This window comes from Perna viridis, chromosome 1, assembly GCF_037379345.1.
Source record: "Perna viridis isolate PV_CMFRI_1.1 ecotype Kerala chromosome 1, ASM3737934v1, whole genome shotgun sequence".
Lineage (NCBI taxonomy): Eukaryota > Metazoa > Mollusca > Bivalvia > Mytilida > Mytilidae > Perna > Perna viridis.
Genome location: NC_142445.1, coordinates 23,746,547 through 24,299,505, shown reverse-complemented (window position 1 = coordinate 24,299,505; position 552,959 = coordinate 23,746,547). Strand labels below are relative to the sequence as shown.

At 32.4% G+C, this 552,959-nt stretch overlaps 17 protein-coding genes, 3 long non-coding RNA genes and 6 pseudogenes across 49 annotated transcripts; 12 read left to right on the top strand and 14 right to left on the bottom strand.

Annotated features, from left to right (window-relative positions):
* Positions 1-4,401: 4,401 nt before the first annotated feature.
* On the bottom strand, positions 4,402-8,690 carry LOC148627888 (uncharacterized). 4 transcript variants are annotated; one of them, XR_015921792.1, is made up of 4 exons: positions 7,187-8,690; positions 5,955-6,005; positions 5,503-5,548; positions 4,402-4,879 (listed from the first exon to the last, which is right to left on the bottom strand). It is a non-coding gene; the product is annotated as an uncharacterized LOC148627888 (long non-coding RNA). The 4 variants fall into 4 exon arrangements; XR_015921791.1 differs by having other exon boundaries at positions 5,955-8,688; XR_015921793.1 differs by having other exon boundaries at positions 4,408-4,879; positions 5,503-7,401; positions 8,467-8,690.
* An 11,743-nt stretch (positions 8,691-20,433) lies between these two features.
* Positions 20,434-25,580, bottom strand: LOC148627887 (uncharacterized). Its single transcript, XM_088581114.1, has 4 exons — positions 25,489-25,580; positions 23,152-24,267; positions 22,210-22,554; positions 20,434-21,806 (listed from the first exon to the last, which is right to left on the bottom strand). Exons 2-4 carry the CDS (start codon positions 24,236-24,238, stop codon positions 20,596-20,598), a joined length of 2,643 nt encoding a protein of 880 aa, XP_088437240.1. The 5' UTR covers positions 24,239-24,267; positions 25,489-25,580; the 3' UTR covers positions 20,434-20,595.
* Positions 25,581-42,051: 16,471 nt separating this feature from the next.
* On the bottom strand, positions 42,052-53,661 carry LOC148627886 (uncharacterized). The gene is made up of 5 exons (XM_088581100.1): positions 53,584-53,661; positions 50,204-50,504; positions 48,440-48,741; positions 45,124-45,370; positions 42,052-42,501 (listed from the first exon to the last, which is right to left on the bottom strand). The coding sequence occupies exons 2-5, from the start codon at positions 50,484-50,486 to the stop codon at positions 42,200-42,202; spliced, it is 1,134 nt and encodes a 377-aa protein (XP_088437226.1). The 5' UTR covers positions 50,487-50,504; positions 53,584-53,661; the 3' UTR covers positions 42,052-42,199.
* A 13,165-nt stretch (positions 53,662-66,826) lies between these two features.
* Positions 66,827-72,909, bottom strand: LOC148627885 (uncharacterized). Its single transcript, XM_088540792.1, has 5 exons — positions 72,878-72,909; positions 72,544-72,653; positions 71,809-71,922; positions 71,082-71,120; positions 66,827-67,639 (listed from the first exon to the last, which is right to left on the bottom strand). The coding sequence occupies exons 1-5, from the start codon at positions 72,907-72,909 to the stop codon at positions 67,407-67,409; spliced, it is 528 nt and encodes a 175-aa protein (XP_088396918.1). The 3' UTR covers positions 66,827-67,406.
* Positions 72,910-79,080: 6,171 nt separating this feature from the next.
* LOC148627884 (uncharacterized) lies at positions 79,081-80,116 on the top strand (annotated as a pseudogene).
* A 26,058-nt stretch (positions 80,117-106,174) lies between these two features.
* On the top strand, positions 106,175-107,563 carry LOC148627883 (uncharacterized). Of its 2 annotated transcripts, none has more exons than XM_088564694.1 (3): positions 106,175-106,556; positions 106,905-107,015; positions 107,267-107,563. In XM_088564694.1, the coding sequence occupies exons 1-3, from the start codon at positions 106,286-106,288 to the stop codon at positions 107,437-107,439; spliced, it is 555 nt and encodes a 184-aa protein (XP_088420820.1). In that variant the 5' UTR covers positions 106,175-106,285; the 3' UTR covers positions 107,440-107,563. The 2 variants fall into 2 exon arrangements, with proteins under 2 accessions (XP_088420820.1, XP_088420822.1); XM_088564696.1 differs by having other exon boundaries at positions 106,202-106,556; positions 106,905-106,976.
* Positions 107,564-114,824: 7,261 nt separating this feature from the next.
* Positions 114,825-264,741, top strand: LOC148627880 (voltage-dependent calcium channel subunit alpha-2/delta-3-like). The gene is made up of 36 exons (XM_088581053.1): positions 114,825-116,153; positions 196,906-196,987; positions 210,452-210,568; positions 211,321-211,380; positions 214,163-214,346; positions 214,939-215,070; positions 216,039-216,105; positions 217,426-217,576; positions 218,179-218,346; positions 219,310-219,447; positions 220,046-220,124; positions 223,558-223,607; positions 224,040-224,150; positions 225,268-225,324; positions 226,499-226,576; positions 227,537-227,620; positions 229,489-229,593; positions 230,755-230,853; positions 232,485-232,546; positions 233,269-233,342; positions 234,056-234,083; positions 236,381-236,478; positions 238,785-238,887; positions 239,376-239,417; positions 239,904-239,984; positions 241,474-241,589; positions 243,623-243,816; positions 244,798-244,857; positions 246,225-246,310; positions 248,815-248,896; positions 250,096-250,148; positions 253,762-253,841; positions 255,274-255,514; positions 257,231-257,349; positions 258,075-258,160; positions 259,677-264,741. The coding sequence occupies exons 1-36, from the start codon at positions 115,993-115,995 to the stop codon at positions 259,779-259,781; spliced, it is 3,633 nt and encodes a 1,210-aa protein (XP_088437179.1). The 5' UTR covers positions 114,825-115,992; the 3' UTR covers positions 259,782-264,741.
* LOC148627882 (uncharacterized) lies at positions 214,267-220,495 on the bottom strand. The gene is made up of 3 exons (XR_015921780.1): positions 220,438-220,495; positions 219,133-219,234; positions 214,267-214,576 (listed from the first exon to the last, which is right to left on the bottom strand). It is a non-coding gene; the product is annotated as an uncharacterized LOC148627882 (long non-coding RNA).
* On the top strand, positions 250,617-252,253 carry LOC148627881 (uncharacterized; annotated as a pseudogene).
* Positions 264,742-268,018: 3,277 nt separating the features above from the next.
* Positions 268,019-271,669, top strand: LOC148627879 (uncharacterized). 3 transcript variants are annotated; one of them, XM_088581082.1, is made up of 2 exons: positions 268,019-271,196; positions 271,475-271,669. In XM_088581082.1, the coding sequence occupies exon 1, from the start codon at positions 268,063-268,065 to the stop codon at positions 269,983-269,985; it is 1,923 nt and encodes a 640-aa protein (XP_088437208.1). In that variant the 5' UTR covers positions 268,019-268,062; the 3' UTR covers positions 269,986-271,196; positions 271,475-271,669. The 3 variants fall into 3 exon arrangements, with proteins under 3 accessions (XP_088437208.1, XP_088437189.1, XP_088437199.1); XM_088581063.1 differs by having other exon boundaries at positions 268,019-271,200; XM_088581073.1 differs by having other exon boundaries at positions 268,019-271,204.
* Positions 271,670-277,363: 5,694 nt separating this feature from the next.
* Positions 277,364-280,799, top strand: LOC148627878 (big defensin-like). Its single transcript, XM_088581045.1, has 3 exons — positions 277,364-277,510; positions 278,953-279,178; positions 280,585-280,799. The coding sequence occupies exons 2-3, from the start codon at positions 278,965-278,967 to the stop codon at positions 280,716-280,718; spliced, it is 348 nt and encodes a 115-aa protein (XP_088437171.1). The 5' UTR covers positions 277,364-277,510; positions 278,953-278,964; the 3' UTR covers positions 280,719-280,799.
* Positions 280,800-285,762: 4,963 nt separating this feature from the next.
* Positions 285,763-288,425, top strand: LOC148627877 (uncharacterized; annotated as a pseudogene).
* Positions 288,426-290,748: 2,323 nt separating this feature from the next.
* Positions 290,749-297,213, bottom strand: LOC148627876 (uncharacterized; annotated as a pseudogene).
* A 2,233-nt stretch (positions 297,214-299,446) lies between these two features.
* Positions 299,447-301,234, bottom strand: LOC148627875 (3-beta-hydroxysteroid-Delta(8),Delta(7)-isomerase-like). The gene is made up of 3 exons (XM_088581033.1): positions 300,906-301,234; positions 300,659-300,695; positions 299,447-299,913 (listed from the first exon to the last, which is right to left on the bottom strand). Exons 1-3 carry the CDS (start codon positions 301,195-301,197, stop codon positions 299,565-299,567), a joined length of 678 nt encoding a protein of 225 aa, XP_088437159.1. The 5' UTR covers positions 301,198-301,234; the 3' UTR covers positions 299,447-299,564.
* Positions 301,235-302,867: 1,633 nt separating this feature from the next.
* LOC148627874 (SLIT-ROBO Rho GTPase-activating protein 1-like) lies at positions 302,868-368,932 on the bottom strand. 12 transcript variants are annotated; one of them, XM_088580860.1, is made up of 20 exons: positions 368,231-368,932; positions 331,797-331,980; positions 331,162-331,327; positions 329,127-329,189; positions 326,127-326,285; positions 324,775-324,903; positions 323,725-323,946; positions 323,240-323,341; positions 322,308-322,475; positions 321,618-321,721; positions 320,811-320,925; positions 320,055-320,115; positions 319,589-319,666; positions 318,944-319,075; positions 318,154-318,256; positions 317,329-317,538; positions 316,529-316,593; positions 313,622-313,802; positions 312,612-312,641; positions 302,868-309,096 (listed from the first exon to the last, which is right to left on the bottom strand). In XM_088580860.1, the coding sequence occupies exons 1-20, from the start codon at positions 368,298-368,300 to the stop codon at positions 307,974-307,976; spliced, it is 3,465 nt and encodes a 1,154-aa protein (XP_088436986.1). In that variant the 5' UTR covers positions 368,301-368,932; the 3' UTR covers positions 302,868-307,973. The 12 variants fall into 12 exon arrangements, with proteins under 12 accessions (XP_088436986.1, XP_088437003.1, XP_088436969.1 ...); XM_088580877.1 differs by lacking the exon at positions 368,231-368,932 and adding an exon at positions 358,064-358,245; XM_088580843.1 differs by lacking the exon at positions 368,231-368,932 and adding an exon at positions 348,334-348,664.
* On the top strand, positions 348,724-381,238 carry LOC148627872 (uncharacterized). Of its 3 annotated transcripts, XR_015921754.1 has the most exons (5): positions 348,724-348,816; positions 349,753-349,915; positions 350,836-350,930; positions 375,630-375,799; positions 376,489-381,238. It is a non-coding gene; the product is annotated as an uncharacterized LOC148627872 (long non-coding RNA). The 3 variants fall into 3 exon arrangements; XR_015921755.1 differs by lacking the exon at positions 376,489-381,238 and having other exon boundaries at positions 375,630-376,482; XR_015921762.1 differs by lacking the exons at positions 375,630-375,799; positions 376,489-381,238 and adding an exon at positions 368,927-369,278.
* On the bottom strand, positions 369,192-377,092 carry LOC148627873 (uncharacterized). Of its 2 annotated transcripts, none has more exons than XM_088580951.1 (6): positions 377,045-377,092; positions 373,743-373,850; positions 371,788-373,465; positions 370,953-371,124; positions 370,573-370,702; positions 369,192-370,109 (listed from the first exon to the last, which is right to left on the bottom strand). In XM_088580951.1, exons 2-6 carry the CDS (start codon positions 373,792-373,794, stop codon positions 369,748-369,750), a joined length of 2,394 nt encoding a protein of 797 aa, XP_088437077.1. In that variant the 5' UTR covers positions 373,795-373,850; positions 377,045-377,092; the 3' UTR covers positions 369,192-369,747. The 2 variants fall into 2 exon arrangements, with proteins under 2 accessions (XP_088437077.1, XP_088437085.1); XM_088580959.1 differs by lacking the exon at positions 377,045-377,092 and adding an exon at positions 377,022-377,044.
* A 2,697-nt stretch (positions 381,239-383,935) lies between the features above and the next one.
* LOC148627870 (ragulator complex protein LAMTOR5 homolog) lies at positions 383,936-398,919 on the bottom strand. Of its 2 annotated transcripts, none has more exons than XM_088580995.1 (4): positions 398,824-398,919; positions 387,601-387,662; positions 386,195-386,312; positions 383,936-384,739 (listed from the first exon to the last, which is right to left on the bottom strand). In XM_088580995.1, the coding sequence occupies exons 1-4, from the start codon at positions 398,856-398,858 to the stop codon at positions 384,676-384,678; spliced, it is 279 nt and encodes a 92-aa protein (XP_088437121.1). In that variant the 5' UTR covers positions 398,859-398,919; the 3' UTR covers positions 383,936-384,675. The 2 variants fall into 2 exon arrangements, with proteins under 2 accessions (XP_088437121.1, XP_088437112.1); XM_088580986.1 differs by having other exon boundaries at positions 398,810-398,912.
* LOC148627871 (uncharacterized) lies at positions 387,573-396,017 on the top strand. Its single transcript, XM_088580972.1, has 2 exons — positions 387,573-387,708; positions 391,019-396,017. Exon 2 carries the CDS (start codon positions 391,190-391,192, stop codon positions 392,315-392,317), a length of 1,128 nt encoding a protein of 375 aa, XP_088437098.1. The 5' UTR covers positions 387,573-387,708; positions 391,019-391,189; the 3' UTR covers positions 392,318-396,017.
* Positions 398,920-398,932: 13 nt separating the features above from the next.
* Positions 398,933-447,484, top strand: LOC148627869 (uncharacterized). Of its 4 annotated transcripts, none has more exons than XM_088580754.1 (15): positions 398,933-398,995; positions 401,328-401,427; positions 419,542-420,289; positions 421,618-421,683; positions 424,778-424,922; positions 426,070-426,230; positions 428,953-429,043; positions 434,703-434,767; positions 436,521-436,646; positions 437,418-437,507; positions 438,233-438,321; positions 438,648-438,726; positions 439,586-439,779; positions 440,922-440,979; positions 442,082-447,484. In XM_088580754.1, the coding sequence occupies exons 3-15, from the start codon at positions 419,585-419,587 to the stop codon at positions 442,223-442,225; spliced, it is 2,013 nt and encodes a 670-aa protein (XP_088436880.1). In that variant the 5' UTR covers positions 398,933-398,995; positions 401,328-401,427; positions 419,542-419,584; the 3' UTR covers positions 442,226-447,484. The 4 variants fall into 4 exon arrangements, with proteins under 4 accessions (XP_088436880.1, XP_088436872.1, XP_088436890.1 ...); XM_088580764.1 differs by lacking the exon at positions 401,328-401,427 and adding an exon at positions 410,902-411,037 and having other exon boundaries at positions 398,937-398,995; XM_088580746.1 differs by lacking the exon at positions 401,328-401,427 and having other exon boundaries at positions 398,934-398,995.
* On the bottom strand, positions 447,460-474,303 carry LOC148627866 (uncharacterized). 3 transcript variants are annotated; one of them, XM_088580727.1, is made up of 13 exons: positions 474,266-474,303; positions 472,735-472,786; positions 472,261-472,345; positions 471,388-471,447; positions 471,034-471,089; positions 470,476-470,580; positions 469,567-469,780; positions 469,278-469,379; positions 465,889-466,149; positions 465,097-465,217; positions 463,666-463,858; positions 462,121-462,429; positions 447,460-458,880 (listed from the first exon to the last, which is right to left on the bottom strand). In XM_088580727.1, the coding sequence occupies exons 1-13, from the start codon at positions 474,300-474,302 to the stop codon at positions 456,753-456,755; spliced, it is 3,723 nt and encodes a 1,240-aa protein (XP_088436853.1). In that variant the 5' UTR covers position 474,303; the 3' UTR covers positions 447,460-456,752. The 3 variants fall into 3 exon arrangements, with proteins under 3 accessions (XP_088436853.1, XP_088436843.1, XP_088436861.1); XM_088580717.1 differs by having other exon boundaries at positions 473,553-474,276; XM_088580735.1 differs by lacking the exon at positions 469,278-469,379 and having other exon boundaries at positions 473,553-474,276.
* LOC148627868 (uncharacterized) lies at positions 466,942-467,949 on the bottom strand (annotated as a pseudogene).
* Positions 468,295-469,261, bottom strand: LOC148627867 (uncharacterized; annotated as a pseudogene).
* A 28-nt stretch (positions 474,304-474,331) lies between the features above and the next one.
* LOC148627865 (transmembrane protein adipocyte-associated 1 homolog) lies at positions 474,332-483,898 on the top strand. 3 transcript variants are annotated; one of them, XM_088580806.1, is made up of 11 exons: positions 474,332-474,388; positions 475,905-476,110; positions 476,718-476,850; positions 478,019-478,108; positions 478,845-478,917; positions 479,556-479,635; positions 480,312-480,461; positions 480,967-481,027; positions 481,551-481,653; positions 482,016-482,096; positions 482,560-483,898. In XM_088580806.1, exons 2-11 carry the CDS (start codon positions 475,917-475,919, stop codon positions 482,834-482,836), a joined length of 1,242 nt encoding a protein of 413 aa, XP_088436932.1. In that variant the 5' UTR covers positions 474,332-474,388; positions 475,905-475,916; the 3' UTR covers positions 482,837-483,898. The 3 variants fall into 3 exon arrangements, with proteins under 3 accessions (XP_088436932.1, XP_088436914.1, XP_088436924.1); XM_088580788.1 differs by having other exon boundaries at positions 474,382-474,486; XM_088580798.1 differs by having other exon boundaries at positions 474,383-474,650.
* A 1,195-nt stretch (positions 483,899-485,093) lies between these two features.
* LOC148627864 (piercer of microtubule wall 1 protein-like) lies at positions 485,094-487,989 on the bottom strand. The gene is made up of 4 exons (XM_088580705.1): positions 487,875-487,989; positions 487,097-487,202; positions 486,187-486,320; positions 485,094-485,426 (listed from the first exon to the last, which is right to left on the bottom strand). The coding sequence occupies exons 1-4, from the start codon at positions 487,890-487,892 to the stop codon at positions 485,358-485,360; spliced, it is 327 nt and encodes a 108-aa protein (XP_088436831.1). The 5' UTR covers positions 487,893-487,989; the 3' UTR covers positions 485,094-485,357.
* Positions 487,990-488,689: 700 nt separating this feature from the next.
* Positions 488,690-543,234, top strand: LOC148627863 (IgGFc-binding protein-like). Of its 2 annotated transcripts, XM_088580687.1 has the most exons (47): positions 488,690-488,790; positions 490,035-490,160; positions 491,402-491,454; positions 491,637-491,813; positions 498,397-498,606; positions 499,457-499,666; positions 500,033-500,242; positions 500,708-500,914; positions 502,165-502,356; positions 503,488-503,732; positions 504,397-504,719; positions 504,942-505,216; positions 505,501-505,712; positions 505,909-506,071; positions 506,396-506,587; positions 507,278-507,469; positions 507,631-507,875; positions 509,736-510,049; positions 510,699-510,988; positions 511,860-512,071; positions 515,908-516,070; positions 516,505-516,696; positions 516,847-517,091; positions 517,913-518,226; positions 520,439-520,728; positions 521,669-521,880; positions 522,402-522,564; positions 523,195-523,386; positions 525,517-525,761; positions 526,239-526,552; positions 526,859-527,142; positions 527,958-528,169; positions 528,833-528,995; positions 530,559-530,750; positions 530,907-531,151; positions 532,057-532,370; positions 533,052-533,341; positions 533,811-534,022; positions 534,680-534,842; positions 534,926-535,120; positions 536,861-537,091; positions 537,933-538,922; positions 539,525-539,734; positions 540,324-540,407; positions 541,792-541,995; positions 542,641-542,802; positions 543,169-543,234. In XM_088580687.1, the coding sequence occupies exons 1-46, from the start codon at positions 488,732-488,734 to the stop codon at positions 542,793-542,795; spliced, it is 10,581 nt and encodes a 3,526-aa protein (XP_088436813.1). In that variant the 5' UTR covers positions 488,690-488,731; the 3' UTR covers positions 542,796-542,802; positions 543,169-543,234. The 2 variants fall into 2 exon arrangements, with proteins under 2 accessions (XP_088436813.1, XP_088436821.1); XM_088580695.1 differs by lacking the exons at positions 507,631-507,875; positions 509,736-510,049; positions 510,699-510,988; ... (1 more) ...; positions 515,908-516,070; positions 516,505-516,696.
* Positions 543,235-552,959: the final 9,725 nt, after the last annotated feature.

The following is a 552,959-nucleotide window of genomic DNA, read 5'->3' as shown; positions in this document are numbered from 1 at the left end:
GAGGGGTTATGATCACTTCATCACTATGATGAAGTTCTTTAACCTCATCGCATTTATTGCACCTGTCCCAAGTCAGGAATTTTTTACCTCTGGTTTTTTTTCAGCTTGTTTCGTTTTCACCTTCAAACCTACCTGATCACATTGAAAAAACAAAATTCTTATTGACTAAAATAGTTAATTGTGTAAATAATATTAAGGCATTGCTATCAAAACATAATCAATCAACAATAAATGCAAGTTTGAAAGATGTTCAAATGTTGACTGGCATAATATTGTATTATTGGTCCTGAATGAGAATCAGGGAATTAACCTCACAAAAGTTTATAATGTAAGTATAAGCCACTAAAACTTCTGAAAAATGAGTATTTGATAAATTAGCTGATTCTATCTATAATCGTAAATTTACGAAAAAAAAGAGCATTCTATTTTTAGCGCCCATCCAAATGCAGTAGATGACTTTTAATGTAAAATTTTTTTTTTGAGTACTGACCAAACACTAGCTCTCATTTTCGTGAACTTGAACTTTTTGATTTATGTGTGAACGTGTATTCTCTGGCAATTTTCTTATGTTCGTCGTGTTTTATTTGTTGGTCTAGTCTTTGTGTAGGGAAAACGAAAATGATAATAAAAATGAATGACAAATAAATATGTAACCCGATATAAAATAAATTACTTCCGATAATTTACAAAATAGTCTATTTAACAATAGACCCGAAAGTGGACGGGTTGCCCGGTAAAAAAATATCTTTAGTATCCATTTGAGAACGTTGTGTTCAATTTCCTGTGAGTTCTCCTCATCGAAAAAAAATTAAGACAATATTGTTGTTACAATGAAGCCATTTTGGTTTTGTATATTTACTGAAGTAATAAAAAAAAATAATATGCATCTATAGAGAGTTCGAGATACGAAGTCAGAACTTGTTGTGTTGAGCATAAAAATTATTATCGCTTAAAATTAATCAGATTTGATAAATATCTCTTGTCCAGATCAGTTTTTTTTATAGTTGAATCCTTCTCAAATTTTATTTACCGGCTTGTTTAACATTGTGTAGAATTACATACCTGCTAACAAAAATACAAAGATGTTTATATATATTCTTGGCATTTAGCCCATTTTAAGTTATTCAAATTGACAAAAATTTACTGAGATAGTTAAATATATTTTGTGAAGAAATGATAAGTAGGACATAGAATTGTACCCCCCTGAACCATTTAATGAAGTACTCTCGGTGACAATGGCAAAAAAAACCCCGAAATAAACATGTTGTCATATTGTTCATTCAGGAGGTCATTTATTCCTCTTTCTTCTCCCCAAAAATGTTTTTAAATTAGATCTTTCGATCCTCTTTTTAACCCATACATTATGCCAGAGCTTGCCGTAACTACGCAGACATATTGTACAGCGCAGGACTTTTTATAATTAGGTAGCTCTTTGGTGTGACGGTTTCTTGTGTCATTCTTTGAAGACGCATGGGTTTCCCTCGAGTTGAAATCTTTCTTCACGGTGGGGTTGTTGTACCTTTTGATATACTCACCATATCCTGTTCTCATTATATTAACTAAAACATTATCCACTAAAATATGCATACAAACCATGGTTTAGGAGGAATTGTTGTTACAAAAAATGTAGTCCCAATCATGCATCTAAGTTTTAAGCTAATTTAATGTTACACTAAAGTTAATTCGAAACTCACTAATATCGATATCAAAATAATTGGTCACAATCTAACTATCTCATTGTCTTTTTTATAAAGTTTAAGAAAAACTACATGTATCAAGCCGAGAAATAAAGCATCCTACCACCCATACGAATAATTAAAATATACCATGAAGTGGCAAGAAAAATCTCGAAGAAACTCGAATAAAAAATTCAAAATAGAATTGTTTAAAAACTAATCACTAAAAGATCTATAAAAATCAGAGAGTGGTTAAAAAGGAATTGCGACTCATATTCTTCCATACCACCTGTCTGAGTCAAAGGTCGAGTCATTATTATGCTAATAGAAAATAGAAACAACTTCAGATGAAATTGATCTAAATACTTTGTGTTCAATGTCATCACCAAATCATCTCCGAAGGCTTACAAGAAAGGCTAGACATAACTTATAAAGTATCAAACCTGGATTGTTTTTTTATCTATTATGCGGTCGAGAAAAATAAGATTTTTAGGCCTTAAATCATTATTTAGATATCATTATACAGAGAGCAGTGATTTATTGAATGTTCCAAGTGTAATTCTTTTGGATGATTCACACTGAAATTAATTCGGTAATTTCACTCTCGCGCTTTTTCCCGCCAAAACGTCACAACACGAATATCAATACGCCATTCCTAAAGTTTAAATTCATGTTGAAAATAACAATGAATAATGGAAGAAATCTATATAATAGATAGGATAATCACTTGGTTATCGTGAATAACCATAATATGACCACTCGTGCCAAGAACGCATTAAGATTTAAAGAGTAATCAAGGGAACCAAGGTTCAAAAGAATGTAATCCAGGGACAAAGACCCGACATGGAAAACAGACATACACAACAAAGAACATAAAGTAACTAAAATCATACATACAAAGTAACAAAAGCAAATGAGCAACTCGGACTCCACTAAAAACTGGGATCATGGACCAGGTGCACCGGTAGGGTAAGCGTCCTCTGCTTTTCTAGAAACACCCGCCGAGTTGCTCATAAAGTCAACATTTAAGTCGCGCGCGGAACAAATTGGCTGAAAGTACACGACAGTACGTGTTCCTTTGGCACACTCCCGATAGGAAGCGGATCTTCATTTCGTAGTATGTTAAATGCAGATGTGACAAAAAAGATAAAGAAAACACAAAACGGAAAAAAAATCAAACAAAACACAACAGTACAACCAAATGTGGGTACACATACAGCGGGTGTTATAGTATGTTGTTGATCAGAGAGTAATCAGGGGAACCAAGGTTCTAGCGGTAATCAAAAGAATGTAATCAAAAACCAGACATGGAAAACAGACATACACAACAAAGAACTAACATAATACATACAAAGAAACAAAAGCAAACGAGCAACACGGATTCCTATGATGTGTGTAGATTGTTCTACTTTTGTTAAAGTAATATAGTTTAATGGTAGCGTTTAGGTCTTTAATTTTGAAACGAATGAAACTTTTAAGTAGGTCAATGAATGCCAATGCTACATCAGTTTTCAAAGACCCCGATGTAGCAAAAACAGTTTCTACTATATATGACAAATATGTTGTCGTACCAGCAGACAAAACCAAAACCAAGATTGGTTTTGTCTGCAAAACGTTTTACATCCAATGTTAATTATCAGAGGTAGACGTGAAAATAATAGCAGTGATAAGACCTTTACTGCTACCACACTCTCCAAAGAAGAGATTGTGGAAAACCATTAATCTGTGCTATCCTCTTTCGGTATCTCTACCAAGGACGATGATTGCGATTTACCATCTATGGACTGGATTCCTAAATTCCACAAGAGTCCATACAAACGTTACACAGCTGGATCCGCAAAATGTACCAACAAACCTCTTTAAAAACTTTAAACTTCTATACTCACAGCTGTCAAAGAGGGTCTGCAGTCCTACCACAACACTTGTTATTTCTGTAGTGGTATTAATTCAATGTGGACCCTGAAAAATTCGAAAGATCTGAGTCAATCAGTTAAAGACTATTATCAGAATATAATAGCCTTAAAACCTATGATTTTTCAACACTGTATGCTTTTATTCCCCATACTCAATTAAAATTCCGACTTAAAATATTATACGTCGTTGTTTTTCAAAAAGAGGTTACACCTAGATACAAATATATAGCTCTTGGTAGAGATTCCTCATACCTTGTAAGAAATAATTCAAAATCATCCGCCAAATATACAGAAGAAGATGTTTACTAAATGTTGGAATTTTTAATCGACAACGTATTTGTCCAGTGTGTTGGACGCGTTTTTCAACAAACGGTCGTATTCCAACGGGAACAAATTGTGCTCCTCTTCTTGTTGACCTTTTCCTTCACTCGTATGAGGCTGACGTTTTAGCTGATCTGATCCGAAAGAAAGAATACCGTTAAGCTAGATCCTTTAATCTCAGTTTTCGCTATATGGATGACGTATTATCTTTAAACAATCCAAATTTTGGGGATTTGATACATCGCGTCTACCCCAAAGAACTTTGACAGAGATAAAAAGCTTTATGTCAATTCCAAATCTGTGACCTGTTTTTGTTTTCTTAATCATTTTATTTTTAACAAATAAATTGCGAATACCTGGTGACCTTCCTTAGGTCCGCCCCGGTATAAACCCTTTGCTTCTAGAACAATAATTTTGGCAAGTACAGTCCATGAAAATTAACACTAGGAACAGATAAGTAAATCTGATAAATATGAAAAAATCATGACTTTTTCAAATAAGTGTCACTCTATTCACTCGTTAAAAGGTATTCACAACAGCAAATGGTTTGAATATTGATGTAATATAAGTCTAGAATTATTTTAAATTTTAAGTAGTGCATTTTTCTTTTTTTTTTCTTCTGCACAGATAATGTTGTACCCTGCTAGCACAAACACGTAAAAAATATTTTAGAAACGTTCCCTCAAAAAGACTGAAAACATTTTTTAGAAATGGTTTTAAATGTATGGTTGCAGAAATGGCATAATAACGTTTTCAACAACCATTCACTATAATGTTATTATAATGTTTTTCATTAAATAAAATTACATACACATACAACAGATTTGACATGAGATAAGAAATTTGTAGAGTTCTCTATGTTTTCTAGATATAGCAACAAACTATACGAAATGTCAAAGATAGGTTTTGTCAGTTCACTTATTCATCTTTAGGCATCTCAAGCATTGTTCATTTCCGTTCTTTGCTCTCCTGAAAAAAAAGGTGATTAATGGTATAGTCACGATATACATACCTACAAAATAAAAGAAAAAAATATACATATTATAAATTACATATTACTTGATTTTTTTTTGCATCAGGTGTATTTGTCAATCATGGAAATGCCATTGCCTGCTAGATTAAAACATGCTGTTTTGTATCAAGATTTTACTTGCACTTTGAAAAACCATGAATTGAAGTTTATAAGCTGAAATTGTGATGAGCAGAGCTATGCACATCTTTAAAATGTATGTCCTCTTCAAACAGTAAGTGGATATTCATGAAACCAAACTTCATTCATGTGTTCTATAATTAAAACTTTATTGAAGTCCAGCAAAAACAGAGGTGGATCCAAGAGGGGCCCAGGGTCCCCTTCATATTTGAAAAAAATAATTTGATTTCATAGAAAATTAACGATACTACCAATAGTGAGCCCCTTCAAAAGGCATGTTTTCCCCACCTTTTCAAAGTTTCCGGATCTGCTAATGATTGATGTAAAACAGTGATTGCATATTGCGGTCAAATGAATGAACAGATACACTAAAAGACTAACAAATGCCATGATCACTTGTCATGGTCCAATCAGATCCTCATCACTATATAAAAAAAATCACCTTGGCTTATTGGGAACATTAACTCATAAGTTGTAACCCTTATTCCCTGTAAAAGAAGGAGATCATGTGTATTTCTAATTAAAAAAAAATTAATTAAAAATGATAAGCATAATATAATCAAAACTGTGAACTTTATTAACTCTATCTAAACCGCCGGAGAGGGTAAAAGTCTAAAGTAAGCAAAATAAAAAAAAAATAATTTTACACACATAAATATGCACAAAATCATAATATTCAAAACTGAACATGTTCAATATTATGAACCCAATTTTGACAATATGTGTAGTGTAAATGTTTCAAAGTTTGTCAATTTGGCTTTTCACACATGCAGGATATGAAGTAATGTTATAAATTCTACAACAATAACTTGCAAAGTTTCAAAATAAATGCCCTGGTCAGATTTAATACAAAACATCAGTCTAAGTACTCACAAACATAATCACAATACTCACACAACTATCACGACGATAAAAATGGTTTAAACATACATCTCTAATGCAAACCTGTTGGAAAATACAACTTCAAAATGATTGTAAACTGTTGACAACAAACGTCTATATTCATTTAGAAGATAGTTGTTCTCTTTGACACATACCTTAAAAGTACCAAGTGTGGTATTAATGTAAAGTTTGAATGTAAACATAGGCAAAACTAGTGACCGGGTTAATAGTTAGGACGTTCTTTTGTAAGATAATACGCACACTGATAAAGATTTGCTATGACATATTTCAATAGCAGCATGTAGCACATCATTTACACTATTATCTATATCGTGCATATCATGAGTTCTCGATAGCAATGCGCATAGGCAATATGACATAAAACGCTTGTGTGGTCTATTCACAAAGTGTTAACCAACTGAACAATTCCTTGATTCTATCGGGCTTTGATTTCGCTATGTTGGGTATAAAGGTATGTATAATACCAATAAACTTTGGAACTCCTTCATTTTACCTTTCTCTTAAACCTCAAAAAGCTCATATTTTAAGGTCCATCTCTCCCAAAACACATTTTGAATGTAAACAAATTTTATTGAAAGTGGTAGGTCACCTAACTAAAATGAGTTTTTCTTCTCACAAGATAAACATGCAATCTCGGCAATCTTCTGAGAAAATAAAAGCTAAAAATCAGTTCTTATAATGACTTGAAAATTGTAGCTATTTAATTAGTTGTTCCACAAACAGGTAAACATCATTCATATGCTATCCAGAACAGATGACACCAGGATATAGGATGTTCTTTGTGACGCTCAAATTACACCTATTTATACAAAGTTCGGTAATATAAACATATCAATTAATACACTGAGACACTTATTTATCATAAGAAAATAATCAAAAGTTAAAAATTTACTCCGTGCAGGGTCAACACCTAATTGTTTGATATAAAATTTGACATGTAAACATTGTCATTCCGGACATGCAATTGAATCAATATTATACAAAACCGGAAAAGGAGAAACATGTAAATTTTCCGTAGCAGTACGAATTCTCGAATCATTACAAAAATTCAGAAATCACTTGAGTTTTTGTCTTCAGAGCGTGATGTTGTCTAGTGACTGGGAAATTGTAAAATTACGAATTGACCAGCTATGTTTATAAAACAAGGTTACACAGACTAGTATATATTCAAAGTACTTTGGCATACAATTTCTAACTATCTTTTTACAAAGAATTGTACTTACATCTTGTTGGACAGATCCAGTTCTTTAAATCGTCATTAAAATAGTGTGCGCTCCTTTCACGCGTGTGTAGGATAATACGCACACTGATAAAGATTTGCTCTAAACTTTTTAAATGGCAGCATGTGGCACACCATTTACACTATTATCTTATTATTTCTATGGAGATGCCATCATCTATATATCATCGATGTTGGTTAATTAAAAGACAAAGAACACTAAATTGGGATGAATAAATTGTAAATATGCATGACAAATTAAGAAGACTAGTATTACATGTACATGTATAATGCATGTGTATAATATATGTATCCTTGTTTGGTCTTTTTTTAAGATTTAAATAATGATGTAATTATTAATAGCCTCTACTATTTTATAGAGCTAGATTATCAGAATTTTAATATGATAGTCTTTTTTTGTTTATTCCATATTTGATATTTATGAGAAAATTGTATTTTAAATATGTAATTTAAAATAGTGTAGAAACATTTTCTAAATTCGTTTTAAAACGTTTTTAAAAAATTATATATTAAAATGCTTTTCTTACATTTCTACGACTATTTATTGAACATTTCAGAAAACCGTATTAAAACCATATCTGGAAATGTTTTTAACCTGTTTCAAAGGAATGCAATGACAACATTAACGGAAAATATTTTTTTTCGTTACATATAAGAAACATGTTATAATATAAATGTTTAAAAATAGATACAAAAACATTACAGTGACATGTTATTTAAACATTTCAAAAACATTTCAATAAACAGTTCTGAAAAACTTTTTCAAACGTAAACGGCAAAATGTTTCAAAAACGTTATCAAAACATTTTGAAAAAAATCAAAATGTTTTAAAAACGATTTTAGAATGTTCTGTTGGAAATGTTTGAGCAAACTACCAGTAAACTCTAAATAAAATATTTCGAAAAAGGTTCGTGCTACCTGGGTATTTATTGTTAATTGACAACTAAATTCGCTTCAATTATTTATTGGTATCTTCATTATTTAAACATCTCATAGAAACATTATTAGTTTCGAATTTTAAATCACTTAGAGATAAATCCAAACTTCATTACAGCAGTTAACTGAGCCTAGAAGTGTAGTCTTTCGACTTTGATGTTCTAGCCTAACATGGGCAAGAACACAATTATGATATCTTACATTTCGGTAACATAAAGCAATGAACTGTTATGCTTATTTCCCTTACTGATAGTATTCGATAATATTTTTATTGAGATCTTTATCACTTTTATCTAATATATTTATAAGATATTATGATTCACTTACCTAAGAGCAAGAACACAAGTGTGTAAACATGTGTCCTTAGTATTAAGTCCATATCAAGTTCGTGCGTTCCAATTGAAATCAATACCTTCCCGGTAAATCAAATAGCTATGTTTACACTAGTGTGGGAGTTAAATAATGTCAGCTCATACCCATATCTTAATGTAATTGGAAAATTAAGATAAAAAAAACCCAAAATTTTATATTGTACTTCCTTTACAAATGGAAATCCAGACATATCGTTTAAAATCTTAAAATTTTGTTTATTGATTTGCATATGAATAGTCCATATAATATCAGTTTTGTATGAAAATTGAATTATTGATTTTTTGCAAAAAGGAGATTTTTAATAGCTGAAAGAGTAATCAAGGGAACAAAGGTTATAGCGGTAATCAAAAGAATGTAATCCAGGGACAGACACCAGACATGGAAAACAGACATACACAATAAAGAACATAAAGTAACTAAAATCATACATACAAAGTAACAAAAGCAAATGAGCAACTCGGACTTCACTAAAACCTGGGAGCATGGACCAGGTGCACTTTATTAGAAGTTGAACCCTTTCTTGGAGGTATTTCCCTTTAACATCAGTATCACTCTGAAGCTTGCATATTATGAGTTATTCAAACGCTCTAGTGACTACAATCCTTTCAATTTGGATGACCTCCCTTACCCCAGGTCTACTACCTTAAGGTACATTTTAATAACAGGGAAATGGCAATTAAACTAGTTCACCCCCCAAAACAACTATTGCCAAGGTCGGAATTTAGTATAGATGTTTTTTTGAAAAAAATTCCTTCCCTTTCACACCATTCGTACACAATGCTGGACGCTAAATCATTAATGAGTTATGTTTTCGGTACGAATATAATACCTATTCAACCAAAATGTGAATAATCGATTAGCAGATAAAGGAAATTATCTTTATAAAGCAGATTTCGGAAAATCAAATAAAAATCTGAAATAGAGAAGTGCAAAAATTCCAAAAAGTCCTTAGTATTGCTAAGGAAGACAAACTCCAACTTCAGAACGTTTTAAATGCAAGGCAGGGCCTCATTTAGCAATTACTAAAAGAATGGGGTTTACTCATAATTACCTTTTTTGACAAGGTTAAACAAAGCTATTTTGATATTACTTGTATGTCAAATATTTTCAAAATAACCATGTCAGGCAATTATATTTCAATGTACAATAATAGTGCTTATTTTAATTTAAAACGTCGGAGTTTATTTTAATATATTTCAATTATGTACAGGAAAACTGATTGACGCATTCTGAGACGTATGTGTATACATTACGAGCTAAAACAGTGCTTGTTAAAACAGAATTATCCAGTGCTGATGCTGAAATAAATACAGCCACCATTATACCGCTTAAGTTAGGAACACCAAAGGATTAGACAAATAATTACACCAATATTACGTTTGAGGCGCCGTTAACCTTATGTGTGACCGGCCAAACTGGTTATTGTGTCTGGCTGTTACCGAATCAATCAATTTTATAATTATCATAAAACGTGTTATTTCATTTTTGATTACAATTATGTTTTGTGATATTCAAAAAGGGAATGACATTTCGAAAGGTTTGATTACATAGTTAGCTTTCTTATAATGCCAGTCTCTTTATGCGTGTATTCGAATTATAATATAACTTCACATATTGAAATGATAGATAAAACTTAGCTTCAAGCGGTGTGTTTTCGTGGGTAGACCAAACCATGAAATTGGTTTCCAACGGAAAGGAGATTTCTATTGATGTGTATACAGAAAACCTCAAAACCACGAATTTTAAAATCCACGAACTTGTGTTTATTCCCTTATCCACGACTACTTTCACAGTATGCGCAGCACATTTGTGGTTAAGCGATAAGATATTCACACGTGACTCTATTCCAGTACGTTTAGTTCGTGAGCTAGAACGGACGGTTGCCCTTTTACCACTGAAGGTGGAAGTTAAATATTTTAGCAGTTTTTTTTATTTTTAGTGAGATTTCTGCTGGTTATTTTATTATCGAATATACCCTTTTCCGGAAGGTATTTTTCAATGTAAACAACCTCCTTGACATTGGCTTTTACTGAGCGCATATGTTTGGGTCCTTCTGCCAATACTTGAAGTTACATAAAAGTTAATGATACAAATATGAAATTAAGAATGTGTTTTAAAAATGGTGGAATTTGTTTTTATCGACATTTTTCTAGTATGGTGGACGCGTTTTTCGACAAACAATCAGTATACCAATGGGTGCAGGTTATACTCGCTGGCATGTTCCTTCACTCTTATGAGTCTGACTCGATAGCTAATCTGATCCAAAAGGAATGAGCATTGTTTATGTAGATTCTTTTATCTCAGTTTCCACTATAAAAATGACGTATTAATGTGAAACCATTCTAGTTTTGGGCATCGTGTACAATGCATGAACCCTATAGAACTTGAGATAAAGGATACTACATATAGGTTATCCTCATATCTTGACCTACACTTAGTGATCAATGGAAAATCAAAACTATAGAAAAAACTATATTTTGCATTCTATATTGTCAACTTTCCCTTCATCTGTGGCAACATCATATCAGCACCTGTGTATGGAGTTCTCATATCACAACTCATACGTTATGCATGAGCTTGCTGTGACTACGCAGACTTTTGTACCGTGCTACCTATCTTAAAATTATGAATCTGGAACAGGGTTATTTTAATAAAAAAACTTGAAGTCATCACTACGTACAGAAGTTTTATGGTCGTCATCATGAACCCTTGGATCGTCACGGTGCTTCCATTTGCACCATGAGAACCGATTTGTTCAACGTGTCATAGTTTTCCTTTTTTAGCTTTAAACGCATAATGTTGGTTGTCATTTCATCTTTTTTTTGCGTGTGTCTATTTTCACTGTCTTGGCTTTGTCCCTGGATTACTTTTTTTTTAAAGTTTTTGCTTGAATCTATGTTTCCTTCACTTCATATCATTTTTTTCTGGCAGAAAATTTGAAATACATAGAATAAAAAGCGCATGTCTAGTTAAACCCAATGCAGTATTGATAAATATCGGTCATATACTTCAATTCAAATAAACTATTTATCAGAAATAATGTTTTAATATTATTACTACTTTTTAAATAAAGTATAACAATAAAGTTGAAAAAGATCGCACTTTTGATATCCGTTAAATCCTTTATTTCGATCATTACAGAGCTAAAGCAACCTAGCTTCGAGGAAATAATTTCATTGTCTCTATGGATATAAACCACAAAAATCCCCTAAAAAAATCTTTCGTGACACAGTGTTGATCAATTAAACGCACGATATTAGTGACGAAGACGACCAGCTGACTGTTTCTATACTTGATGTAATTGCCGTTTTCATACTAAGAATATACACTCAATACTTTACACTCATATGTGATATTTGTAATGCCCGACTAAGGGATGTCTTAATGTCCTTGGCTATTATTTGTTTATGAAAATCATTTATGTAATTTAGTCAGCGAAACATTTTTATATAATTATCACAGCAGCATTTTGTTTTAAATATGGATAATATTATACATCTGGGTGTTTCTAGAAAAGCAGAGGATGCTTGCCCTACCGGTGCATCTGGTCCATGCTCCCACTTTTTTAATGGAGTCCGAGTTGTTCATTTGCTTCTGTTACTTTGTATGTATGATTTTAGTTACTTTATGTTCTTATGGTCTTTGTCCCTGCATTACATTCTTTTAATTACCACTATAACCTTGGTTTCCTTGATTACTCTGTATACTATTTGCAACACGTAAGTTAACATTTTTCCATTAAATGAAAAGTTGGAACCCCACGGTACCCCTGTCCATCACAATTAGAAGCTGTTAAAACAATTATACGGATATTTTTATGCATTTTTACCTATACTCTATGTAAATATCCCTTTAGAAAGTTGAGCATTTATATTCATATATATTTTGTACGGCCTATTTCATATACATATATTAGTATTACATCTTCTAATATTTCGTGACATGTACGATTTCAAGGGAGACACTAGATTTGTTAATTATAAATTTAAGTATAGTCCTTCAGACCCCTGCATATTAGAATATTCCAATTTTATACGTTCAGTTGTATAGTTTAGTGTCTCGGCATCAATATAGATGAGTCTAAAACAATTTTAATAGGGTTATTTATCATTGCATATACCATCAAATTGATGGTTCTATATGTTTCATTTCTTTTTTTAATTTCAACAATTTAAAAAATAAAATTAAATTAACAATAAAGTATTCAACGAACAGTGAAAATGTAGCTTAGATTGTTAATCTGTAAGTCAGCGATCACCAATTTGATAGAATAACCCCAAATTGCGAGGGAAATTGCTGGAGAAGAAGATGTGATAAATAAATTATGTAAGTTACTTTTTTATTCAAAACGAGTTTAGTTTTACTAGAAATAAAAGTTTTATGTGTTATATGGTTCAACACGGCAAGGGGTCATTAGTTAGATCATTAAACGGATTTAATTCTATCTAATATAAACATGCACTGTCAATACAGTTGTACATTTTTTTAAACAAATATTCTAAAAAATGCCAAAAATTATCAACATATTGGTTCTATATATGTACAATTTATTAGAAGCAACTGAGTGACCCAGATTCGCAAGTCTTAGTTAATACCAGCATTTTGAAGAATACATATGTCTACAAAAGAGAGCTTTAAGAGCTTTATATGCTCAATTGGTAGTGTTAGAAATCTGGTTAGTATTTATTTGTTCCAGCAGAACATTTTTTATTTAATTTACAGAGGTCTATTCTAACTTATTGGACATTTTTGTAGTAATCATATCTGTATTGCCCTACCATAGAAATCATATTATCATATTAAAAGTTGAAGAAACCTATCTTTGTTCACACTATACACAATAATTGAAAACTCTTCCATCAATTTTAATAATATTTGAATGCGTTTTTATTCGACTTTTTTGCTGTCACGTAATGATTTGAATGTTCTTTGTTGTTTGTGTCTGTTTTCCGTGTCTGGTCTTTGTCCCTGGATTGCGTTCTTTTGATTACCGCTGTAACCTAGGTTCCCTTGATTACTCTTTGACACGTTTTCTCTGTTCTCAATGCATGTCCGTAGACATTCAGTTTCATGTGATAATTACATGTAATATAAGTATTAGGTGATTACTCACGTTTTCAAATCAAAAAAAAAAAAAAAAAAAAGATTGGCATGTATTTGATTTCAAATAAAAAAAAAGATTGGAATGTATTTGAGGCGATATGATCTCAACCATTCGGCCAAAAGCAAGCACTTGATAGAATTGATCTATATGCATGTCACTCAAGTAAAAGCTTGAACTTTTAAGGAATGATGGGCCAAAGAAGGGCCAGAAACAAGCCTGAAGTATCAGGTACAAGTAAATTGATCTTGTTTAAATTGTACAACAAGGTGTCATTTTGGGGTTGTGACTTGATCTGATTAAGAACTAGCTGTCAAAACTAGCATTCCCTGATCTGTATGATAACGTGAATAAAACAGAATCTCTTTGAAATTGTTTCATAGTGTGCCTTTTCCCCAAAGGACTGATCTGAACAAAACGAGGACCAAATAGGGCCACGTTGTTTCTGGTGAAATTCGTTTTGTCTAAGGAAAATTTTTAAATTGATTTGAACCAAATAAGGTCATAAAAAGGCTACGTTGATTCTGGTGAATATCTCATTCTGTGTCAATGCAAACAAAATTCAAAGTTGTATCAACCTTGAATAGTGTGTCTATAGTTGCCCCTACTTTTTCAAGGTTCAACCCTCCAGTCATAAGAAGCTGTCAGAGAGAACAAATTCTACTGGGTTATAGGATTGACATTTTTTTTATTGTCTACAGTACAAAGATTTATACACTGAGTACATTTGTTATTTTTTACAGGGCATAAGTGTGTAGTTATCATTGTTTTGCCAGGTCATTTGAGTAGAAGTTAATTCTGACATGGAGACCTACCGAGGTGTTTCTACTTACAACAGGGCTGTGTTATATTTTCACTCAAAAGAATGCGATCCAGGGACAAAGACCAGCCATGGAAAACAGACAAACACAACAAAGAACATAAAGTTACTAAAATAATACATACAAAGAAACAAAAGTATATGAGCAACTCGGACTCAAATAAAAACCTTTCTGCATTTTGCCTTGATATTGACATTTGTTATATAAACTTTTCTTTCCCTTTCGATTATTCCCTTTGCATATATCAATCAATGCTAATCAGGGTCCGGTTTCATAAAACATTTCGAATTAAGTTTTTCCTCAAATCCTTCCTCAACTCCTATTTCGACCAATCAGATCACTTGAAATTGAAGATTTGAGAAAAAAACACAGAACTTGAGACAAAATTCTCAAGTTGAGATTTTTTATGAACCAGGTAATGAGGATGCCGTTACGGTCATTCCAAGATGGAGGATGGAAATTCCGGTAAGAATAATTTTCTTTAATAAAGTTGTCTATTCAAGTTATTCAACAAAATAGATATGACAAATTCAATGCTTGATATTTGTTGCCAGAAGTTTATGGGGAAAATGTTTGATTAATGAGAAAATACAAGGTAAAAATATCGGATGGATGACCGTAACAAAAAATTCTTCTGTTTTGATGACCATAACATACGACAATAAATGTCCGTAACAAGAGAAACAATAGTATTTCGTGATGAGAGTTGGTACGTTACTATAGAGGTAAATGTTGAATTGTAAAATATTTCAATGAATAATATTAAAATTGATATACTTGATAAATTCATTTCAAATGGCTTCTACTACAAGCGGTGTTTTGTTCAAAATACTGAAAATGACACGTAACAGCCGAACAGCAAAGTACCTTCGTGTTAAGTAATGCAAAAACATCGTAATAATGTAAATGTATGATTGACGCATGCGTTAGGCAATATTGTTGACTTGCATAGGACAGGGAAAACATAAAATTTCTAATTTCATAATGTAACTTTATGTGAGATCTGAACTATTATGAATATGATCATACAAGAGAAATGAAAACCAGCTATGACAAGAAAAAATACACAAGAGGTAATCCTTTGTTCATATCAAATAATATGATAATATTAAGTGGCAGGGTATTTGGTGATTCAAACGATTCATGTACTTGCTACAAATCTAGTGGTTCAAGCTAGTGTAGTTCTATGTAATTGTATCAGAATGCATGTTCCAAAATACAATATACTGAAAATTTGAAATTGCTGACTTTCTACCAAACTTTTCCGACTTACATTATATATTGCAAACTTTCGTTTACTTTGATGGCATCTCACATAACGTATGTTCACCAAGAAAAAAAATTAACTGTTTAACGTTACATTACCGACCCTATTTTTTCCTACCCTAGCACATTTATTATGATATTTGTTTTATATAAAATGCCCCTAAACTATTATTTCTTAGTTGAGCACTATTAAAGTAAAAAAATCCCCCATCAGTGTCAATATAAAATAACCATGTATCTGATTTTGATAGCTTTGAATTATCTTTCTATATTGATGCATCAGTATATTGTTTTAATATATTTCATATTTCTGGTATTCCGTATCAAATAAACCCGTTCGCCATTCTCTTGTTCTGTTACGTTCATATTTCGCCGATATTTCTACATTGTAATTCATCATTCATCATACATTTTACCAATGTGCTTCCCGCTTCAAATATCAAGTATTGATGAATGATTAACTATTTGTCATATTTATTTTGTTGAATAACTTGAATAGACAAATTTATTAAAGAAAATTATTCTCACCAGAATTTCCATCCTCCATCTAGGCATCACCGTAACGGGCATTACGGTCATCCGATTTACCCCAGTGGTCATTGAAGTGGATCAAAGCAGGAAAATAATATGTGAATAAAGAAGATAGACATGTAGGTAAACAAAAGAGGAATATGATGAAATGCATTAGAAAATGCATACAATATTAGCATAAATCTACAAATCGGTTACTTTTTAACTATTAAGATTGTACCTTTCAGACTAATTCAGTATTTTGTTCTATTGTAAGAGCATACTTTTAGAAGAACATTGATATCAATATGAAAACTCAAAGTTTGGACAGTGTTAAGCCGGATTTCTGAGTACTTGTTGCATTCATATAATACAAAGTTGCTTGTCTCTGCTTGGCACTAGGAACAGTACGCCTGAATAGATGCTCTTTGAGAGAGCTGCTGTTCATGTGCAAACTGGCATGCAAGATCTGACCAATGTAATATTGTACGTTAGTCGTGTAATATTATTAGATACAATGATACCCGTTTTAAATATGCTCATTGATCTCGAATTACTAGTGGCTACCGAGATTTCATTTCACATCTTAATAGCAGACGGTAGGAAATAGTTCGAATAAAAAGACGGCCTTGTACACATTTCGGATAAGTTGTGTGGGGGGAAATCATGGTATTTCAGCTCTTTAATTGTGAGATAATAGGGAACATTTCAAAATATCCATAGAAACAAGATGGCGGATAAACAATACATTCAAAGCAAAATTCTCGTAGGAAAATTAAATTTTGAATTTTTTTCAATCTCGGAGGTAAGAACGAAAAATAATTGTAAGGGAATCGTAGTACAGAACGACATGAATAAAATGGCAAGTTTTTGAAAGGAACCGTCGAATAATTACAAAAATAAACGCAAAAAACCGCAAACAATCTGAGGTGACTTGGACTATAGACGTTTATTTAATTTATTGATACGTATCCCATCGTTTCTAACGATCCATCACCCTGTAAGAGTGATTGTTGAATACTGTTTAGACGATCAATTATATATATACGGTGCAGGTCCGGGTGTTAAAAGAATAGGCCTGCAGCAGCGCTAAACTTGTCGTAAAAGGCGACTAAATAGTGCTCAGAACCCTAGCAGGGGGCTAGGGCGCTGCTCTCCGCCCACAGAGCAACTGGGATGTGTGCCCCAGGTGGTGGAATGGGGTACCCCTGGCGTGTTACATGCTGGGGTTGTCAGGCTATAATATGGAAAACCTGACCGCAAACCATAGTGGTGCATCGTGTTGGGAAAGATGCCACGTTCCTCGCACGTTAAAGAACCCTACAGTGGTATTCTCCTGGACTAGGAACCATAGGGCTCCGCCACAGGAGGCTAAATTGCCCGACCCTACCCACCTCTCCCTATTTCCATTGGCAATCAAAATTTGTCGACCCCATTGTCCTTGTGTCCCATCCCTTTTTCATTTCATCATCATTTCATGTTCATTTTATCATCAATTTCATGTTCATCGTCTGAATATAGCTGAAATATTACTGCTCGGACGTTAAACCCCAACAAACAAACAAACATAAACGTCTCAGAATGTGACGACTCTATTCGCTACACTGCTTCATCGGATCAAATTGATACAGGGAAGATATGTAAACGTATAGAAAGGTCTGAAACATTCCCAACGATGTTAGAACCGTCAAATTTGCGACGCAAATTTTGGTCGTTCCCTCCGAAGGACTCGAACTCGTACCGCTGTGACACAAAGTCCAGCGCCCTAGACCACTCGGCCAGCTAGGCTATATAAAAAATATAGCTTTCGCTGGCCAAGTAATTTCTCCTCGTAGTATTAATCTAGCTGTAACTTAGTACACGATGCATGGTAGTACGGGACAGTTCATTTAGATGTTATTATGTAGGATAGAGGATCAAATTAATGATGCATGTCACAACAAATCAATATTATACAAACGTCTTAGAATGTGACGACTCTATTCCCTACACTGCGTCAACATAATACACAATATTGAATAGTGATTCTTACTCTGTAAGCACTTTGTTTTTTACAGATAATCTGTTCATTTTTGTGTTTATGGTTGAATTTCAAGATTGTAAAAATACTAAGTTACAAAAGTAAATAAGCAACTCGTACTACACTAACACTGATAGCATTGACCAGGTGCTCCGGTTGGGTAAGCGTTCTCTGCTTTTGAATAGTGATTCTTATTCTGTAAGCACTTAATTGCTTGTTTTTTTTACAGTTAATCTGTTCATTTTTGTGTTTATGGTTGAATTTCAAGATTGTAAAAATACCAAGTTACAAAAGTAAATAAGCAACTTGGACTACGCTAAAACTGATAGCATTGATCAGGTTCTCCGGTAGGGTAAGCGTCCTCTGCTTTCATAGAAACACCTACAGAGTTAATAAAAAAGTCAAGTCCGGGATAGACGAAAGAGGAAAGGAAAACTATGACACGATGAACAAATCAATTTTCATGGTGCAGATGGATACACCGCAACGATCCACGAATTCATGATGACGACCATAAAACTTCTGTAGTGATGACTTCAATCTTGTGGCAACATAACCCTGTTCCAGAGGCCTAATTGTAAGAAGTCTAGCGCGATACAAAAGGTGTGTGTAGTTACGACAAGCTCTGGTATAGTGTACGAGTTGTGATATGAAATCTCCATACGCAGGTGCTGAAGGGATATTGCCACAGATGAAAGGAAAGTTAACAATTTTGAATGAAAATTCGAATTTCTGTTAAATGTATCGGAAAAAAAGTTACAAAATTGTCGATCACGATCAATTTGCAGTACTTGACATCAGTTATTGATATGTTTCGGATTTGTCTTTCATTTAAAAGTTGACAGAGTGAGGTTGTGGTTAATAGAATTAGAGCTGTATTTTAAAATACATGCATCCCCATGTTAGTAAACTTTTAGGATTTCGGTTGGCTAGGATTACGGTTTTACTAAAACTGTATACCCTTATCCGCTAGGTCCAATACTGTCAAAGTTGTTTTGCTCATGGGACTCCAATTTTCGTGGTTTTTGTTGGTTTAGTTAAGAACGAAATTTGGTTTCCAACGGAAAGGAAGTTTCAAATTCGTTTGTTGATAGTGTATCAAATTCACGAATTCAAGAATCCGCGAACTAAAACCACGAAAATTGGTACCCATGAAAAGTATCTTCACAGGATCCGGGTGAAACTAACTGCATTGTATTTCCCCTATTTAGCACTAACACGACGTCCATTTCCAATATATCAGGAGATTTATGTCTCTTTTAGACTAAATGGTATTTAAAAAACGCTTCACATATTTTCTAGTAATAAATGATACATAATTTCAAATAACCATGAAAGAATCTACTTTTATAGTACAATTTATTGTTTTCACTGTGTGCGCGAAATGTATGCATATTATCCCCCATCCTCCCAAGTCAGGGTTTTGAGTCCGACTTAGGAGGATGGTTTTCCCCCTATATCCAAATTAACTTTCGACGTCATCTAGTAGTGATGGCATAAACAGCCAAATATGGCGCCGAAATTCCGAAGAAATGACTCTTATAATCAAGTTACTGTAGTACCTCCCAGAGTACTATCATAGGTAAATTCATAGATTTGCATAAAAACGACGTAATTTTCTCAATATCAAATGATGCTAAAGATGAGCGATAGGCCATTCATGGCCATTCATCCCAATCAATTTGGTTTTTATTTACATATGTTCATACTATGTCCTTTACGTTCCCTCATTTAAGTCTAATAAGTGTAATATATTGAACTTATATCTGGAATAATTCGTTATATAAGATCATATCTGTAGATATGGAGATTAATTACATCTTCATTATCCTATCATTTGACTTTAGGGTATTAGAAAAAAATATTTACCCATGACTTGACTTTTTATGAGCAGAGGACGGTTACCGTATCGGTGCACCTGGTGCACCTTGTCTATGTTCCCAGTTTTAAGTGGAGTCTGAATTGCCCATTTACTCTTGTAACTTTGTATTATTTTGGTTGTTTTATGTTCTTTGTCGTGTTTGTCTGTTTTCCCTGTCTGGTCTTTGTCCATAGATTACATTCTTTTGATTTCCTCTAGAATCTTGATTACTCCTGTACACATTTCGGTTACACCCTAGGACCTACTTTGGTACTGCAGGTTTTAAAGATCTCTATATCTGCGGAATTGAACGTTAATATAGTAGTATATACAAACAAGGACACAACATATATAATTACTTTATTGCGAAGGTATTTCATATGCAGTTATCATTCATAATTGGGTGAAGTTCGCGTTTGTTTCATCTGAGATTTACTTAAAAATACTTTTATGTGTATGGAACATAAATATTTATTACCAGCTAATCAGAACTCTTTAAACCTGTCTATTTGCTATAGTGTGATACATAATCCACCACCAAGGGGAATCCCATGTTTAGCAAAAAACCTGTGTCATCTGTTATTATCTTGATCTCAGTTTTTTCGTGTCTTTTTACATAAAACCTGGGAGGAACGTTTATATCAACAAATTGGAATTTTAAGTAAGTAAAGTTCCAAAGAAACCCCTCAATGTAAATGTCAAATGTTCCATTGGAATGATAATGAATTAAAAGTCGAATCGGGTTACTAGCTACAATCAAAGATCCTGTAATACCTTGTTCTCTTAGGCAATATCCACGTTCTTTATAAAGATAGAATCGGTAAATGTAGCAAGGAATCAGTTTCAATTGCATCAATGGATGAAATGTACCATTTTTATAAATTCCAAACCCCATTTCAAGAACAATGTCCATATCAATAGCTTTTTGTACTTCGTATTCGATGCTTAATCCAATGCGTTTTTCCTTTAAACGAAAAGTGTTCCGTTTTGTAAAGATATATGGATAATATGTGTCATCATTTTTATACGTTATAGATGTTTTTCTGTTAGATACAACTTTGTTGTCGGTGGAAATATATAAACTTGGATGTAAAGATTTTCGATGAAATGATTCTTTTGATAAAATTGTAAATGTTGTTGAAAACTGCTCTGATCCATAAGCTCCAAACACAGGTCTAACTATATTGGACGTAAATAAATGTGTGAAAGTGTAAACGACTTCATTTCTTCGCAAATCAAACAACCATACCTCGAAAGATTCTGGTCGAAATCCAAAACGAAACTTGCCTTCTGTAAATGTAGGTGATTTCTTGCTGGAAGCGAATACCTTTGTTACATCAATGATTTTTCCATCTCCTGTTACCATACAAAAGCCTAGTTTATTTAAGCATGTATGCACTGTGAAGGAAAAAATCATTTCTGGTCTTAAGAATTTGATATCAAAAGCACCGGCTGTCGTTAAGCCAAATTCAAAAACAACATTTTGAGAATCATCTGAACCAAAGTTGAAATCGCGCTTAAACCGAACAAGAAAGTCAAATCCATTTGAATGGTGTGGTTTTAGGGTTGAATTAAGAAAACCACCTTTAAATTTGAATGGTCTTTCGCGTGATCCACAGATTAATCCATTGTCTGGAAAAGTTGAGTAAATTGTGTTGAATTTATTCAGACATCGAAAGAAGCTGTTTCCCTCTGATATGAATTGCATGCTCTCAACTACAAGTAAACACAGTTAGTATAATGAACATACGTTAACAAAACTGGAGAAAACTTGTGGTTCGAGAAATGTTTTTTTTAAAATGTAAAATTAATACATTTTTATATCCACATGTTCATCTCAACATGATATCAAAATATGTTTGTATAAAAAAGAAACTAATCAAAAGGGAACACTTGTATTGGGTAAGGCAAATATAAATCGAATGTTTCCGCTAATTTTCAATCATAAGAGAAAACAGTAGTTGAATTTTAACATGATATGTTTTATAGAGATTCAAAAACAAAACTGAAGTGAATTATAAGGTTTAATACGAAGCATGTATTTTTTATATTAATTGGTAAGAAAAAGAAAAGTAAAAATCATTATTAACACTGTATAAAATATAAATTTTTTACTTACAATATCCACTCGGAACTAGTGTTTTGGTCGGCATAAACGCAAGAAAAACAAGGTAGGGAACGCAAAAAAATCTCACTAAAGACAGAAAATAATCACAACAGCGCCTTGTTGAACTAGTGTTTGGTGCTTGGTGTTCTTCAATAACACTAGCATCTGTCGTCTGTCTTTTCAATTGTCGTCTTCCTTGTATATTGTTTTCTTCACTACTGTCACCAATGAGATTAGTGTCGCTTTGGTGGTCTTCGTTTGTTTTAATTTGAGACGGATCACGTTTGAAAAATAGTTTATTTAGAACCAGTTTAAAGATCCCGACATGTTTCTTTTTCTCCTTTGCATCATTTGTAACTGAAATGCAATTTTTGTCTTTTTAAATTAAAATATTGTTAATCAACATTACCAGATACATTCAATACCAGAAATTATTGATTTGAATATAAAAATAAAATTCTAAAATTGAAAATATATTAACGAAGAATCATGCATTCAAGTGAATAACAAAATCATGAATTAAGATGACAGGGGCTCTGTCCTGAAAGTCACGATGAAGCTGAAAATGACAAGGTGGCCACTATTTTCTTTAAAGATTGGGAAAAAGGTGGAAGCTTCCCATTTCAAAACCTTCATTCTAATCACTTAATAATAGTTTCCAAAGCTGATATTTTTAAACTAATTAAAATATCCCCACTGTACAACATAACAAAAGATTGTTCTACTCATTTTTCTTCAAGAAACCATCATTACATAATCTTATTGCTGTTTAATAATGAAGAAAGACTTACATACATTCTTAATAATTTAATTTTAGTATAAAAAATTAAGAAATATATCAGAAAAAAAAAGATTGATGACGTCACAGTCACATTACAAATTTGGTCTCTTCTTATTCAATCTGAAAGCCTGTTACTTCTGAAATTAAATTATATATCAATACATGTAAATTACCTCGTGTTGTTGTTTTTTTGGTTCCAATACCGTAAATCAAACTTCTGAACGTCTCTAAGTCGGAAGTAAAGTCGTATTTCAAAACATCGTGTTCCTTAATTTGGATTTTTAGAAACTGGCAGGTATGGCGTTCGAGGACCTGATGCACATTTAGAAAGGATGATATGTTATTCTTATCAAATAACCTTTCCGACATATTGCAGCACTCTTCAGAATTTAAAATAAAATCGTTAAACTCTGCTTCCTTCATTCGCAGTCTATTTTCATTTTCGTCAAATATTGCAGTGTATTTGTGAACAAGATTGTCCCGTCGTTCTTGTAGTTTAGCAATGCCCTGTTTAAGAAGTTGGTCAAGTGCGAAGTTGAAGTTTTCCTTTTTATCTTCGAGAAGCTTGATTTCTTCTGATACCAATTCTTTCGACATTCGCATCTGGGAAATGCGTTCTTTCAATTGGGATATGTCATGTTTTAAGTTAATTTTCCTCGACTCAAATGCCTTTTGAATGTCCTCAAGGTCATGCTCATTTTTATCACGATGATTCTCCACAACACACGAAGGACAAACAACAGATTTACATGACGACGAGTTACAAAAGTATTTTACTAGTGCATTATTATGTTCAGGATTTTGGCAAATATCCAACTTTTCTTCGTCATCTTCAAAAAAATTTGACTTCATCTCGAATGAATGTTTTGGATTTTGTTTTTTGTGACTAGATTTACACACTTCACAAACAGATATCAAGCAGAACGTACATTTAAAAATTGCACTTGTAATTGTTTCACAGTTGTCACATTTTGACCTTTTAGTGTGGGTTTCTAAAAATGAAATCAAGTCTCTTCTTGTGTTATCCTTTGGGAAGTTTACTATGCTGGTGTTTTGAAAACTGTGTTTCGAATTGCACGTGGGGCACTTTACATAACTTTTCTTGCTCATTTTTCTTAAACATGAAGTACAGAATGTGTGATGGCATGGGAGTAGACGAGGAACACGTCTTTCCTCGTTATATATATCCGTACAAATGTTGCATTCTAGGTAACGTCGCTCTAACTTAGATATAAGACGTATTGTACTGTTAGCGGCCATTTTGTTTCGTTCAATTTGTATAATTCCACCTAAAAAAAGTAGTAGATTATTTATGAGAAAAATAGTTCACAAATTCGGAATGTGGGAATATTTTCATTAAACCAGAACCATCAGTAGAACAATTGTAAGGACATAATAGGTCAACTGAAAAGGAAAAAACAGGAATATACTTGAAATATACTTGCTTTGTTTCTGTCATATGTCAAACTATTATGTAATCAGATATCATTTCGTTCATATACGAATGTGCATGAATGTTAAAAGGTGCTTGAAGATAATTTACTGGTAAATTGTGATATGCAAACAACTTGTTATAGTATGCAGGATTGTGATGAAATTCGGAAATGAGAGTAGAATAGGAATTTATGCAGTTTTTTTTTTACTACATTGTATAGTTTTATGACACATATCCATAACTTACAATGTCATAAGTTCATAACAACATATGATATGGATACTTTATAAAAAATTTATGTCTAGAACTGTGAAAGTATTTTTGTTCGTGGGGTACCAATTTTCGTGGATTTTGTGGATAGGCCAGACAGTGAAATTTGGTTTCTAACAAAAAGGAGATTTCCATTGATGTGTATACTGAAAATCTTAAAACCACCAATTCAAGAATCCACAAATTTGTATTTATTCTCTTATCCACGAAAATTGATACACGAATTAAAGCACTTTCACATTCACTTTAATTATGAAATTTATCTTAAAAGTCATACCTGCATATTTCAATAACTCCTTTTCTATAAAATCTCTGAATCAAAAAGTTCTTTTGATTGGTAACCCTTCAATAGACCCCATAGAAACTGTATGCAACAGTTATAGTGCAAATACAAGTTGTTCAGTGGAGTCATATCTATTTGAAGAAAACTATATCCTCACCCATGAAACAACTCTTTATTTTCATAGATGAAATTTATGTGTTGAACCATTTTTGTTATAAAATAGACCCCGTGGCCTTATGCCAAAATATCTTTGCAACGTTTAAAGAGACTTAACATTTGGATAGTAAATACAAAAGAAATGTACACCAAAATTAAGTTTGGAAGGACTACGGATTGTACCATGCATTGTGCGTAAAATTCAAATGATTCCATAAGCCATTTTTAAATAACATCCGCAAAAGTATGAAAAACTTATCATTATTAGGCTCGATATATACATGCACAGACAACTGTTCAATTGAAAAATAATAAATCATATAGAATGAATAAACCACACAAATACGTTTTAAGTATTCCGCTTACCTCTAAGTTGAATGCACAGCTGTTAAATTTGTGCAAATATGGAAAAGATAAAACACACTAATTTACATATCTAGTGTGCATCGTCGTTGATGGTCATATGACAAATTATAGATAAATCAATTATAGTTGTAAAAGGGGAATTAACGTATTTGAGTGTGTTGTATCGAGCGTGTCATGTATAAATATAGCCTGTATTTTAATCTTTTTCATTATACCCAAATCCTGTAAAAGATAAAAATGTCTATAAACATCAATGTAAAGTGTAGATATTGTGTCGGGGGATATATATTTTTTTCTTGAATTGAAGTTTTCAAAACGAAATATTGACTGTTTTAGTATGCGATTTTATAGTTTTATAGCACCGATAATTTGTACCTAAGTATGCCAAAGGAGTTACAATATTGCAGCCCATGCTTTATGGAAGGAATGAGGCTTCAATACTAATTTATTCCAGTTCAGAATGAATAACCTCTTTATCAGATGCACTATCACCCGGTTTAAACCATAAACTAAGTAAACAGCTAAATTCCAAACAAAGAGAATGAAATGTGCTTAGCCATCTCTCTAATCCTTTATCATCAAAGAACGACACATTTTCTGCAAAACAAAACCTACTTAAGACTTATGCTGCTCCTGTTTACATTAAAGAAAAGACGCCTTAAAAACAGTTATGATAATCAAGTTCATACATAAGTAAAACAGAATAAAACATTGTTATGCCAATCCATGAACCCATCCTTTTTCCCAATGAGGTAAAATGTAGAAAGTAATGGTCTGTTACTGTTTTCAAAACTGAACAATTTTCGAGTGAAAAATCTTATTACATTTTCCCTTGGATAACTTTTGAAATTTTGAAAGGCAAAGTATATTTTTACAGTCCATTAGTACAGCATAACACAACAATAATGAACAATTGCCGACAAAAACAAATATGAAATTGTCCCATCGCTTTTTGCAAAAAAACAAATCCATACCTATGTACCAATATATCCGCTTTCTTATTGTAGTTGTTTGATAATTTAAATCTATATATCAGAAATCACAATTCTTTTTTGAGTAGTTTATCTTCCAAGTATGTGAATACTTCTGTTCGGTACGTGATACAATTCCACAAATGAATGATAAATACAACAGTTCTTTAAATTGAAATTGTAATATGAACAAATCAGTGGTTGTTTCCAGAAAAAAAAATAGAGAAAGCTTACCTTACGGGTGTATCTGGTCCATATACTTCAAATTTTGAGTGAAGTCTGGGTTCCGTCTTCTTCTGTTTGCAGTCTTTGACGTAGTTGTGGTAGTATTCCGCGATAATCTAAACGGTCGCGATATGAACTAAACAGTTGGCGATATTCTAAGCTTCAACGTTTTGTTATGAATATATTTCCAATTAGCAGGCTAATTGCCTGGGTCCGGATTCATAAAACATCACAAATTAAGAATTCCACAAATCATTCCTCAACTCAAATTTCGACCAATTATATAACTTGAAATTGGAGATTTGAGGAAAAACGCAGGACTTTGGGAGATTCTCAACTTTAAATTCTTTTTTATGAAACCCAGGCCTGAAATAATGGAGCTTTGAAAGTTTTAAGGTACTTAATTAAAGCAGCTTCAGATGCTCAGATTGCTAAGAGGATTTGAAAAAAAATTATACACTTTCAATTCAAAATCCAAAGCAGCGGTCAGTTTCTTCATAAAATATATATAAACCAAATCAATCCTATCTAATCTTGATTTTTATACTACAGTTAAGACAGGGTTCACTATACTTCATTTTTGTGCAATTAAAATACCATATACATATTGATAAAACATTTGAAGGAAAGGTTAAGGCTTCCTTCACTTGACGACAACTTAATCGTTCAACTTTGACTCAATGAATCTTACATTATCATTTAAAATTGTTTTGATTTTACATATTTTTATCCATGGCGATATTTGGTCCACAGTGTACTAAATTTTCTGTTAAACAAGAATTCCTGAGGGGGGGACGTTGAATGTAAAATGTGGTAATAAAAATCTGTTTATAAATACTTAAAGCATTTGAAGTGATATTTGATATATTATTAAATAGCTAAGATTGAAGAATTTAGTATTACAAAGTTTTAAGTAGATATGTCAATTTTATTATCATGGAAATTACAATGGAGATTCTATTGGAAATCGGTATAATATCAATTTGGAAAAGGGTATTGGGCAGTTGAGGAGGTAGGAAAGGAATTTTTTTAACTTTCAAGAGCTGTATCAAGGAAGTATATATGCTTATACATAATAATAATAATAATAATAATAATAATAATAATAATAATAATTATTATTATTATTATTATTATTATTATTGTTGTTTTTGTTTATTATTATTATTTTCATTTCATTTTATTAATTTTTTTTGTATTTTTATTAATATTTTTTTATGCATTTAGCCATTGCTTTGCCGAGAGAGGAAAATAAGACAAAATAAATCTAAGCCTTAACATCTCATTATTTATAGTCTAAACAAATGCAAGCACATAATGGATTTATGTGCTTTATTTAAGTTGACATGTACTGTACTCATATTTTGTTTTATTTTGTTAGATGATATTATTAAAATTTTTAAAAATATATATATTTGCAAACAAAATTACCTGTATAATTATCACCTGTAACTGTTATAATTAAATTCGTGTAACATTCTCACTCTTTGTCGTGCTCAGTTTGTGGCGTCGCCTCAAACTAATTAAATATTTGATTACGCCAACCTCTATGATTTGGCACATGTCAGATTGTGTAATTTAATCAAATTGAATCCACCTGTACATGTTAATCAACTCAATGCACTCAATACACTGGAAAGATCTTTGCAGATTTTTATTGGACTTTTAAGAGTTAGTGGTAAGCGTAAGGATTCAGAGGGAAAATCCACGTATGTGACGATTGCACGAAAAGGTAAGGTGTTTTTCAGATCTAAGGATATGTTTGTTAAACTTCTTTAATTGTATATGTTTTTGTCATACAAAGAATGGTGATGTATATTTGCAAACATTAAGATGTGCATGAAATGAATGTAAAATTCTTAAATCTTTGGAATTTTTTATTTAGAGCATGTGTGTTTATATTATTGAAATATATCGGTAATTAAAATTTTCAACTACAAATTGTTTGTTGCAAGACCTCAATATGGCCAAACTAATGCACTGTTCTTCCCAAAATTCTCTATTAAATATAGTCGTTCTGGTCATTACAGGAAATTAAAACATCGTAAAAAAAATCTCTCCGCAAAGTATTTGTCAAAGGTATCTAATTCTGTGATCAACGCTCAATGAATTGAAATTACAACTTTACAATTCTTTTTTTTAAAATTATGTCAGTTAGACCTTGATTCGCTGCAAAATTTGGTAAAAGATGTTGGACATTCAATGTTGAACCGTATAATAATTCTTAGTAGGTAGGTGCAAGTAGATTAATGAGAATCAATGCTACGGACTTCTTTTGATATGTTTGCAACACATGAATTCCTGTTAGACAACATTTTTGTTCTCTTTGATGATATTGTTTATCGTCAAGTTGTTAAGAATTCTTCTTGGGATCAATTGTGCACCACTTATTGTGGACCTCTTTCTTTATTATTACAAATTTCAATTTATGGCTAGAATTGATAAAGACCGTTCCTAACAACATTCAGTAGAAAGAGTAATCAAGGGAACCAAGGTTATAGCGGTAATCAAAAGAATGTAATCCAGGGACAAAGACCAGACATAGAAAACAGACATACACAACAAAGAACATAAAGTAACTAAAATCATACATACAAAGTAACAAAAGTAAATGAGCAACTCGGACTCCACTAAAAACTGGGAGCATGAACCAGGTGTACCGGTAGGGTAAGCGTCCTCTGCTTTTCTTGAAACACCCGCCGAGTTGCTCATAAAAAGTTAAGTCCGGGGTAGACAAACGAGGAAAGGAAAACTACGACCCGTTGAATAAATCAGTTTTCATGGTGCTGATGGATACACCATAACGATCCACGAGTTCATGATGACGACCATAAAACTTCTGTAGTGATGACTTCAATCTTGTAGCAACATAACCCTGTACCAGAAGCCAGAAAAAAATGATAACACCTTCAGATGTTTTGGCGATATTGTGGTTCATAACAACGACGATTTCAATATTTATACTAAAAATATATGTATCCTGCAGAACTTTCTGTGAATAAAGCAAATATTGATTATAAAGAATGTCCTTTTCTTGATTTTAGTATACATATAAATGATGGTTAACTTAATACTAATTACTACATCAAGGTTTTCGATATCACAAGCTCATAAAAACATTCGCAAAGGAATTCATTAATTCAAGAATACAGATGCAATTGTAAACGATTAATACATGTGGGTATCTCCAACCCTACATTTTATGGTAATATTTTTTACAAAGCACGGAAAGCTCAATTTTCACCCAATATGTTGACCGTCGAATAGGCTAATTAATAAGGGATATAGTAATTGTTGTAAAATCGTTGAAGATAGCATATTTTAGTATTAACATTGATCGTTCAAAGGGTCTTTACATAATAACACCCCATATTTAAAAGCAGTTTTCGGCATGACATAGGATGCGTCCTTATTGTATGATTGACGGTGTTCCGTGCTACTCGGTCCCGCATGAATGAATTGGGATCGATATTACGATTAGGACACAATCTTTTGTAGGTTTAAACTGGTTTGGAGCTGTCATGTCAGTGAAGTCCTAATAGTCGATTCTTTGTTTATGTTTTAACGAGGAACTCAGACATTTTCGAAATGATTAAAGGTATATCTAATCGTGTAATAATTTCCACAGTGACCAGTTTTAAAGGGGCGGATGTGATCACACCAAAGTACCTTAAACCTGCCGCAATTTTTTGCGCCTGCCCCAAGTCACAAATTTCTGGCCTCTGTATGTATTGTTTCGTTTTCATTTTTTAGTGTATCCTAATGTTGCTAGAGTATATAAAGACACTATTTCGCGGTACCTGTGTATAATAATGTTTTGGGGCCAGATACAGCCTGTCTGGTGTGAAGGTTTCGTCGTCTTTTATTTAAGACCCATGGATGGCCTTTAGCAGACCTTTGTCATCCCGTTGGGGTTGCTGTCTCTTTGACATATTCACCTTATCTATTCTCCTTATACCTCCGTTTTCAAATATCCCGATTTAGCCTGATAATTGTCTAATACACATGATACGCATGTTGTTGTACAAGCAGGTAATGCCCAAACATATTTTGTTGCTTGCAAGATGCAATCCATCCAATTAGTTTTATCGGAGGCGGATGTAAATAATACTAGCAATATGAAGACATCTTCTGTTTTTGCACACTCAAAAAAAGAAGGATACATGTAGTTGAAAACAATAAATCCGTTTTATTTTCTTTCCGTTTCCAACAAAAAACGATGAATGTGATCTTCCGTCAATGTATTACATTCCAAGACTACATAAAAACTCTACAAATAGCTGAATCTGCAAATTGTACCAACCAAGTCTCTTTCGAAACTATTAACTTTCATACTTACACTAGTCAAACAAGGTCTTCAGACTTCGACACTTAATTAATTAATTCCGCAGTGGTACCAATTTAATGTGGATTCTAAAAATCGAAAGATCCTCTGTGACTCCTCACGAATTATTATCGGAATATGATAGCATTAAGGCTTATGATTTTTCATTTCTTTTTACTTTATATCACATACTCAGTTTCAATCCTGACTAAAAGAAGAACGCCTAGATACAAATACAATACGAAGCGATTCTCTTTACTTTGTAAAAACGATTCCAAATCATCTCTTAAGATATTTTTAAGTAGATGTCATCAGAAAGCGGGAAATATATTTTTTGGAAACATATTTGTCCAGTGTGGTGGAGTATTTGAGCAGATGGTTGACATTCCAATTAAAAAAATGTGCTTTGCTGCTCGCTGACACTCTGCTACTCTTTTGAAGCAGAAAGAACTTCATTTAGCCAAATCCTTTGATCTCAGTTTCCGATATTTAAATGACGTTTTGTCTTTAAACAATTCTTTATTTAAGGATTGTATACACCGCATCTACCCAAGAGAACTGGAGGTAAGATTTCTACAGATATTATGGTGCGCGCCTCGTAACGACTTTCAGTGATCGATCGAAAGGGAAAATCATGACCAAAAACTATACGACCATTATTGCTCATTTACTTTTGTTACTTTGTATGTATGATTTTAGTTACTTTATGTTCTTTGTTGTGTATGTCTGTTTTCCATGTCTGGTCTTTGTCCCTGGATTACACTCTTTTGATTACCGCTATAACCTTGGTTCCCTTGATTACTCTTTCTACCATTATGATTAAATCTCATTCCGTATTGTTTGCTCCTGTTTATGGAGCTTTGATATCACAACTCGTACGTTATGCCAGGTCTTGACGGAACTATGCATATTTTTGTACTGTGCTCGATTCCTAACAATTATGCTTTCTCTGGAACAGGATTATGTTGATTCAAGTTGAAGTCATTACTACAAACGTTTTGTGGTCGTCAACATGGAGTCTTATGATGTAACCATCTGAACCATGAGAACTGATTTATTCACCATGACATAGTTTTCCTTTCCTTTTTCGTTTACCCTGGACGTCACATTTTATGAGCAATGTGCGTGTTTCTATAAAACAAAAGCCGCATACCATACATGTGCACATGTTCCATGCTCCAAGTTTTCAATGTTTTGCACTGGTTTTTGTTTCCTTGTACGTGTTGTTTTAGTTATTTCATGTTATTTGTTATGTGTGACTAATTGGATTAGTGTCCAGTAATTTTATGGTTACCCTTATTCACTGTCTAGATTTTATCCTTTGAGTTTATCTTTGTTATTACCGCTCGAACACTGGTTCCCTTGTTTACCTTTATCGCAATGGTAAACACATTCTTTGCAGATACAGGTGTACCTTTAACGTTCTTCCTCAATATACGAAACGAAATCGGAATGATGATTTTTGTTTTGCCGTTGCTTTTTTACAATTGATTTAACTCATACTATGAGAAGAACTACATAGATAGATACATTAATTTCATAGTACTGGTTATGATATACAGTAGGGGTCCACTTCATATTAGAAGTATGCAAAATTAAATAAGGTGTTTCATTCTAAATACAAAAAATCATTAGACGTTTTTAGTTCTTTTTTTTTTAATTTCATTTATCTCCATTCATATTGCAAATGGAATAGGAAATGGTTTTCAAGATGAATCTTTCATGCAATAGATTTTATAGGTGAAGGTTATGATAGAATGTACAAAATATTGGAAATTTTAACTGACTTTGTACCCGCCAAAAAGTAAGCTTTAATTAACTCTATATTGAAATTTGATACTCCGAAGCATTAAAATTTATTAAGATGCACCACGAGACCTCATGCTTCTTTAGTAGACAGGCATTTTCATCATTTTAATCCAAATGAATTTGGTTTTAGTATTTGAAAAAGATTTTTGACAGAGTTAAGCCACCTATGGGAGTAAGCACCAGTTGAAGAGGTATTGAATGACTTTGTATCATGTCGAAATAAATATCTTTTTTCTAGATGAGTATATATATGATGTAAAATTTTGCAAGTATTTGTTAATGGTAGAATGTTTTGTACGCTCGCAGGCTGAGTATTCGAACATTGTCATATTTTGTTTAACTTTTCATTGTCTTTTTTAATATTATATATACCACCTTTGATATCATATGTACAATTAAAGATTTATTAACAAATCAGATAAATGAATGGCAAGGCAGTTATTACCCCAAATGGGGTTTCCTTTAGTGCTGTGGTTTTTGCCTGATTAATTAATGTGGCCGCCTGATGAGTATTGTTGTAAGATGAGCTGAAAGGTAATTCTATGATGTAAACTTCTTCATCTGACACAGTAACGGACAGTAAACGGGATGCACTGAAGACCCTGGACCGTTTTTCTTGAATAAAAGATATAGTGACCATATTGTGCGATCTTTCAACATGAGCAACCTAAATATATTCTACCTTAGAAATTAAAAGTGATTGTATAACATTGGTATATTTTGCTCAATAAGATTGGCATCCCCATTTAAAGGCATTAATGGTTTTTCATCTCTAAAACATTTAGGTATGTAGAAGAATAATTATGGTAGTTAACACTTGACCCCATTTTTCAAGTATTATATTTTCCTTATAGAAACCGTTTCATTGTTGACATTATATTATTTATTTGTTACAATATGTGCGCGTACATACAGTTAATTGGGTACCATTAGGTTTACGAATGATTTTTGTCTTCTATACACTTACATCTATTCAGTCAACTATTTGTTTTCTATATTGCTTATTATCTAAGCTATTGATACAGGTTACCAGGTTGTGATGTTTTCCTGATTGCTTTGCAGATCATCTATTTCGGTTGCTAGCAAAAAGAATAGCACAAATACGTAAAAATAAGTCAATTTTGAGTATTAAGTAATTTTTTGTACTCGACGCTACTATTCAAAATCCAGTCCATTTGAATTGCAGTGATTATTTCTGATGCTGATACTTTAATGTTATTTTTTATTTGTTCTGAGCTAGTTTTCAGGTACTGCAAGCGTTGACATTACACTTTGTCAATATGGTGTATTATGAGGTGTTCAAAAGTTAATTAGGCGCATATTGAGTGAATTTAATTTTTTTTTCTACTTTACATTAAAGGGAGATGGTTCAGGCCAAATAAAACTACTTTAACCCCACCGCACACATGTACTTGTCCACAGTCAGTGTTGTAAAATAATGTGTCTTTGTGTTGTCATTTTAAAATTCGAAAAATCCTTAGTCATCTAAAATACAAAAGCACAGTTGATATAACATTGTTATTTAAATAAGTATTACAAATGCTTAAATGGATATTAAGAAAGATGTAAATCTGTGGTGGGGTTCTCGAAATTATCCTAAGTCACATCCTAAGACCAACTTTAGGATGGAGTTAGGATCATCTTATGACAATGTTAAAATTATTATTTATATTATGTTTTTATTACAAATATCAAAAACCATTTGATTGTCGGGGGTGGGGGGTGGTCAATGGATTTTTTTTCAAAAAAAAAAGTTTTTTTTCACATTTTTGGTAAACAAAAAAAAATCAAATGATTGCTTCCTAATTATATGCATTTGTGTGAATTTAAAAACCGAATAAAGTTACTGATTTTCGATTGTTACATGTATATATTAGAAATAGATACAGTAGCTGAATCGTAAAACATTTAGGTCAAAGTTTAAAACCATGCACATTCCTTAAAAATATGTTTGAACCGACGCGTGCCGGTCATTCTGTGGTGTTTTTTTTTCTTTCGATAAGATGATCCAAAGACACCTATTTAGTCGTCTTACAGTTAAGATGAAAATTGCGACTCGTCCTAACTTATGATACCTTCGAGAACACGACTTAGGAAATAGACGAATCCTAAGATAGTCTTAGGACGCGTCTTATCCCTAATATAGCTTCGAGAAACCCACCCCTGAACTGTAATCAATTCACAAATTGTATTTGTTTAATTTTGAATGTTTGAAGATTTATATTTTTGTACATAAAGCGCATATTAACATGTTTGCTAAAAACCCGAAAGTAGCAGTTTCCTTCGTTAAGCGATGTTGTGTAATTAAGCTGAGGATTAAGATGGCTTTTTCACTGACTATCTTTATTTCATGGTATATTCAACTGGTACCCTGATAACCAATATAGATGCGGTACAAAACGGCCATTTCGCGGTTTAGAAACCCCATTCAAGTGCATTGGAAGCAATACATTACTACGTTAGATGTATTTGTAATGACATCGACTGTGTACTTTAATTGAAAAACCCCAAATAATCAATTGCATAGTTAAACATTCGTTCTACTAGCAACACATTAAACACATGCAAATATTAACAAAAAATATTTTAAAATATATTTAATTAAACTTTTATCTTGAAAATATAAAAAAGTTTCAGATTCCATGCTTACTATATTAAAACATATGCTAGCAAAACTATGAACTCCAGCGTAAACTAAACAAACATATTCCAAGGAAAAGACTGGAAAGGTAAAAACAGACACAGACACAACAAAGAACATGACATATCCAAAATAACATACACAGAAACAAACGTGAAACGTGAATGAGCAACCCAGACGCCAATGAAAACTGGGAGCACAGAACAGCTACACCGGAAGGGTAAACGCACTCTGCTGTTCTAGAAACATCCGCCGAGTTGCACATAAAATGTCATATCTGGTTTGATACATTGCAAAGAACCACGAGTTCGTCATGACGACCAGAAATATTCGGTAGTGATAAATTATTATAGCAACACAACCCTGTAACAGAAACTAAAATATTAAGTCCAAAATCCATGTTGTTACGGCAAGTTCTTGCATTACGTGTGAATTTTGATATAAATACCCAATATGCAGGTGAAAAAAAGGATGCCACAGTTGAAAGGAAAGTTGACAATACGAAATGAGAAGTCATCGTGTTGTTTGTATAGTTTTGTCAATAATATTCCTTTTCCAAATTATCGTTAAGTGTAAGTCAAAATATGAGGCTGACTTTACAGTGTCGGTAGTATCCCTACTCTTAAGTTCTTTGTGGTAGATGCGATATACAAATTACCCAAAACAAGAATAGTGAGTATGAAAGTTAATAGTTTCGAAATAGCTTAGTAGTACATTTTGCAAATTCAGCTATGAAGCGTTGTTTTTTATGGATTTTTGTGGAGTTTTTGAATTCATTATATGTACCCTAGTTCACAATCGGCGTCTTTGGTTGAGAAACCCAAAGAGTATAGAACGAATCAACGCTTTTCCAAGATTTCTTCTTTGGAGAGTGTGGGTGAAGTATAGGTTTCATAATGTGCTTTTATTAATCTCAGTTAATGCATAAGTTGGGTTTTGTTCCATGATATGCATAATTCAGATACAAATATAATATGACAGTCGAAATTTGAAACATTTTTTCCTGCCACTCTAATCATCTTTTTTTTCTCTGCCACTCTACTCATCTTTTTCCCCTGCCACTCTACTTATCTTTTTTAACTTATGTTCTTGAATTAATGCACAACACACTTTCTTAATTGTGATATTGCTCTTTTACTCAGCCACATTTTTACAGAGACTTGAGGTTTTGCCCAAATTATTGCTACTGATCCAGATCAAAAGATTATTTCCTGAAATAACGATAAATAACATATGTGTGATGGGATCACAATTTTAGAAAAATTTTTTTTTAGCAAATTCACAAAGACTAGAACCTCAAAAACATACATTATAGTTGTATGATGCTAAAACCTATCCATGTTAAGTTCCACTAAAGCATATTTCGAAGTATGTTCTTGACGTGTATGTTTAAAAGAAATAAGTCATTGATGAATTTTCTTACCTGATGATACTGTTACATGTAAGATACTGTAGAGAAGCAATAAATTACTAAATCCAATAAATAAATACGCTTCTATCATTTCTTGTGACTATTCTGAAATAATAACCATCATCATATTCAAACAAAAATCTTGTAATTCGAAACATACAAAAGAATCATACAAATGTTGCTATAATAACTTAGGACGAAAAAGCTAATAATTTTTGCAGCTTAAATTATTCACTGATAGAAATTAAAACCATGAAAACCACTCTACTGGATCTTTACGTTACGTTTAAAAAGATTTGTTATATCGATTTGCTTAATTGATCGCTCATAAGATTTCTTAAAATCCCGTGGTCACCTTCAATTGTAGATAACGATAAATAAAAGAAAAAAAAATTAGTCATTCTAAGACAATTTAATAACTCTAAAATTACTTTCTTCAAAAATTAACAATCACATAGTTCTCGATCTGAAACATTGTAGTTCCGGTTTCATTCATTATTTAATTTTGTTCTACAGGGTACAAAATGATACGATTAAAATTTTAAATTATTTTACGATGTGTGACAACAGATCAATGATTCTAAGTTTATGTAATTTCTAAATGATACAGCATAATTTAATAAAAGCTATACATGGTAAATATCAGACATGTTGTTCATCTGGATTTTTTATTCTGTCTAGTAACTTCTTGATTTTTGAAACATAAAACAGCATGGTACTTGAATAAGATTAATTTCTTTTACCTTACTATTGCATTTCGTGGATTTGAACCATCATCTCTTTGATACATTGTTGTTCAAATTCTATTCATATCAACTGTTGTAAAAGGCCTCAACCGATTTGATTGACATTTTAATTTTTTTTTAGATGTATTGCTAAAATTAATAATTCTATATCAATAAGATTTATATGATGCAGCGTTCTCCGTTAAGACATATTTATACTATATCGACATGATTAGCCTTACAGTTTGTTGTTTTTTTCTGAAAATTTTTGTATCGTGAGACATGAAATAGCATGGTACTAGTATAAGGTAAACTATTTATGGGAGCCATGTAATCCAAGTCAAAAATCCAGTCTGAGGTTTATATTTCAATGGATTCGATAAATTCATTTATTGAACAGCTAATGCGTTCAAAATTCTCACTTTCATTTCTTATTTTTTTTATATATCCTACTCAATAAAATACTTATTTAGTATTATCTATACATTTGGGAATATTCTAAGACGAACATTAGTACTCAAATATCCAAATCCATATTTGTATAGAAAAAATTAAAAGTGCACTGACCTGACACATATTAATGATATACAGATAAGGCTTCAAATTTATGGTGAATGAGTGACATCTTTGTGCATTCTCACAGGGTTACATCCGTAATTTCAGTCACGTACAACCAGAAACAGTGAACGCTTCTTCAGTTGAGTTTTTCATTCACCGAATTTGTGGTAAATATTGCAATATAATTGTGTTTATTTTTCTGCATTTGAACCAAAGAGTATTATCCCGGTATTTTAGAAACTTAAGTCTTGCAAAAAATAGATAATTTGGGGAACTTTACAACATGATATCCGTAACTGAAATAAGTCAAGACCAGAATGTTCGTAACTGTTCAATAGTAAGATAACTACATTGATTGGATTTTATAGTTATTCAGCTCATCTGACGCTAATCGACCAGTATAAAAATGTAATACTTTGTTACATATATGAACAATTATATATTCAATAAAATTTTAGCACAGTAAGAGATCACGGCTTCTTATTTGTTTCCCTTATCGCGTGTCCTACCCTTACAATTCAGGAAAAAAATTAATCCAACCTATTTGTTTTGAGTTTGTAAAAATTGTGAAAAATACAGGTTCCACATTTGGAAACCTTGTCACAAAAACATACAAATCGTCATAGGTGCTTCTGGAAAAGCCGAGGACGCTTACCCTACCGGTGCACCTGACCCATGCTCCCAGGTTTTAGTGGGGAATTAGTTTCTCATTTGCTTTAGTTACTTTATGTTCTTTGTTTTCCATGTCTGGTCTTTGTCCCTGGATTACATTCTTTTAATTACCGCTATAACCTTGGTTCTCTTGATTATTCTTTCAAAAAGGTCATTAGCGAAAGAGTTGTTTCGTGATGCAATATGTTATACAACCTTATTTTATTAAGTCAAATCAGGCATATCAACCATAATATAAAGTACAATACAAAGATGACAGGGTATAAAATTTCTCTGAATTGTCTCGTCAATATTTAATTTGGCCGTCGCTTAAGAGCCTCTTCTATATCACACAATTATCTCCAATTCAACATTACACACATCCGCATCATTTAGGTAGCCTGCCTTAATGTCTGATAAAAAACTGTTGTTTCAGTTAGATACACAGGGGTGTTGAAACGTTTGAAACCAGCCAGGTAACTGATTTTATTCGGCAATCGGAACAGATCTTTCTTTTACCTTTTATAACTACCAACCAAACTAGACATTTTAATGCAGCAAACAAAGAAAGGTAATGTTAGTTCAGTTTTATTTTAGGAAATGTCGCAACTAATTCTTAAAACTTAATACAGTCCTAACCTATCCTCCTTAGAATAAATAAAACAAATATCAAAACTAAAAGCCAAAAACCGATAAAATATCTGCATATAACTGTGGGATTTATAAACAAATGCTGTTACAAATATCATACATAACAGACATGGTGAATGTGAATATGTCAAAGAGACAACAACTCTACCTGGGTGAAAATATCAGCCCAAACATGTGTAAATTTTGCTAAAACTGGGTGCATACATTTCTTGTGAGATTTTTCAGCATGTGTGTAGTTTTTAAAGTAATTCATCTCGAAAACGAGGCTTACTTCTCCGTAATTTGCGCAAGGTGGTAATTATTCTAGGGTATTACAAATGTTATCACACACTACTATAATACACATACTACAGGCAGTATGTGTTATATTATAAAGAATACGAGAGTGTGATACATCGAAAAGAGAGAGGGTGATATATCGTTAACATATCATTGATTGAAATAAAATATAAATTATGTTTCAATAATTTAATAAAGTAACAACAAAAAAAGTTAACAAATTTGAATATTTTAAAGTTTATCACAAATGAAAGTGAAAATTCATATTAATTTGACTGACTGTCGTCGGAAGTGCAAAAACAATTTTAAAATCCGGAACGCTTTCGGGTCCGAAGCGCCATTTCTAATAGAGAAAGTGATATATCGTTGACGTCGGGGTGATATATCAAGCAGCCAAATACTGTTCAGTGGGGGCGGGGCAAGTATGAATGTGCAGGGATTAGACTAAAATATCACATCACCCATTACCCAATCAGAATTCAAGATTTTTGTATGCAGTATAATATTTATAATTGTAATACCTTTGAAACAAGTATGTTATCTATATTCAAAGGGAAAATTAAAACAAAACATAATCAAATATAAATACAAACAATCAAACAAAAATAAAAAACAAAAACAAAACAAAATAAAAATCAATCAATCAATCAATCTAAACAGATATTCTTTTTTTTAAATAACAGGAAAACAACAAAAACAAAAACACAAAAACTGTTCGCAGTTTTTCAATATGCTGAATCTATTGAGTCTCGTTTTATTTGATTGAATACTTGTAGTTTACGTCTACTGGCCCATATTTACTTTCAGAAAGATAACATAAAGTAAATATTGAAACATACAACCTTTGCTCTAAACCAGAACTTTCGCTCAAGCTAATTCTCCACTCGGTTCGGACACATTATTCGTTCCATTATCACTTTTATGCCTCCAGCTTGGCAGAGAAGCAGTGACTGCGTAAGGCTGTATCCTTCATTGGTACGATTCAACCAGGGATCGAACCTACGACAACATTACTCGCGGCTGACATGCTACTCTCAAACCACTCGAGTAAGTTGTAAGGCCAAGGAAATTGCTTATAATTAGGAAACGTACGTTCGAATTTAATACTGATCAAGCGAAATTCAAATATTGTATTTATATATGGGCAAATACAGTTATTGTCTTTATATCTAGTATCTTGTTCTAATCATTTTTTATCAAGTTTAATTCTTATAAGACGTGTTTATTATATTTCTACTCCACTGATGTCCGCAAACAATGATTCAACGATTAATAGGGTAGAAAAGTACTTGGAGCCAACGTGTCGTATACTGGAAATACCTAATTCATCAATAAATATACTGTCAATGCATTTTCGTCGCTCAAATAGAACAAATGCATTGTAACAATGCTTTTATTTAGTTCATCTATGACCACTGCGTACTTGGCACAAAGGGAAAAAAGTACAAATCAATGTATTAATGGGATTTACTCTTCAAATGCGATTAAGGCATTTTGCAGTTCATGTACAGTCATCTTTGTTAGATATTTAGACTCCTGTGTTTTATTCATATTCACAACATTATTATATTTTATTTTGCCCAATGATACCTACACCCCCAACCACCACCACCACCACCACTTTTTTAATAATTGTATTAAATTCACTTTTATTTTAGAAGTTTCAAGACATTCCTTTTATTTCATTATGGTTTTAAGTAGATAAAACCTAATCATTTGTTCTCTTCATATTGTTTTAACCCTTTGATATCCTTGTTATTTTAAAAAGAGCAGAGAACATCCTCAATAGATCCGTAAGCAGTGACAATGCCTAAGCACCTAGTCCATGCTTCCAGTTTTAGTGAAGTACGAGTTGCTCATTTGCTTTTGTTACTTTGTATGTATGATTTTAGTTACTTTATGTTCTTTGTTGTGTATGTCTGTGCTTTTCCATGTCTGGTCTTTGTCCCTGGATTACATTCTTAAGATTATCTTTATAATCTTGGTTCTCTTGATTATTCTTTAAGGTGTACATTTTCACATATGTTTTTTCTTCAAAAGTCAAACCATTGTCCAAAAATTATTGTTTTAAAGGAAGCCAGTTACCCGAGGTTTCTCGTGACTTTACATATAATTAGATTGTAATTTCTTTTTAAAATAATCAGGAACACTTTTTCTTACTTATGACAACAACAATTTTAACAATGAATCATAAACTATAGTGATACGTTACTGGCGTTATAATGTCGATCAGCCCAAAATATTTTAAGCAACTATCAACTCATAAAGTGTTTCAATGAAATGTAAGCGATTTCAATATTTAGTTTTAATTGATTCCCATAACAAATTAAATAAAAAAAATTTTTAAAGTATATATTTCAATTTAAAATCTACAATACATCGAGAAAATTAAAGGACACAATTATGAAAGCAACGATACGGAGAAAAGATTGTGTTATCACTACTTGGAAAGATAGACTTGTAGGTTTACGATGGACACTCATAATCGGATCCAGTCTCATGTTTGATGTATTTGTTAAAGAGCATATCTACTATTTGCAAAGCTGCTTCATCCATTTCTTTTTTTTTTCTTTCTTCTGATTTCTTTAATTTTTCCTTGTATTTTGTAACTTTCTCTTTTGTCTCATTTAGTTCTCTCTCAAGTTTCCTTCGTTCCTGTTCGTTGTCTTCCGTCAATAATTCAAGTTTTGCTTCTAGAATTTTAATTCTAGATTCTAACCTTATAATTTTTTCCTTCAGACTTCTTTGCTTTTCTAATGCTATGTTATCTGAAATAACAATAATTGCATTTGTTTTCCCTTTGGCTGTTAAAGGAATATATGTAATGCCTGATTCTGAATAATATAATTTGTCATTCATATCAAAGAGTAATCAAGGGAAACAAGGTTATAGCGGTAATTAAAAGAATGTAATCCAGGGACAAAGACCAGACATGGAAAACAGACATACACAACAAAGAACACAAAGTAACTAAAATCATTTAATAATTTCAAATGAGCAACTCGGACTCCACTAAAAACTGGCAGCATTGACCAGATGCACCGGTAGGGTAAGCGTCCTCTGCTTTTCTAGAAACACCCGCCGAGTTGCTCATAAAAAGTCAAATCCGGGATAAACAAACGAGGAAAGGAAAACTATGACCCGTTGAATAAATCAGTTTTCATGGCGCAGTTGAATACACCGTAACGATCCACGAGTTCACGATGACGACCATAAAACTTCTGTAGTGATGACTTCAATCTTGAGGCAACATAACCCTGTTCCAGAAGCCTATTTGTTAGAGTTCTAGCGCGATGCAAAAAGTCTATGTAGTTTCGGCAAGCTCTGCAATACCGTATGAGTTGTGATATGAACACTCCATACGCAGGTGCTGAAGGGATGTTGCCATAGATGAAAGGAAAGTTATGGAAGTCTATTTCTGTCATCGTGATTAATAAAAGTCGCGAAAGATTATCTCGGAAAGTCGTGATAATTGGGATATTTTGTCGACATAAATGACAATTTTATCTCAAAAAGTCACGATAATTTTTCGTGATAGTTACGATAATTATGTCGACCATTCCAGTTAATTATCACGACTTATAGAGAGTCATGCCAATATGTAGCTTCGACATAAATATTTTCGCAATAGCTTTTTACCAATATCACGAAATTAGAGCTAATTATTGTGACAAAATGGATACAAGTTATCTCAACTTGTCGTAAACGTATTGATATCTATCGACATAAACTATCGCAATTTTATAGTTTAAAGTTATGAAAATGCCAAATACTGTCAGCTACAAAATTTTTGCATTGTGATAAATCATGTTGACTTTTTTGTGAAATTATGGAAGTCTATTTCTGTTATCGGGATAAATAAAAGTCGCGAAAAATTACCTCGAAAAGTCGTAATAATTTGGGTATTTTATCGACCAAAATGACAATTTTATCTTAAAAAGTCACGATAATTTTTCGAAATAGTTAAGATATGTCGACGGTACGATGTAATTACATGAATTATCGCGACTTTAAGGGAACCGACGACAACTTTTGCCTTTGACATAAAATATTTTCACGATAAATTATCACAACTTCATACTAATACGACGACTTTATGTGCTAATTATCATGACAAATCGTGAAAAATTATCTCAACTGGTCAACATGATTTATAACAATGTATAAATTTTGTAGCTGACACTATTTGGTATTTTCATAACTTAAAACTATAAAAGTGCGATAGTTTATGTCGACAGATATCAATACGTTCACGACAAGTTGAAATAACTTGTATCCATTTTGTCACAATAATTAGCTCGTGATCTTGGTAAAAAGCTATCGCAAAAATATTTATGTCGAAGCTACATATTGGCATGACTCTCTATAAGTCGTGATAATTAACTCGAACGGTCGACATAATTATCCATACTATCACGAAAAATTATCGCGATTTTTTTTTCGAAAAAATTGTCATTTATGTCGACAAATACCCAAATTATCACGACTTTTCGAGATAATTTTTCGCGACTTTTATTTATCTTGATGATAGAAATAGACTTCCATAGTTTTTAACGCAAAATTTCGTGACAACTTATCGCAACTTACCACGAAAAACTAGCTTTTGCCGAGATAGTCAAAAAGTCAAATGAATTCACGAAAAAGTCAACGTGATATATCGCAACTCACATGTTTTGTTGTTGACACTACTTGTCATTTTCACAGCTTTAAATTCTCAGATTGCGATAGTTTATGTCGAAAGGCACAAGTTGTCGTCGGTATGGAAGCTACGGAAGCGTATATGTATCATTTTTTGTTGTCATATATTTCAATTAAACGATTTAAATATATCAACATCCTGTGATATAATTCGTCATTTTCAAGTATTCTTGTCGTATGTTAAAATTATATTGATATATGTAAGTCAATATCTTATTGTTGATAATTTTTGTCGATATTTAAAAATTAACATTTTATATTAAACGATTGTTTTATTGACAATTTATTTTTATATCGAGGTATAATCGGTATTTTGCCATAATTTTGATACGAAATGTCGACTTTTATAACAACAAAAAATGGTACCTATACGCTTCCGTAGGAAGCATATTTCTGTCATCAAGATAAATAAAAGTCGCGAAAAATTATCTCGAAAAGTCATGATAAATGGTGTAGTTTGTCGACATAAATGACAATTTCATCTCAAAAAGTCACATTTATGTCGACAAAATACCCAAAGTATCACAACTTTTCGAGATATTTTTTTCGCGACTTTTATTTATCACGATGACAGAAATAGACTTCTATAGTTTGTATCTATTTACAATAACTTCATCAATATAAAACAATTTTATTTACTTTTTTGTTGTTGTTTTCTTATCTCGAGTTCAAACTTTTTTTAGTATATTTACCCAAATCTATTGGAACAATAGGAACAAACTTATCACCGATGAAACACAACTCAATAGTAACACTGGCGGATGCTGTATCACAAAAAAAGGTAACTTCTTCCTTAGCCGGATATTGAAACACTATGATGTTAATATCCAGCATTTTTGTTAAAAAGGGAAGGCATAGTGGGGCGTGTAGGTTGAAAATTTCGTCGTTTCTTACATAGTCTTCCCAGTTAGGGACCGTGATATCACACTCTGTAACAAACTACAAACAGGCATTTGTATCTTATTATAATATAGCAATTTTATGTATACATTATATCGTTTTTTATAAAGTAGTTTGTCTCTTCTAATTTTTTTTCTCTGCAAAATCACAACCCCCTCCCCCTTATTTCTTTTCAATAGTAAAATTATTCAAAATCAGTTGAGAAGTATGAAAGTCTATTTCTGTCATCGTGATAAATAAAAGTCGCGAAAAATTATCTCGAAAAGTCGTGATAATTGGGATATTTTGTCGACATAAATGACAATTTCATCTAAAAAAGTCACGATAATTTTTCGTGATAGTTTAGATAATTATGTCGACCGTTCGAGTTAATTATCACGACTTATAGAGTGTCATGCCAATATGTAGCTTCGACATAAATATTTTCGCAATAGCTTTTTACCAATATCACGACATTAGAGCTAATTATTGTGACAAAATGGAGACAAGTTTATGGAAGTCTATTTCTGTCATTGTGATAAATAAATGTCGCGAAAAATTATCTCGAAAAGTCGTGATAATTTGGATATTTTGTCGACATTAATGACAATTTTATCTCAAAAAGTCACGATAATTTTTCGCAATAGTTAAGATAACTATGTCGACCGTTCAATATAATTACATGAATTATCGCGACTTTAAGGGAACCGACGACAACTTGTGTCCTTGACATAAAATATTTTCACGATAAATTATGACATATGTATACTAATACAACAACTTTATGTGCTAATTATCTTCACAAATCGTGATATATTATCTCAACTGGTCGTAAAAGTCATGATGTTTAAGATATCTGTCGACATATACTATTGCAGTCTGAGAATTTAAAGTTCTGAAAATGCCAAGTAGTGTCAACAACAAAACATGTGAGTTGCGATATATCATGATGACTTTTTCGTGAATTAATTTGGCTTATTGACTTTATATCTCGACAAAAGCTAGTTTTTCGTGGTGAGTTACGATAACTTATCACGAAATTTCGCGTTCCTCGAAATAATACGTCAACAATTCAAGTTATTTCACAAAAAGTCAACATGATTTATAACAATGTATACATTTTGTAGCTGACACTACTTGGCATTTTCATAACTTTAAACTATAAAAGCGCGATAGTTTATGTCGACAGATATCAATACGTTCACGACAAGTTGAGATAATTTGTCTCCATTTTATCACAATAATTAGCTCTAATGTCGTGATATTGGTAAAAAGCTATCGCAAAAATATTTATGTCGAAGCTACATATTGGCATGACTCTCTATAAGTCGTGATAATTAACTCGAACGGTCTACATAATTATCCTTACTATCACGAAAAATTATCATGACTTTTCGAGATAATTTTTTTGCGACTTTTATTTATCTTGATGACAGAAATAGACTTTCATATATTTCACAAAAAAGTCAACTTTGTAGCTGACAGTACTTGGCATTTTCATAACTTTAAACTATAAAATTGCGATAGTTTATGTTGATAGATATCAATACATTCACGACAAGTTGAGATAACATGTCTACGGAAGCGTATAGGTATCATTTTTTGTTGTTATAAAAGTCGACATTTCGTATCAAAATTACCGATTATACCTCGATATAAAAATAAATTGTCAATAAAACAATCGTTTAATATAAAATGTTGATTTTTAAATATCGACAATAAGATATTGACTTACCTATATAAATATAATTTTAACATACGACAAGAAAATTTGAAAATGACGAATTATATCACAGGATGTTGATATATTTAAATCGTTTAATTGAAATATATAACAACAAAAAATGATACATATACGCTTCCGTAAGTGTCAACAGCAAAACATGTGAATTTCGATATATAATGTTGACTTTTTCGTGAATTAACTTGACTTATTGACTTAATATCTCGACAAAAGATAGTTTTTCGTCGTGGTAAGTAACTATAAATTGTCGGCGAAATTTCGCGTTCGTCGAAATAATATGTCAACAATTCAAGTTATTTCACACAAAAGTCAACATGATTTATCACAATACAAAAATTTTGTACCTGACATTACTTGGCATTTTCATAACTTTAAACTATAAAATTTCAATAGTTTATGTTGATAGATATCACGATAAGTTGTCACCATAATCAGCTCTAATGTCGTGATATTGGTAAAAAGCTATTGCGAAAATATTTATGTCGAAGCTACATATTGGCATGACTCTCTATAAGTCGTGATAATTAACTCAAACGGTCGACATAATTATCTTAACTATCACGAAAAATTATCGTGACTTTTTGAGATAAAATTTTCATTTATGTCGACAAAATATCCCAATTATCACGACTTTTCGAGATAATCTTTCGCGACTTTTATTTATCACGATGACAGGAATAGACTTCCATAAAATAACCTGAATTGTTGACGTAATATTTCGACGAACGCGAAATTTCGTGATAAGTTATCGTAACTTTCCTGAAAAACTAGCTTTTGTCGAGAGATAAAGTCAATAAGCCAAATTAATTCAAGAAAAAGTCAACATGATATATCGCAACTCACATGTTTTGTTGTTGATACTACTTGGCATTTTCACAACTTTAAATTCTCAGATTGCGATAGTTAATGTCGACAGATATCTTAGACATCATAAATTTTACGACCAGTTGAGATAATATATCACGATTTGTCATGATAATTAGCACATAAAGTCGTTGTATTAGTATACTGTTGTCATAATTTATCGTGAAAATATTTTATGTCAAAGGCACAAAGCCGTCGTCGGTTCCCTTAAAGTCGCGATAATTCATGTAATTATATCGAACGGTCGACATAATTATCTTAACTATTGCGAAAAATTATCATGACTTTTTGAGATAAAATTGTCATTTATGTCGACAAAATACCCAAATTATCACGGCTTTTCGAGATAATTTTTCGCGACATTTATTTATCACGATGACAGAAATAGACTTCCATAGAAGTGATCAATCTTTTATCAACAACCCAGTTCCAGAAGCTATGATGAATATCTAAACTATTATGGAATTCAAGATAGATTGAAAGAAAAATGTTTTTACTTAATTTTTAAACAATTAACTTACTTCTTTTGGTTTACACTTGATTTTTTCGTTGATCATATACCGTTTCAGTCCTTCTTTTAAGTCTTCCCAATTTTCCATGTTTTCTACTGATAGAATGACTTCATCTTTACAGGCTGTGTATACTGATGCAAGTAAGGATGTATTTTTTGCATACTTTTGTTCTTTGTCAAAATTAGGGTGTGGTGTTTTGAAAAAGCATTTTAGCCATTGCACGGCGTCGGTGTCATCTATCTTTCGTGGAAACCTTTCTAGGAGAGTTTTAACCCCTTCGATGTTTTCTTTTTTCAGCAACTTTGGCACATCTGAAAAAAGATTGGGTACAGTCACATCACACTTTCAAGCGAGAAGAATGATCGTGAATTGATCGATGATATATGTCAAGTATTGGAACATGATCGTGATTGGAGGATGTGAATGATCATAAACATTGATCGACGTGTAATGTGGTTGGGAAAAGACATTTTACTCATACTGCATTATAAGTCATTTGTGTAGAAAGGAGAATGTCTGTCAAAATATTATTATATACATTTATATTTCTTATTAATAAATAAATACTGAAACCGCAATTTTCTACATATTCGCTTAAAGCAAGTGGTACACAATAGATACATTTCTATTAGGTGTTTCTAGCCGCAATAACGACAGTAATTTGAAACATTTATATCTAACTGCAAACTGTTACCTCCGGAGGGAAATACTATTTATGTTATAACGAAAATGATTAGGTTAATTAATTTTTAAAAAAATAAATTGTGTAAACTTTGATAGCAATTTTGTGTGTTTAATTTTAAAAGCTTTTCTTCTTTTATTTGCTCAATATATAATTTTTCTCAGTATCTTGTTTGTGTCACCAGTTAAATGTATTATATTATCTTGCAATGGAATTGATGATATGTAGTGAGAATGCGTTTTAAATTGTTGTGCCTGATACCATTGTTGCGTTTTGTTTTCAATAGAATACATCTACTGGATTAACAGTAAACAAACATATTTATCCATATAATAATTTATACATACACGTTTCTTTCAAGTATTTTATATCTTATATTCTTGTCTTCAGATTTTTCTTATTTTGCTTCTTAAAGTTGACGTTGAGTGAGCATACTGTTAAACTTAAATATGAATATGACGATTTTGCAGAATGACGGAAAAGAATGCTCTGATTAATAGGTAAGCTTTACAGTAAATTGCATTACACAAAAGCAAAACGTCCCTATGCAGTTTCATGTAGTAAAAAGTTCACGATTAAAAAGGTCTGAACCGCCTCTTTCAACAACATTGATTTATTATGTCTCTCTACTTTCGTGGGGAAGCAAATTATTTTTGTTCTCCTGTCTGTCCGTCACACATTTTTACGTGTAATTCATTGGGCTCTGTTTCATTAAGTTTCATGAAACTGTGTAGGTAGTTTGTACAGATGTACATATTAACATGAATGCATGATATACTTAATTGTGCAGGAGAAATATCCCTTTTATCTTAGGAAGGAAAGGTGACATACGATTTTGAAATGCATATCCTTACACATCCTCAGTTAGGATCAAGTTTCCCATACATGACAAATATTTACTATCTCGTCATATTCGATGTTAATAGAAATTAAAATATAATACAAGTGAAGTGTTTGGAATGGAGCAGATGATTTTTATCGCCCTCATTTAACCAATGATTTAAAAGTATTAACTTATGTGTATGGTACCAGAACTAATTAGTAGGTAAAAAACAGTAAATAAAAACATTAATATTAAATATACAACTCACAATTCGCCCTTGTACCATTCAGCCATGTTTTCAAGACAACCATTGTTTTTGGAGCAACATTCAACCCATTTCTGATTGCTTGTAAAGCATCTAGAGGTGATTTTGTTGTTATTTCAACACTTGTATTTAAACATTGATGTCCCTTCAATGATTTCAATAAAATTCCTATAGATTTATAATCTGTAACAGGATTTTTAAGTGTTATAAAGTCAAACAAATCCTTAATTGTTGCTTTTAATTGACTATATTTTATATCTGAAATTTCTCCAGTTGCCATTGTCATTAACAGCGGTTAAGTCATCTGAAATGTATACAAAACACATGAACTAACGGTAATGGTTAATTAGTAAATTAAACATGTATTGTTTAATTCCGTAAGTTTAATAGTACAATTCATATACAGCTCTTGAAAGGTATAAATTCCCGCTTACATCATATACCATCCCCCATTCCCCATTCCTCATTCGGCATTTTGTCCCAATCACCATTCCCTATAGAAAAATCCACATCACCCCATAGAATCCTAATTGCATATTCCTTATCAAATAAGTACATTGTCAAATTAAAATTCGTTTATATTTTCACTATACTTTTTGATTAAATTTGATATATTTTTCATATTAGTAAATACTTAGATATCTAATTTCCTTATCCTCAACATTCAAAATCCCCATCTCCCCATCCCCCATTCTCATCCCCCATACACCATATAATGGGAAGTTTTCCCCATACAAGTACTGTAGTATTTTAAAAAATGATGTGCTATAACAAAGTTACCGACCTGATAGATAACTCATCTTGGTTTCTCATTCATTTGACTTGATATTAAATGGGCAGCTCGTTGGATTGCTTGCAAGAGTAATCAAGGGAACCAAGATTATAGCGATAATCAAAAGAATGTAATCTACGGATAAAGACCACACATGGAAAACAGACATACACAACGAAGAACATAAAGTAATTAAAATCATACATACAAAGTAACAAAAGCAAATGAGCAACTCGGACTCCACTAAAAACTGGGAGCTTGGACCAGATGCACTGGTAGGGTAAGCGTCCTCTGGTTTTCTAGAAACACCCGCCGAGTTGCTCATAAAAAAATAAGTCCGGTGTAAACAAACGAGGAAAGGAAAACAATAACACATTGAACAAATCAGTTTTCATGGTGCAGATGGATACACCGTAACGATCCACGAGTTCATGATAACGACCATAAAACTTTCGTAGAGATGACTTCAATCTTTTAGCAACATAACCCTGCTCCAGAAGCCTATTTGTAAGAATTCTAGCGCGATACAAGAGGCGGAAATGGGTACCTAATATCATTCCAGTGGTTAGGTATGGAGCGTATTGTGAGATTTTGTGCCTACTTGTTTGTTCATTTCTGTTGTGTGACTATGTCTTGTTCTCTGTTCATCTTTCAATGCTTGTTCACGGATACTCTCCTATACTCTAAGGTATTTTCTATTTTTCTTTATGCTGTACACAACAAAAGTTTAAAAAAAAAAATGATTTGACTGTGATTCCTCATATAATGTTATAGCCAACTGTCAAAAAGTATAGTCATTGAAGAAAAATCCTTTTAGCAAAGGGCAATTTTAAGGCAACGATTGGGAATATGAAACATTCATAATTGCCCTGATTTGTCCCACGCTTTTAAACATAATCAGGAAAAATCAATAACTTTACATTAAAAGGTGCTCTTTACATATAGATTCACCTTCAGTCTCGAGGGGATTTAGAGATTTTTCCACTCGAGATAGTTAAATCTATCATTCAGCCATCGAGAGAGGAGAGATCTTGTAATCCCCTAGAGCATTAGAGGAGAACATGTTTCTCCCACGAAATCAAAGGCGAAAAAACACAATAGGCAAAGCTCTCCCAACATAAAAGACGTCATCCATTCATTTTGTCATATATTTTTCTACATTACAATTTATTGATGCATTGATGAAATCCTAAGTTTACCATAGAAAGTGTAGGAATAATTTAAATCAAGAAAAGACGGAGAGAGTATTGTTTTTGACAAATATATTGCCTATCCATGTTTAAATAAGCTTAAATCCAGTATCAAGGATGTATTTCTTTAAAATGGCAAATGAGTTAAATAAATCAGTGAGAAAAGCCAAATATTTTGCTCTTCCAATTACCTCCACAATCTAGTTTTAAAATTAAAAAAATAAACTATTTCAACTTTTTCAATAATGATGTTTGAAATACATTCATATAATAATAATAATAAGTATGATATCATAAACAAGGCGAAATTAGAACTGTATTTACAAAACTTAACCATGCAATGCAAACGCATGACGTAAATAAAGTTCATTCGACCATGGTGGAAATGCCGCGCTATGTCGATTAAATAAGTCAAAACAAATTACAATCCTCTGAAACACATTGCGTTGATTGTGATTGATATTATGGTTGAGTATACCATTGGTGATTCAAAATGATCATGTAATTCAATGGATAGACCGAATTAAACCGACATTTCACATGCCGCATACAAATGGACAAATGAACACCTACAAAAATGATGGCATTTTCAGGTTCCCTTGTCGATTTGACCCCTCTTTATAATAAATCATTTTACATTTTGAATGCATGTAATTCAAATTATACCATTTTTCAACATTAATGCCGGCTGTGAAGTTATATGTATTTGTTTACACATTTTTTCTCCTGCTTTTCCATGAACGTATCGAAAGAAAAGCATAACGTTTTGACCAAAATATTTTATTTCCGTGTGTTCTTATGTAGTATAATAAAATCGTGATAGAATATAGGCGATTTTAAAGAAATACAGGATTTGTCGATTTCATAATTAGTGAACGATTAGAATCGATGAATACAACGAAAATGAATCCATTAATGACAATGATTGCTCAAGTGCGAGTAGGGTATTACGCCATTTAGACACCTAAGTTGTTAGCAAAGCGAACGTGCCACGCCAAATTAGAGTTAATGAATTATTTTTTTGTTAAAAGAACGATAATCTGATGTATTCATTAAACAAATAGCATTTCTCCATTGTTTGGTCGTTTAACGTGCTGCTTGAACGGATAGATAAATTTTACTTTTTACATTTATGTGTTTAAAGTATATAAACATGTTCAATATTCCGAATTTGTGGAAAATAGATATTAAAACAGATTGGATATATACATAAGAGCATACATGTGATTGTGAACTTAGTGCCAGAGGTTTTTTCCATTTGTCTACAATATACAATATTCGCATTATTTCACACCGTAGAAAAAAACTGTTCCTCTTAATGCATACCTTCAATATTCAAACCAGGAAAACCAAAACGTCATTTTTTTTTAAAGAAAATTTTTGAATATGTAGAAGTTGTTAATGTGATAAAATGAATTTACCTTCTTCAGATCATTGCACTGACAATATATGAACTATTTTGTCCGTTATGACTAATCCTATCTTCATAGTTTTTTATCTCTTGTAATCGAATTTCGGACATGTATCGTTCCCTAGTGATTTAAAATTGTTGTAAACAAAGGTCACACGCAGTTACTAAAATCTTGCAACACAACTTAATCATTTGTAATAGATGACTTAATGTTTACTCAATAACAGAATTTTCAAATTGATTTCTCATGTTATCTCCTTATAATTTCGATGACAAAATATGAAATTTTTGGAAGAAGATTTAATGTCAATATCAAGATATGGTGACACTCCAATATGACTTAATCATTTTGAAAGAAAGTAGAATTTAACAGTTGGATCTCATGTTAAAATTAGATCAATGTTATAGACACTCAAGGAAATGCTATTTCTCTTTTACTTTACATGACATTTAATGGAAACACGATGGTTGGCTTGCAAGGAGAGGAAAATGTCCTCAATGCGGGGCACTTCATATCATCACAATCGTTAGGTATGAAACGTACTGTGGTTTTTATGCGTACTTGTTAATTTCGTTGTGTTGTATAAAAGAGTAATCAAGGGGACCAAAGTTGTAGCGATAATTAGAGACCAGACATGGAAAACAGACATACACAACAAAGAACACAAAGTAACTAAAATCATACCTACAAAGTAACAAATGCAAATGAGCAACTTGGACTCCACTAAAAACTGGGAGCATGAACCAGGTGCACTGGTAGGGTAAGCGTCCTCTGCTTTTCTAGAAACACCCGCCGAGTTGCTCATAAAAAGTTCGGGGTAGACAAACGAGGAAAGGAAAACTATGACCCGTTGAATAAATCAGTTTTCATGGTGCAGATGGATACACCATGACTATCTCTTGTTCGTTCTTTGATTGTTTTTTTCTTTCAGTGCATGGTTACGGGTACACAACTATATTTATTTTTAATTTTTCTTTACGTTTGTACAAAACAAAGATTGAACAAAATGATATACATGTGAATCATAATATGATTTGATAGAATAATTAAAAGTGTGGTGCATAATAAGATAATGGTAATTGATTGGTAGTGGTGAATATAATACAAACACCGATTTACCAAGTGCGTGAAATATGTCTATTCATTAGTGAAGTTTTTTAGGGTCCTTTCTAAATTGTCCCCTTAATTTACTGAAACCATCCGATGTATTTCAAGACATTTACAGTAAATGAACATTAGGTAACGGCAGTATGTTCCTACAATTATGATTTTTGATCTGATCGTATTTTGGGGTTTGTAGTAGCATAGGAGATATTTTGACTTTTGACTCAGAAAGATTGTATGGATTAATAGACATTTTATATCCTCAAAAACCGTAAATTGTCATGGTTTTATTTCATTAAGCTTTGTAATAATGATTATGAGATAATGTAATTGTGCAACTACCATTTTAATGTTTAATTTGAATGAGCAGTTTGTCCCTCTGATCATTCCATACAAAATTCGACAATCCTTGAAGGTATCTTTAAATTTAAACGCACCAATATGCAATAGACTTAATACCGAGAGCACATTTTTACGCACTTGTGCTTTTGCGCTCAAGGAAGTAAATCATAATAACCTAATAAATTGATGTTAGATAAAATCAGAACCAACATCCGCACCGTTTCGAATTATGTTGAGACATGCAGAATAGTAGTTAATCTCCATTTCCATACTGGCAATATCATGTGGAATAGTTTGACGAGCGAGGACGAATTGAGATATTTCAAATGATATTGTCATAATCAAATGTTCTGACGAGTATACTTGAATATCTTGATAGAGAAGTATTCGTCCACAATAACAAAGGGAAAAAGTTCATATTAACGAAAAAAAATTATAATCCTGATAGGGACAGAGCGTTAGCAACATCATGTTTATGTTTAGAAATTTAGAACGTCTGAGACATGATGAATTCGGCAGTGATGTAAGCGGATAAAAATCCAATTGGTCTAATTCATTAACGAAAGCATATTGACCGTAATCCATTCATATTTCAAGGTCTACTTTCTATGCATATGTGCATATTTTTCCAACCTTTTAATTCTGATTCACAACTTTGATTCGGGAGGACATAAACGAATGGTAAGTAGAAATAAGGTGCAAACAATAATATAGTATTAATGCGTAAGGTTTTTCCATATTGGCTAAGTTATTGGTCCGAGGCTAGCAAAATTGGACTGGGGGGTAGCCGAATTCCAATATTTCTAGCCGAGGACTAATAAATCAGCCAATATGGAAAACCTTACGTAATTATACCGTTATTGACTAACTAGTCCAATACGCTAGGACAATATGACGTAGAAAGTCTAAATAGTTTTTTTAAGTAATTTTATTCATACATTCATATCAATTGCTGATGTGAGTACTTTTTAACGAGACAATGCAGTATTGCTTAACTGAAAAGAAGTTACGATTTTTTCTTATGATTCACTTTTTTGACCAAAATGTTAATTTTCATGTACTCGCTTATCGTTAATATTTGCAAAACATTGTTGTTGCAGAAACAAAAGATTTGCTGGGATGAACCTTCGCAATATCATCAGGGAATGGCCATTCAATCACAACAAGACCAAACCTATTCCCTGAAATTCACCATTTTACTCTCTGTTAAAAAATATATGACTTTGTTTGGACTGATCAGCATAAAAGTAGATCAGCGATTTGAAATGATGTTTAATCGTCATATTTTTGTTGACAATACATGTACATTAAAAAAAGTGATATATAAAACCGATGTAAAGATACCTTTAATCTAATTTTTTTGGGAAGTGCATGCGTCCGATTCTACGTCAAGAAATATGATAAAAATCTTAGATATCCCGGCCCAACTATACACAATAACCGTTTCTGTCCTTACATTTTATTTTATTCCATAACATGTAAGGAAGTTTGGAACCTATTTAAACTTTCTTTAGTAATAAAAAAATGTCTTCTATATAACTGTTAAATTGTTTATCGGAAATAATGTTTAAATATAAGCAAAATAAAAGATAGTTCCTCTTTCACAAAAAAAATGGCTCAAGAACATATCCGTAAAAAGAAATGTGGGTTTCTTGTATTTATAATGAAGAGTTGCTCATTATTGTAGGTAAGAAATATTAGCGTCATAAATAAAACTAAACACCAAGTAACAAATACAAAGCACAAAATTTTTTTTTAAATCTAAAGGTTCATTGTAAGTTGACTGAAATCGGTGTTCAAGCTAGTTATTCTTAAAATTCCTAATGGTATCTCTCCCGAACAGAATTTGACAGCTCCTTGCCAAAACATTCTACCCAGAACAAATACAAGAATATCATTGCAAACTGTTGAGGCCACTAGGTGGACAATTGTTTTTGAGCTGATTTTTTTCCTTTTATTTTGATTTGTCGGTACCACCGTTGGATAAAAACGCTTATTAATTTCCTTGTAATTTTGTAAAATCTGTGTATAGATTTTTACTATTTTTTGTAGTTTTACTCCATGTCATGTGCATTTAGTTGAAAACTAGTCCTGTTTTTGTTTTTCAGATTGTATTTTAAGTTTATGCTTGTGTATCTGTTGTTCTTCGTATCATGTATTCTAATTTTTTCAGTTATAGTTTTGTACATTTGTTCTAAGCTTGTGAAGTTACTTATTTCATTTTACATGTACACAAAATAAATGGTTTGTATATTGCAATTTACCATTTCTTTATTGACGTTTTGCCTTCATATTCTATTTATCTTAATTTGAACTTCCAAACGTTTTTCAAATTAAAGAATAATATGACGTTGTCATGAGTTTTGATGGAAACAACAATAAAGAATGTTGAGAAAGCATCCACATCACGAGCCATTAAATGTTGGTGGAGACAAAATGTTATTCAGATCGGTTAGCATTTAAATGCGTTTTTTTTTACTTTCTTTTAGTACCAAATTTACAACAAATACCGGAAATTGAATTAAATAAGGCAAAAAGTATACATTGCATTGGTTGTAAAGGTGTTTCTTTGTGTTCAGAATGTTGACTTTAAAGCAAAGATGTTCAAAATTATGCTCAGAATCCTCTGGAAAATGGCATAGGGCCTGATGAAACAAAATATGTTTATATGTATACGATGAATGTTCATTGAAAATGTACATTCTGTTACAGATTCAATTGTAACATCACTGCAACCCACTGCCGACTGTTAAAGAATTCATACATTCGACTTCTTACAAAAAAACTGAACATTTAGAATACTAAATACTATGACAAGAACTATGCAAAGGAATATAACCAATTTACATCATTTTGTCTTACAGGATGTTCAACTTCTTTTAGTTTTTAAGAAAGAAATTCATAGTTTTTGAAGAACTTATTTCTTCTTAATGCAATATTCTTATATTTGATGAAACGTATACGATAAACTGTTTTTTTTAAATATATTTTTATCTAAAAATTGCTTTACTTAATTATTTGTCTGTAAGGTTCAAAACTGTTAATATTAAATAATACGTGAACGGAGATATTTTTTAAACACCAGCCAGTCTTTAACGTCAGCGTTGTTTTCATGTACGCATATACTTCTGTGTACAAAACAATATGTTGCTAAAAATTGAAGTTTTGTTTATGTAGCAACTTTTCGGTTTTTTATTAAAAAAATATAGTTGGTAGAAACGCACATTGTAACATGAGCTACATGTAGTTGGTTTTACAAAACAGTTGAAGTCGATGTATTTGAACAACAGTAGAACTTACTATAGACATTTTTGTTGCTAAGATATAAATGTTATTGTGTTGTTTTCAAGACGGAATTCCAACTTTTTTTCTGATTAAATGCTCTTTAGTCACTCTGTATATATTTAGATAGGAACTATTGAGTCCATAGCTTTACGTGAGTAAGATGGGTACAAACTGTAAGTATCATACATTTTGTATTTTAATTGATGGCATCTTATTTGAATCCAGCTGAACAAAACCCTGGCGATAATGTGAATAAATTATGTATCAATTGAATACGTTTTACGTCCTTTGTCAGATATTTACTGAAAAGGAAATGATTATGAGAGTAATATCACAAAACGCAGACTGCCAGAAGATAGTGATATGAACCAAGAAAACTTATATTACCCAAGCCATAGGAAAAAAAGCGATATCAGTTTTCATGTTTATATCGCAAGCACGGACAGTCCGTGTTTTGTGATATTGCCCTTTTCTGTCCGCCAAAGGATTGTTTAAAGACAATACGTCATCTATACAGCAAAAAATGAGGAGCTGGTCAAGGGATCTGACTAAACGATATTCTTGCTTTTGGATCGGATCAATTACCAAGTCAGCATTGTATGATTGATGGAATGGGTCGGCTATAAAATAAATTATAAGAATATCGATTTATCGCTTACATCAGTTTCAATATCATGACTTCAGCTGAAACTATTATTAAAATTATTGTTTTGTTTATTCTTGAATTCGTGGAATTTGAAAACCATATCATACAAACGAATGGGGAATTTTCTTTTCGTTGGGAACCAAATTTCATGGTGTACCATAGTTTAAATGCTAATGCTTTTTTTTACGTCCAGCTAACTCCAAAAGGAAAGCAATTAGGTCTACCGTATTATAATACACTCGGCTTGCAATATTATTTGCTTTTTTTCTTCCTCATTTACGTTGTTTAAAGAGTATTTTGATAAATATATGGTAAAATTATGTGTACTTATCTTGAATATTGAGTATTTATGTTGAATGGAACCATTTTCCATTTATTTGTATAGTTGATTTCAGTACGAAATGTTGCAAGTATTCATTGTTTTACATTTCGGGAAAATAAAGCTGCTTTTTATATAGAATACAATTTGTCGTCCTTCCAAGTTAGGTTTTGAGTCCACCTTCGCTCTCTCAAACCCCTGACATCACTCATTCATATTAAGCAGGTATAGTCCAGCCAATTCGGATTGGTTATTTCTACAGGTATGAAGCACCAATGAAAATCGATTTAACATATTACAACAGTAAAAAGGTAAAGAAATACACGAAGTAATTGACGATCCGATATAGTAACTGATAATTGTAAGATGTCACAAATGATTCAATACGAGTACAAATGATAACTGTACATTATTTTTGGAGTCTTTACCGAAGAAAAATTGACGTTATGCGTAGCCACTTTGTAAGTTATATCGAAGTTTTTCTACTACTAGTGATCTGTTTGGATGTTGGACCCGGGTTAAATTTAGATAGCTCACTAGATGGCGCTGGACGATGCCCGCTAAATATGAATGAGTGATGTCCTGGGGTTTGAGGAAGCGACGGTGGACTCAAAACCCTGACGGGAGGATGACAATTTATTAGACTTTAAATTAATTTAACTTATTTGAAAACAAAACAAAATATAGATCAGAATGTGTATTTCACATTTATTTTATGTGCATTTTTTCTTGTGTCTCTATCTTGAATCTTAAAAATAAATAAAGTGCAAACAACGTGACCCTATTACATGTACATGTAGCCACAAATGCCATAGTTAAGACAAGCATTGTTTCAGTGTAAAATAGGAATCAACTGTTTTAAAGATTTTTTTTTTAAAAGCTTTAATCCAATATTTCTTACTAGTTTCTGTATCTTCTCTAGCTTTAATATATTTGTTTTAATTTTTTTTATCTATTTTGAATTAACATTTATGTATTTTTACAATTTTCTTTCTCAATTAGTAAAACTTTTGTCTTTTTAGAAAATCTTTATCCTGTATTTGTTTGGCATTATCAATGATAAGTACAGTTTTTATTTGAATTGCTGAAACTCTCTTTCCATTAGATGGTACCTACTCTATTTCAATAACAATACTTAATTTGATAAACAATGGCATTGTAACTTACAAACAACATATGTAATAAAAATATAGACTTTATAAACTTCTTAAGTATCTGTGGTGCAATGGAAATGATGGGACAATTGCGAGTCATTTGCTCTAAATCATGCCAAACTTTGATTAAATCATTACCATAAGAAAATTAAAACTCATTTCATGTTTTGATAACTGTTTTGTATACAATAAAAAGTGTTCACGTACAAATGATTATCGATTAAGAAAACACTAGACATTTTAATGGAATAATCATTTAACAGGAATTATTTGTTTTAAACATTTAAAATATGTAGTACAATATTATTAAATATGTAGTACAATATTATTATTTGATTATTCAACCAGGGCTCGTAATTTTTATTTACATAATCTATCAAATACTGTATTATCTAACTAATCTAGGAAATCAACCGTGGCGTGCAGTTATTAAAATTACTTAAAATGAATATATTCTTTTTCTTAATATATTTCTTCATCCAGCTCCTCACAAAGATGCAAGAAGATATCTTTAAATATCAATGTTTAGTCTTAATATTTTGTAGGGGGGGAAATAATGAACTCCTGCATTGTATTTTGAAAAAAACTATATTGACTGTTTTAGAATATGGTTTAAAAAAGCGAAAATAAAAGATGTATAATCGAAAATTATTTATATATTCTCTCATGGCAACCAAAATTTAAAACGGAGAAACAAATTATTTTATTTAGCGGTGGGTGCTAATGACTAGTACAAATGGCCGCCAACACTGAATAGGGCTATCCGTATTTATTCCGTTCTGTTTTTGAAACAAATTTTTGGTTCCTTGCTGTCGGACCAGCAACTCAATAACTATATTACACATGGAAAAATACCAATCGGAACGCATCAAGGAAAATGATTTTTTTGACGCTATTTTAACGTCTTTTTTCGTCGTTGCAGATGTGAAATATCTGTCGATCAGCAAATCTGAAACAAGAAACTAGCAAGAAACTAAAATACGCGACCGGCTTTGTTGAATTTACAGAAAGTATTTAGAAATGCTTGGCTGTTATCTTCTTGATAATGTATTTATTGTTTGCAAAAGGAATGGTGCAAACTTCAGTTGACGTCAGCACGACTAAATCTAAAAAGTAATCATCTCCAGAATAAAATGCAAAGTTGAACAAAATTTCGATCGTTCAAAAAGTACAAAAATGAATTAATTTTGCATTTTTCAGTATGCTCTACACGTCTTTCAATAAGAAACCGTTTATAAGCAGAATTATAACCAAATGTTTAGGAAGTTAAAGATTACAGAATTAATAACATGTGTACACTAGAATTAATCAAAACAAAATATCGAAATAGGAAACCAAATCTAGCACCGATAAATTGTACCATAGTATGGTAAAGGAGCTACAATATCGAAGCCCTCTGTTTAGCAAAAGGAATGAGACCTCAGTGTTTATTTATGCCAGTTAAGAATACACTGCCCTTTTATAAAATGAAATGTCACCCGATTTTAACTACCACCTTAGTTAATAGCTAAATACTAAAACAAAACAAAAAAGAAACCAAAAAAAAAAAGCTTAGGCATCGCCCTTGTCCATGTATCATCAACGAAAGACACATTTCTGCGAAACTAATGAAAAGGTAGAACAAAAACAACTAAAAAAGTTGATATCGTAAATCGTTTTACTGCCTACAGTTTCTTGCATTTAGTAGATGACGTCTTTAAACAGTTATGATACATGTAATCAAACTCATATCTTTCCCTTAAGGTAAAACACATTTTTAGCCAAATAAGCATCCATCCTTTTTTGTCCTATTGAAATAAGAGTAAAGACAGGAACCAAGATTGGAGCAGAAATCAAAAGAATAACACTCAAGGATAATGACCAGACAAAACTGATTGATTGATTGTTAGGGTTTAACGTCCGAGCAGCAATATTTCAGCTATATTCAGACAATGAACATGAAATGGATGATCAAATGGACATGAAATGATGATGAAATGGAAAATGGAATGGGACACAAAGATAATAGGGTTGACAAATTTTGATTGCCACTAGAAAAAGGGGAGGGATGGGTACGGTTAGGCAATTTAGCCTCCTGTGGCGGAGCGCAAAGGTGGTTCCTACTCCTATCGAATACCACAGCAGGGTTCGTTAACTTGTGAGGAACTTGGCATCTTTCCAAACACGTTGCACCACTATGGATTGCGGTCAGGTTTTCTGTATTATAGCCTGACAACCCCAACATGTAACACGCCAGGGTTAGCCCATTCCACCAGAGCGCTTAACCCTGGCTAGGTTTCTGGGCACTATTTAGTCACCTTTTACGACAAGCTTATCGCTGCTGCAGGCCTATTCTTTTGACACCCGGCCCTGCACGGAGCACAAGACAAGAAAAAAATGACAACACAACACAGAACTTTAAATGACCAAAATTACACATTGATGGGAACAAAAGAAAATGAGCAACTTCACCAAAGAATGGGAACAATTGCACCGGTACGGTACGGTTTGTTTGTATGCATTTCTAGAAACACCCGCCGAGTAATTTTTAAAATGTCAAATCCTGGTAAGACGATAGAAGAAAAAAAAAGCTATGACACGGTGAAGAAATCGGTTCTCACCGTGCAGACGGATACACCGTAACAATCTACGAGTTCATAATAACGACCATAAAAGTTTTGTAGTAAAGATTACAATCATGTAGTAATCTTGCCCCAAACGAAGTAAAATATAGAAGGTTATGGTATGTTACTATTTTCTAAACTGACAAATTTTCGACTGAAATATCTTGTTACCCTTCAAGTATAAAAATGTTCATTTGATTTGCACTTGACCAATTTTGCGAGAAAGAAACTAGTGAATGCTTCAGTACCTATAAATTTGCTTTTCTTATGGTGGCCGTTAGATAACTGTTAACCTGTATACCGGTATTCATGTATAATTTTCTCTTTAGTAGTATATGTTCAAAGAGTGTGAAAATTTCTGTTCAGTACGTCATACAATTCCACAAAGCGAAATTAAGTCCACTGCACTATACTGATTACTATCATTAAATTACTCTTTGAGTGGATCTCTGTAAATGCCAAATATTGTATGTACGGAAATCTGTTTAAAAAGTACTTATTTATTTTGAATAGTCCAAACAAATGCAAGCACGTAAAAATGAAGGTTTGGTCACATGCGCATGCTTTTGGAGGGGTGTTACTTTTAAGTTTACATGCGCTGTACTAACAGTTTGACTTGTTTTTTTAGATGACACAATTAAAATTTTAAAAAAATATATATTTGTTAACTGCTACCTATAAATTTCACCTGTTCCCGTTCGATTGAATTCGTGTACTTTTAGGAGTTAGTGATGAGCGTAAGGGCCCATAGAAAAAATCCGCGTTTGTGAAGATGTCATTAACTGGGAAGGTGTTATCAGGTCTGTGGAGATGGTTGTCAAATTTATTCAATTTTAAATATTTTGTTTTTCTTTTCATTCAAAGCATGGTGATATATATACACACATGAAGGTGTGCATGAAAATAATTTAAAATATTAAACTTTCGGTATTTTCAATATAGGACATGTTTGTATTTATGATAAATTCATATTGATAAACAAATAATTTTCAACTACAAAACGTTTATTGCAACATTTCAACATTGAAGATTTCAAGGCCAAACCACCTTACTGTTCTTGCCAAAATTTTACATTTTAATATGGTTCTTCCGGTCCTGTCATTACGGGAATTATATGCATCGTAATAACGATTATCTTCGTAAAGTCCTTGCTAAATATCTCAAATACCGCGCTCCACTAATTGGAACTATTACTTATAAAACTTATAAAAATCTTATGCATGCTTTAGTGGACTATACCAGGAAGACCCCAGTGGCTGTCAGAGTAGGTGAAAAAGAAAGGTTTTTTTTAATCTTGCAGCGGAAAAGAATTCTAAGTAGGTTAATCAGTGTCAATGCTATATCAGTCACAAATACTCAGTACTTTGTAGAGATCTCCATACTTTGTAAAATTTTAAAAAGACTGCATATGACTATTTTCAATCATCTCTTAAATATTCCGAATATATTGCTGTCAAAATGCGAAACTTTTTTTTTAAAAACATATGTATCTAGAGTTGTTCAACAAATGGTGAGATTTCCAATCGGAAAAAATTGTTCTCCACTACTCTCTTACATATTTCGTAACTCTTTAGAAGTTGGCTTAATAGTTGGTCAAAAAGAAGGTACATAGTTAAGAGAGATCCCTTGACCTCATATTTAGAGCGTTTGTCTTTATTCAATCCTAGATACAAGGATTTTATACATTGCATCTACGCCGAAGAGTTTGAGATAAAGAAAATACTACCGGCATTATGAAGTCAGCATCATATCATAACTGCTCTTAGGGGTCGATGGAACGGGAAAAACTAAAACTATAAGACAAAGCGATTACTTCTTATTCCGTGTAATCAACCTTTCATCTGTGGCAACATCCCTTCAGCACCTGCGTATGGAGTTTTCATATCACAATTCCTACGTTATGCCAGGCTTGCCGAAATTATGCGGACTGTTTGTACCATGCTAGATTTCTGACATTTGTGCTTCCTCTGGGTTATGTTGATACAGATTATCTTCACTAAAAATGTTTTATGGTCGTCGTCGTGAACTCGTGGATCGTTATGGTGTATCCATTTGCACCATGAAAACTGATTTATTCAACGGGTCATAGTTTCCTTTCTTCGTTTGTTTACCCCGGACTTGACTTTTTATGAGCAGCTCGACGGGTGTTTCTAGAAAAGCAGAGGACGCTTACCCTACCGGTGCACCTGATCCATGCTCCCAGTTTTAGTGGAGTCCGAGTTGCTCATTTGCTTTTATTACTTTGTATGTAGGATTTTAGTCACTTTATGTTCTTCGTTATGTGTGTCTGTTTTCTATTTCTGGTCTCTGTCCCTGGATTACAATCTTTTGATTACCGCTATAGCCTTGGTTCCCTTGATTACCCCTTAAATATATATATGTACTTACATTTTGCAAGTATTTGTTAATATCGGTAGAATATTTTACTGTCACATACTGAGGATTCAAACATTTTGTCTGAAACACATTAGTTAAAATTTCATTGTCTTTTTATACTAAAAATATCATGTTTACCAACGTTGATATCATACGTACAATTAAAGGTCAGTCAAGGCATAACCAATGCTATGCTTATGAACAAATTGGATAAATAAATAATACGGCAGTTATTATTCTAGGAGGGTGTCCCTAGATGATTTGATTTTTTTACCGATTAAATAATGTGGCCACCAGATGAGATTGTTGTAAGATGAGCTGAAAGGATAATTTTTTATGTGGATTTCTTCATCACAGTAACGAACAATAAACGAGATGCACTAAAGACCCTGGACGGTATATCTAGAAAAAGTAGAATATTCAGACCATATTATGTGGTCTTTCAATATATGTAACCTAAATACTCTACCTTAAAAATTAAAAGCGATTGTATAAAATTGGTTTATTTTGCTCAATAAACTCTCATTCACATTTAAAGGCAACAATGGTTTTTCATTTCTAAAACATTTAGGTGCTTAGAAAGAATGATAGTTAACATTTAACCTTTCTTTTTATTATATTATATTTTTGTTATAGAAACCGTTTCATTGTTGACTCCATATTATTTGTTACAGTATGTACCTGTACATATAGTTAACTGCTATACCATTGAGTAATTCGCATGATATTTTTTTCAATACTCTTACATGTATTGGGCCAAGTATTTATTTTTTTCTATATTGCTTATTGTCAAATTGCTGTCCACAGTCAGGAGTGGTATAAAATAACGTGTCTTTGTGTCGTCATTTTATTTTTTTGGTTTATTTTGAAGAAGTGTCATCGTTCTGTTACCGTGGATTTTATTACTTTTGTTGGAGGGACTTTCAAAGCTTTCTTTAAGGTTTGTTTACACCTATTGAAAACCTTCTGGAGATTACTGACAAAAAAGCTTTTGTACTTTTTTACTTCACTGGTGCATTTATTGCGTTACACCAAATCTGTTCTTGTTTCTGAGTAGTATTGTCATAAGAAAAGCAATGTATATCTTTGAAATGTATATTTGCAACTAATTTTTATTACCAATAAATAATAACAAGATTAGGGTAGCAAACAATCATCATAAAACAAACGCTATTATTATTTTTTTTAAACTACGTGATATTAAGTAAATAATATTTTATATGTACTAGAATTCAAATGGCAGCTGTGGAGATGATTTGAAAGAATATATATGTACATGTATGTTAATGATTCCATTCAAAGTTCGGAGGCAAAACATTTTTTTACGATGTGCAGTTTTTAAATGATATCTTGCTTTATTTTACCTGTCTTTTTTGTTTGTCTATGTGCGAAGCCTGACTCATTTTCTCCTTGTGGTGATGTGAAGTGACTAGATATTTGATCAGGATATTGCATCTTGTTTTGGGTAAGCTTTTGATATTGCGGATGTATTGTTTTTCATTGGAATAGAACATTAAATAATGATATGTGTTTATTTATTGAAATATTGTTTGAAGTAGTTGATCAAAGGACAACAGTTTTAGAACACGAACTTTGCTTCGTTGAATTACCCCAGTCTCTCGAGAGGATTTCCAAATTTAAACAATGTATAAGAGGTTTATGAAGACATTTCTCAACATATTAGTTCGCATATATCTCTTTTGCTCACAATTTCATATTCTAAATAAAACGTCAGGAGTACAATATGCGAGCCACAATACCAGTTTTCAAACTTTTTTTCAAGTTAAAGATTATATCATATCATAGTTTTTCATACAACTCGTATTGTGATGTCGTTGATCTTTAAATCGAAGAAGAATTAAGTATGAATACAACCAGAACACGTTTTCTCTATGGCGTCCTCAAGTCTAAGCACGTCTATTTAGTAAAAGTGAAATCCACTGTATAATTATTTCAGAATAAACAGTTTTCTTACTAACTGATTCTATTCCAATAAATTTCTATCAACATTTATCAAACCGCATAAGCCCATGTACAAATCGAAACGCAGAATCAGTTTTAATCAGTAGTTCACACAAAATGTGTGTAAGGTCATAGAAAAATGCACAACACCCAGAATTTTGCAGACATCTGGCAGCACATTGAGCTGTTGTAGTGATTTGTGGCTTGGTCAGCAGGAAACCTCCAACACAAACAACTGAACTCATACAATATTTCTCACCACTTGAAGTAGGATCTATGATGTGATGACAAAAAAGTAGTTTTAAATGAATATGTTCGGTTAATATCAAGTTCCACCCCAATAATAAATAAATCAATATGATTATTGCATAATACAGAGTAAAATGTATGCTAACGTTGTGAATTGAATCTTTTTGGTTACAGTTTACCTACATATAACACAGAAATTTTACAGCAAGCTGAAACTGAAGTGTGAAAATTCTGTCAAATTTGGGAAACACTTGATTGGATTTTTTTTTCTTCTGCAGGGGATTTTGAGCGCATGCTTCTAGAGGTAGACGCAGAAAAGAGGTAGACGTAGAAAATAATACATGTAGCAGTGATAAGACCTATACTGCTACCACACTCTCCAAAGAAGTGATTGTGAAAAACCATAAATCTGTGATATCCTCTTTTGGTCTCTCTACCAAGGACGATGATTGTGATTTACCGTCTATGTACTGGATTCTCAAACTCCACAAGAATCCATACAAACAACGTTTCATAGCTGGATCTGCTAAATGTACCACCAAACCTCTTTTAAAACTTTTAACTTCTATACTCACAATTGTCAAAGAGGTTCTGTCTGCAGTCCTTCCACAACACTTGTTACTCCCGTGGTGGTATTGATTCAATGTGGATCCTGGAAAAAGATTTTGATGAAAGATCTTTTGGAGACAATCAGTTCAAGGCTATCATCTGAATATAATGGCATTAAAACCTATGATTTTTCAACACTATATACATCTATTCCCCATACTCAGTTCAAATCCCGACTTAAAAACATTATACATCGATGTTTTCCAAAAAAATATATGGTACACCTAGATACAAATATATAGTTCTTGGTAGAGATTACTCATACTTTGTAAGAAATAATTCCAAATCATCTTCCAAATATACAGAGGAAGATGTTTACAAAATGCTGGAATTTTTAATCAATAACATATTTGTCCAGTGTGGTGGACGTTTTTTTTTCAACAAACGGTCTGCATTCCAATGGGAACAAATTGTGCTCTGTCCTTGCTGACCTATTCCTTCACTCTTATGAGGCTGACTTTATAGCTGATCAGAAAGAAAAAATATCGCTTGGCTAGATCCTTTTATCTCACTTTCCGCTATATAGATGACGTATTATCTTTAAACAATCCTAATTTCTGGGATTTGATTCATCGCATCTACCCCAAAGAACTTGAGCCCCATGCAGGTCCGGGTGTGAAAAGAATAGGCCTGCAGCAGCGCTAAGCTTGTCGTAAAAGGCGACTAAATAGTGCTCAGAACACTAGCCGGGGGCTAGTGCGCTCTGCCCACAGAGCAACTGGGATGTGTGCGCTAGGTGGTGGAATGGGGTACCCCTGGCGTGTTACATGCTGGAGTTTTCAGGCTACAATACGGAAAACCTGACCGCAAACCATAGTGGTGCACCGTGTTGGGAAAGATGCCACGTTCCTCGCACGTTAAAGAACCCTACTGTGGTATTCTCCCGGAGTAGGAACCATAGAGCTCCGCCACAGGAGGCTAAATTGCCCGACCCTACCCACCTCTCCCTATTTCCAGTGGCAATCAAAATTTGTCGACCCCATTGTCCTTGTGTCCAATCCCTTTTTTATTTCATCATCGTTTCATGTTCATTTTATCCTCAATTTCATGTTCATCGTCTGAATATAGCTGAAATATTGCTGCTCGGACGTTAAACCCCAACAAACAAACAAACAAACCAAAGAACTTGAGATAAAGGATACTACAGACACTGTGAAGTCTGTCTCATATCTTGACCTACACTTAGAAATCGATGATAAAGGAAAACTATTGACCAAACTTTACGACAAACGTGATGACATGACATTCAGAATTGTCAGCTTTCCTTTCATCTGTGGCTACATCCCTTTATCACCTGCGTATGGAGTGTTCATATCACAATTCATACATTATGCCAGAGCTTGCCGAAACTACGTAAACTTATTGTATCGGGCTAGAACTAACAAATAGGCTTCTGGAAATGGGTTATGTTGCTTGAGATTGAAGTCATTACTACAGAAGTTTTATGGTAGTCATCATGAACTCGTGGATCGTTATGGTGTATCAACCTGCACCATGAAAACTGATTTAATTCAACGGGTCATAGTTTTCCTTTCCTCGTGTGTCTACCCCGGACTTGACTTTTTATGAGCAACTCGGCGGGTGTTTCTTGAAAAGCAAAGGACTCTTACCCTACCGGTGCACCTGGTCAATGCTCCCAATTATTAGTGGAGTCAAAGTTGCTCATTTGCTTTTGTTACTTTGTATGTATGATTTTAGTTACTTTATGTTCATTGTTGTGTATGTCTGTTTTCCATTCTGGTCTCTGTCCCTGGATTACATTTTTTTGATTACCGCTATAACCTTGGTTCCCTTGATTACTCTTCAACACCTGAAGTAAAGCTCTGCCTTCAAATCAGGCAGCAACTAACGTTTAAAGATTCATGCATTACTTTACCTAAAAATAGAAACTGTTTTTAACACAAATTTTGCGTTATGGTATATTTATTATTACATGAAGTGACCATATTTTCAAATGAAAATGAAATTACACTTAAACTGTGTTTGCATAATTTCCCGTACCATTCTGTAGAACGCAACCAAATTTTAAACGTATTTTTTGACAATGTAAACACTATATCCAATTAAAACAATTTCACAACATTGAGCAGATCCAAGGAAATGGACGCATCATGCGTTGTGTTTTAGATCGAAACAAATATATTTGAAAAGTTTTTTTTCGATTTGCAATATGATTAATTACCCCCTGCCTGGTTTTAAACAGACCTGCACTCAAATATTCCAACCATAACATCCTATTATATGACAACAAATTATGACACAATATTAAGTTTAATTATTGTGACAACATTGAAAACCTCCTAATCTCGAACGATTTTAATATTTAAAAAATGCGTAGAAACTTTTCCTTGCGGTGTCATGTTGGCACGTGAATGTTGTAACAGCTCTTATTTATTTATTTATTTATTTATTTATTTTTTGACTTGGTTACTTCACGTTTTAGCTCCAAAAAATGCTATAAAATCTTTTCAGATTTTCCAGAACGAATATACTCCTTTACAATTTTGTAAATGTTAGTTGCTTTTATATTTATATTTATACATTCTCACTCCTTACTCTCCAGTTGACACCAGTACCTGCATTATATCAAATATTTCATTTTGTGTAGTTCGAATTGACCATTTAATAAGGGAATTGTGTGGCAATATAATTGTGGTAAAATACGCAGTTATATAAAGATCGAATAAATTAAATCGTTGAACATAATTTCAATATTTATCATTACATGAAGTACAACAACAAAAAAATGGCGAGTTTTAGACCGTAAAAAGAAGAATCGGCAAGAATAGTATATACAGTTGTGATTCCAAACCACAGAACTTTCAATATGAAGTGTTTATTATTTAAACAATACAAACCTGTAACAACGGTTGTCGTCTTTAGTGTCGTAGTGGTTACTGTGTAAGATATAAATAGTTAATTGGACAGAAACGCACTTTCACTTTCAGTTGAATTTTGTCAATCCGTCTATGCAGAAATAAAAGCATCATAATTTATGATGACTTTTATCTTTATTTCTTTTAGACCAGCTAGCTCTGAATTATAATCAAGCATACGCGTAGGAAGCAAAACAAAATGTATGTAAAAACTGACGTCACTTAATAGTTATTGTACTACGAACTAGTGATATATTGTTATTTGAATTGACAGGTTTTGTATATACAGTGTTTGAGTGCCGACGAAAATTGATAGACAACAGCAAACAAAGTGAAATATAAAGAATGCCGACTTGGATCAGAAGAACGAACATTTCTTTTAAGATGCTACAAGGTATTATTTGAAAATGTTTGATATTCAGTAATGATTGCCGAATATCAGATGGACGCTTTAAATAGAACAACTTAATGACAAAAGATTAAAGAATGATATTTGATAAATGCTGATCTAGAGGCGTATTGTATTTTAGTATTGAGGAAATTTGTTACACAATTGCCAAGCGGATTAAGTTGGAATTTCAAAACAAACAAATATTTCATCAATGTTTTGCTTTTTTTTCATTGTTTTTTGTTGTTGTTGTTAATTGATTGTTTGTCTGCTTGTAAATTGTTAAGAGTTAGCACCAAATCTAATATGTTCAATACTTACTTGCTGGTACCTGACAGATATAGCTTTTGGGCCAATAACACTCAGCATCGTTCCATCCTTCATTTAACCACATTTCTATGCAATCTTCGGCCTCCGTAAAAGAATCTGGTGATTCTATTAGAAAACATATCATTAACTTTAAATTTGCGTTTTCCTGCATTCTCATTTTAAACTTCTTTAAAAATTAATGGACAATTGACAAAAAAAAGACACTCAGACACTAGAAAAGGCCATTCAAGCAAGGAAAAAACATCTCTATTATATGTTATATGAAGTTAATGATATTTTTCAATGTTATGAATAACAAAGCTTTTAATACAAAATTAATGTAATTTTGTTACGTTTTACAAAGAGTAATTACTAAGAAAAGCAAGCAAAGAATAGATAAGTAGACCGAGAGAAAACAAAAATTGGACAAAAAGAACATCTTCCGTGTCGTCAAGTCAATAACTATAGTTTGCGGATAAGTACGTTTCATGATGATCTGACGAATGACTTTATCTTCATGTCGAAGAAGGAAAATATAAATATAAACTGCGAATGTTTAAATGAAGCCAAAAAATTACTTTTAGTCTCCGTTGGTTTTCTCTTCTTTTTTTTATTTTATTATCATTTTGGTTTTTGCTTGTGTCTTGTTATTAATGGTTAGTAAATATGGTTTTTTTTTGGTAGACGGACGTGTATTTGAATTGTAATGAAATGTGGTTTAAAATTGGATACATTACTTAAGTTTACCTGATTTCCAGCCTTGGTGAGTTGAGGATATTATCGTACCATCACGACAAACGTACTGTCCCTCTATCACTTTATCGTCTATACCAACCCATAAGCTCCTTTCTAAGTTTCTTCAAATCATAGCCAAAGTATGGTTTTATATGTAATTTTAACAGCATAGTGTTATAATTGGTCGCCCTAGCATAGGAACATGTTTGCAAAGTTCTTAATTGCCCTGTACTCGTTATACGTTTTCAGCTGGTTTGCATAAATTATAGGAGGAAACAAAGAAAATTCTTAAATTCAAAAACTACATTGATTTATCTTCCCATTGATTTATGATATAGCCGTTTACTTTTTAAGCCCATTAAAGTTCTTAAAATACATAGCCGTCCCCTGCATTCTATATAAAAAAGTCGAAAAGGGAATTTTGAGTTTTCACAAAAATACTGCCGCTAAATTGAAAGGGTTTGTTAAACCAAAATCGACCACAAAATACCGTATTGGTGCAATAATATATGTATGACGTCATAGGAACTCAATCAAATTATTGAGAAATGTGTTGACAGTGGATGATGACTTTATGTTATTCTCCTACCAATAATTTTTTTTTTAAATAATAACAAAACTTATTCGAAAACAGTTGAGGTACATATAGTTAAGTGTATGACGACACATATATATATATAGTTTATACCTACTGAGTAAGTATGGAGTAAATGTTATTTGTTTCTGAACTGGTCTTTGGAAATGCGAGATGTGTGTTTAGGGTTTCACAGGCTTGCACCGCAGTATCCCAAGATACTTGCTCTCTAAAGAACCTGTAACATATGCCTCCCATCGACGACCATTGAGAACTTGGACATTCTGTAAAAAAAATCCAGGGTTATAATTATATACCAAGTGTTATTTAAATGTATACTCCTTTGAGTATCGTCATGAACAACAACATAGAATTTGTATGAGTTTCTGATTTAGGTAAAATATTGCAAATTTCTGTTTGCTGTACACGTGTTTCAAGGAGTAACATATCGTCAACAGCACTAGATGGTTTTGGAGAGTTATTTAGTCATTTTTTATGTTTGAACTTGATGATAATACAGTTACAATGTACATGTTTGAATTTAATGTTTTACTTTGAAATATAATTGTGTCTTATCTGGGTTGGTGTTTAAATGAATAATGAACGATTTACTACCGTATTCCCGACTTGCGGACCAACATTTTGTCAACATTTATCTCCCTTTGGAACAGGCATCTATTCGGAACACGTAAGGTTTTCCATCTGATATCGACGATACTTTAGAAAATCTCGAAAGTCAAAAGGGAATTTCTCGTTCTACTGACCCTGCCACAAATTTTCTTTACCGGGATACAAATGAAAATCATCCTCATGTAACCTACCAACAAAATGAAACACCCTGTAAAGTTTAGAAACACCGTTGTGTTTGTCTGCTTGGGATTCCATTTTCATTCGAGTTACCTCTTTTTTCTGCACCCGAATCCGAACATCGATTAGAGAGACTTCGAAATTATACCTGCTCTTACGGGAAGTAACTCAGCTAAAACAGGATAAAATATGGCTGCATCCCGAGCTCCGCAAGTAGGGAATAGCAGGTAATTTCACGAATGCCAGCTTTATTTTTGCGAAGCCTCAAACCTTGCAAATACAACAAAATTAGAACCTCGCGAAATTTTTTTTCATGGAATTGCCAATTGGTACCGAGATAACCGATATAGATGCCATATAAAAAGGACTATCACTGTTTTGAATCCCATTTAAGTGCAATGTAAACAATACATTACTAATTTAGATGCGTTTTTATTGACATCGATAGTCCACTTTAATTGGAAAAGCCCAAATAAGTAATTGCATAATTTTACATTCGTTCTTGTAATGGCTGGCTAAACATTAAAGAAATATTAACAAAAAATATTTAAAAAAGAAGGAAAAAAAAATAATATAGATAAGCGTACTAAATTATGATGTTCGAAATCCGAGTAAAGTTTCAGTTCCCACGTTTACTATTTAACATATACTAACAAATAGTAACCAAGGGTCCCAGAATTCCAGGGGATATCAAAGGAATATAGTCCAAGGATAAAGGTCAGACAGGGAAACAGACACACACTACAACAAAAATGAAGTAACTAAAATAACACAAATGCATCTACGGAAACAAAAGTGAATGAACAACCATAATTCTAAAAAAAATTGGGAGCATTGCCCAGGTGCACAGTAGGATAAGCGTCCTCTTCTTTCTAGAAACAGTGAAAATATTTGATAGCGCAGATAGATATACCGTACCGTTCCACGAGTTCATGATGATGACAAGAAATATTTTGTAGTGATGACTTCAATATTATAGTAACGGCAAGCTTTGGCATAACGTATGAGTCTTGATATGAAAACTCCTTACACATGTGCATAAAGGATGCTGCAGTCAAAATTGATCTTTAACAGTAGGTCAAGCAAGATATGTCTCTGTAGTGTCCTTTATCTCAAATTCATTGTGAAAAATGCATCGTACAAATTCTCCGAAAGAAGGATTGTATAAACAGAATATATCTAAAAAGTGGAGATTGAGATCAAAGAATCTGGCTAAACGATGTTCCTTCTTTTGCTTCATAAGAATGATGGAATAGATCAGCAAGTAACGGGGCACAATTAATTTCTACTTGAATGCCACCTCCGGATAAATATGTTTACGATAAAAAAAAATACTAGCATTTTTACATCTTCCGTATTTTCCTATTATTTTTTTAGTCGAAGTTTCCACTGAATATGAAATTTTGAGAGATCAACAGTCGTGGTACTATTATATTCTGATAATAATTTAGCATTAAGAGTTTCCATAAGATCTTTCCGTTTCGAATTGGCTTGGTGGTACATTTCGCAGATCCAGATATGTAGCGTCTTTAGTAGAGAAACCAAAAAAGTTTAGAACGTATTTCTGGTTTTACAGTATTTCTTTTTTTTTTTTTTTTGAGAGTGTGGTAGCAGTATAGGTCTTATAAACTCAGATGTATAAGTTATACATTACAAAGATAAAAGTATTACGTGAAAGTCGAAATTTGAAACATTTTTTTCTGCCTCTCTACATGTTCTAACTTTAGTTGATGAATTGATTGCAAAACACACTTTCTAAATTGAATTTGTGCTATTTCACCCTGTTTTCCTGAGTTTATACACTTTACCCAAATTGTTGTAACATGATTCATGAACTGTCTTACCTGATAAAATTGTTAAGACACTGTAAAGAAGCAGTAAAATAATACATCCAATATATAAGTAGGTGTTTCTCATTTCTGATAACTATTCTGAAACGATAAACATCATCTTATAAAAACAGCAACCTTGTTATTCGGAACATACAAAAGGATCACACAAATAATGCCTAACTAGCTTACAGCTAATGGTTCAAAGATTGCAGTTAAAATCGTATACTGATAAACCATGAAAAACACCATTCCAGGTCTAAAGGTTTCATTTAAACAGTTTTTTTTTCCTGTATTTGCTGAATTGATCTATAATATGCATCTTTACAATCCTGTCGTCAAATACCTGCAGTTCTAGTTATTGATGAATGATCGTCATTAGTTATTCCTAGACTTAATTATAACTTTAAAATTACTTTTTTTAAAAATACTTATAGTCGTCAGCGTACCGATACATTATTGTTCTATTCATCAAATGGAATTATCAAATTTTGTAATATAAGGCACAAACTTATTAATTTTTTACGATATGTGGCGAAGAGTCGACAATTATACATTGATAAGGTTGCAGCATTTTTAATTAATATCAGGCATGCTAAGCCTCTGAGTTTTTAGTGTGGTTTTGTTACTTCTTGTATCGTTAGACATAACAAAAGCATTGTCTGAAAAGTAAGATTAATTTCGTATACCTCATATTCCATTATTAATACCATACATTTGATGTGAAAGAGTAATCAAGGGAACCAAGATTCTAGCGGAAATCAAAAGAATGTAATCCAGGAACAAAGTCCAGACATGGAAAAACAGACAAACACAATAAAGAACATAAAGAAACTGAAATAATACATACAAAGAAACAAAAGTAAATGAGCAACTCGGACTCCACTAAAAACTGGGTGCATGGACCAGGTGCACCGGTAGGGTTAGCGTCCTCTGCTTTTCTAAAAACATCCGCCGAGTAGCTCATAAAAAGTCAAGTCGGGGTAGACGAAACAAAAGAGGACAGGAAAACTATGACACTTTAATCTAGGGTTGTAACTTAGTACACGATGTATGGTAGTACGGGAAAGTTCATCTAGGTATCATGATGTAGGATAGAGGATCAAATTAATGATGCATGTCACAACAAATCAATATTATACAACGTCTCAGAATGTGACGACTCTATTCGCTACACTGCTCCATAAAATATAGCTTTCGCTGGCCGGGTCATTCCTCCTCGTAAGATTAAACTAGGGTTGTAACTTAGTACACAGTCGTCACATTCTGAGACGTTGTATAATATAAATTTGTTGTGAGAGCCAGCAAATGCTTCTAAGTATAGAAGGGTCTGAAAAGTTCCCAACGATGTTAAAAGTGTAAAATTTGCAAATTGATCGCTCCTTTTTATAGAAAAATCTTTTAAGTTATTCTGTGAGAAGGCTTATTATCGAAATCCATGAACATATTCTGTATTTATTTCTTATTTAAATAAAGATGATAGTCCTTTTCAGTTGTTTTAAGTCCATTTCACTTTACCATACGCTTCGTTCGCATCATCTCGCAATTCATGTAAACATAGTCTCCGCAACGTGAATAGAAGTAGGTGTCAAATATATCTTTTAAAAATACTCAAATTTTATTACATTTCACAAAAAATACTTCAAAGTTGTGAAATAAATAGGTCAAGTAAAATCAAAGGAAAATATGTTGTTAAAAAAAATCTGCTATCATCAGTACTGGGTTGTCAGGAAATATTGGATCTCTAATATATCTAAGAATGAATTTCAAACCATGAAACATTTTTTTAAAGTATTTTATATTTGTATCTGCTCCAATTATTGGGGTCAATTCCTCTAAAAGTGTGTACATGTGAAATGTCATCAAATATCGTCGATACGTACAGAACCCAATACAATCCAATAAGAATTAGATGTTCTTCACACAACAGACGTTTCTGTGGCAATCTATCTAGAAATCGGCTGACATTATAGTACGGGTCAACAATTTGTTGATTTAGGGGTGTGTACACGCTAAGATGAATTATTTTACCCTATCATTTTATTTTGAGAAAATGTTAGTCAAGCCTGTTTGTTTGGCGTTTAAAATATATAAAAACAGTCAAGCACAACAAGAGACGCTTCTTATTCATCTTATTTGTTTCCCTTATCGACTGTCCTGCCTTTACATTTCCAGAATAATTTTAACCCGCCTTTTCATTTAAAATTTCACCCTGGCCTCTCAACAATACAAAACATTTTGGTAACCTAATAACCATATTATAGAAAAAGGAATCTACTGTACTAATCACCGGCCTCACTTTTGTGCAGCGATATTTAATAAAGTAATAAATTAATTTAGATTTCAAACTCGAGGTAATCAAGTTTTCTTTTTAATTTGAAAGAATTATTTCAATTGTTTTCATTCCAGTTACTGACAACAATTACAATTCATATTTCTTTCGTATCCGATTTTTTTATGAACAGCTGATTTCTAGATTTAGCAATTGAATTGTGCCTTCAGTAGTTTAGTTTAGTATACAGTATTACGAGTACTAAGACATGAATTATTTAAGGACAATGCTTTTTTTCTCATGTATTCAGCGACAAAAATACTGAGCTAAGTTAAAACTAATTTGAATGTTCGTAACTGCAGTCACGAATATTGCGTTTATTTACTGGATTAAAGCGTTAGTAATACCCTAAAAAAAATACTAAAATGCTAACTTTCATTGAATTTTGTATAGTAGTTTCAGAGGAGAGGATTTTTGAAAGTAATAATATCAAAAACAGCAAAAAACGTCCAAAAAAGGTCAACATGGGTCAACATATTTTCACCAAAATTTGACCATAGATAGATTTCATCATGCTGAATATTTTACCTAATGTCAGAATTTGGCTAAACCTAACGGTTTTGGAGAGAAAATGCAAAAATCTGCTGTCTGACCCCCCTATGTTCTATTTTTAGTAACGGCAGTCATATTTTTCAACCGATCATAAGTCCAAACGGTCATTTTGTGCAGGATACTCTAAGGAACAATCGTTATAAGTTTCATGCAAATCTATTCAGTAGTTTCAGAGGAGAAGATGTTTGAAAAATTGTTAACGACGACGGACGCCAAGTGATGGCAATTACTCACATGGCCTATGGCTAAAAAGCATTAAGTGCAAAAAACATTCTATCTATAGTAAAGGAAAGAAGAAAGAGAGCAATCGTACAACACAGAAGAACTGAAAGAGTACTCGAGGGAATCAAGATTCTAGCGGCAATCAAAGAATGTAATTCAGGAACAAAGACTTCATATGGAAAACAGACAAACACAACAAAGAACATAAATTATAGAGTTAAATCCCAAAGTAGATGAAGATTAAGATTCCCCTGAATTATGTCGTAACAAAGACTTTGACACCAGGTAAGATTACGGTTACTGAAAGTTAGAACATAAGGTCTGAATATGATGAAAGTTAACATAATGGAGGTGTGCATGGAAATATTCCAGTTAAGGGAGACACTGATGATATACATGTAAATGACAATTCAAGTACTGTTTCAAATAGTACAGTTAAAAGGTTTTTTTAAGCATATTTTTGTACAAATTCACAAAATGCAGATTTTGCAGAAATCTGTGTAGGTGTGTATGGGTTAAATGATAAACAGTCTGTAAGAAATCAGACCAGAAGTTATGTTTTGTCGCAGATCTTTTAGAAAGATATCGTAAAACCTAAGAGAAGGGTAGAGTTGATATTAGACCAAGCGCAAGAGAACATTCTTGAAACTCTTGTGTAGCACGACCCGGGTCGCATAACTACTTACAGGGAGGAGTACAAGAACTTTTTCCCTATACATGATAGTTCGGTAGTATTTTTTAAGGTTCCTACTTTGGATTCTATTCTTGAACCCATGCTCAAACAAAATCATGGTCAAAAGGCTGTTAAATCTTGGGGCAATCACCGTCAATTGTTCATTCAACCACTCCGACAAATTGAAAAGTTGAGATACCAAGCACAGCTTTCCACTCGTATAGATTCCACACTTGATAAGGACATTGAAAAAGAAACTGTAGGTTAAACTGTCAAGAACCTGTTTACAAAGTCAACAAAAACTCTTGACCAAGCGGGTCGCACTGGGGCTTTATTCGCCGTAAGGTGGCAAGCCAAGATTATAGTGGATTAGCTTTAATTTAGGATGTTAGTACTATGTCAGTATCTTCCTTTAACAGATGGAGGACTTTTTTGTCTAAGCTTTAGAAACGCATCTGGAGAAAAGGAAAGAGTGTAAAGGTCATCTAAGTGATCCTGTACCAGAGTTTTCTACAAGGGAGATGAAATATGACGGTCGTGAAGAGTCAGCAGCATCATGTGCTAAGTTTCCATTTTCTTCAATTTCTAAACCGTAAGGACAAACAAGTGTGCCTTCAGGACGTTATTCAGGCTCGAATCAGGAGTTCACCTATAAGAAAGGGGACTTCAAGTCAGAGGTCAACAAGATTAAACAGGATAACCAGAAGAAAGATGGCAGATCTGGTAAGAGTTCTTGGACCTCCAAGAAGAATGACAGCTGAATCAAAGGCTAACAAAATTTCTTCAAAATTGGCAGAAAAAATCCACGACTCGGTGGATAATTTCGATTATTCTAACTGAAATTTCAAGACAATCTTCATTAGACAGGAAAAAAACTACTTTACTTTCTCAAACAAATTAGAATTTTTTTATGCAAGAAATCGATACTCTTTTGTAAAAAAGATGCAATAGAAAAGGTAAATTTTCCACAGACTGTAAACGGTTTTCACAGTCCAAAGAAGAACGGAAAATGAAAATGGTGACTGACCTAAAACCTCTAAACGGGTATTTCAAAAATATACATTTCATAGTGGACATAACGAGCAAAGTATTAAGTCTAGTAAAATCAAATGATTGTACAATAAATCTCGATCTGTCAGACACATGTCTAGATGCGTAAATTCGTCATAGGGAATATGCCACGTTTCAGGTTCAAAATCAAAGTTATCAATGGAAAGCAATGTGCTTTGGTCCAACGTTTGAATATTTACAAAAAATAGGATCCGCAGAGGCAGTATACTTAAGACGGAAAACATCAGATAATGATATTCTATCAATCAAAACATAAGTTGATCGAAGATCGAGAGAAATGTGTCAATCTACTCGTTGCACTAGGGTTCATAATAAACAAGGAGAAGTTCAGTATGATTCCGACACAGAAAATAACTTATAAAAGAATGGTAGACCGACGTTTAGTTTCTATCAAAGTCGATGTTATAGTTACGACAGATGCATCGATAAAAAGTTTTGGGCCTGTATTGGGACCAAACTTTTTTAAGAGGGATGGAATGCAGATCAGAAAAAATGCATATAAATTGTTTAGAGATGAAATCAATATATCTGACAATAAAACTGAATAACTACAGGGCAGGGTAGTTTTGCCCATATTAATATCAATGTGTTCAATACATCACTCATCAAAGGGGATTCGATCTCCAAACCGGTGTCTTCTGACATGGGAATTGTGGCCAATGGCTATTCCAAATGGTATATTTTTGAATAAATTATATAATAGCTTATATAATGGACAAGAAAAATATATATCAGCCGATCAGTTAAATCGTATCAAATTTGTTAACAATTTCCGTCCAATTGTCTGATCCAGAAAATACTGAAATACATCAGGCATTACTGTTGTCTGGTGATTTTGATAGCTCTTCAGTGGTCACGGAGAATTAGCTATCCACTAAAAACTGGGAGCATGGACCAGGTGCACAGGTAGGGTAAGCGTCCTTTGCTTTTCTAGAAATACCCGCCGAGTTTCTCCTAAAAAGTTCAGGGTAGACGAAAGAGAAGGAAAACTATGACACGTTGAACAAATCAGTTTTCATCGTGCAAATGATATACCGACACGATCCACGACTTCATGATGACGACCATAAAACGTGATGACTTCAATCTTGTGGCAACATAACCCTGTACCAGCAGCCTAATTGTAAGGTGTCCAGCGCGATACAAAAAGTAGTTACGGCAAGCTCTGGCATTACGTATGAGTTGTGATATGAAAACTCCATACGCAAGTGCTGATGAGATGTTTCCACAGATGAAAGGAAAGTTGACAATTCTGAATGAAAAGTCGTCACGTTTGTCGTAAAGTTTGGTCAATTGTTTTCCTTTACAATTGATCTCTAAGTGAAGGTCAAGATATGAGGGCTGTAGTATCCTTAGGACTATAATGTGGACAGTTTTGCCTCCAATTCGAAAATGTCCACAGGAAAAGCAACCATGAATTTCAAGATTGATCAAAGGAGTTTTTCAATCTCTAGGCCACCTCCAGTAAAATAACTTCCTGAATTGGATTCAGAGGTTGTGTTATAAGCTTTAGAACGTTCAACGTTTCATTGAAATTTGTTATATTACAAACAGTATTTCTGTTGGCAACAATTTGTAGGAGGTGTAGTGATTTGCAGAGTCTCAGAATGGATTAGGAATCAATGAAGGTAGAAGATAAAGATGTAACTTTCATAAAACATGGTTTACCTAAATAGGATTTTGGGATGAAAAGTGATGTTTGAAAATCTATTTAAAAATGACTAACAATTTACGACAGTGGTTGGAGGCGCCAGACAGTTGCATTTCTGGCCATTTAAGGGTCACATAAACTAGTAATGACAGTTAACATTTCAAGTTAGATTATTTGGACAGAGGCAGCAGATTGGGTTTCTAAATCAACTTTTGCTTGAGGAAGTTTGGTTCTCAAAAATATTACATGAATATTTCTTGACCTACATGTTTGTTCTGTTTTTTTTTTTTTTTCTTGTTTTTTGTTTTTTGTTTGTTTGTTTGTTTGTTTGTTTGTTTGTTTGTTTTTTTTTTTTTCAGAACAGTGAATGACCAATTGTATGTATATGGTACCTCTATATACCATTCTAATATTTTGGACATTTGATGTTATTGGTTGAAGGATTTTTTGTAATTGTACAACTTGTATGAAAACAACACCTACAGAGAAAATATACTTTGGAATCAATTGAAATTCTATTGTAAAAATAAAACAATTGTAATTTCAAAAGTATATTTAACATAGTTATTATAATATAGATTTTTTTCAATTTTAAGAAGAGATGTTATAATAATTGTCAGTGAAATATATTTCTAAAGGGTCCACTACCGCCGCAATAATAATTTTATGAATGTTATGATTTGAACGCTAATTTAAATCCAAATTGATTACCTGTATTTCCATATACATTTCCAGGTGATGGCGGATCGGATGTGGTGAATTCGGAATCACTCGGATGTTTTTAATTGCGATGAGTACACGCGTATAAGGTATAATACCACTATTAAGTGGAACCAGTCGTCTGAACATATCAGAAAGTAGTCCGTAAAAAACAAAGTAGTTCCTAGCACGCATTGTATATTTTTTTGTGATTTAGCCAGTATATGCAAACTGGGTATCATCTGAAAGCTTATCATGTCAGGTACACATTGAATACAACAGTTTTGAACTCTGATTTAGAGAATAATTTGTTAGAGTATAGATCTTAAGCCCATTGCTTTGTCAAATTTCTAAAAGGAAAGTAGTATTTTTAGTACCTGCCTACATTCACTTCATCATTCTTTCTTAGAAGCCATTAAAGGTATGCTGCAAATTTTATGAGAGAGTCTTTAAAGGGTCCCTCTATGATAAAACCTGTTAAAGTTCATTTTAACAAATTAAAAAAAAGATTGGGACCTTAATTCAACATAGAAAGTAATGGAACTTTTAATAATGGTTTTACATCTATGATTACCACCCGTGCAGTTCCGCGGGTGTTAAAAGAATAGGCCTGCAGCAGCGCTAAGCTTGTCGTAAAAGGCGACTAAATAGTGCTCAGAACCCTAGCCGGGGGTACCTGGTAACACAGAGTAACTGGGATGTGTGCCCCAGGTGGTTGAATGGGGTACCCCTGGCTTGTTACATGCTGGGGTTGTCAGGCTATAATACTCGCACCTTAAACAACCCTACTGTGGTATTCTCCCGGAGTATGAACCATAGGGCTCCGCCACAGGAGGCTAAATTGCCCGACCCTACCCACCTCTCCCTATTTCCAGTGTCGACCCCATTGTCCTTGTGTCCCATCCCTTTTTCATTTCATCATATTTTCATGTTCATTTTATCCTCAATTTCATGTTCATCGTCTGAATATAGCTGAAATATTGCTGCTCGGACGTTAAACCCCAACAAACAAACAAACAAACATCTATGATTACGATTATTATCACAAAGACAGAGGTGATTAGCCGAATGTTCCCAGTGTAAAATTTTTCGATACTGCACACTGTTAAATAAATTCTGTAATTTCACTCTCGGGCTTTTTTTCCGCCAAAACGTCACAACACGAATATCAATTATAATCAATTATAATATTATAATTATCCTATTAATATTGTTTTGTGAAACTATAATAATTATTTGTTTTACAATTTAGAAATAAACTTAACATTAACAATTATTATAAAATCCCCTCTTGAAATTCAAAAATTTCCATCTTATGAAAGTTCACTTGAATATGAGCCATTGCCCTGATTTCTATTCTGATATAAATCGACTGCTTTCTTTCCTTAAGGGGATGAGCTTCTTTTTTTTCAAATAACATTACACATCAAACCAACTTAAAGTGGTTGAAATTTATAATTAATAAATAAGTATTGAATTATTCTGAAATATCTCTTAAATTTTCTTAGCCATTGTTTTGATGTATTTACAACAATTGATTAGTCTTACTTCCTATCGTTATAACTCTCTTCTTATAACATTTATTATCCCTGTGTTTTCCAATCAAAGTTGAATCTATTCGTGATACATTTAGAAGGCCTAACAATAGCATTTACTTGTGAGCAGTTTTCAAGGCCGTGAGGCCTTTTATTTTGAAATGAATGAAAGCTTTATTTAGATCAATGAGTGTCAATGCTACATCACCTTTCAAAGATCCGATGTAGCAAAAACATTGTCTATCATATATGACAAATATGTTGTCGTACCAGCAGACAAAGCTCAAAACAACATTGTTTTTGTCTGCAAAACGTATTACATCCAGTGTTTATTATCTGAGGTAGACGTAGAAAATAATAGCAGTGATATGATCTATACTGCCATAGTGGAAAACCATAAATATCTTGTGGTCTCTCTACCAAAGACGATGATTGTGATTTTCCGTATATGTACTGGACCCACTGGACTCCACAAGAATCCATACAAACAACGTTACACAGCCGGATCTGAAAATGTACCACCAAAACTTTTTCAAAACTTTTAACTTCTATACCCACAGCTGTCAAAGAGGGTCTCCAGTCCTACCACAATACAAATATATCGTTCTTAGTAGAGATTCTTCATATTTTGTAAAAAATTATCCCAAATCAACTTCCAAATATACGGAAGAAGATGCTTTCAGAATTCCAATGGGATTAAATTATACTCCTCTACTTGCCGACATATTCCTTCACTCTTATGAGGCTGACTTTATAGCTGATCTGATCCGAAAGAAAGAACACCGTTTAGTTAGATACTTTAATCTCAGTTTCCGCTATTAAGATGACCTGTTATCGTTAAACAATCATAGCTTCGGGGATTTGATACATCGCATCTACCCAAAAGAAATTGAGATAAAGGATACTGCAGACACTGTGAAGTCAGCCTCATATCTTGACCTCGATGTTAAAGGAAAACAATTGACCACACTTTACGACAAACGTGATGACTTTTCATTCAGAATTGTCAAATTTCCTTTAATCTGTGGCAAAATCCCTTCAACACCTGCGTATGGAGTTTTTTCATATCACAACTGATGCGCCATACCAGAGCTTGCTGTAACTAGGCATATTTTTGTGTCGCGCTAGACTTTTACGCTCCTTGAACAAGGTTATATTGCAACAAGATTGAAGTCATCTCTACAGAAGTTTCATGGTCGTCATCATAAGCTCGTGGATCGTTACGGTGTATCCATCAGCACGATGAAAACTGATTTGTTCAACGTGTCATAGTTTTTCTTTCCTCTTTAGTCTACCCCGGACTTGACTTTTTATGAGCATGAGCAACTCGGCGGGTGTTTCCATAAAAGCAGAGGATGCTTACCCTACCTGTGCACCTGGTCCATGCTCCCAGTTTTCAGTCCAATTTGTTCATTTACTTTTGTTTCTTTGTATGTATTAATTCTAATTCTATGATTTTAGTTACTTTATGTTCTTTGTTGTGTTTGTTTAGTTTCCATGTCTTGTCTTTGTCCCTGGATTACATTCTTTTGATTCCCGCTAGAATCTTGGTTCCCTTGTCTACTCTTTCAATTAAGAAATAATTCATGGGAACTCTATTTTATCACTGTTTTACCACGGGCTGTACATTTATGTCGCATTGTTTTACCCCGAGCGATAGCTAGGGGTTAAATACCGACATAAATGGCCAGCCCGTGGTTAGACAGTGATAAAATAGAATTCCCGTGATTTATTTCGATTCTAATAGAACTAGTTCTTCATACTTTTGAATAGATCCTGTCTATGACGTTGTTCATATGTTTATCACTTATTTACCACGGCTGTGGTCTGAATAGCTTTGAAGCACGTCATATTAGAATTAACAAAATACCAGGAGAGTTAGCCCAAGCCTCATAATTTGCATACTATTAAAAAGCAATTATTGTTGCAATAAAACTGCTCGATAATTGCAAATCACGAGTCGATATATTTCGGTATCGCCCGCGTCATATGTCAAACGAAAAAAAAAATAAACATGAACAGATCGATAATAGTCAAATACTGCCAAACGAACTTTCAGAAGAAATATTTCTTGAAATATTTTTCTTGAAATAGTGAAAACATTTCTGTAAAACAAAGACGTACGAAATATTCATTATATAAATAACTCATCACTAAAAATACAAGAATCTACCTTTATTTCCTCTGTTAAGTACTTCATTGAAGTTGAATATGACCGAAAATCATTTATTACTTCCCTGTAACATATTTTTTTACTTTAAATTTTTAGAATCTTAATCTTTTAACTTAATTTTGTAGAATAAAATATCCTAAAGCGCAGCTGCATGTTGCATTTATTTTTGTCTTAAGACGTTTAAAAAAAATCTCTTTTTTTCAGCCAAATTCAATTTTGCAATTCAAATGACTTTTAATTTCTTTAGTATATACGAAAATGTTTTTATAGCGAATAAACTAGTTTACCTCAGGGGATAGAGTTTGTCGTTTATTGATTAAATTAGTATAACTACCGAAGTTAGTTCACCAAAGTTGCCTTTAATGGGTTGTCCTTAATTCAAGAAAAGTCTACTCCCAGCATATAATCATTTTATGAACAGTAAATTCGATTTTTTTTTTCAAAATATACTTAGAAAATTTCCATTAGACTTTAACAATAATGATCTCATTTTAATTTTATATATGTTTTGTTTTTCTTGCAGAGCTATTTAAATATTTCATAAAATTTCTATTCCCTTCCGTAAGTGGGTCTAATCACTTTTTAAGAATGCCTGAAATGTTAAGCGACTTTACCTAATGTAAAAGATAATTACATGTATTACTTTTGAAACAAAATCATGAATAATTTAACTTCGGAGACTTTTAAGTTTAACGAAGGGTAAAAGCTAAGTTATCGAACTGATAAAACTTAAGAAACAGTAATAAGGAATTATAGTCAAAAAGTGAAAGTCCGTATAACACGTGGCAATATCAAGGGAAAAACTGAATAGTTGGAAAGCACAGCAATGGTCAGAGACTTGGATCAGGAATTTCCGATTGAAAATATGAGTTTAACTAGGTTTTATAGCGAACTTAAACTCCCACTTCAATTACGGTTAATTATTTTTGGTTTATTACACTGCAAACGGGCAACATAAAATTGCATCCCGTCAAAATTGGTTAAATCACTAGTCAAAACAGTACAAATGATGTGAACAATATAAGTGAATATTAAAAAAAAACTAAATATATTCTAAACAAAATTCAACGACAAAGACAACAACTTCAAAGAAAGTCTCGAAATTTGTCGGAAAGACGCGTCAAGTTTAAGATTAAAATAAAAAGATTTCAGGTAAAAATTACAGACATTAAATACGTTCCACCATCTATAAACTGTGTGTTATAAACAGAATATTTCTCGATAAGATATAGAGATGAGACGTATCTTAAGATAACGTTTGGCAAAAAGCCTAAAAAGAGAAGGGTACAATTTATACCCATCGGAATGTTGATAATTTGTTGAAAAAGTAACTTTCCAAAAGTGACAAATATATTGTCTATTGAAGAGGAACTCTACAATGCAGTTTACTTATTGCTCTCTATAGCAGGTCTTTCTGCATTTTGTTTTGTTTGTTGAAATGTGTAGAATTGTAGCATAAAACAACAAAGAAGAAAGTTTGGTAAGGATCCCTTTCGGCCTCATAACTTGGGCATTTTTGAAAATTTGATTAACGCTGAAATCTATGAAGTAGAAGTATAGTAAAATGATCGGAAACACTAAAAATAACCTTTAATTTTTAACATTTCTGCAATTTTTAAGATGATTTTTGTATAGAACGGAAGTGGCCACATATCTATTGACTCAAGATATTTTACACGAGTTGTAACTGACACTTATACATCAGAGTTAACACGCATGTGGCCATTGTTAAAAGAATGAAAAACTGCACAAAATTTGATGTTTTCCAGCCTTTTTAACTGATTTCCCTAATCTCAGCCAAGTTTGAAGGGTATGTATTACCGTATATGTTCAAAGTATTGCCATAAATCAGTCAAATCAAACACATTAAAATGCTGAAGAAACAACATCAAATTTTTCTTTATTTAGACTTTGTTTTTGAGGCCAAATTTTGCCCTTACCGAACCAACTTCTTTGGAAAAAGTACCACTCTTGCAGTTCAATGCTTTGCGGGTGGTTAATTGAAGACGGAGTTTCATTTTATCGTGGGGTAAGATATTACGTATTATTGAAAAGTCAAAATTTTAATTGAATTAATTTCAGTAAAGCAGATGAATTAATTTTAGTAAAGCAGAGAAATTTAAGATTATAAAAAAAGAAACTTGAAATCATTTTGATAGTATAATTTGACTATTTGCACCATCAGAATCAATGAAAACAGAAAAGATTTTCCATACCATGCTGGACCATTACAATTTCATTAGAATGCACTGAAAATGAACATTTCAAGGACAGATCTCGATTTTCTAACATTCTATTTAAAAAATTCTGAGCGAATCCAGTGATGCAGAGATCAAATAATGGTCTTTTCAAATAAATAAAGCATCCTCGAGTGAAATCATATTGTCAGATCGGTGAGGTTTTGGCATGCATATTTTTGATTTATACAAACACTTACGCTTAACAGTATTTTTGTTGTCCCTTTACTGAGAACAAAGCCTCGGTCAGCCGCACAGATAAAAGATGATCGTTTTATGGATATTTGTAAGAATTTTTGTGTAGTTTTGAAATCAAAATGAAATACTCGGACTTCTCACTTTCGGGATATTAAACGAGACAATAAGGGCGTGGGGTTATAGAGGATTTCATCCTTGTCGAACGTACATCGTTTTTATGTAGAATTACCGGTTTTTTTTTATATCTTTAGTTATGAAGCATTCGTAGTAATGCGTTTTACATACACAAACAATGCTGTCAGAGGATTTGTTACCTGAACATATTTCTCATGATGGGAAAAGAGATCTATCTTTGAATACTGACTTATGTCAATCATTCATGCAGTGTTTGAGGTGGTGAATGCCAAGATGTACAAAAACCTAACTGCTTCTGACAATGATTCTAGTTCTTATTTTATAAATGTTCAGATTACCAGTGATGATATGACAATGGGGTATTAAACAATAGGAGATTTGGAACACCAACAAGTTACATGTAGCAGGTTTTCGAGATACGCTTCTATGTTTAAGTCATTCAATCTTTGAATGACAACCTCCGAGTCAACCTCGTAAAAAGTCAAGCCCGGGGTAAACGAAAGAAGAAAGGCAAATTAAGACACGTTGAACAAATCAGTTTTCATGGTGCAGATGGATACACCGTTATGATCCACGAGTTCATGATAACGACCATGAAACTTCTGTCGTGATGACTTCAATCTTGTAGCAAAATAACCCTGTTCCAAGAGCCTAATTGTAAGAAGTAATCAAAAGAATGTAATCCAGAGACGATGACCAGATTTTGGAAAAGACATACAACAAAGAACATGTAATAACCAAAATAATACATACAAAGTAACAAAAGTAAATGAGCAATTTGGACTTCACTAAAAACTTGGAGCATATACCAGATGCACCGGTTGGGTAAGCGCCCTCTGATTTTGTAGAAACACCCGCCGAGTTAATTTGCTCATAATATGTCAAGTCCGGAATAAACGAAAGAGGAAAAGCAATCTAAAACACGTTGAACAAATCAGTTTTCAAGTTTGAGTATCCAACATTGGGACGCGTGGGGTATGTGAGCACGCTCACTAAGGTTCTTTAATGAATTAAGTAACTATCATAGGATGTAAAGAAAAATCAATCAATCAATCAATCGTATATATTTACATCTGCATCTTCTAAAAACATTCATAAAAATCTGATATGCAATTCTTAAACGGTATTTCATATTAATATATGCATATGCATTTTCCATTTTTTCTTTTCTTTTTGTCTTCAATAATTACTATTAATCATGATTTGATTCTTGCATTTATCTGACAAATAGTATATCTGCGGAAGACTTCAGGTAGAGCATACCTATTACACGGAACATTCTTGCAAAATTATCAGACATATATATCTTCTCGTAACTAAAAGTGCTTGAAATTATGTACAAATAATATATTTAAATTACTTCATATTATTTTTTACATAACAATAAGAATGGTAAAATTCAAAACAATACTTTCAAGGAGAGACAATTGGCGGGAAAACGCTCTATTGAATTATATAAGGAATTTTCTTTTTTTATATTGCAAGAATATGAGTTCGAGGACCAAAAGTTTCGTTTTGAAATATGAAAGAATGCAAATTAGTGATCTTTGTATAAAATTGTAAGAAAATGTTTCTAACATTAATTTAGAAATTTGCAAAACTCCTTAAAGAATCATTATAAAATGTAGTAAAATATTGGTTCCCTAAAGCTCAATTATCTCAAAATTAAGTTCGGGGTCCTATGTGTTTTTTTTACATTCTGAAGCATGTTCATTTAGAGTCATGCATTTTGAAAAAAAAATAGGAAAGTTTGCCTTCAAGAAATATATGGTACGATCTACCTTAAGATTCAAGCCGTGGATAAAAGTTAAGCTTTTATTGTAAACGGTATGCTTTAATTATTTTGGTTGCATATAAATTAAACTTATAATACTATTTTCTGAACACGCAAGTCGACTATGTAAATACTTTGCTCTTAATGTATAGGAATGAGACAACGAATGAGCACACCAATAGCAATTTTACTCCAGTAATAAAACTAATACTTGTTATCCCTAAAGTTAGTTATGCAAAATATATCGGAAATATAGACAATTTTCGTGACTAAATCATCCATCAACATTATTGGGAGAGAGGGATGTATCTATTTAAAAAAATCGAACAATATTTCCTTATGCTAAATAAGGGTAACAACAAAATTACCGAACACAAATCCGATCCATAATCAAGTTAAGGCCAAAATTAATCTGACATAATAAAAACAAAACTAAAATCAAGCAATTTTTTTATGAATTAGGGAACAGTAAGTCTAAAGTTTACCAAAAGAGAGATAACTTTAAGTCATATCAAGTTACAATTAATCAACCGCAAATCGTATTAACAAAAAAAATCATTTTCAGCATAATCAGCATTATACATCTGTCTTATTCTTAGTCCAGAGTTCATAGTAGTTGAATAATACGTATTGCGTCAAGTAGAAGTTAATAGCTTGTGAAGAAATTGGATTTCTTATGTTGAATACATTTCAAATGAGTTTTTTGCATGATTTTGTAACTAAAACAAATTTAGTCAATGTATCATCACTTCTTTTCTTCACTCGCTAAAATTTTTATCAACTCTCACGTAAGAAATCTTGAACCGTCAGCTGGAACTCGTGCAAGAACAAATCACATTTGTAATTTTGTGGTGCCAGTTTTTTTCTTTGTTTCATGGTTTTATCGAATCGGGTAATATTCAAATTCACAACAAGACGTTAAATTTCAATTGACAATTTTATTTACAAATAACAACAAAACCAAAAAAAAATTATCCCCAAGAATCAAAGTACCTACAGGGAATCACATTTCAAGAGCAGCTCAGTGCACGTGTTTTTCAGAGAAAAAAAAACAAGGGATAAATGCTAAAAAATCATTATGTAACACAAGCTATGTATTGTATTTTTCATATTCATATGGAATATACTTGGTTGTATTCTTAACTGTTGTTTTTCCTATGCTTTTTGTAATTTGATACGACTTGGCGTTGTCTCTCTTTTTGTAGACTTTAAATTAGTCTGCTTTTAATGATCAAACAGTTGTTTGTTTTAGCATAAGAAAATATTGCTACAAGAGTGTTTAATACATGTACATACATGTATATATATATATATATATATATTTAAGGCACTGAAGAAGGTCATTTGTTGACTGAAAATATATATATATATATCATTACTATATAAGTAATTACAATTATAGGTCTATATGATGAAATGTATAATTATAATTATTCATTCCAATCTGTCTTCTCTTAGGGAATAATTCACATTGAAAATCCTAGAGTTTCCATTGTAATTTATCATCATTTATAGAGTTATCCACCTTAATTTTGAATTCTGTGGAACATTCAATGTAAGTTTTATTTCCAATGAACAAGGGTTATATGAAAAACCACATGTTACTTTCTGTTTACTATGACATTTTGAACAAATTAAATATCCAAAAAAAATATGTAGGCTTTCGAACCATGAATCACAATTTCTTTTTCCTCTTTCGACTACCCCGGAGTTGACTTTTTATGAACAACTTGGCGGGTGTTTCTAGAAAAGCAGAGGACACTTACCCTACCGGTGCACCTGGTCCATGCTCCCAGTTTTTAGTGGAGTCCGAGTTGCTCATTTTGTCATTTTGTATGTATGATTTTAGTTACTTTATGTTCTTTGTTGTGTATGTCTGTTTTCCATGTCTGGTCTTTGTCCCTGGTTTACAATCTTTTGATTACCACTTGGTTCCCTTGATTACTCTTTGTTACATGTATATGGTACTTTCTTTGTTAGGAAATTTAGGGTTGTTTGTCTGGTTTTTATCTATAGACTAAATGAACTAGACTGTCATCCAATGTGGCTAAGTTTTAGCTCAGATGAGACTTTGTGGTGCTATTTTGTATATTTTATCAATCGTTCATTTTTTCGAAATTGCTCATATCTTATACCCGCACCTCTTCTTTTTAATGGTAATTATCTCAGTAGACATTCTACATGTATAATGAACCCCGTTACTATTAAAAACTGTGAATCATACTCAGCAACATACCACTTTTCTTTTTCTGCAGAATAAAATTCAGCGGAGACAATGCTTGTTCTTCTTAACCAAGGCAGCAAAGTAGCTGAGAATCGGCAAATAATACTGGAGCGGTAGTAGCGAGATCATTCAAATACGTTAAAATCCAGAAACATGGCCTGAGAATGAATACAACAAAAAAGATGATCTACAAAAACGATGTAGCGAACCCCAATAAAATAGATTACATATAAAAATTGCATATACGAAAACAAGATGTCACACAAAAGACAAATGCTTAAGCAAAATGAAGTGCTACCAAATAAATCAACATTGACATTGGGCGCTCTGGGAGGGTAACCATATTATGCTCCGCCAGTGGCACCTGTCATACTGCAAGTGATTATAATCCTGTAAAAGTCAAGTAAAAACTGGGAGCATGAACAAGGTGTAATTTAGCTATTTAATTATTCCATGTATTGTCGTCCCTTGTTTTGTATAAAATATCCTCTTCTATTTGTGATAATATTTTGTTTTCGGTCTATGTCTATTGATGACGCTGTTGAGACAATATTCCTAAAATGCTTACTTCACATCCAGTCAAGTCTTTATTTAAAAAAATCAGCGGTTCATGGTGCTATCCGTAATATAACTGTTTATATGATTTTTTATATAGATGTCTCCTTGCTTTAAGTCCATTTAAGGTAAATAAATGTATTCCTTTATTAAATATCGTTATAATTAAAATAACCTTCCTTTTACAACCACAGCTTTTCCCCAGAATATTGTCATTTAGGCGTAATGAGCAGTTATGTAAATAATGATGGAAGAAATCATTTAATAACCACAAGACAGAAAGGACAAACATAAAAGACTCTTCTACAAGGTCATCATCTTGCGTTTCCGTCTGTGTTCTGTACATATTGTTGAAGAAATTTTTATTTGCGATAACCTTTGTGTGTTTGTGTGTATGTGTGTGTGTGTGTGTGTGTGGTTCTATCAAACTAATATTTCAAATTATAAAATAATCATAAAATGTGCATTATTTTTTTTTTATCAAACCACGAAAATTGGTGCCAACAAATTGAAATACCTTCAAAATATGACATAGTCATGACCTTATAATCTAGATGAAAATGATTTAAGCAACTCACTGTTGTTCTAGAAAAAAAGCAGTGTGTGCGTGGTCGTTCTCCGATAGACTTGTTGAAAGATCGCAGTCTGGGCCCAGTTGTTCAAAACTGTCGTTATATTTAATCATGATTAGCCTTAACGAGTCGTTAAAAATATAATTACATGTTAGTTAACGCTTGTGTTAAAATGTGTTGCACAAAAATATTTAACGACTGTGTTAGCTAGTGTTAAGTAGCACTCCAGCTAAGAATCATGCAAAATGTGATTCATAGGTAAAAAGCCTATATATATTTTTTTTATATATATATTTTGTTTGAATTGCCATAGTAAACAGAAATTCACATTCAGTTTTTCATATATCCCATGTTCTTAGGAGATAAAAATTATATAGAATGCACTGTAGATTTCAAAATTAAGGGAGATAACTCCGTAAATGCCACTCAAATGCAATAGAATCTATTGTTGATTATCTCCTAAGAGCAGGCTGATTTGAATGAATAATTACAAATTTCATAGTATAGACCCATAAAACAACTTAATTACAAAAATAAAAATATGTAGTCTTTTTGGGGGTGTATCACATTTTTAAGATTTTGCATGATTCTTACCAAGACTGCTACTTAAAATAATACCCATCATCCTATGCAAAAAGTCCGTGAATATGTATGCTCTCTATTATCTTCTGCATAAATATGGCTGAACAAGGTACTTCTAAAGACCTACATGATGCACCAAGAAGGCTTCCAAGGGGCAGAAGGACAAATTTCTCTCTTGAGGAGACAACTATTATAACAGAAAGAGTGATTAGTGAGATAGAACTTCTTATGGGAAGGCACAACAACAGTGTAACTACACAAATGAAGAATAATACGTGGCAAAAGATCACTGATGAGGTGAATGCAGTTGGAATTTGCTTCAGGTTTGTAAGTGAGGTCAGAAACAAATACCGTAACTTACAGAGGGGCGCCAAAGAGAATTTTTCAGTTTCTAGAAGCAAATGCAGAGGACTGGAGGTGGACCACCACCCCCAGTTACTACATTAGCAGAGGAGATGATCAGCAGCAGCCTCGGAGACACAGCATCTTTCAGTGGTGTAGAAGGAGGCTGAGAAACAAATACTGTAATAAGCGGTGAGTACACCATTAATCCTTAATTACAAACTTTTATTGTATAAATTAAGATTGCACATAGTTAGATGAACAAACTTGAAAATATATTCGTGCTTACCTGGGAATATATTTCTTGACCCAAAAACATTGTTATTGTCATAGTTGTATCTCCAAATTATCTAACCAAGTACAAAACACAGCACAAAATTAATAACAAGTGGTAAATCTGTACTTTGGGAAGATAATTGGATGCTTGAATTGTTTTCTCTTCAGTGTTCTTCGGATGACAGAGGGAAAGGGTGGGGGAAGGGCAATTCTGACAAACTTGAACTAAAGTCTATTCCACATAAATGCATTTTAATGTACTGTACAATTTTGAGTTGTCTATCTTTGTCTTTAGAACTCATAGAGAAGGAGCTGGAATTTAAAAAAAAATCTACCTTTTTTTGGCTGAGATATTTTTATTCATTCACGGAAAAAAAAATCCATACTTATGTTTACTTCAGTTTTATAATCTTGTAAATCTATTGCAAGTCTGTGGCATGTGTGATAAAAAAAGTAATATTTGAACAAATAAGCATTAGATCATATGAATTGAAATTATAATTTAATACAAGTACTAAATTCGTGTTTAGAGGTCCCGTGTTCTCAAGGCTAATGACTGTTTCAAAAAAGGAAGTGTTTTCTATTTACCAAAGTGTTGACCGTGCCAAGATATATTTTATTTTCTCTTTATCCAGGCGCGGATCCAAGGACTGGCGTACCGTGCGTACGCCCCCCCCCAAAAAAAATCGGTAAAAAAAAAATTCACCACTAGTTTCACCCCATATTTTTTGCCTTGCTTTGCACGGCATTTAATTCAATTAACGCCCCTCTAAATACAAACACTGGATCCGCCCCTGTTATCATCCATGTGTTAGAAATTTTATGAGGGGTTTTCTATCTTGTGTTTTTTTAAATATTTTTTCTTGCTTCTACATTCTTAGTGCAATGCAAATTAATGAAGGAAAATAATGTTGTTATAGATCCTATTTCACACCCTGAACATGAACCTGAGCATGAAAAGAATGACTTAACCGCTACTGCTTGCTGAGAGGATTTGGGCCACTAGACTCGAAGCAATTGACAGGAGTAATTCAGACCTGAACCAGGTAGAAGAAGCGTCAGGTACTGCTGACACTCTATCTACCAGTGCAGCAGTATCTCAAATGCAAAGGTATCTTTTCTCATGAATCTTACAGATTTGATAGCAAATGAAAATTCAATTTAAAGTAACTACTATACACACAGTACATACTGCCATATTTTGAAACATTGTTTTTTCTTTATTGAACTTGAATGGAGACATTATGCTTATTACTTATGAAATATCTGTTCATCATGATTCTATGTCTTTGTGATGTATTCAATCATTGGGTTAGAGTGATAGAATATTTTCCTCTACAATATATTTGCAGTTTACATAGCTTAGAGGTAGCCAATTCATTGACATCAAAACCCAAGGGGAAACTGAGGGCAGAGGATGTGTATGCTTGGGAGATTCTTGCATGCCAAAGTGCTGTAGAGAAAAACAAAACACAAGTGGATGTTTATGACCGAATACTGAGAAACATGGACAAAAATGATACAGAATCAATGTTGGCTGTTCTAATGGGAAATTAGTTTGATGTTATTGTTGCGTTTTTCAATGTTTGTTTTCAAGAATTCTCATTTCTTTGCCATTTCAGGTTGTTTTGTTTTTAAATAAGGCAGCAACCATTTTTTTTTCGGGAGAGGGGTGGGCTATATGGAATTGGAAACAATTTGTTTCCAAATATTTAAGAAAAACCATATATCTGGAAAAAATGTTTTCCACTATTTAATGTTACGAGAAACGTAAAATGCTTTACATGACTTGTATAATGTCATATCAATTATTAAAATCACTTTTTGTAATCATTGATATCATATGTGAGTGTAGAACAATCTACATTGATGTTCTTCATTGCACACTTAACTTGAATATTTAAAATTTGTCACTAGATTTAACTTCGTATTGATGTGTTTATTCGATGTATCCTATGTAAACTAGGACTAAAAAATCATACATACATGTACAGAGAAAATTTGAATTTTCAATTTACACGCTTATCTAAAAATTAAGGCAACAAAAATGTGTGGATATTCTTTAAATCCTTAGTACATAAAATAAAATAATATAACTTTCATTCATTTCAGTAAATTAAAAAAAATATAAGAACAACTGCCTAAAATAGCTGTCGAGCCGTAGCTCTTAAAGTCATATTATTATTTTATTTTATTTTTAATTATTTATTTTTTTCATTTAATTTTTATTTTATTTTGGTCCTCAAAAAAAAACGAATTCTATTTTTGTTTCCGTTTTTTTTTCTGTAGCTGCGGAACTGTAGCTCTATTTAAGGTTCTTTTGTGAACCATAGAAAACGCTATATGAAGCAAAAAACAGTTTCAAGATAGCTTAATCGAAAGTTTTGTTACAGGGTAAATCCGAAGCTCTAAAGTCCGCAAAAGATTACCTTAAGAGCTAAAGAAAAATGGCACAAATAAGAGATCCTATTAGTTTTTTTTCTTCAATACTATTGCTGCTATAGACGGTTGTCTAGGAGTAAATCATAGAAAAATATATCACTACACTCGCCCGCTCAAATTTATTATAGAGTGTATAAAATATGACAAAATCCGTACCACATGCATAATCACCCTTGTCCTAAAGGCCCTTGATCAGATAATGGTATACCGGAATGATAAAGCACGTGAGACGAAAACTACTTCCGCTGTTCTGTGTATCATTTTGTTTTTGGACCAGCTGCAGCCTGTACTGTGGTGTAAGGATTTCATCGTCATTCATTGAAGACCCGTATGTGGCCTTGAGCTGACAGTGTTCATCCCGGGTGGGTTGTTGCCTTTTTGACGTATTCAACATATCAATTCGCGTTATATCATGTATTATATAGCGCAATGGACATATATATGGTCTTCATCAAATCGTTCAGACTAGAAACCTGTAAGACATATATGTACATGTATATAATTAGATTCATACGTTCCTGTGCACCTGGTCCGTGCTCCCAGTTTTTAGTGGAGTCTGAGTTGCTCATTTGCTTTTTTTACTTTGTATGTATGATTTTAGTTACTTCATGTTCTTTGTTGTGTATGTCTGTTTTCCATGTCTGGTCTTTGTCCATGGATTACATACTTTTGATTTCCGCTATAATCTTGGTTCCCTTGATTATTCTTCCTGTCTAGACATGCAGTTTGTTTTTTAAGTAACACTCCAGCTAAGAATCATGCAAAATGTAATTCATATGTAAAAAGTCTGCATATTTTTATTTTTGATATTTTGTTTAAATGGCCATAGTAAACAGAAATTAACATTCAGTTTTTCATATAACCTGTGTTCTCAGGAGATAAAAAATATATAGCATGCGCTGTAGATTTCAAAATTAAGGAAGATAACTCTGTAAATGACACTCTCAAATACAATATACAATAGAATCGATTGAATTTTCAATGTAGTTTATATCCTAAGAGCAGGCAGATTTGAATGAAAAATTACACATTTCATAGTATAGACCCATAAAACATCTTAATTACAAAAATAAAAATATGAAGCCTTTTTTTGGGGGGTGTATCACAATTTTCAGATTTTGCATGATTCTTAAAAAGACAGCTACTTACAAGTAGTGGGATTTCAGTAAACTGATGTGTTCAATATCATGCCTTTATTGTTGTTAATATTGTATGTTTACCCTCTCAATTTCTAGAAAGGAAACATCTAAACATTGTATTTTCGGCAAAAAAAGATGACAGCTTTCTGTCCACATAATTGTTCTATTTGCCCCTGAACCATTTTCAGACATCTTCGCTCGTAAGTCTGTTTAATCGAAGTAATGTCTTGTGCGTTTAATTTATCATGAATCTAATTCGATCCTGGTTTTGAAATATAATATTTAAAAAGTGATAAATTTCTGCGGTTCGAAATTACTTCCTTGTCTGACTATGTAATTTCAAATAAAAACAGTAAGATTACAATATTTTAATAAGCCTTCTCTAGATCTTAAATTGTCTTTTTGGTTTAATCATTTTTCCTTTTCTTTCCTTTTGTTTCTTTGGGGCATCTGATGACTTGGATATCATTGAAGCAAGCATTTAAAACGTTAACAATTTTAATTGAAGCATAAGATTATAACCCAAATTTAAATGAACATTTTTTTTAATACTTGCATTTTCTATTTTATTTTTATTTTTCTCAAAAAATATTATGTCACATTCATACATGTACGTCTCTGCTTGTAGTACAAACCTTAAAATTTGTTTAATGGCGTTCCAATTTTATGAATATTTACTATAATTGCGTTAACTTATAGTTGTGGGAATTTTGTAATAACACAAGACTGATATTTGTTGCCATGAAATAAAAGTTTTGGTGTTGAGTAATAATGTCTCACACAACATTTATTCTATAATAGTGGATGATGTTTTATGTGTTCAACCTGAGAAAATGCATGCCTTTTGTCGTCAATCTTTGAATACTGAATGTCAAAATGTTTTTAAAAAATGTGTGACTAATCGAATTGCGTGTATGTATCTCAGTCTATCTGAACGCCATTTCTGTATATGCTAACAACTATTATTTCGACACTCCTGGCTTATTTTTTCATGTGAATCTCATTTTCAAATGAAACCCGCTAGAAAAATATGAAAATAAAGATTGATTTGACATCTTTGCTATTAACGTTCCTCCTTGGTAGTCCTTAATTACCCCTATCATGTGTATTCATAATTTTATTTAGTAGCAGTCTTCTTAATCTTTAATTTTCCTTGTTTATCATGCTTTCGGGGTCTTTTTTCTGGTTTATTTGAAGAGCTTAAGAGAGTCATTTAAGCCTCAATCGCTAAACTGACGCTTGACTGTGCTAATTGTGATTTTATTTTAAATGTCTCATGAACGTTTTCTGCAATCATCTGTTTAACGGTAAATGGCTCACCCTAATTGGGGTCCTTCACGCCCCACATCCTAAACTAAATCATCAAAAATTTGCTCTTGCCTTTTTGTTTTTTGTTTAGTTTTTTCTTTATATTTCTGTTTAGTTTTGTTTTGTTTTATTTACATGAAAATTAGCCCTCTGTAAACCTGTAACAGTTGACACTAGATTCATCAATCCTCTCACAGACAACATCAACAGACTAAGAGTGCCCTAAACCGGACATCTGATACACAGTGGAATGTTTACAATTATGTAATGAGAGAAATTTTCCTGATTTATACTGATAAGTACCCTTGATAATTAGCCATAGAAAACCCAAATGTGTCATTCGAAACTCCCTTTCGATCTCTAAATTGACGATATGAGAGTATTATAAGCAAACATATGATATTTCTGGTCTCAGGATTATATAATCTATGCAGTGATTTACTGTTCTTGGATAAAATTATTTTGCCTGGTCTTATACAATTACAATTTCCATAGAAAGGATTTATTTTGATATTTACTCGAAAGATTTAGGATTGTCTCAATTGGATTGGTTTGTTTGGTTGTTTATATGGATGGTTTTATCTATTTGTTTTTGTTCTTTGTTTGTTTGTATGTTTGTTTTTTATATATATTTTTTGTTGCTTTTGTTGTTTGCTTTTTTTTGTTTTTGTTGTGTTTTTTTTAGTTAAGTTTTATTTTATTTGATTTTTTTTATTTTGTTTTGTTTTGTTTTTTTTTTTTTATTGTTTTTTGTTTGTTTGTTTGTTTGTTTGTTTTTGTTTGTTTGTTTTTGTTTTGTTTTTTTTTCACTATCCTGATTTTTCTTGGCCATTTGATATAACTACCTTGGGACGGATTATTTTGTGTAAGTAGTCAAAAATTATTTGTTATCAGTAGTTTAAGACCATGTGTTACATTGTATCAGTATTTTGAGACCATGTGTCATCAGTTATGTATTTTTAGACCATGTGTTACCAGTAGTTTAAGACCGTGTTTTATCAGATATAGGCACCTTGTTTTCCGTAGTTTTATACTATTTATTGTCAGTAGTTTTCTACAAAATGTTATCAGTAGTTTTGGATTATTTATTGATACCATCCCTGTCCTTGACTAAGGTTTCCTTAAATTTCATGCACTCTCTGTTTTGTTTAATAAAGCACGCAGCCTAATGGAAGCTTCCCATATATATTTTATTTCAAATCGTGTCACAAATTCCCTATGGATATTGAAACAAATGAATGTTCTCTATACTCTATAGCCATTAATGCATAAATTTACACATTGTAATTTAGACTTGACCTACATAGTAAACATGACAACATGAGAACGCTTCCTGAATCATGGAGAGTTTTAACAGTAAACCTTAATTACGAAAAAAAAAAGGTTTTTAAGATCAATGAAGTTAATAATTCATCATTAAAAGAAACAGATGCATTGTGTTTGTGATCATTATTTGTAGTAAATACATTTTATATGTTTCCATAAATATCGTTTTTGCTGTGAAAACCTTTTATTCCAGGGTTTTAAATAGAGGGTTTGGTATAAATTTTAGATGACTTGATATCTGGTTTCGTTTTTGAAAATCAGATTCATGATTGCAAGTTCATGGTGAGGAAATATGTTGGTGGTTTCTGACACGTTATGGGTCAAAGATGCATTCGTTCATTACTCTAGAGAAAACAGGTATCCAATATTAATATCATATTTCGACTAATATTAGTATAGATAGAGTCAATGTCTTGAGCAGAGGGTAAATTCGCTATTTCAAAGTTTTACACCGTTGCCATACTCATTATCTAACCCCCCTTCTTTATGCAAATTGCAACCGTACACCGCCTCTTTATGCAAATTTTTATCGTACCCTGCCTCTTTATGCAAATTGTACCGTACAACGTTAGTGTAATGAGTAGTGCTCAAGCCTTGTGAATTTGTTTTACATTTTGTATAGCATAGCCTATGAGATATAGTTGATTGATTGATTGTTGGGGTTTAACGTCCGAGCAGCAATATTTCAGCTATATTCAGACGATGAACATGAAATGGATGATAAAATGAACATGAAATGATGATGAAATGGAAAATGGGATGGGACACAAGGACAGTAGGGTCGACAAATTTTGATTGCCACTAGAAAAAGGGAGGGATGGGTAAGGTCGGGCAATTTAGCGTCCTGTGGCGGAGCGCAGTGGTTCCTACTCCTACCGAATACCACAGCAGGGTTCTTTAACGTGCGAGGGACGTGGCATCTTTCCCAACACGGTGCACCATTATGGTTTGCGGTCAGGTTTTCCGTATTCCTATGAGATATAGAGTGATATGTATAGTCAAATCGGTTATGGGTCTAAAGAGGAGATTGAGATAGAGTAAACGACGGGTAATTATAACAAAATTACCGAACTGATAAAATCTAAATATCAAAAGTCAAAAGAAAAAGTCTAAAAGCAAATCCGTAAAACAAATGGCAATATCAGGGTAAAAACCGGAAAGTTGGAAATGGTCAAGAATTGTTAAAGGCATTTCAAAATGAAAGGTGGGTTAACATACGGTTTATAACAGATCATGTACCATCATGAATCCTTAATAATTTCTGCATGGCACGATGTGGAATTTATTTATCTGTGTCGCATATACTTCTGCCAATAGAATGGTAACACGTGAAATGAGAGAAGAATCATATGAGAAGACGGCCGTAACAGATATTCTGACAAATCAAGGCAATGGGCGGGACATCATTTAAAAAAAAACACACACAGATTTTTTTGCATCGTAAAACCTCATAAAAAAGGTTTTATTCAGTACAACTAGAAAACAACCAAACAGCTTTTTAAATATATCTTCATGCATCTGTGACATAGATACTTTTTGACTGTGTATATAAGGAGAAATTACGAGAAATAGTCACGCCATTTGTCCATGATGATGGTGCACTTCAACTAAATTTTACACATCATGTTAAAAAAAAATTACAAACATTTTTTATGGCCATTTCATGAGGTTTTACGATGCAATAAAATCTCTGTGTGTTTTTTTTTTCTTTATCCGCCACACCATACTTATGTTTTGCCTAATTCTTAGACAGAGAGGTACTTTACTCTTAGATAGAGATTGTAGACCGTATCAAAGACACGTGCCATAAATCTATGCCAAATTTTAATTTATTGAATTTTTTTTTATAAATAATTCTGTTTATTTGCTTGTTTGTTTGGATTTTTGTTTATTCTGTTTGTTTGTTTGTTTGTTTGTTTGTTTTTAAGTATATCTTTTTTGCTTATTTTTCATTTGTTGTAATTTGCTGTGTGTTTACTTTTAACTTTCATGTTTTTGTTTTTGCTGTTACTTAGTATATTATTTTTAGGGGTAATCATTAGACATGCAGAGAGAATTAAGGAAGTTGATTACGTTCTCTCTGTAATATCAGATGAAGATGTTTATCTATATTATGTTGTTTTTTTTTGGGTTTTTTTTTTGTAAAGTTGTTCTCTCTAATTTGCTTTTTTTTTCTTTTTTATCGATTTATTTCGTTTGGTATAGTTTCGTCGTGCTTAGACATAATTTTCTCTCTACTTAAAAATTATTGCTAGTGGAACACCTTTAAATTATCAAAGGTCTCAATAATCTATATGAACTCGTATTATATCTCCCCAGTTCGGGACTTCTGTTCTCTTTGAACTTGGGCCTTAGGGATAAGAAATAGCTTCAAAACTCCGACTTCAAAATAATAGAAACGATCTTCCGAATAGATATAGTCTTTATGGACGGAATATAATCGATAAATCGGCCGATATTGTCTATTATTTATCCGTTTTGTGCATTGCAATGGCGCGTAGATATTCTCTCTCCTTTAATAAAATCATATTTGGATGAATGAACAATGCTATATAGATGCTTTTACCATCGTTTTATTAATTCAGGAAGTATGGTTTTACAACTTAAAATTTAATCTAAACTTAACCTTAGAATCCACAGCTACAGAATATGTGTTGTATACTTCGTAACTTCATGTACTTCGTATTTACTTTATTAATAAGTCAAGTTCAAAATAATGCAGGTGGGACATTGCAGTGGTACAGCGCATCTAAAAAGTCTTGCTTACAGTTAAAGGTACGGAATGCAGTTTCCATTTAAGAAAAAAAACTTTTGCCATCACGTTAAGTATTCTATCCGCAAAAGATGTTAAATATGTATAAATCTATAGTTTTGGAAGTGCATTCGTTCTTCTGGCCCGTCAGTCTGTCATTAGTTCGCTTCTTAAAACTTCACTGTGACATGATTACTTTATGATATAATCTTTTGTACAATTAGTCGACACTTAGATTATTGTATTGAACGGGGCTATATGTTTGCGTTGCCACAGTTTTCAATTTTGTTTGATACATGTATTAAATATTTAGGCATCATCCCACATTCCAATTAAGGTTCAGGATAAAGCTTTTTTTTTCATTTCTCTTGTGTTGTACTAAAAATACTGTCCGGAACTTTATCGTTGAAAACCCTTGGAAAAACATGCACCATGGTGAAAATTCATGTTTTATTAACATCAATAGAATCTATTCTGAACATACATGAAACCGTTCTTTTCGCTGAATTCTAAAACGTTTTGTATCTACATATATCGACCAATTGTTACATTGAAATTTGCAGAAATTGAAAGCTCATAACTCATTTATGAGAAAAGAAAAAAAAATGCAATGTTTTCTAACACTTCCGCGATGTTTTATATGCGATAAAAATCTATTTTTGAAATTATAATTGGTTCCTGCAACATTTTTTGTTTTTGTTTTATTTGTTTTTGTATTAGCATGTGTTTCCCCTAGGACAATATGCTCATTTTGAAATTATATAATATACATTGGCAACTAGGTCAAATACTGTGAAACCTGTCTAAACCAAGCCACTTTAGGGCCGTCAGATGTGTTCGATTTATGGAGGTGTTCTGTTAACTAAGGTTCTATGTACATTAAAATTGATATGAAAAGAAACGTTGGAAAATGTCTTGTTTAGCCAGGTTTTCAGATTATTCAAGGCTCGATTAGAATAGGTTTCACTGTATCAATTCTGTTGTTAACTTCTTTAGTAAAATAATACTATAAGTGAGCATAACTAGTTCATTACTAATTACTATACACATTTCGAAAATAAGCAGAAATTTTAATCATTAACTATCACGTGTATGGGACATGGATGGTTTTAAACAATCGTTAAACAACATTTTATGGCAATGTAGCTAAGGTGCTATCACTGCTGTTATTTTCTACGTCTACCTCTGATAATAAACATTGGATGTAATACGTTTTGTAGACAAAAACAATGTTGTTTTTGGCTTTGTCTGCTTGTACGACAACATATTTGTCATGTACATAGAGTAGACAATGTTTTTGATACATCGGGGTCTTTGAAAACTCATGTAGCATTATTGCAATTGACACTCATTGATATACTTAAAACTTTCATTCGTTTCAAAATTAAAGACCTCACTGCCTTTACCCACTCTGACAGAGAATCAATGTATTCTTGGGGGAATTTTGTCGGTTACGTTTTTGTGATGGAGATTGTTAGCCAAATTAATTTCATCTATAACTTTGCCGACAAACGATAGTGAAAGAAGTGATCGTTAAAACTATGAAAGTAGTGAAATAAAGCCCCCAGAAAAAAATGTAAACAACAGTATGTAGCCTTGAAAATCGTTCCGAGAATATTTAAAACTAAATTCATGCAATATACAACAACAAATTGAAAATGTACCCGACGTCACGGATCTTATTTTCATAAAAACGTCGAAAACGTCACAGACCTATAAAACCTTCTGTCGTTAGCAACATACAGGAGTGCAGTTCCTGACTAATCTGAGCAAGATGGGCGCAGCTTTCAGGAAATGCAATTGTGGTGGATGTTTTCGGTGGGAAAACAAAGTTATACCTATACCAAATGAATTAGAAAGTGGTATAACAGAAGAAGACAGGCAACATGAAGAAATTGTCAATGAGCTCCAGTCTTTAGGTTTGATAAGGACGAAACCAGGTGGCTCGACTTTCAATGTAGTCGGTGTAGCCCCAGAAAGACGATTACTAAACAGGAGACCAATATTACCAGCCATATCAGTTCCTACAAAGATCATAAAACAAGGTACATAGACCCCGATGGGCATATCAACAGGGCCAAAACTGAACATTTGATGTTTAGCTAGTAAATTTATTAATGGTAATGATCAGAAAATCAAGGCTATATTTGTTAATAATTAATTCTATCATTCCTGAAGAATCAAACTTCTTGCGATTAATTTGGCAACATCATATAGCGCACTGGACTTAATGAAATGTGAAGGATGGTCGCGTCTAAAAAAAACTTGTACTTAGTCTGCAAAACATAGTACCGATAACAGTCTATCTGTCAAGAAATTCAGACTAAAGCGTGACTGCTTGTTTTTGCCCAAGTAATATATTTGTTTTAATTTCTGAATAATTGTAATTTCAGATACCATTTATACAAAAGCAGAACTGAGGATGATGGTTGAGATACGGAGACAAGGTGTATTAGAGGAAAAGAGTAAGTTGTCTATCAATAAAAACAAGGCTATATGGAAAGGTTATTAGACACCATATTAAAATTAAAATTCATTACTTCTTATTATACAAATGCATCGATCGCAAAAAAAAAATGAATATCGATGAGACAATGAGCGCTGATCAAAAAAGTACAATCAGCTTTGAACGATAATTTGACTATTTAAATTTACAAGCCGCATGGGGTGAATGGTTAAACACACAAACATACACACAATTTTATTGACACACTTAAATCGGAGCATATGAAGCATATGAATACTTTTGTACTAGGAAAAATGGGTCGTGATTATGAAGAAAAAAGGAAATCAGTTATGAAAAGGAGAGAAGAGAGACTTCTTAAAAGGATAAGAAAAACAGAATCAAAACTGAGAAAAGAAGAAGAGAAAGTGGAAGCAATGAAGAAAAATAATGCAAGTAAAAATACAGTAGGAAAACAGCCGTAAAAAGACTTATTAGTGTAAAGTTAATTTTGTTCGTATTTGTTCAATAAACTTTTATATTGGTATCTGTTTATTTTATTGTTTGTTTGTTTGTTATATTCTAATAAAATGCCTATTACGCAACCTTCTTAAGAATTTTCCTGTACAATCTATGTGGTCTTGCCTTGAGCGCAGGGGAGTCATGGGTTCGATCCCCCTCCCCAACCGAGTGTCGCCTAATACTTTCAAATAGGCAAAAATTGGTCTCCACCAAGTGCACGTGGCATTTAAGACTGGATGGTTCTGAGGCAAAATAATGTTACCGAGTGGAGAGACGTGACTGCCTTTTGGGTGTTGCTTATTTGAGCTGGCACATTAAAATCCAACTCAGTGTATCAGTCTAGTAGAAAGCAGGATCTGTCAAAACGTTCTTGTCCTAAAATGTAAATATTTACAATTAGGACGTAAAACAACAATCAATCAATCAAGAGGAGGGATCAGTATAGAAATTCACAGCATGTAATTTTTTTCTGTTTGTTTAATTTGTTGGGGTTTTTAGCATACATCATGTAGGTAAATGCCGTATAGTTTATGCATAATTTTAGTACGGGGACTGTTATGTCGGTCGGTTGATCCACTTCTTGTCAAATTATGTGCATTATAATTTTTATATAACTACATGTACACATGTATGTCTAGATGAATGCATTTCACGTCGGCAAACTTATCAAACTCTGATCCCAAAACTGAGTTTTGCATAAGACCATGATAATCTGGGACTTTAATTCTTCGATTTTACTGAGGATTTTTATAGCTTTCAGCTATAAAATCCATGTCTACAGTAGATATGAGAGGTGATAAATAAACTTTTTTTCAGACTTTCTTTGGTACCGTAGGCACTTTTTACGACATTTTTGGGTGAATGTCTTTGTGAAAAAGATGCATTTTTGGAGTTTATCGTTTTATCCCACTGTCTTTTTGCCACTGCATGTGGGACAGTTTATATGGCAGGCGCATAACTATATAGGCACGACTATAGATATTAATCGACTCTAAGATGCAGGCTACATAAACATTATTTGAACCTCTGAGTACAGTATTTCCAATGTTCAATTTAATCATCGAAGGAGTAATCAAAGTAACCAAGATTCTGGCGCAAATCAAAAGAATGTAATCCAGGGACAAAGACCAGACATGGAAAACGGACAAACACAACAAAGAACATAAAGTAACTAAAATGATACATACAAAGTAACAAAAGTAAATAAACATCTCTGACTCCATCAAAAACTGGTAGCATGGACCAGGTGCACCGGTAGGGTAAGTGTCCTCTGTTTTTTTCTAGAAACAACGGCCGAGTTGCTCATAAAATGTCAATTCCGTAGTAGACGAAAGATGAAAAGAAAACTATGACACGTTGAACAAATCAATTTTCATGATGCAGATGGATACACAGTAACGATCCACGAGTTCGTGATGACGACCATAAAACTTCTGTAGTGATGACTTCTGTTTTGTTGCAACATAACCCTGTACCAGCAGCCTTATTATAAGAAGTCTAGCGCGATACAGCAAGTCTGCGTAGTTACTGCAAGCTCTGGCATAACGTGTGATTGTAATATGAAAATCCATACGCAGGTACTGAAGGGATGTTTTGCCACAGATGAAAGGAAAGTTGACAATACTGAATGAAAAGTCATCACGTTTGTCGTAAAGTTTGGTCAATAGTTTTCCCTTACCATCTATCTCTAAGTGTAGGTCAAAATATGCTGACTTCACATTGTCTGTAGTGTCCTTTATTTTAAGTTCTTTGGGGTAGATCCGATGACTGTATCAAATCCCCGAAATTGGATTGTTTACGATAATACGTCATCTATATAGCAGAAACTGAGATTAAATGAACTAGCTAAAAGATGTTCTCTCTTTCGGATCAGATCAGCCATAAAGTTAGCCTCATAAGAGTGAAGGAATAGTCCATCAAGTAGAGGAGCACAATTTCTTCCAATTGGAATATCGATCGTTTGTTGAAAAACGCGTCCACCACATTGGACAAATGTGTTCCAAAAAAAATTCCAGCATTTTGAAAACATCTTCTGTATAATTCACAGTGTGAATTATTTGTTTTACAAAGTATAAGGAAACTCTACCAAGAACTGTATATTTGTATCTATGTGTATCATCTTTTTTGGAGAAACAACGATGTATAATGTTTTTGAGTCGGGATTTTAACTGAGTACGGGGAATAGAAGTATACAGTGTAGAGAAATCATAGGTTTTAATGCTATTATATTCTAATAATAATCTTTAATTGAGGGTCTCCAAAATATCGTTCGAATTTTTCAGGGTCCATACTTAATTAATACCTCTACGGGAGTAACAAGTGTTGTGGTAAGACTGTAGACCTTCTTTGACAGCTGTGAGTATAAAAAAGTTTTGAGGTGTGAGGTTTGGTGTTACATTTTGCAGATCCAGCTGTGTGACGTTGTTCGTATGGATTCTTGTGTTTAGGAATCTAGCACATAGACTGAATAGGTGAATCGCAATTGTCGTCTTTAGTACAGAGACCAGAGAGAGGATAGCACAGATCATTTATGGCTTTCCATTATCTCTACTTTGGAGAGTAGTAGCAGTATCGGTCTTATCACTGCTGTTATTTTCTACGTCTACCTCTGATAATAATCATTGAATGTAGTACGTTTCGCAGACAAAAACAATGTTGTTTTGGGCTTTGTCTGCTTGTATGACAACCTATTTGTCATGTACATGTAGTAGATAATGTTTTTGCTACATTGGGGTCTTTGAAAACTGGTGTTACAGTAGCATTGCAATTGACACTCATTGATCTACTTAAAACTTTCATTCGTTTCAAAATTAAAGACCATACGGCCTTTACCCACTCTGACTGAGAATCAATGTATTCTTGTTCTCGTTTCATCCATTTTCTTTCGCAGTCCTCCACGGTGCGCATCCATAAGAACTTTCCAAATTAGCCCAGTGGTTTTACTTCTCGTTTCACTCCCCAACAAATTGTGTCCCTCTTACATTTGTCGTGAAGGTGTATCCCGGTAGACAAAGTCTGTACAATTTGAAAAGGAAAGGATAATGTTCTGTTGGTAATTATTTGTTATGACTCATATTCTTGATCACGACGTGTAAACACGAATTATTTGAACAGAAGAAAGGAAATCGTACAGACATGTGTGACTACAAGATCTACATGTATTATCACATGAATGTTATAAGAGAATTACTTAGTATATGAACTGTTTTACTTGGGACGGTCTAAACAGAATGAAGGAAAAAATTAAGATATGATGGTATTTCAAAGAAAATTTTAAACTTGAACAAATTTATCCCATTCTCCTAGACTGTTTTGTAACTTAATTGCCGTTTATTTTAATAGCTCTACTTAAGTACACTTATTTCAGGTCTGCTATTTTCAGTTTGGTGATTTAGAGCTAGTAGTCAACATAGTTCAAAGTGAATGTCACTTCTAGTGTCAGACTGCCTCATCAGTTCAGTGGTTAGCAGTGATGGATCCATAATGTTCAGGGTCTCTCATTTCAGTGGTTAGCAATGATGGATCCATAATGTTCAGGGACTCAAAGTTCAGTGGTTAGCAGTGATGGATCCATAATGTTCAGGGCCTCATCAGTTCAGTGGTTAGCAGTGATGGATCCATAATGTTCAGGGCCTCATCAGTTCAGTGGTTAGCAGTGATGGATCCATAATGTTCAGGGCCTCTCGGTTCAGTGGTTAGCAGTGATTGACCCATAATGTTCAGGGCCTCACAGTTCATTGGTTAGCAGTGATTGACCCATAATGTTCAGGGCCTCACAGTTCATTGGTTAGCAGTGATGGATCCATAATGTTCAGGGCCTCTCAGTTCAGTGGTTAGCAGGGATGGATCCATAATGTTCAGGGTCTCTCAGTTCAGTGGTTAGCAGTGATGGATCCATAATGTTCAGGGCCTCACAGTTCAGTGGTTAGCAGTGATGGATCCATAATGTTCAGGGCCTCTCAGTTCAGTGGTTAGCAGTGATGGGTCCATAATGTTCAGGGTCTCTCAGTTCAGTGGTTAGCAGTGATGGATCCATAATGTTCAGGGCCTCTCAGTTCAGTGGTTAGCAGTGATGGATCCATAATGTTCAGGGCCTCTCGGTTCAGTGGTTAGCAGTGATGGATCCATAATGTTCAGGGCCTCTCGGTTCAGTGGTTAGCAGTGATTGACCCATAATGTTCAGGTCCTCACAGTTCAGTGGTTAGCAGTGATGGATCCATAATGTTCAGGGTCTCTCAGTTCATTGGTTAGCAGTGATGGATCCATAATGTTCAGGGTCTCTCGGTTCAGTGGTTAGCAGTGATGGATCCATAATGTTCAGGGCCTCTCAGTTCAGTGGTTAGCAGTGATGGATCCATAATGTTCAGGGCCTCTCGGTTCAGTGGTTAGCAGTGATTGACCCATAATGTTCAGGGCCTCACAGTTCAGTGGTTAGCAGTGATTGACCCATAATGTTCAGGGTCTCTCAGTTCAGTGGTTAGCAGTGATGGATCCATAATGTTCAGGGTCTCTCAGTTCAGTGGTTAGCAGTGATGGATCCATAATGTTCAGGGTCTCTCAGTTCAGTGGTTAGCAGTGATGGATCCATAATGTTCAGGGCCTCACAGTTCAGTGGTTAGCAGTGATGGATCCATAATGTTCAGGGCCTCATCAGTTCAGTGGTTAGTAGTGATGGATCCATAATGTTCAGGGTCTCTCATTTCAGTGGTTAGCAGTGATGGATCCATAATGTTCAGGGTCTCTCGGTTCAGTGGTTAGCAGTGATGGATCCATAATGTTCAGGGCCTCTCAGTTCAGTGGTTAGCAGTGATGGATCCATAATGTTCAGGGTCTCTCAGTTCAGTGGTTAGCAGTGATGGATCCATAATGTTCAGGGCCTCACAGTTCAGTGGTTAGCAGTGATGGATCCATAATGTTCAGGGTCTCTCAGTTTAGTGGTTAGTAGGGATGGATCCATAATGTTCAGGGTCTCTCAGTCCAGTGGTTAGCAGTGATAGATACATAATGTTCAGGGTGTTGAATCCCCTTTTTGATATATGTTGCATTTTTTATTTGTTCATACATTGTGTAATTATATTAAATGTGATGTATTTATATGAACATGTAAGTTTGAAATCAACATTTTTTGTTAAAATGAGGATGATAGATTCTGACCTGCAAATACAACATTCAAGTTTATATGGTAGGTTTTAATTTTACAAAAATAGCGATCAGATTGGTCGTCAGTTTTTGATCCGTCAGCCATCATTCAATCATCAGTCATCATTCTGTCATATAGTTGCATGTATGTGTTCAGGGATTGAACCAACTTCTACTAGATCAGTAAAGCAGAGCATGAGAGAAATTAACACAAGCCTTCAATATCTACATGTAGCAGAATCAAACCTAGTAATTTGATCATATATATTTCTTATCTTAGGCCAAAAAATTTTTTATGTGTCTTGCTACCCTACCTACCCTATTTTTTTTTTGCCCTTATCATAAACATTTTATTGCTGTTTTGGCTAAAGCACCATTAAAGTTAAGAATTCAGTAGAAAAACGGTTTTGAAAAATAAAATATTTTCCTTACCTACCTACCCAATTTTTTTTAATGCTGGTAGCAGGAAACGAGTATTATTATTTTTGGCCTAAAATGACCATTAATTAGGCTAAGGTAAAAGTTGAATTTAATGTGTCATAATACATTTACATACATGTATGTATGTACCAAGGTAGAACATTTTTCAGGAGTTGTTTAGTAAAAAATGTAATTTTAGTACCTTAGAATTGTCAGAATGTCACAAGTTTCCTCATTTACTATCTCAATATTCTCTGTTGTAGCTGTCAAGTGAATGTTGTCTTATATGAAAGAGGGACTACAGGCCAATGCATATCTGATCGGATATGATAAGGTTAGTACCAGCTCAACACCAACAATACATAGAATAGAAGTAAATTTTTTTGATACACACAGGAAAGTATACAATTCTTTATATTTAAAGAAAGCAAAGGAAAGGAGTGTAAGACTGGTTTCAATTAACTAAGTGCATATACATGTTATACGAACAAAAATTTTACAAGTAGGAATTTTCTTTTCTCTTTAGTGAAAAAATATTATTCTGCGGTCTGTGTCCCGCCTTAAATATATTGGTATACATTCCCATCCTGTCAATTGATGAGCCCACTCCCCTCTGGAAGAAACTTAAAAAACAAGTAAGTTGAAACTGTTTTATGATATGAAAAAATCTTATATGTTCTGTTCTGTCATAATAGAAACGCTTGCTTTGTCAAATTCTATTGTATCATTATTTTATCAATAAATTGTACCCACGAGATCTGGGTTTGTTTTTAAGTAGCTGTCTTTGTAAGAATCATGCAAAATGTGAAAAATGTGATACACCCTAAAAAGGCTACATATTTTTATAATTAAGTTGTTTTATGGGTGTATACTATGAAATGTGTAATTATTCATTCAAATCTGCCTGCTCTTAGGAGATAATCAACATTGAAAATCTAGTAGATTCTAGTGCCATTTACAGAGTTATCTCCCTTAATTTTGAAATCTACAGTGCATTCTATACAATTTTTAACTCTTAAGAGCACAGATTATATGAAAAACCATATGTTAATTCTGTTTACTAGTGACATTTCAGACAAAATATAAAAAATTATAATATGTAGGCTTTTTACCCATGAATCACATTTTGCATGATTCTTAGCTGGAGTGCTACTTAAGTTCATAGAAGCTTGTGATTTTGCTGAAAAAAAATGTGTTCTTTAAAAAAGTGTGAAAAGGAATCAAACACAAAATTTTATATTTGAATGTAAAATGTGACAAATTTTAGAAAAAATGATAAATGCAATATGCCATTCTTGTATTATCTGAGTTTTTGACATAATCAATTACTTAAACTTTTAGTGGCAATGTCTCTCCAAACAGCAAATGCCATTACAAAAAGCAATTTATTTAGAACATATTGTTAAATTTGTAATAATACAATAGATTGATATAGATATTATTTTGAATTTATTTCATCATATGCTACATGTACGTTGAGAGATCTCTGGCTTTATCACTGGTCTATTCCAGTCAGAAATTAAAATATTGTTATAGATCCTATGTTATATTGTCTATAAACTTATAGATTAACTCTTGCTTTGATAAAGACATGATTTGTTTTGATTTCAACTGTTTAATGGAAAACCTGATATTGATTGTGTAAATCATCAAATCTCTGTAATTAGTCCATGTCTGGCAGGCACCACGTACAAATATTAGTAGACTGAATGTGAGAAATGGACAGGTGTGGGGTCTAATCCATTTAATTAGATACACCACTAGACAGAGTGGAATATTGCTTATTGTCCATGTAATTAGGGTGAGGAAAACAGGAAGAAATGAATCAATTATTCATTGGACAAAAATTGGTCTTATCAAAGACAATCGGCTCCAATGTATCAATATTTCTTAGAGCAATAAATCAATAATATCATTCATGTGTGTGGTGTAACATTACTAATAACTATTGAAAATTTAATCAAATATGTATAATTGTTGATAGTTAGAGAAGTTCTGTTTCTCTTCCATCAGATCTCTAAATCCCACATCGTAAATGTGGAGACCAGTTTCCAAGGATAGATTTCAGACTGAACAGTTGAATAATCCTGATAGAAACTGTTCTTAGCAGTTAGTGCTATGTATCATTTCATCTAGGGAAGTGAATCAAAAGTGCAGTTTTATCTGTTAATAATTTTTGTCATTAGTGTTGACATCAGCAATTTTGATCGTGTACAGAAAATTTATTTTATATATAATGGAATAATGTTCGATAGGTGAAGATAACAAAATGGATAATCACTAGCTTGTACTATTTGACTAATACATATATATATTGGATCAATAGTATAAGTATTCACAGAATTGCTTGTTTTTGTTTTGTGCGGTACCGAGTTTATAAACTTGCAATTTCGTCTACTTAAGCTTATTTGTGGAGTACATTGGTTGTTTAGCACTGATCGATTTTAAGCATTCTCATTTGTATTGAAAATATTATCTTGTCTGTCAAGTTATTGAAGAGTAATTTAAAGATTGGATTGTTTTAACAGGGCAAATTAGGATCATGTTTCCATCAGTTTAATCAAGAATACTCTGTCTTGTGAATATATTTTTAAAGCTGTTATTATATCGCAGATGATGCCATAATTACATGATATCGGAAATCATCTGTTTTCTGCCTGAAGCCTGTCTCCGTCTTTAAACCTGCCAATGTTTTAATGCTGTAAACTAATGCCATCGTAAATACGATTCCATATTTTCAGTAGATTTAATTCTACAGACAAGAAATGTAATGTGTTTACAATCTCTTGCTTGCCAGTAGATTAGAAACTTTGATGTAGATTTAGTCTCACATTCCTATTGTAGTGTTGAGAGTTTCAAAATATTTTGGATTTGTCAACCAAAATATTTTACATGCTACATTTTTGTTTTTTGCTTTATATTGTGAAAGTGAATTTCGCTTGGAAACACCATCGAAAATGAATGGAATAATGAAGTGGTTACATGTATTTTCAGTTTTAGTGTTGTTTGATCAGATATACAATCAACCCCATTATTATGTACCAAATAGTGATTATGAAAACATAGATAACACAGATGGAATTACGCCTTCCCCGTCTGCTAAACTAGACGAAGACCAGTAAGTCTTTTTAATGTTTTTGTTTTCTTGAATTTTTGTACATATACCTATAACTTGTATCAGTACCAAACCCTTTAAGACAAATACTGAAAATGTATTACTTTCTGTGGTGTACCAGTTTTTGCTATTTTCGGGGTGGACAGAAAAGCACTAAAAATAGTACCCGCGAAATTGATTTTTAACACTATATCATGCTTATTTTTGAAACAGTGATTATTGATACCTGCAAATATGTTTAGTTGATTGAATCTGTGAAAAATTAACAATTGCGAAAATAAGTAATTGCAAAAATAAGCTATCGTGAAAATACGTATGTTTGAAGTGCTGTAAATGTATTACTTTTCCTGGTTGCTAAATTTTGCAAATTCTGTCAAGTGAACAAATTGCTAGATATCAATTTTTTTCGTAGTTTTAAAAAAAAATGTTACATATAATCATTTAATAGCAATAAAAATCAATTTTATGGGTTGTATTTTTTTGTACTTACATGTACTTGTAATTTGTTTGGTAAAAGATGGGGATTAGCTTATAAGGTTCAAACTACATTGAAACTATTATCTTTTTGTACAGGTTTTCAATTTATTAAGACTTTGCATGAGACATGGTTCAGTTTGTTTTTTCTACTTTTCTAAACATGTTCAGTTTTTTACTGCATATCCATAAGTACTACGTGTCACTATTTGTGCCATTCCCCGTAAGAGAGCTCCAAAATCTTATTTTGCAAACAACAATATTGACCACAATTTATAACCCATGATTCAATATTGCCATTATACAGATTTTCCTGTTGACTACTGCCTAGGTTTTATCAGTTCGGTAATTGTGTTATATCTCTTCAAATAAGGGGTGCATCAGATCTGTTTTGTCATAAAAAATCCAGAAACAACGCATTGAGGAATTTGAAGGCCTCTGAAATAGTTTTCTTTGTTGCTGATGACTTTATGCATGAAAACTATGACGTACATTTTCAAATTTTGGCAGATATTCATATAATCATATTTTTTGTTAAATATTATTCATTGTGATAATTGCCATATTTATATCTATTAGCTCACAATTATCAAATGTTTTTGCTTATCACAAGAATAAGATGCTTCAACCTTGTATTTTCTAAAAATGTTTTAATATCTGTAGAATAAACTGGTTTATGTATATATAATATGTTAAAGCATTAATCTCTATGAGAGTCAGAACCTTGGTTTTTGAAAGTTCTGGTATTGCTTGGCATAGGGTTTATGAGTTGGATACATAGAATTGCTGAAAGTTTTTACCTGAAATGTTATTATTTTTGCCATGAGTAGTAAAATTTTGATTTGTGAGTTTAATCACTAAAACCCAATTTCTGCTTGGTGCTGTTCTATAGAAACTTGTAAAAAAAACACAGATTTGGAAACATTATTTTAAAGCTTGCCATTACATTTAACTTCACCATTTCTTTTACAAAATTTAACCTCTAAATTTGTGTATCTTATTTTCTTGAAAAGTATATTTTTTCCAGATGATTTACTGATCTTAGGCACCGGAAAAAATAATCCTACACAGACTAATATCAATCTAAGGTTTATAAGGTATTCGGCCTCTCTTTAAAAAAACCCTGGATTCACACATGGTTTGCCAGCTTGATCCCATATAGAACTTACAAAAAACATAATCTTTTTGGTTTTAGTTTGAGAATTAAAGGAAAACAATACGAAGTGGTGTTCAAATTGAATCTCCTGTCCAAATCTCATTTGTTGTTTTAATCCATTTACTATGAAGCTTTTTCATGTATAAAGATACTTAACCTCACTAAAAAAGCTACCTAGTAAGTATAAAACTCACATTCCATTAGAAAAATATTGGTTTGAAATAGGCTCTAAATCCCATTCTTATCCTCAATTACGGAAAATCCACTCCATGCATTAGTGAAATTTGCCATAATCGTTCATCATAAAGTCTAACTAATGTTCTTGGAGCCATTTGAATGTTGAGACTTTGATAGTAGGTATATTCTAGAAATCAGAAAGTCATCATTGAATTGGTAATAACATTAGCAGTTGGACATCATCAATTAATGAATTGAAATATAATTCAATTCATAAAGCAATTTCTGTGTTTAAAACCATATGTGGAGTCATTAAAATTGTTCCAATTTTCATTAGCAAGGGGAGTGTTGGAAATCCATTGACGTTAATTGACTGAATAATTTCATATCTTGTGAAAAAAATGCATTGGTTAAATGTTGTTTTTTTTTTATTAGTTTGAAAAATACATATAGCAGTATGACTTCCATCATTGTGTATTTGTACTCTTGTTCAACGTAATTAAATTTATTTCTTTTTATTAAGATACCATTACAAACAAAACTGATTTTGAAGGTGGGAAGGGATGAAACAAATTGCTCTGTCTGTCATTTTAGTTATAAGTTCATCATTTCTTATGAAGACATAATGCATATATTCTTATAAATGTTCATCTTTCTAAGTTTATGATATATTATACACAAACCATCTAAAGAGCTGTAGCTTCTCAAACATCTGTAATTTTGTATACAGTTATACTTAGAATAACATTAAATTCTTAGCCATAGCAAATGTCTCCGTTTAATCACATGCAGCCTTATTTCTGCATAAACTGATTAAAAATAAAGGCATTAGATATAATTATTTGGGTTTAGGGCTCTCTATAAAACTCTTGATGTGAAGGATTTGCTTCTGAGAAGTGCAGGAAATTCTGTAGGATTATCACTCACTGCTGTTCTCAGCAAATAATAAGGCAATGTAATGTTGATGTCCATTTTGTACGTCAGTAAGACACATTATTCATCCTTATAATGGACAAGCACACCTATCTGGATATCAAATCTGCTACGGTGACGGAAGTGAATTCATCCTTGGTAAAATACATTCCACAAAAAGTTCTTCCTATTTTCATTGACAGACTGTATATTGATTTCAGCAATATTGAATCATTTGAAGAAAACTGTCTCTGACTTTTTAGGGTTGGGTTGAATTAAAAATTCATTTGGAGGTTTTTTCTAGAATTGTAGTGCACTCTTTGACTTCTTCATATTAAGACTACCTACCAAATTTTATGGTTTTCTCTTCCTTGAAATTTAACTGTAAAAGTTACCTATATTGACTTATAATAGAAATTTACTGACAATGGTTGATCAAATTCTGTTTGATATTTTCGACAATTTTCTACAGCTGTATATACTCAAGTCTAGATTTGATGATTTTGTCAAATTCAATTTCAAATATTTACATATTTTATACTGGCTGTCAGTGTTAGTTCATCAAAAAAAAATTCTAGGTTTATTGACAAACTTCATCTTTTTAGAAATCATTTCTATGTACTTTAGGGTTTTATTCCAAATCATTTCATTCCTATTGTAATGAGCTTGATAAATGATCATCCCACTATCGTTACTGTTGCGGTAACAAACGAGCTTATTGATAAATTCAACCACATTATGCTATTCTGTAGTGCATAATAGAATGTAATTTCTTTATTATCACTATGCCCTTGTTTGTAAAAATATAGAATGCTTTACAATTAGAAGTTTACTGATGTTAGAGGGTTACTAAGGTTGCATCTACAATGTATTTCTCTGATATATGAGAGGGTTTAACAGACAGGTGACTCTTTAAAAATAATCAGTAAGGCCAAAAAAAATAGTAATCTGTTTCCTACTACCAGCCAAAAAAAAAAAAATAGAGTAAGTAGCTAGGGAAATTATTTCATTTTTTAAAAAACATTGAGTTAATGGGGAAACAATCTAGACTTTAACGGTGCTCATGCCAAAATGGCTATAAGACGTTTAGGGTTGGCACAAAAAAAATAGAGTAGGTAGGATAGCAAAAAACAGGCATATGATTTTTTTGCCTATTCTGCTGGTTTTATCATTGTTTTGTTAAACCTTAGACACAAAATTTCTGCTGCAGTGTTCAAAAGTACATTCATGTACATTCATGATTTTGAAAGATAAATTGAACTTGAAATAAATTCTTAGTTAGGAAACAGATTCTATCATATTGACTCGAAGAACACCAAATATCTCCAGACTTAACAGCTGAGATAATTTTTTGAATTAAGGTGGTAAGCTTAGGGTAAGGGACGCAGTTCTTATGAATCATTGGAACGTTTGTATTCAGCATTTTACATCAATGTCATGTAAGCATCAAAGTAACTTGTATTGATTTGATTCTGTTTCAAATGAAAGCTTGATGGACGTGGTGAAATTGAATATGATACAAACATAACATTGATTTCAAGAGTCATGTCCCTTACCCTAGGTCTACCTCCTTAAATGCTTTTGCATATTTTGGCTACATATTCATGATATTTGTGTGTTAAAAAATTGATTGATTTTTTTTATCTATTTTTTCATCTTTAATCAGTATAGTGTCATTTTGAAGTGTGAATGGAATATGTTTCCCTCAATTCTATCCAGCTCCATTTATCTTTGAAATAAAGCATTTAATATCATTTTTGCCAACATTAGAGCATGTTAAACTGCGCTATTCCACTTAACACACATGGGACACAATTTTCCAATTATTTTAAATTTCTATTCGTGGTCAGATTATTGTATGTGACTTGCAGACGCTAGAAAGTGTCTCAGGCCATTAAACTTTCAGATAGGAAACAAAGTTAATCAATTTCCATGAGAAACACCTACACTAAGGGGAGGTAATTTGTTGTAATTTTACTTCCACTCATAAAATGGTCTCCTAACCTTATCAGTGTTAATTGTCTGGCTTTTTTATGGTTGAAGGAAGTAGAAAGTGAAAAACAGTTGTTTTGATTTCTATAGATTTTTTCATTTGTTGACCTCTTTTGATTTTGTCATGCAATGTCTGTGAATCAAAGAAGGGGACTTAATGAATGAACATTTTAAGATACTTTGGTAAAAAAAAAATAATACCGATCGTAAAAAATTAGGACATTGCGGAGACATCATAATCCAAGTTCGTAACCTAAACATGAAAATAGGAAACAGATGATCTTGTACACACGGTAGCAAATGAAATATAACATAATTACATGTAAACGAAAAACAAAAAATCACACAACAAACTATAAAGCACTTGCGATAAAAACGCATACAGAAAAAAACTGGAGTGACATCAGATGATCCAGAAGTGTAACATCTGGTATCTTCATTCCATGGACATCCATAGTCTTGATTTATCTAATTGAATTCGAAGAACTGCTTTGAGGAAAAAGGACTAATTTTCTTTTTTTTTTTCCCTTATGTGATTTAAAAGTATTTAGGTCATAATACTACAATTATATTAGGCTTATATGTTACGTCTAGAAAATGATTATTGTTTAATTGTCTTGCTCTTATGGTAGAAGAACTATTGTTCATTGGGTACCAGTTTACATATTTTTTGTTGTTTGGTAAAGCCTCAACAATATTCAGACGAAATCTAATTGAATTGAAATCTTAGATGACCTTATGAAGTCTATGAATAAAAAAACAAAAATCACTTAATGATGAAATTTTGACTAACAACTAAACAAGAACATGTGTAATTTGCTAAAAACTATTTTTATGGTACCTAATTGCTATTAAAGAATGATTTAGGCCTTTTGACAGGTCATATGAGTGCGAAACTAAACACTTCTGGTATTTTTTGAGACAAGTAATAATGAATTGAACTGAGACATTGTTTGTTACCAGTTCTGTTGAATGTTATAATGTATCATATGATAATATTTGTAAAGTTTTTTCATCAATCCCAGATTAATCTCTGATTATACTTAGTTCATTATACATTTTGTTGATATTATTAGGTCAAATTTCAGTCAGGTCAAGTAAACTTTAATGATAGATTCTCAACCAACCTTCAGAAAAAGTGGGGGTGAGTTGGTGGATTTTATTTTTTTATTTTTTTCAGATATTTGCCAGCCTAATTTTAGCTATCTGAAGTATAGATATGTTATAAATCCATAGCCACATCAGTTTCTGAAAAGAAACATTTTTTTTGTCACCAAGAAATTTAAGATTTGTGTATTGTAGTATCCAGTTCTACAAACTGCTGTAAAAAAAATCGTGATATTTTAAAAAATTTCAACCCCAATTTTTGAAAATTTTTCGTCAATTTTTTAGGGGCTTGAGAATATGAGAATCTACTTATTAATTTTATTTGGCCATATACAAAAGTAAAATCTACCATAAGCCTTTCCATTGTGCTTGCAGAACCTAAATTATGTTTTCTGATACATTTGTTTTATTGGGAAGTACACTTCTGGGTAATGATGGACACTCAGAACTAACTCCTTGGCCAATTTTAGACTCATTAATTAAGGACTGATCATGCCAATGGCTTCTAGAGCTGTCATGTGTAAGTGAAACCAACAACTAGAAAGGAGACCTGATGTTCACTTTGCTACATGCCTGTAAACCATTGGAACAGTTCGTGTGGGAGAATCTCCCCAATTGACACTGTTTCATGTGGCAGATTATTAGTATTTTTCACAAAAAAAATATAGTACTTAATTTTAACTGAAAACCTCCCAGGAATTTTATTTTTTTATTTGGGAGATTCTAATTTGTTTATATTGTTTTTATAGGCGTCTACCCCTAATGTGGAATGGTTAACAGGTATGATCTTAGATTATCTAAAGTCAAAAACAACATAAAAAATGAGCAATTTGATCTCACCTTGTGGGGTCATTGACTGAATGTATAGGTCAGATAGATGTCATTGACTGAATGCACAGGTCAGATAGATGTCATTGACTGAATGTACAGGTCAGATAGATGTCATTGACTGAATGCACAGGTCAGATAGATGTCATTGACTGAATGTACAGGTCAGATAGATGTCAATGACTGAATGTACAGATCAGATAGATGTCATTGACTGAATGTACAGGTCAGATAGATGTCATTGACTGAATGTACAGGTCAGATAGATGTCATTGACTGAATGCACAGGTCAGATAGATGTCATTTTCTTTTCTGACCTAACATTAAAAGGGGTTAGTTAAGGCCTTGTATAACCCCACTGCAGATTTCAAGTCTCTGTCCACAACTAATATATGTTGGTCATTTATGTGTTTTGTGTCGTGATGTTACCGATACTTTTTATTCATTTTTGAACAATTGTCAACATTCTTTTACTGTTGATTATATTACATTTTTGGAGCTTACTTAGAGCTGGTTGTATATGTGCCCATGTCTGGTCTTTGTCCCTGGATTACGTTCTTTTGATTACCGCTATAACCTTGGTTCCCTTGATTACTCTGAATTGAAGGTTCTATGATTTATCTCACAAAAAAAAAACTAATGGCATGTATACACTTATTGAAGACTTTTTGATGATCTCTAAAAGTATTTACTGTATTGTATTTAGGTTATACACTGGTGCATTTGTTACATTTCATGATATCCGTTCTTTTTTGTAACGCAATTAAATAATTAACTAGGGACCATTTATGTGTTGTTGAAAATGTCAAAACCAATCCCAGGGTTTAATAAAGGAAGTAGGAAATGTAGATAAAAACCCTTGTCGCACCCAAATTTTAAGTAGCACTCCAGCTAAAAATCATGTAAAAAGTGATACATGATTGGAAAGCCTACATTTTTTTTAATTTTTGATATTCTATTTAAAATGCTGTGTAAACAGAAAATATTTTGTGGCTCTTTGTAGAAACTGTGTTCTTATGAGATAAAAGTTTTATAGAATTCAAAGTAAAGGGAAATAACTCTGTAAATGACACTAAAGTTCGATAGAAACTATTGGGTTTTCCATGTGGACTATCTCCTATCAGCAAACAGATTGGAATGAATGATTATACAGTCCATTATATAGATCTATAAAGCAACTTAATAATAAAATTAAAAATGTGTAGCCTTTTTTTTTTGTTTTATCATATATTACAGAATTTGCATGATTCTTATAATGACTGTTTATGGTTGTAGGTATAATGAGTTTCATTTTGGTTATTTGATTTGTAATTTTCAGTATTTGTTTTTCATGAATTCTGAATTAACTATCTTTATTGACTTCCCATATGTGTCTATTTTCTAATGTGTCTCATATTCTCTTGTCTTGATGTAATAATTTTCTAGTTTTCTTTGTATAGACAACTTCTATCATTGTATACACTTAATTTATCCTTTTGGTTGGAAATGATGTACAATTAGCCAAATCTTTTAGGAAAAATTACAAGAAAATCATATTTTATACTGGAAAGACTTGTTTTTAAGAAATATCTACTTTCATTTTATGGTACATTAGAGAAAAATTTGGGAATTGATCAAGTCGATAATTACTGGTAAATTGTCTAAGGACTGTTGGCGCAAATTGCTTTGGTCCATTTTATATGATCCTATACACAACAATCAGTGGAAAAAATATTGAATTCTCTACAAGATGCCTGCATATATGAAAGGATGTGTTGTCTTGAGGGGATATTTTTCATCTGAACTGTTCTGGCTATTGATATTAGATAGTTTGATGTTTTCTTTGGATTAGGCTAGGCTTTGTAGGTTTCTGATGAGGTTATCATAAAATTGATTGGTCAAGTTTCTATACATCTGGTCATACTTCAAAAGATGGTTTAATTTGGTTAAATATTATTCATATTGATTGGCATTTGGCAATGGATTACTGGTGAATTAATTGGTTTTCTACTATATTAGGGGCTTCTGTGCAGGGAAATTTAGGAAAAAGAGAGGGGTGTCTCAGGCAATCATGTGATCGTGTGCATTTGATCATCTGAAAATTTTCCTACAGAAGGGGGTGGGCAGAACTACCCCCTGGATCAGCTTGACTGCAAACGAGTGTGTATGTGTATGCATGTGTGTGTGTGTGTGTGTGTGTGTGTGTGTGTGTGTGTGTGTGATATACTTAGACTTGCCACTAGTCGTTATTAAACAATTTCTATAAGAAACTTTGTTATTTTCATTATTTTTATATGAAATCTACAATAGGATCCTGAGTTGAATTCAATAGGTCAGTCTGTCTGTCTATATGCTGGCTTTAAAAGAAATTTCCATGCAATTTGGTTCAATTGGAGTTATATTATGCCTTTTTTAAACAAGCAAATAGGGATTTTACAACTAAAGCTATACCAGTACATGTTTTTTTTTTCTGCTTTTTTTCTCAAATATAACATGAACATCATCAATGTATGTACTGTAAAATGTTTTATCAGGGATGTCATACATAATGTAGACTCTCTGCCAAAACATAAATGAATAAAAATCTTTCTGATGGGATGTATATAGGAAATGATGTCAGCAGTAAGGATGTGATTGTTTGAACTTTCAAAACACAGATGCTCTGCTTGTGTAATACCAAGGTCTCACATATTCCTGCTTGTCTGTAGACATCATTAATATAACAATTTTACATAAGTTGTATTTGAATGTATTTTTTGTACAAGTAGCTCTGTTTATCATAGGTAACATTGAAAATAATGTAAAGAGTCCTTTTCTTAATGTTCTTGTTAAATATCAAATACAACACCCCTCTCATGAGATTTGCTTCTATGTGAAACATAAGTCAGAAGTTTCAGAGTAAATAATATAGCTAAAAGAATTTATCATCATGGATAACTCCCTTGTGCTGAGGAAAAAACTTGGATGGAATTAACAACTATATGTTAATTATTTGTGATGATATTCCCTGGATAGACCAGTCTGTTGGATGCTATTTTGTCTCCGCTTGTTAACGGAGATATTCATTTATTTCTACTCTTATGTAAATAACAGTTTTAGTTGGATGTAATGGACGACTCTGTAACTCGTCTTAAAAGGAGAAAATTACACCAAACACTAATTTTTCAACTAGATTTATTGACTGGGTTGACTTTTTATGGGTTTTATGATATCTATTAGTGTTTTTTTCTTTTTTTTCAAGGATTGTTTTCCTCAATAAAATCATTACATGTAAAACATCTAATATTGTCTTTCTTGCTCTTTGAACCTTCCTGTGGATTTCTCCTTGAAATTCTTAGTAGGAAGTGTTACTATAATGACTTTCCTAACTAGAGTGTGTCTTTAGTAGTTAAATATAAATGCATTTCTGCAGGTCAGAATGTATCAATAACTATTTACTGAGAATAACTGAAGTTGGTGGAAATTTAAGCATTCTTACTGCTGCATGGCAAAAAGAAATTGGTAGAGGGGGACTCATAATGACAAGTACTGTGAAACTGTTAAAACTAAACCCTGTATAAACTGAAAATCTGTCTAAGCCAACCCCTGTATATGCTGAAAATCTGTCTAAACCACACCCTATATAAACTGAAAACCTGTCTAAACAACACCCTTTATAAACTGAAAACCTGTCTAAACCACACCCTATATAAAATGGAAACCTGTCTAAACAAGACACCTTTTGAAGTCCTCTTAATGTCATTTTTAGTTGATTTAGAACCTGTGTAATCTAGACACCTGTCTTAACTGAACAGGATTTACTTTAGTCAGGTTTCATAATATTACATCTTACTGTTACAAGAGACTTGTAATGAATCTATTGGTACCTGCAGGTTAAAATGAAACTTTAATCTGGCAATAGCATAGTAGATATAATAATTTAGATTCCATTTTGTACTGAACTTTGATACCCAAATGAACGATTGGAGTTGGAACGGGACTGAGATTAAATTTGTAATAAAGTGGTAGAAACAGTGGTTGTTTTTACATATATAAAGTTTTAAGTGCTAAATTGATTGTATTAGTAACCATGTAAAAAATGCTATTTTGATACATTTTACACTTATGACTTTCTGTTAAGTCCATGGAAGAATCTTTTATTTAAGTAAAAGCAATAATGATCATTTGACAAAACCATGTGGCATTTTTTAGAAAGCATAAAATCAATGTATATAGGTCGAACAAATGAACAGAATTTGTGGATGTACTTTTTGATCCCAGCCTTTTGTGAAAAGACATAATTTGAAAAATGATCCCAAAATATAGAAATACTTAATATCATTCCCAGTTCAGGATTGTTGGAATGATTGGAAAAAGTTCATCCTTGCCTGTCAGAAAAGACATCTGTCTGTCATTGATACATAGCCTGAGGCTATCCTTATCCATAGTTGTCATTGATGGTATTAAAAAGGCAATAAATTGTTTTGTTTGATGTTGAGATTTTATTGGTAAATCTCATGAATGATTAATGAAATCTGTCATTCAATTCCTCAGTCAAGGTCCTTGAGTGGGGAATCTTGTTTTTACTGAGTGTTCATGTATAGTTTTATGACAACAGCATTTTACTTTCAAGTGGTACTTGATATTTTAAGGGTACTTAATAGGGCCATGTGTACACCCACGTCATATTAAAAATGGACTATTGAAGTTTAGAGTCACATTTGAGTTTTTGTTAGTGAACCTGATTGTTCTGTGTTTCTTTCTTCATTTGTCTGTATGTCTCATTATCAAACGTCTGGTATTAATCATAGATCCAGAGATTTTGATAGGGTTCTAGGCTATTATAATTGCTAATTTTTGCCCAAATTTTGTTAAAATATTTTCAATAAATGGGGCTTAAACAACTGGAACATCCCCTGTCACTGAGTATGGTGGCTTTTAAGTGTAGAGACGTATTATGCATGAAAACTGCCAAAATTTTGAATATAATGTCCACCTCTCCTACCGACAGCTCTGCATTTTTTAGTGACAATTAATCCAAAAAAATATTCAAATAGGCAAAGAGTTGCAAAAACTATGCTGGCTTAATAACTTCAACTGCCTCACTGATAAAAAACAAAGAAATTGAACTAAAATCAAAATTCCAATAGCTTGATTACAATATAAATATTTCAATATTCAGTATTACTCATTGGTTTTAATAAATGGAAATGTTTAATGAAATCTGTAAATTATAGTATGGAATTTTATCCTTTCTATTGTAATTAGATTTGTGCACAAATTTGGTTAATTATTCTGCTCTTAGCTAGTATCGTCACAACACGACTCTTATCACTTATTTGTTATTTAGTGGAAATAATTTGTTTCCTTGTATGGTTTTGGAAAAAAATCTCGGTCATTGTCGTGATTGAAAACATATGCACATATTTACCGATTTTGTAATGAAGAGTGTTCTGTCAAGTTTTGATAAGAAAAATAAACTTTGTTGCATTTGTTTACTTTGTATAATTATATCCTTAACTATTATTATCTATGTGGTAATATCTTTTTTTTCTTTTTCTAGTGGTCTTGTTTGATTATTATTTTTTTCAAAAAAGAGGAAAAGGGAACAGGTCCTTGTGTTTAAGGCTAAACCTTGATCCTTTACCTGGTTCAGACAGAGGATAACAAAATATTTTCTATCCCCAGTGTAAATTAAGTAGCTTTCTTTGTAAGAATCATGCAAAATCTGAAAAATGTGATACACCCCAAAAAAGACTACATTTTTTTATTTTTGTAATGAAGTTGTTTTATGGGTCTATATTATGAAATGTGTTATTATTCGTTCTAATCTGCTTGCTCTTAGGAGATAATCAACATTGAAAATCCAATAGAGTCTATTGTATTTGAGTGTCATTTACAGAGTTATCTCCCTTACTTTCGAATTCTACAGTGCATTCTGTACAATTTTTATCTCCTATGAGCATGGGTTATATGAAAAACCAAATGTTAATTTCTGTTTACTAAAGCATTTTAAACAAGATATCAAAAATAGAAATATGTAGGCTTTCCAACCATGTATCACATTTTGCATGATTCTTATGTGGAGTGCTACTTATGTTTTGGCCCTTTGGCTTTGTACATTAGTGAAGAAGAAATGAATTGTTCAATTGTTTAGAATTTTCAAGTACAGTTATTGGATCCATCAGTCAGAAATTCTATTTGACTAAACACAATATCTCTTTTATGATATTTCCTTATATCATATATTGATGTGTACGAGGATTGTCTTATCATTTATGATGGAATTGAATGTGCAAATGAAAATAGAGCTTTTTGTAAATTTAGAACTGGCAAAAGATTGATTAGTGGCCTGATATCAAACTGGTTATAATCTCCAATGATTTATAATTGATTTTCAACTCCATTTTTTCCCAAAGCGTAAATAAAACTTTATGTAATTCCAGTTTTTATTGGAATCGTAGCGATGGTCTGAGTAGTGGGTAAATAAACCTATTGATCGTAACCCATTCAGATATGATCCAAGTCTATTATTGCATCTTTCCAAGCTCTATAATAAGTTTTGCTAAATAATTAAAATGTTAACACACATTGGGAGACAAGAATATTGTGTTGTCAATTTGGTTCCATCTGGAAAGGTTCACTGACTTTCAAGGCTGATGGTTTTTTAGATTGATTTACTGCAAGGATTGCATCATCTCTTCTTACAATAAGATAATTCTTTAAAACATGATTATTGTTTAATTCATTAATATACATGGAATCTTTGAAAGGATTATAGAATTTATAAATATGATGATGTCTTTATTGGGTAAAGCTCAAAGCTACGTTTGGTATTTGAAATATTAATTTAAGTATATATAGTATTTTAAGTCGCAGAAAAATAAATATACATTACATGTATATTGCCAGAGAGTTCCCAAGCTAATCTGTTTCGAAGCAAGTACAAATAAATATATCAATATTTTCTGCTATATTCATATATTGTTTTTATCTTGCAACCACATTTTCTAAATAAAACCTGCGAAATTTGTTCATTATAGTTTACTTTATTCAGCAATCTTTTGAGCACGGAGATGAAGGATGGCACCTTGAAACTTGTTTCCAGTTTCTTGTTTTCGACAATGTTATGTAGTGGTGGAATAAATCTTTGTGTTATTTGTATAGAAGTGTAATATAATGTTTATTGGTAAGCAGTTACAATAATGGACATGGTATATTTGTATATCCACCCCCCTCTTTTTCTGGTGAAAACAGTTTATAAAAAATCAGAGATCAATGATAATTGACAAGGCAATGTTTTTTTTAAGACAAACATTGTACCAAAAAATGACAGCAATATCAATCAAAATCATTTGATTTAGACAAATATTTGGCTTATTCAAGTTTGAATTACTTTTAAACTGACATAATCAGATTCCAAAAGTGTCTGGTTTAGACAGGTTTTCTGTTTATTCAGGGTTTAGTTTAGACAGGTCAGTTTATTCAGCATTTGGATACAGGTCAGTTTATTCAAGGTTTAGTTTAGACAGGTTTTCTGTTTATTCAGGGTTTAGTTTAGACAGGTCAGTTTATTTAGGGTTTAGTTCAGACAGGTTTTCTGTATATTCAGGGTTAAGTTTAGACAGGTCAGTTTATTCAGGGTTTAGTTTAGACAGGTTTTCTGTTTATTCTGTTTATTCAGGATTTGGTTACAGGTCAGTTTATTCAGGGTTTACTTTAGTCAGGTCAGTTTTTTTCAAGGTTTGGTTAAGACAAGTAATCAGTTTATTCAGGATTTAGTTTAGACAGGTCAGTTTCTTCAGGGTTTTGTTTAGACAGTTTTCAATGTATCAAGGCAATTCTTTGAGGCATTCTTGAGTTGATGTATAATGTGTATGACATAAGGTCTGAGAGACATTGGTTTACCAAAATCTGTTGAAAAATGCATTGGCTTATAAAATTGAACACAGAAAAATGAGGGATAAGTGTATCACGTGTGTGATTCCAACAATTTTATCCCATGTATACTTCAAAGTTAAGTTGCAATGGAGTACCTGTAATCAAAGGAACCAAGGTTCTGCCAGTAATCAAAAGAATGTAATCTAGGGACAAAGACCAGACATGGAGTACAGACATACACAAGAAAGACCATAAAGTAACTAAAATAATACATACAAAGTATCAAAAGCAAATGAGCAACTTGGACTCCTCTAAAAATTGGGAGCATGGATCAAGTGCATTGGTAAGGTAAGCGTCCTCTGCTTTTCTAGAAACATTTCTAAAAATGAGATTCCAATATGTAAGAAATAACAGCTGTGCAAGGATATCTGAAAAAGGGATTCAGTGCTTTGATATTACTATCAAATATTTATGATTTGATGAGATGAAACATAGGACAGTATTTAATTGCACGCAAAGCAAATGTTTTACAGTCAATAGTAACTTTCCACCCACACTACAACTGAGCTATGACGCGAGAAAACAGAGCTAAGCCCACAAAACAATAGATTAATGGAGTTGATTATTTTATATTTGCTATTGATGGCTTTATAACTATGTACTAATGTTACTAAGTAAAGGTAAAGCTCTAATCGTTGGGATTAAATTTCCAACAATGAGGGTGCAGAATCTCTCAAATATAGTAATAACTTATACCCCCAAACAAGCTGATGGTTGTAGTGAAATCACCTTGTCCGTCCGTCCATCCAAACTTCATTGCAGTTGTCTAGTCTGCCAATGGATGGATTGATTTCAAATTTGGTATGTGGCTTTATATAGATGAAGCATACATAGTCAGAGGTATATGGGTGCTATCTAATATCAACTTCCTGAATGAGTGGGGGTATACCTAGCACAACTGTGTGCAACTGAATGATTGACCTTGTAGTAAAGGTTTAACCAACTTCTACCTTATTCTTTAACAACCAAAAATCATTCACTTTTAAAGTTAAGACATTTTTACTGTCAGAGCATAATCTTACATTAACTGTCTGGATGTGTGAACATCACAAAATCTAAAATCTACAAAAAAAAATTAATGATTCTCATAACACTCATTTGTTATATGGTTTTAGACCTCTTGGTACTTTGGTGTCATACGAATTTGTACTCCTAGAAACTTCATGATCTAGAGTAAGTAATTGTCAGTCTTTGTACGTTAATGACTGGTCAGGTGATGGGAAAGCCTAACATTATACTCATTATAAGTGACTAGAGTTTCCTGCTATGCTGTAAGTGATAATGAATTAATAAGGACTTTTTTCATTTATTCAGTTGAGTGATTGAAATATCACCAAAGCTATATAATGTGTTATATAATTCTGTTTGATATATTATTGCTGTATAAAGATATAAATGTCTATGTCTAGCCTCTTTGACCAATTTAATGATCAGAGTGTCAGGTGTCTTTGACATCCAATCTTCAGAATGTGTTTTTGTGCTTTCCTTTGTTTCATAATTTGAGGAATCTTAGTTTTTTTATCACTTGGACTGTAGAGACATATTTTTGTCCTTGAAAACGGTAAAAAATGCATTTTGACAGTTTTCAACTCACATCTAGGTTGTTTCATCATTGATCAGTGAAAGTTTTTTCAAACTAAAAGTGGTAATCACAGAAATCATCACGTTGGAAATTTTGTAACACGCCCAGTAGGTCGAAGTAAGCATTGGCACTTGAAGGTTCAACCCCACATTTTAATTAGGCTATAATACACTTCATGTTTTAAATTCCTGGGCAGCCCAACACCTAATATCTCTATTAAGAGATATGTTTATACAGCATGGATGATGCACATAGTCATGTAGTCTGAATATGTTAATGCTTTTATATGTCATTTAGGCTCCATGCAAGTCCCTAGTATAAAAAAACCATATACCATTATTACTCATTACTCAGTAAAATTACAGAGAGTAAAATAGTAAACTTTAGGGGATTCCTTTGATTGAATGACCATTTCTTCATGGACTTTCTTAGGTACATGTGCTAGCTGGACAATTGAGAAGGAGATTTAATCATTTTATAACAACTTACAATTATTTCATAGGTCAGATAGAAAGTTTAAATCTTTCTTTTAATTAACCACAAAAAGGCAGTTCATCAGGTAATGGTCATTCTATAAAGGGAAGACCAGTTTTTTTCCATGAAGTTAACTGTTTCACTTGCTGTAAATGATTTATATCAGCTTTATTTCAATACAATCAAAATGAATCAGGTTAAGGTTCTAGTGGAATACTGATCTGATTGAAAGTTACATAACCAAATTTTTAAAGTATTGGAACAGATCTGTTAGGAACATAAATTCTGTTAACAATATCCTGGTTAATACAGTGACCTGGGGTTTCTAAATGTGATCAAGTTAATAAGTTCAATGGATGTTGCATTAAGATACCTGATAATCTGGTACAGTACATCTTGGCTGGATTTTGCAATTTCACCTTGTTCGTAGTGGACAGAGTTATGTTGTTGTAAGAAATATACCTTATACCTCAGCTTTTTAATGAAATTTATAAATCTCGTTTCTACGTTTCTGTTGATTTTTTTTAGCAATTGTCTGTTTTGTCAATTTTTTAAAATACTTTTTCCAATACATTACAGTTCTTTTTAAATTACCAGGTATAAATTTTCCAAGAATAAAAGATAATTGAAAATTATCTTTTGAAAAAACACAGATCTCACAGTGTTTCTTTGATTGTCCATTATTTGTTTTTTTTTTCTTTCACAATGTGCTTTTAAGCCAATTTCTAAGGAGAATAAATTTTGTCTACTCAGATTTTAACTACAATTGTTTCATCAATCAAAAGTATTTTTCTTTGCCTTGAATACAATTACTACCCCCTGCAAAGCAATTTGACTTATCCTTGTATAATATAGCTACATAAAAAATCCTCACTCAGTCTGTCTGTCTAAGGTTGAACCCAATTTTTACTGGACATTATATTTATTTATTTTTTAACATATTGCAGCTTGTGATATACTTAGCTTCATGGAATAGGGTTGGTCTTCCCTTGGTTAAATAAACATTACCTGATGAACTGGCTTAGGTAGTTCAATGGACAATTTACACTTTCTGTATTTAAATCCTTTTGTAGGGAACACCAAATATACTGCTTCCTATAAGACAAGAAATACTACATTGTAAAGTGTATTTGACACTTTTTGAATACAGAATATGCCACATGCATTTATCTTGACTTTTAGTATATTATAGCTTTCTAATTTTAGGCCAAAGTTACTTGTGAATCTGTGCCTCAGGAACTTTTCTTCACCAATCCTGTAAAATATGTCAAAACTCTCAAACCTCATTAGTTTCTGAATTCAATTTATATTAGACTAAGTATTTATGCAAACTGGAATTCATAGAAAATCATACTTTTGTTGGAAGCTGGATATAGTGCCCTTTTTAGCTCATCAAGGGCCATGTGAGTTATTGCCATCACTTGGCGTCTGTCGTCTTCCGTCCTCGTCATTTACAATTTTTCAAAACTCTTCTCCTCTGCAACTACTTGACCAATTGAAACCAAACTTAGTATGAATGTTTCTTGGGGTATCATGCATAGAACTGCTGTGGGGATTTTTGATTCGTCGAAAAGCATGGCCACCGTTACTAAAAATAGAAAATAGGGTTCAGACAATAGTTTTTTGCATATATCTCCAAAATGGTAAGGTTTAGCCCATTCTGAAAGAGGTGAAAGTGTTCAGCATGATGAGATATATCTGCGGTTAAATTTTCATTTTAATCTATTAAGCCATGTTGGAGTTATTGCCCTTTTTCAAAGTTTTTTGCTATTTTTAATGTTATTTCTTTCAAAAATTTTTTTCTCTGACACTATTTTACCAATTGAAACAAAACTTGGTACATGTATAAGTGTTTTTAAGGGTATCTTGCATAAAACTGAAAGTGGGGTTTTTTGATCCATCAAAAAACATGCCCACTGTTACTAAAAATAGAACATAGGGGTCAGACAGTAGTTTTTTGCACATATCTCCGAAACCATTAGGTTTAGCCAAATTCTTTCTATAGCTGAAATGATCCTTATTTTTAGGACTACAAAAGTCTTCAGCCATAAAATTTGTCAGAAGCCTTCTTATAAGAGTTATTGCCCTTGACAGGGGAAAATGACAGGTTTTTTTTACAGTTTTCAGCCAATGTCTTGAAAACTATGATAGATTTGGACTTCATTTACTGAAATGATCCTTATGGTAAGTCCTATCAAAGTTTTCTTGAGTCAATATTGTTTGACAACTTCTTGTTTAATTTATTGCCCTTGAAAGGCAAAATTCAACAAGGTGAGCGATTCAGGCTCCTGGGAGCCTCTTGTATAATTTTCTCATGGGTATTTTCTCTACATCACTGTATCAATTGTTTAAATTTACAATGAAGAAGTACAAATCTTAATACTGACGGTTATATTCTACACCTTGGAGACTTAGTAAACAGTATTTCTCTTTGTTTTTGTTTGTTTGGTCCTTTTTAAAATTCTACCTACCCTTTAAGTGTTGCGTTCCTTCCTTATATGAGTATAATCAAGTAGACCTCAGTTATAATCAAAGCAGTAATGATTTATAACATTTTTCAATAGTTGTCTGTTTTCAAAGACATTTTCAGGATTATTGCGAAGAATTTAAAGTTGGTGATCAATACTAATTTTCTGCAGATTTATAAGCTATCGCTTCTTACAACAAAAGGCTCTACTTTCTTTCCAATCAATGATATGTTTTATAAACAGCATGTAATATGCTTAATATTATTTGTTTGGTTAGTTAAGTATGAAGGTCTTGTATAGGTTATCACGTGTAATGTCTTAAATGCTCTGATACTAATGTATGGAGAGTGGATAAGTGGAATATATCATAGAGACAACAACCGCAGGATGAAAAATATCAGCGCAAGGCCACCATTGGGTCTTCAATGAACAATGAGGAAACTGAGGGTGTTTCTAGAAAAGCAGAGGACGCTTGCCCTATTGATGCAACTGCTCCATGCTCCCAGATTTAAGTGAAGTCTGAGTTGCTCATTTACTTCTGTTACTTTATACGTATTATTTTGGTATTTTGTGTTATTTATTGTGTGTGTCTGTTTTCCATGTCTGGTCTTTGTCCCTGGATTACATTCTTTTAATTTCGGCTAGAATTTTGGTTCCCTGGATTACTCTTTATATTGATGACTGCTATAAGTTACAACAAAAAGAAAACTTCAACAAAATTTGCACTTAAAGAATACTTTAACATGGAGATAATCTTACATGGAACATATGATCTTTGAATACAAGAGATTGTAAAACTGCTTTTAGATTAATTAATACAGCCTACTAATGTTACATTAAGATTCAGGGATTGATGCATATAGTACAACTAATTTTGTTTGATTTTATTGCAGCAATGTACTTAAGTGTAAGTGTTTGTAAGAATCAGGTGAAATGGAAAAAATCAGAAACATGCATGTCTAAACCCTACCAACCTGACAATGTAATATCACTAAAGGGTTCTTTCTCTTTTTGAAAAGACCATTATTTGATCTCTGCATCACTGGCTTTGCTCAGACATTTTTTAATAGAATCTTAGAAAAATGAGGTTTTTTGACAAAGTTATCTATCCTTGAAATATTCATTTTCAGTACATTTCAATAACATTGTAACTCAATGGTCTAGCACAATTTGGAAAATCTTGTCATTTTCCTTGATTCTGATGGTGCAAATAGTCAAATTATACTATCAAGTGATATTTTTTTTATACCATGTTTCACTGACTGCTTGATTCTTACAGGGACTGACACTTAAAAATTTTAATTTGTACCATTGATTTGGTATCCTCTCCTATTTATTTTGATTAAAATCCATTACAATTATTCCTGAACTTATGGTATTCAGATTGAATTTCCTGTAAGATTTTGTTACAAATGCTTCCTTATTTCTGTGAGTCCTTAAGATATTTACCACTTTCAAGGTTAACCAGGTTGGTGCTTCATAAAAATGGCTAATTATGAAATTTCTCAATTTCCTTAGGTTTTCCTCAAATGTTCATTTTCAAGCAATCTGATCGGTTGAATATCAAGTTGAGGATGAATTTGAGGTAAATCTGAATTTGAGACTTTTTTATGGCATCATTCTCAATTTTGATTTTTTTATTGGAATCCTTATTAAATCTGCATTATTCAATCAGATTTCAGATAGCTCTTTTTTTCTGAGTTAAAAGGAGCCAAAGGTGCCAAATATCCAAAAAATCAACTTCTTTGTTATTGGTCTGATTTTGAAATATTTTTTTATTGGATTCCTAATGTCAAATTGCAATAAAATTTTAAAGCTGTATCAAGTTTAAATGGTGTGTCCATACTTGCTCCAACTGTTTAGTGTTCAAAATCTCCGGTTGTATCTAGCTGTGCCATATGAAGCATTTTTTCTTATTTCTGATGACAACTTTTGTAAAAATGAATGGGTCTTTTTGAAATTATATCACAAAGTGCCACACCCAAAAAGGAAGGTTCCTTTTGATTTTAGAGGTTGTGAATAGAACTGCAGTGTATTTAGGAAAAGGACACTTTAGATCTGGAAAAATTCTTGTATGTTGTCAAATGTCTATTCACAATCAAATTTGAAGTTTGTATGGTGTGTCAATACCTATCCTAACTGTTCAGCAAAGTATTTTATTGTCTGTGCTCTTATGTTGATAAATGCATTGGTTCTTTGCTGCATGTGTATCTTTTTATCTGTACATCATTTGCTTTGAAGGATTTTATTATCTTTATGTTAAATGGTCGTGTTGAAGAAGGAGTGCACCTGTCTGTATTACATTTTTTTCCAAGCTCCAAAATAAAAAAAAAATAATGGTGACTATAATATGATCTAGTAGATAAATGAAGATCTTGTAAACCATGAATTACCTTACAAAATAAATATAATTTTTGGTGTTTTTGATAGTTTTTATACCCCACCACATGAAGTTGTGAGGGTATTTTGGATACCCTCTGAAAAGTTTTGTGTCTGTCTTCCAATGGTTTCAAGATGATTATGTTAAAAAAGAATGAAGGATTTTTTTTTTCAACCTTTGCTTAGTTATTGTATCATTGAAAACAGATCAAAATCAAATTTCTGTTTGGTTTGGTTATTTACACAAAAGTTTGACCATTTTATATTGTTTTTACTCTCAATAATATTTTCAGCGTGGCAGGGTATCATTTAATGTCCAACTAGATCTCCTAGTTTTAATGATTGAATATAAAATTATATTTATTATTTAATAGTATTCAAATATCTCATCAGGTTTTTGCCTCTAATATCATATACAAGGTATGTTATTTTTTCATTTATTCAACTCTCCCCCCCCCTTTGCCAAAAAAAAAGATTATTTCCTTTTACTGGTATGCAGTAACATTTGAAATTGTAGATCTGAAAATGAAACTAGAATGTGAAATTTATTAAACCTGATTGTCTAGCATATTCAACGTGAATGTCTGAATTTTATATTGCAACAAACATGGCATCTTTTATTGGTACAGAAGTCTATACTGTACTTGATCATTTAAATTACAAGGAAGGATTATTACCCACAAATCATCAAAATACTGATTTTACGAGACATCTCATTTCAAAGTCAATTATCCGTAGTTGACAGAATTGCCAACCTCTTATACAACACTAAATAAGGTGTCTATTTCGAAAAAAAAGAAAAAAATCAAGATATTATGGTCACATATATCCTTGCCATTTTGGACAGAACCAGAATCAATTGGAGAAAATGATTATTTTTGTATTGGAATGAATTGAATTTTTCTAGTAGCTTGGACACAATATTAACAAATAATGCTTTGATACATGAGTTTTTTGGCCATTGTAGATGTTTTTTTTTTTCTTCAAGAATAGATTTTTTTGTCTCTGTTTCCATTATCTATGTAGGCTCATACATAAAAGATGGCAGCTAGCTAAGCTACCAATTCACCAAGTATTGAAATTAGTAGACTATTGTAATACAAACAAGGTTATTCATTGAATTTTGTACAAAATTTTCCTGTGGATGAAGATGTCTGATAATTTCCCAGTGGTTTTCCCATAATTTAGTACAGATGGAGAAAAAAAAAATTAGTATTGAAATGTTAGCATTATAATCTGAACTAGAACCTTTACAAAAGTTGCTCCCTACAGGGTTTGTTTGCCGAAAGCTTGACTATTAAAATAGGAGACACAATTAGCCAAATTAATTTTTTCAGATTAAATGTTGTAGAAGACTGGTGATGTAGCCTGAGATTTACAAATTATTGATTGTACCCATAACAAAACAATCACAATAATTTTAGGTGGTAAATGTTTTCTTCACCCTTAATCATTTACTGTTTAAATTATCCAAGAAATGTCATTTTGCCATCAAAAATCATTTCAGCAAAATTACAAGTGACACATGCGAAATATATGCATGTGTTGCCTATTCTTGGTTTCAGCATTATTGCTAGGTTGAACCATACTTAGCAATGCTGAACTCAATGCTTTTCTCCTTAAGTGTTCAAATTATATCTTATTGCAGTAGATTTTATTCAAATGTAAGTTACATTTAGCTTTCACTGTTCTATAAAGGTAACAGTAATCATATTCAGCTTGATCAGACGCAAGCATTGAACACTAAGTAAAATGTTCGAATTTTTTTTTTCTCAGCATTGAGTTATGAAATTAAAGTTCTCCAAGGCTATATTTAATGAGTCTCCTCGTTCAAAAAGATTGATTTCCTTTTTCACACTTGGTGCAATTTTCTGCATGGTAAAATCTTTCAGATTGTCAATGTTTCCAAATAGAATAAAAGTTATGGGTTTCCTTGAAATTATTATGTTCCAGGAATTATGTCTCTAAGTACATGGGCAATAACCAATCCAATGGGAAAGGAAAAAGACATCAGCTGAATTAGATATTTTTTTAGTTACAGCCAACATTAATTCCAATGAAGATTCTTGGAAAATTATATATTGAATGAAAAATGGATGTGACAGGGCATAAAGGAGATAGTGAAATTCTTTAGAATCTATTTAATGACCAAAGGACACAATAATCATGGAGTTTGTACATCAGATCTCATGTGAAAGATTCTAGATGATAAACCAATGACACATTGAACCATGTCTAACCGAACCACTTTTGGATTTGGAGGTTTCTTCTTTTAAAATGGGTGTTAGGTTTATATACATGTAGGTTCAAAAAGCATTAAAAAGTATGAAGGATGTTTAAGGCAGTTTTCACTGTACTGCCTTAGGGATGTTTAAGACAGTTTTCAATGCATTGCCTTAGGGATGTGTAAGACAGTTTTCACCGTACTGCCTTAGGGATGTTTAAGACAGTTTTCACTGTACTGCCTTAGGGATGTTTAAGACAGTTTTCACTGCATTTCACTGCACTGTCTGAGGGATTTTTAAGACAGTTTTCACTGTATTGCTTTAGGGATGTTTAAGACAGTTTTCACTGTATTGCCTTAGGGATGTTTAAGACAGTTTTCACTGTATTGCCTTAGGGATGTTTAAGACAGTTTTCACTGTACTGCCTTAGGGATGTTTAAGACAGTTTTCACTGTACTGCCTTAGGGATGTTTAAGACAGTTTTCACTGTACTGCCTTAGGGATGTTTAAGGCAGTTTTCAATGCATTGCCTTAGGGATGTTTAAGGCAGTTTTCACCGTATTGCCTTAGGGATGTTTAAGGCAGTTTTCAATGCATTGCCTTAGGGATGTTTAAGACAGTTTTCACCGTATTGCCTTAGGGATGTTTAAGGCAGTTTTCACCGTATTGCCTTAGGGATGTTTAAGACAGTTTTCACCGTACTGCCTTAGGGATGTTTAAGACAGTTTTCACCGTACTGCCTTAGGGATGTTTAAGACAGTTTTCACCGTACTGCCTTAGGGATGTTTAAGACAGTTTTCACCGTATTGCCTTAGGGATGTTTAAGGCAGTTTTCACCGTATGGCCCAAGGGATGTTTAAGGCAGTTTTCACCGTATTGCCTTAGGGATGTTTAAGACAGTTTTCACCGTACTGCCTTAGGGATGTTTAAGACAGTTTTCACCGTACTGCCTTAGGGATGTTTAAGACAGTTTTCACCGTACTGCCTTAGGGATGTTTAAGGCAGTTTTCAATGCATTGCCTTAGGGATGTTTAAGGCAGTTTTCACCGTATTGCCTTAGGGATGTTTAAGGCAGTTTTCAATGCATTGCCTTAGGGATGTTTAAGACAGTTTTCACCGTATTGCCTTAGGGATGTTTAAGGCAGTTTTCACCGTATTGCCTTAGAGATGTTTAAGACAGTTTTCACCGTACTGCCTTAGGGATGTTTAAGGCAGTTTTCACCGTATTGCCTTAGGGATGTTTAAGACAGTTTTCATTGTACTGCCTTAGGGATGTTTAAGACAGTTTCACCATATTGCCTTAGGGATGTTTAAGACAGTTTCACCGTATTGCCTTAGGGATGTTTAAGACAGTTTTCACCGTACTGCCTTAGGGATGTTTAAGGCAGTTTTCACCGTACTGCCTTAGGGATGTTTAAGACAGTTTTCACCGTACTGCCTTAGGGATGTTTAAGGCAGTTTTCACCGTACTGCCTTAGGGATGTTTAAGGCAGTTTTCACCGTATTGCCTTAGGGATGTTTAAGGCAGTTTCACCGTATGGCCCAAGGGATGTTTATGAGAATTTTTACCGTACTGCCTTAGTGATGTTTCAAGTCCTCGACTTAAGTTTCAAGTCTTCCATGTGTGTACACCAGGATCACCACCTTGAAACCAGAAAGCCATCTTATTTTAGAGGGAAATCAAAGGTTCCATGGTTGGGAAATCAGGGCACACCCCTCCCTGAGGAAACCATAGAAAACCATGCATATATTTATAGAAGGATTTTTATAGTTCAGAACTCTAATGAATAATAATATACTTTTTTTTTATAGGGGGTCACTTGCCTCCTATTTCCATGGTTTTGGTTTCAAGTACTTCTTGTATACAATTAGTTTAGGATTTAGATCTTCCTACATATTTGATTCTAATGTTACTGATGAGAGTTACTCCTTAAAGCATGTATATATATATGATTGGTACTTTTTTGTACTTTTAAATTCCTTTTAAAACTTTTCCTCACTAAGCACAACCTTTAATTTGACTTGCTTTCTAAGAAAGTTAATATAAAAGTTGCAGTCTGGAAACCATTACCAAACATATTAACAGAAGTTCTTCCTGAATTGAATATGAACCTATCATACTTAGCATTACGTAAGTAGTAGTCTTTGTAAGAATTATGTGAATGCTGTAATTTGTGATATACCCCAAAAACCCTACACATTTTTATTTTTGTTATTAAGTTGCTTTGTAGGTCTTTATGATGAAGTGTATGATTATTCATTCCAAGGTGTCAGCTCTTAGAAGATAATCCACATTGAAAATCCAACCATTTCTATTTTGTTTTAGAGTCATTTACAGGATTATCTCCCTTAATTTTGAATTCTACAGTACATACTATATAATTTTTATCACCTAAGAACAAGGATTATATGAAAAGCCACATGTTGATGTCTGTTTACTAAAACATTTTAAACAAAATACAAAAAAATAAACATATGTAGGCTTTCCAACCATGGATCATATTTTGCAAGATTCTGGAGTGCTACTTCATTGCCAGCACAATAAATTTATGCACTTACCCTAGATTTGAGTAAAGTCATTGAGGGCCCTAGTTAATTTTGAAAAAAAATGATGTCATGCTGATGCATGTTGCAATTTTTCTAGTCTAGAATTGGAATAACAAGTTTTAGATGAATAAATTTTTAATATTTACATTAGACCTACATATGAAGTATACCAAAAAAAACCCTGATATAGCAGGATGGAAACAATAAGCAATTTCCTGGTCTTCTGGGGATGTTTGGAACATTGGAATCAATTCTGTTTTCTACCCATCATTGATTTCTGTCACAGGGTGTTATTGTTCATTTCTGATTTATGAATTTTTTATGCAAACTTGTAATGGTCTGTATTTTAACTTGATTACTTTATGTTTTTTTGTCTGTGAAGTTTAGTGGTAAAATAAGCACTTCATAAATCAAACTTTTCAATAACATTAGGGAAATCAGATTTTCTGTCTATTACATAAGAAGCTGAGAAATATTAGGTATTGTGGAACTATATTTATCCTACAGTGTTGCATGATGATTTCTACTTTTGGTGCAGTTTATTTTCAGAATTGGTGTCACATGGTCATAAAACTTGTGTCTACTTGAAGGCTGTTGCTTCAGTGAGCTAAATTAGTAAAGATTCATCCAGCATGTCGGACTAGTACAAAGCAGGGTTTGCATAATAAGTCAAGCATCCTTGTCCTGAAATTTATGAAATATCTGCCAGAGGAATTTCAACCACAATTAGTGTATCAATTAATCAATAAGTTTTGGTTAGGTTTATGCAGGTTTTACTGTCATTGTTATTTTATGACTAATTAGGTTTGATTTGGCTTGGTTTTCACAGATTTCACTGTACAAGTCCTATCTCTAAACACATTTTGTATTGATCATTGGCAGCTAGCTTTAGGAATTAAGTTTTGTGATGTACTTGTAATAAGATTAAGTTCACTTTAGGATCATAAGGCTGTAAAAAGGTTTAAATTGGCTAAGCCTGGAAGATTTATTTGCCAATAATAAACCACGTTTTTTTTTGTTCTGTTTTGCGAGTTGATTCAAATGCTCTATATTGGAACATTCTAGTTTAGATTTATTCAAGTAGTACTCTAGCTAAGAATCATGCAAAATATGATTCATGGGTGAAAAGCCTACATATTATTATTTCTGATATTTTGTTTGAAATGCCACAGTAGACAGAAAATAACCTTCGGTTTTTCATATAATCCATGCTCTTTGGAGATAAAAATTACATAGAATGCACTGTAGATTTAAAAATTAAGGGTGATAACTCTGTAAATGACACTCAAATACAATAGAATCAATTAGACTTTTAATGTTGATTATCTCCTAAGAGCAGGCAGATGTGAATGAATAATTACACATTTCATAATCAACTTCATTTAAAAAATAAAAATATTTAGCCTTTTTTTTAGGTGTATCACATTTTACAGACTTTGTATGATTCTTACATAGACTACTACTTATTCATAGAAAATTAATGGAAGTAAAAATAGCTGTACAAATAAAGCTATAAACAGAAGCAGATTCAATCTTTCAGATTAGGGGGGAAGTAAACATAAGTAATGACCACACTGGTCGAGGCAAACAATTATTTGGAATTTAATTTAGGAGGATTCAGAAATTTCAACCCACTGTTTGTACTTGTGCTATGTACTATTTATAGATTTCATGATCATGTTGATCAGTATTAATCTTAACAGAAAATACAGAAAAGTAATTATTTTTGGAATTAAGAAAATGACCAAAAAAAAATGGTAAAACTAACCATTACAGACAATAATTGTGTAGACTTATATTTCTTGTTTATACTTTGAATTACTTCACAAGCTTCCTCCACTTCTCTCTTTTGTTTGACTTACATTGTTTCTCAGGTTTCTTTACCTCAAGTGAGGAAGATCGTGGGTTTGGTTCCCAGCCAAGTCCAATGAAAGACTTTAAAATTGGTAGTCAATGCTTCTCTGCCAGGCAGTCAGTATTTACGAGGATAGAATTCTTTGAATTGGTCACCATGTTGTTTTACCTCTTCCTTTCTTCTTTCTTCCTTCTTTGAATTGATGTACTATAATTTTACTTTTGTGTTTATATAGGCTTCAAGATAAGCATTGATATTGCATATTTGCACTCAAAAGTCATTAACAAAGTGGTATTTTTTATTACATATACAGTCGTTTATTTAGTAACAGAACTATTACTATTTCATCAATCTCTGATTTCAAACTTAATAAAGAGATCACAATTATGTTGGGAGGTATCTGTTTAAAGTACAAATGCTCATTTAGTTGTAATTATAGTTGCTTAGCCCTGATTCCAAAAAGTGGAAGGAGTAAAAACAGTTACATCTTTAATAAGGTGACATTGAGGGAAAACTATGGGCAATTACATTCAAAAGTGAAAGATGAGGTAAAAAGACTTCAGAAAGAATATATGAATTAATCCCACGTCAAATTAATAACGTGCCACGTGAACGTCATTGCTTTTATTTTGGCATTTGCATGAAAATGTTGTTTTACTTAGACATTATATATGGTATATTTTCACTGAATCCTGTTTGACGTGTGTTTTTATTGATACTTTTGTTTGAGTGGACAAGGTTTGCTGATCAGTTGCTTTTTGAATTTGAAAGTAGGTTACAGAAAAAAGCGAGTACTCTTTTGAGGTAGATACAGTTTGTTTTCTTTGGTCCTATTTGTTAAAGTGTTTGTATTCTGTATCGATCTCAAGTGTTAAATCTGAATTCCACAGATTTTTATAGTTTGTTTTATTGTTGTGTTTTTCCACCACTGTCCCAGGTTGAAAGGAGTGTTGTGTACTCATTAACACATTTCATCTAATCACATACCATATGTGCCTGTCCTCAGCCAAAAACCTTTAGTCCAGTGGTTGTCATTGTTTTAATGTTCATTGTTATTCATTTCATGTTATTTTTTTCTATAGATTAGGTTGATTTTTGTCTTTTATGAATAGCTTCACATCATTCATTTTGGGGCCTTTTACAGCTTTCTTTGTGGTATGGGTTTTGTTCATCATTTAAGACCATGTCGTGACCTGTAGAAGTTTAATTGTTAACTGGTTGACTTTAGGTAGATCAGACTCATTGGCAATCATTCCATATCTCCTTCTTTTTTATAGAAAAAAAAACTCTAATAATAACAAGTAAAACTTTATAGTAAACTGAGTACCTTGACTCTTGTTATTGGCATGTAATTGTGCTTTACTAGACTGCAAGTAAAATAATTTACTTCATGGGAGTTTGTCTTCTCTTGATTGAATTACATGTACCGTTACTTACCTTTGGTGATTACTGTGAAAGTACTTTCATTCATGGGTACCAGTTTTCGTGGACTAGGGAAAAAAAGCACAATATCGTGGATTCTTGAATTCATGGTTTGAGGTTTTCAGAACAAATCAAAGGGAATCTCCTTTTCATTGGGAACCAAATTTCATGGCTTGGTCTACCCATGAAAACCACGAAAATTGGTACCCCATGAATAATAGTACTATCACAGTAACTGGACAATTAACAAGGATAATTAAACTTTCAATCATTTTATAGGTATTTTAAATTTGATAGAAAGTTTAAATATTGTAAACATATTAATTTTCCTAGTTGCTAATTTTCATGGCTTCTGTAAATTGAACATATTAGTATCAATATTCATGGTTTTGAAAAAATTAGTGTTAGTTAGTGTTAAAAATCAATATCACAGGTACTATTTTCTCACTTTTCAGTCCATTGGGAATATAGCAAAAAAGCTGCAAATATAAAAACATTTACAGTTTCTTTTTTAGTTTATCAGGTGATCACCTTTGGTAGTACAATACAGTTAAGTCATTTCTGAAAATTTGGTCTCATTTTGTTGAAATAAAGCTGTTTTGAGGCAGTCCGCACAGAAATTTCTGGTGTTTTGTTATAAAAAAGTGCATATTTTTTAAATCCGTGGTGTGTGGAGGTTCAAGTCATTTAAAAGTAATTTAGTGATTATTGTTATAAAATCCAATAGCCATGGTAACATACTGATAAAAATATTACTGACTTCTAGTACAAATCAAGGGTGCCTTTCCAAAACTAACAGTCAAATACTATGATTTATAAAATATCAGGCACTTAGACACTACCACAGGATGAAAACATGCATGGAGTAGGTGGAAAAAGGGTAAAAATAATAAGACCCTTTTCGATTCATTCTCTCACAATTTTAGTTCCAAAAGTTCGTGCGAAATAAGGTATTTTGAAAATCAGCCATCTGATGCTGAGGAGAGAACCTAATACGGCAGGGGACTGAAATGTTCCGGATACCATTTTTCATTTAAATTACACCTGTTTACCATTACATATATTACATCTGTCTATGTATAAATGATTATCTACCTTTAAACAATATATCCATCAAATTTCAACTTTTAATTTTAAGTTTTACAAAATTTGACGGGTAACTTGGTGTGCGAAACAGTGCGCCTTAATGTAACTGTATAGTGCACCCATTATGTTACTTGCTAAATTAAGCTCTGCAAGCCTTCCTTTTCAGAGGCCTGAGAATATCAATCTATGTAAAATACATGATAATTAATCGTTCTGGAAAAAAGTTGATAAAGAAAATTTATTGAGTAACTTGAAATGTTTTCAAATTACAAGACAGCTGCTGTATTGCAATATTTGTGTGCTTATTTTTGTATGCATGAACATCCTTAACCTGACATCTGAGATGTTTATTACTAGAAAGCTAGAAAATTTGATGACAATTTTTACTAAATTAAGAAATAAAAATTTTCCTCTAAATCAAAGTCTTATATGAAATATGCAGTTTCAAACTTCAGTGACAAAAGAAGTATTGATAAGTCTTACAATACTTCCTGTTATTTCTCTCAGAAAGATGACTCAGGTTGTACTTTTATAATTTCAATCTTGATTCTGTTTCTTCACTCGCCTGACAATAACCCATTAGATTCTGAAATGAGATGGTTAAAGAAATATTGAGAAAGTTGACACATTTGTGTGTTTCTTATAAACACAGGCATTACATCTTATGTAATCATGTAGTCTTTTGTGATATCCATATAGCTCTCCTATCATGGAGGAAGAAAAATTTCAATACATTCAAATATAATGTGGATTATTCTTGTGACAGAGGAGATAACTAATGGTCTTGGTCATTATATCGTACTTGGTGTGTTGCATCATGGGATACAGTGACATCAGGCTTGTCAGTTTTGTTTCGGATTGATCATCCTTTGGGAGTCTTTAAAGTGTTTGTAACTATGTGTTATATTGATCATTTAAAATATCAGAGTTGTATTGACTTTGAATCATACAGTTGAAGCAGGATATATGTAATAATGCAAACAAATTTTAATTAGCTCTATTTTTAGTCTTTTCTTTAGACCATATTTCCAAACTTGTATATTGATGTCATCTGTTGTATGGGATAGTCTTCACTATATTTAGGTTGGTGTTGGTTTGATATTTAAATTTTATGATGTCTATATAATTTGTTACGGGGCTGAATTATGACCATATTTGATATGCTTGTCAATTTTGATGGTACATAGTATGGTGTACCACTGTCCTTCCATCGGTACGTGTTTATATGTTATCCAATCTTTTGTCCTATCTCTCTACAAGATATATGAAGGTAGCATTGCTTTTAAGCCGTGAAAAAATGATTATATTATTTTATGTATGAATCTTACAACCAATTCAAAATATATACATATATGCAATATTAGCTGGCTACATGGTTATTTTATTCACTGTAAAGTGTAACTGTATGTTGTTGGTGATGGTGCATTTAGGTAAAAATATTCATGTGATAGAAAATTCAAATCAACTCGTTACATCTGTTGTGGTGCCATTCTGCAATGTTTGCCATCAAGTAAATGTGTTTTTCATCCATTATTTGTGCAATTAATTTGATGAACCAAACCTTCATTGCATGTCACTGACTAATAAAATTATGTAAATTCGTGAAGAGTAGAGTATTTTTTTTTAAAGATTTGGGCTTTGATTAAAATTCATCTTGATAGCAAGTTGATGAAACCTCCAAAAAATCTCATTTGCAAACCAGATAAGATGCTCGGTTGATACCATAAAACAATTTTGCTGCATATTGAGGACCTTGCTATTGTCTTTAGTAGGAAGAAACCTTAACAAAAGTTTACTAACATGATTAGTTCAAGATTCTGTTTGTGCTGCATTGACTAATTACTTTTTCTGATAAAAGAGTTCTTATTAAAGTGATTTTGGAATCTTTTTAATTTCTTGTTAATGCTGCATGATTTAATCTGTCAGTCTTTAATTCATATAAGCACAGTATGAAAGAGGTATGAAATCTAAGAGTCAAAGTAGAACAAAAGCTTTAGAGTTGGAGATTCTTGAAGTTTCTTGTTATAGATAAAATATCAGGGTTGAGAAAACGAAATCAACTTGTCATGAAATTTATATTTGGCATACAATAGTATTGCTTTTCAATTGGCTGCATGTTTTCCACTCTCTTGTTTTTATTTGAACCTGGTTGCACAAATACATTAGAAGTCTACTCTTATTGGTTGAAATCTACATAAGTTTGTTTATAGGCAGTTGCAGATCTCTATTCAGGCTTAATTGAGCTTTGTGCAATTGAACCCTGTCCTATGATCTATAACTTTTGCTTGACCTAAATGGTGCTGTTAGCTCATAAGAAAATCAGCATGTTTGAAATTCTACATACATATCGGTACAAACATACATACATACATACAGACATAGACAGACAGACAGACAGACAGACATACATACATACAGACAGACAGACAGACAGACAGACAGACAGACAGACACACAGACAGACAGACAGACAGACACAAATTATGAATTGAATATACATTTAGGTTGTGTACTTGATACACCATTCACTGTGGTAAATTAATTAAGGTTGTTTTACCTAAAGGAATTTTTCTATGGATGAAATATTGAGGATAAATTTTAGGTGTCAATCCATTAATCTTTTACAAATAGCACCTTGATCAGAAAAGCTAGTCTTCACCATCGGAGGGAATATACTGGACGCCATCCCAGAGTAAAGTTGGTTATGATGGAAGTATGTCAAGGTTTCCGTGACACAGCTATCTAATTGAATCCCCATGATGATTTCCTGAAAAAGAAAATTACTAGTATTATCACACTCAGCAATTTACGGATGCTCTCTTAAGCTCTTGTTTTTATGCTAAGAGCATGACATGGTCATTAAAGACTTTCAAATCATGGTTACATATAAGGGCTTTAAATTGCTGTTTAGTTGAGATTATCTGGGAAGTAAAACAATGGCTGTTTAGTGGAATTGCATAAATAAGTACTGTTATTATAATTATGTTGGCAGCTTTGTTCTTTTTGGCTAAATTGCAGTGTAACATTTTATCAGATTACTAATTTTTTTTAGCCTGTCCCAAGTCTGGAATTTCTGGCCTCTGTATGTCTTGTTTCGTTCTCACCTTTAGTTAATTTTCATGTTACTTGAGTAAATAGGGGCATTTCTTTCGCTGATGTTTTTGGGCCAGCTGTAGCCTGTCCTGTGGTATGAGGATTTCCTAGTTGGCAATGGAAGACCAATGGGTGGCCTTGGGCTTTGATTTTCATCCCGGTGGGGTTGTTGTCTCTTCGATATATTCACTATACCTATTCTTGTTATACATGTATTCCTAAAGGCTTTGATTGTTCTGTTCATCTGATGAACTTTTTTAAAAAGTATTTACTGAAGTAATGCTGCCTTACTAATATTTTTTTCAGTTTTTTCCTCCCTATTCCCATTGGATAATCTAAGTTCTGATGTTCTTTAGTTTTATCCTTGAACACTCTAAAAATTTGATACAGCGTGATCATGATGCAGAGGACAATTAACAATCATGGTCGCACAATTCACGTTTGGATTATGAAGGTATACTTTTGGTTCAGTATGATTAAACATTTGTCAACTGTCAAATCTGGAAACGGTGAATTTATTTCCATCAGACACAAACTGCATAGGAAAAATTGCAACATTTGTTTTTCAAACACATGATAAACATATGTTTTTTACAAACAAATTTATTTACAAAAAACAAGTAAATAAAAATAATATGGTAAATATATGTCTTCCAGGTCTTAGGTCACTATTGGAAGTATACAGTTTTCATACAATTTCAGAAAACATTTATTTCCATGCGTTTTTGAAAGCAAAAAGCACATGTGTATATATTGGTCCAAAACATATGTTCCATATTTTTTAAACATGAAAACATATGCTGCAATTTTTTCTGTGGTTGGACTAAAAGTTCAGTGTTGCCTCAGGCAAAAGTAAGCATTTCGGGGCATTAAATTTACTGCTCCCTTATGACCACTCAACAAGTGCATGATAATTATAGTTAAAAAGTAGGTCTGAACTTGCCTACACTTCTTTTTTATTGTACTTATTTTAAGGCCTAAGCTATTTTAAAGTGTAAGTGTTTGTAAGAATCAGGCAAAATGGGAAGAATCAGAGACATGCATGTCAAAAACCTTCCAATCTGACTATGTAATATCACTCAAGCATACTTTCTGTATTTAAAAAGACCATTACTTAATCTCTGCATCACTGACTTTGCTCAAAAATTTTCAATAGTTTGTTAGAAAAATTAGGTTTTTGACAGAGTTATCTGCCCTTGAAATATTTATTTTCAGTGTATTTCAATGAAATTATAATTCAATGCACCAACATGATATGGAAAATACTGTATTTTTTCCCTGATTCTGATGGTGCAAATAGTCAAATTATATTTTTTCATACCATGTTTCACCCACTGCCCGATTCTTACAGAGACTGACATTTAATTTCTGAAGATACTTTTTTTTCATATCATTCTTCACTTTAAATACATTCTTATTTATGAAGTGTTTAGAAATTTTCTCTTTCGTCAATAAACAGAAGGTTTCTGTAACTCCCACACATTTTCACTTGTTTTATATTATGATATTCCATTGAATTTTTATCCATTCTTCATATTTTTCAATTGATTTTGAGTTCAGTTTTCTTTTTGCCTGAATAAATCATTTCATGTTTAGAAAACAGTACTGAAGAAGACAAGCTATGTATATTACGTAGGTGTTTTACTGTTGACAATTTATGTAGCATTCTGAAGCTGAGAACAGTTTTAAGGCCACACCAAGATAATCTATAGATTCTCATCCACCAGCAACTAAAAAAATCGAGTAGGTGGGAGAATTTCATTTTTTAGCTCACCTGGCCAAAGGCCATATGAGCTATTGTCATCACTTGATGTCTGTCATCGTCGTAGTCGTCCGTCGTCCTCTGACATCACTTAACCAATTGGAACCAAACTTGCTATGAATATTCCTTGAGGTATCCTGCATAGAACTGTTGTGGGGATTTTTTATGTGTTGAAAAACATGGACGCCATTACTATAAATAGAACATAGGGGTCAGACAATAGTTTTTTGCATATATCTCCAAAAAAGATAGGTTTAGCCAAAATTCTGACATGGGGTAAAATTGTTCAACATGATGAGATCTATCTTTGGTCAAATTTTCATTTTAATATGTTAAGCCTTGTTGGAGTTGTTGCCCTTTTTTGAGGATTTTTTTTGCTATTTTGAATATTATTTCTTTTTTCTCCTTTGACACCACCTAACCAACTGGAACCAAACTTGGTATGAATGTTCTTTGGGGTATAGTTCATAGAACTGAAGTGGAGATTTTTGATCTGTCGAAAAACACGGCTGCTGTTACTAAAAATAGAACAAAGGGGTCAGACAATAGTTCTTCACAAGTAACTCCAAAACTGTTAGGTTTAGCAAAATTATTTCTATAGCTGAAATGACCCTTATTATAAGGCCTTCAAAAGTTGTCAGGGATCAAAGTTGTCAGGTGACTCCAGTAAGAGTTATTGCCCGTAAAAATGACAAATGACAGGTTTATTTTTACAGTTTTCAGCCAATATCTTTAAAACTATAAAAGAATGACACGTTCTATCTCTGAAATGATCCTTATGATAGTCCTTCCAAAGTCTTCTTGAGTCAAAATTGTTGGACAACTCCTTGTTAAATTTATTGCCCTTGAAAGGATAACTTTAACTAGGTGAACGTTTTAGGCTCCTGGGAGCCTCTTGTTTAATTTTTCATTTTACAGGAACTGTAAAATCACAACAAATTCTATTATGCTCATACAATAATTGCTTGTTAAGGAGTTGAAATGTTTAAGTCATAACTTTCTTACTGTTTAAGATTTGTTACATGTAACTTCTCAAGTGTTATCTAGTAAAATGTTAAAGGTCTTTCCTAAGGTTGATAAATTGCTATGAAATAGAATTTTTTAATTTTTTGGTTGAAATGATTATTACATAACCATTGATGAATTAGTATTAGCTGAACAGTGTTTTGATTGATTACAAAGAATAAACATTGTGAAAGTTAGCAGTTTAGTTTTGATTGAATTTTCTATATGTCATGAATGTGGTAAACCATGTTAAGAAATTTTTAATTGATGCTTTACAATTGGATAATGTGTAGAAAATGTACAAGCTTGCAGTTTAGTTAGTGCCTTTAATCTGCAGGTGTGCTATGCCTTTAAGCCTGCAGGTGAATTTGTGCCTTCAAGCCTGCAGGCGAGTAAGTGCCTGAAACTTGTGTTCTCAATTGAATATTACTTGTAGCTATAAGAATTTTTTTGTCTTCAGTGTTGCTTTCATGTGAACAAGGGCAGTAACTTTTTATTTTGCTTTCAGTTCCTTGGTGTTTGTTACATGTGAAGCAAGGGCAATAACTCATTATTCAGCTTTCATTCCTGTGGTGTTTGTTACATGTGAAGCAAAGGCAATAACTCATTATTCAGGTTTCATTCCTCTAGTCTTTGTTAATTGTGAAGCAAGGGCAATAACTCCTTATTCAGTTTTCAGTCCCTTGGTGTTTGTTACATATGAAGCAAGTGCAATAACTCATTCAGCTTTCAATCCCCTGGTGTTTGTTACATGTGAAGGAAGGGCTATAAATAATTATTCAGCTTTCAGTCTTTGCCATAGGTCAAGATTGGTTTCTGCTGCAAAACTTTTGGCTCATCCAGGGTTTTAATAACCCTTGCATCTGTTCTGGTTTCATCATAACCTTTGATGGGCCAAAAAGTTAGAAAGATGACTATGGACTTTAAGGTTAGTGGGTTAAAGATTAAGGTCAGCCCATTACTAAAAATGATTTTATTGTCTAATGAAAAGTTGTTTGTAGACACATAACTTTAGTTTCCTTTGATGCTCTTTGATCACATTGCACAGATTGAGTCTGGAAATAGGGCTTGTAAAGTTTGTTCTCTGTAAAGTTTGTTCTCGATTTAATTTTATCTGGAATGTCAACTGTTGAAAGAATTCATAACCAAAGACCGCTTAGTATTTAGATTGCTTCTGTACAGTATTATATGATGCTGTTATCAGATTTTCCTTTTTGTGCTAATCTACACTTTTTATATATATATAAAAAAAAAAACAGACATTACAAATCAGAAAACAAACTGAAAAAATGAGAAAAAAAAAAGAAAATCAAATTAAAAAAAAAATTAAAAGGCACTTTCACTGTCAAAAAGACATTCAACCTAGCTGGAACCATGAATTATAGAAATAATTGAAGCCTTTAGGATACAATGTGATATATTGATGAATGACTTGTTTCAGAAATGAGACATAGCAGCCTTTCTATATTTACACAGGTTATAAATGATGACTTTTTTACACTATTTCTGTACCTATTACTGAAGTTACTGTGAAATAGTATCTAATTAATGAGAATGCAGCAAATTATAACTTTTTTCCAATAAAAAAAGGCGTAATGCATGATGTTGTTACCATAGAAATAATTTGCTCCTGTGTGTCAGAAAATAGCAATGATGAAATGATTGATGGGAATGGCCTGTTTAGCAACACCTATTAGTTTCTATTGCTTATTTTAAGTACAGTGCCATAGCAGATAGTTTGGTTAAGATATATGTATCTTATTACAAATAAAAGTACACTGTACCAAAATTGCTTGTTTACAATTACAGTATGATATGATTTATAGTTTGGTTCATAAATTTTATCCAAAACAAACATATAAAAGTATGCACTACCAGAACTGCTTGTTTTTAAGTACACTACTGTATAATAGTTTGGTTCAGAAATTATGATATGAAGAACAAAAGTATACACTACTACAGTTGGTTGTTTTAAAAGGACAGAGTACAATAAAGCATGAGACAAGTCTCTGATGTTTTGTTTACAAAATATTGGTAGCCTGTTTTGGGTGCAAATATGTTTGCTTTCATTTCCATGCTGACTTAATTTTCTAAGAAGTATTGTTTTCAATAAATTCACAAATGATATATGCTCTTGTATTAAACTGCATGAAATAAAGCAGAATTCTGGTACTTCAATGTCTATTGTCTTTTTTGATAATTTTCTTTTCACACCTCTTTTTTGTACTTTCATTTTTTCATGACATTTCCTAAATGCAAATTTGAAATATTGCAAAAAAAGCACTGTTATATTTGTAAAATGAAACACCAATGCAATACCCTATAGGAGATTGTTTTGCTGGGTGCCATTTTCTGTGTATATTAGCAGTCTGTCTAAAAACACCAAAATAAATTCAGCAGAATAATTCCTCATAATTTCAGAACTTAATGGAAAAATTAGAAACACAGAAATTTTCCATATACCTTTTTGCCTCATAATTTTATATCTGCCAAAATAACTCACCATATACATGATATAGTACTTCTGAATTTGCGGAAGCATAGGACACTAATGATCATCCTTTATAGCATCATATGCACAGTATGTCTTCCTATATACATAAACAGAAGTATTATCTATAAGAGAACTATGTAACAGTTCATTATTCTGTTCAATTACAAAGGTTCTATCTGCCATATCTTGGAGTGACATCGGAATAACGTTGACAGGTCTAATGCTCACGGCCTGTTTGATCCATAATGAAGTGATCACTGAGTTAAAGGAATACAAACCTAAGTTCTTTATAGAATAACAGACTAATGACTACTCTACAGATATAATTGACTGTATCTAAAAGCTCTTATTAGATTTCCTATTCTGTCACAATTTCTCTCTCTAACTCCGTCTATCAAACTAATAGAAAGTTTCCAGGGCATGATGGGATACTTTGTCGATGTAACGTAGCGTTCAGCCTATTAAATGAAAATGGGGTTGGTAACAACAGATATCATTAAGCTAAAACATTTAGCCTATTTGCCATCAAAATAGTCTGGATTATTTGCCCATAGTCGAATAAGAGATTTTTTGTATTTATATTTGACATAAGGAACTATGAGTTAATAATATAGATTACCAATGTCTGGTCGAGTCAAAGAGTCAGTTATTCATTTTCCTTGAATGAGAAGAGAGAATTTATCTGAAGGACATATCTTTTTCTTGAGTAGTATTTTTTGTCAATGTTCAATTTTGGGGGAAAAAATACCAAAGCAAATGTAGTCCTTGTAGATTAGAATTGTTTGAATTTGGCATTTGAATGAGGGGAAGAGTTTGATAACTTTGTGTTCATCAGTGCTAGCCTTTTACACTAAGACAATAGCTGTTTTGAAACATATAAGTGTGTCTCCTATAAATATCTTTCCTGAACAATTGTGTTTGTTCTAATATGGAGAAATATTGTTTGCTGTTTTATTGAGGAATATACTTGAATTAGTGGTCTAATGGTAGTATAGTCAGGTTGTGGTTTCAATCTATAGCCGAGAATTATACCAAAAACTTGGTAGTTTATGCCTCCCTGTTAAGAACATGGCATATAAGAAACTGAGTGGTCACTCAGGTTGACTTGAGCCAGAATAATGTATCTAAGTTTGGTGACTTTCCGACCATTTGCCTGTGGCATTAGAGCTTGCATGTTAAAATCCAAATTAGCATGTCTCCCTAGTACAAAGCTGTGTCTGTTAGATTTATCAAACATTCTGTCCTGAAATACACATCCTTCATAGAATGTATCGTGAACATAGACTAAGTACTTTAACCCTGTCTACTGCTTAGATATACTGGTAAATTGTGCAAGATTTAAAAAAAAAATGTTGCAAACTTGTGATTCTTTTTTGAAGAGCCTGTATGGGTGGTCCTTTCAATTGATGTTATGCCGTTTGAGTTAGAACACCTAATATCAAATTAAAGAGTTTATGGTTAAATGTTGTGTTTGTGCTGGTGCTTTTAGAGAATCAATCAGAACAGTTATTGTCTTGGAGTTTTGATGTTTGACTCATAAAGGAAATATAATCTGAAATAAATGTTTGATTGGAAAAATAATTGTGGCTATTAATGGGTGCTTTAGGAAAAATTATTGTATAATTATCTTATAATTGTTATATAATGTTAAGGGGTCTTCACTATTTTTGCCTTTTAGAAAGCTGTAATCAAAACTTAATGTCTGAAAATTTCAAAAGTCTCGTCATCTTTTTTATCAACTCATACCAATGGCAGTTTTAGTTTTTGGTGCAAAGGTTTTTATAGAATAACTGAAACAGTTTTGACAAATTCCTTATGGAAAAATCAATGATAATTGGATTGTATAGAAGTTATTATCTGATTGTGAAAGCCATGGCATGTTCTTTGTGAAGAATGGGAAAGCAGAGTAAAATTAATTTGTAAGAGTTAAAGGTTTTTTGTGCAGAGAGATTTGCTTTAATTTGGTTTAAAGGGCAAATAATTTGATCGCTGTAAGACCTGTCTCAGCTTCAGAAACGGACAAGGTTACATAGAGATTGAATGCTGTGTTTGTTTACTGCTATTTTTGTACTTTGATCATCAGATCCATATGTTAGAAAACTTAACTATAACTTTCAATATACATTTTATAAGTTTTACAGGATTATGTATTGAGGTTTTTACATTAAAAAGATAAGTTGAGAGATTTTTCATACTTTGCTGATCTATTTATAGCCTCACTAAATGAGTGGGCAGTACACTGTGTATTGGAATCACCTTGTCTGTCCATCCTTCATTATGTCAACTTTCCTTTCGTTTGTGGCAATATCCTCTTTATGCCAGAGCTTGCCATAACTATGCAGACTTTTTGTACTGTGCTAGACTTCTTACAATTAGGCTTCTGGAACAGAGTTATGTTGCTACAAGATTGAAGTCATCACTACAGAAGTTTTATGGTTGTCAACATGAACTCATAGATCATTACAATGTAACTATCTGCACCATGAAAAAAGATTTGTTCAATGTTCTGATAGTTTCCTTTCCTCTTTTGTCTACCTTGGAGCTTGGAGGATGGAGGACGGCCCTTCAGGTGCACTTTGTCCATGCTACCAGTTTTCAGTAGAGTCTGAGTTGCTCATTCACTTTGTTATTTTGTAGGTATTATTTTGGTTATTTTATGTTCTTTGTTGTTTGTGTCTGTTCTCCATGTCTGGTCTTTGTCCCTGGATTCTTTTGATTTACACTAGAATATTGGTTCTCTTTACTACTCTGTCTGTCTGACTTTTGTTGCAATTATTGGTGCTCTATTTTCAAATTAGGTATGTGGCCTCATTGAGATGGGTTAAATGATGTAGTCTAATTTGATTGGTGTTTTTGTTTGAATTTCCAAGTTTTCACTTTGTGGAACAAATGGAGGTACACCTGACATACAACTTCATGTTGCATCTAAGAACCTTAACTTTGTTCTCCATTTCCTGCTTTAAATTAGCTTTCACTATTTCTACTTTTGGTTTGTCTGGTACTTAGTTTGTAACGCATTGGTATAGACCCTTTCATGTTAACTGTTGGATAGTAACAATAAGCATGTATAGAGCATCCTCAATATTCACTTTCATGAGGGAAACTTCTTTTGTTCCACCAAAGCCTTACCTTGTGGGAGTATAAGTCACGAATACTGATTGACTTTACACAAAAGAGTCTATTGGTCAATAATGGAACCATATTTGAATGAACCACGAAATGGAAAACACTATTTATAAAGTATTATGTCTGAATTTCAACATGTAGAAGGTGGTATCTACCTGAAAGGCAGATAAACATACAAAAGGAAGATTAATCAAATGGTTAGAACAATACATTTGTGACTTTACCTACATCACAATTCAGTTTTATTTTGGTCTTTGGCTTTGAGCATACTGTTAATAGTGACCTTATGTTGAACTTTGTAATAGGAGTTCTATGAAGTTTTTTCTTTGTACCAATAATTACTTGAAAATACAGTATATAAACTTGATGGTTTTTCTCTTTGAATCAAGTCACTTTAAATTATCAGGTTTCTATAACAACAGGTCTTTCAATCTTGATAATGAGTCATTTATACTTTAATGTCTGTTACATTTGCTTAACTTTTTGTTACCTACTTTTTGGTTGCTACTTGTTCAACTAAACAATATGATACTATTGTTTCCTGGGGAATTAAATTAGCAATAACTAATGTTACTTGCATATAATGCTGTTTCATGTCTCTATTTCTGCATCAGTTTCATTTACAAAATAAAAGTACCAAATCCATCTCTGTATTAAATATATTCGACTGAATATAGCTGAAATACTGCTGCTCGGTCGTTAAACCCCAGCAATCAATCAATCAATGGTTTTTTTTTATTGTATTTGTTCCTAATCCTTGTTTGATGAACATATTCTTTCTGTTAATCATCATTTAAAGTGTGATTCATAAAAAGAAGTACTCAGTGCTGTAATACTGAAGTGCCCCAAAAAAAAAAAGACCAATAAAAACATATGTCATGTGTAGACAATACTTTTAAGCACATACAGAGGAACATGCAATATTAAGAAAACATCTTGAAATTAGAAATTAATTATTCAATTCTGAGTGACATTTGAAGAAATCGTAATTTGAAATGGAAGTTAGTTATTTATTATACAATTCTTGAGCTGTAGCTTCCTAAGGCATCTTTATTATCTATTCCAATTTGACAAATGGGAGGCATATTTAAAATACCATTGAGCTTTATTGCTTCTCAGAGTGTAGGATTCCAGGATTTAATGAAAAACAATAGCCTTCGATTTCTGTTGAATTAAAATGCATTCTGTTTTTCACTGTGCTTTTTTTAAAAGACATTAAATAAGAATAAAGTGCATAATTTTAAATTTTTCAAGTAGGAGAGGAGTAGATATTGTTGTTAGTCTCTTTATCACGTAGCAACATTGTTTTCTTTGTGGTAGGTTACCGTAGCAACATTGTTCTCTTTGTGGTATGTTACCAAAATAAACAGGATGTCAACATGATAATTGAAGTTAAATTGGTTTTAGATTAAAATATTGGATGTTAGAGTACTATTTTTCATCCTGGGATTATCATGACTTGTTTGCCTGGTAATAAATGATGCAAAATGCAAGCTTGACATCCGCTTGTGTATATCCGTCAATTTTTTAATCCTTTCTGGGAATAAATGAACATGTCTATCAGCTTAACCAACCTGTTTCTGTGTCTGGAGTCAATCCATTCTTTTTAAAAAAATTTCAAATCTTGGCAGTGATAGATTGCACTTCCTGTTTTGGATAACAAACTACATATTAATCTGAACTGTCCCTGAACAATTAAATAAAATTGAGAAGCGTATATGTCTGAAACATATTAAGATCGTTCCTTCAGATTTTATTGGTTTGGTGTGGTTGATTTATCACCCTGATGACTGAGTTCAGACATTTCTCATATTGCGGTTAACAAAGGTGTAGCACCAAAATTTGTAGTGGTATGGCTAGTAAAATGGCTTGTTTATAGAGTGGGTATCAGTATGCATGCTGTGTAAGAACTATTTTTTTTTTTGATTTTTGATTTTTGATTTTTTTTTTTGAGGGGGGGGGAAGGATAATTTTAGGGTCCAGCATGCCATATCTACAAACAGTTTTGGTGTTGTGGCTGCTATACATGCTATTCCAATTGCTATGCCTGCCCCTTTTTAAAGATATTTAAGTACTTGTTTATGTAATTTGGTCTTGATTTCAGCTTCTTTGATGTGCTATGATAAAGTAAAATTTAGATAATCTACTATTCTACAGGACCTAATCAAGTTTTTTTTTTTTTTTTTATTAATTACTTGGTCAAATTGAATTGGAGATATTTACCATCAACATCATTTAGATAAGTTAAATTGTAGCATTATAAGCAGTTCAAGAACTGAAATCTGTATTCCATTTTGGTTTATTGTCTGTTTTATGTCTACTAATATAGTTAACTTCATGGAACAGAGATGGTCTTTGCTAGATTAAATAACGATTACCTGTTGAAATTCATCAAACACAGAATAAAATTTACCTATGTAATGATAGAAAATTTAAATCTCCTTGTAAATTGTCTGTTAGCTACATCGGGTGATGTTCATTGGAAAGAATGTGAGCTCTATTTCCTGAAGTTAACTATACTACGGGCTGTAATTGTTATTGAATGTTTATCCTGTATTTTTCTCTAGCAGCATTTTATTTATTTATTGATCCAGATGGTTTTATCCATATACTTGTTATAAAACATATTGTTATATAATTTCTGTATGATCATTATGCTCTAAACACTGAAGGTTAGAATGTTACATGGTGCTATTGAATTTTTGAAGGCTTAACACTATTAAGGGACCAGCAAAATATTAAAAAGTTATATGCTTAACTTAATATTGTTATGTTTTAGAAATTAAAAATGCATTTATCATAGTACTGGCATTATTTTTACTGAGCAATTTAAGCGAAATGAATATATTCAAAAAAAAAAAGATAAAAAAAAAAAAAAACTCATTTCATTTCAAATAAATAGAGGATTTATTTGGTGGTTACATCATCTTTAATTGTGATTGTGCAGACACTAGAAAGTGTCCCAGACCATTAAATTTCCAGATAGGAAATAAAATTAACTGGTTTCCAAGAAAAACACCTACACAATAGATAGTTTGATAGCATTTTTTCATTGATAAAATTGTCTTCTGCTTGATTTTATCAATGCAGTAATCTGGTGAGATATTTTTGTATGGAAACTGTAAGAACTTTAGATTCATACACTATTATTCAATGTTAAACAGAATTTCTACATTTAAAGTGGTTGATTTAAAAAAAAAATTGAAGTCGAGGCTTGCAGGCGTTTTATAGTTGAAAATTTGACTATCAAGAGTGTACGAATGTGGTTTGATGTGACTTGCTTTGTAATGTTGTGTTTCTCTAATTACTTTCTCTTTGTATGTAACACATTCCTGACAACTTGTAAGAAGTTGTGCCCTTTGTGTGCAACAAATTTAAGTGTAAGTATTTGTAAGAATCCGGCAAAATGGGAAAAATCAGAAACATGCATGTCAAAACCCCACCGATCTGACAATGTAATATCGCTCAAGGATCCTTTCTCTGTTTGAAAAGACTATTACTTGATCTCCGCATCTCTGGCTTTGCACAGAAATTTTTCAATAGAATGTTAGAAAAATGAGGTTTTTGACAGAGTTATCTGTCCTTGAAATGTTCATTTTCAGTGCATTTCATTGATATTGTAACTCAATGGTCCAGCATGATATGGCAAATCTAGTCTGCTTTCCTTGATTCTGATGGTGCAAATAGTCAAATTACACTCTCAGAATGGTTGGGTTTTTCATACCATGTATCACTGACTGCCTGATTCTTACAAGGACTGACACTTGAAAGCAAAACAATATTCTTTGGTGACACTACTATGGAATTTGAACTAAGGTTCTGCTGAGAACAAAAAACTCCTTAGTATGTTGAGCACTAATATTCTCACACTATTTAGGAGGTGCAAAAAGTTGAGACGTCGTCTTGTCTAATTTGATGTTTTGTTCTGTTATAGCTATTGATGGCAAACTAGATAGGGTACTATGTGTCTCTCACCTTTACTTTTGACAGAACTACTTCAGTTAACTTTTTCCTTTATGAAAAATCTATTTAGAACCAATTTTAAGTTGATTTTAAATGTTCTTAGCTGGAAGTTATTTGGTTCTAATGATGGTTGCAAGAGGAAGTTTTAGATGATAAGGAGATCAGTCAATTCTTCAAATTGAACTCTTCTGAAACTCAGTAGAATTAAATGCTTTGTAATTTTTAAAAAATGTTGATAGCAGTGATCCTCTACTGAAGCCACCATATATCCATAAAGTCAAAGGTCACTTAAAGAAAACTTTGGGATGCACTGTGAAATTTCTATTGTTCTTGGGGTACTAATTTTCGTGGCCTGACCATGAAATTTGGCTCCCAAGGAAAAGGAGATTTCCATTTATGTGCATACTTAAATCCGCAAAACCACGAATTCAAAAATCCAAGAACTTGTGTATCTTTCCTAATCCACGAAAATTGGTGCCCACGAATTAAAGTATTTTCTCAGTATAAAGTTGGACTTGACTGTCACTCTTATAAGCCTGAAGGATTCGTTCAGTTTAGACAGTTTAGTGTCTTCTATTGACTTTACCACAGTTCCTGATTCTTTTGTGTTTTTTTTAATTAATGCTGGAGTCAATGGGTGAAAAATATCCATAGGTTGGTTCCATTGGTTGGTCACATGGGGTTGGATGGCTGGGTTGGATGACTAGAGTAAGATGGTTGCATGGGTTGAATATTTTGTGTTGGATTGTTGGATTTGGATTCCTGGAGTACGATGGCTGCACGGGTTGAATATTTTGTATTGAATTGCTGTATTTTAATTCCTTGAGTTGGATTGCTGGGTTTGATGACTGGAGTTGGATAGCTGGAGTTAGACAGCTGCATAGGTTTGATTGCTGAAGTTGGTTGGCTGGAGTTAGATGGCTTCATGGGTGGGATTGCTGAAGTTGGTTGGTTGGAGATAGATGGCTTGGAGGGATGGCCAGAGTTGGATAACTTATTGGATAGCTGGAGTCAGATTGCTTAGTTGCACGGCTAGAGATGATGGCTGGAGTTTTATGATTCAGGATTGAAAAATATGACTTTGTGCTTATATATTACATGAAACTTGTAACTTAATGCTTTATGTTCTGTAATGAAATAACTGGCAACAGTTACTGTATGTCTATTGAGTCACGAGTCTCCTTTGGAATTAATAAATTAGTGATTAAAAAATATACTGCTATCTTTTTTTTTTATTACATTGGATATTGCATATTTTATCATTGCATGATCATAAACTGATGTTGGCAATATTGAATTTCAGTTTGTATCACATGAAAAAATAGAAATGACTGCATTGCTATTTCTAATCCCTTTAGGAGACAACAATAAAATTATTTACATAGCCTTATCTAAGGAACTGAATACAAACTATTTCATTTACTGGAAAGTTATATATTTCATATAAATATCAATTTTCTACATATAAAGTTTATTGGAGATAGAAAATGGAAATGAAAAGTCTAAAACTATTTTATTGGTCTGCCAAGACTTTCGTTATTAATTGGTTTAGTCCATCAGATGATCCCATGAACAATTATTACTGAAAAAAATATTGAATTTTGTACAATGTAACTGTATACAGGAGATGGTCTTATCTTTAGGGGATATTTTTTGTCTGACTTGTTATTGATACAGCTATTAGAGAACGTGATGTTTTGTTGAGATTAGTCTAGCCTCTCTTGGTCTCCTTCAGGAAGATGTAAATCTGTTGGATTACGTGTTTTATTGCCTGTTTTTAAAGGAATGACTGTAATATTTTTTAGTCTATAAAGAAATAACCTCGATCATGTGATGCACACTAAATAACCTGCATAGCAGATTGTTTTCAACTGTGCACCACTGCATTAAAAAAGGTTGATGACTATATAGTCACATTAAAATTTGGTCTGTGAGATGATGGACAAGATTTTTTATCCAATCAGAAAATGTGTTACTTCTAAAAATTAAATTATAGTGTAAAGGAGCAAACAGAGCCAGTCTCTGTTGGTTTATGCTTCTGTCCATCCATCATATGTTCTCTGCTCTGCAACTACCCAATACCTACAATCTTGTTTTGTTGAAACTTTTATAAGTGTTTATGTGCTCATATTTTAAACCAGCAGTTATTGAATTCCATAGCTGAAACATATCCAGAGGCCAGTTACCTTAATGATTCAAATGAGAAATGAATATGGGCCTTGTAAGATCAGCCAAATAATATGATTTAGGCTTTGCCTATGAGGAATGATATTTGTACTCATATAACATTTGACTTGGTTGGTAATGCACCACTTTGTTGTTATACTGCTGATGTCATGACTAATGGGAGAGACTTCCTCTAACACACACTGTATGTCTGTGTTAAGAGTTCAAACAATCATTTCCTTACTGCATACATCATTTCCCAAATATGTCACTTCTGATAGAAGAATTTTGAGCCATTTATGTTTCATGGTATATACATATATATAGGGCTTCACTGACACTCTGTCCCTTTAAGTATAGATTCCTGCATGCATGCTAAAGAACTCTTTTACATTAGCCATGGACCTCATAGAGAAAAATGATTTAACACAATTTCCTCTTACTATTCCAGACATACATAGAGTTGATTTTATGTGATCGTAAGTTGAAAGTTTCCAGACAAATGAAAATGGCTAAACGAATTAATTCCAAGAAAAATTCCTTATCTGGTCTGTTTTGTGCTAAGAAATACTTGAAAGGAATTAACAAAAACTGTCTTTTAATGTTCCATTACATTCCCAAGGTAGTTGCAGCTGTATAAAACTATTTAGATTCCTTTTACTGAGAGTGAAGTTCATTTATTTTCTTCCCTAACTGAATTAAGATTCTAGTTACTGTAATGGATGACAGTATAACTGATCTTTAAAAGGAGAAAATTAGACTGAGCACTTATTTGTCAATAAGATCTATTTGTTGTGGCAAAAAACGTGAACGTTGATGTATTTCCATCATTCTTAGGTTTTCGATTGTTGAAAGTGTAGTGTATTCTTATTTTCCTATTGCAATTGAGTTAGCGAGAAATAGTGTTATAGATCTTCTAGTTCTTTTACTTTTCCATTGCTTCAGTGGCAAATCTAGTGGGAACAGAGATGAAACCCTCTTGTTTTGAGAAATGTTCTGCATAAATAAGCAACAAAGCCAGATGTAACTCCCCTTTCATAAATCTCTGGATCAGGAACCCCCCATTTTTTGGTGTCAATTTCTTGCAAAATATAGGAAGATATGAGCAAAAATTTTATTTCTTATCCTGCACTGGTGTTTTGTTATTGTATACAGTTTTCTCATACATTTTTTTTTGTCCAGTCAAAGGGATTGATATTGCTAATACCTAATTCTTTAGTCACTTCCTGTTGATGAAATACTTATTACTATCTAACATCCTAGCTACGTGTATTGTAACTATTTATGTAATCAGTGCATACTTCTTGCCTGCAAATGATTAAGAACAGTGATGCAAAAGTTTATCTACAGGTATAATTTTATTTTTGGACAGAGCTAGGTATGTATTTGTGCAAAAGTTGTTCCAATACCTCCAGAGGTCATCATATAGAAGGAAAATAACAACAAAATAATTATTATCTTGTACACAGTGAAGAATTAACTTTCCCAATAATCAGTTGATTGATTGATTGTTGGGGTTTAACGCCCGAGCAGCAATATTTCAGGTATATTCAGGCGATGAACATGAAATGGATGATAAAATGAAAATGAAATCCCAATAATATAAAAACTTAAACTAATGCTTTAACCATTAAAGGATATCTCATTTTGCATATGAGACATAAAGTTTCTTTGTCTGTGAGTTATTTAGATATGATATATATGCAGACTTTGAAGTAACTACCATGTTAAAAACAGCAATAATCTTGTGGCAAACTTCATTGAAAACTGAGTCACAGATGATACATGGTAATTTGTTTTTTACCTTGTTTTAATGACTTATAACTCTTTGCCTTGCTTTGTAATGATGACTCTTACAAACAATATATGTTCCAGATTTTTAAAGCCATCAAAATATTAGTAATATTTATATAGAAATAATTTGTTTCAATAATAGTATTGTACAGCCAAAAGTGCCACACATGAGAATCATATGGTTTGCAACTTATGATAATCATATAAAAAAAAACATGATTTGATAATCATATGTTTCAATTTAAATATGATTGTCACATGATAGTAATATGATAATCATATGCATTTCACAAACATGATTATCATATGAATCAAGCACCGTATGATTTTCATATGTTGCACATTTGGGTATGTAGCCATAGAACAACATTCAAAGCTGTGACATTTTGATCTAAATACAAGTGTAAACCTATCTAGTCTTCAGTTAATCTATTACTGGTCTTTTCATGGAAGCAATACTTGATTATTTTGATAAAAGCGACAGCAGTGTATATTATTCCAAGCTATTTGTTGTTGTGTAAATGTAATTTGTTTTGGTGATTACGTTTCTAAGAATCTCGGTCATTGTTGTGATCAAATCTTTCTCTTAACATAACAGATCTTGTGTACTAGATGTCCTGAAAAATCAAGATTTTTTTTTCATTCATTATTTAATATTATATAATGAGTAAGATAGAAGAACTCCATACATTAGTATTAATGGAGTTTAACCAAGTTGTTCAACTTGTACCTCTTCTAATATGTAATATTCCATATAAATGACACCAACATGATTTGCATGACCTATGAAATTCCAATTTTGATTCTTTATTATTAAATTTCTAATATATTTTCATCTGATTTACAGCTCCTATGTTTTTAAGTTATTGGAATCAAAGGCAAAGGTATTTGATTAACACCCTTAAAGTAGAACATTTTTTATCTTGAAATGAATTTCAAATTTTGTGCTATAGTGTTTCGAAACCAGTTGTTGTGTCCATAATGAGCTGCTTAAGTGTGTCAAAAACTAATATTATGTCCACTCTTGCCTCAAGTGAGCAGAATTCAAAATGCTGCTGTCATATCATGCTGCACTCTGTGAAGCTGTTTATTCCTATAGTGGAAATAAATCTTATATGCAATTTCTATTTTTATTGGAAATGAAGCAATAATCTTAGTAGGTAAATAGAGATATTGATTGCTACTCATTCAGATATAATTAAAGTGTAATAATGCAGCTTTTCAAGTTGTACAATAAGTTTTGCTAAATAATTCATTTATTAAAACAAACTTGGGTATGAGTATAATTTCAAACTGACATGGTTTGGAGTTACAACTGGTGAAGTGTAATTCAGGGCCCATATTGTTTGCCAATTCAAGCCTTATTTGGTTTCAAAGGTTTAAGGACAGTATTTGCCTGGATTTTCCTAGCAAATGTAAAATAACAAGATTTAACTTGTACATCTTGACAAAAAACATCCTACTTAAAGAATCTTTCTAAAAGAGTTATCAAGTGAACCCAGATTCAAGCAGTAGTTAAAAGAATTTATTCCAAGGGTAAAAGCCAAAATTTGAAATTTAAAATTTAAACAAAGGAATTTTGTACATGAAATGTAAGAGTCTATTTGAATCTAGTGATTGATTAATTTACTAAGGTTAGTCCTATTGCAGATATTTCATGCATATGATGACGAGAATAATTGACCAATCAAACAGGCGCTGCTTTGTACTTTCATCTTATAAGACTTGATATATTTACAAATAGCAGCACCTTAGGGGTATACTTTTAAAACAATGTATATTTTCTGTTAAACATGTACATAATTGTCTATTTGGTGGCAGAATTAATACTAACCAAATGATGAATCAATATTAGTTTTACAAAGGGCTATCAATCATCAAAGCTGTATAAAACTGAGAAATTTCCTTTTGTGTAATCAATCATTGTAATCATTACTGGTAGTATTTTTTTTATCAATTTGATCAGTTTTAGAGATTTTTTGTCATTTAGTTCTTTTTTGGGCTATTTAAACCATTTTGGTATATAGTTACTGTTGGGCAGTATTTTGGCTCCTCTTTTTAGCTGAATAAATAATCCTTATGGTTAATGTCCATTATGATCTATGGAAGGAACAAATATTCAGTAGATGGCCACTGCCCTTTAACTATTGATTCCATACGGTTCCATGCATTTTTGCTCTGACTTTTTTGGCTGTAGCCTGGACCATATCATACATTTTGATTTAAGGGACTACTCAAATTGACCAGTATACACCTAGGACACTCAACTTGAAATATCAGGGCACAATGTGTGATTTATTGTTCCGCTAATCTCAAAACTCTGAGGTAATGCCTAAATGTCCCCCAGAACACCAAAATAATCCTTGAAAGCTTATTTTAGCACTTTGTTTAGTTCTGAAATAATTCTTTTGCATACATATTTTATTTTATCTATCTTTTTGTAAAGCAATCCAAAGATCATAAATTCGCTAATACACTTCACTCTTAGTAATTAATGTAACTGATATTCTTGCACAACATCAAAGTATCGATTGGAGTTTAATGGCTGTTCAGTACTTCTTTTTGTCTTACACAGGTCAAAGTTCATTAGGGGTATTAGGCCAGATGTCAGTGGCTCTTACAAACTGACAAAGACCTAAGACGTCAAGATAGGAATTAATTAGAATGGACCAAAATTTCTCTTTATATGAACAATTTTGACATTCAGGCTTTGGTTATAATTGGTAACTTTAAATATCTGTATGCACTCTGCTTAAAGTACTTCTTTCTTACGATATACATAGTGCTAAGTTAGAAATTTCTAAAAATTAATTCAAACTTTTACTTGGACCTGCTTGGAACCTTTGTATGTGAAACCATAATGAAGTAATTGTGTTCTTAAATTTTCTCTGTTTTTACTTTTCCCATTGAAAGTGAGTTGGAAAAGTCATTTTAACGATTTCATTCACAGGCTATAACTTTCAATCAATCTATGCACTCGATGGCACTCTATAAACACCAAGGTTGTTATGCATAGCAGTTGGAAGTCATTTTGTATTAACAGGAATAAGTAAACACCATTTCCTCCAAGCTGGCTCCATGTATCTTCCCCAAAACAGAATTTTTTCTCATTCTGGAAAATTAAATGATTTACATTGGTTTTTCCAATTCTTTCTTGTATCAGGTTCAAGTTCTAATTGGATCCCAAGCCGATTGAAAGTTACGTAACCCACATTTAGATCATATTGGAACAGTTTGGATCAGACCATTAATTCTCTAAAAAAATCGTCTTGAAGTTAAGTTAGCCATTGGGGACTTGTAAAATATTCCACAGATTTGGCTTCATCAACTTTCATTTACAATGACAGGATCTTTATTTGGCCTCTGTTTTAAGTTTTCCGCTGACTACTTAAAAATTGTTAGCAATATGTGTTTGGCTCGCATGGGCATGTGTGAAATGATGTATCAATCCATCAAGTCTCAACCCTTGGTTTGTATTTCAAGCTTATGAAAATTAATTTGGTCTCATTTTAAAACTTTATATATATATATATGTATACATCATGGTTGTTAGTGATATAAGCAATTTGAGTGATGTTTTTTTTTCTGAATAGGATTATGCATACAGATTCATTGTTATTTCTGGATTTGCAAATTGTGCATTACAGAATATGATTCTAAAGAGCATTAAATCTCCATATGTAAAGCATGAAGAATTGAATAGTTAAAAAAATATTACATGCAATGGTTTTATAGCTGATATACCATGTATGATTCACCAAATTCATATTTCCCATGATAAATTTCTTAAATGCTGGATTACTTCAAGATGCTACCAAAGCAGTCAGTGCTTCATTTTATTAAATGCAATTTTCAGTGATACAGGAATCTTCATATTAACTCAGGTTCATTTTAAGAGAAATAATACATTTTGCCTTAAAAGAATAATTTAATAATATTTTCTAAAACCTCATCTGCAAATAAAGCATGTAATTCATGTATTTTATAATTGCACTGGAAACACTAGGAATCTTATAGTTGAGTAATTTTATGCTTTTTACTAAATTATTCCTTTGACATTTCGTACATTATTTGTTTTATTTATCATTGTTGTAAATCTTAACATAACATTTCGGAAATTAATTATATATTGTGGTGCATTGTAATTCTGAAAGATATTGGAAAATTTACACAGAACATTCAGTTTCTTAGATTGTATATGACTTCAGTAATTTTTCCTTTGTCTTTAAGTGAAACTATTGTTGAACAAATATGTACTTAAAATATTGTTTTTCTAACACAACATACATTACTTTTATTTTATTTTGACTATTACATATTTTTTTTAAAAATCAAAGCACTCATATACTGAGGCAATTAAGATTGGAGTTTAAATGAGAATCAAAAGAATTAATATCACTAGAACCTCGTATACAAGATATTTTTAAGTAATGATTGAAACAAGTTGGAAAGAAAATTCATCAACACTTTAGTCTGACACTGTATCAACTCTATGAGTTATCACTTACGGTACCACTCAAGGTTCAACTTCTGTAGATAATGGTTGGTGAAGTTCAATTTCTGTATAACATGGTTCATGAGGTTCAATTTCTATAGAACATGGTTCATGACTCTCTCATTCACTCCCCATCACTCAAACTGCATCACTTAAAATATAATCACACAACTGATGCTTTGTACAAACAAGAGTCTCAAAATGAACTTTTTGAGTTAATGGAGAAATTCAATCTCCTGATTGTTTATCATTATTCTTAAGTTTGATTGTAGTGAATTTAGAAGTATGCTTACTTATACAGAAATAATATTTCAAATATTTTCTTTACAGAGAACTATTTACTGAAATATTGAATGTATAAAGCCATTTTTCAAGACCAGTTTCAGTGGATTTAATTTATTTTGAAGAAAATTTCATATATTGTTAGGCCTTATAAGTATGTAATTCTAGTGACTGTAATACCCATTCTGATCTTTCATCTTTAATAGACAAATTTTATTTTCAAAATATATTTTGCTTCAAATGAAGAGTGGACCAACCAGATTTCATCTGTATGTTTTTATTATTGTTCTACTGATGGGAAAAAGTTGTTTTTGGAATTGGGAGAAGGTGGTATAGGGATATAATACCTCTCTATCCTCCCACTCAATTGAGGATGCAGACCTAGGTTATGGGAAATAACTCTTGAAATCAGTGATATGTTTGTATTATATTCAATTTCACCAAAGCCTATCAAGTTTTCATATGAAAGAGAATTAAATCAGTCCAAGTTACTTTGATGCTTACATGAGGTTGGCGTAAAATGCTGAATACAAACGTTTCAATGTTTTGAAAGAGTTGTGTCCCTTACCTTAGGTCTTCCTCCTTTAGATTGAGATGATCAGTTGTAGTATTGTTGAGCTTTAACAGAACTATTTTGTCAACCACTATTTAGAAATCAAAGACAATGATTTATACTGAGTTCTGATATTTGTTTGATGTCAAAAGAATTCAATAGGGCTTTTAAATCATGTGGAAGCAATAGTTATGATCTGTCTCTTCTCACAACAAAAGATATTTGGATATGTTTTATTTCTGTATGTAATATGCTTAATATCACTTATTTGATAACTTAGCTATACTGGTATTAAAAGTCATCAAGTACTGTTGCTAATTCTTTTACATCTGATGTAAAGGGAAATAACTCTGAATAAAGAAGGGATATGCTGAATTTATGCACTAATATGTAACCTATATACAAAATAATAAATATGTTACGACATCACCAAAAGGTTTGCAACAAGTGAGCTAGCTGTGAAAGTACTGGATAACAACGAAAAATAAAATCCATAGTAACAGATTGAGGACACTTCTTCAATATCAAAATAATATCACTGTTCGTTTACTGCCTCTGAACAATGAACGATTTTTCTTTGACAGCAATTCAGAATTTGTGAAATTTCTTGAGCATCTTTTGTTTTTTTAGGTATATATCAAGGTTCAGGTAGTTCTTACTTCTAAGAACCAAACTCTACTACATTGATTTTCTGCATTATGCTGCCAACCAGTCTGTCACATGTGTGAGTTTTTTTCCCTTTGCATTAAGCCAGAGTAAAACTGAGTTACGGGAAAAAGGACTAATCAGAAATTATTTCACACTCATTCAGTACATTGTAATATATCATATCATAGTAAATTAACAACTAAGGATCCCTACAGTCATAGTCAAATGTATCTGGCATATTGGATTTTAAGTAGGAATGTAGTGCAGTTCATTAAAATAGTGTAAACATGGTCACTAATTTTTGCTAATTTTTAGCAGATTATGTCACATGAGCATATTCTGAGGTATCAGCTTTCATGGATTGAAAAAATTAGCATTATGTAGTGTTCAAAATCAATTTCACAAGTGCTATTTTTCTGTCCTCTGTGAAAATAACGAAAATTAGAACATTTACAGTTGTTCCCATGGTATCTTAGTTGTTGATTTTTTTTCCACCCAGAAATTTGGAACAAAATGTTCCAGGGTTTTTTAGGAAAGAATCTACAGAATCAAAATACTTGTTTAGATTTCTTGGATTCAGATTTTTTTCATGGAAAAAACCTACGTCAGGTTATATTTTGATATTGCAAATATGAGACCAGAAATACTGTAGTGAAGGGATATAATCATATATAGCCAAGTGAGGCCCTAACCAACATTGTCCTTGTTAAAATAACTTTATTGGGAGGAGATAAACCCATCATATGGCATCTGGTTGAAATTTCATAACAATTAAATTCTGTTGTTGTGAATTCAAGTTTCTCTTACAGGAATTAAAACTATTACATCACATTTTAAATTTGGTTAAATATTGTCATGATATGTCTAAATGTTTCTTTCAAATAAAATTGTCTCTGTCTGAAACTTGTAATAGATTTTGAAATATTTACTTGCCAAATCTATCCGACTAATCTAAAACACAATTCCATTTAAGTTGGAAGCTTTGGACTCATGCTGCTGATTAGAGAGTATCTAGACTGACACAATAGGAAACTTGGAGATTACAGAGTAGAAGAATTGAATATTGTCTATGATACTGACCTATTTATTTTTAATTGACTTTTCTGCAGTTAAGGTACAGCTTGAAATGAAATCTGTTTCAGAAGGTTACAACAGCGTATTTACAGCAAGTAAAATAGTCAACTTCAGGGTTCAGGGAGTACAGATTAAATGATCAATACTTAATGGTAAAGTTTGAATTTTCTTTCCAACACAGAATTATAAAAAAAAAAAAACCCATTAAATTACACAGAATGTACCAAATTGTATTCCTGAAAATTATAAGGCAACCAAAATTATTTAATAGCTGATAAAATTCTTGCTTTTTTTCTATCCATCTATCTGTCCATTTTTCTGTACTTAGATGTATTTTGTTAATGTAACATCTCCTATAATCCAAGCAGGATTTGAATTAATAGTATATTACATGTACTTGATTAAGTTCATAATTTTTCATGAGCAAGTACATTTCTCGCTGGGTCTTTTTTTCAGATATTTTTCCTACAAGTGTGATAGTGGAGCCCATAATGATATTAATAGTCAGTTTTATAGTTTTACCATCTTTATCGCTTAAGAATGCCTGTGATTTGATTACCCTGTTCTGTACATTTGTCTTTTGAAAAATTGATATCAACAATTTTACCTGTTTTATAGACCACATGCAGTTTTGTCTGTTGATATGAGATACCAGTATCAAGAAAAATAAACTTCATATCAATTTCTAAAAACCTTTAGTCTTCTTTTGAGATGTCTTGCATCCTGTACAACTGTGCTGTAAATATCTGCTTTGATGATATTCCATAACCAGCTGTTACCGATAAATAGTCGGTAATCTATTGGATAAAACTACAAGACACCATTATTACCCACAAATCATCAAAATACCAATTTTACGAGATGTCTCATTTCAAAGTCAATTATCTGACTGTGACAGAATTGCAGACCTCTTATACAACACTAAATAAGGTGTCCATTTAAAGATAAAGAGGAAAACAAGATATTATGGTCATATATATCCTTGCCATTTTGGACCGAACCGGAATTAATTGGAGAAAATGATTATGTTCGTATTGGAATGAATTGAATCTTTCTAGCAGCTTGGACACGGCATTAACAAATAATGCTTTGATTCATGAGTTTTTTGCCCGTTGTAAAAGTTATTTCTACAGCAATTGATTCCTTTGTCTATATTTTCATTATCTACGAAGGCTCATACATAAAAGATGGCGGCTATGATACCAATCTACTTTATCATGGAAATTAGAGTTGTAGCTAAATAACAGTAAGATCTAACTTGGTATAGCACAAAAAATACGAAGCAGTTGCTTTCATAATATGAGGGACTTCCTCATAGCCATACTTAATTGTTTTTTAGGCACCCAACCCCCCCCCCCCCCCCAAAAAAAAAAAAAAAAAAAAAAAAAAAGAAAGAAAAATTAAAAAAAAAAAAAAATTAAAAAAATAAAAATAAATTAAAATTAAAAACTAATTGGTATGGTAAACAAACTAATTTTTGGTTCTGGATATTAATTCAATTTTGCATCTCTTTATTGTTTCTGCTTGTATTGTCAATGGTCCAACATCGATTTCATAAAAGGGACTGATTTACTGCTATTTATTTTTGCAGGTTTTTTTGCTTGAATATAAGCAAAAACATAATGCCCACTTAAGTAATACAGTTTACAGTATTTACACTCTAATTAAATGATACACATAACATCAGAAAAGTTTAGTAAACTTTTCATCCTTGTATTTTCATCATGAAAAAAATGGGCTTGAATATGAGATATTGATGAAATGCAAAAAGCACCTGTTTCCTTAGACATAGCAATATTACATGTGGGTGTCATAATGACATATGATATTTACATTATCAAATAAAGATATGTCTTAAGACTTTAAAGCATAAGAGTGGTAGATGGTTGACATTTAGATAAGCAGCTTAAGGAAGACATTTAAAGACATTTAAAGGCAATTTGCAGAGTATTTATAGGTCTTATGGGGGAAAGTGATATAAAACTGCAGCTTTGCATGCAGTATCAATGCTGCTACTTACATAACAGTTTCTTTTTACCCATTAACTTTTAAGTCTGTGACATTTACTCTATGGAAACATATGTAAAATTACAACATGTGTTTACATATAATAATAGAATTATGTGTGTTTTTGTGCATATATAAATACATCAAATTTTCTTTTAAATCATTTGAAATTTTCTATGTTAATAACTATGCAGGGGTGGATTATTGAATTCAAGTTATGGGGAACATAAATAGAACTAAATGCTAAGCAAAGTGAGATTAGAAATTTTTTTATGGGTAGAATTTGTAAAAACTCAAGATTTCATACCAAAAAAATAGGGTGCATACTCAGCATGTCCATTCTTGGATCCTGTCCTACAGTCAATATTTTATTTCAAATTTATTGTTCTTTACAAATTTAGAATATATTTCTGTTTTATTATCTTTGTCAGATTTTCACAGTTTGTATATAGGTTTTTACAGTCACTGTCCATTTCAGTGGCTCTTCATCATCATCACTTGATGGAAAATATATTGACAGTTACATTACACAGAGCAAATTGTCAATATATAACATTAAGTTTTTTTAAGTTGAATGATTTGTTTCATCTTTTATACATGAATGATTTCCCTATGTGATATTTAAACTGCTCCAATGTATTAATTTTGTATGGTAACCAAAAATTATAGATTCCATGTTAAGTAATTTTATGTTCTGGAATGTGTTTATGAGAACAATTTCCATAATGCAGAAAGACATTCATTACATTAGATATTTTTCATTTACAGCAGATATCCATTTGAGTGAAGAATCTTCAAATGATTATATATTGCATGAAAAATTACTGTGACAAAGCATAAAGGATTCAGAGAGATTCTGCTGATTAAACTTGATTACTAAAGCAATTTCAGAAATATGAAGTTTATGCTGTCATCGACGCTCTCACATTAGGCTCAGAGACCATTGGGTTCAACATTAATATCATGGTCTTTTGAAAAGATGGGATTTTTTTTACAGCGATCACAATGATGATGATCAGGAAATAGAGTTGGTTTTCCCTTGTTTAATCACCTGAAGTAGATTACAGAAATTAAAATTTTTATCAGACATTTATTCACCTGTTGATCAATTTCATAGGTATTGAATTTTAATATGTCTAAAAGGTATCTATTGTTACTGAATCAAGGGAAGGCCATCTCTTTTCCCTGAACATTGTCATTGTATGCACTGTAAAAATCTGTGTTTATTGTAACATGTTCTGTTATTTAAGAAACTGTTATGAGCTTATACTATTATGGCTTTGAGATTCTGAAGTGAAACTGTTTATGATGATTTAATGTTTTGTGATTTCAGAAACCATATCTTGAATATCAAATTATCTAAAATTGGAATTAATTGTTCTTAATGTGTATAGAAACTTATGGGATTTTAACTAACAAAAAAGTTTTTTTTTAAATTTGTGTGTCAATTTTGCACTTTAAGCTGTTTTAAAAATTGCTTTTTCATAGCTTTTTGGAAATAAAATACATAAAACTTGAGTAACTGTACATTGTAGACTGTTTCTAAAAGGTCTTTGACGATTTTCAAAATCAGAGAGATGTAAGAATTTGAGGACAATGAAGCTTTAAGTTTATGGAAACTCAACATGTATTATTATACCCCTGCAAACAGGTTTAGGGGAACAGGTTTAGGGGGTATATTGGAATCACCCGGTCTTTCTGCTCATCATCTGTCCACATTTCTTGTACGAGCAACTCTACCTAAGCCACTTAAGGGATTTTGATGAAATTAAATAGGAAGGTTGGGTATCATGTAGATGTGCATGAAGGAATATAATCATTGTTGGATGGCTCTAAAGGGAGATAATTCAAATTAAGGGTTTACATGTTAAAACCTCTTAGGTTGCACTATACAAATGAGATTCAGGTGCACTGTTTCATGCACAAAATTGATCCGGTCTAATTTTTGTAAAACTTAAAAATGAAAGGTGAAACTTGGTGGAAATATTGATTGTGGGTAGTACAGCATTTGTCCATAAATAGATGCAATACTTGTGAAAGTAAAGAGGTTGAAAATGCATGCTTTAAGCTATCAGGAAAGATTCTGGTTCTCACTGGATTGGGTTCTCTTCCCTGCACCAACTTGATGTTTTTTTTCAAAAATGCAAAATTTCGCACGAACTTTAAGTATTAAAATCATGACCAAATGAGGAGAAAAAGTTTCACTTTTTATTTGCTTTTTGCAACAATACCATGCCAAGTTACTTACTTTTTCTGGCAGTTTTTAAGTGCCTGATATTTTAGAAAACCTGTTTTTTTGACAATTATTTTTAAGAAGGCACCCAAAATTTGTTATGCAAACTGATGTATAATTTTATTATGTTACCATGGCTACAGATTTTCATAACAAAGTAGAAAATAATATCTATCTTTTTTTTCAAGGATCTCCATAATGTAAGGTTTTGAAAAATACATACATTTACAAGAAAACAATGTTGGATTTTCTTGTTTAAGTGTCTCAATATAGCTTTATATACACAAATTGTCATAAAGTTATCTGCAGTGACCAATCTATACAGTGGGACCTTAATCGCAACTCCTTAATAAAACTGGTCAAGGAATTTTGATGAAATTTTATAAGAATGTTGGTTATCATATCTAGATGTGTTGGTAGACTCCAAAGGGAGATAATCCAAATTAAGGGTTTTTCATGGGTAAAACCTTGTAGGTGCAACTCCTCCTTAACCCTTCCAGGGATTTTGATGTAATTTTATAGGAAGGTTGAGTATCATAAGTAAATTTGAATGAGAGAATATGATTACTGTCTGAGGACTCAAAAAGGAGATAATCCAAATTAATCCAATTTTACAAGGTAAAATTGTAAGCACAACTCCTCCTAAACCACTTAAGAAATTTTGATGAAAGTATGTAGGATATCATATGTACGTGTGCATGAAGGAATATAATTAATGTTGGATAACGCCATAAGTCCATTTGAAGCAGGGGATATTTTCTTTGTGAGCTTGCACAGTATTTCTAGTTTTAAACTAGATTTTTAGTTATTATAATATTAGTTATTACTTTGAAGATCAGTGTGTTACTGGCAGTTGACTGATATTTTTCTAAACTTGCCTATGCTGTAACTTAAACTGCCTTTGGCAGAATCTTTTCAAAGTCATATTTGTTGTTTTTTTGAAACATAAGGGAGGTCTGTAGTAGCCATAATTTGTACCGTTATCATTTTTGGGTTAAAGACCTTTTTGAAGCGAAAATGGGACTTGGTAGGACAATATTGTTTTATTTTGTATTGATATGTATACATGTATATACCATAAATGTACTTCTATTTGCTGTATAAATCTATTATTCTATTACACAGTAGTAAATTTTCCTACTTCACAGTCCAATAAACTGTAGGCTATCTACCAACATTTAATTGTCGTTATGACATCAATGTAAATTAATCCTGAACTTCCTTGTTTGTCGACAGAAATAGTTCGTAATTATTTTGTTTGAAATATAATTCTATGACTTTTGTGATGTAAGGATTTGGTGAATTTTTTTGTAGTATTGTTGTGTTTATCATTTTCATTTTTTTTTCATTTCCTGTTACAATCTTTAGTACAGATATTTTATTCTCTATGTTCAAGTTACAACTAGTGATTGCTGTTATTGGTTACTTTATTTGAATTGAGCAGATTGCAAATGAGCTAGCAGAAATATTCAAGTAACATAAATATGTGACTATGTTACAGTAAGGCCAGAAAAAAAAATATGTCTGTTTAAGGCTACCCTACCTACCCTAGCATTTTTAATTGGTATTTTAGCACATTTAAGTGTAAGTATTTGCAAGATTTGTAAGAATCAGGCAAAATGGGAAAAATCAGAAACATGTATGTCAAAAACCCACTGATCTGACAATGTAATATCACTCATGTCTCAAGGATACTTTCTCTTTTTGAAAAGACCATTGTTTGATCTCTGCATCACTGGCTTTGCTCTGAAATTTTTCAATAGAATCTCAGAAAAATTAGGTTTCTGACAGAGTTATCTACCCTTGAAATGTTCATTTTCAGTGTATTTCAGTGAAATTTTAACTCTAAGGGCCAGCATGATATGGGAAATCTTATTTTCTCTAATTTTGCTTCAATTTTCATACCGCTTGACCGGTGTGGAAAAAAAGTTCTCATCACTTGTGACTTTTTTGTTCTCAGAGTTCGATTGGCTTAGAAATCGATTGTCTTGGACTCTATCTTGAATTGCCTCGATTGCTATTGTAGTTATACTTCAGTTAAATGAGATAATTTTGGTGTTTCCTTTCCTTATATAAGAATTATGATGGGACTCAGGAAGATTTGAAGTGAAAAACCTTTGAAATCGTCTGGTTTCTTTTGTTTGGAATGTTTGCGTTTGTGTGACGTCAAAATGTTTCCCTGTCCTACGAATGGGAATCAGAACATTTTGCCTGCTCTTCATTTTTGGGTATTTTTTACGTTTTTAGGGCCTTAGAGAAACAGAATCTACACTCAAAGCTTGTTGATTATGAATTTCTCACATCTCATGAAAGGAATTTTATAGTTTGAATAGCTCTGCAAGCCTCACGATCAAAAATATAAAATTTATTTTACTCGATGTGAAAAATTCCATAATCAACTCATTATCATTATAGATTCTATATTTTCTTGATTCTTATGGTGAAAATAGTCAAATTAAACTATCAAAATGGTGTTTTTTTTTTCATACCATGTTTCAGCCACTGCCTGATTCTTACAGAGACTGACACTTAATTTGCATTTTTTATGAAATGTTGCTATACTCTCATATTTCATTTGAGCACTTTTGAATTCAAGGACTCTACCCAAAAGTGTAAATATAAAAAAAAATTAAAAAATGAATAGATTTTTTTCTACCTATCTATCTACCCTATTATTTCAACCATTGGAACACCTTAAACAGATATATATGTTTCTTGGCCTAATATGGCTGAGTAATGTAATGAATCCATGAATCACCTACAAAGTACATCTAATTTACATACTGTTTCCAAGTGTTCCAGGTTCCACCTGTCTCAAATAACAGTGTTTGATAGATGGTCTAATCAAGCTCAGTTAAATATATTGTACTATAATTCATAGTTAAGAATCTCAGTGCTAATTGTCATTTGGTGCATGCACTTTTATAAAGACTAAACATACTTAAAGACCACAGGACTGAAATGTTTCACAATTGCATGGAGAAAAGAAGATTAATTTGCAAATAATAGACTGAATTAAGTAATTTTTCATGCCAGCTAATACAAATGTCCTTTTGTACAAGGCTGTTGGCTTTTATCTCATTTTTTGTTTGAAGGTTATCACAAAATGCTTTTATGGTGCAATAGAGGTAGAATAAGATCACGCTAATTAGTCACATTATGTTTCCAAACTTATTATTTGGTCTGGGGAAAAGTCTTGGATTTCGATTTAAATAAATTCTGTTTAATACAATGTATTTATCTCCTCCTCCTCTTTCATTTTTCCACCTCATCACCTTTCTCTTCTTCCTCTTTCTTCATTGATTTAGTACTATTATTCTTTAGTACCAACTTTCCTGGTTTAATAATATGTTTGTTTGTTTGTTTGTTTGTTAGGGTTTGATGCCCGAGCAGCAATATTTCAGCTATATTCAGGCGATGGTTTAATAATAAAAAAGGTTGGTTTGTAGATTCTTGAATTCATGAATTTGACAATTCCATTATACAACTGAATAGGAAATTTCTTTTTTTTTTTTCTTTTTTTTTTGTAACCAAATTTTGGGGTTTATCAAATCCTCAAAAAAACCACAAAAATTGATAGAAACAATAACTCGTTAACAGTATGTAAGTCATATTATGTAACTCCATGGTTTCACAAGAATGGGTTCTATCTACCATTCAAATGCATGGAGATTTGTCATTTACAGAGCATGGAGTTCAGTATTAAAAGCAAAACAACTTTCTGTGTGAAAATATCAATAAACAATGACAGTAATCTGTTTCTACATGATATAAATGTTGAGGAAGATTTTGGGATTGTAATGCAGTGTTTCCAGGTCCCTGAAGTAAACAATTAAATTCAGATCGGTCTTCCGAAATTCTGATGAGGAAAATGAAACTAGGACAAGTCTTTCAAACCCTTTTGATGGAAAAAAAATACTCTCATTTATAAAGGGCCTGAATGATTAGAAAGTATAAGAGGGGAATTTAGGAATCACATTGTATGTCCGTCTGTCTGTCCAAATGCATTGAGAGCTTTGCTCCTCCTATATTGCTCAATGGATTTTGATTACCTTGATAATAAGATTAAGCTTCAAACATAGGTATGCATGAAGCAAAATCATGGCAAGTAGTTTACAAGGGGCAATAGTTTCACAAGATTCAAGCAAAAGTATCACTCAGTGAGTTCATGCACTAAAAGCTCGATTCTTATGTAACCAGATTCATATATTGTCACAATTGCCTGACAAATTCGGCCCCAAAAACCTCCAAAGTATAACAGACACTGTGGATTTTATTACTTACATTGTTAAGGCCTTCCAGAGCTTACTTTAAGATGTTTACGTTTTGTTGAAGATATTTTGTTTTTGTTATATGCTAATGCTTTTTTTGCATTTCACAATATACATTCTTTTTTCTTTACTGTAGAAAACAGTCAAATAACTTGACCTGAAAATATCCCAAGTAATAATATTTAATATTCCTTGAGCATCATAAAACTGCTATAATGACTAAATTGAACTAATACACTTCACCTGTTCTAATATTTTTTGAAGAGGCTTAAAAATAATTGAAAAGCTCTATAGCCATCGAGCACCTACTCTTGAAAACATTTTTTTAAATTCCATGATAATTGTTTTCAATGGAATATCATGGAAATAAACCTTCATTATAAAAATATATAATTTATTGAAAATTGTAATTTTGGTTACACAAAATTTATTTGTCACACATATACCATTTCATTTACAATTGTACTTTAGGGACAAAATACTGAACAATAACACTGAAACGCAATTAACAAAATAGTTCCATTTATTGAAATCTATTTATCAAGTAGATCAGATATCCATGTCTCATCCATCTCTTGATTTCCATCTGAATGAGATGATAATTATTACAGAACACTTTACTTAAAGTACAAATGTTCATTTACAAAATTAATTTGGTTCCGTATCAGTAGTACATGTATTTTTTTATATGGCACTATTTTTTTTGCCTTCATTTGTTAAAAATGGGGTAGAATTGGATATTAGTGCATAATGGTTTCATGTGAGATCTGCAAGGATAGTCAGTACCATTAAAAAAAACTCCAATCATTATCATTAGCATACATGGTAAACCTCCCACATTTAGACTCCCACTATATCAATAGAAATTTAGAATCTCCCACTCAAAAATGTAAGATATGTGGGAGGTTTTGGGTTTAGATTACTAAATCTTCTGTGAAAAATTCTAAAAAATTAAATATTTACAAAATAAGATTGCTAAACATGTACTTAAAAATCTCCAACATGTTAAAGTTTGCATAAGGATATAACAAGAAAAAGTATGATATATAATCTGTTAACTGGAAATTAGAACATATCATCATTAAACTCAAGCCCCATTCTAATGATTAAAATATACATACGTTAGCGAATTTATGGGAGGATATTATATGAAGATGAAAGAGTTTACACAATTTTGTCGTTCTGACCAACAGGTAATGAAAACAAGTTTCCTTGGTTAAAATATTTTGCTCGAAGTTTGGTATGTGAATTAACTTAGCTAACTTGCCTGACAAGAAATCGTTACAGTCAGGATTTAGAAAGAGACCTAGGAAGTTGACAAGTTTCTTGGTATCTTATGAATTCAGTCATTATATATTACATAATCACAGTCTTTTATAATGTCCATAGATCTTTCCTGTCATGGAAGGAGCAGAATAACAATACATAAAAATATAATGTGGATTGATCTTGTGACAAAAGAGATAACTAATGGTCTTGGTTATTATATTGTTCTTGGTATGTTGCATCATGGGATACAGAGGCATCAGGCTTGTCACTTTTGTTTCTGATTGATCATGTTCTTGGAGTCTTCAATGCGTTTGTCATCTGAAGTAGTCTGTATATGGATAAATGAGTTCTTAGTGAATGTCATATAAATTCCCTGCATTTTTATCAGCCCATCTGTGCAAGACCCAAAAGGATAACCAAAGATGTTTAAAAAGATTCCCTAAGTCGGTATATATTGACATTATCAGGTCTACTTGTAAATATTTTTGTAATTTCCTGACGTTAACAAGTACAAGATGAATTAGTAAAAAAATTGAATACTAGAAAACGTTGCATGATATTAGTAATTAGTAATGTATAGAATGTCAAAAATTCGTTAAATGAAACTTAATTATGTAATATGAATAGTTGTATGTATAGACTTTTCGAGAAGATTGTAAATTAATTCTATTCAGATTTACTTTCTAATGAGAATGCTTCCCCTCAAGACAAAAGTTATTTTCATCATTCATTGGTCAAGAACTTTAAAAAGCCATCTTAAAGACTCGAAGATTATCATTCTTTAAATTCTGGATTTTCAGCAACCACAAAAAATTTGTGGTCGTACATATATTGGTTGTTTTGGAAGCTGTCCTTGTATTGTCATCCACGTTTGTATGGTTTTTCAATAACTTGAATGTAGCTGTTTAATCTTGATCATGTTATATCAAGGTTCCAAACCACAAAAGGTTTTGATATTTGGGGTTATTGCCCCTTTTTAGAATTAAAGGCCAAAAAGGGGGCAAAAAGTAGTACAAATGTATTTCATTGAATTTAACAATGGAACTCCATTATGGATGTAAATGATATTGTTCCACAATATTCTTAACCACTGAAGGAAGACTTGAATTGATTTTTGGGGTTTATACTTGAACATTCTAAAAATTGTAGGCCTGAAACATGATGTCCAGACAATGAATTGACTATTTTAGTGAATGGATTGATGTCTTTGAAATTTTATTTCAAAAAGGAAGACTTGTGATGATTTTGTGGGTTAAATCTTTAACCTTTTAGGAAAAAGGGGCCAGGAACAAGCATTTTCCTTATGTCCAAATAATAACTTTAGTAAAAGTGAATGGATTTCATATAAATTTACTAAAAGGTGCCATACTACAAAAAGAAGACTGGGATTTGTCTTTGGGGTTAACATTGTGACTTGCTTTAGCCATCTTACGAATGAGGGGCAACAAGACTGCCAGAAACAAGTTTTTTTTCTGATTTCTGGATGAGTAAAATGGAATGGATCGCTTTGAAAATGTGACATTAGGTGCCATACCCCTAAAGGAAGGTTGGGGGTGATTTAGGAGGTTTTGACAGGAACCAATAAAGAATGAGGGTCAATACCATGTTGATTCTGGTCAATTATTCCTGTGTCCTGTATTTTGCTTGGTGGCCTAGTGAACAATGCATGAAAGTCAGATTTAAAAGAAATGTCACAGCTAAAGTCATGATACTTAGACTACCTTAGCATTATGAGATGCTGGATGAAATCCTCTTATAAATTGTCTGTTCTAGTTATGCAGTACCAAAAACCCTATATCGTATTAAAAATACACAATTGAATTTCTTTCAAAAAAAAAAAAAGCTTCTGAAACTAACAGAAAGATGTCTGGAATAAGTTAATGTAATTATCTAGGGGTTTACCTTTTGTATCTAGGGATTATTTATTCTGTTCAAACTCTCACTTTAATGCTTATATAAATGAGACTAATTTTTGTATTAAGCACCATTAAAGCCCAGATTGACACATCTGGTAGTTCAGTAAGCCTTGACAGACTGGATGGTATCAAGCTGTTGTATTGGTCTGCATCTGAAGTAGATTGGAAGGCTTCTTTTTCTCTAATGAAGTTTTTCTTTTGTGTGTCAAGTAGCTAGAAAATTGTGCAAATGTTTGGAATTGTCCCAGGGAACTAATTATGTAAACAAAAAACCATGGTTAAAATTTGTATAATCAAGAAACATACAAAAAAAATTGAAGAAAATTGAGAGAAAAACACAAATGAAGTATACAGTGACAAAAGATGTAAAAATACCTATGGTTTTACAGCAAGTAAAATAGTGATCTTCAGGAAATAGGTCTAGAGTTGGTCTTCTTTGTTAATATGAACATATCTCATTGACATCTTAGGTAGTTAACTGGACAGTTGACAAGAAGATTTAAACTTTTTATTAGACATAGATTCAAATACCAATGAAATGATAGAAAATTTAAATCTCCTTGATAAATGTCAACTGAACTATTTAAGGCATGTCATCTTGTAAAGGTGATTCATAATCTATCCCTTAAAGTTTTCTATTGTATTTGCTGTAATAATTTGCATGTTCCTCTATCCAAATCAATTCATATTCAATTATGCTGCAATAATAGTAAAGACACGTCTGTAAAACTCAATTCTACCATAAATACTTCAGGCCAGGATCTCAGTGCGCAGGTACTAAAACTTGCACAAATTTTATCATTGGCATAGTTTCTATGAGTTCAAAAAGGTGTCTATTAAAAATTAAAAAATATATCCTGAGGTCGTAAATATCAGCTTGGATGCCATGCTCCATTAACTTATCTATCAATTTATTCATTTTTCAGCTCATTTTTTGTACAATAAATATTATTAACCAGGCCATCATTTCATGTTGTTGGCTAATCAAATTAAGTTGATTGGTGGAAATTGAATTATTTTCCGGGAAGTATGACCTCTTACTTTTATTTCCTTTGAAAACCAGTTTTAAGGGACGACTAGTTTAGGGGGCAACTATGATTAGATCGTGATTAATTGGCCAAATAACAAGACATTATGTGAAAAAAGTCAAGTCAGAAATTCTTATTATATTCATCATGATATGAGGTTCAATGAGCATTTACAGCAATTAAATAGTTAACTTCAGGAAATAGATTTGGCTTTCTTTTGTATCTATGACCATTACCTGGACAGTTGACAAGATTTAAGCTTTCTTTTATTCCTTAGGTATTTGAATTTATGTCTGGTCGAAAGTTTATCTCCTTCTCAGTTGTCCAATTAACAAAGCACATAATGGTCATTTAGGCTAAAAACCACTAATTCCACTTCCCATAGGCTTCTATGCTAATTTCACAATATTCAATGGCTTCTCTGGACTTTACCTTAACTTTAACCTGCAGTGGAATATATATCAGCATGATTCTACATATATCAGCTCACAATCCTCAGAATGGCATGTGGGGTTAGCAGACTTGCAGTGCAGTACTGGTCACCGGAAGTGAAGGGTCTATAAATAGCGTGGGAAATCCCAGTGTTTTCACAAGATAGGGGTATATTTAGAAATCATTATGGAGATTAGGCTTCACATCACAAGAAGCAAAATGCACCTATAAAATGTACAGAAATGTTTTTCATTTCAGAAACTGTTTAATTTTTTTAAATAAGATGAGAACTTTTTTCACAGCATTATGAGGAACAGTGGTAATTTCTGCATAGGACTATTTTTTCGTACATTCCAAATGCTCATTGGTTGAATTGGTGGTCTGTAACCTTCAATCAACAGAAGACCAACTCTATTATCTGAAGTTAACCATTTTTCTGGCTATAAATCAAATGTTTGCTTCCATAGAAGCTCAATGAAAAACATTAAGAGTTTCATGATGCTATCTCAAGACCTTTAAAGGAGAAACTTGTTCAAAAGTTTATTGACATGATTAGTTCAAGATTCTGTTTGTGCTGCATTGACTAATTACTTTTTCTGATAAAAGAGTTTATATTAAAGTGATTTTGGAATCTTTTCCTTGTTTTGTTTTTACAGCTTGATTAAATCTGTCAGTCTTTCTTTGTCAGTTCAAATAATGGAATGTGCTTTAAAACAAGGAGTTGAAAACCTTATTGCTCTGCATTATGCAATATTTCAACAAGTGGGAGGGAATTTTGTGGTCATCGTTGGTACCAATTAACTTAAATTTGTATACAATAACTTGAGTAAAACTTATCCAAACTTTTTGAAATTTTAACACATTGTTTCTAGAACTATGACAGAGGTCCCTCAGTAATTTCCTTTTGAAATTCTGTTTTAAAATTTTTAATGGGGTAGGCTTATCTTTAACCAGTTTTAAGTTAAAGGGGTAAACAGTCGGGCTACATCCAAAATTTTCAACTTTTTTATATTTTGGTCTGATTTGTGAATTTTTTTTATTTTTTATTACTTATGAAAATCCCTGCCCATGTGTTTTAATCACATTTCAGATATATCTTACAGTTTTCTTGTAAGGTCAAAGGGTCACACGCCAAAAAATCAATATATATATTTTTGGTCCAGTTTCGAAAATTTTTAATTGAACTTCAAATGTTGTACTATATTGTGTCCAAACCAGTTGCTGAGTCCATAATGAGCTATAAGTCCCTATGCTTAAATGTGTCAAAAACTGATATTGTGTCCACATTTGCTCAAGTGAACAGAGTTTAAATGCTGTGGTCATATCATGCTGTGCTCCACCAACTTTTTCTCATATTCTATATCAATATATTTTTACATTACATACTTTCCAGGTTTAATGGACCAAACATTTTTTACCTATAGCCATCTGGCTTCACAAAGCCTAAAAATATCTGCTCATGACTTCAGCCATCTTGAAAAGATGTGCACTGAGGTATCTGGACATTTCTGTGACACACAAGTGATATCATTTCCTTAAAATGTCAAAAATAACAGATATTATCTCACTCAATGAAATTACAGATCCATTTTAATATTTTGCTTTGGGTTGACACCAGAAGCACAACATGTTCTTAGCAGACCAAGATTATAGTTATTTGTACATAATCATTAGCCATGTTTGGGAATTAGTTTCATTAAATTATTATTGATAATTAACATTTTCCAGAAGTGATTGAATCCAAATTAAAATAAATTGCATGTTTGTTAAATTTGTGTGTGGTTCTTTGTAAGGGTCTGAAATCAAATTACCAGGGTGAGTGTGAATGGGCAAATCTAGAAATAAATCTGAAATTGCAGATTGAATTTTTCTCTTTTTAAAGTCAAGAAGATATTGAATGAAGATAAGTGAGCATAAGAGAAACGTAAGACATCCATTGTTAATTTGTTTTGTTTCTTTGATTGGTCAATTCAGCATCATGCATGTTCACAGAAGTCTTCATTGCGAAACATTCGCAGTATGATAAATTAATTTACTTGACTTAACCCACTTAATCCCATGGGGATCATTGGATGACACTGCTGAATGTATCAGTCTTTATAAGAATCAGACAGAAGGTGATTCATACATGTCAAAAATACATAGAATTAACTTTTTTCTAGTTCAGAAACAGTTCATGATCACATAATCAATCTTAGTTTTTCATTTGGTTGTTGCACTTTTGAGATAAGAATTACATAGTTTGTACATAAAATTGGCACTTTGCAAGAGTTATTGTTCTTGATGTGGTTGGATTTGGTTGATTTTAGTGGAAAGTTAAAGTGTAGTTTTCTCATAAGTACAGATCTAAATTGCCACATAAAAATATGTAGAGCAAAAAAGCACCGTTTGTTCCATGGACATTTCTATACCATGAATCACATTACCGTAGGCAGTTTCTGATTTTTTATATGGACTTGTACTTTAAAACAAAAATGATGCTTTTGAAGAAACTACAGAGTAAGACCAATACAGTCTACATGTGTTACCTGTTATTAACTTCCCTTGTATAATTACTTCCAATGTTTTTTCTTCCTGGTTTGATATATTTTCGTGTCAAGATAACAAGCTATGTGGGTGTTTATAAGTTGTGAACTTATATGTTTTTAAGCTCAATTTTATGAAATTTCAATCGGTAATTGGTATTTGCAACGAAAATTATTACAGTAATTTGATGTTATATTTGGAGTAAACAATGTTATGGTCATTACATGCCATTATTTTGCATGTTGAACGGTGGTTTATTGTTTCCAAGATCCTTTCCAAACATAAATGCTATTTTCAGAGTATAATATAATCAGCATTTTGTGACATAAATTGCTCAGAAATGGATACTTGTCACATTCTCTGTTAACATGAGATATTATATAACCACAAAACATAGAACTTCAGTTTTGATTGATTTCTTTTATGATTATTTTGGAATTCAAAGGATGGGGTACTCATAGTGTCATTTTTACTCAACTCCTTCTCACATTAGATATGATTGAAATTTAGAAAATGATAACATTTAGTAGTTTTGCTTTATCATGTAAGGTATGTATAGTGTGTGCGTGTTATTTGTAACATTTGGCAAAGAATTCCCGACTTGCGGACCAACATTTTGTCAACATTTATTTCCCTTTGTAGCAGGTATCTATTTGGAACACGTAAGGTTTTTCATCCAACATCGACGATACTTTAGAAAATCTTAAAAGTCAAAAGGGAATTTCTCGTTCTACTGACCCTGCCATAAATTTTCTTTACCCGGGATACAAATGAAAATCATTTTTATGTAACCTACCAACAAAATGAAACACCCTGTAAATTTTAGAAACACCGTTGTGTTTGTCTACAGGGGATTCCGTTTTCATTCGAATTACCTCTTTTTTCTGCACCCGAATCTGAACATCGATTAGAGAGACTTCGAAATTATACCTACTCTTACAGGAGGTAACTCTGCAAAAACAGGATAAAATATGGCTGTATCCCGAGCTCCACAAGTAGGGAATTGATCGTTAAATAACCTTAAACTCTTGTTACTATCATGTGAAAAGTCACTTCTGATTGATTGATTGATTGTTGTGGGTTAACGTCCGAGCAGCAATATTTCAGCTATATTCAGACAAGGAACATGAAATGGATGATAAAATGAATATGAAATGATGATGAGATGAAAAAAGGGGATGGGACACAAGGATAATAGGGTTGAAAAATTTTGATTGCCACTAGAAAAAGGGAGGGATGGGTAAGATCAGTCAATTTAGCCTCACGTGGCGGAGCGTAAAGGTTCCTACTCCTATCAAATACCACAGCAGGGTTTTTTAACGTGCGTGGAATGTGACATCTTTCCCGACACGGTGCACCACTATGGTTTGCGGCCAGGTTTTCCATATTACAGCCTTACAACCCCAGCATGTAACATGCCAGGGGTACCCCATTCCACCACCTGGGGCACACATCACAGTTGCTCTGTGGGCAGAGCTAGCCCCGGGCTAAGTTTTTGAGCACTATTTAGTCGCCTTTTACGACAAGCTTAACGCTGCTACAGGCCTATTCTTTTGAGAGTCACTTCTGAATATGATTTCTGAAATTACACACTTCTGTTTTCTTTACTCGTATTTACATAAGAAGTCTGCTAAAATCTTACCAACTAATGCCTTATAAGCACATACTTTAAGAATAGCACTTTTGCCAAGCATATGAATGCTTGCTTCATACTTCAACTGAAAAAAATCAGAGGCTAAATACATGTCTAAGTGTTCCTGATCCTTTGTGTAGTAACTTGTTTGAAACCAATGTTATAAAGCATCAAGGTCACATATGATATTTCAACAGGAAACTTGAATAATTTTTTTCAATAACTCAGAATTTGCAAATGACATTGGTTGATGCTTCAGATAACAATATAATATTACCTCCAGGATTCAGAATTGAAATGTAATGAATGACTTGCTTATGAAATAGACCATGATGACCCTATATTAATGACATGTGATGTAGCAGATATCTTATCATAACTTTGATGGTATCTATTTCTGAAATTGCATTATAGAACTCTATTGAATTACATAAATTTCCTTATAATGCATGTACAGTTGATGAAAACATATTAGCATGCAAATGACAAAATAGCTTGGCTCTTATTGCCATGGGTATAATTTGTGTAAAATTGGATGAAAACAACCGAGTTATAAAAGATGAATAGAATTATATAGTAAAATTACCAATGGACTTTAATTATATAGGCTGCATTGCAAATTCTTGCACATTATGACCCAATATTTTTGACCAGAATACAATTTTTTTTGCCTATTTTTTTTTTTTTTTTTACTAAGCAAGAGCAGTTGAGGAGGTAAATGTAAATTATTGGTAATCCACACAAAAAACTTGTTTAGTAAACTTGCCAAAGTAAATAATGTAATACTTTGTCCATTCCATCCATCTTTCTATCTGCAACATAAACTTAGAACTTAGTTTGTCCTTAGGCAAATCAAGATCCCTATTGATTTGTAAGGTCAATGGTCAAAGATAAGGGTCACTCAGTTAGATTTACACACATTTTCTTGTAACTAAGTCTGAAAAAACTTATGAAATCCAATCAACCATTTTAAAGGCTTAAAATTTTGGGTACGGCATATACTTTTTATTTTGCTGTGAAAATATTAAATCCTTAATTTTGCCGAAATAGTTTTTAAAGTGTAAAAACATTGATGTAGCACTATTATCATAGATACTGGTCAAGTTTTCTCTGTTACAATATTATTTACATGAATGTTACCGGTATCTGTTTTCCGTAAATTGCTAATTTACAGATCATTATTCTGTTCTTTGATAATGCCTATAATCTGAAATGACATCAGAATAATGTTGACAGGTTGTTAGCTTCTTACTCATGAAAAGAAAAAGTGAAGTTACGAGAATACAAACCATGGCATTATGGCATTATGGACTAAGTATGCTGTAGTTCTACAAATATAATTGCCTGAATCAGAGAGGCTCTTATTAGATTTCCTATACAGCTGTAGATTTCCCTCGAACTTCATCTATAAATTAGTTATATTAGGAAAGTTGTAGGGCATAGTGCCATATACCTTGTCTTCATTATATAGTATCCATTAATTCAATAAAAACAAATTCTGTAATAGCTTGAATTATTAAGCTTTAGACCTTTTCGTCTTTGCTACAAGCTAGAATTATGTTATTTGGTTGCTGTACTAAATTTCTGTCAGATTCAATGGATTTTATTTGATCTATTTAAATTCATCACGTAATTATCATTTAATCAAGGAAAGACCAACTCTATCATCTGAACATAATCATTGAATGCACTATAATATAAAACTTTGTCAATGGAAAATTGCAACAACATTCTTTAGTATTATTCATGGCAATCAGCATGAAATAAACAAAATCAGGCAGTAGAACAATGGAAAAATGATAAAGTTAATGGGAAAAATAAGTATTAGACTAGTGAAGAAAGAGGTGGCAGGAATGTCCATGATAATGCCTTCAAAGTACATACATACAAATAAAAAAAACAAGGTAGCAACAGCTAGTTAATAGTCCACCCATATAAAAGAAATGAATGGTGTTCTATAAAACTAACTAACATAAGACTTGTAATAGTTGGACTAAAGGAGAAATCTAATGGCTATTGGAACAAGGTAGAATTAAGCCATCTGTCAGTATGATAGAGCAGCCCTCTGATATATGATACTGGTTTGCTATGAAGTAGCTAGAGTACAGACATCAGTTAATGTCAGTGATGAGACAGATTATTTCTTTCAAATTTTAATGATCTGAAGAAGAAGATTTGTCTGAGCACCATATATTTTTTTCTCAAGATCTATGTGAAGGTCGTATTTTCTTGCAATTTATTTATTATGGACATTAAAGTAACATTTATGACTGTTCTGGGAAATTTGATTTTACATCCTCATGACTTCAAGCTATAACTTATTGTGTATTGCTTTGATGATATTTTCAGTTTTTATTTTGATTGACTTCTGAAGGCCATGCTGTTTGACATGCTGTTGGATTGATGCCAACTTTGACTTGTCTGAGACATCAGTGGGTGCAGTCTTGAACAAGGAAATTGATTTATGATGTTATTTTTTTGTTATACATGTAATATACTTCGACCCTGAGACCTTGACATATATATTTGAGTAGGGTTTTAACGAAAGGAATCTTAATAATAACTGAGAAATTTCTGCTTCAAGGTTTTCAATATCACAAGCTTGTAAAAACATTCACAAAATTTCTTTAACCTATACAAAGAACTCATTCTCAAATACAGATTATACTTGTAAAGGATTAATATGTACAGGTATCTCTCACCCTTTGTTTTTCGGTAATATTCTACACAAAGCAAAAAGCCGGATACTCACCCAATAAGTTAACTAAACCATTGAATAGGCTCATTTGTTAGGGATATAGTTATAGTATTGTTGTCAAATCTTTAAGGATAACATTTTTTGGTATTGAAGTTGATTATTGCATAGGGTCTTTACATAGAAATTAAAACCCTATATTTAAAAGCAGTTTTTGGCATGACTTAGGTTGTCATGTCCTTATTCTATGACTTATGAAGTACCATGGTTCTCAACCCCACATGGGAAGAATTCAGATTAATTTTACATACCATGGGGACATAATTTTTTTTATGTTTAAACTGGTCTGGAGCTGGCATGTCAATTGACTGCTAGTAGTCCCTAGTTTGTACATTTTGTGAAACTTATATTCTGTTTCTTTATTTCTGTTGTAACAAGGGACTCAGACCTTTTTGAACAGATTTTTAGGTGTGTTTAATTGTGTAATACTTTTTCCACATTGGCCACATTTTAAAGGGGAAGGGCTGTGATCATGCCAAAGTACTTTAACCCCACCTTATTTTTTGTGTGTGTTCCAAGTCAGGAATTTCTGGCCTCTGTTTGTCTTTTTTTGATCTCAGCTTTAGTTTATTTTTATGTTACTTGAGTCTATAGGGACAACTCTTTCACTTTACCTGCATATAATGATGTTTTGGGGGTCAGCTGCAGCCTGCCCAGAGGGTTTCCTCGTTCTTCATTGAAGACCAATGGATGGCCTTGGGCTGACATTTTCATCCAGGTGGGGTTGTCTCTTTGACATATACACCATACCTATTCTCTTTATATTTCCTTATTTTGTTTAATAAACAGCACCATAGAAATATCCTTAGTCTAGATTGATATGATATAATTTTAAAACTTATTTTTTATATATTTGGTTTATCAGAAATGAAATACCATTTTTTTTATAAGTAAAATGATTGTAAAAAGATTAACATTCAAACTTGTCTTTTGAAGCAATATTTGTAGGTTTACATTTGTTTGTTTGTTTGTTTGTATTTTTTGTTCTTTTTATACTTTGAACTCTAAATCTGATATTAAAAAGCTGATTTTATAGTTCAGTCTGAGTGGGTGCAGTAAAAATATATAATTACAGCAGTATTGTTGTGAAATGTTCATGTTTTACTCATAAGCGGCAAAGTCAATTGCTCTTGTGAAAGCTGTTATTAAATAATGATGTAATAATTGAACAATTTAGTGCTTTAGTGTTCTGTTTATGTAAATAGTAGTGGCAGTTGTAAAGATTTGTATGGTAGTTCCGTGACAAAATGCTGAATGGCAGCAACAGATTTATGATTTCGCTAAGTTTGTTTCTAGGATAAATGATAATGTGATTCATTTGATTTTTGTTCTCATTTGATTGTGAAATAATTTTGATTCTATCAATGAATATTAGTTGACTTTGGAAAAGAACTTAAAATTATAGAGTTTGTGTCAATTTTATTTTAAAAAAATCACATAATTTGATCACTTTAAGGAATTGAATTTCGTAGTCAAATTTAGTCTTTAGTGTAATATTAGAGTGTTATCCTGTATGATCTCAAAACATATGAAGCAAAAAGTTGGTTAACTAATGTAATGTTTTTTATAAAAGGAATTAGGTTCCAACAAATACATTGTATAGATCAAAATTCTTGCAGGTGTTTTGTGCCAACCAAAGCAACAGAGCTGATTCAATTTGAACTATATAGATGAATAGCAGTTGTATTTTTTTTTTTACTATATTTAGTAAAAAAATTAACGTGTTTTATTCTCTTAGATTACCCTCCTGAAAATTAGTCTGTTTTCATTGTCAGGAAAAAGTCTTAAGTTATATGAAACATTATGATGACGATGACCGCCTGTTGAACCCAGTGAAGCACTGTCTTTTGATGTTTTCTCTGTACTGTCATTTTCCTTTAAGATATAGAGTACAATGCTGTAGGTTTACCTCTTTCATCTCAATCAATTGTTACCTTCATTTAAGGTTTCTTTAAAGATTTGTCCATTTATCAATCGTGGAGGTCAGAAGAGAGTTGTTAGATTGTATTTGAGTGGGAGATTTAGTTAGTGGAAGCCAATTAGCTGTAACATACACAAATCAGTTGTTGGTTTTATTAATTTTTTTTTATTAAGATGACTATGACAAGATGTATAATGATTTTAAAGATCTATGCAGGGGGTCCAGGATTTCAGACTGGGATACCGAAATAAAATATAGAATAAAAAGGTAGTGCTAAGAAAGGGAAAAATTCTTTTTATTTTGAGTTGTGAAAAATAAGAATTCACACAATAATTTTTTACAAAATTGTAGGGCTCAACACTTGTTATGCCCTTCCTTTGTTCCATACCTCAGCTATTTCTATGCAAAATTTAAGTGACCAGGATTTATAGATTTTTTTCTTGCCTACTGTAAATGTTATTTCACTCACCCAGTCTGCCATTTTCTCATTACTATATTCTGCAATCAACAGTCTCCTGAGATTTCTTGTTGTGCTATTTGAGTAAATGTTGGAGCACCTTAGTAATGTTTTCTTTCTCCTTTTGTCCTTTGACAATAATGACCAGGTCCTTAGATTTACAGTCAATAAGAATTACCGTACTGCGCTCAGCATTTTTATAGATGTAGTATAAAAAAAATTGTTTTCTGAGAAAAATAAATTAATAAAGATTATAAACTGGCTTACTAAAAAATATTTTGTGAAATGTCATTGTGTTGCTTTATTCACAAAAGAATCGTAACTTGTCTTATAATTTTTTTAAAAACTAAAATTAATTCATTTTTATCAAGAAATCTCACTTTTTACATCTCTTCTCTATAATTTTAAAAGGAATTTCTTGATATCTGATAAATCTCATTAAAAATCAAAATTTAACATTGAGAAGTCAATTTTACAAAACCTTGTAAGGGTTAAGTTAACTAGAGTAAAGGACACAACTCTTAGGAATCATTGGAACATTTGTATTCAGCATTTTACACCAATCTCATGTAAGCATCAAAGTAACTCAGACTGATTTCATTCTGTTTCCAATGAAAGCGCGATATGCTTTGGTGAAACTAAATATGATACAAGCATATCACTGATTTCAAGAGTTATGTCCCTTACCCTAGGTCTGCCTCCTTAAGTTGATTGTAAATATTGACATCACAATAGAAAATATAGCTTTTTGATGTCATGACTTATGATGTTGATAAAATTAAATAAAATATTTTGTGATATTCAACTGCCATGAGGTGTTGAAGCCTTTTCTTAATGATTTCTTTAGAATATTTTGGTGGCTTGATATTTGGCATCTGTTATGGTGGAAATTCTAGCGATCCCTATCTATGATGTCACCAGTAGTGTCAGGAGAACAACGTTGCTTTGGCAATTCAGGTTTTCTAGGAAATAGTACACAACCACACATCAAGCAATCATAATGTTGATTTTTTTCATATCACTAGTTCATATCACATCATCCATTGTGTGATATCACAAATATCAAGCCATCCAAGATGTACATAAAATGACCAAATCAATGAGAAAATATAATAAAAGACAAAAAGGAAACTTTAAGACAGTAATGTTGGTCTGTCTGGTTTTTAATATGTAGGCTATTATTTGTCTTAGTATAAGTTTAGGAGGTAGTATGCATATAGATGTAATAATTTGCAGTGATGTATAAAATTGTGCACTTTCTCTTTTCAGTTTTAGTGCTGTTGTTAGGGAATTTGGACAAACCATGAATAAACAGGTTGAAGATTTCACAGCTTTTAGATTCTTAGAAAATGTAAGTACAATAGGTTATAGTATATAAGTTAGAATAAAGACTAGAAGATTATTTAAAAAAGACAGGAAAGTCATGGATGTTTATTATATGAAAGGTTGGAAGAGCTAGAAAATAAACCCCTGCTTAGAGAGATTTTTTCTTAGAATAGCATCATACAAATAGTCGGTGATTATGTGTGACAAGCTCAGCAGTATGGCAGATGCTTGTATAGAGCAGAAATTGCTTATCTTTCCAGAGCACCTAAGTTTACCCTTTGTTTTTAGTGGGATTTGTGCTGTTAATTTTTTGTCTCATGCCAACATGCCAAGGACATAGAAATGTTGGTTCTGTCCGTGTGTCCAGTCACACTTGTTGAAGGAATTCCTTTGAAACTACTGGATAGATTTTGTTAAATTTTTATAAGATTGTTAGTCATCATTTGCAGTTGCTATATTGTGCCATCACTTCAAATTGATAAATTTTACAGGAATTATGGGCCTTTTGCACTCCATTTTTAGGTGGCAAGAGACATATGGCTACAAGTTGCTTATTAGTGCCTTTGTTTTATTTAGCTATGTCTGTTGTTCTTATTATGTTCTGATTTCCATCAATTTTCCCTCCATTGAAAAGGGCTTCTTCTTCTTTAGCACCATTCTGTGTAAGAATATGGCAACAGGTGGCACATCATTTTTTCTCAGTTTAGTTATTTTTGCCTAAAATTTATTTAATATGTCTATATAACAACTAAAAATTTATTTATATCTGTGTGGTTATGGGAACATTTTCCTCCTTTTTTTTCCTTTTTGCATATTTTAACTACAGACCTATCAATATTTAAAAGGCAAACTCTTACAAACACTTTGATGATTATTTCTGTAGGTTATAAGGTTTGAATACTTGGATATAATGTAATAAAATCTCTTTGTTTTTCCTTTATGTGCCACATCTTTTCAACATTTTTCTTGATTCCTAGACAGAGAAGTACTTGAAATCATTTATTTTTCCATATTGATTTTTTTAAATCAATTTAGATCGAAGATCAGATTGATATAGCAGTCGCAAGAGCCTTTAGATTGTAAAGCCTGATAGCATCTGCAATTATCTTACACTACAACAGTAAAATAGTCCTGTTAATTGGCATACCCCACTTAGGTTCAAATGCAGATAGTCAGGTCCATTTTATAGGTATTTTTAATATATCAAAATTGAATTAGATGGTATTTACAACTTTTATTGAGAACTACATGTAAATATGCTGATTAATTAGGATTGTATTACAAGGAAACAACAATCTGATTAAAAATTTTAAAAAAAGTTGACCTCTTATCTGTACCTGTTTATTTCTATGTAACCAGTCCTTTACTGTCTTTATATATTTATATACCGCCTCAGTCAGAGGCATGATAAACGATTTGATGTTAAACTAGAAATGGAAACCATAGAAATGAAATATAAATTGTGTACCAATTGGAAGAGCTGTCTTCAGATATTTCATGCAGACCCTTGCGGATCCAAATATTTACAAAAAGGGGGCAGTGGAACCGTTCAAGAAAATAAAGAAAGGGGTTCCATGCTATTATTTGTTTCTCATTTTTTAGCAATTTTTGTACAAAACGGTAGCATAATCCTCAAAACCATCCTGATGTATCACTCATTGTATTGTGTATTTTTATAACAGTAACCACCTCTTGACATTGGAAGCCCAGAGATGACAATTAGAAAATGAAACTTTGCTTAGACAATGGCATAAGAATTTCGATAATCAATTTCAGGGGAATGGTGCCGGTCTGTGGTCTGGTGATATTGCTTTTTGTAATTGTCATTCTATTTGTTTCTTTTTTGTTTTTGTTTTTTGCCATGTTTAAAGATAATAGAGCTGCTTATGCTCCAATGTCTTAAAATTGCTTGGCTAGTGGTATCTGCACCAGACATGATTGTTAAAATTATATTCTAAGCCTTTGGTGATTATGTTGCTTTGTACGTGTGTCTAGAACTAGGTGCTTAAGAAAGTAAGCACTTTGGATGACACACAGATGTCTATGCAATAATGTAGCACTATAAAGCTTATCAACTGAGGAATGTAGCTAGTTGAAAGGGACATGATTCTTTTCAATGATTGTGGCTTAAGTTTGAATGATTTTACAGACAGTTTTAACATGGAGGTTGATAAATTGAATTTCGACTTGAAAATTTAGAAACTGGAAAGGCCACCTAGTAGCTTGTAGTTCAATTATGCAGTATGTTGGTGAGTTTTGTGTTTATTCATCTAGGTTCCATGTAAACTGACATCAAACCTGAATATTATGCAAATTAGCGCCCTGCTAAGATGCATCACAAATTTGAGGCATTATGTAATGTTCTTTGTAATCAGAATGGTAAATTTAAAAATAAAAGAGTTCAATATTAACCATTGAAAACAGTAAGGTTGTGTTTGTATTCGATCCCCATACTTTCTTTTTATCCTCTATTTTTGCAATTTGACAATTATTTGAGGCATGAAAATTCAAACGATCGATATAAATTGATTCCATACATGTGCACTTCGATTTAGCATTACTTGTTACTAAAATTGTAATGAATTTCTGTTAACTTTATGTTATAATTAAAATTTGAAATTAATTTCTATTATAACATGTAAAATGGATAAAATTTTAAAAATTTCCTCCTTTTATGACAGCATACAGTTTCTAAAGCCTTTCATATACCCGGTAGTAAGACAACCATTGATCCCTAATTAATTTGACATTTTCTAAGGCTTTGAAGACATGCAATCTCTAATTAACACTATACCATGCATGTGTACCAAAAAATGAGATCAGAATTTTATGTCCTATAGTGCACTGCATTTTTGCATTCACTTACTTTACTGAAACAAGGAAAAAGATCCATTGAAGTACTTCTCCGTCTAAGAACCAGACAAAATGTGATTCATGGTTGGAAAGCCTACATATTTTTTTATTTATGATATTTTGTTTAAAAGGATATAGTAAAAAGAAACTAACATGCTTTTTTTCAGATAACCCTTGTTCTTAGGAGATAAAAATTATATTGAATGTACTGTAAAATTCAAAATTAAGGGAGATAACTCTATAAATGATACTAAGGTCTCACTAACCACTTCCAGGTCAAATGGCCACCCCTCTATGTAGTACCAAAAACACACTGAACCTAGACATATGCAATGTAAGTGCATTATTTGTGTGTATTATGAGTAAAAGTAGTCAAAATAAAGCTGAGAATGTGTACTTTAAAATCATATATGTAATTAACTACAAAAGTGTATGAATATTGTTTACATGTGTGAGTAATTTGCCTCCATGCTGTCTGAGTTAGCAGAAAAGGTAAAAATGTGGATTTTCAGAATTATTTATTCAAGTAAATTTTGTGAAGAATTTCTACAATCATCGTACCATTAGCATAATGATTTTGGAAGCAACAGTATGCAACTTTAAGATGTCATTTGTCCTGGGAATTCACAGTGAAACTTTGAAAATTACTTTTTAACATGTAAAGTAATGGAAACGTTAGAAGTGGTTAGTGAGACCTAGAATACAATAGAAACTGTTGTATTTTCAAAGTGGATTATCTCTTAAGAGCAGACAGATTGGATTGAATAATTATACATTTCAATATACAGACCTTTAAAGCAGCTTGACAACAATCAAAGACTGTAGTCTTGAAAGTTGCTAATTATCAAATATTCTATGCCACTGATTTTGGCTTGCTTTCAACAAAAAAAAATGGTGCAAATGTGATATGCTCTAAAATTGGATGACTGTTCTAGAATCTCTTCTAGAATCTTTGTTCTCTTAATTTAATTACATTTTTGTAACCTTGATGACTGGAAAGTTTATTAGCCAAAATAACTGGTTACCAGGAAGTGCGGACCATGTTTTGTGTTTCATGAGTTTCTCTGAAATTTTTAGGAATCTTTGGGTTGCTTGTTATATCGTGGCCCTGATAATGTATATGATCTATATAGTCAATTATAATGAGCCTCTGTTTCTGAATCGGAAACTGAATCATGTTCAATGTTTACCAATTATTTCATCTTTTAATGTAAACTTCCTCTTCACATACAAAAAAAAAAACACTGGTTGAACACATGTGTATGATATTTCAGAGGTACATTTTGATCTCGTATGAAGCTATGACGGTGAACACAGCACCCATCAGCAGAATAATGTGGAGTAGTAATGTATAGTTATGCATATCATATGCAAATGTAAAGTACTGAAATTAAGAGTGCAAGAAGTCGTTTACAATATTAGTGACTTAAAAAATAGAAATGTGTAACCTTTTTTTTTTTGGTGTATCATTTATTACAGAATTTGCAAGATTCTTATGAAGGCTACTACTTTAAAATATGAAAACTACTTTAGTTGATATTTTTAGAATTGCCTGTTATTAGAAGTATAGATGCATGGACGAACTGAATCAATGGGGACAATGATATTAGTGCCCTGTTTAATGATAGAATTCTTTCTCCAACTAGCATTAAGGACATTTGTTCATGTGTCTGTCCATATGTCATTTTATCTATAATCTGCCTTGAAAAGGCACTTTATATGAGGATTTCTCAATGATTTTTTATTCAAATTATATCAAAGGTCTTCATGTTGTTTGAACATTAAGTGTTCTACTTTGTGGGAGCAGATGCTGCACTGATTGGTTGTTTTTATGTCACTTGATAATTTCTGAGCTATAAATGTATCAATGCAGTAATTAAGTTATATATTGTCTTCTGTGGGTTAGACTTTAGGAAGAACCCCAATAAAATATTGAACTTTGAAATTAGTGTAAAATACTAGGGAAAATATCATTATTGGTTTCCAGCCTAATTTAACATGCATGTCAAAATTTTGTGTTTTCTTAAAAACTATTTTTTGAATTTTTTCAAATCATACATTATTGCAAAATTAAAGTTTCATAATAATCTCACAATTTTCTACCAAAATTCTGCTAAATTATGTGATTATGATAAATTGTGTAAGGTCCTTCAGGATGAAAAATGTATTTTCTCTTTTAGCTAGTTAGTAATTGCATTTCAAAAAGTATTCATACCTCGAGATGAAAACATACTTAACATAATCTTGCTTTGCCTCTAGGTCAATCTGTCATTAACCAATTATCAACCAATCATATAGTCTTATTAATGTAGGCTAAGTTGTTCCATTTAGTCACTGCATGCTGGATCCAACAATACTTCATCTGACTTTCTGCTCAGATGACCTTTTTGACAAGCCAATCAAATTATGGCTTTCATGATTGAAAGCATTATTTAAGGAGGTGGACCTAGGGTAAGGGACATAACTCTTGAAATCACTGGTATGTTTGTATCATATTCAATTCACCAAAACCTATTAAGCTTTAATTTGAAACAGAATTAAATCAATCCAAGTTATTTTGATGCTTACATGAGATTGATTTAAAGTGCTGAATACAAATGTTCCAATGATTTTAAAGAGTTGTGTTCTTTACCATAGGTCTACCTCCTTAAAGATTAAAATTCAAAAATACTGTAGATCCTACATGCAGTGACTGTCAAATAGTCTCATGAATCAGCGTAGGGCCTGTAGATTAACAGACTCCATGTGTGGGTATCACACCTCACTCTGAAACCATTATTCTGTCAGAGAAAACCATTTGTCACTCAATTTGCCAAATATACTTATATAGAGCAGCTGATTTTGATGTCTTTAGTATGGCATAGACTTAAAGCATTGGATTAAATAAGTCACTAATCAGATTATGACAAAGCAGCATACGAATTATAAGCAGCAGTTGTGTCACTACTAAAGTACATTTAAGATTCTTAATTGATGAGTTGACTTTTGGTGTAAATCTTATAGTACAGCCTAATTTTTTTATCTGCCAAAAGCAACAGTGGAAGACCTTGAATTGCTATTAAACAGACCACTTCTGCTCCTATTTAACTACATTTGCCTTGATTCTATAGCTTCTGCCTAGATTGACTTTAATGTTTTGCTACAAGTCATATTGGCAAAATTAGTGTTCAATTGTTGTAATTTAAAAAAGGGAGTGAAGCTATTAGTGCAGTCTGCTTCAGAAAGAAATCTAATTTGTTAAATATTTTTATGAAATCTTTTTTTGAATAGCATCAGTTGGTAATGTTAAATTGAATAAACTAAATTTTCAGCATCATTAGTAATAGTTTTTATAGATGAAATACCGCTGTTTCTTCTCATTATCTTAAGATTGCAATGTTCTTTAAATGATATTGACAGATCTGGAATTATTAGGGAATTATTTGATTGTGTACAGTTGTTTTGGGAAATGTTTCAAAAATGTATTATGGCTTATACAGTAGAAGTATAGTGTCTGAATTATTATCCTGTACTTTTTTTATAATTATCTAAAAGGTGTATTGTCATGCAGTTAATGAGATTTGTGGTGGTTTGATCCAATGTTTCTTCTTAAATAATAGCTTTAAAGCACAAACTGTGATAAACTTGTTTTTATTACCTAAATTTTGTAGGAGTTATGCCCCTTTGAACTGAGAATTTCTCTGTCTGGTCTTTATCCTTTGATTATATTCTTTTGATTTCCGCTTGAATCTTGGTCTCTTTAATTACTCATTCTAAATTATACTACTGTCAGAAGAAGCTTGCTTGTGCAACTTCCAATATTTTTTTTATAAAACAAGGATAGCCTGTATTAGAGTTTTCATGAATTTAAGAAAATTGTACTGTTATTAATGGAAAATTAATATCATTTGTTACCATTAACTAGTGTCATGGGGACAGGGGTGAAAAAAAACAAAAAAACTTATATATCAGTTAACAAATATTTCATAAACTTGACAAAATTCCATGTTAGTGAACATTTAGAAAATCCATAGTTTTCCTGTGTAAGAAAAATATAGATAGAATTCCCTTCATTCGTTGTAAAACTACTCCGAAACAAACAAAAATATAGAAAAAGAAATGGCGTATTTGGATAACCAAAGGTTAAAGATTTTTAAATCTGTTCACTCATAAGTTGAAAGTCCTTTATCAACACCTAAAGTGGAATGCATTGTCTGCACCAAAAGTATTTGTTCTTTTAAAATTATTAACACTTCAATTGACTTTCACTCTTCACTTCTGGCTTTAATTTACAAGAATAAGTATTCAGTTGTCATAGTTTTAGAAAAAGAATGGAAATGCAATTAGAATAGTCTGTTGTGGTACAAATTTAATTAAGCAATCATTTCAGAGACAGTAAAATTTGCACTGTATATTAAGTTACATTGGGAGTATTTCAGGATTCATTAACGGCTGTTAATCTAAGAACTTATGAACTCTGTCTGAGATCTTTAGGTTCTTTAATACTGGTAGTGGTAGATACAAAATTCTAACAAAGATATTTTTACAGTAAGTAAAACATTGATTACTTCCAGGGATAGGTTTGGTTACCCTTTGATTGAATGACTACCCATATTACCTGATGAACTTCCTTTGGTAGTTAACTGGTCAGTTGAGAAAGAAATGTAAACTTTTAATCTGACATAATTCAAATATTCATTGGAACCATTGGAACAATATTGGTAAATCCTGCAACTAATCCACAGTGTCACATCTTGCACCCATACCCACCTCCCCTTATCTGTTGAAGTATTGTAATATGGAAACATAGTGTTACTGACATACATGTATCTTCCTGCATATTAGGGGTCTGGTCCTAGGATTGAAAGGATGCAATAAGTTAATGGTTTACTCCTTTCCTTACCAGTTCCTGATCCCTAAACTGTTTAAATTGTATTTTTTAACCTATTTGGATATAAGGTGTTATAGGAAGTCTGGTAGCTCAGATCAGCAGTTATAACTTTTTGTGTATTTAGTCAAAAGCCATATATGTTAGTCATTGGGTTGTATGCAAAATGCTTAAGTTTTGTTTGTTTGTTTGTTAGTTTGTTTTTATTTTATTTTATGGTTTTCCTTTGAACTGTTATTCTGTAATTTTGAAAACGTTGCAGTTTTTTTTTCATTGTAAAATTGCTACAAGGTTATAAATAAAAATAATTTGATCTGACATTTTGGGCTTTCTATTTGATAGAAGCAAAATATTTCCCATGTATGTCTAAAATGAATATCCATTTTTTGTAATGAAACTACAAACTCTGAATTATAATATAAGCATGCTCAATAACTTCTTAATTATCTAAGACACTCAACCAAGGGATTTTTGAATTCATACAGTTGTTCATGAGTTACCCTCTCAGAGGCAAACTTTTGGTTTGGTACCATGTTTTCTACTTTATAGTACTGTTAAGACATCTTTGTTCTTTTAATTTGAGAAATTTGGTTTCATTTGGAAATTCAGTCTTATCATTTAATTGGAATCTTTAATTTCTGGTTGACTTGATGAAAACCACCAAAATTAGTAATTTAAGAACAAAATATAGCACATATACTTTTCTAAAATATTTTGTTGTCGATTTTATTTACTTCAATCCCAAAGCAGTCAGGGTTCTTCATTGGTTTCCAGTACTATACAATTAACCAAGGTTCCCCTAGCTTGTAAGTGGGAGGAAAATAAGATTAGGCATTATTTGTATAAAGGATTGCTACCAATAACAGTATATTAAGGAAGAGTAGTTCTCCAGTGAATTTTGATCAGCTGTCTACGGATGTTGAAATTAGAGTCAAAGTGATCAGCAGATTGAAGGGACTTAGAATTGAATGTGGTCTGTTAGTACAACGGAAGGAATAGGCCATGACCTTGTAAATATTTGTCTTGGTTGTCAGGTACATTTGATTGTCTGAATATCTTTCATTGTCTCGACTTTTGATTTATACAGACATATCAGATGCCTGAAATGAGGGTTGTTTAGGTCTTCAAAAGGAAGGAACTATACTCTCCAGGGATATATCAAAATTTTTAATTTCCTGGCTTTGTGCAGAAGTATCTTGTATCTGTCATAACATTAGTCATCAAGATAAGAACTTGCGTCAGTTGGGAGATGAAGTCTCTCCTGTTTTCAGACACATTTGCCGCTGTTTGATGGAAATCAGCTTTATCCAATGTTTTTGATTTGAAACCCAAACCTGTTTTTCCTCTAGTCTCGTAAATTTCTAATTTCCATCAACAAGCAGAGGTTTCTAGATTAGATTATGTTGGATTAAAAAGCTTGATAAGATAGGGAATCCTGAAGTAGTTTAACTTTCTTTCCTGTTGTTTAAAGGAAATTAGTTGTTGTGAATTCATGATTTGAATAATGATTTGTTTATCTTTTCAGATTTTATGAATTGTAAATTTTGATATCACTGTCTATATTGAATATGCCTGATATCTCATACAATAACTGTAGATTTCTGATATGGAATTTTTATTTTTGTGTCAGGCAGGGTTTAGGACCCTTGTGTGTGCCTGTCTGTTGGTGTATTTTTTTTCTATCCATTTGTAATTCTGTCACAGTCTTGGTTTCTGTATGAAATATTTTCAAAAACCCTCAACCACATTTTTACATGCTCATCAAAGAAGGGACGTATCATGGTATACTGTTGTCCATCCGTTTGTCATCCACACTTTGGACAAAAACTCAAAAATGCTTTCACCAACTTTAATGGAACTTTGTTGAATCGTTCATATCTATTGATGTAAGCTCCCTTTTGATTTTTATAAATTTCTGATTTTTCGTTTCCTTGTTATGAATTTTTTTCTTTAAAAAAAGGCGAATTTTCAAATTTCACAGTATTTCTAGTTGATCATATAAATTCATTAAAGGTTACAGACCACCAATTCAACCAATAAGCATTTGGAACATTCGCAAAAATAGTCCTACGCAGAAATTACCCCCGTTCCTCATAGTGCTGAGAAAAAATTTCATCTTATTTAAAAAAATTTAAACAGTTTCTGAAAGGAAAAACATTTCTGTACATTTTATAGGTGCATTTTGATTCTTGTGATGTGAAGTCTAATCTCCATAATGATTTCTAAATATACCCCTATCTTGTGAAAACACTGGGATTTCCCACGCTATTTATAGACCCTTCACTTCCGGTGACCAGTACTGCACTGCAAGTCTGCTAACCCCACATGCCATTCTGAGGATTGTGAGCTGACATATGAGGAATCATGCTGATATATAGTCCTCTGCAGGTTAAAGTTAAGGTAAAGTCCAGAGAAGCCATTGAATATTGTGAAATTAGCATAGAAGCCTATGGGAAGTGGAATTAGTGGTTTCTAGCCTAAAATCATAAGGACAAGTTAAAAGGGCAACAGGCATATCATGCACTTAAAGCACAGCTATTTAATTCAATATAGATTATATGATGTAGACTGTAAAATACAGGTGTTGTGTGATTATGAGGAATATCACATTTTACTGTTTATGAGTAAGGCCTGGAAATGACCATACATTGTATTTAGTTGAATATTGTAAATACAGTTCCTAAAGATGTTTCAGATTTTTTAAATAAGATGAAATATTCAACCTTTTTTCGTGAAGGACATGCTCAAATAAACAATCTTGAATACTCTTGGATTCTGGGATTGCTTTTCAAGATGAAACAAATTTGGTTGTCTCCCTTACCTTCTAGAAATTCCTGGAACTGTTACTTTTTTATTATATGTCTTTTTGATCTTAAATTGGACTTATGTTACTCACTTAATTAATCTTAAAAAGCTAAAAGCCCTATATTTAAGGCGAAATACCTAGTGAGATTCATTTCATCAAATTTTACATTTTTTTTTAGAGTTCTGGATTTTTCCAATCTTGATTGAATGCAATGTAGCAAGAAACCTAAAGGATAGTTAAATCTGTTCTCAGTGCATTTGATAACTATACAATATAGTTGATTGCATGATCCTATCTTTTTGTGCTCTTGTTAATTTGATTCAAATGAGTAAAGTAATGCCAATGAATATCCGCATATCCAACTAAGTCAACAATTTAATTACTAAATTGGAATTTGTGGTAATAGATTTCAATAGTGTAGGAAAGATTTTCAAGGTGCAGTATCACGATATGCAATCAGTCAATATATAAATCATTTTGTAAATTGCATATTAATTAGCATGGTATTAACACAGAGATGTTCCTTAACTTGATGATGAAATTTGCATATGAAACAAGCAAGTTCAACTAATGTGTGATTTTCTCTATATTCTTGCAAAAAAATTTTTTTTAGTTTGAGCTGATGTACCTTGGTCTAAATGGAAATCAATGTACTGTATTTGTTTAGTTGGCAAATTGTACCCATGAAGAGTATTAATCATTTTTTTTTGTTATGTTGTGTGTGTGTGTGTGCGTGCGTGCGAGCGTGTGTGTGTGTGTGGGTGCGTGCGTGCGAGCCTCTGTGTGTGTGTGTGTGAGAGAGAGAATTTGGAATATGAGACTGGATGGTACTCTATCATTGGAAGTGTTTTTTTTTCTTTGATGTCAGAAAGGTCAAATTTTGCCTGCATCTTGTATGATGGTATAAAGAAGAAGTATTTCCCATACTTAACAAATGACCACAGTTTCATCTCTACACATCTGTTATTGGGTTAGGTGTTAACCTTCAAAGTTTCTAAAGCTGGAGATCTCCCTCCCCAATTTAAATTTTTTTTCTAAGCAGGAGATTTGCCCATTTCTGTTTCCACGACATGTTTTGACAAGAATTATAGTAATAATAATTTATTACAATTTTAAACCAAAAATTCATATTAGATGGGAGAAATTTCTGAATGTGGCTAAATTTCCTGCTTTGATATGGGCAATAATGTAAGCTGGAAACTGTTGAATTTTTTTATGAAATATCAGAAGACTTAACAATTATGGTTGTTGGGAAATATTTAACAAAATCCGTCTCTGAATTTTTAATTTACAATGCATTGCAGTTTTGCAAAAGGATATGTCCTATTTGAGATATATTCTTTAATCTTACGGTACGATCTGTTAAATAACTACACTGCCAGTTTCTTACAGTGACTGATATTTAAAGTGTATTATACATTCATAGTTTACTTTCATATCTTCTCAATTTTTGTTATCTCTTTTAACAATATTGTAACAACATATTATTTTATGGCAATTTTTTTATACAAATGTCAAATGGTGAAAGATGCTGTCAAATGAATTCTGTAAAAGAATAGCTAATTCTGGTGTTTGCATTCTGGTACAGTTTTCCTGTTATTGTTTTATGTCATATCTTATTTATCTCTTTTCTGAATTTGATTTTGTCATGTTTTTGATCAGTAATTATTTTTTTTCTGTGTCACTAGTGTGATGATGTTCTATTCTGAGAAAAAATTCTACACAAATATGACACCCTTTGATTGACATTGGAGAACTTAATTAACAAGGCAGTAAATATGTGTAAAATTGACAAAAAAAACAACAAAAACCGTAAGATACATTGACTGCGCTGTGGTCACGTGATGCGATCACCAGTTAAATGGATCGGTTTGACGGATCGATGACTGACCGTAAACTGATCGGTGATCGATGACTGATCGCAATTTTTGTTGCACGGATAGGTTCAGGTACTGTACCACCACAGTATTTGTTAATTTTTTTTCAAAACTTAATCATCCTTTGTTCTGAAATGTCATAATTGCAGTTATACTTCATACATATGTTATTACAGCACATACAATGACGATGTTCAGGGTTTAGACTAAACAGTCCATCATTGATTAATTAGAAATTCTCAGGTGAACTTCCCTTGACAACTAATGAGATTTGTTCTTTCTACCATTCCATAGATATTTAAATTTATGTCTGTTTAAAAATTGTTTAAGTCTCCTTCATGTGACTTCACTTGACTTATAAACCACCTAAGACAATTTATCAGGTGATTGTTCTGTGAACACAATCATTGTATGCACTGTAACTCTCATATAACTATTATAAAAATGAAGAATAGCAACATAGTACACATGTACTATGATTTTAACTAAAATATTTTCTAAATAAAAAATTTTTAAGTTGAATTATGCACTTGATGCCATTAATTGAGCCAGATATATTAAGTGAAAGTCTGAACAAAATTCTAGATCTATCATTTTATTTGATAATGTATGATCAATGGACACTTGATTGATAAAAGGAAATGAATTTCTCGACAGAGATTATCTAAATTGATGGTAATGTATTTACTGTGACCATTGAAGAAATTGTATTTACTCCAATTATAAGAAACATTATAGTCAATAGTTTGTATGATTGCATTATTCGGTTTTTCCATAATCATTGATCAAATTACTTGGCTGTATTTAATCTTGGTTTGACATCCATTACCAATATTGAGGGCATATAGCTTTCAGATGGATTTCTAGGGTGATATTGCATGGTTTGATGCCATTTGTAGACAGGGGCAGAGAAAAAAAAACTTGTCTAATTTGAAATTATCCTATACATGTCTACCTTTCCTTTTTTTCCTCCCTTTTACCCTAGCAAGTTTTATTGGTATTTTTTTATGTTCAAGACTTCTGAGAGGATAATTTGTTTCACCCACAATTATAATATAATGATATTGTCATTTTTTGTCTTCTTAGGAATATCTCAAAGTGATGAATGAACAGAACTTCCATGAAAAGAATGGTAATTCTCTGGTTAATGAGATAGCAGTTGATATTAGTAAATTTCTGAAAAAGAAAATCAAGGCTGTAAAGGTTAGTTGATATGGAGAAGGTAATCGCCTCATAGCAAGAAATAATGTTAACTTCATTGAATAGTGTTGGTTTTCCACTGACTATGATGAAGTTCTGTAGGTAGTTAACTGGACAGTTGACAGAGATTTAAACTTTCTATCAAACTTACATTAAGGAGGTAAACCTACGGTAATGGACATAACTCTTGAAATCAGTGATATGTTTGTATCATATTTAATTTCAGCAAAGCCTTTCAAGCTTTCTTTTGAAACAGAGTGAAATCAGTCAAGTGAAGTTACTTTGATGACTTTGATGTGATTGATGTAAAATGATGAATACAAATATTCTTATGATTTGTAAGAGTTGTGTCCCATACCCTAAGTCTACCTACTTAAAATAACTATGCAATGATAGAAGTTTATGTTAATTGTTCAGACAACTATCTAAGACATCTGATAATGGTCATTCAATCAAGGGAAGACCAAGTCGATTTCCCAGAAGTTAAATATATTATGTACTGTAACTTACTGCAAACCAATAGAACATTTCAATTTTACTATGATAAAATGATTGGGCCAAGTCAGTTATTAATAAAAAAAATTTTTTTAATTAATGCCTTTCAGCTGTTAAAGATTAGTATTTCCTGAAACTAAGTGTCAAATTGGATTCCTTATAAAATAATCTATCTATATTTTCAGAATGCAGAGGTTCTAAAAATTTGTCAAATTGGCTGTTTTTTGTCTAAATTGAATTTGTTATTTTACTTTTGACAGAAATTAGCTGGTGTTGCCCAAGAGGCATATAAAAGAAGCAACTTTGATGAAATGATCGATGTAAGTTGTTGCATTCTAACTTTTGAAAACATGTAAATATTCAACTCATACGTTATGCCAGAGCTTGCTGTGACTACCAAACTTTTTGTACCACACTAGACTACTTGCAATTAGGTTTCTGGAACAGGGTTATATTACTATAAGATTGAAGTGGTCACTACAAAAAATTTGTGGTCATCAACGTTTTAATTGTTACGGTGTTTCCATCTGCACCACGAGAACCAACTTGTCCATAGTATCATAGTTTTCCTTTCCTCCTTCATCAACCATGGATTTGACTTTTAATGAACAAGTTGGCAGGTATTTCTAGAAAACACTTACCCTGGTGCACCTGGTCCATGCTCCCAGTTTTTAGTGGAGTCTTGAGTTGCTCATTTACTTTTGTTACTTCGTATCTATTATTTTGGTTGTATTATGTTCTTTGTTGTGTGTGTCTGTTTTCCATGTCTGGCCATTGTGAACCTCTTTTTTATCCATCTGAATGACTCTTGGTGTTTTACAATTCATAACATGGACTTAGTCATATGGTGATCGAAGGGGGTCTTATTCTAATATGCAACTCCTCTGAAAACAGTATGTGGAATTCAGTGAAACTTTGACATGTCCTTCATAATATGATGCAAATGACTTTGGGGTTTGCAATATCAATTCTTGGGAAGGGAGCAGGAGGTTTGTACAATAAGTAGTTTTAAGTTGCAAGGAATAATATCAGATTTTAATCACTAGCAATATTTGTAATTATGGATACAAATTTTAATGGTTAAATGAAAAATGCAAATTTGTTCATTCTTGAAGTATTGGATTTGTCCACTCTTTCATACAAATAAATTGGAAATTTCTTTTTTGTAAGAACCAAACTTCATGGTTTATTTAACCAGTAAAAGTGACAAAGAGTCTGCAGTCCTTTTCACAAAAATATCTTAAGTGTCAGTCTATGTAAGAATCAGGCAGTAGGGAAAAAAACATCAAATTAGACAACTTATCAACTTTTTGTACCTCCTGAATAGTGTGAGAATATTAGTGCTCAACATACTAGGGAGTTTTTTGTTCTAAGCAGAACATTTGTTCAAATACGATAGTAGCGTCACCAAAGCAAATTGTTTTGCTTTTTAAGTGTCAGCCCCTGTAAGAATCAGGCAGTAGGTGAAACATGGTAGGAAAAAACCAACCATTTCGATAGTGTAATTTGCCTATTTGCACCATCAGAATCAAGGAAAACAGACAAGATTTTCCATATCATGCTGGACCATTGAGTTACAATTTCTTTAAAATGCACAGAAAATGAACATTTCAAGGACTGATAATTCTGTCAAAAACCTCATTTTTCTAAGATTCTATTGAAAATTTTCTGAGCAAAGCCAGTGATGCAGAGATCAAATAATGGTCTTTTCAAATAAAGAAAGCATCCTTGAGTGATATTTTATTGTCAGATTGGTGGGGTTTTGAAATGCACGCTTCTGATTTTTCCCATTTTGCCTGATTCTTACAAACACTTACACTCAAGTGTATGATTAATTGGAAGTTAAGAGGTCATGACATGATGTCGTAACTTACAACTAATTTTACACTTGCAATTTTTTGGAAAATCGATGACTGAACCCCATTAACGTTACAATTTTATGCTTTTACCATATCTTTTCAAAATTGTGAAGTCTTGGAGTCAAAATATATTAACTGACTTTTGCAATCGTAACCATTTAATGAGGGTGAAACTGACTTTTGTAACTTATCAAGCTCTATATACAGAATCTAAGTGTCATTAGACTACAGTGGATAATACCCTCCTTTATTAGCAATTAAATTGGTACTAATGTTGGGTTTTCAAGTGACAGATTCTCATCATGGTCTGGGTATTTTAGGGGTTTGATAAGATTTTGATAGCATCCATTTTTAGTTTCCATTTAACCATTAGGATGAGATGAATTGTTTCCATTTATAGCAAACAGTTGTCAATGTTTCTAGAAATAAGAACCTTTTTCACAAGAATAGATCACAATAGATTCATTGTTGCTATCAAAGCAATCCATAAAGTTAAATGAATTCTTTGTATCTTCTCGTTACCAGAGAAAATATATTTTTATGAACTTCAGTGATCGGTTATAGAGATTCAAGAAATAATAGAAATTAGAGCTAAACCTCTCCTGCTAATTTTGGCTAATCACTGAATAGTTAAGGCATTTTATTGCATTAGTATGGAGAAATTTCAATTTAAGTCTCATTTATAACTATTTATTTGACAAGTAGCATGTTTTGTAGAAATTACTTTGGTTGATTAAAAGTACAGTTTGAAAATTAGACTCTCATAATAATTTTAGTATAAATTGACATTTAGGTATATGTTTTTGTATTTTGTATGGCAGGTTTAAACTTTATCTGTACCAGTAAAGCATGAAGGTCACCTTAATTGTCAATTTCTTAACATCAATTGTGATGTCATGGACTAAAATTATTAATACTTGATCTTTGCAGTTGTGCAGAATTTTGGAGAATTTCAATAGAATGATTAAAATTGTTTTAATTTTTTTTATAATTGTCTGCCTCTTAATTGTGGATTTGCCATCCTTTTTCTTAAATTTGCAAAATTAAAATGTTTACAGTAGATCTTTAATTTGTGACTAGATAGTAGTATAAAGAAACTATGGCATAGAGTGAATGCATGTTTACCTAAAAAGACAAAAAAATTTATCTCCATAAATCCTGTAGATTCTTGGATTTTCATTTTAAAAAAGATTAAAAATGTTTACTCTAGTTTGTTTCAAGTATTTCTTAAATTACTTTGCAGTTTGACTACCTCAACAACAAAAAGTTATTGAGTGACGATGATTTGAAGTTGATGGGAATGTCCGTAGAAAATGCAACGAAGACATATAAATACATACATCTGGTGGAAGATGAAAACTTTAATAAAGAGAGGATCAACACCACACTCAGCACCGTACATGTACCAACAAATGTATTTGATAAAGGTAGGCAGAGTCATACACAATTACAGCACATACAGTGGTGATGTTCAGGGGATAGATATGCTTTGATTGAATGGCTAGCAACCTATGAACTGCCTTAGATATGTAGTTAATTGTACAATTCACTCAGACAAGGATATTTAGACTCTCCATTATTTAAATCTGTGTTTCATCTCCTCAATTGTCTAATTCACTACCATCAGTCCATTCCATGAGCATCATCATTGTATGGGCTGTAACACAAAACATGTAACAATCAATGTTTCTTATTAGGAAAATCGAGTTATTTCACTCTCTGTACCTAAGATGTGCATCTTGATTTGTTTGTTTGAGGTAATCTAGAGTATGCACTTCTAGTTCCAATAGTTTGCATTTCATGGCCTTTATTTGAATTCATTCGTAAAATATAAGTTGTAATTTTTGTAACATATAATTTTAAAAAATACTATTTGTGATGATAAAATGAATATGAAAGTGTGTTCCAAACATTTTTTTCTACCTGGCTTAAATTGCTTTGGTATTGTTTTAATTGAATATAGATTAGTTTATTAAATTGATCGTAAATCTGTTTAAAACTGTTCTTTTTAATTTACAGCTGCTGAAATTCAGAATGGTGTGAAATGGTCAGAAGCTTTAGATAAACAGTTTACTAAAAATAAAAGAAAAGATGATTCATCGAAATGGCAGTATTTCTGTAGTTCTGATGGCTTCTTTAGAATTTATCCAGGTAATGTTGAACAAGGGAAAAAAACTGAATCAGAAGTCTTTTCATACAGTGTAAAATAAATAATTGGCAGGAAATCCTTCTTGGTTTCCTGTTTGTTTCTTAACATTGAAAAGTTGTTAGAATATGATACAGCGGTGTTTGTAACATGATAGGAAGGTTTAGTATATCACTTATAAATAACCAAGAAGGAAGATAAATATTGTAGGATACTAACAATGGAGAGATAATTCAAAATGATGGGTCTTCACATGTTTCGAGTCCAAGTAGAGCTAGGCTCCCCTTTTGTGAACTTGTTTGTTGTATTTTGAGTTCTGTTTTGCACTTACTGAGGTTGAGTAATTCAGAGGTGTGTATAAAATGCTCTGTAGAAGCCAAGTAACATTTTAAAAGTCTTTTTATACACTCATCTCCCCATTGAGTTGGGCGTTTATAATGATAGGGGTGTCTGTCCTTCCTTCCCTAACACAGAGGGGTACCCATCTCTTTTCTGTTACTCCTCCTACATTACGAAGTGGACTTTATTGAAACTCTCACAGAATCTTTATTACATATTCCCATAGTGCACCTCTTATTTTTAATGTTTACCAACATCAACTTAGAATCAACAGGTGCATGTTTTCAAATGGGGAGTGGTGGGTATCAAGTTAGTGGGCATTGCTCACAGTTTTTCTAGTTTTTTTTAAATTGCTCTTTTCATAGTTTTAAGCAGAAAAATAAACATGAAAAACAGTATTCATTGTTAAAATAAGATTATAGTATGGTGAATGTCGGTCAGATGTGCAAGCTGGGGGAATTATTTTCTGAACACTTTTATTGGGAACTACTTTTTGCAGTCTCTTGATATTTGTTATCTAGCATCAGGTACATGTCCCATATTGTCTGATCCGATTTCAGTCTTGTCCAACTTCTACTTCCTGTTTAATGAAATTCGGCCATTTCAGTCTTTGATCCAATTTCTTTAATTGCAGGGATGAAATGGCCAAAGAATAACACAGATGGGAGAATAGATACATTTGATTGTAGAATGAGAAGCTGGTAAGTCACTGAGAATAAGATAATCTGACTAACTAAAATCCTTTCTGGGCAAGCAAAATGTTTAGCTAATGTCATCTTAAATTCATTTCCTAAATGGTTTGTAAAATTTCAAATTTTAAGAAAGTTCAGTAAATAATTTGAATATTCTTAATGCATACTCCAACGTAGTCTTTCACCTGAACATGTTTTCTTTTTTTTTTTGTCTATTTTAAAAGTGATAGTACTGATTTGTTTTGGATCATTTGAATCATGGAGTACTGACAAATCCAAGTTTATGATGTCACAGTACCAGACCAGATTATACAGAATAACTTGGTTTCCTGAAATTGAACCAACTAATCAGAAATCTTGTTACATAAAATTAAACTATTTCAAATTAAACATACTAAATGAAGGCACACAAAGAGGGTGTCCATGCAAAAACCAGTAAGTGGGTTGCACATGACAAAAATAAAAAAAAAAAAAAAATCATCCATTTCATATTACAAATGCATCCTGTCTCTGAGTTGGTTGTTGGTTTTTGATTAGATACATCGAATAAAGAGAAAAAATTACATAGAATGCATTGAAATTCATTGAAAATGGGAGATAACTCTTTATTTTTGTGCACAATTCGGTTGCTTTAAAATCATTTTCTGAGTCATCCATTGTCGCCTTTAAAAAGATATTTTTACTATTTGACATACATATGATATAAACATTACATTGTAATAAAAAAGAATCAGTGGGATAAAATTAACACTGTGCAAACCACATTATAGGGTCTGCCTGATTTTTTACATGGACAGCCTCTTAAGGAGCTTCATCATGAAGTTTAATGAGGCTTCTTACAACAAGTAGTATAATAGTTATCTTTAGGGAGCTGATCTTCCTTTGGTTGAAAGACCATTTATGGAGCTGATTTTCCTTCGGTTGAAAGACCATTTAGGGAGTTGATCTTCCTTTGATTGAATGACCATTTAGGGAGCTGATTTTCCTTCGGTTGAAAGACCATTTAGGAAGCTGATCTTTCTTTGGTTGAAAGACCATTTAGGGAGCTGATCTTCCTGTGGTTGAATCACCATTACCCAACGAAAAACCTTAGATAGTTAACTGTACAAATATCACCTCCTCTGAAAACATTTATTTGATCTTGCTGAAACTTGCAGGGTAATATGACAATGTATCTACTCTGTCACACAGCAATATTGATCCCATGTGTATATATGGGAGTTATCAGACTTAGATGTTTTTGTGCATTTTATATTTCTCCACCCATTGAAGTGGGAGACATATGACTATAGCTACCATATCTTGTCTATATTTACAATGACATTAAAGGTACACCAAGGCAGCGACTTCACCTAAGAATGTGATAGTATTAGTAGACTCTAGCGGTAGTATGAAAGGTCTTAGGATGAAGATCACACACTCAACTGTTGATAAAATATTACAGACACTCAGTGATGAGGATCATTTTAATGTTATTCAGGTAATTTTACTTTTATGTATCAATCCATATAAAATTCAGACACTGCCTACATATGGTAGAGGTTATGCATGATGCAGAAATTCACCAAATAAACAATGTTTTAGGTTTATATATGCTATGTTTTTACAAAACAACACTTTTAATGTTATTCAGGTAAGTTTTGTTTCAATATTCTTCAAGTGAGTTTGTTATTGATGGTTATCAAGGAAGTTGTATTCAAGTTACATGTATTGATATTTATGTTATTCAGGTATTATATGTACAATATAATGATATTTTTTTAATCAAGTTGTTTTTTTATGATATCAGTATTGTTTTATATATTACTTTGTAATGTATTCTTAATTGCAGTCAAACCTCCCTGTAGTGATTGTCACTTACCAAGGGGGCTAAAAATATCCTTGTCACATGTGACAGGTGGTCTTTATATACAGGTTGTTTCTTTTTTCAAAAAATGCAATACAAAGGGATATTGTAATTATTGTCTTTTAAGACAGGTTTTTGCTTAAAACAGGTGATGGCTAAAGATGCTTTGACTACTGCCATTGTGTATCAACTTTGACACATTTCAACATTCATATTATACTGTAGTTGACATATAGTTTTCAGCAGAGCCTGCCTATGTAGACCAGAACTGTACTAACAGGACTCTGATACATGCCAGCGAATCAAATAAAAGGAGATTACTTGATGCTGTCAAAGAAATAGAACCAAAACTTAAGGCTAACTTCTCCAAGGCTTTAATAGAGGCATTTGAACTTTTTAGAGAGGTAATATATGTATATATATACACCAGGTGTGTTTCCTAGTGTGACTGACTTGATATACACACCCTTATGGGTAAATACAGTTTTTGACATAAAATCTTTACTTTTCACAAATTTTACTTCGAAAATTAGTCTTCCTTTGTCTCTTATCTAAAATCCTGCATCTGCCTCTACCCCTTTCACAAATTTTACCTCAAAAATTAGTCCTACCTTACTTTGAATATATGATTTTAGTTACTTTATGTTCTTTGTTGTGTATGTCTGTTTTCCATGTCTGGTCTTTGTCCCTTGATTACATTCTTTTGATTACCGCTATAACCTTGTTTCCCTTGATTACTCTTTCTATTTACATTTCTTTAACCTAGAACCCTGCCTCCGCCCCTACCTCTATATACAGGTATTCATAGTAGGTAGTTCAGTTTTTCGTGTATTCATTACTTTTCAGTAGAGCCTTATTATTTTAACATTAATTTTAATTCAAGTATTTGTACAAAAGAGTATTATACGGTGAAAATTAAAGGAATCATTTTAAAACAAAATGATAATTACTCTCAAAACATTTACCTTGTATTCTAATTGGAAAAAATGAAAAGGTAACAAAACAGATCTGACAAGTTATAATTTTGATACCCTGATTTGGCGAATATATTGGAATCACCTTTTATGTTTGTCATTCAGTCCATCATTTCGTCTGATGTCACAATTATCCTGGCATGATATATTCAAGGGGATAGAGTGATGACTGGTTGGCTATAAGTCTGAAGAATGTATCAAAGTGTGCACACCTACCTCTGTGCTGTTGCTTCTGTGAGTTAGCACAATTAAAAACACAGCTCAGCATGTCAGACTAGTACAAAGCAGGGTCTGTTTGATTGATCAATTGTTCTTGTCCTGAAATTCATGAAATATTTGCCATAGAACATGCCATGATTAATCAATCAATCATATATCACTGTGCATTTATAGGTAGAAGCCAGAGATAATGAGGAGTCCTGGTCAGAAACAGGAGAACTATGTAACAAAGCAATTATGCTAATCACAGATGGCGCTCCAGAGAGTTATGAAAAAGTTTTCAAAGAATACAACTGGCCATATAATAAGTCTGTAAGTCATGAAGACATAACTGAAGATTTCCGTAGAAATCAGATAGTTTGAGAATGTTGTGTTGATATATTTACAGGAAAGTGGAAATAATTCAACTTACAGGGTTTAACATGTTTGTGGTCATATGATCCTTTTTTTGTTCACTGTATTTTTGTATTGTAATTTTCCTTGAGTAATATTATAAACATATTGTTTTATGTCAGATTGTACAATGGATAATTCACCTTCACTTTAGCCTGAACTCTTCAGACTCTGTGACAAATTGATGATATCATATAAAACCTCTCGTGTACTGATAAAAAATGTCTAGACTTCCCATACATGATAAGTTTACATGATCTTAACTGCATCATTTGTCATCTTCAGGGTTTTAGCATTTCCTTTGGGGTCTTATATCATTGATGAATTATGTTTATACAGGTAATTATTTTAGGGGTTACTTAGATGAGTTAACTTGGTCACGACCTTTATATGGTTTTTATTTGAAGAATAAAGGAATTGATTAATATACAAATGTTTCTGATATGTTTTATCTACAGGTGATCTTGTGATATGCTCATTTACAAAAAAAGAAACTTATGATTCTTTTTATTTTTAGGTGAGGGTGTTTACATATTTGATAGGTAAAGAAGCATCTGACAGTAGAAATGCGAGATGGATGGCTAATGCTAATAGAGGTAAAGACATGTACCTACTTTCACTTTGAACAATAGAGGTAATAATGTGTACCTACTTTCACTTTGAATCATTAGATGATGTGAGATGTGATGTGATGTGTACTAATTCAGCACAAACAATAAAGAATCTTTTAGTGCATTTAACAAAGGTATACACAGTCCAACACAATCTAATATTGTGATTCTGATAGATTTTCTGCAAGACCAACAAGTGGATGTAGATCTATATTACAATTTTAATTCAATAACCCACTGAGCTAATAAGGTGTACCTATTGTCACTTTGAATAATAGGGGTAATAATGTATACCTACTTTCAGATTTAACAATAGATGTAATAATGTGTATCAACTTTTGCTTTGAACAATTGATAAAGGAAGTAAGGTGTACTTACTTTCGCTTTGAAGCAAATGAGTCATCAGAAACTTTATTATTATTTTTACTAATGCTGCATGAGGCTGACCTGATGATACTAAATAAATGTGTCTATATTTACCCTGACATTGTTACATCAAGTTACCTGTTACTTTCTTGTAATTCAAAACCTGTTGTTTTCAAACAAATATGTAAAAGTGTAAAGATGGCAGCACATCTTGTAGTGAAATATACCCTATAGCGGGTATTTTTCCCAGGATGCTAATTTTGGCATATTTTAGCTTTCATTAAATATACTTTTTTATATACTTTTCCAATTTTCAGGAATTTTTATGCCCATATGACAATCTGTCAGGGGACATATTAATTTACCCCTGTCCGTCCATTCGTCATGATGTCCATCCGTCCGTCTGTTCTTCCATCGAGTCGTCTGTCTGTCGCGCCGTCCATCCGGATTACACATGATCATGGCTTGTCCAGCTATCTCCTCGTACAGATTTTGAACTACATTTAAAATATTTTACAGGATGTTTCTACACATGATGGAGGAGTGCAGGGCCAACGGATTTTAATTTTCGTGAAATATTATGGAAATTGGTGATAGTTACACTTAATCATTTTATTCAGAAATATATAGATTATGGCTTGTCCAGCTATCTCCTCGTACAGTTTTTGAACTACATCTAAAATATTTTTCAGGACATTTTTCTACACATGATAAAGGTGTGCAGGGCCAAATTTAGGATTTCGATTTTCGTGAAATAATAGGGAAATTGGTGATAGTTACACTTAGTCATTTGTTTACAGAAATATATAGATCATGGCTTGTCCAGCTATCTCCTGGTTCAGTTTTTGAACTACATCTAAAATATTTTACAGGACATTATTGCACATGATGAAGGTGTGCAGGGCTAAAGGATTTTGATTTTCGTGAAATATTACGGAAATTGGTGATAGTTACACTTAGTCATTTCCATCAGAAATAGGGCTATATATTGCTTGTTTGGCTATCACCTCGTACAGTTTTTGAACTACATCTAAAATATTTTTCAGGATATTTCTACACATGATGAAGGTGTGCAGGGCCAAAGGATTTTGATTTTTGTGAAATATTACTGAAATTGGTGATAGTTACACTTAGTCATTTTACTCAGAAATATATAGATCATGGCTTGTCCAGCTATCTCCTTGTACAGTTTTTGAACTACATCTAAAATATTTTTTACAGAATGTTTCTACACATAATGATGGTGTGCAAGGTCATAGGATCTTGATTTTTGTGAAATATTTTGAAATTATTGAAAGTTAGACTTAGTCATTTTCATCAGAAATAGGGCTATATGGCTTGTATGGCTATTGCCTCATCTAAAATATTTTTTTGCAGGATGTTTCTACACACAATGAATGATGGTGTGCAAGGATCTTGATTTTCATGAAATATTATGCAACTGGGTGATAGCTGGACTTCGGAATGTTACAGCAGTGGGTGATAGTTAGACTTCCTAGTTTTTGTCAGAAATATATCCCCAGCAACAAAGTTAGGGATTTGTTATTGGGGATATTAATATTTTTTATATGTCCGTCAGTCCGTCATCCATCAGTCCTTTTTTTCACATCACAACTAGTTAGACACTACCAAATAGAATTTCATGATGCTATGTGGCTAAGATACAATATGTAGATATGCATATATTTAGAAATTTCTGATCCCCATATTGATCCCCAAATTTTTCGAGTTATGGTACTGGAACAGATTGTCATTGCAAGTCTTGGAAGGATTGAACTGAACCAACAGAACATGAATACCACAAGTTTTGGAAGGATTTCTGAATCTGCAAACCATGTCTCCATACAAAAATAAACATGTTTCTAATTAAATCTAGTGAGTGGGGGCATCATTAGTGTCTTAAAGACACGTTTGATTTACTATAAAAAAAATTGTTACTAACAAATGACATGGGGGCTCCTGTGATAAACTAGGCTTCTAGTTTTTTTATAGGATTCCTAATGAATATTTCAATCAGAATGATATCTCTTACAGTTTTCAGGTTATAAGGGGTCAAAGAGGTCACACTCCAAAAAAAATGACTTTTTTAAAATTTTTGGTCCGATTTTGAAATTATTGTTTTAAGTAGATTTCTTATGTAATCTCTGCCTACATTTTTTAATCAGATTTCAGATATCTCTTACCGAATTTGAGTAATAAGGGGTCAAAAGGGCAATATCCCAAAAAATTGACTTTTTCTGATTTTGAAAATATTTCATTGATTTTCAAACTTTGTACAAGGAAATACATTTCAGCCTATATCTCTGCTTTACTAAGCCAATGGTAACCATACTTGGCAGAAATAATAAAAGGGATCACTGGGAACATGTGATTAAAATTTTGGTTCTTCTTAGTTATTCATGATGGCCACCAGAGACAATTTTAGCTTCTGATTGGTCGGATTCTCTGAAACCACAGATGCCAATGCTTTTGAAACTTGGCAGGTGTAATGACCTCAATGCTTTCTACAAGAAGTTTACTTTTTGCAAGGCTCCATTAGCTGTCAGTGGGTGTCTGTGGCTACTAAAAATTGCCATTGAAATCCTATGATGAAACAATTTCAGCCTACACAAATATATCTCAGCTTTTACATGACTTAGGTAGTTCAGTAGATGGTAGGAATGATTTTGTATAGGGAACTTCCTAAAGATCAATTGATGTGACCACATGATTTCAAAATTGGCACTTTAGAGATATACATTACATGTTTTGTACATAACTTAACTGGACAAGTTAAGATCAAGGTTGAGTTTTGTTCCAGTCCATTGACTTTTTGCTGAGTTATGGCCCTTGGACTAAGTTAATGCAGACTCATTTTTTCCGCTTATTTTTCATTAAAATATTATACATGAAGTTTGCATTCTGTTCTCTTCGACAGATTTTTCTTCTGGTGGGAGACTTTGTATTGCCATGCAATACTCTCTTGTTAATCCTACTTAATCTTTGGTTTTAAGCAGAACTAATACTCATCATATACTGTTAACATATTTAAGTCATATACATTGTTTTTCAGGTTACTACACACATATTTCTACTATGGCAGATGTACAAGAAAATGTTCAGGTATGGTAAAAGATATCTTTGAAATTTAAATTTTTTCATATGGTTTTATTATTGCAAAAACTCAGACTTGTTTGTGATTGCAGTAACTGGAAATTTTTGTGATGGTTTTGTTTTTGCTTAAAACAAATTGATTTTTTATTGCAGTAGAAATGTTTCACATTACTTTTAAGCGTTTTTTTTTTCTTGATATCTCAGAATTTTATATTACATTTTCCCCATTCATGAATGTTTATCTTCTCATGCTAAAACTTTTTACATGCCTACAAAATGTGGTACATTTGTACAGTGGTACAAATGGGTACAAGTATTAATCCTGTTAAAGAATTAACTTCTTTTTTATTGTATTTTAGTCATTTTCAAAGTTAATGAACGTTACTTAAGTTTCCCAGCTGGGAAAATTTATGCTTAATCAACACCTTTCATTAATTACAGCAATACATTCGAGTGATGAGTAAACCCTTAGCACTTTCCGAAGCAAAAAACCATATCTGGACTTCAGTGTATGCTGACTATATCACTGAAACTTCTGATAATAAAGATGAGGTAATATATACATAGAACACAAGAAACATTGCTATTCATGTTAGGAGGGTTTATAATGAGCTCAAGCGACAGTGCTAGTCATGTTGGGAGGGATTATAATGAGTGCAAGAAACAGTACTAGCCATGTTTACAGTAGTCAAATTAATTATCAACAGAATGATATTTCTGCATCATTTATCACAAGAACTTCTGATGATAAAGCTAATTTATAAAGAGCTTTAGAAAGCTGCTAGTAATGTTGTCAAATTAATGATCAACAGATCAGTGTGTGCTGGATTTATCATAGAAACTTTCAACAAATAAATATATAGGCAGCTAGAGCAATGACTCCAACAAATATATATATATAGTAAGCTAGAGCAATGATTAGGCACAAGGAGTAATTATAGTCCTGTTGAAAATGGGTAGAAAGTATTATCAGCTGTTGACGGAATAATATTCTGGAAATTCATTATACACTGAACTTCTGATAAACTAAAGCAATAGATATAGTTTAAGTCTCATTGGGACAAAATTATACTCCAGTCTTAAGAGATGGCTACACTTCAATTATCATTTCTATTCACTATCACATGTTTTGTCAGCTTGAACTGGGTTATTTGATTTCGTAATAAGTGTTTTTCAGTGAGTTTCAGTGTTCTAAATGATCAGAAACCTATTCACAATGGGTTACAATGTTTATCATACTTGAGTGTCACAGTGAGAAACTGACAAATAGGCATATGTTTTAATTAAGTAGGCTTAAACAGAAGACCCAATTTCTGTCCCCTTTTTAGCGGAATTCTGTTTCTTAATTTTCTTTTTTACAGTATGTTTACTTCCAATCTTCCTAAAATCTGAGATACTGGTTAACCCTACCACATTACCAGGGAGACTCCCACAAATTCAAAGAAAAATTTAGAACTTCCCACATAAAAAATGTAAGATTTGTGGAAAGTTTTTAGCTAAAACTACTATATTTTCTGTTGTAAATTATAAATAATTAAATTTTACATCAAAATTTGGTTTTACTATTAAGTCTTTCACATGATACTGTAGTGTCCATGATGAAGAACCTCCCTTATGAATTGTTTTAAAGGTTAAAGGTTAATCATTAAACATTGACTTTCCATTTCAGGGTTTAAAGTACATCACATCATTTGCTTCTCCAGTATATGATTTAAAAGGAAATGTTGTAAGTACAGAAAGGTCATCATATCTATAACACTGTAATGTTTAAACCTGATTAATGAGTGACAACAAACTGAATTGTTTTTCCATTAGACAAAGAAACTTTCAAAGTTTACGAAAAATACCACTTATAGATTGTCTAACTAGACAATTTAGTTGCCTTTTACTCAACACTTCTGTCAAACATTGTTCGACAGCACATTTTTGGGAAAATTATGTAAGAAATTATTCAAAGGCTTCAGTTAACTTGTTAAGGAACAATTCTTGAAAATGAGACTGCTGTGAATATTGAAACCAATAAAGTTACAGACAAAAAACAATTTAAGCAGGTTATTTATGTGTCCATTCTAATATGTCGCTAGTGTTACGTAATCAACATTGTTTAACAAGATATTTGTGGTTCAATCAAATGAGTTGTTGAAATTTTCTGATCCCATGCATAGACAAGAAAACCTAACAACTCTGAGTGTGAAGCAATAACCGAGTGCTTGATGTAATAATAAGTACAGTTTGTAAGATTTCTTACATAACTATCTGCTTGTAGAAGGGATTTTTTGTTGAATGGAGCAGCTGTACTCTAAGCTGGAGAATAATGTTGATTTTTAAATATATCTCGTATCGTGTATCTTTATTTAGATCTCAGGAATACAAAAGAAATATTTTATGTCTGGTTTTATTTAATTACTGATATTTAGGATGATGTATTCCTATTATCATGCAAGAAAAAAATTTGTAATGTTCTTTTAGTAAAAAGTTCTGGTTTATTTAGAAACAATAACAGTATTTTTATTATTGTATAAAGAATTGCAGTAATAACATCCTCTTCAACTTCAAGGGTGTAATGATTTTGTCTGGTTTACTAGTTTGTCTGCAGTTCTTCTGCTTGTTATTGTCTAGGTAGTGCTTTGTCTATTGTAGGGATGTTTACCTGAAAGGTTTCATTATAGCGCATGCAATGATGATGTTTAGAGAATAGCTTTCCCCTAATAAATTTCCTTAGGTAGGTGACTGGACAATGGAGGAGGGGATTTTAACTGTCTATCAATATATAACTATTTAATTATCTGATAGAAGTTTAAATTTGCTCAATTATCCAGTTATTACCTCGAGAAATTGACCAAGTCAAGGGACTTCTATACCCTAATTATTATAGCTGTATGTATTTATTTTTTTTTCAGAGCGACCATAAGCTCTTAGGAGTTGTTGGAACTGATGTTACAGTTAAACAGATTCAAGAATTAATTCCATATAACAGAGTTAGTGTTACTTTTACATATACTACTGAATATTTAAAAGTAAATTGTTTAAACATGTTTTATTTTTTTTTTAAATTAATTTAATGTCTTATAAATAGTGGTATTGAGTGGAGAATTGACAGCTTCTTGAATTATATTTATTGATAAATTTTAATCTGAATTGAATTTTTTTAGGTGAAGCTAAAGGGAAGTTGAACAATATTTCAAATATTTTATACTTAGATATCAATGCCAAGTGTAAATAGATAAAATTAGCAACAATTGTAAAAATTATTATTAATAAAATAAACATATTTATCATATGATAAATGTTATACATACACTTGAAAACTTGGCAACATTTTAGGTTCAAATGAGGAAAGTCTTTGGACAAGACTACACTGACAAAACCAAAAGGACAATACACACAAATCGTGTAACACTAAAGAACTAAATAAAGTACTGTATACATTCTAATTTTCGCTGTCACTATTTTTCACAGATTCTTCAAGTGAACATATTTGCATGTATTAATTTTTGCTGTTTCAAAATGATAAGTGTTACATATTGCTAAAAATCAATGTCCAGGTTTTATTTTTTGCACTTTCTTGTCCTATGTGAAATTATCGAAAATTAGTACACAGCGAATTTTATAACTTTTACAGTCTTCACAGAAAACAAATAGTCAAACCTTCTAATATATTGCTCCTTTGTGATTTAATGTGATCTGCACTGTTTAGGGAGGTAGACCTAGGGTAAGGTACATAACTCATGAAATCAGTGATATGTTTGTATTATATTCAATTTCACCAAAGCCTCTCAAGCTTTCGTTTGAAACAGAATAAAATGAATCCAAGTTAATTAGATGCTTATATAAGATTTATGTAAAATGCTGAATACAAGCGTTCCAATGATTTTTAAGAGTTGTGTCCCTTACCCTAGGTCTACCTCCTTAAAGTCTTCACCTTTTTTTCATTGCAGTTAGGACCAAACTCCTATGCCTTTGTAGTGACTCATCAGGGATATGTTTTGTTTCATCCTAATTATAAGCCAATGTATTTGGAGGTATGAAAACTTTACAGTGCATACAATGATGATGTTCAAGAGATAAAGTTGGTCTCATTGGTTAAATAACAATCACTTGCTGAACTTCCATAGACAGTTGACTGGTCAATAAGGAAAGTGATTTGAACTTTCTGTCAATATGTATTGAATGGTATGTTAGAGGACCAGTCCATTATCTGTGGAAATTTATTTGGTTATAGTCATTTAATCAAGGCAAGACTAACACTACCTCATGAACATCATTGTTGTATGTGCTATAAAGGAAAGTATTCTTATGTGTTAGGGTTTATTTATTAGCTTTAAATACACTGAAAAAAAAACAGAAAAATAATACTACATAATTCTTTTTCTTTATAAAGTTTTGGTATCAAGTTAGTTAAGTAATGTCCGAGTGTTGTGAGATTAACAGCATGTTGAGAATAAGTTTTATTTACTTTATGGATGGTTGATTTAGTGCATCACTTTAAGTACCATTCTGTGTAAAAAATAGGCAATGGTTGGCACATCATTGTTTTCAATTTGGTTTTTTTTGCCTCGAATATATTCAATACATCTGGAAAACAAACAAAAAGCTATATAAATTGATCCTAAAGCATCCATGGCTTAGATATTTTTTTTGCTGCTTATATAGGGAAAAAGTGCAGGAAAATTTTCCCACCATTTTTTTCATAGTGCATTTCAACTGAACTTGACCCGATCAGTATCTTAATGAGGCAATCTTTACCAACACTTTTATTGGGTTTTTTTCTAGGGTTATGAGTAAAAATACTTGGATATTGCAATAAAATTTATGCATTTCCTTTCTTTATGTGCCACACCTTGTACACATTTTGCCTGAATCTTAGATAGAAAAGTAATTAAATTTCAAATATCACACTTTTGAAAACCAGTCAAATGCAACATATGATTATCATGTGAATTAATGATGATATGATTATTATATGAATTGAGTGTGATATGATTATTTTGTGAATTGAGTGTGATATGAGTAATATGTTTCAGTGTTTTTTAGAAACATATCATCATATGTTACCAAGCCAATATTTCCATTCCATAATCATATGACTGTTTCACATTAATAGTCATATGATAATTATTATTGTAATCCAGTCATATGCTTTTCATATGAATTGAGCAGCATATATTTAATATATTTGGCTTTGTGTAAATATATATCACAAATTTTAAAAATTGTAATCAACAAATTGGGGAATTAAAAAATTGAAACCCAACAAATTAGGGGACTAAAACGAATAAAGGAGGGAACTATCACAGTATGAAATTATAAAAATTAAATTATATGAAAGATTTGGTAGCCCTTTGAAATTTTGTAAAAACAAAGCAATGAACATCCTTAAGGGAGTATAGACTAGACATTGATTAGGGCCTCGCCACAAAAAGTTGTGGTTGCCCTATAGTGATAACTCTGTCCATCTGTCTGTAACAAACTTGTGTCCAGGCTGTAACTTTTTTGTCTTTTGATGTAAGTTTTTGATCTGTAACATGTAAGTAGATCTCTTAAAGATAATGTGTGACATTCCATGGATACTGGGCCTATGACCTTGAATTTTGATATCAAGGTCGAATTCCTATTTTTTTTTCATGACAAAATAGTGTCCTAGTCTTAACTTTTTTTTTCGATGTGGGCTTGTAATATTTGGCTTCTGGGTTGATCACCTAAAGACCATATGTCATGTACCATGGATAGTGGCCTATGACCTTGAACTTTGACCTCAAGGTAATTTTTTTGTTTTTGCAGTGACAAACTTGTGTCAGAAATATATTTGATTCCAAACTTCTTTCTCAACTGGTTAATATTTTTATTGAAAATGATTGTCATATTAAAAACTGAAAATTTCCTTTCATAGGAAGGTGAACATGGAAAAGAGTCGAAGTTTGAATTCCATCCAGATTATAGGAACATTGATATAACAGAAGTTGAACTTGCTGAAGATGAAGACAAGCTGATGGAGGTAATGTATTAGCAGAACCTGCAGTTTAATGAGCTTTTTTCTACCTTTTATGATTATTTTGTTTAGATGAGCAGTTTCATCATAGTGACACTACATAGGTTTTCAGCTTATTTAGGGTTTGGGTTAGACAGGTTTCACTTTATATAACTGTGTGGCAATATGACTCAAAAATACTTCTTTGGTAGTTGTTTTGATAGAAAGAAGCAATTTTTTTCAGAGTTATAGAAATTGAGGGAACCAAGATTTTAAGCAGAAATCAAAAGAATTTACTGTATTCCAAGGTTAAAGACTAGACTGGGAAAACAGACACATGCACAACAAAGACCATGAAATAAGCGAAATAACACATACAAAGAAACAAAAGTAAATGAGCAACCTAGACTCCACTAAAAACTGGGAGCATGGACCAGGTGCACCAGTAGGGTTAGTGTCCTTTGCTTTCATAGAAACATTTGCCGAGTTGCATGATGAACAAACACTCATTTAAAAGCATGATCGACGAAGAACGAAGAATGAAAACACTTACAATTAATTAAGATAGAAAAAATAGTAGATATTTTACATAAATAAAGACTAATAGTAAGAATATAGAAATAGTAGCCGAAAAAATTCAAATTATGAGTTTACAGAAATAAACAAATGCCTTTAACATGTATTTACACCAACACATGTATCGTGCATTTAAAGAAACACTTCAATCATGCATGTGTGTTTAAAGGAATGTCTGAATTATGCTTATTAATGAAGGCTTGTATCGTGTGTTTAAACAAACACTTCTATTGTGCCTTTATATGCACTCAAAACCCTAAGCAAATGCACAATAAACAATTCAAGAACATTGCAATGCAAATGTAGACGATTTTTGGAGTGTACCCTCCAAAAGTTGTGTGTCCGTCTGTCTGTCTATCCTGGATAGTTTCAAGATGATAACTTGAAAAAGGGTCAATGAATATTTTGAAACTTTGCACAGTTTAAGTTTAATTTTAAGCACAATCCAAAAAGTAGTTTGGGCCATTTTGAACCTTTTTTTTTCCATTATGTAACAGGGTATCACTGAATGTTTTTTTTTATGATTTGATTTTTAGTACATGTATTTTTTTTTTTATGACAGTTTGAATGACATTATACATTACTGTTTATATTTGTTTGTACGCTTTCCAGTTAAGGAAACACCTGTTAGAAGGGAAGTTTAGAAAACCATTTACTATGAAAGTTAAGGTACCTTTCGATGGAGAGGATGATTGTACGGAAACGGGAAAGGTAATTGAATTATCGGTATCTATCACTTTGATTTGATTACTGTAAACCATGAAATTTTCGCACTTGTTAAATATTCACTATTTTTGTGGTAAGATCTGTAATATGAAAATTGAACTGTCATGAAAATTTTCTCTGTAGAATATTAAAATTCAATTTGAAAAAATTCAAAATTTTGAAGTACACTAATTGCTGAAACTGCCAAAAAAAAACGCCATGAAAATTTCCTCATTGACTGTATGTATCCCACATCGAACAAAAATCATTGGGTACATAGGAATCAACCTGTCTGTTTGTCTGTACAGATTCTTGTCTGGGTCATACCATCTTTAAAATGGGCATACCTTTTTTAGCATATGAGACAATGTGTTTTGTACATTTATGACTCTATATGAGCTTGACCCTTGACCTCAAAGATAAACTTTGTTTCTATATATATAGACATTTAAATTACTTTGAAATGCTCACCATGTATGGTATACACATGCATTGGTCTGTCGGCTTATCATTCACTAGGTTCACATTGTCTTAAATGGATTTGTGTCAGGAACACATCTTTTTAGCTTACCTGGCCAAAGGCCATATGAGCTATTGCCAGCACTTGGTGTCCATCGTCGGCCGTCGTCGTAGTCGTTAACAGTTATACAAAACTCTTCTCCTCTGAAACTATTTGACTAATTAGAACCAAACTTGGTATGAATGTTTCTTGGGGTATCCTGCATAGCCAGCACTCCACAGTATTGTAGAACTGCCTAATTTTGGTCTTGTAATCTGATGCTTTGTAACATTTATCACTTTAAAAATCAGGTTTAAAAATATCAAATTTCCCGCAAAATATCTGAAATTTTTATTTCAATCCCTGAAACTGTTCAAACTTCAAAAACCCTTCCTCATATGGGCATCGCCTGTTAGATTTTGAGCTATTTCACTTTGTAATCCACTTATTAAATTTAGCATGGTAAAAAATTGACTTACTTTCACTTTCACAATGAAGTCAAATAGTCATTGAAAAAAAGCCCCTTCAACATTGAAAATATATAAAACATTGCAAAATACTTTTAAAAGTCCCTTTTTTTCAGAAAATGTTTTATCAACAGTAGATTCTTCATTTTTAATCACTATAGCAACCACCGGTTTCCATTAATGTCATTTTTCATCCCTAGCCAAAAGTATGAAACTAAACTAAACTGTGGATTGCTGGCTTAAGCAGAATGCAATATTAAATATTGTAATTTTCTAGTTATTTCTTGAAAGCTTACCTTCTTACAAGTAAAATGATACCAAATTAACATAACTGGACGGTTGATAACAATTTAAGAGGCATTCTCATACTAGGCTATCTCCTCTTCATGAGTGGAGAACTTTCCTTATACCTAAGTGCAGATATGCATTTCACTGTTTTGCTGTAATCATCTTTTAAATGAAAATTTCCACTTAAAACATACAAAATCACAACCCATATGTACTTATAAACCCTAAATTTGGGGTTTTGTAAGCTTCTAACACAGGTTTTATGCCAAAATAGTGCATTTGAAGCTCATCACATGAAAAATCACAGAAATGTGAATGAACTCCTATAATATTTGCACTTACTCATGTATAAAATGTTTGTAACAATTTTGTTTTTGTTACAGAAAAGAGTAATGGTTAGACCATATACATTTTATTTTTCGAAGATTACTGATACAGATTTTTAGTGAGTTGAATATTTTGTAACATTACATATACTGTGAAAGCACTATTGTTCGTGGTGTACCAATTTTTGTAGATACCGTGGGTGAAGTAAACCATGAAATTTGATTCTCAACAAAAAGGATTATTTACATGAATTGTATGACAGGATAATAAAAATTAAGAATTCAAGAATACATAAACCTGTGCTTTTCCCCTAAACCACTAAAATTGATAACCTCAAATATAAATATTTTCACAGTAATGTTGAAATTGTAGATCATGGTATTTAACCACCTCAGTTTTATAACAGTTGAATTTTACAATTTTTACTATCTGATCTATGACCTTTAACTTTTAACCTTTATTTTAGTGAATGAACTGTGCATTCCAGGAAGTAATGAAGTGAATTCACTTACAATGGAGGACTTAAGTAGGGCACAGTTGGTAGAGCCTCCTTAAACTGAAAAATAAAATTGCTATTCATTGTTCAGTACCTATATCCTCTAATGAACTGATTCAGAAAATGTATTGCACTCTGGGATTGCCATTGTTCATGACGTCCCTCATTGGTCAAAAAGTATGTCACAAGGAAGCTGTGACAATGCAAAATTGTAAACAAGGACAGAAGTTGAATTTCTGAATTGGTCCATTGAAATCCTCAATCTTAACTTAAATTGTGAAAGTGTAAGTATATGATGTGTTTGAATATGTTTCAATTAGTTTTTTTTTTATTTTAATTTTTAGCCTTGGTATTGCAGTAACTCAGGAAGCTGGTGCAACTATAGCTTACAGTGGTCATAATACAATTGACATAGAAGGTTAGTTATAGCAAGTGAAATAGTTAAGATCAGGGGATAGAGTTAGTCTCCTTATGATTAAATGAATATTACCTGATACATTTCCCTAGACAATTGAGAAATAAACCAAACTTTCTATTATTTCATAGGTATTTGAATCTATGTCTGATGGACAGTTTAAAACTTGTTCTCAAATGAACAAGTTAACTATCAAGTAATGGTCACCTGAAGTTAACTATTCAACTTGCTATAAAAAGATCTTTGGTACAATTATTTCATAGGTATTTGAATCTATGTCTGATGGACAGTTTAAAACTTGTTCTCAAATGAACAAGTTCACTATCAAGTAATGGTCACCTGAAGTTAACTATTCAACTTGCTATAAAAAGATCTTTGGTACATCATATGTTACTGTGACAATAATTTTTACTGAAATTACTTTAAAACAGCTGCACCTTTAATGTTTGACTATTGGCTGTATTGAAAAAAGTTAAAATAAATCATACAACTGGCCAAATCATCAGAGACTGATTATGTAACCCTGAATCAAGAAAACACTATGAAAAAGAAATTGAAGTGACAGGATTACTGTATGAGGATCTTATGTATTGAAGAATGTTTAAGTCATTTAAAAATAGAACCAAAGTCTAGACCTGGTGTTTTTATTTTATATTTTTTACAGGCATTAGATAATACAAGATCTAATTAAGTTTTTTTTCTTCCTATTTTCGTAGAAAATGAAAATATCAGGATAGCTCCATGGTAAGTAAGCCATTCTACTGTTAGACATTTATGAAAGATGTATGTTTTTAATTAAATGTCTTTTTGAGAGTCAGATAGTTAGAGATTCACCTTGTTATTCTCCACCTGAAAAAAGGGTATATTATTTACCTGTATCTGTCTGCCTGCCACTCCTTTTTTTGTAACAGTTAACACAGAAGCAACATTTAAGAAAGAGTGTTCAAGGGAACCAAGGTTATAGCGGTAATCAAAAGAATGTAATCCAGGGACAAAGACCAAGCATGGAAAACAGACATACACAACAAAGAACATAAAGTAACTAAAATCATACATACAAAGTACAAATCTACCCCCTCCATGAATTATGTCTTTTCTATTATGACAAATACAGTAATTTTTGTGACAAAAATTTCCCTAGGCATAGCCAAAATAACGGCTGTTCTATTTAACCTCCCCCATATGGAAGTTTGATTAATTAAAAAATAAACCACATGTCCAAGTAAACCATCTACTGAATAGTATCAGTATCAGTATAGTATTAGATAACCTCTCAGCCGTTAAATAATCACGTAAACATTTTTAAAGAGTAATCAAGGGAACCAAGGTTATAGCGGTAATCAAAAGAATGTAATCCAGGGACAAAGACCAGACATGGAAAACAGGCATACACAACAAAGAACATAAAGTAACTAAAATCATACATACAAAGTCATAAAAGCAAATGAGCAACTCGGACTCCACTAAAACCTTGAAGCATGGACCAGGTGCACCTGTAGGGTAAGCGTCCTCTGTTTTTCTAGAAACACCACCCGAGTTGCTCATAAAAAGTCAAATCCGGGGTAGACAAACGACGAAAGGAAAACTATGACCCGTTGAATAAATCAGTTTTCATGGTGCAGATGGATACACCATAGAAACACTCTTTTCTTGTTAGACAGTCAAACTTTAAAATGACAGATTGATTGATTTAGGTTTCACATTTATAACCAGATATTTTCTTCACTCCATTAGACTGATATATCTGGCAGACACAGCTTTGTATTAGTGAATCACACTTTAAATGAATCTACGGAAGATTGATTATAGAAGCACTAAAATGCAGGAAGACATGTTCACTTAATTCTTTATACTAATTATAGCAAATGCAATGATGATGTTCAGAAGATAGAGTTGGTAAACTACAAACATTTAATGAACTTCCTTGACAGTTGAGAATGAGATTTAACTTTCTGATTCATTCCCTTGCTATTTAAATCTGTGTCTGAAATAAAGTAGGAATCACATTTGTCAATTGTCCAGTTACCAAATCTAAGAAATTTGAAAAAGTGATTGTTGCTAATCAGAGAAAGACATACCTGTTAACTCTCCCTCTTTAGGATGGAGACTCTCTATTTTTGGGTCACTCTCCCTTTTTCCCTAGACAGAAATCTCCCTCTTTCACAAATTTCCCCCCCCCCCCACCCCACAAAAAAATCTCCCTCTTAGCAGAAATGTTGCACAAATTATATTCTAAATGCCTTAATGTATTGATATAAATACAGTGTTGATGTAACATAATAATCGAGAAACAATTCAGAAATAATTAATCATTTTGTTGTACTAATTTCTCAGATTTAGATTAGAAACCCTCAGTAGATAAACGAGATTATCATAGATTTTATATCTTTGTCTTATCTTTGTACTTAGATTTCTAGCAAATTATCCTTTTTATCTGCAAAAAAAGGTCATCATGCTAAATCTCCCTCTTAGAAAAGCTGAAAAGAGGGAGATCTCCCTCTTCAGACATTCAAAAGGTAACAGGTATGGAAAGACCAAATCTTTTACCCTGTACATCATCTTTGTATGCTCTGTAAAACAAGAGTTGCACAGCTTTAAATACCAATACCTTATTTGCTGAATTAAATCTGGACATAACAGTGCTAAATGATAATAAATGACCTATATCTTTCCTAGAAAATTCTTAATTAAATAGTCTTATTCAAAATGAAAAGTTAAGTTCATAGGAAAAATCAAACTGCAGGACACAATGCTTTATTGGCCTCAACCAATGGATGGTATATTGGAATCACCTTAACTGTCCTTTGCATCTGAATTTTGTCACAATTATATCAACTCCAATTGGATTGATTGATTTCAAATTTGATATGTGGCTTTATGTACATGGAGTATATGTTGTAAATGATTTTTGTTGCTGTCTAATATCAACTTCCTGTACAAATGGGAGTATATACATAGCACAAGAAAATTCATGTTTAGGCTAGTTGAAGTAAATAAGATCGTTACTCAGATGCCAATCATCAATGTAAACTTCATTGCAGGAGATATTGTAAAGAAGAGTGGAAGACATTTGCAGATTTAAGACAAATTTTTAAGAAAAAGTTCAATGGAAAAAATAATGAAACAAAGGCACAAGGATGTAAGTAACTTGCAGTCTGATAAAATTGAGTACAGTCTTTGGTTTAATGTCTTTGCTGAGAATCTGACAGTCTGATTTGACATATCAGGTAAATATAGGTCACATGATACACCACAAAGAATTCCATACATTAGAATCATATGATTATTATATGAAATGAGTGTGATATGATTAACATATGTGTTTCAATTTAGATATGATTATCATATGTAACAAGTGTGATATGATTAACATATGTTTCAATTTACATATGATTATCATATAAAACAAGTGTGATATGATTAACTTACGTTTTAATTTACATATGATTATCATATGGTTATCTCATGATAATAATTGGTCAGCGAGCTAATATTTACATATGAGAATCATCTGATAATCTAATTACTATAATATGTTTATTTTGATATGACTCCAGCACCATATGATTATCATGTTTGGCACTATTGGCTCTGTAGTGCCAAGTTTTTTTAAATTGCATGAACTTGAAAACAAGGTTTTGTTTTGATCCATCTATAAGGTCGGTAGGTTACAGGAAACTTTGACAGTTGTTTTAATTTTGATGTGATATTTTAGCACACATGTTTGCAGTATCACATTGGAGATACAACTGCTTTGGTGGTCACAGGGTAACATGCTTACCTTAAGTATTGGATGTCATGGGTACAAACCCTGGCTAAGTCACACCAGACTTTAAAATTGTTGGTCACTGCTTCTCCACCAAGCAATGCTGGTATTTAAAAAAAAGGATTGATGACTAGTTGACTTTAAAACAAAATAATGAGTGTGATAGAGGTGGCATGCCTTTTTGTAGGCTTGCACCATGAAGATCCACCTCATTGTGTCAACTTGTACAAAGCAGGGTCTTTTCAATTAGTAATCTATCTTGTCCTGAAATGCTTAAGATATCGGCCATAAGATATTAAACTAAAATCAATAAAGCAATCTTATTTGATTCCTGTAATGCAACTTGATTCAGACAAGATGGCTCTAAAAACTCTTTGTTCATATCACAAAAACAGAAAAAGTCAGGTGCTCTCCTATATTAACATAACATCATGAACTTCATTACCACTTACAAATGTCTTCATTGGCATTTCTGTTTAGGCCTTTTTCGTTTATTGAAAAAGAAAAGATTTTCGCATTTTTTTCTTAAATGATAAAATTACAATAAGGCCAACTAAATTGAATAGCTAGATTTTCTTCTTGGGAGGATTTTAGTTTTTATATTTTATTTTCTTTTTTGTCCTGTGAATAGATTTACAAGATGCATGCGAATGGAATTGTCATTTTAAATCATTAAACATTTAAAACATACATAAAGAGATCTTTTTTCATACATTTTGATATTAAACCTTATGTTTTATGGTTGCATACCATCCTTTTTTTTCCATACTTAGACCAGCAACATTGCCAAGTATAGAAAATACCATTTTTGTGATAGGAACTGTAATGAATACCATACACAGGCTAATTATTTCACGTAATTTTCACAGGAATTTCATGATTTTTTACTGAGTTGAGCAAATAAACTTTGTGACAGAGTTCAGGTGAAATTCAGGTGAATTGAGCTTTCACATGAAATTCATGTGAAATGTTCACATAAAGTTCATGTTAGGTGAATTTCATGTGACAATCTCATTAATTTCATGTGAAGCTCGATTAAAATGAATTTCAAGTGAGACACATTTGCCTGTTTACCCCACTGGAAGTGGACATGTGAAAAATCCATGATTCATAAATTTGAAAAAAAATCTAAAATCAAGGGGTAGAGTATTTTCGACTAAAAATCTATCGATTGATTTTAATTGGCCTAATTTCTAAATTTGCAGTATTTTATTTAACAGTTTAAAGCTTGGCAAGACTTGTAAAAGAGGCTAGAAATGGCTAAACAGTATATCTTATTAGGGGATAAATTTTTCCTCTTTTTTGTTTTTGAGATATGGACATGCCTTAACATTGGTCCAAGTAGGTTATTTGATATAATATTTATGATTTCAAGTTTTACAGCTAGTAAAATAGTTCACTTCAGGGGATGAAGTTGGTGTTCTTATAATTGAATGGCCATTACCTGATGAACTGCCTTAGAGGTGGTTAACTGGACAATTGAAAAACAAATATAACCTTCTATAAGACATTGACCTTTGGTATAATAGAAAGTTTTAATCTCCTTGCCAATTGTCAGGTTAACTATATAAGACAGTTCATCAGGTAACGGTCATTCAATGAAGGGAAGACCAACTCTATCCCTTTAAGCAAACTATTTTATTTGCTGTAACTCTGTAAAACTTATTCTTGTTCTAAAGGTTCCATGTACAGTGATAGCTACCTGCAGTGGGATTTGAGTGTATTTACAAATAAAATATTTGAGGAATGGGACAAGAGGGCTACTGAAAAAGTTACAGCCAGGTAAATAGACCAACTAAAACTTATTTCTTGGTTCTCATTCTTGACTTCATCTCTTTAAAGGTTGCCACATTACCAAATATTACAAGAGACAAAGAAATTTGGCAATAAAAAAGTTAAAACAATGAAACCATCATATAACCTTTATAAAAATAGTAAATACTGACAGAAATCCCCAAAAAGGTCTTCAACAGGTGTAAACACACCTTTAAATCAACTCTGAAAGGCCCCGACAAAAGTAATGAGAGTAACAGAATGATGACACTTCTTCAAAATAAACTAAAAAGTCAAATAATGACATGAAGACATTAATGATCAACATCTCTGTCTGTGGTAGGGTTAAATTAGTTTTATAAAGCCTTAGCCACTCCCTCCTTTAATATAGGGTCAAAAATGAATTGAAACAACAAATAAACACACCATAAAATTCCCTCAGTAACATATCAAGGAACACAGTGTTTTTAATTTGTGTATGTTATGCTGTTTTGCAGTAGTTATGATAGCACTGTTAAACCCAAAGAAGTTTACAGGAGGTAAGAAGAAAAACTTTCATCATTTGATTGGCTTATTTTGGAAAAAAAAGTTTCAAATGATTGATTTTTCTGAAAATAACACAAGAAGTGTATATGGATATTTATCAAGTATGTAAATTTTAGATTAATGCAAGTTATGATTTTTTGAGGGTTTTTTTTATTGTGTTAATCTTTAATCAGTATAATGACTGAATATGATATATTATTGTTAGTCTGTCCATCTGTCCATCCATTTGTTGTTCAATATCTGAAAAAAAAATCTATGATGAGTTTTAGTTTTGTGGTGGGGTTTTCGTAGTCCATCTAAATAGTAGGATACTCCATTCATTTTTCATGGTTTTAATTTTGTTTTCATTACAAAGTTATGAAAGTTTACTTGTCATAGAAGGGGTTACTTTATTTATTTTGGGACAGCTGTTTATTATTTTTTGTTGAATTTGTGTAGAACAATGTTTTCTTTCTTTCACTTTTATTGCTTTGTTTTAGATTTGGTATAGAGCAAGTATTTCTATGGACTTTTGCAGGAGTGACAAAATTTATCACTGCTTCTCCATATCTCACTGAACCGTAAGTAGTTCAGAAACTATTACAGCGCATACAATGATGATGTTCAGGGGATAGAATTGTGTTCTTTTGATTAATGACGATCACCAAAACTGACTTTGGTAGTGAAGTGGACAATTATCAATGATTTTTATAATAAGTAGTATATAGTTAACTTTTGGGAATAGAGTTAGTCTTCAGTTGATGAAATGACAATAACCGGATGAACTTCCGCAGATAATTAATTGGCTAATTGACAAAAAGATATAAACATTCTATGAAAATTAGATTAAAAGACCAATGTAATGATAGAAATTTTAAATATTTTTGTTAATTTGTCACTACTTACCGAACACATTTCATCAATTCATGGTCATTCAATCAAGGAAAGACTAACTCCATTTCTAAAGGTAACTATAAATCTCAACTATCATTCTATTGTTATATAAATCTATGGCTGATAGAAACCTCTTGTACCAGTTTAATCAGGTGATTATTTAATCAATGGAGACCAACTCTATCCCAAAGCAACATCAAATGTAACTTTTAAACAAATAGAGAGAAAATTGAAAGAAATCTTTCACCTCATTTTATATCAAGGGAACCAAGATTCTGGTGAAAATCAAAGGAATGTAATCCTAGGGCAAAGACAACAGGTAAAACAGACACACACAACAAAAAACATAAAATAATAAAAAAAAATACATGCAAAGAAACAAAAGTTAATGAGGAACTCTGACTTCACTAAAAACTGGGAGCATGGACCAAGTGCATCGGTAGGGTAAATATCCTCTGTTTTTCTAGAAACACCCGCCAAGTTGTTCATAAAAAGTCAAGTCCGGGATAGACGAAAGAGGAAAGGAAGACTATCACATGTTGCTCTAATAATCACAACTTTAATGAGATGATGCTTTGGTACTTTTCAATAACCCACTACTGTCATAGTGCTATTGCTACAGGCATACATTTCTAATTTTAAGATTGCAGACCATGTGAAAATGAGTTGTAGTAATGAAATATTTTGTTTTACTTAGTCTGACATTCTATGCATGTTGTATCAATATGTATTCCTTATATTTAAGCCTATGAAATACATAGATTTTTTTTTTAAGTTAAGTACCTCAAACATGCTCTGTCTTATGTCCCATTAAATATGATTTTTACCTCACTTATATCATTAAAGATTTCTTTTTAAGACACATGAAGTTTACTTTAATTGCTTATTACAGCCTGTTATATAGTAAACTTTAGAGAATACAGTTGGCCTTCCTTAAATTGACTGACTATTACCTGATCAAATTGAATTGACAGGACAATTTAAACTTTCTATCTTTCCATCCGTATTTTAATAAAAGTTGAATGGAGAGTTTAAATCTCCTTGTCAATTGTCTGGTCAACTACCTAAGGAAGTTCACCAGGTGATTGTTATTTAATCAAGGGAAGACCAACTCTATTCCATGAAGCTAGCTATGTTATTTGCTGTAGTTGTACTGTAATTGGTATTTGATCACAGGAATTTCATTGATGACAATGTGGAGACAGTTACCAACAAGTACTACAGACAGACAGTACAGGGAGTAGAACTAGGATATAATTATACTTACTTTGTGCCTCCAGAATTGGAAAACAGTATGTATTGATAAAAAAAAACTGACTGAGTAATTGGTTTCTTATGCAGTGAAACCTATCTTAACAAAACCCGTTTTTTGGACTTGTTTATCTTTGATAGGTGTTAAGTTTACCAAGGTTCAAAATACATTTAACTGATATAAAGAGATTTTTAAAAGTGTTCGGTGTAGACACTATCGGTAGTTTTCAGATTTTTCAGGGTTTGGTTTAGAAAGGTTTCATTGTTACAGTATAATATGAAGACCAGCAAACATAGACTAGGGATGTACCGGTATAACCATTAAAGGTTTTACAGCAAGTATTATAGTAAATTTAGGGAAAGGATTTGGTCTTCCCTTGGTTGAGTTATAATCACCTGATGATCTTCCTTAGGTAGTTTACAGGACAATTAAAATACCTAAGTATAGATTTCCTTTAGGCGTTTCGTCAGGTAATGGTCATTCAACCCAAGGAAGACAACTGTATTCTATGAAGTTAACTTTATTACTCACTGCATGATAAGATTTATCTTAAAGATAGCATGTTGTCTCTTGTAGTTTTTTTTTGGCTTGCTTTCTACATATTTTGAAAATTGTTCAGGAGATGTTAACTACATAATCTAAGTTTTAAAAATGAGGAAATGTATCTGTTGTATTGTGTTACATTAAGATTTGAAAATTTCTGAAGTTATGTTTTTCACAGAAATTCTTGTTGGTCACATGACCAAACTAGGACAGTTCAGCACAATTAGCTTTTGGCAAAGTTCAAGATTAAACAAGGGTTCAATAACATTTATTGTTGTGTTTTAATATTATATTTGATTATAAAATGACTAAATACAATATATAGATAACTATATATTTGCAAACTCAGAAATTAAGAATCGTCAAGGCCAATGTAGTGGATCACTCTACTTGTTAACACTCCCTTATTAGGTGAGGGGGAGGGGATTCCCACAAAGTCAATGAAAATTTAGAACCCCCCAAATAAATATGTAAGATTTATGGGATATTTTTTGGTCCCTGGCCACAACGCGAAACGGGGACATAGAAATGCTGGTGTGCGTCGCGCCGTGCGTCCATCTGTGCGTCCGAAGCTTGTGGACACAACTCCGCAAAAATGGCTGAACGGAATTTGACCAAATTTTGTAAGATTGTTTGTCACCATATGTAGTTGATCATACTTAACCGCTATTTTGATTCAACAATTTTTATGGGAGTTACGGGATTTTGTTCATTTTTCACATTATTCGCAATAGGAACACATTGTGGACGCAACTCCTCAGAAACCACCAAACAGAATTTGACTAAATTTTGTAGGATTGTTTGTCACCATATGTAGTTCATTATACCTAACTGCCATTTTGATTCGTCAATTTTTATGGGAGTTATGGGACTTCGTTCATTTTTCACATTATTCTCAATAGGAACACCTTGTGGATGCAACCCCTCAGAAACCGCTGAACAGAATTTGACCAAATTTTGTAGGATTGTTTGTCACCATATGTAGTTGATCTTACTTAACCGCTATTTTGATTTCACAATTTTTATGGGAGTTATGGGACTTTGTACATTTTTCACGTTCTTTTTTTGCCAATTTTTTTTTGTTGTATGAAGAATTCTTAACCTAACTTAATTTGATTCATTAAGATACATTAACCTTGAATCACCACATGGACTTATGAAAGCGCATAAGTTTTGAAACTGCTATTTAAACCAGTGTCAAACATTTGTAATTCAACTCTTTCTACAGCTGCGGGGACATATGACTACGCGTAGCATTCTTGTTTGGTTAAAATTTCTTTTTGTCTGTGAAAAACACTTAAAATTTTGAAATACACTTGAAAAACACTTGCTTTTACATAAAAAATGTTCCACATGAGACAGTGTCAGTGGGAAGAATCTCTCCCCCATGAAATATTCCACATGAGACAGTGTCAGTGGGGAGAATCTCCCCCCATGAACTGTTCCATATGTTAACAGGTATGAGATTCTTGGTGCTTTATCAATCAGGAAATGGTATCTATTTTATAACACATTAAACTATTTTTTTAGGGAAAACCAATGATACAGTGGTTACTATTACCAGACCAGTTTACATCAAGAACTTTACAACTTTAGTGACTGGTATACAGATAAAGTATTCCCACTTTCTTGAGTATTTATACAAAGCTATCGAAAAGTCTATGAAGTTTAATGCAAAGCCTCTTGACAACTCAGCTCAGGAACCATTAACTTGTCATAATTCTGTAAGTTATTATGAATTGAAGCTTAAATTCTCCTCAAAGATGAGTTAAAATGTGTCTAAATACTACTTGGATTATTTGCAAATGAGTAAGTTACAGCGAGTAAAATAGTGTACTTAAGGAGGTAGACCTAGAGTAAGGGACATAACTTTTGAAATCAGTGACATGTTTGTATTATAGTCAATTTCACCAAAGCCTTTCAAGCTTTCCTTTGAATCAGAATGAAATCAGTCCAAGTTATTCTAATGCTTATATGTGATTAATGTAAAATGGTGAATACAAACGTTCCAATTATTTGAAAGAGCTGTGTCCCTTACCCTAGGTCTATCTCCCCAAGGGGATAGAGTTGGTCTTATGATGGAATGGCTACTACATGTAGAACTGCTTTAGTTAACCAGACAATGGTCAAGAAGATTAAAACTTTTTATATGACATAGATTCACATACCTTTTGAATAAAAAGAGATTTAAATCTACTACTTAAAGTTTACTACTTAAAGAAGTTCATCAGGTAACAGTTATTGAATCAAGGGAAGACCAGCTCTATCTCCTGAAGTTAACTGTTTTACTAGCTATAACATTTTTTTAATCATTTCTGTCTATCAATCAAGATTTATAATCCCCAAATGCTACTGATTGTCTTCTGAATAGTTTGAAATCAACATTTTGGCAGATTTTTACCATACATATTAGGCGATTTTAATTGATTTGAAAATCTTAAAAAGCTTTTGATTTCCAAGGTTATAGGTGAAATTTCAAGGTCACACTGGGACTAGGACATCTTTTTGATATGGTAGCATCATTATACTTTATGCTGTATTTATACTTTGATTTGAAAGAAATGGTCAGTATACATAACAAATTAAAATTGTTGCTAAAGTCCATATTTCAAAATCTATCACTTTCCTACAATATGTTATTTAACAATACAAACTGATTTTCACCAACATATTTTTATTTGTTTTGTTTATTTTTGTATTTTCAGAGCATTATACATTGTTATATAATTGACAGTAATGGATTGATACTTTATAGCAATGAAGATGTAAGTTTCTATTTTATATTTTTGGTGTTCATTGGCAGTTAGGTAATCTGTGGAAAAATTATCAACTTGATGATGTGTGTTGTTTGACGCTAAGAAAGTAATGAGGGGACAGTTTATAGTCTTAAAAGAACAGTTAAAAAGTAACTTCTAGGTATGTTATCCCATCCCATGCTGCACCGAGGTTTGTTACGGATGCTCAGATATCATCAGGGCTCCCAAGCTTTCAACATGCAAATGTGTGAGATTTGGCGAAAGTTGGAAAGATCAAAGGCAAAAACCAATCGATCAAAGGAAAATGCTGCCAAATAATTATCAAAATGCTTGAGTTTGCAGATTGGATGAGAGTTGGCACAATTATATTGTGCTTGGATATATCCCGATATCATCTGAAGATATGATCAATTATATTTCTTGATCTATTTACAAATTTCTCAATTTTTAGACAAGGATGTTCCTATTTTCAGCCATATGCTATTTCTTTTTTCATATTTAAGGCAAGAATGTTCCTATTTTTAGCCATGTGAGATTTCCTTCTTAATTGAGATCAAACAGAAAAAGTGTGTAAAATCACAATATTGTCTTTGGGTGTGGACTTTTGATATTTGGGGGTAGATCACCTAAAGACGACATGTCGAGTACTATGGATAGTGGTGTATGACCTAGAACTTTGACCTCAAGGTCATTTTTTTTTTTTTTTTTTTTTCAGTAACAAACTCGTATCCTGAATATTTTATACAAAAATATTTGGCTCTTGATAAAGTAATCATGTTATTGATACTATGCTGATGTATTATGTATGAACATTACCAATGTGAAGAGCTTTAATCAAAGTACATATTTTAATAGAGAAATATTTTGCATGTATGTGATACATATAGGTAAAATAGATTTGAAAATAACTGAAATTAAGATAATTGGCAGTATATTTCTAATCAAATACAATCATGCGCTACAGTTACACCATGCTTTTGACTGATGTTGCACAGATATTGGTTTTTAATTGATTAACTACAACTCATCTGAAACAATGAAACTTAAGATGGCATCTGTTGCTGTAGTGTGATTAGTTATGTATGACAGACTCTACTCTTCTTCTAAGACCTTCTTAGTATTTTTTTTTCTTGTATAAGAGCTTTGAGTCGGCAATTTTTGCTTTTTGTACAAGAATCAAAAATCAGTTAGTGCTTCTATTTCAATGAAACTGTACAGTATTATTTCAAGATTCCATGACAAAAAAATTTCTCAATTTTAGGGAGACTCACTAGATGTGCCCTTTTCTGTATTTTAATAAAATCTGACAAAGGTTGAAAATGTGTCCAGCGGTCTCTTTTTTTAGAGATAATACTTAGTGTGTATTTTCTTTACAGGTGGCAATGGTGGGTGATATTAGGGGAAAATATCTGCCAGATTTTTCACTAATGGCTAATTTAATTAAAAAAGGATTTGTGAAATCGTAAGTATAGACATGTTGCAGAAAATATTGGTGCTCTTATTTTTACTTTCTTTTTCAGTGAATATTGAAACAAAAAAATCACCAGAGTTGTTGCCCCTTTAAGCCATATTTTTATTTATTTAATTTTTTTTGGAGGGGGACAGTTTCTTTTTATTTATATTAAAGCTTAATAAGGCTAACTATATTATCATAAATAGAACAAGACCTTTCATCAGTTAAAATTCTTTAAAAAAATTTGTTGGCCTTTTATGGTGTTGTGGTCCCAAAAATAGTAACTTTTGACATTATTTGCTATTTTCATATTATTATTTCTAAAAATCTTCTTCTCTGAAACTACTTGACCAATTGAAACTAACCTTGGTACAAATGTTCCTTAGGATGTCCTTCCTAGAACTGATGTGGGGATTTTTTAATCCTCAACAAACATGGCTGCTGTTACTGAAAATAGGCCAAAGTGGTCGAACAGTAGTTTTTTGCAAAGTTCAGAAACCATTAGGTTAAGACAAATTCTGATCTTGTATGTTTTTAGTATGATTTCTGAAATATGACGTCTTCATATCGTCAAACAGTATATGTCTGTACAACCCACCTTTAACACTTTGCACTGTCTCTTTTTCTTTTGTTGTCGCTTCGAGACAAAACACTCCGCTAGAACTCTAACAAATAGGCGTCTGGAACAGGGTTATGTTGCTACAAGATTGAAGTCATCACTACTGAAGTTTTATGGTCGGCATAATGAAGTCGTGGATCGTTATGGTGTATCCATCTGCACCATGAAAACTGATTTATTCAACGGGTCATAGTTTTCCTTTCCTCGTTTGTCTACCCCGGACTTGACTTTTTATGAGCAACTCAGTGGGTGTTTCTAGAAAAACAGGGGACACTTACCCTACCGGTGCACTTGGTCCATGCCTCCAGTTTTTAGTGGAGTCCAAGTTGCTCATTTGCTTTTGTTACTTTGTATGTATGATTTTAGTTACTTTATGTTCTTTGTTGTGTATGTCTATTTCCATGTCTGGTCTTGGTCCCTGGATTACATTCTTTTGATTACGCTATAATCTTGGTTCCCTTGAATACTCTTTAAAAACGTTTACGTGATGATTTAACGGCTGAGAGGTTATCTAATACTATACTGATACTGATACTTATTCAGTAGATGGTGTACTTGGATGTGTGGTTTATTTCTTAATTAATCAAACTTTCTTATTGGGGAGGTTAAATAGAACAGCCGTTATTTTGGCTACACCTAGGGAAATTTTTGTCACAAAAATTACCATATTTGTCATATTAGAAAAGAAATAATTCATGAAGAGGGTAGATTTGTACTCATTTTAACATGGGTTTGACATTTATGTTCTCATTTAACACCTCACTGTCGCCCGGTGTTAAATAATCAAATATAAATGCCGTACCCATGTTAAAAAGAGTACAAATCTACCCTCTCCATGAATTATTTCCTAAGTGATTTAACCATCGAGATATTTTTTGTGAACATTTTATGACCTATTTTGGAATTATTGTCCTTTTTTATGTTTTTTTGGTATTTTGGTGTTTTTATTCTTAATATCCAGTGTTAGTAGTTACTTTCTAAAATCAAGCAAAATAGGAAAAATTTGAAATATGCTTCTTAAACCCAAAACTACCATCATGATTTCACTGAAAGAAATCTCTTTTTTTCACCAGAATAATGAGAAAAATGTTTTGTAATTCCTTGATTTTAATGGTACAATTAGTCAAATTGCATGCTCAAAGTATTGGGTGATTTCAAACAATGTTCTACTTATTGCCTGATTCTTATGGAGATTGACACTTAAATAAGTTAAATATCATCTTTTCAGGTATATTTCAAATTTATATGATGATATTTATTATCATAAAGAAAAAATATTATTTGAAATCTAAATTTTTTTCTGAAAGATACTAACTACTCTGATATCCTTGAATGTCATAAATATCTGCACAACAGACTCCTGAATCAGGGCAATAAAGAAATGCATCTCAAAAAGTCTTTTACCAAATTTTGTTTCAGATATTAGTCCATGGTTGAAAGATAATCAGTTAGTTCTTATAAAAAAAATGAGTCTTTGTGCTGATGTGAACACTGATTATGACACTATAGAATGCAAATACTGTCTAATCACTAGTGTGTTCACACCGCAACGGAAGTGGGAGGTTTAGTGCATTGTAGAACCTAGATTTAATGAATGATTTCTTTTAAAATGCATGAACTAATTCAGGACCATTGTGGTACCAACTGCTCAGGTGGCATATCTATTTTGTCAGATTTAATTTGGACTTGACTTTGAATATGGATCAGATTAGTGTTCAATAATTTTGTTGTCAGCTTTATTTAGAGGGGAATTAATTGGCAAAAGTGTTTTTCTAAAGAACTAGAACTACTTATAGTTTGCAAGTAGTGTGAAAAATTGAAAGGTGAGAAAACTGAAATTGACAAGTATACAAAAGGAGGTACATGTATAATTCCAAATTATTGTATATTGTAGTGAAAACTACGTCACTAAACAAGACATGTGTAAGAAACAAGAATCTGTGGGCCATAATAGCTCAGCTGCATTTCTTCTCAATGTAAGTATATATCTATATATATAACAGTCCCTGAACCGATCCGCACAACGATTTGACGGATCAATGCCCGCTGATGGATTGATAACTGATGACCGGTGACCGTTCTGATCGCAGTTTTGTTATGTGAAATTCCGGATGATCTGTTAAAAATCAAACAAATGTAAAATAAAAGTATTAATTGATGTTTTAATCTACTTCATTTTGTTTACATGTGTAAAGTTGATGAATACATCAACGGAATCTGTAAAATATATTGAACACTCTGTAGTCATGTGATGCGATCATCGGTTTATTAGATCAGTTTGACGGATCGATGACTGATTGGCGCAATTTATGTTGCACAGACCGGTTCAGATACTGTATTTCAATTATCATTTGATTAGCTCAACTGGCCTGAGGGGCCATGAGAGCTTTTAACTTTCTGAACTAATTTTTTGCTGATACACATTTCAAATTTTAAAATGTAAGTTTCATGCCAGTAGATTTTAGATAAAAAAACATGTTTTGAAAAATAGTGCAATTACACTCTCATTACAATGCATGCAGGCAAAATCTATCTAGCTCTGTAACCATCAAGCAAGACAAAAGAAGGGAACAAATGATAATAATAACTGCTTGTTATAATGAATCTAAATCTACCATAACTATTTCTATAGAAATACACCTAATCATATTTCTAACTATTACATGTAATAACTGTTTGATTGCATTAATTAAGGAAATACACAGAATGGTATAAACTGCAGTGTTTAATTCACTCCATGATTCAAATTTATAATAGCACTGGGCATGCTCAAAAGAATTTGAAAGTTCTGGGGATCTGTCAGTGAATATTCCTGTTTCCCATGGACTTTGTTTATTTTCCTTATATCATGATTGAAAGCAGGGGTAACACCAGTTAGCCATCGCTCACAGATTTCTTGTTGAGTACATCTAGTGTTGATATTTAGGTATCTAAATAAATAAATAACTATTGAATTTTCCTCTTGTCAAAAAGATGTGGTATTCATAATTTATATTTATAATTAAAATACTTTTTTATCCTTGTGTGTTTATAATGTATATGTTTAAGTTAAGGTGTTACTTGTGGGCATTCCCTCACAGATATCGTGTTTTATCAAGGGATATTTGTAGACTCAGTTCATCGGTATTTTGATTACAAAATGTAAGATTGATGAAATATTTTGTTACTATTTCAGCCATTTAGAAAGCTAATGAGTTATATTTTTTGGCTTCTCACAGAATCTGTAATGTAAGTATGATTATACAATGAAATGTTTCTTAATTTATCCCTTGAAAATGGAAACGTGTGTAAACCAGACAATATATATCTGGGGAGATCCTGGCAGGTGCTATAAAATAATTCAAAATAATATCCAGGGAAATCTCTGCAGAAAAAAAAATACATTTTTGTTAATTTTATAATCAACATCTAAATATATCTTGGGGGATCCTAGCAAGATTAGCTTAATCTACAAGTATCTGGTACACCTAAAAAGATACTACTATCTGAAATATTACTGCTTGGGGAATATTACCCTTGAAATATAATGGCCACACTGAAGGAACAGAGACTGTAAATGAAAGCCCCAAGAAATAATACATTATATAAACCAAAAAGAAATTAAGGGAGTATACAACACCTAAGTGAAATAACTCTGTAAAAATCAGCAAAATGTTTTATTTTGTGACATTAAATTATCAAACTCAAAGCATCGTAATGATCAAACATTTTGTTGATGAAGCTACTATATGTTCATTGAAATTATTCCAAAGAAACATGAGGTAAAAGTTTCTTGAAATGCATATATTCTGCTTCTTTTATCTAAGTAAAACACTGAATAAAAAAAATAAGAAATTTAAACTAGCCAAATAAATTTTATAGAAGATGTTAGGTACCTCCTTAAAAAGAAAAAAAAATTTAGTTACAAAATGTACATAATATAGTAAACACTAATACTCATAAACAACTGCGTACAATTATGAGTATTTCACCTTTCTAGGAAACACATATTTTGTTTGTCTTAAGCTATGATTTCCTCCATTTTTTTTTGTGATTTTCAGCATAATAATGATAAATTTTAAATTTTGTGAATGATGAATTGATGTTGGTGTTGTGATGTTTTGTAACATTTTTGCAGGAGATAGTCAGTAAATGAAATTACCGAATATTTCACTTTGTTAATTATGAAAAAGTTATTCACTGGGAACATTCAGTAAATCACTGCTATCTATATATTAAAAATCATTTCAAACAAAGGCGGTAACTTAGCTACCACACTGTAAGTTGAATGTACTATCTTTTGACAAACTTCCTGATCTGAGCTACTGGCCACTGCAGAGGGACCCACTGCTCTTTGGCTGTTTTGAAAATGTGAGCTTTGTAGAGCACTTGACTAAGTGTAGGTCCCGTTGTATACATTGTCAACATTCAGGGTCTGAGAAGGCAAAGCCAAAGTCCCTAAAACCTGTATCTATGCAGTGCTGGTGCCATTTTCTCCTTTGAGCATATGAAACCAGCAGTAAGACTACATAAACCTGTAGCACAAAAGGGTCCATTCTACTGGCAGAACTTGTCACTATACTGATTGGACTTAGTAACAATATTGTATTGCAGAAAAATTATACAATGCCATAGGAATGATCTAGATTTTCTCAGATTGTCAAAGAGAGGTTGGACTACTCAAGTTGGAACTGGAAAGCAACACACTACATCAATGTTCAAAGAGACATTAAGGAGAATATAGACAGGTTGGGAAAAAAGCATGCAAACAATAATCCTTTGGAGAACCCAATATGCAGGCATATGTGGCCAAGATGAAGCAGACATCTTACAAAAACACCAGCAAAAGAAGCCCAAGACTTACCACAAGACAACAACCAGGTAACTCTTCAAGATGTAAAACAAAGAGCATGCAAAATGCAAAAGAAGATCGGATATTTCAAATACAGGCAGAGATCTATATGAGCAAGTACTGAATGTACCCAGCTAAGAACAGGTTATACAGAACTGAACTGCTACAAACATTGAATAAGTCAGAGCAATACAGAAGAAAACTGTACATGTGGAGCACCAGAAACACCAACTCACTTCCTCCTGGAGTGCCCCAAATATGATACAGACAGAGAGGAAATGCTAAAAAGTATAACATCTGAGGTTGGATTCGTAACATCAAATTAGCTACACTCCTCACTAACATCAACAGAGAAAGTACGTAACTAGAACTTGTTGCCAGATTTGTCAACAAAACTGGCCCGTCTGGACTTATAAGGCATCGCAAAAACCAAAAGTACATAGTGAAAATTCCCAAATGGTTACTACCGGTAGTCACAATGAGAGAAAAAAGTCACACATGAGATCAATAGTGCCACCAGACCATAAGATTGAGGATTGAGGTGCAGACATTTGCAGGGGCGCTGAACTATTTAAGGAATTTGACTCTTTCATCAAGTTCATTTTACTTGACAAAGATTTAAAACTTTGTTGTAAAGAGTGGGCAAATCATCTGCTGTAGTAGTTCTTGATAACATTCCAAGATGGTGCATCCTGGGTATACCTGCATACTGGTATTGCACATTGGATGTAAACATGCTGTCATGGCTGCTGTCCTCATGTATATTCATAATCATGGAATCTTTCAATAGATGCATTAGTGATGTATGCCTAGCCAGTGGTGGATCAGGGATGCAGGGGGTTGGCACTCCTCCTTGCAAAATTTGTCATTTTTATGTGTACAATAGACAAAAAATAGTAATAATGTCTTAGAACCCCCCCTTTTTTATGAGGACACTAGCTGGCACTACTCCTTTTCAAAGTGTATGAATCTGTTCCTGCTAGGGAAAGAAATGTTCTTCCCAGTAAATTCTTGTTTAAATTCTTTAATTAATGTCCAATTTTCTAAAAGGTCCGGGTCATAATGATGACACTTTTCTTGACCAACCCGTTAAGGAGTCATTCTGAGAGTTGGTAGTTCGAACACCCATTAAGCAAAGGCAAGCTTTGATAATTGCAATTTGCTATTCCAACGAGAGAAAAAAAAGTCACATATTTTAATTACAGCATGTTTATTCTATAATACACAACAATGGATGCTGTTTCATATTCAAAAACAACTAGAGAATTTCCAACACAAGAAATAATCTTGTAATCTTAAAATAATGGTAATAATGAGCCCAAAGATCTTAATCCTGATTGGTTGCTAAAAATATCCCCAAAATCAACGTGATATCTAATGGTAGTAGCCTTGTGTTGAGTATAAACTATAATTTGATAGAATAAAATTCCCTGTGAATGCAACAATAAACAATTTAAAGTTCTGATGAGTTTGAGAACATTTAAGTATTAGTCTTCATAAATACCACACAGGAGGTGATTGGTGCATATCAAAAACCCTCAGATTCACTTTTAATTTCTGATTCAGAAACAATTATTAACCACATAACTAGTCTTAATTTTTCAATTGGTTGGTGCACCTTTATTATAACTGATTTATTTAAGGGGTCATAGTTTTTCTTTCCTCGTTTGTCTACCCCAGTCTTGAGTCAGCGGGTGTTTCTAGAAAAGCTGGAGTCCGAGTTGCTTATTTGCTTTTGTTACTTTGTATGTATTATTTTAGTTACTTTACGTTCTTTGTTGTGTATGTCTGTTTTCCATGTCTGGTCTTTGTCCCTGGATTACATTCTTTTGATTACCGCTATAACCTTGGTTCCCTTGATTACTCTTATAGATTGTATGAAAAAGTTGCAAGAACTGTGTTGTTTTTTATTTATCACCCTCGACCCACATACCCTTATGCTGATATAGATATCTGGGGATGAATACATTTATGCTATGTTTTATTCCCTGTAAAATTATTGTATTGCAGGTTTTTATTTGAGTATAGCTGGTTTTCACAGGAAAATAAAAATGTTGATGCCATGTCTGGTCAATATACAGGTACAGATAGTAAGTATTCCTTAATATTGACCCTGTTATTTTATTAAGTTTTAGTCCCTTTAAGAATCAGGCAGTCGGTGAAACATGGTATGGAAAAAAAACATCATTTTGATAATATAATTTGACTATTTGCACCATCAGAATCATGGAAAACAGATAAGACATAATAAGATTTTCTAAGATTCTGTTGATAAATTTCTGAGCAAATCCAGTGATGCAGAGATCAAGTAAATAGTCTATTTAAATACAGAAAGCATCCTTTAGTAAAAAAATATTGTTTAAAAACACTTGCACTTAAGGGGCAGAGATCTGTGTAAGCGTTTTTCACCATTTTGAGTCTCTCTGTATGAGTAAACTCAAATTTTGCTCAATTACAATAATTTTGCATATTTCTTTTGTAAATTTGTATGGGATATTATGGTTAGTATTTGTTTCATACATTTTTAATCATAGAATTGTTTCTAGATATAATGTTTCAAAGATATAATTTTCTGATAAAAAGAAGTTCATATTTTAATGAGAGTTCATGTTTTTTATCAATGAATGATCTACTGGTAATGTTTTGTAGAAATTAGGATTTCTAGACTGTTGTATTCAGCATCTATGACCTCGGGAATATTTTTTTATTTCTCACCGTCATGTATTGACAAAAAAGTTACCAAAAAAGTCCTCCTAAAACAAGTATTTGCAGAACCTGATCTTATCCATGCATTTATTTGATAGATCAATGACTGATTGTTGACTGATCACTAAATTTAATCGAAAACCAGTGACTGGTGAACAATCAGGCCTGGGTTGAGATTTTTGTCAAATCCTTGTCAATGAGTATTTCCTTCTTCAATTTCAAGTGATTTGAGTGGTTGGAATTTGAATTGAGGAAGTATTTGGGAAAAATCTCAATTTAAGATTCTTTTTGAAACCGGACCCTGATTATAGTTTTGTTATGTTAAATAGCAAGTGATCAATTTATGTAAATTTTTTTTTCGTTGGAACAAATTTAGTATAATGCAATTGTTAGATATTATATTTTCATTTTTTATTTCATGAAAAAAAAAAAAACAAATATATAAGAAAAGTAATTAATTTTATGTCTCAACCCTATATAATGTATGCCAAAAAAATATGTCTGTTTCTTGCTACCATAACTACCATAGTTTTCTGTGCCTACCCTAAACATTTTATGGCGATTTGGCTCAAGCACTGTTGAAGTCAATTGTTTTCCCATAATCTCAATGTAAATTTTTTTTTTTTTAAATAACCAATCACCAGTTTTAAGGATTGGTTTGACTGATAGGTGATTGGTAATAGATCCTAATTATGGTTGCATGGATCAGTTCAGGTGCTGTACAGTATAGCCAGAATCCATTTTCTACATTTTATGTAATTTGAATTGTGACTTTTGGATCGTTCATTTCTTCATGCTTCTTTATTTTCTTTTTAGATAAATGCTTTCAGTTTGATTTATACTCTGATGTGGATGAATACCATCAGAAATTTTTGCTATCACATTTTCTCCTGTGTAAAGACAGTGGAATAAAACCATGTGCTACAAGTCATACTCGCTATATGGCTAACTTTAACAAACTAAAGGATTATACAAGGAAGCCATATACAGATAAAACCTCTGACTGTTCATACTGCAAAGAACAAGAATTAAGTCTTTGTAGAAGTCAATGTGAAAGGTAAGCTGTCTCTGTCTTTCTTTGTACCAATAGGAAAATAGTAAAAAATTCATGTGTGAAAAATACCAAAGAGATAACACCAGCAGCATTTTTCAATAAAAAGATGTAAGGGGGGATCACTGTCTTGTCCTTATCATGGAGAAGGTATCCCAGTAAATTGCCAGCTCCATTTAGCTTCATTACATATTGTATAAAGTAATTGTTTGACACAGATATATGACAGAATAGGAGTAAGCTATTGGTGTATTGTGCATAAAAGTAGTCAATGAAGTTACAATACTCTATCACCAAAAGGACAAAAAAACATGTAGCAGTGGAAAGGAAGAACCAAAAACATGTAGGAGTGGAAAGGAAGAACTAAAAACAAACCCTCCTTTGAAATATAAGAAAGATTGATAATTCAGTTGCAAAGTCAACTATAACAGTGAGTAATATAGTTAAATTCATGAAATAGAGGTGGTCTTCCCTTGATTAGGTGACCTTTACTCCCCTAGGTGATTTACTAGACAATGGACAAAGACATTTAATAAATTTCTGTCTGACACATATTTAAATAGCTATGAATTGATAGAAAGTTTCAATCTCTTCATTGTCGAGTAAATGACCTCATACATTTTATTAGGTAACGGTCATTCAATCGAAGGAAAGCAAACTTTTTTCCCTGAAGTTAACAATATTACTCACTATTAAAAAGGGATAACCCTTCTAAGTTAATACAGCATTACAGTCCCGACTTGGTTCAGAGATTCAAGTGAAAATAGTTCAAAGGTTTTACAGCACTTTTCATCTTGTTCATTATGTGTACATGCATGATAAAAGGCTAAAAGAAGCTAACCAATGTCAGAATTTAATTGTTAGATCGTGTAGAAAGTTTTTCTGTATTTTGATACTGAAATTAGAATTGCAATCTCCATATATCTTATTGTTTTTATAGAACCTATTATTGTGTGTAAATTGTGAGAGCAAAATCTGAAAGGATTTTCTATCAAATGCAATGTTGGACAGCAATAAAGTTTAACCACTTTGTTGACCTACACAGCTAAAAGTGCTACATATGAGAATCTGATTAAGTACTTCATATGAATATAGCAGTATATCAATTGAGCATGATATGATTAACATATGTTTCACTTCACCTATGATTATTGTATGATTAACATTTGATAATCTTTTTTTTCACAAATATATGATAATCATATGTTATCAAGCCAATATTTACCATGGAAATAAAATATTAAGACTTCCATGATATTGACATATGATAATCATATGGCTATCATTTGTAACTTATTATGTGATTGTCATACGATGATTATTATATGGATCCAGCAGCAAATGATTATCATAACTGTGCACTTTTGACTGTGATACATGTTTATTGATATTTTTTTACAATAATATACAAAGTATAAATTACAATATCTGCTTTACATATGCTTTGTAAACACCTGAAAACATATGAAACACATGTTTCTGACTTAAGATTCAATTTATTAAAAACATAGTAAAAATATTTAAGAAAATTATATGGTAATTATATCTTATCGATAGGAATTTATGTATGAAAAGAGTATGGTTTTCATGTGATTTTTTTATAACATATAATTTTATGTATTTTCAAAAGCACGAAAAAAAACATATTCTTAACTTACTGGTCCTAAAAATGGAAACATATGTTGCTATTTTTCCTGCTTACATCTGTTTTAATCATTACAGGGATTATAGTGTTCAGTGGATAGAAAATACAAATCTGATGTTCTTATCTATAGCTGCCAGATACAGATGTGGATGTTTTTTTTCAGCACAACCTCCTAATTTAGATATAGAACAGCATTGTATCCTTCATTATTATGTCAAAAAATTCTTAGGACAAACGATTAAATTCCTTTTTAGACCCACCTTTGCCTGAAGCTTAAAAAAATATAGTAAGACTTTTTTTTAATAGCCTTTTAACTTTGATTAGGCAATAGATACATCATAGCCTGGCTGATTTAAAATAAATATATAATTCAAAATGACATCCTTGACAGGCTTTGAGACCACAACTGTGGTTGATTTTCTATTGCCATATAAGCAGCACGTGACTAATTGGGCGTGGCTTGTGTGTGTCTAAATTACTGCCCACCTTAATCATGTAAACACACACACATAACATTCCGATGTGTATCAGCTGTTTTCATTCATTTCAGTAGCGTGAATGAACATCAAATTCATATTAAATAAAGTTATTAAACATTATGTATTAGAAAAGTTGTATTATATACCGTAAAAATCACTTACACACATACTCGGTAGTATTCACCATGTGGCATGTATAAGTTTAATTACAAAAGTTTGAGAGAGAAAACTTTTTTAAAAACAAGCAATTCCTGAAAATTTTGCTGAAAAAAGCTTATGTAATGGTTTTTGCCATTTTGGGGATTCCAACAAAAACCTTTTGACCTCTATATAAAGAAAGGTTAATTTAATTTTCTTTGCTACATTTTCTTTCTTGTAGCATATATGAATACATGAAGGATTAAATTCTTCCCAAGAAATAATATCCTTAACAATGCCTTAGATGATGAAAAAACAGAATGTGAAATGATTTTAAATAAAACTGCAAGGATTAGAATTTTAGGAACTTGTAAAGACAGTCATCCATTGGTAGGTATAGAAACTCTCAGTATGATTGATAAATTGATTGTGGTTTAACATGTATTGAATGTTTTACTTATTGAACAGGCATAGATGTTAACCTTTGAAATTCTAAACCAGGAGATTTTCCTCTCAAAGTTTTCTCAAAGCATGAGGTTTACCAATTTTTTTGTTTTTGTGACAATTATTGAAGTAAATTATTACAATTCAGATAAGATTGGGTAATTAATATGAATACGGCTTAATTTTCCACTGATATATCTTTGGTTTTGTAAGTGGGAGATTGTTAAATTTTTCATGAAATTATTCCTATCCAACCAATTGTTTCTAAGCAACGAAAAGCAGTTTTAAAGTCTTTGGTATGACTCAAATAGGATTTAAACTCGTGCCCTTCCACACTGGAGGCAAGAGTGCTACCACCAAACCTCTAGGGGATTCAGAAGCAGTCAGATTTACCCCTAATCCTACCAATGGGCATATTAGAAACACCATTTAGAATCTTGAAAATTACTTAAAAATTAAACTTAGAGAGCAGTACCTAAAAGGAAGTTGTAAAAAGTCACCAATAAGATTTAACATTACATTATTGCATACAGTTAACATCAGGGACCAGACTTCGTCATTTTTTTTACCAGAAAATAACTTTATTTTTGGCATGTTTTGAAAAAAAATATTGGGAGTCATATAAAAAAAATCCCTGCCTAAATACAAGAGCTTTAAGAAGAATGCTTACCATATTTACCCTATCATTTTCTGTTTTTAAGATAACAAGGTCCAAATGCACCCTTAAGCAGGCCTATATACTTAAATTAAGTTGAATTTCTAAATATTGCACACTATTGTGTTCAAATGAGTTCTTGTGTCCATAATGAACTGTAAGTCCCTGTTTAGTGTGTAAATCACTGATATTGTGTCCACACTTGCCCCAAGTGAACAAAGTTCAAATGGCTGTGGTCATACCATGTTGCACTCGGTGAAGCTATTTGTTCACTAAATAGAATGATTTAAACAATGGATTGGTTTCAAAATTGGTGTTGGGCTTTGTATAGATGAGGCGTAGGTTGTAAGTGATTTTGGGTGCTGTCCGATATCAACTTCTTGTTAAAGTTATATGACTAGCAGGACAGCATGTGCAAATTCATGTCTTGTCGGAAAATTTTTTTTTTATATTGTGTAAACATTGGCAAATGATACTCTGCAATTTGAGCTACTTGTTTACTTTTGTTACTTTGTATGTATGATTTTAGTTACTTTATGTTCTTTGTTGTGTATGTTTTCCATGTCTGGTCTTTACCCCTGGATTACATTCTTTTGATTACCTCTATAACCTTGGTCCCCTTGATTACTCTCCTGCAACCCCCATTTTTATCACCTTTCAAATATAAGTGGTCTGACAGACCACTTATGGGAACAATATGATAACAACAATAGATTAAAAGTAACTTGTAGCATTTACAAAAAATGTCAGTTTTCAAAGGTATTTATTTCCAGGGTTTATTTCTGACTTATTTTTTTTTTCTTATAGGAACCACAGACAGAAAGTGGAGTAGCAAAAAAATCCAGTTCCATCCCTTTACTCCTAGTGACTTGTTTGTTATGTGTTTTAGCCAATCAAAAATCAATCTTATAATTACTGCTGCCTTAGTAGCCAGGTCATGTGATTTTATGGAAAGTGCCTATTTTTGGACATGCACTATTGTTCTTTGTCATTTGCTCAATTCAGACTATTACCAATCTGTATATATTGTAGAGTGAATTGTTTGTTTTAGTGTGCTGTTCTTTTATGCAGGAAAAACTAAATGCCTTTAATCATTATTTTTACCTTTTAGCTTCGGTTTTGTCACATGTTTTCATCTTCAAATACTTAATCTGCTTTATACTGTAAACTTGAAAAGTTTGCAGCAGTTTAAGTTGTGACTATTTTTTTATTTTCATGTTAAGACTTGTAAAATCAAAATGAAGCTATCATAAACATTTTTCTCTTATGTATTTTTCATACAATTTGAGGAACGTTCACAAAGTAAATACTTGCACAAAAGTAAAGAGAAAGTGAAGAGAAGAACTACAAAAACAAAACCAAGCCAAATTGTATGGATTACAAAATGTATCTTGCTTCAATAGGTACACATGTGGTCTCTACAACATAGAAGATTGATAATTGCATTTGTATATTGTTTCTTGAGTACTGTGAAAGAACCATTGTTCGTGGGATACCAATATTTCGTGGTTTTCGTTGGAAGGCCAAACCATGAAATTAGGTTCCCAACGAAAAGATTTCCATTGAAGTGTATACTGAAAACCTCAAAAGCACGAATTCAAGAATCCACAAAATTGTGTTTCTTCCCTAATCCGGGAAAAATTGGTATCGACGAATTAAAGTACTTTGACAGTAGTTCCCTTGCTAAGATCTTTACCTAAGATAAAGGTTAAAGTTATAATAAATGATTCTTTCGGTTGAGATGATTTGTTTTCTCAAAAAAAAACCAAAAAAAACACAACATTTTCTTAAACTTTTTCATTAACATTTTTATTATACCCCATTCAAGGGGAGGGGGCGGGTTGGTGGTATATTGGAATCACCTTGTCCGTTGCTCATTCTGTTGAAATTATCTTTGTTCTAATTGATGGATTGATTTTAAATTTGATATATATATATATATAAGCCATAGTTAGAAACAAAATTTGATTGCTATCCAATTGGCACTATCAACTTCTTGTACATGTGGGGGTATACAAAGCACGACAATTTGTGCAACTTCATGGTTATGATTTGGCATTATATATTTCTTAGCATTTTAGTAGCATGGCATATCTGTTTTTATGTTAGCTGGAAAAATTATTTGATAAAGATAGATTGTTCACCAATGGTGTGAAAAATGGTCAAGACCAAGACTTTTTCATAATGTGGTTTCATAGCTTTGTAAAGGCAGCCCCCAAATATAGCTCAATGACTCTGAATATAATTTGTTGAGTGAAGCAGATAAATATACATGTCTTTGTTTAGTCACGCCACAGATAATACTCGAACCAAATATTACATTTAAAAGTTTTTAAGTTTTCATCAGATATAATAAAATAGCACAAAATATTAGAAGGCTGTAACCTTTCTAGACCAAAAGTTGGCAATGCTAATGAAAACAAGTGGTACTAATTTAAAACTGCTAAATATTAGGCATACTAACATCAGGGTTAGTCATATTTGTAAGAATTAGTTCATGTTCCAACAGTTGCTACTCATAATCATACCATTAGTTAACATTTTAAAAACATAGTAGTTAGATATTTTAGAGTACCATATTATTATTATGCCAATATGTTACTAAATATATAGTAGTAGGTGTTGGTCTCATCAACACCTTATAGAATATTTATCAAAAACAGGGTTTTTTTTCCCTTTTTTGTGTCCTGCCAGTTATGTGAATCTGAACAATATTAAAAGTTTTAAATGGATGTTACATGTATATGAATTAAAAATTTGGGGGGAGGGTGCATTTGTCACTAATTTGACAGGGGCATATCCGGAGGGGGGGGAGTCAAGAGGTTGGAACCCCTTACTTTATATGTATATATTTTGCAAAACTTTGTTAATTTCGTGCAAAATAAGTGCAAAATTGAGCTTGAAACCCCCTTTCCAAAATTGCTCGATTTCCGCTTAGTTTATTGACAAAATTCAATTAAAACATTCGTGACTTAAAAATTTTCTGATATTTTAATCTTGTAAAGAATAAATCTTAAATATTGCTCTTCTCTCTATTTGACAAAATCACATAAATACATACATAAATATATTTAGGGACCTCCTGGCTGATTAAATGCAGAAACTGATTTTGGATTTTAATTGCAACCATATAAGTGATCAACTCTTAATGTTTGCACATGGACCTCAACGCTACCTCATTTAAGAGACGGTTAGATCATAAGCAAACGGACTTGAACCTGTGAAGGGAGAGTGGCACTGAATATTTATGTTAAGTTTATTAAGGAAATGTAGGTAAAAGTTTTTAAAAATCACTCACATTTATACAATCACGTGATTATGGTAAAAAGCGGAGTAAATTGGACTTAACAAGCCAGACATGGCAAGATTGCAAGGATTTGCCATAAAGTAGATAAGTGGACTCTAAGCAGATGTTCAGCTTTTTTTTCAAATTTGACAATCACTTTGTTTATCCAGTATATTTTGTTGTGTTAAAGATGTAGTTACCATTTTGCAGTAACGTAAACATATACAGTTAGTTCACATAACATCATGGGGTTAGTTTCTATGTGTTAAGAATATTCATATAATCCTTATATGTACTATTTGTTTCATATCATTTTCATATCAACATGGATGTATCATTCTTTTCGGACTTCTTTGTGGCTCAGGATTTTTGTAACATCAATTCAAATTCAGGAATGTTTATAACAGAAGCCTTTGAAAAAAATGCTTCATATTAAGCAGATTCAGATTTAGCCACCATGCACTCTCCCCTTAAATTGGCAAAGTATGTTAAAACTGTTGAGCAATGCGCAAAATTATTTTGATGCTTTGAGTCAACACCCATTTCTCATGATCATGACATTCCTTTCCAAAGTTTTAGTCTTGCGTTCCTCTAAGGTCTGCGCCTCTTCTGATTTCTAATCATTGATGCATTCTTTATGGGTTAAATCTGTATGAAGTGTCTAGTTTTGAGTTATATTTCTTCATATATATTTAAATACACAGTTACAGCCTATCGACATACGAAAAAAATTCTGATCAGAACTTTTGTAACACTAAGAACTAAATGACTGGAGAATTCCATTATTTTTACACCCCTATTGTCAAATCAGGGGTTTATAGATTTACATGTCAATCCACATTTTAGGTTCTAGATGTAATTTAAAGATATGCTTGACAAGTTCTTTACACCTTTAAGGCATGTTTTGGACAGAGAAATACAGGTCAAGTTTTGATTATGACTTATTTTGCATTTACTGTTAAGATGTTTTGATCCATGCTTTATAATTAAGAAAAGGATGTCTGATCACGAAATAAGCTAATATGGGTAACATAGCTTCGGCTCATCAATGATAATTCATCTTTAAGGTAACATTTATCTGAATAATTTGCTTTCATTATTATCATCATCTATTTCCCAAAGAATCTGCATTGCTCTACAAACTATGAAATAGTTCAGTTGACTGTCTTTTGATTTATTTTCTTTAATGATGTCCCATTCTCATTTTATTCACATTGCTATGAATAATGTTTGCTTACCTCTAAACTGACCGCAAAGAAGAATTATATAGTTTTCCTAAAAACGTGAAAGCTTTAAATGAAACGTTAAAACAAATTACGGTTCCTAAAGTTAGACAAAATATTTAAATATATAAAAGGAATTCGTTAGTGGTAAAAAGATTGAAAGTCATTACAACAACTGGCAGTAACAAGGCTAAAACGGAAATTTAGCAACAACCGAGGAACATCTCACTTTTATAAAATGTATTTATACATAATAGCTATGAAAGATATCAGACAAAATGGGAAAAATTAGAAACATGCATGTCTAAACCCCACCGATCTGACAATATAATTTCACTCAAGGATGTTTTCGTCCCTGGATTACATTCTTTTGATTACCGCCATTACCTTGGTTCCCTTGATTACTCTTTCGCTATTTGAAACGACCATTATTTGATCTCTGCATCATTGGCTTTGCTCAGGAATTTTCCAATAGAATCGTAGAAAAAAGAGGTTTTAGACAGAGTTGAGAATAGAAATGTTCATTTTCAGTGCATTTCAATGAAATTGTAACTCAATGGTCCAGCATGATGTGGAAAATTTTGTCTGTTTTCCTTGATTCTGATGGTGAAAATATTCAAATGATTTTTTTTTTTTTTGCATACCATGTTTCACCGAGTGACTGATTCTTACTGGGACTGACACTTAACTACTTTATCTAGTTTACAGTTTACTATCATTTGTTAAAAGCATAATGGAAACAATTAACTTGATTTGGATGTTCAGTTTGTAGATATTTATTCACTAAAGAGCCTAGTTATATGTTCCTTGTTTGTTCTAGATGTGTATCCACATTATTTAATATGATAAACCTTATATTATGCGTCTTGTTACATGTTCCAGAGACCTATAATTAATAACAGGTCAATGCATGTTCTAAATAAAAAAATTAAATATGAATCCAGCGGTCTGACATTAGTTGTCATATTATGTGAAGGTTTAAACTTACGTCTTTATTTACAAATTTTACAGAGTGACTGCAAAGAAAGGTCATCGAGGTTACACAATAAACATAGTCTAACTTAACTATTCTTTGCAGTCTTAGGATGAGAAATGATCTTGCACGCAATATGATAAGTGAAATTTTATATTTAATCACTTAGGTGAAGTATATTCTTTCGTAGATCAGAAATAGTGTAAAGTATTTGTAGGTTTTATAAATATCAATTCATTGTATGTTTATCATAATCAGGTTTCACATTTGTTTATGGGGAATTATCCCGTTAGATTTAAATGTTTATTGTTTTAATAACATGTAATCATTGTTTGATCACAGTTTCACATTGTTTAATCATGAAATGCTCATTAAATGATCTTTGGTCAATGATTGTTCGATTGCATATGTGACTAATAAAGTTTCACAATCCTTTGGCCTTTTTATACCCCGTGCCAGGCGTAAGAGCGGGCGGTATGAAGTGATTACGAATTCCTTACGTCTGTCTCCTGTTTCTGCACTCCTCCAATACCACTGAATGAACTTGTACACATTTTTCATCTAATGACGCCATTATGGAATTCTTACTTTCTAACCGGGATTTCTTGGTGCAATACATGAACTTTGTCATTCGTTTACCGGGGGCATCTCAACTGAAACCACTGAATAGAATTCGTTGAAACTTGCACCAGATGATGTCACTGTGTACCTCCAATTTTCAATTCCATCTGATTGACATCTGAGTTGTTGAAAATTATTAAAACTATCGATCAAGATACCGAATGAATCTTTCCTTGTTTTTGTATTCCATTTACCACTAAGAAAAAAATGGATGCGTTTTTCTTAAATGTTGACGTAATTATGCATTGACTCAAATATTATCTTAGAACGACTTATAGGCTAGCAAGTTTTGGGCAAGCTCTCAAAACCGGGCAATTCATAAAAGCAGTCCGCCGCAAAATTTATGAATTGAGAGGGGCACCGTTACTCGCATCAGGGTGCTGAGTCAATTTTTATTTGGACGAAGCCAAGAAAAATGAATTCATAAACTAGCAACATAACACCTACTCAATGGAATCACACATAAATCTACTCCTTTCCAAGCAATATCTGGAAGTAAACGAAAATTAGCTCCCACGCAACAAAATTAATTGGTTTCGGTTCACAAATAACATTACATATACACTTAGAATGATATACACATATGAAATAAACAATATTGCAATATCAAAAATTGAAATATGACGAGAATAGGTATGGTGTATATGTCAAAGAGACAACAATCCCACCGGAATGATAATGTCAGCCAAAGGCCAACCATTGTTCTTCCACAGGACAGGCTGTAGCTGGTCCCAAAACATCAGGTATAATCAAGGAATTGCCCCTATATACTCAAGTGACATAAATAGAAACTAAAGGTTAAAACGAAACAAGTACTCTGTGACAAATTTTGTTTGTTCCTACAGTGTGATAGAAAACTAAAAAGCGGCTATAAGACATTTGTATTATTGTTATTCGAAATTAAATTGACTATAGTATATTGGTCGTTTTGGCAACTTTTTCAAATTCATTTTTTATTTACTTCGTTGTCAACAGAATGATTAAAACGTGGACATATTCTTTCTGGGTCAGGAATATTAAGATGTCTTAATCATCAGTTGGTGTGAAAATGAAGCATGTCTATCAGTAGAATGTTTGTTTCCTGCTTTGACAGGAAAAACTATTAAATGCTACCTTCCATTAAGAAATAAATTGCTGGTAATTTTAAGATTTGAAAATGCTTTCCTTAAATGGAATGAGCGGACATTTTGTTTTCATTTTTTACTGGAATCAGGATCAAACATTTCTTTTAAAAAACTCACTTGTAAGGGACCGTTCATTGCTTATATCTATGGATGGGTCAGCAAAAAAGTAGGGGGAGGGGTCATAGAAAAAATAGCAATCTTTGAAGGGGGTAACAGGTTTGTCTGATTTATTGCAAGGGATCATGATTTTTTAAAATTATTCATGGTTATATGAAACAGTTAATATTTATGCCAAACAAAAATGTGATATGCACTTTTATACCCCATGCAATCTGCATGTAAAATCACTCCGTGTGTATGCAATATGCATTTTAAAACCCAAGAATGCATATCAAATTGCTCCCTGTGTATGTTACATGCATTTTCATACTCTGCATATAATATTACCCCCTGTCTATGTAACCTACACACTTTTATACCCCAGTCTTGATATAAAGTCACCCACAATGTATGTTATATGCACTTCTTTACTTCAATCTGCATAAAAAAAATAACACTCACTGTTCATGCTAAATACTCTTGCCGAAACTACGCAGACTTTTTGTATCGCGCTAGAACTCTAACAAAAAAGGCTTCTGGGATTGTGTTGCAACAAGATTGAAGGCATCACTACAGAAATTTTATGGTCGTCATCATGAACTCGTAGATCGTTACGGTGTATCCATCAGCACCATGAAAACTGATTTATTCAACGGGTGATAGCTTTCCTGTCCTCGTTTGTCCTCGGACTTGACTATTTATGAGCAACTCGGCGGATGTTTCTAGAAAAGCAGAGGACGCTTACCCTACCGGTGCACCTGGTCCATGCTCCCAGTTTTTAGTGGAGTCCGAGTTGTTCATTTGCTTTTGTTATTTTGTATGTATGATTTTAGTTACTTTATGTTCTTTGTTGTATATATCTGTTTTCCATGTCTGGTCTTTGTCACTGGATTACAATCTCTTGATTACCGCTATAACCTTGGTTCCCTTGATTACCCATTTATACACAATGTCTGCACACAAAATCACACACTGTCATACCTAAGTCCATATAAATTCACACCCAGAGAATGTTTTACATTTGTTTACTCCAGTCTGCATAAAATCCCTCTCTGTGTGTATCAAATACAATTCTATACTCCAATCTGCTATAAAATTACTTATTTTTTCCTCAATCTGGACATAGAATTATTCCATGATCAAAGTAGATAGATTCTTTATATTAAAACACTCTATTGTCTTTGCAATTCCAACAACTGTCTGCATATCAAACCATTTCCTGTGTAGCCTTTATGCACTTTTACTGGTTAGATATTCGCAAAATTTCCACATGTTTTACCAAAAAATAAAAATCATATGTCATACCAATGAAATTATATATTGCATACTGACACTCACGTATAGTTTTGACAGTAAAATTGACATTTTTTAGTGCCTTAAAAATTCAGAAAGGCTTCGAATGTCATTAATTTTAAACTTAGGCAGTAGAATGATAAAAAACAGTTTATGCAATTTAGGATTTTTATGACATTTTTCAGATGCTGATGTGAAATATCTATTCAACCTTTACTCTATTAATAGAAAAAAAAACAATTTAAATTTTGTGATCAGATACAAGTTTCAAGATTTTTTTCCAAATTTAAAATCAACATTTGTACAAAAACCAAAAATTCAACACCAAATTGTATATGTCATAACCCTCAGTTCTCTTTGTCCAATGTAAATTTACATTTTTTCGGCCCATCCCAGGAGATAAATAATGACTGATACCTAATTGTTTCATGTTTTTTTAATATCGATTATATTTTCAACAAATCCGTATTGATACACTATTATTTGATCATTTTCGAAGGGAGATAATTATAGTCATACGTGTGATGCCTACGTCACTCTTAATTTACTTCCTCGTTGTTGTCAAGCGCAAATCATGGCTCTCATGAAAACATCGGATTGTGATTCCAAATGTACTATTTGTCTGTCATTTTATACTGAACCAAGACTTTTGGATTGTTATCACGTGTTTTGTTCTCCATGCCTTGAAAAACTTGTTGACGACAGTTTTGTTATAGTTTGTCCTCTTTGCAGAACAAAGTGTTTTGTTCCTGATAAGGATATACGTGAATTAAAATCCTATCCACTTCAGAGATATGCGATACATTGTGATAAAAACAAGGAATACGTTAAATGTGGTCTTTGTAAAGACGAGAACATTGCCGTTGCAAAATGTTTAGATTGCAGTATGAACATATGTTCCACCTGTTCCGAATACCATGGGAAAATTAAGTCCTGGACAGGTCACAGACTAGAACCGTTGAAAAATCAGTCTGAAGAATTGTTAACATGCATGCTCACTGGAAACCACAAGAATACATGCAAATCTCACAAAAAGGAACTTGTTTTATTTTGTACACCATGTAACTTAGCAATTTGTAGAGATTGTGCTCGAGATATTCACGGGCAACACAAGAAAACAGCTCTTTCAAAAATGGTCAAAGACAGGCGATACACTTTGTCTCTAAGACAGTCAACTTTAAAAAGCAGAATTTCTTCTCTTGAAAGCACCTTGAACAAAGTAAAACCAGAAGAGCAAGCATATTGTAAAAACATTGACCTTCTTAAGCAGGATATAAAAGATCACAGCACTCTTTTAAAAGAAATCGTGTGCAAAACAATAGATAATATCGCCGAAAACGACCTACATGAGCTTGACATTGAACAGCGGAAAGATATCAAAGTGATACAATCATTTCTGAATGAGACTGAAACAAAACTCCTCTCGCTCAGTTTTTTAGCAAGAACTGTTAATAATATCTTGTCCGACTCAGAACTTTCGGAAGGTGATTTTTTGGAACATTCACTTTGTATTGGACAACAAGTCGACAAATGTTTGTCGGGTGATGAAGACATTAAGTCGTCTACAATATCAAATTTCACGTTTAACAAGGAAAGTTTCAACAAAGACCAGATCCGAAATATTTTTGGAAGACTTACAAATTTAAAATATAATACTTTGAAAAGGGTTCCAGAGCTTACGATTCCAACACCTTCTATTATTCCAATGCAACAAACTACATTTGGCTTTAATTTTAAGGAGATCGGAAAAGATTATGTGATTAAAGGTATTTTTGCATCAGAAAACAACACTGCATGGGCGTTGACAACAAGGCAAATCACCCTGCATAACTCAGATGAAGAGGTTGTCTCAGAACATGAAATTGATGAAAGATTTACATTTCTAGTTAAGCGGGACAACGAACAGAGACGTAGTCTTTGGGTTTATGAAGAAAACAATGTTAGAAAATGGAACAAAGATGAGGAAACGGTCTATACCGTACCTGTTTGTAGTTTTCCTTTATCTTTCCTTCGGAATGGATGTTTGATTGTGTTTGACGAGAAAGAAGCAACACTAAATGAAATCAATGAACTAGGGGAAATTACACTTAAATTTGATGATAATGATCTGAAATCTCACTTAGAAGATGTCGAGGCTCGAAATATCAAAATAACAGAAACAAAAACTGGAAAGTTAGCTATAACATGTCGACGAAATAGTGTCATTGTCATTGGCAAAGGTGGTAAAATCGTCGAAAAATTCGAAAAACCAAACGCCCAGTTTACTTCAGTATGTTCCGATAATTATGGAAAATTATTAGTTGCAGATTTCCAATGTGGAAACATTTACGTATTATCCGAAAATGGATGTTTCGAAAGAATTCTTTTGAACGAACAATCCGTATATAGACCAGAGATAATTGATCTGGATGGATGTGGGTATCTGTGGATTTCTGACCGTACAGATGACTGGCAGGAGGAACAAAAATTAGTGAAAATATTCAAATATTTTGATTGAAAGCATACATACTTTAAACTGTATATATTGTGCAATATAATCAAATTAAGTCTTTATGATCAATTCCATTTCCGTTGTGTTAACGCACCATTGATAGTACTGATATCATAAAAACAATTACAGTTTAATTTAGTATTCTCACTTTCTTTCTTAAATTTTTTATGTGTATTGTAACTAACCATGATGCACTCAGTTACATTAATTTGTAAAATGAATCTGTTATGTAGTAGTGTTTTGGAGAAATCAGACTTACTATTTTTTAATTGCTGTTGTTATTAGCCGTAATCTTTTGTTATTGTGGGTACATTTTACATTTTTTATATTACCCCAGTAATTAAAGTTGGGTTATATATTGCAATCACATTTTTTGGTGATGGTCTTAAAATCGTTGAGCTTTGCAACAACTTTGCGAATGTATGTCCCTAAAAATTACATTTGGTATGCAGATGAACATTTATAGAGATTATCCGAATGGAAGATGATATCTTTATACTACTACTAATATGCCAGTGAATATTTGGTACACAGTCGAATGTTTTTCAATGATTAGCCATGTTTTTTGACAAAATTTACGGCAAAAATGTCCATAAATCTTAACAATTTGAACACCCATAATTTCGCCCTGCAACAAAACATTAATAGACACAGAGTAGACTAACAAATTATATATTTTTAATGTAAAATATAAATTTATATTTGGTACTAGATTTCCACTTAACAATCATCAAAAAAACTAGTAAGGTGGCCAATATTACTGTGTGACATACTGCATAGATTTTAATGTGATGATATGTTTTTAATACTTCCAAAACAATAATACAAAAATAATGTTATTGACAAACTGTGAAATTTGAAGCTTAGATAAAAGAGATTTATTAAGCATTATACACTCATACAACAATAAATACATGAAAACTTCACCTAATTTTATTGGTAATCCTGCAACTTAATAATTTGAAAAAGAATGCATTAAAACAAATCTTATTCAGTAAAGAAAAGCTTTTCGCGTTGACTGTTAAGACTTCAAAAGACAAACATGACAAGCATATCATAAAAAAACTGTGACCTACTTAAGCAGATATTTAAATTTACACAACTTTATCTTATGACATTGTGTGCAAAATGATAAATGATAATACTGAAAACAACCTCTTTGTTAGGGAAAAAAATAATAGTCTTGTTTTATGCCACCACCAGAAAGAAAAGATGAAGTAGGTAGGTAGGAAAATTATTTTATTTAAAAACCATTTTGAGAAAACAATCTAGACTTTAACCGTGCTTGAACAAAAATGGTGTAAAAAGTGTAAAATGTCTAGGGTAGGCACAAAAACTAGGGTAGGTAGGATAGCAGGAAACAAACATACAATTTTGTTTTGCCTTATAAGTGTAGAAACATGACACAGTGATACGATTACTTCTTTATGAGACCAAAACTTTAAGTTGTGGATATAACAATGTTTGATTACCTACTTTATTTGTTTTTTTTAAGAACAAGTGTGGACACAGATTGGCATTGCCCGAGGGGCAAGTATGGACGAAGACTGGTATTGCCCGAAGAGCAAATTTGAATATACATACGATTTGTTTTGAACGTTTGCATTGTCCAGAAAACTTCTCCATTTATTTATATCAATAATTGAATTATGCACATGTTGATAAATATCCATTAAAATGTGTTACTAAACATCTAAATGGGAAACAAATTCCACTATGGATTGCCATAAAACAAGTCAGATACATATTAAAATGCTTCTTCCTTGAAGGTGCATTTGCATGGATGTGTTGAACTTGCTATGTCATGTTAAGAGTAACCAAGGGAACCAAGGTTATAGCGGAAATCAAAAGAATGTAATCCAGGGACAAAGACCAGACATGGAAAACAGACATACACAACAAAGAACATAAAGTAACTAAAATCATACATACAAAGTAACAGAAGCAAATGACCAACTCGGACTCCACTAAAAACTGGGAGCATGGACCAGGTGCACTGGTAGGGTAAGCGTCCTCTGCTTTTCTATAAACACCCACCGAGTTGCTCATAAAAAGTCAAGTCCGGGATAGACAAACGAGGAAAGGCAAACTATGACCCGTTGAATAAATCAGTTTTCATGGTGCTGATGGATACATCATAACGATCCACGAGTTAAGGATTGGCCATTTCACTTTATACAGGTTAGCTTGAAAAAAATTCTGGACTTTCTGTTTTTTTTTAATAACAGAAACCTAGAGTGTGGTATCTGGCAGGATGGCCTTTATTTTAAAATGGTAGAGGCCATAAACTCAAAATCAAATAAGAGCATTTCTTTAGTAGTTAGTAACATCATATCAAAATTTCATAACAATTGATCGACCATAACTATAAAGTCATCGACGGTGACGCCGCTGTCAGCACCATACCAATATACAATGTTTTGCGGTGACACTATTATATTAAATATATACATATATTTAGGCTAATTCGGGGTTTGGGAATGCTCCATTTCCAATTCCCTAAGAAGCCTGTCAATTACTCTTCCTTAGGACCAACTTGGTAGTATGTGATTTGCTAAGAATTTACATCTATAAAGTCTTTGTTCTTACATTAGTCCTCGTTCAAACAGTATTCTAGCAAAAGAGAATAAAACTGCAAATGGAAAAAAATTCTCACTTACAGACATGTACTCAACAGATAACATTCGAACTTCTTTTGGAACAAAATTACAATACTGGTATATGAAGGACTAAATCCGTCGATACTGGCTCACAGTTAACACTTTAAAATCAATATTCCAACTACATTTTGTATCTAACAATAATCAACTTCAAAATAGTTGTAGCCTGAAAAATGTTTCCTTGGACAAAAACTCTATACTTGTTTTGCAGCTGTATATAATATATCCAGAGGCACTGCCAGTATCGTTAGGTTTCAGAACCAACGTAACATGTATGTACATTCAGCATTTCAGTATTTCAAAACACTGTCATTGACTTTTCTTTAGAATCTCTATTTCATTAAATCTTCACAATTTAATAAGACTTTATTTTTACGTGTGTAGTATTAATGTCTTGATACAAGACAAAACATTCATCCTTTTAACATAAAAGCGATTCATTCATATTTGACAAAGTTAAGAAAATAAAAAGAGTAATATACACTCAATCAATAAATGCAGGCATTGATATACAACAACATGTATGTAAAAAAACATTTTTGATTATTTTTGTAAAGTATTAAAAATAAATGTCTATACTGTGTGCATGTATGGTGTTACTCTACATCTATAATCATATACAGTAAATCTAACTGTGCAATTCAAAATCAATGTCTATTGAATATTCTAAGAAAAACGTCACTATGGCTATAAAACATTTTCAAGAACATTGCATGTGCAATGTATTTTATCTTGCATGCATATCATGATAAAATGAGCTCAGACCACCGCCATCAAAACAAAAATATCTCTAGCGCCGAATCCCAAGAGACTTGGCCGTGGACTAAGTCTATTACAATGTAGTTGTCTAATCTTTGTATATTTGGTTTTCATTGTATTCTGAGTTTTGTGTCACTATAATGACTTATTTCATTTCAAAAGGTTTAAATAAAAATAAATCCCTATCTACCGACCCTACAAAATTTCAGAACGGTGATCGGAAATATATTTTTATTTTGTTTCGGCCTTGGAGATTTCTCATCAATTGACTGGCATGCACCAGTAAGTTGACTTACCTATCTGTCTTACATGCACTTGAAACTTTTATTTTATCCCGAAAAGTATTTTGCTGGGTCAAAGATTCAGCTGTAGGCTGTACAATATAAGCGTGCAGATCACAAATTGGATGGATCACGGATCGACTTCAAATCTTTAATGAATTGAATGAATGAACGTGGTCACATGACTACTATCATTTCCCGGAATACACCATTACCCACATTCACGGGAATGACTATGTTCGGGGACTGCATAAACGCTCCGATGTTTTACACCGTCCGTAAGAGACCCCAAATGATAGCCAAGGGCGTTAAGAAACCCCTCAGTCCGGCATGAATTACAAATACCACATATGAGTGCAAACCCGGTCTAATAATATTGAGTATATATGTTAGCACGAAAACAAAAAATAAACCAAGTATAGGAATAGTCAGCTGAAGGTCAGCTTCTCTCATATCGTGCAAATGATTGACTAAAACTGTGTTTTTGGGGATTTTAATGGTTTATATCCACAAAGACAGTCGAATTATCAACTCAATTATATGCTAGAAGCAACGATGACTTGGCTTTACAATGCACGAAATAAAGGGTGTGGCGGATATACGGAAAGTGCTATCATTTTCAACTTTATTGTTATAGTGTTATTTAATTACTTTTGTATTGGAAATCAATTGACAAGTGTTTGCAGTAAAATCTACTATTCTCCAATACAAAAGTTGTCGTTTTCAATTCTCAAAAAGAAACGCCAATGTATACTTAATCAGAAGCGTTTGATCGCAATATTAACTACACATAAACAGAAGATGTGGTATGATTGCCAAAAAGTAATAAGATTGGTGTTGATTTTTACTTAATCCATTTACCATTAACAGATCTGTGATAATCAATGTTGGGGTGTATCCTGTGGGTTACTTATTGCTATGTACAAAGAATAGCACTGCCTGAAATCAAATGGGTATATATGTATATATATATTGCTACATGTAAACAACCATTCAAGTTATTTATGTTGCATCGTGACATAGTAGGACAGACAAAAAGGATACTGAAGGTAAAAAAATGAAGTCTCTAAACGTTTCCTATGTTTGAAAGTGATGAACAAACAATGCTTGAAGTAGTAGTCAAATTAGATCTTAAACTTTGTAAATATGGGTACGACGCTTCGAGTTGCTCATTTACTTTTGTTACTTTGTATGTATGATTTGGTTATTTTATGTTATTTGTTGTGTATGTCTGTTTTCCATGTCTGATCTTTGTCCCTGTATTACATTCTTTTGATTTTCGCTAGAATCTTGGTTCCCTAGATTACGCTTTCTCTCATGTATAAGTATAGTATTAGTATTTGCTAAGTCTGTTTAACATTACAGCAAAAAATTATTTAGACATTGGCTAATGGTATCAATGAATAATATGGTGTTATCCGTGATTATGTGGATTTCTTTGTAAGGTACATACACAACAAGAACTAAAAAAGTTTTCTTTTAATCCTACCAAACGTTATTAATGGTTATTTCATTATTTATAGCCGTGTTTTTTTTGTTGTTTTTTTTTTTTGACGCATTTTCTTCTTGTACAAAAATGAAATAAACAGTCTTGGGGTTGTTGTTTTGTTTTGTATTTCGTGACCATCTTTTATCAATATGGTATATTTTATATCCATATTATGTCGAAAATTGGTGATAAGATTTTAGCTACACATCTGTGATACATGCATTTATAAAATGAAACAATTGAAAGATTTATGATTACCCAATGAGTTAAACGTAAAAAATAATAGCAGTAAGACCTATACTGCTACTATACTCTCCAAAGAAGAGATAATGGAAAATCATAAATCTGTGCTATCCACTTTTGGTCTCTCTACCACAGACGATGATTGTGATTTACCGTCTATGTACTGGATTCCTAAACTTCACAAGAATCCATTAAAACTACGCTACATATCTATATCTGCAAAATGTACCCCCAAACTTCTTTCAAAACTTTTAACATCTATACTCACAGCTTTTAAAGAGGGTCTTCAGTGCTACCACCACACTTGCTACTCCGGCAATGGTATTAATTCAATGTGGATCCTGAAAATTTAGAAAGATTTTCTGGAAATCCTCAATTGAGAGATTATTATCAGAATACAATATCATTAAACCTTATGATTTTTCAACTCTTTATACTTTTATTCCCAATACTCAGTTAAAATCCCGACTCAAAAACATTATACATTGTTGTTACCACAAAACAGACGATACACCTAGCTACAAATATTTAGTTCTTGGTAGAGATCATTCATACAACGTAAAAAATAGTTCCAAATGATCTTCCAAATATACCGAGGAAGATGTTGTCAAAATACTGGAATTTTTTTATCGACAATATATTTGTTCAGTGTGTTAGTCGCTTTTTTTCAACAAACGGTTGGCATGTCAATGGAAACAAATTGTGCTCCACAACATGCTGACATATACCTTCACTCTTATGAGGTTGACTTTTTAGCTGATCTGATCCAAATGAAGGAATATCGTTTAGCTGGATCCTTTAATCTCAGTTTCCGATATATAGATGACGTATTATCGTTAAACAATCCTAGTTTCGGGGATTTGATACATCGCATCTGTCCCAAAGAACTTGAGATAAAGGATACTACAGACACTGTGAAGTCAGCCTCATATTTTGACCTACACTTAGAAAACTATACGACAAACGCAATGACTTTTCATTCCGTATTGTCAACTTTCTTTTCGTCTGTGACAACATCCCTTCAGCACCTGCGTATGGAGTTTTCATATCACTCATACGTTGTGTCAGAGCTTGACGTAACTACCTAGACGTTTTGTACATCGCTAGACTTCTTACAATTAGGCTTCTGGAACAGGGTTTTGTGCTACAATATTGAAATCATCACTAGCGAAATTTCTTTGTATGTAGTAAGTATTATTTTGGATATTTTATGTTTCTTGTTGTGTGTGTCTGTTTTCCATGTCTGGTCTTGATTCCCTTGATTACTCTTTAAATAAAACACTTGCCATAACTGAGTATACACATACAAATCCCAGTCTTTTCGCTTCCTTTGTTTTGTATCAGTCAGTCAGTCAGTCAACATTTTTGTAGAATGTTTGTATCATGAAATATTTGATTACCAAAAAAAAGGCTTAAACTGTGCTTATAATGCAATACTAACAGGATATGTTTTCTTGGAAAGAGTGGGTAACCAAAACATGATTACTAGTGTCGAAGAACGCCTAGATTTAGCGGGTGTTCGGAACTTGTTTCGCGCACGAGTTAAATCTTAATGCGTTCTCGATAGTGGTCATATCTTGGTTATTCACGGTGAGCAATTAATTATAATATCTATTATATAGATTTCCTCTATTATTCGTTGCTATTTTCAACATAAACTTAATTTTGTGACCGGCGAATTGATATACGCATTGTTACGTTTTGTGACGTTTTGGTGGAAGAAAATCCGACAATGAAATTACGGAATTTATTTAACAGAGTGAATTATCGAAAAAAAAATACACTAGAAATTGTCGGTAAATCAATGCTATCTATATAATGAAATGACATACACACATTACCATATAATTTTGGAGTTCTCTCAGTTACTGTTAATCGCGTAGGTTAGATTGTACTTTTTAAGTACAAGAAGCAAATAGACAAAAACAGCTCGCTGTAAACAAAGAGATAAGAATTATACGCAATCAACAATCACAATATGATATTTCCCGAAGATAGAGTGGGAATATTCAATATGTTGTCAAGATTTAAGTCCATTACAACTATATATAAGCACTAACATGCCATAAAAGGGAAAACGTTAACGTAAATTAGTCAAGGTAAGTCTTTAGTCATAGAAAGGATTATTATTTTATCATTTTGTAAAAGTTGGAGCTTGATAATGTCCTTTTCTTTATTCTTTAATACTCAATTTCGTTTAACAAATATGTGGCCTTTTCACAAAACATTTGTACGTGTACAATTAGTCGTAAGTTATGACGCCATAAACGTTCTAATGAATGAGACGGCATAACTTCCGGCTAATTTAACTTACGATTTTCGTGAAAAGGATTGCATATCATACGCAAATGTTAAATCATCTTTATGTGGAGTTCCTACCAATACTGCTTTTTTTCCTGTCATCATGGTGTTTTAAAACTTTCTGGTATTGCTTATGTTGGCTTTATGTTTGTGTCAGCACCACAATGTGGTGTCGATAAATTTCCGGTCTATTTGAACCACATAAAACATATTAATTTGTTCATATGGAATCTACACAGACCTCCATTTGTCTAACGTTTATACCCTCCATTGACATTGGATGAAACACCAAAACCGAAGATAACTTATGTTAATATAATTTGATGCATTTTAAAAAGATTATCCCGTTAAATGTTTTTTTGTGTGAATCATTAGAATTTCAATAAACATTGTCCATGTCTGGTCTTTGTTCCTGATTTCCGCTAGAATCTTGGTTCTATGATTACTCTCTCAATATTATTCCTAATGAGCGGAACAAAAAATGTATGAAAAGACAGACACCATTAAACCGCCAATTCAATATTTTATCAACATTAGCTACATTATATAAGCCTTAAATGGTTGATATTGTGAATATAAATTCTAATATTATTGATACATGAAATTGTTATTTGTATCACTTTTCGGGAATTCATTAACGTTCAAGATGAAAATATCGATTACAAAATGAAGAAACTATGTATATATACATATATAGTCATAGATTTTTTTTTAATTTTATGTCTACGTGATTTTTTGCAAGAATGTGAAGTGTTTTATACTTGGTTGTGGTCAAGTACTTTAAATATAGTACTTTAGGAAAATCGATATGAAAATTTGTATAAAACGTATGAATGTCTTATAAAATTTGGGGTGAGTTTTATTCTTATGACGATCTCGTCTAAAAGGTTGTATTAGATACATGACTTTGCAGCAGTTTCCAATAGAAATGATAACTGTGTCCATGTTATATGATGATGATGAATATCTCACATGTGCCGCTTGAGTTTATTTTCCATTTCTGTCTATTTTCACTATTATTTTGCCATTTATTTGTAGTTTGTTCTTCTAAACGTCATTTAACTGTTGAGACTTCTTTGCTTCACATTGAAACTCAAGAAATCATGTTATTTCCACATCCTCTATATGAGTATATTGCAGTGATTTCCTTTGTTTTTAATGAGCCAAAACCATCATGAGCTCGCTGTGTGTATACGTTTATCTGTCCCAAGAGGAGACATTTACTATTCATTACTTTCAGTACACCACTGAAATGGATAAAACAGCAGCTACTATCATCGTGTATGCAATACTTCTCGTCGTACCATCCTCCCTATGTAGGGAAATAGCTTCCAGGTCAGATGAGAAGCGACAAGTCCAAGCCCTTGCACCGATCGCATCTTATGCTGGTCTTGTGGTTGCACCCGAAGTATACTTGGCCCTAGCAGCCGCTTATGGAATAAGTCAGCTTTATAGATATGCCATTAGTGAGTGTCAACTAAAATATTCTTTTATGCTTCTAAAAATAGAGAATAAAGTTCCTGTCTTTATCCATTGTTATGACTAATTAGTGTACATACTTTACAGTTCATTTGAAAACTAATGTGCCCAAAGCCAAACAATTGCTTTAAGGGTTAAGGGTAATGGTTTATTATATAGATAGCAGTGTTTTATCGAATGTTTCCTATTTAATTCAATATATTATAAATAGGATAATCAATTGGATTTTGTGAATGACCAAAATATGATCACTCATGGCAAGAACGCTTGAGGATTTAATTCGTGCGCGGAACAAGTTCCGCATACTCGTTAAATCTGGGCATAATTCCGCACTCGTGAAAATATGTTGGTTATTCACTTTTTCCAATTAATTATTCTACTAGTCATTTTTGATATTCATAATATTTTAACTGTTAAGTCCTCTATTGTATTAGATTAAACCAAATACTATATGAACATTCTTGAGAAGCCCGTATGTTATCTCAGATACATTGGATATTGATACATTTCAAAAGAGTAAATGCATATTGGATATTATAACTCTTTTCGTTCATCTTATTTCTACTAGCATGATTCGTTGCTAGGTAAAATGTCTTGAATTGATGACAACTCTTTGTAATAAAAAACCTCATGTTGATAAAGACTGATACAATTTTTCTGATTTTTTATCAGTTACATTCATTTTGTTATAATACAAACGATGGCAGTTACTTTCTGACCATTTTGTCAACGTCATTATCGTGTGCTATTACTATTGATTAGTGAAATCATACATAAAATTTTAAAAAAGATAAAATAGAACCGAAGGTTTCTGGAGGAACCACTTACATGTGTCATTTTGTCATTTTGTTGTATGACATGTTTTGGTTGATATCGATGTCAATGATATATGACCGTCTAGTACTATCATTTATCTAAAGTCTGGCCTCTATTATGTCAAAATGTGGCAAATATGGATCATTTGTCGCTCGCTACATTTTGGGTGAAACAAAATGTTCACGTGTTATATATCCATTTAATTCAATCGGAATTACTTTTTATGGCGTCAAGAATAAATATAATATCTGAAAACCAGTGATGTTTTCCTAATGTGTGACGTCACGTGTATGTATCATTTGTAGCAATTTTCGTTAAAAGCTAGTCGTCTTGATATTATTCTTTTAGTATTTAGAATTTTGCTGTTTTGTAAGTGTTAAATAATAGATAAAATTATTAAATATACTTGCATAAGTGTACAAGGAACAATTCAAGTACTACTTAGTCTAATAACAAAACCTTGTATCGTATCTAAAACGTTTTACTGAATTTAATTCAAAGACATTTTAGAACACTTTTACACATGATAATTAACAAAATGCAAAGATTGTAAAAAAACGATATTATTTTATTCCAGGATCAAGCACTGATAGCCATTCTTGTGCCAACAACAGAGGGTGGTGTCGATCACATTGTTTTAGTCATGAACACGTGGATCATTATCATAGTGATGTCTGTGGCTCATACAAATGTTGTCGTAGCTCTATATAACTACCACAAAAATGTGTCGTTCAGGAACTTCATGCCATTAGTCGCGACTTTAAGATTAAAACAATTAAGAAACAATAAGAACTTGCCTTAAGTACCTCTTAACCACATATTGAAAGAGACTGGAAGCAAATTTTAATGATGTACGTATATCAGCATGATTTATTGTTTGTGGTATCAAGTTGAAGATCAAATTTCGCCGGTTACAAAAACAATTAATAATGGCGTATGTCGTGGGTGATTTTTTGCTACCTTAATCTAATTTTTTAGGGACAAAAGAGAACAATAAGATAAAAAAAATCGACACAAATAACCAAGCATATGCTTGAGACAATAGTGTACAAAATAATAAAAAAAGAAACAAGTATGAAACAAATCGTAATGGAATGCAATGTACATTGAATAACATTTAATCACAACAAAACTGTTGGTAATTAAAATGCGTACAAAAACCTCGCATGTTTATAACAATTTTTCATAAAATACAAAAGGCAAATATATTCAATACATCTAGAAAACAACTGAAAAATTATTTAAATTTATTCTGAAGCATCCGTGACGTAGATATTTTTTACTGCTTTAATTTTTACAGGGGAAAAGTGAGAGGAAAACTTTCGATAGTGCTTATCACTAAATTTGACCTTTCAATATCTTAAAAAAGCAAACTTTACTAACTGTTTTATGGTTATTTCTGGAGGTTACACATTTTGCCTGATTCTTAGACAAAGAAGTGGTTAAGAAATAGAGAGTAATCAATGGAACCAAGATTCTAGCGGAAATCAAAAGAATGTAATCCAGGGACAAAGACCAGACATGGAAAACAGACAAACACAACAAAGAACATAAAGTAACTAAAATAATACATACAGAGTAACAAAAGTAAATGAGCAACTCGGACGCCACTTAAAATTGGGAGCATGGACAATGCAGGTGCACATTATCAATGGGGCACATGATTATTTTTTAAAGATGGGCTTGAGAATGAGGAGAAAATCGAAATTATAATATGATGTCTATTTAAAACATCCAATAATACGTAGGATGAAGTTTTGTCTTTTCCATTTTCTGAAATTCGTGCATTAACTGGAGTTAAAATTGTGCTGTGTCCTAGACTATTTTACGATTTCTTTCATACACGTAACACGCTTAACTCAAAAAACTAAAGCTTAACCAAGCATCATGACAAAAAGTGTGAGACAAATTTTAATATCCAATTTACTAGCAAGCTTCTTGATTAAGTTTGAAATAATTAGTACTTGTTAAAATAATCTTTTTAATGAACTCTATAATACATAAATACTCTAAAATTACCGACAATGTTGAAACTCATTTTTTACATTAATGTATTCAATAAACAACAGTATCTCCCATTCATTAAAAATCTTATTTTAAAAATTTACCATTATAAATAAAATGCGCAACGGACATGGTCAGACACCAGATTTTTTCCATCTTAAACAAATTTACACTTAATAAAATTGAAGTGTTTATATCAAGAAATCTTAATTTTTACAAATTCTACCTCCATGAAAATACCTATCTTGTTTCTCTCGACCTTCAATTCTAATTACCTCTCTGCTTATATCAATTAACTCGAACTAAGTATTATCAATAACTAGCGATTGCTTTATTGTTCGTTGTCAAAACCCTAGTTTAAGATGGAAGCATCATAAACGTTCAGCTTAATTTAAAACTCAATAAATTGCGAAAAAAATTTTAATGCGTGAATATACACACACAAAAACGCTCTTTTCATAATTTTTCTAATTCGTAAGGGGCGTGGCCCACATGGATTCGCCTATGAGTGTCTATATATTTGTCCTATACTATATTAAACCTTTTAAACTCAAGCTTATAGCTTATTGTTGTATTATTTAAGTCTTTGTAAAAATCATAAAAATTATGTTATACCCAGGCGTGGATCCAAGGACTGGCGTACCGGGCGTACGCCCCCCCCCCAAATCGGTAAGAAAAAAATTTCACCCAATAATATTTTTTGCCTTGCTTTTCATGGCATTTAATTCAATCAACGCCCCCCCTTAAACTCAAATCCTGGATCCGCCCCTGATATGTGATACACCCCCAAAAGGTTATCACATATTTATTTTTGTTAAGTTGTTTTATGGGTCTATATGATGAGATTATAATCTTTTATTCCAATCTGTCTGCTCTTGGGATAATTCTCACTGAAAATCCAATAGTTTCAATCGTATTTTAATGTCGTTTACAGAGTTATCTTTTTTAAAAATTCTACAGAAATTTCTATAAAATGTATGTCTCTTAAGAACAAAGGTTCTATGGAAATTCACATGTAGTATCTTTATATCGTTCTATACTGAACTAAGAATTTTGGATTGTTATCATGTGGTTTGTTCTCCATGCCTAGAACAACTTGTTGATGACAATTTGTGTGTAGTTTGTCCGCTTTGCTTTGCTTTAAAGTGTTATGTTCCAGATAAAGAAGTACATCAGTTGAATTCTTTCCAGTTTCACGATAGTTTTTTTTATTAACGATCATCTTGGGGATGTGTCCATGCGAACTTTATAAAAAGGAAGCATTGCTGTAACAAAATGCTTAGATTGCAATGCAAACATTTATTACGGCTGCTCCGAATACCATTAAAAATGAAATTCTGAACTAGCCATAGAAAGTATGTCGATCGAAAAATTGATAGCACCACGCATTGAAATACATGTAAATCTCACAAGAAAGAAATCATTTTGTTTTGTAAACCATGTAACTTAGGAATGTATAAAGATTGTGTTCAAATCTTTCATAAACAACACGAACAGGTAGATCTTGTAAAATTAATAAATTAAAGACGCTACGCGTTGTTGGTTAAATAAATCATTCTAAAAAAAAGTAGAATGTCTTCCCTTGAAGAAAGTTTGAGAAAGTGAAGAATGAAGACCAAATATGTCGTCAGAGAAATGACAAGTGAGATGCTAAAACTCACACCCATCTTTTAAAAGAAATCGTGTGTAACATGATTAATAATGTTGTCGATAATGACATTTGCGAGGTTGATGTGAAAAAAAAGGAAAGACGTTGAAGCCACGTAGTCATTCCTAGATGAGATTGAACCAAAACAATTGTCATTAAGTTACTTATCCAAATATAAAAAAAATATTTTCACTGTTCTTCTTTCAACATTTCACTCCTGCCTGATCCATAGTTAGAAATCCACAAGTTCCCAAATCCGTCAATAATCATAATGTATTTTTCACATAAACTGATAAAACATCTGTATTTATATTTCATGGACAGGCGGAAATTTAAATGGGTTTCTTAAAAAAATATAATAAAGTTATTGGTTGTAGGTTCAGGCACAGTATATACATTGTACCTGATTTGCCCAATTTAAAAAAATGAACAATTGAATTGAAATGTTTGAAAGTAGAACCAGACACTAACAAATGAGCGAGATACAAACCGTTTGAAAATATTTGTCTGGTAAAACTGAAAACCTCTGTCTTTCCATAAATACCTTCTATTTTCTAAAAGGACTAAAATAAGTTATAACACTATGGTAAATCCTCGTAAACACAATATAAAAAGTAAGCAAATGTACATATCGTGGTATAGTCATATTTGATACAAAATCAAATAAGATATTGTATTGTTGTATTTTAGCATTATCGTTTTATTTCAGTGGTATTAGTTTCATATGGTTTCTCATGTTGAGACTCGGTATTGTTAGCTGGACATAATCTAAGTTGTTGCTTTAGGGTCTCTGATTGGTCTAAATTTTGGTCGTATATTTAACTTTACTTTTGGGTGAACTAGATTACTGGCATGAGTTTTTGGAGTCAGACATCTTGGAATTGATACATTTATTGACTTCAGATTTGTATTTTGGACGAGTCTTGCTTATGGTTTTGAATTCACATATTATTTATCAGGTTAAATCATGTACTGTATGAGACCAAAGGTCATAGCCCTTAGTACCTTATATTTTGGTAAGCTTTGTATGTTGATTTTATTACTTTAATTTCTAATTATTTAATTTAGTTTTCTAGTTCAGTGTTGTTGCTACACTTGTGTAAATAGTTATTATTCATAATTGGGCATTAAATATTTATCTGGAACTATACATGTATGACAGCTTATATAACCACAAATAAGTTTCCTTGATACTTGAAATGTGTGTTGTTCTGAATAAATAAAATTCATTTTGTACGCCGGCTACTTTACATACATCGTCAACACTGTTCATCACGCACATAACTGTAAAATAAGTATGCTCATATGAAAGCTTTTTTTAAAGCAAGAATTCATAAAGACTCCAATTGTATGCCGAAAATGTCATTCTGTCCATGACCTTTGTGTGTAAAGTTTTTGTTATCAAAAACATTTAATCTGTGGTATGCTGATTTAAGCATGTGTCAATGTGAATTATAGGCCAAAAAGGTGACGAATTCCTATTAATTGTCAATGTTCACGCTGCTTATTTGCGGTTATTATTTTTTCTCCCTCGCAAATCAACAGAAGAGGCAGTACTAAGCAATTGTTGTCCATAAACGAATAAGAGTTAAAAGTACCGATACCGGGGGTATCTTCATACCTGAATCTCGAATTAAATGTGTCGTATTTTCTAATGTATGATAATGCAAACCTACTAAATGCTTGAGTGTCCAATATTCTGTTAATGTGTATCCATCTGCACCACGAGAACTGATTTATTCACCGTGTTTGCAGTTTTCCTTTCCTCTTTCGTCTACCCAGACCAAATTTTTCATGAGCAACCCGGTGGGTTTGTTTTTGAAAAGCAATGGACTCTTACCCTACCGGTGCACTTGGTCCATTCTCCAAGTTCTCAGTGGAGTACGAGTTGCGCATTTACCTTTTGTTTCTTTGTACGTGTTATTTTGGTTATTTCATATTCTTTGTTATTTGTGTCTGCTTTCCCTGTATATTTTTCCCTGGATTACAGTCTTTTGATTTCCACTAGAATCTTGGTTCCCTTCATTACTTTTCTATCATGAAAAGAAAAAGTCCATGATTGCACTCCCCAGTCATCACACCCGCATAATCATATCGTTTATTTCATTCATATCTTCTTGCAAGAATGCGATACCTTATTATATTTCAAATATGATGAATATCTACATTTATATCATGAAAATCACATTTCCTACTGCCAACTCACGATATCGCTTCAACACTTTTATTGTCCGCTTTTATGGAGACACTCTTCTCCCTGATACTACTTCAACATTTTTAACAATTCTATCCACAGCCTCTAGTTCAATTGATGAACACCATACTTTCTTCGAGATGGCCAAAATGCCAAACATGCAACTGTAGTAAATGATTTAAAATACACATACTTTCGCATTTACTTTATATAAGGCAAGTTGAATTAATTTAAATGATATCTAACGTGATTGTAACCAAGAATTAAACTCCCGTCTATTGACAATCTTTATTTATATGTAAAATTGTATAGTTTAAACCATCGTCAATAACATTCCGTATTCCTAAGCGAAAACATGGCCGACGTGAAAATATCGGATCGTTATTCTAAATGTATTATCTTCCTATCGTTCTATACTGAACCAAGACTTTCGGATTGTTATCACGGGTTTTGTTCACCATGCCTTGAAAAACTTGTTGACAACGATTGTAGTGTAGTTTTGTCCGCTTTGTAGATCAAAGTGTTATGTTCCAGATAAAGATGTACGTCAGTTAAACCCTTTCCCATTCTAAGGTACAAATACACATGATCAAGCAACAGTGGAATCCATTAAGTGCAAACTTTGTATAGATAATATTGCCGTAGCTAAATATTTCGATTGCAAATCAAGCATTTGCTCTGGCTGCTCCGATTACCACGGGAAACTGAAGTATCTAGCAAACCACGTATTAGAACAGCCATGAAGTCCATCGAAAGAAAAGTCAAAAATCTTGTGCATAGAAAAAAATAATCAATGCATGTGCATCTCACAAGAAAGAACGCGTTTTGTTTTGTAAACCATGTAATTTGGCCATTTGTAGAGATTGCGATAAAGATTATCACCGATAGCATGAGCAACCAGATATTGCGGTATTAGTCAAGGAGTAATCAAGGGAACCAAGATTATAGCGGTATTCAAAAGAATGTAATCCTGGGACATACATTGAAAGTAACAAAAGCAAATGAGCAACTCGGACTCCACTAAAAACTGGGAGCATGGACCAGGTGCACCGGTAGGGTAAGCGTCCTCATAGAAAGGCGGTACGAACTGTTTCTAACACAGTCTAATTCAAAAAGCAAAATGTCTCTTTTTGAAAACTTGAAAGAGACATTGAAGAACAAAGATGAAACAAATCTGAACAAAATTGATCTTCTTAAAAAGGATATAAAAACACATGCCAATATTTAAAAGACCTTGTGTGCAAAATGATAGATGACATTTCCGATTAAAACATTTGCGAGGTTGAAGATAATAAAAGGAAAGATGTGAAAACGATATAGTCAATTCTGGACGACGTTGGAACTAAACTCTTGTCATTGAGTAACTTCACAAGAACAATTGATGGCATCGTTTCCCATTCGAACCATACTGACTTAGATTTATTGAAACAGTCATTTTGTGTCGGACAAGAAGTCGCAAAGTTCTTGTCTGAAAAAAGAAATTTATCCATGCCCAAATCACAGACATAAGTTTTGTAAAGGCCATCTTCAATGACAATGTGATCAGGGATATTTTTGGACAGCTTAAGAGTTCTGAAATTGACTGCATGGATAAGGTTCCGGGGCTACTAATACCCGAACTTTCTATTTACCAGAGGTTGAACAAATCGGTGAATTCAAAGAACGTGTTTTAGGCATTTTGGGATTTGATAACAATTCTGCCTGGATAACCACGACGAAAGAAACACTTTGCGCTCTCCGTCTGGTGAAACTCTCAAGAATAATTACATTTGAATAATATAAATTTCCTTTTGAAGCGAGACAAAAGACAGAAACAAACTGTGGTTTCTTGTAGATAACCTGGTAAAAAGATTGAACAGCGATGAAGAATCGAGTTATATCGCACCAACGGGTAATATTCCCATCTTGTTTCTTCAAAATGGATACTTGCTTGTCTTCAACAAAGAAGAACACACCCTCAACACGACAAATAAAACTGGAGAAATTATTTATAAGTTCGATGATAGAAGACTTACATCTTACTTACAAAATGTTTAAGCTCAAAATATAAGAATCGCGGAAACGAAACATGGAAATTTAGCTATCGCGTGTCAAAACAGCAGTGTTATTGTTGTTAACAAAAGTGGAAAATCATCCTTTCATTCGGAAAAACAGACGCAATGTTTACCTCATTATGTTGTGATAGTTATGGAAATATATTAATAGCAGAATACAAATTGGGTCACATTTATGCTTTGACTGAAAACGTTTTTTTTTAAATATTTCTACTAAAAATAGTGTTTTTAGCCTTGCAAGCAACATGGATACAGACGGGTGCGGGAACCTGTGGTTTTTTTGAAAAAGGCTTAAGTTTTATATGATGGATTTAGTAAAAGTATTTTCTTATCTGTGATTGGTTACAATAGATAATCTGTATAATCCTTTCTACATAATGAGTCTGTTCCCACACAATTACAGCTCATTTAATGAAATCGCATAGAACACTACCAAACATGAATTCACTTTTTTCAACTGAACTATTTGAACTGTTCAACGGTTACTTACTGTTAAACATTTATGCCCGCCACCAATTACGGGGATTTGCCTATTCGATTTGTTGACTCAATGCTTGAGTCTAGTCAATGTAAGCAAATCTGCTCAATTTGTGTTTCTTTTGTATGCTTTTTATAAGCAAATTAAGTTATAACTTTCATTACGATTTATTTTATTACTTTTGATTTCACAATATATTTGCTTTGCATTTACTCAATCTGTGTGGTTAGAACGAAAACAATCCGTTTTACTTAAATATCTCTCTATCTGATGAAAGTCGTTAAAATGTTGCAACATTTAATTTCATCTTAATTGTAGTCATGTATCTCCCCGTTTTCTTTGATGTGTGAAAGAATTTCTCTCGTTTCTCAGTTCAATATTTCAGAAATAATTTCTGGATGCCGGGCTTTATGCTAATTTTAACATGGGTAGGCACTATATTTGTCATTAGTTTTCACCAAGCGTTATTTAAGTGTCTTCTGTTTGAAAAAAAGTCTTTATGTTGCAAATGTTGCAAGATTTCATTTCATCTTTTCTGTAGCGCCTACTAGAAGAAATGAAATTATCTCCCTTTAGTTAGAACAATTTGTTTTCCATCTTTACAAATTAAACAACTTGTTTCATCTTTGTTTTAACCAAATCAAAATTAAACGGTTTTTTGTGCATTCATATCTCAGTCGTTACTATCTAAATTGCATAAAATTGAAAATTTACAATATGAATGACATTGTTATTTAGTTTTTTTTCGGAATTTCTGGCAAATTTTTAACGATTATTTCAGTAGGCAGAACAGCTTTTAACTATTTAACCGATAAAAAGCTGTAAAGTAACGAATGACGAATACTTTTCTCTAGACAAAACGAAACAAAATACAAAATAATTCACACATCTCGTCACAAAAATAAGTATGGTACATAAATTTGGGGAAAAAACTGTAACAACCCTCATAACAATACAAGTTCAGTCCAAGATACACAACTTAAACTCATGGCTTTATGTTACCTTATAAATTATGAAACTCAAGATCTTTTATCTTGTAAAATCTTGTACTTGATGACCATGATAGTACTGCACGTTTTTGTAGACAAGGGCAGAATTACAAATTTATATTTTTCATTTTCTTTTTTCAAAAATGTTTGATAATGTCCATTATGCTTTTTTTTTCAATTTAAAAAATAACATATGTTGTTAATGAACAGGCCGGACTTAACATAGGTATCACCGGAGTGGTGACGTAGAAAAGTCACATGAAAAAGTCGTGACTATGTTTTTTTTTCGTCAATCTATGATTAAAAACTTAAAGTGTTCATTATTGCTTTTCGACAAGTATGGCCTCAATTTCACCACTAATTTCCTAATTTCAAATTATGAGCAACTTTGAGGGTGTTTCTGCAAAAGCACAGAATGCTTTCCAAAAGTGCACCTAGTCCAGTTTTTAGTGAAGTCCAGGTTTCTCATTCATCTTTGTTTCTTGTACCTGTCATTTTGGTTATTTCATGCTCTGTGTTGTGTGTGTCTATTTTTCTACTACAGACACTGTGAAGTCAGCCTCATTTCTTGACCTACACTTAGAAATCGATGGTAAAGGAAAACTATTGACCAAACTTTACGACAAACGTGATGACTTTTCATTCAGAATTGTCAACTTTCCTTTCATCTGTAGCAACATCCCTTCGTCTCCTGCGTATGGAGTGTTCATATTACAACTCATACGTTATGCCAGAGCTTGCCGAAACTACGTAGACTTTTTGTATCGCGCTAGAACTCTAACAAATAGGCTTCTGGAACAGGGTCATGTTGCTACAAGATTGAAGTCATCACTACAGAAGTTTTATGGTCGTCATCATGAACTCATGGATCATTATGGTGTATCCATCAGCACCATGAAAACTGATTTATTCAACGGGTCATAGTTTTCCTTTCCTCGTTTGTCTACCCCGGACTTGACTTTTTTTGAGAAACTCGGCGGGTGTTTCTAGAAAAGCAGAGGATGCTTACCCTACCGGTGCACCTGGTCCATGCTCCCAGTTTTTAGTGTTGCTCATTTGCTTTTGTTACTTTGTATGTATGATTTTAGTTACTTTATGTTCTTTGTTGTGTATGTCTGTTTTCCATGTCTGGTCTTTGTCCCTGGATTACATTCTTTTGATTACCGCTATAACCTTGGTTTCCTTGATTACTCTATCATGTCTAATCTTTACCTTTGGAATATGTCTTTTGATTTCATCTCTAATATTGTTTACCTTGCTATTATTCTATGTTAAGACAAAGGGTTATTGCTGACTAATAAACTTCTCAATCACAAGTTTCTCTTAGATAAGTATATTTAAACTGTATTGATTATCTACAACAGGATGCCTGTATCAAGTCTAACAATACCATCAAATCATTTATTTTTCACATTATCATTACAAAAATGTAAAAAAAAACTTAACAGCGTTCATGAAGTTTTTCCTTGTCATGAACGATCAAGAAGTTTTTAATTTCTTTAAATTTGAGTTGTTCTGTTCTACCATCTTTGTGTTTATGTGGCTCAAGAAGGGATAAAGTAGTGCCTTGTATCCAAGCACGCAACCTGCAATGAATGAAAAATCATAGTGCACAACTGTTAAATTATTTAAACATATAAACAATATCAAAGCACAGAAAAACACAATCTGACAAAAATGTTCCATTAATGGGATAGAGTACCTAAAGGCAGTAAAAAATAAAGAAATTTTTTTCACAAGAGTTTTAATAGAAAATATTATTATTGAAAGAAATTCTACCCAATTTATTTTGTTTGTCAAAAAAAAGTAAAAAGTGTGGACCGATACTAAAAACAAAACTTGTTCAATATGAAGTTTGGCACAGTATACACATCAATCAAAACTATAATTGTAATGAAATATTGTTCAAAGCAGTGGATACGATTGGATTGTAATACATGTATATGTATAATTCTACCTGTAGCAAAGTCACTTGGTAACTAGGATAAGTCACATTCTCTATTCTATATTTCTAAATGCAAGTTTCAGCTATTCTTTTTAGATAGATTTTAATTTCAAATATTTTATTCTACCAAAATTCAAGCATTTAGATAATAACAGGAAGCATTTGTGCAGTCTGATCTATAATTTTGTGCCACCTATTGATAACAAATGTAAGATTTGTTCGAATAACCAGAAGTTGTGTAGTTATCATGCTGCATTGTCAATCAGGATGAAAAATAAATTGTCGCAAAAATGACTTCTTAAAATTATTACCTATATGGTTATCCCAATGCAAATCATCCACAACAAATATTGTATCTTTAAAAAACACAGGGTCCCTATTCAGACAGTAATTGTGTAAATTGCAGGAATTGTCATATATTACAACTTCAGGGGACTGTAAAAAAAAATAATAACATGAATTAGTAGCCACATGACTCAAACAAAGTATGATTTAAAAAAATAATAACATAAATTAGTAACCACATGACTCATAGTATGATTTAAAAAGTGTAACTCAGTAAAAACATTATGAACAAAGGTATATAAATGGTAAAGTTTAACCCTGAATTTGTTGGGGTTTAGAAGCTTTAGGATGCCTTGGTTCAAGTTTCTATATCTTTTAAAAAAAATTTTCTTTCCCTCATTTTTATTAGTGATGTTAAACCATAATGAAGCAATCGATTAACCAATGTAATGTTTGATTTCCTGTAGTTTTACTTCACTCTGTGGAAATATCCACTATGATAAATGTTAGATACTTATACTATTACCAAATAAACGTTTTGCTGAAGAAGACTGTGTGTATGTACCAAAAGCTCAAAATAAAATTATATAAACTTCTCAAATTATGACGACTCTATGGACTAAACTGCTCCGTCCAATCATAATGCAAGATTGACAATTCTAACAGTGTTTGGAATTTTTCACACCCTTGCATTCTTACATTATCTTTTCTATATCAATCATAACCTGATGAAGAAGTATTGTAGCAAATAAAGTCGCAATAATCTGAGACATATAAATATATATAGAAAACAGGTCAGCCAATGATTAGGAGCATATGTCACTTAGTTTGAATTGAACATGCCAAATTATTATCAAAACATCTCACTTGCAAATCTAGTTCTCAAAATGTAAATGGTCTGTTGGGTGATTCTGAACATTCCATACCTCAAATCCATAGCAAACTCCTTAAAAAATCATAGAAAATATTTACTTATTGATGAAAATATAATAACTTTTGTCATAAGAATATTATTTTAAGCAATTTTTGTCATACTTAAAGCAAAATCTGTTTAACAGGGTTGATAAAGTCATTTAAGAAAATATGAATATGTTCGGAAAAATTGTTCGTGCAAGTAGAGTTTTATACCATATTAGCTTATAAGTGAAATAAATGTTCCATGAATAACTTAACTTTATCAAACATATATTGTGAACAGAAAGTGATAATTATCTCTTAATCGTAACTAGATACCTTTTCCAATAAACAGTGGACTCAAAGTTTACGTGGAAGTTCTAAATAAAAATGTATTTGTCATGTTTATGCAGAAGTTTGAAAAGTGTAGAATTCAAATTAAGAAGTGTGTTAAAAGTTTAACAATTTTAGCTAACAAAGTCTAAGAAAAGTTAATAAGGCAATATATATACTGTTATTTTACACTGAAAATTGTAAATTTGCGGTTTTATCTGGTGAAATAAATCTTAAGGAACGTATCATCATACCATGTTCACAAAATACTGTGAAAATTGCAGGAAGTAATGAGGGAAGTAATGGATCCTCTTTTTTTACAATTAACCTGGTTCTTCATTTTATCCATTTTGTAATTTCCCCTTTCAAATAGTTTGGGAAAGTTTGGATAAAATGCAAGGTCTTCATCCCGCTGCACTGGCAGTAATTGGAGCTAACATCTAGAGAATGGCAATTCAGCAATTGTAACAACTTCTTTCAGCAGTACACTGATGTATGGAGGCAACCCTCCTAATTGTAATGTATTTATAAGGTCATACAGAATTGGACAAAATTGCTGAAGTCCATACATTAAGGAACTATCTTCTCTTAAATGCATTGTGTTGGCATACTCCTCATTCATTAACCTCCTTTCTTCATCTTTCTGCAAAATTTCTTTGATGAAGGGTAAATTCTTGCAGTGGAATGTACCACAAACTGCAGAGTTACTGCTAAATACCTTTAGAAGTGTCCTGTACTCCTCAGGACAAATAGTTGTACAGCCTATACTAAACTGATGAAGTAAGTTGAAGTAATAATCCTCCAATTAAAGAGGATTTTTTTCTTAATTTCAGGTACAATATCGTTGAATATTAAGTAGCAAACATTGTTATGCTATGTAAGATAGACCTTCATTTGTATAGAGCCATACAACAAGTCTGATATCAATTTATCCTGAGAGGGAATATTTTTTTGTCATATTTTGTTCTAATTATATTGATGTCATGTAAAGTATGATACTTATGTGGAACTTTTAGTTTTTAATGATCATCACACATAACATACTGCCAATGATATGTAAGACATTTAATTATGAACTTATGATGGGTAAATTAAATTTTTTGGTTAATTTTTAACTACAGACATTCATATTTTCTGGAATTCTCTACAATTTGATTTTTAATTTTTTGACATTGGTATTGTTTAAATCTGCAAAATATTTATTTAAAGTTGTGCCTTTGTTAAAAGAATCTTTTAACCACAAAAAGAAGAATATCAACTTAGTCATTTTCTTCACAATTAGAATTCTTAAACTTCATTATCTAGAAAATTAAAAAAAAATGTTCACTATTGCTTCCCTTCATTTAGAAAAAACTACATTATTATAATTTTGTATGAAATTATATTTTTAAGCCATTTCTACATAGTTATCTCCCCCTATCCAATGTTAATTTCCAATTTGTATGGCTTTTATTGCAGGTTTCTGCTCATAAGATTTTGTTAGACTTTTTTCCGTGCTTGTTTATATTGAAGTGTTTATATCTCCTGTTGCTATTTGTTTAGGTTAAGGGTACAATTTTTATAAATTGACTAGACTAATATATGGCTTCTTAAATGCAATGCATATATAAATATAAATCTCCAAAATAGTATGAACAATATCTGCACTTATTGTCTTTCATTTCCAAGGTAAAATATGTTGTATTTTTTTTTTACTTTTCTACCATTTAAACTTTGTACCAAGAGGTAAAAATAATTCTTTTATGTAACTACCTATTTCTTCAAATGTTCTCAGAAGAGAAAGCAATGATGGTTGATGATCTTCAAGCAGGTAATTCAGTCTACTGAAATCAAATTTACTGTTGTCCTTTCTTGTATTCTCCAGTAACAGATGTCTTGATTCAAGGTTGTTGATGAATACTCTGCTAGTATACCTAGTAAAGTAAAAAATGAGAAGCTCAAAGCAGATCGATTATTTTGTGTCAAACATGAGCATTTAAAAGTGCTGCCCTGAAATCATAACATGGAAAAACATCAGTAGGTGTGAAGAAAGCATTGATTGGGCTTGATTTATTTATCATAGAAAAGTTCACAGCCTAATAGAATATTCATTTTTATTCATTGCAGACTATCAATCTCAATACTTATAAGCAAAACAATAGCAAACTAACAAACATTAAATACTTAAGTTACCATTTTGATTTGAATGTATCCTCATGTATCCATATTCTTAAAGTTAAATAGTTGAAGAATAAGGTTTCCCCTACCCAAATGTATGAGCATGCAGATTTGTTCATCACATACTCATAATTATTTTATGAAAAGTATAAGTAAGACATAAAAGAAATTTCTAAAGACAAATGGCATATAATTTAAAGATTGGACCATTTTCTAATCCACACATAATTTTAATTAGCCATTCTTTGACATTCATTGTAAAAAAAGCTTTGATATGAGTGGGACATTTACTGCTGGAATGTTTTCAAATTTAATCATACATTACATGTATGTACTATGTATACAGTTCGTCTTCAGCTAAGTAGACAGTCACCAATGAATGTGAAGTTAGAAACTGTCATGGACTTGACTTGTTACATATATAGATTAGATATATAATGTACATGTACAGGTGAAAGTTCTCTTTTTTTAAGTGTGTAAATTTGAAGAAAACTATTCAACATCTTATTGAAATTACATAAACATAGATAAGTAAAATATGTCAAATTTTGAAGAAAACCACTATAAGAACACACGCATTCAAGATTAACACAAGAAGTGGTGATTTAAAATTTCTAACAAAGTAGCATACATTGTATGTGCACAAATGTAGGTGATACACACAGTGCTAGAAACTTATTTTTTGTTATCATAGACCCATTATCAAACATTATGCCAGAGCTTGCCAAAACTACACAGACTGTTTGTACTACACTAGACTTTGAACAAGTAGGCTTCATGAACAGGATTATGTTGCTACAAGAATTAAGTTATCACTATAGAAGTTTTATTGTCTTCATCATGTACCCATGGATCATGATGGTGCATCCACATGCGCCATTGAAACTGATTTGTTCCATTTGTCATAGTTCTCTTTTCCTTTCATCTACCCCAGACTTGATTTTTATGAGCAACTCAAAGGGATTTCAAAAAAAGCAGAGGACGCTTACCCTACCCGTGCATCTGGTCCATGCTCCCAGTATTTACTGGAATCCGAGTTGCTCATTTACTTTTGTTACTTTGTATACATGTATTATTTTAATAATTTTGTGTTCTTTGCTGTTTATGTCTGTTTTCCATGTCTGGTCTTTGTCCCTGGATTACATTCTTTTGAGTACCGCAAGAACCTAGGTTCCCATGATTACTTTTTTACATAAATAGCATGGTAGATTTTAAAGGAAATTGAGACAAAATCATCATAGACCTGCTTGATTTTGCATGGACTTGGTCTGTAGGCCTACTGCTAATTTCTTTCACTGTAATAAGACTTAACACTCATAGTACTAATAAAACATACGTTTGTGTACTATTAATTCTAAATACGAGAGTTCTTCCTGATGCAATCACTTACCTGTGATTTGGTTTTAGTTGGCAAAAAATCCATTGAGTGGCATGGGGCATCAACTTTAAATCATCATAACTTTGTCGTTTTTAGAGATAATTGAAAAATTCTTTTGGTTCCCTAAACTGCCAATAAAACTCTTTTCATCCATGGAATTTTTGAATAAATATTCAGTAATTAGACCATATGAGCATAAAATTTAAAAAAACAATTTTATATGAAAATAGAGGTTTACATATAAATATCGTTTCAAATTTATTCTTCTAGTAAAACAGTTATAAATTCACATATAAAATATGAATTCTTTTATGCAAATGAAACATTTCACAGAACCAAAATTGGATGTAAATTAACAAAGCTATAAAGTTTTGAAAATTGGGATTCTAATCATGCAATTGTTAATTGTTTATTTGCAAACCAATTTGACACTTAATTAGTGAATACATGTATGACATCACTATATAGTAATGAGATTGGCGAACTCTCCTATAGGTGCCATGTAAACAACACGTTTTAAATCACAGGCTTACCACTTATACTTAAACAACAAGCTTTGATCCCTTGTCGCCTTAATGCCATCACTTGATCTTGCATCAAGAAACTCAGGGGAGAGACAACTACAACAATCATCGGGGTAGGGTGGTTGCATCATTTCTGTAGAAACCAAGGGAGAGGTTGGAAAATTAGGCTTTTACCATATCCCGTAGGAAGAATGGCTATACAGTCCCTCTCCTCATATAGTGTCCGAAGCCTTTACCTGTTTTTCTTTCAGAATTAAACCATTTGGTGGACAAATTCCACTATTTTCCAAAGCATATCTCGTACACTCTTCAAAGTTCGTCATTTCTGGTACTATATAAAAGAGTAATCAAGGGAACCAAGGTTATAGCGGTAATCAAAAGAATGTAATCCAGGGACAAAGACCAGACATGGAAAACAGACACACACAACAAAGAACAATAACTAAAATCATACATACAAAGTAACAAAGTACATGAGCAACTCGGACTCCACTAAAAACTGGGAGCATGGACCAGGTGCACCGGTAGGGTAAGCGTCCTCTGCTTTTCTAGAAACACCCGCCGAGTTGCTCATAAAAAGTCAAGTCCGCGGTAAAATTCGGAAATATAGTCATAGGTGACACGGTCAACTTCCGGCGAATAAATGTAGCGCGTAGACACATATCAAATCTCGTATCACATGAGGTATATCTATAGTACAAAACCATTGGAGGTGTATCTACAGTACAAAACCATTGATGAGACCGTGGTCTCTTCTAGCTTACTCGGAACGATCGGTACTTGTAAAGGATACTATAAAAATATAGTGCATTTTCTTTTTGCCTCTCTACAAACTAATGTTTTGTCAAAAGATATGAACAATGACTCGCGTAGCTGAGGCCAAATTGAAGTGTAGGCAAAATTACGGCAGGGGTCTGGGGCCCTGGTAGGGGGCTCCGCGGAGATAGCGTTTTAGAGCATCATTTATGCCTCTCCTGGATGTATTTTATCTCAAAAAAAAAAAAATTGGCAAAATTAAGTGCAGGCAAAAGCTTTTTTGCCTAACGGCAGCTACGCACCTGCTTATATTATAGAGTAAACATCACACTATAAGATGACAATCTTTTTTTTTAAGAAAATCCAACGTAATAGCATAAAAATGTTCCACTGAAAAAAGTTGTTTGATGAGTGCAAAATGAAAAAGTAGAGAAAATAGCTATTTATAGTTCAAGACTACTTTTCTGTCCGATCTTCGTGGACTCACCCTATTTTATTATTAATTTAATTATTTTGTTCACATGTCCTTAGAAATGCTACATAAATGAAAGTTTTATTGAATCAATTTACATATTTTTTTTTTAAATATCCTAAAAATATGCACTTCGCTATAGAAGTCTATGGGAAAATGAATACGATACTGAGACCTTGTAGACCAAGCTAGTTGTCAAAGTGAAAGTAGTTTTCATTCGGAGCCATTACAAGTACCGATCGTTCCGAGTAAGCTAGAAGAGACCACGGTCTCATCAATCGTTTTGTACTGTAGATATATACCTCCAAAGTGATGACAAAAGCTGAAATGGCCTGTTATGGTGAGTTAAAAGGTGAAAAAAATGTGAAGTTTCTGAAACTTAAATTATTACAATATTAACTTTACAACGAAAGTTGTCTTTTTGTGGATCTATTTCTATAGCATCATTACTATCAGCATCTTTCTCCATTCCTTCCTCTTTCTCTTCTTCTTTTCTTACTTTGCTCCAGTCTTTTTTATCTTCTTGAAATAAGACTCTATCCTTTCTTTATAATCCCGACCCATTTACCCTTAACAATGGTAAAAAAACAGACCTGATATGTAGATTTTGTTGGTTTAATTGTTTCAATCAAGTGGACCAATCAAACTGTGTGTATATGTGCGTGATTTTCACAATTTATCTTGCAGCAGCTTCTTATCTAGTCAGTTTCTCGAAGGCGGTGGCTGAATAATTTAAGGAGGTAGACTTTTGGTAACGGACACAACTCTTACAAATCAATGGAACGTTTGTATTCTGCATTTTACATCAATCTCATGTAAGCATCAATGTAACTTGGACTAATTTTATTCTGTTTCAAATGAAAGCTTGATAGGCTGTGGTGAAAATAAATATGATACAAACATATCACTGATTTCAAGAGTTATGTCTCTTACCCTAGGCCTGCCTCCTTAATTTGATTTGTAATAAGCGTTCTCTTTGGGAAACGTGTTTTAAAGTAAACAGTATGTAAGTTTGTACTTGAAGGATCATATTTCAATTATTTCCTTTTTTGTCTGCATATTTTTTTTATTTTATATGCTTTTAACCCGAATTAATTATTTTAATTTTGTTTAGTCGATGTTTATTTTGTTTGTGGTTCTTCTTTAAGTCTACAGAGTGCGCTATTGCAACATGGAAATATCTCATAAGACGGATGGTATATACACAAATTTTTTTTTTCAGTTCCACGTATTCAAGTTGATGTAAACCATAGAAATTTATTTGATATCAGATTTATCCGATTCAACTCCCCGTCTTTTCCTCCTCAGACCTGTTAATGCCATCGACACTAACTTACACAATTTTATTCACAAATAGAGCATTTTTTCGCGAAAACAACATTTTAAGTAAAATGACAAACACTTTTATATATTATGCACAACTTCCATAAAAAACATACGAACATTCTATTTTCTTTTCTTTCCTGAATCAGTAGAATCTAAACACGCTTGTGATTGGACAATTTTAGTCAGGCTATGACCAATCATAATAATCGGCACAACTATCCAGAAAGAATTCAAGAACCAGAAATAAAACCAGAAATGGAGTGGGTGGTACATTTCACTATGTATAAAGCTGTCCTTTATTTCTGTCATGATGTACAAAGTGTCCCCATACAACTGACAAAGGGAAACAATCAACTGAAGACCATATCGGTAAGGACTTCCGGTTAAGTATGCAGCAACAGTAAGGAAACACAGAGGTCCGTCGATCACTGCTGTTATTTGTTCCATGCATACAGTAAAGGTATCAGACCTAGAAAAAAATAAACATGCTAAGAATACAGTTAAAAAATTAAAAGCCTGATACAGGCGACAATTATAAAATATTTAAAATGCTCTCTACAGTTCGAGCACTCGTTTTTGAAAAAATGCCCCTAACCACTAATCGCATATCCTATAGAATGTATGTAGCTATTTTTTTTTTAAAACAAACTCTTATGGGAAAGCATAATTACGTTTATAAACGCCATAACAGTTGACTACTTTATACATTTCGATAGTATGGTCACATACATAAATCACACAAACTTTCCCGGAAGGTGGTCCTTACGAAAAAATGCAATACAAAAAAATCTGTAACCTCAGTTTGGTTTTGAATGAGGTCGTTTTCAAAACTCAGACTCACGATGAATTAATTCAAAACAAACAAGAAAAGTCATTGCGTTTTTCATACAGTTTAATAAAAATATATCAAGTATCAATTTTTATTTCTATGTTTGGGTCAAAATACGAAAAGGACTTGATCGAATTGATATCTTTAAATAGTAGATTCTGTATTAAAAATCGCCTTGCAAACCTTAATAAAGATTTCAGTCTATTTTACATTTATTTGAAGAACAGAAACTAAGATGATCTTTTTAAAATTATTCCTTACTTGTAGGGCATTCACACGAACAGCTATTTCCTTAAGTGACAATACAGTTTTAAACAAGGTGCAATCTTATCTTCTAAATAATACATGCTACACATATTTAACTACAATAAAACAGAATACTTACGTTATGTATCTACTGTCCCCTTTTCCATACTCTTTCCCTGCATAAAAAGAGCGGGAAACATAATAACGACGATCAATGTACTTCGAAAAAAGAGCACATATTTTTAAAATTCAGCTTTAATATCATAGAAACATATTTAAATATTCCCGCCTGTATAAACTTTTAATTTTCAGTTCATGAAATAGAACGCCTATGTAACATTTAATTGGCATTGTTAAATGCATTAGCTATATAGAATGATACATACACATTTCCGCCAGATAGGACGATCCTCCTGCCAGAGTTGCATGGTTAAAGCCAAAATATCCTTCAAGAATTGTGTGAATAAATCCGCAAATAGTGAACCAACATAATAGAAAGCGGTATCCAACGCTAAATTTTCTTTTTGTTGAGCAAATCCATGTGACGATAAAAACCAAAAGTACTAGCGAGAAAAATACTCCTAGAAGCTCTTGAATACTGATTTTGTTCGGTCTGTAATGCGGAATGACTAAATTTCGGGGAAAATAAGGATGTTTGAATGTGTCTTCTGAACCCATTTTATTACTTAATCGAAATAAGAACGATAACTCTATGTATACTTAAACAATAGAATTATGATTTGTTTTTCTCGTTTTGTTTGCTTGTATTTTGTATTGTATTGGCAGTTTTGATTAATATATTATTGACTAAATGAAAAAAAAGTTTAAACAGCATTTTACTACAATTTCTGTAATAATTCATGACCTCAAGTCCCTAGAATCAAATGTATCTGGATAAAAACACAACATATTTTTTCATTTTGTACTGTGTGTGCTTTGGGATAGTATTTAAATCCTTTTTTTTCAAGAAATGATGTCATCTCTGGTATCCTGAAATTTTGTTTTTACTTTGCGTTTTAGACAAGGGTCACTACATGTGTCTTCGACAGAGTATTTTTTTTACTTCATATTTATCTCGGTATCAGAATCATCATAATGGATGTCAACTAATCATTACTGAACATTCAAGCTACAAAGTGGTCTTCGAAAAATATTCTGAGGCATGTGTTTCTTAATGCAGGTATCGCTATATATATTACTAGATTATTTAAGATATGGGACCGAACTATGCTATTCAGTAGGCGAATATAGGTGTAAAATGAAAAATTAAATCAATTGAAAGAAAAAAAAAAAGAAAAATACAGATACGAAGTTGACTTTTGTAACGTAAGTTTCCAAGGCGGATCCAGGGAATCACCTAAAGGAGGAGCACTAGCCCGCACCCCAATAAAAATCCATGATAAACACATTTTAATACGCCATTTAAGTCCTGGTTGAGGAATAATCTTCGAGCGAATAACTAGTAATTTACTATTAACTTTTTTTTAAATGAAATAATTGAGTAAACGGGTATATTGATAAGATAACGCCCAGTTATGATTGGCGACAGTATTATAACATGTATTGATTTCCAGTATTCAAAATGGTATATTTCAAAAACCTATGATCACATTTACCTTTAAGTTGTATGCATTAATAATACTTTAACGTTTATTGCTTTAAAAATTGACAATAATGTTATTTGGAAGGAAGACTTGGTAAATATGGATTTGCATTTGGAGAATGACATGCTTAATATCTACTTGAACCAAACCACTGGGAATCAGCGGCAGCATTATAAATGAGATTAGTAAATTCGTGATTTTGTTTTTAAATATGAAGTATAGTATGAACAATGGCATTTAAAATGGGCTGGTAATATGGAAGTTTAAATGTACGTGTTCTTGTAGGTTCTGGTATAAACAGTAATCGACACATTTCTTAGAGTCTGATGAACTAAACTTGCATCAACGAAACAACATCTGATCGTGTTGGATCTAAGGGAGGGTTTCTTCGTTGGAAAATATCATGAAGTTTGTTCGAAAAAAATGTGCAAATATGAGCAAGTCTCCTTCCTATGCTATACCGCGATCGGAACCTAACCTTTTATAAATTTCTGAATTAATCCTTGATATTAGTGTTTTGAAAACGTTACTTTGACCTTGAAACACATAGTAACCCATCTCCAATTGGTCAGAATCCTACGAAAGATGTTGACTCTGGGGTTAACTGTGATGTAATGGAAAACAATTGCTCCTGTGACCTTCCTGTGAATCAAAATCCATTCTCAAAAGCATGAATGTTATGGACTGGAGAACTTACTCTAGCCAAAACACAACAAATTCTTGATAAATGATAACATAAAAAAGTTGAAGAGACTTATTCTGCTTTTATTCACAGTAAAAAGCATGCATATACTATAATATGAGCATTAATATACCAGTGTAACAACACTACCTAATCTTGATGACTAATCTATCAACCCTTGTCTATATCAACATTAGTACAAACTCATCAAAAACACAACATTAGATTTCATTGTCTGGGCTATGAATGCAATGTCCTTTCTCATAGACTAGGACTGAATTATCTGGACTATATGTATGTTGCCTATTCCCCACCCCATATACCGGTAGTCCTTCATTATGTAATTGTACTTTTAACTGATCCACTTAGAATAGGACTCCATTATCTGGGCTAAGCATACACAATCCTGTTACATAAAATAGGATTCAATTATGTGGGATAAGATTACAATGTTCCGTAAGAGACTGACTCTAGAATATATTCAAAATAAATAATGGATATTTTAGCGTCTTTAAAATTAATTTCTTTTTCCTTTAACCTTATCACTGACAAAAAGATCCCTTATTCGCCACTGGGAGGCGAGACAAAAATTTTATCAATTAATTTTGTATGCCTTATTTGTATAAATATATTTATAGCCCATGCTTTTTAATAGTTTTCGTTTAATCTTATTTTGATATTTTGTTTGTATCTCTAATCTTTCCTATGCAAGCTTGATAATTACTTTGAAGCATCTTGCATTGCATCCATTTGATTGAAATGATTGCATTCAATTTCCGCCCCAAAAGGTTCATTACATTTTCACAGGTAACCAATTTTGATCTGTGTCTTATTTTTCAAAATGCACTAAAATGTCCATTACCCAGAATTTTAGATTAGGTTTACCTGAATGCAATATACATAATTGCATAATTAGACCCCTTTATTTGTTCAACAAGATAATTTTTAATGTAACATATATTTCAATTATGCCTTAAAGTTCTGATGCATGATTAGTGTGTCCATTAGAATGATAGAAAATGTGGGAAATGCTCAACATTGTTTAGATTGTCTCCAAGTATGATGTTACCAGGTTTTTTTACCAGAACTGATTAAATACAAAAGTACAAGCTTGTTCTATATAAATCCATTTATCTTGTAAGTACATATATATATATTATAAATGTATCTATGAATTACCAAAACAGGAATTTCAGTAACCTTTATTATTATAAAGGACAGCAAAAAAAAACAACCATTAGATTTTTTTTTAGTTTCCGGTTCAGGATCAAATTTAATTTTTTTTTATTCTCTCATGCCTTAAATATTTAACATGACCTGATTGCATCCTGCCTTTTTAATTGGACTTATTACCCATCCTGAATCTTTCACTGTAAATTCAGACCTGCAATCTGATTTAAAGTTTGATCTTCCATAAAAAATAATCAAATGGTTGCATCCAAAAAGATCTGTATAAAAAAGGAATAGATTCTACTCACAACAATGTTAACCATTTGAAGTCACAATTGTAATATAGGAAATACTTAAATGCCTTATCAAACTAAAGAAAGTTCATCTGGTGATCAAAGATACTCCCACATAAATGAAATAGGGACATAACTCTGGAAATAACTGAAAAAACTTGACCAGTTTTTTTGTGTCCTACAACACTGTGTTGAAGTTTGAGAAGATTGGATCAAGTGGTTCTCTTAAGGTCATCAAGCAACCGAATATGTAACAGATGGACAGACATATTGATCACTGTACATACTCGACTAGTCAAATGGAAGTATAATTCTACAAATATTTAAAGAGGTCCAGTTTATGGAGTTTTAATTGAAGTCTGAAGATGTATTGTTTCATTTCAAATATTGTTGAAACTGATTGTTTTAACACTATATAACAATTTCTACTCTACATAGATGTACAAAATGTAACAAACTACTTTCTACAACAAGATTTCAGTCTTAATATCTATTGATTGAAAAACTTAAACATGTGAAATAAAGCACCATGAAAATGACTTACAGAAACAAACATTTCATCATTTCTAATAATAGATTAATGTTTTGTTACCCTGACAACAGGCAAGGAGAGAATGAACACACTTGTGCTATCAGATCTTTTCTACAGAGAATTTTATTTTAAGAGATATTTTCATTCTGTAAGGCCAATCAAATCATTTATTATTTTTCCCTAACTACATATACATTAAGATTTATCCATTTAATGAATCAAATATTTTATTTATTTTTACATGGCAAATTCTCAATTGAGTTCTAATTTCATAGTGAAAGTTGTTCATTGGCTAATAAATCTTCAGGGAAGAGAGTAGTAGTGCAAAATAGAAAACAAACTTTTTTTAAGGTTGGCCTGTAGAAATATGACAAGCTTTCTTTCCTTGATTAATTTTTTATGTGCCTTTATTATATATCATTATGTATGAGAAGTGAATTGCATTTACTAAAGAAAAAATGTAGGCTACATATATCGAGCTGCATTTCTGAAATGAGATTCTAAGAATCTAAATATAAAGTCTGATGGTGTTAAAATATATATATATATCATTTAATACTGTCTGCCATGTATGGGTTTCTTGCGTAATACATACATATCATATCATATATCATTTTAAATTTGTTGTATTATACTAAATAAAAGGTCAGGATTACTTTTATAAAGAAAGAATGATGCTGACTAAGCATCCATGTTATCAAAAAATGATTTTCTTTCAAGAAAATATTGAAGAAATATTGGTACTTTCAAACATTTATTGCTTGTACAAAAAAAAAAGTGGAATTGATTAATTGTTATTAAGAAATATATCTTATCCTATCCAGGTAGACTTGTCGTCATTTGTGGAGTACGAAGCATAGCTCATAAAAACTACTTAATTATGGGTGTCTCAGTTCAACTTCTCGCAAAACTAATTAATTTCAGAAGTGAGAAAAAAAAAATCCAAAATGCAAGCCTAGGAAATCTTGAGATACCCTCAGATAAATAATTTTGTTATCTTATTCCATAGAATTTCATTAGACATTGAATTCTAACACTTGGGCGTCAGATTTCTCTATCTGACAAGTCTCATAGATTCTTAGTGTCTACTAACCATAAGCTAGATTTGATCATAAAACAACCCCTCAACTTCTGTTCCTAATCCTTCAGTTCATACTATACTTAAAATTTTGGCACTAAAGGAAAAATGGCACAGTAGATCTTTGAATATACATAAAACACAGAAAGGCAGATTAATTATGACCAAAAAGCATCTGTTTTTGTCTGTGCTAATACAGATTATGGAAGTGTATCTTAATGTTTGCTATTACTTTTTAAAAAGTATAATTTAAAAGATGCACAAAATGACCCTATTGCACAATCTAAGTTAAAAATTGTTCACACTTTCTCATTAACACCTACATATGGATGCTTAGACATGAAAGAATATCATTATTTTTAAAGACTCTTAAAAATAGTATAAAAAGTACATCTTATACAAAATATTGCACAAAAACTGACCTGTTGTTTTAATCTTTTACAATACCAGCTGATTTCCAAGTCATTGTTGTTTTTTTTATAATTGTTATTAGCGAAATGAACTGACAAAAAAATTGTTAGGTTTGGTACTAATCAACAGTCTGAAGATATGAATTAAAAAGTATATGCAATATTGAAAACTTGTTAATATGTATAAACTGAGACATAGTACTGAGAAGATTTTGCACACGTTTTATCATTAACGTATACAGAGACATAACAAATCATGGATTTAGAAAAAAAATATAGTAACTTGATATAACAATCTGTAAAGGAGGCCAGGCACATTCAGATACATGTAAAAATATTCACAGTTCAAGTTCAGAAAAGAAATGTTCTAAATGTTGATCTTTATGGTAAAGTACCTTTAACTTGAGTGACATTGGTTAAGGGGTATAACTCTTACAAATCATTGTTTAAAACATTTTACTTTGATGTCATGAAAGCACCAAAGTAAATTCGATTGATTTCTTCTGTTTCAAATGAATGCTTGACAGGCTTAGGAGAAATTGAATATGACACAAACATATCACTGATTTCATGAGTTGTCCCTAACTTTAGGTCAACCTCCTTAAGAAGTCTCGTAGGAGCTAACACTAGTACTGGTACATGGTAATTCTTTTGTGGAAATTTTAAAATTTACCATTTAACATAAATGTGTATAATCACCATGTGTAGAAATCCAATAATGCATGTACCAGTAACTATTCTAAAACCTGTTAACTGAAATTCTTTGCATTTTGCAAATACTCTTTTATAGTTGGCTGGCTTCTAAAAATATATATTTTTTTTCATCAAAAAAAAAAAAAAAAAAAAAAAAAAAATAAGTGCAGTTATATAATAAAGCATTCAGAAAATATTTTGAGCTTACAGGCATCATACTGATCATAATCCATCAGACAGTATATAGCAGAAAGAACATCGGATTTACTTTATCATATATTATATTCACTAAATTAAATATGACACTGAATGCTGGATACATTATAAGGTTTAGAAAAAAAAACAATTGGCTGAAATCTTGAGCTTGACCATGTTAAAATAATGTACAGGATGATAAGCATTAACTTAAAATAAATAATAAAAAGTTATCAACAGTTTCGATCACAGACTATTTTTAGAAGCTGTAAGCTTTCAAAATCATTAATGTAATCAGTTAACATATTTCTTACTAGTTTCAAACTTATATTTCATGGTCATTATGACCTATGGTTAAAGTAAGCAAATACAAAATAACCTCAAATTAAGGAGGTAGACCTAGGGTAAGGGACACAACTCTTAAAAATCATTGGAATGTTTGTATTCAGCGTATAATATCAATCTTATGTAAGCATCTAATTAACTTGGATTCATTGTATTCTGCTTCAAACGGAAGCGTGAGAGGCTTTGGTGAAATTGAATATGATACAAACATATCACTGGTTTCATGAGTTACGTCCCTTACCCTAGGTCTACCTCCTTATAGTCAAAATCTCTGAGAACTACATAATTAAAGTAATATAGCCCTCATCTAGGAACATTACAATATACTTGATTTCATGTAACGAATGGCTCTCTATGATTGATAATACCTTTATTTTTTTTTGTGTCAACAATTTCAAGGACCAATTCTAGGCTACTACAGTAAAATGCTGTAAAAATCTACAATATGTAGATCAAATGGGTTTCTGTTCATTAGGGTTCATTGAAGATGGAAGTGAAAATTTCCGTGGATGCTCTGCTGGAGACGGTTTCTTCATGACAGGAGGTTTGACCTTCGGTGGAAGTTTTGGCTTTTCAGCCACAGGGGGTGGAGTTGCAGTATGAGGCATATGAGCAGACTGAGAGAGTGATGGTGGTAACTCGACTGGTGGAACTGGAACAGCTGAAGATGAAATTGACGTAACACTAGTTGTCATTTGATCAGATGATGGTCTTGGTTCGGTGACAATTTTTGATCGAGTCTGTGGAGATTTGACATGAAAAGATGAGAGCATAGGTTGCTGAGACATGAAACTTGTCTCTAACAACACATCCTGTCCACCTGAATGGTGTCCATAAAACCTCTCACTTGGTAATGACCTTGGCATAGAGTTCGCCTTTTTCAAAGTTCCTTGATTTGATTTGGCAAAAGTGTCAGCAGTACTTGTAGGACTATCAGGCTCACTCCCATCTCCTGTGGGAGAAGAATTTGATCCTTCAGGTAAGTCTAGCACTAAGTCTGGAGTATGTTTTGGAGAGGGTTTTGGTTTCATATTGGGACCACTCATTCTTTTTTTATCACTCTGCTGTTGCATCTCCAACATTTGTAATCCTGACACAACTTCAGCCAAAGCATTGTCAATATCTGCTGCTAGTTCCTCCGTAATTTTCTCTTGGGTTGACGTAGATATTGTTTCTGTCGTTTTGATTTTTTCATCTACTTCTGTTGTTTGTTCTAAGGTAGTTTTTGATGAAGACAATTTACTCTCTTCAATTACAGTTTGAGTCTGATTAGTTTCAACAGGTGGCATCATTGGTTCCGAGCTTTCTGAGGGAGCTGGTGAAGGAACGTCAACAGAAAATGATACAGATTCACTCGATGTGAAACTATCCTTAGATTCTACCGACTTTGAGGTTTGTGAGGATGAAGATGATGAAACAGATGCAATAGATGGACTACTGTCTTTCTGAGTAGTAGGTGTGTTCTGCGTATATGACCTATCCATTGATTTGGCATCATCAGATTTGTTACTACGTAATGTACTGGACGACATGCTCATTTTATCTTCCTCCATCAATGACTTCTTGTCTTCAGGTCTGAAAGCACATACATATAATTTAATCAAGAAGTAAATTGTGTTTACACACATGTAGGTTTTCTTTATATCAAGCAAATGCATGCATAACAATCTGGTCAACAATTTAAGGATGAGACCTAGGGTAAGGGACACAACTCTAACAAATCATTGGAATGTTTGTATTCAGCATTTTACATCAATCTTATGTAAGCATCAAAGTAACTTGGACTGATTTCATTCTGTTTCAAAGGAAAGCTTGAAAGGATTTGGTGAAATTGAATATGATACAAACATATCCGTGATTTCAAGAGTTATGTCCCTTACCCTAGGTCTACCTCCTTAAGGTACAACACTTTATACATAGAAATATGGGAATGTTCATAAGAATGTGCTTGTCAGGACTGAACTTAAATCTATTATCTTGGAATTTTTACAAGTTTTTATCTTTGATAAACTAATGTAATGTAAATTCAGTCATTGATGAGAAATTTTTATTACTGTGAACTGAGTTCAAAGTCACAGTATGAAATGTTTACAACAACTGAAGTTTGTGGTTTTTTTTTTGTTTTTTTTTTTTTCATTATGACAAAAAATGAAAATTTCAATAGGCTCTAATTACAAAATCACAATAATGTCATTGTTCTGTATTACAGCAAATTTATTGCCGGTCATACAAAAACAGCCCTAAGTAGTTTACATTTACATGATGTTAACTGTTTTTTCACAATGTAAGAATATCTTTGGACAATTAAGAAAATAATTTCTCTTTCCAACATCTCTTCTTCTCATATCTACAGAAATTTATACCTTAACATCTTCAAAATAAGGAATACATATATTCCTGTATACCAGTTGTACTAAAGATACTTTCATAAGATATAACTTTAGCTTTATTGCAACTAGATTGGAATATAAATAAGAGAAACTAACATACGTTTGACAGGACTATAACTAATACACTGAAAAACAAATACTGATATAAGTGAGTTACAGCGAGTAAAATAGTTCAGTTCAGGTAACAGAACTGGTCTTATCTTGATCAAATGAAAATTATTTAGTTAACAGGCAAATTGACAAATTTTAACTTTTTAAATGATACCTATGGAAATTATAAAGTTTGAATCTCCTTATCGATTGTCTAGTTAACTACCTAAGAAAGTGCATCAAGGAAGATCAGCTCTTTTACCTGAATTTAACTATAGCACTTGTTGTAAATGGATTTTAAAATAATTATGAATGGTTTGGTATCGACCATTTTGATATTGAACAGAGTGAACCGCTCTCAACCTAGTTTTATTATTTAAGAAGATCTTATTTGGTTAAGTCATTTGCTGTTTTGTTCGTGAAAATTCAATATGCAAGAGACTGACAAAAAAGGACATCAGACAGTGGCTAGAATAGTTTCAGATAGACAGTTTTCACTATGAAACATCAATGCATTGGGAGGATAATTAAAATCAACATAATGGTATTTTGAATCTCTATCGTGAGTTGAACTACTGTAAGCAAGCTCACCCCCTCTTAAAATGGACTTAAATGTAAACCTCTAATTTTGATTATTCCCCTTTTGGAGTCCTCCAACAGTTATAATATTCCTTCATGCACATCTATCTACATATCATATCCAACATTCTTGAGTGGTTTAGGAGTTGTTGTGCTTACCAGGTTTAACATGTAAATCCCTTTATATGAATTATCTCCCTTTGGAGTCCTAAAACAATAATTATGTTCCGCCATGCACATCTACATGTCGTGCCCAACATTTCTATAAAATTTCATCTAAATCCTTAGAGTGGTTTAGGAAGAGATGCACTTAAAAGGTTTTAATACATAAAACCTTAAATTTGGTTTACAAGGTTTTCGCTTAAAAGGAATGTGGACAGACAGACAGACAAACAGGGTGATTCCTATAAACTCCCCAAACTTTGTTTGAGGGGTATAAATAAAACATTTCTAAGGATGCAGCTTGATATGACAGCAGATATCAAACCATGAACAGTTGAGGCAAGTATGGACACACCAAGCTTGATAAAGCTAAAAAAAATTATTGCAATTTGGAGTTCTGCATCTTTGGTACAATTGAAAAAAAAATCCATTCACTTTCACACAAGTAATTATCTGTACATTAAAAATATACTTGTTTCTGGCCCAATTTTGGCCCCTCATTACTTATCAGTTCAAGTCAAAACCCCAAAAATCATTCCCAAGCTTCCTTTTGTGGTAAAGCACCTTGTGGTATAATTTCATAAAGATCAGTAGACTTATACAAAAGTAATGTTTGGTCATGAAGTGTCTACAGCCACCAACGATCACAGCATTATACAATTATAAGACCATAAATAACTACAAAATAAGACTCCTTTCCTAAAAGCAATAATATTGTCAAGTAAGCTTCCGGTTATATCTTATTATGCACTAACTGCTTGAATGGATACAATTCAGAATTTACACATATTGTTAAAAAGCAACATTTAGTTGCATTGAAAAAAAATTTATAGCAGTCATAAACTTATGTTTAATTCAAAGTCAGAATTAAAAGGGAAGTACTTTTTAAAATGACAAGTGTGGTTAAAATAGTCATGTAAACAGATAATTAAGAAATAAATCACAGAAACTCCATTTTATCATTGTTTAACCATTAGCTGGCCATTTATGTCACATTAATTAAGTGAGGGGTTAAATAATGAAATAAATGGCCAAACCGTGGTAAGACAATGATAAAATGGAGTTTCTGTGCTTTATTTCAATTCTTATAGAACTAGTTTCTTCATAATTTTTAATAGATGCGGCCAGTGTGTTGCACAAAATAGTGACTGCTTTGGAGTAAAATTTCGTTGTGATGTTGATAAAATTGGGTAAAATTTATCTATGACATTGGTCATATGTTTATCACCTTTTTACCACAGCTGTGGTCTAAACAGATCTGAAGCATGTCATTAGAATAAAGAATAACCTATTAGAAGGTATCAGTATGTCACTTTTTCAAGGTGCTAGGTATGACCCCACTCATACAGGTCAATATCAGACAGTAACCAATATTGCTTATGATATATTATTCCCCATCTATTTACCAAATAAAACCCAATCCACAGGAAGCTAAGATAATTGTAAGGAATATAAGACGGTCAAGGTGATTCTAATATACCACTCCCTCGTTAAATAGGGGTACCAGGTATTACCCTATAACAAAGAAATCCACATTCAAGACTAATTTAGGCAAGATATGTGCATTTGTAGCAGTTTACATGCATAAAGCATGCACACATAAAAACAAGTTAAGAGTCTACTGTATGCCTTTTAAGAATGGAAAAGCAAGGCAAAGGACATTTTGAAAAAAACTTCAATATAGGTATACTTCAATAATATTAACATTTTTGAGTTCAAGAAAAGAATGCTTGTTAACTTTTCATATATTTTTGATTAAAACCCCAGCAAACACACCAGAGACTCCCATTATTCAATGAAATGCAAATTAAAATGATTGAGTGAGAAGCTTGGGATTTCATAAGTGTATCACAATATATCAATGAATACCTTTTCAAAAATGGAGAGGAATTACCAAACCTGAAATGAATCATTTTCCTCTATAGAAATTGAACAATAATATTTGTGTAATACTATGACATCGTAATTAGCTTTACAGCATAAATGATGGATGTCTCTCTTTACAATATTATCAGGTATTAGTTTTTAGTTCACTTGCCTGTATAATTTCATCATCATCATCAATGTCATCTGCACAATGAATTAAGATGCATATTTTTTTTAGAATTGTATCATGATGTAGATGCATTCCTAGTTCATGAGGTCAGATGTAATTCTATCTTACACATAACACAAAATTTGAAAAAAAAATGCCCATTAACAATGGTATCGTTGTCTAAAACAAAATTTTTTTAAAATTTATGTGTGGTAGAGTTTAAAATCACACAGCATACAACAAAGCATGATGAAGCTTCATACCAAATTTCAATTCAACACTCACAGAGGATTCCAAGTTGAAGAAGGCGAACAGTTATATAGGACAAAGGAAGTACAAACAGGCATATTAAACGCATAATACACATACAAAATCTAAACCTGTAATAGAAGTACAAACAGACTGAAAATCTAAATAGTTACCTAAAACTTAGATGGCAAAGACTGAAAATCTGAACCCTTGCCTTAAACTTGATTGGCAATCTAAACCCTTGACTAACACTTGGAATGGCAAATACTCAAAACCTGAACCCTTGCCATATATTGGTTGGAAATCTAAAACCCTTACCAAATATGGTTTGCAAAGACATCTTACATCAATACAGAATGTCAGCAAATTTGTACATCAAGCAGGGATAAGGTCAGAGGAAAGCAAAATAATCAGAAGTAAGTATAAAGCACCTACTGAGAAAATACAAGGAGAAATCAAATCCCTGACCACCGACCAATGAGAACATGACTAGACACACATAGCTGGTCTGAAAACCAATATCTAGCTCAGCTAAGCAGAGAACATGTATGATATTGGCCAAGATCATATTACCTTTGATCTTTCTAATACTTACAAATGTTTTATGTGTATGTATTTATCTGGAATGAGTCCTTCTCTTCCTTCACAGACACCCTCCCACCAATCATGTGATACTTTGCTATACAATAACAATGACTGGCCTTTTTTAAACGACAGTTCACGATCAGTTCTACCATCAAAATCATACAATGATATAGCTTCATATATCTCTGAATCTGTAAAGTAAGTGTTTCAAAAATAATCAATAAGTATGATAGAGGAACATTTAGCCCTTTATATATATTGTTTTTAATTGTCAGGGTATAACATATTCTGTTTCAATAGTAAAAAGTCATCACTATGAAACTAATCCTAAATATTATTGAATACACAGATTTTTTGTAGTCTTTTCCTAGCTTCATTCTTCATTATGAACATTAAAACATCATATATTTCTTTGGGTTAAAGGATTTTATCTGTTTCATCATCACCAAGGCTGCTTATTATTTTTTCAAGGAGAAATTGATATTATGTGACAAAATGCGTTTGCTTGGTTTTATTGATACCATTCTAAATAATATCTTTTAAATATTTTGATAGGATTTTTTCGAAGAAAACATTAGTCATCTTCCCTCAAATTAAACATGATAAGTGTCTATTGTACAGTTCGAATTTGTTTTCAGTATCATATTAACAGTTAAAGTTGTTGTCTTATGGGCTACCCCCTAGTAAAACCTAGCTGATCTAATACCTATAAGAATTCTAAGGGTAAAATCTGAATTTAAAAAAGTGGAATTCTGCTGTTATGCAGAAGAAAATTATGTTTCAAGACTGATATTTTTACCATTATCATATGTGTTTTTGGTTCAAAGTATGTTGGATAAGCCAAGTTCTACTATACATTATAGTTAAATGAAAATACATATATATAGTCAGATTTTAAATGAATCAACCATTTAAGCAATAATCTCAAATGTTTAAAATTAAATATGAATCATAAGAGAAAAGACTGACAGTCGTGACTAGCAGAAACTTTTGCTCAGGAATCTGGAAAAAGCTAAGGAGTAAAGAATCATTACATTGGGGAATGATTTCCTGAAATGACATGCTTCAGTGATCATGTTAGTTTTCATAGCTAGTATCTAGTCTAAACTTTGTTTGTAAAGCATTCACAAGTTCCTTAAAGCTGGGAACATACGACTGAAATCATAAACTAAATATAAACAGTTGATAAAGAAACAAAAAAACAAAACCATTTGGAAACAAAAAATACTAATGAAGTTAAGAGAAAAATACCAAATGACATTCATCAGTTTTGAAAACATTAGAAAAGCCTCTGAGTAATTGACACCAGGAAGGAAGTTGGTTTTATTTTTGTCAAAGGTTTCATGACATTTGTAAATTTGTGTAATTATATACAGGGACAATGTCTTTATATTCATATTCATTTATCTTGCAATGGCACAGAGTTAAATTAACAAACACAAAGGATCAGTTTGGATGCAAACTGACAGTCATTTTAAATTTTGATTAAAATTATCCCAAAATGTGGATAAAATAATTTTTCAGTGTAGATAGGTTTCTAATGCTGAAAATGACAGAGATTTCAGAATATATCTGGTTTAGACAGGTTTCCAGTTTATTTACGGGTTTAACTGGACAGGTTTTACTATAAAGTTGTGAATATTATCTATTTTTCTCTCTATGGCTTGGTCATTTGATGATTCAATTCTTGCTAAATTGTAATGATTAGCTATCTTTATCTCTCTTTGTATATGTATTGGGAATACTCAGAGGCTTTCATATAAATATGAAATAAAAAATCAAACACTGTCATGTCAACACAGGGGGAGATCAGACCTCTTACCAAGAGTAGAAGCTGGAAAAGTAATAGAAAAGATGAAGAAATACTACCTATAAATCAGCTGGGGTTTCCTTTGTTGGGGAGAGGGTTTCCTTTATTCTTGATAATATATGTTATCGTCCAAACACTATTCCTTTGGTCAATTTCATAACAGAATTATTCAAGAAGACTGAACGTAAATATTTAGGTTTAGATTAGAAATTTGATTTACAAATCCGTTTTGACAGGGTGTAAACACATTCATAAATCTTGATTTACAAACAAACGAAAAAAAAAGCTAAGTATGATTTAATAAAAAAAAAAAAAAAAACATTGTATTTTCAATTAAAATGCCCAAAAAGAAGAAACTTCAATATTCATTCAGCTGATAGAAGGTTTAATAGTAATCAGAAAAGAGTAAGCTTGCATTGAGGTCATTCTAAACTGTTCCCAAAAGCATGTGATAAAAACAAAATACATTCTTTTTTCTCAGTCATCTATTTCCAAACTTTGAAAGACAGAAATTTTTTTTTCATATTTTAGCCTGCCACACAAAAAATACTACCAGATCACAACATAAGCTAAATAACATGGGACTTAAAATGATTGACTTAATAGAGGACACTGAATAAATACAAATATTACTTACAAAAAATACCTATGGGGGACACAAATATCATTTGAGCATTATTTTTTATACTAAATCACAAAGTTCTAAACTGACATAGTATTTTATTAAGTAATGGTGTTTTTGACAAGGTAAAAAATAACTTTTCTGAAATGAACACCCTGACAGAAGAAATTATTTAGAATTTTTTTTGGGGGGCAAAATGTAGTAATTGACAAGTCAACAAGGACACAAAAAACTTACAGAAACAAATTTTGTAAGAGAACAGTGTATTGTATATGTTTTAAAAGCCAGCAGGTATTATATGAAGGTAAGTGATACTTCATGATAAGATATAATTATGACTTTTCACCATCTAAAAGTGTTATAATCCTAGCAATCACACAGCTTAAGATTCTGTGATATATCTTAATAATGAAACATAAAGACAAACATGAAATGATATATGGTGTGTACCATACACACATTAAACACAACTTCAGTGTATTTACCATCATCATCCTCTTCCTCGTCACTGTGTATAGATGATACTTCAGTGTCTTCATTAACATCATCTCTGAATTAGAAAATTATAATTGATAACACTTAGGGCAATCTAAAATAGATCTGCTAATGCTTTTTATGACAATCCCTAAAATCCTGAACTTTTTGATTTTTAATATTAGTACTATATAGGGAAAATAATTTGCTGTCAAATTTCTTAAAAACTAGAGAATATGTAAAAATAAAACCCAAACTTAAAATCTGTACAGAAGATAAACTTCATTTTCAAAGACTTTACATCCCGGCCATGCTTCTGTTTACACAAAACACGAAGGTTACAGTACTGATTGCTTGTAAAATATTTTACTTCTAGAAGTATTTAATACATTGAAATTGTATTTAGATGGCTAGTTAGTATATATGTATGTACATTAACTTAAGAAACAATGTTTTTGACTTTCGTACAAATGTTATTTGCTCTTTGTTCTTACTGAGAACTATTGCCACGACAAAGGACTATTTTTTGGTCTCTGAAATATTTCTTTTCACTTCAAATATATTTTAGCTGAAGCTTTTATCCTAACATGTGACACATTTTCGTACAACTTAGTACACATGAATTTTATGGTATAAGCTTAACAAATATTACATATATGAAATTACACTGTTTTGTCTCAATTAAGCTGTGGGGCATCAGTGTTTCAGACAGCCATATCCTTTTGTTTCCATAAACAGACAGACATGAGAACAACAATAAAACTTAATTAGTAAAGTCTTCATACAATGTTTCAGATGAACCTTCAATTACCTTTCTAATATACACTTTTCATACATCATTCCACTATCATCACCAGCAAACAGTTCCTCTTGTTGTGAGATCATAGTTTTAATGACTTCATGGACATTACTTTGATATGAGACCTGGTCTCTGTCTGGTGGTATAGGTAGTAATGTTGGTCCAAAGCATATGGCTAAGTTGTAGGAATCCATCATGTTCTCATCTGAGTATTCTGATAAACTGAAAGATTGAAATGCGTAATATCAACATCAGAGCTGTCAATCAAAAGTTATGAAAAATAGTAAGGTCAGGGGTCTGATGGATATTTTATTGTGAGGAGCAGACTTTTTTGTTTTATAAAGCTTCTACACAAGCCAAATTGAAAACCATGAGGTTCATTTGGTATTGTAAAATATATTACTGGCAAATGCTGAAAAGACCGCAAAGCATATTTTACTAATTTATAAAAAATCTAAATTTTCAATTTTATCTTTTGCTGAAAATTCAGAACATGCAAGATTTCCTTCCTAATTCATATGGCATATTTTAATGGCCAAAATCAAAATGGTATGAGTTGGCAGGTCTGTGACACCATGGCATTCATTTATTTTATGTAATTTTTACAAAAGCGTCATTGTAATTCGATTGTAGAATTTGTTATCACTTTTATTTATCTTTTGATATGATATTAAAACTTAAATTATATGACTATACGTCTAACTTTAAATTTTATGAAAGCAGCAATAACCATAATGAAAACAATTAGAGATAAATTTTTCAAGAAGTTTCAAGTGTGCCCAAGCCCACTGAAAAATCTACCGCAATAGATCATAACATAACCTTAAACTGACTTACTGATTGAGGAATGCAAACAAATATCTCATAACAACTATAATACTTCTAGGTAATGTAGCTAGTAGTTCCTTGATCTTCTCTGTTCTCTGACTTTCGTCTGTTTCTGTACATAAAAAAAGTATTTACTTCAATGACAAACAACAGTTGAACACTAGTTATACACCATGGAATTCTTATACATTGTACATTCAAAGGATTTATAATCTTGATAAATTAGAAAACAAAATAAAAAGTAAACTCTTTTTTTCATTTTCTAAGTTATCCGTAATACTAAAAAAGTAAAGATTTTTATCGTTTCAAAATATCGGTGAAAATAACCCCCACCAAAATGTTCTTATGTTCAAATAGTTGAAGACATGTGACCCTAAAATATATACCTGCAAAATGTCTGACCCAGAAAATCGTGAAAATTACCAGGTTTATTAATAGGATAATCAATTGGAAAGAGTGAATAACCAAAATATTATCGTGAGTGTGTGGAACTTGTTCTGCACAGTTAAATCCTCAAGCATTCTAGGTACGAGTGATCATATTTTGGTTATTCATGATAACCAATTGATTATCCTATTTATTTTATAGATTTTCTTCAAAATTTATCGATATTTTCAACATGAATTTTAAATTCAGTGATTGGCTGATTGACATCAAAGTGGTGATGTTTTGGCAGGAGCAAGTCCGAGAGTGAAATTACCCAATTTATTTCTCAGTGTTAATTATTGAAGTTTATTACACTGGAACAATTGATAAAACACTGCTATCGATATAATAAATATATATATTGTAAACTTACTGCTACAACAAACTAGTTCATCGAACAGGTGTAGAGGAAAGATTGGTTCTCTGAGTTCTCTGAAGTATAACTTGAGGACACCAGCTACAGAGTTAATATCACTTGGATCTACATCTACCAAAGGATCATTTCCTGTGAAGAGGAAAATGATTATTTATATAGCAAGATTAAATCCCATATTTATGAAAGAACAATTGAAAATTCATGTACATCATGATCAATATTGTGTAACGAGGTATTTCCTATAACATCAATTGAACTATTGGTTTGTTTATCTCTTTTACTGGCGATCATTGTTCATGTTGACTACTTCTTAGTTTATAAGACATTTCTATATACAGCCATAACCTAACTATTCAACATTTTAAGTAGACAAAAAGAAAATATTCTAATTACAAACCAAGAAGTATAAAAATCATCAGAAATTTTAGTAGTCCACATACAGTCTTTGAAGTTTAGTATTCCTCATTATTTTCCTTTAATACATTGTTTACATAAACGCCATTTAACAGCAAGAACAGTTCACAGCTTTTTGTTTGAATGACAATCATATAGAAGAACTGACACATCAATCAGAAGCTTTTGAAATATCAGTAAAAGATAAACATCAAATAATCATAGAACAGCAATATGTAACACAATTACCTTTTTCAAATTCAGCTTTGAATTCATTGATTTCTATTTGAGCACCAGATATACGGAATATGCCTTGGTGATGCATTCCTGTGGAGTAAACATAAGTAGAATCAATTATTATGCAATATTTGTATACCACAGATCCTGGCAATCTGCTCTATGGAATATCTATCTACATGTATCATCACTGTTTGTATATCAATCTTCAATAAGACGATCAATACAGTTAGTGCATATGGAAATGCATTTTGCCAAATTACACAACATAAACAATTTTGTGTAATTCTTAGCCACATTATAATTCTTGAAGATCTGTTTAGTAAATAGACTATTAATTCCTCTACAAATACAACTTACACTACTGGCAAAGAATATATTTTGCTACAAGTATGAAAATATGCCCCCTAACACAATTATTGTTCAATGGATACCAAATTCAAATCTATTTTTTCTATAATGATAATAATTGACCTACCATAGAGATTAATAGCTCTCACACAACTCCTTATGACCAGAGGAATATCTGAACTGGTAGCCTTAAAATAATGGAATCATATTTAATATACATCTATCTAAAGGACTTAAAAAATAGCATCATAATTAAAACTCCTGATTTCAGATAAAATTAAGATAATAAACATTTTTGAAATACTGATTTCTTATCAAATAATCTCTAAAATGTATTTTCACACTCCAACCATTTGTGACCATAAGATTTCATAGGTTTTGATGCAGTGTGTATTTTTGAAATGATTAGCACAACCAGGAATTTCTGAATGTGAGAGAAATTTGTGGGTTTTTTTTAATACTCTATAGATTTAATAAAATCCATACATCAACAGAAAATGAACATTTTTATTGGCTATAGACTTTTGTGGTAAAGTACTCAATATTAATCATAATTAAAACCCCACTAAAAATATTGAAACAAATGTAGCCATACAGTGAAATATCTATTACTCCATTCCAATTATCATACACTGGGAATTTTCAGATTCATGGTAGGAAATGTATCCTGAAATATCCCCTATTCATGGTAGGAAATGTATCCTGAAATATCCGCCACACAATAATTTCACTTTTCAAACATGTTATACATATCAATATAATGTGAACAGTAAACGGAGCAATGATTTTAATTACCCTTTCAAAAGTGGCAGCAAACTTCAAGGACCTTCTACTCTTGAAAATAATTTGAGCCTCTTAATCCATACAAAACATTTACACTTACTTCAACATATTCCTCTAGACTACCACCAAATAATTTTGGCTGTCCTACCATCTGTGATCGACCTATCCTTCTCTTCTTTGGCTTAGGTGGAAGTGAAGGGGGTCTGCTACCACTGCTGCAAATATAAATAACTTCTACCATGAAATACAAAGAAAGATAAATATTTAAAAGTTAATTTGTGAATACCACTGTCAGTGAGTTTGTAGATCTAATATGACTTCAACGGTGTAAATTATATACTCAGTTGGGTAGGAAAACTTTATTAGCAGCAACAATAAATCTGTGACATCACTTGAACAATGTATAAAACATTGTCTATCAACGTAACAGTCCTTCAGTCTTTATAAATTGTCATACAATGTATAAGAGTTAAATGTCAGTCTTTTTAGGAATCAGATAGTGTTTGAAACATGGTATGAAAAAAAAAACATTTGGAAAGTTTAATTTGACTTTTTGCATCATCAGGGTCAAAGAAAAAAAAAGACAAGATTTTACATATCACTGGTAAATTGAGTTAAAATTTCATTAAAATGAACTGAAAATTAACATTTCAAGGGAAGATAACTCTGTCCAAAACCTCATTTCTCTAACATTCCATTGAAAACTTTCTGAGTAAATCCAGTGATGTCGAGATCAAATAGAGAAAGCATCCTTAAGTGAAGTTATATTATCAGATTGGTGGGTTTAGACATGCATGACTCTTGATTCTTTCAGAAACTTACACTTAACAATTACTTTTATGTATTCCAACATAAATCTTCCTTTTCCAATATCTACATATCAACAAAATGCATATTATAAACTTACCCAGAACTGGTAGACAAATTATCACCAAGAGCTTTTTGTATTGCACTATATTTGGCCTGAAGTCTTGCAATTTGATTGCAACTTAATGTATATCTATGGAATTTCTGAAATGCAAAATGCAGTTAATGTTTACACTATTTCAATGACTTATTTATAGAACAAGTTATTTTTATTCTGAAGATTCAGTATGTATTTACTCTACAATGTCTGACCACAGCTTACTTCTGTAGTGATACTAAATACTACAAAGATAAGTAATGCAAAAGTTATCTTCTCTTCACACAGTCATGTTTGCATTACAAGTTATTTTTTGCACTATAGTAAATTTGGCTTTAATAATTATCAGGGAATTTTAATCATAATTCATATTGTTTCCCTTATTATTGAAAAAGAGAGAAGCAGAAATCACACAAGTAACATTCAGCAAAAATTTAAAAATAAAAAACAATTAAAAAAAAAACTGAAAGAGTCAGACTGCAATTGACAGTTTTTCAGGGACATAAACATATCTGTTCTGCTCTTTAAACCCACACAACTCCCATTAGAGTGTATTGAACCCTTAGATATTAGACCTAAGTTATGAGACACATTAATTATTATTTTTCTATATCTATTACTTCAAAATAAATTATCCTTTTTTACAGTACTGACAATGTCTAAATGACTAAAGCATAACACAAAGATACTCACATCTAAATAAAACCCCTCTAATTCTATTCTGTCCCCCCTTCTTTTGGCAGCTTCGTGTGGAGATCTTGGTGGGTGGTTCTCTTCAAGAAAGAAACCTGAGACATCATAATCTTTCATGTTGATTTTCTCATTCAAAGACTTTTCTGTTTCTTCAAGAGTCTTCCACACCTGCAAAGATAGAAGAAGTTAATCACATGGGTGTTACATAATGTACAATACTTACCTAGTCATTAAAGATGGGATGGATGTTTTTGCTTTAAAACCATCTCCATTCAATAGTTCTTACTTTTAATTTTTTAGTCTGTTTTTGGCACCTTAATAATGATATAAATCACATCTTTTAAATAACAAATCTAATTATAAAGAAAATTGAGCTCTACTCATAACAAAATCTGATTTGAGGAAGAAGGAAATTTCTTTATCTGGTATTTAAAGATTTAATGTAGAATTGTTTTTAAATTTGGTTTTGTCACTTGGCATCTGGTGTTTTATACTTTTAAATCTTTAGAGCAATCAATTTGGAAGCTTTGTAAAGGTGTTAAGTAGCTGTCTATATAAATATCAGACAGTTGATGATTCATGCATTTTGGAAGCCCACCAAATTCACATTTTTTTTATTGCTTAATCAGGAAGAAGTTACAAACCAAATACCCAGTCCTAGTTTGTCATTCGGTTGTTGAACTAGAGATAAAATTATGTAGACTGTACATTTAATTACATCATCAGTTGAATTTGTCATTGTAATAGATGCTGCCCAATCATTTCTATCCAGTATCATTTCATGAAGTTAAGCTGTTTGGAGTCTTTAAAATAATTATTTGGGAAATTCAGAAGATGGTAGATTTTATGACAATATATTACCATCTCCATAGCATTACTTATCATCTTATATAGTAGATTTGCCATCATTATCTCAAGTTATTCCAACATACCTCATCATTCTCCAAACGTAGATCTCGAAGTCTGTCTCCGATAGCATGATACCGCTGTAGTATATCATCCTGAACTGATTTCTGAGCACTTATCTGTGTTACCTTTAGATAAATAATTAAACATGAATATCAGTGATGATTTTTAAAAGTCACACTTTGGCTGTGTATTCTGTGGCATTTTAATTTTATGTTGTTTTATTCAGAACAGGGACCAGGACTTTGTTGGTAATTAAATTTCTAAAGAAAATTAATATAATTTAATAGTTGCGAAGTTTGAAGTTCATATTGAGGTCAGAACATAGTGGAAAGATACTGTTGGAAGAAGTCATTTTTATAAAAAAAAAAAAAAAAAAAATTTCCTTAAAATATGTATTTAGGCATGTTATAACTTCATGTTGAAGGCTAATGAAACCCTTCTTGCCATACTTTCATCACAAAAATAAGATTGAAAATAATCCTTCATTAGTTAGTATCCTAGCACTCACTTCATCCCCTCTGTATGGCTGAAATTCAAATTTTTTTGGAAGCATAAAAGCAGCATTGTAGAGTTCAATGAATCTCTGTTTATCAGCCTGGGCATCAAGGTCTCCAACACATTTATGAATGACCTCACAGGCATTGTTATGTCCTTTAGCCAGATTCTTTTGACAAGACTGATACACTAACATAGAACATCTGACAGAGTTGTGGTACCCAAAGTCCATACACTGAAAAGTCAAACAAACAATTATTTGTGGTTTAAAAAAAAACATTTTTCATGAAATTCTATTCAATAGTTAGAGAGGAGTTGCAATAACAAAAAAGAGGGCCAGAAAAAAATAGACAGATGGACAGTCAAAAAACATTATGCCATCTGCAGATCTGTTTCATGTGGTAAAATAACCAATTTAACTCAGACTTCAGAGCTCATATTAAAGTAACAATGTATTAAAGTCTTCAACCAGTCAGCTTTATTTTCATGATGTAAGCATTTATCTGTAATTGATTGCAAATCTAACTCCCAACTGCACTGATTTTAATAGGTTACTTAGAACAATGATGGCATTTATTTTCTGATGTTACATTTATAATAGCTATCAATGAATCCATTATTTATCAAATTTTTGAAGACTTGATTACATAAACAGACGCCTTAAACACAAACAAAAAATTCTGCTACATTGTTTACTTATCTAATACACAAATAGATCCTGTTGTCCTAACCTAGCATTCAAGTGCAATACAGGGGAAACAAAATATCAAATCTACCAGACCAAATCATACAGCTGATCAAAGATGTATCTCCAACCAGATCAAAGGATGTGTTATTTATAGTAACAGGGATAACCCCATTCACCTATTCTTATCTTTTTTCCCATAACATATAGATAAAACAATAATGTAACATCTGTCGATTACAGTAAATTAGCTGTTGATGAAAATCTCTGAAGAAACATGAAACACTCTTATCCTTTTGGAGTCCTTAGAAGTATAGAAATCAGCTTGGTGATTTGAGTTGGCAAATTCACAAATTTGAAAATTGACAAGAAACTTACATCCATCAGATCTGAGCAATCATCAGCAAAGTATCTATTGATAGAAGCATTTGCACTTTCAATGCCCAACAAATAATCATTCCTTGCTTTTAATGCCTTTTTCTTGTTATCCATGTATTTAGTTTCTCGCTGAAAAGAAAAATGAAACAAAAACATAAACTGTTGCTAACGAAGTTCTACTTCAGGAGGTAGTCAAATACCCAGCTATGCAAAGTTTAAAAACTTCAGATTAAAATGCTATTCTACACGTTTTTATTTTTTTTTTTGCTATTCTGACTAAATGTTGAAAAAGATATCTTTGCATTCATACCATTCCTTTATGAACCTGCACTTCCAAGAAACAAATCTTGCACTTCCCTATTTTAACAAAAGTACAATTACATGTACATGTCCCAGTGCATGTACAAGGTTAAATTAAAAATATTTCCTTGAGGCCATGTTACTTTACAACAGTTCAACTTAACTTGCAGAAAATTTTATTTCATTTTTTTTACATACATCAGTGGTTCTATTCCTTTCTTGTCTTTAGTTAAGAATTGGCAATAATAAAAATTTTGTCTATTGAAAAATAACATAAATTTCCCATGTGCATATTGTTTATTGAGCAAAGTGCAATAAACAAAATATGCACATGGAAAATTTATGTTATTTTTCAAAAGACAAAATTTTTATTATAGCCAAATCTTATAAATTAATTTTAAAACATATTTTTATCTTTAAACATGAGAAAAGTAGCTCTGAATTAAACTGAATAGGGGCATGTCAATATTTTTTTATCCATTGAGATATAACAAAATTATTTTAACCAATCAGATTACAGTATTTACCTCAAATTAATTTATTTTGATTTGTGTTTGTTGTTTTTTTTTTTTACAATAGAACATTTCCATTACACTGGTACAATTAAAAAGAAAATACTATAATATTTTCTAAATGCTTTAGATCTTTTCACAAAAAAAAATCCAATCAAAACTTTTCCTGCTGATCAATTTTGGTGTTTAAGGGGAGTGTTCAGGTCAATTTCAATACCAAGCACACTTGGAATTGCTTATGAAATTAAAAAAAAATGATCACAACAATGAACTATCATTTGATGACTTCAAAGTGACTGAATATTTCTATTTCAATTAAAAGACAATGATATGCTTCAGGTCCCTTATGTCAACTGCTGACTTGTGATATTAGTTAATGTTAGAAAGATTCACAAATTTATTAAAAAATTACTTAACAAAAAAATTATAAAAATTAATTACTGATCACCAAACATTAACTCAGCTTTATGTGACCAGGATCATTGAAATTTTGCTTACGATGTACATCCACTACCAAAATTCACCTCAAATAGATAATACCTTTTCTGTTTGTCTGTTAAATGATTTAAGTTTTCTGTTACTGGTGACATTTTTGCCTGCTAGCTGTTGTTCTAATTTGGCTTTCTGTGACTCAACAGCTTTGAGTTTGGCCTCTGCTGTTTTGCTGTCGGACTGGTATGCATGATATGTCTTCATTGCCTGAAAGTAAATAAAAAAGTCAATGTCAGGTACCCATGCGCACAAAAATTGTGATCAGTCATCGATCACCGATCAGTCATCGATCCGTCAAACCGACCTATCAAACCGGTGATCGCATCACATGACCACAGAGCGGTAAATATATTTTAGTTTCCAGTGTTTTCTCTGTAAATTTTACACATATTTACATTATGCAATAAATTTGAACATCAATCTATACTTTTTTTTACATTTGTTTTATTTTCAACAATTCATTAGTCATTATACATAACAAAACTGCGATCAGATCGGTCACCGGTCATCTATCATCAATCCATCAGCAACCAATCAGTCAACGGTCATCGATCCGTCAAACAGTTGCGCGGATTGGTTCAGGGACTGTATGTGAGAAGGTTGTCTCTGCAGAGTATGCCTTAAAGTTTTCAACAGTGATAAACCTGAAGCAAAGCAATAAAGCCATGATTTCAGAAAATTATCTCCATTTTTTTTAGATCTCAAACTTTATTTGCTTTCCTTTTGGTTCTGTGGTTAAATTGATTGTTTCCTGTGCTATTTTTCCCTATGCTTCCTTCTAGCTATCAGACTAAAAGATAACAAAATTTAAAACACATGATTCAATCTCAACCTCAGTTGTAGTGTACTACCAGATGTATTAAGTTTCAAAAAAATAGACTAGTGGAATTACATGAATGTATATTTTAATATGGAAAGCATCTTCTTTGACATATATCTTTAATAAATAATCTGTGAAAATAGGTACATGTAATTCCTCATTACTCTTTAAGTAAGAATAGTATCCTCTTACAGTGTTCTTCAACTCATCACTTTCCAACTCTATGACTTCTGTTTCAACCCTTTAAAGATCGTCAATACCCTAATTATATTGATGGGTAAGGCTAAAGACCAGACTAGCAGCCTTGACCATTCGTTCTCTATAATAATCTGTCTGATTCACAGATACATATCACTTACTAATCACCATTCATCATCTCCAAGCAGGAAGATAATGATTGGAAATAAGAATTGAAATTTGATCCTTATTTACTATCTCGTTATGATACATCATGTACATTGAAATTGACAGATTAACCATAAACAATTATATAGATCTATAGAGAAATGGAATGAGAGGAGTTTCTATTTAAAGCCATTCCTTCCATACTCCTGCACTGCCGATCCTTATTTTCACTGATATTGTTTAAACACAAAATCAACTTTCTAGTCATGTAAGTGGGGAATAATTATTGAACAAAAATTTTTTAGCTGTTATTTATCTAGTATTTGACTTTCATTCTCTGTATTTTATATGGCTTGATTAAACAAATAGTAAAACAGTGGTATGGGGAAAATGTCAACAAGACAACCACCCAAAGAATATTAAAAAGTCACAATCATGAAATCATTACATTCGCTATATAAACTCAAGGATTTTCCCTTTATGTGTGGAAGTTTTAAGACAATATAGAGGATTTTGAAGAAATAGTATAAAGAACCTAACTAAAATGAACTCTGAATTTAACAGAAATATGTGTAAACCAGACATCTTCTGAAGTTCCTTCAATACATCTGGAACCTGTGAAAACCAGACATCCGCATAAACCAAATAAATCCCTTCGTCAAAAGGGGGTTCAGTTTAGACAGGTTTTGATATATTGGTTAGTCTCAATGAGCTGAACTCGCATCAAATCAACACTGCATTAATACTTCCCTATACCTAACCAAAAAAATAAGAAAATTGTGACCCTTAAACTGAAAAGTTCGGCTGCAATCACTGTTAAACTAATATTTCCTACAAGATCATGCCCTTGACATAAACAACTGACATTTCTACATGAAATAACATTATACATGCATAAAACAACTTTAGGTGACCTTTTCCACAATAAAACCCTTAAGTGAATGAGTTGCATAATATTACTGAGCAATTTCCTTTTTCAGTGAGAAACAGAAAAAAAAAACATTGAAACTACCATTAAAACAGAACTCTCAAACAAGTAAAAATCATAACATATCAGACATCTGTTTTAAACATACATATACTGTAATAAAATTATTGATTTTAAATTGTCTAGCCATTATTATTTTGAAGGTTACACCCATGTAAGTATTAGCAAAACAAACATAATCAGTTTTAAACTAGAGAAATCAATTGAATTCATCATTGGTTAAACAAAATGTAAGAACCTAGATCCTAGCCAATGACTTCGAATCACCATGACCAGATAATTGAGGTATTGTAATAAGTCATCTTTCATATAATTAGCTATGAACAAAGACAAATTATTTTGATTCATTGAGAAAATTCCTTCTGTTTAATGAATCATATATGTCAATCATCTTGAATTACAAAAATAATTGTACCAGGTCTTTGTCATCACTAATCTGTCAGATAACCTTGATTTGTTTTGATAGACCATTTTATAAGACAAAGGATAAATTTGTTTTCAATTTTTTACTTTATAACTTAATAATTTCCTCAAAGATAGTGAGATGGCACCTGTTATTATAAAAATTAACTCCACTTAGTATACCTTTGTACCCTTCTTAAAATTTGTTGAGCAACTGGAATTCAAGGCCTTTGATTTGAAAGTCAGAGCTTCATATTTCATCATCAAGTTAACTTTTATACATTAATATTAAAGTTGTGATATCCCACAGGATTGCCTTTTAAACTACTGGTAAAATAATCAACCCCATCTTTAATATTTGAAATTCCATGATGTGGTTAAAGAGACCACAAAACCGAAATTATTTTCAAGTGGACTTCATTACACAATAGAGGAGGTGAAAATCCTCATTATTTTCACCTGTTACTTGTTCATTAGATAGGTAAAGACTTACACTCTGTAACTCGGTTAATGCCTTCATTATTTCTTCATGGCTTTCATCACCAACACCTTTACACTGGAAATAAAGTAAAATTAGGCTAATCAGACTTTGGGTGGAAATTTGAAGTGTCAAACAGACCATGTAAACCTGTAAACAGTGAAAAACATGTGTTTAAGGATATGGTGTAAACAAACTGCATAAGCTGCACTGAAAACCTACTCTGAACCAGAGTAGACAAAGATTTCTTTCTTGAAAGCAGCATTTGTATATTTAAGTTTTTATAAAAATGACTATCAAAAGTAAAGTTGCCACAGAGAACTTATCGCAAGTGTTAAAAGCTTTATATACATAAAAAAATCTGAAAATTAAAATCTTGATACACGCTAAAGACTTGACTTTTCTGAGAGATTTTTGGGTGTTGTATAAGTCACTTATCATCAATCTCAAGCAGTACAATCCAAAGCAAGCAGGTCATACACTTCAATAATGCATTCATTGTATAATGTTCAATGTACTTTCTACATTTCTTCAGAAAAATTCACTTCATATTAAAAGATCAAGAAAATATTTACATCAAAAATTCAAAATTCATACTAATGTACTTAAACCAACATTTGAACCAATAGAATGAATCAATTAAATATTTACAGGGGGTCAGCTGGTAGAACCATTCTTTCTTCAATAAGCCCACTACTTGACATGATCTCCTAATACCTACACATCTCATAAACCCACTAAAGACTTCAAACATATAAATATCAAGGAAAATATTAATTTTTTTCCACCTGCAATTCATATTAAATCAGTCTCCTGTATAACTGATATCAATCATTCATGTCTAGTTTTTCTGCCTACATATAGAAATATTAGAAGGTAGATGGATGTAATCTTTTATATTCGGGGCCAAAAAATTTAATCGTGAGAAATTTAAAGACCATCCTGCAACCATATATTATTGTTGGATTGTAACCATACATTTGTCAACAGCTAGATTATACAAAAGAACAGTTATGCACAATCAGAATGACTTTATTAAATGACATACGTTCTACTATAGTAGATTGGTTACTGTTTCACATCTAAAATCAGCCATTCTTTGTATAAAATGTTAGGTTTTAACACCACTAACATTCAAACCAGTCCAGCTGCTATCAAATGACTTTAGAAATTGAAATCTCTTATCATGAACTTAAGTTCCATGATGTAAATTACAAAACAAAGACTGTGAAAGATAATAAATTTATGACAATCCCTGTTCACAAACATGTGATGTAACTTTTACAGACTTAAAATAGTAGATCTTTGTCATAAAACACTGTACATGTATATAGAGTTTTAAGGCACTTAATAAAATATCTCCTAGAGTTATCTATGATATCCCTTAGTCTCTTACTTACTGATTATCCTCCTTGAGTAATCTTTGATATCCCCTTGGCCTCTTACCTTATTGAATATCCTCCTTGAGTTATCTATGATATCCCCTTAGCCTCTTACCTTATTGAATATCCTCCTTGAGTAATCTACAATATCCCCTTAATCTCTTACCTTACAGCATATCCTAGTAGAATTATCTACAACACCCACTAGCACCATACCTTATAGAATACCCTCAGAGTTATCTATGTGATCCCCTTAGCCTCTTACCTTATTGAATATCTTCCTTGAGTTATCGATGATATCCCATTAGTCTCTTGCCTACTGAATATCCTCTTTGAGTTATTTATATCCCTTTAGCCTCTTACCCTATTGAATATTCTCCAGATGTTATCTATGATATCCCCCCTTAATCTCTTACCTTATTGAATATTCTCCTAGAGTTATCTATGATATCCCCCAGTCTCTTACCTCATTGAATATTCTCCTTGAGTTATCTATGATATCCCCAGTCTCTTACCTTATTGAATATTCTCCTTGAGTTATCTGTGATATCCCCTTAGTCTCTTACCTTATTGAATATTCTCCTTGAGTTATCTGTGATATCCCCTTAGTCTCTTACCTTATTGAATATTCTCCTTGAGTTATCTGTGATATCCCCTTAGTCTCTTACCTTATTGAATATTCTCCTAGAGTTATCTATGATATCCCCCAGTCTCTGAACCAGTTGGTTGTTACAGATATCACCAAATGAGCCATGGTCTTTACTTTCTTTCTTTGTGATGTCCAGTAACTGCTGCCAACATGTGAAGGTTGAAAATAAAGACCAATGTTCTCGTCTGTAAGGAACATGTACATGTAGATTAAATAAACTAATAAGAAGTTGCAACTAACAAAAACTAGTCAGCAATATTTTTTTAAAGGTAGGTACCTTACATGCTACCTGTATCTCTAAAGCAGTAATATTTATCATCTTTGAGACATTATCTTTTTTTTTTGCAAACTGTAACTTTATAGGTCAATGATGTGCTTGCCACAAAACCCTGAATTGCTTTGATTTTAATGTACATGCAAAAAAAATATCATTTATAAATATATAAATGAAAATACCACGAAAAGACAATTCATGTTATTCAAGCAATATATGTGTACAACACTGGTAAAGTGGCATCGAATTAACCCATCCCCTACCACATATTGTTCATGGCTTACAGTCAGAAGTTATAATTTGTCCTGCCATAATTTTTGGGGGTACAATTGAAAAGACATTTTGAACATGGGACACACCTAATTAAACCTACAACTCACTTTTGTTTTTCTTGTCGATGTCGTAACTTTGTACTTTTGACAAGTTTCTCTAAATTTCTTGAGTATTCCAGTTCTACTTCAGCCTTTCTCCTGAAGAATTCCTGAATTTCTTGGACCATGGCCACCTGAATTTCCAAACGATTCTCCAAACATCGTAACTGTTCATTTAGCTGATTCCGAATATCTGAAAAAGAAAATTTATTTGATAATTTTTTTTGCAAAATAAAGATATTAATATATAGCAATAGATGCTATGCCTGGACTTGTGCAAGCATCACTTGCTGTATCACTGACTTTGTGAAAATGGCTGTATAACTATTTTGAGATTCACACAGCAAGACCTAGACAACACTGAAAACTTTTCAACATTTTCAAATTATGCTTGCTACAAGTGCCTGTCTAGATTTTTTTTTATTCAAGTTTCTATGAAAAGTGAAGCAATGACAGAGATACCAAAAGGATCAGTTATCAGTAGCAAGAAACTTGAACATATATAATAAATTCTTAGAGAGAAACTTGCAGCAAGTCTATTGCAAGGTACAACATTAACATCTTATGAAGAAAGATGGCATAGTCAGAAAACCATTGTTTAAAGGGTGTGCAACAACAAAAATATCTGCAATGAGCAACTTCCAAACTTTGTCCTATAAAATCTGGACCATATACATGTATTCACTAGCCTAAATTAATATCTAGCCCCTGGTATAGGTTTAGAACTGGGAAATCTGGACCATATATTCATTAGCCTGAATTAATATTTAGCCCCTGGTATAGGTTCAGAACTAAGGTAGCTAAAGGATTACTCACAAATATCATAACAGGAAATAAGTTAAGTCTGAAATCTATTAAAGTGCAACTGTTTAGAGTACGTGGTAAGTACTCAATAAGTTTATCTTTATTTCTGGATAATAACTGGCCGTATTCTGATTTGTATCATCATCTATCAAATCCAATTGTCAAAACAAGGCTATAATTATTGACAAAAGATCAAAAGTTTTGCCGAACAGAAATGATAAAACAAACTTAACTGATACATTTTTATGAATGTTTTATATGGCCCCACACTTAAGAAAATCTTCAAAAGCATAAACATGTTTCTTTTTTTAACACTTTCAAAGTTTATATGGTTTCATGATCAAAAGACAGAAATGTAATGTGTTAAAAGTGAAGTACTTGACCATTGAAAGTAATTGGCCCATGAATCGAATTGTCAGCACTTTTTCTGTTCATTTATTGCAGTTTCAAAATATATGTATTTCATTAGTATTTTTTAAAATGACAGAAAAGATGTACAAACGTAACGAATAAAGTAATGATAAGGTATTAATAGAGACCTATCCAATCTAAAATGGTTTCTCATCAAAGGGCAAAGAGGTCACTAAATATCCTTGTAGTCAATGCCTTTCTAACACTCGTGCGTCATACAGGAAACTCAATTCCTTTGAAAATGAAGACTCCGGAAGACATTAAACGGCACTTCGAAGGACCACAGAATTATGTTAGGGTAAAACAATTAACTTGACTCAGTTCTTCTTGCTTTCAACATTTTAAATACAATTTTAATTGTATAACAATCATGCCATGTATGTATATGTATATTGTCAGAACCAAATTATTAGCACAAAATAAACAAAGGTGGTTTAGAAGGCAGTGGCACCAAGGTTGATGAATACACATACATTGCACATGCACTAGTCAACAATTACATAGCCTTAGTGGCTTTTCAACAACTGTGAGATTTCGAACCTTTTGGCTAATGAGCTTCTTACATAGTCCTTACATGTTTGTGGGACGAGGAAAGTCCAACATCCCTGGATGGAAAACTGGTGAACCCCTAGCTAGGGTATGTGACTGGAAACCCTGGCACATGTGGGCTCAAACCTTTGATAACAACTACTCAGCCCTATCATCTCTTAGAGACTGTATACAAGGTGTATCGACAAATACTCTCCCTAGACCTACTTTAAGTTAAGTCTTGAGAGGTAAAATAGATAGACAGTGATACAGTGTAGATTGACACATTTTTTTAGTATTTACAAATCAGAGAAACTTGTGCAACACTGTCCTATGTCAGCTTCAGTAGAGTAATAGTATGAACAAGCTTTCTACAAACATCCCAACATTTGATGATAGTGAAATGGCTTTATATCCCCACAAGACCAGTCCATATAAAGCACTACTTTTGATTTACTGTCTATCTATTTGCCTGCATTACATTGCTCACAATTTTTTACTACAAATCAATTTCTGATCTACTACAACTGACTGAGTTCCTGGCCTACATATACAGTTAGTAGATACAGTGTATTGGTTCGATCAAAATGAAACCTATCCCAATGGAATATGTAGGAATGTAATTTCATTGATATTCCTACACTAATAAAACAACTAAATAAACTGTTTAGTGGAAAATGTACTACATGTCAAGTACATGTACATGTACCAGTACGTTCTAGATACCAAGGTACATGTCTACATTTTTATCAAAAATTAAAAAAACTATATATATCTTTTTACTAGTTCCATCCTTTTACTTCCTATAATAACCTAATTTGGGATTTACTTGTACTGTATTCATTTTTAAATATGAGCATCTTTCCACCACACTGATGAAATATGTACAGATTTTCAATAAATAAATTACAATTATTACATGAGTCCAAAACAATATTCATTCATCCATATTTGATCATGAAAAGCAAACAAATAAAACATTTTTTACCGTTTCCCTAGGGGGAAATATTCAGCAAGGGAAAGTAATGGGTATAAATATGGGCAGCAGTCATTATCCTACTCAAAATCAATGTTCACTAATTGAACCCTACAGCATTCTTTGTCCTCAGATGCTCATTCTGAATAGAAAAGACAGATTAATACAGATGAACTAGTCTCAGTATCATTTGTAATTATATTTTGCATGTGACCCAGATGTGACCAAAGATCATGACCCCTGAAAACAAAGAAGATATGCTTCCTGCAGTTGGTGTCCAATCAATAAATCCTAATAATCTTGTTAGAAAACCCACTGGTTATTCCACAACCTTGGACCAAGTTTGAGTGACACAATTCGGTTCTACACAGCATTTGTTGTAAAAAACATAAATTGGAAAAACAAATCTAATTGTAAGATCACGAGATACAAGGTTCATTTATATGGCATACAGAAACTCAAAACAGGAAGACAAATGATAGATACCACAACAAAATGCAAATGATCTTAAATTTTGTTACTTCATACTTTAAATATACAAATAAATACTTGAAAAGTATGAAAATCAGGCAAGTTACTGAACATCATGATTTAGCTTTAAGATTTTCATCATTCTGGCCATGATGCCAACAATTACTCAATGGTTTATGAATACAGGTTTAAGCAAAAATTATGTGATCTAAAACACTTTTAGGAAATTTCACACTTTCAAAGAAGTGTTGAACTAAGGCATGCAAAAGGCATAACATCAAAGAACAGCTTAAGATAAATTTGAAAATGTTTTATGAGGGAGAACATACATTACTGATAGGCTTAAAAATTATATTTTCAAACGAAATTAGAACCATAAGGACAGCAATGAGTTCATAGATATGAGAATTACATTTGATAAAATCTTTCACATATTACAAGCTATCCATAACTACAAGTCTTTGTCATACTGCCATCCACAAATTACTAAACAGTTAATTATCACTGATGTCTGCCAGGGGTATGGCAAGACCCCCACTGCTGCTCATTAATATTGTTAATTAATTACTACATATCTAACATGCATGTATTTACCTGAAGATTTTATTGGTTTCATGACTTATTAGCATCAAAATCACATACGCATCTCCATTGTATTTACAAAACCTGCATGTTCACTTCAATAAACACAGGGAGAGTTTCAAAGGGGATAATGTGAGAATGATGTCATAGTACAAAAGCAATACATTAAAAAGGGCAAATGTCAAGTTTATTTCAGTACTGTACATGTCAAGAATAACCATTATACAGAGCGAAAAATGCTCAAATGAATACAAGTGTTTTAATTAAGTCTGTTTGTAGTTAATGCTTTATGTTAGCTATTGGAGGGTGGGCTCTCAGTAAAAAGTCAAAGATGTTTGTGTTTTATGTGAGACTACATTAATGTGCGGTTAGGTACATACATTAGCGTCTATTGTTGTAAAAGAACCTATACCTTAACCACACTACTCTTCCCTTGTTCTTCCTGAATATTGTACTCTTTGAGATGTTCCCCAACATCTTCAAAATGTTATCACAATATCAGGAAGATGCCATCAAGGCTTTAAAAGTCCCTGGTGATTACAACTACAGTTTTCCATCTGGTGCACAGCACACACATCAAAACTAAGTAAACAGCTGTTTTTTTATACACATGGGAGACCGATTTTCTCTCAATTTACAGTCACCCATAGCCAATTAAACTGACAAGATGTGAAATTTGCATAACCTGGAGGATATTTACATATTTAGAATACTTCTATTAGTTTTTTCTCTGATCTACACAGATGATGAAAGATTTTAATATCCTAGACAGTAATGTTATGAATAGTTGTAAACATTTTGTAATCTACATTTTATAGATTCACATAACTGCCTTTAAATTTGTCTGATCACACGAAACATCTGCCAATGATGGGATACAATCAAATGTTGAACAACACAAAGATTAGAACTTTTGTAAAACTAATATGTCATTAATGTAGATTCCTAATCATGACTGAGCATAAATTGATAAACAGTATACAATCCATGTCTCCTTCATTTCTTCTAATATAATGTGGTGATTGTTGACAATCCTGAAAGTTGCATGGCTTCAAACACAATATGGTATCTTTAAAGACTGTTTATGTTCATTAAGTTAAACATTTACTTTGAACTTAAAGTATCAATCCTTGCAGGTACATGTACTATCAATATACAAACCCTCAACCAAATCAAGTAAAAATGGACACAGACTAGTTACAGCAGACTTTCCATTTTTACCAAAGTAAACATATTTATATTCTTGTCAGGATAGACCTTCCATCACATGATCATTTGACCTCAATGACCCAAACCTATCTCTTCTTAGGTCCCTTTGACATAGTCTGAATTTTTAATTAATGACCTATTTTTTACTACCCTTTCCCATCAACAGAATTTTTAATTAGCGACTTGTCTTTTCTGGTCCTTTGACATCTACTGAAAATTTAATAAGTGACCTGTCTTTTACCTCTGACACTAAAAATTATTAACACCAGTACAAGTAAAGCAACAAGTGTCAAATACCACAATTTTACAAGCAAGGAACTCCAGGTGATTGCTCCCAAATATCTGATCTTCCTGAGTTCAGAACGCCCACTACCTTACTCATCAACCAAGTTGTGGTCACTTTGATACTGACCAGATGATAATCAATCTCTATAATCAATCTGATCAGCTACAAAATGCCAAGACAAGTTGATAAACAAAATAATAACAAACATCTTCCCAAAGTTAATCTTAGTGCTTCCACCTCCTGTATTTATTTGCTTACAAATTCCATTTGTCCATCAAGGAAGGGGTGAAAATGAATGTCTAACCATTTCTCATAGATTATCACCTATCTGATGGCTGACCTGCCTAATTGGCCAGTTTAAAAGACATATAAAGTGATAAAGCTGACCAGAAAATAGTGTTTAAGTACACAAATACTGACAAACCATTAAATTTCTTCTAACAGGCTCAATAACAAAGGAGAAAATTGCTTAACCCATATAATGGAGAATCAATCACTTAAGCTATTTTGGGATAATGAAGACCTGTCTTATATTGATAACTAATTTCATGTTTGTTTAGTAAACATGAGATAATAACCAATTTAGATACATTGTTACACATGTAAAGCCCCCAGGTAGAAGGTGTTAACCATTCCATATCTGGAGTCAGATATTTAACATTGCCTGTACATGTACTTTTTGAACTTGTAATTTTACATAGTACATGTACCACAACTGCACCATTCAAACATACCTGAAAGCAATGAACAACCTGGATGAATTATGGTATTACATGTACTAAGATATCTCCAAAATGTACATGTGCCACAGTTTACTTCAAAACCAGTTTCTTAGATTAAAGAAAAAGGAAACTTTTTCTAAAATAATTTTTTTCACTTTTTGTATGAGATGACCAAAATCAGAGTGTAGCTTTCGTGTTACATACAATGTAAATGTACAAAATCATAGAACAAATAATGTTGATTGCATACCATTGTTAAATAAATTTCCCAGGCAATGGTTCTCACGTACAATATCCTGTTGACATATTTAATCTTTAAATTGAAGGGATGTTGTTGTGAAATTTTCCTTAACCAGAAGTGAAAAAGACATGAAGATATACTATATACAAATGTATGTACAATTCAGAAGACCTATGGAAATGACAAATCTGTTCTGTCAGACAAGATATTTTAGATGTTGGACTGAATGTCCAGTAGATTTGATACCATTGTTCTTTGCACAAAAGGGAAAACTCCTCTGGTTTAAGTTCTGTCAGACAAACTTAATTAAGATGTACATGTATGACCAAAAGTCCTGTTGGTCAAATGGAAGTTTCAATGGGTCTGATGGAGAAACAGTTTAATGCATTAAATATTGTTACCAAAATATTACCATAACACTTAGGCAAAGATTATGCTTGTCTTTAAGTAATAATTGTTTAATTCCCTTTTACCCTCCCACACATTCCATACACCAGCAAGACACCCAAATGAGTCTCCCATTGTCTGCATGCTCACAGAGTCAGCTATGTACCATATGGATACCAGAGACTTGGTAGGCATGTGCCATACTTACTTATATACAACAGACCCTGGAAAATTTTAAAATGAACCAAATTAAGACAAATCATATTACCCAGAATTCTTGGTCCAACGGGTATGACATCTTCAGCTGGCAAATAACATGCAAATAACGATACTCGCTGACGTGTTCTCATCCTGACAGATTTAGTGGAACTATGCAATGTTAATCCCCATCAACACACCATCTAATCCTTGTTCTTCCCACAAATATTGACTATCCATTTTCCCTATTCAAAACTCAGCAGTTAAAAATCCATACAGTATATTCTGAGTTAATTTATTTCCATTGTCAATCCATTGAGAGAGAGAGTTTTTCACACAATTACAGTTCAAGTGTGTATATACAATACACAGTTATTACAAGTAAGGAGAAATTTTCTCCCGATCAATACATAAAGACGACAACGTCATTTGAATCCAAAAGAAATAAGCCTAAGATGAGACAATCAACACTGGAATTGTATAACTGTGTAGGTTATTATAATGGTCAATATTGCCATATATAGATTGTGTCTAGGCTGACTTAGTTGAGGTACTAATTATTTATACTAATAGAAGTCAAACAAAGGCCTTGCCTTAATCCGTAGATTTACTTGTTAAGCTCTAACATGGAACATGTTTTACTCAATACAAAACAGAACATCCAGTAGTGTTCTTAAACACATCAATGCCATCTGTATAAAACACCAGTGACTTCAATATATAGTTACAATGTATAGATACATCCATGTGGCAAAAACACAAACTCGACCTTAATAATCCAGTAACAGATGTGAAAATTTTGTTGTGTCTAAATTACATCATAACTTTTCCAGAAATGAAAAAAAAAATACTTAAGACGACTATTCCCTATGGTATCTAAATAATGTGATCATATATAACTGCTATAACTTAGCAAATATCCATAGCAACTATTTCTATCTTCCAGACTTAAAGTCAATCAGAGTCAGGCCCAATCCATGTCCATGATCAGATACACATACAGGATAATGTCCATCTGACTAAGTAACTTATATTCAATATGATAGTGATCTAAGGATTAGTTACACCTTGTTTAGCTAAGCGTACAATTCCTATCTGTTTAATCCAGTTATGTGTCCACAAACAGATAGTCCTTAAACTAATGACAATTTGGACTGTTTGCTTGCAATATTAAATACACAATCGGGCAGTTATCCAAATCAAACTTTTACACATTCTCCTTAAAGCAACTGTAACCTTTACTTCTATAAATAGGCACTTTGTCTTTAAACTTTGTTTGATGATTTTTTTTCTCACAATTGATTGCAAATGTCAATGAAACTTAGCTTGATCAGATGTTATCTGAATTTCAAATGAATGAGCACTCCCATCTTTGTTTCAATTCACACTATAACAGTCCGCTTTGTTTCCAGTCTAATTCCCACTAGAGAATTCAATACTATCAAAATCAATCTTTATCCCAGAAAATTAAACTGAGAATTAGCAGTTCTTTCAATCACATTTAAAGGTAGTATCTCTACCGAACAACTTGACGACATCAAATATCAAAACACAGAGGCAAAGAGTGATCTAAAGTCTTCAAACCAAAAATTCTAGTGCAGGCTTCCTGAGAACATGAACTTTGTTTAAAATTTACAAAATATGAGTCACTATCACAATCCAGCAGCCAATTTAAAGATGAATGGTTTTACTGTTGCAGATTTTTCACCAAAAATCTTCAATATTATCAAATAAAATTTCTACTCAAAATAGATAACAGATAACCATGGGATTTTGGACAGATTACAGATGGCACATATGCCTTAATGCACGTCTATATTCTACAAACAGCTATATAGGTATATCTCCAATTACTATAAAACTTTCAATACAGAATATCACATATAATATGGAATATATGGTGTGGAATATATGGTGTAAGCCCATCAAGTAATGTTCACTGATGTCTATAAATGAAAAACTATTGGCAATGTACATGCATACCTCCAAGATATACCCATGTACAGACAAGTCATTTGGCCTTCAACCTATAGGATTCCAGTAAATCCAGTTTTTAATGTACACGTACAGGTGTAACTGCCAAACCAAATAAGTAGACAGCTATTTACATGTAAGATTTATAATTCTGGCCAAGAAGACAGAATGGCATCTTGAGTAATATACTGAAAACTGCAGATTACAACTTTTTTTTACTAGTACAAGCCCAAGGTCTTGAACTTTCCAACATGATATGTTTAAAATCACCACCTTTCATACAATATATTTTGGAAACTTGTAGACCTAATCAAACCTTTAGTGTAACACATATATTGGTCAGAACTCAATTAAATACCAGAAAGATAACTTTGTCTGTCACCATTAAAATAATATATATAATTAGTTTAATACAAGAAACAACTTCCTAACAAAGATCTAGGTTTACTTCCTGAAATAAGATTTCAGACAGATACAAAGTACAGTATCCTCAACATAAATGTACATGTATGCCAAAATTAAATCAAATTATTACATGCACATGGTTGTTTAAAAAAAAATCAAATGGGAGAATAAAACAACTTACGATTTTTTCGCTTAACTGATCCCATTGTTTTCACTAATAGTTAAGTCACGAGTCCTAATATGTACAATATCCATGTATGCGTATACACACGATAGTTTCAAGTAGTCATTAACATACTTCAGCAAAGTGTTACAAACCAGAGCAAAATAAAACAAACACTTCTGGCTTACATTTATTTGTTTCCTGAAAACCTCTGAATCATTTAATGAGTGCTTGTGTTAATTTAAAGGAAAAAACTTCAATCTTCTTAGTACAAGAAATAATATGTTTGTGGTTTATGATATTCAGAATATCTATTGAATTGAACAATTTGGCATTAGATGAAACAATGCTGCAAGTTTAATACAATTACAGATCATTCTATGGTAAATATCCTTGCAAGAATGGTTGGTAGGCTTATTACAAGGTTACATGCTCATCTAATTTAAGTCAAACTGGTCACAAAAATATATGACTGAGGAGAAAATTCATCAAAGGGTGACCCTGCTCATTGGTGAAAATCATATGTCACTATGCCCACTACATTTTTTCCACTATTAAACAACTGAACCATCTTCACATCAAACCCTGAAGATGAATTGATTCCCTTTATAGGCAACAAAAAACTTATACTTGCAAAATCTTAATTGCAAATTCCAACATACAATGTACAAATAGAGAGGAGCGAGTCCAACAAAACATACAAACATGTCCAGTTAGATGGACAGACAATATGTATTATCAATATGTCCAACCAAAAATTTCTTTTGGAGTGGGTATATAAGGAACATGCACAATGTAGGACAATTATATGTTATTAAAGTATGCATATAAAGTAACTTCGAGAAAGACCACAGTGTTGTGGTATTTTTAAAAATTTTAGATTTCCATGAGAACTTAATTTTCCCACGGTTAAAGTCTGCTTTCTAAACTTTACAAATCATTCCAAATTTCAGTTTCCTACTTGTCAAAGGGAAAATAGAACATAATAGACAACTTTCCAACACCAAATTGCACTTGCCCTGGGTGACAGAAAAATGGAACCCTAGAACACTGGACCACCCCATTTCATTTGAAATGTTATTTTAAGGTTGTATTTTAACACCAGTTGGTCCCTAGTAGCTTTATTATTAAAAGGGACTACACAGTGTTAAATCTTGTTATAAGTGTGTTGCAGCCTTAAACAAATACATATACCAGTGTATAGAAAAGAAATTATAGACACTCAGCATGTGTTCCATTGTGACTAGAAGCTTCGGCCCATTACAAGAAAAAACAGTAAATAAAGAAGAAAATATCAACCAAGCATGAACAGCAGCTTTATCAATCATGGTGATCAATTTTTCATCCAATTTGGAATTGCTTGTACAAAAGAATTTGCATAAAAGGTGAGTTCAAGAAGCAGCTGTCACATACAATGTACAGCAGCATGGGGACTCACCTGAACAGTCTAACAAAGAATGCAATAGGAATGTCAATCTGTCACTCAATCCTTCTAACTATTGGACTTGTCAGTTGTCAGTTCAAATATATAGTCAACCATTACAACATTACGCAAAACCCACTAGCTAATAGATAACTTACATGTACGTGTTGTAAGCTACAAAGAAAATTCCCTAAGTTCATATAAAATTTTATTCCACATACATGTGTGTACATGCAGCTAGAAATTCAAGACAGAGGGGATTTATCATAGAAAAAGGTCACTTTAAAGAGAGTTTTACCAAAATTAAAAGGGCAAATTTATTCATTTTGGCAAGATGTTTTTAACTTTAATAATTAGTGTACTAAAAACAAAACACTATAATGAGATAAATCACCTATATATGAAGTTACTACAAACTTTTCTGCAAGAAGCGAGCCCGACAGGAAAAAGGTGATTCTTAACCCCTGTTTGGACATTGATGTGTGTATATAAATTAAACTACAATATACTACGATAGTTGCAGTAAGTCAGTTACTATGAGTTGCATAAAAAGAGTACTGGTGTAGAAACAGATACAATTTCTACAATAATCAATAACATTTATTGTGAAAGTACTATTTTTCATGGGATACTAATTTTTGTGGTTTTCGTGGGTTGGCAAAACCACTAAATTTGGTTCCTAACGAAAAGGAGATTTCCAATTATGTGTACACTGAACACCTCTAAACCACAAATTCAAGAATCCACGGACATGTGTTTCTTCCCTAATCCAAGAAATTTGGTATCCACAAATTAAAAGTACTTTCACAGTATAAAAGATAATAAATTGCTGCAATGGTTTAGATAAAATGTATCTCATCCAAAATCAAGCCAAGTAATAATAGGGAAAAAAATTTAATTCATCAGTGATAACTGGAAATGCATTTTTCTACATGTAAAATTACTTGAGGAAAGTAGCAAGAAGTACAGTTTACATAACAAGCATATTAAGTTTAATTGTTTGAATGAATCATAATTTTTTTTAAGATAACATATTAAATTTGAGATTATTTTTATCAGTTATACAGGAAATATGAGTAGAATCTTCAATTCCTCCCAACATTCTGCAAGTCAGCAGAAGTGTTCATAAGTAATGTACAAATCTTTTCAGTTTATGAGGTCAGCACAGTTTCAAGACTTCATAAAACTGAACTCTGATTCAAAATGTTTTTTTACAAGTTGCCTTTGAGCTTTCGTATACTTTTATTTATCTTGTATGTTCTACAGGTCATCTGTTTTCTATTTTAAAAATAGATTGAATTTTCATCTTTATACATTCATCTCTTTGGCTAAGTTGAAATATTAAGAAAGGCAAGTGACTTACTGGTAAGTACATGTACATGTAAATGTATAATATATACATGTACATGTACATTTATGTACAACTTGAACTAAGTAATCATTATTTTCAAGTTAAAAGTCCAAATGGTACTTCACATCTTGCATTAAAGTACTGGTACCACAGCTTTACTAATTACATATATAACCCTGAGTGAACATTTCACACATAGTAACTTGAAAAACTAACTGTGTAATAAATAAATGATCATCTTACAGAAAATCTATGAACATAAACTATGTATGTGATGCCAGAAGCTTAGCCTATAAATTGTTTTCATTTTGATCTTGATGATTTAATCATGCTATCATATGCCAAACTAAAATCAAATCTACCATGCAGTGCCAAGAAGTACAGCTGCTAGGAGAAAAGTAATGGGACCATTTGTAACACATGCAGTGCCAAATTTAATTTGAAATCTAATGGTTATGGTACACTGTACATGTACATTTGTAAATACTGGTACATGTACATCTTACATGTACTTATACAATGTTCTTAATTCAGTACTAATAGTCATACATGCAAAAGCCTTTAAATTCAACATGCTTTAACAACAGCTATAGGGCTTCATTGATGATTTTATGGGACATTTTATGACAGATTTATCTTCAAGCATAATCTGCTGACCCACAGGGTTTAAAACTGCTTGCTACATTGTAGCATAGTAACTACTAGTATTAATGACTAAAAACCTCAGCCACATTCAGAAGTTACTGATAAATATTTTTAATTATTCAAGGCTGGTGATGATGAAAATACTGATGTTGACTGTATACACCAGTGATATTGTTGGTTTTTTCCAAACCTATCACATCCTCTTTTACATGTAATTGGGAAAACAAGTATCATTTTGCATTGGGAAATTTGGAAAAACCTTAAATTAGTAATTAAAATCATTCATCTTACAGAGGATAACATTAGTCATAAACAAATAATCAGTTAAATAGAAAACACGATATCTGACTATAAATGTGTAGTTGGGAAATAATATATTTTTGGGGGATCATTTTTTTTTGTCATTTTTCGACAAATCAACAAATTGGGAAATTTCATTGGGGAAACAGCCTTATTTTGGAGGTGATATAAGGCAAATAATACCACTGTGTCTACCTATGTACATGAACCATCTTTTACACATGTACATACATGTAAGTAGGCAATTTCATTATCAACTCAGACAACTGAGATGAGTACTATTTATATGATGTCAATAATTATGAGCCACCTTAATTTACAACAGACGCAATCTTAATCATGATCAGATTGTATAAATGAGCAAATATTAAGATTAGTTCTGAGTGGTGGATTATCGATGAAATAAGTGTTTATTTATATATCATCAATATTTCCTAACGCCTCAACATGACAGAACAAATATTGTGGACTATACCATTTCTCTGTTGACTGAATGATGGGTAAAGAAAGCCGTAAACAATATTTTGATGGGTTTATAGTTAATAAAGAGTCATGTCTGAGGCAATTTGTACTGATTTATTCCTTAAACTAATTTCTATTCACAATGTTAATGAATGAGTATTAAACCATCTTTTTCTCTCTTTGCTTAGCTCAGCATGTACATGTAGCTTTATTCAAAACTCTATATGCAGTGCAAGGTATAACATTTAATACATGTACATGCTCTGTATAATAATGAATATACACAATGTATATTTTTATTGTGTAAATACCTTATATATGTAAAACACTTTCATAGTGGGCCAAATTCAGAAACCTTCATTCCTACATTATACATGTACCGGTACATGTTAAAGACTAAATATCTAAATTTTTACGATATACATGTACATGTACATAAACAAAATGTATGTATATTGTATGGTGAAACTTGCAACATACATGTAAACAATACATGTGCATTCATAACCAATGAACATGTACTTTAGAGCACATAGTGTTACACGTACATGTATTACATGTAAAATGCAAGTTCCCAGGATTATTAGCAACTCAGATGTACATGTGAATTAATGAGCTTGTCAGTCCTTTTTATATAAAACTAGCAACCCTTCCAACTTTCATTCAAACTAAAACTGTGTGTAATTTTAACTCTATCCATGAACATGTACATGTATAATATACACTGTACATGTAACTTCTTTTCCAAATGGTGCAGATGAACAAAGTTCTAAACCGCTTCTAATTATTCAAGTTAAGCAGTTACAATAGACATGACAGAAATATATTCAATGAGATGTACATGTATATTTATAATATGCTGTACATGTACAACCATCAAAGAAAACTGCAAGCAAGTGAGTGAGTGAGTTGAAAAAGCTAATGTTATGGCATAATGTATAACATGATTAACTCAAATATAGGGCTAAGAAGTTAAGGAGAGATTGTTACTGAGAGTGACTGCTACATGTACATTGTAAATGTACTTTGGACCTCCATGTACATGTGTTATTACAAAATATAAAGTACTAGTGAAAACAGACTTCTTCCTTCGTATGCATGATATACAACTTCTGTAAGTGTATATACAAAAGACTTGGTGGGGGAAAACATGCATGGGTTGTTTTACTGTAGATTTACTGTTACATGTACATGCATGGGGTATTTATTGAAGTCATGGGCTGGTCTGTAAAAACTGAAGACAATCAGTTTTATAGCATTTTATATGAAATGAGCAAATTAACAACATTTTGATGGAATAAAGCCATGAGTCATTACCCCTGCCTGATTGAATATTGTCATAAATGGACAAACATGTACAATATGCAATGAACGTGTCATAACATAATTAAAACATTATATAGTCACTTTAAATCCATTTGCTTTCTACACCACTTTCCCTCACTTACATGTATCAAAGTTACAATGATGCAGCTCCATTAGACACAACAAAAAATCTACAAAATGTATCTTGTCTATAATTTCTCAAGAGAGTTCTGTTTAATAAATATAACAATACATCATTCTTTACAACCCCTTAACATGCAATCATAGTGTAATGGAATGGTTCTCATTAATAATTGCATAACAAATCTCTCAAAAAAATTATGGATTACAGCATTCGGGAAAACAGATGTTGGATCCAACTGGCATTGACAAGTAACTCAACTCATGACAATAATATGCTTGATGATTGGACTAAAAAGGGGGACAATTCAATTTAAAATTTATTTCACCTATACAAACATTGAAGGTTGATCAGATTTCTTTTCTTACTACACTTGTATATATGTAATTTGACTCAATTCATTATTTCAATTATTAGATAATTAAACAATGCACATGCATATGTAGTTCACTTAACTTCACCTAACATAGAAATCATGTAAGTAACAAAACAATCTACATGTACATGTAAATTTTTTTTGGATACATACAATAGTAAATACAAAAAAAATGTACATTAATTTTTCTGGGGGAATAGACATAATGGTCACATAACCTGAATGTATAATATATTTGCAACTGACACAAGAAGTGGCCCAAGGAAATACAAAAATGTACCATGTAGTTTGTTTTTTTTTTTTTGGGGGGGGGGCAAAGTCAAATACCCACCACCACCAACCCCCATCCCCACCCAAAAATAAATAATAATAAAAAATAAACAAAACTATCATGCCATAATCATGATAATTGGATATACATATGTAAATATGAATGGAAGAGTGCAATGCAAAATTTGCAGTATAAAAATAAGCAACAGGTTAATTAAAAGGGAAAATGACCAAGGCATACACTTCTTGTGTTATGGCCCTGGCCCCCGAAATGGCATTGAAAACTAACAATCAATCAATCAATCATAATTAAAATGCTAAAAATTTAAAGTTGAAATGCAGACAATAGACAGTTTCAGTATTAAGTATTGAGTAAAAGAAAGTACAATGTACAGGTACACAATGTAGTCTGTTGGGAAAGTCTTTTCAAAGTCATTTAAAGGATTACTTACTGAAGTAAATGTACCCTCTAAACCGATTTACCCCTATGTTAATATTTAATCAGCTATATGTAATCTAATTAACTAATGCTTATAATTCTTTCTGTGGTCGTGACCAAGGCATTGTTCAGGTAAAGACAAATTATGCATGCTTATTTGGTTATATTTTTATGCAATACACACTGAAAATATTTTTTAATTTGAAACATGGCATTTGCTTCAAATTGGTCTGCAAAATACAAGGAGTACATGGTGTACATCTACCCACACACACATTTTATCAGTGTTAAATCAGCACACATTTTAATCAGATTAATCAATTAAAGAACAATTATCAACACATAATCTACTGATATTTGCGATAGGCTAAGCAAATGCACACATTAAAGCGGCAAGCCCTTCATTCATAAAATCTATTGACAGAAGACATACCCGGTTCTCTCAACCGTAAATAATTTGAAATTTTTTCACTTACTTCCACCAAATCCACTGGCTTTCCGTTTCGATCTCCTTAAAGATGTCGATCTTGTCAAATAAAGATGATTTTTATCGGCAGGTGAAGCCATTTTTTTGCTCTCAATCAACTGCTGTAGCTGACACCATCGGTAATAATCTTTAACGTTTTTGTCACAAGCAAAATAACAATGAAATGATATTCACGTTTCACCGATACACAAACAATGACAGTGTCAATATCCAATACACAGTAGCAAATATCACATGATTTTTTTTCAAAATTTGTACAGTTAATCCGGAAATAAAGACTAACTCTTCTCTAAGACATGTGTAACCTTAGCGTAAATACAGAAGTGGGTCAACTGTTTATTGGAACAGTCCATTGGTCAAATGGGTAAACAGAGGTCACCGAACCATGTCCTAATCTGCACTGTGACAAAGTTGAAAGAAATGAAAAGATCAATATAACAATGTTGCATAAGATACGTGGCGCTCTAAACAGGTAAATATAAATTAAAAAAAATTAGAGAGCGAGAACTGGTTATTTGGTGTGTATTTTGTGGGATTAGCCTCTGATTTAAATTTAAGGAAACCAGTGACATCACATTACATAATACAAATAAGCAAGAAGAGGAACTTCACTTAATTTGAATCCAACACAGCTGTCATTAGTTTAATATACAATCAGCTGTGTAAATTCACACTATTGCTCTATTCAGTACTTTCCTGGTTCCAAGCAATCTTTGTTCTAAGGAAAATACATGCAATACAGCATGTAGAGCTAGTACTTCCAAAACTGCCAAAAAAAATGAGAAATTAAAGTCTTTTGTCTTTGATGTACAATACATGTATATGCATATTTTTAGCTGCCCCTTACATATTTAAAAATCATGGTAGCTCCATATATTACTGAGTTAGCTCATAGAAAACCCAGACCAGAGTAAATCAGACTGTCTATAAATGCAAAATTTAAACACACCACAGGGTATTGACATTCATGTATTCATTTTATGAACCTTGTCCTATCAGGCAAGTTGATGAAAATTCTACTTGTCCAAATTGAAATCTAGGTTGTTCTTTTGCAAACTCATGTTAAAAAATGAAAAAGATTGGGTTATCCTTCAAGCAAGTATATTATAACTATTACCTGTCCAATTGGTACATTGTAGTTTCACTTGTTCTGGGCAATAGGACAACATTTAACATCATTCCCTAGCACTACATGTACAAATGTAAAATGCTTGTATTTTACTTAGACAAATCCACTAGAAGACAAATAAAGTTGCAATTTCTTAGACTGACTATTTTTGTGTTTTGACAATAATATCAAATGCACAATTTCTTAGTGCTGATGAACATGACAATTTAACTGATCATGTATTCACAGATGACAGCTTGTACTAGTTTAACATTCTGAGCCAGATTTTAAATATTCTAGCTCGCAGAAGCACAGCTCACAGATTGGCATGTCACCAAACTTCAACACATAATTAAGATTTCCAGCTATCCAGTTGTCACCCTATCTCCTGTACGATTTTTGTTTGGTGGAGAAGCAGTGATTACTATTTGAAGTCTTTGTTCTCATGCACTTAGCTCTTGAGGTAAGTCCACTACCAGGTTGTCAAAATTAACTGGAACTATTTTAGTATGATTACGAAAACTGAAAGTTTTAATTCCATGCAAGAAAACATGTTTCATTTCATGGACTGGTTATACAGAGTCCTACAACTTTTAATGCTTGTCTGAATGACATAATGTAATACAAGATGCTAAAGGTTTATTTAATGAACAAATGCTTATATGAAACAAGCCTCTCCATAACACAGAAAAAAAATCCAACAAAATTTAATACAGCCACAGAGTCAGACTTAATTAATAGAACCCATGGGTACAAATACAAAAATGAAGTTAAAATGATTAAGAACTGAATCAAGGTACATCAAATATATTAGTATTGACAGAAACATCTATATTGTAGAATCAAGATGTCTAAAATAGATGTTGGTATGAATAGATAAGAAACTGAGTAAAGGTCTTATCCACCACTGTTTTATTACAAAAACCTAAGGTTAAGATGTAGATTGAAATAGCTGTTAAACTTAACTTGACACCATGAAACAAAATCTTGCACACCTTTGAATAATGTGAAAAATATTTTTATTCATAGAATAGAAAACATATGTATTTGTATCTAGGTAAATGTATGTCTTCTTTTGTATTTGCCTTGAAGTATTCCAATGCTGTTGCGTCCTACACAATGTTAGGGCTCCTACATGCGTTTATTTGTCCCATCGACACAAAGAACACAGGTGTCTTGACATTGATGATGAAGTAATTGATGAGGGGCTACTCCTTGAAACAAGTGGGGAACATAACCAATGGTCTATTCATGTTCTTTTAAAGAAAGAATAACATGCTACACTGAGTAAAAAAACTACAGTACAGAATTTAGTTTAATTATTCTGGTACATGAATTTATTAATAGAATCAACAACACCCATAATTTTTCTTGTATTCTTAGGGTAGAGGTTGGAAAAAAAACATGTTACTACCTGATGAGTTCCTGGAGGTGCAAAATAAAAACAAGGAGAACAACTTCATCATAAAACTTGAAGTGTAAGTCTAAGTGTTTCTTCCTTTAACATCATTCATACAGCTCTCCCCAAGGCAAACTTCTAAAAGTGTGCATTATGATTTCCTTATAAGAATAAGAAGGAAATGTACTTTTGAAATTAGATATACAATGTATATATAAACAAACTTGAAGTATGCACTTAACAGATTTGAATGGATGGAAGTGGGAACTGAGAATAAGTCAGTCATGGTCAGTGGTGGAAGATTTTAAAATTTCAATTTTGTATACTATCCATTGTTGTTTTGGACCACTGGGTCTGGAAATTTTTATAAGCCTTTAACCCAAAATAAAAAACACTGCACAGTGACAACTGACCCATCCCACTGAATTTTAATATCTTTTATTTTGAAATTTTGTAGCCTAACAATATTTTTGCCTCATATATGAAGTAGAACGGATCTAGATCACATCTAAATGAAATGTTAGGAGTTTTGGAACAAGTCAATTAAGCAAAACGCTTTTTTATAAGATAGTATCTATCAATTTAGCCTTTCAAAAAACAATGACAGCTGATCAACTCACAAATTCTCTAAATCATAAATACATGAACATGTATCAGAGGATAGTAAGACTATTTTTATTGCATAATTCATTTTACTAATAATTTTATGGAAGCACCAAAGATGTGAGCTTTGATTTTTGATTTTTTACCTAGCCTTAAACGAAAAATTGTGCCATTCCCACAACTGACTTGAGGCATAACACACTTAACACCAACTTCTACAGTGGAAACCTGTCTAAACCAAACCCCTTTGGCTTTTGGGTTTTAAAATAAGTTTGGTTTAATTAGACAGGTGCTCTGTTACAAAGGTTCAAAGTGCATTTAAATTGATATAAAGGGAATTTTAAAAAATGTCTTGTTTAGACAGGTATTCAACATATTCAGGGTTCAGTGTAGACAGGTATCACTGTATAAATAATTGACAGAAAGTTAGTTGTACATGTACTTGTATCAATCAGTGACTAGGAACCAATTGAAATGCACTGATATTAAAGTCATTAGTTTTTGTTAAAAAATAGATATAAAATAATAGCATTTAGACAGCCATGAAATCACCAATGAAGTATTTCAAGAGCAAAATTCAGATAATATATAATTCATTTCATCTCAAAAACTGAAAAAAAAATATACTTTAAAAAAAAAAAAAAGAATGAAAAACACATTTTTTTATACCTAATGATCAGAGCTGTTTAACCTTTTTTCAAAATTAACATGATAAATAGTAGAGATTTTAATATTCTACAGCTTCTGCTTCAAAATCTACAAATTCATGCAGTAATGAAATAAACACACCAAAACCATATTAAATTTTGTAAATTTATTTCTGAATTAACAGCTTTTATACTGCAGGAATATGATGAATATTGCAGTAAACCCCAAGTTTTAAATTAGAGTTGTCTATCTTTAAACAATTTTAATTGGACTACTACTGTAGCAACAAAAAAAGTAAAGTTATGTACAGTAATTTAATTCATCATGGTGGCAATTGTTTCTAAATTAATAAATAAAACATATAATACAAAGTATATAGAATTAAGACAGAAGTTTGTACAAGTATACACTTGTTCATCTTTACATGTATAAAGATAAGTAAGTAAGACATCAAACTTCTTTATTCAATAACTGGTTTCAGATTAAATGCAGCGTTAGAAACTTAATTTTTGGTCAATATAGACCCATCATATGTTACGTAGACCGCATTGTAGATTTCTAAGGAAATTGAGCCAATTTCATCATAGACCGGCTTGATTTTATATAGACTCAGCTTGTAGGTCTACTGTTAATTTCTTTCACTGTAAATGAACTACAGGAAAGTAATACATATATTTATAGATATAGAAAGGTCTGAAAAATTCCCAACGATGTTAGAACTGTTAAATTTGTCGAACTCGTACTGCTGTGACATCTATGGCAACACCGCCTGCACAAAGTACAGCGCCCTAGACCATAGGTGCCATAGATGTCACAGCGGTACGAGTTCGAGTCCCACGGAAGGAACGACCAAAAATTTGCATCGCAAATTTGACAGTTCTAACATCGTTGGGAATTTTTCAGACCTTTCTATACATTTACATATCTTCCCTGTATCAATTTGATCCAATGGAGCAGTGTAGCGAATAGAGTCGTCACATTCTGAGACGTTGTATAATATTGATTTGTTGTGACATGCATCATTAATTTGATCCTCTATCCTACATAATAACATCTAAATGGACTGTCACGTACTACCATATATCATGTACTAAGTTACAGCCCTATATTAATCCTACTAGGAGGAATGACCCGGCCAGCGAAAGCTACATTTTTATATAGCCTAGCTGGCCGAGTGGTCTAGGGCGCTGGACTTTGTGCAGGCAGTGTTGCCATAGATGTCACAGCGGTACGAGTTCGAGTCCCGCGGAGGGAACGACCAAAAATTTGCATTGCAAATTTGACAGTTCTAACATCGTTGGGAATTTTTCAGACCTTTCTATACGTTTACATATCTTCCCTGTATCAATTTGATCCGATGGATCAGTGTAGCGAATAGAGTCGTCACATTCCGAGACAAGATATATATATATATATATATATATATATATATATATATATATATATATATATATTACATGCTCTTATTAAGTTGCTGTCTAACAGGTCAGGTACATGTATCATTTTTCACAAATTTGGTGCACAAAACTTCCTTTACTGACAGAAAAAGTGTTTGTTACAGACTGAAGAAACAGACCTATCACTTTTTAACGGGTCCACAAGAGGACCTGATAAAAAAGTATTTCTTCTTGAAATAAAAAAAGCAGAAATTATTTTTGAAATAAATAAAACCTCAGGGTTATTTTTTTTTATTAAGTCCCTCACAAAATTGACACTTAACTGAAAATGAGTTTTCTAATGTGAAAATCATTACTGCATACTTTTCAAAATAATAAATTAACATTTAATGACCACATCTCTTTAAATTTGGTACCTTTCCAACATGTTTCCATTATAAAGTAGACAAATTAAATTCGCACAAGAAGTGTACACAATGGTTTTTACTAGCCTGCTATATCTGATTATGTCTCTAAATGGCCAGTAGGTAAAGATACAGATACTGTTTAATTGATAGAATTCAAACAGGTGTAAAGTCTATCCAATACAGCTGGAAGCCTTGTAACCTTTTATCAAGACATTAAATATTTGTACAACGCTTTAAACAAAACTATTAATCTTCTATTAATGGCTGTCAATTGAAGGTTCATGTTACCATATACTATAGAAATGTCTCACATATTTTTAAATGTACATGTGAAGTTTCTTCCATTTTTACTGGTAATTTTTTTAACAGGAGTAAGGGAGGTTGTATTACTTGTGAACAGTTAAACTTCTAAAATGTCAATTTTCATTTGCAGTTTACATACATTTGTATGTATAAAGCGATCCAGATGCAAATTCAGGATAGAGGGACAACATTTTGTAGCACTATACACTAAACCAGTCCTTTCCTTCCAAATTCTCAATGACTAGCCTGAATAATAGAGGACTGTATAAGATTCAACTAGCCCGAAATAAGAAATGTATACATTATTTCACTAGCTTGAATCAGTTTTTACTAGCCCTGGGCTTCAGGCTAGTGGCTAAAGACGAACACTGCTAAACCAGCCCTAAAAGTACACCACATGTTTATATACAAGGGCTGGGAGAAGTGAGCAAGAGAATTTTATACTGCATACTTGCATCATTCACAAATGTTTTTTGATAATTATATGTAACACATGTATATGGTGTTACATACATGTATACCTGCAATAATCCAGCATTTTTTGGTAAAATTATGATAAATGACTGTTTCCTAGTTTTTAAAAAAGTAAAAGTAAAAAAAGAGGTTAAAAGTTTAAAACAACAATTATGACTCAAATAATGTTCTATGGAAGGAATAATGGGTAACTACATCAAAGGGAAAAAGGTGTGCTGTATTTATATATCTTTAACATTCAAGGTACACAGGGAACATACCAGTATTAAAGTTTCTCCATCCAAAGTTTCAAATTGATGATCAAAGCATTTAAACTGACATTTAATTCAGTGTACAAGCAGATCTCATGATCACTTGTATGGTGTATACATTTTATGTTTCACAGAAGTCAGTCAATGACCCAATTTTTTCCTAATACTAGATACAATGTACATTTTTTGTACATTGACATCTAAAATACATGAACATTTCAACTCACATAATTCTTTAATGCTACAAAAATCTATATCTACACATTTAACTGTATAAAAGTTAAAAGTAATACATGTAAATCTATGTACATGTATTTAAATGCCTTTTCCTGTATTTAAGTGAGGTGATTGCAGAATAATTATGAATTATATAATCCAGTCAACCAAGATGGCAATACCATATATTACTATACAAACTACTGAACCTACAACAATTTAGGTCTGTCAATGACTGCAAATTTGTCTGTCACTGACTGAATACACACACATTACTGGCATACTCAATGTAAAAACAAGACAATTTTATGAATAGGCAGATGAGTCACTATCATTTTATGATACATGATTGTAAATCACCCAAAAATTACAATGACTTGCATTGGCATAGATTGCACCAACTTCCTGTCATAATATTAAGGGTACATTTAAGAATTCTTTTTTTCATTTTTGACCAGGTTATGTGAAATAACCAACTCTGAGACAGTTAACAGCTTTGTGTTTCATAAAGCATAACCTGCCCCAAAGTTGTTTATTTGGCATAACCTGATCCAAAATTAATGACAATACTTACAAATTTAATTTCTAAACAAATTAAGTCAAAATTAAGATTTGTCTCTTCATTGAAGACTATATAGTTTAGAATTATTTGAATTGCGGACTGTGGACAGATCAATGTTAGTGATGTCACAGTACCAAGTTAGTTTATGGAAAATTAACGATCTTGCCTAGATGAAAAATAATTTTGACAAATGTAGTAAGGAAATATGAAGAATCCGTCGATCGTAATTTGCAGTCAAAATTCGTAGAAAATACAGAAAATCTGTGTAAGTAAACACTCTGCTAGTTTCATGTAGTGTGCCTTGATTTTCATTTTTAAAATTTTTTTAAATCATAAATTGAGTTTTAAAGATACAATTAGACTCAGAATAACCAGTGTCCAAATTCATGGGGAAACTACTGGGTTTGCTTTTCATTCTTCTTAGCACATTTATTGCCCATATTCAAATTGCTGAACAACTTCTTATTCTGACATTGAGCAAAAACAAAAACAAAAACAAAACAGTTAAAATTGCCAAAATTCTGTTGAAGAGGTGTGATTAATTAGGTTCCTCAACTTCGCCAGTAAACTTTCCCACATAGAGTTGAAGAAGGTTGAATGTTTTCAAAATAAAACTGTAATTAGCTCTAACACTTTTCTGTAATGCATCAATTGATCTGAAGTTGTTACCACAATCATGAATCACAAAATAAATACTGAATCCTTGCCAAATCTTTTTGTCTTACTCTGTTGATCATTTTGTGATTATTCATGTGCCTTCAATTCAATTCTTTGCCTTTTCTGAGAAAACCAGATTTTCATATACATTGTAATATGAATTACAATGTTCATGTAGCACTTATGGTGTGCATACATGTAGTTAATTAGTACACTCAGTTCACTGGTAGTTACTTGTAAGAGTCTATGAACTACATGTGTGTGATTTGTTATCATTTTCCTATTTGTGATTAATAAATTCAATGTAAAGATTGATACAACTATCACTAAAGCATCTCAATATATATACTGGTACAAAAAAATGTACATGTATACATTTTTTTTTGTATGAATGAAACTAATAAATTAGCACATACATGCATATATGGACAAGTTTTACAACTCAAATACATGTATATAAATGTGATTATGTCATGCTACATTTTAATTATCAATTAAACTCTTTGTTTCAATATGAAACACTCGAATGCAAAATATGTACATTATACATATACATCAAAGGTGAACAGAGTCAAACACATTTCTTTTCAACAGTACCAGGAAGTCCTCAATGCAAACTTAAGTGACTGAACATATATCTTGTAAACAACTGCTTCCTACATTTGTATGCTAAAATAGGCAATTTATGACTTTCCCTTCAGTTTATAGTCTGGGATTAAAATTCACTTAAGAAATAATTGGACAAAAATCCATCCTAGACAATTAAATAAATTAACTCTATAAAGCAATAAAAATATCAAGAAGTCCTGGGTACAAAAAAAATGTTGTCTTCACCCTCATACACGACACTCACTACATTGAATACTTTTAATTTCTAATATTTCATAGAGTCTGCTGTTATTGAAATTAGCTGATGATATGTATGATAATGCTACTTTAGTCCTTCTGGCTTGAATTTTTTTTTGGATTCATGAGAATTATCATAAATTTGCAATGAAAAGTTCTAATATGTATAGGCACACTATATGCTATGATATATATGTACTCAGGGCTTAATCTAGACATCAATGACATGGAGAAGTTTGGGTAAATTCTGTTTGAAAAATAACAAAATTGACACATTTTTCTATGTAATCTATTACAAAAACTTATCCCTGTCAAAGACAAAAGGGAGAAGTGAGCACTAACAAGGGGAAGTTTTTGCTCATTTCTCCTTCTAGATTAGGCCCTGCATATACTTAATAGAGAATTTCTTGGTTTGACATTTCAAAGAAAGAAATCCTTAGTTTAAAGTTCTGTTGCAAAAAAAGTGTTAAAGGACTACCAACCATATTTTTGAAAACATTCTAACATTTGACATTTTTTATTCATATTTGACCAAACAGATACAAAAAAAAACAACCCAAGTGATACATTCAAATTTCTATCAATGAAGATCTATTGAGGAAGGTTATAATCAGAATATAAATAGGTTCAAATAAGGTCAAATCAACCGGTTTCGTTTGATACTTATCATTACGGAAATGATGTTTAAGTGTCACATCAAAGGAGCTTACGATAGTCGGAATAATGAATTAATCATATCAAGTCAATAAAACAAATGGTCACTACCGGAGCAGAATTATGATTTATGGACAGAACTGTCAGATTTATTGTTTTGACAGACGGCGTAAGAAATGTAAACATGACCTTACCTCGCATTTGATTGTCGAATTCATTCGCAATTTCTTTTTCTCTCTTCTTTTCTGACATCTTGGTGCCTATTTTTTTTTGTTACATTATGTCTGGGATAAGAAAATACATCATTTTGGATAAGATAGGTGCACACGTTAAGATGTGTATTAGTGTGTAAACAGGAAGTCTCGTGCTGCAACCGAGAATAAGACGAGAAATGCATGTTATAAAACATTGAATGGAATTCGTGTTTGGAGAAGAAGGAATGGCTCTATTTAACGAATGTCAGGTCGTTAATTTCTAACAAGTAAAATTTGGTATATTTGCAAGGATACATTCCTTTTAGTCATATCATTAAAAAACTTCTTTTTTAATTATCCCTCTCTGTTAAAACTTAAATGTCCAAGAAATATTAGAGAGTAAAAATATAATTAGCCCATACAGGTTCATATATGATTAGCCGGAAGATCCGCAGATAGACCATCAAGTGGTTCCCTTTGGAACGTCGCCTGATTGCCAATTAAAAGAAGTACAGTCATATTTTGTTGACTAAAAACCCAAGCCCCTGAGGCGTGGCCTAGGGGAGGCGCACCCGGGGACACTGATAAATGATATGAATTCAGTGCTAAATTTACTTAAAAGGCATTTTGTCACCGGTGACAAAATATATATTTTGCCGAAATCAGGACACACTACCGGCGAATCCCTTACTAAAATTGTGGGCGGGGGATTTTGCATGAAATACCAAATTTTCACAAATTCTACTTTCAAAAATTTTAGCATTTTGTTCTATTAATGCCCCCCCCCACCCCCCCAAAAAAAAAAAAAAAAAAAAAAAAAAAAAAAAAAAAAAAAAAACCGAAATCCTGGACCCGCAAGCATTTCGTATATTTATCGTCAACGGTAACAACAATGGTCATTGATAAGCTCGAATTAGATGTTGGTGAAGTGTCTTCCAGGCGCGTACCTGAGGCCAAATTGAAGTGTAGGCAAAATTACGGCAGGGGGTCTGGGGGCCGCTTAAGGCCCCATGCAGGTCCAGGGGGCGAAGCCCCCCCCCCCCCGAAGCTCCGCGGAGATAGCGTTTTAGAGCATCATTTATGCCTCCTGGATGCCTCTCCTGTTTTATCTCCAGAAAAATTTGGCAAAATTAAGTGCTGGCATAAGCTTTTTGCCTAACGGCAGCTACGCGCCTGTCTTCAATTCATTCAGGGAATTTATATTACACTACCAGATTCATCCACTCGAGATATTAATTTCAGAATTTGAAAATTCATCCACTCTTGAAAGATATTAATTTCAAAATTCTTATAGACTTCCACCAAATCCTTTATTGCCTCAACTTTAATTGACTTATTGACCTCGGTCAAAATAAACAACCTTAAGTCATTTCGGGTGCAAATTTCCGATTCACTACTTTTAAAGTTGGGCATACTGACCTAAAACACTTTAATTTTCTTCACCTGATCATAACATCTGTGCTTGTATCATGACAAATTGAGTGTATATGTCGGAAACTAACTACGGAATGATGGATGATCACTTTGAAAAGAAATTGAATTCTTTAATAGTTCGCAATGTTGCGACAGGTGGTGACAACAAACAATCTATTTATAGTTAGGCATCATCATCGTCAACAATGCTTTTAACGGATGTCTTCATAACAAGGAAGTAAAAGGCAAAAATATCATGTCAAACGAAGACATTGTATGAAGAAGAGTTTGATTTCAGGAGATTTAGAGCAATGTTCCTAAGGAACAAAGGCGTTGCCACTTCCGAGTTTCAGACTCTGTGACAATTAAGATCAACATGTCTTTTTAAGAAACCCTTTCAAGAAGTGATGAGGTTCATAGTTTCTTTTGTTCCGGTTTCATTTATCGGCTCATGTATATCTGATGTATACCCTATATATGAATTAATAACCGCGAAAATGAAATGTAGAGAATATTTCGATTTGGTTAATATAATGAGTTAACCGATAAAAAACTATCAAATGTCAGCCAAGCATCTTAATTCATGTTAATAAGTAAGAACGTTAAGATGGTACCTGAACAAAAGTACATTCGCTTTATTTCAAATTTCGGGCGCACATTTATAATGGGCAGACCTGGCGTACGTCCCCTATAATTGGGGGAGGGGTTGCATGATTTTTTGGGGTTTTTTTTATCCTTCAGAATTAAAATACCTTATGTCACCGGTCTATCACTGGAATATCCATACTATTTCTGAACACTACACAAAATATAGTCCACATGTAATTCCTTTTATATCATTCAATATCTCATTTATAACCTGTAAATATATTTCTCGTAATTAATCAGCTCAATAATATTATATCATTTCTGAAAATATAATTAAGATCTAGTCTTCAGATCAACTCGAGATATGATGGACACCTTTTCAGCCTTGAAAGATATAAATTAGTAATAAATTAGCATTTAAGGAATTTATTTCTTGCGGTAATGTGTCTAGAAACATTAAATGCGTTAAGCATGTTCATTTTAACACATGAATCAAATAAACAGAACCTGAAGAGCAGTGATTTTAAACAAAGTAAAATTGGCGGGAAAATTCAAAGTGATAAAAGTGTCTAGTTTTTTGAAAATCTTGTGTTAAAGAAACTATTTTCTTATGCATTTAAGTATAATTATAATATATGATAAATACTCTGTTTGGCTGAAAAAATAATGGTGTGTTTCTGATAACCCCTCTAAAATTTTGTAGAGGCCGTAGGAAGTGATTAAAAAAATCACACGTATTACAATTTCTTGCATTTATTTTGGGTCTGCGGATCGGAGGAGAACATTTTTAGGGGATATATGAATTCCTTTATTTTAGTACACTTTCAGAGAGAGCATATAGCGTTGACGTAAATATATCGTTGGGAATTTTTCAGATCCTTCTATAAGTTTGTATAATCTTCCCTGTATCAATTTGATCCAATGGGGCAGTGTAGCGAATAGAGTCGTCACATTCTGAGAGAGCTTCTAGCGTAGACGTATATATATATATATATATATATATATGTATGTATGTATGTATGTATGTATGTATGTGTGTATATATATATATATATATATATATATATATATATATATATATATATATATATATATATATATATATATATATATATATATATATATATATATATATATATATATATATTTTATATGTTGGAATCTAGGACGATCCGGAATTCTCCTAGGGCAAATCTGAATTCCAATGTGTTCTAGTAGAAATTGAGATATCCCGATTTGCCCTAGGAGGATTTCGGATTGTCCTGACTTAAATGAGTGTACATTCATTAAAAAGTTATAATACATGTAAGTAAAGAAAAAAATGAAAGTATGTTGGTGTTGTATAATGATAAAATAATTGTCTAATCATCTTTTATTAAAAAAAAGTAGGAAAGATATTTTATTGATCCCAAATTTGGGTCATCCCCGTGACCTGACTTGTAATCCTGTGAGCTCTGTTAAAGGTTGTGTTCATTTATTACCATTAAATGGAAAGTGATAACGTGAAAAACCATAAAAGATTGTTTTATGAAAAACTAGCGGAATATGAGGATAATTTCCCACAAAAATATGACAGGGAGAAGTTTGTCTTGTCAGGAGTCAAATACGCATCGACATTAAAGTGTTTTGATGCTGGAAAGGGACTTCATGCTGAAAAGGGACTTAACACGAACGAACGAGCAAAATTCAAACACTGGGCAAATTGAAAATTGTTCAAAATATTGAAAGAGTTGTGTTTTTATTGGTTTAACTTGATCACATATTGTAGCTCGATTGAATAAAATATTATTAAATGTAGTTTGAATTCAGTGTTCAAACAAATTTTATGGTTTAAAATGTCAGGATAATCCAGGATCCTACTAACTTAAATTTCTAGTACGATTCAAGATCCTACTAGAAATTCAGTCGGATCCGGAATCTTCCTAGTACAAATCGGGATATCTTAATATGTCCTAGTAGAAATTGGAATTCTGATTTGTACTGGATTCATTCATTCATTCATTCATACCATTATTTCCTCAAATGCATGAGATAAATGAACAGTATAAATATAAAGCAAATAACAAAACGTTATTACATGTAAAAAATGGAAAAAGATATCAAATATTTCCAATTATTTCATGAAACATGCAATTGGGGATATCTGTATTAGTACAATCCACGTCAACGTTATCACGAACAAGTCTAAATTGGCGGTTGTATTCTGCTGCGCATTGTACAACATGAGCGTGGCACAATTTAGTGAAGTTAATTGCAAAATCATCGCTGCTTTGCATTCCCAAGTAGAATAATAAAAGGATCATCCTGGGAGTATGAGTCAAGTTCTGTAAACAGTTCAAGGTCGAAGTTTTCAATTTTCAAGTCCCACCAGATTTGTCTCAAGACGTTGGTTGCAGAACATGTACAAGAAATATGGCAAAAAAAGTCAACGTATTGTCTACTACATATTAAACATATCATTGGTGAACCACTGGGAACGTCCGTCAATAGTTTTTTTTTTATAAAGTATGACCTTTTTATTTCATTTACTGTTTTTGAGTTTCTCCAATCTTTTGCAAATGTGATAGTATTATGTATTTAGCGAAAGTCAATATCGTTATTTATGCGAGTAGACCATTCGCTGGTTTGTACGTTAGACACATTCTGTTTAATGATTCTTTTCCATTCTTGTTTTTAGGGGAAGTGTCCATTTTGAATAAATCCAAGTAAATATTCATGTAAACTATATTTATGAAGTAAGATTACTACATCAGGAACATAACCAAAATGTTTACGACTGGGGTCCATCAAATATGAAAATAATCGATTCAGGAAGATTGCTTTAGATAAATGTATGTTGTGCAAAGTGCACAGTTTTTGAAGAAAGAATAATTTGGGTTTATCAGTCTCACTTGTGATAGGATGGAAGCCTAGAATACTTTCGCACATATCCAAACGAGTATTAATTTTGAGTTTCAGAATGTTTTTGACTATCAGGTGTTGAAATCGGTTAAGAGTAAACAAGTCTTGCGCTTTGAGGTTGGACTTAAGTTCACAACCATACAATGTAGATGGAAGCGAAATATAATTTAACAAGAACACTCGGGTTTGTTGTATCCGAAGAAATTCCATTTAATGCAAAAAACGAGTTATTTCCTTTTTGACAGGCTTTAATAGTTCTTTCATGAGTCTTCATGTAAGCATTTGGGATTACACCAAGATGGGTTACGTGGTCTGAAATAGGAATACATTCTTGTCCTATAGTCCAGTTAAAGTTGGATGTAGCCGACCTAGGGGTAAGCGTAAAAATCACAATGCATTACATCTGTGCGATAAATGTAAATCGCTACATTCGTGAGAACTTATAACAGACATCAAGCATACGTTGTAACATAACGGGGGTTGTACTAATGCAAGCAATATGGTCAGCTAATGATGGAGCACAACTTACAACATTGTTAACCCCAGTATTTGAGTTTACATACTGAAGATCAGTTAGCAAATCATTAATAAACACTACATATAGTAAACCTGAAAGGACACCAGAATCCAGACTCCTACTAACTTAAGTTTCTAGTACGATTCTAGATCCTACTAGAAATTCAGTAGGATCCGGAATCCCCCTAGTACAAATCGGAATATCTCAATATGTCCTAGTAGAAATTGGAATTCTGACTTGTACTGGATTTAAACAAGTGGAAATCAAAATTCCAATTTTTACTAGGACAAATTGGAATTCCGATTTGCCCTGGGAGGATTCCGGATCCTCCTGGATTCCAATTTGCCCTGTAACATATGTATATGAGCACACTTTCAGAGAGAGCTTCTTTTGTAGAAGTATACACGTATATGAGGTCACTATCAGAGAGCTTCTGTCGTACACTATTACAGAGAGCGTCTCGTAGGTTCTACGAGAGAAATTCCTCTTCTTAGGGAACACATATTTAGAACTATTTGTAGGAGGTATTGTTCAGGTACCGGACCCATAGACTACCGGATCCATAATTTTTAATTTTAGAAGTTAGAGTCATTGTTGCAAAAAATGAGTGTTCAATGAAATTGTTTGTTTATAAAAATGCATTAAATACTTTGATTTCTGCAACATAGTTATAGGTTCTTCTGGTTTATACGAAATCGAATAAATCGGTTTCACACTTCGTTTCTCAATGATTATCCATATTTTCCGCATCTTCTGCAGGATTTATTCAATCAATCTACTTCCATAAGTGCTGGTTAACTTGCGAGGTATAGAATTTCAAGCAGTGTTGAATATTTTGCACCAAACACCTTGGGCACAAACCGTAAAAGTATATGGGATTAGTTATGCAAATCATTCGATAGTCTTCAAAAGTTCATTTTTCATCGAAGAAGGAATAGAAGTATCGATAACACTGACCACAGGGGCTGGTCTATGGATATTTGGAAAAAAAAGGTGTTCCAGGCTATATTTGTTCATTTCAGCCAAACGTTTGCACTTAGTTAACAAAATTTTCAAATCCACCACTGAACCATTGTCGAAGATGTAACGAGAGGACGAGTAGACAATAATATATATTGTTAACATGTATCCGGGTATATATATTCATTTTATAAACACACGCCAGTATATTCTTATTTAATTCATTGCACTTCTCGTTATCTTGTAGAGACAATAACACAAACGGACGAGCTATACTTACAGAATTTCCCAGAGTTTCTTTTTGCTTCTACTTCATCTCGAGACAATTTTCTCGACATCATGATCTTAGAAAAGTAACACTATGTTATTGTAATAAGTCAAGTGTGCACTTTTACATGTATGGTTGTATCCTGCATTGTGTAGATTAACTTTGTATAATCTACTTGTAAAAGCGATAACCTAATTGGTCAGACCGACAGTGCACGCAAATAGCAGAGTAGTGTTTTAAAATTCACCATTGAAGTTGGATATAAATGTTTGACACCAGCCTAACGTAGGAAGAATGCATGGTTATAGCGCATTCCTTTACCCTTCGTCCTCATGAATTAAATAATGGCCCTTTAAAATTTAGGTTACAGACCACTAATTCAACCAATGAGCATTTGGAACGTAGGCAAAAATAGTCCTACGCAGAAATTACCCCTGTTCCTCATAGTGCTGTGAAAAAAGTTCTCATCTCATTTAAAAAATTTAAACAGTTTCTGAAAGGAAAAACATTTCTGTACATTTTATAGGTGCATTTTGCTTCTTGTGATGTGAAGCCTAATCTTCATAATGATTTCTAAATATACCCCTATCTTGTGAAAACACTGGGATTTCCCATGCTATTTAAAGACACTTCACTTCCGGTGACCAGTACTGCACTGCAAGTCAGCTAACCCCACATGCCATTCTGAGGATTGTGAGCTGGCATGTGTACATGATATATAGTCCTCTGCAGGTTAAAGTTAAGGTAAAGTCCAGAGAAGCCATTGAATATTGTGAAATTAGCATAGAAGCCTATGGGAAGTGGAATTAGTGGTTTTTAGCCTAAAACAACTGGAAAGTCGGTGGCGGACCCAGGAGTCCGGGGGTCGGTTGATTCCCCCTTTTGAAAATTTTACTCCAACAAAAATTTATTTGTGATAAACGACAATTTTGTAACCTTAACAGCATTTATCTAGAATTAATGAGTTTATATTCAACTAGTAATTTAAGGGAAAAAAAAAGAAAAAAAAAGAAATTGCAAGCTTTTAGGGAGGACATTTTCATAGAACACTCAAAATGGATTTATAAAGACTTTGTTCACTTGACCAAGCAAATTTAGTTATGGAATGAAAAAATGTGTTTGTCAAGTAAGCATAAATGTAAAGATTTGATGTTCCAGCATTCCACTTGGTAAAGAATATATGAAAAAATAGGATACAGTGTTAGCCGCTCAGGACCCCACACTTTAGACCATAATTTGGTGCGTAATAAGCCTTAACATTTAGAAGATTTTTTAAATGAATTGCCACAAAATTCTCTGCCTTGTAAAGCTATGTATACTTTAAATAAATACAGAGGTATAACTGTTTAATGTAAGCCGATGAAATTGTTTTTATCAACTACTAAAAGGATTACCAGGAAAGATTGTTCTCTATGAATTGGTGTGTAAATATTTAACAACAGACAAATGAACTAGTGTTCAGTAAGACAAGGAAGATTGAAGAAATTTCTAAGAAAATTCAATGCGGTCAAATAGATAATATTAAACACTTCAAATATTTAAGCATCCCAATGGACCCTTTTGTGGTAAGTTGATGAGCATGTTCAATATACACTTCCGGGAAGTAGGGCTTGGGTAGATCAAAAGAATTTTCCTCGCGGAAGTGTATATTGAGCACGCTTCCCGTATGCTTATTGACTATTCCATAGTTAGCACAAAAGGGTAAATTATTAACAGAGAAGAAAGACAATCTTATAATTTAGATTGCAAGACTGTATTTCATTGACAAAAGTGGGTAGAATTGGGTAATGCACCTAATGGGAATACAGTAGCCAATATTGCTTTATGGGAGTAACATGAAGAAAGGGCGTGTTAATTTTCCAACGAGATTGCTGTTTGTAAATAAAAGAATGTTTTATTTGAAAAAGGTATACTTGAATGAAAAAAAAAGACTAGAAAAATCTATAAGGGAAAAATGTAAGGAAGCTATGTTGTTATTGTCTTGTGTAGATTCCTCCACTTCCTGGAGAACTGTAGGTCCGGAACTTATGAGCTAACGGCTCTGCATAAAATCCCTACCTATAATTCGGTTTAATATATTAAATACTGGTAAATCTACACTTGGTTTAAAGAAGCACCTATATTCAAATAATGAAAACTGACCACATTTTTCTGTTTATAACAGATTAAAATAATATTTACAATAATAGTGTCAGGAAATTGATTTTTTTTAATGAAAAGTCTTTTAAAAATGGTTACCTGGACAATTAATTCAAACTTTCTATCATTTCATAGGTATTTTAAGTTTTAATTTCCTTTTCAGTTGTCCACTATCTATTAAGGAACTTCATCAGGTTATTGTCTGATGTCATTTAATCAAGGGAAGACCAACTGAAGTAAATTATAATTCTGATACTCGCTCTGAATGTTGAGGATGGGCCACCACCACCACTTCAAGATAAAGAAATTTGTCTTTGGGGTTAATTAGATACAGAGCATTTTATTTGAGAATGCCTCCAGTATAAACATTTAAGATACATTTTTTTGTATTAAAGAGAAAACATTTTGCAAGCCAATTATAGCTTATTCTAAAATTTCAACTGGCTTATTACGCAAAACAAATCAGACATTAAATTTAGATATTTTTTGAAAATTCGGACGTAAGGAAAAGTTTGCATGACGCAAATAAATGAAATATGTCTTTGACAAAAGTAGACTGACAACCAGCGGTTAACGCATTACCACAAAAGCTTACTCAAAATTAATTATTGTAAGTAGGAGATTTTGGTACCTTGTATACTAATTCCTGAAATAAGTTGTTTTTTAGGTGTTAGTTTGTCTATATCATACCGGTATACAGAATGCATACCAACCACAAGAATATGATAATGATATTGTATGGCCTTCTTTACGTATGCAAGTATTTTTTTATGCCTGTACAGGCCGTAGCCGGTTATGTCGAAAAGGACTGTTCCCCCCAGAAAATGTGTTTGTGTTTTAACTTAACAGAAGAAACTGTTTTAACGTAAATGTGCTTATGACTGCTTACATGGTTTATAACAACATAACAAGGTTCCTGTACCATGTATAAGCATAAATGTGTAACCTATATCCATATGGTATAATTGAAGGATGGCAAACGTACTTGTCAATAATATACTTGATTATGAACTAAATGACCGATATCCAAAGAAATTATGTATCTGACATCCGTCTTCCCTTTGATGAATAAATCGTTGTCAGCGGCGGATCCAGAGTGGTTGGAGTACAGGGTTTACACCCCCCTTTTGTTGGAAAACATTTGTTGATCTCGTTTAAAATGCGAAAATAAGCAAATTACAAAATAAGTAAACAATAGTCTGAAATCTTTTATTTTAATCTCTGGATCCGTGTCTGACATTATTATAAGACATGTCTAACTATATCCAAAAGAGTTAAACGATTTTAGTATACATATGCGCTTTTTGATGCCTCGAGTATTAGGCCCCTTCTCATCCGTGATATAAGTTATGACGGACCCAATTACAAATATTTAACTTACCTTTACACGTAAAATCAAAATCCAACACTATTTCTCTTTCCCTTTCTTTGTCTTTTCTATCTATCTTCATTTTTGGTCTATAAATCAGCTCGTTAACAATAAAAACAATAACACCCCTATATAGGTAAAAAAATACACCTGAATGAGACTAACAGGGACAATAAAATGTACGAAATACACTTGGCCTTGTAAATTCTTCCTCGTAATGGGCATATTATTATGTTAAGTCTTATCATGTATTAGGCGATAATTATACTGGCGCTCTTTTCCAAACAGGAAATGTCATTCTCTTATTTCTATGAAACTTGATCGTTTAATTTGATTTATGATGAACTTTGGAACCGTTTAAGTACGTACAACCACGAATTGCGTACTCAGGCCATAATGCCAATTTTGAATTGGTGGTTTAGAGTATCGGTGTATTTGCGGGTAACCAGAGAAATAGTAAGGAAAAAATAGTGTATAGTCAAGCACTTGTTTATACAAGACAAACTTAAGGAATCAGAATCAGCGTAAAAAGCCTTTTTAAAAACATACATAAATATATCAGTAATCGAAACTACTTAAAAATCTAATTCTAAGGAAGTTAATAGTTGTGACCCACAAAAAGCTAGATAAATGTGACCTTAACAAAGCACTGCTGTTGAAATCATTATGAATACTTCTTTAAAGTTTTCTTTTTCTCTTCTACTTTAGGATACTAAACCAGTCAGGTGGTGCAAAGGACCCCTGTTATAAGTACATGCACACATGATATTATGAAAGTGTAATCAAGGGAACCAACGTTACAGCGGTAATCAAAAGAATGTAATCAAGGGACAAAGACCAGACATTGAAAAACAGACACTCACAACAAAGAACATAAAGTAACTAAAATAAAAAATACAAAGTAACAAAAGAAGTTGCTCCATTCGTTTTTTATGCTTCGATTGACTTACCTGTACAGCACCTTAACAACATATAGAAATAAATGCTCCATTTATTAGTAAAAACAAATATAAAACAATTAACGAAAAAAAAAAAAAAAAAAACAGAACAAAAACAGAAATCTACTAAAACCATCAAACTAAAACTGAAACACAACACCCTGGGTATTTTGTTTGTTGTACCAGAAGCATTCATTTTTACTTTTATACACCATTTTATCCAAACAGAAACAATTTGTGATGGCACCTTCAGTTAATAGTAGGTAAATTTAATCACCAACGTACACTTTTCAAGTTGTCCACATGCAGATCACACGAGAATGAAAAAAAAAATTCTCATCCCCATTAAGCCAGGTTGGAGTCAAATCTGAACTCAATGACTGCAAATAAATATATCTTTTCCACTTTTGCATATTGCTTTATTCCTTGGTATTTGTTTTTGAAGTTCAAAATGCAATCGGTAGCTGGAGACCATTCTAACAGAATGAGTCAGTGTCATTAAAAAAGGCTAAATTAGGCGACATTTTCCACTTTTATGGATTCGCAAATGACCAGTATAATGAAGAGATGATGTACCACTCAATGAGAATGTCATTTCTTTTGACGACGCTTTTCGCGGAAATGGTTTGATGGCGTAGTAATACCTAATCCAGCACCTAGAACAAACAGCATGTTTTCAGAAAAGACGTGTTTGGTTTTAGGTGTAACAACTGGTTCCCCTGGTTTCCAATCATCCGGTCTTGGCACGCAGAGCACGTGCAACATGCTGATGGCGAATGCTAATCCAATGTTTTGCACAAGCTCATCTGACTTAGCGTCAATTTCGAGATGCCCGTTGTTGAAGTCTATGGTACAAGATTCAATCGTGATTTTGCACCTGTGTTCTTCGTAAGGCAGGATCAGTGTTTTAATTATACCACTGGCACACTTGAACAGCTTGAATCGAAGGGTACCTGAGAATGAAAAAGTCTTCGAGTCATGAGTAAATTAAAACAGGAACTGATGCTTTATTTCTTTGATTGCAGATCTTAGTGCACATCTAGATTGTGGCCAAATGTATCTTACTGTTTTTGAAATTTTAGGTTGCCGAGTCCCGTGTAACTCCTACAAAATTCGTTCATTTACAATATGCACAACTTTTCGTGACAATCAATAAACAATCCACAGAAGAGAGTTCAGAGCTAAAGATAAATATTTAAAAACGTCTACATGCCCCACAACTCCTACAAAATGTGGTAAAACAAGACGGTGGTGTAGTTTGAAAATCTACGTTTCACATGGAAGAAATCAAACTGGCAGTCGGACGAGTGAACGCGGTTGAGAAATTAAAATCTGTGAAGTCTTAATGTTGCAGGAGCTAATTAAAACAAATAAAATAAACAATCAAAAACAACCAAACAAACATTAGGTAAATACCTGGTTGCTCATCCGTTACAAACCATGCACCAACAACTACTGCCCAGTCTCCATCATTGTCTTGGATTAGAATCCCCCTCTCTCTAAATCGTGGGTCCAATGTTATACACGGTCGTGCTCCATTGTATACCTAGAGTTAATATAACTCAAATGGCAATATAGCTACAGCCAAATTACTTGTTAAGAAATTATATACTTTTATTAAAGGTGTCAAGTTTTATTATATATGTTTAAAGTATATTACAAGGAGTAATTAAACATTTTTTAAACTAATAATCACTTAAAACAGTGGATAGCTACTTGTATATACATACATGTAAAAAGATGGAAATGTCTTCACCCTTTACTAGGCCATTTGTAAATCATTTATGATAACCTACCATATTGGGCAAGGGCAGTTGTTGGGAGTCTACCAGCCTACACGTGACGATAGGCTTAAGAGGGGCTTCTTCTTCCGGTTCTCCCTGGAAAATCTGTACAGCAGAAAACGTATGGAGCGGAGAATGTAAAACTCGACATGTAAAATTTATGTCATTGGCACTGTCACGCATTCTGTATAAAAAAAAAAAACGAACATTAGTTTTTTGGTGCTTCTGTGAACATTCAAGAGGAATACCAAATTTATAAACACGCTGGGTATCATGACACATAGAACCGGAGATGGGGGAACGAATCGGAGTAGATGCAATGGACGCAGAGCCGATAATCGAAAAGTAATATTTGACATAACAGAACTAGTTTTGCCCGCGGCCCGTTGTGTCAAAATTAAAACTTAGATAAAGAGCTCCGCGCTCGGTGTATATACTCCGGATCGTTGTGCAATCTATAGTTCGGTGTGTTAGGATACCCAGCGTAATCAAGGTCACTTCAATTATTTTTTATTGAATATGTGCATGTGGGAGCAAAGGACTTTTTTTATCTGTTTGAAATGTCGAAATGCAGTCCAAACGGCAGGTATCTATTGTATATGTAAAGTACACGTGTATATATTGAAAATACTTCAAAGAGACCTTATCCCCAACAAAACCTTAACTTACCATACTTATATCCCGATGAATGTTTTTACATGTAGACTGATTTTATTCGTATATAATGTGCGACTTTTTCGTATAAAACTGTTCTTGTTTGTGTAGGGAAAATACATGATAGCAAAGGTTAATATTCAGAACAAAGCTTGCGGCGATATCAAAAAGAAAAACATATATATATACGTACTGTTGATCAGCGAAGTAGCAAGAATGGCAGTTCTCTAAAGGATCGTGAATGGTAAACTCTGGTACAATAACTTCGCCGAGATCTTTCGGCTGTACAATGGTCTCGAATTCATCGTTTACAAGTACAAAATTACAGAGATCGCTCCTATCTTCTATCCTACCACTTATATACAGCACATAATGTTCTCCAGAAGAGTCGACAAAGCTAAGAGTCTCCTGGAATATTTTCTGAGTCGAGCTTACCCAGTCACCCACATCAGCTAAATCAAGCTGGCCTTCAATGAAAGACTCTCTTGATTTTTCACTTCCAAAATCAGATGCACTTACAAAACCTGAGGATTCCGATATGGTGTCTTCAGTCTTTTCTGATTGTTTAGACTTCAGGGTATTTTCCGATCTCAAGCTCTCTTTAGAACTGTACATTTCATCTTTCTCAGAGATGGTTCCCATTATTACTATACCTGATTTGGTTGCAACACTTGCTTGACTCGTTTGAGACACTGTATCATAGTCGTAATAGTCTTCTTTCCTAAATTTAACCAATCTTACAACTAGAGGATTGTGTTGCTTCACATGGTCAAATTCGAAAGGTCTAGCTTCTCCGTCAATACATTCTAAGTTCGGACTTTGGAGAGCCATCAACAGTTTCCGACCATTATCATACTCCAGTCTCCTCTCATCTTTAAAGTCGAGATAAACGTGCACTTGATATTTTTTTACAGGTTGTCCGTCTCGACCCTTCTCTAGTGCCATGTAGTCGAAAGCGACGACTACTGGCTTTTGTTGTACCTCTGAAGGTTTTGTGATGTTAGGTTGAGCATACTTCCCTCTAGTTGTCTCGCCACGGTACATTGCACCAGGATAATGGTAGTTCTCCCCATACAATGTGTGCCATAACTTGCCAGTAATCTTGTACGACGTCGAAAGCTTCGAGCCATCGGATCGATCAGTGGTTGTGTCGTCGTGTGACAGCATTGCTCCCAAAATTCGTTCTGTGTCCTCTTTGTATTTGAGGGGATGCAGCTGATGTGTGTGCCAAATCAAATCAATATCGTAACAAGGCACTAGGAAGGACATTTCCGTACATTGTTTTAGGTACAGAAATTTCTGGTACCTTTCAAATGCGAGTCGAATGTATTTTTTATCGCGGTAGTGGGGAAGGCTAACGTTGTGATAAAATTTCCCCTGTCTGCAAGTTGCGGACTCAATGTTGTAACTGAATCGAGACGTGTGAGTACATATTTTCTGGTCTACATTTGGTCCGTAATTTTCAGCGTCGGGTAAGTCTACTATGAACGGTTCTTTCGGATATTTCTTTTCCCATAATTCCTTCGACTTAAGAATTTTCATTTCTCTTTCGTCCATTCGATACACTTTATGATCTATGATTCTTCCGAACATTCGCTCACAGTCCGCAATATAGGACTTAGGAGCTAACATGTGGCAATGCCAAATCCATTCTATATCTAATGGAGCCGCTAAATAATCCTTTTGTGACGCCACCAAAGGCAACCAGAACTCCTCATATCTTTTAATAGCTCGGCGTTTGAACGGACCACAGTAGAGACATGGAAATTCGTTTACTATTTCAAGCAGCTCCAAGTGTCCGACTGCGGCATCCGTTAAATTCACGCCAAACGTGAGTTGCGAAGCCTCCCGGGCAGATTCTTTTGGATGTCCTGTAAGGTTCAAAGTAAACTGTAAATATCGACTTAACTATCTTTTGAAAGATCTATCGCTTTATAAACTAATAATATTATGTTATAACATTCGGTGTTGGTGGACTTTACTACCTTGGATTATATTTTTAAAAAAAGTCGACAAAGGGTGCAAATTTATTTGATTTGCGCAATACTTTCTGCATTGGATTTTCATTTCATGGTAATTATTCAGAGCCACATGCCAGCGAGGAAAATAAAAGAAAAAAAATGTAACTTGAAATCAAAGTCTACTTACTCTTTTTGCCTTCTTTCAGTCTTGGGGTCTGTTCCAGTTGGAATTCCTCCATTGTGTGGATGGGAATTGAAATGTATTATTTCAAACGAATTGTGTACCTCTGTTCATCTAAAAAGCGAAATTACAATGGAATATTTGAATTACTGGTATTTTTCACATGAATTGAATAATAAGATACTATCAAAGAGACATTGAAAATCATCCTTATACAGCATACTACTTGGGCCACAGTTTTTTTATTTTTAGTTTTACAGACCCGCCGACTGTAATTTTTGCCATTTTCGAAAAAAAATGATGGTTCTTGATGAGCCATTCCACAGTCTGTTAGAAAGGGGAAGGGAAAAAATCAACCCTCACTGTTTCTTTTTTTTTTTTAGCCTCCTCCTACCCTTCATTTTTTAGGAAAAAGTCTGTATTTGTTAACACAAAATTATGAAATAAGGGACATATTAAAAAATATATACGACTGGCAAAGTCAAGGCCTCTGAAATGGTTAGGAATAAAAAAACTTAGCCGAGCCTAGCATGTTACGACCGCAGGCTGTTGAACTTTGTTCACTTGGGGCAAGCGTGGACACAACATCAGTTTTTGGCGCGTAAACAAAATAGATACTTACAATTTATTATAGACATAACAACTGGTTTGGATATAATACTGCACAACATTTTGAAGTTAAATTAAGTAAAAAAGTTCTGTTTTCATAGTTATCGATAGAGTAAATTGCTATAGCATACTTTTTAAAGCACTTGTTTTTAAAGCACTAGTAAAGAGGAAAAATAATAAAATATATGTTATAAATCAGGGGGGGTTCTCGAAGCTGTCCTAAGATGTGTTCTAAGTCACGTCCTAAGACTAACTTTAGGATGGATTTAGGATCATCTTATGACAATGTTAGGTTGTGGCTCGAAGCTACTCAGACATGTCTCAAGTTAAGACGTCATAAAGACATCATAAGTATATTCTGTGGAATGTTTAAATTATTACTTATATTATGTTTTTATTACAAATAATAAATACAGGTAAATGGTTGCTATGGTTATATCAAATAAACAAAAATGCATATATGATAAGGTAAAAACCATTTGATTATCAAAAAAAAAATGATTGCTTCCTAATTATATGCATGTGAGTGAATTTAAAAACCGAACGAAGTTATTGATATCCGATGTATGTATTAGAAATAGAAACAGTAGCAAACTTTTATTGAATAAAGTGTCACTGAATCGTGAAACATTCATGTCAAAATTTAAAAGCATGCACATTCCTTAAAAATATGCTTGAAATTGACGCGTTCCGGTTATTCTGTAGTAATTTTTTCGATAAGATAATCCAATAACACCTATTTAGTCGTCCTAAATTTAGGATGAAAATTGCGACTCGTCCTAATTTATGATGGCTTCGATAACACGACTTAGGACAGAGACGAATCTTAAGATAGTCTTGGGACACGTCTTATCCCTAAGACAGTCTCAGGACACGTTTTACCCCCTAAGATAGCTTCGAGAAACCCACCCCTGATGAAAAATTTAAAAAAAAATACCGTCTTCAAAATAATGACTTTTTTGCCCCTTCTTACTCAGAAACAGGGAGAAATATTCTTATATTTAATGAAAAATGCAGGCATGGATTTCCACGAGGAATCAAATAAAAAAATCAAAATCGGACCACCAGAAATTAAAAAAAAAGATTAGTTTTAAGTTGTGGCCCCACTTATGAACTAAAAATGTTAAATTCTATTTTGAATCTGTTAATTATTCTTCACACAGAATTTTACAAGAAACAAATTGTCAAAATTAAATTATAACAATCTAATTAAAATTAAATCTTAATTTACGCTACCCTCCATACCAATTTAAAATAAACCCTTTTTCGTCCCCTTTTCTGCAGAACGATGGGGCCAGTGCATGACATAATAAGAATAGGCATGGTGCAAATGTCAAACAACTCCACCGGGATGAAAATGTCAGCCCAGGGGCACCTATTGGTCTTCAATGACTGACGATAAACCATCGATCATACCACAAGGCATGCTGGTCCAAAAACATCATTATACACAGGTACAGCGAAAGAGTTGCCCTACATACCCACAAAAATTAACTAAAGGTGAAAACGAAACTCGACATACATATTTGAATTGGCCTTATTTTAAATAGCTAGCTTCCTCTAGCGACAATATTTCATGACACTTGGTTCACTAAAACTATAGTTATCACACGGAAACGAAAAGGTTCACAACAACGACAACTCATAACTTAATGCGACCGCAATACGAAACAATCTTGACCAGAATGAAACATAAATTTTTTCCAGAGTTCAGTTGAAAAGATCATGTTAAATGTTACAATAAGTGTACTGTTGCACTTTCCCTTTCATTAAAAAAAATATATTGGAGCAAATGACGATTTATTATGTGACACTTGGGACAGTCTTTAGAAAATCTCACGAAACGGAGTCGCAAAAAATTGGAACCAAATTATGCAAGCTAATTATATATAATAAACAGTGATAAAATGATAACAGCACTATTCAAGTTGTCAGACTAGAACAACAGACGTTTGTGAATCTAGTAGATTAGAATGTAAGGTATTTAGAACATTTGCACAATATAATGTAGTACAATGAGTTTTAAATGTAAGGCAAATGACGTTTAACTTTATCAAATACCAAATCAATTTGATTTATAAGACTGGCAGCACCATTAGTATTTACAAGTGTCTTTTATGTATGATTTACATGACTTTTTCAGGCATAGAGATTGAGAGTGCTGAAATACACTTTTGAGAAGACCAATAATATTTGAAATGCAATATAGAAACATTCAAAAAGCCTGTGGTTTCATCATATTCAATAGTCTTTAAGAATTTAATCAAGTATACGATTATCTATATACGTAAGATTTTCCAATGTGGGTAATCAAAAGAAAAAATGTATGCATCTTTGTATATATTCATTTATTAGCTATGGGTGTTTTGCAATTTTTAGATCTCTGTTGCTGACAATATCATATATTTGTATGTTAGGCAGATCTGTATGGTATTATAGTCATGATTGGTACATTTTATTATTATTTTTAAATGCAAGTTTAAGTGAATCTGCTGCTAGGACCAAATGATTGCGGACTAGTTCCCTGTCCCGGTTGATTACACCCATCATATGTGCATGTATCCCATTTAATACGATATGAATAAGACACAATTTTCTGTTATTCGGAGTTACACATTAGCACATTTATTTTTTTATAGATTGAATCAACAAGGTTCTCAAAAACTATTTTCTTACCAGAACATAAAGTAATTATTTACCTTTGCTGATATACCTGGCCGGAAGTTTACATCTGTTGCCAAACAATGTGAAAGGGAAATAACTCTAATTTAAAATACTGCCGATGAAGTCATTTAATCACGTAAGAGTCGATGCATAAGAATACCCCGCCCTATCTTGGATTGCACACTTTCATAATTTTTTGCGATTTATGCCGTACTTAATTCTCACAAACTCAATGTGAGCCGTTCAAAACTAATGGTAACTATTGTACAGAAAATAAAACCAGACTTCTAAGATTCAGTCAATTATCTAAAAATTAAACTTGACATTGTGGTAGTAGTATACTTTCCAGAAATTTATGAAAAAAAAAATGGGTGAAGTCAGGTTATTTTATTTACCCCATTTTTACAATAGAGGTTGAGTGGCAAGCTTTTTTTCTGACCCAGCGTCCATCTGAACGAAATTCCAACCTCTTACGTTGTAATAGTATGGACTTCAATGTCCAACCTGTTTTGTCTTACTTTCCAGCGGTGACAATGCAAATGTGTGTGACTCCCTTTTGATGCTGTATATTTCGGAAGCTGTAAGAGATACCTGAAACTGTCATTTTGAGAAACACAGGCAGGGATGTTTTATAAGGGGTCCAATAAAAAAACAAACAAAAAATCAGACCAAAAATAAACAAGAGGCTGTCAAAAAGATGCAGTTAACCAGTTTTTTCTGCACAAACATATTGTCTTCTTTGTAAGTTGGTTGGCCATTTCTGCAACAAAAATGGCTGCCACTTGGAAACGAAAAACATCAAACTAAAGTTTTTTTCAAGCCATATTACAATTTGAAAGCAATCGGCCAAGTACTTTTTCAAATTTTGTACGAACAAAATTTGACAGCCGCCCGCTTCCTATATATCACCCACCCGATGAGTGGTGGTATAATTTTTGTCAAATGTATTATCAATACATCAGTTGTATCATTAGTTACCGAATTCACCAAATCCTAGAAAAGTTTCTTCGATTTATAGGACGTTGATTGTTGAACTATATGAAGTGAGGAAGGATTTGAGTAACATTTCAATTTGAGACTTCCAAGTCCAAACCGGAATCTGTTCTCAAATACAGTTTGCTGGGCTGTTATGATAAGAAAAAAAATAATTATATATATTCCTTTCCTTAAACTTTTCATTATTAAAGTAATGTCCTTACAGCCGCCAATAATAATGCATTTCCGCCAGATGATTTATATTGGGCATAAATTCATTGAGCTATACTATACAACTCAAGTCATTTCAAGTGAATTGTAAACCTTATTATTCTACAGCGTTTATCTATTAAAGTTTATTTGTATGCTTGATCTGTATAAAGTAAATTATGATCCTATAAATTTTTCCCAAAGGACATAGAAGCTGCTTTATCTTTCATAGCTTAACTATGAGCCAATTTATATTTTTGTTCAAAGAGCACAGATATGGCGCGATATCAGGGTCAAAAATAAGCATTTAAAATCCCATTTATGCATAGCTTAAATCGAACTTAACATGTGCTTAATTATTTATGTATATCCTTAATTCGAATAAAGCATATGCTTAAATAAATTATTTATACATATTCATATTTCGAATGTTGCCTATGCTCAATTATTTACGCATATACATAATTCGGATTTTGCTTACGCTGAAATGTTTATGCATAGGCATAACATGAATTATGCATATGCATCATATGCACAAATGATTTATTTAAGCGCATGCTTTATTTGATATAAAGATGAGCTTTATTATTTTAGCGTGTGCAAAATTCTAATAATGTCTACGTTTAATATTTATGGATAGGCATAAATCGAATTTTGCATATGCTGAAATATTAAAGCATGTCCTTAATTCGAATAAAGCATATGCTTAAACAATTTGGCATATACAGAATTCGATTGAGCATACACATGAATCGAATTTAGCATATGCATAATTATTAAGCATATACAAAAATACTCAGTATTTTTTATCCGGATACCGCACCATACACAGAAGGATATGACAACCAATATCAACCCTAAACAGCATGGATATACAGGAAGAATTGCAACACATGTTTGTCATTTGTTTTCAAGACACCTCGAAAAACGGAAGTTTGTCATATGTTTTTCGTATATTTAGGACAGGGACTTTATATTAAGACCCCCAATGAAAAAAATGTGAACAGCATTTGTTTCAAACTAGTAAACTAATTCACGAAAAACAAGTAAATAAAAATAACATGGTAGTTTTATTCCAAATCATCTTTCAAAAATACCGAAAATGATAGCATTTTTGTTCGGCAACATATTTATCCATTATGTTGGACGCGTTTTTTAACAAACGGTCGGCATTCCAATATTAAAACACTATGGTCCTCTACTCGTTGACAAATTCCTTCACTCTTATGAGGCTGACTTTAAGCTGATCAAATCCAAAGGAAGGAACATTATTTAGCCAGAACATTTGATCTCTGTTTCCGCCACATAGATGACGTATTAGCGTCAAATAATCCTTGTTTCGGGGATTTTATACACATCGCATCTACCCCAAAGAATTTGGGATAAAGAATACTACAGACACTGTGGAGTCAGCCTCAGGGGCGGATCCAGGATCCTTAAAAATATCGTAATCTACTAAATATTGTATTGAATATGGTAATTTTGATCATATCCATTCATTAAACATGTCATAATCTGATTTCCCTTTATACTGCTTCTCGTAATCACGCCTCCCCTTCATAAAATCCGGGACCCGCCCTTGAGCCTCATATCTTGACATACACTTAGAGATCGATGGTAAAGGAAAACTATTGACCAAACTATACGACTAACGCCATGACTTTTCATTCCATATTGTCAACTTTCCTTTCATCTGTGGCACCTGCTAACGGGTTAGCCCAAGTTTCCTTTGACCCTGCAACTTTCTCATTTTTTTAATTTGGATATTGATATGTCGGGTTAAGATATCAATATCTAAATAAAAAAGAGGAGGGTTGCAATGTCAGAGGAAATTCGGACTACAGCTGAGTATAGAGTTTTCATATTACAACTCATATATTATGTCAGAGCTTTCCGTAACTACGCACTTTTTGTACCGCGTTAGACTTACAGTCAAGCCTCTGAAACATGGTTATGTTGTCATTACTACAGAAGTTTTATGGTCGTCATCACGAACTCGTGGATCGTTACGGTGTATCCATCTGCACCATGCAATCCGATTTGATCAACGTGCCATAGTTTTCTTTTCCTCTTTCATCTACCCCGGACTTTACTTTTTGTGAACAACTCGGTGGGTGTTTCTAGAAGAACAGAGGACGCTTACCCTACCCATGCACCTGGTCCATGCTTCCAGTTTTAACGGAATCTGTGTTGCTCATTTACTTTTGCTGCTTTGTACATCTTATTTTGTTTGTTTTTTTTTCATATTCTTTGTTGTGTGTCTGGTCCATGTCCCTCGATTATTATCTTTCGATTTCCGCTAGAACTTTGGTTTCCTTGATTACTCTTTGGTCCCCTTTCAATAGGATTTCGTATGGATGGTTTTCATATGATTTTCGAAAGCACATGATTTCATTGGACACAATTGATTTCTGTCATTGTTGATGTGATTAAAGTTATATTCATTGGTTACATTTTATTTATTAAATCTTGAAGATAAAAGCTGAACTACTGCTCAAGTCTTTATACAGAGAGTTTAAAATGTGAAAATGAATTCTACACATTTACTGTCTGCTTTGTTATTTCTCATAACCTGACTATACTGACATAGGTGATTTTTTTAAGAACATTTCAGTCCCCTGTCATTTTGAATCCTTTAAGATCAGGTGTCTATTTCATTCTGAAGTACATACTTTGAATAAACTTTAAAACCAGAAATTTTGCTATGAAAATACTGTAGATGAAATATGCCCACTAAACTTTTTACTCCAACTTAAAGACTGCTTAATTTCTATGGTAGTTTTTAAGTGACTGGTTATTATAATTTTTTTCGACAATTTGTGATGGGAATTTGAAGGCAACACAAATCTGTCCCAAAACTGTCAGGCGCGTAGCTGTCGCTAGGCAAAAAAGCTTTTGCCTGCAATTAATTTTGCCATTTTTTTGTTGTTGATAAAATACATCCAGGAGAGGCATAAATGATGCTCTAAAACGCTATCTCCGCGGAGCTTCAGGGGGCTTCGCCCCCCCTGGACCCCCTACCAGGGCTCCGCCCCCCCTGGACCCCCTACCAGGGCTCCGCTTTGGACCTGCCTACACTTCAATTTAGCCTCAGCTACGCGCCTGACTATTTTGCTTTTAATATGTCACAACGGTTAGTAATTTTTGACTTTTACTTTTTTTCAGAGGCAACATCCTTTTCGTGAATCCTAAACAAAATTAGGATTTCGAAAATAAATCTACTTTGTACTTCACACACAGTAAAATATTAGATTCACTTTGTCAAACATTTTTAGTTGTGTATTGTCAAGGGGAGAAAATTCAAATTTAATTATTTCCCTAAACATCATTCTCCATTTTTCAGATACAAGAGATAAACATTTTGAAAAAAACAAAAAGAACTAAAGAAATATCACCTTGTCTTCACTCAGTATTCATGCTTCCATAAATAAACACTTTCTACATAAAAAAGTGATATTTTTTTTGTCTGATTGATAAAAATTTACTACTCAGAATTCCATCACATATCAGTCTCTAATTAAATTTTTGTGGTTGCTTTTGCAAAATATTAAAAGAAATAACATTAAAAATAGCAAAAATTATTGAAAAAGGGCAATAACTCCAACATGGCTTAACGGATTAAAACCAAAATTGGACCAGAGATAGATCTCAAAAATCAAAAAACCCCACATCAGTTTTATGCAGGATACCCCAAGAAACATTCATACCAAATTTGGTTTCAATTGGTCAAGTAGTGTCAGAAGAGAAGATTTTTGAAAGAAATAACATTCAAAATAGCAAAAATCATTGAAAAATTGCTCCAACATGGCTTAACGGATTAAAACCAAAATTTGACCAGAGATAGATCTCATCATGCTGAACATTTTTCCCAAGTCAGATTTTAGCTTAACCTAAAGGTTTTGGAGATATATGCAAAAAACTACTGTCTGATACCTATGTTCTATTTTTAGTAACAGCGGCCATGTTTTTCAATGAATCAAAAATCCTCACATCAGTTCTATGCAGGATACCCCAAGAAACATTTCTAGCAAGTTTAGTTTCAATTGGTCAAGTAGTGCCAGAGGAGAAGATTTTTGAAAGAAATAACATTAAAAATAGCAAAAATTGTTGAAAAAAGGCAATAGCCTCAAAATGGCTTAACGGATTAAAACCAAAATTTGACCAAAGATAGATCTCATCATGCTGAACACTTTTTAATTACCCCGTCAGATTTTAGCTTAACCAAAACGTTTTGGAGATATATACAAAAAACTACTGTCTGACCCCTATGCTCTATTTTTAGTACCAGCGGCAATGTTTTTGGACGAATAAAAAATTCCCACATCAGTTCTATGCAGGATACCCCAAGGAACATTCATACCAAGTTTGGTTCTAATTAGTCAAGTAGTTTCAGAGGAGAAGAGTTTCGTATAATTGTTAATGACAATGACGACGGATGCAAAGTGATGACAATAGCTCACATGGCCTTTGGCCAGGTAAGCTAAAAATTCAAAATCAAGATTTTTTTGTGCCAGTTTCTAGTAATGAAATACTACAACACAAAAATCCTTCATTTCTTAGTGACTAAAACCATGTTTATTCTCTGAAACTGATGTGGGTGACTTTGGATTCAAGACATATCTACACTTCAAATATCTAAAATTAGGCTAGCAAATATATGGTAGGAAATAAAAAGTAGAATCCTTCCTACCACCCCCCCTCCCCATTTTTTTTGTGAAGGTTGGATGAGAATCTACTATTTATGTTTACTTGGCCTTAAAATAATTTACAATGTAATTAGTGACAAACAATCAAGTTACATATGTTTTCTTTAACATTTTCTTTCTAGGAATTTAATTTGAAAATAATTCATACCATCTTCAATTTCATGATTTTTGACATTAAAGACAGTACTTTTGTTAAATATTGATTATACACATGTATACACATGCACTTATATCAGTTAACTATAATGTTCCCTATTTTTGTCACTTGGAAAAAAATCCAAACTTTTCTGTTAATACATGTATTTACAACTTTAATGTTTTATTAAATTCATTTACGTCAATTATGGAAAATTTTATTTCTGTCAGCCTGCTTGTTGTGTATTTATCACATATGTTATAAGAAAATACAGAAAGCCTTACTTCTAAGTTACAAAGAGGTGTACTAGCAGAACATTTCTGTATCATCCCATTTATCCTTAAGGCAAAAAAAAAAAAATAATATGTCTGTTTCCTGCTACCCTAGTTTTTTTTGTGCCTACTATAAACATTTTATGACCATTTTGGCTCAAGCACTGTTAAAGTCTAGGCTGTTTCTCCATTAACTTTTCCAGGTTTAATTGCAAATCCAATTTTTAGCCAGATCTCTTTCCATCCAATGAAATAAAGCAGAGCTAAAAAGTATTGCCAACCTTGATCCTAAGTCCCAGCACCACAAATGAAGATAAATACTTATATTCTGAGAATGATCTTCCATGGTGCCTCCATTCAAAATCTGAAGATTTTATGATGTATTATAAATAGTAAAGACTTTTCTCAGACTTGAGTATTTTCTCAGTGTGCATGAAGCCAGAGCCAGGTCTATCGCACTAGTAAGTACTATACTAACAAAAACTTTTAACAAAATGAAATTAAAGCAAGACAATATATGTTTAAATTTATGCCATTCATGATTGCAAAGATTAGAACTTGAATGTTTAGACTTAATGAAGAAACAGCATTATAATCATAATCGTAGGTACATAAAATAATATCACATAACTTTCTTAAACATTTATTGCACTTCATTTATTTATAGAACAAATAAAAAAAAAAATGTTGGGTGTTTAAACACATTTTGTACATGTTATTTACATGCAATCATTCATCTCCGCTAGCCAAGGGTTCCCTCCGAAGGGAAGGGGAACGGACTGGAGCCTTTGGCTAGCAAATATGGCAATCATTTGAACAACAGAGATCATTTTCTTTGAAAAAATACAAATGTATCAAGAACATCATGCGTTGGTAAATATTATTTTTAATCACATCAAAATTATTGTTTTCAATGAAATATATACTTCTGTGAAAAATACATATCGATGTCAATACCAGGTTACTTAAATTCTAGTCCTTTTATTTTATAATTAACTCTGCCTTTTTACACAAAAAGGCATACTGCAAATAAAATAATACCTATAAAAAATCACAATCATACTGGTGTTACCAAACGAAATGGAGATATCAACGAATTTTTATACATTTTGTCCCTCTTGAAAGCTTATTGATCATACATTAATTCTTCTTTTCACTCCCCGCCATTCCAGTCTTATGGACAAATTGGGAGTGAAATAATGGTAAGTCAAATTTTTTTTCTCCAATACATGTATCTACCAATAACTTGTCTTGACCTTCCAAAAAGTGATCATGTATTTAAATATTCTCTTGTCTTTCTTGTATCACAAACAAATAACATTAAAAAAATAAGTCACAGATTGTACACCAAAATAGAATAAAATCTGTTAAGTTGGTGAGTTCTTGTAAATTGCCATGGTAACATCATTTTCACTTCTTATCAAAACACTCCTGAAAAAAAAAATGAAAGCTTGTTATGTATTCAATAATTATCTACAATTTTACATATCAGAAAGATTTTATACTATAGGCAAAAATTTAAAGTAAAGGTGATAACAAATTTAATAACCTCATAATCACAAATCAGGAAGAAAGATCTTAAACTTTACTTACATTCAGAACTGTAAATATGGAGATTTTTTACTCCTTAAGTAACAAAGTACATCCTGAGGCAAAGACCAAGAGAGTACAAGGTACTGAAAGTGTAAACAATCTCCATAGCAACAAACATGCACATAAACAAATTTATCACCAGTATTAGTCCAATAATGTTTGTTTTACACAATAAAGCCAAAATAAGGTGACCAAAAAAGTAATGTTTCCTTGGCATTAACTTGATATTGTTTTATACTGGAGAAAAGAGTTGTTTTTATTCAAGTGTAGGGATCTAATGCTGGAAGAACCAAACGTGTACTAAAAGTACAGTGTTTTAAGAGTCTTTACTTCGGAATGATTTTGGTGCCATATTTTGCTGTTAATGCCAATAATCGTAAATAAATTAATTTCCATTTACCTGGGATAAATATGCTTATAATTGGTGCATGAAGACAAAACAATCTATACAGACATGACTATACAAACCCAGCAAAAAAATGTGGAAATTGATGAAATCGCAGGTAAACATATTGATAAAAGAGAAATATATTAGTAAAAATTGCATTTGAAAAATCTTAATTCTGTTTTAAAGCAGAAGAAAATCATATCTGACTTTAGCAGCAGATTCATTAGAAGTCATTTGAAAATGCTAGAAACATAATGCAAGAGTTTTTCTTCTACCAAAAGGTCAATCAGAGACTTTGCGTTATTGCTAAATAGTGTGTGACATTTCACAGGGAAATGGTTCCAGATATATGGCGTGGCAACAACTGGGTATATGGGATTTGTAAAGATGCACTCCTAGCCATCAAATCAAAATACCAGAAATACAAGTAAAGAAATAATAAATGGTACAAACTGGCAAAATCAACATGAAATCAGCCACAAGGATCCTGATTTGGTACAGGCATTTTAAAGTGAAATGGTGGGTTTTATGACTGACCAAGTATTATATTCACAAATACCAGTATGCACAGTATTATAAAAAAATGTAAAAATGATTGTACCATGTAGTAAACATCTTAAAAAAATCTTAGAAAATTGAAAATAAAAAAACCTGGGTTTTTTTGCAAATAAAAGTATAAATAATATATAAATATTTTTCAGACATTTCACAGGTATAAATCAATTTAAATCATTTTTATTGACCAAAACATCCAAAATTTTAGCAAAAGCAGGTGTGGGAAAAAAAAATTGGTTATGGCTTTTTTATCTAAAAAAAAATACTCGTATTTTGGGCTATTTGACAGTCTTACAGAATCTACCTCTTCTGTAAACTTTTCTATCCTTTTAAAACAATGAATAGCTTACCCAGCATCAGACTCAATACAGACAACTGGAGGATTTGATGAGTTAGAATGTAACTGTGCAGCCTGTTTAGCTATACTGGCAATATGTCCTGCAGCTGATTTGCCTGCAACTCCTTTAGCTACAAATATTTAATTGTCTTTTAGCACAATGTATAACTAAGTAAACATTATGTACTACATATTATCTATTCATATAAATATATCTTTAGTGGGTGATTTTGGCAAAGTAGAAAACACTTTTGAAATTTATTTGCATCTATTTCTTTGGTAATAAGATTTAAGTCAAAATTTGACTGGATCACTTTGTACCCCATTCCCTCATTCAATGATAGATTATTAGCTAGTATACTTCTTAAACCCCTTGCAAAGAGGAACAACTTACAGAATTTTACTAATTCTACTGAAAGTTAATTCTATCTATAATGGTTTTCAAGATATTGGCTACTCAAAAGCATTGCTGAGTGTAGCATGATACGACTGCATCCAGTTGAACTCTGTTCACCGATGCACCAGGTCCTCACTCCTCAGAGTTTATAATTGAGTCTGGGTTACTCATTTACTTTTTGTTTTCTGTTTCTTCTTCTTCTGATTACTGTTTCTTGTTTCTGTCACTGTTTTCTTAGTTAATTATTTGTCAAAGAGATAGGGCCATAGAAGCTTAAAAATGCTCCAAATATAAAATGTCTTTTCACTGTTCTAAATACGTGTGTATTTGACCTTCTGATAGACAAACTTAATTGTTTTACTATTTGATTTTAAAATTACAATACTATAATGGAGAAATGACATTGTGAAAATGGGTAATTTTTGTAATGTATTTCAAAAATTGATTTAAAATAGTACCTTTTAGTCTATAATTTAACTATCTTTCCACCAAAATGCTCCTTTTATATGTTTATACACATGTCAAATCAATTTGTTGGTGGAAGAAAGATGTGGTGACTATTTTTTCTTCAAACCTAAACAATTTAGTGATTTTCAAAGTACATGTGTACTTGTTATTATGACACTATCACTATATCATAGCAGCAAGTGTAAAAAAAAAATATTTTGACAGAAATGATTTAACATAACATAACATTTCTTTTTTGTATTTTGAGGCTGATTTTGGCTGTTTTAGTCCTACTTGTATCCCCAGTACATAAAAAATTTGAAGAGGGCAGAACAATTACACTGTAACAAAATATTAAAACATTAAATGTTGATCTATTGTTCTTTTTTATGTGACTTACTTCCTTCAAGGTCAAGATGAAAGTTAAGTGATAAATTCTGCGTACATCCTACATGCCAACTGATTTTTTTCTCTCGTAAGATCAGACGGAATTTTTACATAATTCAAATATAAAAAAATGGAGAACCACAATAACAAATGATGTAAGTTTCTATATATGTCTAAATTGTAGTTACCTGATAGGCATAAACCATTTTCATCAGCAACAAGGACACCTGCTACTCCTGGAAGTCTAAACCTGAAAAAAAGTTAATAAATATATTATCACAGAAGACAGTATAGAGGTAATCTACTTAAAACTTTATAAGACACCTGTATTTTTACAGCGCTTTGCTGATTCATTTTTTTTCTTATATAATAGTTTTCATGATATTGGCTACTAAAAAATGTTGGTGAGTGTAGCATGATACAACTGCATCCAGTTGAACTTGGGGCAAGTATGGGACTTCCACTTTATTATTGACACAGCAACTGCTTTGGATACAATTTTGCGCAACATTTTGAAATTCAATTTAAGTAAAAAAGTTCTGCTTTCAGGATACTTTCATGGATCACTTTGTACACCACTCCCTCATAATTCAATGATAGGGTAAATTTGTTAGCATACCTCTTAAACTCCTATAGTAAAGAGGAACAACTTACAAAAAAAAGTTCAGTAAAATCAGATAAAAATTTCAAAAATACTGTCAATGCAGGTATGGACTTCAAGAAGATATCCAAGAAAAAATAAATTTCCAAATTGGACCTGAAATAAAATCAGAAGTTCTAGACAGCCTGTATCACTAACCTAGTCAAAAAACGAATTTTTAGCCCTCTAAGCAATAACTCAAAATTGGACTCATAAACCTACTGGAAATCATTTAATAAATTCAGAACATTTTAGTTTTCCACTTGGTTTTCAAAAATTATAAAGTAAATTTCTCATAGTCATTTTTGGCAAGGTGAGCTAATAAAAGAAAAAAAATATATGTACATGTAACATGCTAAACCATAAACAGAAGGTGATTAAGGTTACAAAGGGCAAGAGAACCAAGAATAGTGCCAGCAGTAGTGGATGGATCTTTCTGAAAATTTCAGCACACATTGTAAGTCCACCTTAACAGGCTGATCTACATGTATATTGCCCCTCAGTGATTTTAAATACACCCAAACCTTTTGGATTTATATGCAAAACTATGGTCTATTGATAATTCTTAGTAACAGCAGCCATTTTTTCACCAGATCAAAAATCCCCAAATACAGATTGTTAGAGATATCCAAAGGAACATTCATGTAAATTTGATTAGATGAAATGCCATGACTTCAGATGAGGAAATTTTCAATGTTGGGAATGTAAAAGTTAGCAAAAAGTCCATTTTAGAAGCAATTACTCCAACATTGGTCTACAGATTTTTATGAAAATTTCAACATGGGTCTGGCTCACCATGCTGTTCAGTTTTAGCCCCCATCAGATTTTAGCTAAACCCATTGGTTTTTGAGTTATTTCCGCTTGGAAACAAAAAAATTAACAACTACATCAAGGACAAGGACAAAGACAACAGCATCATAACATTATTTAACCATATTTTTTCAAGTTGTGTAAAAGCTACAAAAAAATGTCATTTCTGATTTTCAAGAGCATAACTTTAACTAACTTCAACCTTTTACAAACATTTGTAGGCCTTATTGTAAAGATATACATTCTATAAATAGATGAAGGGTACTGGTATGCAAATCTCGTCACCTGACTCTGTGGTTTCAAGAGAAAGGGTCCTCCTCTACCATTCATTAACATAGTGTTGAGTTCAGTGTTAAAAGAAAAATATCTTTTTGTTTAAAAATATCTAGTTCTACATGTAAAAATCTTTAGAAAAGCATAAATACATGTACTAGATTTTGCATTGTAATGCAGCGTTTTGAAATGCAGATCAGTCTTTGGATTTCAATACATACTACATCTGCAATTCCAGAAAGGAAATTGAAACTAGACAACACTTACAGACCCTGTAGTGGCCATGTGAAGCTGTCTCAATCGACTTTTCTCCTGTATGTACAGATACAAATCTAACTTTTTGAATGGCTCATTACCTTAACCGTCACATTAATGACCAAACAGTTACAAATTTCATAATACTAAAAAAAAGAGCTGTAAAGAAGTAAAAAAATATCAGAATGAAAACTAAGAGCATAGAATAAATTCTGTAAGATCGTGGAAAGGGGGAATTCAGCATATAAGTTTTTCGTATTGCAGCCTGACAACCCCAGCATGTAACATGCCAGGGGTACCCCATTCCACCACCTGGGGCATACAACCCAGTTGCTCTGTAGGCAGAGCGCCCTAGCCCCCAGCTAGGGTTCTGAGCACTATTTAGTTGCCTTTTACAACAAGCTTAGCGCTGCTGCAGGCCTATCCTTTTGAAACCCGCACAAGGCCTGTCTGTGAGAGACCCCAAAAGAAAGACATTAAGAAGCCCTTCAGTCCATCATGAATTACACATATGAGTGCAAACCGGGTCTAATAGTATTGAATATATATGTTAGCACAAAAAGGAAAATTAAGCAAGTATAGAAGCGATTCATTGGCATAAAAAACCCTACAATCAAACGGTGCATCTTTAGTCTACATATGCTATACTTTAACATAACAATCTTTTCTGCATTTAGATCTGCACTTTTTAGTAAAGCCTACATTGATCTGCCACTAAAATCGACCAAATAAAGTACGATAACTCTTGCAGAATGCAAATTTCATGTACAATCTACATAATTTATGTCTCAAAAAGCGCAACAACTAAATGAATAACTAAGACTGGTTATGTCATAATGTGATCAGTTTCTGAACATGTTCCATTATTTGTTTCACTGCACATCGTTTGATAATGACAGAAAAACCTTTCTCGCAGAAAAATTTGTTATAAGACCATATATTATTAAATTTAAAGCTTTCATGAATAGCTCATCATCTTCTGTTCTCAACAATTTATGTAAACTTATGTTACAATTTACAAGGATGTCTCCAGGGTAGTTCTCTAAATTTATGTATATAGAAACTCATCATGAATATGACTCAATATTACTCCTTTCAATACATGTACACTAATCAACTTCCTATGCATAATATGTATGATGTAGATTCTATTGAATTTGTTCTCTGTACCATAGTATAATGGTGTTTGAGTAATAAAAAATAAGTAACGTTTTGATACTTCAACAGTTTCAAGAATAATCATTAATTTTGACAACCTTTGCTTAGTTCCAATTAATACACACTGTATTTTCTTTTAATTCATTGTCCATTTATTTATTTATTTTCATCACTTGCATGGAATTAACCAGATCTGCTTTTAATTTGTATTCAATAGTATCAATTGATTTATTTGATACATCTTGGGATGTATCATCTGCATAAATTGTAGCATTTGAAAATTTAAACATTTATATATATAATGTAAAAAGTAAAGGTCCAAATATTGAACTTTGTGGGACTCCTATAGTTACATTTTTAGGCTGTGAAAAAAAAATCCATTCCAAGCAACACATTGTTGTCTATTACTAAAGATAGGATTAACTTATATAATAATACATTATGATTAAAAGTATCAGTATTACATACAGGTTTTACAGTAAAGAAGAAGAAAAAACATGGCGGACATGGATGGACGGGTGTATTTTACAGAGGTCAGTTTTTGATTTTGTTTGTCAAATGGAGCTTTGTTGAGGTCACCAATATAGCAATTCAAATGTATTTTCTGCCTGTAATATGATGAATGCAATAAAAGCACATGCATGGGACGTAAAAACAAAAGACAGCGCATGAACAGTTCCCAGGGTGGATCGTTCATAAACATGTCGAGCACACCCCAACAGCAGATGGGTAATTTGACTATCGCCATCCAAAATGCAAATGATATGCTTTACGGTCCACCACCATACCTCCAGAGCGCATCTCCAATAAACCCTAACGTCCAAGGAGTGCAACAAAATCAATTAGGGCCACAGTGTCAATCATCTACGCCAATACACAGTAATTTCCAATCAAACCCACCGCCACAACATATAAATTCCATACAGGGTCAAGGACAATACACACAATTGTCAACAATGGGACAGTTCCCTATTAACAATAGCATCAGTGTTGTTTTGAACGACATTCAAAATAAACTTACAAAATTAAACCTACTGGATAGTATCGTTGATAGATTACAAAACATAGAACAACGATTTAATGTGGTTGAAAATGACATTGTACAACTCAAAAGGTCGGTAACGGATCATCAAAACAATTTTGAAAAGAACAATAGTGATATGCAAATTTTTCATACAAGATTACGCGACCTAGAAGCAGCAAAGAGGGAGCTTGAGGACATGACTCATAAAATGCATGAAACGTTATTGGACCAACAAACCCGTGCGATGAAGTACAACTTAATTTTTGAAAACATCCCCGAAGTGAAGCCTGATCCTACCACAATTGAAAATACAGAAAAGGTATTAATCGATTTTATTAAAAATGAAATGAAAATTGACTCTAACATATCGTTTCATAATGTTCATCGTTTAAATCCACGACGTGATCCAAAACCACCATCAATTGTAGCAAAATTTCTTTACAACAACGAAAAGGAAAAAGTTCTCACCGCTGCTAGAACCGAACTGTCGGGAAAACCGTATAAAGTATACCAGCAATACCCGCAGGAGATTAGCGATAGGCAGTTAGTGCCAGTCATGTTGGAACTACGCGAACAAAACCAAAGGGCATATACAGTACGTGATAAACTTTTCGTAAATGGTAGACCGTATATCACAGACGAACCAAGACAATTTAACCATATTAACAGGATGCAACAGGAAGGAATGAATTCACAAAATGTGCGCGGTACAGTTCCGGATTCCAGACAAGTACATTTCAGTTAGGCCAGGCGGCATAGTGGTGCAAAAGAACAGTACAATAAAAATTGTAATAAACATTTTCTTAATTTATCATGTCTTAACGTATGTGGTTTAATTTCAAAATTAAAAAACCCTGATTTTTTGCAATTTATTGAAAACTATGACATTTTATTTTTTCAAGAAACAAAAACTGATATATATGATCACTTGTGTTTACCAAAGGGTTATAGTTACAAAGCCAAACAGGAAAACATGTTATAAGAAATCTGGTGGTATTATAATTATTTATAAAAATTATCTATCCAAATTTCTGGAATTTCCAGAAACAGAGTCCGATTAAGTTCAGTGGGTGAAAATTGATAAATCCTTATTACAATCTGATCACAATTTTATTTTTGGATGTATTTATGTCCCACCCGAAAACACTAAATACTCTTTCCCCGAAGCATTCAATGAAATTGAATCGGAGATGATTGATATGGTGAAAGAGGGTGATTATATTGGATTTCTTGGTGATTATAATGCAAAAACTGGTACTTTACTAGATTATGTAGAAACAGACAAGTCATTATTAGATCTGTTTGATTTAGATGAGGATGTAGACTTGATAAAGTTCATGTATGACTATGAAAATTTAACAAAAGCAGGTATACCATTAGATAAAAAAAATTCTTATACAGGTCGACCAAATGCATACGGCCACAGGCTACTTGATTTTTGTAGAAAAAATAATATTTATATTGTAAATGGTCGAGTAGGTAAAGATAATATGAAAGGTGAATGCACAAGTGGTGACATATTACTGATTGATTATTTTTTAGCATCTTCAAATTTATTTCCATATATTATTGATTTTGAAGTAAAAGATTTTTCGCCATTATTTTCCGACGTACATAAACGGTTACACATTTCCCTTGGTATGTTGAAACGTGACCAGACGATTACCGAATCCGAGACACCTGATGATAGTATCCAAACTACACGTCCACGCGCTTGGTCCGAAGATAAAACTGAAAACTATATAGCATATGTTTTCTGTCACTCGAGATTTGAAAATATAAATCGCTTTGTTGATTTACTTGATGAAAAGCATAATAACGGAGAAGTTATTACTGATGACTGTGTTAACAAAATTGTTGACGACATCGGCGAACTTTTTAATGACACAGCAAAATCTGTGTTCGGGATTAGAAAGAGTCCTACAAATCGAGATGGACCTAATAGTGATAATTCGCAACAAACCCCGTGGTTTAATACCGCTTGTAAAGATAAGCGCGAAATTTTTCATACAGCTAGAAAAAAATATAACGTTTGTAAAAGCGATTTAAATAAAGCGTGAATGAATCTTGCTAGTCGAGAATACAAAAAAGAGCTTAATAAAGCATACGATCAATTTCAAAACCAGATGACGGGTGAAATAAGAAGAGTTTCTAAGAGTAATCCAAAGAAATTTTGGGATATTCTTCGCCGCTGTACCAACAGCAAGAAGTCAGATATTGATGTCCCGTTAAAAGATTTGTACGAATATTTTAAAGAAATAAATCGTGATGACGACACTCAATTAGATTTTAATCCTGATGAGCAGAACGATATTAATTCTGAAATTTCAGACCGTATACTGAATGGTAAAATAACGGCAGCAGAAATAGAGCGTGTGGTGAGAAAATTACATAGTAATAAAGCATCTGGTTTAGATTTTATTACTAATGAATATTTAAAACACACACTCATTATTATGCTTCCTGTTTATACGAAACTATTCAATATAATTTTTGAAACGGGTATTGTCCCCGAATCATGGACAACAGGTAATATACATCCAATCTATAAAAATAAAGGGAATTCGATGGATCCGAAAAACTACCGTCTTATAAGCCTAGTAAGCTGCTTTAGTAAAGTCTTTACTACTATTATAAATAACAGGCTTACTTCGTTTTCTGACGAAATTAACCTTATTTCGGAGGTACAATGTGGATTTAGAAAATCACATTCAACGGTTGATAATATTTTCATCTTGAATTCTTTTATTGATTTATATTTGCATAAAAAGAAATTGTATTGCACGTTCATAGATTTTAGTAAAGCCTTCGATAAGGTGAATCGAAGTGGTCTCTGGTCAAAAATGATAAAATTAAATATTCAGGGAAAATGTTTTAATATCATTAAGAATATGTATCAAAATATAAAGTCATGTGTAACTAAAGGGGGTATTAATTCAGATTTTTTTGCTTGTGAACTAGGTGTGAGGCAAGGGGAAAATCTTTCCCCTTCCTCTTTGCAATCTTCATGAATGATTTAGAATCATATTTTGAAAATCATTATGCTGATTCATTACACATAGTTGACGATTTATTTTTCGAACATTTGAATATTTTCATGAAGGTTTTTCTCCTTCTTTATGCGGACGATACTTTGCTCTTTTCGGAAACTTTGGATGGCATGCAAAATACATTAAATATTTTTGATGATTACTGTAAATTATGGAAACTTGAGGCAAATACTGAAAAAACTAAAGTTGTGTTTTTTTCAAAAAGAAAATTTAGACCAGAACTGAAGTTGAATGGGAAAGAACTAGATTATACTGATACTTATTCCTATTTGGGCATACTATTTCAATATAATAGTAGTTTTAATGCTGCAAAAAAGAAACTGGTCGAACAGTCACAAAAAGCTTTATATGCTGTTTATTATAAAATACGAAATTTACGACTACCAATAGATTTACAGTTAAAGATTTTTGATTCTTTGGTATCGCCTATTCTTTTATATGGTAGTGAAGTTTTGGGTATTGGAAAAAACGATAATATAGAAAAGGTGCATTTACAGTTTATGAAGAAAATACTTGGAGTCAGAATTACAGCTCCTAATTTTCTAGTATATGGTGAATTAGGTCGATACCCATTATACATTAATATTAAGCTTAGAATGTTGTGCTTTTGGAGTAGATTGTTAGTAACTAATAAGTTATCGTCAAAAATTTATAAATTGTTGTACTCTTTGTATATAGATGGTCAATATCAGTCAGCTTTTGTGAAAAATATTGCAAACATTTTTGATGATACTGGTTTAAGTTTTATATTTAATAGCCAGATGCCAGTTAATCCAATATGGATAAAAAATTATGTGAAACAGATATTTATTGATCAATTCATTCAAAAATGGCGTAGTGATATAGCTAATTCATCTCGTGGACACTTTTATTCTCTCTTTAAGCAAGACTTTTGTTTAGAGCCTTATTTACTACGTCTTCAATATAATTATAGATGTTATATTACTAAATTCAGATTGAGTAATTTCAAAATACCTATCGAAACTGGCAGATGGCTAAATATAGCAAAGGAAGACAGAAAATGTCCAAAATGTTTAAATAATGATATAGGAGATGAATTCCACTATCTTTTTATATGTACTAATCCAGAAATCAGTAACCTCAGAATTAAATATATTCCCGATTATTATATCAAATATAGCAGTGTCAAGAAAATGGCTGGTATTTTTGCATTATGTCATGTAGATTTACTGAAAAATGTATCTTTTTTTCTAAAGAGTTTGAGCAAATTATTTGTGTAATACCGTACCATCTCTGTTAACCATGTTTTTTTCCCTTTATGTGTTTGTATTTTGTTCTTTATCAATGTATATATGTTTGTAGTTAAAATGCTGTATTGTATTCTCATGTTGCACTCTGTGCCTGAGTTATTAAATAAAGTCTTTGAATCTTGAATCTTGTAAAACGAAAGTAGGATGAATAATTACATGCCATCTGCTGAAGAGGATTGCAAAAAGATGCTACTTTGGAATTTCCTGACTGAAAGGCACTTTTTGTAACAATAAGTGTTTCTAAATATTTCAGTGAAAATTTAGAAATTTATATATACATTTTGAAATTAGCCTTACTTGTTATCAGAACCAGTGAAGAAAATGATGTATATGCTACTCTTAGTGTGTACAAAGTTAAAATGTTGTGTCAGTAAAAGCCAAAGTTTTCCTTCATTTGGCGTCTTCTGATTGTATCAATCTGTGCCCTGCAAGCATTCATATTCACTTTGGAACTAAGATACATTGTGGAAGAACAAACAAGTAAACTTTATGGATATAAGTGCTACAACTTGATACAAAGGTATGGACGAGGTGGGAGAGATTCTTCGCCAAATAACATCGGGAACACCGAAAAAGGCAACATGGTAAAAATTGTACAACACAAGAACTTAAGAGTACACATAATAAAAGAACAGCATGAACGCCGGTACTCCTACTCACATATTTCTACCATTAACAAGAACCATTAAGAATGACAAACATACGGAAGCTAGCTGATTAAGTTTCATTTAATTTGTATTAACAAGTTACTAAGTTGTTAAAACAAAATAGTAAATTGTTTCAACAAATAAAGTTGTTATAACAATTAATTAATTTGTTATAACAATTTATTTAATTTAATTTGTTAAAACTAATTACCAACTTTAAACAATTTATCAATATGTGTTATAACAATTTATAAATTTGTATATAGCTATTTAATAATTTGTGATAACAAATTCAGAATAAGATTTTATAGTAATATACTAACTTGTTATGACAATTTTATAATTTGTTATATCAATTTATTAACATGTAACAATTTGTTAACTTGTTAAAACAATTCACTACTTTGTAATAACTTAATAATTTGTTTTAACAAATTAAATAACATTGCACGATGTCCCTAATCAGCTTCTGTGCTTTTGACATTGTAAACACAAATCAATCATTCTAACAGAAGTGAAAATGGCCACTCATTCTTGAAAATTCAAGACGATAAATTGATCATACTAAATATCATTTACTTTTTTGCATTTATTTATGACAATTACCAGACCGTAATTATAGAAATACAACATATTCTATGCGTCTCTTATATATAAGAGTAATAAAGGGAACCAAGGTTACAGTGGTAATCAAAAGAATGTAATCCAGGGACAAAGACCAGACATGGAAAACAGACATACACAACAAAGAACATAAAGTAACTAAAATAATACAAACAAAGTAACAAAAGCAAATGAGCAACTTGGACTCCACTAAAAACTGGGAGCATGGACCAGGTGCACCGGTAGGGTAAGCATCCTCTGCTTTTCTAGAAACACCCACCGAGTTGCTCTTAAAAAGTCAAGTCCGGGGTAGATGAATGTTTTCATGGCGTAGATGGATACACCATAATGATCCACGAGTTCATGATGAAGATGACGGCAAAATTTCTGTAGTTGGATATCCTTGGATATTTTTCAAAAAGCCTTCTTCCAGTTTTGATAAAGCAATGCATACTTCACCAATCCCAGAACTGTTTGTTGGATAAAATTACATATATATTGAAAATTTTTTGCCAGCTCCCAAAGATGAAATTATCTTAAATCAAATTAAACAATAATGGTAAATACTAAATGACAAAAAATTCATTTCATTTGAAGGACTACTTACTAAAAGCTTCTGTTGCACTTTCAGCAAATGCCTCTCTTATATGAAATGCGTTTTAGTGAAGAAGATACCAAAATATCAAATTTTGTATTGTGAAGCTCTGAAAGATGTGGCTTCCTCTCACAGGTCAGGGAGAACCACTAATTGACATATAATCCACCAATTGGCATATACAAGGATAGACTAACTGACATATAATGTGCTGTTTTTCAAAATTAAATCTTTGTTTTAGAAAGGTGCATCACTTTCCAAAAGAAAACCCAATATATGACCCTTACTGAGCCCAAAATATATTTTCTTTTTGTTGAAGCATGCTGTATTTCCTGAGCTTGCCTGTTAACAATTTTTCTTTTGTTGTTTCAACTGTTCCAATGACCTTCAATAATGATGATCAAGTATTTAAATAGGGTCAGTATGTTCCTATTCAATTGAACAATACCTGGCTCTTACCTGTTGAGTGAAACTCATGTTCACTTGAAGGCATACATTATTGATTTCCATTGACTGGTAATTAAGGTCAATGTAATGGATAAAATAACAATAGGTGAATATACAAATGCAGCATGATGTATTAACATCTAGAACCTGGAATGACAGAAATGTCATCACACTTCAGCATGGTTTCCTTGAAAGAATGCTCCTTTTTTCAATTAAAGATGTTTTTTTTTTAAGAAAATAGTGAATTATATGTCAATTGGTTTATCCCTGTATATGTCAATTGGTGGATTATATGTCAGTTGAGATATTATGTATCAATTAGCGGTTCTCCATGACCTGTCTCGGTGCTTCCAAGCCATGGCTTTATTTCATCATATACTGTTATGAGGACTTCATCCTCTATGAACAGTATAACCAGCTTTTGTGATTTCATTAGTAAGATCGCCATTGCCGCACCATCTTCCAAACTATGTCTGTAAAAAAAAGGGATTTCAAAAGGGCCTGAGCCTGAGGCTGACCCCAAGCAAAACTGGTCAAAGGAACAAGTATTGACATTGCAGGAAATCTAGTGTTCAAAAGGAAAAAAGAATATTTTCGTGCAATTTTTATCTTTTCCGTAGCTACTTGTGATCTCTTACGTCTCTTCTAAATGCTTTTCTAACACTTTTTCCATCTTTGATCACTTTTTTCATAACCGGAAGTGTGACTTTACCGGAAATAGTACACACATTTTATCTCCTTTTTGTTAATGAGAAGAGTGAAAATTTAACGGAACAGGTTGTTGATTAATCTCTCAGTTGCTGTCAGCAGGTAAACAATAAATATTTGTAATTTGCATGTTGATCAAAGTAAATTGTGTAATTATGTTTCAATTCACGTGGTTTAAAACTAGGTATTTGTGATTAAACAAATAAATTGGTATCCGTGAATTTTTCATATGTGGAAGTTCTAAACAAACATTTTAGAAAAGATCGTGTGAATGTTAGTCTACTATACGTTTATACATACTTTTTCATTTACTCGACTGGTTTTAAGAATAATACAGAACTTGTTTATAAATGTGCTCGTATAATTTTATGAATGTTTTTTGTTTTTAGTCGTCATAATTCTACTGATTACTTACTACTTATACTCGCCGTCACATAAATAACATACTGTTAAAATTTGAATAAAAATATTTTCTACGACTTTATTGACACCTACCGTCGTTTAAATTGTCTTAAATGACTTGCTCATTCGTTTAGCCAAACGGCTTCTCCCTGAACAAGTCGCTTTTAGCTTAAATCATGCGTAACAAATCCTTACGGGAAAATCCCATACTAATATCCGCCATGTTGGTTTCTACGGGACGATTTGTTTACAAACGAAGTTCGTAAGTTCCCGTCGAACTCCGGTGACAATCGTCTGCTTGATTAACTTCTCGGTATTGTACGTTGTTCGTGTAAAATAAATCCGAGATATCCAAAATAACGCCGAAATGCATTCTGGGTTCTTCGGTTTTTGGACAAACCATTTAAACGTAAACAACATCTCCTAGCAACCCGATCACTGTAAACATGGCCGACTTTTTACAATGTAAATATTGGCACCTAGAATTAAAATCTGACCGGAATTTAACGATTCAATGTTCAGGGAGAAGCCGTTTGGCTAAACGAATGAGCAAGTCATTTAAGACAATTTAAACGACGGTAGGTCTCAATAAAGTCGTAGAAAATATTTTTATTCAAATTTTAACAGTATGTTATTTATGTGACGCCGAGTATAGTTGATGTACATGTAGAGGTTGCAGTCTTGCATTGATATTCCCATAAACTTCTATAGTGAAGTGCATATTTTCAGGATCTTTAAAAAAAAAATATGTAAATTGATTCAATATAACTTTCATTTATGTAGCATTTTTAAGGACATGCAGAAAATTATTTTCCTGCAAAAAATGTAGGGTGAGACCACTAAGATCAGCCAGAAAAGTAGTTGTATAACATAAAACCACGCATTTTATGTTTATCTTTCATGTTTTCATTGGACATTTTCATTTTTTGTTTATAGTCAAAATGCGAGGTTTTATCATTGGATGCTGTTTTGTGGGAGTAACGTTCTGGCGAATTAACCTGCGTGATGTTTTTGTTTAGATATAAAGTAATATCAGATAAAAATATTTTAGAATGATTGAAGTACAAAGTTAAAAGACTTGGCTGTAAAATAAATTTCTTACCAGATGCAAAAATTCCATTAAAAACATCCAAATTTGCTTTTAAGTCAGCACATGTAAACACCAGAATCGATAAATCCTGAGAAGCATATTTCCGAATAGTGATCAGCAAATATTTAGGATTTTTAATGGCGCAACGAAATTTATTCACACATCATTTTGTCAAAAATAAAATATATTTGTAAATCATGTGGTGAGTATGAAAGTAGTGTAATAAAATTAAAAAAATGAAGGTTTTCATAATTTTTTGTGATCATTGCTTTTGGAATGAAAAGAAAACTTTTAACCTGTGAATGATAAAATTTGTTCCACCATATGAATCCGAAAATGCAGCCAACCGTAACATAACAAGATGTCAGCTTTGAGGCCGTATCACTTTGTGTTTTAATTATAATATAATGAATATTATCTTCCAAACAAGATTTGTTGGGCTAAATTTGACTTCTTTTTCTTGTAATTATATAGTTTTGTTGAAGAAATACTCTTAAAATGCCTGAATTTAAAGTTGATTTTACACCTTGAAAGTAAGGTCCAATGATAAAACCTCGCATTTTTACTATAAACAAAAAATGAAAATATCCGATGAAAACATGAAAGATAAACATAAAATGCGTGGTTTTATGTTATAGAACTACCAGAAAAGTAGTCTTGAACTATAAATAGTCATTTTCTCTACTTTCACTTTCCTTTTGCACTCATCAAACCAACCTTTACAGAGGAACATATTTATGGTAAAATGTTAAATTTTCTTTAACAAAAAGTTTGTCATCTTATAGTGTGATATTTGCTCTATTTTATAAGTCAGTGTTCATATCTTTTGACAAAACATTATTCTATAAAGAGGCAAAAAGAAAAGCATTATATTTTTATACCCTCCATGTTTTGATGTACACTCACTCAGGGATATGCAATGCAACATCATTTTTTATTTAGATATTGACTTGTTGGGTTATGGTCAGAATGATATGCGATACAAAAAGTTTGCCAGTGGTGTAGATAGGAAGCCTCTTCAGGCTAATTGGCCACACTTCGGGTATGCATCAATAACATTTGGAATCATTTTCTAATTAAATAAATTTTGTACATCCCCCTCCCCTAACATTTGTTTTGTGCTTACTTGAAAGTGGACAGATTTTATGTTTTACAAATCTATGTCAGCCATTTGATACTTATGAAATTTTGAAAAGCTTTGTCAAAAACTGTGAAGAAATACCTGGTATATAAAACTATACATCAGAAACTCTCAAACTATTGAAAGTGCTATCAAATGTACAAATGTACAATAGAGAGAAAAATTAAAATGTGTAAGACATATTCACAATTTGAAGTTTCAAATTTGATGAATAGCATAAACAATTGGATGGAATCAATTAATCGGAAACATAAAAGTGTTGTTTCAAAGTTTTCCAGCATTTTGCCATGCAAACAAAGTCTGTTAGATCTACACAGAAGTCTTAGTTAAAACTTTAACAGTGACATACATAAATATACATTATATTTTTACTTGTTTTATTTCACATTTATCAATTTTTATGAATACTACTTTTGTTTTTATCATGAATGATTTTTAATCGATATTTGTTTCATCAGAAACAATTTTATATTTTTATTATATTTGCATCATTGTGTATATATTTGTATGTTTTCACACATGAATGTGTGGATGAGCAGCCACTGCCAAATAGTTTAAACCTCATGTAAAATGTCTTGCAGGTTAAATTCTTGCATGCCAGGCCTATGTGGTACAAATCTGGGTTAATTTTTCTGTATCTTGATACACAAAATGCTATTTTCAATTGAAACACTCCTGAAGAAAGAGAAGTTGATACCCCAATTAGCTTTGGAACTGTTTTTTCTGAAGACATTTTGTCTGATTTTCTCATGTTTCACTGTCACAAGAAATTCCAGGAGTTGGAATAAAATCATGTGCCTGAAACCTCTTTTTTCCACTGTCTTGTAGAAATTTATTTTTTACCCAATGTGTGTATATTTCTTCCATTTACATGTAGTGTAGCTCACTTAGGGAGCATATCATAAGATGCAAGAGGCTCCCTGTCCATGAATGTGTGGATGAGCAGCCACTGCCAAATAGTTTAAACCTCATGTCAAATGTCTTGCAGGTTAAATTCTTGTATGCCAGGCCTATGTGGTACAAATCTGGGTTAATTTTTCTGTATTTTGATACACAAAATGCCATTTTCAATTGAAACACTCCTGAAGAAAGAGAAGTTGATACCCCCAATTAGCTTCGGAACTGTTTCTTCTGAAGACATTTTTGTCTGATATTCTCATGTTTCACTGTCACAAGAAATTCCAGGAGTTGGAATAAAATCATGTGCCTGAAACCTCTATTTTCCACTGTCTTGTAGAAATTTATTTTTGACCCATCGTGTGTATATTTCTTCCATTTACATGTAGTGTAGCTCACATAGGGAGCATATTATAAGATACAAGGTATCTGTGGATATCAATGAATAGTTGTTGATCTGCATGTACAACTGTGTGTATGACCTTATATCATGGAAAGTATTTTACATACATGTATCTTATGGGTAACTGGATTTAATAATTTTACCATAAGCCTTTTACCATTTTGTATGGCAAACCAGTTCACCATGAAATGTGGTGATGCAAACAACTGTGCCACTACAGTAAAGTGCCTGACAGTATAATTTTAACCACAATTAATTTACAATATATGGTAACTGTAATGGTCTTTTACACAAAAGGTGTTCACATACATGTAATCTCCGGCATATCTTTTTGATGCTTCATTAACAGGGATGTTATTTTTTCTTCAGATTCACAAATTAATATATATTTCATGTATACAAATGTACCATTACAATTTTTAATTTTATTTTAGATTTGCTTCCGGTTTTTGCCAATTTCTGCTTCTCTGTTGTTCCTTTTATCTTATCCTTGTTCATATGTAACAGACCACAGAATAAATTTGCTATTTGATGTAACTAAGGGTATTTTTAATGTTGTAGACTAAACTTCTTGGTCTCACATAGACAACCTCGATAATTAAATCATCTGTTAATTGAGGAAGTAGACCTAGGGTAAGGGACACAACTCTCACAAATCGTTGGAACATTTGTATTTAGCATTTTACATCAATCTCATGTAAGCATCAAAGTAACTTGGACTGATTTCATTCTGTTTCAAATGAAAGCTTGATAGGCTTTGGTGAAATTGAATATAATACAAACATGTCTCCTGATTTCAAGAGTTATTTCCGTTACCCTTGAGGTCTACCTCCTTTAGTCAGTAAAGCCTTGTTGGCAAAAATCTGGATTTTAATAGTATTTCTCAGCCCAGTGGGCAATACTGGGAAAGCCCAGGGCTTTATTAACTTTTCGATTATTTCTTTGTTTGATCACAGTAATGTTGTTATTCTTTGTTTTGTTTCTGGTTCTATTTTTTGTATTGAAAGAAGACAAATATATATTTTAATTACTTTATAAAAAAAATATCGCAGTTATTGCATACACATGTAACATATGATAAAAACAATGCAGAATTAACAAAATACTTTCAGACATGCATCGTAAGCATAGCACAAAGTCAATTTGGATCTGTAGAATGACATAGGGGATTCGTAGAATGAATGCAGTTCAGCTAGTATTATGTCTTTGTGGTCTGGGTTGATGTCAATGTACTCTACTGAACGTAGTTTGGCCTTCTACTTATATAGTTGGTATTGGTGTGATTTCCTTGGAACATCTCTGTTTTATGGAATTGATTACTGCCTCGCCTTTACTTTTGCTGTGCTCGGTGCATGTGAGTGATCACGAAAACTGAAACAAGTGAATTAATAAAAATCAGGCATTTATACTTGAGTTGATGACCATTGTAAATGATTTTAATAAAATTATATTGCCTAAACAAATTTTAAATTATTTCATTTTAAAGATAAATTCAAATTATTTCCTTAAAAAGATAGAAATATATTTTTTAAGATATTCATTGCTGTAATATGCTACTTTTTTTGCAAAAACAGAAAAAAATGAAATTAAATGAAAAAATATTACATTGTTGTTATATTATTGTTTCTCATATCAATGACATCATTTAAAAATATCATCCAACATTTTTTATTGGAAAAGGTAAAATACAGATAATTTTTAATAATCAAACCCTTTTGAGGACCCCATAATCCCTTACCTTAATTGATGTTGTTGGAGAAACGTGACCACACCAGCCCAGGTTTTAATGGGTAGTTCTCGGCAATACATGAACTTGACAATAAGAACTTGTTTTGTAAGGTTTAACATCAATTAATTAAGTGTTATTAGCTTTTGTCTAATGCTCTTATCAAGTACTGTGGTATTAAGTATCTTCACACATTTCGTACTTTTTTTTGTATGTGAATACACGTGAACTAAAGCATGCAGATTCTCTTTGCTTGATTTTGTTGAACAGTGAACATCATGAAACCATTTCAGATTTTTTCACCCAACTGAGAATATTTTTAAGCCTAATATATATGTAGATGTACAGGATATGACATTAAAGGCTACTCTAATACCCAGGACAATTAAAATTGACATTTAGACAAGTCAACTTAATTTCTCTGAATTTTTAACATGGATTATAAGTAGGGGGCAAACTTTTACTTTTGGCAAGTTAAATTTTCTTTATGACAAGGCTCTCAAAAAGTTAAATATTATAATTAAATGTTCAATAGATGTCATAACTAAATTTTGTTTAGTAGTTAAAGAAGTATTTTCACAACATAGATACTTACATGTATAATTGTATAATTATGCAGGTTAGAAAAGGTCATACAAAATGTGTTTATTGAATAACAAATTTAGCCCCGTTCATCTATACAATTATGTCTGGCATTTTCCTTTGGGTGTTTTTAGCTTGATAAGTAATTGAATTTTACCAATTTTGAATTTAATGTACATGTAATAAATGAATATACAAACTAGGCACACAGAATGTCTGAATAGGTTTTCACTTGCCAGTAGGAAAGTGACACAAAGTTAACTAGTCTTCCAGACAAAAAAAATACACTATCCACAGATGATGTGGAATGTGAGCCCAGACCCATGCTGTTTAATCAAGCACATGTATGACTGTATGTTGTACATATTCGTTGCATTCCTTTAAAAAAATTAAAAACCTACCATGGTAGTTCAAATACTAATATATACTTTTTTGTATATGTATCGGTACATTATACATGTATGTATGTTCTGACATGAACTGTGTATGTGCAATAATCTTATATCTTCCTTGAAAAAATACCATTTGATACTATTGCAATTAGCTTTCAAAATGTAATTTTGCTACGTTTGTAATATTAATATGTAATAGTATACATGCACCAATCATTTACATGTAGTGTGTAGTTCCAATTTACATGTACATGTAGCACTTATACAGTTTCATTCATTTCAGTTACATCAACATACTAAGAATGATATACAAATGTAGTTAAATACATGTCTGGTTATCTGGTTAGTAGTTGTACTTGAGGGAGCAATTATCCTTGAAAAGCTGAATGTGTGTCAGGGTTGTCTAGTAAAAATACTTAGCTTAGTGTTTTTTTTTTTTGTAATACAGGGATTCCGTACTTTTGTTTTAAAAAAAGTAAATAGTACATTTAAGTAGAGACTATGTTCAAAGTTCTAACATACGTAGTCAATCAGCTGTTTGAAGTTTACTTACTGGCATGTAGCCACTTTCAATCTTAGTATACATGAACATGTAGGTACTAACTAAGTACACCTGCTTGCATTGATCTAACAAACAATATTTACAATGTACCTTTAATCTTAACTCAAAAATGCCTATTTGTGAATTAATTACCAGAACACAAATTATAGGACACTTACATTTTGTACCAATCAAGTGATTTTTTTACAGAGCAGTGCCAATACATGTGAGCACATGATTAATCAATGACCTTTTCATTTGAGGTCTTATAAGGTCACCAATATTTGTAGAAAAGAGAGCTAAAAGTTAAGTTGGAGAATCAGAAAAATTAAGGTCATTTTTAAGTTCAGACACTCCATGGACTTAAGGAGGTAGATCTGGGGTAAGGGACATAACTCTTGAAATCAGTGATATGCTTGTTTCATATTCAATTTCACCAAAGCTCATCAAGCTTTCATATGAAATAGAATGAAATCAGTCCAAGTTACTTTGATGCTTAAATGAGATTGTTATAAAATGCTGAATACAAATGTTCCAGTGAGTTGTGTCCCTTACCCTAGGTCTACCTCTTTAAATAAACACAGGTGTCATACCTCATGAGTACAAAATCAACATTTGAGAAGTAATTCTAAATTACAAATCGAAATATTGTGTCTTATACCACCTGCTTCAGTGTCTAGACAGTATTTAGTGATTAGCATAACATTTTCATATAAACAAACGTGGAAGATATCATTAAACTTGTCGATGAAACCAAGAGAAAGTGTTTCAGAGTCAAATTAAACAGGTGTAATTTTCTGTTGTCGTGTTAACAGTAATGAAAACATCATTACAAACTATTTATTTGTCAGACAAATGATTTGTCAATGAAAGTAACTTAGGTGTCAGAAAAAGGTGTTTGTAGCAGCATTAAAAATAACATGTTGCATAAGATGCCCTGCAGTGAAGGTTAAAACTTTATACCCCAAGCAAACAAAGTTGGTATTTAGTAATATAGAAATCTGGCTGTCTGTCAATCCATCTGTCTGTCTGATGTGTCTGTCCACATAGCTTGTAAATGGAACTTCAAAATTTGTTTGACAGACTTTGATAAAAATGTTTATAGAAAAAATTGGCAGAAGATATAGTTGTCTGATGCCTATAAATATAGGTAATTGAACTTAAGATTTTTTCGTATTAACCACAATTTCTAATAAGCGCAATGGGTTTTGAGGAAGTTCTATAGGAAGTCCATTATATGTACAATGTACATTGTAGATGTGCAGTAAAGGAGATAATTATTGTCTGGTGCCTATAAAGTGAGTTACATTGTAATTTATCCTTTAAGGATTCACAAGGTTAAAATTTCTAGAACAATTCTGCCTGCCCTGCTCAATGAATTTAAATGAAATTTTATAAAAAGATTACTTGGGTATACATGTAGATGTGTTTGAAGGAATAGACATCTTTTTGTGAGGACATTATAGATACATTATGTACAATTTGAGATTGTCCAACTTGTGAGCAGAGATATTTTCTTAATGATAAAACCTGACCAACATAAACATTATAGAATCTTAATATTTAAACCTGGGCTTGTCGACAGGGCAACTACATGTAGTTACCAAAGTAATTTTTAACTGGATTAGGCAAGGGGACTTACTGGGCTAGTATTTATGTCTTCAACTGCATTTGTATATTGATTGTTGGGGTTTAATGTCTGAGCAGCAATATTTCAGCTATAACCAACAGTGTTACATGTTAATATAAAGTTACTTAAATATTTAAAGTAGTTTCAGCCTGTTGTTAGTATAATATACATGATGGAATGTACTTGCTTTGATTAGACTGCGTTTAGAATGGAGTCTGGAATTTCCAGTTTTGCAGTATGACAGCTTGATTAATTACATTTCTACATGTGCATGTTATGCTATGTGGTAAGTGGTTGTGAAATCCACATCATCTTGAGTTGACTTTTGTGTAATGTATTTAATATTTTCATTCCAGACAAGTAAAGAAGCATATATGCACAGATTTATGTTTTTAAGTTTGTATAAAGAAATGATTTCTCTAGTTAGTTTAACCAAGATATAAGATCTAATTGTTGTTAATCCCGATCTCAGTTATGTCATTAGCCATATCTCAGTGGTACCATTAGCAGTTCTAACTTTGTCAAGACTTATTTATGATGCAAGTCTGCTGTACCTATTTTGCATTAGAAGACAGTTCCTACTGGGATTAAAATGTTAAGGCATTTTCTTTGTTTCAAATAATGAATCCTGTTTCAATAGAATATTGCATTTTAATCTAAAATAAATACTATTTTGCTAGACTTTCATTATGGACATATACATTTTATATTTTACCCCCACTCAGCGAGTGGATGTATATATTGGAATCACTTTTATCTGTCTGTCTGCCAGAATTTTATCACAATTAACTCAAATCTGATTAGTTGAATTATTTTCAAATTTGGCATGTGTTTTCATATAAATAGGGTATTTTGGTTGTTTGCCAATATCAACTTCTGTTGTGGGACTTTACCATTTTTCACCACAATGGATGGTAAAGATAATTTGGTAACAAAAATCTCGGCTGCCATTGGATGGATTAATATTTCAGAAGTGGTATGTGGCTCTTTATATATAGGGCATTCATTTGAAGGCATTTGGTGACAGTGTGATATCAACTTCCTGATTTTTAGAACTTTCCTATTATTTAATACATTGTATATAGAATGAGTAGAGTTACATGTATGAACCTAGCATGACATTACAAGCAACTTTGTTTTTAGCTCACCTGGCCTTGAACATGTGAGCATTTGTCATCACTTACAATGTTGGGTCTATCATCGCCTTTCGTTAATTTTTCTTTAAAAATCTACTCCTCTGAAACCATTCAGTAGATTGCTACCAAACTTGGTCATCAGCATCATTAGGGTATCTGCTTTAAATAGGTCAATTTTGTCCATTGCTATTTTTAGACCACAGGGGTCAAGTCACCAATTTCTGCACACACGTATATTTCAGAAACTAAATGAGATATTTGAAAATAAATGTGACTGTCCTTCTTCATCTTAAAGAGCTCTACAAAAGTCTCCATTTGGTCAAAGTTGTTAGATAAACATCTTGTTAGAGTTATTGTCCTTGAAAGGGTGAAAAGTTTTTGCAGTTTTCTGCCATTATCTTGAAAACTATAATAGATAGAAAAGAAACTTTCAATTGATAAAAAGATCTTTCTGATAAGGCCTACAAATAAGGCTCAATGAGTCAAAATTGTCTAATAACTTCTTTTTAGAGTTATTGCCCCTGAAATGTTAAATATCGTGTCCTTTGTAATATTCAGACATTATCTTGAAAACTGTAATAGATGTCTTATTGATGAAATGATCTTTATAATGTAAAAGTCTCCATCAAGTCAAATTGTATGATGGCTCTTTTTTGCAGTTGTCAGCAATATATCTAGAAAAGTATGATAGATAGAAAAAAAAAACTTTCATTAATGAAACGACCCTTATGATGTGGCTGACTAAAGTCTTGGGTTGAAGTTGTCGGTCAACTTATTGAAAGGCGAAAACTGACTTTTTTGCAATTTTTGGGCAACAACTTGAAAACTCTGATAGATAAGAAAATTACTTTTAATTGATAAAATGATTCTTACAATAAGGTCATCAAAAGTGTAGGACGACTCCTTGTTAGAGTTATTCCTATTGAATGGCAAAAATTGAATAAGGTGAGCGAATCAGGCTCCTAGGAGCCTCTTGTTATACACTCGCTAGGAACAGAACAACACAACAAACGAGGAACTGTTTTGGAAGACACAATGGACATGGCCACATAGAGTCAATTTTTGACACAATGGACTGCAGGGAAATAAAACTATGCGGTCTGTTGTGTCCAGATAAACATAATCTCTATAGTGCATGTTCACTGTGTCTTCCCACACAGCTCTGCATACCTAGTATTGCTCCACTTCATTGTGTTAGGATACCATATTTAATAGAGGTATAGCCTACATTTATTGAATGCATTTTTGCGAAATAAATAAAAAATATCTGATTCATCAACATGTGACAAGGTACTGGTACATGTTCCAACATGTACATTTATGATGTTAGTACATTATACATGTACAATGTAGATTATTATATTGATTTGCATGATGTAGATGTAATTATATGATTTTACAAAAGTGTAAAGCAAGGCATTTGTGTAATTTGCAAGAAATAGAAAATATCATAAATTGCATGTATTTAATTTACTAAATTATTACTCTCTTGGTGTGTGTTTTTTTTTTATGCCTGTCTCTTCTTGTGATCAGCTCAAGAAAAGAGACGGTCTTGTTCTAAACAAAACTCTTGCAGAATTCATATCAGTCTTTGTAACTATTGATCAAGTCTACAATTCTAGATAAATATAAACATGTAAATTTGCAACACTTTTTATGCAAATCAATGGAATTTTCTAAATCTTTAACATTTTGTTATAAATTTTTTTTTTTCAATCTTTTTTTTTAGGCCACATGTAAAAGTTAATTAATCTGAATTTTCCATATAATGATTAATTCAGAGTTAAATTTGTAAATATTACTAAAGTGAAATAATTAATGTGTGTTTTGCAGAAGCCGACACTGGCAGTATGATATATGTGACAAATATTGTTAACATGTTTTTAGTGGCAATATCATTATCCAATATGATATAAGAAATTCTATGCAAAAACAAGTGAATGTGCTGTTGTGCTATTATCAGAAAACCTTCTTTTACTATCATGAGCATCATAGGTAGCTGATGAATCAATATAATAAGGTGTTATTATTATTTTTTAAGTGTAAATGTATTTTGTTATTATTACAGCGCATACAATGATGATGTTCAGGGGATAGAATGGTGTTCCCCTGATTAATTGACAATTACCTATTACTTGCCTCAGGTAGTTAACAGGACAATTGACAAGGAGACTAAGAAATAACTACCTAAGAAAGTTCATCAGGTGATAGTCATATTATAAAGAGAAAACTACTTTATTAGTCATATTATAAAGAGAAAACTACTTTATTAGTCATATAATAAAGAGAAAACTCCTTTATATGCTGAATATCTTCAGTGTATGCTGTAAATTATCATTGGTTATGCTCCTAAAGGCATATCTTTTTTTTACCTTTTTGAGAGTTTATGTCTGTCAAAGTGGAATTGGAAAAAATATTTGAAATCCATTGAAATTTTCGTATAATTACTCATTGGAATTTTTTAACCAAATTTCACAATTTCATTCTCAATTAATTCACATGGTTTAGAGGCCATGGTTCATTTCTAGAATAAGTTGGAAAATTAAGTGCACATACAGAAATAGAGGGTGCATTACCTTTTCAAACTAAAATAAAAAAGGCATAATATTATTGGAACATTATTTTCAGCCCATCTGCCATCATTGAAATTATATATAGTAGTTAATTAGCTGAGATATCAGTATCATGAAATTGAAAACCTGTTGGCATATTATATTCTGGCACGAATGCTAAAACTACCACCTGTGATCTGTAAATACTGCCTTAGTCACATAGGCAATGTATAATAATACTAGTTTGAAGTCCAGTGGTTGAAGCAAGAATGCAACAAGTTGAGATATTTGTAATTACATGTACACCCATGCATTATGAAAGATAAGCTATGTACCAGTATATAATTAGAGCTACAATATATAATAATGAAAGTTGCAGCTAGTATTTGATGTACATTTGTATATAAATAAATTTGAGATAAATACTGTAATCTGATTGGTTGAAATAATTTTGTTATATCTCAATGGATAAAAAAAAATATTGACACATCCCTATTCAGTTAAATTCAGGGCTACTTTTTTCATGTTCAAAGATAAAATTATGTTTTAAAATTAATTTATAAGAATTGGCTATGATAAAAATTTTGTCTGTTGAAAAATAACATAAATTTTCCATGTGCATATTTTGTTTATTGCACTTTGCACAATGAACAATATGCACATTTTTGTGAGAAGGTCAAACCAGATTAGTTGTTATAAGTTGTTATAAATGACATATGTTACTCATAATCAAATTTAAATTCATTAACTTAAGAAAATTAAAAATACTTTAAGTACACATAAATATTGCTTGGAATGCCAATTTAGCAAAATTATTTTGATGTTTTTTTTAACTACAGGTACATGAGTGACAAGTTTGTGCTCTGAGTTTTTTTATGGAATCTTACAGTTTCTTAACAGTATATTGCTTTATGTTTTTGTCTCCTTTTTTTTTTTTTATTTCATCTTCTTACTTTGATTTTTCAAGTTTTTAATATTACATTATCCACAATTTTCTTGACTTCATAGTCTGATACAATGTACAGATATGAGCTTATTGTCATTGTGTAGTTGACCTTTATCATCTATTTCAACATTATGCTTACTACCTAGAAAAAAAATTGTTTTAAATGCTATACTGGAGGATAGTTTAGAAAATATTTATGAATGATCATACACTTTTGATTAGCTTCTGCTTGTCAATGAATGATACACTTTGGTACTGTTTGTTAATGATAAACTTTGGTTCTGCTTGTTAATGATACATTTTTGGTTCTGTTTGTTAATGAATGATACACTTTGGTTCTGTTTGTTAATGAATGGTACACTTTGGTTCTGCTTGTTAATGATACACTTTTGGTTCTGTTTGTTAATGAATGATATACTTTGGTTCTGTTTGTTAATGATACAATTTTGATTCTGTTTATTAATAAATGATACACTTTGGTTCTGCTTGTTAATGATACAATTTTGGTTCTGTTTGTTAATGAATGATACACTTTGGTTCTGCTTGTTAATGATACAATTTTGGTTCTGTTTGTTAATGAATGATACACTTTGGTTTGCTTGTTAATGATACAATTTGGGTTCTGTTTACGGATGATACACTGTTTGAAGGTACAATAGCCGTGCCAAAAGCCATTTTAGCTTGGTTGTCCAATTATCAAGATGTAACTTGTTCTTTACTAGGTGTTAATGCGAATTATATGACAAAACTTGGAAATTTATCAAAAACATTCAAAATTTGAACTGAATTGTTATTTAAACAAGTTTTGGTTGAAATATTTTGGATTTTAGCATGTGATATGATATTCTGAAGCTTTGCTTCAAACTCATTATGTTTGATATAAAAGTCATTGATGGAGAATTTATACGAAAATTTTACTCGACAATTCTACTAAAACGATCAGGTAATCTTCTCCAAAGGTAGTTATATCAGATTCTGTTGACTTTATTGGCTTTTATTCTTTAGTTTGGTCAAGGACAGCAGCATCTTTGAAATATACTCCAGGCCTAGATCAATAGTATAGGCAGGTAACAATCAACTTGACAATTGTATATTGGGATTCAATGTGAACTGTGCTTTCATAATAATGTTTAATTGTATCCATTCTAACTGTTACTAGCAATTAAGAATTTGTTTGGCTAGCTGTTTGGATAGTATGTTTGAGTTCCTCGGGGATATTCTTGGAAACATTCAAGGTATGGTTGATATATGTATTATAATATTGCCTGAATTTTGAAAAAAAAAACAATCTGCTATTTGTTTTTGTCCAGATTTGATTTTTTCCAGACTCTAGTTCATTTTAGGGTTTGTATCTTGTTTTCATCATTTGAGTTTTTCAGAAAAATATTTTCACTGTTGTTTTGTCCAAAGCTACTTTCTCTACATTGATGAATTTTGTTGTTTCAAATCAGAAGTAGTTGCTTTGTGTACAATAAAATTGATTCCAATTTGACTTCAGTAAAGACCATCAGCTAAGTAAGTTTTGAAATGTGCCAACTATTAAAGTAATTAATCCTGTATATAGACAATATTTTATTTGAAAGTGATTGTGAAATAATGTTTTCTTAAAAGTATCAAATGAGGAAATAAAAAAAAATTACCTGTTTCCATTCTCCTGACCATTTTAGAATCTCTTACATTAGCTTACTTTATCTTTTTTTCCTTTAATGGCACATAGAACTCATAGTTATCTACAAAGACCCATTCAATCACTATATATAACTGAAACCATGAAACCCTAAGAAATGCTCATTTTTAGATGTACTTCACAGGGCACATAATTCATGTTTTACATTCAATGTAGATTCTTATTTTTTTTTTTATTTTTGTGAAATTGTCTCCTAATTTTTACTTTGTTCTTGATGTTTCTCCCCCATTTTTCTGTGCTGGAACACCTTGTACATGTAATGGTGTATAGATTTTTATTTTATTGACCCATTGGCATTGTAGTTCCCAGTATTCCTGTGTATGTATTAGTCTTTTATCAGGTGACAAATTTTAAAAAAAAAGAAATCAAAGGTAAAATCAATCACAGAATATTCTGTAAATGTCCACTTGAAATCTAACATTGTAAATCTTTCATATAAGGTATTAAGTAGCACTCCAGCTAAGGATCATGCAAAATGTGATTCATTGGTAAAAAGCCTGCATATTTTCATTTTTTATATTTTGTTTGAAATGTCATAGTAAACAAAAATTAACTTGATTTTTCATATTATCTGCTCTTAGGAGATAAAAATTTTATAGAATGCACTGTAGATTTCAAAATTAAGGGAGGTAACTCTGTAAATGGTGCTCAAATACAATAGATAATTTCAATGAATAATTACACATTTCATAGTATAGACCCATGAAACAACTTAATTACAAAAATAAAAATATGTAGCCTTTTTTGGGATGTATCACATTTTTCAGATTTTGCATGATTCTTACAAAGACAGCTATTTCATTTGGTGTGGCCATAGCATGTGTACCATGTGCAGGATGAGTGAAATTACAAAGTATTTCACTAATGCCTACACTTCTTATTTGTTGACTGAACAAGATCCCAGATTTTATAAATAATATGCCTATTTTTCAGAATTCGTGTCTACTGTAATAAATATTTTAAACTCAAATATGAGATTTTTGTGATTAAATCACCATTGATATGTTGGCAGTAGGGAGGCATTAAAATTTGCCATTGGTAACCTTATGTGGAAACAATTATGGTCAAATTATGCTATGATGATGTTGTTGGTGTTATATATATTCATTTTCACAAAAGCCTATCAAACTTTCTTTGAAACAGAATGAAATCAGTCCAAGTTACTCTGATGCTTACATTAGATTGATGTAAAATGCTGAATACAAACATGCCAATGATTTGTAAGAGTTGTGTCCCTTACCCTAGTTTTACCTCCTTTAATCAGTTGAGTTACTATCTAGATGTGATTAATTAATTGAGACTTTCAGTAACAATTAACTGTCGAAATCATTGGTCACTCTGTTATACTTCTTAAACATCAAAACTCTAGTAATAGAGCATAAAAAAAACCACTTTTCATCATTTCTAATTATTTGATCAACATTTCCACTTCAGGACTTAAAGTTGAAATGTTGATCAAAGTAGAAGTATTAAAAATAATTATTTATTCAAAAGAGTACAAGTAATTAATTTCTGTTGGTGTTCAGAAATTATTTATTTAAAAGAGTACAAGTAATTAATTTTTGTTGGTGTTCAGAAATAGACAAACATTAAAATGAAAATTTAATAGCTATACTAAACTGTAATTAGTTTTAGCATAGGACACACAAATATATAGATCAAATGATTACAAAATATAATCTGTCGGTTACCACTAACCAGTCGTAATAGACAATCAGTTGATAATTTAACCAACAACACTACATGTTAGTCATCTCTGGTGTTTTGTTTGTTTTTGGTGAACTTTCATTCAAAATCATGTTCACTTTATACAGTACAGAAAGAGACATACCATGACTGAACACCAAAATAGTTGAATACCACATTTAGAGTGGTTCTCAATACATGTAAATTGGTTTGTTACCTTTTTTGTATTGTGAGGGTTAAGCTTTGACACTTTAAATGCAGAAAAAAATATAAAAATGTCTTCAAAGACTAAAAAGATATTTACTACCGCACTCTAAGTGGTATACCACATTGTCAGTGGTCAGTCACGGTATGTTTCTTAACTTTAAGTACAAACAAATCTTGTCTGAATTTGGCTATGTAGCCTTATTTCTACTAATTGTCAAATTTTCTTGTAAATAATAAGACAGAAACAAAACTGAGTAGATTACACTTTGTACAGAGACGTCAACCTGAAATTTATGGTGCTTTTAATATTCAGTTTAAAATACAATGTATATTTATGTGATACTGTAATGATGGCAACCCTTATTTTAGCAGTTGCTATTGATGGCAATCCTTATTATAGCAGTTGCTACCTTTGATATATGACAAGCTGTAATTTTTCTTTAGAATTGTCATAAATTATCAAGATGATAATCCTTGAATTGTCTTACTGACAATTTTAGAACGATTTACTACAGCTTGTCACTACAGCTTGTCACGGGGTCTAGAACAATCCTGACATACTAGATCAGAACGATTCCTGACAAATTTAGGTCAGAACAATTTCTGACGATTCTAGGTCAGAACAATACCTGACAATTCTAAGTCAGAACAATACCTGACAAATTTAGGTCAGAACAATATATGAGAATTCTTAGTCAGAACCATTTGTGACCATGCCAATCCTGACCCATGACATTCTTATTGCCCGGGCTGACAAAACAGTGAAGAGGTTAGAACTAATTTCAACATTACAAATATACATTTTGTTTCTAGCTACATTCCATTACCATACTGTTTACATTTTATCAGGTTGTTTTTTTATTTTTAATTTTTTTTAATTTTGCAATAACATATTTTAAAGCACATTTGACTTTTATAAAAATTAGAACTATAACCCAAGAGTAATTTCAATTTATGATTGTTATCAATACATGTACAATGATGAAAGTTACTTGGTCCAATTTTATCATAACTCAATATAATTGTTATCAATACAATGATGTAAGTTACTCTGTCCAATTTTATCATTAGACAATATGTATGTCTGGGGAAATGTTTCCGAATTGAAAAAATTGTTTTCAGTAAAGTATACAGTCAAACCTGTTTTAAGTGATATCCCAAGGGAAAGCAAGATCATGGTCTTATCAGACAAGTGTTGTTTATATACAGGTTAATTTTGTGGAATGCACAATATACGGGTATTAAAACCATGGTATTGTAAGACTGGTTATTGCTCAATATAGATGGTCATTATATCAGGTTTGACTGTATACATGCATCTGTTGGCATGTCTGTTCCTTTTAGAAAAGGGGGAGAAAATAAGTGCAATTCTATGTCAGGATTTACTGTATACATGCATGCATTGGCATATCTGTTCCTTTTAGAAAAAGGGGAGAAAATAAATGAAATTTTGGATATGAAAATTGTGGAAGTAAACTCCCTTCTTTTTAAATTTTTTTTCATCTGTGTTGGGTGGCAGCAATTTTTGGCATGTCAAACATTTAAATGTGCACCTCTTTCCGAAATAAGAGGTAATGAAATAGACTATTTCTACATGTATTTTCAGTGAAGAGAAATGTTCAAAATTTTTAAGCAATAGATAATCCTCCATTAGTGCTGTTCTGAAAACAAGCTGATAAGCAGAAGTCAAAATTTATACATTGTAAATGCCAACAATGGAATGACAGCAAGTGTCATGAAATGGCTTGTTAATTAATTTATCTTAGTAGACTGGTACTTGGTTGTTGAAATTGCTTCTTTTTGGTTTTTAGACTGAGCAGAATGTTTCAATGATAATGACATTTGTTGTAGTTGTAAATCATTTGGCAATCATCTTCTTTTTTTTTTTTTAAATTTTTATTCAAGACAATAGTACTTTCTTCCTTCGTTAGGAGGTTTTATTTTAAAAAAAAAAGCAACATGAAATGTATTGGGGTTACCGCTCTTGAACAAATGACCATTTGAAGAGTACCATGCTTAAATAATCCCAGTGTCTTTTGTTAAAATACAATTACAGTGAAAAGTATTAAAGCAAAAGAAAACCTAATCTCATTACTTGATTTCTTTAGTTTATTTTATCAATAACGAGTGTACTATCTTCTATTCTGAAGTATCTAAAACTTTTATATGGAATTGATTTTTTGATATCTTGATGTATAATTTAATAACTTTAATCAATTTCAATACAAAAATGGAAATAGAAATATTAGATTTGAATGTAATTGTAATGCTGCTTGAATTCTCTTGTCTGTATGGAGGCTTCTTACTGAAAACTTATGTATTATTATACAGCAAGGCCTTACATCTGGCGTATTGTCTTACATCTGGCTTATTGTCTTACATCTGGCGTATTGTTGACATCTGCGTATTGTCTTACATCTGGCGTATTGTCTTGTTGATAATGATATTGTTCATATGGTTGCCTTTTGTTTTAATTCAGATATGTCTTGAAACTCCAAAGTTATTATATATACTGTGAAAGTTCTTCAATTCGTGAATACCAATTTTCGTGGGTTAGGAAAGAAACACGAGTTCTCAAAATTGTGGTTTTTTAGTTATCAGTATACACATCAATGAAAATCTCCTTTTCGTTGGGAACTAAATTTTATGGTTTAGCCTACCCATGAAAACCCCGAAAATTTGTACCTCACGAACAATAGTTCTTTGACTGTAAATAGAAGATGTAAGTATTCTTTGCTCGACATACAATGTACTGCAGACCCTTATATTAGTCAAATTATTTTAATACAAATACCTTTTTATAGCATTTAAAGGGAAAATATGTCATTTGCAATGGTTTTTTACATATAGAGAAGCTTGGTAGACATTGGTTGACAAAATTTCATCAGGGCAGTTTGAATTGATAAAATTTTAATGAGGGACTCATTGTTATTCAAGGGGGGGCACAGGTCTTCGAGGGCAGGGCATTACTACTAGTTTTTAAGGATATTGAGTTATTTGTAATAATGCTGAACAAATATGTGTTGGACCAATTTTTTTATATACGTCTTTGTTCAAGATCAGGTTTTTACATGTCTGAGAAATTTTATTTTCCCATGTGATCTTGATATGAAAATGTTGTTCATAAATGTAAAATATAGGTTCTGTTATTGAATTTAGTGTTGCCTTTTTTTTCAGAATCTAGAAAATTTGTACTAAATTATTAAACAATACATATGTACTGTGGAAATACATTCATTCTATACAGTCAGAAGTCTCACTTGAAATGAGAATCATATACAGCGCAACATATGATTAATATTATATGAATCGAGCATGATATGATTAACACATGTTTCATGTTATTGTCACACCATAATAATGATTTCACAAATATTCTTACAACTGAATATTTTACATAATAAATGTAATTTACTATATGATAATTATTTGTTATGACAAATTTCAGTAATTCTTTGATTTTTTAATTTTCTATTTATTTTTTTTTTGGTTTTATGATTTCAGTACAAAATAATCATTAATCTAATTGTGAAATTCCTTCTCAAAAAGTGTAATACCATCACAGTTGTTCTTTCATAATCTAAAAATTGAATTAAAATATATTTTAACTAAAATTATGTTTGTTGTCAGGATAAAGAATGATGATTGATTAGAAAACCAAAGTGCGTAGGGCATGGATGAAGGGCGGTCGAAAGTAATCCTACCAGGATGTACTAACGATTCGTCTAGTGATGATACATGCTTTGACGATAGTGCCAATCCCCAAGAGGCAACTAAGAGAAGGCCATACTCACGTAAACTATCCTCAATGCCAGGGAAGAAATACTTGTGTCAAAAAAACTCTGCTGATCATAATGTCAGTAATGAGTCCAATGATGCTGGGATCGGGTCAATGGACTCTCGTGATGACAATCACTTAGAATCAGATGATGAAATACCTATCCATCAAGTTCCATGTTATTGTCGAGGTTGTAACAGAAATGAAGAACAAGACTTATTTTATCTTCAATCCACTCCCCAGTATTTACAAAATGGGAAAGCCTATGAATCTGATCAGATGGAATGGAAGTTCCAATCTCCTTGTGCCATTAGCTCCTGGGGACATTTTTGCCAGAGTCGGAGGGATTACTACAAATATCGAAGAAGTGATTATTCTAGTGACAGTGAAGATGAATCAGTCCCAAGATTTAACCAAATTTGTTTCAATTCTGACGGTTGTTTGAAACCTAGATCTCACTTACCAGTATGTGATAATTTATCTAGTGCGCCATTACCTTCAACCTCTTCTACAAAAGGTTCCAAGTCTGATCTACTCAAGACACTAACTTCTCGTCCACAAGATGGCATTAAACCACATGTGTTCAAGGAAAAGTTTGCTGTAAGTATGGAACTAGGTGAAATATTGACATTGCAGTTGTATTTTGTCAATTTATTTTGGGTTCAAAAGGAATATCAATTTTTGTAGAATTAATTGCATGGTTTAAAAGTAAAAATTGTTTCTCAGAAAGTCATTTTTAATGCAAAGAGGGCTTTATTTGAAAGGGGCATTGGACTGATTTTTGCACTATTTGTATTTTTTGTTTTCAGAATTCTGTGATTGCTGATTCTAGTAGAATATATTTCTACTATGGTTCACCTTACTCACCTGATGTCAATTTCACAAAAAAGGTGTAAGTGCAAAGTTGATTGTAAGTAATGATGTCACAACAGAAAATAACATTGTTATGTCATAACTTACATGCATTTTCACACTTGCAATTTTTTGTGATATTGATGCCTGATGGTCTGAAAAACTTGCTTGGTTTGATTTTTTTTTGCTGAAAAAAAGGTGATGGAGTGTCAATACTAAATTGCTTGTATATGTAGCCTTGTCATTGTTTTTTTAAGCATGATTCTTAGGTTGAGCTTTACTGTATATATTTTAAACATTAAGGTGAAGTTATTAGAGTATATTTAATAACAGTAAAACAGATGTTTCAGTAGCATGATGTACACTCACTAGATCACAACAAAGCTACTGAAAATGTCATGTCGACAAAAGGATTACCCTGGTATTTGAAGACAATTTGCATACACATTTTTTTAAGCAACTAGTAAAAAAATAGAATATTATTTAAACAAGTTGCATCCTTATATTACTGCAGATTTTTCCCGATACTGATGTTAGTAATAATCCCATCACATTTTTTTGTTCCTGTTCCAAGTCAGGAATTTTTGGCCTCTCTTCATCTTGTTTCATTTTCACCTTTAGTTTATTTCTATGTTATATGAGTATATAGGGGCAACTTATGATTTTGTTGTATCTGTGTATAATGATGTTTTGGGCCAGTTGCTGTCTGCCCTGTGGTGTGAGGGTTTCCTCATTCTTTGAAGACCAGTGAATGGCCTTGGGCTGACATTTTCATTCTGGTGGGGTTGTCTTTTTGGCATATTCACCATTCCTATTCTCATGTCATCATTTGGTCATTCATAGTCATGTCAAATATTTTCATGATGTTTGTCTTAACTTTGTAACTACATATGTATGTTGCCCTTAGGATATTATCTAAAACTATTTTTCAATTTCTGGATGAATTTCAAAGTGGGACATCATTTTCAGAAATCAATTACATGTTCCAGGCTAGAGGATGTCTTGGGTTGTATTTCGTAGATTTTCTGTCTGACTGTTTTGTATTTTATAAAATTTTGCTCTGTGCTTTGTTGTAGACAATTTTACGCTGGTTTAGTGAATGCAGTGATGACCAGAAAAACACACTCTTAAAAGGTTTGCTGGTAAGTATTGACAGTCAAGAAACACATTATATGTGTGGAAGAAGTTCTTAACAAAATGGGTTACAGTATACTTATTTTTTCTCTCATGCAATTTATGTACACAAATTTTCTTATTTCACAAGCAAGAAAACATCACAAAAATAAATTTCCTTAAATAAGTACTTTTGTTATGGAAGAGTGAGAGAGAGAAAGAGAGAGAGAGAGAGAGAGATGCATGTTAAAAAAGAGTTTTATTCGTGAAAACAAATACCTGTAGTGGTGAAATCAATATGATATTTCATAAACATATGATGCCATTTGAAAAAAGTATATCTCATAATAGGGAGAGAGAGTTAGCTACGTGCTATATATGTGGAAGCTCTGAAACAGGAATAGCTTAAAATTGTTCTGTCAGAATTGAAGTATTTTGGATGTGACTTATGCAGTAATGAAGTGATTGTTTGAACTTTAAGTTTTAATACAGACACACAGCATGTATTATATCTTACATTTTCATGTTGGTCCAGACTTGAGGGATAAAATAACATAACAATGCATTATCAACGAAGTAACATGCTATTTTAATACAAATATAGCACTGTTCCTCATAGGCAAAGCCTAAAATAGTATTAAGTATATTTAAAAAAAAAAAAAGGAAACTAAAATTAACCACATTAATTTTTGGAATGAAATAGTAATTTATTTGAAACTTGAAAACTTGCCACTAAAGCTTACTTCAAATTGGACCCTAAGACAGTCTTAAATGCTTTTAAACAAATATATTCTTCTGCATTCTGCTTTACCCATTTACTGAACTTTCCACCTGATAAATTTGTTTCAATGTAATGTGAAAATGTTGCCAGTTCTCAATTTAATGCACTTTACTGAGTTGTGTATAAGTATTTATATGGATTAAATAACTTGGATTAATGTTTCCTTGAAATCTTTATGTTTTAATGGTGAAAGCATTTCTGTTTTGACAAAATAACCATCCTTTTCAATGAAGATAGATATATTTCTCCCTTTACAACCGGTTAAATTGTCATCTGTATGAGCCCCATAAGAGTATGTCGTCCTTTCAAGCTCTTGACAATATATAACTATAAGAAGAGATATTGCTGCAATTTGTAATTTTTCTGAAGCCATTAAAACATTTTATTGCGTCTATCTCTCCAGCTTTGCTATCCCTTGAGGCAGTGACTAGTTCTAATCAAATGAACTTGATAAAATGTCTAATATTTGGTAAATGGGGAAAGTTCTAGAGACACTTTATAGATGTGTGGGTTCCATTGAAGATCCATTTAGTTAAATGGGTTATTGTCATTCATTATTTATGCTGCCAGTGTTGAGAAAGTCCTTGTCTATTTGTCTCCAGACGTTACTGTCCCAGGAGAAGTTAGTGCATAAAATTTATCAGCATAGAGATAATGCTTATAATCTGAATGTTAAGGTTATTGTTATTATTTTTTCCCCTGGGACCAATTTCAAACTTGAAAGGACAAAAAGGTCATAATTTAATCAGTCACACACTCAATTTAGCAGAACTACATGCAGCAGCTGTGAAGCAGATCACTGATTCATAAGTCTTTGTCTTGGAAAAAATTGTAAATACTTGACTGTGTGAACATAATTTTAAATAACTCACTTCTTTATTGTAGAGAAACATTTTTGTTGAAAGTACTTCTATAATTAGCTGTTTTGTCCATTATATTGCATAACAGTTAATAATTAACCGTTAGATCTAGATATTGGACAGGATGATGTGTACTTTATTCAAGGAATGTAACTAATATCTGAATATATTATTTTGTATAAAGAACTTTGGATCGATTTATGCAGAATAAATTGCAAAGCAGTTTATATTATGCATAATTGTACTAAAGTTCTTTATGAAAAATTCATATTAATTTATTCCAATGCATACCCTTTTTTTCAGACAGGATTATTTCAATTTTAAAAAAGTTCATGACCTTGTTTGAAAATTTTGTATCCAAGATAAAATAAAAACAACAGCATCTTTTTTAAAAGTAAAAAATTGTTATATTCAATTATTACAGTTTAGCAGTAAGGGTCTGTAATTTGGATCACTTGTTGGTCATGCTTTCAAATCAAATATTCATTGTTGAGTTTTTTTCTCTATCAAGTACAATATATTTTTATCACAAATTTGTTTTTGGTCTACCTAACATGTCTTTTTTAAGTTGCTAATTTTGCACTCGTAATTTTAGTACCTAATATTCACGTATGATTTGCATAAATATATAGTCTTGCGCCTCATAATGCTTAATCTGGATCCTAATCTGGTTCCATGGTCACAATTGTAAGCGACCCAAAGATTGCTACAATGTACACTGTCTATGCATGTACTTTTTTGGTATTATTTTTTTTTTGCATGTATGAGAACAGAAATTTACAGTAAAAGATAAAATGGTTGTGTAGCATTGAATTTATGTCATTTTACCCAGTTTTCGATTCTAACACAGGTGTCCATTACCATCTACTATATATAGGTCTTATATATTATCAGGACCCCGATATCTATATATAGCCATTACCACTTGTTTTGTCTTGTTCTGGGTGATTGAAAATATTCAGATCTTCACAGTTTTGAAAGAGTATGCAATAATATCAGGGGAACCTGCATAAACTGAACCTGTGTGTCAATGTGACTTTTTAGATTTCATACCTTCTCATCTGTTTTAATGCTTTTGAATCTGTACTAACAAAATAAAATGCAGAGGTTTAAGTTAGTGGTGTTCCATGGTCCAGGACAATCAATTTCTGATCTAACACCGTTGAAATTTTATTCCCCTGGCTCTGGACTTTTGATCTTTTTCTGGTCAATTTATTGTGGACTTTTTATTTCATTTTCCTAAAGTGCACCATTGTTTTGAAATTTGGAAAAGTGAAGGACCTTCAACTCTTAAAAGTAAATTTGAACCCTGACCTGACTAAACCAATCAAATCTGAAAGAGATTTGGCTTAGACAGGTTTTACTGCATCAAATTGACAAGTTTCCCATTGCTGGCAGTCAGACTTGTGTGTTTTATAAAATTTCAATTCTGAACAATTTGCATCGGTTCATGTCTTTTGAATTTTCCACTCTATTTTTCAGATGTATTGTGATTTACCCCAGATGCACCTCTTATCGGTGAAGATGGGACCGAATCTCCACCGTGGTTGTCCAACCAACTGCCAAGACATTCTTACATGGTTGCCAACACATCTTGCTCATAAAATTATGTCATATTTTGATCCAGGTGCGTGGTATAAATAAATGCTAAAATAATAATTACACTCCCATTCTTATGTGTGAAGGTGGGATAAATTACCTTTTTCTTCCTCCTTCATACTTTCCCTAAGGAGTAATTCAGGGTTATGTTTCTCAGCTCCTAAAGGATAAAATGATTTCCTTGGGGATGTGTTGCATTGAGATGCTGAATTGCTTGGCATCTTCTATTTCAGTTCTGCAGGATCTTAATTTCCTGTTTTATGGAATATTGATTGAGAAAATATCAGTTTATATTATTTTATTTAGAATTATTTTATATTTGGCATGTTGCTTTGACATGTAGATTGACCTCATTTATAAGTTCAGTTTTTTTGTCAAAATCCTCTTCAAATTTGTAATTGAGATTTCAAACATGTAGGTGCAGCATTTAGTTCAAACTGGTATGTTCATGCCACAATGTAAGAGGGAAGTATGCATGATTTAACCCACTATTCTGTTTGAAATGCCTGCACCAAGTCAGGATCATTGCGATATCAGCTGGTCGAGTGGTGTAATATCTATTTGGCAGATTTTTTTTGGACTTGACTTGATTATGGATCGGACTAGTGTTCGGTAACTTTGTTGTTACCCTTATTTCCTAACATTCATCACCATCTACAATACACCATATTTTTTAACCACTAACTAATGATTTTTAGTAGAGAAAAAAACAAAGATAAGTTGAATTTGCCGGTTAAATTAGCAGAGCTGTCAACCCTTACTATTTTAGGGTATGTTTTCTGATTTTCAAAATTTGGCCATTGAAATATGCTGTATTAGAAATTCTTATGATTTTCATTTTTTTAGTGAAAAAAAAGAAAGATCAATTTTTTTTTTCATTTTACATGACCATTTGTGGTTTTATAATGAGTAAAATCTGCTTCACTGTCTTTTTGGCAATTGCCAGTAATGTATATTGCAATACAAAATGAATCTCATGGCTTTCAATCAAGCTCCTGTAAAACCTTTATAATACAAAAATGTCTCCTCCTCACAAAAAATCTCTAGCAGACCCAAGCCTTGCTATTTTTCATAACTTTAGTTGGCAACTGAATTAGCATTTGCTATCCATTTGCTATCCATTTGCTATCCATTCTGATGTCATAAGTATAATAACTTAAACTGTGTAATTGTAGTAACCTTATGTAGGGCAGCACAGACATGTTGTCTCTGGAGACAGCTAGCGGAGGAGCCATCACTTTGGAGACGATTTTGTTGTCAACAGAAATGGAGACTATCAAAGGCTGCAGAACACAAACAAGTCATTAGTCACATGTCTCCCGAGGGAAGCATTATGGTATGTAAAATGCAAAATCTACATGAAATGTATAAAATAAGCTTATCTTCTTGATTCAAAATTCTGGACATGATTTTATACATGTGGTTACCGGTAGTTAAGCAAGGATCAAATACTTTCTTAAATATGTATCCTGTCATGAAGTGACTTATTTGCAGCAATTTATTTTCATGATTTTTTTGCTTGTGAGATTAACGAAAATAGGTAGGTTGACAGTAATTGTCAACTAGCTTATAAGTTTAACAGCTATATTCTACAATTATTCTACAAAGATTAGAAATTTCCTGTCTAATTGAAAATATAGTTCCTTTACTATGTTTCTTAAGTATATAAATGCCCCATTATATAATAATTTTACTTGCTTCCATGACGTGTTGTTGCCTGTAGAAAGATATACATTTATATCAGTACATGAAAATTTACTGATAGCTACTGTTAACGGGTCAAACATGTTCCTATTTCTATTCAAAACTGTTTGAAATTATTTCCTTGCTCTCAGCCATTCCCCTTTTTGCCTGTTTTTAGCTCACCTGGCTAAAGGCCATGTTAGCTATTGCCATCACTTGGCGTCCGACGTCGTCGTCCGTCGTCGTTAACAATTATACAAAACTCTTCTCCTCTGAAACTACTTGACTAAGTAGAACCAAACTTGGTATTTATGTTCCTTGGGGTATCCTGTATAGAACTGATGTGGGGATTTTTGATTCGTCAAAAAACATGGCCACTGTTACTAAAAATATAACATAGGGGTCAGACAGTAGTTTTTCACATATATCTCCTAAACCATTAGGTTTAGCTGAATTTTGACAGGGTAAAAATGTTCAGCATGATGAGATCTATCTCTGGTGAAATTTTGGTTTTAATCCGTGGAGCCATGTTGGGAGTTATTGCCCTTTTTCAATGATTTTTGCTGTTTTTAATGTTATTTTTTTCAATAATCTTCTCTTCTGACACTACTTGACCAATTGAAACCAAACTTGGTATGAATGTTCCTAGGGGTATACTGCATAGAACTGTTGTGGGGATTTTTGATTCGTCGAAAACATGGCCACGGTTACTAAAAATAGAACATAGACAGTAGTTTTTCACATATATCTCCAAAACTGTTGGGTTTATCCAAATTCTTTCAATAGCTGAAATGATCCATATTATTAGGACTACAAAAGTCTTCAGGTCTCACTAACCACTTCCGGGTCAAATGGCCAACCCCCCTATGTAGGACCAAAAACACACTGAACCTAGACATATGCATTGTAAGTGCATTATTTGTGTGTGTTATGATTAAAAGTAGTCAAAATAAAGCTGAGAATGTGTACTTTAAAATCATATATGTAATTAACTACAAAAGTGTATGAATATTGTTTACATGTGTGAGTAATTTGCCTCCATGCTGTCAGTTAGCAGAACAGGAAAAATGTGGATTTTCAGTATTATTTATTCAAGTATATTTTGTGAAGAATTTCTACTATCATCGTACCATTAGCATAATGATTTTGGAAGCATTATTTTCCAAGCTTCGCAATGGTATGCAGCTTTAAGATGTCATTTGTCCTGGGAATTCACAGTGAGACTTTGAAAATTACTTTTTTAACATGTAAAGTAATGGAAACGTTAGAAGTGGTTAGTGAGACCTCAGACTCCTTGTAAGAGTTATTGCCCTTGAAAGGGGAAAAATGACTTTTTTTTTTAAATAGTTTTCAGTCAATATCTTGAAAACTATGATAGATTAAAAGAAACTTTCAATTGTTGAAAAGATCTTGAGACAAGTCATACCAAAGACTTCTTGAGTCAGAATTGTTGGACAACTTCTTGTTTAATTTATTGCCTTTGAAAGGCAAAATTTAACAAGGTGAGTGATTCAGGCTCCTGGGAGCCTTTTGTTTAAGGTGCCTTTTTACCAAATTTTCACCATATCAGTAAGATAAAAGCATGCCAAAGTATTCTGTCATCATTTTCATTTTGGCTACAAATATCATGAATAGCAATAATACAGTAAAAGAAATACCTCTTGTCCTCATACTGCCATGGTGGTTTCAGGGTAGAGTGGTTGCCTCGAATGTGGGAGGTTATGGGTTCAATCCCTGGCCGAGCCACACCAAAGACTTTAAAATTGGTAGTCATTGCTTCTCTGCCGTGAACACAGTATAAGGGGACAGGGTTACAACTGGTTGGCTTTTTAAGGGGACAGAGTGACAACTAGTTGGTTTGGAGTCAGAATAATGTGTTGGAATGAGTTGAAATGCCTACCTGTGGGCTGTTGCTTTTATGAGCTAGCAGAATTAGATTTCATTCTGCATGAAGGACTAGTACAAAGCAGGGTCTGTTTGATTGGCTCCGCATGTTGGACTAGTACAAAGCAGGGTCTGTTTGATTGGTTAGTTGTTCTACTCAAATGCACGAAATATCTGCCATTGGACATAAAACAATAATTAATCAATCAATCTTGTCCTTATTGGCTTTCATGAAAAACCAGTTTGAGTTAAGAAGTGCTAGTATTTTTTCAAAATATTTTGAAGTACAAAATAATTTTGCTGTAATGGAGGAGATGGAAAATTTCAAGTCTTCAAAAATGATACTTTGTCCCTTTTCTTTTTAACTCCTTAGCCAAACTGTGAGCAGTTATGTTGGTAAAAATCCAGAAGTACAGGGAAGTTCACTCAGTTTTATAGGAACAAGGTATACTAATGTTTCTGCTTGTAATTTATTGTTTTATTTTTTCCAGTGGAAAAAGGTTTTTGCTGAGCGGTACAGACTAAGACAAAACTGGCTGAATGGTCGATGTACAGTTAGGACATTTGAAGGGCACAGCCAAGGTAATATTAATTTTGTTGGTAAAAATGTTCATGCTTTGATGGAACATTTTGTGTTACAGTGCATTTCACCTAATTGTATACCTGTTATTTGCATATTCCTGTTACAGCCAGTAAAACAGTTAACTTCAGGGAATAGATTTGGTCTTCCCTTGATTGAATGATCATTACCTAATGAGCTGTCTTAGTAAGTTAACCGGCCAATTAACAAGGAGATTTGAACTTTCCATTCCATAGTTATTTTGATGTAAGTTTTGTCAATAGTTCATACATAAGAAAGTTCATCAGGGGATTGTCATTTAATCAGAGGAAGATCAACTCTGTTTTGTGAAGCTAACTGTATTACTTGTGGTTATTGCTTATGAACTAAATAAAAAACCAGTGTACAATTATACAATTCCTTTTTTTTTATATTTTTTTTCAAAACCTACTCAAAAGTATATCTTAATGGATAAAAAAACTACATTTATTTTACCTTTGCAAACAAAGTTTTGGAGGATGTAGGAATCATCCTGTCTGTCCATCTGTGCATCCGTTTGTCTCACCATCCGTTCTTCAGTCTGTCTGCCCTCATTTCTTGTAAGCACAACTCCTTCGAAACCACTCAAGGGAATTTGATGAAATTTTAATGGGAAGGTTGGGTATCAAATGTAGATGTGCATGGAGGAATATAGTAACTGTCCATGGACTCCAGAGGGAGGTACATGTAATCCAAATTATGGGTTTTACATTTTAAAACTTTGTAAGCACAACTCCTTCTTAACCACTCAAGGCTTTTGATAAAATTTTATAAGAAGGGTTGGTATCATATGTAGATAATGCATGAAGGAATATAAATACTATTGGAGAACACCAAAGATAGGTAATCCTAATTAAGGGTTTAACGTGTTAAAACATCACAAGTCTCACTCCTCCTTAAATGCTAGGGATTTTGATATATTTTTATAGGAAGGTTAAGTATCATATGTAGATGTTCATGAAGGAATATAATCACTGTCATAGGACTCCAAAGGGAGGTAATCTAAAATAAGGGTTAAACCTTGTACGCACAACTTCTCCTACACCTCTCAAGGTATTTTGATGTAATTTTTATAGGAAAGTTGGGTATAATTTATATGTGCATGATGGAATATGATTACTGTTAGAGGACTCCAAAAGAGATAATCCAAATTAAGGGTTTTACATGTTGAAACCTTGTAAGTGCAACTCCTCCAAGACTACTCAATAGATTTAAATTAAATTTTATAGCAATGTTTCATATGTTCATGTGCATGGAGGAATAGTATTACTATTGGATGACACCAAAGGGAGATAATCCAACAAGTGTTTTACATTTTTAAGTTCATTTGAAGTGGGGGTATTCTCTTCTTGAGCTTGTTCACAGTATTTCTAGCTATTAAGTTCTTCTCTGTCTAAGAATCAGGCAAAATGTGCAAGGTGTGGCACATGAAAAAAAAGTACACAGATATTTTATTGCATTATCCAAGTATTTATACCTCATAACCTCAAGAAATTACTTTCAAAGTGTTTCAAAAGTTTGCCTTTTTAAGATATTGATAGGTCAAATTTAGTTGAAATGCACTATGGAAAAAATGGTGGGAAAATTTTCCCAACTTTTTCCTTATAGAAGCCATAAAAAAATATCTAGGTCACCAATGCTTCAGGATAAATTTAAGTAGCTTTACAGTTGTTTTCTATATGTATTTGAATATGTTTGAGGCAAAAAAGACGAAATTGAGAAAAATGATGTGCTACTCATTGCCTGATTCTTACACAGAATGGTACTTAATAGAAAAATCTCAATTTTTGTAAAAAATTGTTATCACAACAGTATTTTCTCTTTCCTATGACAATACTTTTTTATTCCAAATTAGAAAAGAATTTATATTACTAGAATACAATTAAGCCTTGGGCATTTTCTTTTAAAATGATAATTTCCACTCCTGGCAATTTTTTATTAACAAGAATCCACTGTATTTATCTTTTAAATGTGACTGTTCTTTCCTTTGTTGTGTTTAGTCTTGCAAATAACTTTCTCACTTAACAAACCAGTGATCGTGTGACTTTTTAACCATCAGTGTTGATTTAATTTCTATGAGAGACTACACACCATTGGTGAAATTTAGATTTTAACATACACAAGATTGTAGGTTGAAAATCTAAATTTTACCATCTTAAGTGAGGAAATGATTTAAACCACTCATTACTGATGGTTGAAGAGGTTTAGGGAAGAACAGTTTAACAAGAAAGGGGGTTTTTAAATGTTTTTTTTCTGGTTGTAATTTATTATCTTGTACAAAGTTGTACAAAGTATAAAACAGACAAAGGGATGCTTTTAAAATGAAAAGCTGATAAAAATGATTGAATTGATCTACAAAAAAGTTAGATTGTATAGTGAACTTTTATCATGGTCTGATAAAGTAATAGGATAATTACTTTAAATGTATCAATTTTCACCATTGCTGTTTTTCGCGGATTATGTGAAGTGAAAATTTTTGCCATTAAAAAAAAAAATGATAAGCATTATATAATGTTGGAAATTAATTTGGTGGGTACTGTATTTCACGGTTTTATGTCCACCACAATAATAGCAAAAATTAGTTATTAACAATAACCAATTGATTTGTCTATTTAATATGTAGATTTTCTTCATAATTTATTGCTATTTTCAAAATAAATTTAAAATTTTGTGATTGGTGGATTGATTTTTGTAGTGTGATGTTTTGATGGGAGAAAATTTTCAAATTTATTTCACAGTATGAATTATTGAATTTTTTAAGCAGGGAACATGAATTTGATAAATCTTTTTTTTCATATAATATTGGAAATCTTATATCCCTCTGTATCTGTGAAATATAATTTTGCGATATTTTCCTTGCATATTTTATTACACATCCGTAATAACTAATTAAAAATTTAATACATACAATGTAATCTACAACTATCAAGAATGAGAAATCAGAAGGATGAAGTAGGGATTTTAAAATTTGTATGTATTTATGATGACAGGATTTCTACTGTAATTACAAACAACTTTCAGTAAATGTTAGTAATATTCTCTAAGGAGAAGCATTCAGTATAGTAGCTATTTATTTTCACTGAAAAAATGATGAGTGATGATTGAATTTTTTTTTGTTTTTAAAAAAATGCATGCAGGTGCAAAATTAAATGTGTTTTACCTTATGATCTAATGCTGTAGCATTATCTTTAATTATTGATAGTCATGTTTAAGCCTTTTTGCATAATTATTTTATATGCTAAACTTAGATATTATGTATAATTTGAGATTTATGTTGGTTTATGTGTCCCTCGATAATTCTTGCTTGCAGAAAATTGTTTCTTAGAATCAATATGAATGAAGTAAATATTTCTTTAAATGTAGGCTGGTCTTGATATGCAGTTTGTCACATAAGGAAGAAAATATTCTGGTGGTTAACCAGCAAAGTTTATTTATGAAATCCTTGTATTTTAATTATCATGTCTTAGGGTCATTTTATATTAATATTGGTAGAAGATACTTGTATATACAAGGAAATCAACCTAAAGCAAACCTCTTTTGGACTGAAGAATTCATAATATTAGACAGGTGTTTGAATTTATAGGTTCAAAATAAATAATTGGACCTTAAAATGTGTCCTGTCGCTCAGTGTTAAATAATCGAATATAAATGCCATACCTATGTTAAAATAAGTACAAATCTACCCCCCTCCACAAAATATTTCTGAAATGAACATATATAGTAATCATTGGTATGTTAGCCAAATTCTGCAAGCCCACCAGCATTTTTTGTAACCATAGCTGTCGGGCAGGTGTTTAATTTCGAAGACTGTTCTTGTTGTTAGTAATCACTTCTCAATTAATTATCCTATAATCATTGTTCTGTTGTTCTAAAATATAATCCTATCATAAGATTGAATAGTAAGTATCAAATAGCTCAAGATATCAATTTACTGCTGTATTAAACACATGAAATACACAGCAGAAATATCATATATCAATGTGTCCTGTCATTAGGTGTGTTTCCACGGAAAGTTGTGCTGGGTGAAAGCTCCCCCCGCAAATGTTTGGAGGAAAAAAAAAAGGTTTTTTTGCATGAAATCTTTATTTGCAACAAGCTCCAAAATTGGTCTCATTTCTCCCAACCTTGGCTCCAGGTCTGTATACCAGATGCCAAGTTTCTTGACAGGAGAAACTCTTCATCTAAAGGAATATAAAAAAAAAAACCAATGATGTATGTGAAATGCTAGTTAAGTCGGTCTCTTACTTTTTGTAACCTCCAGGGATAGTGTGTGTGTGTGTGTGTGTTTTGGGGGTAGAATATAATTTTCCATCTTTAGTCCATTCTTCTGTCTCCTTTTTATCATTTTAGTTTCACCAAATATTTTTAAACTCAAAACTACTATGGTATATAGTGCTTATAGCTATTAGGAATTATGGCACCTTTTCATTCCAAAATTTTGGGATGGGGAGAGGTAGAATGTACATGTAGTTCACATGTAAAGTAAGGTCTCCTTTTACTGTTTTATGTCAGGAACACTAATATACATAGTAATATAACACATGTAATTGTACCAGCTCAATCAACTTCTAATCCCTTACTTGTTTTGTTTTTATTTTCAGGTATACATCACCTTTTATTTCATTTTCAACATATTTCTTTGTCTATAACTTTGTTGATAATATAAAATCGGTTAAGGAAATGGTTAGTTCAATTTGTCCAAGTTCAAAAGCCAGCTCTCTGAACTTTCCTCTAATGAATTTTTAGGCTTCATAATGAGTGAAAGTTGAATAAAGCAAAATATCAACCATTGTTATTTACTTTCAACATCATAACAAAACAGCCTAGGCAAGTAATAATGTTGAAATTAAGTAGCACTCCAGCTGAGAATAATGCAAAATGCAATTCATGGGTAAAAAGCCTACATATTTTTATTTTTGATATTTTGTTTGAATTGGCAAAGTAAACAGAAATAAACATTTGGTTTTTCATATAACCTTTGCTCTTAGGAGATAAAAATTATATAGAATATACTGTAGATTTCAAAATTAAGGGAGATAACTCTCTAAATGACCCCCAAATACAATAGGATCTACTGGATTTTCAATGTTGATTATCTCCTAAGAGCAGGCAGATTTGAATGAATAATTACACATTTCATAGTATAGACCCATAAAACAACTTAATTACAAAAATAAAAATATGTAGCCTTTTTTGGGGTGTATCACATTTTTCAGATTTTGCATGATTCTTGCAAAGACAGCTTCTTTAAAAATAAAGCCAGTTGACATCATTTTGCACTATTCAGATTTCATGAGTTAATAAACCATTTTCTCTATGATTCCTCTGGATATTTGGTTACTTGACATTTGGCATCTGCCATGGTGGAAATTTTTTGTAACAGTCACAGTCACACAACATAAAAATCACAATGGCAAATAATTCGTATCACTTGTTCATAACACATGGCCCAATGGTGTGATATCACAAAATATATACCCATCTAAGAAGTAAAGAAAGGGACCAAATCATTGGTAAAATATATTTTTCTAACAATGACTATGTTGTTTGTGTATTATATTCTTTTTGTTTCATTAATTTAAGCAGTACATTAATCATTTAAAAGTAGATGTTCTCCCCCTTATATTCTGTTTGATATTTCAGGGATTTCATGTGTTCAGTTTGATGACACAAGAATTGTCAGTGGCTCCTCAGACAAGACAATCAAGGTATAAAAAACATGAAAAAATATAGTAAGCTCTTCAATTCATTAGTCATCTTTCAATTAAATTTTCTTTTTTTTTCATGGCTGATGAAGCCCCATAAATTTCCTGATTATAACTGCTCCTTCAGGCTTGATATGTTCCACTGTAATGTAGGCTGTGAATCTGTCAATCATGGGCTACGAAAATTTGCCAAAGGAATGTCATAACATAAATTTTGTAGCAAAGAAATAAGTTTTTAGAATTTTCAAGATAAATGTAGATCGTTCGATGGAAATCCCAGAAAATAAAGCTGTTTAAAAACTTAATTTTATCGTTCACTTTTACTTCGATATTAAGTGTAAATCCTGATGCACTGCTACAAGTACAGTTAAGTCAGATTTATTTATAATCTTTGCAATAAACCAGTAGTCTGAAGCCTGGTGGGTTTGGAAAAAATCCTTTTATATGCTAGTAATAATTGAGGGTTTGAAAAAAATAATTTTATATGCCAGTAATATCTGTAAAAAACATTTCTAAAATGTGGATCAAAAAGTTTATCCAGAAGACTGTTAAGTTGGAGTCCCTTGTTTTATGATATGCCAAAGTACTTTAACCCTGCCACATTTTTTTTGCTCTTGTCTCAAGCCAGGAATTTCTTGCTTCTGTATGTATTGTCTTGTTTTCTCTTTCAATTTACTTTCATGTTGCTCAAGTATATATTGGCAACTTTTTTGCTGTACCTGTGTATGTTATTCTTATTCTGCAGCCTGCCCTGTGGTGTCAGGGTTTCCTGGTCATTCATTGAAGACCAATGGGTGGCTTTGAGCTGACATTTTTCATTCCAGTGGAGTTGTTGTCTCTTTTTTGACATATTCACCACATCCATTCTCATTATATTTTATTTATCATAATACTTTGAATCAGGAAAAGTGTCTCATAAGCCTATTATGGGTGGATGTGATATCTCTGAGGATAGAGATAATTTTATAGTGTTGATCCTTGATTAATTTTTTACACCTTAGTGATATCGAATGTTACTAAGACTGTGATTAGTAAAGGATTGGAAGTTAGCCTTTTTTTCAAAATATGTGTTTAGAAATTTTCTGTTAGGGATTTATGTCTGATTTCTCTTATGAATCTTGCATAAATGGGGTGGTCAGTGTTTTGATGTTTATATGAATATATCCTCTTATTATTGATAGGGAGAAATGTGTCATTATTTTTTTGTCAAGAAAGTGTCAGGCTGTTACGTGTTGATCTTGTTTTTATGGTACTTATTATTTTTAAGGGAATCAGTGGTTTATGTTGGGGTTACTCAATTTTTGTATTTTTATTACAGCGAATAATCTAGTTAACTTCACAGAATAGAATTGATCTTTCCTTGACTTAATGACCTGTCTTAGGTAGTGAACTGGACAATTAGCAAGGAGATTTAAACTTTCTATCATTTCATTGGTATTTTAAACTTCTCTTGATAGAAACTTTAAATCTTTCAGTTTATCACCTAATGATTAAAATACCTACTCAATTCACAGTGGGGTACCATATAATAGATGCATTAAATTAAGAAAAGCCTTTTCATCTTCAGATTGTTTTTTATAGTGGGAAAATGCTAGAACTCTTTAAAGGGCAAGTCTAAACAATGAATTGTTGGTTAAAAAAAAAAAGATGTTAGAACTTTGTATTAAGTATATGGTATGTGATGAAATTCAGTGTATGGGTGACATATTTTGGTCTTTACATATCTATATCTGTGGATATATCTATATTGTCTTAGGTATGGAACATAAGGACCAATGCACCCTGGTCTGTCCAAACACTGGTAGGCCATAGTGGCACTGTTAGATGTTTACATCTTGAAGGCAAGCGGCTAGTTAGTGGCTCCACTGATAAAACCATTAAAGTAAGTTTAATATTTCTGTCAATTATTATGTTTCTATTCATCGTGATAATTGTTGTGAAAAAATTGTAATTGAGACATTAACTTTAGCTCCAGAATTGCAAGTTAAGTACAACTTGGAGGTCCACTCCTTTTATTGATCAGGATGTTACATTTTTTAAGCTGTGCAGCTTCTTGTTTCAGCTTTTTAAAATGGAATGATAAATCTTTTTGATGTTTAGAATAGCAAATTTCTTAATAGCTTTTCAGTCCCCTGAGCATGTTTTAAAATGTTTTTAATTGACAAGTATTTACTTTGTGCTAAGGTTAACACTTTTTTATTCAGTAATTTATTTTTGTATCTGCTTAATTTTAATGGGTTATTTTTGTCTCTTCGTGACAATTACTCAACTTCATAAGTATATTCATGTTCCTCTTTGTTGTTACTATTTCTTGCATTTCATTTGATCTTTCCTGAACTCCTTTTTATGTTAATGCTTCACCAAAAAAAGGGAGTTGACATCTATTTTGACCAATGAACAGGGGTAATGAGGTGTCACTTCCTTGCTTTTATCTACTATTAGTTCTAAAATCTCATCTGTAGAATAAATTCAAAGAAAAGGAAAAATATCTGTATTGTGTTAGCCAGTCAGTCTTTTTAAATTTGACAAAACATAATTTTGTTCAGATATCTGTTTTTCATGAACACACCAAGGGAGATAAAGAATTGCTTCTATACCAGTTTGTTGTATTGAACCTCCTCCTGGTATTTATCAATACAATTTGTTGTTGTAGGTATGGGATTTGTCCACCCAAGAGAGTTGGTCTAGTATTGCCTGTAAGGTCACCATGGTAGGACATGAGGACACTGTCAGGTGTATCCAGGTATATTAGATATGAAGAATCAAACTAACCCCCCCCCCCACCACCCACAAAAGAAAAAAAAGGATAGTTGAAAACAGAGTTAAAAAATGTGAATACATGTTGTAATTGTTTGGAGTTGGAAATAAACCAAAGTAATGCTTCAAAAAAAAGGATAGTTGAAAACAGAGTTAAAAAATGTGAATACATGTTGTAATTGTTTGGAGTTGAAAATAAACCAAAGTAATGCTTCAAAAAAAAGATAGTTGAAAACAGAGTTAAAAAATGTGAATACATGTTGTAATTGTTTGGAGTTGAAAATAAACCAAAGTAATGCTTCAAAAAAAAAAGGATAGTTGAAAACAGAGTTAAAAAATGTGAATACATGTTGTAATTGTTTGGAGTTGAAAATAAACCAAAGTAATGCTTCAAACTGTTATTAAAATCATTTTGATAGTCTTTCGATAGTTGAAACAATAATGATAAGGTTGTATGTATGCTACTAAATAATTTTGTTATTTCATGAAGGTTCTTATCATTTAAATTTTCTACACAATCATTTTTAACAAGGGTATTGAATGGAAATACAGAAACATGTACCTGTAGATTGACTCTACAGAATCAATGGCACTTATACAGTATTAAAATGAGTGACCATCCCTAAGAGTGTGATCATTTTTGTTTCATATTTTTTGGGGTTGTGTCAAGCTGCATTGGTAAAGCATTTTACTGTTTCATAATTTTTTTAGGTTGATGATGATAAAGTAATCAGTGGATCTTATGACTTTACCATCAAAGTATGGGATCTAAAGAAGGGCAACTGTAGGATGACTCTAAGGTAAAAGTTTATGTTTGATTCAGGGTTCAGATAAAAGTTTTCAAGTTACCTTAAACACTCTCTGATTTATACGTTTTAAAAAATACTTTAACAGAAAAGGAAGGCTAAAGAGAAAAGTACTGGTATTTTTTTTTGCTTTGGTTTTCTTGTTTAACTATAAAACATTTTTACAAAGTTTTATAAGGAGAAGTTAATCATCAATTCATATATGTAAAAGAGATGAAGGAAGGAGGAAGTAATAACTGTTGTTGTACACTATGTACACTTTTCCTTACAAAGAAACAGTTTCAGCCTCAAACTTTACTGATTTGTTCTCTGTGTTTCAGAGGTCACCAGGCAGCAGTTTTATGTGTTCAATTCAATGAAACCAAAATAGTATCAGGGTCATGTGACAAGGCTATCAAGGTTTGTTCCGAAAAATAGAATGTTGAACCTGTCAATCTGACACCAGAACATTAAAAAATATTGTTGAATCTAGCTCCTTTTTTCTGTCATCACAGTTTTTTTTTTAAGTAGCACTACTGCAAAGAATATTGCAAAATATCATACATGTTTGAAAAAACTACAAATTTTTATTTACAATACATGTATTTTGTTTTAATGTTATGGTAAACAGAAATGAACATGTGACTTTTCATATATAAGAGTTGGTGTTTGGAGATATAAATTACATTGTATATAGAATGAATTGTGGAAGGGAGATAACTCTGTAAATGATCTCCTTCACACTGAAATATAATTGAATCTGTTGGATTTCTAGATTGATTGGAATGAATAGTTATACATTCCATCACATCTTCTCATAAGCCAATTTAACAACAAAAATAAAAATATGTAGCTTTTTTGGCGTGTATCACATATTACAGACTTTGCATTATTGTATCAAAGACTGCCACTTACTACATCTTCACTTTCATACTTTTTTCACACCAAGTATTATCTGATTATGACAACTTGTATTGAACTGATAAAGGGACTTTTAATACAAATGTGGGTAGGTTACTGGGTGATTAAATGCTGTATGGGAGGTTATTTTGGTAGGTATAAAATTAGGTGGTCTTAAGGCAATAAGGTATACCAAATTTTAGTGGATGCCAAGTGGTACTTGAAGTACCAGTACTTAAGACCAGAGGAATTATTTCATGAATTTATTTGGGCCTTTTTAGACAGACCCCAAATTAAGCACCAATTGCTTAAATTAGATGTTGCAATATTTGATGATTTTCTTAATTATTTTTCAATTATTACCAATCATTATATTCAGATCTGGAGTTATGGTGGGGCCTGTATACGAACCCTTACAGGGCACCAGGATGCTGTGACTTGTTTACAGTTCGATTCTACGAGAATTGTTAGTGGCTCTATGGACTGTAACCTGAAGATATGGGATATTCACAGTGGAGACTGTATAAACACTATAGATTGGAAAGCTTCCGAAGGACATACGGGGGTTGTAAGGTAAGGATATGCAAAGTTGTGGCCAACTACTAATGCTAAGAAAAATTTGGGTTTTTTTCCCCGTTTTTCCTAAAAAAAATACAAATCCTTGCTGTTGTAAAGGACTTGCTGTCAGAGTGTCCATATATTGATTTTTAACATCATCTTTCTATTTTTCACACCTTAAATAGATCCTAAGATTTTTGTCTAGACTTTTTTAATTGAAATATACACTGGCTTTTATGAAGCAATCAAATTAGATCTGGGACTTTCAAAATAAAATCCCATGGAATACAGAATTACCTCCAATTTTAGATGTTGTATTCAATAAGAGCAAATTTTGTACATGGCATGAATAGAGGTTATTATACCCCACGCAACAAAGTTGTGAAGGGTATAATGTTTTTTACCCGTCCGTCAGTCTGTCTGTCGGTCCATCAGTCCATCATCAGTTTTCTGGACTTTTTTATTAACGCTTGCAGATATTGACATGATTTTTTTGGTGTATAAGTTAACCATGATACGTTACAGGTCAAGTGTACGTTTTGTTTTGCCTTGCAGATTTTTACCGAAATTACGGGCCTTGGACTTCGCAAAATGCACAAAAATATGTTTTCCGGACTTTTTTTTCTAAACGCTTGCAGATATTGACATGATTTTTGACCATAGATGACTTTTACATTTACTTCCAAAAAGTTCTTCAGTTATATCAAGGTCAACTGGGATCAACAACGGAAAGATCGGTAGACATTGCAATGGGAGGTCAAGGGAACAAAAACTTGGTTCAAATACTACAAAGAATTAGTAAATGATAGATATATTACAGAATCAATTAAGATATTTTCATGATCAGAGATGTATTTCTACACAACCTTATTGTTCTTGTAGTCTTCAAATCTGACATCCTTTCTTTGTCTAGTATAGAACCATAAACCAGTTTCCACCAGATTCGATGTAATTGCTGAATGTGAAAGTTGTCTTTTTAGTGTGAGTTGTTCTCTGAGGTGTCCTCTTGTTTGTATGACTTTTTGTTTTGTAGTGGTCTCATGGACAATTCCCTGTATTACTTCACTACTCCATGAACACAATAATTATATGTGATTACTTAATGATTGTAAACAAATATTTATGTTTACCATACTGAAAGATTTCATTTTTTTCAGATGTTTACAAGCAGATAGTTGGAGGTTGTGTAGTGCTGCAGATGATAAAACAATCAAGGTATTGTCATGTGATCTTACTTTTTATAGTATCTCCTTCAGGGCCTGTCACTGCTCCACCCACTTAAGTGCTGCAATCTGTAATAATTAAGCAAATTGAAAAATAATGAATCATGTTCAGAAAAAAAACAAACAATTTGACAATGTGGACACATTATTTGGTTTGTTTGTGGACAGAGGATACAGAAAAGTGAGTGAATGATGGGGGAAAGTTAGTTATCTCTCTTTGACCTTTGTTGATGAAATGGCAATGCATTTCATATGATTTATACCTCAAATTACTGACACTTAAAAAGAAATGAATGCCATTTCTGCATTTCAGATAACATTTTGAATAATATTTCATGGAAAGACTTGTGTATGTGTGTTTTTTTTTCCACCATGATCCACCCACTGCCTGATTCTTACAGAGAATTACGCTTTTAAAAAACTTCACTAACTCTCAATTGTCTATATGGTCATTACAACAAAGCATTTTGAAGTTACCTGTTAAGTTAAGAATAATATTGGATTTTGAAGTATTTCTAGGTTTTGTTGAATTATGGGTCAGATGTTATGAACTGTCTTTAAATTGAGTTTTTTTCTTTAAATCCTTAATCTTCTTAAAGCTTAAGCAGATCTAACCTCTGAGATTTTAGACGCATGTCAGTGTGAAATATTTAAACAAACTAGGGAACTTTGTTACAAAAAAACATTTTTATCAGTGAATCTCTAGTCTAAATGTATTAAAGATTAAATAGAAAACTTTGTTCAAAATATGCAATGATTCTAGGATATAATCTTTAGATCTTCCTTGAGCTCTCAGCACATTTATTTAAAGAGAGTGGAATACAAATGATGGAAGATTTAATTGATGGAAATGTAATTAGTAGATTCAACATCTAAATTTAATGAGCTGTGATAGTACTTTTAATTTGTGGCTTCTTATTTTCATATGTATTTAAACTTTGTTGTTTCATTGATTTTAATAGAACGATATAGATTTAAATTGAAATAAAACATTTTGTTGGGAATTTAAATTCATGGTTTGTCCAAATCACAAATACCACAAGAATTAGTGCCCCACAAACAATAGTTCACGATATTTTGATTGATATTTACAGGTGTGGAACCTACAAACCGGAGAGAGATTAGTGACATTACGCAATCACACAGATGGTGTCACATGTCTACAGTTCAATGATTTTATCATTGTATCAGGTTCTTATGACAAAACTGTCAAGTTATGGGATTTTAGCTGCTGTTAGTTCTACTGCCATACTCTTACGAAAGGCTGTGGTCAAAATATAGATTTGCCATGATATGGTCTAGGTAATTGCATTATGTACTGAACATCTTAAAATGTTTTGCATAAACAACTAATCTCTCCTGCAGGTTTATTTGTAGTTGAGTTAAGTCCCATTTATTTTATTATATATCTTAAACAATGAAACTAGTGGAAGACAATTGGATTTAGTAAAAAGAAAAATGTTTATTATCTAAAATTACTGCATAAATGAAATATCCACTTCCTTTTGTTCTAATTCTTATGATTCTAAGAAGATAAAATGCAAATTGTTTTGTGACATGATCTGAGATTATTGTAGAAATTAATGATGATATTCTCCTTAACTTTGACCTTTAGCTTTGATTTTTCTTGGAATATTGTAAAATATTGAAATATTGGAAAAAACCAAGTTTTTGTGATTGACTAATATTTTTGTACAAAAGAGCTAAGTTTGTTGCATGTTTGGGGTACCTTTTCACCTGTCTTATCCAACACCTGAGAGCCCAGTATAATCTTTTTTGTCACCTTTAAAGTTGATGACAATTTCATGGTTTTCAAATATTGGTTTCATTTATATCCACACTCAAGGAGTGGATTGTTCATTGAAATCACATTGTCTATCCACACATCCATCATCCTGTCTGTTCATCTGTCAGTTTGAATGTTGTGGTGAGTTTCTCAACTCACAATTACCAGTATGAGTGGGGGTATCCCTAGCAAGACAACATGTGAAACTTCATTTTAAAAAAAAATAAAATATTTAAGGGTCCAGGTGTTTGATAAATTAGGCAGGTTCTACTGTATTCCTTTCAGGGCCAAATATAATTAACAAGTAGATTCTCATCCCTGCCTGCCTGTAAAAATTTGACTAAAATAAAAAAAGAGTTGGGGCTGGAATTTCAAAATTGGGATTTTTTTTTCGTGTCAGTTTCTAATTTTTAGATATTATAACACACAAGTCTTTCATTTTTTAGTGACTAAATGATGTTTCTTCTCTGAAACTGATGTGGCTATGGATTTAGAACACATCTTTACTTCAAATAGCTAAAATTAGGCTAGCAAATATCTGGTAAGCAATAAAAGATGAAGATAAAAGTAAAGTCCTCCCACCCACCCCATATTTTTTGTGAATGTTGGATGAGAATCTACCATTTAGGTTTACTTGGCCTTAGATTAAAACCAACTAGTACTACATTTTGTGTCTAAAAACTAGAACATTTTTATGCCACCTGCGTACAAAGTTTATTTAATTTTAATCACCACTATAAATTCTCAATCAGCATTAAAATTCTAGTCATGCCTAAATTCTCGTCACAAATTAAATCACTAACATAGTGACCACACAAAAAGACTGAACATGCATCATTAATTTTTTGTTAATGTTTTTGTTTCCTCAAATATTTATTCATTTTTTATTTAATTTTAAGGGGGTTTGAAGAAAAAACTGCCTCCTAAAACATTGTATTTTTTTACATTAAAAAAACTGAATTCTTCAAGTCAGAAATAAATCATTGGAAGATTTTGGGATGTTCCTTTAATGATTGTAATATCACCAAAACCACATTAAAGTATAAAACCATTTACAGAAATAAGGCAAAAAATGATAGTAATTGGCAACCAATATCATTTCAATCAATTGTTGTACTGCTCAAATAAGAAATGGCACTTTTATTCCTTTTTATAGATGATTGTTATTGACCGGATCTATTTTTAGAACAACAATGATTGATATATATAGATCTGTTGTGAAGTGTAGATATTTTGAATGTTGTGGAATGATTGTAAGTGTGTGGTGGTAATTTTATCATGTGTGTAGATAAACTGCCCAGGGGTCAGACACCAGGGATGTTTGGTCACCTAGAGTTGTAATTTTGTACTCTTGAATGTTTGTGTGATACAAAGAATATCACAGTGTTGTATCTTTGACACAATAGAAACCACATTTTTGTCTAATTGGCACAAAGAATATATAATATAATTCTGTATTGACCATATAATATCACATGATTGTCTCACAGTGACCTAAGAAATACCATATTGTTGTTTTTTTTTAACCAAAGAATATCAAATGATTGTCTCTGTGACACAAAGAATATCAAATGATTGTCTCTGTGACACAAAGAATATCACATGATTGCCTCTGTGACAGAAAGAATATCACATGATTGTCTCTGTGACACAAAGAATATCTGATGATTGTCTCTGTGATACAAATAATATCATATTGTTGTTTCTGTGATACAAAGAATATCACATGATTGTTTCTGTGATACAAAGAATATCACATGATTGTCTCTGTGACACAAAGAATATCAAATGATTGCCTCTGTGACACAAAGAATATCAAATGATTGTCTCTGTGACACAAAGAATATCAAATGTTTGCTTCTGTGACACAAAGAATATCGTATTGTTGTCTCTATGACACAAAGAATACCACATGATTGTCTCTGTGACACAAAGAATATCAAATGATTGTCGCTGACACAAAGAATATCTAATTGTTGTCTCTGTGATGCAAACTTATGACAGGATCATAATCTTTGTGAAATGTGTAATGGTTGTCTGTGGCACATAGAATTTCTCATGATTGTCTCTGTGACACAAAACATGCTTGTCCCATAATGGTGTTGTTTTTCTCTGTGATACTTTAATACATCTTGGTTATACATGTGTGACACTAAAAGATTCAATTATTGCATTTGCAACACAAAGGATATCCTCTGATTATCTCTTAGATCAAGAAGATATCACTAGATAGTATCCATGACACTAAGAATATTTCACTACAAAGTTTGTCATTTTAATGTGTAAAATTAACAAAAAAATGGCTAATAATGTCCTAGCACCCCCTCTTCCCTCTTTTTGAGGAACCAGGGCTGGCACCATTCCTTTCAAAGTGTCTGGACCTGGTCCTGCATTGTTGTTTCAGTGATACAAAAAGTATGTGATGAAATAGCTCGATTGTTGCTATTGAATACAGATTGTTTAATATTTTCATGAATACTGTATGATACTATAAGGTTCCTTTCATTCGATTTCAATTTTTTTGCCAATCCGAAGCAAGTTGCACTGTTCACTATAAAGTAAGCAATTCTAGCTCTTTGTTAAATTAAATGAAAAATCATTAATTCTATCACGAAATGGTCTTCCATGTTTTCTTATTTGATATTTGTCTGCATTACTATTAGCGAATCACTCAGTTATTCATTGTGTCTCCTTGACATAAAGAATATCACATGATTGTCTCTGTGACACAAAGAATATCACATAATTGCCTCTATGACACAAAGAATATCACATGATGGCCTCTATGCCACAAGGAATACCACATTGTTTTTTTTCACCAAAAGAATATCACATGATTGTCTCACAGTGACACAAGGAATACCATGTTGTTGATTTTTTTCACCCAAAGAATATTACATGATTTTCTCACAGTGACACAAGGAATACCACATTGTTGATTTTTTTTCACCCAAAGAATATCACATGGTTTTCTCTGTGACACAAGAAATATTACATTGTTGTTCATTTCAATCAAGCACAATAACTTGACTCCAAGTGAAAGGATCTCTTTGAAAATTTTTGTCTCTGTGACATAAAGAATGTCAGAGTGTTGTCTGTTTGACATGAAGAACATCACATGATTTTCTCCATGACACAAAGAATATCATATGATTGCCTCTATGACACAAGAAATATCACATGATTGCCTTTATTACACAAGGAATACCATATTGTGGATTTTTTTACCCAAAGAATAACACATGATTGTCTCTGTGACACACAAAATATCAATCAGGTACAATAACTTGACTTTAAGTGAAAATGATTTACAAGGTGTCATACCACAGAAGGATTATGGAGGTTATGATTAGGATGGTTTATAAATTAGGGGTGTAAAGGTACCTTTTGGATTCTGGTCAAGTTCTTAAGAATGTTTTTTTTTTCATTTGGACAGTTTTGAGATTCTGTTCAGATCTTATTGAGACAGTATTGTTTGCATGCATCCACCTAGTCTAGACAGTTGTTTTAAAAAGTTAACCTAGTCTTGACAGTTTATATTTTATTGAAAAGCCATTTGCCTAGTCTTGACAATCACCTAGTCTTTCTCAAGCCTCTTATAATAGCATAATAGGTAATTAATGCTCATTCATTGTCATTGTACATTGCCATACTATTTCTATTTTTTTTTTAACTTAAATATCTGTGGTGAAAGGGTTTTAATGCATTCTTACTAAAATTTCCCATCCTCCCAAGTCTGGGTATTGAGACTATCTTCACTGGTTCAAAGGAGCTAAGTTGGACTTTGAAGTCAGATTTATAAAGACACAAACTAAAATTAAGTATAAGGTACTTCAAAAGGTGCATTATTTTCTCTAAATTTTTTTTTTTTTAACAAAAGTAAGCATTGGTATGAGGTTTGTCGGTATTCCACTAGAAAAGTTAGAAAAAAATGTGTATCTTTCTGGACATCTCTGTATTAACCTAACTGCAAGAAAATGATCCCATTATTGATGTAAGCAGCAGGAGCACATGCACAATTAAATGGTGTAATTAAAAGTCATTCATCTTCTCAAACTTAACATATTTGTACCAATTCATATTTTTCATTAATTTGGAATTTGACAATCATTTCCATCTGTTTTTATAATGGTTACAGTTCTATGTATCCATTTTAAGGGACTACAGTTTTTTTGTTTTTTTTTCAGGTGTAGTATGAAATTTGAAATAAAAAGGCAGGATAAATTTTTTTCTTGAAATGAAAAGGAAAGATAATTAATAAGGAAAAAATAAAAAGGCAGGAACTCGTATTATCCTAATATTTGATTCAAATTTCAGTACTTTGTGCTGAAGAAAAGAAAAGGCAGGACCTATATATTCTCTTAACAAAAAGACAGGAAAGAAATGCCATCCAGCCCTCCCTAAAAATAAAGTAGTTGGTCCCTTATTCACCATCACTTATTATAGAAATGTGTATATTTAACCATATTTGTGTATTTATGACTGTTATGTGTGTACATTAGTGTTTTATACATAACTGTTCACCTCAATGTCATGTACCTTAACATATATCATTACTGTGTGTACATGTGTATTGTTATTGTTTTGTAATTGGTTGTGATTTGTCACATGGTTACCATGTAATGATTAGACATATTGCCATATTTTATATGTTTACAATTCTTTTTTAATAAAAAAAAAATTGAATTCTTTAAGAATTTTATTGTACAGTTCTATGAGAAAGAGAAATTACAGACCTGACATTAGGCCTAGGTCAGAGATTCTCTCCATACACAGGTACTATATTTCTTTTATATTCCACATGAGATCAAACAATATGTAAACAGGAAGTAGTAGTTTTAAAATTATGGAAGTACCAAACAAATGCACCATAACATGCATAGGCTACATACTCATAAACAGTTTCTAAGCTTTAGCTAACAAAACTGGTTGTGTGCAGAGACAAAAGTTGCACATGCAGTTAAATCTTTCATTAGTTCAAGCTGTCAGATCTTCAATCAAGATGAAAACTTATATTTAATTGTATTCAATGGGACCAAATGCATGCTATTGAAATTTGATTCCACCAGGCCTTAGGTACTCAGTTTTTCTCCTATTCATAGTTAAATACATAGGAATTTATGCCCCATTAATAAAGACAGCTGGAAGTCAATTTTTAAATAAACACCTATTTTACCCCTTTTGTCTTTTTTTTGGAGAACTGTAGGGGCCAGTGACCCCCATCTCAAGCAGCAAGTAACAAAGTATCAAAATTTAATAGCATTTGGTTAAATACAATTAAAAAATAATCGCATACAAAAGAATTAACAACTACAATATCATAACATAATACCACAGCAATTTTTTGCCGCTGTATAAAAATAAAAAACTTCAATAAAAAAAAACCCAAACATTTCACCATGCCATGGCATTTGTTTGAAGTGTTTTAAGTTATAGTCTAAAAAACCAGAAATCCCATTTTTAGCTCACCTGGCCAGGGCCGTGTGAGCTATTGCCTGCACTTGACCTCTGTTGTTGTCATCATATGTCATCGTTAACAATTTGTCAAAACTCTTATCCTCTGACACTACTTGAGTAATTAGAACCAAATTTAGTATGAATGTTCCTTGGGGTATCCTGCATAAAACTAATGTGGGGATTTTTGATTCATCAAAAAACATGGCCACTCTTACTAAAATTAGAACATAGGGGTCAGACAATAGTTTTTCGCATAATCTCCAAAACAGTTAGGTTTAGCTAAATTCTGACACAAGAAAAAGTGCTCTGCAAGATGACATCTATCTGTGGTCAAATTCTCAATTTTAATTTGATAAGCATGTTGGAATTATAGCTCTTTTTTAAATTTTTTTGGCTATTTTTAATGTTATTTCTTTCAAAAATCTTTGCCTCTGACACTACTTTAGCAATTAGAACCAATTTTAGTATGAATATTTCTTAGGGCATTTTTTATAGAACTGATGTGGGGATTTTTGATATGTGGGAAAAAATGGCCGCTGTTAAAAAAATAGAACAAAGGAGTCAGTCAGAAGTTTTTCTCATGTATCTCCAAAAGCATAAGGTTTAGCCAAATTCTTTCAATTGCTGAAATGATCCTTATTATTAGGTCTACAAAAGTTACTAGGGATCAAAGTTGTTGGATGACTCCTTGTTAGAGTTATTGCCCTTGAACAGCAAAAACTTATGTTTTTAGCAGTTTTCAGCCAATCTAGAAAACTTTAATAGAATGAAAAATTCAAATGATGAAATGATCCTTTATATAAGAAGTCCTACCAAAGTCTTCTTTGAGTCAAAATTGTCGGACAGCTCCCTGTAAGTGTTATTGCCCTTGAAAGACAAAAATTTAACGAGGTGAGCGATTTGGGCTCCTGGGAGCCTCTTGTTATAAATTATAACATCATTTTTTGTGGTTTTATAATGGAATCAAGCTGTCAGCATTAAGCAAGTAACTATAAGTATATGTGAATGGATTAACATGAAATTCTCTAGAAAGGTGCCATACGACAAAAGGAGGCTAGGTTTAATTTATGGGTAGTGACTGGAACCATTTATGAAATAGATATCGATGTGGAATCCATCTCTTAGGGCCCTGGTATAGTAAAAATGCTGTACATAAACCATTCATAAAATCTTTACTTTGACATCCATATCAATCTTGAGATAATCAACCCTCATGCCAAATATCAAAAGCCTAAATCAAAAGTCAAATAGTTACAGCCTGAATATGAATCTGTCATGCAAAATCACATTAGTTTGACCTTAGTATTAGATAAAGTATAATGTAATCAGTTAACAACTCATCTTTAAAATTGATGAGAAAAATACAAACTTTTACATAAATGAAGTGGCAAATCGAACTTGAAAATCTTTCACCATTTCTGAAAGTGATTTATCAATAGTGAAAATGATGAATGCTGGCTAAATCACTGACTTAAGGTCAAACCTCAAGATCAAAGGTCACCAACTATGGTACCCCACACATCATTTTGAGCTGAAATACTGTAGTCCGAAATTTGACCCCTCTGGTCTATTTTAAGTAAAGGCAGTCATGTTTTTAGCCATATGAAAAATTTCCACACAAGGATTGTTATAAATACACTATGAACATTCATGCAAAGTTACATTCTGTCAAATGGTATCAGAGGAGAAGATGTTAGAAAAAGTTAACGACGACAGAGAATAATGCTCACAATGGACACATAGTGATGGCAATTGCTCACATGGTCTTTAGGCCAGATGAGCTAAAAAGTTGATGAAAAGGGACCACTTTGAATCTGGTTGAGTTCCTAACCTGTGTCTAATATTTTAAATGAAGTCAAAAGCTAGTGCCATATCAAGCTAAAATGGTGTGTCCATACTTGCCCTTATCATTCAGGCATTGATCTCTTCGGTCATATCCAACTGTGCCCTGCAAAGCATTTTATTGTATAAGTTCCATAACTTGGAAACAAAATAAAATTGCTTCACATTGAGCAGATAGATACCTTTGCAATGGTCCACTCCTGAACAGATGAGGCATATATTGCCACAAAATTCAAGCTTGATAAAATTTTAAATGTGATTAAATGCTTGTGACACAGGACAAGGTTTTAACCAAAATAGTTAAATAACTGAAATTTCTGCAACAAGACTTATTAAAATAATGGACAATGTGATTTTTATAGATCTCAAAATCGTGTTTCTGTAGGGTATGGTAAATGAGCACAGCTTAACATAATAAATAGGTTGAACACTGAACAGTTAAAGCAAACATCAAGACACCATTCAAACTTGATACAGCTTTGAATTTTTACTGCATTTAGACATTTGACACAGGATAAAATTTTACCAAAATCAAATTAGCCACTTTTTAGCCCTTTATTCCTAAATGGTTCTAATCAAACAACCCAAATCAATCCAAAATTTCCTTACGAGCTATGGCACCTTGTGGTACAATTTTAAAGTAATTCATTTTCTTTTACTCAAATTATAATCCACAAATCAACAAAAATACTGGCACTTAATTCTTACCTGGCTCCAGTCACAAACCCTAAAATCAATCCAAATGTTCCATTTTGTGTTTTGTCACTTTGTTGTCATTCACTTTTACTCAAGTCATTGTTGGTCCCTCATTTCTAAAATGTTCAGACTTCAATCAAGTTTTGACCATTGATGTATAGAATATTGTGAAACAATATCACAAAGATCCCTAGGCTACCTCTTACAATTAGACTACTGGAACAGGGTTAAGTTGCTACGAGATTGAAGTCATCACTCCATCACGTCATCATTACAGTGTATCTATCTGCACCATGAAAACTGATTTGTTCAACGTGTCATAGTTTTCCTTTCATCTTTCATCCTGGATTGATGTTTTATAAGCATCTTGGCAGGTGTTTCTAAAAAAGCAGTGGATGCTTACCATACCAGTGCTCCAGGTCCATGCTCCCAGTTTTTATTGGAGTCCGAGTTGCTCATTTACTTTTGTTACTTTGTATGTATTTTTATTTGGTTATTTCATGTTCTGTGTTGTGTGTGTCTGTTTTCTACGTTTGGTCTTTGCCCCTGGATTACATTTTTTTGATTTCCGCTAGAATCTTGGTTCCTTGATTACTATTTTACTGGAGTTTTATAGTTACATTCTATGAAATGCTTGTTTTTTGTCTCTAATTCTAAAATAGTTGGGGCCATAACCTCCAAAATCAATACAAATCTTCCTATTATGGTCTGGAACCTTATTATAAAACTTGATAAAGATCAACCTACTAATCTTACTAATATTTGAGGATACAGACAACAACAATAGCATATTACCATTATACAATTGCAACAGGTATACCAGAATATGTCCCATCTAAAACGATGGGTGTATAGATTTGTTTGTTGGAGTTTAACGTCCGAGCAGCAATATTTCAGCTAAATTCAGACGATGAACATGAAATAGATGATAAAATGAACATGAAATGATGATGAAATGAAAAAGGAATGGGACACAAGGACAATGGGGTCAACAAATTTTGATTGCCACCGGAAATAGAGAGAGGTGGGTAGGGTCGGGCAATTTAGCCTCCTGTGGTGGAGCCCTATGGTTCCTACTCCAGGAGAATACCACAGTAGAGTTCTTTAACGTGCGAGGAACGTGGCATCTTTCCCAACACAGTGCACCACTATGGTTTGCTGTCAGGTTTTCCGTATTATAGCCTGACAACCCCAGCATGTAACACGCCAGGGGTACCCCATTCCACCACCTGGGGCACACATCCCAGTTGCTCTGTGGGCAGAGTGCCCTAGCCCCCGACTAGGGTTCTGAGCGCTATTTCATCGCCTTTTACGACAAGCTTAGCGCTGCTGCAGGCCTATTCTTTTAACACCCGGACCTGCACCGGGCGGGGTGTATAGAAAAAATACATATACCAAAAATATAAAAATTTTACATGTATTTAAAAAATAATTAAAACATTTTTTTATAAAAAGAAACAAAACAATCATTTTAATAGAGGAAACTATACCAAAAACATATTAAGTAGTATTCCAGCCAAGAATCATGCAAAATATGATTCATGACTAAAAAGTCTACATACTTTTATTTTTGATATTTTGTTTGAATAGCCATAGCAAACAGAAATTTACATTCAGTTTTTCATGTAACCCATGTTCTTAGGAGATAAAAATTATATAGAATGCACTGTAGATTTCAAAATTAAAGGAGATAACTCTGTAAATGACTCTCAAATACAATAGAATCTATTGAAATTTCAATGTTGATTATCTCCTAAGAGCAGGCAGATTTGAATGAATAATTACACATTTCATAGTATAGACCAATAAAACAACTTAATTACAAAAATAAAAATATGTAGCCTTTTTTGGGATGTATCACATTTTTCAGATTTTGCATGATTCTTACAAAGACTGTTAATTAATACATCAACAAATTAAAGTATGCATACCTCAACTTCAGTAGAAAAAAAATGCAGTACTTTTTTTATTTAGCATGTAGTTCACGATGCCGAGGGTCATACGGTAAAATAAGGACCTATTGATTGCTCCAAAAATCATCTGGACTGAAGGGTAACTGATGTCCTTTTAATTTTTGGGGTAGACTTTCCAATTCGACCCAATGTATCAGGAACTATTTGCTACCATTATATTATACTTTTCAAATGAAGTTACTTTTCTACTATGGAGTATTTAAGTGGAAGAAAAGAGAAAATCGAATATCAATATTTTAATTCACAGTCCATGTAATTTCCTAGTGGACCATATAATGTTATACTGATCAACAGAAAAGAAAAAAAAATTAGAGGCTCAAGAGAGCCTGAATCGCTCACCTGGTTAACCATTTGCTTATTTGAAAAACTTGAGGAATGAGACAGGCTAAGTTAAAATCAACTAAAATTATTCATAGCATTTTCATGACCTGAACCAGAATTTTGCTAAAGGGAACAATTTTTCAATTTTTTTCAAAAACCTGTCTTATGACCCCTAAATTCCATTTTTAGTATAGGCAGCCATATCTATTCACGGATTAAAAATCACAACAGTCATTTTGAGCACAATACACTGAAGAACTATTATGCTTATTTTCATTCAATGATCTTAAATTGTTTTAGAGAAGAAGACTTTCAAAGTTGTACATGTGAAAAAAAAAACTACAAAAAAACTGTTTCAGGGGTCGTAACTCCTACATTAGTCAATGAATGGTTTTGAAAATTTTGGCATTGGTCCTTCTCATGATGCTTAACAATTTTAACCATGCCAGAAATTTGCTAAAGGTAACAGTTTTTGAGTTGTTTGCAAAAAACTGCCATCTGACCCCTATGTTCTATTTTTAGAAAAGGCGGCCATGTTTTTTTCATGAATCAACAATTCCATCTGTCAATTTGTGTGGGATACCCTAAGGAACATATATGCCAACTTTCATTGAATTCTGTGCAATGGATTTTGAGAAGAAGATTTTCAAAGTTGCACATGAGAAAATACAAAAAAAACTGTTTCAGGAGCCACAACTCCTACATCAGTTGACCAATCGTTTTGACAATTTTGGCATAGGTCCATCTCATGATGCTGAACAATATTATCCAGACAGAAATTTGCTTAAGGTGATATTTTTTGAGTTATTTGCAAAAAACTGCCATCTGACACCTATGTTCTATTTTTAGTAACGGCGGCCATGTTTTTTTTCATGAAACACTCCCAACAGTCATTTTGTGTGGGATACCTTAAGGAACATATATGCCAACTTTCATTGAATTCTGTGCAATGGATTTTGAGAAGAAGATTTTCAAAGTTGCACATGTGAAAAATGCAAAAAACCTGTTCCAGGGGCCACAACTCCTACATCAGTTGACCAATCATTTTGAAAATTTTGGCATAGGTCCATCTCATGATGCTGAACAATATTATCCATGCCAAAATTTGCTAAAGGCAATAATTTTGAGTTATTTGCAAAAAACTGCCATCTGACCCCTATGTTCTATTTTTCGTAATGGCGGCCATGTTTTTTTCATGAATCAACAATTCCAACAGTCATTTTGTGTGGGACACCCTAAGGAACATAAATGCCAATTTTCATTGAATTCTGTGCAATGGATTTTGAGAAGAAGATTTTCAAAGTTGCACATGCGAAAAATGCAAAAAAAACTGTTTCAGGGGCCATAACTCCTACATCAGTTGACCAATCGTTTTGACAATTTTGGCATAGGTCCATCTCATGATGCTGAACAATATTATCCAGACAGAAATTTGCTTAAGGTGATAGTTTTTGAGTTATTTGCAAAAAACTGCCATCTGACTCCTATGTTCTATTTTTAGTAACAGTGGCCATGTTTTTTTTCATGGATAAAAAATCCCAACGGCCATTTTGTGCAGAACACCCTAAGGAACAATCATGCCAAGTTTAAAACCTGTCAGTCCAGTAGTTTCAGAGGAGAAGATTTTTTTAAATTTGTCCACGACGACGACAGACGCCAAGTGATGGCATAAGCTCACTTGGCCTTTGGCCAGGAGAGCTAAAAAGGAAACAAAGAAAAAACCTAGAGTATAACATCATGATAATTTCAGTTTCTAATAGCGTAAATACAATTTTCTGGTCATGAAAAAAAATATGAGCATATGAAATTTCTCAAAAATAAAATTATAGATGAGTGTCAGTACATAGAGTATATATGTGCAGTACATTTGTATTATGTACCAATCCATATAAATAAAGTACAGAAAAAAAAAAAAAAACACATCAAACAAATGATGCCTTTTGGATGTTCCTGTTTTTACATAATTATTGTCTTTTCTGCATACAGATCTGTATTTTGGAGAAAACAATGCATTCATTTCCTTTCTAAATAAAAAAAATCAGGAACAATTACTCTTGCCAGTTTCAATTACAACCCAGGGGATGCAGAGTGAAGTGAGGCAAATTTTTGGAGGTAGTACTTGTGAAAAATTCAAGATTTCATGCAAAATTTTTTTTTCAAAATTTTAGGGGGTGCACCCCTGCTTGAATCTGCCCCTGTCTAAATTCACACCTGCAACTTACATATGTTTTTTTCTCAAAAGAGCAACAACTGAATGACAACCTGAGAATCGTTAACCATCTATGAATTAGAATTAAAATTGAAATAGGTGGGTTTTTGATATGCATGAATCACCTCCTGTTTGATAATTTGAAACTGCATTAGACATTGTAGTACGGAATCATTTAAGTCCTGTTTTTCAGAAAAGTACAAGTATCACATTCATTTACCTATCCAGTGTCTAATAGATGAAAGGAAGATAGGGAAAATATTCTATAAATAGCATGCATTATTAATATAAATATATCACAGCAAATACTATATGATTAATGACTAGATAACAATGGATAAATATAAAATTCATTTTGATATTTAAGAAAACATCCTAAATTCATTCAAGATTTAAAATTTCATTCATTCAATGATATCATTGTAGTAACATACAAGTATAATGTGAGTATAATGATAGGACTAGGTACACTTAGGGGTGTTTTTTGGCCTCTTAATAAATTGCATTTCTTAAACATGGCAATAGAAATCTATCAAAAAGTGTTTCATACATAACTAAAGATTAACTGAAACTTTAATAAATATTCAACATCAACATATCTGAACTTGTGGTAAGAATTGCTAACCTGTACATTTATGCTTTTAATTTAAAAAAGAAAATTATGGTATATTACTGGTAATTCAAGATTACAAAAATAGCTCCAAACAATTAATTCCTGCCAAAAAAAAAAAAAAAACAGTTATCACATAATCAGTTTAACACATTTTTATTTTCTGTTACTTTTTTTTTTTAAGTTTAACATTTTTTTTCCTGAAACTTAAATTTTTTTAATAATCCTAAAGAGGTAGACACAAATCATAGTAAGTTGTAAAATGTTCTGAAATAACTGTAAAATAACATGTAAATGGTCGACCTTATCTTTTGCTAGGACTCCTAATGTTATGTTCAGTTTAGGCTACACCAAAAAAAATTCCTACATTTTCATCCGACTTTGTTCATATTATGGGAGGGTGTGCTAATTTTATCATTTATTTTCTATGTATACTTAAAAATACAGTAAACCAAGATCTTCTTTTCAGAATATACTGTAAACATTTTAATTTTCACGGTTCTGTTAAGTGCACATATTTGTGGGTATCAATTTTCCAGGTTTCAAAAAAAAAGGATTAGTGTTATATAAAGTTAAAAATCAATGTTGCCTGTACAATTTTTCACGGTTTCCAGTCCAACACAAAAATAGTGAAAATTAGTACATTTACAGTATATACTACATCATTTATCCCAAACTCTGGTGAATAATATTCCCTTCAGGTTCATCAGACAGTCTTTTTCATATTGTAATTTGGCAGCTACAAAAACTCATCTTTTTACAACCCTTTTAAAAAAATACTTTTTTGTTGTAGTAGGAAAATTCTTTCAAATTAACAATATTCATCTTTTGTTTTCCTTTTAATTTTCATTTCAGTCTTTTTCTTACCATTTTAATCAATGACAACATAGTTTTGAGTCGTATCATTCAATGAAACAGAAACAGAATCATCAACAAGTTCAATTTCAACACTGCTTTCATCAGATGCTGTTAAATCAATAAAGCTGCTTTCAGTGGTATCATCCTCCATGTTCACCTCATCACTATTAGTAATCATAAACATATCTGGTTGTAAATCTGGATTTCTTGCTTGTGTCTGTTTTTTCACTGGAGACAAGTACCCACAAATGCTACCGTTTTTCAAAGAAGGCTTTTTTCCAAGTGATCTCAAACTTGAAGGATTTGAGCCCAAGGTACTATTCAGTCCTGATGAACTAGGCTTTGATCTTCTACATGACCTAGAGATTTTGCATAATTTTAATCTTTTTGCTTTCTTTATATTTGGTCTCAACCTACAATTCAATCCTGACGAACCTGACCTTCCAGATGACCTTGCGGTTTTGCATAATTTCAATAATTTTTCTTTTTTTTTATTTGACCCAAAGCTACTACTAATATTCAGTCCAGGTGAACTTGACTTTGACATTCTACATAAACTTGAGGTGTTACATAATTTCAATCTTTTTACTTTTTTTGGATTTGGCCTCAAGCTACCAATCAGTCCTGATGCACTTGACTCTAACCTTTCACATGACCTTGAAGTTTTGCTTAATTTCAATTTTTTAATTTTTGATCCTACAGCTTTGTGAGATCTTGACTTTTTATGAGATTTCACCTGGACAGGAGTTGTGATTGGTGACATGGTCTCATCATCACTATCAGGTATGTACTGTCCACTTTTCAAAATCTTTATAAAATCCTCTTCATTTAAACTATCATTTAATGTTTTGGAATTAGATTCTTCATTTTCATTTAAATATTCTTTATTAGTGAAAGAACTCCTCCTAGACAGTGATTTTTTACCAGACAACAAAGATGTCTCTTCTTCGTCATCAGAGTCAAATATAAACAAATTATAATTCAGTTGGTCATTTGGAAATTCCATGCACATACTTTGTGACGCATCAGGTGGTGTACACACAATAAAACTGTTATCAATTTTTCTTTCACATGTACTTATACTCCTGGTTGTGGGACGTCTTGCACATTTCACATTTGCAACATCATCGTGTAAAACTTTAGTACATAATGCTTTTGCTGTTTTAACTACTTTGCCATAACTTTGCCATGTCATACTTAAATCATCTGAATCATCATTTCTTACAACAAGTGAATCCATGTTTTTCACATGTGAATCTTCTTTTCCCACATGACTGTAAGTCACATCACTTATGGTGACATCATTATCTTTATTTTCAACATTATCGTCATCATCATCATCATCACTGCCAAACAAATCATAATGTTCACTTCCATTTTTTTTGGATTTGCCTTTTTTTTCTAAACTTTGGTCTTGTCTCTTAGCAACTTCTTCCATTTTCTGAACATGCACTTCGTTAGAACCACTGCTTACAAGAATAACTTCATCATTATCAACTATATGTCCTTCTGTACTCAATTTCTCTATTTTCTGACTTTGATCTTCCACTTTATGTTTAGTGTTAGAGGTAATATTGCTACAACTAGTTTCCTTCCTATTTTTTCTTTCTTGTTCACTCTTTAAAGCATGTGTCTCATTGATTTCATCTTCATCAAGGTCAATATTGACCTCAAACTGGACACTTTCACACACAGTACTACAACTACTATCTATCATTATGATATCTTCACCTGAAGTTTCACTACACTCTGTTTCTTTGTTTTCAAAAAGTTCTGATTTGTGCTGTTCAACATTTCCTGATAAAGTTTTGTCTTCAGAACCAGGTGGTTTACACTGATGGTCAATTCCAAGTAATTGTTTGTCTCCTACGTCACCATTTTCATCATTATAATCTACACTGTTTAAACTTTCCATTGTGTTTCTAGAAATATGCCCATCCTCCACTGCTTCCGTTGGATTAAAATTCATGCCTTTATTTCCATGTGCATCCACATCTTCTTCATTCTTAACATTTTGTTTAAGATCAGAATTATTCTTAAATTTTAATTGTGCAGCTATCCTATTTGAGTATAAAATTTCTATTTCAGCTTCTTCTACAGTAGTAATCAAGCTATCACCTGATGATGACAGGGTCTCACAACTGAAATACATAAATAAATGTTATAAAATATGAATCTCCAGAGTACATCAGTAGTAGCTATCAATAGGGTCTGTAAGATTTGTTCTGATTTCATCTTCCTTTCCGATATTTTTTATGTAGAATGTATTGAAATCCAAAGACCGATCTACATTTTTTTGTTTACTTCCAGGATCAGGAAACAATGCATTATAATGCAAAATCTTCTCTTTTTTTTGCTTTTTTTAACATTTTTATCATGTAGAACTAGATACTTGTCCATTTTTATCTACATTTTTACAAAAAAAGATGTTTTGCTTTGAATACTGAACTCAATGATATGTTGATGACAAACATCCATGCATTTGAATGGTAGACGTGGACCAATCCTCATGAAACCACAGAGTCATGAGATGAGACTTACATACCCTATATAAGAATCATGCAGATTTTATTTATGGGTCAAAAGATCACAAATCTACATTTTTAATGTGAAAACTTGTCAAGCCTGTCTAAACCAAGCCCCTTTAAGATTTTAAAATGTGTTCGATAAATAGAGATGTTTGGTTTACCAAAGTTCAAATAAAAATAAAATGATTTTTCCCCAGCTTTGAAAAATTCTAGGATTTTGATTGGTTGATGCCGCATGCTTAAAAAACCCATATACCCGAATGTGCTAACCCACCAGTCTAATTAAAATTAGCCCCTCCGATTTTTTATTTGTTTCGCCGGAGTACATCAAAAATAAAAAAAATGCAAGGTCTAATTTGAATTAGACTTCCTAACCCACATACCCAGACATTGCTAGCTAATACCCCGGGGAAAGTCACACGGATGATTTCTACACCATTTGCTGTTTGTCATAAGGTCTTCATGAATGAAATTCCTGACCTAATTATGCAAATGACCCACGTCGAAGTCACACACTTGTGACGTTGTAGCACATAGTGTTATCCGACCAATTAAAGTTGGCTGACTTCCCTTATTTTAAAAGATAAATGTTGAATATTTTTAAAGGTGTTGGGTTCTACTGAAGGTAGTACTCTACATTTTGAAACAGAATATCTAAATTTTTGATTTTTCATATTTATTTCTACATGTACTAAGAGTAGGAAAAATGACATTTTCAACATGGCACAATTGTTTCCACTTATCCAGAGATGCTGCTACTTGGGCAAAGACCAGGGAATAAAATCGTCATCCATGTTAATATTCGTAGATTCAGAAATTTTCAACACCCATCAGTACCTTGTACACCCTTCAGCTTCACCTCAGGACATACTTGGTACTTCAGGGAGTTAAAATCTCTGTATCTATGGATATTAACGAAGATAACTAATAATAAAAGTACAGTAATAAGTCTCTCTTTTTGACAGTTTTCCGATTATTCAGGGTTTGGTTTAGACAGGTTTCTCTGTATGTTGGTAAAATGCTTCAGAGCATTTAAATTTAACAATGATTTTATATTAAATTTTTCCAGTGGTGGGAAAATATCTACAGAATACACAATTCCTTTTAAAAGGTAAGTAACTCTGATTTTGCCATTATAAACTATCATAACTTTCACCTCAAATATCTTCTACATTTTTTTTTTTAAAATCATTACCCATTCCAACAGTAAATTGTTCAAACCTCACTTACATCAGGAACAAACAAGAGGTCCCCAGGAGCCTGAATAGCTCACCTGTTTAAATTTTGTCTTTCAAAGGCAGTATATATTTAACAAGATAGATGTTGTCCAACAATTTGGACTCAAGAAGACTCATAAGGATCATTTCAGCAATTGAAAGTTTCTTTTTATCTATTATTGTTTTCAAGATATTGGCTGACAACTAAAAAAAAAATAAAAACATCATTTTCACCTTTCAAGGACAAACTCTTACAAGGAGTCATCTGACAACTTTTATCCCTGGAGACTTTTGTAGGCCTAATAATAAGAATCATTTCAGCAATTGAAAGAATTTGGCTAAACCTAACAGTTTTGGTGATATATATACAAAGAACTAATGTCTGACCCCTATATTCTGTTTTTAGTAATGGCAGCCATGTTTTTCGACTGATCAAAAACCCCTACATCAGTTCTGTGCAGGATACCCCAAAAAACATTCATACCAAGTTTAATTCCATTTGTCAAATAGTGTCAGCGGAGATGATTTTTTAATGAAATAACATTAAAAATAGCAAAAAAACTCAAAAAAGGCAATAACTCCAACATGGCTTAACAGATTAAAACAAAAATTTAAAGCTGCATTAGCTGTCATTTTCGTAAATTTTTGTTTCTGTTGAAATATGCCTTAACTTCGAATTATTTCTGCTAAATTGTACTTTTCCTGTATAATTTCATTTGATATCCACAAATAAAATGTGTAAAAGACTTGAAATAGGTGTCTATATATTTATTGTCTTGCAAGACAAAAAATTGACCTTGATAAATTTGTATGCATGTGACATCTGGTGACCTTAATCCGTGGATGTGCTATAAAAGTCGCTTTTTTTAAAACAAATCTGATTGCAAAGCGAAAGTGGTTAATCAATGGCAAGGAGGACAGTCGCACTCAAGCCATAAAAGAAAAAAGTTTGTATTTAATGCAAGGATCCTTTTGAAATCTATGTATTGTGATATAATGTGGCAAAAATATGGTCAGTAACTGTCATTATTTATTTAAAAACTAATCAAGAAATAGAAGAAATGAAATGTAAACAAGACACATGCTTACCTGTGTATCCTTTATTGTTACTTTATTTTACCAAGGTTTAAGTATTTTTAACCCAGGTTAATGTACTGTAAGCAATCTTAAGAAGTAATGGCGAAAAATAATTAGATCTGAGCTATTGATCTTCTTTGATTAAAAAAAACGTTTTTTTCACAATATTCTGTAGGTGTTATCGACATTTATTGCTTCAACTGTATTACTACAAATTTATTTCATTTTATCAGCAAAATTAAGAAGAATCAAAACTGAACGAATTTGGCAGCTAATGCAGCTTGAAGAGTTTTGAAAACTGTTAACAACGACGCCAGACACCAAGTGATGGCAATATAGCACACATGGCCTTCAGGCAGGTGAGCTAAAAATATGTGACTTTTTGTCACATGAACCACATTATTCTAATTTACTTATTGTCTGCTTTCTTATTGTAAAATATCTTTTTAAAAAATTCTTGTTAAAAAAAGAGTTGTCTAAGGTTATCTAAATTATGTTTCCCCTTTATGAATTATAGAATTAACAAACTACCAAACCAGAGCAATTACTTGTATCTTACCATTTTACCTTGGTTGAGTCAAGATCATTATCACGTTGCTCACCAGGGTCACATCCAGAGCTTGCCTCTAAATTTTCTACCTTTCTGTCATGATTTTCTCCCCTTGTACAAATATCCCCCTCTATCATGTCATATTCTACTGACTGAAGAGCGTTTGTTTGGACAACTACTGCAGAAATCTGCTCTTCATCATCAGGTAAACAAACTCTGCCATCCAGTATTTCTGGTTGACTCCCTTGAGTCAATAGGAACTCTTGTTCATCCAAAGCTGCCAACAAACTCTGACCAGGCAGGGATAGAGATTGTGGTCTAAATATTAAAATGGTAATATTACTAGCAAACAGTCAATAAAAACAATAAGACTGCTTCATGTAGTCATATTAGCCTGTCCCTGATGATGTTTGTAACTACACTTCATTTTACAAAACATAAAAGCTAATCACCAAGCAGTTTAAAACAAATGCACCTAAACGGTCATCTATTATTGAGAAATATAAAAAAAATTGAAGCTCCTTAACTCCTATACTTCTTTTAAATCCAAACATCAGTACAGAATGCATGTCGAAGGGACCAGTCAAAATGTTCATGTTATCCAGGGTTTGAGTCCTCCAAGGTTGAATAAAACCCGGAAACAGTTTGGTTGATGATTGTTTCTGTATTTACATCATTTGTTGTGCGTGTACATGTACTCCACTTTACTGGGTACTTCCCGAGATCTTGCGTATCAGAAGATATTTTTTGTGTGTTGTATATCATGTTTTAAATATTGAATGAAACCAAGTGTTTTAGGGAAATTTTCTTTTTATTTTTTCTACAACGAAAATGTCAAAAGTGCATAACATGCTGCTTTGTATGGCTCATAATCAGGAGTATTACCAAGCAATGTGCTCTAGATTACTACAATAAAATTACAGATTAAAAAGCAAAATGAATGTTGTTGAAATACATTTACTATCATCTGTTTGTTTAATTAAATGTTAAGATACCATTACAATTCATATGTAAATTTTCTTTTTGAACAAAATATTGGATATCACTGTAAGTAAAATTTGTTTCTTTCCACTACACACACTATTTTGAAAATACACAAATCAAGCCATAAATAGTGTCTACAAAATAATTTCAAAAGCCACACTAATAGTTGTAAAAACATACTTCAATCATGATTTGTAATAAAGCAATTAGTTTTCCAACTAATTAGTTGACTTCAAGACACCAGGGTTAATTAACCTTAAAGTCCTATCAAGGGGACTGATTGAAAACCTTGAGTTATCCAAGATTTCTATTCATTCAAGTTTGAGTCATCTGAGGTGAAATTGTATTGGAATTTCACTGGGACTTTGAAATTAGTACAAGTTATCCAAGATTTCAACTCTGCCAAGTTCGACAGATTGAGGTTCAACTGTAATTCATCTTACAAAATATTGTCTATATAAGCCTTTTGTTTCAAATCAGAATATTTTCATGCAAACAATTTGTATATATCACTTCTTGTTTACTTTTTCTGATTCTTAGGTAAGTAGATCTATAGTTAAAAATAGTAACCTGCTCTGTACATCTGTTTCCTGGTCACTTTTGTCACAAACATCACTCAATTCATTATCACTTCTTACACTACCATCGTATGAGCTGTGGACATCCTCTATATCATTATGAACTTTGACCTTTGCTCTCTTTGGTGAAGGAATGTATTCTTCTTGGGTCCCAAAATTCAGATCAATAGATTCACTAGAGTTCTCTGTAAATGACACAAGATAATAAGAAATGTACAGTTCATCATCAAAATATATAATACAAATAACCTTGAGATTTAACTCAAAAAACTACATTTTGAATATTTGTTTTCTGTCTTTTGTTGTTTATTTTTTAAATAACATATCTGAAGCAAAACTCTCATCCAAAAAAAACCATATAAATGTGAATGAATAATAGAGTTTTTTAAATTTTATTTTACCCTATGACGATAACATGTAAGAAGCTTTGTTGATTATTAACAATATGCTGAAATAAACATTATATCATAAACCTCGCAATAAGCAAAAAAATACTGTAAATGTATGTACTTTTTGCTAATTTTTTGGCATACTGGCGGGTATCAATTTTCACAGTTATAAAGAATGATAAGCATTTCAAAGTGATTAAGTGTCAGTCTCTGTAAGAATCAGGCAGTGGATGAAACATGGTATGAAAAAAAACCTATCATATTGATAGTGTAATTGATTATTTTCACCACCAGAATCAAAGACAATATTTTCCATATCATGGTGCATTGAGTTATAATTTCATTGAAATGTACTGAAAAATGAACATTTTCATGGGCAGATAACTCTGTCAAAAACCTAATTTTTCTAACATTCTATTGAAAAATTTCTGAGCAAAGCCGCTGATGCAGAGATCAAATAGTGGTCTTTTCAGATAGAGAGAGCATCCTTAATTGATATTACATTGCAGATAAGTGGGGTTTTGATATGCATGTTTCTGATTTTTCCCATTTTGCCTGATTCTTACAAACACATACACTTAAAATCAAATTTGCTGGTACTATTTTTTGGACTCTGTGAAAATCATGTAAAATAAGAGACTGCAAAAATTAATACATATACAGTATATAAAATATAAATTTACAATGTAAATGTCTGGTAAATGCATGTAAATCTGTTTTAAGATGATTTAATCACTCAAAAATTGGTACTTGTATTAAATAGCTTCATATTATCCTTTTAAATATATCCATATTGTAGACATAACGTTTTGAAAATAAATCTATGCCAACATATTTTTACATTTGTGTGGGACCTTTGACCTAATCAAACTCCTTAGTTTACTTATACAAGTTATCAAAGTTTTGCATAATCAAGTTCAATTTTTACAATTTTTACATATGTATTAACTAAATATGCCTGGTAAATATAGTAGGCTGTTTCAGTTTAATTAGGTCAAAAGTCCTACACAATGTTAAGTAAAAAATGACCTTACCTGATACAGTTCTTCTTCTAAATTTAGATCTTCTCAATCGCCCAAGAGGCTTAACTTTCTGAGAATCAATAATAGCTTTACTGTTCTTCAGATTTAGAAATTCATTCAGCCTTCCTTGCACCTATGGAAATATAAGTAAACAACACATATAAATCAATCAATCAATCAACCATGTTTTGATGTACATATGGATCAAAACTCATGATATGATGATCTATCTTGAAGACAACAGACATGCTATGCTATTTTACATCAACTTAAAATTTTGACAATTCTTTATGAAACCTGAAATCTGTGATTTATAACATAGAAACCACATTATGGTGAGTTCACAATCTTTTGAGTGTAATTTGAAGTCAAATTCATAGAAAATACAGAAATCTGCAGTGGTGGATCCAGAGGGGGTGCAAGGGTCAGCCCCTTCCCTCTCTATTGAAAAATTTGTCAGTCACATGAGTAAAATTGACAAAAAATGGCAAATAATGTCCAAGGACCCCTTTTTTCTGACACCTCTACTTTTCAAAGTGTCTGGATCCACCCATGATCTGCAAAAGTAAACCCCTTTGAGCTAAGCAAGCATCAGTACAAAGTTACCAGATATACAATGTTCCTGATGTATAGCTAATATAAGGCAAAGAGGAGAATGCACAAACTTCGGTGACATTACCATGACAAGACATGCAAAGATTTCATAGTTTCAAGTACAGTGTATAACATCTAAACATTTAACAAACTAAACTGTCACAACAGTTCTCCCTTTCTTTCATCCTAAATTCATAACAGAAGAAATACCTTAAGTATATTTTTGTCCTGAGCTGGCTTTACATTAGGTCTGACTATTTTTGGCTGAAGGTATGTAACAAAATCTTTCACTTCAGTATAGGAAGAATGAAAAGAATAACACACTCGGTGAACAATGCCATTCTTTATCACAATATGGCCAAGATCATAGTTGTTGATCATTGTAAAGTACATTGTTGATGGTAGTATTACCATTACTCGACAATCCTCTGGTTGTTTTCCACATGGCACACTAGTAGAACACCATTTTCCCTGAAAAAAAGGGTTTCAAATTTTCAACATCAACATTTTGAAGTTTTATATTTGAAGCAATGCTACATAAACTTGTACTACATGCATAGAAAATAATTTCTCTAACTAATTTCATGTACTTTTTAAGTTTAAAATTTTCAATAACTAACTACATATAAAGAGATTATCAATATACTATACTATACTTCAATGCTACTGTGAAACACTAGTTGTTCGTGGTGATCCAATTTTCGTGGATTTCGTGGGTTACCCAAACCACGAATTTAACAACCCAACAAAAAATGTGTTTTCCAAAACCTTGAGGAAGGAGAACATGAACTACAGACTGCACGCATGGACTTGTACACTTGTCAGACCCTGTTCACCTATATTTCAGTGTAAACGTAGTTTAACAAAGTTACTTGTACCTGCAGTGAATGAAGGAAGATATACAATCAGTAATAAAACTCCTTAAATGAATAAAAACATCAAAAAACTGATTTTGTTACTTTATTGAGATGTTTATTTCATACTTCCGGTTAAAATAGCATGTATTGGTAAAGTGTTCATTTTAAGTGTATAATTTGCATATTGATTATTTTGAGAAAGTCGATCTGGAACAGCAAACAGAGTTTTCATAAAGAGAAAAACTGAAGAAATTGTTTTAATATTTATTGTATTTGTTACCATCATATTAATAACAATCTATAATTGGTCCATATGAGATAAAAACATATTTTATAAAGCACTAGACAATGCAATTTTAACACACAAGCACTGATAAATCACAGAAATACTATAAATTTCAACAGCTTATAATGTCAATATCACTTTTAAGAGAGTAAAACCAGCTTTACGGAAGCACATCTGGATCAGGTCGGTACGTGTTGACATTTTCTGGTGAGTAGAAATAATCCAGTTTGCATGGATGGGTTTTATCACGGAAGTCTTAGTATCAACCACAACGTTGTTTGATGCATCACCGCCAGTGTCATCTTCTTGCTACTTCAGTAGTTGCATTACTTCTGATGAGTACCAGTCATGGAAGTGGGATTTTAGTTCTTCTTTGTACTCTAGGTTGAGTGACAAGTCTAAAGGTTGTAGTTTGTTGGTACATGCAGCTAGTACAAAGGGTGGTACAATGTCGTGTTTCTTTAAGTGGCTGAGAAGTCTTTCACTCTGATGAGCCTTGTAAACATCGAATAACGCTATGGCTTTCTGGGTTGTAGTGTTTACCAGCGGCAGCTCGTCTAGATCTCTTCTACATATGGTATTATGACTTATAACCGGATTTGGTTACTGCAAGAAGTAGAGTTATCTGTCGTTTATTGTCAAAATGTTGATCTGTTGAGTCCCCTGCTGTTCCATGGTCCAGTCTCCACCAGGCACAAGTTGACAACCAGTATGGTCCCAGTTTATGATGAGAGAGTCTGGTACATGGTGCTCCTCTACGACTTTGTTGACTTTTGCTTTAATGTCATCGAAGTCGGTGGGTAGGTGTTTGACTGCCTTTGTACCCTTCCTTTTGACGAAACCCATACGTTGTAGGATAGATCTGGCTAATGACTTGGTAACGTTGATGTGACCACCATACCGCTGAAGTTTGTTACGGGCAAATTTAGTAACAATTGCTTCTATTGCTGCCATGATGATGCGAGTGTTGATAACGCCACCGTTGAGTCGGACTTTACGGATCCAGTCTTTAACATTGTCGTCTAAGTCACCAAGAGCTAACACTTTACCACAGGGTGAGTGGATTAGTGAAGAAATCTCAGTACCAACTGAAAAAAAAAGATAACGAAATTTTATTGATAAATTCATTTTGTAATAAATCAAAATAATTCAGTAGTTAATTAAATCCAATCTTAAATTTACTTTAACCGTTAAAATCAATCAAATTAATCCCATAACAATTGTTTATTTAACTGATTATACAATCAGATTTGCTAATAAGTTCGTGCCAGTTTAACACAAATTTGTAACCCGAGGGTAGACAATTCAAAATTGTAAAGAAAAGTAAAAATTTAAATTTGGACGTTAAGCCAATGTTGGGGGAATAAAAGGCAAAGACGCAAGTAGGTAAACAAGTAATGATTATTAATTTTAAAATTTTGAAATGATCTTTTTTCTGAACTGGACTCGGACTGGGCAATCAAGGCAAATATTTTATTGATAAGCACCTTTCTTCTTTAATTTGATATAACTGTCCCGCAAGCTGCAGACTGAAGTTTCGCGACTTTGTGACCAAGGTCGGCGGTGAACTTTCTGGAAGCTCTGGCCACACCATTGTCTACAGCATAACGGGCTACCTTGGCACGAGTATTGTCGTCATAGGTGTTGTATTCACCTCTCTTTCTTTTGCATGAAATAGTAGATGGGGAAGCGGCTACCAAAGTATCTACACCGTCATTTGCTGCTTGAACAACGAGTTGTTCTTTCTGGGTTTTACATTCTGAAGGGTCAGGAAGACATGGCGTGGAAGGTTTTGTAACCTTGATGGAACCGGACTTTAACCACTGTGTGAGTGACATAGTGAACTGAATTGTTTAGATTTCCGAAAGTATTTATAAGGCATCCTTAATTTGACAAATTTTAAGCGTTTGTCACAGCTTTGGTGACAAACATCACTTTTACAAATATTTTCTTTTTATAATGCTGCTAACTATAATTATTATTACTACTTAAAGATAATCATTTAATTATCCGCTTTTCAAGTTAAAAGATCAGACAGATGATTAATCTTGATTTGAGTTGTTATCATCAATCAACGAACAATTTACAGCTAAACCATGCATGTAAAATTTACAACCTAAATTTTTGTTTTGAAATTTTGTTTTCCACGAATTTAACTACCCATGAAAATGTCTTTATTTGTAAATCCACGAAAATTGATGTCAACAAAAATAAATGACTTCACAGTATTTCTAACACAGTTCACTTTTTTTTTAAATACTTTGAATGTATGGATTTTACATTATCAATACAAATTAGAGACTACAAAAATTAAAACATAAATAGTATTTTTTATGTCATTTAAAGAAAAATATCAGCTTCTCCCCTTTCTTTCAATAAAAAGAAAACACATAGACTTAAAAAAATATCAAACACCAGTCAATTAAGTTCATCAAGAATGTAGTATTTAGTTGCACCTTGCAAGCATGAACTGGTGTACTTGAGCCATCGTCTGTGAAAACATCTTCAAGTCCAGGTATTTTCTTGTAGATTTCATATTTCTCATCAAATACATGTACCTAGTTAGAATATCATAATAATAGGATTACTACAAAAATAGGGGCATAAAGTTCTGATACACAATTCATAACCTATTTTATCATTATTCAATACATCTACTTTATTTATGAAATTTTGTTTCACATTTCACATTTTGAAATACTTAAACTAATATAATTTATAGTCAAATTTCTACATAAGAATTACCTTATGACCAGTTCTTAGGTAGATCTCTTTTAGCAGATGTTCATGTCCATACTGAGCTCTAGGTGTAAAATGGACCACATAATTATCTCCCTTTGCAATCCATTCTGAGACCAGAGTGGAGACAGCATTTGCACTATCTTCTCGACTAGGAATGTAAATACTGCTTTCATGGCAAAATGTTGTGTCTATGTAGAGACTGTCTATCTGTTTGATGCTATAACAACAAAAAGAAAAACCCATGAGAATGTGTGAATATTAAAAATGTCCTAGATTTCAATTACAATGTACTAGATAATCTTATACAAGTTAGCTTAGTACTATCGTTTTAATGAGGGTTTGCTGTTAAGGGTTCACTGCGACACCAGGCTGAGAATGGTATCTTGATGAATTCAAGGTCTACATTTACTATTTGGGATATTGTCTTACGGATGCTTCCCCACATCTTTGATACATGCTCTTGTTTAAGTAATTTTCTGTCTAAGAATCAGGCAAAATGTGTATAAGGTGTGGCACATGAAGAAAAAAAAACGCAGAGATTTTATAGCATTATCCTAGTACTCATTCTTCGTAACCTCCAGAAATGACAACCAAAGTATTGGCAAAGTTTGCGTTTTTAAGATATCGATAGGTCAAAGTAAGTTGAAATATGGTAAAAATTTTCCCCTACTTGTTCCCCATATAAACAGTAAAAAAATCTATGTCACAAAAGCTTCCGGATAAATTTTAATAGCTTTTCAGTTGTTTTCTATAATGTATTGAATGTATTTGCGGCAAAAAAGACCTAATTGAAAAAAAAATAATGAATGAGCCACCCAATTCCAGATTCTTACACAAAATGGTACTTAAAAACAAAGCACAATCATGTCAAGTTATCCCTTGATGTATATAGTTCATGCCTGTAAAACTTACCTGTTATCATCATTATGTAAAGCCTTTATGGTATTGATTCGCTGATTATCCCATCGGAAATCTCCAGTGTATAAACAGACCCCATCTGACCCATCAAACAGAAACCTATAGAACATAAATAAAAAAGAACATGTTGGAAACTAAGACTTAAGCTACACTCAAGATAAACCACATCTCATTAGCATTATGTTGTTAACATTGAAATCTTTATAATGTAAATACCTTTGTAGATTTTAAGATGTGCTAGATTGGCACTGTATGAGCAATGGTGCCTTTCATTTATTAGAGAAGCAGTGTTCTTTTCATGAAAGTGAGCTTTCTCTGTCGAAACAAGGGGGTGAATAGGAAAATTACTAGGACCTGTGCAGTTACCATTGTAAAATAACCAGACATAGATTTAGAAAAAAAAACTTAACAAGAAATTCTAACACTTATTTTAGTCATCAAATGGCACTGCTTATAAAAATAGCATCAGTTGCTGAAGACCCTTTTCCAAGTACACCCTAACCAGAAACAAAGTACAAAGTGATTATAATCCTGAATTATTGTTCTACTCACATAACAGAACCCGGACAATGGGCTGCATGGAGCAATGTTACCTCAACTGTTTCAATCTAAAATGGACCAAATTATAATCAACTATATTAAAAATATACATGTATATAATACATAAGTATTTCATACATTGACATACTGATCTGTTTTCCTAAAACTTTACTATTATATAATATTGACCAAAATATACATTATCTGCTCATCATGTTCTTTAAGACTCTTTACATTTTACATATTGAGACAACCTCTTTGGACTTGCAATCTGTAATGCATAAGTTGCAGTTACGAAAAGAACAAATTTTGGAGTATCTCTGGACTTTTTTTTACCAGTTTTCAACCCCTGTAAATCTTCCTTACCTTACATGAACCTTGCTGGGGAATGGAAACATTTGATGGTTGATCTACAGGCAGGACTCTCTGAAATAAATAAATATGCTAATATGCTAGCATTAAACATTGCTTGTATCATCTGAACCAATTCAATTGTTTTAAAAGTCATAATGTCTCCCTTTGGATATATTGATTAAAGACAACAATATTCTATAAATATTCATAATATTGAAAGAATTTATTAGAGTACTCTTTCAAAACTTAATCAGGAGTTCAAAGCCATTAAACTTTTATAAAAGTCTATTGAGCCTCATTGGTTTTCCAATATAATTTCACTTTCAGATCATTAAGCACCTTTTCTTAGCATATATTGTACAGATTACAATGCAAATTTTACATTAACTAAAACAACAAGCCATAATGATCTAAACAAAATGGAGATATACATGTGACTCATAACTACAACACTTAAGTCTTATAATTTATCCTTGTACATGTATCAGTACATGTAGCAAGAATTTTATTTTTGCTATCAAGGAGTAATTGGTATTGAATGCATTGAGAGACTCATATCAGATTTACAAACATATTTCATGTTTATTTTTTTTAAATAGGAAAAAGGAGCAATTTCTTCCAAATAGAATTAAACCTTTATTTTCTACATGAAGAGAATCTTGAGTAAATTACACACTTAATGGTAATAATTTAAAGCTTACTAAATTACTTGGTGTTCATTTATACTAATTTAAGAATTAAATTGCAGATCGCAAATTTGCTTCTTTTAACAATAATTTTAACTAATATTCCTCAAATTATTTTCTAATATAATTTTACTACATTTCTCAAAGTACAAATGTATCAGACATAAATTATCAATATACATGTATATGTATTACTCACCACATACTGGTCCAAGTGACTGTACTTTGATTTTGTCAATAATAACAGCTTTGTTACCTCAGAACAGTACAAAAATACATCATTTCTTTAAAAATAGAAGATACAAAATCAACCATAAAGATAAATGAACTCCATTAAAGTTTGGTGTTACATGTAATTAAAATACTACCAGTACAAATACATGTCCATGAATGGTGTGAAAAAAAACACATGTTCATTTCTTTGCAAAAATTTTCTCATCTTACTTTTAAAAAATTGAACATTCTGACATTTTTAGATTCATTAACTACAACATTTCAAAACTGTATTAAAAAAAAACAGAACAAAAAGTTTTTACAAGTACTGGTACATCTACCAGTAGATTGTATGAGCATATTAGACTGCATGATGATCTGAACAAAAATAATGATGTGCAAGTTTTTTCAAAATCCTGCATACTACAGTGTCATTAAACAACATCATTGATGTGCATACCTTGATTGAAGATATTCAAAGAATGCTGCATCTTTTAAACCAACTGTATGATCTTGAAAAAGAGGATAAATAATAAATAGTACATATACATGTACTTAATCAAAGTAACAAACATTCAAATCACAATTCCAAGCACAAACTTACAGACATGTATTTCTCTTAGTCTCAAATCAGATTTGTGAAATCAATGCACGACTACAATATATGTCAATGACTAAAAGTTGTCATATAAGTTTATAAACTTCATTCATGCAAAAATCTCATGTATATCAATATTTTTGTCAAGCATATGTTTTAAGTCCATTACTGTCTATCAAACCATATGTATTATTTTTAGACTTGAGGAATTTTGAAAACTTGCTATACTTTAATCAATTTTCAGGTTAAGAAACACCTGACAATAAGAAAAGTGTATAAAAGAGCCAGTCATTTTCTTTTTTTACATTTAAATGTTTTAAGCATTTTTGGAGGATTACATGTATCTTCTTTTATAAGGTAAATCAGTATCTAAATATTGAATATGATTTAACAAAGGATAGTTATGCACTGTCATTGAAAGAAACAAGTGCCTGCGGCTTTTTACAAAATATAAAAGAAGTGACAGCCATTGGAGAAGCTCATATCGACAAAAACTCTTCACCGACATCAGACCAAGCGTGTTACTACAGTTGACTTGTACACACATCATGTGACATGTAGAATGACATGTGTATTCAGTAATCACAGAATTTTAATACAGCTTATCGCTGGCCTTCAAGTGTACCTTTACCCTTACCAATTTTACCTAAACAACATGTACAAACATACATAATAATCACCTTCATGAATATGAGATAAGAAAAAAGCTGTGGACTTCAAATTATCAGCATCAAATCTGTCTATTGAGACATTCCGATATTCTCTCATTTTCCCTTTAAAACAACTCATTTCTAACAAGAATTTTTATAGTAGTCTACTATAGTATAAAAATATTCTTTTTTCAGCACTTTCTTGTATATCCTGGTTCCCGGGACTACGTTCCAGGTATTAGCTACTAGCAATACACTTGTTATGGTACCAGTATCGTATTGCATATCCCTGATCAGGTGTACGTCAAAACATGGATGCTATAAAAATATAGTGCATTTTCTTTTTGCCTCTCTACAAACTAATATTTTGTCAAAAGATATGAACAATGACTTATAAAATAGAGCAAACATCACACTGTAAGATGAAGAACTTTTTTAAAAGAAAATCTAACATAATATCATAAAAATGTTCCACTGAAAAGGTTGGTTTGGTGAGTGCAAAACGAAAGTGAAAGTAGGGAAAATGGCTATTTATAGTTCGAGACTACTTTTCTGTCCGATCTTCGTGGACTCACCCTATTTTCTTTGCGGGAAATTATTTTCTCACATGTCCTTAGAAATGCTACATAAGTGAAAGTTTTATTGAATCAATTTACATATTTTTTAAAAAATCCTAAAAATATGCACTTCACTATAGAAGTCTATGGGAAAATTAATACGATACTGAGACCTTATATACATACTGAATATTGCGGTCGGGAACCAGTTTTTTTCTTGCATTGCTCGCCACACTCAATGTAGTATTGTGCGTCTAATTCCACAACTCACGCAAACGTTTGAGTATTGAATACTTTTATGTTGTACACGTAAGCGTCAAATTAACCTAGACAAAAACAAAAAATTTGACCATTTGACGCAAAACTATTTTTACACCGAAAATTATTTCCTTCTAGCATTTTATTTGGTAAGAATATGCGAAATTCCACAGAAATTGTCTGATACTTAAATGGTTGACGGATAAATGAAAACTGACATCATATACTTTTGGTCGTTTTTTTGTAAGCTTCAAACCACACCCCTTAGCTTGGTGACTGGTCTGACTGAAGAGTGAAGTTAATACAGATGAATGTATGTTTCATATCTATTATTTCATTATAAAAAATGTTCAGACTTTATTGAAGATGACAATATTTGTAATACTTCCACTTTGAATATGCACGATAATTCACTTTTTGATCAAAATATAAAGACCAAAACCATAGTTTTCATATATTGATAATTTGTATTGAGTAGGCACTGCCCATATAAGCAGGCACAATGAGCTTCACCATATAGTATTTTCAATTTTTTCCTTATGGGTAGCTCAAGTAATATCCTCAAAAGCAGTTCAGATTCTGGAAACAGTACATTCTCCACAGACGGTGGGAATTTTTTTACACATATATTACCTTTGATACAACCAAAAGCATATCAGATATTTTTATGCAGCCAAAAGGAAAATAATTGTTGTTTCTATATCTTTAATAGAAAAACCTTTCGTTGATTTAGATAATATGATCAGAAATACGTGTAGGTTCATAAACAGCTGGTATTCTTTTAATTTCACCGCTTACCAGTACATTTCTGGAAGTAAGCATTGATTTTGTATATTTTAAAGTTAACAAAGTTTCTGATAGGGTGTTATAAATGTAAGTCATCAGCAATTCAATTCAATTATTTCTTTTCACAAATCAAAAATAGCAATGGTAAAGAGCAGGCATACTTGTTTTCAATGATTGAAATGTCACTTTACATTGTTCTATCAATAAATAATGAAAATAAACCTTTAAGATGGAAACTTTGGAATATATAACATAGTTTATATACTTTTTACTTATTATTAAGCAGTGAATTGAAAAGATGAATTACATTTGCCTTCATTTCCCATCTTGTACTTTTTAAATGGAACATGAACAGAAAATGGAAATACAAACTCATGTAGATTTCATTTATATATACAAATGTACATTAGCAACCTAGTCTTCAATATCAAGCAATGGTCAGGAAAGTCTGATTTAGTGCACTGCTATGTTTTGAATATAGTGCTCACAGTCCTTTATTTTCTGAATGCTGTGGTATCCTAAATGGCTTTGTGAAGTTTGTGTATTCATACTTACCCTCAAGTTATTTTGAGTCATTGGTAATATTTGGCTGCTATAGATTCATTTATAAATTTGTCTAATATGACATAGTAGGTTTTAAATGTTCACTTCTCTTATGGTTTGATTTTGCTCTCATATATTTACGTTCCCCCCCCCCACCCAAGATGATCAATTCAGTTATTAAAGCAGATGTATTGGTTGTGTCAGTGTATTTTTTTTATTTCAAATTGTATTATTACAGGTTCTCTAATAGATGTCTGATCCAGGCACTGTCCATTTTTCCCAAGAAAGTCAAAGCCATAATGATATAAATAAGATAACATTGGGTGATGGAGCACTTAAAGTCCTGTTACAGAATGTGACATCACCAGCACCATTTTCTCCTGATGTTGTTATTAGTGAACCAATCTGTCAAGCTATACTTTATGATGATATTGGACAGTCTAAGTATGTTGTCTATTGCATGTTTAAAATTACATGTATCTGTCTTTAGTTGGCTCTTGTTGTTTTCAGACAATTACTTAGTACATGTATGTCTGTAAATTTACCAAAACATTTTTTTTTGATGATTTTTGAAAAACGTATAGGTCATGAATTCTCAAGACATCTGGCATTTGTTTTTTTTAAAGCTACTTATAAATGAAAAGGAGATGCATGTATGATCTTTATACCCCATCACTTGAAGTGGCAAGGTATTATGTGCTACCTTCCGAAAAGTAGCATGTTGGCTTAGCTGTCTCCATATATTTTCAGATGATAACATGAGATTGGGTCAATGATTCTTTTAAACTTGGCTCAATTGTTGAGTACTATAAAATACAGGTCAAGATCAATTTTCAAGACAATAAAAATCATAGTTTTGGAGTTTTGAACGTTTGGCCTACTCCCTTTTTTTTTCACCATTACATGGCAGGGTGTCAATTAATATTCAATTAATGCCTTATTTTTTCCAAGTAAAAGCAACAATGCTTTCATTTTAATAGGATTATCACAGACAGGTACAAAACTATGACAATAATTTAATTGCTGAATATTTTAATCTCTTTCTTTTTAGCATAAGAATATGGGATCTAATAATATTGGTTCCAAATGCCTTCTTTTTGATGTTCCTGGTATGGAAGATGAAAGATGCCATCACCAAACTCAGAAGTACAGACAGTCCAATATTTACAGCTTTTTATTTAATGGTATAGATACTACAAGCAAAATATTATAGTCATATTCTGCAGTTCCACACATTTGTTTTTTAATCGTTTAATTTGGAGATTACTGTATTGTATTTAAAAATTTTAATAATAAGTAAATTTTACAGATACTGCCGGCAATAATATTGAAGTCAAGGTCCAAAGTTCTATTTTCTTGGCTTTATACAATTATTTGTCAATACAAATGTATGGAGATTACTGTGAAAGTACTATTATTCGTGGGGTATCAATTTTCGTGGTTGTCATGGGTAGGTCAAACTACAAAAATTGATTCCTGACAAATAGTTGATTCCCATTGATGTGTATACTGAAAACTTGAAAACAACAAATTCAAAAATCCACAAACTTGAGTTTCTTCCCTAATCCATGAAAATTGGTATCCACAAATTAAAGTACTTTCAGAGTACTATAAAATATATATGAAGATTAGGAGATGTCCATAATGTATTGGTTGGTCTCACGTTGAAGTTACAGTGACATATTTATATTAGCAGAGCAATTAAATGTTTATTTGTGACCACCAATTTGATGATCAACCCAAGATTGATGAACAATTTAATAAGTGAAATCACATTTCAATAATTTTCATTCGAATTCAACTGTCAGATATATTTCTGATTGGTATTGGAAAATCTTAAAATGATGGCTGTGCTTGTGTAAATAAAAAAGGGAAAGTATCATCTATGGAATACTACGAATTAATTTTGCATTAGAATTCATTTTCTAACCTTATCTCTTACTACTCAGTACTTCTAAAGTGAGAAATTTATCACATAATTGAATGATTTATAATACTGAAAAACTCATGCTAGAATATTGATATTTTTTTTACATAAATTAACCAGCATATGCTAGGGCTTGAAGTCTTGAAGCTAATATGCAACACATTTCAGTCTATAAGACCAAAAAATGGTTTTGTTTTGTGCTACCACCCAGAACAAAATAGGGAGGGGAATAACTGTATTTTTCTGTAACATTATACTCTGTACATTGAGTTTACGGGAAACTATTCTAGACTTTAGCAATGCTCGAGTCAAACAACAATTAAATGCCTAGGGTAGGAAGGGCAGCAAGAAACAGACGCATACATTTTTTTAGCCTAAGTGTTTTTTTTTATACAGATTTTTTGTAGTTATATTTTTTACCTTAGGTTTTAACAGTTGGTATTGTCAGTGTGCTGCGATGTATTGTTGCTATGACAGTAAATGCTGCAGTACCAGCAGGAGACACAGCAGATAAGGTAATACATGTAGAAGAACTATCTTTGGTTTGGTGTGATGTCAATTTTTGTCGTTTTAATGGTTTGGTTGTATTCTAATTCACAATGAAATGTACAGTTTTTGTAGATTACTTGGAGTTTGTATTGAATTTAAAATTTATTTAACAAACTTTTTGGAAACTTTTAAAATTGATACCCACAGTTAAGGTTACCTTTAAAGTACAGATGTATTTACACTTGTGGACACCATTGAAGAAATTAATATATTTTCCTGTTGTTTTCGTACTGAATTCTCCAATTTAAAGATTAATTTAATCACAATTTAAAATTACATTTTTTCATTGACATCAAAAGGTTACATGGAGACAAACCTGGGGTCATTCAGAGCTAAATGACAGGTGTGAATTCATGTATACACATACATGTGGGTTCGTGCAAATTTTGTTGTTCTGCAATTGAATCTTTAAAATTTCTATTAAAAGGACCAAAACTTCATAAATACATTTTCTTTAAGAATTGAAATCACAAAATTTGATAATGTCTGTTTTTATCATGTTATTGCAATGAATTTGTGAAGAATGGAATATTGTGTTTATTGTGTTCTTAATTACTACAATGTTGTACTACAATCTTTCTATAAAAGAATTCTATTTAGCAAGAACATAAAACATAAATGTTTGAATAGCTGAAATTCTTTTATCTATTCTATGGACATTTTTTTCTTGTCAATAATGTTTTTATGAACTTCTTTTAACAGGCAATATGGTTAATTCTAAGATTCTTCATGCTAGCCATGGAGATGTCGATTGTGATTTTTGGGATAGCATTTGGTGAGTACTCACTTTTATTTATGTTTAAGTTAATCTCTATCATACAAGTTGCATCAGTAAATACAAATTGTGTCCTTTTAATAATGTACTCATTCACAATACTATATATCTTTATTTTTGTAGTGTTACATTGGTTCATTGAAAACTTTGCCAGCAGAAGAGATAATATGACTTATGAAAGTATTTTAAGTACTTCTCTGTCTAAAAATGTCTAAATTTCAGGCAAAATGTATATCGGGTGTGGCATACGAAGAAAAAAACGCGAGATATTATTGCATTAACCAATTAATTATACCTGATAACCACCAGAAATAACCATCAAAGTGTTTGTAAAATTTGCTTTTTTGTAAAGGATATTGATAGGTCAAATTCAGTTGAAATGCAACTATGGAAAAATGATGGGAAAATTTTCCAGCACTCTTTCCCTATATAAGCAGTCAAAAAATATCTATGTCACAGATGCTTCAGGATAAACTTAAGTAGCTTTGTGGTTGTTTTCTAGATGTACTGAATATATTTTAGGCAAAAATGACTAAATTGAGGTAAATGATGTGCCACTCATTACCAATCTGTACGCAGAATGGTACTTAAGTACCTTTTTTTTAAGTACATGTGATAACTTATTTCCTATCTTTCAGGTCACTTAGACAGTAAAAAGAGCATTCAGAGGGTTTTACTGGTCACTACATGTATAGCATTAATATACTCATTAACACAGGTAAAAAGTTATTTTGATGGTGTTGAAATCTAGGTATATATATATTAATAAATGGTGTGCTTTATGAAGTTGGTCATTTCAGGATTTACAGTTTTTTTCCTTTATTTGAAACTTCTTTGATTTGGATTAGAAATGGGTCACATTAAAGCAAATGAAACACAAATTACGTATACAAAAACAGCTTGTGACCAGAAATCTGTAAGAATTATAAAGTTAAAACATGTTACTGATAGAAATAATGTATTAATCTGAGTCTGTTACACCAAATATGATATTTTCAACAGCACTTGAAACCTTTTTTTTACATACTTCAATAATGGATCTTGCATGAATTCAAAAAATTTGACATTACATTCAGTCTTAAAATGGCTGTATCTTTTTATGGCTTAAATTATTGAACATCAACACTTGTTAAACAATTAACACAGTAGAGGAAGATGAACAATTATTATTTCTTTAGATTTTGGTATTACATGTGAATGTGCTTTGATTTGTGGATATCAATTTTCGTAGATTGGGAAGAAACTCAAGTTTTGAGGTTTTCAGTATGCACCTCAATGGAAATCACCTTTATGTTGGGAACCAACTTTCTTGGTTTGGCCTACCCACGAAAACCTTGAAAATTGGTACCCCACGAACAATAGTACTTTCACAGTATTATTATTCCATTTTACAGGGTACTCTAGAATTTACACAACCTGACCCTAAGTTCCATGTACAGAAAAATACTGGATCAAAGGGAGGTAACTCAACATTGGTGGACTATGATATATTTGGTCATGGAGGCATGATTTTCTGGCTAGCTAGTTCATTGTGCTTATTTGTGGTAAGATCTGTTTAAGGTCATAAGATATACATGTATGTATTTTCTATGAAAATAAATTGTTGGTTTTTTTTTAAAGAAGTAAATTTATGAAAAAAATATCTTTGCAGTACAATTCAACAAAGACAATAGAACATTTTGGAAGGAGCTATGTGTCAAATCTGCCATCAAAATTAAAAAAATGACTGATAAAGATGAAGAAAACAGTTAACACTACCAAAAATATGACCTATTTGACTATTATTCAAAATTTATCCCTGAATTTATATCATAAGCTTTTATACTTTTTTACCAACATGTATGGTATGAAAAATGCAAGTGAAAAATAAATTCAGTTCAATTTTCAAGGAAGCAAGTGACACTTAAAGATGATTATGCATTCAATACTGAATCAGGTTTATTTCTTACTCTTTCAAATCTATTTTAATTACAAAATATGATGTACATGATGTAGATTTCAAATGATGCAAGTTGTACTACATTTTATTGTACTATAATTTATTTTTAGGTGTACACTGGAATATTTATTTTACCCTGGACTTCTTTGAAAGAGAAGCTGGCACTTCCACGTAAGCATTTTTATGTTGATTGTTTGTAATGAATTTTGTCATTTGTAATGACAATTACAACTATTTTTATTTCTTGTTAGAAGGTATATAATTATGCTCACTGCTGTTTTTGTAAATTCAGTTTGTTTTTAATAATTGTTTATGTGAAATTAATTTTTATTTTCAGTTGTGACAAGTAGATTTTAATTGAAAGCTTTTGGCAGGAGATTTCCAGGCTGAAGAATGCATTGCTTATTTTCTATTCCTTAATGTCTTAAATTCATCTTTTTGAGATGCTTTGATAATACCAAAGATTTATATGTGAACTCTGTGTTTGACATCATAAATATAGTGGAATTTCCTGAGATTCCTTTCTTTTTGTTGTTTTCAAGAATTTGGATCAACCAGTTTCTAGGAACAAGGAAGTTAGCATGTGATTGGACAACTTTTTCTCCAAAGACTTTATTGAAACATACAGTGAATGAGATTAAAGATATCCTACATCAGATCAACATTACAAAAATCTGACCTTTTCTTTTTTCAGCTAAGAAGTCTTTCTATTGGTATTGTTTTTTCCTAGCAGTCCTAAACGTAACACAAGCAGTAGGTAGTGGTTTATTGTATGGCAGTATTTTAAATGGAATGTGGTAAGGAGAAATTTACCGGTATTTTTTGATGTAGTCAAAGTGATAGAGTTATTTCCCAGCCAATCTTGCTACATGACAGCTAAATGTTTCTTGCTATTTTATTTTTTTCTCAATGAAATGAAAAGGTTTTTCCAGCAATTACTGATTTAATTTGATTCTGTTTTGTAATTTGTATATGTATAACAGTTTACAAATGAAATTAAAAATTGGTTAGAAATGTGGTCATTAGTGATCAGTTTATATCCTGAAACCCTGAAAGGTGGCAATTTTGACACAAAAATGGGCAGATATATGTATCTGATAAAAAGTTACCTCTTTAAGTCAGCAAATAGAAGATAAGTATGTCTTTTGTTCCATTTCAGTGTGGTAGACCTGACAACATATATATATTTCACCTGTTTTGCGCCTCTTGTCTACATGGTGTTTCTTCACAACTTTTTCAAGTAATTATCTATTCATTAAATCATTGTATACAGCTCCAGGGAGGAAGGATGTGGCCCCTTTGTGCTGGAAAATTATGCATGATTATTCAGAAAATCAAAAGCCCCCCTTCTCTTTTTAACATTCATAGATCCATCACTGATTATTTTGAATCAATTGAAAATAGTGATATCTTTTATTTGGTAATCACCCACCCACTTTGTAACTGTTATACAAACTTATATGACTTCATGCAAAATTATGTATTGTGTATTGTGTACCCCCTGCTATAAGCATTTTAACTCCCATGGTTGTATTTTGAAACATCTTTAAATAAACCTATTTACAGGTGTCAATTTTTCAGAAAAATTAGATATTTATTATATGAGATATGTATATATATATCCAACATTACTAGTTCTATAATGGTAAATGAATAAAAAGCGAGGATAAAAACTTATGTAATAATATTTGCATTTTTTACAGGACATCACAGACAAGAATTTTATTTTCCTATAAAACACAAGCTGATGAGCTTCCTGACGATGATAATGTCAGTATGCCATACGCTACAAACAATAGAAGATCAGATGATTTTGACAGTTTTGTTGGAAGTTATGACAGCACTCATTTTGATCGTCATAACATTCTCAGTACTAGTGTTCAGAACAATTTAATGGGAAGTTCAACAAATGTTGTTCCAGAGGACTTTGAACCATCTTCTAGTTATCAACAGAATTCATATTACCAAGCAAATGCATAGTGTGAAATATGTCTAAACTGCTATAATTGTTGTGAATAATTGAACTCTGAGCCAAGTCAAAATCTAACTGATGTTTGTTTTATGGAATTATTATATCTCTGTTTTGAAAACAGACCATATATAGTGATCATAGTGTCTGTCCATCCGTTCCACAGTACACACCTTTTTCATTATAGTTTCCTCTGCAACTACTTATCACAACCAAATTTATATTTTGAAGTAAGCTTTATTTCATGCCATATTGTTAGATTTGATTTCAGATTCAAGTGACATCAACTTCCTGTTGACAACTTTGTGTACATTTTGACCATGTGGGTGCGAGGGCATTCTTTAGTGAGCTCTGCTCACAGTTTTTCCTTGTGTTAATTGCATTCGTGTGTTTTTGTTGCCCTCTGTAATAGACTTATTTTGAATGATAAAAGTCTGTCATTCAATGGCTATCCTTTTCATTATGTAATTTCTCCAAGGCAGGTAAGTGCTGCAGTAAAAATTTGTAGGAAACACAATTCAAATGCATTGAGGTTAAGCCACATAATTTTGTCCTTTTTATTACCCACGATATACTGCTATAGCTAATGCCTTCAACCTTTATAATTATAAGCATTATTGTACAATGCATACAGATCTCTGATTTTGATTTAAATATTTTACAAAGGAACATCAGAATAAATCCTGTGTATTTAGGTTTCAGCAATAATATTGCATGTACATATTCCTTGTTTAATATTGGATGGAACATTTTCATTTAGTTTTTAACAGTAACTTTTTGTTTTGTTTCTCAATTTACAGTAAATGCTATCAGCCACTAGTTACTACTGTTCAGTGTTAGTGAACAAGGAAGTTGTCGTGTGAAATATAAACTTTGTGGTTGTTTTTATATACCGGTACTTACAATGGTATTCAGTTTCTTTTTTTTAAAATACATATTCTCAGTTTAATACCTTTCTTTAGACTTTTTTGACAACATTGTGTCAGGTTGAGATTTGTTCAACTATATGTTTTACAGATTGATAATTTGAAGATAAATCCATTTCCATGTGCAATAAAGTTCTACATAATGATTATGTGAGTTTTATTCTTTCTTTAAGCAGCTATGTTCAAGTAGTAAAAGGATCTGTTTTTTTCATCCCTTCCATTTGAAAGAGTGCAACACCTAGTTTTCCTAAAGATTGTGTCTATTCCATATCAATTTGGAATTACCTTTTCATGTTAATTAGCAATGACGATCAAATACTTAACTCGACAGTCTTCACCTTTTACATGATTAGAACAGGAAAAAGTTTCATTTTCAACATGAATGGATGTGTGGCAGTACATCCATTATTTAAAGTCTGAAAATGTTTTAATTCTTCTATATGAACTTTTTGGTGTGTTGAAATTTGATATAAGCATGTAGAATTCATTATGATATAAAATATATAGGCCAGAGCAGCCCCTGATAATGTTTCTGAATTTTGAACAGATTATATGAAAAGACCTTGCAGCGGAACAGTGGTTTGCGGCAGTTTACACTTATAAACATCTTCAAAAAGTGGATAATGCTATCGGAACTTATTGTTTTACCTAAGGCCAAAATAAAAAAGTATTGATAGGATAATTAATTGGAAAGAGTGAATAACCAAAATATCACAAGTGCCAAAGAACGCCTAGATTTAACAAGTGCGGAACTTGTTTTGCGCACAAGTTAAATCCTCAAGCGTTCTTGGCACAAGTGATCAATTTTTGGTTATTCATGACAAACAATTGATTATTGTATTTATTATATAGATTTTCTTCATAATTTATTAATATTCCAACATGAATTTTAAATTCTGTGATTGGCGGATTGATATCGAAGTTGTGATGTTTTGGTGGGAGAAAGTACAAGAGTGAAATTATCAAATTTATTTCACAGCATGAATTATCGAATTTTATTACACTGGGAATATTCGATAAAACACTGCTATCTATATAATCTAGATTCTCATCCTCTCCAGTCCCAATTTTTTCGCACTCCCGGAATTTTTCTTTTGATTTTTTTCCCCAATTTAGGTAAATATCTTTCAAATTGACAGCATTTTTTACTTAAATTGATCAAAATTCCCCCACCAACCCACCCCTAATTTTAAAAATAAAATTGGATGAGAATCTAGGAATTTTTTTATGATGGTCTAATGATGAAAGCCACATTTTGAAAAATAATGTATTTGAGACAAAGAACAGTACAATCTGTATGCATTGCAATGTTTAGCATAAAGTAACTTATCAAACACAAAAATAGGACTGTTTCAATTTTTATTTGAATTCATAAAAGTAATAGCTTAAAATAACTTTACACATCATGAACTTAAAATTCCTCTTCTTATATTTTTTTATGGACAGAATACATGGACAAACTTATTAAAACAAACTCAAACAGTAGAAAGAAGATGTGCACTCATACTTCTCTAACATACATTAACTATCAGACTCCCACTCTCTTACAGGCGTTTACACACTAGAGGCACAAAACTTAAATGAAAATTTTCTATAGTGTTCATCCTTATACAATGCTTTTGTCTGATCCAGTGTTCAATGAGTGGTTTCTGTACATTCCGCATTTTCCCAAATGCTGAAAACAAAAAAGTCAAAAACACATTTTAATATTGGGAATCATTACCAATTACTATTGAACTTTGTTGAAGATGCTGTCAAAATTCCACACAAAATGACATTATTGTTGATGTTTATTAATGATATTATTCATAGATTAGATCCCTTTCAAATTATTTCTATTGTAAAAATTTTGAACTGCCTTTCCTATCATGCGAAGAAAAGAGAATCCTGTAAAAAATTTGGATTACATGGGCAAGTAAACTTAAATGGTAGATTCTCATCCAACTGTCACAAAAAATATAGGGCGGGTGGGAGGACTTTATTTTTTATTTCTTACCACATATTTGCTAGCTTAATTTTAGGCATGGATATGTTCTAAATCCATAGCCACATCAGTTTCAGAGAAGAAACATTTTTTAAGTCACCAAGAAATGAAAGATATGTGTTATAGTATCTCAAAACTAGAAAACCCTGATTTTGAAATTCCTGTCCCAATTTTTTTTTATTTTTGCCATTTTTTGAGAGGCAGGAGGGGATGAAAATCTCCTAATTAAATTCATTTGGCCAAACTTAAAGTAGCACAATAAAATCATGAAAGTTTTCAACAAAAAGGGTTTGCAAAATAGTGGAAATTTCTCCTATGCAAGAAAAGGTTCACGACAGCAACAAAAAACGTAAGAAAAACTGAAGTCCAGCTAATTCTTTGAGGTAAATTAAGTACATATTTGTATAAACTTAGCAATGCATTTAAATAACTGTTGTAATTTATAACATACGTTTGAAAATTTTTGTGATCTTCCATGGAAACTTGTAGGCATATTATGAACAGTTGGTGTTCGTGAGCCGTATGTCTGACCACTAGTTCTGTACATTGGGTGTTGTTGCTTGTTTCCATACCCTTGGAACCATCCTAGTAAATTAAATAAATTGCATATTAATCTATGAATAACTGGCTTACTTCTAAAGAAACAATATCTTAAAAAGCATCAGAATCATCAAAGGGAATATTTTTTAACTATATCACACATCAAGCAAAGCACTATACATGTTGTACAGATTTTCTTTGATTTTTTTGTATGTGAATGTATATGCAGGGGTAAAGATTAGAAAATACAAGCTGACCATATTTTTGTTTAATATTTTCTATATGTTCCACTAAATTTTATCCAAATGTTTGGTAGCCCAGCTCAAAATCTAGTATCCATCGGCTACTAGGCAACTGCTAATTTTTATCCCTGAATATGTTTGTATTTGCTTAACCCACAGTGATCATTTACAATTAATAATTAATTATATAATGTAATTACTTCTCTTAATTAACCAAACAAGCTTATTAATAAATTAAGCCAGGAATTTGGGTTAAATTCTTATGTTGTTACAACTACTCATTGAATTGAAAATATGTCTGGTCAATTAGTACACTTGCTGATGATATACAGTTAGAAAAATGAATTATTCAATGAAGATAACATACTCTGTAGTAAATACTGACATTGTTTTGCTTAGTAATAGACCCAACAATAAGACTAGATCAAAATAAAAACACTGTATGAATAGTTAACTCAAGTAAAGTTTACATTTAAAAAAAAATTGAATCTTGTTTCTTAAGAAATATTCAAATGCTCCTTTTCATTTTCACTGAATAAAACTCAAAAGATGAAGGTAGAAATAAAACTAATTCATTACCTGGATTGTCAAATCTTTGTGGTAACTGTTCATCTGTTCTGTAAAATTCAGAAGTTTTTGCTCCTTCTGGAATTCCTCCTGATGTCATTTTAACCTCTTCTTGGACCTGCATTAAATTTGGATATAAAACATACTTTTACGAACACATTCTGAGATGCACAATGAATCATGGTTACATGTATTTAATAGGCTAAGTACTACTAGAAATCAAAATTAGATATAAGTTAGACATTAGTTTTTTTTAAACTAACAATCTATGACAGTACTGAGTATGGTACATGTAATAAATACCAAATTTGGTCACGCTGAGAATAAAATTGGGAACAAACTTCAAATAATTGTTTTCTCAATATGTTTTACAACATAGTTGATCAGTAGGTCCTATATTTGAAATCATGGAAGTTTCAGTAAGAAAACAATGAGAAAATATATAACTTCTGTCAATAACGTCCACCAGTGGCAGTGTAAATAGGTCTATTTTGTATGTTACATATGGTAGAAATTTCAAATTTCAGAATAATTCTTAGAAAGTCCACAATAAATAACTAAAAAATGTAAAGTTTATTCAGAAAATATAGAAATAGCCATGGTTACCCAATTTGTTAACTGTACAGTTACCTAATTCATTAATCATCAGCATATTCAATAACATTAATGTCATTATTGAATTTGGAGTATCCTATGCAAACAGAAAACTGTTCCATTCACTGAGCAATATTCGAGAATTCATTTAACTCTCATCTCAATTATGATATTTATGCTAAGCAATGATAACTACCTGCTGTGTGTCCGCCATGTCTCTATATTAACAGCTTCGACTAATATTATTTAGACAGTTATCAAATACTTATGTTGTTATGGCCGTTGCCAACGTCTGAATTGATATCCGGTTCCGGCTGACAGATTAGAGGGACATTTCATCCCAATATTAAATCGCCCCTTAGCACAGCGATACATTGTTCATCAATTAAATTCAATAGAATATTTATATTTCCAAATTACAAGGCCCATAAAGAGATGAAAAAAACGATGATGCAAAGTGATCCGCATTTCAGAGTCTAAAAATGGAGATTAAGATTTCTGCATTTATAGGGGCGGTATTTGCAAAAATAACACACACACACACACACACACACACACACACACACACACACATGTCCAAATGTATTCGTTTAGGCTTAGTTGATTATTACCGAGTGATGAAAATGTACAATCAATGAACAAGAAAATGAAAGCAACAACAACAAATTAACTACAAAATCACGGTATAATTTGCCACCAGATGGTTATTTGAAATATTTTTTTATGGAATTGAACCGAAGTGAAAATATTTTCAACTCTTTTTTTTTTTCAAATAAAAAATCAATATATACTGTATAACTAAACAAAAGTTTTAAAATATAACTGAAAAGGATTTCCTGAAAATGTTTCACCAAGATATATTTTTTCTCCATATGTGAATTGCTTTATTGTCTTTTAACTGCATGTTAGAGTTTTACATCAATAAGACCAAATGAATAAAAAGGAAGTTTTAATAAGGTAATTCGACACTGTCAAGCTGTCACTTTGGTTAAAAAAATCAAGTTTCAACGATCAATACCAGACCAGACGGCATTGCACAGACTAGGTGCCAACATGCGGCTGTGGTTACAGCTAACGTGTTTAGCGCTATTTTTCGTATTTCTCAAATCATGGTGAGTACTTTAATACAAAGCTAAAAAAGTTAACCAAAAAGAAGAACTATAATTCATGACAACTAAATATCAAATAAACAATTGAAAAAATGACAAATTACAAAGGGCATTTGAATGGGATAGAAAACATAATATATGTTATCTACAGATTAAGGCTTTAACGAACTATTCATTTGGTTAAAAGTTTAAATCATATAAAACCCAACCGTGCTGTGGTTAACACGCTCACTTCTTTTCTTTAACATATATATGTATACATATCAAATATTCCTTGTCCGTTCGAAGAAGTAGAAATATTTTAAACCTCGTGTTATTCATGAATATTGTAAAAAAAAAAACGGGGGGAGCGTACATGTAGTAGGAACATACAAATACTTTTTTAAAAACAGAATTTCGGTCTATAAAAAAGTAGAAATTTTGAATTCAAATGCGCTGTGAATGTTTAACTTTTACTTAATTCATTGTTACAGGCACTAAAAAATCGGCAGTTATTCCCTTTTTAAAATTATATCGAATAAGTTGAATCTTTCAAAGTTTCATAGAACAGAAGGGTTTACGATAAATGCATGTTGATCATTTGGAGATCTTGAACACAACGCAAGGTTCTTTTATGTTATACTATTGAAAATTCCTATTATAAAAAAGAACTTAGGCCCAACAATCCACTCAAGATCACGTAATGTATCAACAGCTAGATTATCTCTAAAAAAAATCTTTTCTGAATATACATTCTTTCATCCCTCTTTTTTTAATAAATAAAAATGATATCATGAATGTATTTATGAATATGAACATTTATTGTATAGCAATATAATTTCCCCATAGAAAGCAATGCAACGCCAGCGTGTATTACATTTCCACATTATCCGAGACAAAAGTTTATTTTAAACAATACTAAATTATATTGCTATACAATAAAAGGGTTATCCCGTGGAAAATTATCCCTCGAAGAATGTATATTGCAGTCGTAAACTTGTGCAATATAAAATTCTACTCGGAATAATATTCCCCATTATTGATGCAATAACCCTATAGTCATGATAGTATTACATGTATTTTGCATATTATTGATCATATTATCATAATCTAGTTATGATTTACCGGATTACATACATACACAATAACGATAAGCTGCAACTACATTCACATTTTCAAATTGTTCACGTGGATGCCTTACGCTATATGGGAAGGGATGGCACGTTGTAATTCACTGGCAGATGACCAAAAGAAATTTAACGTTTCAGTGATGCGGTATGTTCAAAATACTACACCACACGATACACTTGTTACAAGACTTCGAGTTATGCGACGTACAGCAATTCTTGCAGTGGTTGGTGGTGGGGTCGAAGATGTTCCAATCAAGTAAATGGGTAAGTAATTATTCTCTTATTAATCGACCAAAATAAACTAAAACCACTTGATCACTTGATGATTGGGGTTTTGAATCGTGACCTTGAATAACAATACAGGTATCTCACGGTCAATGTTAGTGGGTTAGTAGAACTAACCGGTGTTTGGCCTACTCCCAGACTCCATGTGGTTCTGGGAGCGTTTCCCCTCTTTAACTGTCTTGGAGGTACGTCTATGGAAGAGTGATAAAACCACTTAGTCACTGATATTGATGTATATTAATTAATAGGCGGATCCGGTCGGGGAGGGGGGGCATCCATTATGCGAAAAACACACGAAATCACTGCATGGAGCGCCCCTTTGACCAATCAACAGAACCCTTTATTTAATTTAAGCACTGCATGCTATTAAGTGTAGGACATCGCAATAAAATAAAGCTTTCGGTTTGTATACACCCCTGTTTTTTTGTTCAACTTTCATCTCAGCTGAATGCAATATATGACAACTGATTTCCCAATTCTTGTAATTTTTCCCGAAACTTCCCTAGGCTCGAGGTGAAATAACCGCCTGCCCAAAGTTTCCGTGAATTATTTTTAAAGAAAGCAACGATATATGAACGTTTATTCAAATTTCCTGTTGTCATGTGAAATTAAAGCAAGAATGTTGTATTTGTGCTGTTTTTGTCACGACTTCCGTTCCTTCAAACCAAAGTAAAACGTATTTATTATATCCCCACTAGCAAATTGGGGGATAGATAGTGAGAGGGGTGTCCGTCCTTACGTCTGGACTTCTTCCCTACCTTCCGTTATACATGGGGACTCATCTCTTATTCGCTACCCTCCCTATACCACTGAATGAAATTGGAAGATCAAAACTTTCATGAATTATTATTATATGTTCCCATTGTGCAACTGCTATTTTATATATTGATCCGAATCAATTTGGGGTTTCACATATCAAAACATGGACTTTGTCATTTGTGAATATGGGAACATTTTTTGGGAGGGGGGCATATCTTATCCGTTACTTCTACACCACTGAATGTAAGTGAATGAATCTTTTACATACTCCCATTATGCGCCTCTTATTTAAGATTTCGAAATCAATATGGAGGTTAACCAGGTTTATATTAGATTATAGACTTGTTAACTATATCTATATACAATATTTTGGTAGAAAATCGTGAACATTGACTCTTCATCGAGGACTGTATGAACACTGGCTAGTATAAAAGCATGACACTAATTCTTTTTTACTATAGGTATGCGTCAAAGCAAGTATTATCAACCTGCAACAGATATAACAAATGTCCTAGTAAGTATTCTTTGTGTTTTATTTCAACAAAATCTTAAAGTAGACATGTGTGTCTCTTTATCGCGAACTCGTTTTTTAATCAACGTTTGTTTTTAAGATCATAGTTGGTAGAGACACCAGTGCAACATATAGCAATGTAACAAATGTAAGTACAAATAGCATAAATCCGTTGTTCATTTCAGACTACTACGGATGGAGTAGCTGGGGATCATGGACTAGTTATGGCAGTTGTTCAAGTTCTTATTCATATGGCTACCAGAACAAAAACAGATACAGAACGTGTGGATACTCTAGCACTAACTGTTGTTACTGTGGGAGCAAAGGAAGGAGAGGTTCTCAATCATATGGCCAGTTATGTCGTAAGTATTCATTTTCATGGATTTATATCAGTTATATTCTTACTGCATCAAAATCTAAGAAAATAGACAATATTTATTAGCGAAAACACATTTATGTTTTTAATTCACTGTGTTCAAACGAACATAAAATATTTATGTGCTAATCTTTCCTTCATTTTAAAGCAAATACGTGCGTCCAAGCATGGTCGATAACTACTAAATCACTGAGCTCGCCTTAAACATTTGCCACGAAACCGATTTACTACATTCATATATGCTTACCAAAATTCATACTCTGTAACCGCACATAAATTCATTTACAATAAATGCTTACGGCATGAATACAAACGATGTAGTAATTAGAAACATGCTAAAGAACAGTAATATATGTAACATACTACATTTATGAACATGATATAGTAGTAATATTTATTTTTTTTATAGAAATTGACAATATAAAAAAGAAAGAAAATACAACGAAATATGCAAGACTTTAATTTTATTTTATTTCAGTCACTTATTTAAGATTGATTCATATTTAGTTCAGAAAGGTCCAAGTAAGCTGATTTATTTTTTTAATTACCGCTATAACCTTGGTTCCCTTGATTACTCTCTCACACCACTCGGTCGATACCTCTGCTGATGGATTTGTCCCGAGGATATCATCAACCCAGTAATACAATTTTAGAAATTAATGGTTTTAACAAGAGGAATGAAAGAAAAACTGGTTCGGACGTGGCCAGGTATAAAAAGGTCCGAACCTGACAGCAGATCGGACACTCTGTTGTCTTGTAAGAATGCGGTGTCCCCAGATGGGAATCTTAGCACACTCATATCTGGTATGGAAAGTGCCCCGACCAATTCAACGAAAAGTACCCAATCACACGTTCAGTCTGCAGACCATATATTCTGACTATTTCAAAATTATCAAACCATGTTCCATCACTTTAAATAATATATTTGACTACAACGATGACGAACCGCATTGTACCATATCAAAATGTGGAATTAAAAATGCTAAACATGCAACATTCTTATAACCGACTCTTACTTCTCCAGTTCCCTTACAAACAAACCTTCCATACAAGAAGTCACGATGACTTAAGTTGCAAATTAACAAACTTAATATATGGATTAGAATGCAACTTATGTGGTTTAGTATATGCCGGAGAAACGCAAGAACGATTAAACAAAAGAATGTGCGGTCATCGTTCGGGAATTAACACCACCAAATTCCCGACAGTTTATCAACACTTTAATCAACAAGATCATTCAATCCTCTCTATGAAAGTTCGTATTTTAGAAAAAAATTTCCATCCTACGAACAGTCCCATTCTAAGAAAAAAAAACTATCGTAGTGAAAGAGAGGAGCACTGGATACGCAGACTAGGTACTGCAATACCTTACGGATGCAATGACAACATCAAAAGTATAGGAAACATTTCAAGCCAATATAACAATAACATAAATGTGATGAATTTATTTGACAAAAATCCAAGACGGGAAAGAAGTCATGGCCATCGCCACTGTACGTCACCTAAGTTACATGATGTCTCCATAAATGGTCTCCTTCCTTTCATACAAAAACCTCTTCATCACATTAGAACCAAATTTTATTCTACACCTCTCACTCTACTACACTCCCTTTACAAAACAAGTCCTGACACTCCTGTTTCTGACCCCACCTCATCATTATACAGACTTGTTGCCATCATTTTGGATATTGGTTTCAACAGACTCTTTAAACCAGTTTGTGTGAAAAGTCAAGATGAAGAAAAACGATCATTTCTTCCACTACCGTTTGTCAACAAAAGTATAGATGCAATTAATTTGGCTAACATCCTCCATCACAAAAAACGTCACCAACAAAAATCCTCCATATTTCAAAGACAAATCCATACCAATTATTTCATAGTCCTATACTTCACCCATTGCATCCAAAATTTTCAATTATAAATGGCTATTGCAGAACCTCGAGATAGAGGACTTCAAGGCTATAAACCATCTGACTGTTCTTGCAAAACCTCTCCATTCAAATATGGTCCTTCTGGTCACGTCGTTACGGGAGATTTAACCACCATCGAAAACGAATCTCTGCTAAAGGTCCCAAGTACAGTGAACCACGCTCCATAAATTGGAATTATAATTTTAAAGTTCTTATGGATGCCGTCGAGGACTATGCTAGAAAATGAATAAAACGAGAACAAGAAGACATTGATTCTCTGTCAGGGTGGTTAAAGGCCGTGAGGTCTTTAATTTTGAAACGAATGAAAGTTTTAAGTAGGTCAATGAGTGCCAAAGCTACATCAGTTTTCCAAGACCCCGATGTAGGAAAACATTGTCTACTATACATGACAAATATGTTGTCGTACCAGCAGACAAAGCCCAAAACAACATTGATTTTGTCTGCAAAACGTTTTACATCAAATGTTTATTATCAGAGGTAGACGTAGAAAATATAAGCAGTGATAAGACCTATACTGCTACCACACTCTCCAAAGATGAGATTGTGGAAAACCATAACCGTCTGTGCTATCCTCTTTTGGTCTCTCTACCAAGGACGATGATTGTGATTTACTGTCTATGTACTGGATTCCTAAACTCCACAAGAATCCATACAAACAACGTTTCACATCTGGATCTGCAAAATGTACCACCAAACCTCTTTCAAAACAATTAACTTCTATACTCACAACTGTCAAAGAGGGTCTGCAATCCTACCACAACACTTGTTACTGCCGTAGTGGTATTAATTCAATGTGGACCCTGAAAAAATCGAAAGATCTTTTGGAGACAATCAGTTCAAGACTATAATCTGAATATAATAGACGTAGCGTACGATGTTGGTGTCATTTTTGGTAACGTCGAAAGCGGCAAAATTTGACGTCTTTTTTGTATTGCGACGTACATCGTTCTATAATTGTTACATGTAAAAAGTGTGCTTATTTATTTTTTACATAAAATAACACACACCACATGTTTTATTATTTAATTATCATATTCGATATTGATTTTTCGTACGTTTTGGTCAATTGAAATGGTCAGATTACATTCTGATATGGTAAATAGTTCGGCATCAACCATTCAAAAATGATTTGAAGGAAATTTGATCCCATGAGAAAAATGTTAGGAATTATGAAAACAAATTTGTGATGCGCTAAAAAAACGTAAAACACCCTCATTAAAACAGAAAGCTTACAAACCTACAAGCACAAAAGTCAGTAGCAACCACCCCCTCCCCCGGAAATCATATTGTGAAAGCGTATAAAGTGAGTCTTTGGTCTTATATCTCTAATGTAAATGAATGTTGATATTTCCGAATACATGTACTCGTTTCGTAATTTTATGAGATCTGTTGCTAAACATTTCGAGAAAACAGAAACCTTGACAAATCTCCCTCTTTGAGAGAATTTGAGTGCGAAATCTCCCGTTTTTATTATACGTCGAAAAAAAAATTGCGGTCGTATAATGTTATGGCGCAGTCGTCGTCCGTGTCGTGGTTGTGGTTGACGAATTGTTCTGAAATGTTGATATGATTTTACCAACAACTAAGAAGATTCCTGTTTAATTTGGACTTTGCTGCCGCTGCCGCTTTAGAAAAGGGGGCCAAAAAGGGTAAAAATACGTATTTTATTAAAACCCATCTAGATTGTTTTTTTTTCGATTTTAAATATTCTATTTTTGATGTTTTCTTTTTAATTCGGCTAAACAAATGTACAGCAGCTGTTACGTGTTTTGGACCTTTTCAAGTTATAGGAGGTCAAAGTTGGACAACGCCTAAAATCATTGTCATAACTTTTTTTTGGGTCCGATTTTGAGTTTTTTTTATTTCATTGGATTCTTCATTGGATTCCTTAGTAATAATCCTGCCTGCATTTTTCAATCAGATTTCGGATATCTCTTGCGGTTTTCGAGTTATAAGGGGTCAAAAAGGCCACACCAGAATAAATCTTTTTTTTTTGTTTTTTCGTCCGATTTGAAAAAAAATATTCAAAAAAAAATATTTTTGCAATATTTGTACAGCTTATTATATCTTATAGCTAAAATAATTGTAGAGGTAATTAGACGATCATGAATACGTTGATTTTACAATATCTCACTAGCGAATGTGCAAGCGCGTGTCTACATATTTCAAAATACTTTGATGCAGGCACGCTGACCCCGATTTCACCAGGACATCATTGCATATGAACAGACAGGAGTGCGCGCGAAAGGGGGGGGGGTCTTTTTCCTGTTTTCTTTTTAACATTTCTTTCATTATTTTATCAGATTCGCTAAAATCGTATTTTTTTATACATTACGTCCACAGTCGTAATAATTTAATGTAGTATCGTAACTTTTCAATACTTTTTAACACCATTTGCCTTTTTGAGCAATTCGTTCGAATTCCTCATGGTGTACGCGTGAATAAATAAAATATACAAATTTTAGATGGTGTGACATTTTGGTTAAACACAGACAAAATGCTGCTCTTAGATACTTGTTCAACCAAGTACCATTAGTTTTAGAATATACTATATGCAGCATATATACATGTAAAATTTCACAGTTATAAGTTAACTCAAAGCTAACGAAAAAAGCTTTTGATGAAGACTGGGTAGCACGCAACGTGAAGAAAACGTCGGGAAAAAGACAACGTGACATCACAACATACATGCGTATTTATTAACTATTAGACAATAAAACTCATTATTTTTTAGAATAAACACGATATTCTGCATATTTATACAATCCTTTAAGCGCGAATAAACTTTGGTAAAAATACTATTCGTTGTTCTATTTAACAACGGTAAGCAAGAAAGTAGCCAATGGCCAACGTCGGAAAATTTAAGATTTGTGACATAATTGAAATACGGACAAAAAGGCTTTTAACAAAAAGATTGATTGAACATTTTATATATATATTCATTGGGGTTATGTAATAAATTGTCAATATAGTTAATAAAAGTCCTGATTTAAAAAAGCTGTCCGCATAACTTTAAAAAAAAATGTCTAAAGTTTTGTCTTCAAATCGGTTTCTTTCCATTTTTACAATGTCCACATTTGTGATATTGTAATACGCTTTAATCTTATCATTACGTCCTGAAAAAATGCGACAGCAATACAAACTGTTGGTTTTATCAAAATACGCCAAGAAACAACTTAGATGTATTGGTGAAATGGGAAGCAAGCATTTCTTAATGTTACCTGTCCACATATGAAAATGGACGTTCTTGTGCTCAAATAATGCTTTCCTTCAAAATTTAACGGGACCCTTCAAAGATTTCTGAGTGTAATTCTAAAACAGCAAACATTTTCGAACATTTTAATATCTATACTCCCTTTGATAACTCCACATTCTAACAGTAATATTTCGGTTTTCGTAACCAGCCCCGATTCAATCGAATGTGACACCAACAACGTACGCAACGTCAATAACATTAAAACCTATGATTTTTCAACACTGTATACTTCTATTCCCCATACTCAGTTAAAATTCCGACTTAAAAACATTATACATCGTTGTTTTTCAAAAAAAGATGGTACACCTAGATACAAATATATAGTTCTTGGTAGAGATTCTTCACACTTTGTAAGAAATAGTTCCAAATCATCTTCCAAATATACAGAGGAAGATGTTTACAAAATGCTGGAATTTTTAATCGACAACATATTTGTCTAGTGTGGTGGACGTGTTTTTCAACAAACGGTCGGCATTCCAATGGGAACAAATTGTGCTCCTTTACTTGCTGACCTATTCCTTCACTCGTATGAGGCTGACTTTATATCTGATTTATAGCTGAAAGAATATCGTTTGGCTAGATCCTTTGATCTCAGTTTCCGCTATATAGATGACGTATTATCATTAAACAATCCTAATTTCGGGAATTTGATACATCGTATCTACCCCAAAGAACTTGAAATGAAGGATACTACAGACACTGTAAGGTCAGCCTCATATCTTGACCTATACTTAGAAATCGATGGTAAAGGAAAATTATTGACCAAACTTTACGACAAACGTGATGACTTTTCATTCAGAATTGTCAACTTTCCTTTCATCTGTGGCAATATCCCATCAGCACCTGCGTATGGAGTGTTCATATCATAACTCATACGTTATGCCAGAGCTTGCCGAAACTACGCAGACTTTTTGTATCGCGCTAGAACTTTAACAAATAGGCTTCTGGAACAGGGTCATGTTGCTGCAAGATAGAAGTCATCACTACAGACGTTTTATGGTCGTCATCACGAACTCGTGGATCGTTATGGTGTATCCATCTGTACCATGAAAACCGATTTATTCAACGGATCATAGTTTTCCTTTCCTCGTTTGTCTACCCCGGACTTGACTTTTTATGAGCAACTCGGCGGGTGTTTCTAGAAAAGCAGAGGACGCTTACCCTGGTGCACCTGATCCATGCTCCCAGTTTTTAGTTGAGTCCGAGTTGCTCATTTGCTTTTGTTACTTTGTATGTATGATTTTAGTTACGTTATGTTTTATGTTGTGTATGTCTGTTTTCCACGCCTGGTCTTTGTCCCTGGATTGCATTCTTTTGATTACCGCTATAACCTTGGTTCCCTTGATTATTCTTTAATGACTCTTATTGGCTTTTATTTATAGGAAATGGAGGTTGGTCTTCTTGGTCGTCTTGGAGCGTTTATAATTCATGTTCAGCTTCATGTAGGAAATGTAGATCCAGTTCCTTGCCTTATCACTACTATAAAAGGAGTAGATCTTGCAGTAGCCCAAGTCCTACCGGTTATGGCACTAGCTGCAGCGGATCATCATTGAATTACAAAACTGCCTATTGCAACACTCATTTTTGTAAAGGTAAATCAATTTCTTAACTAGGTTAATTATCGATTTTTTTTAAATTTTTAGGCGTTGCTGGCATTCAGTTTAACTGTTGTTCGTACATAGTGAACGTCTGTACAGTAAATTTTTAGTCGAAAATATCTCAGCAAACCTTCATGGGGATTATATGAAATTTGGCATGTAGCTTCATATTGATGCGTAATATCATGTGTAAACATTTCGCCTCTGTCTCTCACTTCAAATTGCTCTGCCATGATTAGTTCTGTTACGTATTAGGGTGTCGTATTCGTCGTAAAAATCTCAGCAATCTTTCTTTCAGCTTTTCAAGAAAAATGCTAATAAATCCTGCATTTCTGTTGTTCATTGTCATGATTTATTTAGAAGTTCATTTATACGTCGTTACAGTAAATGGAAATTGGGGTTCCTGGAGTGGCTGGAGTAGTTGGGGTGGTTGTTCGGCTTCGTGTAGAACTTGTGGATCGAGTTCATATCCTAGAAAAAGACGATACAAATACAGAAATTGTAATAATCCATCCCCTGGTTGTGGAGGGCGCAATTTTTATTATTTCGCTTTAATAAGTCATTTTTTCGATAACATTCTACGACAACTGAGAAGTAGTTAGTATTTTATTTAATGCAATTTTTGCTTTTGCGTTTGCATATTAATTAATTAACCGAGTGCATTTTGGTCCGACCAGAAAGGCTGTGCAATCTGTTCAGCCTATTGTATTGTCAAAATCATTTTTTAACCCGACACTAATTCGCCATGTGTTGATATTTCACATAACATAAAAGGAAAACAACGAACATATTAATAAAAAAAATTGAATTAATTAATGACTTAAATTTGATCAATAACTTCTAGTGAACGGAGGTTGGACTGAATGGGCAAGCTGGGGATCGTGGGGAAGCTGTTCAGCGTCTTGTAGGACTTGTGGTTCATCAATTATACCGAGACAGACGAGAAAGAGACTGAGAAGTTGTACAAAACCTTCACCAGGTTGTGGCGGCTCATCTTGTAGTGGGTCTTCGTATTCCCAGTACTCAAGATATTGCAACAATGTTTATTGTAAAGGTTGGAAACTTTTGTATTTACACATGTACATATAGGACATCGTAGCCTTTTGTTCCCAAGTTAAATATTTTCTGTTAAATTCGTCACTTCTTATGAATACAACATGACGACTTAATCCAGTTTAGTATTTGCATTTCCTATTAGAAAGCCACCTCATAACATATCATTTTAACTCATTAGCTATCATATACAGAATGTAAGAAAATACTGGATTCAAACGAGTGACTTGGTTTAAGGGATTCACAATCGTATATACCGATACATTGAATAAACAGATTTATATATTGTGAAAAAAACACCCAAAAACAAAACAAAACAAATATACATACATATAAAAGAAAAATAAGATTTCTCATTTTACCACAGTAAATGGTGGATGGAGTAGTTGGGCAGCATGGGGTAGCTGGGGAGCCTGTACCGCTGCTTGCAAACCATGTGGCAGTTCCTTAAATCCTTACCAAACAAGACGCCGCTATCGATATTGTAACAATCCATCTCCGGCATGTCAGGGTGCTAGTTGTAGTGGGTCCCGCTACAGAACAGCTTCAAGATCCTGCAATACAAATTACTGTTCAGGTCGGAGTGTTTAATGCTCGTGATTTGTTTCCGTACTTTAATTTGACTTACTCAACAGTTTTTTTCAAAATGAAAAAGCAGATTATCGTTTCATGAATCGAATCTTTCTACAATATCAATTTGAAATTAGATGAGTCATTAATGAAAAGAAAAAAATTGTGTTGTTTGGAAGCAGTGTTTTTTATGTCTTAAAAAATCGGATCACGATTGGGCTATTTTAACAATCTGAAAATATGTAAGTTCTGTAAGATAACAGAGAAATACAAACTAAGTTATGTTTTGATGGAGCTGATGACTAAAGTCTTATTAAAATATTAAAAGAGTAACTTTCTTCAAAGTTGCTGAAAAAATTTTCTACTACTAGTATTGTACATGTATATATAATTGATGTAATCCAATGGTAAGACAATGAGAGTAAGATAGTAAATTTTCTTGATCATTGTTATTATATTCCAATACTTTCAGTTGACGGTGGTTGGAGCTCATGGAGTTCGTGGAAAAATTTTGGTAGTTGTTCAGCTTTATGTCGAAAGGAAGGATCAACTAACCCTGTTCAAATTATTAAACGGACGAGGTCCTGTAACAACCCTTCACCTGGGTGTAATGGTAAAACTTGTCCTGGAACCAGTTCTCAGTCATCAACAAAAACATGCAATACACAATATTGTCCAGGTAATTCAATAGAACCTTTTGTGCTAACGGTGGGTTTGTCGATGAGAATACGTAGAGCATGCTCAATATACACTTCCGCGAGGAAATTTCTTTTGTTCTACCCAAGCCCTACCTCGCCGAAGTGTATGTTATGCTCATCAACTTACCACAAAAGGGTCTATAATGCAATGTGTAAAACTAGAATCCTTAAATTTTTAACAACGGCATTAAACGAGTGCACATATTCAGCCAAAAAAAGAAGAAAAGATCCTGGAATTAATTATCAATATTTTACAAAGTGCAGGGAACAATTGAACATTTTAAGCAAACCCGAATTAATTCAAACAATTAAATAGTTCTGTCACTTTTCCGATATACTTAGGTTCATAAAACAACCATATTGTATATACCAATACAATGCAAACCACGAAATGCCATTAGTAATACCTTCAGTCAACTTATATAAGCTTTCCCAATAGATATAGAGACAAATTAAAACAAAACCTTGTTATTTCATTTGTTAAAATCATTTTTAATTATCCAATAAATGAATTTTCATGGGCGGCACTCCCCCCTCAATCGGATTTGAATTTCATTACTTTTGGATATAGATACTTAGGTTATAACAAATGGCTATTTTCTTTGATGGAAATAAAAATAAAGACATTTCTGTATGATTCAATTTCAGATGTAACGCGCTTTCTGATTGGTTAAAAAGTTTAGTCCATCATCTCTTAGATCAAATTGTAATGTAACTGTGGCATCAAGAACCTAATTTAATGATTTAGTCGATTACGTTTGATACGAAAATGAAATTATGAGGAATGACTGTTATATTTCCCCCTGCCTATTTGAAAATACCTTAACACTTAAGAATTGGCAATAATAAAAATTTTGTCTATTGAGAAATAACATTTATTAATTAATTTTAAAACATATTTTTATCTTTAAACAAGATAAAAGTAGCTCTGAATTTAACTGAATAGGGGCGAGTCAATATTTGTTCTATCCATGGAGATATAACAAAATTATTTTAACCAATCAGATTACAGTATTTGTCTCATTTTAATTTATTTGAAAATAACCTGCGTAGCAGTTTATTTAATGTTCACCACGTGACCGAGGTTATTTCTTATAGACAAAAAATTAATATAACAGTCATCCTAAATAAACCACTTACCAGGTTTACGGTGTAAACAGCATAAGTTCTCTACATTTATACGTTATAAAATAACAATAAGTATAATTTTTTTAATCATTGTTATTGTCAGTAAATGGTGGCTGGTCCGTGTTTACATCTTGGTCTGCATGGAGTGTGTGTAGTAAGTCATGTGACGGTGGACAGAGGGAGAGATATCACACAAGAAGCTGTACAAATCCTGCACCAAAGCATGGTGGGACTAGATGTACTGGAAAGGACAAAGAGATAGTTAGACAGTCATGCAACACATTCAAGTGTCCAAGTAAATGTCGTTTTCGTGTAATCATTTACAGTATTTGGTCTTTACCATTGTATCATTTATTGAATCGCTTTAAGTGACATTATCATTAATTATTTAGTTAGTTTTTCTTTTTTGTTTCTTTTTTTTTTTTTTTTGGTTGAAATGGCAAAATTAAATTATTCTCACATGCTAGAAACAACAATAGGTAATAAACAGTTAAAATCTTGGTGTCCCTGTTTACTCTTTTAATGGACAATGTTTCTTGATTGCCATCGATTTGTTCCAAAAGGGTACATTTTTCATTATTTCTCATGTTTACTTTTTAGTAAATTGTTTGTTGAATACTTTAGTCTCGAGATTAGTTAATTGCTTTTCTCTTGAAACAGTTGTTTTCTCTTCATCCTAATATAAATTTAATGTCTTTTTTGTTGGTATGCCTAAAGCTTGATCGTAATTTATTTTTCGGCCAAATTCATTTGAATTGATTTTGTTAGATGATTTTCCCCGACTAAAACAAAGATTAAAGACTTTTTTTTCAACGGAGCTTCTAAAAGGATAGAGACATTAAAAGCGCAGTTATTTTGAATTAAAAATAAGCAACCTATACCTTAAACAATTAACAGTGACATACAGTGAGAAAATTTTGTGCAAAAACAAAGACTTCCATAACGTTGTAATAAAAATACACTACCCAATGCTTCAGCACTAGAAATAAGGACAACATTTCAACGACTTATTAAGATAAAGCTGCACGCTAAATATGAAAACACATTTCTCCCTCAGTAAAAGCTTAAAATGCTATTCAAAAATGTTTATAGACATTCAAGCGTACGAACAGGCATGAACATATGCAGTTGTTAATACAAGTCCCGCATTTACGTGCTTGGGGGATTGCATTGTTTTCTTGTGTAATCAAGCATTAACATGTGTAAATCAAATCATGCGATGGCAAGTCATCAAACTGTTGGTTACAATTTTACCGTATCACTTAGAATAACAAAGTAGAGTGTACTTCATTCATTTCATAGTTCTATATCTATCATTAAGTTCATAAAGAAATGCTGGAAAGATGTTGGAGGCAGCTGCCTTATCCACATCAACGGAATTTACAGCCCCAGACGCATATTTAAATGTTATTTTTTAACATTCCAGGTTACTGTACATGTATTGGTTCTGGGGATCCCCACTACTACACACCTGATAGAGCTGAAATACATTTTATGGGCACATGTAAATACACGCTCTGGAAATCTGTATCCCAAGATGATGAATGCGCCTTTAGAGTCGAAACTAAGAATGAACGGCGATACGGTAACACACGTGTTGCCTACACACGTATGATTGATTTCTACATAGGTGATACCAATGTCCGCATTCTGAAAGGAGGTACTACTTTGGTACGTTTTTTCCACAGTTTTGAAGAAACTTTTTAAAGCAACACTTATTTGCAGTAATATAAGTTTATTTGAACTAATTGCAGAAAAGGAAATAGTATTTGGGATTCAGTGCTGATATAAGGTAAAGTGACTAACACATACTGGTAAACAGAATAATAATAGAATAATTTATTGGAAAGTGTGAATAACCAAAATATGATCACGAGTGCCGAAGAACGCCTTGATCTAACGAGTGTGCGGAACTTGATCCCCGCACGAGTTAAATCTTACTGCTTCTAGACATGAGTGATCATATTTTTGTTATTCACGATAACCAGTTTATTATCCTATTTATTATACAGATTTCCTCTATTAATCTTTGTTATTTTCAACATAAATTTCTTGTGTGAACGGCGGATTGATATCAAAGTTGTGACATTTTGGCGGGAGAAAGTCCGAGAGTGAAATCACTGAATTTATTTCACAGTGTGAATTATCGAAATTTATTACACTGGGGATAAATCGATAAATCACTGCTATCTATATAATAAGTACAAGTAAATGAATTCTTTCATAATACATTAGTATGAAGTAAGATATGCTGAATTTCTTACTTCGATTTTTCAAAACGCCACTCGAACTTTCGCCTCCGCTATCTTTATATACATGTTTTTGCACATTTTAGATAAATGGTGTTGCAATTCGTATTCCTGCTTCGACGTCAAATAATATTGTTCAAGTTACTATGAGTGGTAGCTTTGTAACTGTCGTACACTCTATATGCAACATCCGGGTCCAGTTTGATGGCAATCACATGGTAGATATAAAAGTTCCCGAGGAGCGTTTTGGTGGTAACTTGACTGGAATTTGTGGGAACTGTAATGGAGTTCAGTCGGATGACTACAAGACTAAAACAGGGGAAGACGTGTCAGCCTTGGGATGGGGAGGATATGCTAAGTTAGGGAACAGCTACAAGATTCCTGATAACTCAGATTTGCCGAATGCTAAGTATGCATTGTTTTGTGAAAAAGTATAATCTACGGCTAATAATGTCATATAATAAAATGAAGTCTTAGGTCGCTCCCTCAACGGCATTCGAAACCCTCATCTGCTCTTACACCTATTGCAAACCCGTCTGCACTAAATCCACCACACGCTCTAGACCACTAGCCCCAGTAATCTAAATAAGAGGATAGATTTCATAAACTGTATACTTTTCTATATTTACAGTTGCGCTGATGCTGAAGACCCTGGAAAATGTAGTGATAGGGTGAAACAACTTGCAAAATCGAACAAGTATTGTGGCTATCTAGTTTCTGATTCAAGTCCATTCAGAGCTTGTCGAGATTCAGGGAGAGTCGATTTTTCAAAAATGTATTCCGGGTGTGAGTTTGACGTTTGTTCTTCTAATAAGAAAGACGTTAACTGCCAAACACTGGAAAGTACTGCGTTAGCTTGCAGCCAACATGGATATTTTGTCACATGGAGAACTTCAAGTTTTTGTCGTAAGGCTTTAGTTTACTTCATGAATTTTGAAATTGCTGAAATGGTGACACATGGTATTTTTTTTTTGTATTAGTTAATTTGCAATCTTCATTTTTTATATGTTTGGCCTTAAATTCTTGAAGATATGGTTTGACACTTAATCTAGTCTTTTTGCTGACAATATCGTCAAAAACGTATTTTTAACATGTGTTATTGTTCTGTTATCGAAATTAACCAAATCTGCAGCAATAGTACAAACACTTTGATCGACACTAATATAAACAGGAAAATTGTCATTTTGTAGCCAAGAAATGTGTTGGAGACTTTATCTATAAGACGTCTATATCTTGTACTAATACGTGTGAGAATCCCTTTGCTGACCGACAGTGTAAAGACCCACCAGTCGATGGTTGCGGCTGTCCAGATAATACTTACCTTAGTGGTGGAAAGTGTGTAACCATAGATAAATGTGGCACGTGTAACCTCACCATTAGTGGAATATCTACAAAGTTGGCAGTAAATGTTATTTAAGAAAAAACATTTTATTGTTATGTAGATCACCCAAACCTGGTTAATAAAAACAATTTAATCCATTGACATTATAAAATGATGTTAAAACAAAGTGAAAAAATATTTGTAATACAGTTTTTTGCTTCGTTTAAAATTGACTTATAAGAATTATCGAATAAAAAAAAACTGTTACCTTTCATAGGTGGACGAAGTGTATCCGCAAGGCGATTGTATAAACAAACAGAAATGCAAAACAGTTAATGGAGTATTCACACTAGTATTGTCTAAAGCTTCACGATCATGTAATAGTGATGAATGGTGTAAGCCAAACAGCGTTGGAGTTTACAACTGTGTCAAAAAACCACGTAAGTGCCAAGTGTTCGTTCATTGTTGCGTCTGTCATTTCTTGAGAAAACTTCGTACAATAGAGTACTTTTATAACTCGTTTTCTTATTATTTTAATTTCATACAACGAATGACCTTTTAATAATAAAATCGTTTCCGACGTTTGAAATTCAATATTTTATCTCAAAGTTGGAAATCCATAGGTGTTAAAGTGTAGGTTGCAAGCCTTTTTTATTAGATAAGTAATGTGCGTCTTCTTTATGTGATTAATGATAGAAAATTTATAGATACGTCGCTGTATATTGTGTCGAAAATTAAATAATAAAGTCTGTGTTTGATACCAGAACATGGATATTGGGAATGGGGATCATGGCTGCAATGGGATGCTTGCTCGAAAACATGCGAAAGTGGTGTACAGAAAAGAATACGTTACAATAAATGTATTGGACCTAAGCATGGTGGAAAACCTTGTTCACAGAAAGTTCCAAAGACGCATACATTTCATAGAGGTTGCAACAAAAATATACCTTGTCCTAGTGAGTAACTGCAATAAAAAAAATAAAAAAAAACAGAAACTAGCAACAGCTACAGAAAATAGGTATTTAATATAAATGGGCGAATGTATTTCTCGGATCAGAACGTCTACTAGCAGAGATAACAACAAACTGATAAACATGAAAATAGTCACTTTTCTCAATAGCCTTTCACAATGACCCAGTTATTCTGTATCTGTTTCCAGACAGACTTGTGAAATATATCTGTCAAGATTTTCTTCTTCTTTACCAGACATGAACTTTATCGAGCAACACAGCGAGTATCTTCTAAGAAACAAGAACTCACTTTTTTAATCATTTTTTTTCTTTTTTCCTTTTTGTTTTTTTGATTTGTATTGCTCGTCTCCGTGTGGATATTTCCCTTGACACTTTGGTTTTTTGGGTTTGCTATAAATTTATATTTCAAACTCATTCAAGCAACTGGTTAAATTGATTTCCAAAATATGTACAAAGTTTTCTTTGTTTTTATTGTATATCAAACGTTAATTTATCAAACGGTTTTGACGGATAATCAGATATAATCAAATTTAAGTATCTTGAAACGATAAACAGATAAAAGTTCAAAGTAGAATGCTACAATTGTATTTTGAAAATTTGCATTCCACATGGTCCTAATTATTGAAAAAAAGGTTCGAACATACTATGGATCATGATTTATTCATATCGTGGTAGTTAATGGTAACTGGACGGCCTATGATTCTTGGTCAGAATGGAGTACATGTAGCTACAGTTGTGGTGCAGGACTTAGACAGAGGACTCGTGCTAGAAGTTGTACTAACCCAAAGCCACAACACGGTGGAAACAAATGTAATGGATTGGCAAAAGAGACAGACTTCCAAGACTGCAACACATTCAAGTGTCCAAGTAATTTTGTTATCTTCTTCTTTGCTTTCTAATTGTTTAGTATGGTATGTTAATTTATATTTTTATTAAACTAAATTCTGAAAAAATAAAGGGGTACGTTTGGTTACAATCACTGTTTGTCATTTACAAATATCCAAAGGAAAATACTGTATATTCTTCAGGCTACTGTACATGTTCTGGATCAGGAGATCCTCATTACTACACACCAGATGGGGCTGTCATTCATTTCATGGGTACTTGTAAATACACACTGTGGCAATCGACCATCCCTAATGATTCCTGTGAATTCAGGGTGGAAACAAAAAATGAACGACGATACGGTTATACCCATGTTGCATACACTCGTATGATAGATTTCTACACTGGGAACACACAGGTCCGGATACTACAGGGAAGAAATGTATTGGTAAGTGAATAATGATTACGGAGTTCGAATTCAGTTATGGAAAACAATGAATAATACATAATGGTATGCAATGATTCAAATTGTTGTTTGACTGCAGGTTCATTGTCAGTTACTTTCATATTTAGTAATGCAACAGTCTTGCTTACACATGATACCTTTAGCAGTAAACCTTTGCAATAACAAAAGGCTCCCAAGAGCCTGAATTGCTCACTCAAGAAGACATAGTAGGACTTATCATAAGGATTATTTCAGCAATTGAAAGTTTCTATCTATCATAGTTTTCAAGATTTTGGCTGAAAACTTTTCAAGGGCAATAACTCTTACAATGAGTTGTCTGACAACTTTATCCATAAAGACTTTTGTAGGCCTAGCAATGAAGATCATTTCAGCTATTGAAAGAATTTGGCTTAACCTAACAGTTTTGGAGCAAAAAACAACGGCCTGACCGCTATGTTCTATTTTTGGTAACAGCAGCCATGTTTTTCGACGGATCATAAATCCCCACATCAGTTCTATGCAGGATACCCCATGAAACATTCATACCAAATTTAGTCAAGTTATGTCAGAGGGGTTTTGAAACAAAAAATGGTAATGACGACGGACGACGTTGGACGCCAAGTGTTGGCAAAAGCTCACATGGCCTTCGGCCTGATGAGGTAATAATGCTTCAATAACATATTCATCGATTTCGGCAAACGTACTTCAATATTGCCGCATTTTGTACAAAGAAGGACACAGCTTTGATAATTTATAAATGTATATCATGTATGATTTGTATTTTCTGTACTTAAGAACCCTACTATATTTCATTGGAAATATTGGCCAAAAATTGGGTTCATGACCCTTTGATGTTTTAAATTATCACCAATAAGTTTGAAACTATAAATATAGTTTTGAATGCAATGAATGAGAGAGTAATCAAGGGAACCAAGGTTATAGCGGTAATCAAAAGAATGTAATCCAGGGACAAAGACCAGACATGGAAAACAGACATACACAACATAAAGTAACTAAAATCATACATACAAAGTAACAAAAGCAAATGAGCAACACGGACTCCACTAAAAACTGGGAGCATGGACCAGGTGCACCGGTAGCGCCGGGTTGCTCATAAAAAGTCAAGTCCGGGGTAGACAAACGAGGAAAGGAAAACTATGACCCGTTGAATAAATCAGTTTTCATGGTGCTGATGGATGCACCATAACGATCCACGAGTTCATGATGACGACCATAAAACTTCTGTAGTGATGACTTCAATCTTGTAGCAACATAACCCTGTTCCAGAAGCCTATTTGTTAGAGTTCTAGCGCGATTCAAAAAGTCTGCGTAGATTCGGCAAGCTCTGGCATAACGTATGAGTTGTGATATGAACACTCCATACGCAGAAGTCGAAGGGATGTTGCCACAGATGAAAGGAAATTTGACAATTCTGAATGAAAAATCATCACGTTTGTCGTAAAGTTTGGTCAATAGTTTTCCTTTACCATCTATTTCTAAGTGTAGGTCAAGATATGAGGCTGACCTCACAGTGTCTGTAGTATCCTTTATCTCAAGTTCTTTTGGGTAGATGCGATGTATCAAATCCCCAAAATTAGGATTGTTTAAAGATAATACGTCATCTACATAGCGGAAACTGAGATTGAAGGATCTAGCCAAACGATATTTGAGAAAAATAAACTAAGGTTTAGCTGATGGGAATCCAAACTTCAAAGGCTGGGTATATTGCAGCAAAACATTTTTGCATTACGGAAAAAAACGGGTTTAAATCACAGGTACTTAAAAAAACAACCATATATAGTTTATAATTATTTCTCTAGCATTTAGTAGATATATAAAACGCATGTTGTAATTTTCGTCAAGATAAATAGCGTAGCAGTAAGTATCCCTGCATGGACTGCTAACAACACTATCGAGGTCACTGAAAGTGGAAGTTACGTTACAGTGGTGCACTCGAAATGTGATCTTAGAGTGCAGTTCGATGGAGTACATATTGTTAATATCAGGGTGCCAGAGAACAAATTTTCCGGAAATCTGACCGGTATCTGTGGTAATTGTAATAAAGTTACCGCCGATGATTACAGCACGAAGTCGGGAGAGAAAGTTAGAAGTTGGGAGTACACAAAGATTGGAAACAGTTATAAAGTAAAAGACGATTCTGATCAACCAGATTTAAAGTATGTCATTTGCTATTAGATGTCTCTTACTGATATGTATTTGCCGAATTCTTGTGATCGGTTCATTATATGAAATATTCGACCTCGATGTGTCTTGGCAAATCATTTGTTTTAACAGTAAATTACGTTTCCATTTTGTGTTTATTGAGTTCTCTGATGATGTATGTAAATTGTTCTTCATACAATATAGACTTTCTATGTTGTCGGACATGTTTTTTCCATGGTTTCCTCCTCCTCTTCAATGTAATGTCAGTATTCATTTCTTCTTTCAACTATCAACTTTTTGCTTTCATTTATTTGGAGAACTTAATTGGAACATGAATTGTGTTCATTTAACGTTTTGTTAATGGCTTTCTGCTTTCTGAAATAATTATTTGATAATTTGAACTATTTTGTATTTCTTATTTACCGTTAACGGTAGTGCATCTGTGTCTGGTTGAGATGATAGCATATTTGTATTAAAATTTGTCCATGCTTCCATAATGTTTCTGATGCTTATCATTGGATTGCCCTTGAAAGAGCAAAATTCATAATGAAAAGGAATAATTTCAAAAACTTTCAAGTGCAAAACAGAATTCAGGAAAGAACTTTTGACAAATAATATCCATTACATTTTACTTGATCATGTTATAAACTTCAATTTATACAGCTGTGCTAAAGAGAATACAAAATTAATCAAAGATCCCAAACCGTGTACTGATGCTGAAAAGGAAAAGGCAAAGTCAGACAAGTTCTGTGGCCAACTAATATCCAGTGACAGTCCTTTTAACAAATGCAGGGACGCAAAGAAAGTTGACTTTACGAAGATGTATTCAAGCTGCGAATTTGATGTTTGCTCTTCAGACAGAAGTGACGCCAATTGTCAGACACTAGAGGGCACGGCTCTGGCTTGTAGTCAACATGGTTATCTTGTGAAATGGAGAAATGCGACATTCTGTCGTAAGTGCAATTCAAATCATTCTAGTTAGAAGATCAGATGTATACTCAAACACTGAACAAAGTGTTTATGTTTACTGTTTTTGTTACGTAATCGTACAAATGAAAAGAATGATGTTGACCCAACGTTTGATGTATCACATATATGATATATCACATATATGATATTTTCATTATTTTTTTTAAAAAGATTTCAAACGCTTGTAAAGTATTCTTTTAGTGAGTCATTTATCAACACAAATACATGCAGCAAAAGAAAAACACACATAAAAAGTATCAACAAGGTTTATTTTCCTGTTATAAAGCCTGGGTAAAGAAAGCATGAAAACGCAAACAACGCTCTGCACACTCCTTAAAAGAGTAATCAAGGAAACCAAGATTCCAGCGGAAATCAAAATAATGTTATCCAGGGACGAAGACCAGACATAAAAAAACAGACGAACACAACAAAGAACATAAAGTAACTAAAATAATACATACAAAGTAACAAAAATAAATGAGCGGACTACACTAAAAATTGGGAGCATGGACCAGGTACACTGGTAGGGTAAGCGTCCTCTGCTTTTCTGGAAACACCCGCCGAGCTGCTCATAAAAAATCGAGTCCAAGGTAGACGAAAGAGGAAAGGAAAACTATGACAAGTTGAACAAATCAGTTTTCATGGTGCAGATGGATACACCGTAACGATCCACGAGTTCATGATGACGACCAAAAAACTTTTGTAGTGATGGCTTCAATCTTGTTGCAAAGTAACCATTTGCTATTTTACAACTTTAGTATTTCAAATTGTCATTAAGGTATGAAATAATTAACTTGCTAGAAAAAAAGAATACTCTAATAATAAATACGGGTTAATTATTGTTTCTATTGACAGCCTTAAAATGTAACAATGGATTTGTGTACAAAGAGTCCGTTTCGTGTACCAATACATGTGACAACCCATCAGCAGATCGTAACTGTAAAGACCCACCGGTTGATGGCTGTACCTGCCCTGATAAGACTTACTTGAGTAGAGGAAAATGTGTGACTTTGGACAAGTGTGGTTCCTGTGATCTAAAAAAAGATGGATTGTTCTCGAAGCTAGCTGTTAGTATACTACTTGAATGTAACTCAATTTATCTGTAACCTACTAAATAAAAAAAGTAACGTAAAATGGGTATGATGTTGCGAAATCAACATTATTTTTCCGACGCAGTCGGTATAGTTTCGCTTTTTACTCTTTGACCTTAAGGACGCTTTTCTATGGAAACGCAAGTCAATTCTGTTTCCCGATTGGCCAAATACTGATAACTTAGTGGCGTTCGAAAAAAAAAAAACGGTATCGAAAATTTGAAATGATGTGCCATGTGTTATTTCTTTGAAAGAAATGTAGAAACTTAGAAGTAAAGTTTTACTGCGTCGGCTATCGTTTTGTATAGTATTTGTTTTAATTAAAAAGGAAAATTAATGATACCATCATAACAACCATCCTTTGTCGTTGAAGTCCCCGGTAAATACGTGTCGGAAAGACTACCATTTTGTCTTGACTCGGAGCTACCTACTGGTTACAACTGCTGGGGAACCGGCTACCAGTTTTTATTGAAATTTTCAGATTTGTTCTGTGCTATTTTACTCAGTCATGTTATATCTTGGTATAGATTTTACAAGTTGTATTCGAGTAAGTCGAATTTGATAGTTTTGTGCTATTCGTTTAACAAGCGTATCATGAAACATCGATTAGCATGTTTGTTACTTAAGATTCGAATCAAAGTGTTTTAATAACTAGGTTATGAAAATCAACGATAATTATTTATGTATGCTTTATGAAAGAGTAATCAAGGGAACCAAGGTTATAGCGGTAATCAAAAGAATGCAGTCCAGGGAAAAAGACCAGACATGGAAAACAGACACATACAACAAAGAACACAAAGCAACTAAAATCATACACACAAAGCAACAGAAGTAAATGAGCAACTCGAACTCCACTAAAAACTGGGAGCATGGACTAGGTGCACCGGTAGGGTAAGCGTCCTCTGCTTTTCTAGAAACACTCGCCGAGTTGCTCATAAAAAGTCAAGTCCGGGGTAGACAAACGAGGAAAGGAAAACTATGACCCGTTGAATAAATCAGTTTTCATGGTGCTGATGGATACACCATAACGATCCACGAGTTCATGATGACGACCATAAAACTTCTGTAGTGATGACTTCAATCATTTAGCAACATAACCCTGTTCCAGAAGCCTATTTTGTTTGAGTTCTAGCGCGATACAAAAAGTCTGCGTAGTTTCGGCCAGCTCTGGCATAACGTTTGAGTTGTGATATGAACACTCCATACGCAGGAGCCGAAGGGATGTTGCCACAGATGAAAGGAAAGTTGACAATTCTGAACGAAAAGTCATCACGTTTGTCGTAAAGTTTGGTCAATAGTGTAGGTCAAGATATGAGGCTGACTTCACAGTGTCTGTAGTATCCTTTATCTCAAGTTCTTTTGGGTAGATGCGATGTATAAAATCCCCGAAATTAGAATTGTTTAAAGATAATACGTCATGTATGTAGCGGAAACTGAGATTGAAGGATCTAACCAAACGATATTCTTTCTTTCTGATTAAATCAGCTATAAAGTCAGCCTCATAAGAGTGAAGAAATAGGTCAGCAAGTAAAGGAGCACAATTTGTTCCCATTGGAATGCCGACCGTTTGTTAAAAAACACGTCCACCACACTGGACAAATATGTTGTCAATTAAGAATTCCAGCATTTTGTGAACATCTTCCTCTGTATATTTGGAAGATGATTTGGAATTATTTCTTACAAAGTATGAGGAATCTCTACCAAGAACTATATATTTGTATCTAGGTGCACCATCTTTTTTTGAAAAACAACGATGTATAATGTTTTTAAGTCGGAATTTTAACTGAGTATGGGGAATAGAAGTATACAATGTTGAAAAATCATAGGTTTCAAAGCTATTATATTCAGATAATAGTCTTGAACTGATTGTCTTCAAAAGATCTTTCGAATTTTTCAGAATCCACATTGAATTAATACCACTACGGGAGTAACAAGTGTTGTGGTAGGACTGCAAACCCTCTTTAACAGTTGTGAGTATAGAAGTTAAAAGTTTTGAAAGAGGTTTGGTGGTACATTTTGCAGATCCAGCTATGAAACGTTGTTTGTATGGATTCTTGTGAAGTTTAGGAATCCAGTACATAGACAGTAAATCACAATCATCGTCCTTGGTAGAGAGACCAAAAAAGGATAGCACAGATTTATGGTTTTCCACAATCTCTTCTTTGGAGAGAGTGGTAGCAGTATAGGTCTTATCACTGCTGTTATTTTCTACGTCTACCTCTGATAATAAACATTGGATATAAAACGTTTTGCAGACAAAAACAATGTTGTTTTGGGCTTTGTCTGCTGGTACGACAAGATATTTGTCATGTATAGTAGACAATATTTTTGCTACATCGGGGCCTTTGAAAACTGATGTAGTCTTGGCACTCATTGACCTACTTAAAACATTCGTTTCAAAATTAAGGACCTCACGGCCTTTAACCACTCTGACAGAGAATCAATGTCTTCTTGTTCTCGTTTTATCCATTTTCTTGCATAGTCCTCGACGGCATCCATAAGAACTATTAAATTATAATTCCAATTTATGGAGCGTGGTTCACGGTACTTGGGACCTTTAGAAAGGATATTTCTTAGAGATTCGTTTTTGATAATGGTTAAATCTCCCGTAACGACGTGACCAGAAGGATCATATTTGAATGGAGAGCTTTTGCAAGAACAGTCAGGTGGTTTAGCCTTGAATCCAAATCTCGAGGTTCTGCAATAACCTTTTATAATTGAAAATTTTGGATGCAATGGGTGAAGTATAGGAATATGAAATAATTGGTATGGATTTGTCTTTGAAATATGGGGGAATTTTGTTGGTAACGTTTTTGTGATGGAGGATGTTAGCCAAATTAATTGCATCTATACTTTTGTTGACAAACGGTAGTGGAAGAAATGATCGTTTTTCTTCATCTTGACTTTTCACACAAACTGGTTTAAAGAGTCTGTTGAAACCAATATCCAAAATGATGGCAATAAGTCTGTATAATGATGAGGTGGGGTCAGAAACAGGAGTGTCAAGACTTGTTTTGTAAAGGGAGTGTAGTAGAGTGAGAGGTATAGAATAAAGTTTGGTTCTAATGTGATGAAGTCCAAGAGGTTTTTGTATGAAAGGAAGGAGGCCATCTATGGAGACATCATGTAACTTAGGTGACGTACAGTGGCGATGGCCATGACTCCTTTCCCGTCTTGGATTTTTGTCAAATAAATTCATCACATTCATGCTATTGTTATATTGGCTTGAAATGTTTCCTATGCTTTTGATGTTGTCATTTCATCCGTAAGGTATTGCAGTACCTAGTCTGTGTATCCAGTACTCCTCTCTTTCCCTACGATAGTTTTTACTTAGAACGGGACTGTTCGTAGGATGGTAAATTTTTTTCTAAAATACGAAAAACTAAAATGTCTTTTTATACAATTTCCGATTGCCTTATAAAAATTGAATACATTTTTGTGACCGGTTTCGATCTTTATCTTTATTTACTGTTGTTTAGGTCAATCTTAGTTTGCTCTGTAAATATTCTGCGCATTTGCTATAGAACAGATAAAGAACAATAAAAAGCGAGCGTTTTGTTTATAGTTCTTTATAGTAATATGGCAAAGTTTAGAGGTAGTGTTGGTAGGATAGATTGTTGGTTGATTTTTATTTGGGATAATATATATCGGTAACAAAATGAAATGATTTATTCGATATTTTTATATGCATTTTTTCCATATGCATTTTCTTGTCCTGGAAGGACTAGTCATATTTTATTTTGATACCTGTCTTATTGGCCAATCAATTCACATTGAAAATGTTTACTTATACACAATATGTGGTTCTCTAGCTTGATGACCAATATCCAAAAGGAGATTGCATCGACTCACAAAAATGCAACTTTATAAACGGAACTTTCAAGCTGGTGACTGTCAAAGCTAAGAGCATATGTAAAACAGGAGACTGGTGTACGACCAATGACCACGGAGTATATGAATGCAGAAAGAAACCAAGTAACACTGTTATTTTTCAAAGAATTTATCACAGTAATTTGCATACCAATCAAATGTGCTGATCGAAATGTGTCTTACTAGTTGAATCTTGTATTTTCTTGTTTAACTAAATTGCGACTCCCGATCCGTATCAAACTATATCTTTTTAAAATGTGGTAGTAACTTCTTTTACACTAAACGTGCTGCTAATGTATACAAAAAGGCGCCAAGTTGTGAATTACTGTAAACAGCACGTTATGTAGAGCTATTTCAACAAATAACCTATTGGATTCAATTGCCTCTTTCTAAAAAAAAAACTGGAAATATTAAGGCGTAACACTATATTTAATTATCGCTGAATAACTGTAAGGAATAATTCTTAAACAAATGTTTAATAGAACTTATTTTAAATTGTCTTTTCCCCCATAGTTCTAAACAATGTGTTCATTTAACAGTACATGGTGGTTGGACTAATTATGGCCCTTGGACAGAATGGAGTACATGTAGTTACAGTTGTGGTGGAGGGAATAGACAGAGATCTCGTGATAGAAGTTGTACTAACCCTATTCCACAACATGGTGGAAACAATTGTGTCGGTCTGGCAAAGGAAACGACAGTCCAAAGTTGCAACACTTTCAAGTGTCCAAGTAATGTATTTTGTTTGTTGAAGATTTTGAAGCAATATGTAATAAAATAACATGTTTTTCTTAAACAAATGGAGTTTAGAAGTCTTACTGATTTTGGTATATTCCGTTAATATGACAGTGAGTTTTAGAATAAGGCTGTATTTTCTTCAGGTTACTGTACATGTTCTGGATCTGGAGATCCTCATTACTACACACCAGATGGCGCTGTTATACATTTCATGGGTACTTGTAAGTACACACTTTGGCAATCGACCGATCCTGACGATTCCTGTGAATTCAGGGTAGAAACGAAAAATGAGAAACGTTCTAGATATTCTACGGTCTCCTGGACACGGATGATAGATTTCTACATGGGTTCAACACAAGTTCGAATTTTAAAAGGTGGCTCAGTAATGGTAGGTGATACTGCATCCTTTAAAAACAATTGTCTTTCAATGGCAGAAAGGTACGGTCATAACCAGGGTCTATTTTGTATAATTAAGAACATTATCAACTTGAGACAGAAGAAAAAGTAAAGTGCACACTATTACTATTTCGAAATCAAAATGATATTCATAGAATACTATAACATGTTTGCTTTTATTTAACATGCATCTGTGGCCTAAATTTTACTTAATAGCAAATTATTTTGCCTCAATAACGAGTGGAAGAAAGCGACAGTTCTTGAAAGATATTTCAACCCAGCCTTAACTATTTAGAATAGAAGTATGCTGAAATATATTTGCTGTAATCGCATTTTTAATTACTTTTATGGAACTAAATTTCGTGGTTTTGTCATAGTCAAAGTTTCATTTAATTCTTGAAATGTTTATTTATTCAATGTATGTAAGTTGAATCAATAATCTCTCATTAACAATAAATATCAAGGCAATATTTATTGTTTAAGAAATGACTGTTATATGTTTTTCCGTCTATGAAGAAAAAACCTCAATCATGAAGTGCACACTAAATAACCTGCGTTGCAGGTTATTTTTATGTGTGCTCCACAGGCATTGAAGTTACTTCATATAGACCAAAAAATATAGGTGTCATTCCTTATACTTTAATACTTTTAGTATGAAAGTCAAAATCATCCAAAAAGGTTGATGACGTCACAGTTACATATCAAAATTTGTGAGATGATGGACAAATTCTATATTTAATCAGGAAGAGTCTTTCGTCTAAAATTAAATTATGAAACAGTATTTTAACATTTCACTCCAACGTTTCATCATAGATAAATGGTGTAGCAGTAAGTATTCCTTCTTCAATTGCTGGTAACACTATCCAGGTCACTGAGAGCGGAAGTTACGTTACTGTGGTGCACTCGAAATGTGACATTCGAGTGCAATTTGACGGAGTCCACATTGTCAATATCAGGGTACCAGTGAATAATTTTGCTGGAAATCTGACCGGTATATGTGGAAATTGTAACAAAGTAACCGCCGATGATTACAGCATGAAGTCGGGGGAGAAAGTCGGAAGTTGGGAATATGCAAAGATTGGAAACAGTTACAAAGTAAAAGACGATTCTGATCAACCAGATTTAAAGTATGCAATATTTACAACATTATCATTCATAGCAGAACATTACTTAAATTCATAAACCATTATATTAGTTTTGAATGATGAATATACAGCAGTAATGTAAGTTTTGAAAAAAAAAATAGTAAAAGGGAAAATGCCTAGACTTTAAGGGGTATTTGTTTATCGTTTGTTTATCATGTAAACACTCGTACTTAATTAACCAAAATATTACGAGAATGGATATGGTGAATATGTCGGAGACAACGACTACACTGGGATAAAAATCGTCATCTCAAGGTCATCCATGGGCCTTTCGTGAATGACGAGGAACCCTTACACCACAGGGCAGGCTGCAGCTAGCCCCCAAAATATAATATACATGAAAAGCGAAATAATTATCCTCATACAGCAACATAAAAGTAAACTGAAAGTGAAAACGAAACAATATTTAAAAAGGCCAGAAATTCCTCACTTGGGACGGGCGCAAAAATGCGGCGGGGTTAAGGTACAATGGCGTGATCACAACCTCCCCCATTTAGATCTGGCCACCGTCGAAAATATTACTCAATTAAACACACCTACGGTACATCGTAAGTCATACAATAAGAGCACAACCCGTAGCGTGCCGAAAACTGCTTTTAAATATAGTCTGTTATTTTCTGTGTAAAGACCCTATATATGAGCAAATCAATATTAATACCAAAAAAATGCAATGGTTAATGATTTGGCATCAATATCATAACTCTTTCCATTACGAATTAGCCTGTTCAACGGTTAACTTAACTTATTGGATGAGTGGTGAGCTTTCCGTGCTTTGTAAAGTATATTACCATATAATATAGGGTGGGAGATATCCGCACGTCGTAATCGTTTACAAGTACATCTGTGTTTGAGAATGAGTTTCTTGTATCGGCTGAGAAAAATTAAAATGTTTTTGCGAGCCTGTGATATCGAAAACCTTGATGAAGTTGTTTCTCGGTTATATATAGATTTCTATCGTTAAAATCCGAAACAACTATTACAAGCACGAGCAAATCGAACCAATTTTTATATGCAAACACCATATGATGGTGACAAGGGGACGTCACCATCTAAAAACCGATAGGGAATGAAAAATCATACCTTTAATCGTATATTTCAGTATTACCATTTTGATATGGTCAAGAAACGGACATTCTTTTTTTCATCAAAATTTGCTTTATTCAAAGAAAGTTCTGTAGAATGTATATCTGTATATCTTTGGTATTAATATTGAAGCCATCGTTGTTAGAAGCCAAAATATCCAAAAATTTGATGGCGAATGTTGTTTTGAAGGGTTTTAATTTTTTCTATCCCTAAACTGGGATTCATATCAATACATAAAGAGGTTGCAACAAGTGGTGCGCAGTTGGTTTGTTGGGAATTCCAGTGAACAGTATTGCCAAAGCGAAGTAACAAAAGTAAATTAGCAACTCGGACTCCACTAAAAACTTAAAGCATGGACCAGGTGCACCGGTAGGATGTGCGTCCTCTGCCATTCTAGAAACACCCGCCAAGTTGCTCATAAAAAGTCAAGTCCAGGGTAGATGAAAGAGGAAAGGAAAACTATGACAGGTTGAACAAATCAGTTTTCATGGTGCAGATGGACGCACCGTAACGAACCACGAGTTCATGATGACGACCATAAAACTTTTGTAGTAATGACTTCAATCTTGTAGCAACATTACCTTGTTCAAGAAGCCTAATTGTAAGAAGTCTAGCGCGATACGAAAGGTCTTTGCAGTTACGGCAAGCTCTGGCCTAAAGTATGAGTTGTGTTATGAGCATACAGAGGTGCTGAAGGGCTGTTGCCACAGATGAAAGAAAGTTCTGAATGAAAAGTCATCACATCACGTTTTCCATGATGTTTGGTCAATAGTTTTTCTTTACCATTGATCTGTAAGTGTAGATCAAGATATGAGGCTTACTTTACAGTGTCTGTAGTATCCTTTATCTCAAGTTCTTTGGGGTAGATGCGATGTATCAAATCCCCGGAACTAGGGTTGTTTAACGATAATACGTTATCTATATAGAGGAAACTGAGATTAAAAGATCTTGTTGAACGGTGTACTTTCTTTCGGATCAGATCAGCTATAAAGTCAGCCTCATAAGAGTGAAAGAATAGGTCAGCAAGTAGAGGAGCACAGTTTGTTCCCATTGGAATGCTGACCGTTTTAAATACACTTTAAATATCAACTATTACTACTGTTAATAACAGGTGTGCCACTGAAAATGTCAATAACACTGTTGGCACCAAGCCTTGTACGGATGCCGAAAAGAGAAAGGCAAAATCCAACAACCTCTGTGGAAAACTGATATCTAAAGACAGCCCTTTTAAAGAGTGCAGGGACGCAAAGAAAGTAGATTTTACGAAGATGTATTCAAGCTGCGAGTTTGATGTATGTTATTCAGATAGAAGTGACTCTCATTGTCAGACACTGGAGGGCACTGCTTTGGCTTGTAGTCAACATGGACATCAAGTGAAATGGAGAAATGCAACATTCTGTCGTAAGTCATTTTTTGATTGAACGTTGTGCAGCTTCAGTTTATTTGTAAATAGATTTCAGAGAGTTTATTAATGTACATGCGGAAAATTTGGCAATGTTTTTTGAGAAAGTGCGCGCAGTTTTGAAATACAATTTTATACAATTTATGTCATAAAATACTTTTCATGCATTAAGTAGGAACTACACCACAGTTATTGGTTCTGATTAATTCTGAAGTGTTTTGCATGTATCAAAAATGTGTCGTCTCACCATTTATCACGCATCTGTATCACATGGCTAATCTTCTTCACTTCTCTTTATTGCATGGCTGCACTTTTGTCATACCCGGCTCGAAATTCTATATCTTTATCGTTGTTATCGTTCCGGAGTCACGTGTATAGCTTGTTTACCATAAACATTCTTTTTACATGTATAATCAAGTGTATACTACATGGTAAATCTGTACACATGCCGTAACATCCTTGATGAATATCAGCTCTCGGGCCAGAGGCCCTTGCGCTAATGTTGATGTATTAGGATGATACAGCATGTGATATACATTGCGCTTTATTATTCTGCATAGATCTCATATTATAAGAATTCACAGTATTTCTTATTGAAAGGCGTTTATCTATCCTTACCCAGTAAGATTAAAATACTGGTTAAGCATAGCAATAAAATCAATATGTTTTTTTAGAATCAACCAAGAATATATACGACAGACAAAGACAAAAAACGAAATAAAAAACCACATTGGAGAGCTGTAAGAATGTTAACCAGCATGAAATAACTCTTTGTACAGTTTGCTTTATAAGGATGGGAAATCTCCAATAATTATTTAGGTATAGAGGAGTTAGCTAAGCTTGTTTAAGTATATTATGAATGAAATGTACAAAGCTGATAATCCTATTTTACGGACGATATTCTGATAGTAAATACAGCAAAACTGTTTTTAATTTAAGCACTTAAGTGTAAAGAAGGATTTGTATACAAAGAGTCGGTATCTTGTACAAATACATGTGACAACCCAAAAGCGGACCGTAACTGTAAAGACCCACCAGTTGATGGTTGTTCATGCCCTGATAGGACTTACTTAAATGGAGGGAAATGTGTGACTTTAGACAAGTGTGGTTCATGTGATCTGAACAAAGATGGATTGTTCTCCAAGCTGGCTGTAAGTATTGGTTATGTACATGTCGAACAAACCTAAAAAAGATATAGTTCATTATCGAATTTGAACTCTTTATAGTCATAAGGTAATATAAGACGTAAACATGAGTTATTTTATTCATATGAGATGAGATATAAATAAAAATGCATTTTTATACTCAAAATGGAACGAAATCAACAAAGGTACATGATATATTCCTATATGTGGTTGTTCTGGTATTGTGATTTATGGTAGGGTACCAAAGGAAATTTATTAATTAATTGTCAAATCAAAGATTTAACGACTCTTCGAACTGAAGTTTTTTCCTTTACCTCGAAATTTAGTACCCATGAATAAAAGTACTTGAACGGTTTTTGAATTCATTAAAGCTTCAGTCATATAGATATTAATATCGCTAAAACCTATATTGTGATAATATGTTTTTTGTTGTTCTATTTGCATTTTTTAAAATATCGTTTTACTGCTTTGTAAACCCAAAACCGTGTATTTCAATTAGAATCAAGGTTATCTGTATGATTCTTTAGTTTGACGACCAATACCCGAAAGGTGACTGCATCGACTCACAGAGATGCAACTTTATCAATGGAACTTTCAAACTGGTGAATGTCAAAGCTAGGACCACTTGTAAATCAGGCGACTGGTGTACGACCAATGACCATGGCGTATATGAATGTAGAAAGAAACCGAGTAATATCCTGTTCTTTTTATTACTTATCAGATTTTTTAAATCACACTAAAGGAAAACAATTTTTGTTCTTATGAAACATTTGTCAGTAGTATAGTGGTAGATCACACGTTTAAATGTAGCAGTCTGTTGGTTTGATCCCCGAAAGAGTTATATTGCAGTTTTTAATCGCTATCAAGCGTGCAGTTTGGTATACAATTTGTTTGCAGTTGGACCAGATTGAGCACAATGTGTATGTTTTTTTTATCTTTGTCTAGTCATTATCCCTGGATTGTGTCTATTTATTAACACTCTAGCCGTTGTTCTCTTGATTTCCCGTGCATGTTAAAGTGCGTCATATAATATTGGTTATGTATAAAGCAGACTCGTTCCGTTTGTTCAAATAGCTTTTCTTACAAACGATAATGCGCGCAACGCTCTTAAATCAATCCTTAACACACAATTCGTTTAAATAGCAAACGGTGGTCCTTCAACAACGCCAAGATTGTCTACGTTCGACCCTGGATTATCTTTTTTAATTACTATTCTAACCGCTATCCTCTTGATCTGCTGCGAAACGGCCGTCTACATGCCATTTTAAATTAGAATTTGATTGGTATAAATTACATTTATGGTGTTTATTGGTTTTACAGTACATGGAGGCTGGACATCCTATAGTTCATGGTCTGAATGGAGTACATGTAGTCGAAGCTGTAGTGGAGGGAACAGACAAAGAACTCGTGCAAGAAGTTGTACCAATCCATTACCACAACATGGAGGAAGGAACTGTGTCGGTCCATCAAAAGAAACTGGTGCCCAAAATTGCAACACATACAAGTGTCCAAGTAAATGCTTCTTTATTACTGTAAACGTATATTTCTTGCGGTTGCTAGTTTTTGCAGATTCACTTAATGTGAACAGATCAGCGGATATCACTGTAAAGGGTTTCAAAGAATAATTAGCGTTAGATAGTATTAACAATAATACTGGCGGGTACAAATTTGGCACTTGTCTATCCACAGCGAAAATAGCGAAAAATTGATACATCGCGAAATCAGTATCTGATTTATTGACATTGAAATATATTTTTTTAATAAATACAAAAATACTACTAGTAATCATGTAGATATTGAAAATTTCCGTTTTTTAAGACGTGTTTTAAGGAGTAACCTCTCACAAGTAGCATTAGAATCAAGTACATAGTGATTTCAAAATTCTGAAATAAACTATTAACAAAAAGTACTCAAAACCAAAAATATCGAAATGGGAAGCACAATCCAACAACAATGAATTCTAAAGAAGTATGTCGAAGGAGCTACAACTTTGTAGCCCCATGTTAAATACATGGAAATGAGGCTCAGTATTTGGAATTTGTGGTACATGGTATATGATATATAGTTCGGAACAGACAAGCCTGACAAATGGTTTGGTGGATGAGAAAGTAATCAAGGGAACCAAGATTCTAGCGGAAATCAAAAGAATATAATCCAGGGACAAAGGCCAGACATGGAAAACAGACAAACACAACAAAAAAGATGAAATAACTTAAGTAATACATACAAAGGAACAAAAGAAAATAAACAACTCAGACTCCACTAAAAACTGGGCGCATTGACCAGGTGCACAGGCAAGGTAAGCGTCCGTCCTCTTCTTTTCTAGAGACACCACCGAGTTGCTTAGGAAAAATCAAGTACGGGGTAAACGAAAGAGGAAAGAAAAACTATGACATATTGGACAAATCAGTTTTCATGGTGCAGATGGATACACCGTAACGATCCACGAGTTCATGATGACAAGCATAAAACTTCTGTAATGATGAATTCATTCTTGTGCAATATAACCCTGTTCCAGAAGCGTAATTGTAAAAAGTCTAGTGCGATACAAAACGTCTGCAGAGTCACGCCAAGCTCTGGCATAACGTATGAGTTGTGTTTTGAAAACTTCATACGTAGGTGCTGAAGGGATGTTGCCACAGATGAAGGGAAAATTCACAATACTGAGTAAAAAGTCATCAAGTTTGTCATAACGTTTAGTCTATAGTTTTCCTTTACCATCGGTCTTTAATGGCTGAATTCACAATGTCTATAGTATCATTTATCTCAAGTTCTTTGGGGTAGATGCGATGTATACAATCACCAAAACTAGGATTGTTTAACGTTGATACGTCATCTATATAGCGGAAATTGTTCTTTCTTTCGGATCAGATCAGCTATAAAATCAGCCTCATAAGAGCGAAGGAATAGGTCAGTAAGTAAAGGAGTACAATTTGTTTCCATTTGAATGCCGACCGCATGTTGATAAACACGTCCCACTACAATGGATAATTGTGTTGTCGACAATAAATGCCAGGATTTTGAAAACATCTTCTTCGGCATTTTTGGAAGATGATTTGGAATTATTTTTTTACAAAGTATGAGGAATCTCTGCAGGAACTACATATTTGTATCTAGATGTTCTGTTTTTTTGGAGTAACAGCGATGTATAATGTTTTTAACTGAGTATAGGGAGTAGAAATATAAAATGTTGCAAAATCATAGGTTTTAATGGTATTATATTCTGATAATTATATTGAATTGAAGGTTTCCAGGAGGTCTTTCGAATTTTTCAGGATCCACATTGAATTAATACCACTGCGGGAGTAAAAAGAATTACGGTAGGACTGTAGACGCTCTTTGACAGCTGTGAGTATAGAAGTTAAACGTTTTGAAAGAGATTTACCAGTACATTTTGCACATCCAGCTGTGTAGCATTGTTTGTATTGATTATTATGTAGTTCAGGAATCCAGTACATAGGCGGTAAATCACAATCATCGTCTTCGGCAGAGAGACCAAAAGTTTTCCACTATCTTATCTTTGAATAGAGTAGTGGGATCATACTTTTGAAAAAAAAATAGTCTCAATAGGTTTCCAGTATAGTTATATAAAGCTTTCGAATGTTTATGATAAATATATATATATATATTTATTTTCTTTAGGTTATTGTACATGTACTGGATCAGGAGATCCTCATTACTACACACCAGATGGCGCTGTTATTCATTTTATGGGAACTTGTAAATACACCTTGTGGCAATCAACCAACCCTGACGATTCCTGTAAATTCAGAGTGGAAACAAAAAATGAGAAACGATCTAGTTATTCTACAGTCTCCTGGACACGGATGATTGATTTCTACATGGGCTCAACACAAGTTCGAATTTTAAAAGGTGGATCAGTAGTGGTAGGTGATATGGCATCCTTCAAAATAATTCTTCGATGATTAACAAAATATAGCCATCGTCTGTCGTAGTATGAAAATAAAGATAAACAGACTCTTTAATTTTACGTTAGGCACTTTTTGATATATATCCACATGATATTCATAAGAATGCATTATAATTCATTCAGCGTGCAACTATTGCATAATGTCTACTGAAGAACAAACTTTGCCTACCAAAGCGAATGGAATGGAGACAACATTTTTTTATTTTCTTTTCTTCATGCAACCTCCAATACGTAGAAAAAAGTACGCTAAAATATTTCTAAAGATTGCGACTGCGTTACTCCATTTAAATTTCGTGTTTTTGTAATTGTCAATTCTTGAAACGTATAAAAACTGTCCACAAACGTCTATTTAAGCGGTTTTCTATTTAAAATTATGTTTGGTGATCTTTCCGATAAAACATACATTACCTTATACTTTAATGTTTCAACATAGATAAATGGAGTAGCAGTGAGTATTCCTTCATGGACCGCTGGTAACACTATCCAGGTCACTGAGAGCGGAAGTTACGTAACTGTGGTGCACTCCAAGTGTGACATTCGAGTGCAATTTGATGGGATCCATATTATCAATATCAGAGTACCAGAGAACAAGTTTGCTGGAAATCTCACGGGTATTTGTGGAAATTGTAACAAAGTAACTGCTGATGATTACAGCACGAAGTCGGGAGAAAAAGTCGGAAGTTGGGAATATGCAAAAATTGGAAACAGTTACAAAGTTAAAGACGATTCTGATCAACCTGATTCAAAGTATGCATAATTGAATTACGTTATCATACATTATAATGCTTTATTATGAATCATAGGCCACTAAATTGGATAATTATCACCATTTTTTTCAAAATCAATCTGAAGTTATTTAAGAATTAACGAATTGAGTAAAAGGGAGAAAAGCATTTGTTTATTCACCATTTGTCAATCATGTAATAGACATATTGAACAGACCAGTACAAAAAAGATTTAAGTTATATAAAAAAAATAATACGTTTTGCTGGCAACACTATACACTTACCCTATTCCACTATACATGGGACTAATTACTTTTGTTAAAAACAGCTGTGTCACTGGAAATAACACCTCAGGAACAAAGCCTTGCACAGACGTTCAGACAGTAAAAGCAAAATCAGACAATTTTTGTGGCAAACTGCTATCTAACAAAAGCCCTTTTAAGGAATGCAGGAACGCAGAGAAAGTAGACTTTACGAAGATGTATTCAAGCTGCGAGTTTGATGTCTGCTACTCAGATAGATATGATGCTCATTGTCAGACACTAGAGGGCACTGCTCTGGCTTGTAGTCAACATGGCTATCATGTCAAATGGAGAAATGCAACATTCTGTCGTAAGTACAATCATGTCATTTTGGTTATAAGATCATATCTATAATTAAACAATGAGCAAAGCTTCTATATGCACATTTTTATTACATTACTGTACATAATGAAATTTTTGCAATGATTTTTTTATGAAAGTACTTATGAGTAACAACTCGCATATTGAAAGGGTTATCAAGGGAACCAAGATTCCAGCGGAAATGAAAAGAATATAATTCAAGGATAAAGACTAGACAAGGAAAACTGACACATACAACAAAACATGTGAAATAACCAAAAAACATGGGCCGGGTAGGGTAAGTGTCCTCTGCTTTTCTAGAAAAACCTGCCGAGTTGGTCATAAAAAGTGAAGTCCGATGTTTTGAAATATATAGTAGGGATTATTTTTTTTGTCATAGCGATATATACTGCCTTTTTTGGTAAAATTTATGTAAATGCCATAATCATAATCAATGCACATTATGATTATAAATTCGCATTACTCTAGTTTTAAAAGACAATTTAAAGAAAAAGATTACAAAAATCGATTAGCTCTATATATTTATGCATACTATATACTTACATAGATATGAGCGGTCTAGATCATATACGATAAAGACAACTAACTTAATGAAACAAAGTTCATGCAATAATAAAACGAATAGTAAATCGACAATTAGTAACTGTTTGTAAAGGAGGGGAATTTCCAAAAATCACTGAAATATCGGACGGTTAGCTTCGTAGAATAAAAAACTTGTACGTTCATTATATTTAGAGTGCACAAAACATAAGCCAAATCTTACGAAACAAAATTCTGAAAGCTCTAAACTGTCTTCCATTTAAGCATTAAAATGCAAAGATGGATTTGTGTACAAAGAGTCGGTTTCTTGTACCAATACCTGTGACAACCCTACAGCTGACCGTAACTGTAAAGACCCACCAGTTGATGGCTGTACCTGCCCTGATAAGTTTTACTTAAGTGGAGGAAAATGTGTTACTTTAGACAAGTGTGGTTCTTGCGATCTGAATAATGAAGGATTGTTCTCGAAGCTGCCTGTAAGTATTGACTATTAATGTAAATTAATTTTTCATCGAACACAACGTTAAAAGACATAGTTTTGATATCGTTGCATTCGAATGGGAACTCTCTACAATCATAAGATAATATAAATAGTTAGTTAATATGTTGTTTAATTCCTATGAAATTAAGGCTTTGTGATGTGGTTAGCATGATTTTCGTGACGTACCAATTTTCGTGGTTTTAAGTACGGTTGACATACTTCAAAATTTGGTTTCCAATGAGAAGTAAATGTATTATTCAGTTGTCATCAACGAATCCAGTATTCTTCGAACCCTAAGCCACAAAATTTGGAACCCATGAATATAGACATTTACAGTGAATTTATTAAGGCTTCCGTTATTCCATAACTTATTTTGTGACATGTTTGTTGTTTTCCTGTTTGCATTTTTTAAAAACATCGTTTTACTCCTTTATCTAGAAAATATTCCAATTCTAAACATAGAGAAAATTCCATATTTTCATATTTTAGCAAAATAATATCAATTCTATATAAGGACACTTACATTTACTTTTTATAATTTTAACTCGGCCATTTCTCGTGTATTTTGTTTGGACTTATTCCAACTACCTAAAAAACGGTGAGACCAAAACACGTGTATTACAATTCCGTTCAAAGTTTTTCAAATGTGATTATTTAGCTTGATGATCAGTATCCAAAAGGTGACTGCATTGACTCACAGAGATGCAACTATAACAACGGAACATTCAAACTGGTGAATGTCAAAGCTAAGACCACGTGTAAATCCGGCGACTGGTGTACGACCAATGCCGATGGAATATATGAATGCAGAAAGAAACCAAGTAACATTTTGTTCTTTTAATATTTATCACAAAAGTACTTAGCTTTCACTAATAATCGTATGTAATAATTAAACAACAGCATTAGTAGTCTAGTGGAAGATCACTCATTAAATCCAGCCAAACAGTTTTTTGTTTGATCCCAGTCATACCAAAGTGATACATCTCTATCAAGCGTACATTTTTAAAAATGAATAACGTTTTGGTTCAGATTCAGGTCAAAAGTGATGATAAACAAATGAAATGTGTCTTATTTTGTTGGTTACGGATACAGCAAAATCGTCCGATTAATCAAATACTGCTTTATTTTAAATACTTTGATAATATGATGATAGGCGTAACGCTATTCTAATATGATGATAGGCGTAACGCTATTCTATTTTTAGCTCACCTGACCGAATGCCATGTGAGCTATTGCCATCACTTGGCGTCCGTCGTCGTCGTAACAATTTTCAAAACTCTTCTCTGAAACTACTCGACCAATGAGAACCACATTTGGTATGAACATTCCTTTGGGTATCCTGCACAGAACTAATGTGGGGATTCTTGATCCGTGGAAAAACATGGCCGCCGTTACTATAAATAGAACGTAGGGGCCAGACAGTAGTTTTTCGCATTTATCTCCAAGGTAGGTGAAGCCGAATTCTGACATGGGCTAAAAGTGTTCAGCACGATGAGATCTATCTGTGGTCAAAATTTGGTGAAAATCTGTTGACCCATGTTGGAGTTATTACCCTTTTTGGACATTTTTTGCTGTTTTTAATGTTATTATTTTTAAAAAATCTTCTCTTCAGAAACTACTTTACAGAATTAAATGAAAGTTGGTCTTTTTTGTGTTAAAGGGCATCCTCAACAAAATAATTGTTTGGATTTTTGATCTGTTATAAAGCATGGCGGCCGTTACTATAAATTGAACATTGGGGTCAGACACCAGATTTTTGCATATATCTCCAAAACGGTTAGGTTTAACCAAAATCTGACAGAGGTAAAATTATTCAGCATGAAGATATCTATCTCTGGTCAAATTTTGGTGAAAATATGTTGACTCATTTTGGTATTATTGCCCTTTTTGGACGTTTTTTTCTGTTTATGATGCTACTACTTTAAAAAATCTTCTCCTCAGAAACTGCTCAACAGAATTCAATGAAAGTTGACATTTTTGTTTTATAGGGTATCCTTAACGACATGACATATTTTTGATCGCTGAAAAAACATAGCTGCCGTTTCTAAAAGTAGAACAATTGGGTCAGACAGCAGATTTCTGCATACATCTCCAAATCTGTTAGGTTTAGCCAATAGCTTTCAAGTGCTGAAACGATCCTTATTATAAGTCTTACAAATGTGTCCAATGAATCAAATGGAGTCAAAATTGTCTGACAACTCCTTGTTAGAGTTATTGCCCTTAAAAGGCAAAAATTTAACAAGGTGAGCGATTCAGGCTCCTGGGAGCTTCTTGTTGATGTAAAATTCATTTAACTTAGATGTCTTATATTTAAACAGAGAAAATTTCAACAACGTGACAATTGATCACACTGGACTTTGAGTTTGAATTTGATAATTTTACAGTACATGGAGGCTGGATATCCCATAGTCAATGGTCCGAATGGAGTACATGTAGTCTAAGCTGTGGTGGAGGGACCAGGCAAAGAACTCGTGCTAGAAGTTGTACTAACCCATTACCACAACACGGAGGAAAGAATTGTGCGGGTCCTCCAAAGGAAATCGCTACCCAAACTTGCAATACATACAAGTGTCCAAGTAATTCTTTATTATCCGACTTTCTGATTTTAAAACAAATTGTGTAATCATACTTTTGAAAATTTATTAGTCTCAATATGTTTCCAGTATGTTTTACTGAAAGCTCTTTTTAAAAAAACCTAATGAATACCTAGATCAAAACTGTATTTTCTTCAGGTTACTGTACATGTTCAGTGTCAGGAGATCCTCATTACTATACACCAGATGGCGCTGTTATACATTTCATGGGAACTTGTAAGTACACACTTTGGCAATCGACCAATCCTGACGATTCCTGTGAGTTCAGGGTGGAAACAAAAAATGAGAAACGTTCAAGATATTCTACAGTCTCTTGGACAAGGATGATTGATTTCTACAAGGGCTCAACGCAAGTCCGAATTTTAAAAGGTGGCTCAGTAATGGTAAGTGGTGAGGCATTCTTTAAAAATAATTGTGAACTAGCATAGAAATAATTGGATTTTTCTTTTTTTAACTTTTGCTTCTGTAGAATGAAACATGAAAATAATGAAGACCTTTTAAGGTGTACACGATGTCTGTTTTCATTATGTTATTCATAGGATGTCATAGTTATTTATTTAACATACAACTATATTTGTTTGGAATTATACTGAAGAACAGGTTTTTTTACCTCTAAGATAAGTCCAGAAGATGTACCTTTTCTTATACGATATTTTTAATCTGACCTCAATAGGCTTCTGGGGGTTATGTTGCTACAAGATTGAAGTCATCACTACAGAAGTTTTATGGTCGTCATCATGAACTCGTGGATCGTTATGGTGTATCCATCAGCACCATGAAAACTGATTTATTCAACGGGTCATAGTTTTCCTTTCCTCGTTTGTCTACCCCGGACTTGACTTTTTATGAGCAACTCGGCGGGTGTTTCTAGAAAAGCAGAGGACGCTTACCCTACCGGTGCACCTGGTCCATGCTCCCAGTTTTTAGTGGAGTCCGAGTTGCTCATTTACTTTTGTTACTTTGTATGTATGATTTTAGTTACTTTATGTTCTTTGTTGTGTATGTCTGTTTTCCATGTCTGGTCTTTGTCCCTAGATTACATTCTTTTGATTACCGCTATAACCTTGGTTCCCTTGATTACTCTCTCAAATAGTATGTAAATTATATTGGCTTTAAATAGCAACTTCTTTGCTGCTCCAAAATTGAGTGTAGTGGTCAAAGTTTCCTCTATGTATAGAAACTTACGTTCATTAAGAGCACTTACGAATAGTGATTTCTTCTTTAAAAAAATATGGGCAATTTTTACGATAAAATGAAAATTACCTCACACTTTATTATTTCAATATAGATAAATGGCGTAGCAGTAAGTATTCCTTCGTGGACTGCTGATAACACTATCCAGGTCACTGAGAGTGGAAGCTATGTCACTGTAGTGCACTCGAAATGTAACATTCGAGTTCAATTTGATGGAGTCCATATTGTAAATATCAGGGTGCCAGAGAACAATTTTGCCGGAAATCTCACGGGTATCTGCGGAAATTGTAACAATATTACTGCCGATGATTACAGCACGAAGTCAGGAGAAAAAGTCGGAAGTTTAGATTATGCAAAGATAGGAAACAGTTACAAAGTTAAAGACAATTCCGATCAACCAGATTCTAAGTATGCAATATTAAAATTACGGTATCACTCTCCACAACTTTTTTATATCATAAAACTTTGAATACATTAAGTACCAGTCCTCATAAAATTCAGACACTGCCAATGGTAAAGGTGGTATAGAAAAATCCACCAAACAACCTATTTTTTTAAGTCCATATACATATATTCTATACTATCACATAAAGATAATCATTTCTGCATTCAGATCTGCACTTTTTTTATTCATCTCTGACTAAAATCAATCAAATGAAACCAAATCAAGAACATTAACTAAATGCAAAGTGTCCATTTCATGTACAATCTATATAACCTCTATTTCCAATCAACAAAATGAAAAACTAAGTCTTGTTATTAGTTACTGTTTCTGAATAAGAAAAAAACTGAATTTAGTAGGTTTTTGATATGCATTAATCACCTTCTGCTACTTAGATATTTATTTTTCTTTCGGGGGGGGATCAATCAGTAGTACTGCATGATGTTGTCAAAAATGAAAAAAATGGGAGGAAAGAGTTTTCTATCTGATTTATCCATCGTTGTTTCTTCTTCATGCATGTCATATTTCATATACTGAGACAACCTAAAATAAAGGAGTCGCGCAAATAAATATAATGTTTTCATATTGACCCCATACACTCACCCTTTTACACTTAAAATAACAGCGATTACTTCCGTTAATAACAGGTGTGCCACTGAAAATGTCAATAACACCGTTGGCACAAAGCCTTGCACGGATGTTGAAAAGAGAAAGGCTATGTCAAACAACTTCTGTGGAAAACTAATATCTAACGATAGTCCTTTTAAAGAATGCAGGGATGCAAAAAAAGTAGACTTTTCGAAGATGTATTCAAGCTGCGAGTTCGATGTCTGCTATTCAAATAAAAGTGATGCTCATTGTCAGACACTAGAGGGCACTGCTCTGGCATGTAGTCAACAAGGTTATCGTGTTAAATGGAGGAATGCGACATTCTGTCGTAAGTTTCATTTCAATCGGTTTCATTACTAACCTTCTGGTAATTGTGCAAAGTATAATATGATTAAAACAAATAATAATTATAACTATAATATAATTAAACAATTCAATTTTTGAATGAAAAGATTTATTGTTAAAAACTGATAACAATATTTGTTTAACAAATAAAAAGTTTTGCTTATTACTAATTCTTAAAGGAAAGTATGTAAGTGTAGAACCGCTAATAGTAACACAGGTGAACAAGATTTCACAAGTGTCTAAAAATATAAGGACTAAGTCAGGCTAAAAGTCGGTGATTACAAAGCTTCTAAAACAGATTGTAAGTGTTAAACAGTTATTTAGGTGTTAAATTGTTTGTTACTCTGAGCTGATGCTTTGTATCTGTGTATTCAGATTGATATGTAAAATAGATTGATCTTTAAAGGCTTAATCTTCAATAATTTTTCATGGAAATTGTTATTTATTTACAGCACTGAAATGCAACGATGGATTAGTGTACAAAGAGTCGGTATCGTGTACCAATACATGTGACAACCCAACAGCTGACCGTAACTGTAAAGACCCACCGGTTGATGGTTGTACCTGCCCTGATAAAACTTTCTTAAGTGGAGGGAAATGTGTGACTATGGACAAGTGTGGTTCTTGTGATCTGGATAAAGATGGGTTGTTCTCCAAGTTGGCTGTAAGTATGTAACAAAGCGAATCTTGTATTCAGTTTTTAACTGAGTTGATGAACTTTATCGCAAGAGTATAATTAGTTATAGGTATATGTACAATTATATATGGTATTTTTTTATATCAATGAAAATCTCTATAGTGCAATACGGATTTGGGGAATAAGGCATTCAAAGTGAAATATGAATACAGTTACAAATTTCATTGATTCCTTCCAATGCGAAAAAAAAATAATGCATGGGAGGTACACTCCTTTATCTGTGTCCGTCATTCCGTCACATTTTTGTAAAATTTGTCCCTGTCTCTACTTACCGCTTGATTTTTTTGACACAATGTTTATATTCCTGTTGACTATTCGATTTTTATTTTGACCACATTCAAATGTTCCGAGTGCGTGGGTAGCACTAGTGGGTATTGGCAAAACGAGTTTGCTCGTTTATGGTTTTTTGCGCAGGGAAAGTAGGAACTGGCATATCAGGTGTTTTAGTGCACTATTTTTATCTTCTTTTAAGTTAGCAAAGAAGTCGTAATGAAGGATATATTTTTCATTTGTTAAGCATATTCCATACGTATTTAATGATTTAAATTGTTTAATGTCTTAAGTATTTCTTAACGAAAACAGGTGATCATTAATGTTCTAAGAATGTTTTATTTTATGTTCTAGCTAAATGATACGTATCCGAAAGGGGATTGTATCGACTCCCAGAAATGCAGCTTTATAAATGAAAGTTTTGTGTTAATGTCTGTCAAAGGTAACACTGTATGTCAGTCAGGAGACTGGTGTACTACCAATGATCATGGAGTTTACGAGTGTACAAAGAAGCCAAGTAAGTATACTTAATATTATTTTTGAACATTTTAAAAGCCTAAAAAAAGAATCTATGAAATAGCGTAATGTTTTATTTTACAGTTCATGGTAATTGGACTTCATACAGTTCTTGGTCAGAATGGAGTTCATGTAGTCAAAGTTGTGGCGGAGGAAAGAAACAGAGAACTCGTTCTAGAAGTTGTACTAATCCAAAACCACAATATGGTGGACACAAGTGTACTGGGTCGGGCCTGGAAACTGACGTACAAACCTGTAAAACCCAAAATTGTCCAAATTGTATGTATATCTTTTAATAATTTGATGTGATTTGTAATGATCCTTATGATTGGTTTTTTTTAAAACATATATTTTGTATAAATTACAAAGGTACTGTGACGTCATTAACATTGATCGGTCAACCGAACGCAATTTAGAATTAAATACCGCTTTGATAAAGGAAATAATCTATGTTTTGATTTGAATCAACTATAAATTAATTTGTTGTCCAAATCATGGTTTCAAAACTAACTTTGGGTCAACTTACGCTTGCCATAAAATTGTCTCACAGTGTTGGTTATGTCGTCTTGATTGATAAAACATTCCTTCTTTGTGCAAAACTCCTTATGTTTACTCAAAATAACTTTATTCATGTTCGTGGTAAAAACTGTCCATAGGACATGAAGGTTAATGCGATGTATACTTTTTGTCTTACAGACATGAAACGTGTATATGAGTAATCAAGGGAACCAAGGTTATAGCGGTAATCAAAAGAATGTAATCCAAGACCAGACATGGAAAACAGACACACACAACAAAGAACATAAAGCAACTAAAATCATACATACAAAGTAACAAAAGCAAATAAGCAACTCGGACGCCACTAAATACTGGGAGCATGGACCAGGTGCACCGGTAGGGTAAGCGTCCTCTGCTTTTCTAGAAACACCCGCCGAGTTGCTCATAAAAAGTCAAGTCCGGGGTAGACGAGGAAAGGAAAACTATGACTCGTTGAATAAATCAGTTTTCATGATGCCGATGGATACACCATAACGATCCACGAGTTCATGATGACGACCATAAAACTTCTGTAGTGATGACTTAGTATCAACTTAACCCTGTTCCAGAAGCCTATTTGTTAGAGTTCTAGCGCGATTCAAAAAGTCTGCGTAGTTTAGGCAAGCTGTGGCTTAACGTATGAGTTGTGAATATGAACACTCCATATGCAGGTGCTGAAGGGATGTTGCCACAAATGAAAGGAAAGTTGACAATTTTGAATGAAAAGTGATCACGTTTGTCGTAAAGTTTGGTCATTAGTTTTCCTTTACCATCGATTTCTAAATGTAGGTCAGGATATGAGGCTGACTTCGTAGTATCTGTAGTGTCCTTTATCTCAAGTTCTTTGGGGGTAGATGCAATGTATCAAATTCCCGAAATTAGGATTGTTTAAATATAATACGTAATATATAAAAGGATATGTTGTATTGTGCTTGATATTCATGAAAACGCAATTGTGTTGCGTTGAAACATATCTTCATATCGATTTTATTGTGGTACTTAACCTTGTTTTATTTGACCACGGCAAAGTTAATTCTCGGTCCAGATACCAATCTATTAAACAAATAAGAAATAGTAAATATACCAAATTGAGGAAAGGCAAGACAAAAAGAAGAATTTAGACCTGACACACATAAACGAGTTTCAATTAACTCGTTCAAATATTGTGGTGATGTCGAGTGCTTCGGAAGGGTTAGTAGTTGCTGCTTGAAAAACACCGCCCTGTTCCCACCATGCAGGTCATGTGTATTGAAAAGTGAGAACGTCATTGGCAAATACATAGATAAGCAACTATTGACAAAAAAACATTGTTATTGAAAATGACTTCCATGAGGTAACTGACAACTTGAATCTGGGCAAGAAATAAAAGTTGCTATACCGTCTGTTTTACTGCATTCCTATTTACATGACTTGGATGTATTGAATTTTCTTTCAATACTTTTGACGGTAATACGATAAAAAATTGATTTATTTCTGATTCAGATACAATGAATTGTGTAATGCTTCCAATGAATAATAAGGTGGGAAATGACGCTGATTGGGACAGAGCTCAAACAAAACAACAGCCAAATTTGGAAGCTTGCCAACAGTTTTGTCTAGACAGTACACAATGTTTATCTGTTCACTACACCGAAGGTTATTGTTTTGTCTACAACAAGCAAACAACAATAGAAATGAAGGCTCATGCAATATACTCTTTGAAAAATTGCACCCGTAAGTTATTTTCAATTTCTCTTTAATATCAGACCTTAGTGGACACAATTTCTAATTCATCACCAATGTAGAGGAACAACGCTATAATGAGCTGAGGTTTGATGCGTGTGTTCATGTTTTTATCATAAATAAACATGAAATGACGAAAGGTGTAAAGGTGGGGATACATTACATTTTGTTGTGTTAACATATCCATGATAAGGGACAACTTTATACTGGTATTACGAACAATATAATGTGTTAAGAAGAGAAATAGGATATAATAATGGTATAAAAATGATGGTTAATTCAATTTTTACAATAGTAACGAATGTTCTCAAATAATATCGTATTAATAAATTAAAATTCAATATTTACCTTATATACAAACCTTTCAACACAATGTTTTTCCTCTTTTATTTAAATTATTGCTTTTCTTCTTCTTGAAGTGTAAAACAATGTATGATTAAGTTATTTAAATGCTTTCAATTATATGTGCACAAAATATCTTAGTCTACTGTGTTCGAAAATAAAAAATGATTATAAGAAAATTTTATCGTTTTTGGCATGTAAGAAGGTCATCAAATTGTGGAGGGTTGCACGGACATATACAAAATACAAGTATACTCGGTTGAATAAAATCCAAAATAGCTGTAATTCAAAGACTAGACTGGGAGCTGTGACAAATACTTGTGAGCTCTTTACGGAAATGAAATATGAGGAGAATATCTGTGTCCTACACAACAATCACTTGTTCATGTGATATATTCGTTTATCTAACAACCTTTGTTAATTTTTAAGACTATTTGATAGCAACCTAGTATATGTTTCTTTGATTCTTTGTTTTCCTATTATTTGGCAGATAAAACAGCTCCTGGTGGGTTAGGCAACCCTATATCGGTAACTAATATACCCAGAAACACAATTAAGTCGTCACCTAAAAGTAATACCGGTGAACAAACTAAAATAACATCCAACATAATAGGAACAACAATCATTAAACCCGATACTGGTTCTTCATTCATATCGGCGACAAGCGAAACAATAACAATGCCAGAACAACACACAAACAAAGATGTTATGACAACTATTGGAAATCCAGGCCAAACTGCTTCTACTGAATCGCCATCCAACGGGAAACCAACCAAGGAATATGAATATCCAAAGACGACCGTGTTCATTGATGCAACATCTAATCGGAATGTTGATTCATCAGATGCAACAGTCCAACAAACGACGCCACGCAGACAATCATCAACACCCAAGGTTCAAGAACATCTTACATCCAAATTTCCAGGAACTGATACCCAGTCTTTAACCACAGAATCTGTACCCAGTACAACTCCATCGAACACTATAGGAGACAATAGCAAGACAACCATGGCACCAATAAGGACAGAATATTTCACAACCGAACAATTGAAAACAGATATAACCACCTTGTTTTCTGAATCATACACAACAAACAAGGTTGTGGACCAAACAATTACAGAAAATGAAGAAAGGACAATACTTGTGGATCAAACTAGACGCCCAATCGTACCTACTGTAACTGAATACCGGACAACAGTAAACAACCAGAAGACTGATGGTTTAACAGAGACACCAAACAGTAGCTCCGAAACAACCTTGCGAGCAACAACTTCTAGCCTATTAGGAAGTAGTGTATCACTAACAACTGATAAACAAACAACAAATGGAAGAGTTGGCACTACACACGCGGTCCCGTTAGTTTCTACAACGAATGGAATAATGACAACAGAGACTTTTAGACCAGAATCGACAAGTATCGTCATCGTAGAAGAACCAGGATTACCTGAATCAACTGCCATACAAATTCAACCTACTGAAGGTAATGACTTTGCTATACCTAATGGTGTTTGCGAAATAATTAGTTTTGATATATAAATAAATTGTAAACTATAATATTTAGCAATCAATAACTGTAAATTATGGTTAAAAAAACTATTCTATATATAAAAAAAATCTTCTAAACAGAGACTCCTATGAACACCAGAAATAATGAAAACACAACACCGACTGAAATGAAATTTATAACCGTTGCCAAAAGATAGCTCTTCAAAAGGTTTGTTTTAACTTGCATAAAATAATTCGGTGCATTTCTACAATGTTTAAGTAATTAAAATTAAAAGCAAAATATATGAAATTATTTTTTTCACAGATAATTTCATTTCCCCAACAATAAACATGTTTTAAATTGTTGAAAAGCATCTTTTGCCTAGCCCCAATAGATAAGTCTTAAAGATGAAAGACAAATCAAATAAGTAAATGAAATTAAAAAATAAGCTATTAGGATTTTCTTTATTGCTGACATTTTGTTAAACACATGTAATCAATAAATATCATGTAGCTGCTTTTTCTGTAATGTCAACAGAAAGTTGTTTATTTTTTGCTATTTTGAAAACTTTGTACTGTTTGCGTCCTTTCATACAGATAAAAACACCTTTATGACAACAAAGCAACTGGTAACAAATGCAGAAGTCAGTACCACTTCGAAACCAAATGAAACACCAGATGGCGGAAAAACTGAAGCAGCCACTATTCCTGGAACCCTTTCCTCTTCTACTGTAAACAACGGCGGTGTCAGTGGAAATACAACACCAGCTTGGACGACGATTCCAACTGCTGATAAGATAGCAAATGGTTTTTACTATAACTTATGTATATGTACAATGATTACATTTTGGTAGTATTTATGGATTTGTACAAATTCTTACAGAAATCAAGCGTTAGTTGAGCATTATGCCGATGCAGACTACAACACTTTTTACCATACGCTAGCCATTTTTTGACGTTAATCATTAAACGGGAATTTATCAAATTATCAAAAGTTGGCGAACTTCAACGAACAATAAAAGAATAAAAGAAGCATTCATTAGGCTCAATATTTTTAACATTGTCAACTTCTTTCCACCTACAGTGAATTAAGATACTTTCTCGATTGTGTAGTCAAGAAAAACAGTGAAAAGAAAAATGAAATGCAACTATTATAAACTCTTGTATTATCCTAAAGTAGCGATTGAGGACAACAATAAAAAGTAACTTAAAAATTTGAGTTTCTTGACTGCAACAAATACATTATTCATTTTAGTCTAAAAAAAGTAAAAATTAAAAACTGTGTATTTTATATCTTAGAGAGTTTATAAAATATCATTTCAAAATGATGTAAATAATTTAATATACCAATAATTTTCGCACAGCTACAAATAAAATGACAACAAAATTTTTACAGCTATTCCCATAGTGACGGACTCTTCTACTGATGACAGTAATAGCAAGACAGGTGAAAATACAACGCCGACTACAACGAAAGCTGGTAAGGTTGGAAATGTGAAAGGTTTATAGTATATTTAATAATAGTTCAATGTTTTGAAAAAATACACAATATACAAATGTGCTGAGAACCATGGAAAAACTGAAATCTTGTACCGGGCATAGCTGCCAGTTCTAGCTGAATTTGTATATCAGACTTTATTGTCAAACCACTTGAACAATAAAATGTTAAAAAAGTGTAAAGCCATCAAAATAAGAGTTTTGATTCCAAACGGGGTGGTGTGACGTGTGTAACATTATTACAGAACTATATTCAGTCAGTGATATTGTATAATTAGTTACTTGTAAGGTCAATTCATTTTGACTGCTTAAATAGAAGTTCAGAATTTAAATGTTATTGCGTACAGCTTAGAATAACAAGGCATTTCTTTTCCGATTCATATACAATATTTTTGCAATCTTTGTACTATGTGTTTGTCTGTTGTAAAGTCTGTAATACACCCAATTTGAAACAAAAAGCATTTGAAACATAATTTATGATTTTGTTCATTCATAAACAAAAGCCAATTTTATAAAACTAATCTAATGTCTATGAATGAACATTTTATTTTGCGATTAGTAAAGAAAATTTGATTTAAATTAGATTGGTGGACTGAGAATGAAATACAAATATGGAATGTTTAAATGTGTAAAAAATAGTTTTAAATTCTAATTTGATTACTGTTTTTATTAAGTTAAGAATTTGAACTATATACTATTTTAACCTTTCTCTGGTTTAAAGGGGCCTGCATAATTATGGTCAGAATACTTTTCTCCGCTCATCCGTTTGCACGTATATGCCAAACTCCTTATAAGAAAGTCCATGCATTCTTTTCTAAGATAATTTGGTCATGCATGGTGCAACTGCAATTATTAAATTTAATCAGAATTACTTCGTCATTAACTCAGATAAGTGGTAGAAAACATCCCTTTAAGCCGCAAGTCCTTTTTCAAACCTTTTTTTAAAATAATGTCACTTTGCAGATATTGATCTGAATGGATTTAGGTTTTCTATCAGCATCAAAAATATCGAGGTCATTTTCTCAGATAGCTGCCATGGATACTTATTTGGTAATTGCAACCCCGTTTAAACTGGTCTGTAGATATTAATGAAAACTTATAGAAATGATTAGAGGCTAATGCCAGTATATTTTCACTCAGAATGATTTAGGGTTTGCTATAATTTTACCTATATTTTGCAGTTGAACCTAATAAGATTTTTATCTTGCATCTAGCAAACACAAAGAAGGTGTTTTTCTGCATCTGTGTCTGCTTTAAATAAACTTTATGTTTAGGTTTATATTTCGTAACATGTGGATTAAATGGAAAATCTCAAGAGTATATGCCTGCGTGTGAAAGTAGTGTGCACATACTAATTTTAATTTCAGGTACAACTGAAAAGAAATTTAAATCAACGACACAATCTACGATTGATGTAACAATCAGTACTGGACCTAAGGATTATGGTGAAACGACAATCATACCAGGAAGGACAGTTGTTTCCTCTTCTGGCAAAAATAAAAACAATGATGTAAGAAATGAAACTACAACACCGACAACGACGAAAGCTGCTTCGGCTGAAAAATTAAAAGGTAATGGTTCGGAATTATCACCTTAAAAAAATTCTTCTTTACAAAACAGGTGTTTAAGGAGGTAGACCTAGGGTAATAGACACAACTCTTACAAATTATTGGACAAATTGTATTCAACAATTTACATAAATCTAATGTAAGCATCAAAGTAACCTGGGCTGATTTCGTTCTGTTTCAAATGAAAGCTTGATAGGCTCTGGTTAAATTGAATATGATACAAACATATCGATTTCAAAAGTTAGGTCCATTACCCTAGATCTACCTCCTTAAACTCAAAATAACAGTAATTTTTTGTGTTTAAAATTGTGACCTGGAAAATTGTTGTCATTGCATACTTTTTAAGTAATTCATCTAATGAATAATTTTGTAGCAGTTTTCTTGCCCTTGCATTCAACTGCGCTGACATTTCCTGCTTGTAATTCGGAAAAAAGGTGTTTCAAAATGAGTGCACATTGTCCTTTTGTTGTGCGTGTTAGATTAATGCTTTTATTTTTACCGAAAACGTGTTAAAACTAACGCGAGTTTAGGTGAATGTTTTCTTACGTTTGACATACAAAACGTACAAGAGACATACATGAAAAAGATACTTATTTCAAACATCCAATCTTATCGTTCAGCTCTCTACTTTGCCATAACTGTTTCCAGGCATGAAGTGTAAAACGCTTTTTGGATATTACCCTGACCCAGACAATTGTGCTGGTTTCATCCAATGTAACTCGGGTAAACCCTACAAAATGCCATGTGCCAAAGGAACAATATGGAGTCAAGCAGTTCTGACGTGTATTCATGGAAAATGTTAAGGAAACTGTGAGTGCATAAAAATATATCTTGTATTTTTTTCATCTTTTGAATGCAATATTATTAGAGTTATTTATATATTAATCATGTATCTAGTTATTTGGAAACTTACAAGTTGCATACGATGTTTTGTGTGCTTTCTTTTTGTTTCGGTATATTTTGATTGAATCTTTGCGATTAAATATTTTAAATCTCTATTTAAATTTCCAAAACTAACGTATCATAAGAAAATAGGAGGAATAATCCCAATAGAATAGAGTTAAACATAACGATAGAGTTGGTTTTATATATATATATATTATATCGTATTGTATTTCAAATTTTAGTTTATGCAAGATTACAAATTTTGATTATTTTTTGATAATTTTTTTTCAGGATGCAAAGCCTAATTTGGTGACATTTCTTCCTTGGACGTGAAATAAATAATTATGCACTGCATAATAGTTTCTAATTTATTCAGTACTGAAAATGTACCAAAGTATAAGCTTTAACGGAAAGTAAATTTGAAAGTGAAAATCGGCCAAAACATATACCAAGGCTTCATTATCTAAGAGATGGCAAAAGGTGAAAACAGGAAAACACAATCTATGAAACATAATCAAATACAATTACATATTAAAAATGAATTTAGGGAAAACAAAACAATAGAAAAAAACTTAAACACTTGCATATTAACTCCCACCAAAAAAAGGAGTGACAAATTATTCAGGAAAGGTACGCATGTCCCGCACCACAAGAGGCACGCATCGCAAATGAGGTAAGTAAAATCTGGTAAGTGTCGAGTTTGATTGATTGTCAATCCTTAAATTGATTTCAAAAAGTTCATAACACTTATTCAGAGACAAAAAGATGTAAAGATATGACAACAAGGAAAAGAAACGTCGGTAAGAATACTGATATTTTTAAAGGAAGTTAAGTAAACCAGGAACAGAACGGTAATCAAACAGAACATAATACATGAAAAAAAAACACTAAACAAAGGAAATAGACAGACATTACAATGAAAATGAGTTAAACCAAATTGCCCTAGAAAAGAAACAAAAGTAAATGAGAAACCCCGACTCCAATAAATACTTGGAGCATGGACCATGTAGACTGGTAGGATAAGTGTTTTCTGCTTTCAGGAAGCACCCGTAGAGTAGCTCACGTCTGAGCTGTACGAAAGAGGAAAGACAAATTGTGTCTTCAACAAAACGGTTTTCGTCATACTCATTGTGTAGATGGATAACCAGTTACAATTTTATTTTGACGACCATTTAAGTTTTATAGTAATGACCAATACGAACTTCCTAAGTGTAATACCCCTCCCACCCCCACCTCCCCCCCCCCAAAAAAAAAAAAATCAACAAACACATTAATCTTTGAAGCTTTAAGAATCAAAGGAGACAGTCCAGTAAGATTGATAAACAGAATATAGAACAATAGTTTTAACACATAATAAACAGGTGCATGCTTTTGAGTTATTCATCAATTTGAGTGACGTTAGTACATGCTACGGATAATGATATTAGTTATATAAATAAATGTAGTCAAATTATTGAAGTGAGATATACATCTGTGGTGAGGTTGCATTCATTACTGGTACATATCGCAACCAAAGTGCAATTCGCATTTGTGATAATGCCCTCACCATCATTTTATATATCTTGAACCATACACTAAAACTGCTTTTTGCTTCTGTTCATTTCCTAATCCGTGAACGATACACTTAATTTGATTTTTGCTTCTGTTCTGTTTTGATTGTGTTCTTGTGTCTTTTATCTATAAATGTTGAATGAATTGTAACATTTTTTTTAAATATGCATGCAAGAACTTCTAATTAACCTGCTCTGAAAGGATTGCGAATATATCCTGTTCGTCTTGCATATTTCTATCGTCTGCTTTTTACAACGATGTCAAAGACATATTTGCATATGTGCATATTTCTTTCCTTAGGGGGTGAAGCATCTTCGCTATGGACCGAAACCCTTGGCTAGCAAGGATGGGGGTTAAGTAGCGGTCGGAACTTTGGTATTGACTGTCAATATCATGGATTTCGATTTCTACATGTCTGTTGATTAACGTTTAAGATGTTATAATTTATTACTGATATGCAATAATATACATTAAGGTATTTATTTGTTGACTTTCTTTAAAATATCTACCGGTTAAAATAACATTTAATGGACCGCTTGGCTTTCAATTTTTCTTAGAATATGACCTAAAAAGTTATAAGAAAGTTATGTTTGGTTTTCGCTTTCTTCCACATTGATACTCTTAGTAATTTACATTTGAAAAGTAAATATAAAAAAAAATATCATACATTTCGATATTTTTGGGCGACTGGCAATTCCATATATTGTCATATGATCCAACCGCGTCATGAACCATTTTATAAATAACCATTTTTGTTGTGTGATAAAACTTCTGCTCAGTGTAAAATATATATAACTAAATTATTTCATTTGTAACCTTGAAATGTAACATCAAAATAAATAATAGGTGCAGTATCATAAAGAGTAATCAAGAGAACGAAGATTCGAGGGGTAATCAAAAGAATATATATTAAAGAGTAATCAAGGAAACCAAGGTTATAGCGGTAATCAAAAGAATTTAATCCAGGTACAAAGACCAGACATGGAAAACAGACATACACAACGAAGAACATAAAGTAATTAAAATCATACATACAAAGTAACAAAAGTAAATGAGCAACTCGGACTCCACTAAAAGCTGGGAGTATGGACCAGGTGCACCGTTAGGGTAAACGTCCTCTGCTTTTCTAGAAACACCCGCCGAGTTGCTCATAAAAAGTCAAGTCCGGGGTAGATAAACGAGGAAAGGAAAACTATGACTCGTTGAATAAATCAGTTTTCAAGGTGCTTGAAGACTAGACAAGGAAAAAAGGCACACAAAACAAAGAACATGATATACCCAAATTACAAGTGATAAAAAACAAAAATAATTCAATAAGCCGGATTCTATTGAAATATGCATCACAGACAATTAAATATTTGATGTTATATGAATCTAAGGCTACGATACAGTTATGTTAATGAAAATAGTATGGAACCATAGCTTCAAAACATATTTAAATGTTGCATGCTTTTGCGTTATTCATGAATTTGAATGACGTTATTACATGCTATGGTTAATACGAATCAATGTAGTCATAAGTGTTGAAGTGGGATATAATCTGTGGTGACGATATATTCAGTACTGTTAAAAGTTATTGTGACCTGAAAAGGTTTCAATTATTACAGTAGTATATTGATGTGATTACGCAATGGTTTTCTAAGCTTTGTGTCTTTGTAAGCGATCAAAATGTAGTTGCTACAAAGATGAAGTTATCTTTCTAAATAATTTCTCCCTAAATTATGGGATTACAATTCTTTGAAATTAAACACATTTAAGAATGAAAATACTATTTCTTAGAGAACTGTTGCTGGTATTTACCCTACCGTCAGTGAATTTTGGAGAACATGAACATTTGACTACTCTAATGAATATTTATATAGATAGAATAGTGTCTTCATCCAGGAATACAATCACCGAAACTGTTTGTAAATCTGCCACTGAATGTGCTGCTGTTTGCAGCATGAACGAACGATGTTGTGTTGTAAGTTTCAATACACAAACCAAAACGTGTATCTTAGACACCAACTGTTTCGTTGAACTGACAGACTCGACAGGTGGAATTGTTATGATAAAGGAGAACCTCAGAGGTATACATGTAAATTTTCATACCGGAGGCTATTTCGAAACCGTTTAATTTTATGCTTTTTTATATTTTTTCATACTTTCATAATTCATTCTAGAAGTATAACTATTAGTATAAATTAAACAAATTGCACATTGTTTGTAGGGGTTGATATTTTCTATCACTGGCTTTTGTCGTAATACTTTTAAAAACAAATCGACAGTTTCCAAAGTTAAAGCTATGTCAATTGGCTGATATAGAAAAAAGGACAGTTTTGAACGGGTCGGATACAACAAAAGATAAAATTGAAAATTAAAAGAAAAAAAAAGAAACTGATATTCCTTTTTTGGTTTGAAAATATGTTTCAACTTAGTAAGTGGTCATTGTCATAGGATTATTATTAGAGAAAACCTCTTTAGCCTTAACTACACTGTCATATCTGCTTATAGTAGTTCGAATTCCAACGTATTCAAACAAATATATTTGATAGGGTCTTGTAGGATTTTAACGTGGCTGAGTGGATAGGTAGCATACTTTGATTTGGACTTACTTTTCTCACTAGGATCTTAGTGTTCTACTGTCACAAAAAGATTCTCGGTGAACTGCTACGAAATTTGATGACCAGCATTCTTTAAGTAACCATTTTTGAATAATATCTATTGTGATGATCGAGTCTTAAACATGACCCTCAAGGCAATTTATAAAACACACTGATCAAGTTGCCAATTTCTACATATACACTTTTGTATTTCTTAAACTGAAAGAGATACGGAAAAGTAGATTCTTCAACTTTAGGAGCTTTACAAAAGTATTCAATTTGTCAAAGTTGTTCGATGACTAATTACCCTGGCATTAAAAGGCAAGCAAAATGACCGTTTTGCAGTTTCAGTCAATATTTTAAAAATCATAATAGAAAATAATCTTTCAATTGATAAAATGATCCTCATGATATGACTGGAAAAGACTGTCCCAATAAAAGATATTGAAAGACAAAAAATGGCATGTCCAGTGTTAAGCTAATGCCGTAAAACCAAAAATAGATAGAATGAAACTAACAGTTGATAAAATGATTCAAATGATTAGGTCTACAATATTGTCTATTGGTGGAAGTTGTATGACAACACCTTTTTGAGAGCAATTTGCCTTGCCAGAAAGAAACTTTCTATTGATGACATAGTCCGCATTTGATCGAAGTTTGCCTCTATAAACATGACTTTGCAGATTTTATCTCAATATATATTCGATATGATTAACGATGGAGCCTGCTTTATTAAGTCCATAGGGGAATAATTTTAGAAAGGGTTTGTATACAAAATTTGATATTTATTTTGCTTTATCAAATAGTATGGCTACTAGACTTCTATTCATGCAAGGTGAACAATTCGGGCTCTATAGATCCTCTACGTAAACTCTGCATAGCTAAAACTTTAGACTAATAAAATATGAAATTTATTGGGTGCAAGTTTTGCAAAAATATAATTAAATACATTCAGTTTGAGATGATGAGCAAACAAATCGAAGGATAAATATTTGATATTCGAAAAGTACATCGAATTGTCTTATTTCTGTATGAATATTCAATGTCAGCGTACATCGCTAAATGACTCTCATAGTTTGTGTTTTGTTGCTAACGCTTCTTTTGTTTCCAGTTTCAAATTTTCATCGTTATATTTTTGAATTGCCAGTTAATCATAGTATCGAATTGTAGCCTTTGAGCCCAGTTTCCAATATACAGATTAAATAGCATCGTTAAAAAGTCCTAGTTTCTTACAATACAGAAGTTTTATTGTCGTCATCATGAACTCATGGATCGTTACGGTGTACCCATCTGAACCATGGAAACTGATTTGTTCGTTGTCATTTTTTCCCCTCCTCTTTCGTCTACCGTGGACTTTAATTTTTATGAGCAACTCGGCGGATGTTTCTGGATGCCTGAGTTGCTCATTTTATTGTGTTTCTTTGTACGTTATATTTTGGTTATTTAAAGTTCCTTTTTGTGTGTGTCTGTTTTTTGCTAAGAAAAAAATTGTTTCACTCCAATTATAAGAATGCTTCTTAGGCATTGTATTGTCATGTCTATACCGAACAAGACTTATATTTGTTCATAAGGTTACAGTTTTGTTTATATTTAATAATTTTATCAGACCATTTACTCACATTTCAATAACTGAGTTAAAATTATGATGTCCTGTCTTAACCCGCCATGTAATTGGTAAAAAATGGGGATGGCACAATGTTAAAGATGGCCTAACTCGAAATCTTCATTTTGGATTTGTGCTGAAAATTGAACTTAATCTGTATTTATATGGTACTAAACAACTGTGCAAAGTCATCATTTGAAAATGTCGGGTACGGACAGGCAGACGGACACCTAACTTTTCGGAGAATATCACATAATACCTTGCCATTCCGTGTGGTACGGTATAAAAACTGCAATACTATAGGGTCGCCTTTAACCTGTTGAATATATCAGTAATAAATTACAAAATGCGTTATTGATTCACAGCGGATAGAATGGATAGTCATCGATTTTTTAGTATAAAAAGCCGAAAATGTTCCATTTACCAATTTGTTTAATTTTATTAACAGTTTGATCACAAGCATTTGATAAGAAATCAAATCACAATATTAAATTTTCAAAGTTTATGTATACAAATGATCCGTCTTGACAAAACTAAAAAACGCTAGTTGAAATATATCAAATCCTTAAGAGCAACTAAATGGAAAATAAATGAAATGAACTGTACACAAAAAAGACGGACATGGGAGGGTAAATGTCCACTTCATTTCAATAAAAGCAAATAATGCGAAAAAGACGAAGAGGAAAAGAATGTAGTATGTCAGTTGAAATGGTCGCTAGTGAAACTTTGCTTTGTATGTTTATAATGAAGCAAAGGGCAAATTATGTAGAACGATATTAGATATGTCAATAGTTGTTTTGCATCATAAGGTCACAGTGTTCACCAATAGACAGGTGCTATGTTTCATTCATTGGCGACTTATTGCATGATGGTGCACGTGGCACGTGGTGAATGCTACCGAGTATATGTGTGAGTGATTTTTACGGAATATAATATAATTTTGCTAAAACATAACGTTTAATATTTTTATCAAATATGAATTTTTTGTTCATTCGCGCTACTGCAATAAATGTAAACACTGATACACATCAGAATGTTTCGTGTGTTTGTTCACATGATTGAGGTGGGCAGCAATTTACACACATACAAGCCACGCCCAATAAATTGCGTACTGCTCAATTAAAAATCGACCACTCTGTGATCACTCAGTTCATCAAATAAAACCTTAATCAGATTTGGGTATTAACAAAGCGAGAATATGTCTCGGCTATGTGTAGGAACAGGTCATGAAACAATTAACGAAGTCCTTATAAAAATGTTACCTGCTTATAAACAGCCAAACAGTTCAGTAAAGGCGTTAGTTAATTGCTCAATTGTTTATATTTTATAAATGCATGGAGTGTGTTTGACAATAATGTATACAGTTTAGTATCAAGGTATGGTTGTTGTATGTATTTGTGATTGAGGTAATTAGATCTGTTTTTTTAGATATTATCTGCCCATCAGATCATGGGTATTACCCGGATCCGAACGATTGTGCCGGTTTTATTCAATGTAATTGGGGTGAACCAATTTTTAAGAAGCGTGGACCAGGAACAGTATGGAATCAAGGAAGTACAAACTGTGTATCGGGCACTTGTTGATATGGTGCATTTATTGATGTTTCGATGAGAATTTCTGTACCTGCAAATTGTATTTTTTTATTGATTGTTTTAGTTTTTATCATGTGTTTTAGTTAAGACAAAGTATTATGTTTCTTAATATGAAATGAAATGATATGATATAAATTGATATCGCATTGTAGAAAAATGTTGCTGACGTCTTATAAAGGTTCAGTATTGTATTCATTAAAATCCATAAGGTAGATAATACCTATTACACGGATCATTCTTTTAATTCATCTTGCAAAATCATACAGGCATATTTATTTTTTATAAAGTACAGTTAAAATCATTTTTAAACTCTTTCAAAGGGAGATAATTGGCTGAAAAATGTTCCATAGATATGTGAAGGGAATTTTATTTTTTTTAATATTGCAAGAAAAAGAGTTCGGTGACCCCCAATTTTATTTTTGAAATATGAAAGAAAGTCAGTTAAGTATTCTTTATATAAAGTTATGAGAAATTTTATCTACTAGATTTTTAGAAGTTTGCGGAATCCATATAAAATGTAGTAAAATATTGGCTTTTATTTAATCTCAAAAGCAACTTCGGCGACCTATGTATTTTACATTAAAATTCCAAAGTATGTTCATTCAGGGTCATCTCAGAGAAACACTAGGAAAATTTATATCCAGAAATATTAGGTATGATCTACCTTGAACAGCTTTTGAAGAAAAAAATATGACTTGAATCCAGTTTAACAGAAATAAAAAACAGACCAACAGTTTCTATTTGTTTGAATGGGAAGCAGCTAGTATTTGTAATATGTTAACTCGACATAGTTCTAACAAACTTCAAAAAGGAAAGTCAGAAAGGAGTATTCAAGGGAACCTATATTCTAGCGAAAATCAAAAGAATGTAATCCAGGGACAAAGACCTGCCTTGGAAATCAGACACACACAACAAAGAACATAAAATAACCTAAATCACTCACCGAGTTGTTCATAAAAAGTCTATTCGGGAGTAAACAAAAAAAAAGAAAGGGAAACTATGACACGTTGAACAAATTGGTGCTCATGGTGGAGATGGGTACACCGTGACGATCCACCAATTCGTGATGACGAAAACATGTCAGACACTTTTTTTCAAATTCATACACATGCATCTGATATCCCTTCGGTTAATTTTTTCTTAAGACTTGCTTGACTCCAAGACTTATCGGGGTGGATAACAATGTTAAATTGGTTTTACGCTAATGCACTATCATATATATATATATATATATATATATATATATATATATATATATATATATATATATATATATATATATATATATATATCTATATATATATCTATATATAGTTGATGCTTTTTCAGATTTTCATATATTTTTGTAGCATAAAAATCATGAATGATTTGATATTCGTTTTGTGGCTTGTTGGGTTATACTTTTTGTTCGCTTTTGGATAAAGTTGCATATCTTGCCGTGATACTTTGTTGACTTTTGTTTTCGTAAATTTTGTTGCTTATTACCAGGCAACTATCTATGAATATGATTCGAAATTTAGTATTTTGCTTCATAGGCATTTGAGTGTTGACAAAGAAACATGTTCCTAGTAAGATACAATCTCAAATGCAGAAATATAATCGCTTCATGGTTTACTTTGTATCACTACGTAATATATGTAAAACCTTTTCCTGCAGCTATTTCTGCACATCTAATTTCAAGCCTTATGGTGCATAAAAATGAACCAAATATTCATCAAATTTCTTTTTAATAATGTAAAAGCGTGAGTCATTCAGTTGCTATTGACCAAGACAAATCATAGACCGAAGTACAGTGTACTGGAATACAAACAGTTTAAGATACATTAATAATTCAGGTTTTTTTTTCAATAAAACGCGGATCTACTGTCATTTATTTAATTAACAATTAAGTTTTTGATTAAATAATAATACTTTATTGAAAGCGTAGTCGAAGAATGTATCAATTCGCTTGTATCAGTGAATGTATTTTCAGTTGCTTGAAAATCTTTTCCAACGAAGTACCAAGCTCCTGAACAGCGTCTGACGTTCGAAATTCACTCTAGACGCTGCATCCAGCCTTCTCAGAAAATGCAAAAATCTTGCAAAGTCAGGAAAAAGTGAATGACTTTACGGAAAGATTCAGGTCCTCGTCGGAATGGGTTCTCTTCCCTGTACCAACTGGCTGTTTTTCAAAAATGAAAAATTTCGCACGAACTTTAAGAATTAAAATCATGAACAAATGAGCAGAAAAAGGTACACTTTTTATGCTTTTTTGAACAATAATACCATGCCCGCTTATTTTTTCTGACAGTTTTAAAGTGCCTGATATTTTTTCAAGGATTTCACTAATGTAAGGTTTTGAAAAATATATACTTCTTACAGGAAAAATTGTTGAATTTGCTTGTTTAAGTGTCTCAATATAGCTGTATTTCGAATGCTTGTTCGAATTTCTCGAACGCTAATATTAAGATTCTTTTAAAGGTTCTTTTTTTTTTAAATGTATGGGGTTTTTTTTGTTTTGTTTTGTTATAAAATGTGGAATTAGTTTTCGGCACTTAAACGTTAATATCAAGATTTTGTATCGCTTCATTCATGTATTTAAGATTTTAAATCATCAAAAAAATTGTTTTACTGTTTTTTTTTTTAAATATTATTAAGGAGTTTCTGGAACAGAATTGACGAATTAAGTTTAGATGTTTGTAAGAATCAGAAAATATGGGAAAAATCAAAAACATGCATGTCAAAACCCCTACCGACAATGTAATATCACTCCCC

Bases quoted from the DNA above. Each gene is read 5' to 3' on its own strand.
- LOC148627871 (XM_088580972.1), top strand. From the start codon at position 391,190: ATGGGACGTAAAAACAAAAGACAGCGCATGAACAGTTCCCAGGGTGGA.
- LOC148627865 (XM_088580806.1), top strand. From the start codon at position 475,917: ATGTCTGATCCAGGCACTGTCCATTTTTCCCAAGAAAGTCAAAGCCAT. The intron at 476,111-476,717 runs GTATGTTGTCTA...CTTTCTTTTTAG, and splicing joins GATGATATTGGACAGTCTAA to CATAAGAATATGGGATCTAA. The intron at 480,462-480,966 runs GTAAGATCTGTT...ATTTATTTTTAG, and splicing joins GTTCATTGTGCTTATTTGTG to GTGTACACTGGAATATTTAT.
- LOC148627875 (XM_088581033.1), bottom strand. From the start codon at position 301,197: ATGGGTTCAGAAGACACATTCAAACATCCTTATTTTCCCCGAAATTTA. The intron at 300,696-300,905 runs GTATGTATCATT...CTTTTTATGCAG, and splicing joins GTCCTATCTGGCGGAAATGT to GGAAAGAGTATGGAAAAGGG. The intron at 299,914-300,658 runs GTAAGTATTCTG...ATTTTTTTCTAG, and splicing joins GGGGACAGTAGATACATAAC to GTCTGATACCTTTACTGTAT.
- LOC148627863 (XM_088580687.1), top strand. From the start codon at position 488,732: ATGCGGCTGTGGTTACAGCTAACGTGTTTAGCGCTATTTTTCGTATTT. The intron at 499,667-500,032 runs GTTGGAAACTTT...ATTTTACCACAG, and splicing joins CAACAATGTTTATTGTAAAG to TAAATGGTGGATGGAGTAGT. The intron at 518,227-520,438 runs GTATGCAATATT...TGTTAATAACAG, and splicing joins TCTGATCAACCAGATTTAAA to GTGTGCCACTGAAAATGTCA.
- LOC148627874 (XM_088580843.1), bottom strand. From the start codon at position 348,424: ATGGCTTCACCTGCCGATAAAAATCATCTTTATTTGACAAGATCGACA. The intron at 331,328-331,796 runs GTGAGTTGTAGG...TGTTCCTTACAG, and splicing joins CATCGACAAGAAAAACAAAA to ACGAGAACATTGGTCTTTAT. The intron at 309,097-312,611 runs GTATTCATTGAT...ATGTGCTTTCAG, and splicing joins TCCTCTCCATTTTTGAAAAG to ACCTGAAGACAAGAAGTCAT.
- LOC148627880 (XM_088581053.1), top strand. From the start codon at position 115,993: ATGAATGGAATAATGAAGTGGTTACATGTATTTTCAGTTTTAGTGTTG. The intron at 210,569-211,320 runs GTTAGTTGATAT...TACTTTTGACAG, and splicing joins AGAAAATCAAGGCTGTAAAG to AAATTAGCTGGTGTTGCCCA. The intron at 225,325-226,498 runs GTAAGTACAGAA...TTTTTTTTTCAG, and splicing joins ATGATTTAAAAGGAAATGTT to AGCGACCATAAGCTCTTAGG.
- LOC148627873 (XM_088580951.1), bottom strand. From the start codon at position 373,794: ATGGAGGAATTCCAACTGGAACAGACCCCAAGACTGAAAGAAGGCAAA. The intron at 373,466-373,742 runs GTAAGTAGACTT...TGAACCTTACAG, and splicing joins ACTGAAAGAAGGCAAAAAGA to GACATCCAAAAGAATCTGCC. The intron at 371,125-371,787 runs GTACGTATATAT...TTTTTTATACAG, and splicing joins TGCTACTTCGCTGATCAACA to AATGCGTGACAGTGCCAATG.
- LOC148627864 (XM_088580705.1), bottom strand. The intron at 486,321-487,096 runs GTAATGAATTAG...TTAATTTACTAG, and splicing joins ACAAAGATTTGACAATCCAG to GATGGTTCCAAGGGTATGGA. The intron at 485,427-486,186 runs GTATGTTATAAA...TTTTGTTTTCAG, and splicing joins GATCACAAAAATTTTCAAAC to CATTTGGGAAAATGCGGAAT.
- LOC148627866 (XM_088580717.1), bottom strand. From the start codon at position 473,661: ATGAGTTGTTTTAAAGGGAAAATGAGAGAATATCGGAATGTCTCAATA. The intron at 465,218-465,888 runs GTATTTCTTCTG...ATATTTCCATAG, and splicing joins AGGACAAAAATATACTTAAG to GTGCAAGGAAGGCTGAATGA. The intron at 462,430-463,665 runs GTTACTATTTTT...TTTAATATTTAG, and splicing joins GAAACAGATGTACAGAGCAG to ACCACAATCTCTATCCCTGC.
- LOC148627870 (XM_088580986.1), bottom strand. From the start codon at position 398,877: ATGAAAAAAGTGATCAAAGATGGAAAAAGTGTTAGAAAAGCATTTAGA. The intron at 387,663-398,809 runs GTAGCTACGGAA...ACTTTTTTTCAG, and splicing joins AGAGACGTAAGAGATCACAA to GTTTAGACTTCCAGGAGTAG. The intron at 386,313-387,600 runs GTAACTACAATT...AAATATTTGTAG, and splicing joins AAATGGTTTATGCCTATCAG to CTAAAGGAGTTGCAGGCAAA.
- LOC148627887 (XM_088581114.1), bottom strand. From the start codon at position 24,238: ATGGCCGCTAACAGTACAATACGTCTTATATCTAAGTTAGAGCGACGT. The intron at 22,555-23,151 runs GTAATTTACATG...ATTGCATTTCAG, and splicing joins CAAAAAAACAACAACACGAG to TTACAAATGATGCAAAGGAG. The intron at 21,807-22,209 runs GTAAGTAAAAAA...GTTTACTTGTAG, and splicing joins ACTAGTTCCGAGTGGATATT to TTGAGAGCATGCAATTCATA.
- LOC148627886 (XM_088581100.1), bottom strand. From the start codon at position 50,486: ATGACAATGGCAACTGGAGAAATTTCAGATATAAAATATAGTCAATTA. The intron at 48,742-50,203 runs GTGAGTTGTATA...ATCTTTTTTCAG, and splicing joins GAATGGTACAAGGGCGAATT to ATGTGCCAAAGTTGCTGAAA. The intron at 45,371-48,439 runs GTAAGTTAATTG...GCCTGTTTGTAG, and splicing joins TCAAGTGTAAACCAAAAGAA to TTTGTTACAGAGTGTGATAT.
- LOC148627885 (XM_088540792.1), bottom strand. From the start codon at position 72,909: ATGTATTTTAAGAACTTTAATGGGCTTAAAAA. The intron at 71,923-72,543 runs GTAAACTTAAGT...GTTTTCTAATAG, and splicing joins TCACCAAGGCTGGAAATCAG to AATCACCAGATTCTTTTACG. The intron at 71,121-71,808 runs GTAAGTATTGAA...TATCTTACACAG, and splicing joins TATCTGTCAGGTACCAGCAA to TAACCACTACGACACTAAAG.
- LOC148627869 (XM_088580754.1), top strand. From the start codon at position 419,585: ATGGATGAAGGGCGGTCGAAAGTAATCCTACCAGGATGTACTAACGAT. The intron at 421,684-424,777 runs GTAAGTATTGAC...TCTATTTTTCAG, and splicing joins CACTCTTAAAAGGTTTGCTG to ATGTATTGTGATTTACCCCA. The intron at 424,923-426,069 runs GTGCGTGGTATA...GTGTAATTGTAG, and splicing joins TATGTCATATTTTGATCCAG to TAACCTTATGTAGGGCAGCA.
- LOC148627879 (XM_088581082.1), top strand. From the start codon at position 268,063: ATGGCTCTCATGAAAACATCGGATTGTGATTCCAAATGTACTATTTGT.
- LOC148627878 (XM_088581045.1), top strand. From the start codon at position 278,965: ATGGATAAAACAGCAGCTACTATCATCGTGTATGCAATACTTCTCGTC. The intron at 279,179-280,584 runs GTGAGTGTCAAC...ATTTTATTCCAG, and splicing joins GCTTTATAGATATGCCATTA to GATCAAGCACTGATAGCCAT.
- LOC148627883 (XM_088564694.1), top strand. From the start codon at position 106,286: ATGGGCGCAGCTTTCAGGAAATGCAATTGTGGTGGATGTTTTCGGTGG. The intron at 106,557-106,904 runs GTACATAGACCC...TTGTAATTTCAG, and splicing joins TACAAAGATCATAAAACAAG to ATACCATTTATACAAAAGCA. The intron at 107,016-107,266 runs GTTATTAGACAC...CTTTTGTACTAG, and splicing joins AAACAAGGCTATATGGAAAG to GAAAAATGGGTCGTGATTAT.